The sequence below is a fragment of the Lepidochelys olivacea genome, assembly GCF_965140295.1.
Source record: "Lepidochelys olivacea isolate rLepOli2 genome assembly, chromosome: 13".
Lineage (NCBI taxonomy): Eukaryota > Metazoa > Chordata > Testudines > Cheloniidae > Lepidochelys > Lepidochelys olivacea.
The window spans coordinates 17,577,598-18,154,313 of record NC_140423.1 but is presented as its reverse complement, the minus strand read 5'-3'; the positions used below and the strand labels follow the sequence as shown (position 1 = coordinate 18,154,313).

General features: G+C 42.7%; 5 protein-coding genes and 1 long non-coding RNA gene across 16 annotated transcripts; 4 read left to right on the top strand and 2 right to left on the bottom strand.

Moving 5' to 3' along the window:
• Nucleotides 1–40,043: 40,043 nt before the first annotated feature.
• Nucleotides 40,044–49,792, bottom strand: LOC311529975. The gene is made up of 3 exons (XR_014713889.1): nucleotides 49,735–49,792; nucleotides 47,462–47,548; nucleotides 40,044–40,091 (listed from the first exon to the last, which is right to left on the bottom strand). It is a non-coding gene; the product is annotated as an uncharacterized lncRNA (long non-coding RNA).
• A 74,069-nt stretch (nucleotides 49,793–123,861) lies between these two features.
• On the bottom strand, nucleotides 123,862–350,223 carry PREX1 (phosphatidylinositol-3,4,5-trisphosphate dependent Rac exchange factor 1). 3 transcript variants are annotated; one of them, XM_084645550.1, is made up of 40 exons: nucleotides 349,812–350,223; nucleotides 253,093–253,164; nucleotides 247,408–247,530; nucleotides 240,863–240,967; nucleotides 237,188–237,289; nucleotides 220,825–220,986; nucleotides 215,681–215,814; nucleotides 211,970–212,085; nucleotides 210,345–210,494; nucleotides 205,904–206,051; nucleotides 198,124–198,224; nucleotides 193,163–193,266; nucleotides 191,936–191,985; nucleotides 188,056–188,131; nucleotides 183,756–183,828; nucleotides 180,815–180,957; nucleotides 172,254–172,346; nucleotides 164,343–164,491; nucleotides 161,516–161,601; nucleotides 157,488–157,624; nucleotides 156,645–156,816; nucleotides 153,683–153,849; nucleotides 152,665–152,826; nucleotides 151,841–152,051; nucleotides 150,256–150,532; nucleotides 148,316–148,516; nucleotides 143,064–143,152; nucleotides 142,470–142,552; nucleotides 141,654–141,744; nucleotides 139,535–139,663; nucleotides 138,115–138,156; nucleotides 135,349–135,566; nucleotides 133,987–134,086; nucleotides 132,643–132,786; nucleotides 131,762–131,876; nucleotides 131,159–131,225; nucleotides 130,311–130,495; nucleotides 129,478–129,580; nucleotides 128,750–128,817; nucleotides 123,862–126,134 (listed from the first exon to the last, which is right to left on the bottom strand). In XM_084645550.1, the coding sequence occupies exons 1-40, from the start codon at nucleotides 349,962–349,964 to the stop codon at nucleotides 126,092–126,094; spliced, it is 4,944 nt and encodes a 1,647-aa protein (XP_084501676.1). In that variant the 5' UTR covers nucleotides 349,965–350,223; the 3' UTR covers nucleotides 123,862–126,091. The 3 variants fall into 3 exon arrangements, with proteins under 3 accessions (XP_084501676.1, XP_084501677.1, XP_084501675.1); XM_084645551.1 differs by having other exon boundaries at nucleotides 150,256–150,535; nucleotides 210,345–210,491; XM_084645549.1 differs by having other exon boundaries at nucleotides 150,256–150,535; nucleotides 349,812–350,222.
• A 52,262-nt stretch (nucleotides 350,224–402,485) lies between these two features.
• On the top strand, nucleotides 402,486–469,502 carry ARFGEF2 (ARF guanine nucleotide exchange factor 2). Its single transcript, XM_084645174.1, has 39 exons — nucleotides 402,486–402,869; nucleotides 422,414–422,444; nucleotides 428,335–428,458; nucleotides 429,701–429,847; nucleotides 430,747–430,926; nucleotides 431,899–432,118; nucleotides 433,051–433,122; nucleotides 433,492–433,643; nucleotides 435,494–435,624; nucleotides 436,228–436,462; nucleotides 436,749–436,848; nucleotides 437,165–437,304; nucleotides 439,760–439,868; nucleotides 440,955–441,156; nucleotides 442,493–442,604; nucleotides 443,281–443,486; nucleotides 444,534–444,618; nucleotides 444,718–444,889; nucleotides 446,555–446,706; nucleotides 447,124–447,252; nucleotides 447,762–447,920; nucleotides 449,888–450,035; nucleotides 451,276–451,375; nucleotides 452,236–452,276; nucleotides 452,364–452,533; nucleotides 453,943–454,094; nucleotides 454,241–454,413; nucleotides 456,977–457,137; nucleotides 457,966–458,096; nucleotides 458,200–458,329; nucleotides 458,748–458,883; nucleotides 460,077–460,215; nucleotides 460,294–460,348; nucleotides 460,600–460,714; nucleotides 461,126–461,256; nucleotides 462,656–462,824; nucleotides 464,197–464,335; nucleotides 465,436–465,553; nucleotides 465,889–469,502. Exons 1-39 carry the CDS (start codon nucleotides 402,731–402,733, stop codon nucleotides 466,063–466,065), a joined length of 5,382 nt encoding a protein of 1,793 aa, XP_084501300.1. The 5' UTR covers nucleotides 402,486–402,730; the 3' UTR covers nucleotides 466,066–469,502.
• A 2,789-nt stretch (nucleotides 469,503–472,291) lies between these two features.
• On the top strand, nucleotides 472,292–507,450 carry CSE1L (chromosome segregation 1 like). 3 transcript variants are annotated; one of them, XM_084646057.1, is made up of 25 exons: nucleotides 472,292–472,395; nucleotides 478,921–479,016; nucleotides 479,803–479,945; nucleotides 485,892–485,993; nucleotides 487,083–487,228; nucleotides 487,552–487,642; nucleotides 487,906–488,013; nucleotides 489,436–489,528; nucleotides 490,736–490,903; nucleotides 490,983–491,112; nucleotides 491,881–491,946; nucleotides 493,237–493,439; nucleotides 494,621–494,705; nucleotides 495,448–495,509; nucleotides 496,672–496,808; nucleotides 496,957–497,060; nucleotides 497,737–497,834; nucleotides 498,857–499,007; nucleotides 501,066–501,274; nucleotides 502,093–502,190; nucleotides 502,369–502,454; nucleotides 503,626–503,707; nucleotides 504,503–504,649; nucleotides 505,785–506,016; nucleotides 506,936–507,449. In XM_084646057.1, the coding sequence occupies exons 2-25, from the start codon at nucleotides 478,932–478,934 to the stop codon at nucleotides 507,023–507,025; spliced, it is 2,916 nt and encodes a 971-aa protein (XP_084502183.1). In that variant the 5' UTR covers nucleotides 472,292–472,395; nucleotides 478,921–478,931; the 3' UTR covers nucleotides 507,026–507,449. The 3 variants fall into 3 exon arrangements, with proteins under 3 accessions (XP_084502183.1, XP_084502182.1, XP_084502184.1); XM_084646056.1 differs by lacking the exon at nucleotides 472,292–472,395 and adding an exon at nucleotides 472,727–473,029 and having other exon boundaries at nucleotides 506,936–507,450; XM_084646058.1 differs by lacking the exon at nucleotides 472,292–472,395 and adding an exon at nucleotides 477,038–477,057 and having other exon boundaries at nucleotides 506,936–507,450.
• A 1,419-nt stretch (nucleotides 507,451–508,869) lies between these two features.
• Nucleotides 508,870–510,736, top strand: LOC311529352 (uncharacterized protein). Its single transcript, XM_084645302.1, has 2 exons — nucleotides 508,870–509,652; nucleotides 510,240–510,736. Exons 1-2 carry the CDS (start codon nucleotides 509,073–509,075, stop codon nucleotides 510,323–510,325), a joined length of 666 nt encoding a protein of 221 aa, XP_084501428.1. The 5' UTR covers nucleotides 508,870–509,072; the 3' UTR covers nucleotides 510,326–510,736.
• Nucleotides 510,737–523,368: 12,632 nt separating this feature from the next.
• STAU1 (staufen double-stranded RNA binding protein 1) lies at nucleotides 523,369–576,118 on the top strand (the record flags this gene model as incomplete). 7 transcript variants are annotated; one of them, XM_084645617.1, is made up of 16 exons in its annotated part: nucleotides 523,371–523,528; nucleotides 531,043–531,111; nucleotides 541,243–541,519; nucleotides 543,343–543,467; nucleotides 547,751–547,907; nucleotides 555,471–555,609; nucleotides 556,366–556,531; nucleotides 563,638–563,736; nucleotides 565,207–565,419; nucleotides 566,157–566,300; nucleotides 567,263–567,409; nucleotides 570,138–570,210; nucleotides 571,503–571,822; nucleotides 572,590–572,712; nucleotides 574,283–574,368; nucleotides 575,063–576,118. In XM_084645617.1, the coding sequence occupies exons 3-16, from the start codon at nucleotides 541,327–541,329 to the stop codon at nucleotides 575,148–575,150; spliced, it is 2,073 nt and encodes a 690-aa protein (XP_084501743.1). In that variant the 5' UTR covers nucleotides 523,371–523,528; nucleotides 531,043–531,111; nucleotides 541,243–541,326. The 7 variants fall into 7 exon arrangements, with proteins under 7 accessions (XP_084501746.1, XP_084501745.1, XP_084501744.1 ...); XM_084645616.1 differs by having other exon boundaries at nucleotides 565,189–565,419; XM_084645615.1 differs by having other exon boundaries at nucleotides 547,751–547,964.
• Nucleotides 576,119–576,716: the final 598 nt, after the last annotated feature.

The window sequence follows — 576,716 nt, the reverse complement described above, 5'->3', positions numbered from 1 at the left end:
ACACTAAAAACTCTCTGGCAGATGAAGAATTGTATAAAGTTATATGATAGATTTATTATTTCTAAGAAATTTGAAATAAAAAATACAATATAAATGTTTTCTTTTCTGAACACCATCTTCAGTCACATTATTAGCCCGCTGGGCGGATTTGAGGACTGGCACTGTCCCTAAGGTAAATTGAGTTTGAGACCCCTGGTTTAGAATCTTGGTGATGGCAGGGGGTAGGCGGGAATGAAAAAACATATCGTGATGGGGAGTTTGTACCACAATAAGTGTCTGTGCTGTTTTTCCCTTTCTCTCCCCCAAATTTGCTAGCCAAGTTATTCTACAGATAGCCTCTCCAGACTGAGCACAGAATATCAAGTCTGGTCCCCTGAATTATTCCAGGCATTAGTTCCCTGAGGCTGGCTTATGTTATATTGATGTTTTTACCATTTCAGTGTCACAGCTGTGTTCATGTGCAAGAAAAAAGGAACTTAAGAAGATGGATTTTGACTTGTCAAAAAAAAAATTGTTCCAAGTTATTCACTTTAATAACTGCCTAACCCCGGTTGTTTAATTCCACTCAATCGTTACATTGTAAATGTGATTTACTGTCTTTAATGCAAACCTAACAGTGTACAAGGCAATTTTGTCAGACAAGGTTTACCCCTCTGGATAGAAAATAATAGACTCTTCTGGCAAAATTCTCCTCTTGATCCACATGCCAGATCTTGACTCCTATATTCTTATCTCCTTACGTGTGCCTCGCCCTCATTGGGAGAATATCAGAGGCAAGATTCACCATGCAGATCTGAGAGGAGAACTGCACCCTTAATCATTGTTATATCTTCTTTATTATGAGTTGCTGAGTACGAATGATGTCTTTGGCCCTGCATATGCATAGAAGGAGATGCTGATCTGAATCTGACAATTGCACAACTTATTTTCAGTCTCTCTCTCTCTCTCTCTGACATACAGAGAGAGAGACAGAGAGAGAGAGAGAGGAGGACACAGGAAAGATAAGTTGAAAGGGGGGGAATCCCATCCAACTGGTGATAATGTAAGGATACTAGAAATCATCTCTGAGCTTTGATAAGCTATCAGGGTCTCAACTCTGTACCTGGGAATCTGTGAATAAACTCTTGATGCAACCGGTCCAGGGGGCTCTGCATTTTAATTTAATTTTAAATGAAGCTTCTTAAACATTTTTAAAACCTTATTTACTTTACATACAACAATAGTTTAGTTATATATTATAGACTTATAGAAAGAGACTTCTAAAAACGTTAAACTGTATTACTGGTGCGCGAAACCTTAAATTACAGTGAATAAATGAAGACTCAGCACACCACTTCTGAAAGGTTGCCGACCCCTGATACATACATTTGGGTACATGGGACTCTTTTGTGTAGATGGGATCTGATGTGCCCAGAATGATTACAACTCTGCTTTCGTAGAGAAGAAAAATGTTCACTGTGTGAGTGTGAAGGGAATGGAGCACGGGCTCTGGGGCCGTCGTTAGGCATACACAACATACATGGCTGTGTAGGGCACTCAGAAATTTGGGACACCATTCTCCTTGCTGGCCGCGGCTGGAATCCTCTCTTTTCTAGCCCTCCCCCGTGTGGGGCTGGCCAGCTTTTCCCCGCCTCCTTCCTCCCTTGCTCCTCAGCTGGCTGGCTGAGGGCTTCATCCTCTGGCTCTGCTATGCCAGCCCCGGGGAGCCCAGAGCTGCACAGCCAGTCACTGGTGGCGCGGTAGCCCGGCCCACCACCGCCCAGAGCGGAGTCCCTCCCTGGACCCTGCCTACCTGCACCACTCTGTCTCTGGCAGGGGCTGGGCTGGGGCCAGGACAGGAGGAGCAAAACTTCCATGTGAATCAGCTGTGGGAAGCCGGGCCAAGTGGGGGAGGGAGGGAAGTGGGGGGGACTTAAAGTTACAGTGTGCTCACTGTCTCTCACACTTCCCTAACACACACACACACACTGTCTCTTTCACCCACAGACTGGCTCTCACACCCACATACACTCTGCCTCTCATGAGTCATAGTCCCCCAATACAGTTTGTCACATAAACACACACACACAGTCTTACAATCCCCAACACACATTCTGTCACACAGTCCCCCAACACACAGTCACACACACACACACACACTCAGAGGCTCTCTCTGTGTCTCTTTCACATGCCCTGGCTATCTCTCACACACCATACACACATACACTCTGTCACACACACACACACACGTATTATTGTTGTTATTACTGCTTGGTACTTCCTATCAAAATGCTCGTGGTGAGGGGCTGCAGGAGGGCCATGGGCTCAGGTAAGATGCCACCCCCATATAACAGCGCGAAGCCTGGCTTGAGCCACTGCCGCAGCATCTGCTGTATAGGAAGCTCAGTGTGGGTCAGAAATTAGGGGGCTTCTGGAGGTGGTGGCTGTGCCCCCTCGACACACTGGGGTCAGCGGCGCGGCTGGGGACTGCCTTCAGTGGAGCATAGGGGCACCAATTTAATAATACTGCATAAGGCCACATAAATCCTGAGGATGGCCCTGATAGGCTTCTTGAGGTACAGTCTCACTTGAGCAGGTTTGGTGGGAACCCCTGTAGATTTATGGTCCTATTTATGGGTGGTGAAATGTCCAGTGGACTGGTATGTCTAAGTGGCCTTCCACCTGCAGTCTGTACAAGTACCTGTGGACCTTCAGTACTTAAATGATACTCAGCTCACTCCACATATTTCCAATAACAACTGCACATTTTCACCGTGCTTGGGTTTAAATGTTTCTAAGTGAATATATCCCCACTTCCCTCCATGCCGTGTGACTGGCGTTGCTGCTTTCCAGAGCCCTGTTTCATTTCTCCCTCCCCTGCAGGGCTAGCATTGCCACCTGCTCCCCCAAGTTTCCTCTGCGCCCAACTAATCATCAGTTGGCAAGAGCAAATGGGACAAATGCCCACTTTTGCCAAAAAAGACGACCAGTACAGGGCTTAAAAAAGGGACTATCCCAGCCAAAACTGGATGTATGGTCACCCTAATCCTAGCACTCTGCTGATATAAAGAGATAGAATCAATAGGAAAATAAATGTTCTATTTAAGCTCCAAAGAAGGTTTCATCCAGCAGAGAGAATAAAATAATTTTAAAATCTATATAAAATACTTGAAAATATCTTTCAAAGGACCATCTGGACACACATTTTTAAATACTCATAATTGTTCAACAAATCTTATGAATTAAATAATAAATATTTTCAGAATGGATGTGAGAGCATTTGTATCATTACTCTAGTATTCACATAACTTTTGCTTTTCATGAATATTCTTGCAGGTAAAATCTCTCAGCCTAATATTTAAAAATAAAAGAAGTTGTGAATAGTAGCAAAGTTCTATTCTCAAGAATGTTCACAGATATATTTTTTGTTGTATTCTCCCAGCTCTTCCATTTATTTGCATGGAATGATTGAATAATTAAAAATTTGTAAAAATCAAGCTTGTATACCAACTATTTGTGGAGGGGAAAAATGGATGAATTTCACTAGTTAACTGTTCCCTTCACTGTGAAAAGTTCACCCAGCTGTTACTAGGAGGATCAAAATGAATGGACACCATGAAGTTTAACTTAGCTTTTTCCTAAACCTGTCACTGTCCTGTAGTAAAAAAAAATCCAATGTGCAGCTGATGATCTTGATTACCAAGCCTCTTAGCAGCCACATAGGGTCCATGGGAAAAAGAACTGTAAGGTGATGTAAAGAAGTGTACATGAAAAGACACTTAAATCTTTTTGATTTTATTAAACCTAAATATTTTATTTCTGAAAAGAAAATAGTAGGTTCTTAATCTTTAGGACACTCCTTTATTAATCCTTTTATGATCCATTTAGTTTCATCCAGGGCTGGTTTCTGGTAATGTCAAATTAATGTGCCATTCCTGAGAAAATCCCAATACACTGCCGGCTGCTGCTTACCTTGAAACGATGCACAGCATTAACTCCCCCTTCAATATTCAAATCCTTCTGGCATAACTTCGCTCCTGACCTTTCATGCTTTCTACACCATTTAAACTGTAAGTAGAATCATGAAAAAGAATATTTCACTCATATTTCACTTTGCATAGCTGCAGTCTGCGTGGGTAACCTGCCAGGATCTCAAGGGCAGTGAATCACTAGTTTAAAGTAGATATGGGAGGCAGTGTTTCTAAGTGGATAGAGCACTGATTGGGACTTAGGAGACATATGTTCTATTTCTGGCTCAGACACTGGCTTGCTGGGTGACTTTGTACAAGTCATTTAACCTTCCTGTCTTTCAGTTTACCCTTCTATAAAATGGGGATAATAATGCTTACCTCCTTGGTAAAGTGCTTTGAGATCTACTGATTAAAAGCACTATATCAGAGTTAGGTATTATTATTGCTTCATTAGTATGAAGGTTATGATCTGATGGACACATTTAATCACAGCATAAAATGCTCCATACATTTCAGACTGACTTCCAAAACTACAGAGTAGGTAGATATGAAAGAAAAAACAGATATTAACAGCAACATATAACACTTGGGAACTAGTAAATGGCTAGAACTGCATGACAGAAAGTGCGATATAAAGTTTGAGAGGGGAAAAGTTCACCTATTGGTCCAAATTTTTCTTTGGTTTAACTCCACTGACCTTATTACATTCAATTTATATCTCTTGGTCTACCAGAGACAACTCTCTCCTTGGTGTTTAAACCCTCCAAATTCTTGTAGACTATGTTGATATACAAGTAATTCCAGCTCCCTTTTCCAAATGTGCCTATTTCTGTCATTTGTAAGTCTTTCCTAAATGTTGCATGGCGGAGAAAATATTCTGTGGCACAGAAAATTTTCCCTTGAAGATCACAATGCATTTACATTTCACTGAGATGACATTTTGAAGTCAGTGCAGTATATCTAATGAATTGCTCAAAACTGACTGTAAATAAGAGGCTACAGTAGACATCCCAAAGTTGATTTAGAACAAGAAGCACCCCCATTTCTTTCACCTTTTGTGTTTCTTTGTCAAAGCAAATGCATATTAAATAGGATTTCAGACCCATAAAACAAATAAACAAAAGCTGTGAAGATGGGATGGAATATATATGTGATATTTGCATTAATTAGCTTATCAAAGGTAAACGGACCAATATTCATAACATTTCCCCTGGATTCTCTAAAGCAAATGGGCTGAATGATAATTTTTTTGGACAATGGTATTTTCTTTCTTTCTTTCTTTCTTTCTTTCTTTCTTTCTTTCTTTCTTTCTTTCTTTCTTTCTTTCTTTCTTTCTTTCAATGCCAGAGTGATTAAAGTGGTTTATTTTGCTTTGGGAGAACTGGACCCATTTCTGTTTTGCAGAGGAACATTTGTTAGTGATTCCAGTCCACTGGGCACCCCCTGAACAGAAATGTTCCATTTCATTTGGGTCATTAATGAGGCAGAATCAATGTTGTTTACTCAAAAGAGAGGCTTATTATGGAATAAGCTTGCACAGAGATAAAAATAAATACAAATACTGTATAATAGTACAAAATGCAAACTGCATTGTGTATTTTGTCAATGAAATTATTTCCTGTTGAGGGCAAAACTCAACATTGGGGAAAGTGAGCACAATTTCCTTTAGCTACATTAGCTCAATCCATACCTGAATTTGCTAGTAAGTCATTAAATATTCCTCAGAACTTGACTGCCAATGAGAGATCTTAGGTTCCCTGCCTATTCTGCTTCCTCAAGGATGGCCTTGTGTTTAAGTCAAGTGATAGGGAAACAGGAGACCTGGATTCTGTTTGCAGCTTTTCACAGACTTCCTATGTGACATATGACAGTTCTGGTAATCTCTCTGTGCCTCACTTCTCTAACTCTATAATGAGGATAATCATATTTCCCTACCTCTCAGAGGTTTTGGTTGAGTAAATTCATTAACATTTGTGAGTCTCTTAGATACTAGGTCAATGATGAGTGCCGTAAAAAGCAACTTACCTAAATAAATTCATTCATTACAAGATTTACATTTAGACAAAAGGCCTCCCAACAGGACATAATTAAGGGAAAGATTTTTAAAACTTTTGTGAATGCAAGTTAGGATTTGTAACACACATGCAGATGTGCACATGCAAATTTCAGTTCACTTGTGCAGTTTATGGTTTGTGTGCACGTCAGCAGGGTGGGCAGTTTTATAAATCCCATTTGGTCTATCTACACAAATGACCCACCACTGTCACCTTCTTCAATATATCTCCTTATGCCTCTGCTGATATTGTCTGTGCCAGAATCCCCCAGGTATCCATTGTCTTTGCCATTCATAGCATAAATTTAGGTGCCAGGCACATGGTGGCACAGAGTCCGCCAGAGAGGAAACAGTTAGACTTGCACAAAGGACACATTTGGCTCACTATCTGCCACTGTTTCATTTCAAGAATCTAAATAGCTGACACTTTTGAAATAAGATCTGTGAAATAGTGATGCGCCAACCCTGAGTCATCTCAGTAATCAGGGACCTTTACAATGAATTAAAAATGAAAGGGAATTTTTAGTATGAAAACACTGTCTCTAAGGCACTCTCATTTTGTTCTTTTGCAGATACACACTAAGCGTGCTTTACACACTGACTGAGCTGATAGAGAAGGAGGTAGAACTGTGAACACCAATTACAGCACAAACCAGTACTTAAAAATCCATGGCAATGCTTAGCTACATAAAGTACACTATCGACTTTTCCCAAACTTCAACATTCCACCTGGGGCTCAGTCCTGCAGTCTTTATTCAGAACAGCCACAAGGAAAACACCCATTGATGTCAATGGGAGCTTTGCTTGAATGAAGTCTTGGCCCCTGAATTGTAACTGTCTCTACAGCAGCCAGCCTGTCTGGCTGTTGAGACACACTTTATACACTTTTTTTATGGTTGATTTTAATTTTTCAGGTTGCAGTGGAGCAATGAAAACCCACTAACCTTACTTATGAACTGTACGGAGCCTTAGAAGTATTTGGGAGAGTTAGGTGGGAGTGCACTCACAGTCCCAGGGAATATTACATTATTTCTTTAATATAACTCAAGTGGGAAGAAGACTCCTGTCTCTTCATTTTTATAATTATTGGAGGGACATAAATTCAGCAACATATGCTTGGTCAGCTGTCCTACTTTTCTACTAACTAGTGAATTTACAGCGCACTCATGGGCCGAAGTGATTATTCTCAGATAGTTTATGGTATCTTAGCTCTTTTTCATGATAAATCTAATTTATATGGATTGGCAATTCTAACAATGTATTTTCTGGTCTCAGGAGGCGCCGTATGGTGCACTTTTGGTTTAGTAACTTGCAGAGATTAGCTTTTTGCATAATGTAAATCTGAGGTGCAAGATATTTTGTCTATAATGCTATGAATGCAATTAGTGAGATAAATACAGAGCAAAATTCATTTTCTCTCAAAAGAAACAGTCTGATTGGTATGCAAAAAGCACCTTTATTTGCAATACTGGAGCTTCATAATGTGGTCAACAATGTACTCTGCTCGAATTCTGGGATGAATAAAACATGGAATTAATTGCCAAAGAAGAACCTTTGCCAGACTGCATGAGATCTACTGTGCTGGATAAAAGCTGTAACTTATGACAGGCTCCATTCCAGTCCCAAAGGAAATGATGTTAATTCTGGAAAAGGTTAACCAGCACTTCACATAATTTGTGGTAGTCAATATTTCTCCCTTTTCAGATTCAGGCTGAGGGTGGGGTTTGGATGCATCCTACCATGCTGCCTGGAGTTTTATGTAGAGCTGTGGAACATAACCATCATCATGCCTTATAATAATAACTTGGTTCAATTTGCAGTGGGTTATAAACTAAGAACACATTAGGAAAGAAAAGATACTAGGGCCAACATTTTCAAACTTGGATGCTTAAAAGTTAATTTCCTAAATCCATATAGAGGCTCCTATTTAAAAGTGGCATGACTTTTAAAGGTGTTGAGTGCCCACAAAATCCCTCTGAGGTAGTGGGGCTCAACACGTCTAAAAAAACCATGCCACTTTTATTTTAGAAACTAATATGCATTTAGGAGCCTGACTTTAGGCACATGTTTTTGAAAATTTTGTCCTAGTTTGGAAAACTTTGGATGAGAATTTTACTAAATAACTATGGCTGCATTCTCTTTGTTTGTATTGATGCAGTGATTGTGTGCCATAATCAGAGCCCAAAAGGACAAACAGAAATTACAAATTGAAAAAAATATTTTCTGGAAACATATAACAGAGAAACGTATCTGTTTTAGGTTTTTGATACGAATGCTAAACTCAGCTCAGGTTTGTCAAAAAGTTCCCTTAGGTTCATGAAACTGAGCCATTTGATGGCTTTGCACTGAATTCGTGCAAAACTGGTGGTTTCATGTGGTCTTGATGTGAAACAAGGGAAAGTGTGATGGTTTTGAATGAATTTTACTTTGAGAGTTTGGGTCCAATTGAACACCACATTAAAAGAAAGATCCAGGGATGGAAACTTGTAAACAGAAGAAAATATTCATATGAACATCTGCAAAGTGGAACCAACAAGTTACGGAGAGCTGGAAACACAGAGTCAAAAAGATTTAGGAAGAGAACCTCTCCTACCTTTTTTGGCTCCTTTACACTGCGTAAAAGGCATCCGATGAAGTGGGTATTCACCCACGAAAGCTTATGCTCCAATACATCTGTGAGTCAATAAGGTGCCACATGACTCTTTGCTGCTTTTACAGATCCAGACTAACATGGCTACCTCTCTGATGAAGAGCTGTAAAGGGGTTCTCAAAGCCCTATAACTATTTGGGAGAAGATTCCCCCAGTGCAGGGCTACAGACAACAGCAGTAAGGATGCCTCCTGAGGACCACCTCACATGTCCTGGCATGGAAGGCATATTAGGCATGGGGCTGTTCTGGAAGGGGTGTGTCAGGATTCAGGCCACAGCACACAGTGCTTGTGGAGATTTTCAGCAGCCTGGGGATGCTGCCATAACTGAGACACTGGGTATCTCAATTCTGCTGCAGGCCTCTCCAGCCTCTAGAATATCCCTGGATCAGGTGGATTCAAAAGTGTCAGGACCCCAGGCCTACTAAGTTCTTAGGTGGCATCCTGTGCCACTGTGCCACAGCAATGACTGAGCTGCTGGCCCTGACCAGTGGACACACCTCAGGACCCAATTGGATGGACAGGCAGGACTCTCAGTGTGTACCTGGATTGTATAAAGGCCCCAATGGGAAGAGGAAGTTGTCTGAGCAACAGGCCATTGCCTGCTGGTTGCTGCCTAGACTGCCTTGTGCTGCTGCTCTGCCTTACCCTGCCTTGTTGTCCTGCTGCTCCGCTCAACCTCATCTCCCCAACCCACTGACCCGGCCATTTCCATTGGATCTTCCAGCTACTGACCCCAGTGAAAACTCAGACCATTGCTCTGGACTGCCTCTGATACAGATTGACCTGCCAGCTCCCTGATCACTGGTATACCCTTGACTACGGCTCTGGACTGCCTTTCTTTGGCCACCAAGCATTACAAAAGATGGCTTAAAGCTCCCTGTCCTGGGCTATGGATTTTGCACTGTGCCTCTTAGAAGCAAAGCAGAGAATCTCACCTTTCCACATTTCTGTCTTCATGGTCAATTCAACCACTAATCCCAGCAGGTAGAGGAGGAGCTATTACGATAAACAACCTACCAAGATTTCTGTTTTATTTTCATTACTTTTCTCCCAACAAGCTTCTTACTGGCACTGGACACATCTGTTTTCAGGTTCATTTTGGGAGGGAAAGAGCAGAATCATCATCCAAGCTTCTTCAGGAGTGCAAATAAACCAGTGGATTTGTTCTCCCAAACTTCACTGATTATTATTAGGCAACCCATGTAAAATACCTAAGAGGCAGGATATCAGATACTTTTTAAGGGGCTATAAAAGCATTGAAGTATTGGCTTAGTTTGTCTCCCTTGTGTAGACTGACAGTTGGATCAGAGCAGGTGGCAGAGGCATAATGTTTTTGTGGAACTTTCAGATCGTGGGGGGAGGGAGTAAAGAGTCAGAGGAAGAGGAATAGCAGCTTTATTGTTTTCTAGATTTGTACAAGAAATATATGGAGAAATAAGAGTATTTGAAGCTGCGTGCTCTGGTGAAAGGTTCCAGAGTTACCCCCTTGAAAAAATCAACCCTTCTGGAGACTGACTGAAATGAATGTGCAATGTAGTTCATTGATAGGGTAGATGAGAATACAAACTTAGTTACGGCTTAGGTCTTTTGTATGTAACCAGAACTATGATGGAGATGGGAGAAGAGATGTGAGGACTCTTTAGGAAGTCGGTGCATGGCCAAACGTTTTATGCAAAATATATGCAGATTTCTTGAGGTTCTATTCATTTCTATGTAAATTATGACTAAATAGGCTTCTTTATTAATAGTTCCATAAGTTTATGGGAAATCAAGTGAGCATCTGGCAGAGTGAGAGATATGCAGAATATTTGTCTAAATAGTATTGGAATGAACAAGGCCCTTCACACCAGAGCAATTTTGATGTTAATATTTGTCCTACTTTTATCTATTTATTTAAGCAAGATGTTTTTCTGCCGCTCCTTACACACCACTGATGTGAAGAGTCTTAAAAAAAGAAAAAAAAGAAAAAAGCCAAAGCTTTCTAATGAGAAATGAATATCCATACCTTGGGTTTGTGTCTCCAGTATAATTAATTTGAATTTGTGCCTTTTCACATGCAAATAAAGTAACTGAGAACACTGCCAGCTGTAATCCTTCTACTCTTTGGGGCTTTGCAAGTTTGCAAGCTACATTTTCAGTTGAAGACACTTAAAACTGAACATTTTCTTGTGGTTTGTGCCATGTTGGGGTGTCACTCCTGTCTCATTATGTTATACGATATACGAAGCAGCGTGATCAATTTAATTTGATGCTAACTAATATTCCTTTTTAAACTGTTCCAAGAAGAGCAATTAACAGAAGGGCATTTAGAAGAATCATCTGGTTTTAGAATTACTTGCCACTGTAAAAGGATTGATTACCCACAGCTGCCCTGTTTCAGTTGTTACAAATATCTTTTATTTATTTGCTATTGAAAAGTTTCAGCCATGTCTGCCAGAGCAGAGAACTGCTAGTTCACAAAATTTAAAGACTCAGTTAAAGACATTGAAACATGGCACCTGTTTAATGCTACAGCAGAACATTCTGCAACATTTTAGTTCAAAATGTTGTGGGACAATTTTTCAGCTGTGTCTTCTACACATCTGCATGCAAATTGGTCTAATTAGGTACCCAAGCATAAATAGATTTGTTAGTGTAAATGTTTGGTTTATATTTGCAAACTTGGAAGCTGGATTGTGGCGAGCTGAAAATTTGTCCCTCCATATGTAACTCCCTGGACAGCATGAGGGAATGATACTCTTTCCATTTATCCCATTAATTACTGTGTAGCTAGGATGCCAGAAGGTCACTAAACGAAGAATGAAATCCTATGGCTAAAAGATGTAGTTGTGAAGTAGAGTCATCCATGTATCTGGCCAGTGTAAGACAGGATGGCTTAGGAAGTGCTATGTGGAGGAATGTTAACATATTGCTTGACACATGTGGTTCTGGATATCACATGTTGCCAACTGGCACCATAAATGGACCAACCCATATGCCTGACGATGTGCCCCGTTTGGACTCTCTTGTGCCAAAACTATGGCTTGTCTACCTGGAAAAGTTGTACCACTTAGACCAGTGGCTCTCAACCTTTCTAGACGACTGTATCCCTTTCAGGAGTCTGATTTGTCGTGCGTAACCCCAAATTTCACCTTGCTTAAAAACTATTTGTTTACAAAATCAGTCATAAAAATACAAAACTGTCACAGCAGACTATTACTGAAAAATTGCTTTCTTTCTCCTTTTTACTATATAATTATTAAATAAATCAATTGGAATATAAATGTTGTATTTACATTTCAGTGTATAGGAGCTAGAGCAGTATAAATAAGTCATTGTATGAAATTTTAGTTTGTATTGACTTTGCTAGTGCTTTTTATGTAGCCTGTTGTAAAACAAGGCAAATATCTAGATGAGTTGATGTACGCCCTGAAAGACCTCTGCGCACCCCCAGGGGTACACGTACCCCTGGTTGAGAACCACTGACTTAGACTATATTGGTATAGTTAAAGCAGTACAACCCCTTTGAGCAGATGCAGTTCTTTCAGTATAAAGATGTTTTATACAAGTATTTCTGTCCCTGGAGGAATGGGAATAAGCTATTGTGGAAAAGGCACCTTTACACCATGATAAATGCATCCATATTAGGGGTTGTACTGATATAATTATTTTGGTAAAAAAAATCACACATCTTACCAAAATAGTTATATTGGTATAAAAACTCTATGTATCCCAGGCTAAGATAGCTGCAGTGTCCCTAATGATAAAACAAGAGGTAAGACTCAGTTGTACAGAATGTCATGAGGATTCTTGAGGCTACTAGACATAGGTGGACCCTGAAGTCCTCTCTGGCTCTCTAACTTCCAGTTTGACTCTCATAGCCTGTGCTGTGTGTGTCAACACATAGGGCCTCTGTAAGTTCTGGTACGCACAAAGCAGTTATGGATGGGATTGCTGACTGCTAACAATACACTATTAACGCTTTTTCTAGAAACAGATTTTAAAATGTTATTAAAGCTAATGTTAAAAATATATAATACATAGGTTGAGAAAAGAGTGTCTGTACATCTGGGTATAGTGCTTAGATTATCCACAAATATAAAGTTAGTTTTTAAAAGTCATATGATACATAGAATACATGATTAGCAATAACCCAAATTTAGGTGAATAGATTTAACAATACAGTTTAGATATTAGAATCTGAATACTTGGGTACATCACTCATGAAAAATTGTACAGAGATTTGGTTGTGGAAAGCAAAATATATCAATGAGTGAAGATTGTCCCTCAGTAATTGAGAATTAGGTTGGTTGTCCATTTAGAAAATACAATCCATGAGGAAAGTATTTGTTACTATCCTGACTGTGCTTCTCATCGGCACTCCAGCTCCTCCTGATATCCCTCCTGATATTGCCGATGTCCAGGGATGTGTTCTATGTAGATGTCCCTCGACCACTTGATGGCGTCCAACACCATGAGTTGTCACATCAGCCAAGCATAGTGTTGATTGAATCCTCATTATCTCAGCACTCGCTCGTTACTGGGGTCCCATGCACCTAGGGCTCTGATGATCAGTGTGTGTGTCTGGACCTGGTAACCCTTAGCTCTCAAGGTTTTGGCCAGAGGGGCATATTTTTCTACCTTTCAAGCTTGGGCATCGTGGAAGGCCGGGATCCTGTTCTCGAACAGCACTGTGACATCCACCAAGATCTTCTTCCAGTCCTTCTTGGTGATGATGATGTTCTGTCGCAGTTCTCTGTTGGTTCCGGGGATGGTGGAGTTAATGACAACCTTCCCCATGGGTGGCGGAATGGCTCTGGCCAGGTGAACTTGGATGGTGTTGTGTCGCAGTTGCCAAGCTCTTGAATGGGGCTTGCAGCCACAGGTGCTGACTCCGTGGGTGCTCCGGGGCTGAAGCACCACAGGGAAAAGTGCTCTGCACCCACCGGCAGCCAAGCTCCCTGCCCCGCCCCAGCTCACCTCCACCTCTGCCTCCTCTCCTGAGCGCACCACATCCCAGCTTCTCCTCCCAGCACTTGCCACTGCGAAACAGCTGTTTCGTGGTTTAACAAGCTATGGGAGGGAGCGGGGAGGAGCGGGAACATGGCACGCTCGGGGATGAGGTTAGGAAGAGGCGGGGCCAGGGCAGGGATTTGGGGAAGGAGTCCAATAGGGCCAGGGAGGGGGCGGGGTTGGGGTGGGGACTTTGGGGAAGGGGTTGGAATGGGGTCAGGGCAGGGGTGGAGTTGGGGTGGGGATAGGGGGGTCGAGCACCCACCGGTGCCAGGAGAAGTTGGCGCTTATGCTTGCAGCTACATAGGACATGGACTAGTTTCTTGTTGGCGTAGCCACACTTCCTGTATCACTTGTCCTGATTCCTGTAAATTGGGTGAAGCTCCCGCGGGGAGGAAGTGATTGCTGGCGTCCCACTTGCACGTCACCTCGAACGCCTTGCCCTGGTCTGGTTTCGGTTTCAGGTTTTTCACGTTTTGGCAGCAGATGGCATTCTTCAGGGTCCTCTCTAGCATGGTTCTAGCTCTCAGAGTGATCATAGTGTAATCTGTATTCTTCACCTGTGACACCAGGACTCCCAGCTCCTGGCACCATGTCCATTGGCAGCCGGTACACTTGTCCAGTCATCGCGTAGCATTGCGGGCACGAGTCAAGAGCTAAACGGTGATGCAAGTATCAACATCCCTGTCCCATCTGATGGGACTCCCACCTTTAGGGAAATATGAAACAAATGTACTCAGAGAGAACTATGACATGCCTATATGTGGCACAAAGCCATCTTAGAATTGATAACAATTTGGGGTTTGCTACAGACTTGCTCCCGGCCTAGGTGTGGACTGGATCTGGCCCCATAATACTGTGGAGTGCTGTTGTTAGTATTCCAAGCTTCCTCACCAGCAGCTAGGCACCAGGGTTAGAGAACTAACGGGGTTTTTTTTATTGTCTCTAACTGAGGTGTTTTAGTCTAAAACCCTAAACAGTGAAAATTACTTAGTCTTCAGAATTCGCAGGGCCCTCTTAAGATGCACATTTTAATGTAATCATCTGAAGAATGCCACAGTGTGTAAGAAAAAAATTGCCAGTTCGATAAGCTGAGAATGTGACATTGCTAGCACTATATATATTAAACTGCCAGGGGGGATTTTTCTTTAGTTCTGAGAAGCCAATAGAAGTATTAAGAACAAGTCAAAAGCTATTTCTTTTTCAGCCTGTCAAATCTGCCAGGTTTAGACACATCCCTTGTTTGCTTTGTGCCTGTTTGAAACCACTTTGTTCTACATCTCTACGGTCATCTCCATTAAATTTTAAAGTGAAAGCCTGCTGCACGTGGCCTGGTGAACGACATTCAGGGATAAGGTCACCATCTGCTCAGATGCTCAAAGCTTTGTGCTGAAAATTGTATTTTGCTTCGACAGTGACAGGCCCTGGATGGTTCATATGAAAGGTCAAGTGAAAACAGGAAAGGCAACAGAAGGCAACTTTCATTTACTAGAAAACCTATGACACAGCTCCTTAGCTTTCAGTTTAGGAAACCCAATTTTCCTTCTAATATATTTGTGTTGGGGCCTTTGCAACCATCTGTATGCACTGACTGAGTGCCAAATTAATGTGCAATGAATGTCACCAGGGGTGGATTTTTTTCAAGTATGTTATCAGCCCACTCACTCACATCTCACTGATCTTCTTTGGTGTCCTTTTCTTCAGTAGTACTCTTTTAGCCAGCACAGAAGAAGATGGAGGTAACTGACTTTTGTGGTACTTGGATACTACATGATTTGTGATCTCACCCTGTGCAGTGTTAGAGGTTTTGCACATGAATTTGTTACTTGATCTCCCTTCAGTGAAACTTAGACCTGGTCCCAGATTTCTCATTTGGTTTGTTATTGTTTTGTTTCATGAAACAAGAATTATTTAGACTACCAAAATAAGGGCCCAATCCTACAAGTGCTCTGTGTGCAGAAGACTCATTTTTGGTGAGTCAAAAAGTAAAATAATATTAATAATAATATATTTTGGGTGAAAATAAATATTTTGTTTGACCCCCAAATTAAAAGTTTTCTTTCAGTTTCAAGCATTTTTCATCTTTTTAAAAAATTATATTGAAGGACATTTTAAATGAAAGGTTTCAGAGTAGCAGCCGTGTTAGTCTGTATTTGCAAAAAGAAAAGGAGTACTAGTGGCACCTTAGAGACTAACCAATTTATTTGAGCATAAGCTTTCGTGAGCTACAGCTCACTTCATCGGATGCATCCAGTGGAAAATACAGTGGGGAGATTTATATACACAGAGAACATGAAAAAATGAGTGTTATCATACACACTGTAAGGAGAGGTTTCAGAGTAACAACCGTGTTAGTCTGTATTCGCAAAAAGAAAAGGAGTACTTGTGGCACCTTAGAGACTAACCAATTTATCTGAGCATGAGCTTTCGTGAGCTACAGCTCACTTCATCAGATGCATACCGTGGAAACTGCAGCAGACTTTATATACACACAGAGAATATGAAACAATACCTCCTCCCACCCCACTGTCCTGGATTTGTGCTGGAAATGGCCCACCTTGATTATCATGCACATTGTAGGGAGAGTGGTCACTTTGGATGAGCTATTACCAGCAGGATAGTGAGTTTGTGTGTGTGGTTTTTGGGAGGGGGTGAGGGGGTGAGAGAACCTGGATTTGTGCAGGAAATGGCCCAACTTGATTATCATGCACATTGTGTAGAGAGTTGTCACTTTGGATGGGCTATCACCAGCAGGAGAGTGAATTTGTGTGGGGGGGTGGAGGGTGAGAAAACCTGGATTTGTGCTGGAAATGGCCCAAATGACTTGATGATCACTTTAGATAAGCTATTACCAGCAGGACAGCGGGGTGGGAGGAGGTATTGTTTCATATTCTCTGTGTGTATATAAAGTCTGCTGCAGTTTCTACGGTATGCATCCAATGAAGTGAGCTGTAGCTCACGAAAGCTCATGCTCAAATAAATTGGTTAGTCTCTAAGGTGCCACAAGTACTCCTTTTCTTTTTACTGTAAGGAGAGTGATCACTTAAGATGAGCTATTACCAGCAGGAGAGTGGGCGAGAAACCCTTTTGTAGTGATAATCAAGGTGGGCCATTTCCAGCAGTTAACAGGAATGTCTGAGGAGCAGTGGGGGGTTGGGGAAATAAACATGGGGAAATAGTTTTACTTTGTGTAATGACCCATCCACTCCCAGTCTCTATTCAAGCCTAAGTTAATTGTATCCAGTTTGCAAATTAATTCCAATTCAGCAGTCTCTCGTTGGAGTCTGTTTTTGACGTCTTTTTGTTCTAATATTGTGACCTTTAGGTTTGTAATCGAGTGACCAGAAAGATTGAAGTGTTCTCCAACTGGTTTATGAATGTTATAATTCTTGACATCTGATTTGTGTCCATTTATTCTTTTACGTAGAGACTGTCCAGTTTGACCAATGCACATGGCAGAGGGGCATTGCTGGCACATGATGGCATATATCACATTGGTGGATGTGCAGGTGAACAAGCCTCTGATAGTGTGGCTGATGTGATTAGGCCCTATGATGGTGTCCCTTGAATAGATATGTGGACACAGTTGGCAACGGGCTTTGTTGCAAGGATAGGTTCCTGGGTTAGTGGTTCTGTTGTGTGGTGTGTGGTTGCTGGTGAGTATTTGCTTCAGGTTGGAGGGCTGTCTGTAGGCAAGGACTGGCCTGTCTCCCAAGATCTGTGAGAGTGATGGGTCATCCTTCAGGATAGGTTTATTTTAAATTAAGTTATTTCAAACTGAGAAATGGAAATATTTTGTTTTGAAAACACTGAAAATGTTTAGACTTTTTTGGATTTTTTTTTACATAACCAATATGGCAAAACCAACATGAATTCATTAAACATTTTGGTGGTGTTAAGTCTACATTTCCCTCCAAAAAGATTCAGCTGAAAAATGTCATACAGCTCTACTTAGTAGTTTTACACCAGTGTAACTTCAGTAATCATTTGAGTTAATTCTGGTTCATATCAGTGGAAGTAACAGCAGAATCAGGCCCCATGTACATATATATACACACTGAAAATCTACTCCTGTGTCTATTATGAAAAAGACTGTGTTGCAAAATTGTCAGTCAGGACTTGAAGCTTTAAATCTCTTTTCTGTTGATCTCATATTCTCTGTTGCTTTGACAAATGACAGATGTATTGACCTGGAAGCTATTTTTCTAACTGAGGCTTTACATTTCTCATTCTTCAGCATTTCGTTTTGGGATCCCTTTTATTTTACAGAGCTCATTGTATAGGAAGTAGCACAGCTGTGAAAATGATGTGAAACCAGGAAAAACATCTGCAGGGAAATCTCACTGGCAAGGTCTGTACAGGGTAACCTTAAAAGTATGTACTGCATTCATATATGAGAAAGCAATGGAATGTTAATTAGGAAGCCCCTAGCAACCCAGCACATACTGATTAAAACGTAATAGAAACTAAATGGAAAATTTCATGCTTGGCATCCATCCAACCTTTTCATTTCTTTTCATTTTCAAAATAAGTCTGAAAGTGTGGTGTTCACAATTAGAAAGTAATGTAATTAGTCACCAAAACTTTGATTTGCAAATTAATATTGAAATGCATTCTGCCTATTGGCTTCTGGTTTCTTCTCATTGTAATTTTTTCTGAAAGGGTGTCAGTTACAGTCTGATGTAATTACTAGACCAAATATCAGACTTCAGAGGAGCACGGGAGTGACTGCATAACAGGCTTCCTGCAGGATCTGGGAAACAAGAAAAGGAAAAAAATTAAATCTCACATCAGAATAAATGTAGTCAGGTCAAGGAATATAGTGGAGATAATGGCATAATCCAGGCTCTGCTCATGCAAATGCCGTTGCAGTGTAGGAAGAAACTCACAGGAGGAAACTTAATTACTTTGTGAAACTTGTAATGCCATTTTCTCTCTTCAGGTAGCCATTGCTGTGTATAGCAAAATGTTCCCTTCTCTTTCTGTAATTAGGAGTGATAAAATGTATTTTTATGAATTGAATTATTACCAGAAGCACAACCATTCACACACTATACAAGTTTCCCTTACTGTACACTGAAGACAATTTAGTGCATCATAGCTGTTTTTAAAACATGAGTTCTCTAAGTGTGTTAATCTCATCCAGCACAAGAGAGGTTAACATTATTGGACAGGGTCTAGCAATTGTGAGAAGTAAAACTGATTGTGGGATTAAATGCACATGTATGATCCTGTCCCCGCTTGATTGGGTTTGTGTATGCATTTTTCACATGTACGGCAGAGAAAAATCTCTCTTACTGTCCTCCTGAAAATGGAAGACCAGAGTCTGTGCCAGTGTGAATCAGCATAGCTCAGTCAAAGTAAATTGAATTGTGCTGATTTACACCAGCTGATAATATGGCCTTTTAAATGTCCTCAGAATATAGCTATCCCCATGGAAGACCCCATGCTCCTTCACTTAGGAACTTCTGTTTCTTGAGCCTTTCAGTCTCGCTGATGAACTGCATCATTTGCTTTAGGAAATAATAAACAAACACACACTCCTCTTCCCCCAAAAGGATGTGTTTGGGGCTTTTTTAAGGTGGATTTGTGGCTTTCTCAGTCACTAAAGTTAAAGCTGAGCAGATGGATAGTGCCGTGAAGACAAAAACAAAAAAATCAGCTTTGACAAATAAAAGCTGCAATAAACATGCTGAAGAGGAAAGAGAGTTAGAAAGAGCAGTGGAAATAAACAAAGGGTAGAGCACATTCCGTGAGCAAAGAGCAAAGATGAACTGTGAATCTGCAGGCTCAGTTTTGGGAAGTGCTGAGTGCCCTCAATTCTCACAGACCTACAGTCCTGACCTACATTACAATGCTCATTGAATGTTAAGGACCCTCAGGATTTCCAAGTACGTGCTCAGCACCTTGCAGGTTTCTGCTGTATTCCCTCTTTTTCTTTTCCTTCCTAAGCTAAATAGTCCCAATCTTTTAAGTTTTGCTCATACATAAATCTCTCTAGGCTTCTAAACCAGGGGTGGGCAAACTTTTTGGCCCGGGGGCCACATCTGGGCATGGAAATTATATGGCGGGCCATGAATGCTTATGTAATTGGGGGTTAGAGGGCGGGTGGGCTCTGACTGGGTGTGTGGGCTCTGGAGTGGGCCTGGGGATGAGGGGTTGAGAGTGCTCTGGGCTGGGACTGAGGGGTTTGGAATGTGGGAGGGGGATCAGGGCTGGGGCATGGGAGGGGTTCAGGGGGGCAGGCTCTGGGTGGCACTTACCTCAAGCAGCTCCCAGAAAAAGCGGCATGTCCCTCCTCCGGCTCCTATGCAGAGGTGTGGCCAGGCGGCTCTGTGCACTGCCCTGTCCGCAGGCGCCGCCCCTGCAGCTCCCATTGTCTGCAGTTCCCAGCCAATGGGAGCTGCAGGGGCAGCGTGTGGAGCCCTCTGGCTGCCCCTACGCCTAGAGGCCAGAGTGGAGACATGCCCCTGCTTCCGGGAGCTGTGTGGAGTACGGCAAGACCCCAACCTCACTCTCCGGCTGGAGCACCAGAGCAGAGCAAGCCCCGGATCCTACTTCCCGGCGGGAGCTTGAGGGCCGGATTAAAACATCTGGAGGGCCGGATGTGGCCCCAGGCCATAGTTTGCCCACCACTGTTCTAAACACTGTCATTCCCCCATCTCTGAACTTTTCTTTTCTGCTGTATCTTTTTTTAAGATAGTGCAACCAGATCTGAACACAATATTTCAGATAAGGGTTACCTCTGATACAATGGTCTTAAAATATTTTCAAGATTATTATTTAGCCTATTCCTAATGTGACACATTCAAATATTTTGTTTTGTTTGTTTTTTGTTTGTTTGTTTTTACTCTGTATGCCCGTTGAACAGAGGTTTTCATGGAGCTGTCCACAGTGACACCCAGGTATTTTTCCTTGGTGGTTACAGTAAATTTAATACTCTGCAGAGTGAATGCATGGTTTTAAATTAAATCACTTGGGTTGTGGGAAGAGGGAAATGGTTTTGAATTGCAGGCTTGTGAATTCCACCTACTTGTGTGAGCCTCCCCCAAAGAAGCCATTTGAGAGATGTGATCCCATCATTGCTATAGATGACCAACCCGTAAATGTACAGGAGACCTTTCCAGTGATTTTGCAAGACTTGAAAGATCAGCAGTAAAGCCCTCCATAGCAGAGTGCCCCAGTCAGAACACCAATTTCATCAAGAACTTTGCAAAGGGAGATTTGATGTTCCATGTTCTTGTGATAGTCTCATAGACCTGGAAGGAAAGGGAAATCCTGTCTGAGGTATGTTTTCTCTGCCTGTCATTTTATGTAAAACAGGAGACTAAGCTAAAGCAGAAGTCCCAATTACTGAAACATAGACTTGTGTGTGTGAGAGCTGGCCAGTGCGCTCCACAGCAGCAGTCACTCACAGATCTGCCAGTGAGAAAAGGCCACATCAGAAAACATATCGTTAGCAGAGCTATCGATATTACCACTCTGGCTATCTTCTACTCTCCCTTGCATTGCAATTTTTAAAATACATCCCTTTTTTACTCTTGTTTTTCATTGAATACATTTTCTGCCTTTCAACTTCAGGTCTCAGAGACAAAAATGATGTTTCAATCCTTGGCTAAGTAGCTACCAGGCATAACTGATGGCCAAATACTCAAGTTCATTTGTCCCATCACATATCTTAATTTTCTGTGTGTCTGTGTATGCCCGACACATTTTTGCAGTTGATATAAACATCAAGACTCTTGTGGTCCATAGGCACTGATGGTCAAACTCTCTTCTGTTAGATGAGTGAGCTAGAAAATCCTGAGATGCTAGGAGTTTAGCTGAGATTGTCTAGGCTGGGAAGCAGGTCTCTAATGACATTTTTTTAATTAAATGCAAGGAGTATGTTTGTATCCCATGGTATCAATCCTAGTTAAAAACTTTCCTGTCAAAATGTATCAGCAGTGACTGACAGGTTGAGCTTTTTCCCCCTGTGGGAATTGTTAGTGCCATTGCAGTAAGACATCTTAGTTTCTGCAGCACTTGTTTCATCTTCTCTCACATTACCTTTTAAATAAATGAGAACTCAAAAATAATGAGATAGAGTGGAAAAACCAAATTCCTTTTCTTTAATTAAAAACACTTGCAAATGAGAGAAGCTCTCTGATTCCTTCTGGATAATTCAAAGACATATGTACTGCAAGAGAGTGGATAGTGCAAAACATTCAACCTCAGTGCAAATAACGTGTTTGTTAGTCATATTATCCCACCACAACAACTCTCCACCCATTACCGAAGGTGAAGATCAATGCGGTTACATAACAAAGCTAACCAGATCAAAGGCAGCAGTATTAAAAAAAAATAATAATAATTTCACCCTCTGCCTACAGACACTGAACCTCTCTGAAAAAGTATCAGCCGAAATAATTGCTTATCAGCATATTGTCTCAAGGAGGATGGAACTTCAAATGCCCAGCACAAAAAATCCCCAGAAGCAATAATAATGCTACTACTATGGATATTTAGTAGCTCTACCTGTATGCGGGAGCAACAACAGATAAAAAAGGAGATTTAATATGCACTTGGCAATTAATTAAACACCATGTGGGTTTAGCCCTTAGTATTCTGGCTTGTTGCAAACTGCTAGCTTTCTGAGGGTGTGTATATACTTATATTCGCAACTTCCAAATAGTTAATGGTTTTCTATGGCTATATAGACAGACTACATGGTTCAGAAAAATGGACCCCAAGCATAGCAGGCATAATGCAACTTTCATCCTGGAATTTTCATGCTGGAGTTGAGCTGTATTTATATCTGATTCTCTTACAGATATAGTATGAAACTCAGCTGAATAGTTCCACATGCGTGCAGAAAGAGCTGCAGGCCTTAGGACACACTCATTTTAGTCAAACACTGTACTAAGTAATCACGCAGTGGCCACTAGAATCTCTTCTAACTGCTTAGTGCTCCAGTAAAGTACATTTGGCCAATGATAAAATGGTATAAAGGCAGAATTAGAAGCCTTCTGTGCTCCTTTTACAGCTGATCATATTGATTTTATTTGCACTTTAACCTGGATAGTTAGTGAGTATCTACCTCCTTCACGAAGCACAATGCCAAGGTGCACCAAGCATTGGTTCAGTAGGCATTTTACAGTACAATCCCAAATATTCGAGTAGGCAGGTGCCCAAAGCTTTTCAGAACTGTGTAGATCCTTCTCTGATGGTCCCATATGCCTTAAGGTGCAGAGCCCTTTGTGCTGTTTTCATATGAGAATAGCACTCATATCTGATTGGGACTCAGTTACAGAAAGGAAAATATAGGTTTATTAAGTTACAGCTCCTAACTGTGCTCTTCTAATCCCATCCAGATCTAATAAAGGAGAAAAGAAAATGTACAGTTTCTGCTTAGCGGAGGAGGTCCAGAACTGAGTGTGTATGTGGGAGTGGGGGTAAGGGTAGAGATAGTGCAGCTCAGCAATCAGGTATATTGGCCCCACCTGCCACATGGGCCAGATTTACAGATTTCAGGCATGGAGTCACAGTGATTTGTCTATAGGATTGGAATTATGTATGCAAATTAGACACATTTGCATGCATGGACCTTATGAAAATTGGTTAACATAGGCCTGGTGCATAGCCTGGCATAGCTAATGCCATTAATCCTTCATTTTCCTAATCTTTGAGTTCACCAAATTATATACCAGTGTCATCTGGCCTTGAGCCCCGATTAATTTTGTTTTGGTAATTCTTTAGTACAAAATTAAAGGAATGCAATAGGACTAAAAGCCATTCAACATGAATTTATGGCAAATAGATCTTGTCAAATTAACACAATATCTTTTTTTGATTATTACAAGTTTGGTTGATAAGGGTAATATAGTGTTGTTATACACTTAGACTTCTGTAAGGTGGTTTTGACTGGGTGCTGCACAACATTTTGATTAAGAAACTAGAACAATACAAAATCAACATGGCATACATTAAATGGATTAAAACCTGGCTATCTGATAGGTCTCAAAATGTAATAGTAAGTGGGTATCATAATTGAGTGGGTGTGTCTCTAGTGGGGTCCCACAGGATCTTGTGCGGTCATTTAACATTTTTATCAATGACCTGTAAAAAACATTACTGGTAAAATTTGTATATGATATAAAGATTGGGGATATTGTCAAAATAGCGATAAGGAGAGGTTACTGATACAGAACAATCTGAGTTGCCTGGTAACCTGGGTGCAAGCAAACACTATGTATTTTAATATAGTCAAATGTAAAATTCTGTATGTAAGAACAAAGAATGTAGGCCATACTTACAGGATGGGGGAGTCTGTGCTGGGAAGTAGTGACTCTGCAAAGGACTTGTGATTCATGAGAAATAAACTGTTGAACATGAGCTCCCAGTGTGACACTGTGGTCAAAAGAGCTAATGTAATTCTTGGGTGTGTAATTAGGGAAGTATCAAGTAGGAGTAGAGCATTATATTACCTCTGTATTTGGCACTGATGTGACCACTGCTGGACTACTGTGTCCCATTCTGGTGTCCAAAATTTAGAAGGACATTGACACATTGGAGACGGTTCAGAGAAGAACCATAAGAATAATTAAAGGATTGGAAAACATGTCTTATCGTGAAAGACTCAAGTTGCTCAATCTGTTTAATTTAACAAAGAGAAGATTAAGGGGTGACTTGATTATAGTCTATATGTATGTATCTGCTTAGAGAACAAAAATTTGATAATAGAGGGCTCTTCATCTAGCAAACAAACGTATAACAAGATCCAGTGGCTAGAAGTAGAAGCTAGATAATTCATATGAGAAATCAGGTGAAAATTTTTAACAGTGAAAGTTATTACCTTTTGGAACAACTTATGGTGGATTCTCAATTACTGGAAATTTTAAATCAAGATAGAATGTTCTTCTAACAGAAAAACAGAAATTAATTCAGGGAAGGCTGTGGCTTATGTTATATAAACTAGATTATCACAATTGTCCCTTTTGGTCCTATAATTTATGATTCTATGAATCTATTATTTTATTACAATACATAGGGGTTTTCTTTGGTAAAAATAGTATCTAAATTGTATGTTGTGGAAAACCTTATCCAAGGATTTTTCAGTAAATAGAGCTGAAAATGCATCTCCTGGATTTTATGCTAGTGACCTAAAATACATGTAAAATACAGATTGTGTGGTGAAACAATGTCATTTGTCTTTGACAAACCAAAACATCACTTGGCTCAACCATCAAAAGTGTCCTGGTTCATTTACTATTCTACCTCAAAAAGCTTCTGAGCTACTGCCGTACACCTAAGCTACCCATATGGTAACCATCTGAAAGTAATGTAATATGATATGACAAGTCATAACTATAATGAACTCCCAAGGGCAGCAGATACTTAGATACATTACCTGGCTATCGACACTTAGACTTCCTTGGTTAAGTGGGTAAATGACACTGAAGGGACTACCTGTGAAAGCACCATGAAAGACAGAAACAATTTGCTTTACATTTAGGGTGTGAAAGCTCTGAATAATTCATATTGTATTGAAGCTACTTTGGATCTTTATTTATCAGAATATTTTCACAATCTCCATTAGGGTGTTTAAATACAATCAATAGAGTATTGCTACAAGCCAAGATTAAAATTGTGCCACTGTGTCTAATTGATGCTAACACGTGTTTTAAAGATCCCTGTTCTAGGAAATGTTTAGCATTACCAGTAAGATTCAGTGCTAGACAGCATTATTGATCTGAATGTCAATCCTTGGATCCTTGAGTTACTACTTTATGCCTGCAAGACACTTCTGTACTTTCAGCCCAAATGAAACAAGTTTCAAGAAGCAGAGTAATAATCTCAAATACTATATCACATGTGAAACTGCTCGATTCATATGCCTCACAGGGTTGTGTCCTGAAAAATCACATTGCTAAGTTTTCTGCACACTTGTTCTCTCACCCCCATACACACTCCTTAGAAATTTAAGGCTCAGATTTTCATGTGCAATTACTGTAAGTGTGTAAGCAAATCAGATAAGTATATTTCCAAATAGTTAACTAGATGCATTTATTGCTGTGTTTTCTGGGACTACATGTGCAATTGCAGTAACTGAGTATGCAAATTAGACAAACAAATATGAGCAAATTTCTGAAAATGTGGGCACAATAGATCAGTTAGACTATTTATGTATTGTTATAGGGGGAGCAGATAGCTATATTTAGATTGCTTCATTATAAACGATTCTTTGAGAAGGCCCCTAACCTTCTTTCCTTCTTTGAGGAAATAACTGATATTTTTAGCTAAGGGAAGCATAGTAGACCTAATATCCTTGGACTTCAGTAAAGCATATGACATGGTACCACATGGGAAATTATTAGTTAAATTAGGGAAGATCAGTACAAAACCAGTGAGGTGGATAAAGAACTGGCTAAAGGGGAGAAGACAACAAGTCGTTCTGAAATGTGAATTATCAGACAAGAGGGATATTACTAGTGGAGTTCCTCAAGGATTAATCTTGGGACCTTGAAGACTGAAGTGATATAGGTGGGATAAAATTCAATGGTAAAAGTTCTTAGGGTCTTATTGATAAGAATTTCTGCTACAAGCTGGGAGCTCATCAATTGAAAGCGACAGAGGAGGAACGGGACCTGGGTGTGGGGGTCGATCACAGGATGACTATGAGCCACCTATGTGATGTTGCTGTGAAAAAGCCAAATGCAATCCTAGGATGTATCAGGCGAGGCATTTCCAATACAGATAGAGAAGTATTAATGCCATTGTACAGGCACTGATAAGACTCATTTGGAATATTATGTACAATTCTGGTCATCCATGTTCAAGATAGAGGAATTTAAAGTGGAACTGGTGCAGAGAAGAGCTACTAGGACGGTCAGGGAATGGATGGCCTGTCTTATGAGAGTAGACTGGAAAAAGCTGACTAGCAAAAAGAAGGGTGAGAGGTGATATAGTTGCTCTCTATAAATACATATGGCCTATTCTCTGCCTGTGGCACACAGTAGTCTAGTCTCCTGGGGTTGTAAAACTTTGGCTTAATTTTGGTTGTTGGGTTTAGTGTGCAGGTGCTGGATAGCATTGGTAGCCTGTGATATATGAGAGGTCAGACTGAATGATCTGGTGGTCCTTTTCGGCAATAAACTCTATGACTAACCACTCCCTGGCCCATGGCATGTCACCAGCCACCAATCCCCCTTCTGGGGTAACACATAGGGCAGGAGCTTCCCCCAACTCAAGGGGAAAGAGAGAAAGAGAGTCAGGCCAGGCTGGGTTTCACCCCAACTTCCCCTGGAACCAACACCTGAACCCAGCAACCTACCTGTTCCTTTGGGTGAAAATATCATGCCCCTGCTGCCAACTAACATTAATTCTGTAGCTCAAACGGTCCTAAGCCATGTCTATACTTTGAGCTGGGTGCGATTCCCAGCTTGAGGAGACGTACCTGCACTAGCTCTGACTTAGCGAGCATGCTAAAATTAGAGTGTAGCCACACTGGCAGGAGCATAGGGAGGGGCTATCTGCTGTGAGTACACATCTGCCTGAGATGCTACCCATGTACCTGGGGCTGCTAGCCCTTGCCACTGCAAGTACACTCTGTTTTTAACATGCTAGCTCGTTTCCTCAAACCAGGAATTACACCCCCCAGCTCAAAGTGTTGACATACCAATAGTTTATACTGCAGTGCTGGGGGTTCAGGGTTCAAGGCTTGCTGATAGAATGGTCTAGAATTTATTTTTACCTTTTTCTTTAAGCACAAAACAAAAAAAACCTAGAAAAACACACACATAAAGTATGTTAAAGCTAGTATATTAGCTAGACTGCAAAATCCAGCACTTGAAAATTAGGAAATGCCAGTTTTATGATTGCCCATTTAACCATAATTCTGCTCCAGTGTGCCCCATTGTGATACAATCTGTCATTACATTATAACATTTTTTCCCCAAAGACCCCTGCCTTCTTCAGTGCATAGGGTGGTCACAGAAGAGGGATGAATCAAGGCTGGATGGGCAATAAATAAACATTTGCTAACTACTGAATGCTTGATTTTGCAACTAAATAATGTTCTTTTAACATTGTGTATGTGTGTGTGTGTGTAATTCTTAAATAATGCATTTGTAAATAACCAACAACATGGCAGCAGATACTGAATAAAGGCAAATGCTGTTCTGAAGAGTTCATAATATTAGCAGAAGAAAAGGATAGAACAAGACACACTGAGAAGCCCAGAAGACAGATTATCTGTACATTATAATTTTTTTCCTGTTCATTACTTGTGGACATCATGGAAGATATTTGCCCTTAGGAGGGATTTAAGTCTTTGAGTTCAACACTCTTCTTACTAAAGCCAATGATAAAACTCCTTCTGATTTCAGTGGGAGTGGGAGCAGGAGCAGGCCTTTTTTTCCCTATTCCCACAAAATAAGAACTTGGTGACTTTGACCAAGCTTCTGCAAGCCCTCCAAGTTTCTGTGTTTTGGGCAGTGCTGGAATCAGATTCCAATTCAAAAGAAAAAAAAATCTCTCTTTCTCCGGGACAAAAACACATGGTCAGAAAAAAGAAAGACATTTCCTGATCTTCCCTCGTGCCTCTCCCCAAAGACCTAAAGAATGTTGTTGCCCCTTTTTGACCTGAATGGTTAGTCAAATTTTGGGGATGTTCCACTTGGAAATCAATGGAGTCTAGTAAACTCTTTGATACCATTTTGTTTATTCGCAAGCAATAGTCAAAGTCCTGTTTCTCTAAACTCTGGAAGAACCAAGTACAAAAGGAGCAGTTTTGTAGCTTAGAGCCCCAAGCCTCTTTAGCCAACAGACCTAAAAGCTCTCTTTTAGCTAGCTAACTAGCTTTTCCCAGGGTCAGATCACACTGTGTTCATAGACTACTACTTGGCTTTCTTGCTTTTCTCCTCTCTCTGTGTGTGTTCTTGTCTGCTCTCAGATTCTGTATGTTCTCTCTCACACATACCTGCTCACAATAGCCAGTGGAACCCTGCACCTATGTGGTGCTTGTTTCTGGGCAGACTTTATTAGGCCTCGTTTTAGGTGTGGTCCCTTAACTGTCTCTTATGCTCTCTTAAATGGAGGGCACATTCACACATCAGTTTGAATGAAGTTTTAATTCAACCTAAAGCCAGGCAGTCAGTGAATAAAAATGGCTCTGAGCCTACAGCTGCAAAAGGCAATTATACCTGCTGCAACCTGAATTAAATACCAGTCTTTACAAAAATAGTAATAAGTTGACTTCTGGGATCCCTGTTTTCTAGAAAGCCTTTCTTTCCCCGGCTCTGCAGCTCTTTCTGAACATTGAATATGCTTGATTTATATGAAGGTGTTTTCTCCATCCATTGAACATGGTTTGCATGAACTCCATATTGTCAGCAGTGATTGACAAAGAGTCACAGTGACTTGCTGTTTTATAAAACAAAGCATTTTTGAACAATGGGCTGGGCCTAAGAACCTTGGACATATTGGGCTAAGTTGTTTAATGGGCTCCAACTCAGTCTCACCTTTTCACAGGTGCACTTTTCTGCCTTCCATTAATTATGCCTGCAAATGGCAGGCTCTGTCAATCTGTTTGACTATCCCTGTGTTCAATAATGTGTAGTATCTAGGCACCATATTGCCAGTACAGTCAAGTAGTTAGATGACTAAATTCTATAATTTCCACCTGCAATTTGTTGCGAGTGCCAAGAAACAGGTGCTATTTTCTGTGGGCATAAAATTACACTGATACAATTAGAGGCCATCTTTGGAAATCAATCCAAATGCCAAAAAATGTGTTTGTGAAACACTGGTGCCATTGTTCAGTTAAAATCCAGAAGAAGCCAGAAAATATGAAAGTTAAGGTTAAGATGGAAATGTTAACTCAGCTCTGTTGCACAGCCTTTACATTTTATGTCAGGCAGTTTGATACTTAACGAGCGATATGGTAAATGGTCCTTGTCTCGGGGGTTGAGATGACCTTTCAGGAGGCTTGCCTTTTCCATTTTTTTAATAGATACTTTTGATTATTTTGATTTTAATTGTGTCCAGCACCTACAGAGCTCTATCTGAGAGGCACAACTGGAAATACATTTGAAGAAATAAATTATTATTCCCTCCCTTTCACAGGCTGATAAACTGAAGCTCTGAATGATGAGGATCAAAATTTTCGAAACTGAGTGCCTAACATTATGGGTAGGGCCCTACAAATTCATGGCCATGAAAAATGTGTCACAGACTATGAAATCTGGTCTTTTGTGTGCTTTTACTCTATACTATACAGATTTTACGGGGGAGACTGGCGTTCCTCAAATTGGGGATCCTGACCCAAAAGGGAGTAGTGGCGGGGGGGAGGTCACAAGGTATTTTAGGGGGATCACGGTATTGCCACCCTTACTTCTATGCTGCCTTCAAAGCTGCTACCAGAGAGCGGCAGATGTTGGCTGGGCACCCAGGTCTGAAGGCAGTGCCCTGCCAGCAGCAACACAGAAGTAAGGGTGGTGATACCATACCATGCCACGCTTATTTCTGCTATTTTGCCTTCAGAGCTGGGCAGTTGGAGAGTGGTGGCTGCTGACTGAGGGTCCAGCTCTGCAGGCAGCAGTGCAGAAGTAAGAGTGGCAATACCACACCATGCCATCCTTACTTCTGCGCTGCTGCTGGCGGCAGCTCTGCCTTCAGAGCTGGGCTCCCGACCAGCAGCTACCCCTCTCCAGCTGCCCAGCTCTGAAGGCAGCACTGCTGCAAGCAGCAGTGCAGATGTAAGGTTAGCAGTGCAGCAACCCCCCTACAATTGTAGGGATCAGGACCCCTACAATTACACCACCATGAAATTTCAGATTTAAATAGCTGAAATCATGAAATTTGTGATTTTTAAAATCCTATGACCATGAAATTGACCAAAATGGACCGTGAATTGGGTAGGCCCCTAATTATGGGCCTATGTCCATATTTAGGTGGCTCAATAATTGGACGGATTTTCAAAAGAGCTGTGCCCCCAGCAGCTCTCACTGATTTTAGTGGAACTGTTGATTGCTCGCCTCATGGAAAATAAGTCCACATGTTTAGGTGCATCACTTTAGGCTTCCATGTTTGACAGTCTTTGCTTTAATGACTTGCACAAGTATTCACAGATTCAGGAGCAGAGACTGAACTCCATGAATTCTGACTCCCAGACCCATTGTCTAATCATGTGATACAAGGCCTCATCATAGACCTACGTCTACTACTGTGGACCTGCAGATTATTTGTAAATGTAATTTTAATTTTTCAGAGACAAGTTTCAAAAGTGTGCGTGCATGAACATGCATTTGCATGCACGCTTTTGGAAATCTGGCTCATATTCCTTTTGGCTTCTTCTCATCTGGTTTTTTGTTTGTTTCTGCTTATTGTTTTATCAAAACTCTGCTGACAGTGAGTCACCATGGAATTAGGATTAATGTCTTGGCAGAGACACATTAGTTACTGAAACACTAATGGGTCATTGTGTTCACTGTACTTTTGTGAGATTTTTATCATCACCAAGAAATATGCACACCACATTGAACTTAGAGTGTTTTTCATTTAAGCACCCTTTAAGAGCGCCACATATTCCATTACAGCAGTGTTGAAGCTGGCCCTGAATGTAGAGCCATTTAATGCAAATAAAATGCAATTGTTGTTTCAAAACCATTAAGAAAACGATTTAAAATTGTGAAAACATTTAGCTTAATGGAAATTATACAACCACTAGACACAGTTGCACAGACATATTACAGTATTAATTTCAATTTAGATTTATAATCATGTCTCTAGTACCATAAATAAAGTTATAATAAGCTGTTTATTCTGCAACCTTTTTTGCTTTTAGAACCTTTCCCATCTTTCTCAGCAAAAAGATGTTAGGATTTTTTCCCCCTCTTCGTCAGGATTGCTGTTTGCAAGAGCCTCGCATTAAATTCTGATACTTCTCAATCATGTCATGATTTTTTTTTTTTTTAATGAGCATGACTTCATCTTTCCATTTACAGGAAATGAGATGAAATTGCCACAGGTAAGCAAGAGTTTCCTTGATCCTGTTATACATCTCTCCTTTCATCATCAATTGAATATCAAAGCAATTTGTTATGCAGAAGTTACCTTTGTGGCAACTTCAGTATAAAGCACTGTTTTGAATTATTTATTGAAAAATTAAATGGCAGCATGCCAGATAGCTAAAGTGAAATTCCTTCTATTGATAAGTAATTTATTTTTCAAGTGACAGAAACATATAAGCCCTGAGTCAGTTTTTCCAGTAACTCTTTCATTCCTGAACCATTATTTATATGTTCCTTCAATTCAGCATTAATTTAAAAGAGTTGACTTGCTGGTGAGCCTTATCATGCCATTATATCAGGAAGTGTATTGTATAATGGCAACAATAAAGTCATAGCAGGCTTGAACTCCTGAGAGGTCTTAATGCTTCAGCAGGGTTAGAGGGGAAAGAACAATGCAGACTCTTTCTTCCAAAAGGAAGGAATGTTCATGTTTCCCTGTATCCAGGAAAAAGACAATTTGCCAGATTTTCTCTGCTGCACAATAATTAGAGGCAGCTTTACTTTTCTAGCATAACTTGACTCATGAAATATAGTGTTGAGATTGTGGCTGTTGGGTTTGTGAAGTATTACATTGAGCATTCCATGCTTTCCTTCTCCTTGTCTTTCTACTTCTTTGACACTTCTAATGGGGAAAAAATGCATCAAAACCAGATAGTGTTTTCAGGATGTTGGTTCTTAGTGTAGATTCCTTCCTCCCTCTTCTCAATGTGCATCTGCCTTTGAGAAATGAGGGGAGTAAGCTATGCAGATTTTCAGATTTTGTTGTTGAGTTTATATGCTTGTGATCACATTACAATCAGATACTTTTCTGGATGACTCCTATCTTTCAAGAATCCAGAGTTGATGGTTCATTGTAAAAATGTTATGCAAGTGCAAAGCTGTCCAGGTCATAGAATTTAAGAGCTTAACAAAGGCCCTGATTCAGCAAAGCATTTCAGCACATGCTTGAGTCTCATTAAAGTCTTTATATTAACTTCAGTGAGCTTTGAATCAGGCCCTAAACGGGGCAAAGGGGCTTACACAACAGGACCTCTGCATTGGAATGAATTTCACCCTATGTATATAAAGACATCTTATAGGTATTTGACAAAATGCCCTCTTTCTGTGGTAAAAGAATTGCATGTTAATGAAGCCACTTTAAACATATACTCATGGTGAGCGTTCATGAACGTGGCCAATTAGAAGCCTAACCACAGAACTAAAACTTCCAATCAAGGTTGTAATGTGGAGGATTAATGACTAAGGGGTCCTGAACTGAAGTTAAATCCATTACAGGTGTATGCATTGCTGATAGAGACTTAATTGGGTAGCAGGTGAACATAAATGGAGAACACAGAGGGTGCTTAAAGTGGGGGGAAAAGCCCACTAATAGTGGGAATACTGAGAGCTTAGGTGCTAGAACAAAAACAAGTTGAACTTCCCTGATCTGTATTGCGGTCTTGTTACTTTTCTTTACAAAGGGTGTTAGAATCCTAAACCCATGGATTAGCTGGTACATTAGTATGTTTTCAGTAGGTATATAGAAATGATATAGAGAATGATTAACTACTAAATCCATTTTAGAATAGGCAGTCAAGCATATTGGGAAAAGGGATACCGCTGGCTCTTTTAGCTAAAGACCTTTGCTGCTATGTAGAAACAAAAGTTGTATCAGAGCAAGACCATTCTGAGTTGTACTGAAGGATTGGATGGAGGAAATTACCCAATAACTCTACCTCTCCACCTAATGGTTTTCTGTATCTAAATCTGAGAAGCATTTTACTCCAATGCAAATATATTTACAGCATAGTGTAAAGTATAGCATGGAAAGGACATCTCCAACTTAAAGAGCTAGCAGGATGCTTCTCATACTCTATTGCAACAGCAATTTGATGTGGGTTGGGGGAAAAAACTTAATGTGGAAACATGTGCCCAGTTCAACTTCCAGCAAAGAAGCATGGTAATTAGTTGCACAGACTGATCCCTGACCAGCCCAAATCAGTTCAACAGTTTATTTTAAAAAAACCCTCTGGTTTGTAGTAGTATTTATGTTGATATGAATCTGGTTTGTTTATATATTTATATATAAAGTCTATGTGTATATAATATCACTCTGCATATGTAAATAATTTATGGAAAATATCTGAGTTTTGGCTACTTCTCCCACTTTTATAATAAATCCCTTCAAGTCCTCTTTATCTGTTATAAAGAAGCAAAATAGGCTACTCTTAAACTATCCTTTGCAGCTAGGGCAATCAGATAGAAAATATGAAAAATCAGGACAGGAGGTGGGGGTTAATAGGCACCTATATAAGAAAAAGCCCCGAATATCAGGACTGTCCCTATAAAATCAGGACATCTGGTCACCCTATTTGCAGGTCACATTCAATAGTGATAGCTGGCTACTATGGCTAAGAGTAAAGAACTTTTGATTTTTCTCCTTGGTGGCTAGTTACCACCAAAAACTCCCAATAGCATATGCTGATGCAAATTCTAGACTTAGCATACGCTGCTAATACAGCTGATTTTCACTTATTTGTGGTTTGGCAGAAATGCCATGTTATGCTGGTAAAAAAACCCACCACATAATATATTCAGAAAACTACTGGGTTGTGTATGTGTGTTGTGTTGTATTGGTAACAGGTAAATTTTAGGAGTTGAGCTTTGGTCCCTTGCTCCTAGGCCAGCAGGAATTGGGAAAGCTTCAGAGAATAAAACCCTCAATCTCTATGGTGGTGGGGGAGGAGTGAATGAGTAATCTCTCTAGCCAGCTTGTATGTGCTAGTGATGAGCTCTGGATGAACCATTTACATGGCTCCTGATCCAGTGGTTTGCTCAGCCCTGTGTAGAAGCATGAACATGGAAGGATTACAAACATGGCCACATCAAAATTCTCTTACATTAATTGATTTGTGAAGTCTTTTTACATTGTTTGATCAGATCCAATGTACACCCCTGATGAGTTTCCCTGAACAGTGTGGATAACAGGTGCTCTAGTACTACAGATGATAAGCACAGTATAATAGAAAATAAAATACCTGAATAGAAAATAAAATAAAGGGATCCACATGAGATCTTATAACACGGCACAGTTGAATTTTCAATTGATTGTCTAGCAACAAAATTTAGGAGGGAAAGCAAAACTCAAATTTCAGAGGAAAAAACCTGAGAGATTAAACCAGTTCTGAGATCAAGACTGCTCCAAAAACATGATCCAAAATTGGCAAGGGGACAAATTTAGGATGGTTTTAATTCTATATTCTTCCTTATGGGCCTAATAGCAGTGAAGCAATGGATCGACTTCTCTGTTTTATTAACATGGCTGTTTATTAATCATGGAAGTCTTTGGCTTCCAAACATTACAAGAAGAAAATCAATATCTGCTGCACATTTTTGAACTTTAGATGAGGATTTGTTGGGAAGTATTTCTGCCTATAACAGGTCCACATTTTTCTTCTCTGCAGTTTAAATTAACAGCTTCCAATCTATTGTAAACTGTTTCTCTTTTGTAAAGTTTTCTTGCCAGTCAATAGTTGAGTTGATAAAGCAAGATGTGATCCCTATTTGTATGCTGTTCTGTCCCCTGGGATTTCTGTCATGCACCCTTTGTATTGCCTAAAGTCACATGCTCATATCCTTCCTGAAAAAATATGTTTCTTAATGCATCACGAAAAGAAAGTGCATACACTAAGACTTTTCCATAGTGGGGGCAAAAGATCTATCTGGCTTTAAGATTAAACTCGATAAGTTTATGGAGGAGATGGTATGATGGGATAACATGGTTTTGGTAATTAAATATTCATGGTAAATAGGCCCAATGGCCTGTGATGGGATATTACATGGGGTGGGATCTGAGTTACCCAGGAAAGAATTTTCTGTAGTATCTGGCTGGTGAATCTTGCCCATATGCTCAGGGTTTAGCTGATCGCCATATTTGGGGTCGGGAAGGAATTTTCCTCCAGGGCAGATTGGAAGAGGCCCTAAAGGTTTTTCGCCTTCCTCTGTATCATGGGGCACGGGTCACTTGCTGGAGGATTCTCTGCTCCTTGAAGTCTTTAAACTACAATTTGAGGACTTCAATAGCACAGATATAGGTGTGAGGTTTTTTGTAGGAGTGGTGGGTGAAATTCTGTGGCCTGCGTTGTGCAGGAGGTCAGACTAGATGATCATAATGGTCCCTTCTGACCTAAATATCTATGAATCTATGAAACTCTTTCTGTCCCATATACCACACATCCCATGCCTCCTCCAGTAGGAAAATCCTATATAGAAAAGTAGGCTTCCAGTGTCTGTTTCACCATAGTGTTTGGAGATTACTTACATAGAGCAACATTTTCCTCTCAGATCTCTGCATGTGGCTCTTAGCTCTCATATCTGTCCATACTCTGAAATCCTTTACTCATTTATTAGACTGTTTCCTCTATCATTTTCATGACAGTTTGTTCTCCGATGGACTTAAAGTGTTTGATTTTTAGGCCTCACAAGCCTCAGCTCCTTGTGCGTGGAGTTTTGCACCTGAAATAACATATACCCCATAGTTTTGCAGGCACAAATGGTAACACTAAATGCTAACTGCCTGTTTGCTCCTGCATATCAAGTATCTGAAAGTTGTCCAAGTGCTACCAACCGTGGGAACAAAATTGCCAAGCACCATTCTATGCAACTACAAAAATGCACCTGCATTATTGGAGGCCATAGTTAAAAAACGGATCCAGCATATTTTGTCCTTATACCCAAATGGTTACATCTGATCTGTCATAATTGTTAGGGTAGGAGGGGATATTTTCTTTCAATGTCTGATCCTGATCCCATTGAAGTTCATGGCAAATCTCCCACTAACTTCACTGGGAGCAGGAGGAGCGGGCTCTTGACTGCACAGCAGGTCTGCCACTTTCATCTTTACTCCCGCTATTCATGGCACCAGTTGGGGGATAATTTATTTCTGTATGTTTTCCTTTTTTAATTCTACTTGCTGATTATTGTGATCTTATACTGGCATCCAACATAAAAACACGTAAAATGTTTGTTTTGGGGGGGTCCATTTATTTCATGTGCTCCATTACCACTCATGTCATAACCATTTTTTCTTTAAACCAAGCAGAAAGGTCCATTTGTAATAATATGCATTCAAAGCTCTGTAATGAAATGTATTCAAGATGTGATTGCTTCTCTGCATAGCTGTGCTTGACTGGCTAGCTCAGTATCAGCATTTGCAGCCATCATGTGGCGCAGTGGAAGATGTGGAGCAGTGGTTCAGATGAAAGCCTCATCCTGTAAAACTCTGGGCAGCTCCTGTGTAGTGCTGCATGTGCCCACATCCCATTTGCATCAACATCTTGCAGGATTAGGCCCCAGGCAAGGAGACAGTTTGCCAGCGTAATCCCTTGAAAACACCATACTATTGTTAAGAAAATACGCTTCTTGTCTGTGTTTAAAGTGATCTGAAAAAAGTATGTGTGGATTGTATCCTAACCTGGGAGCGGCAGCTTTGGTAAAACAGTGCACCTCTCAGCAACCTGGCTCAAATGGAAATATTTTTGGCCTGGTGTGAAAACCCTTGTGACCCTCCACCCCCCACTTTAAGCACTGCTCCTTATGGAGCAATAATGTTGATTCAACTTCTTGTGCTTGACTGAATATCCCAAATGATATATATTTTTTCAACGGAGAGGTGTGTGAGAGCAGCACAAGGGAAAAGCCCAGCAGCAAGACACTAAATTGTGGCCCCTCTAAAGTTTCCTTCAGGTGACTGACAGCATCCTTTACCACAATAAAATATCTGTGGTGCAGCTGGCCCAGGTCAGCTGACTCAGGCTGGCAGAATTAGGGTTAAAACTTGCAGTGTGGATGTTCAGACTCAGGCTGGAGGCTAGGCTCTGAGTCCCCACAATGGGGAGGGTCTCTGAGTCTCGGCTCCAGCCTGAGCTCCTGTTTTTAGCTCCACAGCCTGAGCCCTGTGAGCCTGAGTCAGCTGACCTGGGCTTGGCGACTTGGTGCTATGGGTTTTTGATTGCAGTGTAGGCATACCCTTAGTGTCAGAACTGAGTCCCAGGTGCATGGTATATATCACTCTGAATCAAGCAGCATTGCCCATTTCAAAGTAGCTCCTGCTCACCGTGGGGGACAGAGTTAAAGGTGGAACAAGGAGTGGAGATAAGTACAAGGTGGAACCAGTCTGGTTCCTAGGTCTCACACATTGGGGAAAGAACATGAGAGGCTCACGGCTGAGTTGTAAAGTTCAGTTCCATTATAGTCCCACTCTGAACTTCCCACCCGTCAAAGCGGGCATCTTTGAATCCAGGATTTTGGTCTGGTCTCACCTCTGGAAAATATTTAACCTGAAAACTTTCCTTTCTCTTTTCCCCATAGGTATTAAATGGCTTTATTTAAAGGCACACTTCAAGCCCTGAACTAGAGCTGCGTGAAATTTTTCAACCAAACCCTTTTTTTGGTGAGCGATACAGATTTGGGCCAACTGAAAGATTTTGTAAATTCATGTGGATTTTGGGAGATTGGTTCAGTTGCAAATAATCTAAAGAAATTCCAGAAAAGTCAAAAACATTTCATTTGATCATTTTCTGAACAAAATGTTGTGACTTTTCTATTTGAAACAACTTTTTGTTTAGAAATTACCTTTAATTTAAAAAATAAAAATCAAAAGGAAAACTCAAAATTAAAAGGCAACGGTTCCCCCCCACTTTTCGATTCACTGAAAATGTTAAAAAAAAAAATCATTTTCAGGTTGACCTCTCCCCATTTTTTGTTTGTTTGTTTGAATTGCTGGAGAACTGAAAAATCAGGTACCCACACAGCCCCACTCTGAATTGATCCTGTAAACTTTGCAAGATCTACTTTTGAATGTGTGTCCCTGCAGTCTAGCACTTTTTATGGCTCCCTCTGCTGCACTGTTGACAGGCCTGTCCTTTAGCTTCTAGCACTGCTGAAGCCTGATGCAGCCACCCTTAGTCTACAACATCCAAGAACATTTATTATAGTTGAAATGGTATGAATCCTAAAGTAGACAGATTCTTTAAAAATAATTCAGCAGATAAGTAAAACCCTTCTTCTGAAGGATTTCTACTCTATTGGTTTGGTTTAAGCTGACTTGCTCATTGCGTAAGATTTACAGTGGCTTTCCCAAGGGTATAGTAATAATTTAGTAAGATTTTCTTTCATTATTTTAAATGCTTATATTTTCAGAACCTCTGGATTGGTGACCTTTACTAAAGGTGTCTATGCTTCCCATGCATACCCTGACATTTTATTTAGCTTTCCAAAATAGATTTTATTTGTTTATTATTTTATGGTATTCAGTTTTCCTCCATTTTGTTAGCAATGTTGACCGTTCTTTGGGGTCTTCATTCAAGGATTAAAGTTATAACTGACTTGAATGTGAACATAAACTGGAGCCATAATGATTTGCATCTTCAAAACACTTTATGAACATGACCAAATACTTGCAACAACCCTGTGAGATGAATAAGTATACATTATCCTCATTTTACAGCTGGGGAAATTGAGGCAGGGAAATTAAGTGATCCGACTAAGGTTGCAGATGGAGCAATTATCATAGTAAAGATTAGAACTCAGGAGAGCCTGGCTCCTAGTCCTGTGACCAGACCATAAAATTGCACCTCTCAGTAATTTTGTTATCCATTTTAACTTGAGAAATGGCAACAAAAAATACTTAATATTCTGGTGTAAATAAAATTAATCCTGAAGCGTTTTGCACAGAGCCCTCCAAAAAGGAAAATAATTTGTATCAATATGTAGAAACAAACATATGTTAAATGGCTTTGCAACAATGCTGTTTAGAAACCCAGCAAAGTTACCACATGTTAATATTTTCAAACATAAAACACAAGTGATCGTTTGGGTAAGATCTGTATTGGATTATCCAGTCCATCCCCTGCCATCATAGCAGGACTGATTTCAGTACTCTTCACCTATCCCTAGTAGCCTGCTTCAAGTTATGAATAAACACAAATGCAACAAGCAAAACTTACCAGTAGGATAAAAATAAAATAGAACTCAAAATCTGTTTGATTTTCTTGTTAAAATTGTAATGAAATTTGACAACTGCTGAACACCTTGTCCTGTTTGAAGATTATGTTTATTTTACATGAAGCCAGCTTGGTCATGTTTCAAAAAAATGTTACTGTGTAGTAATCACAGTTCTGTTGTTTGATGCATAAATTTTATCCGCAGGATCTCTGGATAGAGAAATTGGTTTGATAAACTATAAAATGCTGGAATCTTATAACCACTAAAGAAGTTTAACTTCATTTTTATGATCTCAGAGGAGACAGACCCATGTTGCTTTCTCACCTGGCACAAGACGGATGGACATCTGAATGGCAACTGACTTCCATAACCATCCCATAATGCAGAAGATTCAGCCTCTCTCTTGGCAGCTCTGAAGCATACAAATCTTTTTTCATCAGTTCATCCAGACTTTAGCAAACCAAATATGAGGATCGTACCAAAGTACAGAGTGCATATATTTTTAAACTATTTAAACATTATTTTAGGTAATAATTTTGAAATACATGGCTAGTGAAAAGCAGTGACATGCCAAACATAGTTATAAAGATACAGACATGAATTTGACTGGTTATGACTAAAGACTATAATGGGACACCTTGCTTGTAAAGCACTTTGAGGTCTACTCATGAAAAGCACTGCTTAAAGACGTGTAGGTGGTATTATCATTTTATTACATTTTTATAAGATTGCCAGGGGGCATTAGGGTGTTGGAGTAGTAAAAATACAAATAAATAAACAAAGCACAATTTATGGGCTTAATTACACCCTTGAACAATATGGTTTCTAGTGGTAATGTGGACAGCCCTCTATTTTATGGCCATTGGTTACTCCATAAAAGATTTTTGGTTTTATTTTTTTAGATTAGATTTCTAAAATGTGTCAATAATTCATTGGAGGGTACATGTGCATTATTTAATAAAGTGAATGTTATTTGAGGGAGCACGGCCCAGTGACTAGGGCAATGGACTGATGATTCAGGAGATGGAGATTTTATTTCCAGCTCTGCCTTTATTTTTCTGTGTGACGTTGGACAAGTGTCTTCATCTGTAAAATGGGGATAATGATACTTATTTTCCTTTATACAGTTGTAACAGGGCAACCTGCTTTAAGGTCCAAAGGCCAGGGGCACTGTTCACTAATCAGACCTACCAGAGAAGAAGATAGCTATTCCCTATAAAAGAGCTGCATGAAGCTTCAGGAGAGGGTCAGTTGGTCGATATTCTGCATTAGTTCCTGAGGAAGAGAGATGCTGTATGGGAAGCTCTGGGCATTGTGACTGAGTAGAGAGCTGCAGCTGGAAGTTTTGTTTTCCTGTTGATGCTTTGGATAATAAATGGAACCTAGAGGGAAAGGGTAAAGACTGATTTGGATGTTGCTGATAATTCCCCAGGCTGGTGAGTAAGGTTGCTAGTTACAAAAGTGTTGTGAGATTCATGGATGAAAAATGCTATATAAATGTCAGGTATTACATCGCTGTCGTCATCACCATCACAGAGTACAAATGAAAAAAGACATTTGCCTAACGACGCAGGCATCATCCTGCTTAAACTCCCTAAACCCTATGGGAAACAGGCTGATTCTTGCACCATTCCCTCTAGATTAGCATACTTGTCACACCAGTAGGAGAAGTGATAGAAGTGAAGGCTCTCCACTGATTATATGCTGCCAGCTGCACCAACATGCCCTGGAGCATCCTGCTAACCTTGCTTGCCATGGGGGCCCAAAGGAAGAGGGGTGCTTTAGCTCACTGAGTCAGAAGATGATTATGGGTGATATCCTGCACCACTGAAGACAAGGAGAGTTTTGCCACGGATTTCAGTGGGGCCAGTTCATTTAGTATTTCATCCTGCTCTTTGTTTTGTATAAATTAAATGTCCGTAATTAGGCTGAGTAACCGTGGCCAGTAACTTTATATAGCCCAGAGGTTAAAACAATATTTCTCAATAGCAGAATAATAATAATAATAATTAATTAATTAAAAAAGCAGTTCTTGGGTTGCAGCTCAGGTGGCCAATGTATCATCGACCTTGTCATTCTTTGGAACCCCCATAGGCAGCTGAGTACTTTTCAGAGAGCTTTCACATGCTACTTCCATGCCAGAGGCATGCCAAAGTTGCAGGCATATGTAAGCAGGGGAATAGTGCTGCTCTTGTGGGGAACTTTCCTGGCATCTGCACTACCCCGGTGAAGTGGGCTAGCGAAAGGATCTGAGTCCTCGCTCCCACTTCCTTTACCCAGTGGCCTCCCTGTCCTTGAGGACTCCCCTTCCACTCTCCTGCCTGGCAGAGTCCTCGTAACTCCAGCAAGGCTGGGCCCAGGATTCCTGGGGGGCTTGACCCCCAACCCTGCTATGGTCACCTAGGACAGGGGCTAGGGTGTCCCCACTCCCGCGGTACTCTCTCTGCAATCGGCACTTCTCTGACCCACTGACCATTACGTACAAGTTAAAGCAAATGCAAGTTATTTAATCAACAATTAATTTTAAAAAGAATAAGGAAAAATGGGAAAGGTTAAAGGAAACACTTCAACCCGCTCTGTGGCAGGGAACATCACAAACAGTGTCTCTGGAATGTCCGGGCAGTTCACAGTCTGTTCCTTGTAAGTCCCAGGCCTTCCTCTCAGGCCCTGGCTGTGCTGCAGGGATGCTGTGGGTTGGACACTTTCTCTGGTGCTGGCCACACGCTCTCAGGCTCTAAGTGGTAGGACCCTTCTTCCCAGTGTCGCCCCCGCCCTGTCGGGGTTACGATCCAAGCCTGGCCTGCAGAGCCTCTTGGCTGAGGCGTCTCCCTGTGCTGGGCCTGCTGCCCAGGGTCCCCCTCGGTCTCCCCAGCTGCTCACCGCACCCAGCTCCGGACTGCTCCAGCCCCAGCTCCACCACTCGGTCTCTGCACTGCTGCTGCTGCTCTGCCTCCAGCTCCCTGGGCTGCTTCTCTGGCCCCTCTGGCTCTGGTTGCTGCAGCTCTGCTCCCAGGACAGGTCTGCTGTGCAGGCTGCTTCTGTGACTTTGCTCCCAGCACTGACCTGCTTCCTGGGCTGCTTCTCTGGCTCTGGTTGCTCAGCTCTGCTCCCAGGGCAAGTCTGCTCTCTCTGGGCTGTGCCTCTGGCTTTGGAGCTGCAGCTCTGCTCCCAGGACAGGGTCTGCTCTCTCTGGGCTGCTTTTCTTGTCCCTCTGGATCTGGCCCACCTCTGCTCCCCAGCTTAGCTCAGGCCCCTGCTTTCTCCTAGCTCATAGAATCATAGAATATCAGGGTTGGAAGGGACCTCAGGAGGTCATCTAGTCCAACCCCCTGCTCAAAGCAGGACCAATCCCCAATTAAATCATCCCAGCCAAGGCTTTATCAAGCCTGACCTTAAAAACTTCTAAGGAAGGAGATTCCACCACCTCCCTAGGTAACGCATTCCAGTGTTTCACCACCCTCCTAGTGAAAAAGTTTTTCCTTATATCCAACCTAAACCTCCCCCACTGCAACTTGAAACCATTACTCCTTGTCCTGTCCTCTTCTACCACTGAGAATAGTCTAGAACCATCCTCTCTGGAACCACCTCTCAGGTAGTTGAAAGCAGCTATCAAATCCCCCCTCATTCTTCTCTTCTGCAGACTAAACAATCCCAGTTCCCTCAGCCTCTCCTCATAAGTCATGTGTTCCAGTCCCCTAATCATTTTTGTTGCCCTTCGCTGGACTCTCTCCAATTTATCCACATCCTTCTTGTAGTGTGGGGCCCAAAACTGGACACAGTACTCCAGATGAGGCCTCACCAATGTCGAATAGAGGGGGACGATCACGTCCCTCGATCTGCTCGCTATGCCCCTACTTATACATCCCAAAATGCCATTGGCCTTCTTGGCAACAAGGGCACACTGCTGACTCATATCCAGCTTCTCGTCCACTGTCATCCCTAGGTCCTTTTCCGCAGAACTGCTGCCTAGCCATTCGGTCCCTAGTCTGTAGCTGTGCATTGGGTTCTTCCGTCCTAAGTGCAGGATCCTGCACTTATCCTTATTGAACCTCATCAGATTTCTTTTGGCCCAATCCTCCAATTTGCCTAGGTCCCTCTGTATCCTATCCCTGCCCTCCAGCGTATCTACCACTCCTCCCAGTTTAGTATCATCCGCAAATTTGCTGAGAGTGCAATCCACACCATCCTCCAGATCATTTATGAAGATATTGAACAAAACCGGCCCCAGGACCGACCCCTGGGGCACTCCACTTGACACCGGCTGCCAACTAGACATGGAGCCATTGATCACTGGAGTTCCTGGTGATGTCAAAGAATTATGACGTGATTGGAATAACAGAGACTTGGTGGGATAACTCACATGACTGGAGTACTGTCATGGATGGTTATAAACTGTTCAGGAAGGACAGGCAGGGCAGAAAAGGTGGGGGAGTAGCACTGTATGTAAGGGAGCAGTATGACTGCTCAGAGCTCCGGTACGAAACTGCAGAAAAACCTGAGTGTCTCTGGATTAATTTTAGAAGTGTGAGCAACAAGAATGATGTAGTGGTGGCAGTCTGCTATAGACCAGCGGACCAGGGGGATGAGGTGGATGAGGCTTTCTTCCAGCAGCTCGCAGAAGCTACTAGATCGCACGCCCTGGTTCTCATGGGTGACTTTAATTTTCCTGGTATCTGCTGGGAGAGCAATACAGCGGTGCATAGACAATCCAGGAAGTTTTTGGAAAGCATAGGGGACAATTTCCTGGTGCAAGTGCTAGAGGAGCCAACTAGGGGGGGAGCTTTTCTTGACCTGCTGCTCACAAACCAGGTAGAATTAGTGGGGGAAGCAAAAGTGGATGGGAATCTGGGAGGCAGTGACCATGAGTTGGTTGAGTTCAGGATCCTGACACAGGGAAGAAAGGTAAGCAGCAGGATACGGACCCTGGACTTCAGGAAAGCAGACTTCGACTCCCTCAGGGAACAGATGGGTAGGATCCCCTGGGGGACTAACATGAAGGGGAAAGGAGTCCAGGAGAGCTGGCTGTATTTCAAGGAATCCCTGTTGAGGTTACAGGGACAAACCATCCCGATGTGTCGAAAGAATAGTAAATATGGCAGGCGACCAGCTTGGCTTAACGGTGAAATCCTAGCGGATCTTAAACATAAAAAAGAAACTTACAAGAAGTGGAAGGTTGGACATACGACCAGGGAAGAGTTTAAAAATATTGCTCAGGCATGTAGCAATGAAATCAGGAGGGCCAAATCGCACCTGGAGCTGCAGCTAGCGAGAGATGTCAAGAGTAACAAGAAGGGTTTCTTCAGGTATGTTGGTAACAAGAAGAAAGCCAAGGAAAGTGTGGGCCCCTTAATGAATGAGGGAGGCAACCTAGTGACAGAGGATGTGGAAAAAGCTAATGTACTCAATGCTTTTTTTGCCTCTGTCTTCACGAACAAGGTCAGCTCCCAGACTGCTGCGCTGGGCATCACAACATGGGGAATAGATGGCCAGCCCTCTGTGGAGAAAGAGGTGGTTAGGGACTATTTAGAAAAGCTGGACGTGCACAAGTCCATGGGGCCGGACGAGTTGCATCCGAGAGTGCTAAAGGAATTGGCAGCTGTGATTGCAGAGCCATTGGTCATTATCTTTGAAAACTCGTGGCGAACGGGGGAAGTCCCGGATGACTGGAAAAAGGCTAATGTAGTGCCAATCTTTTAAAAAAGGGAAGAAGGAGGATCCTGGGAACTACAGGCCAGTCAGCCTCACCTCAGTCCCCGGAAAAATCATGGAGCAGGTCCTCAAAGAATCAATCCTGAAGCACTTACATGAGAGGAAAGTGATCAGGAACAGTCAGCATGGATTCACCAAGGGAAGGTCATGCCTGACTAATCTAATCGCCTTCTATGATGAGATTACTGGTTCTGTGGATGAAGGGAAAGCAGTGGATGTATTGATTCTTGACTTTAGCAAAGCTTTTGACACGGTCTCCCACAGTATTCTTGTCAGCAAGTTAAAGAAGTATGGGCTGGATGAATGCACTATAAGGTGGGTAGAAAGTTGGCTAGATCACTCAGCCCCACTCTGTCTGACCCAGGCGGCAATTCCAGCTCACACGGAGGACGGGACCTCCCTGGTCTCCTGACTCCCTGATTAGCCTGCTCGCCCTGTCATTCAGGCTGAGCTGGAGCATTGGCCTCTCCCCATTGTTCCTGGGGGCTGTCAGTCTCAGGGTCCTGATTCCCATCGACCCTTCCCCCTTTTTAGTACTGGGAGCTAGCCAACCAAAACACCCCCCTGAATGTTAGTAAGGGGGCAACAGTCCCCTTACACATAGTCACCACAACTGCATGCACGAGGCAGAGTAAACAGAGTGCTACTTCCACGATTTTTGTGGGGTTGGGGTTACTTTGGAGAGGACATAAGCTAAATGGAAAGAAAAGGAAGATGAGGTGGACATGGCAGGGCAGAAAGGGTAAGATTGGTAGCTGAGGAGAAGAGTGCCCTGATTTAGGGTCTATCACCAACAGACCCCAGTCGTCGTCAGGTAGGATCAAACCTGGGACCTCTGGAGCCTCTACTGCATGAGCTAAAAGCCACATGGCTCTTAGCTAAGGTTGTAGTAGACTCATTAATCTCTAAGTGGTCTCAGTTCCACTAGAGGGGACAGAACACCACACCCAAGAGATATGTGGGATACAAGGGAATCTGTACAATTTATTAATTCTGGTTCCCGGCCAATGGGAGCTGTGGAGCCCCCTGGCTGCCCCTACACCTAGGGCCACTGACCAGATTTTTAATGGCCGGAGCCACCAGGGTCCGTTTTCGACTGAGCGTTCCGGTCAAAAACCAGATGCCTGGCAACCTATCAGGAGATCACCTGACAGAGGGGCCGGAAGAGTATAGAAGACCAGGAGAAGATCTATTCAGGGTCTTCCCTCTGCTTGAGGTGGTGACAATCGCTGAAGTTGTGTCAGGAGCCTGATGAGGCAGGGGCAATCCTGCATTCCTGAACACAGACAAAGGGTAAGCTAGAGTGCGGGGCATTTAATTCAGGGTGTTTGTTGTTTTGTATATGAGCTGTACTCTCTTGTGCTCTAGTTCATCTGTAAGGAGAAATAGAGTTTTGGAATCCTGTGCAAAGTCTGTGTGTGTGTCATGCTGCAACTGTTGTGTGCCCTTGAAGATTTACCTGTGGGCCCAGAAGACCCTCACTGCTGGAGTTCTGGAAAAGGGTGTTTTTAAGCGATGGAGGAGACTGGGGTTGTCAGTACTGGTCCCAGGGGCTAGGCAGTTGGACTGTGGAGGTCTCAGCTCTCAAGAGGAGGGCCTAGACAGAGGATGTGCACCCCAAAGGTGTGCCTAGACACCCTAAGCTATGGGTAGTGTTTGGATTCTGAACAGACTCCGGAAGCTTAAAGCCTACAGGGATTCAACGTTTGAATCCCATCACAGTCTGTGAGCATCCAGGAAAGGGAGCTTGGCTAAATTTGTAACAGTGACTGTGAGGGAAGAGGAGGGTGGTGGAAACAACCTAACAGCACAGGACAGAAAATCCAGTCAAACAGTAGAAAGTTCTCTGAATGTCCAAAGGGCCCTGTTCTGGCTGCTTCTGGTCCTACTGGCTGGAGTCTCTGGCTGGCTCCTCCCATACATTATTATGCTGTTTATAACATTTATATATTCTGACTGGCATTGATTTCAGTATGCAGAGTTGTTTCCCAGACCTGAAGAAGAGCTCTGTGTAGCTCCAAAACTTGTCTCTCTCACCAGCAGAAGTTGGTCCAATAAAAGGTGTTACCTTACCGATGTTGATTTCCGTGGTTGTTTAGACGTCCAGTTAGGTGACTTCACACCAGGGCTGAATTTGTCCCTAAAAGTCACATTTGGACCCTGACAAACAGGATAAAGTGACAACAAATCAGCAGCAGCTGTGGGTGGCTAGATATTTAAGTTCAAGGCTAGAATGGTTTAACAGGAGAAGTTACATCAACTGGCCAGAGTCAAATCAAGGCTATGAGGGGTTCTGCTGTTTGGAAAGGAGTCTGTGCTATGGATGCCAGGGCTTAGGCTGTGTAATGCCATCCTCTTTGTTAATCCCAAGGATACCTATGCCTGTCTGTTGCCTGAGTAGTGGTACCTCCTTATCTTCTACATCTGAGTGGAGAAGGAAATTGCAATGTTAAAAGCTATTCTGATCTAATTGTCCTTTGCCGGTAGAACAGAATTCAGTGTGCTCAGTAACAGTGATGATATTAGTTTAATGTTGTTGTAATCTTTTATTCAGGGCGTGTTTAGGTTCCCTGGAGTGGGAAAACATTTCCATGAGCATCAAAGATTGAGTACATTAAAACCCCTAACACCACTGCTACCAGGCAGCACATTAATTCCTACTCTGCCTGCATATCACGGTTAGATTACTTCTGTGCATAGTACAGTCTGTGTCTTCTTTCAGAGAGAGAGAGGAGCGTAGTCAGCCTACATGGTGATTTGGGCACCTGAATACCCTCTGTGGTCTGGTGTGCAGTATTCTGGCTTTGCTCCAAAATTCTTCCCACACAGCCAAATTCTCTTACACAAAGTAAATTGGCTTTGAGCAGAAGACCTCTTATGGCATTACAGAGACATAAGGCCAGTAGAAAGGGGGGAGCTGAAAATCAGCACTGGGGTGCATTGGCAGAGCTATGTGGGGAAGCTTGGTCGCTGCCTGGGTACGTTCTTTGCTTGTTTCAAATCTCACTTTCTAGTACAATAACTTCAATCACCAGTTGTTAAAAAATATATAGCAAAACCTCCATGTTTATGAATTTTAATATGTTAAGAAAATAACATTGGATTCAAGAGTTTAGAACCAGGCATGCACAAAGGCATGTAAAAATGCACATGTTTGTGTGTAATTTGTACATGCCATTTTCATCATTATTATACGTGCAACTGAATATGTGACTGCAAATGTAACTAATTAGCTGACTGCCTGTGAATTTACCAGGTTGAAATGCACAACTTCAGTAAGTGCGCAAAATGGGAATGTAAATATGAGTGCAATAGTAACACCAAACATTTTAAAAGCAAAAAAATATCCTTCCCTCCATCCCTGGCCCCATCAGCTAGCAGGTTAGAAATAAAAGGGAAAATACTTAGAACTGTTGCCATCTAGACTCTAAACTGCCCTTCTTAAATGTGTAATAATTTGTCAGCTAGAAGGATCTTCAGTCAAATGGTTGTTTTGGCTGCAGAGGTAATGATCTTGTATATTCAGAAAGGATACAAATAAATTCTTTGGCAGTTGTTGTGGAAATAGCTCCATAGTAAGCTGACAGGAGGGACAGTGCAGACTGGAATGGTGTAAAGTTATAATAGATTCTTTCTAGTAGCCATCTATCTTCATGACAACAAATGCAAACTCTGCAATATCTCAGCTGGCAGATAATGAATAGGATATAGTGCTACACTAACAAACTTCCTCTATGATTTCAGCATATTCCAAAACACTATTCAACGCATGACAGCTGGTTTGTCTCCTTTGGTTATCAATCTGGGGACCACTAAAGATCTGGAAAACAGTAAGATCCCATCCGATAATATATGACATTTATTCAGCTTGGACTTGCACAAAAACAAATTGCTTTTATGAAAGCTTCTTTTCACTTATAAATAAGCTACAATTAATTGTGCAGAGGTGACTGAAATTGTTACCTAATTAGATTGTTATTTTTACATGCATGGCACAATATTACATTTCAAAACTAAAGAGGTAAATTTATTATGTAGCACCAACTTCCCTTTACAGGTATTCCAAGAATATCTTTTTTTTTTTAAATGTATTGGGGCTTGTAACTCCAGTGAAGTTTCAGGAATGAATTTGACTTCGTTGCTTTCTTTTTTTAAACGAAGTCTCATCTTGCACTCCCGCTTCCAGAGATGGCTATATGGCTTTAGAGTGTTATAAAACTTCCCCACACCCTAGTACTGCCAATGTAAAATCCCATTCCAGAGGTTTATGACTACCATCTCAATAAGTATATGGTCGATTTTTAAAATCCCACTGGATTTCCCCAACGTGCATAAAAAGGAGTTACCTCATTGCCTGGCATCCTAAGATTTCATAAACCCACGGCTACTCTTTCAGCTTCAGTGTTCAAACGGAGTGGGAGAGCAAGTAATGAAAGTTCAGTCTCCAGAGTGCAGTATAGGCTGTATATGTCAAGTCTTAAAAAAATATTCTAACATTCAATTGAGTCTAATAAATTAGTTTTATTATGGTACAAAGCAAAACATAGACAAAAGGAGACTTTTTCATTACACTCCATTGATTTATTACAGGCTTTTCCTGGACCCTAATCTCCTGGTTTAAAATACTGCATCCCAAGGAAAATCCATATATGGTACCTTTAGTATATACTGTATATCGATATAAACTGAGCCATTTGCAAATATATAGCTCTACAGTGTATTCATTATCTAACACTAGACTATGACTCAGATGCTTAAGACAAGTTTTAAAAGCTATAAAAAGAACCAAAACCAAATTAGGTTTCAATGCAATCTATGTTTTTTTTAGCTTCAGGCCAGAGCCAACATCACTGATTTTATGCACCCATTAAATTTGTTTTCCATGGAATTTACCTTCCAGAAGTGCAGATGTCATCAAGGGCAATGAAATTCTGTGGCCTTGATACTTTAATAAATCAGGGAATGTGGCTTGATATATGTACGTGTGAGTACTGTGCACTGTGGGTGCAACTACAATACAAATAAACAATAACTATATCTCTCTCCATAACAAGTTCAAGTGACACCTGTGGACTGCCCTCATAATATGGAGAACCCAAGGAAAGGAGAGAGATAGTAGGGGGAAAAGCAGCCCTGGGTGGTACTTAAGGAAAAATCTTCAAATCCCCATCGGAGCTGGGGCTGTCTCAGTTGTTCCCTCTCATGGCTTTAGGAAGGGCTCAGGTCTAACCTGTTTATATCAGTCCCAGCAATATTTCATTAATTTGTTTCCTTACAGAGTGCTTTCTTGCTTTAGTCAGCAATGATGTCCCTCACCTGAAATTCAGTAACAACCATACAAGTCTATTGTGCACAATTCTTACTAAAATAGCTAAACATTTTGTATGAGGCTCAAGAAAGTTCTGTCCTTTACTTCAGTCGGAACAAGGCCTGCACCTAAGTGAGCAAGCACAAAGCAAATTTCAGGTTTAAGTACAGGACCCTTACTTAGACTTGTATTAGTATCTTTCATTTGGGAATTTCACAAGGTTTCAAAAATATTGATTAGTTACACTTTACTAGTCCTACTGTGGCAGATGGGGAAACCGAGGCACAGAGCGGCGAAGTGACTTCCTCAAGTTCACACAGCATCTAAGTTTCCTCTAAACTGTGTGGCCATGCAGCTGCCTATTAAGCCGTGCGCAGGAGCTCAGGGCTGTGATGGGGAGAGATGTCTCTCCCCCAGCATGGACCTGCTGTGTTGGGAAGAGGCGCCCCTCCCCACTGGCCCCAGCACAGACCTGCCCCGGACTTGCCGTGGCTGAGGGAGAGGAACCCCTCCTCCCTTTGCCCAGCCAGGCTCAGGCCTGCTGGAGCTGCCGGGGAGAGGAGCCCCTCCCTCGGCCCAGCCCAGCCCTGCTGGAGCAGCCGTGGCCGGAGAGAGGTGCCTCTCCCCTGACCCCGAGCTGCTATGGCGAGAGAGGGCTGGGGGGAGTCCTCTCTCTCCACTGCAGCCGCAGGGCAGCCTGCACCCCAAAGCCTTCATCCCTGACCCCACCCCAGAGCCCCTGCACCCCAACCCTCTGCCCCAGTCCTGAGCCCCCTCCTGCACCCCAAACCCCTCATCCCTGGCCCCCAGCCAGAGCCCACACCCCCTCCCGTACCCCAACCCTCTGCCCCAGCCCTGAGCCCTCTCCCATACTCCGAACCCCTCGGCCTCACATGAACTTTGTTATGTGCACCAATATGATGGTGATGTGTCACCTCCATATTGGTGCACATAACAAAATTCATTCCGCACATGGACGTAAAAAATTAGAGGGAACACTGCTGCCAGCATGCCAGTGACGGAAGTAAAGCTAGAACTTAGTAATACTGACTCCAGCCTCATACCCATTATATGCACTGTGAACGAGTATGTTGGTGACAGTCCCAGGAGAAAGTCTTTGTAGTTCAGTACCATTATACGTGCTTCAAACTACAGAGGAGAAGACTGTGTGAGAATGAATCTCAGTGACCACGCTCCTGTTGATTACAAGTTCTGAAAAAGTCTTGCTGGTGTTGCTGCTTCCCCTGCCTTCCCCCAAAGTTCTAGGAGACGGGTAATTCCCTGACAGTGATGGCTGAGTTTTACGGTCTGCGCTTTCTCTCCGGCATGGAAAAACTACTCTGAAGAAAGCCTTAGGGCCCCAAAAGCTGGCAGATCCTGCCCCAAGGAATGGAAATAAAAGTGAGAAATGACTTTGACCAAGTTGTTAGTTTTCCTTTTTTTCTGCAGTGCCAGAGTCCCATTTGAGCTGTTAAAAATGGCATTTTTGACATCAGAATACATATGTGATTATTAGAATTTGAGAAACAAGAATAATAAACAACATATTTGACATAAACACCAAGGAAATTTCTTACTGCCAGAAATGATGCTTTATGAGCTGCAGAGGCCTAGGAGCCTTGACCTGGTGGAGGGTCTCCTTGACTCAAGGCTCCAGAGATCAGTTTCACAACTGACTTAACTTGATCAGACCAGTGGAGATATTTAAAACAAGGACAGGCATTCCTATTTCTCTCTTGTGTATAAGTGGCTGCCATGGGAGGTAATATTTTACTTGAGAGGAAGGCTTTAAAGCACAGATTTTTCAATCAAATTAAGTGTCGCTGCATGAAGTGTTGCAAACCTTAACTAATTTAGCCCTGGTCTACACGAGGAGTTGAGGTCGAATTTTGCAGCGTTAAATCTATTTAACCCTGCACCCGTCCACACGATGAAGCCCCTTTTTTTTTTTGACTTAAAGGGCTCTTAAAATCGATTTCCTTCCTCCACCCCCGACAAGGGGATTAGTGCTGAAATCGACCTTGCCGGGTCGAATTTGGGGTACTGTGGACGCAATTAGACGGTATTGGCCTCCGGGAGCTATCCCAGAGTGTTCCATTGTGACCACTCTGGACAGCACTCTCAACTCAGATACACTGGCCAGGTAGACAGGAAAAGGCCCGCGAACTTTTGAATTTCATTTCCTTTTTTGCCAGCGTGGCAAGCTGCAGGTGAGTGCAGATCTCATCAGCAGAGGTGACCATGCAGAGATCATCAGCAGAGGTGACCATGATGGAGTCCCAGAATCGCAAAAGAGCTCCAGCATGGGCCGAACAGGAGGTATGGGATCTGATCGCTGTATGGGGAGAGGAATACGTGCTATCAGAACTCCGTTCCTGTTTTCGAAATGCCAAAATATTTGTCAAAATCTCCCAGGGCATGAAGAACAGGGGCCATAACAGGGACCCGAAGCAGTGCTGCGTGAAACTTAAGGAGATGAGGCAAGCCTACCAGAAAACCAGAGAGGCGAACGGCCGCTCCGGGTCAGAGCCCCAAACATGCCGCTTGTATGATGAGCTGCATGCCATTTTAGGGGGTTCAGCCACCACTACCCCAACCGTGTTGTTTGACTCCTTCAGCGGAGATGGAGGCAACATGGAAGCAGGTTTTGGGGATGAGGAAGATGATAGCTCACAGCAAGCAAGTGGGGAAACTGGTTTTCCCGACAGCCAGGATCTGTTTCTTACCCTCGACCTGGAGCCAGTACTTCCCTGCACCCACCGAAGGCTGCCTCCCAGACCCGCCAGGCGGAGAAGGGACCTCTGGTGAGTGTACCTTTTTAAATAGTATACATGGTTTAAAAGCAAGCATGTTTAATGATTAATTTGCCCTGGCATTCGCAACTCTCCTGGATGTACTCCCAAAGCCTTTGCAAAAGGTTTCGGTGGAGGGCAGCCTTATTCCGTCCACCATGGTAGGACACTTTTACACTGCTCAAGGCCAGTAGCACATAGTCGGGAATCATTGTAGAACAAAGCATTGCAGTGTATGTTTGCTGGCGTTCAAATAACATCTGTTCTTTATCTCTCTGTATTATCCTCAGGAGAGTGATATCATTCATGGTCACCTGGTTGAAATAGGATGCTTTTCTTAAGGGGACACTCAGAGGTGCCCGTTCCTGCTGGGCTGTTTGCCTGTGGCTGAACAGAAATGTTCCCCGCTGTTAGCCATGGGGAGGGGGAAAGAGGGAGGGGCTAGTCACGTGGTGGGGGGAGGCAAAATGTGACTTTGTAATGAAAGCACATGTGCTATATATGTAATCTTAACAGCAAGGTTTACCGTGAAAGAGTGTACCCATTGTTCTATAAAATGTGTCTTTTTAAATACCACTGTCCCTTTTTTTCTCCACCAGCTGCATGTGTTTCAAGGATCACAGGGTCTTCTCCTTCCCAGAGGCTAGTGAAGATTAGAAGGCGAAAAAAACGCACTCACAATGAAATGTTCTCTGAGTTCATGCTGTCCTCCCACACTTACAGAGTACAGACGAATGTGTGGAGGCAGACAATGTCAGAGTGCAGGAAAGCACAAAATGACTGGGAGGAGAGGTGGCGGGCTGAAGAGAGTAAGTGGCGGGCTGAAGAGAGGGCTGAAGCTGAAAGGTGGCGGCAGCGTGATGAGAGGAGGCAGGATTCAATGCTGAGGCTGCTGGAGGATCAAACTAATATGCTCCACCATATGGTTGAGCTGCAGGAAAGGCAGCAGGAGCACAGACCGCTGCTACAGCCCCTGTGTAACCAACCGCCCCCATCCCCAAGTTCCATAGCCTCCTCACCCAGATACCCAAGAACACAGTGTGGGGGCCTCCGGATCCAGCCATTCCACCCCAGAGGGTTGCCCAAGCAACAGAAGGCTGGCATTCAATAAGTTTTAAAGTTTTAAACTTTTAAAGTGCTGTGTGGCCTTGTCCTTCCCTCCTCCACCACCCCTCCCGGGCTACCTTGGCAGTTATCCCCCTGTTTGTGTGTTGAATTAATAAATAATGCATGAATGTGAAGCAACAATGACTTTATTGCCTTTGCAAATAGTGATCGAAGGGAGGAGGAGAGGGTGGTTAGCTTACAGGGAAGTAGAGTGAACCAAGGGCGGGGGGGTTTCATCAAGGAGAAACAAACAGAACTTTCACACCGTAGCCTGGCCAGTCGTGAAACTGGTTTTCAAAGCTTCTCTGATGCGCACTGCATCCTCCTGTGCTCTTCTAACTGCCCTGGTGTCTGGCTGCACGTAACCAGCAGCCAGGCGATTTGCCTCAACCTCCCACCTCACCATAAACATCTCCCCCTTTCTCTCACAGATATTGTGGAGTGCACAGCAAGCAGTAATAACAATGGGAATATTGGTTTCGCTGAGGTCTAACCAAGTCAGTAAACTGCGCCAGCATGCTTTTAAACATCCAAATGCACATTCTACCACCATTCGACACTTGCTCAGCCTGTAGTTGAACAGCTCCTGACTACTGTCCAGGCTGCCTGTGTATGGCTTCATGAGCCATGGCATTAAGGGGTAGGCTGGGTCCCAAGGATAACTACAGGCATTTCAACATCCCCAACGGTTATTTTCTGGTCTGGGAATAAAGTCCCTTCCTGCAGCTTTTGAAACAGACTAGAGTTCCTGAAGATGCATGCGTCATGTACCTTTCCCGGCCATCCCATGTTGATGTTGGTGAAACGTCCCTTGTGATCCACCAGAGCTTGCAGCACTCTTGAAAAGTACCCCTTGCGGTTTATGTACTCACTACCTTGATGCTCCGGTGCCAAGATAGGGATATGGGTTCTGTCAATGGCCCCACCACAGTTAGGGAATCCCACTGCAGCAAAACCATCCACTATGACCTGTACATTTCCCAGGGTCACTACCCTTGATATCAGCAGATCTTTGATTGCGTGGGCTACTTGGATCACAGCAGCCCCCACAGTAGATTTGCCCACTTCAAATTGATTCCTGACTGACCAGTAGCTGTCTGGCAAGCTTCCACAGGGCTATTGCCACTCGCTTCTCAACTGTGAGGGCTGCTCTCATCTTGGTATTCTTGCACCTCAGGGCAGGGGAAAGCAAGTCACAACGTTCCATGAAAGTGCCCTTACGCATGCGAAAGTTTCGCAGCCACTGGGAATTATCCCAGATCTGCAACACTATGCAGTCCCACCAGTCTGTGCTTGTTTCCTGGGCCCAGAATCTGCGTTCCACCGCATGAACCTTCCCCATTAGCACCATGATTGCCAGGGCCCGTGCTTTGAGAGAAGTCTGTGTCCATGTCCTCATCACTCTCATCACCGCGCTGACATTGCCTACTCGCCCAGTTTCGCTTTGCCAGGTTCTGGTGCTGCATATACTGCTGGATAATGTGTGTGGTGTTTAATGTGCTCCTAATTTCCAAAGTGATCTGAGCGGGTTCCATACTTGCCGTGGTATGGCATCTGCATGGAAAAAAGGCGCGGAACGATTGTCTGCCGTTGCTCTGAAGGAGGGAGGGGCAACTGAAGAAATGGCTTACAGGGTTGGCTTACAGTGAATTAAAATCAACAAAGGTGGTGGCTTTACATCAAGGAGAAAGAAAAACAACTGTCACACAGAATGGCCCCCTCAAGGATTGAACTCAAAACCCTGGGTTTAGCCGGCCAATGCTCAACCCACTGAGCTATCCCTCCCCCCCTGGTATTTCAGGCAGGACTGAATCTCCATTAAACTTTTCAAGATGCCCCTGACAGACCTCACCAAAACGATTGTCGGCCGTTGATTTCACGGTGGGAGGGCAGGGGGAGCAAATGAATACAAAACAAATGTGGTTTATTTCTTGTTTTGATCCACTCCATCTATCTTTTACATCTTTGGCTGGCAGCAGATGGTGCAGTAAGACTGCTAGCCATCCACATCTCCTGGCTGCTCGGCAGAAGATGGTACAATAGGACTGCCGGCAGGACTAAAGAGAATGACCTGGTCGAGTCACTCCTAATTTAGTTCCTGCGCCCATGTCTGCCCAGGTGCTCCTGACCGACCTTACCGAGGCGGCCAGGAGTACCTTGGACATGATGATGATGGTTATCAGGCCTATTGCACCATCTGCTGCCACAAGGCAATGGGTTGCTGCTGCTGTGTAGCAATGCAGTACCACGTCTGCCAGCACCCAGGAGACATAGGGTGACAGTGAACTGAGAGGGCTCCATGCTTGCCGTGGTATGGCGTCTGCACAGGTAACTCAGGAAAAAAGGCGCGAAACGATTGTCTGCCATTGATTTCACGGAGGGAGGGAAGGAGGGAGAGCCAGACGACAGGTACCCAGCACTACCTGCAACAATGTTTTTTGCCCCATCAGGCACTGGGATCTCAACGCAGAATTCCAATGGGTGGCAGAGACTGCAGAAACTGTGGGACAGCTATCCACAGTGCAACACTCCGGAAGTCGATGCTATCCTCGGTACTGTGGAAGCACTTCACTGAGTTAATGCACTTAATGCACTTAGAGCATTTTGTGTGGGGACACACACAATCGACTATATAAAAACGATTTCTAAAAAACTGACTTCTATAAATTCGACCTAATTTCGTAGTGTAGACGTACTCTTAGAGGCCTAAAACTCAGTTTCAAAAGGGATTGAAGCACATTGACAGTTGATGGGATTAAGGGTATGTCTACACTTACATTTTATAGTGCTCTAACTTGCTGGCTCAGGGGTATGAAAAATCACCACCCTGAGCTCAGCAAGTCTGAGTGCTTTGAAGCGCTAGTGTAGACAGGCTCCTTGTGGAGGTGGATTACCTGGAGTGCTGGGAGAGCTGTCTCCCAGCAGTCGCGTGTGACCACACTCGCACTTCAAAGTGCTGCCGCGGGAGCGCTTTGAAGTTTCCAGTGTAGACATACTCTTAGGCTCCTAAACGAAAATGAGATTTAGGCTCCTAAATCAGTAAGGTGTTGCAATGTTGATGCAGCAATGCCTAAATACTTTTTAAAATGTGGGCCTTAATCTGTTTTAGAAATAATAGTCCAGATCCCCAGCCTGTGTAAATTGGTATAGCCCTATTTAAATCAATGGAGCTATTCAGTGTATGCCAGTTAAAGATCTGACCCAACAGTAATAAAGCTTACAAGGTGGCAAAGAAATGTAGGACCAATAGCACTTTAAATGTAACTAGCTGTGTATCTGTTAATGAGAGACACAGCAGGAATGAATGCACATCCATTTGCTCTGCACTCTGCCAAATGTTTTGGACTGTGTTTTCATTGCATATTATTTTTCTCCCTAATTCTTCAGTATGGGCCTGATCTAGGGTTGCCAACTTTGGTTGGAGGAATTCCTGGAGATTTCATCACGGCATAATCTTTAATTAAAGGTTAATCTTTAATTCCTGGTGACTCCAGGACAATCCTGGAGCGTTGACAACCCTATCCAAAGCCCATTGAAGTCAATGGAAGTCTTTCTACTGACTTCATTAGGCTTCAGATCAGGCCCTATTTCTCATGCTGTTGGGAAATTGACTTAAATTGCCTAACACCCAAATGCCAGCTGAAGAAGCAGCAGCCTCAGACAGAAATAAAGCTGCAATGTGCATCATAGGTTTCTATGTGGGAAAGACTCCAATAAGAAGGCAGGCTTAGACCTGCTTCAGAAATGCAGGATTTCTACCCAAGATCAATCCCAAATTCCCCTAGAATTTGAGGGTATCAGACAGAATGTTATTTACTTGAGGTCTTGATGACAGTTGTAATAAAGAACAATAACCTTTTGTGACCTGCAGCCAATTACTCGAAAAGTAAGGGTAAAATTAGAAGTCTGACATTTCCCTGACCAGTCTACAATAGAAGCCTGTTCTATAGCTGAACATTAGCTCCTCATAAAGACAGCACTCTAATTTCAGACTGGTGAATGGGGAAGTCTATTGTTTGCGGTGTTATGTGGTAAAATCCTAGTGCAAAAGGCACAAGAACTGTGGAGAAGCTGGGATTTTTCAGTTCTATGGGCAGTGCTCAAACAAGCACAGGAGGATAGTGGAAGCACTGTGACCAGTCTCTTTTATTCAAGAGAAACCTGAATACATCTGTAGGGAGAGTCCTTTCTAGAAACTGCAACCCCAAGGCATCCTTTGAGCTGTACAGTAGAGGTTGCGTTTTATGTTTCAAATGAAGACTCTTTCCTTTGCAGGGTCCAATCCTGAAGTTCTTACTCAAGAAAACTCCCATTGAAAGTGCTGCTAAATCAGATTCTGGGATATGCACATGCATCAGTGCATTTTCCATTGCCTGAGGAACTGTGGGTTACAGGGAAAAGCTGTGCAACCAAATGTCTGCTTGCCTGGGAATGCAAACAAAATTAAACATGAAAAATGCTATTTTAAATTCACAAGGAGAGTGTTGTTGTATTAAAATGAAGTCTCTCAGACTTAAAAATTCTTAAAACTTCAGTATGCCACATGGTGATCAGACTCCTGAGTGGCTTTTAACCTATTACAGAGTCTCATGGCGAGGCTCTGAGGCCTGATTCTCCATTCTGCTATGGCAGTGTAAATCAGGAGTTATTCCACCGAAGGGAGTTGATTTATTATGGTCCTGGCATACAAATGGTGTGGGAAGAGTATCTGGTCCACTTTGTTTTTCCTACACATTGCCACAGCTGAGATTCAAACTGGGACCCCTGAGGTCTGTAGGTAGCTAGCCCTGCCTGGAGAACCAAAAAGGAACATCCTGTGGTTGAGGGGAGCAGGAACTTTGCTAAACTTGTCTTGGGTGCAAATTTCCCTTTGGACATCATCTTGTTAAATCTATAATGCAAATGAGAGATTATGGACCATATTTGAACCCTCATTGGAACAAGTAGTACTTGTGGCACCTTAGAGACTAACCAATTTATTTGAGCATAAGCTTTCGTGAGCTACAGCTCACTAACTGTTTGATAATCCATCTCCTGCCAAAGTTGCCGTGTATCATCTACATTTATACCCAGAGCATTGCAGTCGGCACTAAATAATTGACACTGCTCAACCCTTTTCAATTTTTGCTCATAACCCAAGAGCATGTCAGATTTACAGACTGCCTCAGGTCTTCATTTCTGTACGGTAGGAAGACATACTGCACCCTACCTAGCCTGAAACTATTATCACAGATCATCCCAGCCTTACAGCTTGGGCGTCCCTCAGTAGAAAAGGAGGATATCGATATACCAGAATGGATGCAATTATTATGTTTTTATGGGTGAGTTATTTATGCTAGGTAAATGGACAGAAATGTAAATCAGGTGCAGAAACTATACCTGAATTGGTCAATTATTTTTCCCTACTGCATAGCCCTGACAGCTTTAACATGTACACTCTAAGCTATTTACATAGGAAAAACTAGAGATCTAACACCACTTATGTTTTTAAAAATGTATAATTCCCTATGGTGGATCTGTTGTTTCATAAGACCCAGGTACTGCAATACTAACAATAACTAGTACTCTGACTAGATAGTACTTTAGTTTTTCAAAGTGCCTTAGAAACATGAATTGATCCTCTAAACCAGAGGTGGGCAACCTGCAGCCCACGGGACGCACGCGGCCCATCAGGGTAATCTGCTAGCGGGCCGTGAGACAATTTGTTTACATTGACCTTCCTCAGGCACCGCTGCCCGCAGCTCCCAGTGGCTGCAATCCGCTGTTCTTGGTCAATGGGAGCTGCGGGAAGTGGCACAGACCACAGGGACGTGCTGGCTGCCACTTCCTGCAGCTCCCATTGACTGGGAATGACGGACTGCAGCCACTGGGAGCTGCGGGGGGCCGTTCCTGCGGACAGTCAATGTACAAACTGTCTCACAGTCCGCCAGCAGATTACCATGATGGGCCATTTTTGGCCCGTGGGCTGCAGGTTGCCCACCACTGCTCTAAACACCCTGTGAGGTAGGTAAATACTATTATGTATAGGGATAACTAAAGTCCCTAAGGCACAGGAGGAAATAAAAATGTCACTGAGCATTAAAAACCTGCCTACTCTATTTTGCAATTACCAAAGATTCAAATTCTGTTGTTTCTCTCCTGTAGGCGCAGGGCACCAGAGTGTTCATCTGACTAGGCTCCCAACTAAATAGGAAGATATATTAATACAAAGACAACCTGTGCAACTTCTCACTTTAATTGTGATCTCTTCAAACAACCACCACCCTCTGTCCCTACTACAGCAATAAGATCAGCACTGGATGTATGAGGGAGAAAGTTTCTTCTTTATTGCTGTGCTGCATTTGAGACACTTTTCTTGCCAAAGTGGATGTTTTTCCCCTTTTTCCTTTCAATACACTTCTTCATTGCTGGATTATTCACCCTCCTCTTGTGTTATCTAACAAGGCCAAGATGTTCCCCACTTTCCAGGCATCATATGTAGATTTTCTGGTAGAGGGGAAGAAGGAAGCTTTAAAAATCAGCAGTCAACAGGGGGGTAGAAAGCAGCAGGAAATGGTGGGGCTTATTAGCATCCTGCAAAATAAACAATGAAGAGAGCAAGTCCTTAAGCAACTGTGACTGTCACAGTAACAGTGATCTGTTTTGTACCCTAAGAACTCAAAGTGGCAGGGACTGTTTCTGTTGGGGGCAGAGGGAACAGTCAGCTAAATATAAAAGCCTAGCATTCTGATTCGTGATAGAATGCTTTACCTGCGCCCTCTTCAAATATTATTAAAATATATATCCAATTACTCTTTGAAATACCTATTGCGGTATAATTTTACTTGTTTCTTCTTTTGTAATTTTTATCTTCTTATGGTGATATTTTGAATTATTAATACATTTTATTATTAATATAAACATCTGAATAGAATCATTTATTTTAAATGCCTATTTTTAAATGTTATTTGCTTCATTTATTTATGTTAATTATATTCATGGTATTTTCTTCATGAAAACATTTTGAATCTCCTGCCTCCTTCCCCAATCCCCTTCCCCCCCTTTTCTGGCATAATATTTTTGGAGTCCTTAGGAGCTGGAGGCCCCATTGCAGCAGTCCATCCCTATTCAGCAAAGCACTTAAGTCAGTGGTGGGCAACCTGTGGCCAGCAGGCTGCACGTGGCCCATAAGGGTAATCCACTGGCAGGCTGCGAGAAAGTTTGTTTATGTTGACCATCTGCAGGCATGGCCGCCCGCAGCTCCCAGTGGCCGTGGTTCGCCGTTCCCGGCCAATGGGAGCTGCAGGAAGCAGCGTGGGCCACAGGGATGTGCTGGCCACTGCTTCCCACACCTCCCTTTGGCCGGGAACGACGAACTGCGGCCACTGGGAGCTGCGGGTGGCCGTGCCTGCAGACGGTCAATGGAAACAAACTGTCTCGCTGTCTGCCAGCGGATTACCCTGACGGGCTGCATTCGGACCGCAGGTTGCGCACCACTGCCATAGAGGGAATGAAAATTACACAAAATTCTGTCAAATAAGCATACAATAAAAACATTCTGTGATCATAATTTGATAAATTATTTTTTGCAAATTATTTACTTGTATCTGTAACTTTTATACACTCACAACAGTGAGGAAGTGTTTACTCCATTGATAACATTGGAAATTCATGTTATCACAGTTTAGTCTCCTTCCAGATGTGTTTGAAATTAACTTGTTAACACCAGAGCTACACTCAGACTTCACCATACTATTTGGTACATTTTCTTTTCCCAAAGAGGAAGATGTAGATTCTTAAAGGTTCTTGTTGCTTTTTGGTGGCTTCCTCTTGATCATGGAATTTTGACTCTTAATGGGCCAGATTTTGGGATCCAATGAGCCTGCATTGCACTGCTTCAATTGGCCTAAGTGTCTGGCTAGCTGAAGATTCCCCTGGCATAGGGGAATCCTGGATGAGGTAAAGATGGTATATCTGACTCTATTCCACTCCATCCTATTCTTAATGGAATAGTAGGTGGGAAGGGATGTGGCTAGGACCTAATGTACTCTGATACCGAGTTCTCTCAATGTCCCCTTGAGATCTGCTGCAGTCTGCCTTAAGTTACAGCAGCCCTGAGATAGCTCTAATTTACACTGGAGGCCAAATCAGCTCCCAGCAGCTGGGGACTTTGGAGGAGGGCAAACATGGTTATAACTACCTTTGCCTCCTGCATAAGATCCTGTGCTGTCTGCAGTGCAACCAGAGCTGAGGATTGAGGTCCATATGTTTTGGTTTTATAGATGACCTCCTTCAGAGTTTTGTTTTATTCCAATGGGTGATATGTCTGTCTGATAGTTCTCTACAAATCCTCCTTTGTGAACACAGACCCAAATAATTAAGTAATTATATTTTAACAGTATTATCTTGTGCTGTTGATAAATTACGCTAGATGTCTCAAGGGTTTTATTCCCCTTTTCATTGACATCTCATTCTTCATGTGCTTGACAAATGTCCTACTATTTATCTTAAATGTATGTGCAATCTTCCTTTCTTTCTCCACCTTAGCCTTTCTTATCATATTTATACTCTGGGCTCCATTCTGTCACCTCTCCAGTTCTTGCTGTCTTATGTTTTATACCTCCCCACAGCCTCTTTCATAATCTTGATTACTCTTTGCACATTGTTGTTCATAAATATTTATCTTTTTTAAATCCTAGTATATTTATTATTGGTTGTGGGATACATGAGGCTAGCGCAGTCCTTAATTTATCTTCACACACTTTCTTTTCACTTTGACTGCTTTGTTCATTTCATTTCACCATTTCCCACATCTTACCAAAATTTGCTCTGTGGAAAAATTTGCTCTTTGGGATTTGTGTTGGTTTCTCTCTCTAGGTCTAATTTCTACCCAGTTAATTCTTTAGCTGCTTAGTCAGATTCTCTTATATTCAGAATGAACTCTTAAACTCCTGTATTTGGGTACATCCTAAGTAATGAATCCTATGATACAGCCACATACTTATTTTGCAGCATGAGGTTCTTACTACTTAAAGGACATGATTTTCAGTTACACTAAGTCCCCTTATGGCAGTGTACAGAAGCCTTATATTTCCAGTCACTGTGTAGTCCCTTTGTACTGCCAGAGCGTTGTAAAGGGGACTTACACTGCCACGTTCTCTACGCTGGAGTGCAGACATGCACTAGCTGTGCCCAAGCTAGTGTGCTAAAAATAGCAGTGCAGCATGAGTAGCTCAGAGGGCAGCTCAGGCACCATCCGAGTAAGTACCCAGGGTCCAGGTGGGTTTGTACACAGGCAGCGAGCCAAGCTTCTGCCTGTGCTACCCCTGCTACACAGCTGTTTTCAATGTGCTAACTCAAGCAAAGCTAATGTGAGGCCAGTCCTTGCCTACAGACAGCCCCGCAACCTGAAGCAAATACTCACCAACAACCACATACCACACAACAGAACCACTAACCCAGGAACTTATCCTTGCAACAAAGCCCATTGCCAATTGTGCCCACATATCTATTCAGGGGACACCATCACAGGGCCTAATAACATCAGCCACACTATCAGAGGCTCGTTCACCTGCACATCCACCAATGTGATATATGCCATCATGTGCCAGCAATGCCCCTCTGCCATGTACATTGGTCAAACTGGACAGTCTCTACGTAAAAGAATAAATGGACACAAATCAGATGTCAAGAATTATAACATTCATAAACCAGTCGGAGAACACTTCAATCTCTCTGGTCACACAATCACAGACATGAAGGTCGCTATCTTAAAACAAAAAAACTTCAAATCCAGACTCCAGCGAGAAACTGCTGAATTGGAATTCATTTGCAAATTGGATACTATTAATTTAGGCTTAAATAGAGACTGGGAGTGGCTAAGTCATTATGCAAGGTAGCCTATTTCCTCTTGTTTTTTCCTACCCCCCCCCCCCCCAGATGTTCTGGTTTAACTTGGATTTAAACTTGGAGAGTGGTCAGTTTGGATGAGCTATTACCAGCAGGAGAGTGAGTTTGTGTGTGTATGGGGGTGGGGGGGATGTGAGAAAACCTGGATTTGTGCTGGAAATGGCCCACCTTGATTATCATGCACATTGTAGGGAGAATGGTCACTTTGGATGAGCTATTACCAGCAGGATAGTGAGTTTGTGTGTGTGGGTTTTGGGAGGGGGGTGAGGGGGTGAGAGAACCTGGATTTGCCCAACTTGATTATCATGCACATTGTGTAAAGAGTTGTCACTTTGGATGGGCTATCACCAGCAGGAGAGTGAATTTGTGTGGGGGGGTGGAGGGTGAGAAAACCTGGATTTGTGCTGGAAATGGCCCAACCTGATGATCACTTTAGATAAGCTATTACCAGCAGGACAGTGGAGTGGGAGGAGGTATTGTTTCATATTCTCTGTGTATATATAAAGTCTGCTGCAGTTTCCACGGTATGCATCCGATGAAGTGAGCTGTAGCTCACGAAAGCTCATGCTCAAATAAATTGGTTAGTCTCTAAGGTGCCAAAAGTACTCCTTTTCTTAATGTGAGTCTGTTTACCCAAGCTAAGCAGCACATTCCTAGCTGCAATGTAAATGTATCCATAGATGAGAATCTGGCCCAGCCAATCTCAGGTTGTGTCTAGCTAGCTGAAATCTTCCTATTTGCACTGATAAGTTTTTAACCTTTTGGGATTTAATTTACCATCTCAGTGTTAAAATCCTTCTGCTCAGATGGTATGTACGAAATTCTGCTATCTATTTGCTCTCTTCATATCCCTGTAGGTTTGAGCTATAATTATATCTATTGCTTAGGTCTTCCAGGATCTCTAATCTCAGCTATTTCTGAATTCTCTTTAATGTTTACTTTTTTGCTAGTTGTTCATTAATTATGTCCTCCCTGTCTAGCCATTTCTTCTTGTTCTGTATGTTTCTTCCTGGATTTTTTTCTGGTTTCTTTACAGTCTCCTTGACTGCTTCCCCATTTCCACTAGTTTAACTGATGTAATTGAGAGAAAGGATGGCCTTGTGGTTTGAGACTGGGGTGGGATTTAGGAGACCTGGGTTCTATCCTTGGCTCTGCCTCAGGCTTCTTGGGTGACCTTGGGCAATCACTGAAATTCTCAGTTCCCTATCTGTAAAACAGGGATGATGGTACTTCCCACAACACTACAATGAGGTTAAATTCATTAATGTTTGGGAGGTGCTCAGATACTACTGTTATGGGGACCATTTACTGTAAGTATCTAGATACCAATTAGAACCAGGGTAAATGAATACATATATTTTTAGTCATGATCCAGAAGATGTCAATGATAGTCATAATATCACTAGCCAATGAAAACTCAGAACCTCTTTTCCATTCTTCCAGCATTACTATATCTTTCTTCGTCTTCTTTCCTAGGTCAGTTGTAACTTAGTTTCCAAGTTCCAAGTCATACACTGCAGACCCTCCTGCTCTTAGTAATACAATCACTTCTCGAACTCATAGATTCATAGATTCATAGATATTTAGGTCAGAAGGGACCATTATGATCATCTAGTCTGACCTCCTGCACAATGCAGGCCACAGAATTTCACCCACCACTCCTAAAAAAGACCTCACACCTATATCTGTGCTATTGAAGTCCTCAAATTGTAGTTTGAAGACCTCAAGGAGCAGAGAATCCTCCAGCAAGTGACCCGTGCCCCATGCTACAGAGGAAGGCGAAAAACCTCCAGGGCCTTCCAATCTGCCCTGGAGGAAAATTCCTTCCCGACCCCAAATATGGCGATCAGCTAAACCCTGAGCATATGGGCAAGATTCATCAGCCAGATACTACAGAAAATTCTTTCCCGGGTAACTTGGATCTTACCCCATCTAAAAACCCATCACAGGCCATTGGGCCTATTTACCATGAATATTTAATTACCAAAACCATGTTATCCCATCATACCATCTCCTCCATAAACTTATCGAGTTTAATCTTAAAGCAAGATAGATCTTTTGCCCCCACTACTTCCCTCGGAAGGCTATTCCAAAACTTCACTCCTCTGATGGTTAGAAACCTTCGTCTAATTTCTAATCTAAATTTCCTAGTGGCCAGTTTATATCCATTTGTTCTTGTGTCCACATTGGTATTGAGTTTAAATAATTCCTCTCCCTCTCTGGTATTTATCCCTCTGATATATTTATAGAGAGCAATCATATCTCCCCTCAACCTTCTTTTAGTTAGGCTAAACAAGCCAAGCTCCCTGAGTCTCCTTTCATAAGACAAGTTTTCCATTCCTCGGATCATCCTAGTAGCCCTTCTCTGTACCTGTTCCAGTTTGAATTCATCCTTCTTAAACATGGGAGACCAGAACTGCACACAGTATTCCAGGTGAGGTCTCACCAGTGCCTTATATAACGGTACTAAAACCTCCTTATCCCTACTGGAAATACCTCTCCTGATGCATCCCAAGACGACATTAGCTTTTTTCACAGCCACGGAACTGTATGAGCTCCGAAACTTCCATTGACCTGGATGTTAAGTGCTGTAGGCATCTGAGTCTCTCAAACTGCTAAAGAAGCTGAGATTTCATACATAGGCACCCTTTCTGATGCCTCTTCCTAAGAACCATCCCATCTGACAAATCAGTATCCTCATCTAATTTATATACTCATCCTGTCCAAAGCCAATGACTTCATAACACCTGACACACACACACATGTGTATTGTGCTCATGAAACCAACATCAGTTATAGTCCAGTTGAACTCTAGTCCCAGTTTTGGTATTACCATGAAAGCAGATTTCTCTTGACTCTCCAAACCCTTGTGTATCTTAAATGCCTGAGTCTGCTCTAGTTAAGGCAATGGCCAAACTCCCACTGACTTCAGTATTTGCAGGTTCAAGCTTCAAATGTTCTACACTAGTAATACAAATGTGTTAAAGTGCAGAAAATGGCAAAATTAGCATCAGCTGGAACTCAGTTGTTCACAGAAAAACACGTCCTCATGATTTACCAAAATACACGCCATCCATTTGCTTTAAAATTGTCAAAATTTAAGGGCACAGAATTTGCCAACTTCCAAAATTGTGCTTTCAAGTGTTAAGTGTTAAGTAGTTGTGCATGCAAAGACTGCATTTGTGTATTCAGCTCAGTTGTGTTAGCTGGCAAAATGCTTAGGGTGAGATTCTCTAAGAGGTGAAACACAGAATTAGCAGTCCAGGTGGAGAGGAGGAGGCTAAAGTGGCTTTAAGCCACCTTTGCCCCTTTATGATTCTGTATTGTTTTGTGGCCCCTAATGTAATTTAGACTGCCATGGGTGGAAGGTGGCTGTGATAATTACACAGCCTGTCCTTGGCTGCCTATGGACTGAACTAATGCCTGGAATCTCTTGAGTGGTATGCACTGTGAATCTGCTCCCAATACTCCCCACCTGCTTCCTATGCCAGGGCTTATGAGGGGATCCTCAAAAGACAGCCTTATGGCTCTCTTCCTCAGCTCTAGCATTGGGCAAATCTTTCTCCAGCTGGATCCAGAGAGTTTAGATCCTGTGTTCACCCCCTGCTCCTTTTCACCTGGCATAAAGAGGGGGGAGTAAGGATCTCATCCAGAACTGAAATACATTCATTAAACATGCATTCATAAAATGTTGGGTGCCACTTTTGAAGTTGACTTTGGACATATGGCCTCGTCAATCTTTTGTATGTGTTTGAAACTCTGCTTTTAAATGTCCTTGGTGTTCTCCCTTTTGTTTGGTGCTGACTCATTTTATTAAACTGTACTAGTAGTTTGGGCTCTGTCTGCGGACACTCTTCCTGTGTCTATGGTGTCTGGGTATCTAGCTTATAACTTATTAATGCTGGCAATATCTTTTAGAAAAACAATGACAGTGTCACTTACAAAAATGCTGGACTTGTCAGAACGCATAAGATTTTACGCCATGGCATGCCCACCACCTCCCCCCATCTCCACAATGAGCAGCCTGCTCCTCTGACTCTGTATTTGTACTAGCATAATTGTGCCCCAAGTTTAAGTGATCTGAAATCAAGCTGAAACGTTTCCTTTATATACTTCCTCACGTTTTTTGTTATTGTGTGCATCTTAATGACTACTACATTTCAAAAATTATGAGTAGTAATAACAACAGAGGGTCATTTTTTCTTTTATGTATATATTTTTAAAGTTGTAAATATGTTATCCTGAATTTTGTCCCCAGTAATTTTTAAACAAACAAAAAAACCCACCTCCTTTGCATTTAGAATGCATGCAGAAAACCAATCAATAAAACTAACAGTCCAACTGTGCAGTAACCTCAATTATTTCCTCAGTGGAACTAGTGCTTTATGGTGTCAGTGACATGTAGCTATATTTTGTGGTGCCCTGAGATTTCAATTTGTACTTTTTTTCCTCAGGCCACAATGAAAATCCTGAGTTTTGCCTGAAAAGCTCCTCTCAAACTCAGAAGATTGTCTACATCACTGGTATGCCTGCTACTGTGCAAGATCCAACAACTCCAATCCAAACTATGTCACATAGCATTGCACTTAAAAGCAATAATTTACTAACCTGCTGTGCTTTAGGATGGAGCTGTGGAAAAGTCTCTCACCTCACTTTTATTAGGAATCCATCAGGGTACCAAGAACAGACGCCTCTGTCTAGAATGACAGGATTTAATAATGCAATTTCTATGATGCCCGTGAGTTGCTAGTTTTTAGGGGAAGTTGTTAATGCATTTTTATTCTTTCTCTGCTAGAACCACATGAGTTAGAAAACCAGTCCGAGGATGCACAGTAGATACAATATTTATCTATTCAGTTTAAAAGAAAATTTGTGATTGTATATTGCTAGATGCTCCACTGTATCATAATCTATCATCTTCTCAGCAATTCCAAGAAATTTAGCTTGTCCTAAGGTTCCTTACATTTGTCTGATAAAATATGCTGAGACTAGATTTTATAGTGAGCTGTGAAGACCTGCAAAATTGATCCTGAATTCATGGTCATGCTGCACGTTGCAAGGTATATGTGATCTGTAAGTCCCACTGATTTGTTGGGTAAGAGTTCAACAGTTAATTGCATGGTACATAATGAAGGGCAAAACTCAGAAGGTGTGGGTCAGGTTATTTTATATGCTAAAGTCCTCTCACCAAATTGCAAGTCCCAAATCGGCTTGCAGATGTGTGGTGGTTCTTTTCTTTTCTTTTCTTTTACTCCCCCCCCCCCCTTTTTTTTTTTTTTGAAAGAGCAAAAATCTTATTGGACTGAATTCAGACCTGGTTGTGAGTGGGTGAAATTCCATTGACATCAGAGAGCTATATCCCTTTTACCCCGGGTTGAAATTTGGCCCTTTATTTTAAACTGAAATGATTTCCATAACTCTTCTGTGTAGTTTTGTAACTCACTGTTTGGTCAGAAGAAGTAATAAAATTGGAGTACTGTCTCATTTGCAGATCAAGTGCTAAAATCTCTCAGTTCCTCTTTTCAGTGACACTCTCATCTGAAAGCCACAAACATTCCTTTCCACCAGGGTTAGCAAGCTAGTTAATTATATTACTCTTGACTATGGTAGGAGTGTCACTGATGCAGCCATACATAATGCATGTCTGCTTACAAAAATGTTTGTCAGCTTGTCCATGTACAAAGGTGGCATTTGAAGGACCACAAAACAGGAGAGAATTTTCAAGAAGTCTGTTTCTTTTGTGATTTTTTGATACTAGAAAGTCTAGGTGGCCTTGACTAGGAGAGTGGGATGGGAAGAGAGAAAACCTTTTGCAGTGGTAAACACCCATTTTTTCATGCTTTGTATGTATAAAAAGATCTTCTATACTTTCCACAGTATGCATCCGATGAAGTGAGCTGTAGCTAGTACTCCTTTTCTTTTTGCGAATACAGACTAACTCGGCTGTTACTCTGAAACTTCACATTTATGAAGTTTATCCCTCCCATTCCTTTCAAATTTCAGCATATTCTATTTGCAGCAAGACAAATTACAGATTTGGTATTTCCTGATACAACCACCTAACATTGAGTTAATTGTAGCCTGCAGTACTAGTATTGTCCCAGATTCAGAAGCACTCAGCACCGACCTAACTCTCATCCCATGGAAGTCAATGGGATTTTTACCATTGATTTTGATGGAAGCAGTTAAACCAGTGCTGAATATTATTGAATATCTCACCCTGGTGGCTTTGCTTAATAGGGAGGGATTTAGGCATGTGCTTAAATGCTTTGCTGAATTGGGCCCATTTATTATTGTTGTTTATTTTTATTAGATTAGTGCCAAGAGGACCTAGCTGAGATCAGGGCCCCACTGCAAATTGTTCAGCCTGCTTAACTAGTTACTAACAAACATGTTGGAAAGCTATGAAGCCTTTACTCTTTCAGAGGCATTTTACTAAAACTTCATAAATGTAAGTGACAGCCATAAAGAAAATAAACCAAGATTTGGTGCCAATAGCAATAAATACCAAAGTGTTTGGAGGGCTGAAGGAAAAATTTGCTAATGCTATTTTTAACCATGCATGTTACAACATCTCCTAAAGAAAAATAAACCCTCTTCTTACTGGTTCTAGCAGCTTATTTAAAATCACTTTTCTTCGTAAAGTGTTTGATGTCAAAATTAGTGGAATACTGGAGAACACAACTCTGAATTTATTCCATTTCTTTACCTGCATATTAAGTATAACATGGTAAATAGACTGATACAGCCAGTGGTATGAGAAATAATGGGCTTGAAACACACCAGGGATAAATTAAGTTTAAACAGTATAGAAAATGTTATAACTAAATTGTGGCAATGGAATAAGATGGAAGGGACAGTTGTGATACCACCATCACTGGGGATATTTTTACAGATTAGATATGGAGAGGGATAATAAAATTAATCCTGCCGTCACATGCGGTAGAAGGGATTACTATTGCCTTCCTGGCTACTATGGGTCACCCTGGATCTCTCTGATCTGCTCCCCCGTCTCAGAGAGATTTGGCTTACTGTAGGTCACATGCTTGCTCCTAGTCATGTGCCCTGTGACTAAAGCTCTCCATTTTAAGGGTACACGGTGATGCTTATCGTACATGCATGCGCCCCTAAGGCACAAGGCCTTGCTACTGCACCTTAAGTGTGTGTGCACATTTACAGATTATGAATTTAGACATGCAAATTGGGCTACTGTGCACATGTAAATTGGGCTTATACCATGGCATGCAATACAAGTACATGCGCATGCAGCCCTGGGCTTACACATGTGTATCAGGGATATCATGCTCTAAAGTACTGTGCACTCGGGTGCATACATCTGAAAAATCTGTGCCTAAATGTTTTGCTATCATTCATGTTTCTCAAGTAATCTATACCTCTTAGTTGTCCCTCCCGTTAAGACAGTGCTCATTTTAGTGCCAAAGATATTTATCGTCCACACAAACTTGATGTCCCCTCACTTTATTTCTACAATTATTTACTTTAGAAATTAGAGCTGTGTGTTCCATTTAACTGGAAATTCCATTATTTCAGAATGTGTTTTGTCCTGAAACAGAAGGAAAAGGAAGAATTTCAAAATATCCTACCAAATGAAATATCTGAAAAAAAATACCCCATGTTTTGAGTCAATTGAAATGTGTTGTTTCAATAACACTTAAATATCATGTTTCAGTTTTGGTATTTTAAATCTTTTTAATAATATAAAAGAAAATTCTAAACAATAAGTTATTTCAAAACAAAAAAATCAAAATATTCCATTCCAAAAATATAAAAACAGAACATTTCAACATTAGTGAAATGTTTTTATCAATTTTAGTTTAAAAATATTTATTTTGCACAAAATCAATACTTCCCACATGAAATTTCAATAAATCAGGGAATCATAGGGCTGAAAAGAACCTTGAGAGGTCATCGAGTGTAGTCCCCTGCACTCATGTGGTGCCCAGAACTGGACACAATACTCCAGTTGAGGCATAATCAGCGTAGAATAAAATGGAAGTATTATTTCTCGTGTCCCACTTACAGCACTCCTGTTAATACAACCGAGAATGATGTTCGCGTTTTTTGCAATAGTGTTACACTGTTGACTCATATTTAGCTTGTGATCCACTATGACCCCCCAGATCCCTTTCCAGAGTACTCCTTCCTTGGCAGTCATTTACCATTTTGTATGTGTGCAATCGATTGGTCCTGAATTTCATCCTATTTACTTCAGACCATTTCTCCAGTTTGTCCAGATCATTTTGAATTTTAATCCAATCCTCCAAAGCACTTGCAACCCCACCCTGAAAGAAAAACTTTCAGTTGGAAAATTTTTAACCAGCTGTATAAGGATGCTAACCTTTGTAAAGTGCTTTGAGATCTACTGTTGTAAAGTGCTATAAAAGAACAAGGTATTATTAATAATAAAGAATCATAAGACTGAGATTATAGAAAGTGTTTATTTACAAGAAAGGGAGGATTCCCACAGCTTTTTAAGTTTCCTGCATAAATAATTATTTTGTGTCCCTCATTCTGAATATTGTCATAATCCTATGTTTTGGCCCTGGCTGATTAAGAAGTGGGAAGCAGTAACAATTTGATGGCTAATAGGAAGTAGAGAACCTTAGAGAAAAATACCTCACTGAGTTTGTAGAAGTGGAACATGGACTATATGCATGGTGCTGTGTCTGGCCTAGCCTGACAAGCCTAGAGGCTAAAGTGTTCTATATATCTACACAGTAGTACAGTGCTGGCAACTGTAATGTAAGCGTCCCATGCATTACCTGCATATCTGCTTCATATCCTCACATGGATGCAATACCTCTAGGGATATTAGAGACAGAAAAATACGAGGACTTTACTATCACTCACTATTTTGTATCCATCTGTTGCCTCTTGTCTTATATTTAGAGTATGAACACTTTGGGACAGGGACTGTCTTTTTGCTCTGTTTTGGTACAGCACCTAGCTCAAGGGCCCTGGTCCATGCCTGCGGTTTCTAGATGTTACTGCAGTACAAATAAATAATAATAATCGTTTGTAGTGGATTTTAATTTTTACAGGTGGGCATGGGGGCCAGATCATCAGCTGGTATAAATCAGCCTAGCTCCATTGACTTCAGCATTTTCCAGCTGATGATTCTGATTCTGTACCAGTTTTATTGCAGCATAAATCCACTAACTTCAGTGGAGTTGCTCCCGATCCTCACCTGTGTAAGGGAGCATAGAATCAGACCCCTGCCCACTAGGAGCTGGATTGAGTCTCACCAGTTTCATTTCACAGAGGTTGTCATAAATATAAAGGGAAGAGTAAACCCCTTTGAAATCCCTCCTGGCCAGGGGAAAGCTCCTCTCACCTGTAAAGGGTTAAGAAGCTAAAGGTAACCTCGCTGGCACCTGACCAAAATGACCAATGAGGAGACAAGATACTTTCAAAAGCTGGGAGGAGGGAGAGAAACAAAGGGTCTGTGTCTATCTGTAGTCGTCTTGGCCAGGGACAGAACAGGAATGGAGTCTTAGAACTTTTAGTAAGTAATCTAGCTAGGTATGTGTTAGATTATGATTTCTTTAAATGGCTGAGAAAAGAATTGTGCTGAATAGAATAACTATTTCTGTCTGTGTATCTTTTTTGTAACTTAAGGTTTTGCCTAGAGGGGTTCTCTATGTTTTTGAATCTAATTACCCTGTAAGATATCTACCATCCTGATTTTACAGGGGGGATTTCTTTATTTCTATTTACTTCTATTTTTTATTAAAAGTCTTCTTGTAAAACACTGAATGCTTTTTCATTGTTCTCAGATCCAAGGGTTTGGGTCTGTGGTCACCTATGCAAATTGGTGAGGCTTTTTATCCAACATTTCCCAGGAAAGGGGGGGTGCAAGTGTTGGGAGGATTGTTCATTATTCTTAAGATCCAAGGGTCTGGGTCTGTAGTCACCTAGGCAAATTGGTGAGGCTTTTTACCAAACCTTGTCCAGGAAGTGGGGTGCAAGGTTTTGGGAAGTATTTTGGGGGGAAGGACGCGTCCAAACAGCTCTTCCCCAGTAACCAGTATTAGTTTGGTGGTGGTAGCGGCCAGTCCAAGGTGTAATATTTTGTATCTTGGGGAAGTTTTGACCTAAGCTGGTAAAGATAAGCTTAGGAGGTTTTTCATGCAGGTCCCCACATCTGTACCCTAGAGTTCAGAGTGGGGGAGGAACCGTGACAGAGGTCCTCAAGCAAGTATCGCGAGGAAATAATGTTCCGTCACTGCTGTCTTGGCCTGGGTTCAACCAGCCAGCTAGCACCGAATGAGCACCATTCAGCAGAGCCACTCACTCAGTTTTCATCCTGCCCATTCTTTATTCCAAATGACAGCACCTAGGGGACCTGCACATTTCTTATATTATTTTCTGGGCTAAAGAAATATTGCTGGTTTCTTCAAATCAATTTATATTAATTGTTTTGGGCAATTACAATGATAGAAAAATCATGCTTTCCTTTCTAAACATAATCACCTTTTTATCCCAGCAGTGGGAATATGGTTGGTGTGAATAAATTCTATCTGCCATATATCAATTCTCAAAATGATCAGCTCCAATCTTACAGCTGGATCTGCCCCCGCGCCGCCCGGTCAAATCCCCCTTCCCCTCTAAAGCCCCAGACCTACCTGTCTCAGGGGTGCCCAAACATCTTTTCTCCATTAGCACAGACCCAAGAGTAGTAACTCGTATTCTGCTAGGGAAATGCCTGTTTGCTATATATATCCGTGCACTCTCTGAGCCAAATTATTGCTGGACTTGAATGAGTGTCCTCAAATGGGGAGAGGACAAGGCACCCTTCCTCCCAATACATCTGTGGAGGGGGCTTGGGAAAGCAGCAGGAATACTTTGGCTGGCTGCACTGAGGGTCTATAAGGGAGGTTAACATAGCTGGCAGCATTAGAAAGGGGGTGTCTCTGCAGTGTGTATGGCCATGGCCTTGCCGCCCTACCTCCCACACGCTGCCAAGCACCAGGGGTGAGGACAGTCTACACTTGTCCAAACATTTCAGCTCAACTCTACCACACTCCTGATCTGCAGGAGCCCCACCTCTTCCAGTGTGGCAATCCTGCATAGCTCCATCACTGTATTCAAACCCAAGCTAGAGCACACAATGCTGTTCTACTCTTGGGGGTTGAACCCTGCACCAATGTTAATGTACCTCACACTTAGCCAGCAGCATCCCCTGCTAATCCAGTCCCAAGAGCCCTCACAATGTAAGTCTAGTGGAATTTGAGCTGGTGATGAATACAAGCTCTCTTCACACTCACTCTGGTTTTGCACCCGTGCAACTCCATTGACTGTGGTGGAGTTACTCCTGATTTGCACTGATGTAAGTGAAAGGAGACTCAGTCCTGAGAGAAATAGAAGTGCCACTGAACACTGTGCTCCCCCTGGGATCCTTAGAGGCATTTACCATTTAAGGTGTGACCTCCCTATTCAGTGCCACTCCCCATGCTGCTGGGGACCATCGGGTGTTCACCCATCCCCAGCATGACTCAGTGCACAAAAGCAAAATTCAGGCCTATAACATTTTTGTGTTTCATGTAAATGTTTCCAAGAGCAAAGAACTACTTAAAATGTATGCTACTGATACAATATTGGTTCTAAATAGAAGTCTAGATTTACCGAACTATATGTCACCGTACATGGCAGCTGCACTTGTATTCCCCTTTTGTGGGCACTTCTCTGTAATTATTCTACACTACCTGACAGTCCAATTTAGGCTCGACTGATACCGTAATTCATCAGTGCTGGGGACACTGGAAGCTCTTGAAGAGTTGCTGGGAATTTGTATACTTTCATGGCATATAGCCTGGGAGACCTCCACTGTTTTCCTGTTGAATAAGAAAACTCCTGGTAAGCAGAGCAAGCTGACACAGGAAATAATGTGTGTGCTGGCTTTCTTGCTATGTGCCATGCATTAAATTACAAATCTCCTTCTTAAAGAAATTGAAAAGTTATCTTACCCAGTAGGTTCACCCCTGCCTAAACTTACAATGGCCCATATGAAAGGAAATGAAAGCCCAAGCAAATATTTCAGAAGGAGGTTGACAGAGATTGATGATGGTCACGAGGTGATAATAGGTAGATTTATAGTGATGTGATATTGGAGGTCAAAGAAGGGTGGAGCTGGATCTTCCAATTCCTGACAGAGGAATTGGACATGGAGGAAATTTGGATTGAGGAGCAGCGGTATTGGGGTGACTATATAGCCAAAGTTCAACAGTACTAGAAGCTCAGAAGAAGAAGAAACTAGAGAGTCCTCCTATTGTTGCAAGGGACGGAGATCCGGAGGATCAAATAGTTGGCCTGACTCATCAAAGGCAGGAGGACTCAGCAAGCCGTGAATGTGTACACTGCTACATACATTTATATACTTAATTTATTACAGGTACTTGCTTTTCATTAAGGGGTTTTTAAACTTTGTCTTTTTACATGGCATATAGTCTTTGCATCAAGTTCATCCCTGGGGTTATTCTGCTGGTGTGTTGTTTTTTGAGTCCGTAAAGATGTTGGGAACATGAGTAAAAAGGTGACCAAATTATTGGCAACACTGCTGTCCTCTGGGAACTAGGCTGAGACCACCATCTCATTTCAAATATGTCTCCAAAGAACCATCAGATGGTTCTGACTTTGGTCGCTATTGACCTGAGACTAAGTTCAATCAGTGGTCTACAGTAGAAGTAAAAGTCTCTGTGTCCCATTGCCAACCCCAGAGTCCTCCACTCCCATATAAATTCTTGTGGAGTCACAAAAAGCTGAAAAACAACAGCTGTCATATTTCTGATTATGGTGACAAAAATTCTGTAGTTTATTTTTCTTTTTTTTTAAAGTCCAATGCCCCTAAAGTAATCAGATGAATGAGAGTCTTTAATGGCTGATGATTGGAGGAAAGCTTCACTGATTAAAGACCAAACCTGACAGAGTATCAATCACTGCTCTTTTTGATTAAGTACTAGACTAATCTCTGTCACTGTATAATGACTACCCTGGCAAACAGTCTGATTGCTGCAGGTAAATCATTTACATTAATCAAATAAAGTCAGACAGATAGTGATGAACTTCACTGTACAAGACAAGATGCTGGATATCTCATTGCTAAAGAAGCAGGCTGGATAAGCATGCCCTTTATGTATTGTAGAACTCTTTAGATGAACAAAAACCTCCAGCTGAAAGATATTGTAATGCTCCTTTGTTCCAAAAGCAGAATATAGGAGTCCTGACTTTTGCTTTCACCCACCCAGAGTGATTCTATAAACAATTCATCAGCAAAGCAAATTTTAATAGGGAAGGAATTCCAAATATAAATAGCAATTAGCAGGAAATTAATATTAAAAAGAAATCATGTTTTTTTCACAGTGCTAGATTTAATATAAGGACAACCCATTAGAAGACCAGTCCAAAGGAACAGCATTATCCAGTAGATTTCTGTGCACTGTCATGATTTTTGAGAGTCACTTACTTAAGATAGTAATTGTAGTAGGGGAGTATAATAGGAAATTAATAGCTTTTGTACTTGGTTAAACACCAAAATAAAACTATAGCTCCACTCCACAAACATTATTCCTATCACACTGTGCTATTGTCCCCATTTTAAAGATGGGATGAGGCACAGTGAGACTAACAGTACATCTACACCACAAATTAAGGGGTAATTGTAGAGCAGGTAGGCATATCCAAGCTAACTTTAATCTAGCTACAGGGGTAACAATCATAGTGAAGGCTTGGAGAAACAAGTTTCAGTGAAGGCTCACTGTCCTAGTAGAAGCTCACGAGGGACCATGAATATGAACTTGGGTTGCTAGCCTGCAACAGAGTCTGTGCAGTAGAGACTTATCCTAAGTAACTTGCCTAAGCTCATGTAGGAAGTCTGTGCCAGATCACAGAATTGAACCAAGGTCTTCCAATTACCAGGCTAGCATTTAGGCTTGAAATTAGATGAAGGTTTCTAACCATCAGAGAAGAGAAGTTCTGGAACAGCTTCCAAGGAAAGCAGAAGGACTAAAACCTAACTGGCTTCAAGACTGAGCTTAATAAGTTAATGGCATGTAGCCAATCTGCAACTGCTAGTAGCAAATATCCCCAGTGACTGGACACTAGATGGTGGGGAGGGAAGGCTCTGAGTTACTAGTGAGAATTCTTTCCCAGTGTCTGGTTGTTGGGTCTTGCCAAAATGCTCAGGGTCTAACTGACTGCCATGTTTTGGGTTGGGAAGGAATTTTCTCTTGGGTCAGATTGGCAGAGACCCTGGGGTTGGGTTTTTTTGCCTTCCTCTGCAGCATGGAGCACGGGTCACTTGCAGGTTTAAACTAGTGTAAATGGTGGATTCTGTGTAACTTGAAGTCTTTAAATCATGAGTTGAGGATTTCGGTAACTCAGCCAGAGGTCACGGGTCTATTACAAGAGGGGATGGGTGAGGTTCTGTGGCCTGCAATGTGCAGGAGGTCAGACTAGCAGATGATCATGATGGTTCCTTCTGGCCTTGAAGTCTCTGAGTCTATCCTAAGTGCTGTACCATCCTTCTTCTCATGGCATTGGCCATGAAGTTGTGATGGCTAATTGTGAAAGGGCAGAAATAAACAGTGAATAATTCTTTGAGAAAGTGGTCTGTGTGAAAAAGGAATGGTGGTATTTGGGCACATAATTCATCCCTGTTGTAAAGCCATTGAAATCAATGTAGTTGTGATGCTGGTAGACCAGGTGCCAACCCATGCCAAGGCTGCAAGCCTTTCTGATCTCTAACAAATGTACAGCTGAAATTAGTCTTGCTTGCCTGTGTGTTAACATTTAATATCTATCTATTTGATAATGCTAAGTTAATAAGAATGTGTTTAGTGTTTAGACTGAACAAAATGCTTGTAGGATGCTATATGTATTGATTTCACTTATAATCTCTATAACCCAAGATATAAAGTCATATTGAGTGTTTGCATTGTAAACCTCTGTAATTGTGTAACTCACCAAATAGAAAAAGAAACATTAGTTAAGGTAACGTGGTCAAGCTGGTCCATTGAAGGCAAATGAGGTATTGTGTAGCATCAAAGGAGAGAGGCCCTGTTGATTGCATTCCTAACTCTCTACAGGAAGGAGAGACCTATGGATGAATTCATCCCATCAGTTTGGACTCTGGAGTGGAGGGGATAAAAATCCCTGTTTGGACTCTGACCATGGCTGGAGCTAAGAAACAAGAAGTAGAGATTCCCCAGGGTCAACCTAGGTTAGCCCTGAAAAGACATTCAGTGCTGACAGATTACTACATCTCTGTCACCTTTTGGAACCATGGACTGAGCTCATTTTTGTATATATGTTGCCTGCTTTAACCTGTAAATACTTCTTTCATTTATATTACCTAGTTATTAAATTCTTAATTAGTTTACTGTAGGATTGGCTACCAGTGTTGTCTTTGGTGCGAGATCTAAGGTACAAATTGATCTGGGATAAGCAACTAGTCTCTTGGGACTGGAAGCAATCTGAATATTTTGTGACCGTTTATAACTAAGTCCAGCTTGCCTGGGTAGCAAGATAGACGGGAATGTCTAAGAGGACAGTCTGTGATGCCATTATAAGACTATTGTAGTACTTTGGAAGTTCACATTTGTTACTGGGTTGGTGAAATCTAATGATAGAACATATGACCGGTTTGGTGCGTCTGCCCTGCTTTTTGACAGTCTGGCTTGAGGTTGGCACTCACAGTCATGAACCACTCCAGATAGTGTGACTGTAGTTATGCCAGGAACGAATTCAGCCCAATGCTAATAAATATATCCACTTTTGTTGGAGCAATGGCATTTTTGTTCTGGGCTGTGATTGACTGAAATCTTTCTCCTGTCATATAATTGGTGATTGTAAGTTGTTATGTACATTGATGGCTCTATAGAAATAATAAATTACTGCTGAACAAATGATATATGGGTAGAGACTATGAGAAACCAGTGGCTTATTTGAAAGAGCAATACCTTATTAGTTTTTAAATTAACAACACAAGAAAAATGGGTTCCATGTATTATGTGACAGACCTACTACAAATATAATACATAACATGCTTTCGTGGCCAAAGATGCTTTGTCAGAGGGAATAAACCACAGCAAGGAGCTCAGATAGAAACTTGAATTTAAAATCAAAGGCCTTGATTTTCATCACATCTCATGCCAATGGCTGCATGTAATTGTGTGCTTAATTTGCAAACAAGTTACTGCACCTGTATGAGCAAACTGGGCAGTTACACATGCAACTGGATATTCAATTGGCCACTTAGTGTGCACAAATCAACACCCAATTTGGGTATGCCATTGCCATAATTGTGTGCAGCCCTGTGTTTGTAACATTTTCAAAATCAGATCCCTGTAAGTGGAGAGGGGAATTGGAAGAATGAAAAGTGCAGAAAAGAAGAGGTCCAATAAACATCCTCATTTTTAAGGGGCATAGTCAAACATTTGAGGTTTGCCCACTAGTAGCTATTATGGATTTTGCCCAGGGCTTCCAGGCAAATGTAAGGAAGCCAAGCAAGCCACTAAAACAAAGTATAAAATGTATTGCGAGATAAACATTGATAGTGGTAACAAAATTACAGCTCATTACCAAAATTACATATTGGTAAATTTCAGGTGTGGAATTAAGATGAATATATAGGAGACCTAAGTCATAATCAAATAATAAAATCATAATTTGAAGGAGTCTGGGTGGGATTTTCAAAGCATCTGAATGATTTAGGAACATTTTGGACATTCCATCCTGTGTCAACTTGGCCCAATTGATACATACTGCACCCCACCACGAAAAAGAAATGAAAGAAAGAACAGGAGGTGAATAAATGGAGAGCCTCTGAAAGACTGAACAGCACCACCAAGAGCAAATTTATTTTCCACTTTTAAAAAAGCATTTGTCCAACCAGCTGTGAAAGTTGGAACTTATGGCAAAGGATAAAAGGCTCCACCATCTCTAGAGGGTTGTGACAGCCAACTTTTAAAACAGTCTGTGTTCAGTTTGTTTCTGTATAGTTTTCAGTATGCCCGTGAAATAGAATATTATAGGTGCTGCTGTTGTCATAATAATATACTTTGGGAACAAGACGATACCTGTGATTACGCACTCATGAAATAATGCATTTTTATAACACTGATTATAACAAGAACAAAAAACTCTACCGAGAAATCCATTGTTTTGACAGTTTCTCCATTTTGATGGCAAAGATTTAACAAGCATAGGAAAGGGTATAAAAAGAATATTGATGTTGTGAGATTCAAGATTTAATGTCATTGCTCTCAATAGAGGCTGCAGAAAGGACTGGGGGAAAGCAATTGATGAACTTACACTACAAAGAAAACCATAGAGACAACAGCACAGTTCTTCAAAGCTAAACTGGGCCAGTATCCATCATCTTAAACTGTGCCTTCCTCATATTTATGCAATTAAAACAGGAGGTGATTTTTGACTAACTAGTAACATAGAGTTAAAATAATGAAATAAACAAAAGTCACAACCCAATCTCCAAAAAAATACCTGTTTCTTTAATATCACCTGAATCCCAGTTTTCCTTGTTTTTTTTTATGTTCTATGTTAGTATGTCTTGCAGTTAATGTTTCAAGTCCTCATTACCATCTTATTACAACTTCAAACATAGGAACATGAAACCATAGCAATTACCAGACTGGATCAGACCCGTAGTCCAACTGTCTCCAACAGTTGCCAGCTACGGGGGACAGTTCAAGAAACTGTGAAACAGTCAGATGTGGGATAATCTGCCACAATAGGATCCCTAATAATTAGAGATTAGCATAAACTTGGAAGTATGAGGTTTTATATCCCTTCTAAAAATTTTAGCATTAACTATTTATAACGCTGCATAGTCTAGTTTTCCAAATTTATATGGAATCTTTAATCTTGCTAAATTCTTAGCCTCAACAATATCCTGTGACAATGAGTTCACTGTCTAATTACATATAATGTAAAAAGGTAATTGCTTTCATCAGTATTGAATGTCATTTCTCATTTTCATTGAATAACCCCTTTTTCTGTCCATCAAAGTGCCAGATTAATTTCTTCAACCTTGCCTAAAATAAATAAACATTAAAAAAGTTCTCACATAATTTTCCCTCTAGAGAAGGTAGAAAGAGAGAACCAGATGTGAGAGATGCTAGTCACATTGCTTAATGCATTTTTGGAAAATGCTTAGATACCATGGAGATGGCCATGGCTTAAGAAGGAGAATAGAATAGAGTTATACTCATTTGTTCTGTTTTTATAGTGAATTCTATACTTCTGGATTACATTTGTTGTTTGTCTTCTCAACAAATATCTGGGCAAGATGGCCTTCTTACTATAAAGAAATACATTTCCAAAGGGTCTCCAAAGAGGCACCTGGGTCATTTTCAAGCATTCCTGTCAGCATACATGCTATCACACATTTGAGTATTTGTATATATAAATGTCACCTTTTCAAAATTACAAAGTCTGCGTCTCATAAAACTAATTTGTCATAAGGGGACCAGATATATTTACAAACGTCACACTGAAAAAGTTCATTCAGTTTTGAAAGATTCTACACATTTGAGTGACATGTCCTAAACTTAACACAGGGAATCTTGTTGAAACCAGAAACATCTCTAACAACAGAACCAACCTTTAAGTGTGACCCAGATGAGTACCTGAGGATTGCTGACCCAAACTCACAGTAAGCAATAAATTTGGTGTGCAAGGCTGGCCCTGTTCATTCCACACTGATTAATTATGATCCCAGCTATAAGATTTATACTCTGATACAGGTGGACCCATTAGATAAGTGGGTATACTTGACTACCCAGTTTTTTCTCAGAGTAGCAGCCGTGTTAGTCTGTATTCGCAAAAAGAAAAGGAGTACTAGTGGCACCTTAGAGACTAACCAATTTATTTGAGCATAAGCTTTCGTGAGCTACAGAAAGCTTATGCTCAAATAAATTGGTTAGTCTCTAAGGTGCCACTAGTACTCCTTTTCTTTTTCCAGATTGTTCTGTCATTGAGCTGAGAGGCTGAAACTGAGACTGTATGGCAAATCTTAAGGAAATCACCTTTTTAGCATATATAACATTCAGCTTCTAATAGTTTGGGAATATTGCAGGGTGACCTTCAGAATGGTCAAGTGAGTATGATACTGGGTGCATAAATGCAAAAACTGAAATGCTGTTGACAATTAAGTGGGAGAAACTCATCTAATGCCGTATAACATAGCTTTCAAGACCCAGTGATCTAGGAAGAGTTTTAGCTTGTGTATGGTACACATTCCAAATCCCCCAAATTATATTTTAAGAAGCTTCTATAAGCTGATCTGACTATAGCAGACCCTGTTGTTAGTGCTTCATAGTTGTTAATGTTGCTAGTGCAGCTTTTCTTGACCCTCCAGCGTTAGCTACACTAGCGGAGAGTGCAGCATGTTGATTCAGCAGCCCTCAATGTTAATCATAAAGAAAGATTCCAGGCTCAATTCAGTGGTGAAGGCACTCAGCCAGGTTTATTACAGGTTTAATCACTAGGACCCTGTTCCCAGACTAGTACAAAGATGCCCCTCCTATGATTTCTCCTTTTATTCATTGATACAAACAAGTTATGTATTACACTCCAGATGTTGTTAGTTACCACCCTTATCCTTGTGCCTGGTAGTTTGAACAAAACATCCTCATCCATTAGCCTGCCATTCCTCTCTTTATCATCATGAGGGGTCGGTATGTTCTTGTCTCATCTTTTGAGAATGTGTTTACGTAATTATCTGAGAACTCTGTGTGTCTCTGCACCATCCTCTCAGGTCAGGAATGTGCTTACTTGCTTAGCTGACATCCAGCATTACTATTCTAACAAGGCCTACCCTAATGTAAGGGGACTGTTGCCCCCTTACTAATATTCAGTGGAGGTGTTTTGGTTGGCTAGCTCCCAGTACTAAAAGGGGGAAGGGTCGATGGGGAATCAGGACCCTGAGACTGACCGCCCCCAGGTACAATGGGGAGAGGCCAATGCTCCAGGTCAGCCTGAATGACAGGGCGAGCAGGCAAATCAGAGAGTCAGGAGGCCAGGGAGGCCCTGTCCTCTGTGTGAGCTGGATTTGCCTGGGTCAGACAGAGGGGGGCCCAAGCTAAGCTGGGGAGCAGAGCTGGGCCAGATCCAGAGGGACCAGAAAAGCAGCTCAGAGAGAGCAGACCCTGTCCTGGGAGCAGAGCTGCAGCCCCAAAGCCAGAGGCACAGCCCAGAGAGAACAGACTTCCCCTGGGAGCAGAGCTGCAGCAACCAGAGCCAGAGGGACCAGAAAAGCAGCCCAGGAAGCAGGTCAGTGCTGGCAGCAGAGTCACAGAAGCAGCCTGCAGAGCAGACCTGTCCTGGGAGCAGAGCTGCAGCAACCAGAGCCAGAGGGGCCAAAGAAGCAGCCCAGGGAGCTGGAGGCAGAGCAGCAGCAGCAGTGCAGAGACCGAGTGGTGCAGCTGGGGCTGGAGCAGTCCGGAGCTGGGTGCGGTGAGCAGCTGGGGAGACCGAGGGGGACCCTGGGCAGCAGGCCCAGCACAGGGAGACGCCTCAGCCAAGAGGCTCTGCAGGCCAGGCTTGGATCGTAACCCCGACAGGGCGAGGGCGACAATGGGAAGAAGGGTCCTACCACTTAGAGCCTGAGAGCGTGTGGCCACCACCAGAGCAAGTGTCCAACCCACAGCATCCCTGCAGCACAGCCAGGGCCTGAGAAGAAGGCCTGGGACTTACAAGAACAGACTGTGAACTGCCCGGACATTCCAGAGACACTGTTTGTGATGTTCCCTGCCACAGAGCGGGGTGATGTGTTTCCTTTAACCTTTCCCATTTTCCTTATTCTTTTTAAAATTAATGGTTGATTAAATAACTTGCATTTGCTTTAACTTGTACATAATGGTCAGTGGGTCAGAGAAGTGCCCAGTGCAGAGAGAGTACCGCGGGAGTGGGGACACCCTAGCCCCTGTCCTAGGTGACCACAGCAGGGTTGGGGGTGGAACTCCCCAGGAATCCTGGGCCCAGCCTTGTTGGGATTACGAGGACTCTGCCAGACAGGAGAGTGGAAGGGGAGTCCTCAAGGGCAGGGAGGCCACTGGGTAAAGGAAGTGGGAGCGAGGACTCAGATCCTTTCGCTAGCCCACTTCACCAGGGTAGTGCAGAAGCCAGGAAAGTTCCCCACAAGAGCAGGACTATTCCCCCGCTTACACTAATACACAGCCATGCCTAGAGCTCCAGCAAAGCCTACGACCCTATTACGTCCACCCTGTAAATTTTCAATATTGCAGTAGTTTTTCTTTCTTTCATATCATACCTGACTTTGTGGCAGTCTCCAACTAGTCTAGAAAATGAAGTGCCAGAGCAGAAGTCTGAAAGTCTTAATTCTGCAGATAATGCATTTTCCCCCACCGATAGTGAGACATCCTGCTCAGACACACAGAACTGGGAGCACTGTGTTACCCCTCTACCTTAACAAGAGTGAGAGCATTGCTGCTGGGAAGGTTCTCTGACACACCAGCCTGTCTGCCGTGCTCACAAACTCTTCAAGACTCTGCGAGTCTAAACTTTGCCTTGCAGACAACCAGTGAACCCCAGTTCCTGAGTTCCCCAGAAACATCCCCTTGCAGTGTCCAGTCCCTCTTACTGGACACACACAGAGAAACTGTTAAGTTTGCTGCCTCCAAGCTCACAAAGGGCACATCAGCCTGTTTGGTTAGCTGAAAACTCACACTTTAAGACACAGCACTGAGATGGTTTTGTAATGGAAGAATAAGTTTATTAACAAAGAACAGAGAGTTAAGTGATACTAAGCAAGAGAAAAGGAGAGAGTTATGGTTACAAACAAAATAAAACATGCTTTCTAAAACTTAATCTTAGCAAGTTACAGGCTTTGCCCAAGCAGTTTTTGTACATTGTTATCCGCATCTCCAGCCCAGGAGACCCAATGTTTTTGGAATCAAAGGGTGCTGGCCCCTTTGTTCGCTAAGTGAGGGATAAAAATAATGTCTCTCTGCTCCCCTTATATTACTCAAAGTCCATTGTGTCTGCCTCAAGACCCTGGAGGGATTCCTGGCTTCCAGACTCTGACCCCTCCCCCCCCCCCAGTGTTCTTGCTAAACTGCTGCTTCTTAACTTGATAGCTTTATTTACCATATGTGTAAATGTACTTTCCTTGTCCTCTGCCAGTAATCAAGCTAGTCAGACAGCTAAATACACATTCCTTTGCCTAGGGCAGGCTGGGTTTATGTGCTGCCTCCGAAGCACATTTTAAGAACATATTTCCAGCCCACATATATAACTCTTTGTACTCAACCTATACATACATCATGCAATGATTTTTCGGGACCAGTGTATCACCAGTTGACATATGATACCTTACAAGACACCTTTAAGATACGTATTATTAGGGTGACCAGATGTTCCAATTTTATAGGGCTTTGCCTTATATAGGTGTCAATTCCCCCCCACTCCCTGTCCCGATTTTGCACACTTGCTATCTGGTCACCCTACGTATTATGACAACAGTGTGTTGAGACTAATGAGTGTGTCAAGCCTCATATGAGCTACAATATGTTGGGCCCTCTGTCAGGTAGCACCAAGTGGCTCTTAAGGACACAGCTACGTCCCCAAGGTTCATTACTCCCAAGTTCACCTTGAAATGATCCTGCACCATTTGCTTCAGTGTATTGGCCACATTTCCCCACATCTCTGGCACATGTATGTCACACAGCACTGATGAAAAGCAATCTAGTCATGAGGTCTCGGGTTGTCTTAATTAGGTGCAATGCAATATACCCCAATGTATGATTCATGTCAGGAATAGCCTTCATCTGCTTTCAGAGTAAAGCATAGGCAGGCTGTGGCTTGTGACCAACAACTGTTGGTGCCAGTGTTAGGTGCCAAAGGGTGTAGTTCATTGCAGGCCAACTGTTTCAGGCACCTAACGGGTCTGCACACTCTGCAGTTTAGAAATATAATCAAGTTATTTATTAAGCTAAGCAAAGTCAAAATTAGGCTCCAGTGATTGTATGTTTGGGGTCTCCTTGTCTTGAATCGTTTTGCATGCTGAGATGGCTGTGGTGTGTTATGCTTCTCATCAGTCATGGGCTCTGTTGTTGCTTTCAGTCTCTGGGAGTATTTTACAAAAAATGTCTATTGGCAGCAGATAGTATTATATGATCAGCTGCACTTTCCTCATTGGTACTGGCATATGTTTTCCATAGGTTTCTTACAGGCAAAGACGCTGATTTATTAGATAGCTTATTAATAATAAGAAAGCCCCAAAGCACATGAAAAAGAGCCCTTTCCTGCACTTCTTCAATTTGTGTGATGTGTTTACAATATCAGTTTTTTGCAGGGGAAACCACAGTCCCTTAGCTCAGTTCTTTAACGGTAACAGCTAACTGTCGAAGGAAATGGTTTTCAAATGTCCTGTTCAGAAAAGGCAGGGGTCTGACTCAAAACTGTGGATCCAGACATCCATGGACTTTGAGAAAGTTTCTATATTAAATGTTGGAAGATCTCTATCTCTAAACTAGGTCAAACCAGAATCCCAGATCCAGATGCCCCCAAAGTAGAGAAAAGTTCACATCTTGTTGGGACCATCTCTAATTTTGTGCAATTAATTAAATGTGTGTGTCTAATGAAAATACAATTATTACTATTTTAATTCTAAACCATGACTTTAAGGAATTCACACACAAAACTCCATTCATTTGCACATATAAGTTGTATATGCAATAATCATAATTGTGTTTGCAATGTAAAAATCTGGGCCTTACAGTCAGGACATCCCCTGACTCTTCTCCCCAAAATATCAGCTTTACTCTGCTGCAATTTCATTGATTTTAGTAAAGTTAATTCTAATTTACTCTGCTGTAAGTGAGAGTAAAATCAGGTCCATGGTCTGTTCAGGCTCAAATGTGCCTTGAAGCACAACTGTGAGCAAGAGGTGGTGGCTGAGCTGCTGAGAAACTGAGTCACAGTTCCCTCCCCGTTTCCCTTTTGCTCTGGTGGCCGTAAGCTGTAGCTGGCCTATATCATATGTGACACCACCCATGCTGATTCAGCTGTGCTGGCTTGCAAGTTGCAGAAGAAAAAGCTCTGCCCACTCCCTGCTCCTCCCTGACCACTCCCACCTGTTCTGGGCAAGGCGCAGAGCAGTGGGCCTGGATTGCTGACTTACTACTGAACGGCTGGACCCATGGTCAGGGTAGCTCACACAGAGGTGTAAGGGTGTTCTGATTTTTCCTTGCACCCCTTTGCAGTTGGATAGTCTTAGTCAGAGTCTAGCCCTTATATTATGCTAAAATTAAATTTATTTTATTCAAAAAATTTTAAATTAATGCTATTCCAGTCATGTTTAACATGCCTGGGATTACAGATTGAACATAGCAGTGGCATTATGTTAATGTTTGAATCTGCCAAACAGAATCTGGAAGAAAATACCACTCAGGGTCTGAACAGCAGCAGTATGATGGTAATAGAGACTTTCCAGTTCTCTGTGCAATCAAGATCTATTCCAGCTTTCTGCTTTCATGCAAAGATCAAAGGCTGCACAGCAGAGTGTCTCACATGTATGTCCCTTTTCATGCTTTCTCCCCAGAAATGCTCTCTCACTAGAGACACAGTGATCAGATAATCAAAAACAAACAAACTCCAAACCCAATGAAGCAACCTGTTATTGTCTCCTTCTGTTCCTTAGCCATACCTGTACATGGCTTGATTAATTAAAAACAGTTTGCAGGAGATGCACAGTGCTACCAATGACTATTCACACATGCGTAGAATTTGTATTGTACGTTACTGAATTATAAAAAGGAAAGGACTTATGTGGATACCTTCTGAACTCTCCAGGCATGAACTAGGTTTCAGGAATCTGCATTGATGAGAGAAATACCCGTGTGAGCCAGGGAAATAAATTATTTCTGGACATAATAAATAATTGGCCATTTCTAGCTAACATCAAAAGATTCCCAAAGCAATCGTCTGCAGAGGAGCTGACATGCAGGATACTGCAATTGTGTATGTGCTTGGAGTAGAAGAACATAATAGATACGTTTTTCCTCTCAATGAGTGACATGCCTGCTAAACCAAAAAGATGCTGCCTGTCAATCTCTCCTTCCCAAGATGGTTTTGGATCTCCCAGCGGTCTCTACAGATGTGACTGCTGCATTTCAAAGAGAAAACAGACAGATTGTTGCATATGTACATGGACTGTAAAGGGAAGCAGCAGACTATAATTAGCAGAAGGGGGAGGGCAGGGGAGCAAGAAACCATTTGGCAAACAAAGTAGTAATAGAAACCACTTTAATCAATTAATAATTCCACAATGGTATGGGCCGCAGCCCCTGGTTAACTGAAGAAAAAGAGTCTTAGAAACAAAGAATATTAGGATGGGCATACCAGGGATCCATAATGTGTATCTTCCTACTTTGCCCAGATTATGGGATGCTAAACACACTTTACTTTGAACACATTTATTCTACCTGTTTTCACTTCTTCCAAATTCCAAGGATCCTTCCAGAGAGGAACATCCTTCCTAATTTCTATAGCCTTTTCTTATTATCTAAGTAGGAAGAGAATGGGGGGAAATCTTGCCAAGAGCCAGGAGTTGATAGAAGGATATAATAATTTTCAAATACCATTTTCCCCTGAGATAAAAAACACAATCCACTCTAAAGTTAAGAGATCCCAGTTCTCCCTAAGTAACTTAATTCCTTTATGGTGTCTGGCTTGGCATTGAGGTCCATCAAGACTATAGGTCACATCATGCAGTTTGACCTGGCTACTGGAACAAGATGGAGAACTGCATGCTGGTCACTGAAGTCTTCAGGGGACACAAATTGATTTGAAGGATGAAAGGAGCTGCAGGCTGCACTGTATAGCTCCCTAAAAAAAATAGTTTCTGGGCCAAACTGTGACCATCCCTGCAATAAAATCTCTTCTGATTTTTGCACACAGGTTAATGCTGGTACCAGGGACAGCTGCAAATGATTTCTCTCCTCTCAGCTAAGGTTTCCAGCTGCTTTTAATAAACATGAGTACTTACTGCAAGTCATGCTATATCTCTGTCTGACGCACTTCCTAGTTTCATACTGAACACCTGTCTGGTGTGGAACAGATAAGTAGTTATGGGAACAATAACAATTAAGGCAAGGGCCTTCCTTTCGGATTAATGACCAGCTGGGAGAGTCTTTAAATACTGCCATTTCCAGCAGAAATATATGGTACCTTTTTTTTTTTTACATAAAGGAAAATATTCAAAGTCTCTTACCTTTTTGTGAAAAGTGCTGCAGGGAGACAGAGTTTGAAAGCCACTATAAGGATGTTGCCCTACAGGAATCATGTCTCCTACAATAGCACCTAGACATAAAAGGTGTAGGAATTCCTTAAGCTTCTGAAGGGCTATACTAGCTGACACAGAGGGTTTTGGTTATCGCAGTCTGCTGCATTGTAAAGCTATGTAATATGGGGTGCTGGATTCATTCAAGAGCTTTGGGCAAACCTAAACAGAGACTGTAGGGTGATCACTTTCACACCTGAATAGCTAGAGTTAGGGACCTAAAACATATGTTGGCACCTATATTTAAGTGGAATTTTTTTTAGGGATGCTGAATGTTAGCAGTTTCCACTGACTTCAGGGCTTGAAAATGGAAGTCACCCAAAAATGAATTCATTAGGAACTGTGGGTTTTCAGTGCCTCTGAAAATGAGGCTGCTTTTATTTAGGTGCCTAACTATGCATGTAAGTGTTTAACTAAGATGGCAAAAATGTGGATCTGGATTTAAAATCCCCATAGTTCAGGAACGGTTGGTTTGAAACACTTTAATGGCAGGATCATAGAATATCATAGAATATCAGGGTTGGAAGGGACCCCTGAAGGTCATCTAGTCCAACCCCCTCATCTAGTCCAACCCCCAGGATGTGGTTGTAAATTTCATATGTGGCATTCACATTGGGGTAGATCAGATCTGAGGTTCTAGCTTGGGTCCATTTCTCACTTCCTAGACCTGGCTCCATAAAAGTCAATGCAATGTCTGTACATTTCTATGCTAAGTCTCTTGAGGATTGCTCTTGAATCTGGTTCAGCAATACAGCTCTTCATTTATTTGCATGGGAAAAGCTACAGTGCACCTTAAGTGCCTGCAGAGATCGTCTGACTTTTAATATTTTTGTAAATTTCAAAAACATAAACTTCAGTGAGTCATTTAAATATCCACTAATTAACTGACGTTCAGTTAACGTATGTATTCCTCTAGCAATTAACAGATGTACATCAGTGCCAGTGTCAAAAACTGGAAAGGAGCCAGTCTGGGGCTCATTATCCCACCAGAAATCCTTGGTCGCTAATCAGTACTTGATAAAGATTAGACAGTTCCCCGCTGACGCTTGGCTATTAAATTCCATTTATACTGTTGCCCCATAAATACTATAAATTCTCTTGCATTAGTACACTGCTCGCAAAACCCTTTGAAAATGGAAGTTTCATTTGAGGATGACTGAACAAAATGGAATTTAATTAGGCCAGAAGACCCCCAAACCACCATCGTTTCTTAGTGTGTAGTAACTCCTCAGTAATTCTTTTAAAGCTGTTCTGCTACAGTATTTCAAAATAAACGTGTGGCATTAAATCAGTAGGGCTTAGCAAGCTGGGACACACAAAGGTTTTGGTCTAAAGGACATGGATTTACAGATACCCATGAAGAGAGTTGGGATTTTCTAAGTTGAATTGCGCCCATTCCACACTGCTATTGTGGGAAACAACCAGTTTTGCTTCACAGAATCCTGATGAAAGTCAATTTTCCAGCTGTAGAAACTATGTCTGTGTTTTTGCACAAAAATAACTTGAGGGGCATTAGAAATTTAGAACTGAAGGACATAATGCATTGATCTAGAATCTGAAGGGTTGTGTTGTTCTGAGTTCTGGATGCTCCTCCTTTCCTATTGGGTAGATGGGCTCCTATTGGGAGCAATATCTTGTATATTATGTTATTTTATAATTTGGTTGGAGAATAAGAACATAAGAACGGCCATACTGGGTCAGACCAAAGGTCCATCCAGCCCACTATCCTGTCTACTGACAGTGGCCAATGCCAGGTGCCCCAGAGGGAGTGAACCTAACAGGTAATGATCAAGTGATCTCTCTCCTGCCATCCGTCTCCACCCTCTGACAAACAGAGGCTAGGGACACCATTTCTTACTCCATCCTGGCTAATAGCCCTTAATGGACTTAACCTCCATGAATTTATCCAGTTCTCTCTTAAACCCTGTTATAGTCCTAGCTTTCACAACCTCCTCAGGCAAGGAGTTCCACAGGTTGACTGTGCGCTGAGTGAAGAAGAACTTTCTTTTATTTGTTTTAAACCTGCTACCCATTAATTTCATTTGGTGGCCCCTATTTTTTTTGTGAGAAAAAGTAAATAATTTTTCCTTATTCACTTTCTCCACACCACTCATGATTTTATATACCTCTATCATATCCCCCCTTAATCTCCTCTTTTCCAAGCTGAAAAGTCCTAGCCTCTTTAATCTCTCCTCATATGGGACCTGTTCCAAACCCCTAATCATTTTAGTTGTCCTTCTCTGAACCTTTTCTAATGCCAGTATATCTTTTTAGAGATGAAGGGACCACATCTGTATGCAGTATTCAAGATGTGGGCATACCGTGGATTTATATAAGGGCAATAAGATATTCTCCGTCTTATTCTCTATCCCTTTTTTAATTATTCCTAACATCCCGTTTGCTTTTTTGACTGCTGCTGCACACTGCGTGGATGTCTGCAGAGAACTATCCACGATGACGCCAAGATCTTTCTCCTGATGAGTTGTAGCTAAATTATCCCCCATCATATTGCATGTATAATTGGCGTTATTTTTCCAATATGCATTACTTTACATTTATCCACATTAAATTTATTTGCCATTTTGTTGCCCAATCACTTAGAATGAGCTTGCAAAGACCAACTTGAAAGCCCACTAAAAATAATGTTGTTGCTCCTAAGCTTGTTAGACAGCTGTATTAAAGTCCAAACTCGGTGCCACCAAGCCAGCCTGTCCTTTGTGAGCCATTTACACATCAGCAATGGAAACCTGCGTGGTTGGTGAGAAATAATATTTCAGGATCTTGCATGCCAAGACAGACTGACTCTCCTTAGGGTTACTCTACAGCTGATGTTATGAATGATCATTGTGGTCAGGGATACGCACTATCGATGCCCTAAGGTTTTTTGTAGAACACATGGGGCCTTAATAATGCTGGTAATCTTTAAGTATTTTTTCTGCCTTTCCATCCCTTACCGTGTACCCATCTTACTCGGCCACCAAGCTACCTATAAGTTCTTCAGGTCCCCTTCCCCATTTTGACCTATTGGTGAGCCTTTAATTGATTTTAAAATGTCTTACATTTGGTTTCAATCCAAACTGACTTGGTGAAAATATGGCAGCTATGCCAATGACATAAATTTTAATTTCTCTGAGGGCAGCATTTGTTTGTTCTTCATCAGGTCTTTTATCAACTTGCTGCTAAATCTCTCTGATAACTGCATCCACTGTGCTAGTGTGTATGATGGCAGGTCTATCTTGGGAAATTATAGGTATATATTGCAGGCTGTGGAAAATGCATGGGCCAATAAACCTAAATATTATTAACTGTACCATGCATCTAGGTACTACCAGTCACTAGGTTCATCTACTACACTGATATTACTGATTAATAGCAGCCTTGAAACAGACAACTCTCCTGCTTATTTCAGTCTGCGTGAAGGCTACTCATTACTGGTAAAAGAACTTAATGCCTATATGTTTGTGATTTAAGAAATTTCAAGTAATGGGGCAATAGAATCAGAGAGACAAGGGACACCTACACAGTCTGGTCTCCCACCCAGGAGCATTTAAATTTTTGTAGTACCTTGATATTTGGAAGTACTTAGAAGACATATTTAAAAAACAAAAGGGTGAGGTGGGAAGTTGCACCACACAAGTGTGTTAATTATGTGTGCAGATGTGCCCACTTAAGTAGATGATCCAATAAGTCTTTTCTATCTCTGACCTCCATAGAGAGTCAGGTAGAAAGGGATTCAGCCAATCAGAATGACTATCTTTAGCACAAGAAAGGTGAGCTTGATGGGGATGCATTTATGCTGTGTAACTAACTTTAAAAAAGGACAGCAGCTTCCTGTTTGGGGTTGCAATGTCAGAAGATGGAGAACTTTATGAAATGATCTGAAAAAAACCCGATACTAATCTTTTCCTACCTTGCCCCATTGCATTATTGCATTAGCAAGAACCCTTTCTGAATCAAACTTGACATCATTAGTCACCTGCTGCCATCTTCTGTGGTTGTAAACAGTGTAGCAAATAGAAAATGAAATTTCATTGTGCCTTTTCCTCTCGGCAGATGATGGTCCCCTCCACCCTTCTTGAAATGAGCTCTGGGCAAGTGGTTCGGCTGGAGGAACTATTTTGTTGACAACATCTGGAGTGTGTTTCACCCCCAAACGACTAGACCTTGTCAGAGCCATTAAACTCTAGATTACCAGAAAATAACCTCTTGCAGGTTCTTTCCTCTCCATTTCTTCAGCAGCAGCAGATTCCTAGCAGTGCAGCTTTATCACTCAGTGTTACATGTACACTGAAACCTGCCATTGCCATAGAGTTTATCACATGCCTTAGAGACAGAACAGTTCTGATAGCAGATAACCCCTACAGATGTTAGAAATATAAAAAGACCTATTGTATTACCCAGTCTCTTACCTACAGTGTGTTTTCTAGTGTTTGGTGCAGTCTAATGCTGGTATGAGATGGAAACCAGATTGAAATATCTTATCAAACATGTTGTAATAAATCTGTAGTCACCAGGGACTGCTGCACACTATGGTAGACTGACCTTCACATTGGCAGAAGTGACCAAATTCTTATTCTTCTGCACCAAGAGCACAAGCCCCTATCACTTGAACTAGGGGAGAACTTCCATTAGCCCTTCATCTGGTCCTGATTTGGCTTCCAATTAAGTCAATAGGAGTTTTGACAGCAAACAGACTCAGGCCCTCTATTGCTCTCTATCTATCTATGGGTACAGTATGTTATAATACATACTGTACATAGAAAAGCTTGTTTTTATATGACGGGAATTGGTCATTTTAACTTTCATTGATTTCAGATTCTTAAATGACTTTTTATTTTGTTGCCTTGCTCCCACCTGGGGTTGGTATTTTTATACCAAAACACCATTTGCTTTTATTTTACCAGCCTGTAGACTATCACAAAAGTAATAAATAATTCTGTTCTATTAAAAACCCATATTTCTTAATGATAGTGTCAGGAATAAGAGCGCTGCTTTGAGAACTATAGATTACACTAACAGGATCTCAATATCCATTGCACTTACAGTGAAATATATGGCAGATAGTGACAATGGAACATCACATTCCAGTGCCTCATAATGATAATGGCACAAGTGGGCAATCCCAGCAGGGCCTGGAAGTAAGCTGGTATCTTTCACAAAAGCAGACTAAGCCTGAAATTGTACTTTTCAGATCTGTTTTTTTCCCTTTTCTTGTTCTGTAGGGAGACGGGGGAAAAGGGTCATGGAAAGTTGCATCCTCCCTTCTCCATGCAGCTCTTTAAAATCCAAGATGGCTTGTGTTGTTAGAAACGCCAGAATATTGTTGAATAATAGGTAGCCTTTCCCAGCCATTCAGAGGTATTGTGAGTTTTGGCTGAGTAATTACCTCCTGTTTCGTGTGTCTGCTACATACGTGTCCAACTGACTAATGGAGGAGGAGAAGGGATTCTGACTTTCCTGGCCTGTTTTATATGGATCATATGTCGAGCTGCCCCAATATTTGGGATGTTTTTTGTGATTTTTTAAAAAAAAACAGTTTTTGTTTAGCTCAAAATGTTTCACTTTTAATTCATCTTTCAACAACAACAAAAAATCAAAATGGAAATTTTCAAAATGTAACTTTTTTTTATTTTTTAGAAAATTTCATTTAATTTAGAAATATTTCTTTTTAAAATGTCAGGGATTTTTCTCCTTTCTCTCACTTCTTATTTTTTCTGCTGGAAAAGTGTGAATAAATTTGAAAAAAGGGAGCCAAAGAGTTACTTTCTCTTACTATTACAAAAAACTGCTTTCACATTTTTCCAGTAGAATAAAGGGGACAAGAGAAAAATAAAAGTGAGAGAAAATGGGTTTTTTCCAATTCATTTCCAATGTTTACATTTTCCATCATTCCTAGTGGGAAAAAGTCAACAAGGAAAAGAAAAAGTAGAATTTTTTCCTTCACTTTCTCTAACATTTTTACCGCCCACCCCCAGTGGGAAAAAAGTGTGTGTTTAAAAACAGATCGGTGGGTAGTGATTGATCTGTCGGGGATCGATTTATCGCGTCTCGTCTAGACGTGATCAGTTGATCCCCGAATCGATGCCTGTACTCCACCTTGGCAGGAGGAGTAAGCGGAGTCGATGGGGGAGCCACCACAGTCGATTTGCCGCCATGAGGACAGCCAGGTAACTTGAACTAAGATACTTCTACTTCAGCTCCGTGAATAGCATAGCGGAAGTTGAGTATCTTAGTTCGAAACCCCCCGCCCCCGGCAGTGTAGCCCAGGCCTAAGAGTGGGAATTTCCCCACTCATTTGAAATGGAAAATTCATAAAAATTCAAAACCATTTTGAAATTTGTCACTTTTTTGTGAAATTTTTTGAAAGCCGAACTATCGTAACATTTTTTATTTTTTGTGAAAAAAATTATTTTCAGTAAAACTCCATTTTTTGTCAAAAACACTTTTCATCAGAATAATTTTGACCAGCCCTAATCTTACCATTAGCCAGCAAAGACAAATCTTTGTTTGAATTTTTTTAAAAAAGACGTTTACTGATTTCACAGTCTGATGTGAAGAAACTATGTTCACTTGCATGATACTGTTACTCTAGAACCCATTCATCCAGGCAGATAGGCGTGACTCCATAGAGGGCTAAATCCTGGTCCAACTGAAGTCAGTGTGAGTTTTGCCATTGACATCAATGGAACTATGTGTTGTGTGTTCTTCAAGTCACTCTTATTCCAGCTGTGTGTCTGATCTGTCTCAATGAGATACCCATGCAGATACACTGATACGAGTACAATTGTTAGGAGCACACTGATGTCTGTGTGGAACTTGCAGTGACATCAGTGAGATATACCACAGAGAGCCATCCAGATACACTCAGAAAAATAACTACAGAAATATGGAAGAAAACGAAAGCTTTCCCATAACAGGGAAGAGTTCCATGCCAACGATTGCTGTGTGTGAATGAACTGGATGTGGGTGCTGGCTGTGTGGGTCAAGGGTATAGGTATCAAATACATGGCAATTGGTGCAAGAGCTCAGGTACATGGAGGTATTGGGTCCATGGGTCATGACTGAGTAGCCTGGGTGTGGGTAAAGTCAGCAGGATTTAACCTTTTGGGTTGGGAAATTAAAGCCTCTAGGTCCTTCACCAGGATAGGGCTTAGATCTTGCTCACTGTACCCATCAATTCAAGATGACCGTGGGGGTAGTTCTTAAAAACTTGCTGTAGAGAAAGCACCACCACATTCTTACTAGAACATTTAGGAACTTTAAAAGAGCAGACTGGGAGAAACACTCAAGCTGACTAATGTGTATATAGTGTGCATGCCACATAATACCGCTATAGAAAATGCTTACATTTGCTTCTCCAAAGCAATCTTCAAAGCAGCCACTAAATCCATCCCACATGGCTAACAAAAGGCTTACATACCCTGCTTAGAAGAGGAATATGCAGAACTTTTGAAGCAGTGTGATGAATTTGGTGACTCAGAGATAGCAAAGCACCTCACTGATGGACTCAGTGCCTATTGCAGGGAATGTTGGGAAGAAGTTACATCAAATATGGACATGACAAGATCTAGAAAGAAAGCATGGTCACTTATAAGGAAGATGGGAGCAGCACAGAAGTCACCACCTATATATCAGTTTAAAGTGTCACCAAAAAGCATCGCCACACAGCTAACATGGCAAAAGTCAACAAGGACAAGTTTTTTGAGGCATCAGTATACAGAGAATGGTGCAGATATAGATTGGGCCCACCTTGGAGTGAAGAAGACATCTTCTAGCCTTTCTCCAGTGAGGACGTGGAGAGAGTACTGAGTCACATGAAAGCAGGAAAAGCAGGCAACTTTATCAAGATTTTGCCAGAAATGCTACTACACCTTGGTAAGGAGATCATAAAATGGCTGTCAATTTTTATATCCCAGGTCATCCAAGAGAACAAGATGCCTAAGATATGGCAGAAAGCCAGAGTGGTAGCTATAACAAAACTATGAAAAAATTACACCCTTCCAGCTAGCTACTTTCCAATATCGCTTCTGAGCTGTGTTTACAAACTTCTGGAGTGACTAATTCCACAATGAATCATGCCCACAGTAGAGCATTCTCTGAGTGTTGCCCAGAGAGGCTTCAGACCTAATAGGAACACTTGTGACCAAGTTCTTGCTCTTACCCCCTTTACAGAAAATTGTTTTCAACAGAAGAAGATGGGGGCTGTGTTTCTTGACTTGACAGCAGCATATGATACTGTATGACACACTGGTCTGCTGGTCAAGATGTCAAAGATGTTACCTTGATGGGTTATTATGGCTATGGAAATGATACTTTGAAACAGACAATCCCAAGTGATGCTAGGCAGTAAACTGAGCACGTGGACGATCCAGAAGAACAAACGCCCTCAGGGAGCTGTTTGTGCTCCAACTTCTTTCAATGTATTTATGAATGATCTGTCTCCAACATTTCAAGACCAATCAAGTATACAGGAGATATTGGCTGAGCTTCAAGAGTCAGACTTCAAAAAAAATGGAGAAAAACCCGAACCAAGACATGGCAGCTATCAGTGGCTATTTCAAGAAGTGGAGACTTAAGCCCAGTGACATGTTTCCATCTCAATCTCAATCATGCCAGTACTTCATGAGAACTCAATATCTTCTTGAATGAAGAATGACTGGCAGAAAACCCAAAGCCAGTGTATCCAGGGGTAATTCTAGCTCACACGTTACCTGCAAAAACCACCTCACCAATGTAGCTCAGGCGCTTAAAAGCAGAAATGGCCTTTTAAATAAGGATGCAGGCCCAACTTGGGGAGTTAGTGCACAAACACTGCACAGCTTGGCACCCTATCTTTACTACTCTGGTGAAGAATACTGCGCTCCTGTGTGGTTAAATGCTTCCCACATAAAAGCTAATTCCTATAAAATGGAATCAAATGAAGAGAATAATAACAGGGACTATGAGACTGACAAACATCAAGTGGCTACCAGTCCTCTCTAATATCCCATCTCCTAACATCAGATGCTATATTGCAGCAAAGAGCCCCCTTGAGAAATTCTGGGAGATGCCACAACTGTCACTTTTCAAAGATATATATAGGAAACACTTCGCCACTGACTCATCAGTAGAAAGCCAGTTTGTATTATGTTACTGTCCACCTCTATGGCGGATGATACCATATTGTGGCGAGCAGTATGGGAACGAGCTGCTCCCTCTGTAAGGAACTCCTTCCTCATCACTCTGATGAGAGACCACCTGGCTTCGACCTGAGGTGTGCTGCAAATGACCACACCTGGGGACTCAGGAACAGCTCTCTGTGTAGCTACAATGTGACTGAAGATGCTACGCATCAACTGAATGGCTGCTCTTCTCATGCTGGTCTATCAGGAGGACTTTCCAGACTCCACACTGTTGACTCCCCTTTGACACTTTTGAGTTTTTCACTCCTGTTTTATTTCGCTACTTTATATTTTGTGTTTTGAACTTTTTTCCATCTTTATTGCACTACTTGTGCATTCTCCCATAATAATAATAATTAATAATAATGAGTTATATCAGGGTCACAGCTGATACAGGTGTTCCACTGCATGCCTAATAGCTGATTTCATAAGGAGGATAAGATTAAGCCTCCAACAGCTCCCTCCCTTCTGTTTTTCTACATGCCTGACTCCTTCTGCTCCCAATCCTGTGTAAAGCTGTACTTACATGCTTAACTTTACTTCCATTGAAATCAGTGGCAGTACTCACATGTACATGTATAAGTCTTTGCAGGATCGGAGCCAATGTGAGCACAGGGTGACGTGAGCACTCAGTGCATTATTTTCAATATGTTAATTTCACTTGTTCTTTGTGAAAAGCTTAAAGGCTCTGACTTCCTCTGTTTGCACTTTCAGGTTTCCAAGTAATTAAAATAGTGGCAGACATCATTTTACTACATGAGCAATGAGACCAATCAGATCATATGTCATTTGTGATATATGTGGTTAGTCATGTGTGAACTACTGTCTCACTACTTTATGAAGTGGTTCAGTCCAGGAGCATTTCTGAGTCTTATAGAGAAACCCAGGCATCTTTCTCATATGCCTGCAGAATCAGGCTGGTGCATAGTTTGAAATCAGTGCACCAGTTAAAAATACTGGTGACCATATGTTTCCTTAACTGGTGCATTGATCTAAGCCTGTAGTCATAACCAGAAAGAAGAATAACTTTTTCATATTGGGTGGTTAAATTTTCAGCTATTTGGGGCAATCCAGGAATAATCAGTATATTTTCTGACATCTTCAGTACTGAAATTCTGAAGCTAACCCCAAAGGATTTGAGATGTTGTATGTAATGAATGGTCCATTTTCTTTCTTTCTTTCTTTCTTTCTCTCTCTCTCTCTCTCTCTCTCTCTCTCTAAAAGTTCCCACCCCCAGATATCACTGGAGAAAACAACTGGTTATTTTTTCTCAGAAAAAATTCCTTGCCCTTGACTTGAATAACAGCCCAGCATCTTGCGCTGCTAGTGCCTTTCCCGTCTCACAGAGATGTGGATCACTTTTGCATTTCACCATTATGATGTCATCTAAAGAGACAGCAAATATTGCAGATGAATCCTGCCAAAACTGAAGTAATTATTCTGTGAAAAGTGACAGGCGTGTTATTAAGGCCATATGGCATTACACGTAGTTGGTATAATCACTAACTGGAAAGAGCAGTATTTCTAGGACATAAATGTTTGGCAACATAAACTTGACTAATAATCTTAGTATTAAACATATGTGCACTTCTTGCCAGGAAACCAAGGAACCATCTATTCTTAGGGGAGTAAGCGCATCTTCTGGGTAGCAACACAAATTATTTCTGGGACTCAAGATAAAAATGATACTTGCCATCTATTTTCTGGTCAATTAAGATTGAAGATGGCCATCATAACCCTTAGGGCAGGCTGGCTAATCCTTTCTATTAGCATTTTTTGTTGTGGTTGTTGATAGTGAATGCACTTTGTGTATAGGTGATTCAAAATGTTCCTTTATCATGTCTGACCTCCTGGGCAGCTGGTGGTCATCGTCAGTCTCCTTCCCACCCCCCACCCCACCCCAACTGGAGTGGTGAAATCAGCTAGAAGGACAGTACCAGTTTCTGCTGGAAATAGTTTGTTTTCCTGGTCTGGCTCTAGGATTTACAGAATAAATATAAAATGACACTGGAGAGTCTCATTTGGCTCAGGTGGGCCTTGCATAGTTCTTAATAGCCTGCTGGTTCTGGGAGTGTTTTGTTGCCACAGTAATGATGGGAGAGGAGTACAGCAGTAATAGTTCCTCTGTTACTGCTGGAAATGTAACCGTGCAGATCAACATTAGGCAGGTTTTGCTAGAGCTAAGGAAAGCATGTCTGAGTGCTCGGTTTTGCCAGGAAACTCTTTACATAAAGTCTGATCCAGGCACCCTCCAGTTGATAGGAATATTGCTCTGAACATCAATAGACATGGGTCAGGCCCTGGTGAAGAAAGCTGGGTCAACTGAAAACTGACGAAAGCCCTAGGTTGAAGCTAGCTGGCACGGGGGTGGCACTCACGTTCATGAAGAGATATTCCGTAATGCTCTATGGTGAGGTGAGGATCATATTACAGAGGCCTAGAGGCCCCAAAACCTCAGGGGCCCATTGTGCTAGACACTGTGTGTACACAGTTCTGATATGGCACTGGGAACAGCCAAAGGGAATGGTAGGGCATTGGTATACTGTTCTCCAGAATTATACTGCTCACCTTTGCCTGCTCCATTAATGATGGTAGTTGGACAGTGCAATAATAGTAAACTACAGACTTGCATGGCCTCCACTTTTTGAATTTGACTCCCCTATGCTCAGGAGATACCTGCTGATTGATCAACAAGAATGTATAATATTTTTGCTGTTGCATTATGGGTTTCATAATACACTTTGCAGATGCTGAGACCAATTCATCCCCAATGTAATTCCACTGATCTCAGTGGCATCACACCAGGGATGAATTGGGTATATTGTATTACAAAAAATAGCTTGGTAATGGTTCTGATAATGATAGTTGAAATCCATGGAATGGCTCATTATTCTGAATATATTGAAACTCCTCCCCCACTGATGGTAGTTGTGAATTCTCAGTGCCTCTGGCCCTATGTGTGTCAAGGTGGGTACTCTAAATTGACGAACATCTTTGAAAATATTGGCCTTAATTTCTCTGGCCCAGATCCTCAAAGGTTCACATCTATGGGACTTAGGCATCTAAACACCTTTGAGGATCTGGGCCTCTTGGCCTCTATTTCACCATCTGTAAAATGGGGCTAGTAATACTTCCCAGGATTGTTGTGAGGATCAGGTAGGTACTCTTAGTACAGCAAAGAAGAGCCAAGTATTATAATGAATGAGGCATATATTTGTTCATTGGACCCATAAACTTCTCTCCAAGCCCATAAATGGATGAGACTTTTCTGGAGCAGATAGCACTTAGCCTTTAAAAAAAATTATTTTTAGTAAAATATTTGTCGTAATAAATCTTCTTTAATGTTTTTATTTTGAATGCCAGTTTCTAAGTGGTTACATTTAAGCTCTCCGAGAGCTCCAAAATATTTTCTTGTTCCCACAGAAATGCCACAGTGAAAAGCCTCTGGTGTTACTTTGATATTTATCTCACGGTTCTGTTGCTTTATGGTGTTCAGTTGCAGAGTGTTTTTTGTATTTTCTCATGTTTATAACATATATGGCTCTCAGTATCCCATTAACTGGTACATAGGCATTTTAAATACAGACTGTCCTTAATTTTGTAAGTTCAGAAAAAGGGAACAAACATGGATTCACCATTGTTAAGAAGATACAGAAGGCTAAATTAATCTCTGGTGACGCTTTATGATTTCAGTGAAGTAACATCAGGGATGTAGTTAACCCATAGTAATTGACATGGTGAACTTCAAACATGCACAGAGAATATGCTTTTTCTTTCATTGACCTTTGTGTGCACTTGAGTGTGATTTTACTTCTTTTAACATGTCCCGAGGATCAAAATGGTGCTTTATCTGAGGAGGAAGGAAATACATACTCTGGCTGGGAAAGTCTGTGAGCGGGATACTGTCTCTTTTAGTTTAGAGTCTAAGACTGCAGTATATTACTCAGGATTGAGGCAGAGTAAACAGAGAGGAAGGCAGGGAGAAAAGCAAATCCTCCTGTCCTTGATAGGGGTAGAACTAGGCAATGAAAGTCTCCACTCTGAGGAAGGAACTTTTAATCCTCTGTGTAATGAGTGCCACTGGTGTTCTGCTTGAATAGGCTGTCGGGTTGAATATGCTTCTGGAATGAAGCTCCTGGCACAGCCTGTTTAATGCATAAGTAATGTATGTATTCAGTGGAAATAAAATGAAATTAAATGTGCATTAAAAACACTTATGCCATTTTTATTGCTAAGGTTGATGAGCTTATGCATAAAGCAGCATCCCCTAGAGCTGGGCGAGAAGCCCTGGGGCACCTAGGGTTGCAGTGCACAAGGACCTTATGTTTGTTGTTCTGGAAGATGCAAAACAGAAAATGTGAGATGAATTGTACGATTCCTCCTTCGTGGGTAAAGGGCTAAGTGGCAAATAGGCTATAGCTGTCACAGGGCCAGCACGCAGTGGTCTTCATGCAGTTGCAAACATGCCCATTCAAAGCAAAGGCAGCCCTACATGGACAGGCATGTCATTATGGGTCTGATCCAGGCAGGGCCAGCTCTACAGTTTTTGACGCCCCAAGCAGTGAAAAAACTTGCCGCCGTGGTCAGCAAAAGGGAGAAGCTGCCCCCGATTTGCTGCCACAGCCAGCGAAACAAAGAAGCTGCAGCCGAATTGCCACCACAGCCGGCAGGACAGAGGAATTGCTGCCGCAGCGGAAACACTGCTGCCCCTTTCTAACTGCCACCCCAAGCGCCTGCTTGGAACGCTGGGGCCTGGAGCCGGCCCTGGATCCAGAGCCCACTGAAGTCCTTGGGAATCTTTCCATTGACTTCAATGGGTTTTGGATTGTGCCCTATATAAGTACTCTGAGGCACTGTCTGTGCTGGGGTTTAGCCCCTTTTTCAGTTCGTGGTGGCCAGTCACCAGTGTAGTTACCCTGGTGGAATTCCATAGTGTAGTTAAGAAAACTTGCAATTTGCACTAGTGGAGTTTACCTTGATCTCAAGCAGGGGGAAACTTCTGGTATGGAAACTCTCTGAATAAGGCAGACTAACTGCTGTCACTTCCCAGAAGGTGAAAAATTTGAGTGCTGGCTGCGCATGACAGGACAGGGAAGACGAAAAAACCCCCAGCAAACAAGATTGCAAAAGTGAGGGCACCTGCCGTTTAAGGACAAATCTGGTGTAATTGGAGTAGTTGAAATGTGGCTGAATCAGGAAATAGGCTGTAATATTACATTACTAAGACTCACAGTGCACAGACAGGCTAAGTTCAATGAGAGGGGCAGGAGGAGATATGATAATATAAACAAGGAAGGACATTATGTTTGAAGAAAGAAATAACATTCACACTGGATGGTAAATTGAAGACACCTTGAGCTCAAGGCTAAACACTGACATGGGAAAACAATGATAATAGAAAACAATTACTGATCTCCCAGGGCAAGGTGAGAAGACAGATCAGGAAATATTTATGCAGATAGAGGACTGTACCAGGGTTAGACCATTGATCATAGGAGAGTGCAATTACTCTGACTGGAATGAGAATTATGGAGGGATTTAGGAAGCAGAGGGTATATTTATTGACAGATTTCCTTATCCTGCGTTCTCAGCAGCCAACAAAATCAGAGGCCCTTTGGAAAAAATTGCAATAGATAGGCGAAGGGAAGCATCTGCTGACTGAAATAATCAGATTCGAAGTGAGTCAGTCAGCGGTTAGGACAAAAGGAAATTGGTATTGAATTAGAGTCTGCCTCTGATTTACAAATGCACGAGGACATTGGAGGACCTTGTTATTTCATTTTACTTTTATTGTAGCCTTTGGATGAGCTGAGCATCATTCAAAGGACAATACATCCTCTTTCAGGGCTCTCTGTCCTGCCCTTGACTGGAAAAGGACTCCGTGACCCAGGTGGGTCTTTTTGCATCTTCAATTATCCTAAACAAGTGCTGGCACGAACACTGGTGATAAACTCATCTTCAGGAGAGAAGTCAGAGAGGGAAGTGTGTAGTTAAGAGCCTCATCTGCAAAACCAGTAGCACACTGAGGCCTCTACGTCTTCACTCTTCAGAAACGCCCATTCTCTGCCCATGCTCCATCCCTTTTATACCTTGCATTGCTGAGAGGAAGGGAGCAGGTGCATATGGGTCTTGGGACTTATCTCTCCTCACCCTCGTAAAGCACAATTTTTAACCTTGCCTGCTCCCACTTGCAGTATCCATTCAGCCTTACGCTCGAGCACAGCAGCCTTACATTCCCTGCTGGGCATCCATACAAGGATGTGCAGGATCTCCTATAACTGTGAACAAAGTGAGTCCCAGCAGCACTATCTCACAGCTGGGCCCCAATCCTGGGCCTGGAATTCCAGATCACCCTTTGACTTCAGTGCAGTGTGGGTGCTTTGCAGGGCATAAACTTGTCTATTGGACAATGCAACCACTTGAGTCCTGGTGTGATGGCTAATATCTTGGCTGAAATTTTAGGGTCCTCCAGAACTAAAATCTTGAACTAATTTTTCTAGATGGGGCTGTAAGAGACTGACATAGAATGGGTTGGGTATAGAAGAAGAGCTGTAACACACACTCACCAGTTAGTTACAATAGCCTTTCCTTTTGTGAGATCTTAGAAGCACCTGCTGTCAACATTCTTTTTACTATAAAGCCATGATGAAAATAGCATCCATGGTTCACTAATGTAAAATAAATTTTCACCAGTTTACCAGCTCCTTTGTTTTCCCATCCCACATTCTTTGCTGCGAGGACGGAGCCAGCTTTAAAAGAAAAACTAAGGAGAAGAAAAACCTGTGTTCATTCAAACAAAATTAAACTGTCAAAAATGACAACAAAAGCCCAGTGGGAGGAAGAAAATAAGCAAGGAGCAGTATTAAATATATACAAAAAGATTGTAAAAGCTATTGAAAAAAATTCCCTGAAAACAGGCAGAATAGGTAAATACAGGCTAATGGCAGAAAAAATATGAGCACTAGATATTCACCAAATAATGTACAATAACACTTTTTAAAGTGCATAGAATACACTATACACCAGATAAATATTAATGCAAACTCTGGCATTTCTCTCACTGAATTCTAATGAGACAGGAGGCTATAAATCCAGCAGAGAGCTAATGTGGACTCCATTCATGCTGTTTTATTAAGGTCATGGCAGCATACGTTTGAAGTCAGGTGACACATGCAAAAGTGCCCAACCCAGGGGTTCATTTTCAAATTGCCAGGGGACTAGGGGCTGGCACCAAATTTGTATAGCAAGCTGTAGCTGCCCTCATACTTAGTACCAAATTGTTCAACACTTACATAGACTCATAGAAGTCATTGGGATTACTCACATGCTCACTACTACAGGGGTCACACAATTTGGTCCTTAAACCCTAATCTAATCCTCCCCCCTTCCTCAGACATTCTTGTCAACTGCTGGAAATGGCCCACCTTGATTATCACTACAAAAGCCTCCCCCCCTCCCCCCCCCCCCCCCCCCGGTAATAGCTCACCTTACCTGATCACTCTCTTTACAGTGTGTATGGTAACACCAATTGCTTCATGTTCTCTGTGAATATAAATCTCCCCACTGTATTTTCCACTGAATGCATCCGATGAAGTGAGCTATAGCTCACGAAAGCTCATGCTCAAATAAATTTGTTAGTCTCTAAGGTGCCACAAGTACTCCTTTTCTTTTTGCAAATACAGACTAACACGGCTGCTACTCTGAAACTTTTCTTTTTGCTAATTCCCCTTGGAGTCAATGGGAGTCCGTTCCCCCCACCCCCCATTTACTTCAATGGGAGCTGGATTGTGGCCTTAAAACTGAGCTGCTCAGCCTGCTGAAAGGAAGGGGGCGCATTGGTTGCTGAGACCTGTTGTCTCTGTAGGTTGCACCTTCATGGCTCAGGTGTGGCCAGCCATTGTACAACTCCAAGGGCCACAGCTAGACAAGCAACTCCTGATGTTCACTCCCTGGCGATTTCCACTCGCTGGATCAGATTCTCAGCCAGTGTAAACTGGCATAACTCTACTGGCCTGAGGTCCATGGAACAATGACAATTTACACCAGCTTAGGATCTGTCCCTGTGACTGAACGTTTCTGACACAAATACGAATTTGAAATATGCTTTCTGTGAACACGCTCTAATAGTCACAGAGTGTTCGCTGTTTCTGTGAACAGCCCTGCCTGGTTTCTCCTTCACTAGAGTATTGTGGACATGGAACAAAAAAGGGGAAGATGGGTAAACACAGAAATTCAAAAGAATGTTTATGTGTCTGTGCACATGTGTGTGTGTGTGCATACATACACACACACAAATATATATACAGTAGTTGCAGCATGTGCTCAGGGCATAAGGGCTATGGATTGGGCCCAATATTCCTACTGGTTGTTTTAGAAGATAAGTAGTGCAGGAGGGATCCAAGAAGGATGGGTAACGCTGTAGTAGAGATAAGACAGCATATCACAGGCTCACATATGAGGATCACGCAATAATTGACCCTGTCTATTCCAGGTAAATGAGAAAAGGCAACCACTGAAAAATGTCCAGCTAGGAAAAATAAATTCATGTTTGTTTAAAAAGCTCAGCTACTCATATGAAGTCAAATCACTTTGAGACAAGGTGGGTGAGGTAATATCTTTTATTGGACCCACCTTGCCTCTCTGATATCCTGGGACTGACATGGCTATAACTGCACTGCATATAACAGTATTAAATAAGTTTCAGTTCCTGAGGTAAATCTGCTTATGGGGAGGGGTTGTGATGTCTGAACACCCCAATGGATTCAAGCAACTAGATCCAGGGCTCTCACTGTGCTGTATAGCATGTATCCCTACATGCTGTATTACCATGAAAGCACTACAGCTAGCCATAGCCACAACACAAAAACCATTGTTCTTTCCGTACTGTGAAAGTGTGATTAGTGCTTATGAGAAATCCTGACTTGACAGCCCTGGTGAATCTTGTATCTATCCACCAATTTGTCTCTTTCTTAGACACAAAGAGAAAGTAAAAGAACACCAAGAAAAAGAGTATAGCTATGTCTCTTTAATTGCATGGAATTTAATTCTCTTAATGTGGCTATAATATGCTGTATTTCCTGCACACCGCACAACTAAAATGGCTCGATACCATACTGGTGGCCATTATTTCAAGAAACTTTCACATGCAAAGAGACTTAGCACCATCTACTGGCCATATGAAAAATACATCCATTCGTTCGGTACAGCAAACCTTCCCTCCAATGGAAGGAAGCACACTTCAGCATTGTTCCTCCTTTTCACACTGCAGGCTGTTCAAGCATGTGAGTAGCTGTAGTACAGGCTATTCACTTTGACACTTGGATAACAAGGTGATATTCACTTTATAGAGGGGAGGCAGCATGGTCCAGCAGATAGGGCCCCAGACTAGAAATGTGAGTGCTGTATCTGGCTCTGTGATCGGCTCAGTGTGTGACTGTGGGCAAGGCATTCGCCCTCGCTTTGCCTCCGCTTCTCCTTCTATAAAATAGAGATGACAATACCTATGCTCCTTTTTACTGTATATTGAGATCTCTGGATGGAAAGTACTGTGTAGGAGCTAATCATTATTACATGTCTAAAATAGATAGATTAAAATAGACAGAAATGGTCCTTACAGACCAAGTGCAACTGCATCACCCCCTTACAAAATCTGTCTTTTCATGTCCAGCTCATCCCACCAATCACAACCTCAGCACACGACATCCTGGAGTTCAGAGACCAAATGGGGTTAACAGCTGGAGGAACAGCTGAGGGTCGTCAGCCCTTTTCAGCTAATCATTTATTGCCCGTAAATGCCTTGTGCTGTCATTACTGCTTAAGTAACATCCCTGCCACTGCATATGAAAGGGGATAAAGAGATGGCCTTTGATTTATAGGATATGATCATTTCTATAAGGTATTTATGTGTCCCTCAAGAGTATGATCTCTGGTAGCATTAGTTCTGTGATTGTTCTTTATCAGAATGATTTGCCATGGCCAGCTGAAATAATTTGTTTCAAAATATGTTTGAATATTTTCACAAAAATTTATTTTCAAAAAAATGAAGTATCATATATTTTAACCCTTCAACATCTTTCATTCACTGTGATCTCAAAGCTCTTATACAGCAATTATTTCAGCTACTGCTTAAATGCAGCCACCTCTGGGGTGGAATGTGTCAGCTTTTCAATAGCACACAGCATTGCTGCAAAAATATTTAGGCCAATGCACAGTGAAGAATTCAGTATCTAGTTGAAATTGCAGGGGGAATTTAGGGAATGTGGATGTCTTTACCCCAAGTGGAATTTAACCAAAGCCCTGGGGCTAGTACTTTCAGTCCACTGAAAAATGTTGCAGTAATAATTAAAATAAATAATGGTTGATTGTCTACAGTGCAGGTGTGGAATGTTGCATATCTAAGTACATGGAACAGAGTAATGGACAGGAAGGAGAATGCAGGGGACACCAATTCTGTGTTATGAGAGTGTGACTTGTATCTCATTACAGGAGTGAGTCCAGAGAGGGAAATATATAGCTAGCACCTTGTTAGCCTAATGAGGATCATGCTTAAATCCATGTCCTCTATAGATGCATCAGTTCGGTGCCCAGATCTCACCTCTTTCTTGACCCACCCCACATGCAAGTAGCAGTGGTCATTCAGGGTTTTGAGAGTTCTGCTCAGCACACAGGATTAAGCCTAGTGCTTAATTTTACTCATGCTTACATGTAGCCTCTATGTACATTTGCACTGAAGTGCAACAGTCCTTTGCACCATGCTGTGCACTGAGCTAGGACTTGCAGGGTACAGGGGTTTGCCTTTAATATTTTTTTCATATTCCTACCACTTTACAAGCAGTGAGTAATTAATGGGAGTTCTTTCTACTTTGTATTAGATGGGACTTCATGCCATTTTACTTCTTGACCTTCAATAGAAAAGATAAACCCAGTTTAGAGTTTTGATTCTTTTTAGGAACAAAGCCTGCTGAAGGTAAACAGGAAAGCAAAAAAGGCAGTGGAGTTAAACATGGGTTTATGTACTGAACATCTGTGCTCCACAGGCCGGGGTAGGCACTCAGCTCAGAAATAAGCTTTCTTCTTACGTGATTATTTACCCCCCTCTGTGAAATCCACTTGCTACTTCCTGGTTCCCTGAAAACATCTAAAGAATGCATTATGTGACACCACAATTGAAACTCAGGGTATCAGAGAGGTGCTTAAGGTTTCATTTTAGCTTTGTAGTTCACCTTCCACCTCTCTTCACATGAGTTGTTGACCTCTGTCAGGTGGGAAGCAGTGAAGGATTACTCTAGTCGTTTGGCTTACTTCATTCAAAAGTACCCTGCTTCTGTTTGACAACAGCTCTGAAAGGTGAGAGAATCACGCTGTTATCATTGGCTTCATCCATTGGCTATGTTATATTTATCTGAATCTCTAAACATGCTGGGAGTCATCACGTCTACAACAGGACTCAAAGAAGGTGCTTTTTGGCTGAAAAATAGCATTGTTGTTATCACCCTTACAAGAAGTCCTTCTCAGGGGTTTTAGCCAAAAGAACTGAGATGGGCAAAATCTAAGACTAGCATCCATGAGCTGATAACAGGTAGGCTCTCAATTTTAGTGTAATTCCAGGTTATATAGGACCAGATTTACAAAGGTAGCCTAGGGGATTTTCAAAAGCACCTAAGTGAGTTAGGCACCTAACTCACATTTGACTTTCAATTAGCAAAACGTTTCAGTTGACCTGAATGCATATTTTGACGAAAAGAAGTTAAGCCAAAAAATGTAGCCAAGCTCTATGTTTGTGTCAACTGGTGATTCCTTCTGGGAGAACACTTGGTTAGAGAGGCAAAGAGGACATCCAGAGAGAAACCAATAAAGCAATCGCCTCTTGTTGTGGTTTCAAACAGGAAATGAAAGAGCTGCTCAAGCTTCACTCTAACTTTTCCAAACTCTCCACTATGTGCAACCACAGTAAAGAAAAAAAAATCAAGGTGATTAAAACATAGCGTGGCTTTTAGACTCTGTTCTTGCTGAGGCTTTTAACATTCTCATTTTTTATTACAAGCAGTGACGACCTGTTAGTGATTGGTAAGAGGGAGGATGGATTGTGCACTTAGCTTTACCATCTGACTTGGTTAATCTTCCAAGATGCAATTTATTCTCAGTGAATGTAATGGAACACAGAATTAAAATTAGAAACCTGAAAAGCAAATATGGTCTATTGAGAAGCCAATCAATAACTGAACAATCTGACTCTCCAAGACCTGAGCCATCTTAATTTAATTGGAATGTATGGAAAAGTCATTACATTCCAGGGCCTACTAGCATCAACTTCCATTACTGGTGACACTGCTCTAAATATACACACGCCTTTCACATGCAATAATGTGAAAGGAGTGGGATTGGGGGGTTGTGCTATGTATTTTAAATCTATTTTGAGTGATTTTTGTGGTTTTGTAAAGAATGCACTTTCCTGCACATGTGGAACTTCTCAGCATGTCTGAAAATTTTTATGGACTACAGTCTACCTAAAACTAACAAGGCTAAACATCTTTGAAACTAGTTACACTGAGTCACAAGAGTAATCCATCAGCTGTGGTTCCCCCAGATGAGCAAGAGTGGAACAAAAGTAATATTACCATAATGGTATTGTACAACAAATCACATGAATGACATCACATACAGAAAGTTATATACAGTGAAATTTGTTTTAATAATCACCTTTAATACTGATCATTCAGCTGTTTTGATCAAAAATTGCTTTCCAAAAGCCAGTCCCTGGAAGTGCTGATATTTTGCTTCCTGCTCATACTAAAACTGGGGTACTCAGAAGGAGCAGAGTGGAAGTGATCCCTTTAATTTTCTTTGACTTTCAAAGATAAACACTTTCAGACCAGTTTGAGGGTCATACAGGTAAAGAATGTAACAGTTTGTGGGAGAACCAGTTTAAGGTAGCTGCAACTAACTCACCTTGCTTTGGTATTAAAATGCCTGCCAGGTCTCATTCTACCTTTACTGGGAAGAGGTTTTGGTGCTGTATGTGTTCAGTTGAGAAAGTTCACCCTTTTATAACTCTGGCTGTGTATGTATAGGGATGATTCCACGTATATAATGGACCAGATCCAGAGCAGGTGTAAATTGAAATCAAGAGCTGATTTATACCCACTGAAGAGTTGGCCCAATATTTACATTATTGCTGTGGCCCATTAAAATCAATAAGAATTGGGGATTCATATTCATAGCCAAATCTAAGGCAGAATTGCTAATGCACCCATCATTGTGTTATGCACGGGCACCATTATTGTAAAGCTATTTCCATGCATATTTTTCAGGAGATAACTGAAAAGTCTTTGCTGAACAATTATTTAGGTTCAGGGTCTCCCCTCTCTTCCCCTCCCCCCCCCCATTTGGAAGAGCAGAGAATGTGTGGTTTGGGGTCAACGTACACACCCTGTTATCACTTTAAATCAACCCTTCCTTGGAGATGAGTCCAGCAGTATAAACTTAACAGTAAGGAATAAGTAGAAAAATATGAATATCAGATAATATTCAAGTGCACAGCACTATGGAGGCAAAGCACCCGCCACATGAACTGTGTGATGGAAGATATGGGCTTTAATGGGATCTATAAGGAGGGAGCAAGGGGACAGTGCACCATGCTAGGAGGAAATATGGGGTATGTTCCAGCCTCTGCCATTGACATACACAAATTACTTACCTTCTCTGCACTGTTTAGCTGCCTGCAGATGCAAAGCACTATTTGGTTGCTAAGGATTATTAATAGAGAGTTCTCATGAAATTACAGCTGTGCAGCGGTTACTGACTGGGAAGTGTAGCCAGTATGTTTCCAGAATCTTTATTGAGAAGGGTCATAAAAAAATGGGATTGCTTTTGTGCAAGTGGCATCAATTTATTATGAATTCTTTGCACTTATTTACTTTAGTGTCTGAAAAAAAGCTTATTATTTCACTTGAAACCAACAGGTTTTTTACCTAGCAACAGGTAGTTCCATAGATTTCTTTAATGTATTTTACAGTTTTACTAGTGCCCACAACTAAAACTCTCTGGTTATGAGGAGTAAAATGAAAAAAGTATTAGTCAGCTATGAAGGCTTTATGTGGCTCTGAAACTACTGATAATAAAAGCTATTTCTGAACAATATTTCTGAGGATTCTTAATGGGTGAAGACAAAGAAAACATACTAGACGGGAGGAGGTGCTCAGAGCTGACCATGAGAAGCACGTGTTTGAGGAAGGGCAGCAGCATCTGGTTCATTAGATTTGAGAGAGTGGTTAGTACCAGCCTAGGGCTTAGAATAGCTGGGTTCAAGTCTCCACTCCACCACAAACTTACTGTGAAACCTTGGGCAAGTCACTTAGGCTATGTCTACACTGTGAGCTAGTGATGTTATTCCCCGGCTTGTATACACATACTCACACTGGCTCTTATCAAGCTCCCATGAGTATAAGTTGCAGTGTAGCCACAGTAGCTCTGGTAGCAACAGTGGAGGCATGGCAGAGCCATGCCTGCCTTGTACAAACCCACCTGAAACCAGTGATCTGAGATCAGGAGATGATATGGGGACTTGAGTCTGCCCTGTTTTGATTGGCCAGTGGCAAAAGATTTAGATGAGAAGTTCACTGACTGTTAAAACCAGAGGGTGGACTGGTGTTGGATAAGAAGCAGATTGTAAAGTGAAACGGGCTTGAAACAACCCCTACACCTAGACAACATTGACTTTGTGGAGGTTCAGATCTCTTACTTTCTGTCTGTGTAACGGGCCTAACCAAACCTATGAATACGAATCACACCTCAAAATCCAGATCTGAGTTTTATAGACTGAGTCAATCTTTAATCCAAAATTTAGATAATTGTGTCCAAGGAGTACATTCTGTTGATCTGTGAAGAGTTGGCTGGTCATATGGTGCTGGCTCCTCGTCCTTATTTTCAGCTGTTGCATTAAATTGCATTAAAAGGCAGATGAAGTTACATTAAATACTTTCCTAATCTTACCATTCTGTGTAAGCAATTGATCTGGGATGATGTTATCCTGTTACAAAGGGGAAGGAAGGGGATTAGTGTAATTGCAAATAGAAGGGCAAGTGCTCCATTGGACTACTAAAGTGCAATCCACACTGTTTAAAATTTTGAGAACCACTGCTTCATTCTTGCTGGGCCTGAGCTAGACACTGTTCATACTGTTGTGACCCCCATTGAATTAATTGGAGGAACACCTGATTTATTCTAAGGTAATCTCTGTATTTGGCACTGGGGCGATTACTGCTGGAATATTGTGTCCAGTTCTGTGTTCACAATTTCATGATATATTGGAGAGAATTCAGAGAGAGCCATGAGAATGATTACAGCATTAGAAACCCTGCCTTATAGTGATAGAATCAAGGAGCTCAATTTGCTTCTCTTAATAAAGAGAACCTTAAGGGGTTACTTGATTACAGTCTATAACAGGGGTGGGCAAACTTTTTGGCCCGAGGCCACAGCTGGGTATGGAAATTGTATGGCAAGCCATGAATGCTCACGAAATTGGGGTTGGGGTTTAGGAGGGTGTGAGGGCTCCAGCTGAAGGTGAAGGTGAAGGCTCTGGGGTGGGGCCAGAAATTAGGAGTTCAGGGTGTGACCTGGGGCTCCAGGCTGGGGCAGGGGGTTGGGGTAAAGGGGGGGGGGGAGGGCTCCCAGCTGAGGGTGCAGGCTCTGGGGTGGGGCTGGGACTGAGGGGTTCGGAAAGCAGGAGGGGGATCAGGGCTGGGGCACAGGAAGGGACGGGATGGGATGGGACTCATGGGTGCAGATTCCGAGTGGCGTTTACCTCAAGCATCTCCCAAAAGCAGTGGCATGTCCCCCATTTGACTCCTATGCAGAGGCACAGCCAGGTGGCTGCGTGCTGCCCTGTCCATAGGCGCGGCCCCCCGCAGCTCACGGAAGCAGCGGCATGCCCCTTCTCCAGCTCCTACATGGGGCCGCAGCCAGGCAACTCTGCAGGCACCACCCCACAGCTCCCATTGGCCACTGTTCCCTGCCAGTGGGAGCTGCGGGGGTGGTGCTTGGGGAAGGGGCAGCATGTGGAGCCCCCTGGCTGCCCCTATGTGTAGGAGCTGGAGGAGGGACATGCCGCTGCTTCTGGGAGCCACGCAGAGCCACAGCACGTGTGGAGTAGGGCAATCCCCCGACCCCGCTCCACGGCTGGAGCGACGGAGCAGGGCAAGCCCCAGACCCTGCTCCCCAGTGGGAGCTCAAGGGCTGGATTAAAATGTCTGACTAGCCAGATGCGGCCCATGGGCTGTACTTTGCCCACCCCGGTCTATAAGAGGGGAACAAATATGTAATAACTGGTTATTCAATCTAGCAGAGAAAAGTATAACGTGATCCAATGGCTGGAAGTTGAAGCTACACTAATTCAGATGGGAAATGAGGCATCAATTTTTAACAGTGAGAATAATTAACTATTAGAACAATTTACCAAGGGTTGTGGTGGATTCTTCATCACTGACAATTTAAAAATCAACATTGGATGTTTTTCTAAAAGATCTGCTATAGGAATTATTTTGGGGAAGTTCTCTGGCCTGTGTTGTACAAGATATCAGACTAGATGATCACAATGGTCCCTTCTGGCTATGGAATCTATTCTATGAATCTATAAGCGAAAGGAAATAGGGCCCAATTTGCATATTATCCCATGCAGCAAGATACATTAGAGCTTGTAGGGCTATAATGTTGCTTATTATTTCACAAAACTATAATAAAAACAAATTAAAAAAATAAAAGAGGGCCGAATTCATGTGCGATCAGAGATATACGATGCATCTTTTGCAAATCCTTCATTTCCAAGCACTGTGTTCATGTGGTGGCTTCATTAACTCTCATGCAATAATTTGAAAAGGAATTCTCAACCCAAAAAAAGCAAGTTTTCAAGCTCTGCTAATAATATGAATTTGATTTTACGCGAATTTGATAAAACTGAGATAAAACCGTGCTAATTGTTTTTAATTATCTGAAGACAAAAATGCCTCACTCGTGTAACTAATTGTGTACGTAATTTAAAGCTGATTAAATAATAATGATTCTCTGCTCATTGCCCTCAAAGTGCTTTTAACCAAATTTAATTTTAAGAAGGATCAAGAAAATAATGACTTGATTCAAACATTAATTACTCATTTTAATCCTAATTCATTAAAAAACAGACCTATTTTCTCCCTGCAGAGTTTACGGGGCATTAATCAGCATTTCTTAAAGTGAGTCATTTCTTTTTATTCTGGAGTAAACAGCCCTGTCCTAGAGAAATAGAGAGTATGCGGGTGGGAGTCAGGAGTCTTTCTACTTCCATCTTTCCCATCACCTGAAATGGGAATTAAAACTTAGTAAGGATTTCAGGATTTGGATATACGCTATCTAGCCTTACAAGTGAAGGATTGGTCCTTGTGATATATTTTATGGGTTTGATCTAGTCTAATTAATTATCGACTTTCTCACCACCAGCCTGTCTGTCTGTCAGGCCCACGACCTGGGCATCAGCTTCGATTCAGACTTCTCTCTCAATCCTCACATCTGGGCTCTATCTAAATCTTGTCCATTCTTTCTGCATAACATTTCCAGAATACCGCCATTTCTATCCATCCATACAGCTCGAACTCTCATCCAGGCTCTTTTCATTCTGTGTCTCGATTATTGCTACAGCCTTCTCTCTGGCCTTGGCAAATGGAATCTTGCTGTGCTCATGTCCAGTCAGAATGCTGCTGCAAAGAGCATTTTCCTAGCCCATCACTTTGACCTGTTACTCCTCTGTTTGCATCATTCCACTGGTTTCCCCTTCTCTAGCGCATCAAATATAAGCTGCTTGTCATCACTTTTCAAGGCCCACATTACCTATTGTTCACTATCTCTCACCTCCAGTCAGCCCGTGATGCCAGCTTCCATGGACCACTTATTAACTTTTCAATCAAACGCCTTTGTGCTTTTCTCCCATGCTGCTGCGGCCGCTTGGGATGAGCTCCTGTGAACATCCTCAAAGCTCTCTTATTATCCTCCTTCAATCAAATCCCTCCTCAAAACTCTCCTTTGCCGTGATACCGACAAAAAAACTTGTCAATGTTTAGGCTGCCGATGTGCTGAGACCAATGCCAATCATGCTGACCAAGACTGTCTCACTGTTTCCTTGCATTCCCTGTCTGTCTGCCTGTCTCCATCTGTGGGCTCTTGTCTTATACTTAGATTGTGAGATCTTTTTGTTCTGTGATAGTACAGCACCTAGCACAGTGAGATTCTGCTCCATGACTGTGGCTCCTAGGCACTCTGGTAATTAATAGTAATAGGCTCTTAGATTTTAAGGCAAGAAGGGACCATGATGGTTAGGCTTGAGAGGATTCAGTTTCTATTGCTAAATGTAAGTAAACATCAATTTCACCGTACACACCTAAACTGACAAAAATATTTCCATTGATAATAAGAGGAATTTATAGATAGGCAAAGTAAGAAAAATGCTGCTTGAGACTTTATCAGAGTCCCATCTGAATGTGTATAAAATGTGTTGTAATGCCAGGGATAAATAATTATTGTCTGATCCCCCTCTTCACACAACTGTACAAATTTAAATAAATAAAAAAATCTAAAAAAAATGTTTAAATGACAGTTGAAATTATAAAAAAAATAAAAATCGAATTATAACAATCTAGCCTGACCTCCTGCATTACACAAACCATAAACTTCTCCCAGTGATTCTTGCGTCTAACTCAACTAACATGTGGTTAAAGTAGATCACCTCTAACTGTATTTGTACACTCTATCTAGTGCTATAAGTACCAAGTGATATGGGCTTCCACCACTTCCCTTGGGAGACTAAAAGACCAAAGTTAATGGATTTCACCATTAGCCAGTTTTTCTTAACATTGAATTTAAATTTTTCCACGTGTGAATTTCACCGCCTTTCCTCTCCCTTCCTTTCCCCATAGAACTCATGATAAGCAGAGATAGAACTGGGTCAAACTTCTTATGGTGGATACTAGAGAAACTGCACCTTCCAAAAGGAATTATTTGAATGATAGAAAACCAGCCAAAAAGCTGCATTTTCCCATTTTGCTTTACATATAAAACCTGTTTTGTATTGACCCAAAGTGCTCTCTGTACTTCACCAAACCCTGGCACAAGGAACATGTACAAAAGTAGAAACTGTTAATTCAAGTGTATCAATCTCACTGGCCACACATAGCCATTCTGGGCATAAACGTAACAAGAGATGGCACCACATGACATGGTTTTATTGACTCTGTGTAAACATCAGTGCAACCCGGCCAGGTCTCTATAGTAATTAGAAGGTGATAGTTCAGAAAGAAAAAACACAATGTGTTAACTGAATGGCCAGTGTAAAACAGAGCGACCTGCACAAAACAGACAGCCATTTAATTTAATCATAAGAAAAGCGAATTAACTGACTCAAGGGGATTGCCAGTATTTGAGGGAGCACAGGGGCAACTCAGAAAGGGAAAGGAAATGAAACCGAAAGTTAAGACCCTTTTCTTGGGTATAGCAAAAGAGAGCATTGCACTGCTGAGGGGTAGAGTGGGGGAGAAGATGGCCTTTAGACTAGGGTGACCAGATAGCAAATGTGAAAAATCGGGATGGGGTTGTGGGTAATAGGAGCCATATAAGAAAAAGACCCCAAAATCAGGACTGTCCCTATAAAATCGGGACATCTGGTCACCCTACTTTGGATGCTTCTGAAGCTGGGCTGGCCACGTGCCAAGTTGGCCCCTGCTGTAGTCAAAGTGAGACTGAGGAGTGTGCAGGAAGCACAACATCCAAAACCTGATGGACCCAAGATCTGTGAGCCACTCAGTCATGCTCTCCTAAAGGTCCCCACTAGCTGTAGCAGCATGGCTCCTGTCTGGCTCACTGCTCCCTGTGAGGAGGGATCTATGTTGCACTGAACTGGATTTGGTTTTTCCTTCTACGTTTTGGAGCAGGGAATAATCATCCTAGCATGGCTGCCCCCTGCTTCTTCCTGGCACACCTCAATCACCCATTTATTGTGTAGTTTCTCATGTGCGAATTCAGCACACAGGGCCTCAAAGCAAGATGCTATGATGTCATTGACTTTCTCTGCATGCTGGCCAATTTCAATGGGTCTGGTCCTCCTCACACTGTACAGAACAGATGAACATCTGGGCCTAAATAATTAGAAATCACTGATAACATTATAAACATAATAAACAGAAGCGAGAGCTAATGGAAAGGGCTAATGAGAAATGCACTGATGGTGCATTGGGCCTCACAGCTGATGCACAAGACAAAGGGCTTGGTCTGGAATGCAACAAGAGAGCGCAAGAGAGCTGCCAAAAGGCACATTTAGTCAGGCTGACGTAAGCACCATTGATATTTCAGACACAGACATCAAATATGATACAACAGAATATAATCAAACAAGGGGAAGACTCCTGGAATAAATAGTCTAATAACTAACATGCTGGAAGAACTGTCCCTCAGAAGGGGATTGGCAGTCACACAAGGAACCCTGAAAGAAATGTGAAGAATCATCAGGAAGGAATATATTTCTCTCTAGGGACTGAGATGAAGCCATTATACATGGTTTGTACCGCACACAGAGAGACAGAGACTCTGCAGGTGTGTGTATCTATACACTAATACACCTGCTACACAGAACTCTTTTTTCTGCCTTGTTGCAACTAGGGCAAGCTGAAACAAACATGCAGAGGAACTTAAGTTATTTTGCTAATTTTCTAACTAAGGGGGGGAAAAATAACATTGTTAGGTGTTGCTGTTTTCTAATTTCTTGTAATGGTGGCAGACTTGTGAGAATTCCAGCATTTTGTAAGAGTCTGACTATTACCAACATAAAATGGAAACAGTTGCTAATTTCCTGTTGCTGCTTTGAGAAGACAGGATATTAATCTACATCACATTCATTTATTCTAGTCTGAAATTGTGTGCACTATTGGTAGACTATTGGTAAAACTCCTCATCCCAGAGCTTCATTGGTTTTAAGTACCTAACTTCCTGTTGAAATCAATGGGAGTTAGGCTCCTAAATACCTTTGAGAATCTCAGGCTTGCCTTCTGATACCACTCTCTATTTAGAAGTACCATTGTCATATTGGCCCTTTGCTTTAGAAGGCCTAAGGTATAGAACTGGCTCAGTAAAATCTGTCTTTTAGAGAACATTGTGAAAAGCTGCAGAGACCTTACCTGATTTCCAACAAGCAAGGAGTTAACTCTCTGCTCAATTACTAGTTCTCTACTTAGGTGATCAGGAGTAATGAAGCAGGGCTGGGGCAAAAGGGCCCAATCAGGAAAGGCAGGGAACTCTATAAAAACAACCGCTGAGGCAGAAGATGGGAAATGCTTCTATTAAGGCAGGGTTCCCCACCTAAGTGCTACAGGGCTAAGCTGTACCTCAAGAGGGAGGAAGGTTGTTTGTGGTTCTGAATTATATTAGCCTATTTTTGTGTCCTCCTTGCTACCTACCTATTATAAATCCTTGAAAACAAAGCCCTGAGAGGGGAAACTTGCTGACTGAATTTCCTATTGCTGAACCCAAATGCCTAACTCCTGTTATCCCTTGTTTTTCATTTTCCCTCCCTTTTTCCTTCTTTCTAAAGCGGCTTGCCTTATTGTTTGAGGCTAATTTTTAATGTAGTGTAGTTTGTAATTTAGGATGAAACAATTACACAGCTTCACCTAGTATGTTGGCGGGGAAGAGGAGGTGTGTGTTATCTTCATCAACCTCTGTTAGGTTAATTCTATCCATATACCACAGCAAACAATAAATACTGTCTGGAGATTAATCCATTATTTATTAATGCTACCTATGGAATTTTAGTGGCAAATACATCCAGGCAGATGCAGCCTTGTTGTACTCACTTGTGTGATACATGTTTACTGGAACAACCCCTTAGAACACTTTTTAGCAGACTAAAGAAGGTCCTTTGTTCAGGTGCAGACATTCTGTAGCTTCAGCAGAAGGAGCCCAAGCATTGTTATTTACGGAGCCCATGGCTTAGCAGCATAATGATAGGCTTTTTATGTGCACATTTAAGTTCATTGCAAATGGAGTGGGGAATGGTAAAAACATACCAACATTAAAAATCTCACAATTTGCAGGCAATTACAATTTTAGACCTAAACCACTTGACAGGCTAGATTTGAGTAAAGCTAGACTCCTACCCTACTCTGTTGTGCAGTAATGGAACAGAACTGTGTTTTATTGCCCATCATCACAAAGGATCCCTCCTGAGACCTGCACTTCTCTTTAGGCAACATTTCTTTCTGCTCCTATGAATATCAGGGAACCAAACAGTTAGCTCCTGGCCAGAGGCATACAGGAGATGATTTTTACAAGAGCTGACTCCATCTCAGTCTGCTTCCCCTTACTGGGAGCCTGCAGAAGTTTCTTCAGATGTGCAGGTGTATGCTGCTAATAATAAACACTGCAATAGGGATGATCTCAAAGTGCCATGCAAACATTATGTACTGTAAGTAAGCTTCCCAAGCCCCCTGGGAGATAGGGAAATGTTACATTTCCCATTTTACAGATGTCTAAAATGAGGCACAGAGAGGCTAAGTGATGCATAAAATCAGTGACATCTGGGAGTAAACTATAGGGACCCAGTCAGTCTGTATTTCCACTGCTCTAACTACTAGGCTGCAGTATCCTGCAGTATATCAGGTGATGCCTTGGGATGTGATGAGTGCTGTCATTTCTTTGGGGATTTGGGATGAACTGAAGGATAAATAGTTACATTAAAGCATGTAGGTTAGTTTGAGGGTATGTCTAGCACCTACCAGGGTTCCAGGGGAAAGGAACCAAAGGAAATTGTAGATGTCAATTCAGGCTTGAAAGGCACTAGTCCTCTAATTTTGTGGTTGCAACTCTGTCCATAAATACTTGCACTACCCATTTTGTACATGCAATGCTATCAGCTAATTGGACATTGAATGGCTTGTTTACAGGCACAGAGAAAGCAGATGTTCAAGTGTTACCTATTGTGCCTGTAGTTTGCTGTGAATGCTAAATTGCAAATGTGGCATTTTGCCTACAGAATGAACGGCTAGGTTGAGAACTACCTTAAAATTGGGCCCATGAAGTATTTAAACTGGATCTCACAGTCTTTTCAGATGTGGAACTGCCGCTGACTTCAGTGGGAGTTATACCTGTAGAAAGGCTGCAAGATGGATCCCACCAACTCTAAAATCCAGATCCCATGCCTGCTTATTCAGAAGAGCTAGGATCACATGAGCAGTAATAGTTTGTTTCTTTAGTTCCAAACAGAGAAGAGCCCATTTAGGGGGACCCTGCTCCGCCCCTCCACACACGCACTGATACTGTAAAGTGACTCTCTATGATGCATCATGGAGAGGGAGGCTGCTTGGCCAGTGCTTGCACACACAGTGCAAAACCTCATGGACAAAGCAGGAGACGACTTCAACTATTTGCTCATCCTAGCCAGCCAGAACAGATGTGGCCCAGTTGCAGGGATATCCTGGGGTTGGACTCTGACTTTGGTTTTAGTCCTGAAGATTCTATAGCCTGAGCCTGCTCTGCTGACTTCAGTTGTAGTTTAGCATGAGCATCACCTTCTGACTCTAACTCTGCTCACTTTTTCAGGCCTGGCCTCAAACTTTGCAATTATTCAGCCTCAGAACTGCTCTGTTCTATTTTTAATAAGAATTCTGAAGTGAAACCGCATCTGTAGGTGGTACTGCACAAACAGGAAGAGCTCAGCACTGCCGAGTCAGTTTGATCAGATATCAAAACACCTTCAACTTTTGACCTTTCATAGCTCTGCAAAGTCCTAAATTCTGTCCAACAAAGAACTAAAGGGATAACTTATATAAATAAAATCATATCCTCTTTCATTGTAATATAAACCAACTTTTAATAATAAAATGTTCTAGCATGTATTTAATGAGAATAACACATACATTTTAATGTAAAACAGTGCACAGTGTAAATGCCCTTAGATCATCTTCTATGCGCCTTTGTCTGTACAAACTGCATACATGTAGGTCAGGATCCTCATCTGGCAGTTTAAATCAGATCCACTGAAGTCAACAAAACTATGCTGATTTACCCCAGGAGAGGATACTGGCCCCTATGTTTTTACTTCTTGGGTGTTTCAATAGTTTTTCTTTACATATCATTACAGTTAATTTTAAGTTAGGGGATTTTTCAAGAAATATCATTCTTTTCAACAGCAAATGGCAAGATTAAGTCTTCCAAGATTATGAAGAAGCACAAACTGCTTTGAAACAATGTTCTGCTGATCTGACTGCAGTGCAATGGATTCTACAGTAACTGATGCCTGTGTCTGAGATGTAACAGGAGACTGACTCACATAAGCCTCAGCTGTGGACTGAGGTGGGTCAGAAGGAATACTGAAAGTAAATAAAACAAACAAAAGTGTGTTCTCTCCTACTCCCCCCCCAAAAAAAAATCAGTCTGAGAATGAAAGAAACAAAAATGTTAAAAACATTTAATAATTCAGGAAGCCAACACAACCCCTCAAAACTTGTAGTAAGTTATTTTGTGCTAGTTGAAGAAATCAAATTAAAAAAACCTTCACAGTCAGGTGGGAAGAGATGATTTTTAACTTTATATTTGGGATGGATTGGATTGTTAACCAAATAAAACTGGAGTTCATTAATGCCCTGTTCAGCACAAAAAACAAAACGAAACAAAAGAAAACCTTCATTCTCTAGAATGTCCCTCACGCCAAACAATTCCTGGAGTCTCCCAACAATGAATGGTTTTAAAAGAGACTATGGCTTTTCTATAGCGAGAGACAATAATGTTAGGTTCCCCCACTGCTGTGGAATTTTGTTAGATATAGGTGAATCATTATTAAGGCACTCACTCCAAAAGAACATTATTTCTGGCCTGAGACTGCTGACATTCTCAATGAGTATCAGCCAGTAATTTGGAGAAAATTACTGCACTAATGCTAATACTGATAGAATGGAGAACAATTTTGAAATAGGAAAAAAATAAAGCACATTATATACATGATTCCTTTTTCTTTTAACTTAAAAGCCTTCCTAATACATTTTAATAACTGTATTAAAGACTACTTAAATATTGAAAGATTTTAAATAATGTAGAATTGTTTCCAGTAAACTGGGATTAGCTGTGTAATTGCCAGCATATTGGTCCCATTTTAAACAATATAATTTTTATTTAAATCTTGTATATATAATAACATGATCCAAAACAGATACTCTACTCCACATAAATAATTATAGTTCTTCTGACCTGGTTTTAAAAACTACATCTGTTCAAATAATCAGAGTATAAGACTGCAATTTATTTTCTTTGTAATTTCTCCTAAAAAATCCTTCATTGCCAAACTCTCCTGTAAAATATTATTGTATTTCCAGAATACATAATAGACCATTAGTAAAAAATGTTAATCCCAAACGTGAACGCTACAGTAAGTAAGAGGAAGTAATGGTAAGAAGTATTATGGAATGTATACTCTGCAGCATACAGAGATTGGTTCTCACTGGGCTGAAGAGGAAAACGACTCTAGAAGAAATACTTTATATTCATATGGAAATAAACCAGAAACTTGAGCTACTCATGGTTCAAAAGTGCAGGTCAGTATGTTAAATCAGTGGTATTTCTGATGCTGTTACTCAAGACCACTGACCAAAATTATGCTGGCAATTAAATGGATGCCAGATACATTATTGGGATAGTAGATGTGCTTCGTCTTGCTTTTGCTTTACGGATCCATAACTTGAAGGCCACAACTTTCAGCCAGTAGCGCAGCTGAGTCATTAGTAAAGCTGCAGTTTCTTGACATGGAATTGCTATTCCTTCTGGGCATTCTGGCAGAAGGCAGTTAGTTTGTCTCAGCTCAAGAGTGTTTATGGTTAGAGAACTTCTCCAATAAGCCAAGGAACCGTAAGAATCTTTGCCCATATACTGTAGGAGTTCTCAGCAGGTGGGCGTCGCAGATTCATCTCTCACCGAACACGAGACACCCAGCACCATATCCTCCCATCTCCATTTAACACCACCGGTGTCAGTTGACATGGTCCTCGGGCAGGGTTGCTTTCAGCTGAACATTTTATTGACTCCATAACATGGGTGTCTCTTTCATTTTTATAAGTCCCCATCTAAAGGTGGCTGACACAGCCTGTAGAGTCTATAAGGGAGGATTAAAAGTTGGTGTTACATGGAATAATGATAATAAAAAGTTGTTAGAATTAGCATGTGACATTCAGCTTCTTTATCACTCTAAAAAGCACTCATTGACCGGATTGACAGGAAAGATTCAGCTTGTTGTAATTATTAATCATTTCACAAACTAAATGTGCCACTAGAGAATTGCTAATTAAACCACAGAGGTGTTATCTTAAAAAATGTCTTTTATTTTTGAGACCTTACTCCACCCCTGTGCAACCCAAGTCAGATTTTGGCCCTTAGCAGTTGGCAATCCATAAATTATGATTTTCACTAAGTTTTTTATTATTTTTCCTGGACCTTTTTAACCGAGACATGTCTCATTCCACTGTGATGCCTTTCAATGTACTTGTCAATAGGGTTTGATTTCCTCTTGTTTACAGAGACATTTAAAAATACTAGAAATTGGAGATGAAAAAATCCCCACTTTCAGCATCTTGTCTAGCTCCCAAATACATGACGGTTCCCTGTAGCGTATTTTCCAGGGCTTTGGCCAGTTTAAGTTTAAATAAGTCAAATGATGGGGCCTTCCATAACTTCCCTTCCAAGATTATTCCACAATCTAACAGGCCTCACTGCTAGGAAATGTTTCCTGATACTTAGCCCAAATTCAGTTTACCTGAAATTAATGTACTTTTGCTCATTTTCGTTCCATTTAGTCTTATGCACTTCACACTGATAAAACCAAATAAGAACCTGTGTCTCTAGACTTTTCAAATGCAAGTTTTCTAAAATGAACGGCTCTTTAAAACCCTAAAATCAAATATGAGGCTTTTCTCTCCTTCACTCTACTTTGTAAATCACAAGTACAGTTCCAGTGTTATTTATCCTGAATTACTTCGAACACATTCCACCTTTAGGATCATAAAAATGGATAATAGGTAATGAATATTCATTAAAAGGGGGAAATGTCACGGCTGCTTGAATTGTGATGCTTGACATTTGGGATATGGCACAAAGTCACATGTAGACAGTGCATATTCATTCCTTAGGGAGCTGGTACTCAGAATCCGAGAGGGGGCGAATGTAGTAGAACCAAAATATTGTTCCCTGTGAAAGGTCTCTGAGAAAGCAAAACGAGGCCAAACTGTGTTACAGATAACTTCACCTCAACCACAGTTTTGATGCCACATGCTTGAAATAACTTTCTACAAGCACCTAAAGCAGTGGTTCCCAAACTAGGGGCACCGCTTGTTCAGGAAAAGCCCTTGGCGGGCCGGGCCGGTTTGTTTACCTGCTGCGTCGGTTCGGCCAATCGCAGCTCCAACTGGCTGCGGTTCGCCATTCCAGGCCAATGGGGGCTGCGGGAAGCGGCAGCCAGCACGTCCCTCAGCCGGCGCCGCTTCCTGCAGCTCCCATTGGCCGAGAGCGGCAAACTACAGCCACTGGGAGTGCGATCGGCCGAACTGCAGATGCAGCAGGCAAACAAACCGGCCCGGCCTGTCAGTGGCTTTCCCTGATCAAGCGGCGCCCCTAGTTTGGGAACCACTGACCTAAAGGGTGCAGTTGCCACCAAAGGTGTGGAATTATTTAGGGTGGTCCAATGGGGTATAGGTCAGAGAAACTGGATGAAAAGGAAAAACTGACACTGAAATATACTATGATCTAAGCCCCATCTCATAGGGTTTTCAAAAGTGGATCAGATAAAACACTATAATAGAATAAACCTGCACTATCGAGGAGGAATGCTGTATACCTAAATGATCTTTTCCACTGCTCATTTCAAGGGCCAGAGCTGACTTGCTTTCCTCAAATGAATCCCATTAACTTCCATAGGAGCAGATGACTTCCATTGGCTACTTGCCTAGCCGAGCAGGATTCGGCCCTAGCATTCTATGAATGTTCAATGAAGCTATAATGGAACCCTCCTCTCTCTCCTGGGTCTGTTTGGGAGGAGGTGTGGGGGACAGAGAGAGGGGAAATGGGTTAAAAAATCTCTCTCAGAAATAAAGATAGTAAAAACCACCTGAAATTATGTCCTTCAGGGAGACACAATGAGTATCTTCAGCTCCTATTGGAGTCAGTGGGATTTGCAGGTGTATAGCACCTCTAAAGATTTGACCCTCAGATAACAGAATGGCTATAACTTTGGGCAATTGATTCTTCTAGAAATTGCATCACCATAAATTCACTCTGATCTGAACTGCTTGCTCTTAAATCCACTCTGCAGTAAATCATGAGACACTCAGGCTACTCCAGACAGTTCATGGGCGCTCTGGCCAAAGTATTAGCTCATGAATTATCTTTACATAGTTGCAGTCGGATCTGCCGTTCAAGAATTTCTGCTCCTCAGCATTCCACAGATAACTGACAGCCACTGAGCTTTAGCAACGCATTCCCATTGTCAAAAAAAATCAGCAGTGATGTTTTATTTAGACAACACAAGTTAATGGTGAGTGACAGGGGATTTGAAACAAAGCTTTTTTAAATACTGGTGCACTTGGTTTAGTATAGTGATGGCTGGGATAGTTCTGTGTATTGCTGCTGAAGAACTTGTCAATTTGAGAAGGAAATGTCACAGCTGGGTGCAAAGATGCATCGCAAATACTCAGATAACATATACTGTATATAACCTACCGGGGTGCAGACTGCGGCATCTGATCCATCACTTTGAGATTTTTAGCAGAGATTTCAACCCTGGGTCCCTAAGGAAACACAGAACTTATGGCATTGATAATATCAGTAAAACATCTGACCCTTAAGGGAAAATATTGTAACAGGAGTCTGATTTCTATCTGACAATCCATTAACTACTTTTAGTAGCTCTGGAATCCACTTGGTAGGTACATCAGCCATCTGCGTTTACTTAAGATGACAGAAGTCCCAAAGCACTTTACAAGCACTGCTGTCTAACACTAGGAGATTGCCACCATATAGCTTTGTATGCATGAGAACACATTATGGAATATACAGGATGTATATAAGTACACTATATGGCCTACATTTCAAACACCGGCCTCCTTTTCTTTTGTACGTGTTTATACACATACTTTACAAGGGCATATACCTGCACATTCTGTACATTTTTCAAACATCTGTGCACACAATTTAAATAATGTAACCCTAGGTATGAACTTTAAATAGCCTAATGTCCACACATGCAAATGTTAGAATTTGCTCCTGCAAAGTATGCATGCAGTTGTACATATTTTACAATGTCTGGATGTGGGTGTGTATATGCACAACACACATCTCCACAGAGAAATTAACTGGTAACTCCACAAAAAGAGATCCCAGGGATTAAGATAGTGGCATGCAGGTGATCCAACTAAGGAAGTAGTCATAGGAAGAACCTAAATACTCACTTGCTTTCTCATGATGTCTGTAGCCTGCATGATACATTTGGGTAAAAGTCCATGACTTCGAGCCAGTATGGCTGCTTGTTCCAGGGACACACTCAATGTACTTCTGGACATGGGTACATAAGGGAATGATAATCCACAAACCATTTTTTAAAATTACTTATGAGTTTTAACAAAGTCTCGAGTTACGACTTTTAACAAAGCTATTTGGCTAGTAACTGCAAATTAACTTGGCCACTACACCATTTTTATGTTTACTTTCTGGCTTCCCATATAAAAATATATAACCAGTTCTGCAGCCCAGCTCATGACACCTCTCCCACACCAGGTAAGCTCAAGAAGCTACACTGTTGTGATTTCAGATGGCGCTATCACATGGCTGTGTCTCATTGCTGGTGGTTCACATCAGTGCCTTCCATGAGCTAAAAATCTTCTGAAAATGAGTTATTTTTAACACACAAATTTTGGGCCATTTAATAAAATGGTTTTATTAGCATGTACAAAAAAAGATTTTAAAACGGTTTATTAGAGGAGGTCACCTCTGTGATCGAAAACTGTGTTGACTGAAAGACATTTGCTCTATGCCCACCCAGTAAAGGTTCTTAGTAGTTGCATTGGGACATTGAGTCTCAACCACTGTACGGCAGTGCTAGAAGTCACAACCCCCGGAAAATAAACCTTGCCAACAGAAGGGCTTCTTTCATTCTCAGTTGTAGGGGCCCATCACTCGCTAGCAGTATGTAACTGGCTCAGATGCGTTGCTTAGATGCTTAGATTCTTATACAGAAAAAAAGTTAGTATCACAACAGTACCATGGAGGGTTTCTTAAATCTCACCTCTGCATCCCAGTGCCACACACGGCAATCTGACAGGCTCCGAGGCGGTAACAGAGCTCTGAGGATATAGGCAGCAGCCCAGCTCCTGGGGTGTTACTACTAGAGTATCCTGACTGGGTGGGTTTTGTAATAAAGGACTTCATCAGTCTGCACAGCTCATCCATTGCATTAATGGGGCGAATAAGCTACACAGGAACAGTGAACACATGCATCAGTGGCATATTTACTCCTTCATTTATATAGACTCTTATAAGAACTTTTTTCCTATGTCTAATACTCTATGGTAACAGCTCCTTGGTAGATCTAAAGTAACAACTATTCACAGTTGATACGATTTTCTGCACAAAAAAGTGAGGACTTGGCAAGGGTTTGAAACAGTCTGTTGCAAGTGAACACAAATCATATCAATCTACTTTCCAGTATATGTTAATAACTGCACTGACAGGGGAGTCCCTGAATTGTCTCCACTATAATAAAAACAGCCAAATCTCGGTTTGCTTCTACAGCATGCTCAAACATTTACATGAAGCATCTGCCCCAAATACAGACTGTATTTACTATGGAATTGAGCTTTAGGTGAGGGCCTGGGAGATGTTGCTTTTATTGTACTGTATGTTGTGAACAAAATTCTCAAAAAAAATAGACTTAAGTGATCATTTCTAAAGTGATTGCAGGCATCAGATTTCTGGGTGACAGAACTCTAACGGATCCTCAGATGGTCTGATTCAAGATCTTTGGGCAGGGACTGTCTATTTGTTCTGTGTTTGTATCACACCTAGTGCTAGAGAGCTCTAGTCCATGACTGGGGCTGTAAGGTACTGCCACAATATAAATAATAATAATAATACCTGGTCAATCTTCACTGCTGTTGTATTGGAATCAGTAGGCAAGTTGGATCTCTCAAGGTAAAATGTCCTGCAATTAGCCATTAAGAATTAGATTAGTTGGTGAGCATCTCACTTCACTAAGTACTGCATAACATCTCAGATGGATATGAAAGGGAAGTCCTGTCGTCCAAGATGGTGTATTTTCTTACTGAAGCACTTGGATTGTTTCTTTCTATAGTGACTGAAGACTAACAAAAAGTCTTTTTAGTTTAACTTTAGCTCCAGTCAAAAATCTGAAGTCCCAATTGGATGGAAATTGTTTCTGACACATTCCTATATTCCAGGAGGAGTTTACAATTAAGGCTATTTTTTGCTAAATAATTGAAGAAGTTTTCTATACACCAAAGATTAAAAAAAACACCTTCTGATTAAAAAACAACATGTGAAACTTAAATGGAATATCTTCTTTCCTAGAACTCTCCTTTCCATATCACTGGCTTCTCCAAATAATCACTGTGTAGAAGACATGAGGCCACCAGGAAAGAAAAATCTGTCTGTGAAAGGTCATGAACAAACAGCACCTTTTTTTTTTTTTATTAGGGGATGGGCGGAGAGGCACATTACCTGAGTTTACGGTAATATTGCTGCACTTTTTCAAGTGAGACGCCATTAATCTGTTGCAGGAGTTCTTCTAGAGATGAGTCACCTGGCTGTGGCTGGCTATCTGGGCTTTCAAGAGCTGGAAGGAGACAAGATTTTTAATAAATATATTACTCTGATTGTCTCTCTAGTTCATCCCCCTACTAGGTAGCTTGCATGCACTAGGTAGCTGCCAAAACACGTCAAAGACCAACCATGTGAAAAATAAGATGAATTTATTTCCCTCAGTAGGGATGTCTTCTGTGAACCACAGTTTTCATTATGACTCCTCAAAGGGCAAGGGGTACTATGGTACCAGATCACTGGAATATGGTCATAGTGTTGTGGCATTGAAGGAAGTATCCTATGCTGGACGCCGCAATGCAGGACAGTGAATTAGCTGGTCCACAAGAGGTCCCTTGATTTTCAGCCCAGATGATTCTATGAATACACACATATGTGTGCACAGAAAATGTGTCCCTTAGAAATCCCAGTCTGTAGCATAGGAACATGGACACTTCCAGACTAGATCAGACCCAGGGTATGTCTAGTCCAATATCCTGTCTCTGATTAGATGCTTCAGAGAAAGGTGCAAGACACCCCACAGCAGCATCTGTGGGGATAATCTCCTCCCCACGAACATCTCAACCTAACCTTCTTACAGCATATTAACCGCCCACCCCAGAATATCAGATTATTATTCTGGGGAGAAGTTAATTTTTGCCTCTTAAAATATTTTCAATGGAGTTGTCAGTTTTGTTTCAATAACAAATTTATGGTCATTCCTTAATAATGAACCTTAAAATGTTTAGCACCTAATTAGATTCACATCACTTGTTTTTCTTGGTCAAGAATTTCGTGGGCACCTTTTGTAAAGAGCACCGTGTGCAGCTTCAAGCTTCCCCCATTCTGAAAGCGAGACGGCAGTTTGGAGAAGTAGTAGCTGTCAAGGTAAAAGATAATCTTCAAGGCCTGCCGACTTCCTTCAATGTGGTAGAAGACGTGAGTATCTGGGGAAACAAAGATAAAGACGTTTGTGTTTTTCCAAAACAGCTGTGAGAGACTAGCAGTGTCTGCGCATGTCGATCCATTTAATAACATCTCGTTACTGAAATGTTAGAAGTGGTAGTAAGCGAAGGAGATGCTGTGCTCAGAAGAAGCATGTTGTTTACAAGACATGCCATCAATTAACATGATGTTTGATACCATCATGCTGATTGTTTTGCTTGTACGTCAGATCCCTTTTCCCCACTGTGTGTCTCTTCTCCTCGATCAGATTTCTAAACACTGTGGAGCAGGGACTGTCTACTACTCTGTATCTGTACATCACCTAGCACAATGGGGCCCTGTTCTTAGCTTGTCCCTAGGCACTACTGCAGTAAACATGGTTAATCCTGTCATGTGAGCTTGTACTGGATAAACACGGAAAGAGTGTGTGTGTCCGTTCTCTTGCCGAAAGGCTGGTGAATTATAAACATCTGTCTGGAGCTGCTTGCCCCAGCTGTCGTCTTTCCACATGCTGGGCAAGAAACACAGGCAGGGCCCAGCGGTTCCCAACTGTAGAGAATTTACAAGTGGCATCATTAGATGAATGTAGGCAGTGAGGCTGACACTACTAGCCCTACTATCGTGCAGTCAATTAACAGGTCTGGAGGCAAGGTCCTCAGCAGTTACCCGCAGTTATGATTATAATTTCTGTTACATTTTAGCCACTACAGTTGACAGAGACACAAATACTTACTATTCCAAATGTCAGACTTAGAAGGATAAGGGGCTAAGGAGATGGGATTTGAACCTGCAGTTTAAATCTAGATATTCCAAAATGGATAGTCAGTCTGATAAAAGATAGCAAGGGATACTCATCTCACTAAGTCTCTCCTCCTTGCTCATATGAGGCAAGTCCTAGCAGTAGTCCTGGTTATGAAGAAAGCTGATTGGCTATACTGCTTTCCTACCTGGTCCAGAGAACAGGGAGAGCGGATGTGAGTGACCATTTTAGGGCCCAATCACGCAATGTACCCTTGGGTGTGGTGCTGCATGGCTTTAACTCCCATTACATTCCGTGGAAGTTGTGGGAGTGCGTCACTTCACAAGAGATGCTCAGCACCTTTCAGGATTGAGCACTTCTGAAGGATTTAATATCATGGAGTAAATTAACCAGGAATACAAGCAAGATAGAAGAGTTCATAGAAAAACCTAAAAAATCTCACTTGCTACAAGGCTTTCGTCCAGCTGCTTGAAATAAAAGGCAACCTTATCCAGCTCAGACAGGGTGACTGGGATGTCTTCTAGCATGATGCGCTCTTCTTTCTGAGGTAGAGAGAAACAAACATGAATGGGTAATCTATCCAAGGGGAGAGTTGAGGCAGAAAAGCAGAGACATTAGAGGTGTGGAAAACTGGACGGTTCAAGAGACTGAGAATAGGGAGGGGAGAGCAAATCTTTCACCAAATCCAGCCCAGGTCAGTAATGAATGAAGATTGTTTCCATTTGACAACTGTGTGAAATGAGCGTCGGTTGCCTCAGCCCAGTTCTTAGTGGACAGGGGTTCACCACTATTGGTAATATTGGCCCCCTTCTTGGTAGACTCTGAAGGAAGTCAAAGCAATGAACGGATCTTGGAGAGTAAACTCCCTTCTCCAAAATGTACCCCCTCCTCGCATACTACCCTGAGGACGAAGCCAATTAGTTAGTTAGGGTGAAAAATATCTGTGTTCTCACATCTCCTGCAATTTCAAGGAATAATACAGATGTGCACTGGATTGTATTTAATTTAACACATTGTCCATCATGTTTCTATTTAACAATGGGCATAAAATGTGTCTCCCTCATAGCTCTTGCTTTTGTCAGACCTGATTTCCCTTCATAGCTTCACACTCATTTTCCTTCTAAAATTATTATTTTAGCTTAGATCCTGCAGAAGTTGGTGGCATTTGCCTGAGAGCTTCCTACTCAACACAGGCCAGTGGATTTTACGAGTCCTGCCCTTCTCAGACCTAGATGTGGTGCCTCCAGGTCAGGCTTGGTGCACATAGTTAGGGCAGCATGACAGGAAGCTTTTAATACCACTGCCTGGGTTGCCCCTTCACTCAGCACATGGAGAAAGGACCAGATTTGCAGTTTGCTCTTAGCTCTGGGAACACCAAGAACCACTTTTGTCTGCTTGTTGAAATTCATTTTCTCACCAGCAGAGGTCAGGTCACACACGCTTTCCCAGCAACTGTGAAATTAGTCCACAGTAAAGAAGGCAGCATTACTCCAGACAAGGAAACCTCTCTGGCAAAATACCAACCTGCCCCTTCTCTATGGGGCAGGCTGTCTATTATCTTTCAGTGGTGAAATGTGTTCACCTGGCCCAGGCCAGTAGTTTAGCATTTGTGGGGATCAGTGTGTGATGGGTAGGACATTAGGATGAGGATAACAGCAGATTCCTTGAGGGGGTAGGAGTTTCCATATAGATAAACCTGGCCAGGAGGTGAGTAGGAGGAAAGTGTCTAGGTGACCTTGAAGAGGCCAAGAGAGCCAGCATTCACTGTGGAACTGTGAAACCCATTCTTTAGAATCTCTCTTACCACACTGGGGGACAGCAGGGATTGGTAGTGGAGTAAAACCCCAGTGGCCGCTATCTGCTCCAGCCATTTCCTGCTGGCATCCCTGCTGCTCTCTTCATACTCCCCATTGTTATTGTATCTGTAGTTGAGAGCAGCCAGCAACTGCTCGGAGAAAGTGCAAATAGCAGCCACGAGGGACTGGCAGAAAATGACATCTCGTCTCAACTGCAGCTCAGTATCTGCCAGAGAGAAGGGAAGAGAGTCACAAAGGAGTCAGAGGGAGTTTGTCTGAGATGGAATAGAAGGCAAGCTCTGTATGACCTTTGATTTGAGCGGTCACCTTGCACGGGCTCCTGTTATCTGTCTCCTATTGGGAGTGGGTAGAGGGGGTGTGTGTGTGTGAGAGAGAGAGAGGATTTTCCAGCCCAGTCTTCCTTTTGTTTCTCCCAGACAGATGCCCTGTGGCTATTTATACATTTGTCTGGATTACAAGGGCTAGATGAGGCTCCCCTGTGTCATCAATGCCAGACCTGGCCTGATCCCCTTCATTGACAACTGCATTCATGAAGCAGGGTCTCCACTATTAGCGATGCCACTTCCCTTACCTCCCACGTTAGGAAGGTTTTCCAGACATGACCGTCCATGAATGGTACCATTTGGTTCATGTTTGCCTGGGGGAATCTCCACAGTGTTAACTGTGCTTCCACTGAGCTTGCCAGTCAGTCTTATGCTGGCCAAATAAACTGTGTCACACTTCAGGGGACTGCAGATTGTACAAAGAACATGCAAAGGGCAGGAAAGGGAAGCACATGAATAAATGAAGAGAGGCTTCCTAGGCACCTTGGGTTTCTCCTGATATGCAGTAGGTAGGTTATAGCAGCCTCTCTTGTTTCCAAGAAAGTGTCTTCTGCAGAACGAAGCTGAATACATCACACCGAGGCTTTGACGATACAGACTATTTTTATAAAGCACAGAATGCAACAATGAAAGAACTAAGACAATCAAGACCAAGGGCCAGATCCTCAGCACAGGGCAAGTCTCCTTTGCATCGCTAGAGGTGAAGCAAAGAGGGCTCAGGGCTGCACTACAGACAACGGAATCCGTAGAGGACGTAAAGGTGGCACAGCCAGCTCTACACCACTTGCTCCTCCACCCTCTATGAAGGGTGTTCCATAAAGGGCTGAGGAGGAGGGATAGGATGGGGCGGAGCCAAAGCCATTATAGCTGTACTTTATACCAGGGGTCGGTTTGGACCCCAGCCGGCCTCAGGATTGGGGGAAGCACAAAGGTGGCTTAGAGCTACCTTTGCCTCCCACCCTCACTTGGAGCAGCTTAGAATCAAGCCTCAGATTTTCAGCCATCTTTTAAAATGATCCAGCAAATGATGAGGGTATATTGTTTGTTATTATGGATTGCCTTTTTTACAGATACAAAATATGGCTATTTAAATGTGCCAGTGAAGTAACTGCATAAATAGGGAGAGAGAGTTATCTGATTTGCCAGTGTGTGTTTTTTCCCCTTGTAACAATGATGCCTGCAATGTATACTGGTACAAACTTAGGGTACGTCTACACTGCAATGTAAGTCCAGGGTTCAGATTCAGACTCAATGGCTAATCCCACCCCCACCTTCCATCTACTCACGAATTGCACTAATCAAGGGTTCAGGCCAGGGTCCCAGGACAATATAGGGGGGAGGAGGGTCCACGCCTGAGTCAAGTCAGGTCCCAGAGTCCAAGCCCAAATTATTTGCAGTGTATACACAGCCCCACTGGACTCATGTTCTAGGAATCTGCCAAAAGTGTCCCCCAATCCCAAGGGCTGACTATTTTGTCCTCTGGACAGTCAAGTTTGGTGGACAATCAAGTTTTCCCACACTACACCATGAACAAAAAACTAGAGTGGTCCCATTTTGGGAGGGCACAAGAAAGTCTGGGATATGGGTGGTTGGACTCAGGGCCGTATAATGCAGCGTAGATGCTGGGGCCCCATGTTTCAACAGGTCCTAACCTAGGTTACAAATGACTGTAGACTCTCAAGCATGAGGTTAACAAACCCAGGGTTTACTACCTCAGTGTCTTCTAACTCTGGGCTTAGATTGCTGTGCAACATAGCCTTAGGGTCTTAGGCTGCTCCTATTAAAATCAATAACAAAACTCCCATTGTCTTCAGTAAGGCAGAATCAAGCCCTTAGGACTTTGATATGTAAGTTTGGCTCTTGTTAACACTAAAAGAGCTTATATAGGTGCACTGAGGAAACAATGAGCTGGTTAAAGAGGAAATGCACATCCTGAAATTATACACAGGGCAAAACCCAAACGCCTTATCTCGGTAGTCTGCTTGAAAAGAATGACAGGCCCACAACCTCATCATGAATTGTGCAACAGTGTCTCATTTTTTGCTGCATGTCAACTGAGAATGAGAATGGCCAACTGAGAATGAGGCTTACACAAGGGAAAGAAGATGAAGAAAGGGCAAAGGGATATGGTGTCTGATGACATTTACAACATGCTTGGTGATACAGGAGCATAAGCAAGACTGAGCAAAAAGGAAGTAGGAAAAAGCTGCCCAGCATGAGGAGCACAAGAGATGGCATAATGTCATCAATAGTGCGGTTGAACCAGATTTCCAAGCACACCACTAGTTGGATAATGTATTGTGATCTCTAACAGGAGAGAGCGATTCAAACATAGGCATGCATGTACACGTGCCAGCCAAACTACACACTTTAGGACATCTGTCAGCATGGCAAAGTTTTCCACCAATACCCCAAACCAGAAGCCCTTACCTGTGCATTTTAGCAAGGCCAAAAGCAGTTGATTCTTCCCATCTAAAAGAGTAAAGAGAAGGAAGGACCTGATAAACATGATGCAAAGGTGGATTTGATTGTACCCTGCTGACACCTCTCTCCATTTCTATTTTGTCTAGAGTTAATCCTCACTAAAAACATTTGATAAAACAGGGAGCGAGGAATAAATCAGGATCCTTGATAGATTAAATGCTCCATCGACTACCATGAATTATGGGGAACAAATTGCACATGTGGAGGAATCCCTACAGAGGTGACTACAGTGCTGCGACTTGCACTTGAGTAGACACCACCAGACTCAGTCATTCTACCTGAATCCTACTGGTGCTTTTTAAGCAAGACGTTTTTTAAATGTAATGGTTCAGGGAGTTACAGGGACTGATTACATCCATCTTCTTCACTCATCTCCTTCCAGAATCTGCCTTTTTTCTATTTCATTTTCTTCCAATGTTTTTTAAAATTACACCAGCAAGTAAGTCACTCTGACACAATTCAGTCCCTAAAGACTTCGGAAGTAGACTAAGACAATTAGAAAAAATTCCTCATGATCATTCAGTCACAGTTGTGGTGCTGCAATACATCATCACTGGGAAGAATAATAACCCACTCTCCCCACTTCCCTCTAAAATCCAGGTCTATTTATAACCTATATTTCAATTACCATATTAAACTTAGGGGACAAAATTAACCGCCAGACTGGATGACCAGAAGTCTACCTAGCACAGCATCTTGTCTCTGACGTGGCCCCTATCAGCAGCTTCCAAGGGAGGTGCAACAAAAACAGTGCTTAATTTGTGCCAGGGCTTGCCTGGGCTGAGCACCTCTAGGCTTGACAGTTAATAGCCCCAGCACCTCTGGGCTTGCCGCGTCAGTTATCAAAGTGAAAAAATTCTTGAGCCCTAGCACCTTATTGCTTGAGCCTTGGCACCTCTTTCATACAAATTAAACACTGAACAAAACTGTGCACTAGACAGTTACAGAATAACCTGCCCCTTAGGAATGTTTCCTCCTGACCCTGATAGCTAAGATGTTCGCTTATGCTCTTTAGCATGAGGGCAAAAATAAAGCAAGAATTGGATATTTCAAACCCATGCCATTTTAATATTTTGCAAAGTTGCTGGGCACTTAGGGAAGGAAGATTTTTCCATAGATACAATTTGTACCTTAACAATCAGGTATGGGCCAAAACCAAATGTCAGAGCAACCCCAACCAGTGGAAATGTTTGGCTCCAAACTCTGCAACTGGTTTTTAGCTCCCTAATGAACTCAACAAAAACGTCAGATCAGGCCCCTCCCCCTTTTTATTCACTTCCATGAGTTTTACAGTTTTGCTCATCTCTAGAAACAAAACAATCCTTTAACACTGAAACTGATAAATGACCACCCCGCATTCACAGACCTTCCACATGTTTTTGAATGGTTTCAACAAGGTTCTTGATACGCAGTGGAAGGTTCCAGGGATCTTCTTGGACACTGAATTGAATATTATTCCGGCACCTTATTGTGGTTTCTTCCTTCTGTTTAAATTCTGCCGCAAAAGAGAGAAATTAGTCCAGCCAGTGGAGAGATGCCTCAGAGAAGCTCATTAGCTGTATAATTTTCATATAGGCCTAACCAATGAATACACCAGCTACAGCAACCATCACCAGTGAGGGAATTTCTTAAATGGGTCTGATACAGATGGAAAAAAAGATTGCTATTTCCTATAGTCTTGTCAAAAACAGAGTCCTAGCTTGTTATATTTTCAGCATCATACACAAAAATTAGGCATGCGACTCACATGCACAATACACTGGAACTGTGTGATTAACTTCTTTTGCAATATATTACAAATATATCCCTGAGCACCACAGCTGCAGAACTAAGCTCAGCATTCCCCTCTGGTTCTCTCTGTCTCTTCTAATGTATAGCCAAGTGTGTCTGTGTCACCTCCTGGGGGAAATCAGACCAACCCTGAGATTGACTGTCACACCTACTTAAGGCTGGTTTCAGAGTAGCAGCCGTGTTAGTCTGTATTCGCAAAAAGAAAAGGAGTACTTGTGGAACCTTAGAGACTAACCAATTTATTTGAGCATAAGCTTTCGTGAGCTACAGCTCACTTCATCGGATGCATACCGTAGTGAGCTGTAGCTCATGAAAGCTTATGCTCAAACAAATTGGTTAGTCTCTAAGGTGCCACAAGTACTCCTTTTCTTTCTACTTAAGGCTGCAGCTGCTGGGAAAGTATACGCTAGTTAATATTCTGCTTTGCTTCACCAGGTAGAAATCTATGTATTTTGAACTGAAGAGGGTAAATTCTATTCCTTATGATGCAGTTATGCACTTTAGCTAAACACTCTGGTGTCAGTGATATTGTGTGCCAAATTACTGTCTCCAAAAAGAGACAGCATGATTTGCAAATTCTCACCCATCACTGAGATGTGACCATGGTAAGCTCTCCTTTTCATGCTTATTTCCAACTCGGGACTGCATTAAGAAGGTAATTTGGGAAAAGATTCCAGCTGACTATAATCAGGGCTTGTCTATTCCTGTAGTGTGATTCCCGGTGATTAATATGGGACCATCCTGAAGCTGCAGTGAACTGAAAGGCTCTTTCAATGCAATTGATCCAGTTTGAATAGACAAGTCTGTGTTTAAGTGAAACAAACAAAATAAAGCTTGAAGGAAATATATGCAGGGTGGCTGCTATTTCCTTACTGCATTCAAAGAACGTGAGGGCAGTGATAGGTACTCTACAGCTGTTTAAATGTCACAGGAACATGGCTTTTCAAAACATTTCCACAGCGTTCACAGGAGCCTCTCCTAACTCTGAAGAAGAGTGACCATGCAAGTTGCCAATGTAGCTAAAAATAGGAGATAAAAGAAAGAGAGAGAGCCCTTGACCAGAGCACCTGAAGATCAGCCAAGATAACAGAAGAGTTTAGGTTCCAAGAGGAAAAGGAAATGTAGCAAATATTTAGGAAATAAACTCCTCTCTTTTTCAGAGAGAAAAAAACTCATTCTGGTCACCAAACTCACGAGGCCTAATTCCCATCAGCCTCCTTGAGGAAAAGAAACACAGCATCATTTGTGCTCTCTTTAGGAATGGGTTGCTTTCCAGAATGTGTATTGGTGTTATGTGTGTGGTGTTATTCTGGCAATTATCCATCCCCAAAAAGATGTGGAGTAGTTCCTTAAGCAAACGTATGCAGAACTTTTGGGTGCCACAGAGCTGCAGTACTTGACCCTCCATCAGCTTGTTAGGGTTGTGCTACAGAGGTGAGTCCTCCAGGATAATGTGTAGAGATCCCACTGAACAGTACAGAATACCAATGGTCAACACGTCACTGGTCATTTATATGTCCAGTTATTGTGACTGCATACATAACTATTGTAACTGTGTGTGCAAATTATCTGTGCACAATTTTGTACATGAACTCGGGTGTACTGACTTCTGAACCTCTAGTTCTTAATGTTAAGGGCTTGTTGTATTCTGGGAAATTACATTATTTAATACAACCAAACTGTTTTTCTTTTACCTTGCAAACTGTGGTCCATTGGAAAGTGCTTGGTTTCTTCAAAGGCCTTGGTTATGACTGATCCTTTGAGGAGCGCATTGATAGCATCCACCTGGAGCAGGAATTATATTAGGTCACTCTTAGTAAAACTCCAGGAGAATTTTTGAAGAGGCCACTTATTGCGAAAAAGTGCAAAAAGAGTTGCATTTGCTGCATGTTGGCATTAACATATTCACTTAAGCTAAGCTGGATGCCAGCACACCAGTCTAGAGCTATTAATTTTGATGGAAGTCTCATCCTTAGCAAACATAATTAAACCATTCCAGCCCTCATCTCTCCCCAGGAGCCTAGTATGAATTATGTGTATGCAGTATCGGCATGAGAGTCATGAGCTGGGCTCTGGTGAACAAGGGAGACAGGAGAAGAACAATTTAGCTGAGGTTATAAATGTGTAAAGACATCTTTTGGTTACATTCTTTTCCGCTAATAGGAGGCTGTTTTTCCAAAAATTATGTCGATGAGATCTTTTCTGACCACTCATAACAGGAAGATTTCACTCATTGTTGGTTTTCACTCATCTGTTTTCAAATCTCTTTGTCATGAATCCAAAGCTGCAGGTCACCCTTGTCCTAATCACACAGAGCGACTTGAATGTTGGTGGAGACAAAACTGTTTCCTCAAACTATCTTACATCCACTTCCTCGCATCTTATTCCAAAACCTTGTTAGCTGGATCTCTACTGAGATATGATTTAATAACGCAGACTCTAATATTTCTGACATCTTGTTCTGTGATGTAGCGTACGCTGCTTCATGTAACTGTGCTAGTGTCCTGTACCTGGTTAAAAAGATGCTCAAGACAGCCATGGAGTTTGTCTTGTTTGTCCGAAGGAATCCTCATGTCATTGGGAAGTTCATCACCTAATAAAGGAAAGATGAATTTTTTTTTTTATAAACCATCTAATCAATTTGGGTCTCTCACATCTTGTGATGTGGTTACGGCACAACCAAAAAAGCACTGTGACCGGGATTTTCACAATGAAGAATATTATTGCAATATAATCACCTTGAAGAGATCAATGAAGACAAATTGAGTGGCTTGCGAACTCTCCTTCCCCAGTCCACAGATCAAAATATTTTTCAGACTACGCAAATACCCTCTGTAAGCAAATCAGCAACAAAGGACTCTAATCTGGCCTAATTTCTCCTCCACACACCAAGAGTACAATGGTCCACTGAGGAAAGAGCCGACCTCTAACTCTTTAATTATCATGTGACTAGTTTGGTCTGTGTTCCTTTGAATGAACCGCCTTTGCAGCTAAACACCCTGGTAATAACAACCAGCAAAGCTGTAGATGTTTAGCCTGCTGTGCCATCTGATGTTGGAAAGCCTCTTTTATTACGCCTGGTTGATAGCCAGGCACTCACTCACCTGATCCCATCTCATCGCTGCCCAGGTAAGAGCTGTTACTCCGTACACTGGTGTAGGAGAGCACGGAGTCCCGGTTACTGTTACACTCACTGGAAGGAGAAGAAAGGAAGATGTTGAATATTTTTCCTTATCCAGGGCCTTGACTCAGTTATTACTCGGTTTATATTCAACCCTACAGTCCCTCAGGGAAATGTCCTTATTCATTAATGTGAGCTGACTTGAGTAGGGACTGAATAATACTAAGTGAGGCCTCCTGATTTGGCTAGTAAATGTATGTCTACACTGCAATTAAAAACCCATGGCTGGCCTGTGCCAGCTGACTCGGGCTAGGGGGCTGTTTAATTGCAGGGTAGATGTTCCGGCAGGAGCTGGGGCTCTAGGATGCTGCGAGGTGAGAGGGTCCCAGAGCTTGGTCTACACCACAATTAAACAGCCCCTTAGCCCAAGCCCTGCAAGCTCAAGTCAGCTGGCTCTGGCCAGCCGTGGGTTTTAATTGCAGTGTAGACGTACCCTAAGAGGACATCCTTCAGTTCTCGGGACTATTGAAGCATGATTGTGAGCAAGTCTCTTATAAAGGATGAACGCTGATTTCCCAGTGAGTGTCTCATCACTATCAGGGCACAGAGAGTTCATTAAAGATGCTCCTGGAACACCCAGAGGGTTACCAATACAAAATTAAACTCTGTGGGCTTGATTCTCCACTGAGCCCAAGCACAGGGGCCTGGTCATGTATTCTCAGCCATCTAACTCCAGCATACGTTACAAAGTTGCAGGGGCAGAGCTGAAAGGGAAGGGAACCTTAAGGACCTTATGCCAGTGGAGAATTGAGCATAGTGGAGCCTTGCACTGTCATGCCCACTCCCTTCTCTTCCCTTACCACACTCCCTCCCCTCCTGCCCCTGCCATGCCTCTCTTCAGAGCTGGCAAAGGAAGCAGGAGAGTCACTTCAACCAGCTTTACCCCAGAGAAGATTCCTGTACACAGGGGGAATTCTCCAGCACAAGTCTCCTCCTGCTTCAAGTTCACTGCCCCATACTCATGGTGCAAAGAGAACTGGATGGACTGGAGAATCCAGTTCACTGTTTTTATCTAGCCTTGGCTTAGAATTTTTCAAACCTTAGCTTTGGAAACTTACCAGCACTGATTTTAAAAAATGTAAACCTAAACCAGAAGGGCTCTGAACTTTGCTATTGTAAGAATGAAAGTAATTTCCCTCATTAATAAAAAGGACCTACAGAGTCCTATTTCCCTGAACTGGGTTTTGTTTGCCCTTGATAATAGCTCTTACAGTCAGGTCTGTTTTCTCCTCTTTCTGAAAAAGTTTAAAGGGAGATAACCAGTACTGTTGAACTGAAGTACAAACCCTTTGGGAGAAACACCACTTCTGAATTAGTTCTCCCAACAGTCAATGAAAAAGGAGTGTGGTTAATGCAAACAAGGCATATTCTTATCTGTAATTTGCTCATTTTTGTAGCTCGTCAGTATCCATTTTCTGGATCAAAAACTATCAAAATACATTTGATTCCCCCTTGAGTAACTATCATATCTGTTACATGTACCTAATTGTTTGCCTCTATTTCATAAAGATAAGACAGAATAATCTTTCCTATTTTACATTTATGTGTAAAATTCTAAAGCAAGTCACAGCCCCACGGAGACTCTATCTTTGATCTCACTGTGTTACCCATAATAGATTAGGCTCAATTGTTGAATCTGTGTAAGTAAAACAGGATTCAAAAATGGGCTTCCTATTAAAAGAGACAATTCTTTGTATTTCATTAAAAGACCTTCAAAGCACATAAGCAGGTTTTCATATTGGGGTGGGCAAATGTCTACTAGGAACAAGTTTGAACCCACCAAAGTCACCCTACTTGGTACCTAGACCAGGGTTTAAAATAAGAAAATGCATTTTTCTACTTGTAAAAAAGCTCCAGTGTTAGAGGAAATAAATATTAATTCCTGTGAATGAGACTCTACAGCTCATGCTATCACTGTTTTAAAACAAGAAAGTAAAAGAAATAGCACTTCTAATCAACTAATCAACTGTTGTGGCCTATTTTTTTCCTTACTTTGTAGATTCTAAAATACGTTGAGGCTTTCACATAAATTAGCATGAACACTACCCAGTTCAGGGCTGTTTCTTAGTACCGTTTAGTGTTCAGTAGTCATTGCTGCTATCAGACTCATGCAAAGCTCTATCAAGCCACATTTCCATGGCCAATAATGCAGTGGACACGCTGAGCCTATCTAAAAGCCATCTACGTGCCTTACCACACAGAGCAAGAAGAGATCATATGGACTGTTGTGAAGAATTCCAGATGCCAGCATCATCTAATGTAAAAAAGCTACAATTGCAAATACAGTTTTTGTAGGCTGGATGCTCTGTTCAGATACACTGGTTTAAATCTGGAATAACTATTGTCTTCACTGACAGCTGGTGTAACAGAGATCAGAATCTGGACCTTTTCATCCTTCAGGCCCAGGAACAACCAAACGTGCTAACTCTCATTTGGGGTCACCCATGGTCAAATCACGACCTCCGAGAGTTTATCCCAACCTAGCACATAAGCAGATGCCAAAAGGTTAAACAGTTAAAGCAAGGCTTCTGATTTTTCACCGCTCTGCATCTTGTGTAGCCACTTACATCAGTGCACAATGAAGATAACATGCTACCATTCTGATAGAGTAGCATTTTATACCTCATTTGCATCAATGTAAATAGCAACAAGGAGAAAAGGTCCATACTGCACAAGCTTCAGTGATGCGTGATTAGACTGAATTATTCTGATTTTTATAACTCTCTTTGACAAGACTGCTCTGTACTAGAGCAGGCCTATAACATGCACATTCTTCTCCATTAGAAGATGAAAAAGGCAACTTGTTTACTCTCTTCTGAAGTCCTGCCTTAAAAAACGTACTCTTCCAAGAAAGACGGCTCTTGTGGAGTGTGTGAGATTTCCTTCAGCAGCAAATATTCCAGGAGAAGCAGCAAGTCAATCTTGTCTCAAAAACAAGATTTTGAGACACCTGAGCAAATATTTGGGTTTGTGGTTTCAAAGACCCATTTTTTTAAAAAAAGGCGGGATGTCCATTTCTACTTCTCAGTGTTTTAGGCTTCTGGGAAAATTGTTCACAGACTTGAATGGAAAAATCCTCTTACAATAGCATCGATTATAAGATCAAGCAGCCTACAAACTCTGTCGAGCTTCTGTGGCTCACAGTTATATGGTATAGGAGGGGAAAAGTCACATTAAACTTTTTGATGTTCCAAGATAAGTAAATTTTCTAAAAGCCTTGGATTGGAGGGGTTGTGAGTGGGGGATGGGGGAAGGAGTGTTTGCTATGCTTATCTGTGTGATAATAAGAGCAGTGAGATAACTTGAGCTTAATAATGTATAACTGACTACAAAATAAAGCACTGACTTGAAAATAATGCTGTTTATTTCCTAAGAGAAATATGCCCCAGAGAACCTAGTTCTAACCTTGAGCTGCACAGCTGGGTTCTAATCCCAAAACACATAGACTGGAATTTTCAAAGGACCTAAGGGAGTTGGGTGCCTAATTTCTTTAGGCACCTTTAAAAATCCTAGCAGTAGTGGGCATTGCTGTCTCTCTCTAGGGGCACTCACTGTGGCACTGGTAATTATGCTGGGCTGTGCACCTCAGACCAGAAGCTGGTTCAGAGTGCTAACACCTGAGAAAAACCCTGTCTCTCTTCATTCTACTCTGAAAACCTGAAAGGGGACTCCCAAGAGCTGGCCAGAGGCTTCACAGGACTTCCTGCAAGAAGTCATATGGGAGCCCTTGCACCTGCTGAAAGTCCATAAGAAACACACTACTTTAATATTTGCTTGAAGTGAGGACCCCTGCAAGATCTTCTGGTGCCCATAGTAGGTCTTATTGCTTTGTCCTAATAGATGATAAATGTAGAGTGAACCCCAGGGTATTTGGGAACCTGAGGCAGGTAAAAATTAACATTATTGGAGGATCCTAAATGGAGTAATTTGATGGGGAATATTCCAATACCATTCCACTTTAAATGCTATACTGGTCTTATAACTTTCCCAAGAATAGAAACACTCTTGGGACCAGAACCATCCCTGGTGTAATTCTACAAACATGACTGGAGATACACCAGGGATAAATCTGGATGTCTGTGTTTACCAGGGGAAATCCCATGGTGGTTAATCAGCCCACAGCGCGTAACTATACTAAGAGTGGTTATCCTTGTAGCAAATCACCACACCCATATTAATATCAGGAATTACAGTCCGGTACATGCTTTTCCTTTGCTTCCTTATCATTCAATGTATTGTCTAGAAACTGTTCTGCTTAAGACCTAAAATCACAAAGAACAATACAGCATCATTACAATCCTGCTGGTGAGCTCTCCTGACAACTGGTGCTACATTAACATTGTTTAGCCTAGAAACCTCAGACTGGAACCAAGATACAACCATCGGCATAATCACTCCCAAACCCTAATTAGTCTGCATTTTCTGTGGACAATGTGTTTGTACACATGAGGCACTAAACCATCAGGATCAGATACAGAAGCTGCTGAGTAGGTCTTAAAGCAATGGGCTACACCTCCTGAAACCCTGGAGAATTCCCTCCTGCAGCTGCCGCACTTCATTGGAGAACAGCCTTCTCTCTGACCTTAGATGACTATCTGATCTTTTGACCCTGCAGTAAATGGATCCTGTGGTAGCCTGTGTGACATGTGAGCCATGTCAAATGGATGAGACGTTGGGAATCCTGTACTGGATACACTTAAATGCATACCATATGAGCAGGAACTGGGGCCCATTCTTACATTCCCTGATGCTGATGGGAGTCTTGCCACAGGCTTCTGTGGGAATGGAATCAAGTCCTAAGTGTCCAGACCTATAGGCCCATTAATTAGGTAATGGGGGGAACACTGAAGCATGTACTCAATAATAAAAATTGAAGTTACTTCAAGGACGGTTTTGCTAAGTAAGCAGTAAGGATTTCAGGATATATGCTACAGTTTTTATGGCACTTTTAAAGTGTAAGCATAATGTATAACTACCACATATTAGTACTAATGTGGTACTAGGTACTAATTCATTAGTATTATGAATTTCAACAGCATTATCCTATGTATCAGTTACTTGACTTTCTGATTATTAATCTCTCTAATTACCATCCAGCACTGTAATATTAAGATTAAATAGCCTCAAAGTACACTGCCGACCAGAATGGAGAGCCATGTATATCTTTGAACACACCTGTAGGAGTCTCTGAAACTCATTGTGTCATGTCCTGAGTCTTCCTGGTCCTCCTCAGAAACTTTGAAACAAACCTTCTTACTCCCACCATGCTCAGCTTTGTCAGTGTCACTCTCTTCAGCCCCCAAGGAAGGTGGGGATGTCTCCTCACTGGACAGATGTTCACATGTGCCAGTGGGTTCTGTTATGGTGGACAAAAGCCTAGAAAGGTAAAACACATTGCTCTCAGTGACTGGTGAGTAATCTTGTGAGTTATGCATTCACTACTGTGATCTGAACTCAAGTGCACTTGAAAACAAAAGCAACATTTCTATTACTTCAGCTATATGTAGATGGGAGCTACCTGAAACTCACTCAGTTTGATTCGCATGCAAATTTTTTTTGGTTTTAGTTCATGTGAACTCACAGTAGGTGAATTTTGCATTCATTCAGAACCTAAAGTGCAACATGAAACTTGGCTAAAACTGCCAAGTTCTGACTAGTTTAAGGTTAAAAGCACTGACTTTCAGATAGCTTGTATAAAAGTATCAACCCAGGTTCAAAAACCTAATCAAACATGCCCTGCAAGAACTCTCAAAACCAGGTGAGTTTTGGTTATGAGAGTTTTGAGCAGGTCTAGATGATCCCCTCCCCATTAATACAGTGTTTGTAATAAAAAAAGACAGCAACACAGAACTGTGGCAGTATGGTAGGAATAGTCATCCACCCGATTTTCTGCAAAATACTGTGAGACTCTTAGGCACATTTTAAAGTGTAATTATTTGCTAAAATAAATTATTCTGCACAAATAGTCTCACTTCCATCAAGAGTGAAGAAATGTCCCCACGTTTGCATCCTTTTTCCTGCTGGATTTTTCCTCTAGACACTAACTGGCACTCCAAAAACCACAGAGTATACATCATAAATTTGCCTTTTATTGGCCAGTGGAGGAAGAATTCTAGTCAGTATGTGCTAACTCTTTCAGGAGATCTCATCCTGCTGAGACTGGCCCAAAGCCTTGCAGATTTTCCTGCGTGCTGAGTCTGCCAAACTGCAATCACATTTATAAAGAGTCCTTTTTACTTGACCTATTAAGCTGACACCCATGGTTAAAGCCAGAAAAAGAAGGACAGAAGGGGAAGACTGAGCCCCTTCTGCTGTTCATCTTAGAATAAGAAAACATTATCCCCCACAACCCAAGTAGGGCATGTATCATAACAGTCTATGGCCTGACCCACACACACAACCACCATGGTCACGAGTTAAATGCACACACATGGGGCATAAGCAGTGGCCTTTGTAATTGATCCAACTCCTGCCATATCCCACCTTCCCTCTTCATTCCACTAACAATGTCAGCCTCATTGTTCCTTTCTTCTCCTGTTACAATTTCTGTACCTTCTCCCTTGCTTCCCCTCTCCATGGAATGAACTCTCAGTCCTAGTCTGCCAGGCCCTCCTTATTCAAATCCCTTTTGACTACTGACTTCCGATCTAAAATAGCTCCCTCATCTGGGCCTCCCAGTGTATTTTTATGTCAGTCTTATAGATAAACTCTTCGGGGCAGGGATTTTCCCAGTGTCTGTGTCTTGTACAGCACTTAGCCCACTCTTGGACTTTAACAAATAATAGGAATCAGAACCAGAATGGACAACCTTTAGTTCTAACATAGACTTCAAGCCAGAGAGTGCAAAGAGCAGCTACACTAGCTCATTATGTAAGTGGAAATGACATATAGGTAGATGGATCTCCATTTGAGCAAGTCCGGCCGCCTCCATCCAGCAAAAGGCCGTGGTGCAGTGCGGGGGCGGGGGTATGCACACACATACTAACATATTATAATTTGTGCTAATGGACACAGAATATATTTCTGTGGTTGCATATTTCCATTTTCTCAGATAGCGTGTCCCTTTATTTAGGACGTGCCCTCAGCAGCGCACACACAGGGGTCTCTTTACTCACTTATTTATCTGAAAGACGTATTGCTTCATTTCCTTCACTGCAATATCTAGTTTATTAAAAAGTTGAAGGTACGAGTCCTGTATCTCCCGGTCTTCTTCTTTCAGCAGAAAGCTGAGTCCCCTTTCCTCCTGGTTTGTTCCCCCATTCTGCTGGCCAAAGCTACCCTCATATTGTTCATGTGGGTTGAGTTCTTCATCTTCTGGGGTTAGGCACTTCCATGATGGTGCAGCCATGGTGGTGATGCAATGTTGAGTGTATGAGACTGGATTCAGAGTACCTACTAAACATTGAAGGAAGTAGTTAGTATGGCTCTAGTGACTGTATGTATTACCTCTCAATACTTAGAGCAGGTTTCTATGGAATTTAACAGGAATTAAACCAACAGGCTCATACAGAAATTTAAATAGGTTAGTCTACAGAAATTGCTCTAAAATCCTACAGTGTTTAATAGAGAATGTGCACTTCCCTATAGGAATCTTGAACCTTCTTTAAAACATTGTGGCAAAAATATAACTTTCTATTTATTCTATAGGACTTCTCCATGGCATGCAAACTAAATTTTTTGCCATTACTGTAGTTCATGATCATGGTAACTCATATAACTAATAATAATACATTGCCCATTCATAGCACTGACCATCTGAGGAGCTCGATGCAACCAATTTAAGATTGAAACAAACCTGTTAAGTCAGTATTATCCCAGCTTTACAGATGGGAAAACTGACCCCTGGGAAAATAACTATCATTGTCAGGAAAAGTAAAGAATAATTATTTTCATTTACAAATGGTGGCAAGGAGAATATCCGCAGCAGAGCTGGAACATGACTGTGATACTGTGATTATCCCCTCCTACTCTCATGAAAAGTGCCGTGGGATCTTTAAAAAGTACAAGTGGGCAGGGCTTCTCTCATTGGCCTAATTTGAAAAGGGTCTCCAACCATTCTTCAATATTTGGGATAGTCCATATTTCCATGGGGCTGTCCCAAGTCCTCTTGCACACTCATCTTGTTGGACACTGAATGACTCAGAAGTATATTGTGAGAGGTACAACAGTGAAACATTGCAGCACAAGGATTTACCTGGCAAGGAAATCTTAAGTAGTAGCCATATATCTGAAAGATAGCACCTCCAACATTACAGAGCTGCCTAGTGCCAATGTGGGGGATTAGTTTAGTAATGGCTCAGAGGGAAGAGCACTACTATCTGATTGGCTACTTGAGGTTTCTCACCCTTGCGATTATGATACAACTTCACATTATGGAACCACTTAGCCCCATCACTTTTTTCTTCCACTCAATAAGACAACTCTTCTAAGTGGAAAAAACACCCCAGGGCATTTTAGGTGTGATGAGAAAGCCACATTACTTCGCTGTTAAAGATGTTTGACTTCAGGCCATACTCTGTGCCCAAGGCATTGAGTTATTTTACAGTAACTGCATACTGCCTGCCACTTTACTATGAGCATTTTAAGAAGAAGAAAAAAAGTATATTGTCAAGGCAACATTTCTTTGGATTTGTCTTGAACTCACTGAAAATACAACTCCTCTTTTTACTAAAATAATGCCACTGAAGCACTCATGAGCACCTTGTTCTGGATCAAGACCAATTATAGATGGCTTCCGTCCAATGCGAATGCTGAATGACCTTCCTGTTGAGGTAGTGTTTTTGGGGTAGGATACCTCCATGAGGTTAATGTGGCAGTTGGTGGGGCAGAAATCCATGCTGTTGAGGGGGTGAGGCTCCGATGTGGCTTGTTTGAAGGCTGGGCTCACCTTCATTTTGAGCTCATCTGCAAACTGGGGCATAAAGCAAGTTTGTGAGATTTCATTTGCAAAAAAAGATGATGCAACACAGAAGATCCTTATTTTTCCCTGCCAGTCTACCATTTCCACAGCCATCTCATCTCTGCTATACTGGAAGGTACTGTTCCAAAAATATCACTGGAAAAAATGACATTTTAATTTCTTTGAGAATTGTTTAAAAAGTTCTTCTGAGGGTCAGATTCCAAACATGTCAGATAACTGTACCGAAAGCATACTTAGTTTGTGCATACAGGTATACAGTGTGCTCATGCAATCATAGTAACTTGTGTGCACAACACAGACATGTGACAGCTCTTGTCATTGATGGGGAACGGGGTTGGGCTCCTCATTTGGATGAGCAGGATGGATCTGTCAGCAGAGGCATGCATTCCAGCCCATAGAGACAACAGTGTGTAGATGCTCTAGAGACAAGTCCTTATCCCACAGAGTTTGCAATCTACATAACTTCTAGTTCTGTGCTCAGATCAGTAGAACACTTCTCTCTAAAGCAATTAATGGAGAAAACACAGCAAAGAATACTCAGACCCCACTATTTTGACAGTATAGGACTGTCTAGATACGCCACTGAGATCTAATAACGCTGCACCTTGTGGTAGTTGGTGAGCCTTTTGCAGATGCTCTCCAGCTTAGTGTCACAGGTTTGCCGGAAATCATACTCTGGCATGGTCTCCACAGCTCTGCTTTGGGAGATGAGCTTCTTGCAGTTCTTCACAAAGTGACTGTCATCTGCAGCAAAGGCTTCTAAAATCTGAAAAACGAAACAAAATTCCAATGGTAAAGGGCTGAGAGCCAGGAATACTGCAATATCCTTCCACTGCAGTATACACCCCACATTTTGGCATGTTTCAGGAAAGTGGCATTCAGCACACATCCAGCCCTCTTTCTTCCCTAATTAGCCCTTCTGAATCATTGTCATGCCTAATCTCAACACTTCAAAACTTCAGCCAGAAGTTTTTAAAATATATTGGATGTGCTCAAAACAGTCATTTTGCCACAGGGAATGTTCAGTCTCTGGCACATTTGCTCTGTCTTGTTATTTCTGCTTTGTCCCAGCATGGACACGCCAATAATGTTATTGTTAGTTGATGCAGACATTTATTATTTGTCCATTGTAGTGCACACCAAAACATAATACCAATCATTCCTGCCCACACTAGGCAGCAATCAAACCCATGCTTCATATCAACCAACCCAACGCATCTGATGGGGAAAACCTCCATAGTCTTACCCCAAGGGGCAGCAAATGTTTCCCTGAAAGGATGAACTTCACATTTGCCCTGAGAAGCAGCAAACTCCTGCTCTAGTGGACAGACAAAAATGGGAGAGTTTCACTGGGAGAGTTTCCCAGCTGAGGACCCTCCTTCAAGAGTGTCTTGACTCAAGTCCTCAAGAGTTGAAATGAAGGGAGAGTCAGTGCAACTTGCCTGTACCAAACAGGAGTTAGTTACTCTATACTGGTGCATTCTAATGAACTAGCCTAAGCTCCAGGCAGGGCCAATAGCATAACATGCCGTGTCACCAAACAGACAAAGCGGGTAAGCCTGGCTCATTGGTTTCCCTTATTGTGCTTGGAAAGGAAGCTGGCAATGTATGGTGGCGGGTACCTTTGCAGTCAGATTGAAACAACCCTTTGGCTCTACGGTTTTCTCCAAGACATAACACTTGATCCCAGCAGTGCTGACGTATTCATACACCACCGCGTGTTCCAGATGGACATTGTCCACAGTCAAGCTAATGAGATGCATGTCTTCGCTCATGATCAACGGAGAGACTAGAACCAAAGGCAAGCCGTTAGGGAACCAACACTCAGAAACACACACACTCACAAACGCAGGTGTGCATGTGCACACACGCTCAGGAGACACGTATGCCCAGCATACATTTATGGCACAGATCATGGTACCTGGCAGGGACTCTCAAATGGGAGGTAAATTACATTAGCTCTCAATGTCCTCGATGAAACACGAAACAGTTTACTGTTCCTAACTGACTTCCCTTGAAGCCCTGTCACCACTGTACTCCAAATTGCAGTTAGTGCTGCAGGTTCACCCTGGTGAGTGCACTTCACATGCAGCTGTGCCAGAGGGAGAGTCGTCCCAGGGAAGGGCAGTCCGTGCTCTCACCACCTCCTCTGCAAGGCAGCTGTCAATGCCACTCAGCACGAACTTCACCAGCAGAGGCAGTCCAGAGGTGCTGCAGTGCGTCTTGCAGTGGCCTATCCTTGGTTTTTTCTCGACCAGCCCCTACCTTTTAGGAGCAGGGGCATGCACAGGAATTTAAATTTGACCCCTTCTGTGGGGGGGCACAGAAGATCTCTCTCCCCGCTCCCCACTGGCCCCGGGAGGAGCTTGCTACCCTCCCTCCCCTCCCAGTCCTGGGAGGAGCTTGCTGCCCCCCCTCCCCACCTAGCCCCAGGAGGAGGTCACTTCCTCCCTTCCTCCCAGGCCGGAGCTTGCTGCCCCCTTTCACCCCCAAAAGGAGCTCGCTGCCTCCCCTCCACCCAGCCAGAGCTCGCTGCCTCCCCTCTCTCCCTGGCCCCAGGAGGAACTCACAGCCCCCCCTCCCTGGGAGGAGCTTGCTCCCCCATACAGCCGGAGCTCACTGCCCTCCCACCCCCAGGGAGGAGCTTGCTGCCCCCCTACCAACCCAGTTCCAGGAGGAACTCGCTGTCCCCCCTCCCCACCCAGCCCCAGCAGCAGCTCAATCTCCCTGCTTCTGCAGCCCTGGAGCTGGAGAAGTTCTGTGCCTGCAACAATTATTGGGGCGGGGGGGCATGCCCCTGCTTGCTCCCCCTTGCACACACCCCTGTTTAGGAGATACAGTGTTTGGCTTCAGATCCCCTGGTGCATTAGGGTCTGCATGCAACTTGCATTGCTGTACACGTGATCCCAGATCTATTGTTAATAGGGGTCCAGTGAGTCTGAATTCAACTTGCATACCCCTTGGAGTGTTCTTTGGGAATGTCCTCCCACATCAATTAATTTTCTCTATCAATATCTTAATATGAAGTAAGTCAGTCTTTTTACTTATACTTAGACTAAGGGGAGGGTTGCCTGTAGAAAGTGATGTGCCCAGAAATGTTGCTGACACAATTTGCACACCCTCTGAAAATTTGGTCCAGAATATCAAAGTCACTTGAATTACAAAAAAATGACATTATTCTAGCTCGAGTTATTTGCAGACCTTTAGTTTGCAGCCATGTCATCCACACAGCTCCAGGGAACACTTCTCCCTCCCCCTGCTGCTGCCGCCATCACCCAGCCCTTCCTTTGTGGGAGATGATACCACACAGCTACCAGAAGTGCTCACTCCAGAAACTTTAATAATGAGCAATTGTCCTGGAGGGGTAAGACGGGGGATATTGCAATCTGGTTTCATTTGGCATAGCAGGCTAAGAAACACAGACAATATGTGGAAGAGATAAACATGGTGGGCCTGAGTCTTGCTTGAGCCCTAGTCTTTCAAATGCTTTGTGTACATCCTTCACTGTATGCATGTCAGGAGTACCTCTGAAGCCAATATGGCGTAGATGGCTGCTCAATGTGAATGGGGCTATCAGAATCTGCCCCTAAAGGTTAGATTGTACCATGCCAAAGAATCATGCCCAGGGCTCTGTTACATTTGGATTAAATTTTCTGTTAAGTATAAATACCATATTTGTTTTAGTCATAATCTAATGCCCACAATGGGAGCCACATGGCCAAAATGCCAAATGGGGGCCAGATGTCTCAGAGGAAGAACTTCCTTTCTCCTGTCATTTTAGCCTTTCATTTTCATCTCTCAGCTTTAGCTCACCCTAGGGAGGCCAGTAAACCATATCCCACGGTCCCTTACTATAGTTGAGACCCGACCCCTTACAGGGCTTGTTGAGTATCCCATATTCCAAGAGTGAATCAGTCCCTGCTTTCTACTGAGCAAGAGCTAGGAGAACTATCCAAAGAAGTTGAGCTACACATGGCACAGGGGTGGGGCTCACTTCATGAAAAGTGTTTTCCAATGTGATGCATCTTGACCCAAAATTCAGACACCGTGTAATTATGCTGGGTTGTGGCTTGACGTCACAGCTACCAACTATACAACTCCTATTAGTACATACTTTCCCAGCATGTGGGGCCCCAGTCATTGACTGTAGGGCATGGCATGCAAGAGAGAATACTAAGCAGATGTACTGCAAAGCGGAGGGTTTTCTGCCTACCTAGCTTTGTGACTTTCGTACTTATAGAGATTCCCAAAGGCGCCAGCAAGAAACAGGCTCTAAAACTCCACAATTAATTAATGCTGTCTCTTCTGTTCAGAGCAGGGGACATTCCTCTCTGTTGAGAGCCACAACAGCAAGATTTCCATGTTACATCCCAATTTCATGTTCCTCCCAAATAAACTGGAGCATGATAATATTTCACCGGGGAAGCTGCAGCTTGTTGCACATTTTGCTAGAATGAGAGATTTTCTACAGCAATAATTACATTTCACAGTTCCATCACCCCTTTTCTCCCGAGTAATCAGAAAGTGTCTGGCTTGCCTGCCTACATTTCCTTCCTTCATGAAATTGGGTGGGCTTTCCCTTACCTGCTTCCTGTTGGCTTTTATAAAGGGGATCCAGTTCTGCACTTCCTTCCACTGAGAGCTGTCCTTCGCTTGACTCAAGATGGCTGCCGTTCAGGTACGAGTTAAATGTTGGCTGCTGAGCTCTATCCTCTTCAGCGTCTTCGTGTGTTCGGTACACCCACTGGTACAATCCCTTTCAAAAGAACAGGAACACTATGAAGAGCTGCCTCAACTTCATCAGGGATACACCTGGATTTCACACACTCTTCTCGCATGGATTTTAAGCCTTTTGATGATGGCTGTGAAAAGTTTTTGTCCTCTAGTCAGGGGTTCTGTGTCATGTATGTGAGAGCTGAGTTTAGTCTACTGGCAACTGGAACCTTGTTGCAACCATAACCTAAGAATTAATAACTTAGATACAAACACCTGAACACTCTGAAGAAGGGGTGTAGTTTGGAGTATAAACCTGGATGTATATGTGAATTTTGCAGCTCATCCCTATCTCCAAAGTGGACTGGAGTAGAATCCAGGTCCGATCCCCCCTGAAATTTAGGTGTATGAAATATGAATCTGGGTTTAAATTTTGGTAGCACAAACCTACCTCTGCTATTAGCTGGGAAGCAATCTTTAGAAGTCTATGGACTGGAATACTTGTGATTCATACACATTTTACAACTAAGGGGTAAATTCTATTCAGGGTTTCACCTCAAGCATCTCCATTAATGACAGTAGGGTCCCATGGCAGCAGGCAGATAAGTTAAAACACACTTTTTAAGGAGCAGGTGTGTATAAGACTATTATATTATTTTTCCCTCTCAAAACGTTATGTTAAGTTCCATCCAGGCCTCACATCTGTGTACTTACCAGCAATTCCTGCTGCCTGTTCCTGTATGCTGTGAAGTGCTCCAGAACTTCTGTGTAATTTTCATTCATCATATTATTCCCATTAACTTTCAAAATGCACTGCCCTGAGTGGAGTCCCACAGCCGCAGCCTTGGAGCCTGAAACAAAGACAGACCAGAGGGGAGTTCAAACAGCTCAGCAGCCCAGCTATGGAGAAGATTAAGAGAACAGAGGGAGTGAAAAGCATTTCTGGCTAAGATGTGTGGGGAGTCAGGATGTTTGGGAGCTATCTTGTGGTTTTGCTGGGTTTGGTGAAAGAGCTCTGGAAGAGCTTTGTCATGTGAGGCAAATGTATATAACCTTCAAACAGAGCCTTTCCTTTGGGCCCTCAGTGCACACATTATTACATCGTAGGTGATGTGCAAGATGAGGTTGTAAATTACACTCTGGTAAGTTGCTGTGTGTCTGTCTGATTCTCTAGTACTTTGCACTTTGCCTAGTCAGTTATTCCAGTGCACATGCACATGTGAATACTAAGAATTTAGGACTGGAAGGGACCTACTGAGTCATTGAGTCCAGTCCCCTGCTATCACAGGCACCTACATCATCTAATACTATTCATAAACTTATCAAGCACTGGCTGGCCCAGGATCAAGAGAACAGAAAAATAGGTCCCCTGCCCTCATTTACACATTGAGTCCAGAGTGTCTAGCTTCATTCTAGAGGGCACAGAGTATACATCAAAGGGCTAGACTGGAGTGTTATACCCTGGAAAAGTCCTACAGATTTCACTGGAGTGATTTCTGATATACACTGTTGAAAGAAGAGATTCAGGCCCTTTGTGTCTGCCTAAAACACAGTGATTCACAGAATATATGTTAAGACTTGTAGGGTATGTCTATGCAGCAATTAAATACCTGCAAGGGGTGAGGGTCCCAGAGGCCAGGCTCCAGCCCAAGCCTGAATGTCCACACCACAATTAAACAGTCCGAGTCAGCTGATCCGGGTCAGTCGCGGGTGTTTAATTGCAGTGTAGACCTACCCATAGAGTCCCTGTTTTGACAAGCCTGTTTCCCAATTTTCAATGTTCTACAGTGAAAACAGAATCCATAATAAAGCAATGAATTAGTACAAAGAAAATATTGATGTTACAATGCATGAACGGTTGGTTACTTTATGCAGATTTTCTGTCAAACACAATATTTTATCAACTGTACTGAAACTGGGACTTTCAATCTTATTTTGCAAATTATAAGAATTCCACAAGTCATTTTAAACGTTTATTTTAACCCGCTCCCTCACTTATCACTGCAAGTTAGTGGTTTTAGCTATCAAACCAGGTTTTCATAATGAAAATTATAGCAGGCAGCAAGTATGTAACAATTGTTTCATGTTATTGATGCACTTTGGATCATTGTCTAAAGTAATTCATTACAAAATTACAGAAAATTCAGATCAGCTACAGGTAGCTCCCTCTAACTCACACATGTGGACATATAAGGTATGATTTGCCTCTGGCCTCAGTGGAGTTAATCCTGATTTACTGATTCAAAATTCTTAGAAACCAATGGAAAATCTGCTATTCACTTCAGTGACCTTTGGAAAATGTCCTAGTTAAGTGAGGGAGGGGAATCCGGCCCATTTAACAATGTAGAGTCCTTGTCTTTTTGACTGAAAGACAAATGTCTTTTTATTTAAGGACCACTTTTAAATCAATATGAATTTAGGGTTTACCCCTTCATATAACACAAAAACTAGAGGTTACCCAATGAAATTAATAGCCAGCACATTTAAAACAAACAAAAGGAAGTACCTCTTTACACAATGCACAGTCAACCTGTGAAACTCATTGTCAGGGGATGTTGAGAAGGCCAAAACTATAACTGGGTTCAAAAAAGAATTAGACAAGTTCATGGTCCATCAATGGCTATTAGCTAAGATGGTCAGGGTGTCCCGAACCTCCAGCTGCCAGAAGCCAGGTCTGGACGAGAGGGGATGGATCGCTTGATAATTGCCCAGATCTGTTCATTCCCTCTGAAGCATCTGGCATTGGCCACTGTCAGAAGAGAGGATACTGGGCTAGATGGACAATTTGTTTGACTCAGTATGGCCGTTCTTATATAAACCTGGATACAGTCACAGCAGAAACCTAATGAAATTCTTACGGGGGGAAACTTATCTTTTGGGACTCTTTGACGATCTTTTCTTTCTAGTCTTAATTGGCTAAGATGTTGTTTAAATTTGCATAACTATACAGTTTGCAGACTGTCACGTGTTAATTGAAAGAAGCTGAATATTTCCCCATTAGGCAATTTGCCAGAGTCTAGGAACAGCATTCTAATGTCAGTTACACCAGAGTAAATCCAGAGTAATTCAACCAATTTGAGTAGATTTACATGAATGAAATTCAGATCAGAATTTAGCCCCTATGAGCCTACATTAAAGTCATAATTACTTTTTAAGCTCAATTATCTAAGATACAAACAATTTTAGTCAGTGTAATTAGTCCCTTTTCTAGTAAAGGCTTCAGAAATGCTAGCTAGCACATTAAGGAAATGCATTTGTACTTTGTCTTAAAAATTATATTTTGTGCTTGTTTGAAGGTATGTAATGAAAAAGTGCTTTGAAGTAGGGTATTGTTGCCTGTATATGGGATGATAAGTCTTTGCATTGTTTCTAAATACTGACATTATATATTTGTACATACACACAATCCTACTGAAGGAAGGAAGCCATATACAGTTGAAAGGTCTTACCCTTTGTAACTGCCAAAGATAAAGGTAGGAGCAATGCTTCATTTGTGGCTCATTTGACATTTACTCCTGAAGGCATTCTGTGCCAAAAAATTAAAATTCTGCAAAATTCTGCAAATTTTATTGGTCAGATAAATGTGGAGGCACAGGCCACTGGCTGCTGTGTACCTCGATGGAGGAGCAGCTCCCTGTACAGGGATCCCTCCTCCTGCAGCTGAGGAGCGATGGGTGCAGGAAGCTGGGGGGCAGTGGGAAGGGGGAGTTTGCAGAGCTTCCCTCAGCCAAGGGAGAAATCTGGGGGTGGGTCTGACCCAGCCCTGGATGCCGTGCAAGGGAAGAGGAAGTCCCATCCTCCCCAGCCCAGCCGGGACTAGCAGTTGAGCCTGGAGCTGGTTAGCAGCCACCAGCCAGATCTTCTCCAGTCCTGCCTCCTGCCCCACAGTGATTTACCTCTCTGCTGGCTGCTCTGGGCCTCCAAAATATACTGCTGGGGAGGGTCGCATGACCACTCCTGTGGCTTCCCTTTGCTTCCCTGTCAGAAAGTCATTTTTCTGTGTGGAGGCAAAGAAATCTGTGAGGGACATAAATTCTGCGCATACGCAGTGGCACAGAATTCTCCCAGGAGTATGTCACATTGCAGTCACAGCACTAATGAATATCTCTGTGTCACGCCTTATGCTTTCTCCTTTTAAAAGAACCGAAGGACCCAATTCTCCTCTAACTCATTCTAGTGTAAATTAGGCATAACTCCATTAAAGCCAATGGAGTTACAGCAGTACAAACTGGTGTGAAGGAAAAGCAGTCCCCAAATCTGATATAATGCATTGCAAAGTTCATGAACATTGAAAAGATGATCCATCCACCTGAAAGCATCAGAGTGATTCCTATTGGACATTCTCAAGTGCTTTATCCAGCCTGCAATGGCTCAAGTGATGATGCTTCCTCAACATCCCTTCCCAGTCTAACAACACATTTCTCCTGGCATTGAGCCAAGTCACTTTTTGCTTCCTGTAGGTGGGAACAGTCACCCAACACCCAGCTTTAATAGTGAAGCAATACTTATACTGAATTCAGATTGCAAACTCTTTGGGAAGGGCACTCTCTTTTTGCTCTGTATTTGTATAGCACCTAGCACAAGGGGTCCTGCTCTGTGATTGTGGAACTTAGAGACTTCCACAGAGTTTTTTTAGGACCTTGGGACAATATAATGTGGCTCTTGTTCTGTCAGAGGGATGTACCTGGCTGTCTATATTTCAATGTTTCACGCCTTAGCTACATCACACACCCCTTGCTTACCTCTGCCCACAGCACGGACATAGGGTGGCGCTGTTCCCCGTATCTGGAAGCAAAGAGCTTCGTGACAATCTGGTATTTTTATAATTCTGCAGAAAACATGAAAGAAAGAAAGCAGCATGTCAGATTAGACTGCTAGACCCATGTGTACTGCTATCAGTTCTTGTGTAAGATCATACCTCTGTGTGTTTGGGGCTCAGTAAAATTCCTAGACTGTTTACAAACAGCTTTAAATATACCCTAAAAGTTTAATAAGAGATGAGTTAACACCATGCAGTAGCTCTTGTCACATAGCAGTAACTTATTTTACCACCTCAGCTGTCCTTCTGTCAGATGATAATTTGACCTTTATTTTATTTTAATGTGGGTTATGGCCGGACTGACAACCCTGGAGAATGAAGATGTCTTCCCAGTACCCATAGAACTTGTGCAGTCTAGGCAGCACCAGTGCAAGCTTCCTCCATGCTGCCCGACTTAGAAGGAACCTTCTCTAGAGCTGAGGGAATAGATTAGCTGGCAAGCCCAGTCACTTGACAACAGAGGTCGCAGTTAGTGCCAACGGAAGGGATAGATTTTATGCTGTGGACATCTGCGCTCTTGGAACTGGATTGAGACCCACCACACTCACATAGGAGGCCACCAAACAGTCTCTGATGGTAACAACTTTTGACCCTGAACTGGATTTGAATCAATGGCCTTGTGGTAATATGTACCGTATGCAATAATGAGGCCTGTGATGAACCATCTAATCCTCATATGCAGGACAACGTTGTTTTGCAACTGATTAGGCTAATTCTAGGAGCGTGTGCTTCATAGGACCTGAATGGAATACAATATAACCCACTCTAGTCTGTGTTTCTTGTTGGGCTGGTCCATACGGAGAGCCAGTGCATGGCAAGCTGGAATGTAAACCTACAGCATCCTCGCATGCTCATCGCTAACTGTTTCAAACAGCAGTAGGTCAAAGTGCACTATGGAACTTTTAGTGTGCAGTAGTAGGGCCCACATGGTCAATTAATGCATGGTGTGCTACAGCACTGTAGATTTACTTCCCAGCTTGCTGTTCATTAACTCTCCGTATGGACATGCCATTTATTAAAGCGACAGTAAAAGTGAAGAAGAAACAAACACTAAACCACATAGTAGTTAAGCTCTCGTGAGCACAGAAGTGACTGTCACTAAGTAGTTTTGCAGATTGTGTTTCTTTCTGGAACATCATCACAGTCTATGCAAATTAAAAACTAAAGACAGCTGCTGCACATGTCTGAATGCAAAGCGCAGGAAAGCTGAACATATGGTGGGTCAGCCCCCTGCATGGAGACAGACTCAAAACCCAGGTCTAACGAAGGCTACAGCTAAGTATAGTGTGCAGGGGGAGCACACAGGACATAACCCCTATTATTCTCAATTCAAAGAAATGAATTCTGCTGAGGTTTTCCTAGGAGCCAGATACTAACAGGTTTTGTTGGCTCATGTCCCTGTTGCTCAAAATGAAGTTGCAGGTTGTATACCCCAGAAACAAAGACAGATGGCGTTATCAATATGTACCCCACAACTAATTGGGCTGGACCAACATCCAGCCTGGGTTCTGTAGCAATTTGGTCTGGGAGATAAAAATTATGTCTTGCTAATTAAAAATTGGTGTGTTTAATGTATTTAGCTTGAAAATGAATGATACAATCAGTACAGAAACCTCCATGTTGTTTATTTTTATATTAAATTCCATTTCCAGGATGACTTCAATGCAGCTGTTCTGATTTACATCAGCTGAGGTTCTGGCCAATTGTTTTAAATAAAAGCTTAGACTCTGGTCCATAATTCCACCTCAAGGGGTAGATTACATGGCAAAGTCTGTGGCTATGTAATCCAATAATACATGGGACCCTGATTTACTATGGGCCCTCTTTCACAGGGTATCTGACGCTTTAAGGGGAGTTGGGGCCCAGCAGTGACTTATTAGCTATCTCTCAGCTGAGATTGATTAGCTAGGAGTCAGCTAAATATACAACCAGCAAGTACCTCAGCTGAGCTGCAAACCTGCAGGGAGTAGGAAGGTTCCTGCAGGGAACCCTAGGGGCAGAGCTGCAGGAATTGGATTTGCTCCTGTGGCAGGCCCTTGACTCCTAGGCAAATCGCTTGCAGGAGGATTGAAAAAGAGCTGCCAAGAGCAGAGGGGGCTTTGGCAGGAAGCCCTTGGGTCACGAGGGGAAAGGGCACATGTTGTGGATGATTCTCAGACAGCTGGATATAGAGGGGAATCTGCAGAGAAGAGAGAGCTCCTGCAGAAGACCCTGGATTGCGCGGGAAGAAATTATAGTTACTAGTCTTTTGTGTAGAAGAAATAAAGTTGAGGCCCTGATAAGAAGGGCCTGACCCAAGAGTCTGGGTGTGGTGTCAATCCTTTCTGGACTAGGGAGAAAGACCAGCAGCCGACGCTCTCATTATGGAGCACAAAATTGTATGAACTCAGATGGAAAGACCAGTCCAACAACAAGCAGAGTGATACCGTAGACTGAGGTGCTTTCTCTTAAGCAAAGACCTACTGCTGAGCAGCTTTCTGCTGCTGACAAAGTTATACTCCTTGTAACTCAATTTCATTTGTGCACATGAGGGCCAAAAGTTAACTCTGATGCACAAAGGATAATTCACAGCTGCTTTAAGAGATGTAAGGATCACTAACAAGCATGATTCATAAATTCTACCTCTTTTAACAGCGTATTGAACTGCAACTTCTGATGGGTAACATGTTTATGTAGTTACCTTACCACAGGTAGTAAAAAAAGTTAATGTCTCTGGATAACCCTCTATGTCTGTTCCTCTGGGCACTTACTCTTTAGACTTGGTGGCCACCAGAAGTCTAAGTGGCCTCCGAGAGCAGAAAGATTGGCTTAAAATGGCCTCCACTTCTTGAAATGGACGCAGGAATACCAGGTCTTCATTAATGGAGTAGATCTTTCTTCCAACCTGGAGGCTGGCCATCTGCAAATGAAACATAAATACCACACAAAGCTTTAGGTCATTTTAAAGGTCTTTAACAGTTCAGGATGCAGGGAGGGTTGGCTCTTGTAATACTCACTGATAATCACAGAGATTTATGGGGACACTGCAAGTATCAACACCAATACACACAGACAGAACTGAATGTCCTGCCAACACCACAGGTGAGATCAACAACATACAAGACAACAACTTAACAGTAAGATACAGATATAGTGCCACCTCTTGCTGGTGGTGCTGTCTACACTAAACATTGCAGTTCACAGGTGTGGATTGATAACTTCGACTACTCCTTGGTTTGCAAGCTACTAGAATTATTAATGTTCAGAAGATATACACAAAGTTTTTTTTTTCTTTCCCCAGGTCACCAAATCATTTGTCAGTTACATTTAGAGACCCTACGACTGTCCACAACTAATAAAAGAATCTCTATCCAACAACAGTAACATGAAGTGATAGGGGATACCAAGAAAACACTTACTTCCGAAGACTTTGCATTTCTACTGCACTTTTTGTTGGAGGATTGCAGATTGAGCCTCACTAACCCCTGTGAGATAGGGAAATATTGCTATCCATAGTTGACAGGTGGGGAAACTGAGGCACAGAGACCAACATTTTCAAACTTGAATGACTGAATTTAAGCATATAATCTATAGTTACCTACCTAAATAAATGTGGCCTGATTTTAAGTCGTGCAGAGAGCCTGCCATGGACTTCAAAAGGAGATCTGATTGCTCAACATCTCTGAAAATCAGGCCATTTTTATTCAGTGCCAAACTTTAGTCCCCCAAGTTTGAAACTTTTGTCCTTAGTGACTTGGCCAAGGTCACATAGTAAGTCAGAGGCAGAACAAGGAAAAGAATGCAGAACCTCATTCTCTAACTATTAGATAATAACCCTTAACAATTCACTTACTAATCCATCCACATATCAGCTCGTTTTAAATAAGTGAGATACCAGGGGTTGGCAACCTTTCAGAAGTGGGGTGCTGAGTCTTCATTTATTCACTCTAATTTAAGGTTTTGTGTGCCAGAAATACATTTTAACGTTTTTAGAAGGTCTCTTTCTAGAAGTCTATAATATATAACTAAACTATTGTTGTATGTGAAGTAAATAAGGTTTTTAAAATGTTTAAGAAACTTCATTTAAAATTAAATTAAAATGCAGAGACCTCCCCGGACCGGTGGCCAGGACCCAGGCAGTGTGAGTGCCACTGAAAATCAACTCGCATGCCGCCTTCAGCATGCGTGCCATAGGTTGCCTACCCCAGACCTAGACTGAGAATCACAAAAACCAGAATCCCCCTAATGAAGTTAAAGAAAACAACATGCTACGGGTACAATTTACCACTCAGCCCCCAGGTTATGAGTAACTCCCACTGATTTTAACATCTGTCTTGTTCTATATCTTCTCTGACTGAAAATGTAATTGAAGCTGATGCGGTTCAATGCTTTTGAACTCAGCCAGTTAAAAATTTCCCAACACCTGAAGATGGTTTTACTCTCTTAGGCAAAATCTCTTAGGGATTGTACTGGGTTGCTGTTCTCAGCTTAAGTGTATTGCTCTTTATATTACTTGCACTTTCTGTTCATAACATCCCTTTAGAAACCTGTAAATGGCATTTCATTCCCCTCTCCTCTTGTATCTTTCCATCTGGCAAATTTTAATTCCAGAATTGGGCTCTATAAGACCTTGGCTATGCTGCCCTGACCGCGAGCGCTTCGATGTTCCATTTGAAATCTACAGATAGTTTCACTGACTTACAATAAAGGAGGTATACACATTACTTACTTCACAAATCCACTTCCAGGTGTGAAAATTAACCTCTGGCATGAGAGAAGTTGGAAGCCCTGATTTGCCTTAGCCTATGAATGGTTTGGCTCATCTTAAATTAGCACTGCGATTTTGGAAATTAGAGCTCAGTTTATAGTCTAGGGTTCATTGATTTTTTTCATTAGAATTTAGGAAGTATAAGTGCTTGGTTTTGTTCATTTTATCACAGAGACAACAGGAGCTGGTGCAGCCTATTGCCTACTAAACTATATATTTTTTTCAACCAAATTATTAAAGGGAGAAACCATCAAATGCTCTCTATATTACTTGCACTTTCTGTTCATAACATCTCTTTAGAAACCTGTAAATGGCATTTCATTCCCCTCTCCTCTTTTATCTTTCCATGTGGCAAATTTTAATTCAGCCTAATCCTCCACCTGCCCCCAGTTTCTAACACAGCTGAAATGAACATGACTCTTTTGACCTCCTTTGCGACTGGTGTATCATCATTATCAACTATGAGAGTTCTGTGACTAAAGTGAGGAGGACAGATTTTGTTAATATTTTGATTTATAGTTAAATGGAAAAGTTTGTGTCATTAGTAGCTATTTATACTGACAAGTTTGCAACAGGGGATGGAGGAGTTAGAAAAATAAATTCAGATTTTCAGAATTGTGCCTTTGCATTTAATGTTTGCACAGTTACTTCAAATTCATGCATAACCGCACTAATTCCATGTGCAAATGACTACTTTAAATTTCTAATTGTCTGTTTATACACACAACAGACCAATTTAGACAATCATGGTAAATCCATGTACAAATTAGGTGCAAAGTTTCATGCCAAATTGAACAAACTAGGAAAAGATATTTTCTTCCATGGATTATAACAATTTAAGCAAATTAAAATTTGGAGTCGTGTTTCTTTAAGAGTAAAATTCTACATTGTAATGGCTCTTGCATTTCCTGAATCATGGATGTTCCTTATGTTCCTCCATACGGTTGTCTGGATATGGGCCTCTGGTTTTTCTGAAGAGCGAGCAGCTCACTGGTTGCTATCCATCAGATGGTTGTACGTTGGACATGGTTTGTTCAAATATCATACATCTGCTTGTCAGTTGGCTGTTTGAAGTCGGACAGCAAGCACAACTCTCAATGGGGTAATTTTTTCCCTGTTGTTTCCTTCCTATGTGTCTGAATGTACGGTTTACAAACAAACTCCAGGATCAAAACACGTGGAAACAAGTGTTGCTGGAAATATACTAAACATGGAATGGGTTTAATGAGGCACACAGGAGATACATACAGAAGACAAACTGCCACATGCTGGAATCAGTTTCACAGGTTTTAATCACAGAATGATGGAACTGTAGGGCTGGAAGGGACTTAAGAGGACATTTAGTCCAGCCCCTAGTGCTGAGGCAGGACCAAGTATACCTAGACTATCCCTGACAGATGTTAGTCTCACCTGTTCTTAGAAAATTCCAGTGATGGAGATTCCACAACCTCTCGTGGAAGCCTATTCCAGGTTAACTATTCTTATAGTTAGAAAGGTTTTCCTAATATCTAACAAATTTCCCTTCCCGTAAATTAAGCCCATTACTTCTTGTCCTACCTTCAGTGGACATGGAAAACAATTGATCGCTGTCCTTTGGATAACAGCCCGTAACATATTTGAAGACTGTTTATCAGGTTTCCCCTCAACCTTCTTTCCTCAAGATGAAACATGCCCAGTTTTTTTAACCTTTTATCATTTTTGTTGCTCTCCTCTGGAGTCTCTCCAATTTGTCCACATCTTTCCTACAGTGTGGCACCTAGAACTGGACACAGTACTCTGGTGGAGGCCTCACCAGAGCCAAGTAGAGCAGGACAATTACCTCCCATGTCTTACATATGACACTCCTGTTAATACAACCCAGAATGATATTAGCCTTTTGACAATTGCATCACATTATTGACTCATATTCAATTTGTGATCCATTATACTCCCAAGTTCCTTTTAATCAGTACTACCATCTAGCTAGTATTCCCGATTTTGCAGCTGTGCATTTAATATTTTCTTCCTAAGTTTAGTATTTTGCACTCATCTTTTATTGAATTTCATCTTGTTTATTTTAGATAGATTCTCCAATTTGTCATTTTGACGTCTAATCCTCTCCTCCAAGTGCTTGCAACCCCTCCCAGCTCAGTGTCATCCACACATTCTATAAGCGTACTCTCCACTCCATTATCCAAGTCATCAATGAAAACATTGACCCAGAGCAGATTCTTGTGGGACCCCAGTTAGATCCGTCCTCCCAGTATGACAGAACCATTGACAGCAACTCTTTAAGTATGGTCTTTCTAGCAGTTTTGCACCCACTGTATAGTAATTCAGTCTAGACCCCATTTCTCTAGTTTGCTCATGACAATGTCAGATGGGATCGTGCATTACTAAAATCAAGATATATCACATCTTCAGCTTCCCCACGTCCACTAGGCCAGTAACTCTGTCAAAGAAGGAAATGAGGTTGGTTTGGCATGATTTGTTCTTGACAAATCCAGGTTGGCTATTACCCTATTATCCTTTAGGTGCTTACAAACTGATTGTTTAATAATCTCTTCCAGTATCTTTCCATCTATGGAAGTTCGGCTGACCGGTTTATAATTCCCCAGGTCCTCTTTATTCCCCCTTTTAAAGATAAATACTGTGTTTGCCCTTCCCCAGTCCTCTGGGATCTCACCCCCTCTCCATGAGTTCTCAAATATAATCTCTAATGGTTCCAAGATTGCTTCAGCTAGTTCCTTAAGCATCCTAGGGTGAATCTGATCAGGCCCTGATGACTTGAATACATCAGACTTATCTAAATGTTCTTTAACCTGTTCTTTCCCTATTTTAGCTTGTGTTCCTTCCTCCATGTTGTTAATATTAATTGTTTTAAGTATCTGGTCACAATTAACCTTTTTAGTGAACACTGAAGCAAAATAGGCATTAAATAAGTCAGCCTTCTTGATGTCATCAGTAGCTCTCCCTCCCCGCTAAGTGGAGGACCTACACTTTCCTTCATCTTTCTCTTGATACTAATATATTTATTGAACCTCTTCTGATTGCCTTTTATATCACTAGCTTAGATGTAACTCATTTTGTGCCTTAGCCTTTCTGATTTTGTCCCTCCATGATTGTACTATTCTTGAGTATTCATTATTAGTAATTTGTCCATGTTTTTACCTTTTGTAGGATTCCTTTTTGATTTTCAAATCACCAGAGAGCTCCTGATGGATCCATATTGGCCTCTTACTATTCTTCCTATCTTTCCTTACATTGGGAGAGTTATGCCTTTAATAGGTTTTAGAGTAGCAGCTGGGTTAGTATGTATTCGCAAAAAGAAAAGGAGTACCTGTGGCACCTTAGACTTACAAATTTATTTGAGCATAAGCTTTTGTGAGCTACATGCATCCAATGAAGTGAGCTGTAGCTCACGAAAGCTTATGCTCAAATAAATTTGTTAGTCTCTAAGAAGCCACAAGTACTCCTTTTCTTTATGCCTTTAATATTGTCTCTTTGAGAAACTTCCAGCTCTCCTGAACTCCCAGCTCTCCTGAACTCCTTTTTCCCTTAGATTTTCTTTAGGTGGGATCTTACCTACCAGTTGTGTGAGTTTGTGAAAGTCTGCTTTTTTTACATCCATCTGGCCTTATTCTGCTGCTCTCATGCCTTCCTTTTCTTGAGAATCATGAAATCTATCATTTCATGATCACTTTCACCCAAATTGCCTTCAACCTTCAGATTCACAACCAGTTCCTCCCTGTTAGTTAGAATCAAGTTACTTTCCCAGTTACTTGCTCCACCTTCTGAAACAAGGAATGTCCCAAGTACATTTCAAGAACTCACTGGACATTTTGTGTTTTGCTGTATCATTTTTCCAGCACATGACTGGGTAGTTGAAGTCCCAGTTACCAGGTCTTGTGTTTTGGATATTTCTGTTGTTTGTTCTAGAAATGCCTCATCCAACTCCTCCTTCTGATTTGGTGAGCTACAGTAGCCCCCTACCGTGACATCACCCCTGTTCATTTTCCCTTTTTATCTTCACCAACTGACTGTCAACTGGTCTGCCTCTCACCTCCTTCTGGAACTCAGAACAAGTGTATATATTCTTGATGCACAATGCAACACCACCTCCCTTTTTTCCCTGCCTGCCTTCCTGAACAAGTTATACCCCTCTATAGCAATATTCCAGTCATGAATTTATCCCACCGCATTTCTGAGATGCCAATTAAGTAATAGTTTAGTTTATGTACTAATACTTCCAGTTCTTCATGTTTATTCCCCATATGCCTTGCATTTGTAAACAGACATCTTAGATGCTGAGTAGATCCACCCATTATTATCCATCTTATTGCTCCTATGACCCTACTGTAATTTTCCATTCCCTCCCCCTCCCCAATATCTAGCCCTATGTTAAGGTCACCTTTTTTTACACTTAGCTGTGGGCTTTTGTCACCTGTCCCCTTTAATCTGGAGTAATTCCCCACTGAAGTTGATGGAGTTATTCCAGATTCACACTAGTATATCTGAAATCCTAACCTGGCCTAAAGATCGGTAATAACATCCAATGAAGTGTGGTTGGGCACAATGAAGTGAAACTCGTTGCCCTGGTTTTGTCCCTGGAGTGTTAAAACAGGCAGAGGATTTCCAAATGGCCTAAAGCTGCTGAGCTGGCACAGGACCATATGCTATATCACTATGTATTTTCTAAAAGCAATTAAATGAAATGCATTACTGCTAGGCTTCAAATCTTGGTAAATGGAGTTGACAGCTTTCCAGTTCAGTGAGATCTTGATTTGGTTCCTTCAAGATTTTAAAGCCAAGTTGAAAAGATGGGCAGATGGTCACCGCTTGTTTGTCTTGGACAGTGAAGAAAAAGATTCCTTAGAAAACTGTGTGCTCCTGTTGTCTCAAAACACAAACAGATTTTCAATGCAGAATGTTCTACAAGCAGCTGGCCAAAGAAATGGCCGAGGGATTATCTGTCAGGCAATGGTTTACCCTAGAGGTTTGCATTAATAAAATATTTGGCCAATTTATGTTAATTTGCGTTTGATTTTAGGCGTGGGCCCAGCTTTGCTGGGGGCTACAAAACCAGGAAGAATAAGATCATTTAATTCGAATATTAAACTGCCTCTTAAAGTTCCTATTTGGGATTCTCTCAACATGTCGAAATCAATCTGGTTGCTTCCTCTCCTTAGATCATTAAGGAAGCACAGGTAGCCCAGAACAGTACACATCCAAGCAATCTGCAGGATCGCCAGGAAAGATAGCCCACGGATAGAGGTTAGGCTTGGATTTGGGAGATTCCTGTGTGACGCTGGGCAAGTCTCTCCATGCCTTCGTTCTGCAGAATGGGGACAACAGCACTTCCCTACCAGGGGGTGGGGGGAGGGAGGGGAGGAGAGGGAGAGCGAGGGGGAGGGGGAGGTTTGTAAGGATAAATACATCAAAAGGTTGTGAGGTCCTCCGATACTGTGGTAATATAACTACTTCATATAGATTCATTTAATATATGTGAGAATCCAATAAAGCTGATTAGTGCTTTTAGAAAACACCAGGGATCAAGGAAGAAATCAGTTTATATATGTTTGAAAAAAAACAGAATTCAAATATGCCCACTCTGTAAATCCAACTACTGTCTCCCTGCTCTCAGCTTTGCATCTCCTGACACTGTCCAAGCTTTGCGATCATCACAAAAAAGAGCTGTCTGTTGTCTTCTCACTTAATAAAAATGTTCAGCAAGAATGTTTTATGCAAAGCAGCCAAAAACGTATCAATGTACAGAGGCAGTTTATGACCAGAGGAACTGCAGACAATCCCCAATTTCCTATTAGCTGCCACTAACATGAAACAGGCTTATAAAGGATATTGCTGTGCCTTTTCAAAGAAGAAGCTTCTTCCCACTGCCAAAAGGGAAATGTTTATAATTGTTAGAAGGTCTCACCTCTGCATGAGATCCTCGCTCAACAGACTTGACCACGATTGCTTTGTTCTTTTCTTCAATGTCAAACCCGTAGTCGTCCTCTCCAGGTAAGATCTTAAAAATAAAAAGAGCACAGGGTAACGTTTTACAGATATGGAAGCGTGTTTTGGAGGAACTGGTGAGCTGAAAGGAGACAGAGCTGGGCTTTTCACTTCTTAAGTCATTGTTGTCATAGATTCATGGATCTGAAAGTCAGTAGGGACCATTAGATCATCTAATGTAATCTCCTGCATAACACAGATTCTAAAATTGTATCCAGTTACCCCTGTAGTGTATTGAACTTAATAACTTGTGATTTCAGTCTCTAATTGTACTGAGTTCCATCAGAGAAGCCTCATTTCGTGAGCTTAACACATTTAATACACATCTAATGAGAGAAATAAATCTAATAAATCAGATGAAAAGAAAAGCTGCCTATAATCTAACACGTGCCACTATGACAAGAAAATTATAGAAGATTACTCCCTTGATCATTCCGACTTCTACACTGCTGAAAAGCACTAGTCTTTCCATTACAGTCAATGCCATTAATGTATCAATTTCCTCCTGTTAGTGGTTCATCACTGCAGAAGATTATGAAAATAGAACCTTCCTTCCCTGAAGGAGCCAAAATCTTCAGGTGCAAAATAACTCACTACTCTAGGAAACCTACAAGAGAAAAAAAACCCAACAACCACCTGTTCAGGAGATGTTCAGATAAAAAGGGAAACACCAAGGGGGGGAAGATTCAGTGGAAAATGTGCAGTGGTTCTGTCTAACAAAATGCTTTGAGAACAATGCTACTCAAGCATACTCTGTACAAAGAGTTCATTAGAAAATGAGCACAATGCTAGTTAGGTTTTGGCCTTGCACTGTTACAAGTGGCATGAGTTTCAGCCCAACACAATGCGTACTTTATCGCCTCAAGTTTGGGATTCAATTGAAAACTACTTGGGCAGCTCTCCCATTCAACTTGTCATTTTCCATGCAAGGAGGCTGTGCAGTTCCTCTCCTGCTGGAGAAACATGCTCAGGGCTACATTTTCAAAGCACCAACTGGGGAGTTAGCCTTAAAATTCCCATTTATTTTAATGGGAGTCACGCGGCTAAAGGCAAATGCAGTGTTAACCTTTTGGGGAAAAAAATCAACCAACAGCGCTGAGACAGGTTGTTGGGGAATAGTGGTATTTCAGATAGCTCTACTGGAAACAACACTAACTCACCATCCTTGTATTCCCGGATAACACGGTAAAGTTGCCACTCTCTATGACCCATGACCACTACTCTGAACAAAACCTTGGGTGCTTCTGAACATTCACATGTGGCATGACAAGACCATATTCAGCTTTCAGACAGCTGTGGATGGCGAAACAAAATGATACAGTATCTTAAACGTTCAGGGCACATCTACACAGTGAGCAGCAGCCTGTGGCCGCAAGTGTCAAGCCCAGATCATCAGACTCGGGCTCATGGAGCTTGCACCACGGTGCTAAAAATAATTGTGTAGACATTGCAGCCTAGGCTGAAGTTTGGGCTCTGAAGCCTAGGGAGAAGTGTAGGTTTCACAGCCCAAGCTATAATGTCTACACTGCTATTTTTTTGCGCTGTAGCCCAAGCCCATCCGCCTAGGCTCTGAGACTCACTGCTGTGGGCTGCTGCTCGCTGTGTAGATGTACACAGAGGTCTGGATTTGTAAAACCTGAGACGCCAAGGGCTACACACCATTGAATGTCTAGTTTGTGTGCAAATACCATGACTGCACATGGAAATCTCTTTCATGCCCAGTCATTTCCTAATGACCTTCCCGCCCTTCTCAGTTCTAAAACTGAGGGCGAACGGAATTGTTTGTAAAGTTTTTAATGTGGGTTGTTTTCAATGAAAGTGATGGTGATGAAACTAACAGTCCTACATTTCTGTGCCACTTTTCAAGCCAAAGAATCCCAAAGCCCTTTTATAAACGTTTATGCAAACTATAGTCAGTGTTCATTTCATCTGCTGCTGTGCAACACTTTGAGAAAGCGGTGATGTGTTTTCCACATAATAAAGCAGTAATACCTTGCATTTCAGTACAGTACAGCCTTTCATCCCAAAGGATCCCAAAGCAATTAAGAGACTTTCCATACACAGCAATCATTTCTGTCACCCCTGAAATGCAGCCACTTTGGGAGTATAAAACGGCAGCTGCTTAATATTGAACAGCAGCATCACACAATTATACAGTCCAGGATGTAAAGAAGAATATTCAATTGAAATTGCAGGGGAAGTTTAGACAGGCAGAACATCCTCAAATAGAATTTGGCCAGGACACAGGGAGAAGAAATACCCTAAAAATAGCCCATTATATTTGTTTCTATCACATCTGCTTTGTTTGCAACAAGTGAGATATGAGTTCCAGCACATGTATCGCCATTTATTAGTGACTGAACTCTCTCCCAATAACAGCTCGTTACCGCCACAACGTCCATCGTAACGGTTATATAGTTCTTTGTTTTGCTAGTCACTCTAGCACACAGGTTTCCAACTATGGTCTGCAGAGTAGTCCATGCTGAGCAGGCTGGTCACATGATGCTGGCTCCTCTTTCATTCCTAGCTGCTAAAACCTATTAAAAGGCAGCTAAAAATACTGAATTAAATATTTCTTGTGTGACACTTTCCCACATATGCAATTGCTGTAGTGCCACAGGGAAGTCATATGACTGTGAATGGTGGAGCGATGTCCATGATACAATGTCTATTAAAAGATGGTCCAGGCTCTGAAAAAATTGTAGACCCTCTACTTAATGTAATCAGTATAATAGATATGTATAAGGGACTGTGCCTTTAAGGGCTGATCTTTCCAGACAAAGCCACGCTATTTAATGGATGGCTCTTGGCAGAAGGGAAGATGGCTATTTGGGTTATGACAGAGAGGCAGAAAGTATAAGCTTTAAGCTAAGGAGAATTTAAGTCATTAATGATCAGTTTCTGCCCTCAGATTTCCATGGACAGCTCCCCACTGAAATCAAAGGGGTCTGTGTGCCACGATGGACCAGCAGAACTTGGCCACAAGCCAACATTAAAAAATGGTGACAACAACGAGTGAGATGATTCAGTGAACACGGAACTATATCCCTACTGCCCTATGAAACTGCCCAATCATCTGGTAAGGGACTTTCCTCCAACATGGAAAAACACATGTTAAACCATTGACAGTTGCCAGCACATTAGAGTGCAGTATGGTCTGTCTGAATAAACAGTAACACCAAATGGATAGCTTGTGGCTTCCTTTATCCCAGGTTAACCTCTATTTCAGCCATCTTCAGTACACAAATGCACATGGGCCAAACCAGTGTTGGGAGGGAAGCAATGTTATATCTGCTACTCCCCTCACATGCTTTCCAGTCGCTGGCTGATGGTGGCTATGCATTCAGAAGGCTTGGAAGCACGCAGAAGGCTGAAGATTTCTCCCCTCACATCTGCTGTGTTTTCGCTTCAGCTCAGTTTTCTTCGGGCAAATCACTTTCACTGAGACTTTGTTCCAGTTTTCAGAATTTGGCCCAAAAACTGTATTTTTAGGTGTGCCTTAGATGTATTCATTGTGCTCCTTGCATGCAGGACAGGTCTAACAAAGAAAATAACAGAACGCTACTAGCCGTCACCTTCAGCCCCCAACTAAAACCCCTCCAACGCATTATCAAGGATCTACAACCTATCCTGAAGGACGACCCATCACTCTCACAAATCTTGGGAGACAGGCCAGTCCTTGCCTACAGACAGCCCCCCAACCTGAAGCGAATAATCACCAGCAACCACATACCACACAACAGAACCACTAACCCAGGAACCTATCCTTGCAACAAAGCCCGTTGCCAACTGTGCCCACTTATCTATTCAGGGGACACCATCACAGGGCCTAATCACATCAGCCACACTATCAGAGGCTCGTTCACCTGCACATCTACCAATGTGATATATGCCATCATGTGCCAGCAATGCCCCTCTGCCATGTACACTGGGCAAACTGGACAGTCTCTATGTCAAAGAATAAATGGAGACAAATCAGATGTCAAGAATTATAACATTCATAAACCAGTCGGAGAACACTTCAACCTCTCTGGTCACTCGATTTCTGATCTCAAAGTGACTATCCTTCAACAAAAAAACTTCAAAAACAGACTCCAATGAGAGACTGCTGAATTGGAATTAATTTGCAAATTGGATACAATTAACTTAGGCTTGAATAGAGACTGGGAATGGTTGATTCATTATAAAAAGTAACCTATTTTCCCTTGTTTATTCCTTCCTCCCTCCCCCCCCCACTGGTCCTCAGACGTTCTTGTTAAACCCTGGATTTGTGCTAGAAATGGCCCACCTTGATTATCATACACATTGTAAGGAGAGTGATCACTTTAAATAAGCTATTACCAGCAGGAGAGTGGGGTGGGCGGAGAGAAAACCTTTTGTAGTGATAAACACCCATTTTTTCATGGTCTGTGTGTATAAAAACGTCTTCTGTATTTTCTACAGTATGCATCCGATGAAGTGAAATGTAGCTCACGAAAGCTTATGCTCAAATAAATTGGTTAGTCTCTAAGGTGCCACAAGTACTCCTTTTCTTTTTGCGAATATAGACTAACACGGCTGTTACTCTGAAACCTGACTTAAGTGTGTGATCTTAAATTCAATCCCCCTAAGGATACACATCAGTAAAACTTGATTGCATGATTGGAAATCCAACTCAACAGAGAGTGTGAACATGGTTGAAGTGAATAAATTGAAAATGTCAAACATACACTAGTGGGGAAAACGTTTGCAGCATAAACCCAGCTCTGCTGTAAGCCTTGACAAGGAAGCCTTTGAGCCGCTAAAGTCTTTGGTGTTACATTTCGCCAATCACTAAACACAAAAAATAAAACACAACAAAAATCAAGATCCTTTTGATCCATGACCTCCACAGTGAACTGAACATTCTGAATAACTTAACAATGAAAGATTTACAGTATAAGAGAGACTTATTTTCACTTCAGTGTTTGCTGGGGTTTTTAGTGGCCAAATCCACTCAAAAATACCCTTATCATGGCGTCTGGCTACACCTGGATGACAGATGCCTCTTGTTATTGACTTGCCAGCCCAAATCCTTGGGAGTTCAGAGATCCCTCTGGGACAGACTCTCATTCGTGACTCTGTTCCTGAGGGTATTTTTAATCAATGATTTTGAATTCTCAAGCCTGAATAGGAATAGGAAGTGAGCTGTAGCTCACAAAAGCTTATGCTCAAAATAAATTGGTTAGTCTCTAAGGTGCCACAAGTACTCCTTTTCTTTTTGCGAATACAGACTAACACGGCTGTTACCTTGAAACCTGAATAGACTTTGGGAGGCTAGATTAATGAAAGGCAATGAGGCAGCCTCTCTTTTGCAGAAGCTGTGAAGAATGAGATCATTTTATATTAGCACAAGACACAAGAATAATTCTCCTGAAACGAGTAAATAGTGAAGAGATTTTATTAGGGAGTGAGCAGGACTTTATTTTAACAATGCAAGTCGCTATTTAAGCTCTGAATAAGATAAATGTGTTTTGCAATGCCATAGTTTTATCAGCACATTTAAGGGGGTTGCCTTGTTCATTGAAATGGCTCTTTTAAAACTGTAGTGAGAAACATGAATGAGTTATAATGCTACCTAATATCTACACACTTGAGACCCTGGGATGGGAGGGTGCTACACTATACAGAGTAAGTTCAAAGTGCTATTATTATTAATTATTATTTGATTTAGTGCCTTTCATCTTCAAAGCCCCTTCTAAATATGACAGAGGTAGCAGGTAAATATTATCCTCATTTTGCGGATGGGAAAACTGAGGCACAGAGTGGTTAAGTGACTTGCTTAAAGCTATACAGTGAGCTCATTTCAGAAACTGGATTAGGACCCAGGTATATTCCTCATTCTTGTGCTCAGACCACTAGATGCCACCTTTCTCCAAAACACCTACAATGCCAGAAGGCAGCCATGTTGGTATTGACTTTCAATGGTGGCTAGGCTCCTGAGCTCCTACAAGAGCCTAAGGTGCTTTAGAAGCTGTTCCCCAAGATGTTTGCAGGCAGTATCTCTATAGTGACGGGAAAAGCTCTGACACCTTCCATTTAAGATCAGACAAATGATCCTGACTCGGTTGGTGTCCCCCACTGATAGACAGAACTGAGAGTGTGGGAAACTTCTGGTGGATCCTTCATGGATGCCCATCTCCACAAGCACATTTGTCTGTCTGAGATTTGATTCTTTAAGTGCTGGGTCTGATGAGCTGAAGTGTAGAACAAAAGTTAACAGGGGAATGCTGCAACACGGATACAATCCCTGTAGCTGGAGGCAGTCAGAAGCCCTAATTCTTTCTGAACTATGCAAAGAATTTTGTGTATGTTTTCAGCACATCAAGATTTATGTCCATAAATCAAAAACAACTGCTCTTGTTGTTTCCCTCCTTACAGTGCAAGGTTGTCCAAGATAGGGAAAGGGGGAAAAACCTAGCACCAGTTGGTGAGTGGGTTGAGTTTTTTCCCCTTAGGCAACGCAGGTTACACTGTAGTGATACAATACAAAATCCAGCAGAGTGGAAGTTATGTTACCCTAACTACAATGTGGCTTATAGGGAGCCCTAAGGAATGGAGTGATGTACAAAGGCCCAGTTAAAGAGGAGCAAGGTGGGGTTGTTCTGCAGACAGGGAAGCACAAGGATTCCAGCAGCTCCTTATTGCTAACCAAAAAAGGGAGGCATGAATGTTGTCATGAATAAATGTGATGCATTTCCAGTGCTTGTATTTGTGGGATTGTCTATTTCACAAGTATTTAGGCAGCTCTTGGTTTGTTTGTGGAAATAGCAGTGAAGCCCAGAATTTTAGCACAAATAATTAATTATTCATTTGAAAATCTGTACCAAGAAGCGTGCTGTTTGTTATTTGCTATGCATCGTTTGTTATTCATTTTGACTGTTTGCTCTTTGGAAGGGGATTGTGTTTGTTTAGGAACTACAATAACAGTAATATAATAAATATTTCTCCTGTTTTAAATCTTTCAGTTACCCAGAGTCAGAGAGTAGATGTGACTCAGGTGCTCTGTCATAAACTACTCGTAATCAATAGCAAAAAGACAAAGTGAACAACCCAAGAGGTTGAAATTTATTCACATAAACTCTTTGGTGAATGCTAATAAACATCCAACGCATTAGCAGAAGGTAGGATCAACCAGGTCTACTGCTGACCTTTAAAAGGCTACCTTATTTCAGGGGTAGAAATAATGCTGTTGTTAGACACTTGAAATTTTAAATAAGGGGGAAGAAAAGTGGACGATGTATGCTGGTTAATTTGTTTCCCCCAAAAAGGGACCTCTGTCCACAGGGAAGAAAATCCAAAGTAGCTTGAGTGATGACAGTGCCCTATGAGTGAATATGAAGATGATCTCTGAGTGCTTTGCAAAATGCAGGAATCAAGCCCAGAGTTTCAGAGTAACAGCCATGTTAGTCTGTATTCGCAAAAAGAAAAGGAGTACTTGTGGCACCTTAGAGACTAACCAATTTATTTGAGCATGAGCTTTCGTGAGCTACAGCTCACGAGTGTAAGTTCTTGGCAGTTAAGTAAATTATTCCTTTAGCAGCTTCTTTGTATCAAATGACTTTATAGGAGGATGAATATAGACACACAGCTCACTAGCACTGGATGCGCAGGTGAACGATTTTTATGGAGAAGGAGGGAGGGACATCATTGTATGGTGCTTTAAATATCACAATTAGCCAGTAAGACAAACATTGATCTCCCTGGAGGTAGAATAGCAGCAGGAGGGTGCAATTTTGGCCATCCACCAGGAAAACTCTTTCCTCCTTTAATGGGCCTCAGGATCCTTTCCAGCAAAGCTATTTTTTGTTGTTAATGATGTGGGCTTTCTTCCTGCTCCTGCATTCTGCCAGTGCTCAACAGGAGAGGAGTATGGGCTCTGGGCCACTGGTACTAATGAGGTTTCCTGGACAAATGGCATGCAAGTCCAAACAAGGGTAAAGCAGTCCACATGTAATCAAGAGTGTGATGGTATTTAACAGACTGGGGATCATGGGAAATAACTATTTGAATCAACATGGAGAACAATACTATTGCCTGGAAAATGGTTTTCTTGGATCCCAGCCATGATATTGGAACTGAGACTTGAACTGGGTATGTTCTGTATAGGAATCCAGCCTATCTACTGTATTTGGAATCACTCTCACAGTGACTCCCAAAAACATATGAAACTTGGGGAGTTACCTGACTTTTACCTAAGTACATCTACCATGCTATTGATGTCACTCAGTGTTTAACTTCAGTCCGTTTGATGCAAGGCCTCCTTTTGAATCTACCTCCCCCATCTTGTCTCTCAAGAAAAAGAAGTCTTGCAATGAATCAGTCAGCTGCAATATCTGGCTACTGTCTGTAATTTCCCACCCTGTTTTTTTTCTACTACACTGTAGTATAAATTTAGTCTCTTAGAAAGCGAAAGATCACAATGCCTTATGTGAAACGAACACCAGACCAGCTCTGTCTTACCAGCAGGCGCTTTGCTAGGATGTTTTCAACAAGCTTGAAGTCATTACGCAGCTGCTTGCTCTTGAAACTTGTACCCTCCATCTCCTCATCAGCATAAAAACGGAAATATTGGGATTCATCCTTGAATTCGCTCTTCTCCAGGACTGAAACCAAAGGTGGAAGACACACACACGTGGACAGAGAGAGAGCGTGAGTTAGAAGTAAATCTAAAAATATCTGTCCAACCTTTAGAAAACCAGAGACCAATCAAAATCCTGACCACCAATTCCAGCCAATCATTTATTTAGCACACTTTGGGCACACCTCTCCAAGCTGCATGGTGGATCGTGGTCTGATCTTCAGTACTTCTGATCATAGGCATAGTTTGACTTCTATATTTGGGGGTCAGCTCCAGTCAGGCCAACAGGGCTGTGTGTGTGGGGGGGGGGGGCGCGGAGGCAAGCATTAGACAACTATGTATTAAGAGGTCTCATCTCTGGAAACACCACTTGGAACCTGGAAAGTAAATATTACTTCCCCACTGAATCAGCATTTCTTCATTGGTCAAATGCTGATTTATCTTTGGCAGTTTGTCTAATGGAGCTGAAACACATATGGATGTGATTTGTTTACTTCCCTGTCTTGGCACCAGCATCATGGAGGAAGACAATGGGCAGATTCACAGCTCTGGGAACAATATTGCTCTTGAACTGCTTGTTAGAGGGATAGCAAGGGAGTCCACACGTAATGGTTCAGCGTGTATGTGGAATGAAGGTATTAAGAATGGATAGGAGAGCTGAAAATGGAAGTGGAGTTCCACCACATGGCTCTGAGAGAGGAAGGCTGTTGTATGTGTGTGACAATAGCTTTATAAACCAGAGTAAATTTGGGTACTAGTGCCCAAAGAGTTCCATCCTGGGCCCCATGATCCCTACCCTTACAGTTTTAAAACCATGCCCAATCCCCATGCTCCTGCTTACTCATTTTCAGTGTGCCTCTCCCTGCAGTCAGATATGGGACACCTTTTCATGCTATTGGTGCAGAATCTGAAATACTCAAGGGAGGATGCAGTGCTGCTTTTTCAGCCACTAGCTGGAGAAATTTCCATCTGTAAACACAGGCCCATTGTGAGGCTTCCAAAGGCCAGTCAGCTCCACACAACAAAAAATGGCCTCAGAAGAAAATTTAAAAAGCTGCTGAAGGAAAGAGACTCTCTTGAGAAGTTAATCACTTGTCTGGCAGGGACTTGCAGAACCAGTTTGGCCGTGGTGTCTGTTTCCCAATGTCTCTTTCATCTTCTGGGGCCAGGTCAAGGGTGGTTCTGATTAAAGCCTATGGGTAAACACTGCAGAGAAATCTACAGATAGCCTCTGATCTGGCCCAGAGCAGCAATACTGGGTGCTCGCCACACTCTTCCTCTCCAGTCCCTGACTCACCTTTTCCAGGAACATTTCATTAAAATTTTTGCAGCCATTTCATTTATATATGTATAAAATATATCTATATAGTCAAAAGCCTGCAGTTGTCACAAGGCAATGTATCCCAAAATCTAGGCAATGGCTGGGGCACTACTTGAGGGTCTGCCAGAGATGGGGGCTCTACAAGGCACATTTTCCAGCTCTGAGCTCAGGTCTCCATCACCCAATCACCAGGCTGGAGGGAAGGGATGAAAGTTTGGACCCTCTGCTTCCCTGGGGATTGCTCATCACTTGTCTCCTTTTCATGATGGGCCATATTCTGAGACACTTGCTCATGTTGAGTAGGACCTTGCTCTGAAAGGATCATTGGGGCTCTTTGAGAAGTAAGGGACTACACAATGTGAATAAAGGGATCACAATCTCACCCTCCCATCCCTCTTCCTCCAGGTTTCCTGACTGGGGCCATAGCTGCCAGCTGAATTGAAAGAGAACGAACATGCTAGTGATTTCCATATGGTGAGTTCCCCCAGTTCAATAAACTGAGATTAACAGTTAGACTCTGGGAACAGGCTGTGCTTGCTACAATGTCTGTTCAGGGATGGGCAATGGGGGCAGAGAATTTAATTCAAACTCTAAAGCCCCAAATGGCCACAAATTCTCAGAATCCATGCTTTTACCGCCGATGTGATTTTTCCATTGGCTTTGCCCATCTAAAATGCCCATTGGAGAAATGGTACCTTTTCATTTTGGGGCACAAATTATAATGATACTCCTTCACATCCCCTCACTAATTGCTACTCCTATATTGCACTGGGTTTTTGGATATTTCCACTGGGTTTCCCACATGCCGCATCTTGATTACTATGAGGACATGGGAGATGGCAGAATATGGGGTCATTAAACAGCCAGCGCTTTTATTTTAGAGCAAATCTTCACTGTCGGAGGGGTGCAAAAACAATCTAAAATAGCCATGAGAAATTAAAGAGCAGGGCAGACCTCAAAACACAGGGCTGAGCTTGAGAATCTGGCAGCTCCAGCCGCTCAGCTCTGAGGGCTGCCAAGGCAGATCCAAGAGGCAGAAACTGGACTGAGCAATTTGGCAATTCCTTTAGAATAGTTCAGCCTAGTGTTTGGAGATTCAGCACAGGTTAGACCAGTGCAATCCATGTTATTCCTGAGACCCACTGAGGTACATTTCAGGACAGTACTTAGCATGTGCAGCATTTCCGATGGCCCAGTCATGGCACTGAAACACATGGCGAGAAAAACATCTCCCCTCTAAACTGGCTAGGTGCTGCAGTGCTTACCAAGAACATCATCAACATGGGGACCCTATTGGGGAGCTATTACCCCAGTATAGGCTCAGTGCCTGCAGTATTCCCCATGGCTGCATTTCAGCTGGATCCTGCTGGGACCTCTGCAGCTGTTTGTATATCAGCATGTGCGGCACAGCCTATAGGAGAGGGATTTGCAGATCTCCCCAGTTAATGAGACTGAAGTAGAGCTCTGTTAACTGGCTATGAGATGGGTTATTGATACATTACCATGATGCATGAAGCCATTATTGCAGAGTCCAACACCCAGTGCGACTGCTTCCTCCCGAGTCTGACAGTCTCCCTAGAAACAGGAGGATAAATGTTACACCTCAGACTACTTCCTAATCTAAACAATTTCCCCTCCCTGTGCTTGCAGCTCTGAAATTAGCAGACTGGCAGAGAACAATAGCAAGCAATTAAAATAGGCCTCCCTTTGCCCAAATCCCATTCATTCCTATATATAGTACCCCTTCCCTCCCACAGGAATTGGGAGGACAAAAGACCAGGCCTCTGGAAAGCAGCTATTTTACCAGCACAGACGCATAATATTACCTCAGTGTGGAGACATTTTTCTTTATTACTGGCAATCGTGATAAAGATTGAGTTCAGTACCCATTAGCCACAGACAATACCACTCATTCTTAGAAGGAGAGAGAGATTTTTATCTATATCTAAACCAAGAAAGGGAAAACGCTCTCTGCATAATCAGTTCAAGTGAACTCCCAAAGGTTGCATTTAACTAAACTTCTATGGTACTCTGTGTTCTCATACAGCCAAATCTGCAAAAAAACGATTCGCTCAGTTAAATATCATTTGAAGCCCTCAAGCCAACATTTCAAAGTAGGGTGCAAGAGGTGAGTCTGCAAATGTGCCTGTTACAAATCATTAAAAAGTAATTTGCATGCAGAAAATTGGTTATTTGCAATAAATGCCCAAATTCTGCATTGCAATAGCTTATTTGGCATGCAGAAAGGAAGATTTTTGCAGATGTGCCTGCTGCACCCTCTCTTGCTCACTGCCAGACCTTGCAAGGTGCTGAGTATGGTTCACAGCTCTGAGTGACATCCCACTGAATTCTGGGTGCTCAGCATCTCTCAGGATCAGACCCTATTGAGGTGCCTTTATTTCTAAAATAAAGGCCACAATTGCAGCCATTTGAGGTTGTTCTCAAGAAAAAATACAAGGAAACAAAAAATGAAAAATGTATGAAGAATGATGAGGCTCCACCCTGCAGACTTTACCCATGCAGCCTGGGATTTAGCACTCAGATTAAGCTCACCGTTTGAGCACAGGTCCCAACCTCCCCAAGCCCACACCCTGCAGTTGGCTAAGAATGACTGACATGCTTAGAGGTAGATTCTTATTACCCTGCCTGACTCATTTTCATTTAGGCTCCCTCCCTTTTACTTCCTGAACTTCTGCATATGCTGCTCACTGTGAGATGGTATGACTGCCACTATCTGACAGCAAGACAAAACCCATGGTGTCTGCAAAACAAAAAGCAATGGCTGTATCCCTGCCAGGATACAGTGCGACTGCTCCAGGGGCTGCCTGAGTCTATTTCATAATCCCCCAAGGATAGACAAGCAGTAGGTATTAATAAACATTAAACTCATTTTTTAACTGTAAACTAATTTCAAGGCTTTACAATGCTCTTCTCAGTTTCAACATCCTGCCATGTGACAACTCCCAGCTACCACTATGACTTATTTTTTAGGCTAAATGGATAGTTCATTCTGCATAGGGGCTTGGATTTAAAGTCTAATTTAATTCTGTAATTGTGAATAAATTGAAGGGGAAATGCCTTCTGACACCGTTCTTAAATTAGCCTTTGGGATCTGGTTCTCTTCCAGCAACTGCACATTAAAATCTCCAAGTGCGGGGATTCTAAAGCAAACTTGGCTACTCCTGTTGACATTAGCGTGGCCTCAGATCACATCCCTTGAAAACCAGCACTTTTTAAATTTAGGAGGTAATTCAAAATAGAGCATTGCAGATCCTCTGTGCATATTTCCAAATAGTAATCCCTCCAACTGCAAGAAGAGCAGTAATAAAAAAAAAAACCTTAAAGAGAGACATCATTTAACATTCTACATATAATTTTAGATGTGTCTCTTGCAGAAACTGCACATGAAACTCAACACCCCACCATGTTACTCTGGTTTTATGCCAGTGTAATCAATGGATTGCCCTCAATGGAGCTACACCCCGGGGAAACAATGAGCTAACATAGCGGTGAATAAGGCCCAATATCCCTTTATTATTATTTGTATTGCAGTAGCACCTAGGAGCCCCAGTCATGGACCAGAACCGCACTATGCTAGGCACTGTACAAACACAGAGCAAAAAGACATTCCAAAGAGCTTGCAATCTAAGACTAAATCAAGAGACAACAGATGCAGACAGACAAGAGTACAAGGAGACAATGAGACACTATTGGCCAGCATGTTAGGCAGTGTTCTCAATACACTAGTGGCCAAACCATGGCTAAGTCTTTTTTTGTAGACATCACTCTAAAGGAGAGTTTTCAGGAGGGTTTTGAAGGAGGAGGAGGAGTTAGTTCTGGGGATGTTCACAGGGAGCTCCTCCCAAGCAGGAGGGGCATCATGGGAGAGAGCACAAAGGCCCCTGTTTGGAAATTTAACAAGGGGGTGATGGATGGTGGCATCATGAGCCAATCGGAGGTGGGGTGCTGGAACAATTTTTATAGTGGGGGCGCTGAGAGCAATTGAACCAAACTGTAAACCCTGGATATAATTGAAACCACTTCAAGTTAGGGGGTGCTGCAGCACCCCCTCCCCGCATCCCTAGTTCCAGCACCTATGATCAGAGGTGAGAGTCTACATCTCAGTAGTGAGTAAGAGATGAAAGGTAGAGTGGGGATAGGCCATGGAGGGCTTTGAAAGTGAAGACAACACTATAGGTTTCCATAGCATGGAAGCAATTTTCTGTTAAATTTTATGGGAAAGTTAAAAAAAAAAAAAAGAAAAAACAAACTATAGAAAAGTGATAATTTACTATTAAGTTCCACAGGACCGATTCATAAAGCAAGGAATGACATAAGTAGCAGGAAGAATCCTGATGGATTTTGATATCCATGGAAGAATTTGTAGTGCCACCAGTTAGAAAAAAAATCATATTTTTAATTTAGCAAATTTGGGACTCAATCCAACTCCCACTAGAGTCAAAGGAATATCTCCCAATGACATGAATGGAAATTGGGCCCAAGCCAAGATGCAGAAGTTAAATGTTGACAATGTTCCTATTAACTAACTGAATACATCAGACATTTTTTCTTATATAACACACACACACACCAATTTAGTCTCTATACACAGATGATTCAAGCCTAATGCATGAAGCATAAAGGAAAATTCAGTGAACAGCAAACCTGCAGGCTGGATTAACCAAACAGAATGAGGAAAAGGAGGAAAAAAATGAGTTCACTTTCACCAGACCTAAGACTGATCTTTTATTTTGACCTCTGAGTCAACCTCTTGCCTGCAGGACTGTGATGAACTACAATCATGGCTGCATTAGATTGATTAAATTGCTCCCTTTTGGCCACAGCAGCTTCTTTCCCCCCCGTTCTCCATGGACCCTGTTAAGCCACATGGAACAGATTCAACAACCTGAGCTCTAAACTGCCTGTTTTCCTTCTGCCTTTGCTAGGCGGGAATAGGTAGCCCCTCTTTCAGCTGTTTCATTTGATAAATGGGGTCCCACAGTGTCTCTTCAATCACATTTGTTTCCTTAACATAAAAAGATGTCAAATGCAACTGAAGAGAACCTTTCCGAAGAAGAACATTCCAGGCCTAATGCTCATTTACACAAAGGCCCTTTTACGTCACTTTGGCAATATCATGATACCTAGCTCTTATATAGTGCTTTTCATCAATGAGAACTTAAAATAAAGGGGTCTTTATGTAAGGGAGAGTCAGGTTCTAGGGCTGTCCATTAATTGCAGTTAACTCAGGCGATTAACTGAAAAAAATTAATTGTGATTAATTGCAGTTTTAATCACACTGTTAAACAACAGAATACCAATTGAAATTTATTAAATATTTTGGATGTTTTTCTACATGTTCATATATATTGTATTCTGTGTTGTAATTGAAAGCAAAGTGTATATTATTTTTGATTATAAATATTTGTACTGTAAAAACGAGAAACAAAAGATATAGTATATTTCAATTCACCTCATACAAGTACTGTAGTGCAATCTTTGTTGTGAAAGTGCAATTTACAAATGCAGATTTTTTTTTACATAACTGCACTCAAAAACAATACAATGTAAAACTTCAGCGCTTACAAGTCCACTAAGTCCTACTTCTTGGTCAGCCAATCACTAAGACAAACAAGTTTGTTTACACTTACAGGAGATAATGCTGCCCTGTTCTTATTTACAATGTCATCAGAAAGTGAGGACAGGCATTTGCATGGCACTTTTGTAGTGCCATTACTCAGAAGCTGTCAATGATATCATGACAGCAATATACATAAGTACTATTTATCTACATTTTCCTACCTGTGCAATCAGCCAATCCACTAGTTTACTGGCAGGGATGACTGATTTGTAGGTCTTCAAGTGGTAGTCTCGGTCTCTTAGGTCAAAGAAAATAAGAAACATCAGTATAAAAACGTACACATTTCAATTAGGCTGGATAAATAAGTAAATTATTGCAATCTGTATTTTATGCAGGAAGAGGAATTATAGATGGGAAAGACCTATGAGGTCAACTAGACCATCCCTGTTTTGTGTAGCATTGTAACTAAATAAAAGAAGAAAAAAAAAAGTAGAAGGTACTCTGCTCTTCTAGAAGAAAGGACCGAGATTTAAACTAGGGAAGATCTCACAGCCTGGATGAGAAACATATTCCAGATCAACAAAATGTCCAGATTCAGATCCACATTTTTCTAAAAACTTGGCATTTAGATTTTGTTTCCCACCATACCCAGGGAGAAGAGGTCAAATACAGTGTGTTCTTTTTAGTTGCTAGTACTTAAGTCTTCTAATATGGACCAGCACCATTCTTGAGACAAAGAAAAGATACATTTATAACTCAATGGTCCTTAGAGGCTTTGTCCATTCCAGTTCAAGATCATGGAAATAATTATGTTTTGGGTCTTTATGAAAATAAATTTGTCTCGAGTCTCTAAAGCAAAGGGGATTAGGTGGCTCAGGTCATTGGAATATAAAGCCTTTTACCTTTAGGTCACTGGATCGAATACATCCCAGGGCAGTAGTGAATGAAAGCTGTTTCCATTTTATGGCTATTTACTGGCCTGGGTGAAATGAGTTTGGTGAACTTGATCCAATTCCTAATCCCACATTGCAAAAGCCATTACTGCAATTAATTTGCATTAATTGGCTCGCTCTCGTTGGCAGGCTCAGCAGAGAGGCCAATTGCTGAATGGACCATGTAGGATGAATTCCCCTCTCAACCCAGAGGTGGTCCTTCCAATTCAGGTTTGAGGTCCACTGGCACAGCTTTGTGGGAGAAACTTTCACAACCACTGCCAGGATGTACCTATTCTGTAGCTCAAGAGAAGATTTTACTCTCTGGTGCTATCAACTCAGCCCTTTTCATTAGCACCAAACTATACAAAAGTTTTTTTTAAAGACAAAGAAGAAAAATCTAAAATTAAAATTCACCCTACCCACATTTTTCCTTTACTGGTCACTTACAGATGCGATTGTGCTGTGTCTCGCTGTTTTAAATAACTTCAACCTGCATGTTTGCATAACCCAGAGAGTAAGAAATTAGAAGGGGAAGTAGCATTTCCAGAACTTGAAAACACAACATAACATTTCCAGAAATGTGTGTCCTCAGAGCAAAAGCTTTCCCCATAGTGCTTACACACATTTTTTGGCCTGGCTTCCAGTAATGCACTAAGTCCAGCACAAAGCTGTGTGAGTTCTGAGGGCACCTTCCCCCTCTCACACACTTATCATGAGCAAATGTGCTTTGGAAATGTCAGAATAATAAAGCAGAGCATGAAAATATTGAGCTCTAATGAATAGGGTTTTCCAGATTGTCAGAGGGGGCTCCTCGCATTTTAATGTTCGCCGGCAGTGTACAGGGACAGCTTTGACACTGGGATGAAAGGGCTGACATTTCACTGGCTTTGGGCTCTTGGTCCAAGGCCCAGTTGCTCACTGCTGCCAGTTAAATACTTCTCAGGAAGGAGATCTGGACCTAAACTCACTGACCCATCAGCTGCAGGTGATGCCACGACATGGAAACATATCTGTGTGATGTCTGAATCGCAGCCAGTCGCCCTGCCTCCGACAAATTAAAGTAGCATGATGCCTGCCGCCCCCATAACACAGGGAAGTGTTTTCTACCACTCACACGTTCGTGCCAGGGGAATAAACAAATGCTCCTGCTATGCCCCTTACCATCATTAGCCAGTCAATCACCTATTCCCCGTCTTCCACAAATCTAACAATTTTCTGTTTAGACGCCCTCCTCACATACTTTGCTGTTAAAGCAATGCCCTCCAAAATAAGACATGCTCTGCTGCCAGTGGGCCACCATCATATTTTGCCCCAGGGCTTCGTAAAACCCTTGGTGGATGGGAACAAACTGCAAAGGCAGATGCTGTGTTGAGGCCACTGTGTTTTCAGTAAAGGGAATGGATTAGGATTGTGATGGAGGGAATATCTACCGAGTCATAAAATCAGGGACTTCCTGTTTTCCCCCCCAATACTTCTTGGCATTTACACCCAAATATTCCAATTTCAGCAGGTTTCCCAGCTTATTAGAATGCTAAGCATGCTCTGAAAAGTGGGCTTCCTCAACCAGGAGCTTATGACAGCAGGAACGGTAGGCTCAGATGTTGCCAGACAGAACAGTGATTGAAAGGCAGAACAGTTGGGTATTGGGGCAACGAACAGCTGAATAGTGCCAGGCTGCTGCCTGCTGGGACAGGCTGAGACTTGTCATTGAGCAGGAAGATCAGAGATTCAGGAGTGGAAGACATCAGTCCACCCTGGGCAGATGGTAGGAAGAGTTTGTTTGAAGGACAGTGGGCTTCAAAGAAGAATCTGAGAGTGTTGACGGTCCAAGTCTATTCATGGAGAGCCCAAAGTTTTCAGTGGCTCTAATTTTTCACAGTACCAGGTTATACTCCTTTTAAATCCATCCCTATCATAAACTTAGATTAATTTTGAAATAAAAGAATGGCTAGAGAATCTCCTGGTAGCAAAAATAGTGCATTGTTAAAATGCCATAAAATAGACCCACAGTGGTTATTTCGTCCTTGCTGATCCTTATCTCATGAGACTGCTGCATCCAGCACAGTCTGTCTGATGTTGTAGGGACCCTGAGGTAAGGGACATTTTTTTCTCAGCTCAAGTTACTATTAGCTTTTTCTGCTTTACATATGAATTACTTTCTTAATGGATTAGGCACACACACATTGCCACTTTGCCTACTCAAAGCTGGATCACCCTCCAGGGTAATTGTCTTTTCAGTTAGGCAGAATTATGATTGATTAAGTGTGTCCATACTGCAGATAGACCATTGTCATGCCAAAAGTATCTTTTGCCTTGGAGCATCTTCTGAGCAACTCAGGGACAGGAGGTCAACTCTGATCAAATTGGGACTCCAACCGGGCCCCATATTTGTTTTTTCCAGGGGTTAGTCTTTGTCATCAAAATTGTATGAACCTTAAAACAGAAAGTTCCTGTGAGTGAAAATGTCACATTCTCAACCATGGGCAGCTGAACAGGACATCCAAACACTTCATTCCAAACCTCAAATAGGCTCATGACACAGGCTTCAGTAATTGCGAATCTGGACGTTAAGGCATTAAGGTTTAAAAATCCCGTGTCTTGGAATCAGGTTAACTAGTGCACCTCGATTAGTTCTGTGCCTTGAGCTGATATTTATTTACACAGGGTCAAATTCCAAAGCCCCTAGCCAAGCTATCCTCCTGCCAAAGTCAGTAAGAGTTTTTTGCCAAAGTCAGGATTTATCCCTTCGTGGTTTTTTATGAGCCCTTTAACTTAACAAAACAAACAATACTGCCTGTAACAAGCAACAGCAACAGATGCACCTCCGTGATCTCTCCTGGTTCAGGCATCACTTATTAATATGACCACTCTAACCCCAAACTCAGGAATATACCTGGGGTAAATAAATGCTCTGAAGCTAAGGGTTGTGATGAATGGGTAGAGAGAGCAGACTCCAGAATGGCCCTGAAACCAGCCCTCCAGAATTCAGTTCCACAGTCCTTCAGCAGAAGCACCTCTGCTATTCCCAGCTGTGGAGATAGGATGGTAGCAAAGGAGCCCGGATAAACTGAGCCAACTGTTTCATTACAGGTTATAGGGAGAAAGAGAGAAGGTTTCAAATGGCAGCATGTTATCCCCTTAAGACAGACAGACAAGCGGAACTTACTTTATCACTGGAGTGTAAAGACTATGCAGTCGGCAATAGAGCCTCACACCCTAAGGAACAAAACAAATGTGGCTTTATAATTATGCACCAGATCCAGTGTTTTTTTAAAAAACCATACTCTATAGCAGCTCTGGAACTACAGTAGCATGGCCTTGGACATCTTCTCATCAGGAATCAGACTGATCAAATATTTCTAGAAACTCTTTACCTTCTCTTCTCTTTCCCCTTCCACTTCCAACCATCTCTCTCCCATCCCTGGCACTGAGGTTTCACTTCTGCTCTCTACCTCTAATATCCTCCTTTCCAGCATCCACCCCCATTCCAGCCCATGCAAACTGCAGCTGCTAAGATCACTCTGACTGAATCAAACCCCTGTTTGAGTCCCCCTTCACTGGACCCCCAGTATCATTTTACCAAGTGTGAGCTTCTTGCCTTCACCTTCAAGTACTTCCTCACCTCTCTCCCAGCTTTTCCACTCTTGTCTCTTACTGTGTCACCCCACCTCCTTTGCTCTGCCAACAACAGCAGCCTTGTACATCAGCTTGTCAGCTTCTCACACAAACACCTCAGCTTCTTCTATGCTGCTTCTTACCCATGGAATTACCCCTCTTCTCCTCCTCCTGATCTTTCCTCAAGAACCACCTCTGAAGTGATAGCCATGAGAAATCAGCCAATTAATAATGGATTGAGGAGCACATGGGGATCACTGGAACTCACCTTAGATATATGTAAGTATCTGGAAAAAAACCTAAACAACTACACACCATTGCTATATCACCTCTCTTCTTAAACTGGAAGGAGGCCTCGGCTAGTACAAATTAGTCTATTGTGATTTTACAGAATTCAACACCCTTATCCTGACTGGGGGCTTTGGGTGCAACCATAATGTACATAAATAATAATAATAATTTATCACGAGGCCTCCCTTTCTCTCCTAATCAATAGAATAATAAATAACAATAATAAATAAGTAATAAATAATGTAATTAAATAATTTATTTATAATAAATAAATAAATACACAATAAACAAGTTGGCAAGATGGGGAATGAGAGGGAGAATGTCTCCTACGCTACCATGGTGGCAGACTGATATCAATCAGTGGTTCTGCTAGCTTTGGAGAGTATGCTATAGTGCTGGTCACAGCCAAACACATGTAAAAAAGACACTTTTATAACTATTATTCAGAGTTATTACCAGACTCCAACCTGGAAGGGAGATTGAGTACCTTGGACATGATATCTTCCAGTTCGCTCCTTGGTTTATACGTTCCATCATCATACCGAAATCTGTACATCACCTGCTCATTCTTAAAGTGGTGCTTATCTGAAACTGAAACCACCAGCACAGCAATTCATAATCAGTCAATGGCTCCTCCCATGCCAGGCATTATGACAGCACAGTATTTCTGCACGCAAAGAATCTACCATTTTCTACAGTCCCTCTGATGACAAACGCTCACATTCTCAGGTTTGCCCACACACAATTACCAGTCCTGCTGTTGTGCATACCTTGCACAGATACATTTCTGAATGTCTGGCCGCAAAGGGATGGTTCTTCAAAATGTTGCAATTTCAGTCAAGTGAAATACCCTGCAAAATGCTGTTCTCTTCCATCAAACCTGTTTCAGTTGTTTACAGCTTTGGAACCAGCTCCACTGAAGTCAATGGGAGTCTTTCCAATCAGCTTTGAATCACGCCCTTGCAGATTCTGTAACCCTACAACAGTCATGCTAACATGAATGAAATGATTTTTGCAGCTGCCCAAGGCTCTGACATAGGGATCTGCTGCAATTCCTAAAGGAGAGAGCATGCTGGTGAGATGAACTACAGATGTTGGATGGATTCTTCCACCAGAGCACTTGTTTTTAATAAGGTGTTAATGGGCTCACTGATATAATTAAATGGTGCTCTCCAGACACCACTTACTTTGCTACAATGGCCATTCTGCAATGGTGCAGCTGAGATCTGATTGGTCCTGGCTGTATTATCATGGTGACTCGAGGCGAGCATAGGAAGCGGAATATGATTCATTGGGGATAGGGACACACCCCAAATGGAAAGATGAGTCCAAAACTGAAAGCAAATACAGAGGAAGGAGAAGGGCAAGGGAACAGAGCAACCAAAGCATCAGGTAGAGATGAAGGAGGGGAGTGAGCAGTTCCAATCATCCTTGTCATCTCTAATGAGTCATATGACCAGGGCTGAAAGTAAGCTGGTACAGGCCGGGACAGCATACCGGTAAAAAGTAGCCACCGGTACTGGCCCGTAGTCAGCTGACATTAAAGCGCTACTGCGGCAGCGCTTTAACATCGCCACCCCTTTTGTGCCCCCACCCCCCCGGGCCGCCGATGTGGGAGGCAAAAGGAGCAGCTGCCCCAGGGCCATGATTTAAAAGGGCCCGGGGCTCCGGCTGCTGCAACCAGAGCCCCGGGCCCTTTAAATTGCTGCTGGAGCCCTGGGTGGCACGGGCCAGGCAGTGTGGATGGGCTGGCTGGGGGACGCTGACCTCCCAGTCCCACCCCTTCTGCCAGAGGCCCCGCCCCTTCCAGGGGCCGGAACTGGCCCCCGTACGGGTAAGTGTGGAATGTTACTTTCACCCCTGCATATATCTGACCAAAACTAGCTGGTAGCCCCATGCCTTTTTCTGAAGCCCTATATTCTGGGCTGGGAACCGTGCTTGATGAATTGACTTAAAATGTGGTTTAAAACTGTTTGAGACTAGCTCAATTTAGATGCAATTTGGCCAACCTACAAGAATGGGGATTCATTGGCTGGCCAAAGCTGTTTAAACTGAGTTAGCCTGAGCCAATTTAGTCCCGGGTTTTTGTCTGAGCTGCATAGTGGACGGGCCCCACCCTTAAAAGGCAAAGATTGTTCTTTTGTGGATATTTGGGGATGGGGCAGAACTACCTATAATCTACCTCCTGTCCTGTGGGTGTCTAATGCTGCTTCCTCTCTTTGGCAGGGAGGAAAGATTGTATAAAATTTCAAAGGGTGAAGCTGGTTCCATGTTGCAGAATCTAATCACCATTTTAACATAGGACAGGACATAGGACTGGAAGAGACCTGTAGGCTCATCAAGTCCAGCTGCCTGGTACTGAAGGCAAACTCATCATATAATCCTGTTCAGAAGTTTCTCAAGTCCTTTCATACATGGGGAATTTTTGATGCCCTCTGTAATGGCTGCTGACTCTTCCTTCATTGAGAGTTTGAATGCTCTGGGTCTGATACTTCTGAATCTGACTGAGAACTGGTCCTGCGGGGAGATCCCTTTGATCCTTTGTGCCTGGCACAGGTTAGGACAAAGTTCTGATGAAACTCCTTGAGCTCGCTGCTATGCGTACCGTGCTGTCACTTACACATCAGCAGCCTCAGATAAAGGAGCCAGGATTAAAGGAGATGAGGAAGCAAAGTGATAAAATGCACAAAGCTCAGCACTCCTGCAAGTCTGATCTGCCAGGGTCTGTTCTGCCTTGCACAGAGCCCTGTTCCCAGAGAAGGTCAGGCAGGCTGGGAGAATCAGCAGTTTTCTCCCAACAGTCACATTATACCAAGTGAAAAACAAAAGATAAGACACATTGCCTAATGTGGGGCTACATTGTGGTGTTTTGGTTTTAACTCAATTCAAGATAAGGAAATGGATATTGTGACTCTCTTCATGTCAGTAAAACTCATAGCCTAATTACAGGGGATGTTTCCTCAGCTAAAAATAGGGTTGAAGGTGCCTTCTAAAGTATACCAATTGTCACCAGGAGACAGTGACAATAGGAGCTCTAGATACGGGCAATATTTTAAACTCTAGGGATCTGCTCTTTGTCAGGGGCCTCTGGTGGAATGTAATATTTAACTATTTTTGTTTCTCTGTGCTGGGAGATTTTGTTGGGATAGTTGCTAAATCACATCTAAGAACATCCAGACCAATGCCAGGGTGGTCAGCTATAGCAGCTTGGATAGCTGTAATAAAATATCAATACTGGATCATGCAGTCTCAGAAGAGCTTCTTGTGCTGTGCAAGTGATTGAGTGTGTGTGTGTAGAGTATGCGATATCTGTATGCATATGCACATGGGGCCATAGTTTCAAGGTCTCAGAACCCACAATTAGGGCTCCATTTCTATTTAGGCAAGTAAATAAGACATCGGTGTCACAACGGGAGCTCCTGGGTACTGAGCACTTTTGAAAATTTGGCCCCTTATTTTGTTGCCTAAATGGGAGTTGAGCATTTTTGAAAGCCTGGCCCATCGTGTGAGTGCAAACGAATGACTGTGTCTGCACGTTGGTGGTGGAAATGCATGTGCATGGGGAAACCTGGTGCTGCTGGTATTAGCACACAGCAAGGAAAGGCTTCCCTGTGTTGTGATTAAGAGAAGACAACAGACATCATTTCTTAACACTGTTATAATCACCTGGAAAAAGCCCTTGTGGAGCTGTAATGCCAACAGATTAGTCCTAAAGCAATACAAGTCTAATTAAATAGCTCCCCTCTTTAAACGGGATTAGAGATTGCACAGACTTGTGGACAGCTGGTGACTTAAGACCTTAAGGAAAAAAATTCTTATTCCCTTCATGAGCATTTTCCAGCCACATACACCTAATGGCTAGAAACGGGGCACCTGCTGTTTAAATTGTACATGACTGAGTTATTCTGCTTTCTGAAACGGAAAAAGAATGGGAAAGAACAGGAGAAATCTGGGTTTTGAAGGGTACAAAAAGCAGAAGAAAAATCATGCTTGACTAGAAATACGGGGAGTGGGTCAGATTTTCAAACAAGTCAGGTGTGCAAACGCTCACGCAACCACTCATACAAAGAGGGCTCAGAGCCTTAAAAATCTGCCCTAGGATTTCATGTAGAAGGGACATTTCCTGGGCTTCATCAGCAAAGTCACATGACACTTTTAAAAAGATATGCTCTTGGAAAGTGAGCTGGAGGGGACAGATAGTCTCCCGCCCCCATTACTACCTCACTGTATGGCTAGGAATCTCACGGCGTAAGGAGAATACTGTGTGTCTACCAGAAAACACTCCTATCTTCTGCAGCTCCTAAGGCTGACCCTCATTTTTGAAGGGAAATTGTCAAATGTCTCTACACTCAGTCAGCCACAGCCCTCCCTGTTACTCAAGTCTCTGGCCCTTTCCTGACTTGCACAACTCGGCTCTCCTCTCTCGCGTTCCATAGCAGCCATCAAGACTGAAATTGTTGCTCAAGGCTGGATTTTTAAAAATACTAAGTGCAAATGAACACACCATTTTTAGGCCTGTGTGTACGCGCGCGCAACTACTGAGATGGTACACGCAAGTCAAGTAATTACAGGCATAAATGGCCGACTAGGTGTGTTTGTGCATCTAAAGTCTGAAAATCTGGCCCTCAGAGAAGACATGTGCCTGGACTGTCATAGATGAGGGCACTGCGCCTGGAATACTGTCCTTCTATTCCCTTGCTCAGTAAAACAGCTAAGAGGCATGGAGAAAGGACCCACTTACTCTGTAATGCATTTGTCTCAAACTCAAGAGTCACTTTTCCTCCATATGCCACTATGTTACCCAGTCCTAGATTCAGAAACGGCCTTGATTTTCACAAGACCGTCACATAGCCTGTCATTGGAGAGATGCGGGCTTTTCCTCCATATGCCACTATGTTACCCAGTCCTAGATTCAGAAACGGCCTTGATTTTCACAAGACCGTCACATAGCCTGTCATTGGAGAGATGCGGGCTTTTCCTCCATATGCCACTAGGTTACCCAGTGCTAGATTCAGAAACAGCCTTGATTTTCACAAGACCGTCACATAGCCTGCCATTGGAGAGATGCGGGCTTTTCCTCCATATGCCACTAGGTTACCCAGTCCTAGATTCAGGAACGGCCTTGATTTTCACAAGACCGTCACATAGCCTGTCATTGGAGAGATGCGGGCTTGCCTTAGGATGGATGCTGAGTCATTGTTATGACACAACTACCACAAAGGTGGCCCCCTCATGGGAATAACTCCCATTAATGCTAGTTGGAGTTAAATGCCCTCTCACAGTGGGACGATGAGGATTTGAAGCAAACGTTGAAGGAAGCTGTTTGAATGTCATGTGGTTACAGTTAATGTGTGCAGGTAACAATGTGAACAACTGCAAGTGCCCTTAAACCAATGTCTCCAGTATCTTACTAAGATCTGGCACCTTGCTATGACACAGAGCACTCACCATGATGAATGATGCCATTTTCCAACAGAGCTTGTCCCAAGTTGACCCCTTCCTCCGGCTTGCTTATCTCCCCAATCTCCATGAGCCAGGATACAAACTCACTGCAAGGGGAAGTAGAATAGCAAAAGCAATTAGCTCTCTCTCCCTAAGGGCAAGCAAACATGTCTCTGCCAGACATTAACCAACCACTGGTGACTCTTCTTGAAGCACCGCATTAACATCTACATGACATTTCGGCTACAGTACACAGAAGGGAATGACGGCGCCTCTTCTAGACAGCTGGATTTCCTACATTTCTGTGGGAAATGGTCTGCAGATGAAGCATGTTTCCTGTGGGAAACATTTCCCTTAATTCTCCAAAACTAGCAGACTTGGAGGGAAAGAAGATCCAATTGGTTCAAAAAGGGCTACAACAGAGACTTCTTTTAATGAGCGCTCCAGACTCCCAAATGAGAGCAGGAAAGGAAGGTGTACTAATGCCCTTAAAAAACAATAAATCACTGATAGGGAAATGATATTTTTACCCTGGTATCCATCAAAGCAACGTACATGGCTTGAATTGAAAGATATATTCATCTTACTTCACTGGGTCTGATTCACCTCCCTCACTGGTTTTGCACTGGGGTAACTCCATCATCTTTAATAGAGTTACATCATTGTAAATTAGAGTAGACTCAGATTGAGTTCAAGTCCTGTTGATAGGCTAATTTAAGGTCATTGCATTAAAGCTGGTGCCTGTCTTATAATTAAATGATTATCAATCCCTCCTACCCTACTAAAAGTTGGTGGTATGTGGCATACTAATTCTGAATGAGCAGGTGAATCACAGTGCTTTGACACATAGCTTGTTTCTATGATGAAGGCAGAGCTGCAAACAGGGCAGAGGAAAACGTCTGAATACAGTTAGCTATGTTGTGTGTGATTCAAGAGTGACAGTATGTATAGAAAATATAAACATTGCCAGCCTGATGAATGGGACACAGGCAGTGCCGTTGGGGGACCTAGCAAGTTTGTCGGTTTAATCAGGGACTACACCAGAATATGTAAAATTCATTGAAAAGAACAAAAGGAATATTTGAAAGCAGAGCAACATATGGGAACTCTGAGTTCAATAAACCAGTTGAGTGCCTGCCAATTTGTGTAAGGCTGTTGCTTATCAAAACCAGCATCCATGCCTCCAATTATGGGCTTTTAATGCAGCATTTTTAGTCTTTCTGTGTTTATCACAGGCTGAGTCATCCCCGCCCAGGTAGCGTAACTGTTTTGCTTTTAGAACAACAACAATAAGAAACAGCTTCAGCTTGTTGAGGGACTACCATGGAATGGTAATGGCAAAAAGAAAGCGGCAGAACTGCTTCGTTACACCAGCGTCATCTCATAGAAACCAACAGTTTGTAAAAAGACCAGATAAAACAGTGATGTACCAAGCCCAACATCTTAGAAGGGTCTCCCAGTGATTCTGAATAAGGAAATAAACTATCAGAGAGATGGGTGGGAATCAAATGCTCCACTCCCATTACTGGGAATAGGAGTTGTGCTACCTAATTATGTGCCTGCAGAATCACATGCATGTTCCATTGTACCTCTCTGGCATAGCTCCCAATAAGCTTTGCAGGTGCAAACGATACACTTGTGTGCTAACAGGTGTTAGATTATTTAAAGGGCATGTACAAACATTAGAATGTGCAGAGGTGTTTGCAGCTGCAAACTTGCCAATGCATGATTTTGTGTGTGCACAAGTAAAAGCTGAGGGTTGGAAGACTGGCACCTAATACTTTAGGGAAAGAGTAGAATCATAGAATCATAGAATATCAGGGTTGGAAGGGACCCCAGAAGGTCATCTAGTCCAACCCCTTGCTCGAAGCAGGACCAATTCCCAGTTAAATCATCCCAGCCAGGGCTTTGTCAAGCCTGACCTTAAAAACCTCTAAGGAAGGAGATTCTACCACCTCCCTAGGTAACGCATTCCAGTGTTTCACCACCCTCTTAGTGAAAAAGTTTTTCCTAATATCCAATCTAAACCTCCCCCACTGCAACTTGAGACCACTACTCCTCGTTCTGTCATCTGCTACCATTGAGAACAGTCTAGAACCATCCTCTTTGGAACCCCCTTTCAGGTAGTTGAAAGCAGCTATCAAATCCCCCCTCATTCTTCTCTTCTGCAGGCTAAACAATCCCAGCTCCCTCAGCCTCTCCTCATAACTCATGTGTTCCAGACCCCTAATCATTTTTGTTGCCCTTCGCTGGACTCTCTCCAATTTATCCACATCCTTCTTGAAGTGTGGGGCCCAAAATTGGACACAGTACTCCAGATGAGGCCTCACCAATGTCGAATAGAGGGGAACGATCACGTCCCTCGATCTGCTCGCTATGCCCCTACTTATACATCCCAAAATGCCATTGGCCTTCTTGGCAACAAGGGCACACTGCTGACTCATATCCAGCTTCTCGTCCACTGTCACCCCTAGGTCCTTTTCCGCAGAACTGCTGCCTAGCCATTCGGTCCCTAGTCTGTAGCTGTGTAGTATGTGAAATAAATCCTGTATGGAGACACATAGAATCATAGGGTTGAAAGGAACCCCAGGAGGTCATCTAGTCCAACCTGCTGCTCAAAGCAGGACTAATCCCCAATTTTTGCCCCCAATCCCTAAATGACCCCCTCAAGGATTGAGCTCACAACCCTGGGTTTAGCAGGCTAATGCTCAAACCTCTTCCCCATTATGACAAACACTATGAACTCCTCTTGTCGCCCCGGCGATCCTTTGCTTTCCCCCATGGATTAATGGTGAAGAAGGTAGGATATGTCTTTTCTTTGAGCCAGTCAATGTTACTCCTTGTCTGCCAGAAGGGGTCATTAGCAAATGAAATGAGGAACTAAGCCCCAGGGACTCATGGAAGACCGAATTAGACACTCAGGGTCTGATGTTAAAACACATTTAGTTCAAAAATTAACATGCAATTAAATTGTAGGCGAAGTTACCTGCAATATTATTACCTTTGTGCCTGGAAGTCATGAAAATCAAGTAACTGTGTGTGCAAATGATCACTCAGCTGTCTACCTGGCAATTTGCACGCCCACCCCCTCCTGCTTAACAAATGTATGAGGTTAAAATTCCATCATCCTGTAAATTCCCAATTGTCCTTCTTTGGCTTCAAACAGATGTTTTTTTGGCAACAGTCCAGCAGCTGCCAATATTTCTGGGTCACATACTTCTCAGAGTTTATTAAGTCTGCAGAGCAAACACTTATTTTGCTTGAGAACCAAATGCCATAGAAATCTTAAAGTAGTACTTAAGAAAACCATCTCACTTTGCTAAAGGCTTCAGGGTCTTTGGAGCAGCATTCAGTTATTTTTCTCCATCAGTTCTTAGTTTTATACTTAAAGAGAACTGTTTTATATTGGGGAGTCCCAGCAAACTCCAGGGATCTAGTTCTACACAAAAAAAGCAGGAGCTGGAAGGGCTGTAGCCTCCCTCTCAGATCTGGGGGCAGATCCGCAGAGGGTATAAATTTTCATAGCGCAAATCAATGAACAATTTGTACCAACTGAGGGTCTGCCCCCTGGTGTCTAAACACGGTTTCACTCCCTGGTCTGTATGTCTGGAATGGAGTACACCACTCTAGAGCTTAGCCAGAAGCCCAGCACACAGCAAAATTTCCCCTAAAGGTAGGGTTGCCAGGCATCCAGTTTTCGACCAGAACGCCTGGTCAAAAAGGGACCCTGGTGGCTCTGGTCAGCACTGCTGACTGGGCCATTAAAAGTCTGGTTGGCAGTGCAGAGGGGCTAAGGCAGGCTCCCTGCCTGCTATGGCTCTGTGCAGTTCCCAGAAGTGGTTGGCATGTCCCTGCAGCTCCTAGGCCCAGGGGCAGCCAGAGAGGCTATGCATGCTGCCCCTACCCTGAGCGCCAGCTCCGCATCTCCCATTGTCCAGGAACCGCATCCAATGGGAGCTGTGGGGGTGGTGCATGCGGGTACGGGCAGCGTGCAGAGCCCCCTGGCCACCCATGTGCCTAGGAACCACAGGGACATACCATCCGCTTCTGGGAGCCACCTGAGGTAAGCGCTGCCCAGAGCTTGCATCCCGAACCCCCTCCTGCACTACAACCCCTGCTCCAGCCCTGAGCCCCCTCCCGGAGCATGCACTCTGCACCCCTTCCCACACTCCAACCCTTGCCCCCTCCCGAAGCCCTCACCCTGCACCGTCTCCTGCACCCCAAACCCAGCCCTGAGCCCCTTCTCTCACTCAAACTCTCTCCCAGAGCCCATACCCTGCACCCCCTCCTGCACCCAAACTCCCTCCCAGCATTCAGCCCCAGCCTGGAGTCCCCGTCTGCATCCCAAAACACTCGTTCCTTGCCCTACCCCAGAGCCTGCACCCCAGCCAGAGCCCTCACCCCTCCCACACCCCAACCTCTTGCTCCAGCTTGGTGAAAATGAGCAAGTGAGCGAGGATGGGGGAGAGCAAGCAATGGAGGGAGGGGGATGGAATGAGCAGGGGCGGGGCCTCAAAAAGCAGGCAGAATACGGGCAGGGCCTCAGGGAAGGGGCAGGGCAGGGTTGTTTGGTTTTCTGCAATTAGAAAGTTGGTAACCAGTGCCTACCACAAATGTGTTAGTTAATTTGGTGCTATTTGGGAATGTCGTTGAGTCACATTCTACTACATACATGATTTCAGTGTTAGCTGTATGCACCTGTGTGAGGGCAGAATTTAGCCCTTGGTATTTAAACATAATCTCTCTGAGGAATTGTCTATAATCCTGCCTTTCTATTTCAATAAAATGCACTTTAAAGCCCTAAATATATGGTCATCCATTTCACTTGTCACTTCAATCGGTAGAAAGTGGTATAGATGGCCAATTTAGGTCCTGGGGGCAAGAAAGTGCTTGGACACTTTTGCCTCAGCTTAAATAGGGACCACGGGCAAATACTCAGCTCTGCTCGGCTCAGGTGGGGTTGGGAGATGGGGTAAAGCTTGTTATAAGCCCCCTTGGCACTTGTCGGATCCCTGGTTTGTACCCAGCATAATTTAGATTAGTCTTAATTCTAAATTCTGACAGCCACATCACTTCTCCCAACTCCTGAAGTTACTGGGTTTCTGCTCCTCAAGAAATACACAGAAAAATCTTTCCAACCCATTTAGGTTGCTCCAATCTGCCCAGACACATTTGAAACTTTCTAGGGTTGCTAACCCCTCTACATTGCAAAACTCAGGGAAAAAAGTACAAAAAGCAACCCTTGTGGCAAATGCATTCTTGGCACTAAAGCATCCCTTTCACAGAGTATGATTATTTGCATACCTGGATGGTCTGCCAGTGCACCTGAAGAGAACTTAGCAAGGTGGATTTACTCTCTAATAAATCATTCCTTGGAATCCAATTCCAGGGAGAGTCCAAAAAATAAATACACTTGATATTTCTATAACTCATAACATCAGAGTGTGGGAGGCAGTTATGGCTAGTTCACAGCACATCAGTGTTAGCTTTTTCCTCCACAGCCACACTTTCTCCCTTGACTCATTTAGAGCTATTGCTCTAGTGCAGTAGGATCCTGCGAGATAGTCTAAGGGCAAGAGTGAAATGAGTTTAGCAGCCTCAATCTTATTCTCAGCTGACACATGCTTGTACCTCAAAACCACCAAGCACCCACTGGGAAAAATTAGTGGGTGATCTGCACCCACTGGCAGCCAAGACCCCCTCCTCCCCACCCCATCTCCTCCTCCGCCACCTTCTCTTCCCCCCCCGAGCATGCCGCGTCTCTGCTCCTCCGCCTACCTCCCAGCACTTCCCCCCGGCCGCTGCCAAACAGCTGTTTGGTGGCGTGCTGGGAGGGAGGGAGGGAGGAAGGGGGAGGAGCGGGAACGTGGCATGCTCAGGGGAGGAGGCGGGCCGGGGATTTGGGGAAAGGGTTGGAATAGGGGCAGGGAGGGGGCGGAGTTGGAGTGGGGACTTTGGGGAAGGGGTTGGAATGGACTTAGGGCAGGGCCACATGGAAGGGGTGGAATGGGGGCAGGGCCGGGGCAGAGAGGGGGTCGAGCACCCAGGGGAAAGCAGGGAAGTTGGCGCCTATGCACACAATTCAACACGACAGTAACTTCTTCTTTGAGATCCTGGGCTGGAATGGCCCACAAATGTGCAGGTCACCACTGAAATGAATTGTTCAGGGCAAGCCCAGGAATGGAATGGCAAGTCTGCAAAAAGGCTAAGATTGAAATGCATTGGCTGAGCTGTACTGGGGAACCAGGACTAGAATAGCAAAGTTGCTTTAGGTAAAGGCTGAAGTGTACTGGCAAAGCTACTTTTTATGGAGAAGAGTAGCATTCTGGATGAAATAGCAGTGACACAATAGTTCAGGATTAAGGTGCTTTGGTAGGTCATGGGTCCTAGGACGGATCAGGATTGTGGGACATTGGCAGAGCTGCATCAGGTTTCCAAGACTGGAATATCAGGCTTGTTGCCAGGCAGGACTGAGGGCAATGAGCAGAAGAAAGTGTGAAACATTTACAATACCAAAAAGAGTATGTTTAAAAAGAAAGAGCTTGACCAGGAAATTCCATGACTCTTGAAACTAGATAAAATACAGGGACTCAGCAAAGGAGGGAGGGATAGCTCAGTGGTTTGAGCATTAGCCTGCTAAACCTAAGGTTGTGAGTTCAATCCTTGAGGGGGCCATTTAGGGGGATCTGGGGCACAAATTGGGGATTGGTCCTGCTTTGAGCAGGGGGTTGGACTAGATGATCTCCTGAGGTCCCTTCCAACCCTGATATTCTATTGTGAGAACACAACCCTTTGGTCTGGCACTTCTGGTTGCCCATAAACTGGGAAATACTAGAACTTGCCTCACGTCCAGAGCCAAGCTTTCCATGTGAATGTAGCAAAATAAAAAGGAGTCAAGCACTTTCACTCTACCAGGAATACCAATCTGTCCATCAAAACTGCTGTCTGTCAGGCATAAAGACAGTGCATCACTTCCACTTCACATACACCCAAGGGCTGCTGCATGCAAACCACCTCGCTACAGTGATTGGGAACAGGAGGGAGGGGAAGTATCTGGATAAGCTGTCTCTCAAAATTATTTTTTCCCAGCTGATAATTTCAACTATAGGCAGTCGAGTCGGAAAAGTCTTCTCAGGTCACCAACTCTGACTCCCTGTGAGCTGTGCAGGACATTTCCCTACAATAGTCCCACTAGTGCCTTATCTAATCTCTCCTTGACCGCCTCTTGTAATGGTGCTCTGGCAGCTCCACAGTGTCTCTTCCAAGACATAATCTCTGTGACGGTTAAGAATTATTTCCTAATGTCTAGCCTGACTGAGAGAGTTTTCTCCCATAAGAAGGTCCTTTTTATCCCTTACTTCTACAAGACATGAGGTCTCCTGTTCAATTTATGTTGTCTCTGGTGAGCAATAACTAAATGAGCACACTCTAGATTTGATACTGAGGCTGGTGTAGCTCTACTGGGTTCAAACGTTGCTCATAAAGCATCCCCTACAGGTGGGCTATCAGGAGGTTAGGCTCTTTTCCTTACTCCTGCTGCCGATCTGAAATAATTGTTGTGAAATATTCCACAGTGGAATGTGCTGCTATTGTACAGCCTGCACAGAGCACTGAATAGAAATTAATGATTAATTTTAATGAACTGCAGCTGTAATGGGGGTTATGGCCTTTCCGATTAAGCCCTGGCAAAGCACAGCTGATCTACCCTCACAATACCATCCACAGAAAACCCAGTCCCTTTGGTTAATTGGCATGAAAGGGCCTTTTCAAACCAAACACCACTTACTTGCCAAGAAAGCACTTGGGAACAGTGCTTAATTTTCTCCTCCTGTCTTTGATAAGGTTCACTTTCTTGGTCATCATCATGTGATACAGCTTCTCTCCTTTCTCCGCAATCATGACGTACGCATCCCGCTCCATCCCCAGTTTCAGACCTGGAATACAAAGCAGGGGTTCCCTCAGATCCTGGCCATCAAAGCATTCGCTCAAAGCCAAAAGTTGAGGCCAGACGCATACACAGAGCACCAGCAGCCACACGGGACAATAAGAGTTTATGGCAGTGTCTTATTTTACAAGCATTGGAAAAGTGGGCCCCTTCACAATCTGGATGCAAAACTGACGGGTGGTTCAGTGCGCAGGTGAAGCTTGCAGCCTTTCTTCTGAGTTTCCCATGGAGATCATCAGCTCAGAAACAAAGGACCCCAAACACGAGGCTTCCATCACATCCCACATAGTGGAATGTTCTCAGAAACATGCACTGAGAACATGCGCGAGTTGGAACGAACAAACAAACAAACAAACAAATCATTCCCCATTCACTCCTGGTGCTGCTGTAACCCTCACAAGAATTAGTTCAAGATGACAGAAATTTTGTCAGAACAGATGATTTTAAGAGACTTCCATCATTGGGGCCAAAATTCTGTTGACAGTAAATCCAGACCCTGACTTAAACCCAATCTAGATATGAATGCTGATTCCTCGGCTTACCGCCAGTAAATAAGCTGTTTATAAATGCCCCTGTGCTAGACGATACACTGTGGCTACCATATCAAGCAGCCAGCTGGAGAGATACTGGATGACTTAGGCAAGTGGTGATGGGATATAGGAAGGGTGTCACCTTCCAGCTCTCAGTTTGCATGTGGCCCAATTTAATCATGACTGAAAGTTGCAACAACCAGACGGCTAGTCTGAAATCAGCCTATTGGTCTGACTCCATCTCCTAGTGAACATGCATCCATGTCACAGCTGGCCTTTCTTATCTTATGAAAGACCATGGAAACTATCTTTTTGCCCTTGCCATCGAGGGTTAAGGCACTTGGGTGGGACAGAGCATGGAGGTAGCACACACTGCTGTTGTCTGTGCTGTACCTGTCTGGCAAATGAACAGAGGACTTCATTTTCCAGTTATTTTATTCTGGCACCTTTCACCAGCAGTACATTCACTTTATAGACTAAAGCAACAGCCTGAAAGGCTAGTTAGATAGAGAGATACATAATTATCTCTAAAGGATGCCGAGTTTACCCCTTCTAGCCTTATTTTATGCTTGAAGAAATAAAGTTGAACATAAATTAACACCTCTGATAGCCACCAATTATTCACCACAGTGCCTTTGAGTTTTTTCAAACGGTTATTGCATTTGTTTCATAGGTTTGGTACCTGTGCTTAAGAAGTGAGAGTCTTATGCAATATTTCATTCTGCAAAGGTAGCATGTTTCATGTATCCAATATCTGCCTAAAGGTTTTGGTTCTGCAGACCTCCTGACTTAGTATTACTTCCCCTATCCTATGATCTGATTCAAATATGTATGCTGTTATGTGTAGCCAAAGCTAATTTACAATGTGAACTTGTGATAGAAAACAGCCAGTGTAATAGTACACATGTTTCATTCTGGTCTGACATGACCGAATTCCCCACACTCCGATGTAAACAGCAGACTAGAATGAACATTCTACACAGCTCATTCCAGGATCACACAGAATTGGGAAGCTCACCAAGGTTTCTAATCCAAACACTGATAGCTCTGTGACCTTGCAAGTACTGAGTCAAATGAAGCTTTCCAATAAGGTCTGGAATGTCTGACATGATAGTCGTGTTTATCCAGAGTTCCTGTCATCGACTGCCACGTCATTAACCAGGATGATGAAAAGCAGCCGGAAAAAAAAAGACTGAGTGGCTGATGCTGCACATAAAATTTTGAGAAATTTTCCATTTAAATATAATTTCGCTTCCTTCACCAAGATTTTCTGTATTTTTTTCCTAAGGATTTTGTTGTGTATTTTTATTGTTGTTGTTGTTAAGAGTTCAGCTACCCCAACAGATGGTTCCTCACCTGAGTCAGAATTCTCTGTTTGAAAGGCACAATAATAATAATTGATATTTCTCTGTAACTTTCCACCTGAAGATCTAAAAGCATTCTACAAATATTACATTTCATACTATGGCCCCAAAGTAGGAAAGTATTGTTTCCCCTGCTTTACAGAGGCACACACCGTGGCACACAGTGGATGAGGTCATAATTATCAAAAAGTAACCAACAATTTTGAATCAAGGCTGTAGAATTGGAGTCCGTGTCTAAGCTGAATGGACCCTGGGCGCCGGACAGCAGCAGAGCATGGGGTGGCAGCCAGGACCCGGGGTGTGGGGCGGCAACAAAGACCTTGGGCGTGGGGTGGTAGCCGGGAGCCCGGGGGTGCTGCAGCACCCCCCGCACCCGTAGTTCCTGTGCCTATGTATACCAGCAAAGAGCCTGTATCATTACAATACTCTAATTTTTAAGTGTTCTTGTGGTTCTGCTTTGTCCCCAACCATCCCGATGGTTGTCTCTTCTCTCCCCTGCCCAACCATTTATTTAACCATGGTTCTGTTTGTCTCACCCTTTCTCTTTTGTTTCTTATTAAACCTTTCTCTCTTTTTTATTTTTAACCTGATTGCACAAAACATCAAGCTGCCATAAAACAAGAATTTCATCTGCAATGAAGATTTGGAGTGACTTGGGCTAGTGTTCTGAGCATAGGCCTGGGAGCAGGAACTTCATTTGAATGAAAAATGCTAAAGTAGCACAGCAGGATCCCTCTGTTAGAATGTGATGCAGAATTGATTAGTGAGCAGAGACCTCCCAGCCTCCAATGGTTTGAAACATTCTTTAAAAAGGTAAAACTCTCTCACTGGCCTTCAGAGATATTCCTTCTCGTATTGATTTTGGCCTGAGGTTAGGAGTTCACTTTCATTTATGCTATGGCTGGACAGTATTCTGAAGCTGGTTTCCCTATTATTGGCAGGTACCTTGGCATTCAGCTATGACAAAGCATGCTATCAATGATTCTTGTATTCCAAGATAACAGCCCACATTGGAATTTGTATTGTATTACACTACTCTGTACTGCATTTTATCATGCCGTAAAGTATTGTATTATAATAATTAGAGCTGGGATTTCCAAAGCAGCCTGAGGGATTTAGGCACCTAACTCCAATTAAATTTCAGTGGGATTTTGGTGTCCATCTTCCTTAAAATCCTTTGAAATTCCTAGTGAAAACCAGGATCACTTAACATTTATAGGGCTTAGGTAAAAAAGGGGTCTCAAACTGACCTAAGTTTGTGCTGGCAGAAGTAGGTAGTTACAGCTGCAAATGAGGCCAACTGCACCCACAAAACAGTGCCTGCAAAATGGGAGGACACTTCTATAGGTCAGGCTCCTAATCTCCAAAGTGCTTTGGAAACGTTAACTGGCCACACCTCTGCCAATGAGTTATTGTTCCCATTTTGAAGATAGGGAAACAGGCTGAGTAGTCAAATAACTTGTCTGAGGCTACAGAGGGAGTTGGTGTCAGAACCTTTTCACTCAAGGATTCCTGGCTCCCCATCCTGTGTTTAGGCTCCATCGACATTACCTCTCTCTTACAGAACAGTTCGATCAGACAATCATGTGTTTCATTCAGTTCCAGAAAGATAAAAGCGATACAAACATTTGCACAGATTTGTCAGCATTCCTAGTCTGCGAAGTCCAAACAGTCCCAAAGATGTTCTCCCTGAATTGTTTTATTTCAATGCACAGCCCAGAAACATTTAGGTTGATTCCTTGTGAGGATGAGATTGTAGCACCGCCTGGCAAAAGGCTGGTTTTTTCCATCTTGCAGACTCTATTTACAAATAAAAGACTTAAAAATCGATTAAGTGTAGACGTTTCAAAGTGCTTCAATGCACAAAAGAAACTGACAATTTGATTCCTGTAAATATAATGATGCATGGGGATTAAAATGCCATGGAGTAAATTAAGAAGTAGATGCTTCCAGTCACTTGATTCTCTTGTCATTAAAGTTGGCCATTAAAAAGCCACTGTCATATGGAGGAAAACTTTAAGAAACTAAAAAGAAAAGGAGTACTTGTGGCACCTTAGAGAGTAACCAATTTATTTGAGCATAAGCTTTCGTGAGCTACAGCTCACTTCATCGGATGTAAGCTGTAGCTCACGAAAGCTTAAGCTCAAATAAACTGGTTAGTATCTAAGGTGCCACAAGCACTCCTTTTCTTTTTGCGAATACAGACTAACACGGCTGTTACTCTGAAATCTTTAAGAAACTAGAACAGCTTCTCTCTCCCTCTGACACATTCATAGTCACCCAAACATGTACGCACACATCCATGTATGCCTACACACGTGTTCACATACACAGTGTCTCTCCTGTGTGAGTCACTCAGTGCTGTTAGAATATATGCCATTCACTTACTCTCTCTCTGTTCCCTTTCCTTGATTATAGCATCCAGCCATTTCTGTTTGTCCTCTGGAGTCTTGGCCATACAGACAAACCATTTGTTTTTGGCAGTGTTGTGTATCTTCCAGCCATTAGTCACCGTGTAGCCATTGCTGTGGTAATCTGCTGCAAAAACACAAAGCACAGCCCAGACAGTGAATGGAAGGCCTGGCCCTTTAATGAAAACAAATTAACCTTGGACAACTTTGGACACAATTTCCATATTTAAATGCCCTGAATTTCACAGGTGCTGGGCACTTGCAGCTCTCTTATGGAAGTCAATGGAAACTGAAGGTGCTTAGCTCCTCTGAAAATCTAATACTCATGTAGGTACCTATCTTTAGTGTGCTAAGTTTGAAACTTGGGTTCTTGTACATTATGGGCCTGAAACTGTGACTGCTCAACAATCAGAAATCCCACTGATGGCAGTGGGAGTTCCATGCCTGAGGAGCAGTCCCTCAGTCAGCAAGAGTCTGAACAAGTCTCATTCCAAGAGCCATGTTAACAGTGGAAGTCCGCAGTGGACTCACCGATGGCTTGAGTTCCAGTGAAAATACACTGATGTATTTATGTTTTGTATTAGACAAATCCCTTAGTGCAAGGTCCTGCCAAGGAAAGTGAAAAGTGTCAAAGTACAGCCTTAGAGGCTGAAATTCTCTCATCACCCCATCATAAATGACATATGGCAGGGAGTGGCAGTGCACACCTGGAAGTGACACACACTCCCTCACACATGGACACATATACACACCGTGTTTTCCCAAGAGATCTCCTCTAGTTCAAACAGTGATTCATTCAGGGCACTCCTTATGGCCTGTGTTATATAGGAGGTCTGACTGCCTGATCACAGTGGTCCCTTCTGGCATTGGAAGCAATGAATCCATGAACCATCCCCTGGTTTCTCTGCTACAACCCAGACCTACAGCAACCTATAGTGTGAATCCTTTTCAGTCTCCATGCTCCATGTCCATGGCCTCAGCCCCAAAAGGGGCCTAATTAGTGATGCTTTATAGCTTGGCCTCATCGTACTAGAAGCTTTCAAATGAAAATCCTTTAAAGAAAATATCTGGATCTAAAATGCTGAGTGAAAAAGAATCTGCTCTTTGTCAATATTCTCCATTCTGAGCCTCCTGGGAATCCACTAGCTCCTCCCCACAACTTACATTGGGAGAATTTTTGCATTAAGAACATAGGACTCTTGCATTGTCCCCTTAGCCTGCCCCTGGCCTCAAGGACAAAATACCAACCCCATGACCCAGTGCAATAGCAAGAGGTGGGCCACTGAGGATTTGAACTGAAACCCACTAGTTCTTTTCTATCAACGCCAAATTCCAGTGCCAGCCCACAAGGACAGTAATATCTGATCATATTTCATTCATGGCAGCAAATCCTTTATAAATGGCTTGATTCTCAGGGTAACAATTGACAATATTTCAGATGACAAGAGTATATAATACTTTTTGCTGCTCACATGGGGCCTGAGTCAAAGGCCCAGGGAAGGACCCAAACTGCAACCAGATGCAGTACTTTTGTACTTTGCAGTTTACCAAGAGAGGCTATGGACCTGCTCTGTCCTTAGAGGGAGAAATCTGATCTCTTACCTGTCCCATCTTCCACATTCTCCACTTCCATGACCTCTGTGTTTATTCGGCCCCTGAAGATATAGAGGGATCCATTGATTGACTTGGTACGTTTAGACGCCTTTTTCCCAGCAACTCTGCAATTAGGAATCAGAAATGCAGTTAATAGCTCTCCTTTATCTTTGCCCAGAGGAAGAGATTGGAGTTTGTAAATGTGTTGGCTTTCTTTTAAAGATCTTTAAAATAATTTGCAGTAATCCTGTTTCAATTTACTTTATTAGGAGCTGGGAAAGTAACTATTAATAAGGCAGTAAAAATAATATACTAAATGCAATGAAAACCTGGGGCTGATGGATTTATATTGTTACCAATTCTACATGTGAATAAACAAGTGTAGCTGATAACAAATATCTTGCTTTAAATCTAGTGAACACTAGAAACAATAGTTCCACTCCGTTTGAGATATATTAAGACTAAAAAAAACCACCATGCCAACTGCATCCACATTATTCCAATTTCACTTTTCATGGGGATCTGACCATTTAATATAGTAATTCAATTATTCTATTGCACAACATGTCAATGATAACTATGCCATGTTGTCAGCATAGCAAAAAGATCTAACAGCTGCATTTTGCAAGATTTAATGAGCATTTTGACCTCTCTGAGTTTTGCTTTGTTGTGGGTTTGAACCAACCAGAAATGTCAGCACAGATTTCAGTGGACACAGCTGAATTCCACATGTTATTTGATGAAACCTCCAGTTTCGCATGATTTTGAGGTAAAAAGTTAAATTTGGCCTCTGTTTGGTTGACAGTTTTTGGAAACTTTCAGAACCTCCATTCTGAGTTCCTAGCTGGCAGTGAAACACACAGAGGCTAGTGTTACATGGTTTGCTATATGCATTTTGAAAGTCTTTGCATGTTGCATTCATACTATCATTGTTTGGTATAACAGCCCCATTGATGCAACCTTTGCATCAGAGTTTGTACCCTGATCATTCAATTTACAGAAGAATCTCTGTTAAAGTGTCTTGTTAAAAAACCTAGGAAAGGCCTTTTCACTGTTATGTCCTGGGCCTTTATGCATAGAAGATGTTTAAAACTATCCAGCTGGCACCTGCTGTGCTTTAATTGGCTCTCATATTTAAAAATAACCCCACTATATGAACCAGCACAAAACTGGCCAAATGAGCATTGTTTAAGATGGCAGGTGTTCAAATTCTGTGACATTAAGGGGCAGCCGTCGTGACATGCCAGGAGTCCAAGAGACATAAATAATGTTGCGATAAAAAGAGCTAGTCATAGAATTTCTGTTGAAATGAAAAACAGGTGTCAGAGGTCGGGGCAGTAGAGAATCAAAAAACTTTTGTGAACATTATCTTTCATTTTCCAGCTAGCACTGGTGATAAATACAAGTTGGTGATGATCAGATATTTACATGCAATCAGATTGACAAGGGTTGAAATCTTAGAGTCATTAGATCATTTCCTCAAGGGGACTGAGTTGATTCAAAAGAGAAGCTCTCCAGACAGCCCTGATGAAGACCTTCGGATAGACAGCCAATTTCCCCAAATGAGGCATATTATTCCTGACATCAGGACGCAATTTGAACAGCAATCAAAGCAGCTTCTAGCGTAACAAAACAATACTCAGCCCTGAAAATCTGTGTCATCAGTTTGTCAGACTTTGCTAGGCCTCTGTAAAAGATCAAACAGCAAACCTGCGTTTAAAAATCTGGGTCCGGACTCTGATCCCAAACCCATTTTATGGTGGTGTAACTCCACTGAGCTTAACAGATCAACTTCTGATTTACACCAGAGTGAGAGTCCATATTTTCCAAAACAGAGCAGCAGCATTTTGTCTTATTGTTGACATTTTACTGAAAGTTGTGGGCCTGATTCTGATCTCAGTTACACTGGAGTAAATCAGGAGTAATGCCAATGGAGTTAGACCAGTTAAAATCAGCGTAAGTGAGATCAGAATCAGGTGATTAGGCTTTAAGCCAGGCACCACTGTAGAAAGTGTTAACTTTCACAAAATCTGCATCCCATTAATGTGTCAGTTGTTTTCATGCAGCTGGCTGACAGACAATGCTATCACTTTTGCATAGACTTTCATTTCCACTCAGGACCAAATTATAAATAGCAGCTAGACAAGGGAAATATCCAAAATTAAAGTAGCCTTTTAGTCCCTAAATATATCTTTCATATTATGCAATGCCCAAAGGCTTCTTTGAATACTCTGCTTTTTAATGGAAATCATATTCTGGAGATTTGGACAGTCCATATTACGTTATTGAAGAAAGAGAAACAACACTGATCCCTTGGGGGAACTCAAAGCGTTGGAGCAGCCTGGTCCGATCCCACGCCAGAGTACAGAGTAGCTCAGTAATGTCTGCTGTGCAAAAACACAGACACTTGCTTAAAAGGCAGTGGAACATTTTGTTTCCTAAAACTTAGTGTTCCAGGAAGAGTGCAAAAGGGGACGGGTTGTACCAACCTAAACTACAAAGAGAACCAGAGAGCGAGAAAGCTCTTAGGCAGGCCAAAACTGAGCAGTAAAAGGTCAGATCCAACATTCTGAGTGTGAGGCTTCCTTCAGGAATGATTTGTAAAGGGGGAAAAGGAGCACTTTTAGCAGAGAGAGGAGAGGAGAGGAAATTGGTGAGGGTTATGAGAGGGGATATAATAGGAAGCAAGAAACGAAGAATGAAGGGAAAAGTAGGGAAAGGGGAAGGTGTGGGGATGAGATATGAGCCATGAAGGAAGAAATAAAAGTTGAAAGGAGAGTTAAATCAATATAACGTGGACTAATTGCTGTAGTAGCTATATCTGTGAAGAGCCTTGCACACTGTCAATGCTACATTAGTAATAATAGTTTATGCTAATAGGGCTATAAGGTGGCAAGATGGGAGAGTTAGTGTTACCAGGAAAAGAAGGGAAAATAATGAATACAGTTCTGTGGCTGGGAGCCTGGAAACCCTGGGATCCCAGACCCTGGGGCAATCCTCATAGGGATGTTGCCCCACAGCCATAGACCACGGAAACCCTGGGGTCCCTAAATCTGAGGCCCATGCTCCCCAGCAACCCACCAGGGTTCCATGGACACCAAGCCTATGTTTCAGCGGAAATTCGTCAAAACTGACACATTTCTAGAGAATATTCCAGTTTCAATGAATCTGCATTTTCCGTCAAAAAAAACCTGTTCCATCAGAAATTTCCTAACCAGCTCTACTCCTGTGGCCTGTCTTCTCCTTCCATTCTCTCTGGACTCCTCCTCTTGTCTCCTCTGCCCTCTCCTGATTTCACATCTTTCAGTTGGCCCCTCTTCTGCTTGGAACAACCTGCCAATGAATAGTGGCGAATTGCCCTTCTTCACAGCATTCCTGAAGACTCACCTGCTCTATGAAGCTTTTCAGCTGTAAGGGCCACACCTTACTCTGTTTCTTCTGTGCTGTATCAATTCATGCCTTTAGATTATACATTTTTCAGAGCAGGGACTCTGTTACTGGTCTGCACACTTATCCTGGTGTATAGCACTTTGTATGTCCACCCGACTGAATGAACAACAGTAGTAAAAGCAGATGAAAGGAACAGATAATAAACCTCTGACTCAGTCCTAGAGGCTGATGGGAGATAGCATAGATGATCGGCTGTTGCTGTTTTTCCCCTGGTGGAAGAGGTACATTTAAGAATTATTCCATAAGCCTGTTAATGCCTCTGGGGCTCACCTGGATTTCCGCTTGCAGTAGACCAGAAGGTTATCGAACAGAAAAAATGTTCTCTCCTGGATGTTTCCTGCTGAGATTTTCAACAAAGTCCCTTGGAGCAGGAGTTGTGTGCAGATATCAGTCAGATTGGACCCCTAGAGCAGAGAGAGACCATTTTATTTATTTTACCTTTTCTATTCTGAGGGTTCAAACATCGTTACTAATAATCTATGCATTTGTTTATCACATCTGTCACAACTAGAGCTGGGCAACATTTTTCAGACAGTTTATTGCCCCAAAAATGCAGTTTCGGGTTGACTGAAACTATTTGTGAATCAGAGTCAGATTTGGCTAATAGTTTTGGCAAAGAAAGAAAGAAGGGAGAGTAACGCATACAGCTCTGTGATATTTGGTTTTGCCACTGACCTGAAAAACCAATTATTTACTCAGCTCTAATCACAACTACTGAATGGTGAACTTATCATAAGTGAGATGGTAAATCTCCTCTTTCTTAATTTGGAATGTGACTATTTGTACTGTCCTCTCCCTGGAGTTTAAAACATGTCCTTATTGAAAACCTTATATACCATGATAAGAGTTCCCTGTTCAAATCAATGATCCTTTCTTCATAAGAAATCCCTTTGAGTCCCAAGACTGTTGTATTGCCACCTGTGTACTCTCTCCAGAACATCCGTTAGACTCTGTGCCCAGCATTGCAAATACTACAAGTTGTAGCCTTAAGAATGGGCAACGGAGCCTCCCTGATATTGCAGCTTTGTCATGTTCTCTGTTAACCATCTTTCTAGAAGATGAACTTACTAGAGATCCATCTCCTCAGTCCTGCTGTCAGTAGCATAGATAGCTGCTCTCCTTCCTCAAGTTCTCAACAAACATGTCCAAGTTAGAAACAAACCCGTGAAAATCATATGGTTGTGTCTTATATGGGCCAGGTTGTGCTCTGCGACAGTCCATGTGTACAAAAAACAATCACAAAGCTGGCTGAGGTAGCTGCTCAAGGATTCCCCAGCACAGTGGAGTTCCTAGGAGACACAGGGCCGCTGTAGCTGGTTCCTGGCCATCCTCTCCTTGTACCATTGTACAGAGTATGGATGGAGTGTCATTGTACTTGGTTGATTCCCAGCTAGTGAAACAGACCGTTGAGGACTTCTACATTTGGCACAAATTAAGTGGTAGGAATGTTCTAAGTTGCACTGGGGGCTGAACCAGTTCCAGCCAGCTCCATGATCAGAGGGTATAACCCTCTCTTCTTCCCCCTAAGCCTACACCAAGTACAGTTTGGCCACTCCCTAGGGTCTAGCCCTATGGTCCTATGTTTAGCATTATTTCACAGGCACCGATAGGCTTGGAAGTATTCTATTTTTATCAGTAAGATGTGGGTAAACATCAATTTCACCATACACACACAAACTGATGAAAAATATTACTATAGATAATTGAAATTTGCAAATAATCAAAGTAAGAAAAATGCTGCTTGAGAATTTATTAGTTTGATTTACAGTTATTTACTTTGTATATTCTGACATGATGTTTGCAATTTGTGTTTTAACACTTGTAAACCTTTAACTTTTTGAATCTCAATGCCTACTGTCATGAAATAATTATTGTCTGAACCTCCCATTGTCTAACCCCGCCCCTCATAATTTCCTGCAACTGTGAAAATGTAAAATGATAAAAATAGAAGAAAATGCTTAAAAATAAACATTGATATTATCTGTCAAAAATATGAAAAAACCCACTGAATTCAAATTACAGCCAATTATAAAATGATTGATCTGCCTCAGCATTAACACATCTCTTTACGATTCCTGCTGTTCTTTTAAGATGGGAATTTTGCTTCTCTGCACATATCAGATTTGGGGGGAACCTAGGGTATCAGCATGTAGTGATTGCACAGGGAAAACAGTCTATATGGGGTGTCCCTAACTGATTACTGTAGAATATCTTCATTGTTCTTTGCAGTGTTGTTGCAGCCATGTTGGTGCCAGGATATTAGAGAGACAAGGTGGGTCCAATAAAAGATAAAAACCTCACCCACCTCATCTCTCCCCTACAGAATTGTCAGTATGTACTAAATTGAAACAGTGTATGAACTGGTTCTGTGCTAAACAAAAGCCCCATGTAAATTATAAATTATACTGCCCATGATTTAGCACAGTTCCCACTGAGAAATGAATGTGAGCGGGGTTCATCCTGGCAAACAGACCCTGCCCTCAAAGTGCAGCTGTTTCCCTGTCCCTGACATAGTATAGTGCATCCCATCATTACATTATGTCTCGGAAATGGATTGAAACAACATTAGGCCAGGACTCTGTCCTGTGCATGGAACTGAGCAGGGCTGTGGAGGAAACATAGAATACTTGGTGAATATGTTGCAAATAGAGGCATAAGTGAGAAAAGGCTTTTAAAAAATGAAAACAGTACCCAATGATAAGCTGGATTGAAGTTACACGAGGGTTACAGTATAACTACAGCAAAGAAGGCATTTCATAGCGTGGGTACCCATACCCTTAGAAGGAAAAGGAAGAGAGAGTACAGGAGCAGCAAGATGTCACCCTGTTTCACATGCTGGAAATAATAATGGCAGTGCAGACTGCAAGTGGGATGAAGACTGGAGACCCCACTTGGACATCCAGCAGGACAGGCAGAGTCAGGGATGCCAGTAAAACTGCCCTGGTTTATTTAATTAGACACAATCGAAAACGTAGAGCTCCTCCCAAATTAGGTGTGCAGATTTAAACTGAAATGAACAAATTTAAACTGAGCTGCTCTCAGATTCTCCAGAGAGCCATGCAGCTTTCTTGGTAATCATAAAAAGCCTATCTAGTATATCAAGGTGATATTTGCTGGCTTTTTGACAATGTACGTGCTGTGGATTAAGCCTGCTAGAAGCAAAGGCCATTGTTGATCTAGAACAGGGGTGGGCAAACCTTTTGGTCCGAGGGCCACATTGGGGTTGCAAAACGGAATGGAGGGCCGGGTAGGGAAGGCTGTGCCTCCTCAAATAGCCTGGCCCCCACACCCTATCTGCCCCCTGACTGCTCCCCTCAAAACCTCCGACCCATCCAACCCCCCCTCCTCTTTGTCCCCTGACCACCCCCTCCCGGGACCCCCCACCCCTAACGGCCCCCCTGGAACCCCACACCCTATCCAACCCCCCCTGCTCCCTGTCCCCTGACTGCCCCGACCCCTATTCACACCCCTGCCCCCTGACAGGCCCCCTAGGACACCCGACCCATCCATTCCTCCCCCACTCCTTGTCCCCTGACCATCCCCTTCCAGGCTTATTTGAAAGCCTGGGAGGTGGGCAGGTGCAAGCCCCGCGGGGGCAAGACTCCCTGGCTAGGAACTCAGGGGCCGAGCAGGACAGTCCCGCAGGCCACAGTTTGCCCACCCCTGATCTAGAATGAGTGATGCAGGGAGCTTATATACATGATGCTAACATTTCAGGGGCCACATCAACACCATTGGAAAGGGAAGAATTCGTATTTTAAAGATGAGACTGTGATTAAAAGGTTAACTGAAAATGAAGGGGAAAACCTGTCCATGTTTTTTCTCTTTCCACACCCAACCCTGGAGCTGATATCACTGCACTGTTAAAGGAAAACATTTTGCTTAGTCCAGAAGTTGAAAGTTGCCATAGGTTGAGAGCCCTTCTCACTGGGAATAAACTGTGAAATGTAACTGAAGACATGGTTCTGAACTGCAAATGGTATCTGAGTCCCTATCACTTCTAGGGATGGCTACGTTGCTCAAATGTGACATCATTCTGTGAGACCCTGGCAGTGTTGAAGCCCAGGGTAAGGGACTACAAATCAGTTTCCAACTTGCTTAAATGTACATCAGAAGAAATGACACGGTCAATATTGATTTCTTTCTACAATATGTGAAGGTACTGCAACCTTCAAACCACCAGTAGGAGCCTCAGAAATGTATTTCATAGCTTATTGCTAGTGAAAAACACTTCTGAACTTTCAAACTGATGGGCTGAGTGACCTAGGTAGCATTCTTGTACAACAGTGCAGATAAACAGATCTCAAACTGTTCTCCTCCCTACAATGTTGCTGTGGGTTATTTAAACCCTAAAAAAATATGTGCGGTTTAGATATTGTTTTATATATGACATCATGGACACTTGCAGAGTCACCAGTGAGGCTTCAAAGTTCAAGACATGCCTCTGGACTAACTGACCCCCAAATCACATCAACGCTGTAAAGGTTTTAACTGCTTCTGAGAGTCTTGCTGTACTGAACTTTATCTGGCTTTGTTTGCTGAGCTTGCTATCCAAAAACCACACAGCTGGATATCTGTGTTGCTCTCAGGTCTTCAGCTGGATGCCAAGAACATCCTTCGGGGGGAAAATGAGCAAGGTTTAAAACAAACAAACAGTCCTGGAGCACACCCAAAAGTCCGAACATGAGGAAGTTTACATGACCTCTGGATAGATGTCATCAGCGAAGGAATCCTTAGCTGGCAGCACTCAGCCTGGATATTTTAAATGTCTGGCACACGAAACTCCTGACTCCTATCTCCCCATGAAGCCATTTCACACCACTAACTCCCTATGGTGGAGTTAAAATAAACTGTACATCTCCCTTGGGTTTGCAGCACTGCTAATCCCATGGCCTCGGCTAAAGACATCAAATTACAAAACTGACAAACTTTTTTGGATTAAATCTACTGCCAGAATCTACCACTGGATGGCTCCTTTCCAGACTGCCTTTCCCCCCAAATTTCTCATTCTCTCTCTCTCAGTCTCTCTCTTGCCGTTCTCTTCCCAGCATCCACTAATAAATACTTCACTAGAATCCCTTCCCTGAATTACCTAATCACAGCAAATATAGACATAGCAGCCCTAGCTCGTCGTTGTTTTGGGGGGAGAGGGCAGGGGAGACAGAAAATTTTTATTAAGGCAGGTGGGTCAACTTCGAAAGCTCCCAGGAAAAGTCAAGACTTGTAGGAAGAGGAATTTAGAACACCTTCAGTTTCATCCTCTAGACTTCCAAGTTCCTCATTTATATATACCACATAAGACATGCAGAGGTACCTGTATACAATGTGAGTCATTGCGCTCCAGTCCTTTGTGCTATGCAGCATAATTAACTGCCTACAGGGGATTTAGCAGCCCCACTGAGCTGCCACCATACCTCCCATCCTTCAATGTGGGACTGCAGCTGCTCAAGGGCTTCCAGCTTCTCCATCTGCCTCTTGGTTTCATTGATATTGGTGCAGACGGTCTTCATCGCCTGCAATGCATTCTGGACCGCTTGGTGATCGGGATGCTTAGAAGGTGTCCTCTTAGCTAGTTCCTAAAAAAGGTACATTGTAAACATGTGTGAGGCCCTGTCACTAGCATGGGATTCGAGTGCAGTTGCATAAGAAAAGCACTCAGGAGCTTGTTCAATTGAAGAAAATCATACGTCTGCTGCTGTAAATGCTGGTCTCTGAAAGGCTGTTAGCTAGTGGAGGGGTATTGTTATATTGCTATGTTGCTAAATGAGTGCAGCCATTGCATGCTGATAAATATGTTGTCAAGGCTGATTCCCCACTCTGGCCCTTCGAGTGCAGAAGGTGGGGGCCCACAAGGATTCTAAAAATTAATACTGGCCATTCCAGGCTTGTATTAAACTCCCAAGGTTACAGTTTTTCTCTGATGGGTGAGTAGATGCTACCACCACCCAAGTGCAAAACTCCTTTGAGAACCCAGTAAGGGGCACTTGGGAATTCCTGTGGGGTACCCTCAAGACCTTTCACCCCACTTCCCAGGAAGAGCTGAGAAAGAAAACAAAGGAAATCAGCTGTTGCCACCAGCTAATTAAACAACATGTGCACAAATCTCTTAGGACACAAAATCTACTCCTGTTCTTAAAAAAGGTAAATTTTATTAAAAACAAAAAAAAAGAAAATACATTTGAAAACTCAGGCTACTGCTAGATTTAAAAAAAACCCACTTACAAGAATTAAGCATCAAGAATAACCTTCTTGAGATCCAGCTTAAAGGTTACAAGCAAAACAAAAGCATTTGGGGTTAGCACAGAGGAGTCCACAAGCCATAAAGCAATAAAAAGAAATAAACCTAATGGCATCTTCCTCAACATTTCCTGATCTATTTACATATCTGGGGGTTTCAAGTGAACAGTTTCTAGGTATGATTCAGATGATTTTTCATACTTGGCCCCAAGTTTCTTACAGCATAGTTTCAGCCCTGTCTCTCCTTCTTCCCGAGAACAACAACAGACAGACAAAAGGGGAGTCTTGTTTCAATTTTTAAAAGTTATAGCCTTCCCATTGGCTCTTTTGGCCAGGTGCCCACACACTTCCTTTTACCTATGCATCGCAGTGACTTTTAACCCTTTACAAGTAAAGCAAGTAGAGAGCAGCTACTAAGAGGGATTTTATAGCTAACTGGCTGGCTCGTTAAAAGGGAGCTACTCCCCCCCAGCTTCATTTATCACATATGTCAAAAGAGGAAAGACATACAAAGCGTGTTGTGCTGTGTCACATGTTTGGTGCTAACAAGAACCACGCTAAATTGCATTAAATAATTACATAAAAAATAAATTATTTTCTGCTGCACATATGCAAACAGACATGTTCTCACGATAGCCCTATCTATGGGCTTGATCCTGTTCCCACTGAAGTCAGTGGTGCACCTCCCGTGATGTAAGACCTATAGTCCAGATTTTCAAAACAGCTCTGCCCTCAGCAGCCAACAGAAGCTGCATTCTTTTGAAAAATCTAGCCCTGTACGTGCAGGTAATAGGTTGGGTATCCCCATGTGCAATACTATAAATAACAGTGATAGTAACACTTTGGAAATCCTGGGTTGCAAGGCATTGTACAAGAACACAGCATTAATTCATCCTTCCAACATTTCTGGGTGGCAGGTGCTCATTATACCATAGGGGAATTCAAGGCACAGAAGATTAAATGACTTGACCAATGGTCACAGAGCCAGCCAGTGGCTCAACCAAAAAGTCCTGACTCTCACAACGTTGCTGTAACCCCTAGACAATCCCTGATGAGCCAAAGGCCTTAGTGGCCCCCGGACAAGCACACAGTGATCACAGAGAGGTCCCAGAAAGGAAAACCCTACCAAAGAACCTAGGGTGGCAATGAGAGAGGTCCAGATAACAGCAAGAGCTCAGCAGTTCTTCTCTGGATGAAGTGTAGTCAATGGGCGTGTGTTGTCTGGACTGATTAACATAAATATGAACAAACTGTCACCTGTAAAGAATTCCTGAGAGACTCCAACTCACATGGTTCAGATCAGAGCAGCCCAGCTAGCCACTGCCTGCTGGGGCACAGCCATGGGGATACTTTGGAACCTGATGATAATCACCAGTGATTAGGGTTTGGCAAATAGTGTAACCACTGTCAAATCATAATTCATCATTTTGCAGACCAATATTATTTTATTGCCAGCCTCAATTGGATAAAAGACTAAAAATTAAAAAAACCTTAGTGAGATTCACTGTTTCCTCTTGATACATAATATGGTGTTTAAGAGACACATTTTGAGCCCAGCTGGAATATTTCACGTTCTCTCAATATTCTTTTTCTTTTTCACATGACGTTGGTTGTTTTTAAGTTCTGTGACTGCATGGTAAACTGCTGCTGAGCTGCCTCATTCCACATTTCCAGAAAGGAAGCTGGAGTGAGCTTAAGTGCAGCAGGGCGGGCTGCAAACAGAGCTAAGAACTGTCACTTCAGGGCTACAACACCCAGACTGATGGTCTTCCATTTAGGGTAGAAGATTGGCTAGGAGACCTGGGTTCAATTCCTTGCTCCTCCAGATTTCTTGTATGACCTAGGGACAAGTCATATAAGGTATATCTACACTGCAAAAAAAACAGAAGTGAGTCTCAGAGCCCACTGACTCAGGCTCACAGAGCTCATGCTGCTGGGCTAAAAACAGCAGTGTAGATGTTCCCTTTCAGGCTCTGGAACCTGGTGAGGAAGCTGCGTCTCAGAGCCCTGGCACCAGCCCAAGTAGGAGCATCTACATTGCTTTTTTTAGCCCTGTAGCACAAGCACCGTGAGGGCTGGTTGGTTTGTTGGTTGGTTTTTTGACATACCCTTAGTCTTTTCTGTGCCTAAGTTCCCCATCTGTAAAATGGGGATAACAGCACTCTCTACTCCACAGGGCTGTTGTGAGGAAAAATACATTAAAGAGTATGAGGTATACAGATATAAAATTCGTTGATTTCTGCAAAATTGTTTAAGAGCCGATGCTACAGAAGTGCAAAGTACTGTCATTACTTATTTACTAACTAATCAGTTTTGTGTAACCTTTTAAAATGAAATCCACATCTTGAGGCTAAACTACTGTTCTCATGAGAATCATGGTGCATTGGTATTGCATTTTCTGGGCTCTCTCACTCTCATATGTTGGGTGCTGTATAATGAGACTATTCATCTTTGTACAGTAGAAGGTAAATTTACAGGGCTATACAGATTTGCAATAATAATTGACCATCAAATTCAAAACTGATAGTTTTAAAGAACAAAGTCAGATATTTCACTCCCTTGGATTATTTTTTTCAGTTTATCAAACCCCGTATTGCCCTTTTGCCAGGGCCCCTTTTTGCATCATGTATGGAACAAGCTATTCTAGGAACTTACACTCAGCTACAAATTTTCCTTCCTGAAAATTATAAGTGGTGACTAGTAATGGCTGTTGACAGGTGGATGATGGAGCGGAAGCATATTGTGCTGACAACCAGGAGTCCCATTAGGGGAGTAGAGTTAATTATCCTAGGCTCCAGGGTGATTTCCAGACTGGGTAACATATGCAACAGGGAAACGAGCTGGATCCCCAGTTTTCACCCTGCCTATAACTGTCAATCAAAACTCACAGAAGGAGATCCCATGAGAGGGCTGTTCTTACTCCCTGTAGGCTCCAGGTAAGGCAGGAGATGAGTGTTCAAAAAGAAAGGAAAGGATAATATGGTCATACATTACAGTCATCTGTCTCAGCCTCACATATTCAAAGGGGTGCACGACATTTTTGTTGCATGACTCTCATTAAAGTTAATAAAAGGTGTTCTGCAGCTCAAAGTCCCAAGTGCTGCTTTGGAAATGTATATGTATACATTAGTGCTCTCTATATACTTTCCGAAATATCATTGAGAGGTGGAGAAAATGGCCCTCCACTCCCCTCACACTAAACAGAAACAGGAATTCATCTTCTTCCAACAGAACGCCTGCCTGTGTGCTAGATCAATCTCCACAGCCGGCATATGCGTAAAAAGGAATGGCTTGCCACAGACTGACAGAAAAGCAACTCCCGCTCAAGCTTGGCACAGAGCTGAGAGAGCCTCCTGAGCCTGTGCTCTGAGATACCCCTCCCCTGGAAAAAGAAAAGGAGTACTTGTGGCACCTTAGAGACTAACCAATTTATTTGAGCATGAGCTTTCGTGAGCTACAGCTCACTTCATCGGATGCATACCGTGGAAACTGCAGCAGACTTTATATACACACAGAGAATATGAAACAATACCTCCTCCCACCCCACTGTCCTGCTGGTAATAGCTTATCTAAAGTGATCATCAGGTTGGGCCATTTCCAGCACAAATTGCCACAAGTACTCCTTTTCTTTTTGCGAATACAGACTAACACGGCTGTTACTCTGAACCCTCCCCTGGAAAGGCAGTGCCCAGGACTTCTGAAAGGCAGCTAGGTGCTTTTTTATTTTAGCAACAGATTTATGAATGCGCAGAGTAAGCGTTTGCCAGCATGCTGAAAAGCACTCTATAGACAGTGACCAGATGTTCGACCATGGATAGACTGTCCTACCCTCCATAAATCCCATATATGTTTTGCCTGGCCTGAGTCAGGACTGCCAAATGCCCTGCGTATTATCATTTATGCACTACTGGCCTTGCATGGGGAAAGTAAGGCTGCTGCTTGCAGTAAGCATGCAGCCACACAGGAGTCCTTAAACAAAGTAAAAAATACACCAACTTTCTCCCAAACCTGCCTTCACTGGGGAACTGAAAAGCCCGAGCTTTTCTCACAGCCATTGCTGTCTGAGTCACAGACCTTGGGTTTCTGTCTTCCATTTGAAAAGTAACTATCATTTCAAATGCATTATTTTAATTTAAATTAAGATTAACTTCCCTCTTTAAGAGAATTGAGATGACAGAGGGGACTGTTTCCCTTGGGTCTGACAGGACAGGCCCTCTCTGGCACTCCTCCACTGTACTCCAACATCACTTTCACAGTTGCACGGCCCTACAGACATGCCACCCATAGCAGCCCACCATGTTCTGACTACACAGCAGTGGAGACAGAAGACTGCTTTAAAACTCAGTGAGGAAACAATGATTAGCCACTCCATGTATTTACTGAACTATAAGTGTAAGCTAGTACATGCAACAAATGTTAGATATCTAAATAAACAAAGCAATGAATTTTGCTTGTGATGCATGGGTATAATCTCATTCCTCCATGCACCATGCTTGAAAACCACCTTCCCAAAAAAGTTAGGGTCTGACCAGATGCTCATTGAAATCTATTTAACAACTTCCATGAATTCAATGCAAGCAGGACTGGATCCCAATGTAACTGAAATCAAACCTATTTTGCTACACATATGCACCACTTCATTTGGAAATGGCAATTTGTGTGCTTATTTTTGGAAGAAACAACATAAAAGCGCCATATTAACAGATGCATCTGCAGCTTCTGTACTGTATTCTAAAAGCTTATTTTTGCTTGTGATTAACCTGCAAACATATCAGAGCCTAAGTAGGATTGCCAGGAGTCTGGTTTTCAACCGGAATGTCCAGTCGAAAAGGGACCCTGGCGGCTCCGGATAGCATTTCCGTTAAAAGTCCAGTTGGAGACACAACAGGGCTAAGGCAGGCTCCCTGTGGCTCCTAGAAGCAGCGGCATGTCCCCACTCTGGCTCCTATGCATAGGAGCAGCCAGGGGACTCCGCACGCTGCACGCTGCCCCCTTCCCAGGAGCCGGCTCTGCAGCTCCCATTGGCTGGGAACCACGGCCAATGGGCACAGGCATCAACTTTCGTTGGCGCCAGTGGGTGCTCGTCCCCCCCATCGCCCGGCCCTGCCCCAACTCCACCCCTTCCCTGCCCCTATTGGGCCCTTCCCCAAATCCGCGCCCCAGCCCCGCCTCTTCCCCCAGCGCACCGCGTTCCTCCTCCTTCCCCCCTCCCTCCCAGTGCTTGCCGCACAAAACAGCAGTTTCGTGGCACAAGTGCTGGGAGGGAGGGAGGGAGAAGCAGGACGCGGCGGCCACTCAGGGGAGGAGGCGGAGGCGGAGATGAGCTAAGGCGGGGCGGGGCAGGGAGCTTCCGGTAGGTGCAGAGCACCCACCAGTTTTTCCCCAGGGGTGCTCCAGCCTTGGAGCACCCATGGAGTTGGCGCCTATGCCAATGGGATCTGTGGGGGCACTGCCTGCGGATGGGGCAGCACACAGAGCTGCCTGGCCCACCTCCGCATAGGAGCAGGAGGTGGGACGTGCTGCTGCTTCTGGGAGCTGCTTGAGGTAAGCGCCACCCAGAGCCTGCACCCCGACCACCTCCTGCACCCCAACCCTCTGCCCAAACCCTGATCCCCCTCCTGCCCTCCGAACCCCTTGAACCGAGCCCGGATCATCCTCCTGCACTCCAAACCCCTCATCTCCAACCCCACCCCAGAGCTTGCACCCCCAGTAAGAGTCCTCACCCCCACGTACCACAGCCCCCTGCCCCAGCCCTGATCTCCTTCATGCCCTCTGAACCCCTCAGTCCCAGCCAGAGCACCCTCCTACACTCCAAACCCCTCATCCCCAGAGTCTGTAACCCCAGCCAGAGCCCTCACGCCCCCCCCACACCCTAGCCCCCCTGCCCCAGCTCAGAGCCCCCTCCCACACCCCAAATCACTCATCCCCAGCCCCACACCAGAGCCCACACCCCCAGCCAGAGTCCTCACCCCCCCACACACACACACTGCAATCCCCTGCCCCAGCCCGGTGAAAATGAGAGAGTGAGTGAGGGTGGGGAGAGCGAGCGACAGAGGGAGGTGGGAATGGAGTGAGATGGGGCGGGGCCTTGGAGGAGGGGTGGGGCCTCAGAGGAGGGGTGGGGCAGGGGGCGGGGGCAAGGGCGCTCGGGTTTTGTGCAAGTAGAAAGTTAGCAACCCGAAGAAAGCCTAAGAAATGTGCACACAGGGAAAGCCTGTGCTGCCCAACACGCATTTTCTTTTGAACTGTACCATTCTTTTGGTGAGATTGTACTCTGAATATTCTTCACATGCTCAGTGCAGCGGTTTGCCCCAGAAAAGAGAGAGCTCTATGCCCGACAAGCAGAGATGCCAATCATGGACCATGCAACACTGCAAAAGGATTTCCGACTTAAGTCAAGCATTTCAGTCATAAATGCCGGTCACATAGCTCAAAGCTAAAAGATTTGCAAACATCCGATAGAATCCAAGGGTAAAAACTGAATCACGCAGGATGAAAACCATAACATCGGGCAGCAGAAAAAGCAAGTGCTACTAATTGTGCGTGCCCCCATAACCTTAAAACGAAAATAGGGTGGCGAGGACTCAGTGTAAAGTGCGTTTTAAAGGAAGGTACAAACCCTGAGGGGAAGAACAATGCAGATTATTTAGACAGAGGAAGTATGGGGGTTTTCAAATATAAGCCCAGCTGTAACACTTCCTAGCAGAAAGGATGTTATTCGGCTAAACTGTTCTCTCTTGTTTTTTTTTTTAACGATTAAGTCTCTGCCAGCCTTTTCTCCACCACCCTCAAAATGATTATCTCTAGTTGTATACTGTAAACTGAAAGCTGAGCACATATTTTGCAACTGAAAATTACAAGTATCCACATAAAAATATTCCCATGCTTCCTCCTCCATATGTTCGAGAACACACACATTTATGGCCATACACTACATTTTCCACACTGGAATGTCTACTCTGCACATTCATTGCAGATGCAAATCGTTGCCTAGATTTGCACAACCCACTAGTGCACATGTAAAATATAGCTTTAGGTGGGAATTCTGTGGGCTACATATTGAAAAGCTTAGGGCAACAGATAAAGATAACAAAGACAGCAGATTTCCTGATCTAATCTACTTGGAAAGGCGCATTAATAAACAGTTCAGCTCCAAACTGTATGTTTGCAACAGAACCTAATATGAATAGAAACGATTCCATGATTTTAATGTTTGTGTGATTCTGTATTCTTTTCCTTAAAGTAACTCAAATAATAATAATAATAATATTGCACTCAGTCAACTTGAAATTTAGTCTCTCTTTTTTTTAAGTTAAAAGTCACTTCAGGTTGCATTTCTGTCCCTGAGTCTGCCTGCCAATGGATGTGATTTTATAATCCTATTTTTTAAATGTATTTTCCCCCCTTCTGCTCTGTGAAAGACTCTCACAAACAGTGGGAGAAACAATATCACTGATTATACACAAAGTGCTGTAACATCCACAAAGTGAACAATCATTAACCATGAGAAGTAATTTTTCTCTTTTTCATTGATAGGAATCTTAGCTATCACTTGTGAAAATAGCAGATAAAAATTACTTCGTGCATAGGTGGGATTCTTAAATTGAACAGCATCCCTGAACAACAGTATATCATTCATTTATGAACACATGTTTTTAAAATTTCAATTCATTCTGGACAGGGGAATTAATTTAAATGTTTGATGCAATGTTATGAATCCAAATACAACCCCATTGTCTCTCCAAAGTGGGAAAGTTAGATGGTAACACATTAAATGCTGGCTAATTAGAGGTGTCCTGTCTTTTAAACAACTCTGAGGGGAATAGAGGGGAAGTTAGCTCCATCCCACTCTGTATCTGCATCATTGGCCTCATTATTCCCCATTTCAAAATTCAGGCACCATATTCATTAGGGTTTACATATGCCTCATTGTTCTGCTTTATCTTTCAAATGGATTATGAATCTGGCAGCTCAGCTTTTGCCTCCAGGTCCTTCTTTCCCTCTCAGGACCTAGAACTCTTCCATCACATGAGGCAACAGATAATTACTGCCCTGGTTTTTCTGTATAGCTATGCATATTATGGGGCGTGTCAGAAACAAATAGACAGGGACTTGAGTGTAAATGTCTGGCTGGGTACTTAGTAACTCCTAAGCAGAATATGCATAAAACAGGAAACATTCATAACCTCTGTGACATGCCTTCAGAGATCAGATGATTCCAGGGTGTGGTTATCATGTGCTATACATTCCTGATATAGTATGAAGTAGGGGAGAAGGGGGTTAATGCCTCTAATCCCACCCCCTAAGGGTGTGATTAACTCATGGTCACCACTTCCCCAGGTTCTCTTCTCACTGATATAAATGCACTTTCTTAGAGGGAAATGGCTATTTTTGCGCTGGGATTAGCTAGCACAAGAGCTGCTTCTACTCCTAAGAAGTGTAGCAGTTCCCACTAATTAATGTAGAGTTATAGGATTGTTATCAGCCAGATAGAGTGCTGCTTTAATACAGATCTTCTACTAATATTTACTCAGTGAGATTTCCAGCTGACACATCCATGCTGGACTCCACCTCATTGGCAGAGTGTGCGCTACCAAGGTCTGTGGTGTGGGTCTTTGTTTCTTCTCCTCTTAAAGGATCAGAACACTTGCCATAGACAGCACATTTCTCCCTGTTTAATTTAAGCCTTCACTGAGCCCAATCCCATGCTTAAAAGACGATCCCTGTTATTTCATGTACATGATGAAACTCATTGTCAACAGACAGATGAATAGTGGGATAGTCTGAATGCCAACCTCCCAAATAGAGACTCTAAATCCTTTGCCAAAATGCAGCACCAACAAGAAAGAGAAGAATAGAAAGTAAGATTAGAAAGACTTTATATTGAGGATCATTAATGTGCAAGCCAACAAATTCTGTGCTTAGTCCCTTATACGTTAGGCAAAAGCAGTATCGGGAGGAAGGGGGCCATTAATAGTAGTATCAGAATTTTTCTACCTATACACAGAAGCTGGAAACCTGTGTTGAGGTTTGAGTACCTTTCCACACCTGGGATAGGAAAACTGGGGAGAGTTCAAAAGAAAAGCAACGCAAACATTAAAAAACTGCTCACACTCATCTCTAGAGCTGCTGCATTTGATGGACAAACTAGGAAATTTTAAATTATCATTAAAATAGCAACGATCATCAACATTTGAATTCACTTTTCCATCTCTATTTCTATTATGCATTGGTTCAGACACCAAGTGGCCTCATCAGATGAGAAACTATAGGAGGATCCACCACTAGAATCCTACTACACACAGGGAATCATAGAAAATATTGGTGATACCTGCTTACTTACTATTTCCATAGCATCTTATCAACACTAACTACTTATCTATAGCCAAGTACCTCAGGAGAGGCTCAGCATCTTCAGTGGTTTTATTTTCCTTTTCTTACAAAAACATCTATAGCACCGTACACCTAAGGAGCTTAAAGCAATTTGCAAATAATTTATTAACTTCACAGCACCCTCCTGTGATGAAGATGATTCTCCTGGTGGTAGAACTGAAAAGAGAACCCAGAAGTCCTGATTCCCAGTTTGTAATCTAATCAGAAGGCAAAAATGCTTCTCAGACTAATGAGAGGACAGAATATTGGGTAAAACCTGACTATACCAAGATCATGTCTAGGTTATCTGAAAATCCTGAAATTCACAAGCTCTTGTTAAAGACAAAATAAAAGAGAAAGGAGGAATAACTCTTGGCCTATGATTTTGCTAATCATCAGGAATACATTTGTGTCAGAATGGCCTCGGAGTAAGAGAAAACAGAGCCCGATCTCCAATCACTGCAGTTCAGCAGCTTTCATTTTATTTGGAAGTTGCATTAACACCAACTTTATTTTTGGGTTTGGAGAGTTGGTTTTACTCAGTCAGCTTTTTTATAATCACTCAAAGTTCTTTCTCAGTTATTTCCAAGACTGAAACACTCATGACTACTTCTGAGGAACTAGGAGTACTTGTTAGAGACTAACCAATTTATTTGAGCATAAACTTTCGTGAGCTCCAGCTCACTTCATTGGATGCATACTGTGGAAAATACAGAAGATGTTCTTATACATACAAACCATGAAAAAATGGGTGTTTACCACTACAAAAGGTTTTCTCTCCCCCCACCCAACTCTCCTGCTGGTAATAGCTTATCTAAAGTGATCACTCTCCTTACAATGTGTATGATAATCAAGTTGGGCCATTTCCAGCACAAATCCAGCTTTTCTCCCCACCCCACCCCCCCATAAACCCACTCTCCTGTTGGTAATAGCTTATCTATTACCAACAGGAGAGTGGGGTTGTGTGTGTTGAGGGGGGGAGAAAACCTGGATTTGTGCTGGAAATGGCCCACCTTGATTATCATACACATTGTAAGGAGAGTGATTACTTCAGATAAGCTATTACCAACAGGAGCTCAGTGGTTTGAGCATTGGCCTGCTAAACCCAGGGTTGTGAGTTCAATCCTTGAGGGGTCCATTTAAGGATCTGGGGCAAAAATTGGGGATTGGTCCTGCTTTGAGCAGGGGGTTGGACTAGATGATCTCCTGAGGTCCCTTCCAACCCTGATATTCTATGATTCTATGAGGAGAGTGGGGTGGGGGGAGAGAAAACCTTTTGTAATGGTAAACACCCATTTTTTCATGGTTTGTACGTATAAGAACATCTTCTGTATTTTCCACAGTATGCATCCGATGAAGTGAGCTGTAGCTCATGAAAGCTTATGCTCAAATAAATTGGTTAGTCTCTAAGGTGCCACAAGTACTCCTTTTCTTTTTGCGAATACAGACTAACACGGCTGTTACTCTGAATTCTGAGGAACTGGTATTAAAACTTTCCATTTTTATTTTATTTTTTCTCAGTAGCATTAACTGAGATTTGGAAGGCACACAATGTATCCATCATAAACTCATCCCCCTAAGAAACTATCAACACGTGTAACTTCTGAAGATTAAGGACATTTTCGGAGCTGAAAGACATTTCCACTAATGACATAGACTCTCTTGATGAGGCTGACATGTTGCTGGATGGACACTGAATTGCCTTCAGCATTTTCCAGTAGATCTATTTCATGTCCATGAAACTTTAAGAAATGAACAGTGATTTAACTGGGATGTGAAAGGAACCCCATAAAGTAATGACATGCAACAAATAAGAATTTCCACCCAGAACATCTTTCCCGATAATGCGTGACAGTTCACTCTACTACTGTTTCATAAGTAGATTTAATACTGGTGAAGAGTTCTACATTGGCAACACTGGTGTCCTCTATCCAGAAGTCAGGCATAACAGGGACATCAACAGTGCATGCTTGACCCCATTCTTCCAGTGTGTCTTCCTATTGACCTGGAGGGACCATTTCTAGGTAGGAGAGGCTATTTCAGTCTCCAGGCCTAGTCAGTATTTAGTCTGCCTTCAGAGAATGGAGATTAGTGCCAACTAGGATTTTTATCACATACACACCTGAGTATAAGGGAAGGAATTGAAACCACCAGACCATTTCAAAAAAGGCCAATAAATGATCAACACCTAGTGGAATGACTTAGGTTGCAGCTGAGCTGGGTTAGATTTGAACTTGTGGCTTAGAGGCATTTATTCAAACGTCTTTTCGCTTTTCTCCATTTATAAAGCAACACATTCTTTATTAAAGCAAAGCAGGAGAAACTGGCCCTATGGAAATTCCATTCATAGGCACTGCCATCTCTTGGCATAGAACCCATCACTAGCACTCAATGCCATGCACCAAAAGCTATGTAAGAGAAGAAAAACAGAAGTGAGAGGGTGCTAAAATTCCATCGTATCACTAGAACTGCTATCTGACAATCAAAAATGTCTGTCTCTGTCTGAGATGTTGCCATAGCAACTATGGTATTTAAATAGTGGCACATATCCCATCTGTCTTTGAATGAAGGCACTGAGGTTTCAGGATTCGCTTTAATATTTGCAGAATATGCTGTTCTAATATATTGATGGGCTTTTAAAATAGAACACAGACTTCTATTCGCATGTCGTTAACTTGCAGCCAATGGATAAGTATCTCCATAGATCAACACAGACTAGTAGAAATCCACGTTAAAGTATCATATTTTCCAAAGACTTAGGAATTCACCAACCCCCAGTCAGCACAGGCTGACTCAGCAGGCGAGACTTACCAGACATGGATGGAAAAGCAGAAGGCACGAAACCAGGGGTGGGCAAACTTTTTGGCCTGAGGGCCACATCAGGGTTCCAAAACTGTATGGAAAGTCGGGTAGGGAAGGCTTTGCCTCCCCAAACAGCCTGGCCCCCGCCCCCTATCCGCCCCCCTCCCACTTTCTGCCCCCTGACTGCCCCCTCAAAACCCCCCTCACCCATCCAACCCCCCCTCCTCCCCGTCCCCTGGCTGCCCCGACCCCTATCCACACCCCCGCCCCCGACAGGCCCCCCAGGACTCCCACGCCTATCCAACCCCCCCCACGTTCCCCGTCTCCTGACCACCACCCCTGCAGAACCTCCGCCCCCTGCTCCCTGTCTCCTGACTGCCCCCGGGAACCCCTTGCACCTTATCCAACCCTGCGACTCCCTGCCCCCTTACCATGCCGCTCAGAGCAGCAGGCCTGGCAGTCATGTCACCCGGCTGGAGCCAGCCACGCCGCCAGGCTGCCCTGCAGGAGCTCGCAGCCCCGCTGCCCAGAGCACTGGTGGCACGGCGAGCTGAGGCTGTGGGGAAGGAGGGACAGCAGGGGAGGGGCTGGGGGCTAGCCTCCCTGCCTGGAGCTCAAGGGCCGGGCAGGACAGTCCTGCAGGCCGGATGTAGCCCGCGGGCCGTAGTTTGCTCACCTCTGCTCTAAACTGTCTGAGAGAAACTTCAAGCATGTGGTCTGAGTGAAAGAAAAGGTCAACGGGGGGAGGAGGAAGGCAGCAGGACAAATCTAGGCATAGAAAACCAATGGCCTTCCAGAAGAAATATCTTTCATTCTCTTTTAAGGCTAGATTCTCTGCCATGTCCAGCTTCCACTAGGTGCAGTAGAGGAGATCACTGATTCTCTGTCATAGGTGAAAACAGCCCAGAGACCATTCTCCAATTGGGGATAGTTAGACGATATCATACACTAGCCACTCTGGCCATCCGCATCCAGCATGTCCCCAACATGCCCACCATGCTATGCGAAGGCAGGTGTAGGAGCCAGCTCCACAAGCTCTGCACCTGCTGGGCACTCCCCCATATAGGCAACCTGCAGGAACTTTCCTGAGCAGTGCAAAGAGAGTGGAGCAGGAGCAAGAATCCGGTCACTACTCTCCTGTGTGTGGCCAGTGTTTTGAATCCTTTGGAAACTCCAGTGAATCCAAGGAACCTCAGATTTTCAGTCTCTACCACTCTGCATTTTAACTGTCTGATAAACACAGCTGGGAACCAATAAAGCAACCAGCCACAATGTGGAAACAAGGAAGCATAAATATTACTAAGGTCCTTGATCAGGAATGCAAAGCAACCACATTTTTAGATCCCCACTTCCTCTGCTCTGTTTACCCTATCAGATACCACAGCAATCATCCTTCTATGCACAGTAATGTTGCTCACAGTCCCAGTGTAAATTCAAAGACTGAACAGACATCCAGTCCTCCCCAAACTATCCCACATAAACAAATATATATATATATATTGCAGGAGCTGAGACACCATTCAAACCAGGCTTCACAAGGTCTAGATGTGACCAGTATTATGTCCAAAGATACACCAGAGCTGGTGGCACTGTAGGACAAAAGCTATTGTCTTCTCCCAACTATTGCTAGCAGTAAGGAAGAAAGTATCAGAGGGGTAGCCATGTTGATCTGTATCCACAAAAACAACGAGGCGTCCGGACTCCCCGTTGTTTTAGTAAGGAAGAAATGTTCGTAGCAGTCTTCATTGGCTTCCATTTCTGCATTTATGCTCACACTCTCTTGTGTATGCAAACCTGATGTGAACTCAGCCCACACTTGGTTTGCACACAAAACTGGTTCAGTGTGTGTAAATCCTAACAGTTGTGTCCACAAATGATAGTGTGTGAAAACCAGCATGCACATGTGATTGGGCGTGTGCAAAGTTGCACAAGCACAAATGGAAAGCATGTTTGAAACACTTGACACTGAAAACTCCAATCAAGTATCTGGAGGGGAGGTGAATTAGAGAAAATACAATAGGATTAAATAAACAAACAGAGGTTTAATAAAAGGAGAAAAAAGGCAAGGAGTCCACACCTAGGTAGTGATAGTTTTCACGCATTTGGGATTAATGGACACAGTAGTACAGTAGCATTCTGTGGCATACAGTGGCGGTACAACATTATGCCTGGCAAAGGCAGCTTCCCCAGCCCTGATTGGGACATATGTTTTCTTACTTCACTCCCCACAAAGGGACCTTTCTTTAGAGATGGAAGGCGGTTGTGTCTTTTATTTTTTGTATTAATAAATGAATGTGATTCTAGTAGAAGGCATGAGACTGGCAGCCCAGGAGACTCACGACTTCTGTTTTAACCACAAAACAGGTACATCGCGGGCAGTGCAAGTTCTCCCACACCGGCCTGCTTTGCCTATGTGCCTCAGTCCTGACCTAGAGGGGCCACTGCTAGGGATGAGAAGTAAGTGCAGTTCTCATTGCCCATTTGTTCCTTGGCTCATCTGCTAAGATTGCCAACAAGGAGGCCAATTAGTGCTAACAGCAGGGGTGGTATTTGCAGTGTTACCTGTCCATTGGGAACTGAGCTGAGACAACTGAACACATCTCAGACAAGCTGCCAAACAACAAGAGGCTGTAATCCCTATAGACATACGTAGATTCAAACCAGTGACCTAGAGATGAAAGCCTGTGTAGCCCATTACTTGTCCCCTGAGACCATCCAACACCCTCAGAATAATGGTGTGGCTGTGGCTGTGGCTGTGTCTACACTGGCATTTTCAGCACTAAAACTTTTGTTGTGCAGAGGTGTGAAAAAACATCCCCCTGAGCAACAAAAGTTTGAGCGCTGAAAAGCACCAGTATAGACAGAGCTTTATCTCTGGGAGCCACACTCCCAGCGATAAAGCTACTACTGCTCATTAGAGGTGGGGGTTTTTTATCGCCAAGAGAGTTGTCCCCCAGTGATAGAGCGTGTCTATACTGCCCACGTCACCGTGCTGCCGCAGCCGTGCTGTAACATGGGTAGTGTAGACACACCCTGTGTTTGATCACAGCTTTTCAGGAAGTGGCTAAAATAGCACTGACTCTTCTGAGTAAGCATAAGAGACTCTCAAGCAGAACGGCATTACATAGTCCGTACATCTCCTTTTCCCACCTACCCAAACCACTGCAGTAATCACTCGTCTGTTAAGACTCGAGCCAGCCTTTGACTACACCTACAAAAGTCATTCAAGCACATAGGGTGGAAGTTAACTTTTAGATATGCAAACTGGGAGGGCAGAAGTGAGTGCACACAAGCCAAGGCTGAAAATCTGCAGAAGCAACCCAGGAACAAAGCAGCCAGCTGGGGAAATTCTATGCTAAATGGTACCTTTAGGAGAAGTGGATATTTGCAAATTCTCTGAATTGGTGTCAGCAGATAACCCTCCAGTGGAATGTCTGTCGTCTTTCTGCCTCCCAAAAGCATGCAGCTCTGTAAACAGAAAGGAAAAGAAACATCATCATTGATACAAAGCTCCTATACATTCTTGGATAATGACTTTATAGTTCCATAGCACAGTTCACACATTAGGATCCCTCACCATATTGTACGGGAAATAGAAGCACTTCATCACCATTGAATAGCAGCCACCCCATGAAAGGCAGCAACTGGTTTTCTGCTGCTGTAACACTCAATAGCATTTCAGAACAAGAAGTGCAGGGGAATGCTGCACCCTGTGAACACTGCATGCACAAATCCAGGGAGACAGAATGTCATTCCCAAACAGCGGTCAAGAGCTGCCGGAGGAATTCTGATAAATTTTCAGGACAAGTCAGAGCTGGGGGCCAGTCGATTGTAAATTGTATTGTGGTAGTGCCTAAGAGCCCCAGTCATGGACTAGGACCCCATCGTGCTAAGTGCTCTACAAACAAAGAATGAAAAATTGTTCCTGACCCAAAAGAAACAATGATACTAATAGCAACTGAGTGGGAGTGAATCCTGCATAACAGGTCCCATCAGCCCTCTGCAATTATGGGGGTGAGGGGGTTCTGCCATATTTTATATCCTTTATCCAGTGTTTTCCTTTTTGGTGCTGGAGCCCAGCTCCTTCTGGAAACCAAGAATTGGTCTTCACCTCCTAAAATTACCTGCACAGTTGGAGCACTGACAACACCAGGAAAAACCCCCAACATGCAAGTCTTGCTTGAAACTCAGTGGATGGAATGTGAAAGGATGGGAAATGCTCCATGAAGATGCTACTATCCGTGGTAGGAGATTTATATGTGCAAGTGCTGATGACACAAAGGAGGGAGTTCGATGCCCAAAGCTCTCCAGGCATCAATAGGAGATGAGCCATTATGGGTAAAGATGGTAGTGTGGAGGGTTCTGAATCCAAAGCTAAACATTATACTGCCTGAAGTTCAGAAAATGTCAAACAATGTGAAGGGAAAAATGTGCAATCAACAAAAGGAACCCAAATAGCTCATTACTGTCATTACTCAATAGTCCTGTTGAACTTAATGTGACCTCTCATGTGAGTTAGTGCTCACCTATATAAGGCTTCCACCACTGGGCCCCAAAAATATTGAACCCAAAGGGCTAAAATAAGATGCGCTCATTAGGAACAGTATAATAAAGTTATGGCCAAAGTTTGAGTGCAGGAAATCAAAGTCCACTGCATTCCAAAGACAGTCTCACAGCCTAAGCATCATGTGTGAACCCATCGTTTGGTTCCAGGGTATGTTTCGTCTACCCTGTGTGAGATCCTGCAGTTTCCAAACAGAAAAGCGTGCATGAGCATGTCTGTACCGACGATAGGGCAAACCCACCCAGTTTTGGTTAGACATAGTTAAATGAAAGGGACAATATAAACACTACACAAACTCTAGAGTCAGCATAGTTATTGCTGATACAAGAAGTAAGAGAAGTAAATCCAAACCCAACCAAGTCCAGGTAAAAGGGTCAGAGTTGTTCCATAACTCATTCGAAGTGTATTTGAAAGACTCACAAAACCCTCCAGTCAACCAAAGCTAAGTTTTATTTATTTATTTATTTATTAAATATTAGGGTTGGAAGCGTCCTCAAGAGGTCATCTAGTCCAACCCCCTGCTCAAAGCAGGACTAATCCCCAATTTTTGCCCCAGATCCCTAAATGGCCCCCTCAAGGATGGAACTCACAACCCTGGGTTTAGCACGCCAATGCTCAAATCACTGAGTTTGTAACGAAGCCCCAAACAAGCCAAGCTTCACCTGCTTTGTCCATTGAGAACATTTTCCCAGTGCATCATTCATTCTAGTGGCCCAGAAGCACTCTGAGCACTGGTGCTTTTTTGGCTGTAGGTTTAATCATCTCTCTATTTTCAAACAGCCCTCACAGACACCATTCATCAACAGCCCTGAATGATATTTTTATGTACAGTCTCCTGCACAACAACCACTCTCCAGGCTATTCTTTATCTGTGGTGCTTACTACCAGCTCACAAAGCTCTCAGTTCAATTTTCCAAGAGTCTCGTCTGATTCAGTCCTTCCCATGCCTCTTCTCCGCCCATCGCTCCAACACTGGATCAAAATTGCCATTTAACTCTTACTGAGTTTTCAGATATATTCCCAGACCTTCTGAGGCTGGGCTCTATATTTCACCAGCTGTGAGGGGGCACCCAGGCCAAATCCATTCACACAAACAATGCTTTGTATTCTAATGTAGCTCTCGTTGCAGAGTGACATTATAACGTGGGCTTTCATGGGAGATTGAGGGTGGAAGAAATTACAGCAGCTACAGCAAAGCGCAGGCTTTAGTGCTTTCCCCATACTTACAGCTATTTTAAGAATCTTTTGAAATCAGGTGCTACAGAAAACGACAGTTGGCAGCACATTATCTCTTACTCTGGGCCTCCTGCCCAGTTTGCCAGCTGAGGCCAACAACCTGGCTAATGCTTTTTCTCTGTTGGCACAATTAGTAGGTGCAGAGAACACTCTAAAACATTGGCTGGGAACAGCGAACTGCGGCCACTGGGAGCTGCGGGGGGCCTTGCCTGCGGACAGTCAACGTAAACAAAATGTCTCGCGGCCCACCAGCAGATTACCCTGATGAGCCACGTGCCGAAGGTTGCTGACCCCTGGTCTAGACCTTCTCCCAAATAATTTTTCCTTTGCAGTGACACACAGAGGAGCCAACAGGCTAGAAGACGACACTTCAGCGCTTCAAAAACACAGTGACATTATGGGACTAACTCAAACTCACAAGAGTGAATAGGGCCTGAATATTTAAGGGAATTAACTCTTGTTCTCCATGCTTCCTGTTAGGTCTAGGAATTGTGGCTGAAAAGTGCCCAGAGGATAAGGGCCTACCTGGAAGGGATATTCATTCATAAGGGGCTTCTGCTTCTCTATGTAATCAGGAAGAACTAGGCCTTTGGCAGGCGGGAGACAAGTCAGGAGTGGAAGGGAATGAAGCCCCCATATGAAGGGCCACATTTTCAAAATGGCAGCCTCCTTTCTACCTCAAGGCATGCAGTAAGAACTTGGCCTAACATCCTGAATCACTTTATCAGCTGGTGGCAACTCCCACTCCCAATGTCTGTGCCCATGGTTGGGAACAAAGGAGAGATGACCTAGAACCAAGGAAGAAGGGAGGAGGATGTTGGAGGGAAGAAATGCCACCAAAGAAACAGAAAATAATCAAAAAGTGTAGTTCACTTTTTTGGGGGGGAGCTCTGTCTGTTGGCTAGAGCATGGAGTGGGAAATCAGATCCACTGGGGTTCTACTCCTAACTCTTCCACTGACTTGCTGGGCAACTCATTTAATCATCTGTGGGTCAACCCATCTTTGGCCTAAATGGGAACAACCTCCTATTGAAATTGCTCATTCCAGGGCTGAATTTAGTTCTGTGACTCAGTTTGCCAATCAAAACAATGGGCATATTAATATCTACCTTACCAGCAGCTGAAAGGCTTGAATGGTTCATGTCTGTAAAGTGCTTTGAGCCCCTGGGACATGAAAGGTTCCTTGTAAGTACAGTACAAAGTTGGATTGTTCAGTGCAAGATGCTAGAGAAGATGCTCACCAGGAGGAATGCTCTCACTGCTGGAATCTTGTTCAGTTCCATTAGGAGCCTGAGTGCTTTCTCATGGTTGCTGCAGTATTCCTCATATACAAAGAACTTGTCTTTCTGCAAGAAAAAAGTAACACATGTTGACTCAGAATGTGATTGCATGGACAGAACTGGTTTGCATATTTTCTCTCAGAATAATACAAATTAAATACTTTACAAAGGAGTCTGAGTTTAGGCACAACATTAACAATAAATGGCGGTGCTCCTTTAATTTCTCATCTACTGTGCTGTAAATATACACAATCCCTCTGGCCATACACCTGATGTCACGCCCACAAACTGAAATGAAATCTCCTTGTTAAAGTACAAGAAGCAGCTGGTAGTACCATGTTCTACTTTATTTAAACCACAGGGTGAGAGTGACGGTAGAATTTTTTCCAGTGTAATAGATTAGAGATGCTGAGTACACCGCAAACATCTCTTATTTGGAGAACAACATGGAATATTTGACAGAAAAGCAATAAAAACCATTTCCAGCACCTTGCAGTTTAAAGGCCCTTGTGCCCTAGGGGGACGAAAGCTCCATGCACCCTCCCATATCCAGGGACCAGACAAAATCTGCCCCAAACTATGAGAAGGGCACTTTTAGAAGCAGTATCTTGCAGGTATTAGTCCATATAGATCTTCCTGTGCAAGCTGCAGATTAGATACTTGCAGACTTTAACAGCTTTATTTATGTAGATATGCACAGATCCATGTAAAAACTGTGGCTGATTGAAACAGTTAAGTAACATGGATCCGGAGAAATATAGCTGCATTTCCTATGACTTCATGGAAGAGAAACTGTGTTTACACACTGATACAGGAGGCTAACTCAGCATTCAGGTCAACAGCTTCAGGGCTGGACACGTGCTCATGAACTGAGTAAAGTGCTGCTTGTTTTTATTCCAAAGGATCACTGATCTGATGGGGCATTTGTTTCTCCTTTTATTGATGGGTGTAGAGCTAAGACTAAATTGATTTCTCCCCAAACACAGTAATACCAATGGCATAAGGCAAACAAAGCAGCAGCCACAAAGAAATTGCAGTGAGAAGCTGGCAAGTAGATGCTCTGGACCTTTATCTCTCAGCTGCATGGCTCACATCAGTATATGGCTTTAATCCTGGGGAGTTCAATAGAAAGGGAGGCTCCAGACCACCAGACACAGGAAAAGGCAGGCTGAGTGCATGACACACATGGATGGAGGGAACTGGGAATCATGCTGATTGTGTCTTTAAAAGAGCAAGTTAAAGAAGGAGAAGCTGCGCATGTGAGTTCCTCAAATATTTGCTCTTCTTGACTCCCTCATGCAGCTCCAGATGCACAGGAGCAGCATGCTTGAAAACTAGCTTCCTAGAAATAGCGTCCATTAACATGACAGCATCTGTTTCAGATCAGGAGAAGAGCTTGTATCAATGCAACACGAGCAAATGTCATTGCTCAGGTTACTGACTGCAGCGTCATGCGTTCAACATTCTGAGAGGTTATATTTGTATCATGACAAAATCACCCTGCTAAACTTGACTCAATATAATAATTATACACACAGCAGAGTGCTTTCATCCAGTCCTTTCCAGCTGCCTTTCATGCATAAGACCCACAAGTATGAGAGCTATGCTTTAAATTACTCAGTATCTGAAGTGTTTAATTTCCTCTCTGGGTGACGCTGAGGTTTCCCTCCTCCCCATCAATGAAGAAATGATCAGTTCCATAATTAGAGATGTTATCTCCTGGAATGCGGAGCCTACAGTTACCACTACCTTAAAGTGCAATTATGGTCAGAAAAGGGACCATGTAAAAATGGCACCTTCTTACTCAGCAGATCTGCTCCCCATGTGCTTCCAGAACCAGAGATGCTGTAGTGACAAAAATAAATTTTTACTGCTCTAAATTGGAATATTCCTAAAAGCCTTGTTCCCCCATATTCTCTCTGAGCCTTGCATGGAATCCTTGGAGTGGGAAGAGAAAGAAATTCCCCTCAAAGGAGCCCCTCAGTTTTTGGCCCCAAATCATCAAAGCATTTAAGCACACATTTAATTTTAACCATGCAATCCTTTCCATCCTTATTCAGGAACTTAAGCACATTCTTAAATGCTTTGAGATTGCTTGATTCCAGTGTACTGGGGAGATCCTGCATTAACTTGCCTCATCCTTGAGACAGCATTGTCTGATCATATTCACACAGCACCAAGCAATCAGCAGATGTATCTAATTCAAATTAATAAGAGCTCAGAAAGCTGATGGAACCAAATAAACCAGCACTGCTGAACTGGAGGTTGGAGCTACACGTGGTGCATCTCTTGTTGATACTCTTCCTTTCCGTCAGCCAGTAAGACTCCTACCTAGACCTAGTGGCTGGCTTAGTCAGCAACCTGTCTTGTCCTCATCACTCCTGATCCAAGGTGGAATGAAGGCTAAGGCTGGCCTACAGTGCAGGTCAGTTCCATAGATATACAGCAATAGATGTTGCTTGGCTGACTTGTGCCTAACTGTTGTGACATTGATGGGAAGCCCCATTGTTCCAGCAGGGAGGAGTCAAGTAAAAATAACAGAGAACTCAAAGTCCTATGAAAGTACCTGGGTGTTGTGGGGGGCTTTTGGGGTGGGGAAGGGGAGTTCTGTGTTTTGTTCAGATCATAAGTTACGTGGAGGCAGATGCTGTTTGGCCTCTGAGGTTATATCACTGTCAGCAGGTAGTTCACTGTGATCCAGGAATCTGCACACAGACTTCCTGTACTGCTTCCACCCGACATGAATCAGCTCTGGCAATAACAGAGAGACCAAGCTCTGGCCAGCTCTGTGCATTTCTGGTCCGCAGACAGCCTGATGTTTCCATGGCCTGCACAAAAGAGCCTTTTATGACAAGGAAACTCAGGGAAAACGTTTAGAGCTTAGAAATTCAAGGCAAATGTCAGAAAGAGGGCCCTTGAGTCCTGGGATTCTCACTCTATTTGCTGAATTTAGGAGCATTTTTTTTAAATAGGTATCTGCTGCAGGGGGACATCTGTGCTAACATCTGGCAGGTGACACGGAAGTGGCACTTGTAATCAGGAACAATGATGATCTTGCTAGTAAGTCAGGTGATCATGAAGATACACGGGCACATTCAGGTCACAGGCTTTATCTAATTTCCTCACCACTAACCCCTTTTGGGTAATGCTGTGACTTGACCATAATGAAAAACAATGTGGTGAGAGTGATGTTTGGAGTCACAAAACCTTTAGTGATTTTCATATGCAATCCAGGGTGGGAAATCCATCTATCCATTCTACTCTATTTGCTAGGGGGACCCAGAGACTTGCAAGATTTATTTTTAGAATATTTGTTAGCTCAAAGTTTCCTCCCTCCCTGCATCTAGGTTGTTTGCTCACTTGTCAAACTGTCTAACAACATGTGCTATGGCAAAAGTATCAGCTCCACAGCTATGCCCCAGAACTACATCTCTTGGAGATCACCATTGGCTTTTTCCCTTCAAAACCCAGAGTGTTCCATCCTTTATTCTCCTTGTGAAAAAATACTGCCCACCATTTTGCTGAAACTATGCAACGACTCCATGGAAAACTGCTGAGAACAACAGTAGCTCCATAGTACAGCTTGCTCGCATGTGCTACCACTTCACTAGAACAGTACCAATTACAGACATGGGACACTGGTACCCTAAGCAAAGAGGGGAACTGGAGATCTGCTTTAAACCCAGGCCACTGCATTAGAAATCTCACTGCCAGTTGCCAGGGGCTCATTATTTAAATCTGCATTGTGGCAAGACACAGACCCCTGAGAATTAGCCCTTTCTGTCTTCCACATCGCTGCACTTCAGGCTGTATATTATCTTCTGAGCTCCAGCAGGACTCCACATACTAAGAGATTGCTTTCTCCTCCTTTGCTAACCTTCTCGTGGTCCTTGCTTGCCTGGAACTAAGTGGCTAGAGTGCCTCCCAGCATTATTCCTGCATCTCCTTAGATCTGGAGCCCTGGGTGGACACATATAGCAATTATGGTTATGACCAGTCTTGACTGTATATTCTGAAATGGAAGGAGTTTGCCTCACTGCAGTGTATGGACTGCAGGCCTTTGTCTCTTGCGGGACTGTGGGACAGAATCATGTAGACATTATGAGCAATGCATTGTACAGGCTTCAGTGCAAACTGATGCAGAAGGTGCCAGTCCATTAGACTCCAATAGAAGAGAAATTTGCAGTAGCACGCATCCATCTGGCATTACTGTCTAATCAGTGGCTCTCAACCAGGGGTCCGGGGCCTCTTGGGAGGCCACGAGCAGGTTTCAGGGGATCCGCCAAGCATAGCCAGTGTTAGACTCGCTAGGGCCCAGAACAGAAAGCCAAAGTCCTGCCGCACGGGACTGCAACCTGGGGCACCAAGCTCCACCACCTGGGGAAGAAGCCAAAGCCTGAAGAACTTAGCTTTGTGGTGCCCCGTGCTGTGGGGCCCCGGGCAATTGCTCTGCTTGCTACCCTCTAACGCCGGCCCTGGCTTTTATATGCAGAGAAACAGTTGTTGTGGCACAGCTGGGCCGTGAAGTTTTTATAGCCGGGGGGGAAGCTCGGAAAGAAAATGGTTGAGAAGCCCTAGTCTAATAATTTCTCTATTGCACATTTATGTATATTTTAAGGGGTATTCGATTAAGAATTAATTACTAAACATTTCAATAACAAATTATACATCAGTGGTTTTCAACCCTTTTACATTTGCGGACCCCTAAAAAATTTTGAATGGAGGTTCAGACCCCTTTGGAAATCTTAGACATAGTCTGCAGACCCCCAGGGGCCTGCAGACAGCAGGTTGAAAACGACTGTTATATTATATTACTTGAAGTGTAGTTGTGGCCATGTCAGTCCCAGGATATTAGAGAGAGACAAAGTGGGTAAGGTCTGGAAGAAGAGCTCTGTGTGGCTCAAAAGCTTGTCTCTCTTACCAACAGAAGTTGGCCCAATAAAAGATATTACCTCACCCACCTTGTCTCTCTATACCAGGGATCGGCAACCTTTGGCACATGGCCCATCAGGGAAATCCGCTGGTGGGCCGGGACGGTTTGTTTACCTGCAGCGTCCGCACGTTCGGCCGATCGCAGCTCCCACTGGCCACGGTTCACTGCTCCAGGCCAATGGGGGCAGCAGGAAGCAGCGTGGGCCGAGGGATGTGCTAGCCGCTTTATCTTAATCCTGCCTCAACACAGCGAGGTGGACTAGATGACCCCGTGAAGTCCAGTCCAGCCCTACATTTCTATGATTTGTTGTTCTCCTCTGTGTTTGCACAGCCTTAACATGGTGCGGCCCCACTCCTCACTATTGCCTCTGGGCACTACTACAATATAAATAATATATTATACTACTAGTAATAATATTTACATGATTGTCACATCATAAATAAAGGTTTCAGAGTAGCAGCCGTGTTAGTCTGTATTTGCAAAAAGAAAAGGAGTACTTGTGGCACCTTAGAGACTAACCAATTTATTTGAGCATAAGCTTTCGTGAGCTACAGCTCACTTCATCAGATACATACTGTATGCATCCGATGAAGTGAGCTGTAGCTCACGAAAGCTTATGCTCAAATAAATTGGTTAGTCTCTAAGGTGCCACAAGTACTCCTTTTCTTTTATCATAAATAAACAAACATATGCAAAGGGAGAAGGTGCTGTGGTTCTATGAATGTAATGAATGGCTGTATAAATTATGTGCACTCAGACAGACCCAGGTACGCTATAAAGTCTGGATCACCACAGATTATTGAAGCTTGATGGAATAGATTTGAATGGAGAGTTGCTGCTGTTGAATATAGTTATTAGAGTTCTCAGCAAAGATGTTATGTGGGAGGTTTCTGATTTTCAAATGCCTTGGGAGTGCAGTTGCACACACAAAATGTCCATGCAATTATGTGTTATTGTACGCAAATCATGTGACTTTGCATGCAAATGGCACATGAGTGAGATGCTAATCAAGTTGTACACATTCATAATTACTTGTCTTGCATGCACAATTAGTGTATTTTATGCACAAATTAGTCATGGGATTGCACACCTAAATGTTTGAAAATCGGGCCTTCATTGTGTAACCAAGTTATTAAGGAGAACTGCTACAGTAGGTGCCTTGGTTTTGAATTTCCTGTCTTTTGTGGGTTTAAAATCTCTATCTTATTTTGCATTAAAACATAGAGATTTTTGCATTGATTCTATTTAGAATGGAGATGCTCTTTTGAAATTTTTAGAACCAAAGAAATAAACTCTTAGCAGTCAAATGTGATCAGCTGGATGAAAAGAAAAGAAAAAAGAAATTCTATGCAAGAGGAAAAGGAAGAATTTCTAAAAATACCTCCTTGTTTTGCTGGGTTTGATCTGGTTTCCATTGTTCCAGTCTCATTCACAAAGGTTTTTCCCACCCCACATAGTACGTTCATAAAAGATACACATTGTTATGGTACCATTACCAAAGCTAAGAGATTAGGACGTGGGAGCATGTGACAGGAAGCTGCATTTACAGATAGCATTAAGTCATTGTACTCACAAATTTTAAGAAAACATTTCCCAGTTCATGCTGAGATTGAGGTTCTGGTTGTAAACAAAATTCCAGGGCAGCCAAGAACTCCTTGTGAACGTCAAGAATGTCTTCGATGTTGGAAAACAAGATCTGAAATACCAAGAAAAATCCAGCGTTAAACCTTGATGAAGGCTGGGGTGTCTTATTAAAATAGAAGTGCCTAAATACGGTGCCTATCTACTGCTGCCAGGAAGCAATCATTTTAAAATGTCTCTGGGGTATGAATGATTATGTGTCTTTCACACTCTCGGCATTCCCCCAGGGAGGATCTTAGTTTTGCTTGTGCCATTGACCTATGTAAATAAAGATGAACTTTCCAAGTATCTAGGCCTGATAATCATCATCGGCCTTTGTCAGTTCTATAGAAGGTTTCTCACAAACTCTCAAGAAGGTAAATGGAAATACCATGTGGGCTCACAAAGGCCAAACTCACATTAAAGGAGACGGGACAAAAAAAGTCTTCTGCTTTCCCCTCCCACTCATGACAAATCAATTTTTGGAGGAAACAGCTGTAAGAGGTCATTTGAACACGTCAGCACTTGTGGTCATTAAGGATCCTGTGGTACTTTTTGCACAACATGAGGGGCTAGCAATAATTTTCTCGGCAAACTGGAAGGAGTTATTATTCTTATCCTTTAAATAATTATGATACTATTCACTTAGGTATACCATTTTGTCTGACCCTGCAATGCAATGTTGCTGTGTGCTGTGAAATAGCAGCCATGTTGCACACCTTTAGTGTATTTTACTAGTGGACAAAGCATTTTCTTAAAACACAGGACCTAATTTTTCAGACCAAAATTTGGCATGTATTTAAATATGCACAATTGCACATTAAGGGCCTGATTCCCAACTTGCACATACAGATACACACACAGAAGTGCATGTGTAGATAAAGGGGCTCAGTTCTCTACTACCTTGCTCCTTGTGTTGCCATTTACTCTAGAGCAAAATCAATAGAACAATGCTGCCGAATCAGAATAGTAGCATTGTACTCCCACTTTGCACAGATGTAAATGGCCACACAAGCTGCAGAGTAATGGAGAATTAGCCCCCTAATTTGCATATGCACTACTGTGTGTCGGTGCAAGTTGGGCATTTGTGCACCCTTTTACTTGATAAGTATCTTGCTAGCCATGTGCGAACACAACTTCTGACTTTGTGTGAGCATCTATGGGAGTGAGCATGCACAACTGCTGATGTGCAAACACACATTCAGTTCAGGTCTGAAAAGAATCCCCTGGGGTGTAGTGTGCTGGCACAGTTCTCTGGGTGAAAGGTGCTACAAACATGCAAGCTGTATAGTATTTAGTAATCACCATATGAAAAAGGAAGAGAAACCGTGAGTGGAAGTGCAGGGGCTGGAATTCTGCCATAAAGAGAAAGGAATCCCGACAAACAAGTGACCCAGCTAGACTATGAGCATTGGCAGTCACTAATGGACAGGCTTAACAGGCAGGCTGTATACAAGAGCCTCAGCTGGGATATATGTGTTACACTATATTTTCCAATCCTTTCTTCTAACCAGGCCAGTGTCAAAAGGAAAGTATGCGGTGAAGTCAAGCCATTTCTCACGCTGCAAACAGCCTCCTAGCTCTGGCTTCATCAATAAGTGACACTCTTGTGATGTAAACAATACCAAGGAGAAATGGCTTCCAGTTTCCAAACATTCACTGGGTGAAGTGCAGGATACTCAGAAGGTTCCAGCACTTCCCACCCCACATTTTAGCTATCAGGCATGCTCTCGGGTTGCAATATTGTGCATTGGATTTTACCCATTGGCTATGAAATCACATGCTTCAGCCTGAGTTAATGCGATATTAGCCACTCACGGGAGGAACCACCTTGAGTTCAAGTCCTAACTCTCCCCAGGACAGGTATGAAGTCCATTTCCTCCTATAGCCAGTTTGTGTCTGGCCCCTGCCAGCATGTGCAAGATTGAGGATTCAAAGAGCCTTCCACTCTACATTAAGGATAGACACAACTGTGTCCCTCTAAGGCACTGGTGGACAACCTGCGGCCCACACGCGGCCCGTCAGGGTAATGCGCTGATGGGCCACAAGACAGTTTGTTTACATTGAGCATCCACAGGCTCAGCTGCCTGCAACTCCCAGTGGCCGTGGTTCGCCGTTCCCGGCCAATGGGAGCTGCAAGAAGTGGCGCAGGCCTCAGGGATGTGTTGGCTGCCACTTCCCACAGCTCCCATTGGCTGGGAACATCAAACCACGGCCACTGGGAGCTGTGGGCAGCCGTGCCTGTGGATGCTCAATGTAAATAAACTGTCTCACGGCCCGCCAGTGGTTACCCTGATGGGCCGCATGTTGCCCACCAGTGCTGTAAGGTTCTCAAGGGGGCAGTGCCATAATCCTCTCCCGCTCCACACTTGCTGGCTGGATGTGCAGAGAAAAAGCACGCTACATCCTCCTCTCGGAACAGCATTGTACATGCTTTCCCCTTTCACTGCAGGAGGCTCAGTGCTTGCCTTAGAACAGGGGTTCTCAACCCTTTTCTTTCTGAGGCCCCCTCAACATGCTATAAAAACTCCATGGCCCACCTGTGCCACAACAACTGGGTTTCTGCATATAAAAGCCAGGGCCAGTGTTAGGGGGCAGCAAGCAGGACAATTGCCTGGGAAAGCTACATTTCTCAGGCTTCATCTTCAGCCCCGGGTGGTGGGGCTCAAGGCCCCAAGCTTCAGCCCCATGCGGAAGGGCTTCGGCTTTCTGCCCTCGGCCCCAGGGAGTCTAACCCTGACCTTGCTTGACGGACCCTCTGAAACCTGCTCACGGCCCCCAAGGGGCCCCGGACCGCAGTTGAGAGCCATTGACTTAGAACACTGTAGCCCTGCACCATCCCCAATGCAGGCCTGTGGCTTAAAGCCACCATTTGGCTCAAAAAGAATCAAGCATTCCAACATGGCGAATTTGCACTGTTGGCCTTTGAACAGTTCTCTGTGCTCAACCAAAGAAAGCAGAGGAAGAAGGAGAGGAACACAAGCTTCTCGCTCCACAGAGGGACTGTTTGTTTGCTTGCAGAAAATTCCCAGTGCAAATCCTAGCAGAACATACCACAGCTCTCCAGCTCAGCTGTGACTGATGTTATGATATATTAGCCTCTGTTGCATGGCCAGGAGGAAAGTTATGCCAGAAGGAGATTAGCAAGGAAGAGAAAAACATCTGTTAGGCATGACTTTACCCTACAAGGAGCAGTCTTCAAGGGGGTATTTTATGATCCAAGGAATATCTGCTGTGTAATATACTGTGTTCTGTGATGGTCAATGGGATCCAGGCGCCTTAGGTAACAAAGGTCATCTGAGGCTAAAGGGGGCAGAGGGACCTTCCCTAACTTTGCTAAAAAGTCTGTTTGTTTGATATGAAGTTTCTCTTTCCCAGCACTATGTCAGGGATCTGCAGCTGGGGACCTGTCTACACACAACGGTTGTATCACTTTAGTTAGACAGGTACAGTAAAAGTGGGACAACCATCATAGTGTGGCTGCAGTTATAGCCATATACCCAGTGCTTTATACTGGGATAGCTATTCCCATATGGAAAGGTGAATAAGCTGTATGTATTTGAGGCACCTTTATGGTACTATAACTGCATCCAGACTAGGGGTTGTATCAATCTAATTATTTCAGTAAAACATCACCCCTCGAACCAAAATACTTATATTAGTACAAAAACTGTGTGTAAACCAGGCCTGGGACTGGTAATTTTAGAGGTGACACAACTAGTGCCCAAGGTTCCCTGAACTCTCCAACCACCTAAAATGCCAGCTGTAGGAGAAATCTACAGGCCCAGTACTGACAGTGTTATCCTAGCTGGTCCTAAAAGACATTTTCTTCCTTTGCTTTGCAGTGAATAACAGTCAAAATACTCTAAGCTTCCCTCCAGACATTCCCACTGCAGGAAGAGGGAGAGGAGGAGAGAGATTCATCTTTAAACAAGCTTCCAAACCATTTATACACTCTCCACAGTTCGTGCCACCAGCCAGCCAGGATGCTAGCTAGCTCACAGCTCCCTAGTAACCAGAGATACAGAGCACAAATGGGCACGTGCCTGTACAGGGCACCAGCGAGGAACACCATGGGGAGGCTACGAAGGAAAAGATCTTGGCTGCAGGAAAGACACTGAAACTGCTTCTGGTGGGAACAGAAAGGAGGAAATGATGTTCATACTGTGCTGCCATGAACCGGCCTCCACTGTAACGTAAACAGGCCCTTCATTTCCAAAGGGAAGCTCTTTTACTGCAAGCTGGTTAAGATAATAATAACTATTAATAAGGAAGAGCCTTTAAAAACTGCATCATGAAAGCCCTCTGGGCACCTAGCGAAAGAATAAACCAAAAATATAATGGTGCATCCCCAGAGAGGTGCAATGGAACTTCAAGCACAAATCCATTTAATCAGCAGAGAAAATGAGTTTTCTGGATGGGCCAGTGGTTGTTGCATTTGATTACGGAACAGTCATAATTAGCACATGTTTTAGTACTAAATGAATAATAGCAGCAAGAATAACATTCAGCAGCATCTTTGTTCATTCGTCAGATCTGCAAATTGGTGTGTGGGTTTATTAGTTTTTTACATATTTTGCAGCACACAGGATCTGTAGTCACTAGTCACTGCATGTGTTATTCCCCTGAACACACGCTCTCCGCTGATGGGTGACACTTCTGCCTTGCTAACAGGCCACGCTAGACTGCACAGGGAATGCTTAGGGACTCCAGAGAACTCTTGCCTTCACTCTGCCAACAGTGGCAGCCTCAGTTGCCCACGTGTCCGCTTCTCTCGCAAGCCTCTCCATGCTTTCTCCCCCTGACCCCCCGATGCACAGGAAAAACTCCCTGGTAAAATCTGTGCCCTTATTCTTTAAAATCCCTCCTTCAAACCCACCCTGATGTCTCTCAATCATTCCCATGTGGCATAAGTGGACTAAGTGATGAGCTGTGACTTCTACTTTTGGGGTAAATTCTGTTCATTTTATTGTTATCTCATCTTGCCAACCCACCCCCACATTGTCTGGCTTGGTTTGTGCCATCCGTCTGTCCTGTCTGACATGTAGATAGTGAGTTGTCTGCAGCAAGGCCTACAGTTACTGACTGCACACCGCATAGCTCAACAGAGGTCTAAATCATTGATTAGGGTCTCTAGACATTACAGTAATACTAACATATGAAAGGGAAGAACCAACTCTGGGGAAAACAGGGGGTGTTAACCTCCTTGTTCATGTCATGATGAGGATGCTGCTGCTGTTCCCTTGTTCTATTACTGTCAGATCCTCTGCCCATTAAACCTCATGGCAAAGCTTCCATTGATTTCAGTGCTACAGGAGCAAGCCCCAATTCAGTTTATAAACCTTAGATTAATGGCTGAAGCTCAAGTACTTCCATTTCTGCCTGCCACAAATTTCACTTGCCTACAGGTCCCAAAAATTGTTTTTAACTAAAATTCCTACAAGACAAATGTCACTCACAAAATGTTCATGAAGAACAAATGAAAAACAAATGTGACTATGACCTATGCATGTTTGGTTTCTCATTCATTGAAATGTTCATGAATAATTTTCCCCAGGACTCTCTAATGCCACTAATTATGAGTTCTTCACATAAACGAATAAAACTGCCAATAAAAGGAGAAAGCTGGAAGAAGTACCTTGATATTCTCCTCTGTTATGTATTTCTCGGCTTTGTCCACAGCATTCTGTCTGATTCTGTGCAAAAATGCCTGAAGGAAGAGAAAAAGAGATTATTTTCAAATGGCTTAATACTGGTTGAGTTCACTGCTTGTGCCTTCTGGCTTTTCCCGAGCATCCAGCCACACAAGTACGATGTTCTAAGACAACGAACCCATCACTTCTGAGACTTGAATCTAAACCTACATCATGTCATTACTAGGACTCTTAGACTGAGCTTAGCATTTCAGGTACATAAAAGGCATTTCCTTAAAGATGTTTGGTTTTTGCCCTGTGGCAAATGTCTTTCCTCAGAAGTTCCACTTACTCTTTTGGACTTAAATATCTGTTAGCACCGGCAGACCAACGTGAGGAACTGTTTGTTTATTCTCTTGAAGGCTTCCTCTCTCTCCTCTGACTTGACTTTGGGAGGCAAAATGCCTGTCTCCCATCAAGATACATGTAAGGAAAAGGACTGCAAGGAACAACAAAGGATGTTCATGTTGCAGAAGCTGAGCGCATGTCAGAGCTAGGAACTTGGGCTATGGACAATCTCGGTATACCCACAACTTGGGGAAGGGAAATGGAAACCTGCAAAAAGTGCCTGGATTGCATTTTCATTTCCATTTCATTTTACTTTGACTAGTTTAAAGGTGCAGTCAAAACAACGTCAGAACTTTTCACCCTTGCCTAGGCCCCCCGACTCAGTACATCTTTGGCTATAAAAGTCCCAATCCAATAAAAAGCTCAGGTCCAGATACAAAAGGACAATGATTCCAATACCTGTCTTTAGAGTTCTGTTCAGGCTACTGCTAGTGAGGGACCATCTGTATTTACACTGAATATATATGACCACAGCATGTTTGATCCAGTTGTAAGGATTTAGCAGAGGACATTGGCGACGCAGTGATGGGGTTAAAAGCCTCCCTTAAGGTGAGGAGAAGAGAATTTTACTCTTCCCCTCCAAGGCATCCTGGCAGACACAGACAAGCACCTGCAGGGGAGGCAGACTGAGGGAGAACCCAGAGGAGGGAATCTGCTGGGATCAATTAAAGCAATCCAGACATAAAAGGAGAAAGGGTTTTTCCTGTCTGTCCTTGTTAGTGGTTTCTATACTCACCTCCTATGCAAAGGGCTGAGTCCTGGGGAGTGTTGCAAGCAGGGGAAGAAGAGGCTTTTCTTACCCACCTGAGACGGAGGTGGATTTGTGTCATTCCTTTGTATGTATGGTACAAAGCTGTCCTGTTACTGAACGATAAAAAGCCTTTAAAAGCTGGACTCTTTCTGAGCAGCGTCTATGTCAGCTGACGCAGACCCAGCTAATTATTGATTCGGCTTCATGTGGAGCTGGCAACTGCCCACAACACCACAGGGAGCTGTGTTGCTGAATTAAACCTGTGGCCTGTGACTGTCTCTGCCTCTAGTTTCTTGGCTTGAAGAGTATGAGCGTGAGCCATTTATTTGCCCTTCAGTACTGCATGGACACTACTATATTCCTGCTCAGCCCTGGCCCTCTCTCATTTGTTACTGCTGGACCACAAGGGAGAAGAGAATCAGAAGGTGTTCAGACACTACAGGGATGGATGCCAGTACACAACTGACAGTTAGATGGATGGAGAGACAGATTAGGCTCATCGTATATATATATAATTCCCAGAGTATGGATTCTCAACCTGGGGTTCACAAAGAAATGTCAGAGGTAACAACCACCTTGCTTTTCCCATATGGCTACATGAGAAGAGGATCCTGGCTAGATCCCAGCTAGCTGTGGGGAGTTGGGAGCAGAGTCCCAGGATGGGAAAATTTTTGAGAACCATTATTTTTAGGGGACAGAACATTTTTTTCCACATGACCCAGAAGCCAGTTTATAAGAACCCAGCCAATAACCTTAACCAGTAAGTTTGCTGAAGTCACCCAAAATGTTCATGTGCTTCCAAATGTCCTGGCAGCAACTGGGGAAGCCACTGGGACTGTTTGAGATGAACTGTTCAACATGATGAGCAACGGCACCAGGATCGACAGGAAGTATGGGGGGAAAGGAGGAGTATGATGCCCCCCCTCCCCATCTCCAGCACTGGGTGTGATATCTGAGCACTAATTAATAGGCTTCAGATTTATATGAGACAGAAAAGCTGTTCCCCTAATTCTAAAACGATAAGCCAAGCAGGGACTCTTGGCTTGCTTTAATACAGGCTCCTCTCGCTGTTTGGAAATAACAAATCCAATTGGAATAATTAATTAATCTACACAATTAGCGAGCTCCACTGGTGACTAATATTTACCAGCATCTAAGTCCCAGCAATGTATATTTCTAATAATAGAAAGCTGGTAAGAAGAAGGTGCAAATCACATTAGCTGTTACAGTCTAGTCAATAAAAAGCAGAGCCTGTGTTAATTTAAAAAACAGCTTTTCTGTGACGCCTGTCTGAAAAGATCATTTAATATGAGTGTGAGACTGAGAGAGCGAGGGGCACACACAGAGAAAGTGAGATGAAAAAATAGAGAGACACAGAAGGAGAGAGAGAGAAAAGAAAGAGGGAAAGGCATGGTAGGGGGAAGAGAGAGAATCAGCTTTGTAGACAGGCTGTCTACTGTTCCAACCTTCTGATCATCTTGATGCGTATAAACAACAATCTCTCTAGTGTCTCTGAAACAAGACAGTTGTTAAATGAGATTGTTGTTGTTTTTTGTCCTAGAAACCTAATAGCCAACTTTTCAAAATGTAACCATAAAAATCTGGACTTACTGGATGCAAAACTATCTGTTCCCTGGTTTTAAATCCCTTTTCTTCTGAAATCAAAGTCTTTTGCAACAGTCACTCAGACTAAAGAAAACAATCCAAGTGGTTAAAGAACAGCCCAACAGCTAATGTTCCGTGCTGTGTTCATATGACAATGCTGCCTTCCTTCCAACCTGCTCCCAAATATGCTTGGGAAAATAAGTCCTTCTCTAGAGACATTTTGTTAAATGCTTTGAGTCAACGTTTCCCATCCTTTGCAGGTAACTCTTACCAGTTTTTACCTGGCTTAGACCACACCTGTACCAGCATCGTCTCCCATTCAGCAGTTGGCATAGGCTCAAGTGCCCGCAATACACTGATGGCAGCCAGCTCTACATATCTTCTTTAGCATCCAACATCATCAACAGTACCATCACCCTAGTACCTGGAGATGAAGAATAACTGGCTGAAGTTGAGCCCTGGCATGACAAAGGTGATGCTGGTGGGAAGAAGGGAGCACTTTGAACAACCTGCCATGTCCATAACCTCACCCTCCATTAAGGGCATCCGCTCTCTCAGCATCCAAATAGGCTTCTGCTGTGGCGTCCTTCTAGATTCCTAAAGATCTGGGAATGCAGAAAATGGCCTCTTCCATCTCTGACTGGCCGGAACTCTGTATCCCATCCAACTCTGATTTGGCCACAAAGAGCCAAACATTAGGGACCCCTTCACTTAATTAAAAAAGATTCAGTTGGTTCTGAAGTCAGCCACTGGCTACTCAGAATCTAAGGCTGCAAAGAGCCCCGGCTCCATACTCTGCACTGGCTATACCGTGAATTCAAGGGTTTGGTCCTGATGCCTTAGACAGATTGTCAGAGGAACTGTCTCCCTCAGCACAGTCATGTTCACCTATAATAGCTGTGCTTCTCTGGGATAGCAGAACCATCAATCACAAGGGCGAGACTCATAAACATAGGGAACTGAGCTTTCGATGGTGATGAAATTCATTCACACTAGGATGGCCAGGAAACTCACCCTTTCAGAATCAAAGGCAAAACTCACTTATTTGACTTGTTTTAGCCTTCCCCAAATTATAAAGAAAACGATGGGATGGTGGGGGAAGGGAGAGCAGCTTAAGACATACAGTATAAGAAGGTTATAAGTAGGGCTGGTTTCAGAGTAACAGCCGTGTTAGTCTGTATTCGCAAAAAGAAAAGGAGTATTTGTGGCACCTTAGAGACTAACCAATTTATTAGAGCATAAGCTTTCGTGAGCTACAGCTCACTTCCTCAGATGCATATCGTGGAAACTGCAGCAGCCTTTATATATACACAGAGAATATGAAACAATACCTATTCCCACCCCACTGTCCTGCTGGTAATAGCTTATCTAAAGTGATCATCAGGTGGGCCATTTCCAGCACAAATCCAGGTTTTCTCACCCTCCACCCCCCCACACAAATTCACTCTCCTGCTGGTGATAGCCCATCCAAAGTGACAACTCTTTACACAATGTGCATGACAATCAAGTTGGGCTATTTCCTGCACAAATCCAGGTTTTCTCACATCCCCCCCACCCCCATACACACACAAACTCACTCTCCTGCTGGTAATAGCTCATCCAAACTGACCACTCTTCAAGTTAAAATCCAAGTTAAACCAGAACATCTGGGGGTTACCAGCAGGACAGTGGGGTGGGAATAGGTATTGTTTCATATTCTCTGTGTATATATAAAGCCTGCTGCAGTTTCCACGATATGCATCTGAGGAAGTGAGCTGTAGCTCACGAAAGCTTATGCTCTAATAAATTGGTTAGTCTCTAAGGTGCCACAAGTACTCCTTTTCTTTTTATAAGTAGGGCTGCAGATTTGTCATGGTGGAAAACATGTCACAGATACTGTGATTTTCCCATTTATCCATGACTCATCTTTGTGTCTATGATTTTAATAAACTCACCCTGCAGCAACAGCTCCTGAGGTTTTTGTTCCATTGCTTTGGCTCCCTGCTCTGTGCCTTGCCACTGGTGCGTGAAGTCACAGTGCTGCTCAGGTTTGGCCTGGCTGCCTCTCCACTGTCATGATGGAGGGCTGGCCAGGCCAAATCTGAGCAGCGCTGTGACCCCATGTGCCAGGTTGAAACACCTGGAGTGGGGATCTGGGCCCAACCTTGCAGGACAGGAGCTGCAGGAACAATCGCTGCGGGGTGCATGCAAGGTGGGATCATTATCCAGCCCTCCCCAGACCCAGAACCCTCCTCCTCATTTGTTATTGCACTTTTTTAAATCAAAAATCACTTCTACTAAATTTCCCATGACTGCTCTGTGATTTTTTATTTAAAAATTCTGTGATAAATCTGCAGCTCTAGGTATAACCAAAAGTTAAACCATAAAGATGCTCAGGTCCCATGGCAGTGAGCCTGGGATGGATGGATAGACAGTAGATAGATACTGTTCCTATTCTATCTGCCCATATACCTTGGTCTTGTGCAATCATTAGGCTGGGTTTTAGAACAGCTCAAGCTCAGTGGTGGATTGCTGCATGCACAACAGAAAAGAGGGAGGAAATGGTAGCACACCAGCACGGAGAGGTAGAGCCTAGCTCAGAATACTAGGACTACACAACGTCTAGAAGCAAATGGAGAATCACTCAAGTCAATAGCACAAGCCAGATCAGTAGGGCAGATTTTCCTTCCCCTCCTACTTTTCTTGAAACTCAAGGTTCCTTCTTCCCTGTGTGCGTGCTAATTGCTCGGAAAACAGCCCATTGCAGAAAAACAGCCCATGGAGGATTTGTTTTTGTTTAAAACTCTGCTGCTGCATCAACGTAATATTTATTTGTGCACTATGAGTCTGTGACTCGTTGCCTTAAAGGTATGCTCGCTCCCCAAACACAGTAGGCCATGTCTGATTCACCACACATCACGCATGTTTACTCAAGGTGCAAATGCCTCGCAGGATTCGTGAAAAGCTATATTAAGCAGAAGAGACTATGAAGTTAAATGTTTCCTTTCTGTACCACATCACAGGGCAAGCTCATCATGCATCTTTATAAGGACAGGAAAAATAAGGTCCTCTCCATCCTTACACAGACTCACAGGGAAATGCACACACACTCTTGGAATATGTAAACAATAGTTACATGGATATTTTCTTTTCACCAGGCCAGATTTTTTTAATGCCTCCCTTTGCATTCAAGTCTTACGCCATTCAGTCTACTACACTGACAGTCTACTGTCACAACTGCAAGTCATTTACTTTGAATTGTGCAACTCAGAACTTCCACTGCATGTGGCATTCAGTTTAAGGCATGAATTTGGCAGACAGGAGTCTTTCACAGATGGATAATCACATTGGATTCCCTCTGAAATGGGTTCTGAGGGGTTCTTGTTCGGGCTTAAATACTTAGTCTTTGTCTCCACTAGGAAACAAGGTGTGTTTTTACCACTTGTTAGTGAATGTGTTAACTAACACATGGTAAAATTCTAGTGTGGACAAGGCTGTTGTAGTTTTAACATGTATTAGTACGTCAAGTTAAACATACCTTAGTGTTTAGTTAAAAGATGTTAGGTAACATGGTAAAAGGACACTTATTTTCCTAGTGTGTACATGCCCTTATACTCAGCTATCTTCCCATCTCCCCGTTTTCCACCACAAACCACTAAGAAGGCTTGTTAAAACCACACTCCAAGAACTTTTCACTCCCAGCCCTCAACAATACTAACTTCCAGACAAAGTATCACTGCAACCACATTCAAAACTGAGTAACACTTAAGGAACTAGCCCTATCCCTAAAAAGAACAGCACAGTGTTTGGGGTTAGCAGAGTACCTGGATTAGCAGATGCTGCATCCCCTGCGTTAGCAGCTCAAGTGTCAGCTGCACTCGAATGTCAACCCCTCCGCACCTGATGGGCCAGCTAGGTCCAGTTTGAAGCACCACTTCCTTCGAGCTAGGACTGAGCTACACTACAAAGTTCTGCCAGCACAGCTGTGTTGGCTAGGGAGGTAAAAACTTCACACCCCCAAAGGACACATAATTATGCTGGCAGAACCCCCATGGTAGACGCAACCACACAGCTAGGCCGACATAGGCTCTGTAGTGTAGACATAACACTACAGATTTTTGTGTGTGGATGGGAGTCAGGTTAGAGGTCAAACTTGAGTTATAGCTCTGGCTAATAATGCAGTGACAACAAGTGTTACATGACTACATGAAATATACAAAGCAAGGACAGGCTCTCACCAACTCTAAACTCAGTGATCGCAAACTAGAAATAAAAACAAGTAAAACAATCGAAAACAAGTGGGAATGACTCTGTAATCAAAACAACAGAGCAGAGATTGCAACGAGACACATGCTCAACTTCCCTACCCAAAACTCAAAACATACTTCCTCAAATGTTCAGGAATAGAAAGAGATTTCCAAGTAAATACAAGGAAGAGAAGCTGTGCATAACTCAGGGAGAAATGAAAAAGGGAACAGAAACAGCCAAACGGCATGGGACAGCCACAACCAAATCAGCAATAAACAGTATCTGAAAGTGCAGTATTATGAAGCCTGTTCCCTAGACAGGTAGCTGATGCCATATATTGGCTTGGATTGATATTTGACAGACTATTTTTTAACTTTGGTAATACTCAGGTTTGAATTAAGGCAACCCAGCATCCTAGCCAAGTCCTTATGCCTCCTCATGGCCCCACTCCAGCTGTGGGGGTGGGGGGAGATGAGCAAATTTCAGAGTTAAGATAAAGGGGCTAATTCACACTTCCTGGAGCTATTGTTTCAGGCTTCTGCAAACTCAGACATGCATCAGTTACACTCAGGCAGGGGTGACCCATGCCCTGCCAATAGTGAGGGGGCGGAGTGAGGGCAGCCGGCTTCAGCAGTGTTACTGAGCATGCTCAGTCCATGTGAGCATGCTCAGTACAAACCAAGCAGCAAATCGGGAGGGGAAGAGGGGGCTGGCGGGGGTGCGACCCTGCCTGCCCCTCCCCCCACATATCCCCTCTGGTGCAGGTCACATTTCAAGCTTTTCTTGGCATCTATGAGGAAACAGAAACACATTTTTCAAATGAAAGTTGAGATTCTGATCTCATCATGTGCTTTCAGAAAGTGGAGCCCTCATCACAGGCCTGCAGTTTCTATACCTTAATCTGGCCCTGGCAATGCTGGGAATAACTTCTCATTTCCATAAAAACCCTGTATTTGAATGTACAACACCTCCTTTCTCTTCTTATTGCTTCGGTGAGCACTGCCACTGCCCTTCGGTCTGTGCTTCGGATCAATTGGGACACCAAATTGACACTGTTATAACTCAATTGTCTTCAATGCAGTTGCTCACAACCTCTTTGGGAACATGGATATATTAAAATATTTGGATGGTTTCAAATGAACATTTGATGAAATCTGGGCTTTGAATTCAGGTGCATCCTAGTTCAAGCTGCTTAACTGCTAGCCCTCAGCCTCAGCAGAGTGCTCACATTCTTCTAGTGTGGATTAGATGCACAAATCATAACCAATTACCCTGCAGAAATTACAGGAAACATGAACATCCTTCATCCTCCATGTGACAAACACGCTGTGATATATGGATCTGCACTTAAGTCTCAACCACAACATAGTAAATAATCTCAGGATAATTTAAACAATGACTGCACTGGGGCTATTTCCAAATATTTCAATCTGTTATGAGACATATTTTCATATTAGCACATTCAAACTAAATATATAGGTCTAAGGAAAACCAGGTCTTTGGGTACTTCTTTCTAAGCATATTGAAAACCACCTAAAGAAATAACTTTTATGAAAGAAACTCTGCTACAGTTCTCAGTCATATTCAATCAGGGATCAAGTAATTTCAATTGGAGATGGAATTGTTCTCCTCTTGGTCACTTCTAAACTTTTCCATAGTGTTATGTGCTGTTAAAAAGCTACTGAGTTCCACCCAAGAGGAAGCTGTATTTTAGTAATGAATAAAGTGATTCCTGTCTATATATAGACAGTATGGTCTGTAAAACTATTTGGGCTACTTCAGGATGAAAGCCAGAATATCAATGTAAGATATTGGGCTTGATTCAATTTTCACATATACAGGTTTTACATGGGTGCAACTCCATTTACACCAGTGTAAATCAGGAGCAACTCCACTGATGTCAATGAAATTACACCAATGTAAAACTGGTGTGAGATCAAAACTATTTATTATTATAATTTACTATCATGCCTCTTATATTGCAGATAATACTGCAGCGATTTATTGTGTTAATTGTAGAATTACTGACTGCTGATATTTAGGCTTTCATCATGAGAAATTTAAAATCAGCAATTTCTGGTAAAGGAAGAAAAGAACATAAGTACCATCATACAAGCATATTGTCAATAAATACTTATGTGCGGTATTTGCCATATGAAGAGCATTTTCCATCTCTTTTTGAAACAATGAAGAGTCACAGCTGAGAGGAAGAATGAAGCTTTAAGAAAGGGTTCAGATCTAATTAATTCATTTGCAAACAGCTAAATGAGGCAGAGGTGTTTAGTGACAGGAAATAACTTCACAATGTTCTCTATTGCCCTAATTGTGTGCTTCCTGTGTATTACGTTGGCTTCAAACTCTCAAACCTCACTGGCACATATTTATATTTTGACCTAATCTCTGAAGAGGAACTGAAATGCTAATGACCTGGAAATGATAAAGAAGGAGAAGTTGAATAAAAGCTATGTATTATGTAAAAAAAAACCCTGCAATAGCCCAGTCAGTGCCTGGATCTCTGAACTGAGGACTGGCATTACTGCTTTTTTCTCAGTAGAATATCAAATCAGCTTTTTTATACAGTGTTTTCAAAAGGGCACTTTTTCTTCAAATGTAAAAGCACCTGCATAAGACTGGGCTTTGTTAGACATGTGATGAGGCGGATTAATAGTAATAATCACTTGTGCTTTGTGCTGTACATTTCACCATCGTTTGCAGGCATGTAAGAAGATCTCTGTGTTATGTGCATAATTCTACCCAGAAGGACATTGTCTCTTTCTTGCTAACGTACACTCTTTGTCTCCTCTATTATGAACCTCTTGCACATTTTAAGAACATGGACGTTAGCGCAAATAGGGTTACCAGGTTTCTGGTTTTCGACCGGAATGCCAGGTCAAAAAGAGACCCTGGCAGCTCCAGTCAGCACTGCTGACCAGGCTGTTAAAACTCTGGTCGGCAGTGCAGTGGGTCTAAGGCAGGCTCTGTGCCTGCCATGGCTCTGCGCAGCTCCCGGAAGCAGCAGCATGTCTCCCCTCCAACTTCTATGCATAGAGGCAGGCAGGGGGCTCTGGCATGCTGCCCCCGCTGCAAGCACCAGCTTTGCAGCTCCCATTAGCTGAGAAGGGGTGAGGAGGGAGCAGGGCAATGGTGTTCACTTTTGTGTTGAGTAGAAAGTTGGCAACCCTAAGAGCAACCTAAGGAACAAATCATCTGCTCCTATGAAAGGCGGTGTGAACATTTTTAAAAAAAGCCCTCCTGTGGAACTGGATAGACCACTAGAAAACAAACGCCAGAGGCAACAGCTGCCTCTCCGAACAAACACAGGGAGAAGTACAGTGAATACTGCTAGGGTTCCCCGGAGACCTGTCAAGTCAGGCTTACCTCCTCAGATCGGTAAAAACTAACTGTGTCTATATGTATTACAAAACACACACTGGTACCTACAATCTGATAAATATGAATTAAGCCTAGACACTGGCTACAAAAAACCTTGTGCTTCCACTTTTTAATGCAATATATGGGGAATCCCAATGAGGGCTGTGTGCACTGTGGAAAAGAACAGCTGTTTAAAATCCAGAAGTGTATGAATAAACTGAAGGGTTATTTCTTTATATTTTGGAAGTGAGAAGTGGCTGCTGCTTACACAAGCCAAATCCTTGATAGCATGGCATTTATCCTTTCGCTTAACTAATCCTGCATCAAAAGGACCACCCGAATATTAAAATGGACGACTGACTTGTCTAACATGTCTAACTGTAAGTGGGTATCATGCTGTATAACAAAGAAGGTAATCGCAAAAAGAAAAGGAGTACTTGTGGCACCTTAGAGACTAACAAATTTATTTGAACACAAGCTTTCGTGAGCTACAGCTCACTTCATCGGATGCATTCAGTCACGAATGAGTCACGTGAGTCAGTAGCTCATGAAAGCTTATGCTCAAATAAATTGGTTAGTCTCTAAGGTGCCACAAGTACTCCTTTTCTTTTTGCGAATACAGACTAACACGGCTGCTACTCTGAAACAGAAGATAATAAAAAGGATTGCAAAATATAAGTATTGCATAGCGCTGGGATTTTCAGTGGAGCTCAAGGGAGTTAGGCACTCAAATCCCATTTTACTCCCTTAGGCTCAATTGTAAATCTCAGCTGACATGTCTGGATTGTGTCAGCAAGTCATTACGTACCCAATGCTGGCTTGCCCGGATGGTACCAATCTCATAGTTTGTGCATGTACAAAATTCCAGGGCAACTAGTGAAATGTAAGAGAATCAGCTCAACCCATGAGCCACTGTCTCTCAGCATGTATCGGTGACAGCACTGTGGCTCTGCAAGCAGCAACTGGGAGTGTGATGCCTGCAACATGAATATGCATACACATGGACATTCTCTGTAGAGCCCTGCTCTGGATCTAGGACATGTGAATTTTGTGATCTCACCTAGCATAGCTTCCTGGGGAAAATCATTTACAGAGCAGGTTTGAAAAGGACCCAGCGTGTGTCTACATTTCCATTATACTAATGACACTGCCTGTCTGACGCTGCAGAGAGAGGGAGAGATTCCTTTCTTATGGAGAGTTTGTTTTCATTTAAATGATAAAGACTATTTCTTGAAGTGACAGACGGTTGTTGCTGCAAACCGGCTTATTGCCACTTCTGTACCTTTGCCGTGACCTCTACTGAAATCCTCTTGCCTTTGCACTGCAGCTTCCACCTGGCTTCTCCAAGTCCCAGCTCCACAGGCTGCCGTGTTTGTAGACTGCTGCTGCTGTCCATGTTCTTCAATGTACAAAGAAATTGGTACAATCCAGCAATCCCATCCTCAGGCAGCACTAAGGGCTTTCCATTCATTTTGAAAATTGCCACCTTCATTTTTAAAACCCTTCATGGGCATGCACCAGCATACCTCATGTCCCTCCCCTCCCCACCAATCTAACATCACTCACTCAAACCCCTACATGTAATCTCACCACTTTGGTGAAAGAGTCTTCTCCTTCTCCTGTCATCTGGGTTAGCCTTCCTATATATCTCCATCTCATTGCTACTCCAGCTCATTTCTGATCTCACGTGAAAACATACCAGCTAGTATTTTCAAAGGAGGCTATGTGCCTAACTTCCCTAGGCTCCTTTGAAAATTCCATACAACTGCTGTCGCTTTCCAAGGCCTCTTAATTTCTCTCTCCCTATTCTTCTATCGTTGGTTTATTTTGATGTTTTTGTTGCATCACTTAACTTGGCAAAGTGCTTTAGGGTGCCGTTTACATGGAAGGTGCATTGTATTCTGTCCCTCTTTTAGATGGTTTATGACACCATAGGGCCAAATCCTGAGGGCCTTACTCGGGGTTTATTCAGCCTTTACTCTGACTTCAGTGGAAGTTTGCCAAATCCTGAGGGCCTTACTCGGTGTTTATTCAGCCTTTACTCTGACTTCAGTGGGAGTAAGGGCTGAGTAAATACTGCGTAAAGATCTCAGGAGGCAACCCATATTACCTAAACTCTCACTGAACCCATACCTGAAAGGGGGCTGCAGACTAAAGCCAATTCTAGCCCACTGAAGTTTGTTCAGTTAAACAGAGCCCATCGGTACCAAGAAATTCTGAACCATTTTCCAGTATATGTTACATTACTCCATTCTCCAGGGGAAGGTTCAAGCATCAGAGTGTCCACAAACATCAAAAGGTGCTAAAGTCAGGTTTGGAGGAGGACCCACACACACACCAGTGTCCAGATGTTAAACTGATGCATACCAAACTGTTGGACCCTCTTGAGTTTATGTTCTGATTGTAAAGCTGTTGCTGACTTCTGACCTAACTAAAGAACTGAGATGATGGGGAGATGACTGTCTCCAACCTCTCTCTCTCTCTCTCTCTCCCCCTCTGCTCTTTCTCTTCCTAGTGATTCTTTCTTAGTCAGAATATCAAATACTTCACAGGGAAGTCTGAAATTTTTTTAGGGTAAAATCCTATCTCATTGAAGTCAATGGGGTTTTCACATTGATTTCAGTGGGGGCAGGATTTCACCCTCCTGGGTCTTCCCACAATGTGGAAGGGTCATTTCTGCTGAACAGAAATAAACCAGTGGGCCAGATGAAAACCTGCAGAAATCCGTGAAAGAGCCCAGCCTATCCTTGCAGATATTGTGCTCTGGCTCCAAGAAGCACTCCCTGATCATTTCAAAGCTGAAGAGAAGTTGTTCAGGGGTTCATGCAAACATAAGGGCCAGATGCTCAGCTGAGGTAATTAACTGTAGCCCCACTTCAGCAAAACCAAATTACACAGCTGAGACTCTGGCCATCGGTCTTCAGATTCCCGAGTTTCACTTTGATTTTCAAATGCAGAGGAAAGCTAGAATTAGCTGAAACAGGTGAGATTCTGTATGTTTCCACCAGTTTTACCACCAAGTTTACACAGTTTCCATGCACAGTCATCGTTCAACGCAGGCTTGCTCCAGAGTCTCATGAACCTGGGTGACCCACAAACCAGCTCTATGTTTTAAGCATGTAACAAAATCCTAAACGGAGCACATTCACCTGGTTTTGTATTTCATTAGGAACATGTTGCTCAGATCTAATTATCATATGGTTAGAGGGTCACTGAAGTAGCTTAGGTTCCAAACTGGATCTTAATATTGAGATCCTGCTGTGGGGCATACTCTCTATGAGCTATTTTTTCAAGGAGGCCTCACCCTGGTCTCTATTTGTGTGTATGCAAATATGTAATGAGCTGCATTCACAGTTTTGTGTGCTCTATCATTTGCAAGCCCAAATGGTAACATTTATGAGTCAGGCACCCAATTGCCCACACAAAATGCATCTGCATTTGTGCATCTACTTTGCATGTGCAACTACTGTACTGTTCTAAGGTCACCTTTATGGTACACAAAAAAACCAGGCCACAAGTTCTGTACTTTGATCTTTGTACTAGATTTTAAAAGGACCCAGAAAGATAAAATGATGGAACACAGAGCACGGTTTCTGTTGTATTTTTTGAGCTGCTGTATTACAAAGCTAAAAAGGAACTAAGTAAAATTTTAAACTGGAGCAGACATTTCCATCTGGAGGGATTTCCCCCGGGACACAATTACCTGTGCAAGGGGTTCTTGTTGTCATACTTTAGTGTTGATATAGAGAGGATAGCCTCAGTGTCTGTACATGCCCTCTACAGCCAGAGAGCTGGTCTTAGAATTTGGCAACAGTTGCCACGAATCCACTTCAAACAATCTGCTGAATTCCAATGAAGGTATATGGGGCACCAGAGTTTAAATAGCAAATCTTAATGACTGAAGTTAACAACCCTCTGCTCCCCATATACATTTTGAATAGTGGTGCAGGAATGTATCTATGGGACTTACATTGGTCGAGTTAATGTTTCTGAACTAGCCCATCCTAAAATAAATCTCTTCAGTAACAGCAGCCCCTCTAGTTAGTTCTCAGAATCATGTCAGGATGGCACAGCATCTGTCAGTTCACTACCAAGGGTTATAAAGACTTCTGGGATATTTGAAAAGTCCCTTCAAAGCTGGCGACCGGAGTTCCAGTGCTGAACACAAATGTTATAACTTCTGGTCTTCGGCGCTTCAAATATCCTGCCAGGAGAACTTTGCTAAGCGGCCGTGATGCGACAGCAGGGAGCTCAGCTTTCTTTGGAAGCAGCACAAACCCCACAAAGGGCTATGACAAGCTGGGATTCTCACCATCAGAGCCTAACACGAGAAGCTGTTTCTCTGCGGCCTGTGAGCAATTTCCAAGAAGTGCAGACATATGGAAAAATCTGTGAACTGGTGAAAAGGGCAAAAGCAGGAGTGATGCCACAGAGTCCCAGGAGGCGTGATGGGATTAGAACAGTCCCAAACTATCTATATGGAAGGCAGGATAGGCTGCCTCCCCTGGCATCTGGGAGGATAAACTCTCTCCCCTCCCCTTCTATGCCCCGGAGAGTGTGCAGTTAATACACTTTGGGCTGCTTTCAAAAAGCAAAATGCATGTTGAGCTTTCCCTGCTGTGGATTCCTCCACCTCATAAAACAAGCAATACTTGTGGCACCTTAGAGACTAACCAAGGTGCCACAAGTACTCCTTTTCTTTTTGCGAATACAGACTAACACGGCTGTTACTCTGAAATAAAACAAGCAGTCAGTGCATGTGTGTCTGTCAGCTGCAGGATTAACCTGCTCAGGATAAATGGAAAAGAAACTGAATCCAGAGGAAGACACGTATCAAAATCCCCCTAAGAGCTAAGAATATAGGGGCTGATCCTGCTCCCACTGAACTCAGGAAACCCAACATCAGATCCTTAGTTAGGGTTTTCAGGGAGGGAGGAGTGTCTGAGTTTAAATTAATACTCCCTTCTACAGCTTGCTTACAAATGCAACAAATTTGTCTGAAAGTTCCCACTTCCCCCTCCCTTTATTTGGCTGGAAATGAGGACAGAAAGAGTTAACTATGTTGTTGTTTTTTCTTAAGGTGCAACTTTGGCCAAGTCAAACAGCTAGTCTGAAAGATTTCAATGTACAGTGAAATATTTCTGTTTTATTTGCTTTTTCATATTTATTTTGCAAACCACTGGTCCCTGTGGCAGGGTTCTCGGCTCTCAATCCCAACACAGATTTGCTCACTTCCATGGCAATTACTGCGGCAAACTTCAGCTGAAGTTCCCCACCATTCCTCCTAGGCCTGGCACTAAGGACAGCACTCATTTGTTGTTCTTGTCTCAACATCTAGCCAGCAGGAGGTGCTCACAAGCAGCACAACTACTGCTACAGGGTCTCACCCATCCATTGCTGTGATCAGATGTCACCAGACAACATAGAATTAATTTCTAAGCTACTTCTAGAAATAGGATATAGTATATCCTGTCATAGAAATGTCCAGCCTTGCTTGTGCCTTGTACGGTAAGTGTGTTCACCTGAAATTATCAATATATTTATGTGGGATTGTTTCTTTTCCTCTAGGGAAGATCAACCCTGAATTACAAGCTGTGATAGGCAGGTCACTGACAAATAATCAAAGCCTGTAGGAGCCAAGGGCAGATATACATAATGGAGTGCTTTACAAATATTGACTTCAGTAAGCTCTACAACACCCCTGTGAGGCAAGTAGTAGTAATCTCCATTTTGCAGACGAGGAAAGCTTAGTGGACTTGCTCAAGGCCACACATGGAGTCAGTACCAAAGATAGGAAGTTTCTGATTCCCAGGCTTGTGATAAGACCATCAAATCACAACTTTGTCTCTAAATAAGGTAAAAACTTAGGTAGAGTTAAACAAGCCCTTTCCCTTCTTCAAACACTGATGCCTCCTCACTCCACTCACTATTCTAACACACCCACGGTGAGCTTGGCTCCTCTGAAGTCCATTGGGAGTTTTGTCATTGATTGCAACGGAAGTAGCGTTCAGGACTGGTACTTCCATTTCTAGAGAATGAAGACAGGAAGTCTTCTGTGTTTAACTAAAACTCAATTGTCAATAAAGCTGTTAATGTAAATCATCTTTAAAAGAAACATAATCTCTTTATAGTTTCAGAGTTAGAAAATAAAAGGCCAGATTTTGAAGGGCTCAGTTTTGCATACTCATAATTTCTGAAGCTCACACCCAAGTTGTGGGTTGTGCGTACAGATCCTGGGACTTGCATGCATGTGACTCAGGCCACACACAAAATTGCACCTCTCAAAATCTGGCCTGGAGGTGGTTTAGTTTTCCAGCAAATAAGTTTCTTTATATGCAGGTTTTTAAAAAGGAATTAAAAGAACAAGCCTCGCAAGCCACAAAGCCACATTTGATGTCATTAGCAGGAACAAACAGTTCACTAATGAAAAACTGCCTGATGCTAGTGCAGTCACTGAACTGAGCTGCATTCTTTACTGAGCCCAACACAGCAGTGTCTCAGATCTCGCCTTCCGGGGAACAGTTAGCCATTTGAGTGCAGTGGGGCACAATGATGTGGAAATCACTATCACAAAAGTCAGCCCTTTATTTACCTCTTGGCACAAGGTCCCTGCACCACAGACTGGAAGATGCCTGTGCATGTCAGCAGCCTGCACTTCCACAAGAATAATGTGGTCAATGAAAATAATGCAGAGTTGGACAAACAGGCAGCATAAAATCCTCACAACACTGTGAAATGTGGCCCCAAATTCTGAACCAATCCAAAAATCTTCCTGGGGGTGAATTGCGCAGATTGTTTTTTTCCTCTTTTCACAGCTGTCTTTGCATCCCTAAATTCCATATAAGAAAGCAAGCATCAAAATGCTGTGAGAGACAAGCTCATCTACAGGGATCTCCAGATCACAGAACACACCAGCATATCTCACAAGAAAGCTTGTTCCTGAGAGATTTCCTGCCCAGTTTTACAGATTTAAGAAGTCTGGATTGTTCAGAGAATCATGTACAATTTGGGGTGCTTACAGAGACCCAAATTCAGAAAGCTGTCTCGTGCCTCCCAAAACAAAAAGGAAACAATGTGTCATTTTGCCTGATCAGAGAGCTAGACAAGAGCACAATCTAAATATCTGCTGCCCCACTCCCCCAAACCCACAAAAAGCTAGGTTTCATAGTTCCCCTTACCATACATTTGTTTTGTCTTGCTGATTCCTTCTCATTGCAGCATTTCTTCCCTGCACACATGTTCTTGCAGAACACAATCATATCACACACAGCCTCCAATGCCCACTTCCTCTGAATCAGGGCAAAGAATCATACCATTATGTTTTAAACATAATGGGGAAGTTAGGAAGCTTGCTAGCGTAACCTGACCTGAAAGCAGTGGCGGGCCGGGACACTTGTAATAAGGCATGCAATTCTACATGTGCATTTGGGGACCGGACACAATCGTCCTGAAGGCACAGCCAGTTGGAAATCATATTCAGGGCTTCCCTGGGCATCCAATGCACACCACTACCTGAAACGCACCAGCAAGTCGGCTGCCCTCCCCAGCATTCCCGTCGCCTGAGACTACATTCAAACATTTAGCAGGGCATATTAGTTCCACCCTTGGTATCCCACAGGATGTTTGGGGTTCCATCTGCCATTACACAGACTGTATGAAGAGGTCACCCTCACCACAGGCAGTCTAGAACCCACAGCTTAAAAGCCTTGTGCTGTGTATGCATAGGCATGTGTTAAAAATGTGCAAGCATTTGTGTGCCTAATTTATGAGAACATGCTACACATGTGGCTTGCTATTGCAGTAAATGCACCCTCAAATGCAGCTCTAACCATGTCCCCAAGGTATTTGTGTGTACTTTCTGTACTGCGGATAGAAAGAGGTCAATAAATGTATTAAAAGAGCTGGTCAAATTTTATTGACAAAAAATGGCTTTTTGACCAAAATGGAAATTTTCCCAGAACATTTTTATTTGGGTCAAAATCTTCTGAACAGAAGAAACCAAAATCATTTTGAAAAGTTAAATATTTTCAGTTTTCAGTTTTGGTCTTTCATGGGCAAACTAACAAATTTGCACTGGATATTTTGGGAAACAAAATGTTTTTACAGTATGTCCTGTGCAATATAATTGGCAGTTTTCAGTTTTCAAACAGCTCTATGGAAAACACTTAGCTGGCTCTGATGGTGGTTATTTATTGTTCAGTCAGGGTGATTAAGGGCCTTTTGTGTTTAGTGCCCCATCATGGGCATTTTCCTCCACTGCCCTTGGCATGAGGGCTATGCTATGATGTGAATCTGAATATGATCAGGTTCCAGGAGGGATGGGGGAAGAGGGGTTTTCCTAATATTTCCAGGCCTTCCTACATTCCAGAGTGACCTCTTTCCCCCCCTTCCCTATAACCTCATTTTCCATATTTATATTACATTGCATGCTACTCATAAAATACTTCAGTAAAGCCCCAATGGCAGATTCTGATCTCACACACTCCAAGTTTTCTTTCCTTCATGTGATGGCAACTGAGTTTCACCAGTGTAAGATGAGAATCAGGGCCTGAGATTCCTCCCTGGGCTAGCGTTTCTGCAGCCAGTGCTCTTCCCAGCAGTGGTGCTGGCTGAATCCGCCTCTGTACTATCCACGTTGCTGGTAGGAATAGCTCAGCAGCGGTTCAAGGCACCTATTGCCAGGACAGGCCTCTGAAATTGGGACAGCCACTATGACAACAGACTATTTGACAACCCTAGATTTGAAGGTAGGATTATCCAGGGCTTTGGGACCCCAAAATATGAAGCCTTAAGAATGCCCCTGCTAAGAAAGGCACATTGACCATTCAGCCTATGTGCCAATGCACTGACTGGCTGTACTAAGCAGCCCATTCATTCAGGCTGCCATTTTCCCGCCTGAGCTGCCCTTTCATTAGCTGCTGCATAGTAGCACCTAATTTCTGGCCAAGAAATGCACACAAGGAGTTCCCTTTGGAGCTGACACCCCTGCCATTCATCCAATCTGTCACTGTGGGAGCTCTCCATCCAGGACTATCAAGCATCCTCAGCCACCCCAAAGGCTGCCTGCACTACATTCCCCACATGCTCCTTCCTTACCAGCCCAGAGAACAAACTCAGGAATGTGCTGCCAAAGCCCAGGTCTCCCACCATAGTGTCCTGGGCCAAGGCAAATAGCTCATTTAACACTTCATCCACCAAGTTTACACACTGGATTGAATTTAGTCTTTGCAGGAGTCCTAACCGCATCTGTAAATTCAGCTGAGTGCCAGTCACTGAGGGCTCACACACAGCAGAGCAGAGACTTTATTTGCAATAAGATACTGAGAGTGGAAAAAAGACCCCAGAATTTAATAAAAGCAACACTCAGAGATTGCCAGTGACTTGTGGTGCATCTGCTGAGATGCTCAGAATTCCCTATATAAAAATGGTCTTTCAAGGCCTGCCAGTTTAATTAATTCTCCTTCTTTTCATCAGCATTTTGAATTGAAACAGTAACCAATTTTACTTGAAAAAATATAATATAATAAAATAAATAAGACTGGCTGTTAAGTGTGAGATCCTGATTTGTAGGGTGACCGGATAGCAACTGTAAAAAAACGGGACAGGGGGTGGGAGATAATAGGCACCTATATAAGAAAAAGTTCCAAAAAACGGGACTGTCCCTATAAAAATGGGACTTCTGGTCACCCTAATGATTTGTAAGAAATAGATTCTGCGATTGGGTGCATTTGCACAGGGTTACGGGGCACACAACACACCCAATTTGCCTCTCCAACCACAATTATCATGCAGGTCAATTTAAGGGCCTCCTCCACTCCCTTGCCTGGAGAAGCAGTGCTTCTACATAATTCCTCCCCACACTTGTCTGAAACCTACTTCTGTTTCAACCTGCTCTTACCACTGCTGCAGCTAAACACAGTTCTAAAGCCTTGTCTAGATTAGGATTAAAAGAGTGACAGTAGATTGAATTAGTTCTTCTAACACCTTCTAAAACACAAGTCAATACAAAGCAATTCTACTTCAGAACATGTTAAACTATTCAAGTTTAAAGGGGTAGGGGGGAGTTTAGAAAGGTTTGTCTTGACTAGAGCTTAGAAGGTGGTAATTAGATAACATCACACCTTTAAATCCTAGTCTGGATAAAGTAAAATGATTTGGCCAGTCCATATAGATAAGGCCTCATGGTTTGTCTGCATTTGTTTACTGTAGTGTAGACCAGCCTTTGGACTGTAATGTAAATGCAGAGGCATAATGGTTTTACTATAACGTCCTGCATCCAACCACTGCTGGTGTGTGCAGGGAAAAAGGGTTAACTGAGTGGTAAGTGCACATAAGGGTTTGTCTATACTAGCAATTTACAGTACTGCAACCTTCTTGCTCAGGTGTGTGAAAAAACACCCCCCCCGAGCGCAGCAAGTTTCAGCACAGTAAAGAGCCAGTGTAAACCGTGCACCAGCGCTGGGAGCTACGCCTCTCGTTGAAGTGGGTTTTTTAGAGCGCTGGAAGAACTCTCTCCCAGCATTGCGCCGCGACCACACAAGCCATGTTACAGGCAGCCCTTTAGCGTTGCCAGTGAAGACTGGGCCTAAGTAAGGGACTTGTCCAAGGGCAACCTAAGGGCTGGGGGCTAAGCCTACACTTAGAAAATATGTTGCAAGCATGGAAACTTGCCTGAAAACAGCCTTCTGGTCCCAGGTTTCCCTATTCACTCAAGAATTCCCTATTCACTTCAGGCCAACTCTGTATGACTTCCTGTCACAATGGCAGCCTGTTTGTTTTTAAACTGAATTTTTTAAAGGGCAGTTAAGTGGCTTTACAGATAAGAAGATAGAATTCTAGAATTCCTGACAAACTGTTGTTTGCCTCTAATTACTGGGGCTTCCCTACTATTTATGCCCTGTTTTATTCCCTATTCTCCCCCACACCCTGTTCATAGTGTACACGGGACTACTGGAATGTAGAAAGAGTCCCACTTTAGAACTGCATGAGCAAGAACAGAGGACAGCATGCAAAGGGTCAATAATGCCCAATTCATTCTTCCTGCTTCCCCCACAGTAAAATTCTGGAGACATAATTAAGGCCTGGCCTACACAGTGATTGGCTTTGACTACAGCCTTCAGTGGCTAGGCACAAGTAATCAGTGTGGCTGTACCAGTGTAAATTTCTCATGTACACAGGGAAAACTGTTATAAGCCTCAAATGGCACCAATGTGCTTGCGCTTTTGTAAGCTGTACTGATGCAACTAGTGGCTTTGACTAGGAGTTTGCACAGCTGCAGCTTCACCAATGGCTCTTCAGGAAAGGCTGTAACTAAGACAAAGCCCCAGCATAAGCAAGGCCATAGGCTTCTGTAGAAAGTCAGAGGGCAGGGACTCAGTCAGGTGCATTTAGTAAAGAAGTTCTTAGGCCATCTGACAGAGGGGGGGAGCATCTGGAAAGCTGAGTGAAGAGCCCTGAAGACACTGAACAAAAAACCTAGATTAGACAATATACGGTCCTGTGGAAAGAGACCTGGTTGGGCCTCTGCCTCCCAGCTCCAACTGTAGTGACATGCAGGAAACATAGGCAAGCTCTTATCTGTAACATTATCAGTGGTAGGGCTGCCAGGTGTCTGGTTTTTACTGGAACACCCAGTCAAAAAGGGATCCTGGCAGCGGTGCTGACGGGTCCATTAAAAGTGTGGTCGGCGGCACTGCGGGGATAAGGCAGGCTTACTACCTGCTGTGGTTCCATGCAGCTCCTCAAAGCAGTGGCATGTCCCCCCTCCAGCTCCTATACGTATGGGCAGCCGGGGGCTCTGCATGCTGCCCCACCCCAAGCACCAGCTCCCATTGGCTGGAAATCACTGCCAATGGGAGCTGCGGGGGTGGCGCCTGTGGACAGGACAGTGTGCAGAGCCACCTGGCTGAACCTCCGCATAGGAGCTGGAGTGGGGACAAGGCACTGCTTCTGGGAGCTGCTTAAGTTAAGTGCCACCCAGAGCTTGCACCCCTCACCCCCTCCCGTGCCCCAACCCCCTGCCCCAGCCCTGATTCCCCTCCCATACTCTGAACCCCTCAATCCCAGCCCAGAGCACCCTCCTGCACCTCAAACCTCTCATCCCCAGTCCCACCCCAGAGCCCGCACCCTCAGCCAGAATCCTCACATACACCCTGAGCCCCAATCCCCTGCTCCAGCCCTGATCCCCTTCCTGCCCTCCGAACCCCTCAGTCCCATCCCAGAGCCACCTTCTGCACTCCAAATCCCTCATCCCTGGCCCCACACAAGAGCCCGCACTCTCAGCCAGAGCCCTCCCTCCTCCCCCGCCCCGCACCCCAACCCCCTGAGCGAGTTAGGGTGAGGAGAGCGAGCAACAGAGGGGGGTGGATGGAGTGAGCAGGGGCGGGGTCTTGGAGAAGGGCAGGGCCTCAGAGGAGGGGTGGGGTTGCAGGCGGGGGCGGGGCAAGGGTGTTCGGTTTGATGTGAGTGGAAAGCTGGCAACCCTAATCAGTGACTACAGAAAATAGGAGACCCAAAGCACAGAGGAAACCAGGAAGAAGAACCAGGGAAGAACAACAGTGTGATGCCACAAGTGAGTCAATAATTATTATTTAACCCTCCCTCTATTGGGGCACCTGGTGGCAACTACAGGGAATGTCAGGCTCAATTAAAGATAAGCCCCAAGTGGGGAGGAGCTGGGTGGCTAATCTAAAGAAAGGGCTTCCAGAGAGAAGGAAAAAGGGGATTGAGGGGTTGGGAGTCCTGATTCTGTCTCTTATGGAAGGACATGTCAGGGGAAAATAGGCCTTGGGGATCCTCTCCTGGGAAGGAGGTCTGGCAGGAGCAGGAAAAACTTAGAAGGGTTACAGGAGAAGTGTGAATCCCCGTGATGGGCCTGGGTAAAGGGGCAAGACTCCAGGGAGACAGGCCTGACAATTGGTATGCCAGCACTAACCTGCTAAAAAGCCTTCCACAGACTCCCTAAGGACTGCTCTACTGGCTTATCTTGGGTCTTTTCCACCAGGGAATCCAAAAGGCTTGCTGGTCAGCTTAGCCATGTTTAAAAGCAAGATGTAGGAAAAAAGCAATAGCGCATAGGAGATGTCCCTGTGAAACTTCTCACTGTATGAATTTTAGCAACTGGAGCAGAAAGAACACTTGAAAAGCTAAAGCATTTTGCTATTGTATGCCAGATGCACGTACACTCTAGTACCTCTTTATTTATTAAAAAAACCTTGGGTCTCCTAAGTTATGAAATGCTTTAAAGGTCAGTGCGGGTGGACCAGCTCCCATTAGGGATCTGCAGTGGATGTCCTGAAGGGGAGAGCTTAGTCTATCCTACCAACATCTGGAAGTAATAAATAAGGAGATCAGGGGAGAAAAATAGGGACACAGAGCAGGAGAACTCTTTGGAGGAACGTGAGGACACCTGATCAATATTTTCTGAGTTGTAGAATCCGCAAACTCCCAGTTTCTAATCTCCCTAAGGTTTCTTAGTCCTTCAGCATTTAGAGATAGATAAATGGGAGTTCTGCACAGCTTACTGCTTGGGCGTGTCTTTCAGATAATGTAAAAAACAAGGTTCTGACTGTGATGTATGGATGACAGAGATCCCTTTGCACCTTTCATCAGAGCAGGCTCTTCTCCCAGATTCCCCAGCCAGAGTTTCCCTTCTCTACAGGATGTGAGATGTGCGGGGTGCTCACTGTCGACCACATTGATGTTCTCCTTCCTCAGGTGTTTCTGCATGTCAGTGGTGCACACACATTTTTATGGGGCCCCTTTAGAGAGAAGGGGTGTCACAGAAATCTAAAATATTATTTATCTGTAAAAGCCAGGTGGTTTGGGCTGAGTTAGCATATCAGGGACAGTAACAAACCAGCAGCACAATCCCAGCTAATCACCCTAATTACACTAGACCTGCTATTTGTTGTTTTTCCCCTCCTTGGCTCCATGCCTTGTACAACAGATGATCGATCTTTATTTGAAATGTGCATGTTGATTGAACTCAGATAATTTTAAAGATATAAAAAATGCAGATCTCCATTCCTAAGGTGACAGCTCCGTTGCCTTTGACAGTGTCAGAGGCTCATTATCATAGTGTTAATTTACACAGCTTTAATCATGCTGTTTCTGATGCCTTGTCAATTATTGAACGTTCAGACAGACTGTTACCTCTCCTTCATTGTATCCCTTATGCTGGAGCTGTCAGCAATGCTTCTAATTACAGAGGGATTGTCACGAACCAAACTTCTTCTTTAGGGCAGAATTCTTAAAAGGCATACACCAAGAAGCGAGGAATGTCAGAAATCTGATGAGACAGAATTCATGGTCCTGATCATTTGTAGTTGTTACTTACAGATCCCCTGGCACATTCTGCAAGCTCAGTGTGCTAATCCTGCTGTCTAGCCAAATTTCAGCCTGGGTAATGAATTACACTGTGTGTACCTAGAACCTCTTCCCATTATCACTGTATTCACTTGTTTTAAAAAGGGGCTAAGTTTTTTTGTTTTGTTTTTTTAATTAAAAGAAAATAGATCACAATTTTTCTTACCGTATGGCATTAATTAATCAGCTCCTTCAAATATAGATCCTTCTTCCTCCATGGGAAATGATTAAATATTCCATTGTTGTACTTTATATAATAATCATTTTCATTTTGCTTGGCTAATTCATTTTTGAGATCTGAACACTGAAGCCACAGAAATAACCTGGATTTGGGGAAAACCAGTCTCCAGTGCTCCTTGGGTTTGTTATTTTTCCTGCAAATCCTTAATAATTGTGCAACATGGGGGGGGGGGGAATGTCTGAAATCCTGCTAGATGTGAAGGGATTTGATGGGCTCGAGCAACCTATCTAAACAGTGCTAGAATATTTCCAAGCACCATTGTAAACCAAATGTTTACAGTTATGGTTCATATTAAAAAGGTCTGCAGTTAGTTCACTTTTGAAGTGGAATTTTGAGAGGAACCTGCTAACCTTGAGATTGTTAGCAAACTAAGTTACAGATCACTGTACAGATAGTTGGCAGAACAAAGGGAGAGGACTGTAAGGGAGGCTGTAGCATGTTACCGCCACCCACCACCACCAAAAACTGGTCTGATCATATCCTACCTAAATGTTCCCACTTAAATGGCTTTCTCTGGGGACAATGCCAACTCGTCAAGATGGTCTGTCAACAGCCAAGCAAGATGATATATAAGGTCTATCATGACATTCAAGCCTTCTTTTGTCCTCTGCCTCCTCCAGGAATAGCAGAAGGGTTAGAGGGACAAGGTGGGGGAAGAAGGAGGAATGGCTTCACATATTATATAGGCCAAGGATCAGGAAGACACTAAAGCACATGCATAACTTTAAGCATAAATCTCATTAGCTTCGATAGTAGTTAAGCACTAGCTTAAAGTTAAATATATGTTTAAGTACTGTCCTGTAGAGGGACGTTTTCCTAAATCCGGGCTAAGTGAAATCTTGGCCATGGTCTGAAAGGTACTACAGCAATACGGATCTGTACTGTGTGGAATACACAATCACACATCTTTGCCAAGATTTCTGTATTTCATTGTCGTCTTCTCTCTCTTTGATTGTCCCAGTTCTGAAAGGTCTCACTTGTGTATTCCCACTGTGTGGTATGATCTTATCCCCCTGCCGTATGGTGGGGAGAAGCAGGCCTATACGGCTCCTGGATCTGGTAGTGTTAACAAGGCACTGGGAAGTCAGGAGCAAATTCCTTTCTTGCTGGGAGAGTCTCTCCACAGGCCTCACACAGAGAGCACCCCAGACCGCTTCCACACAGTCAGTTCAGGGAGGTCTCTGCAGGCAGCTGAAGCATTTGACTGCTGTACTCCTTTGCTTTGCATTGCTCCCAGGTGCACCCTATTCAACACAAGGCTGCCTCAGAAGTCCTTCAGATTAGGAATTTGAATGTCTGCATTATTGAGATGCCTGTGTTTCTAGTATTTGACACTTCCGGTGCCTTTTCTCCCTACTAGTCTACTATAATAATACTAGATTCTCTGGAGCCACAGGTTCAAATTTTGCAAGGATCCCCTTGCACTTTCCCTTCTCCCCAACAACCCATAGGTTCTTTGATACCCATACAGAGCTTGGAGGAGCCCCCCAACTTTCCCCTTGATACTTGCTTCTCCAAAGGCCCACATTACACGGGCTCCCCATTAGCAAGGGAGGCTGGATGTAGCTCATTCTAGAGGCCATCAGTGAAGCTCCTGGAATGATCCGGCATTGACCCATGTGATCAGTGGCCACATGGCTTCCTAAGAAACTGTCACAGCCAAATTTGTCTTGGATCAGCTGGGGGTGTTTTTTTAGTTAACTACAAGTTGAAGCCAATGTATTTGGAAACAGCACAGGTAGGTCAGATATGTCAATCAACAGCAACCCAAAAGGCTGGCAGGGAATATTGTTCAGCTAAGTAAAGATGTCCTATGGCTGATAAAGAAGGGTCTTCTGCATTGTTACTTGTTATGTACCTTAATGACCCACATCTGCATGTGTGTGTGTGCACATGCACACACATGTACGCTATACACAATAATCCTCCCAGTCTTCCCCTCTCTTCAGTTGTCCAACCCAATACAATAGTTTTGCTTTGGGAAAAGAATTGCACAGGAAATGTCAGGAGACTTTTCTCTCCCTTACCTCTCTCTAGAGAATCCTGCTTATTTTTACACTCTGTCTCTTTTGTACATTGTTTCCAGAGACCGTCTCCTACAGCTACATAAAACAACACACCCAGCCCACCATGGCAATTACTCACTCTGGGCCAGGGTACAAAGAATTGTTTAGGGAGAAGTATTTTTGGTTTGATTAGAAATCATTTTCTTTTGATGTCAAGGATTAGCTTTCATTGTTCTCAAGTCAAAATCTATTTTATTTTTGTTTGCCTTAAACCGAGGATGAAGAGCCAGAAACTCCTGAGATCTAATTCTATCCTTATAAAGACATTATCAGTAACCTGAAGCAAGTCACATAACTTCTCAGCCTTTACTTCTCCATCTGTAAAATGGGAACAATATAATTTGCCTGTGTCTTCACTGTGAGGATGCATTAGTTGATTTTGAGAGCAAAGTTCTGGGTGAAATCCTGGCTCCATTGAAGTCAGTGGGGCCATTGACTTAGATGGGGCCAAGATTTCACCACATATGTGTTATTGAGCATTAAACAGGCAGCCCAAACTCTGAGAAAGCTTCTAGTATTCTGACCATGCCCCCTTTGTGCAATCAACTATAACACACTGATGGATTTTTTTTCCACTTTGTTTCAATGCCTTTTTCTTTCTAGTGAACATATCAAATTTTTAGTAGTTTTTCCCACTTACTACCAAGCACCTTGAGTATCCACATTAGATGCATTTTATGAATTTTAAAATGATATATAAATATTTGGCTATAAGTTGAGAAATGTTTATATTTCAGACAGCTTTGAGGGTGGAGTCGTCAAACGGACTAATATAATTAGTGTAACAGTATGTTAGCCATCTGAGGCCTTCAAGGCTAGAGAGAGCGTGGTAGGCCAAAAATGAATCCTAAGCAGAAAATATCTTCAAACCATGTTGCTTTTACATTCTGTCTGACAGAGTATGCTGAGCGGACCAAGGGTGGGCCCAATCCTGCAGTCCTTACTTGGGCGAAATTCAGATTGACTTGAACTGAAATTATGAACACTCATCATCTCTGAAAATCAAGCCTTGTTTAGCTAACACTGGATAATTGAAAATGAAGGCACCCAAATGTAAAGGCCACTTTTGTAAATTTGGGCAGAGCTGGGTTAAGAACCTTCGAGTTCTTATTAGAAGCCTGCTCCAATCACTAGGTCGCACTCCCTGCTTGAATGGCTTGTATTCTTGCGTGACTGGATGGTGAAGGGTTTTGGTTTGGGAATAAGCTAAAACTACACATCCTTTACATTCAGTAACTCATTACTGCTGGCATGAAAGGGAACTCTGTATGGGGAAAATAAAGGAAGTATCTGGGAAGAGAGAAAATGAGTCTGTCATAGGAAAACAGAAGCTATCATACCTTCTGTTACCTGCTAACGATGAGAGAAATGTGTTGCAAATTTTATCAAATAGGCACTAAATCAAGGCAAGTGCTGTGTGGGGGGAGCACAAGTCCTTTTAACTCACAGATCCCTAGAAATGGACAGATACATCCTTCAATTGCCAGCTGGTGGAGATATAAAAGCTTAGGCATGAGGATCCTTCCATTCCTGGGATTTACTACATACTTTTAACTGAGAAACACAACTAGCCCTTCTGCAGGCAGATGCCGTTGGAGAAAGCTGCTTACTCATGACATGAGGAGCAGGTTTTGTGCTGGACTGAACTTGGAAACAGCTCTTTGCTCCTTTCCTTCTTTTTCACCCGTGAATGTGGTTCTCATTAAAGTGAGAGGACCAAGAATTCATAATAAATAATCATTTGAATTTCCTTTATGCCTTAAAACCTGAAGGGAACCAACCTCACACACTGTATACATACAGGGCTGTTTATGCAGCTAGCTACCTTTAGGGCAAAGAGGCAGCAGCCAACCAATGGAAGGCAGATGATCCACCACTGACATATGTGGATATTTTGTCCAAGGACACTAAAGGCAAACTCCTTCGCTGAGGGAACGTTTTGCCACAATCCTATTGCACCCCCATGGAGTAAACAGCATGGAAATCTGCCTTGATGGGAGGAAGGACTTATGTTTATTCTGTAGTTCTAGAGTGTAATCCCAACCAAGATAATAAGAGAGGTACCCTGTGTCCCGAACCTAGCTGACCGCTAACCATGAACATGTTTATGCCGGGCAATGCCAACCAGTCATGCCTGTGGCTTGCTAAGCGTTCAGACTCTCACTGCATGGATCTTCAGCCATCTCAAAATGTTCTGTCCTGATTAAAAGAGGTTCTAAAAAAGAGGCTGTGGATGTCTCACTGCAGGTATGTGATGCCTGATACTTTACCTGGACTGCATTCTCTAACAGCTGATCTTTCTCATCATTTTGATAGGAATTGCTCAGCAGTTGGCCTGCATGAACTACCCCCCAATAGTGAGAGCTGTTGCCATGCTTCTGAGATGGCTCTGCTGTCAAGGACTTGGCAAGTCACATTCCAGGAACAGAAAAAAATAATGAGACAATGTCATCAAAGATGGTAGAGATTTATGGCTCCTCTCACCATGTCAAGCAAAGGCTATTACAATCACCGGTTCCATATTCATCCTCTGGCGCATTGTTCATACTATGACCTTCAGATCATTGACTACTGAAAGGATGAGCCAACTGTGTCTTCTCCTGCTAAAGGTTTGTCAGTGGGAGGGGAATGTCCTATTGAACTTAGTTCACATCCTGTTCACTGTAATGAAGATGGAAATATCCTGACTGCAGACTAAGTGGATGTGGAGGGAACAAGATAGAATGATGACTCAGAGGTGATACCAGCTACTGGGACTTTGTATCCTGTGTTGACACTTCTAGAGGAGATTTCAAATTTGATGGCAGTACCAAAAAAAAGTTGCATTTATATTATATCTTTCATCAAAGCATCTCACAAGCATTTAATTAAATCTCACAACAATTTTGTGATGTAGATCCAACTCTGTTTGTACAGAACCTAGCACAGTGAGAATCTGGGCCAGGATTGGTGCTACTGGAATATAAATAGTAATAATAGGTAAGTGATACTATTGAAATGAGGTACAGAAAAGTTAAGCAACTTGCGCAAAGCAACATACCAAGTCAGTGACACAGCTAAACACTGAACCCAGGAGTCTCATCTCTCTGTCCCCTGATATAACCATTAGGAAAGACTCCAGTTAACCTGCTCTTTCAGTATTCTACAGGTATATCAAAAGATCCCAGTGCAGAAAAATGCTGATAATATTAATGATTATAAAAATCTTAGAAATCTTGGACTCAAACCTTTCAGCCTGCACAGTTGCAAGCACATCTGTTCAGCACCTTAGTGCTGTCGAAAGCAGTTCTCAACCTTTTTCCTTCTGAGCACCCCCCGCCCCCAACATGCTATAAAAACTCCACTACCCACCTGTGCCACAACAAATGTTTTTCTGCATATATAAGCCAGGGCCAGTGTTAGGGGGAGCATGCAAGGCAATTGCCTGGGCCCCTGCCACACAGAGCCCCACAAAGCTAAGTTGCTCAGGCTTCAGCCTCAGCCTCAGGTGGTGGGATTCGGGGACATGGGTTTCAGTCCTGTGTGGTGGGGCTTTGGCTTTCTGGCCTGGGACCCAGCAAATCTAATGCCGGCCCTGCTTGGTGGCCCCTCTGAAATCTGCTCGCGGCCCCACAGGGGATCCTGGACCCCTGGTTGAGAACCACTGATCTAAAGAACAGTTATCGACTCTTCTGCAGCTTGATTCTGAGTTATTCCACCGGCCTTTCTTTCTGCAAGAGGGCTCTGTGGCTGCAAGTTATTGTGAGCTAAATCAGTTCTGTAACTGATACATTTGTATGCTTTTCTCCAGTGGGAGAATTTCCTCTGCAAAATAACATCTTGGGAGAGAATGGGTTAAAGGGCAGCATACTCCTCTGGAGCTACGTCTACACTTGAAGTTAGGGTTGTGATTCCCAGCTTGCTTAGACATACTTTCACTAGTTCTTATCAAGCTAGACGGGTAAAAATAGGAGGGGAGCCACAGCAGCACAGGAAGCATTGAGTAGCGGCATGGGCTAGCTGCCCCGAGTACATACCCTCAGGGTCCAGGTGGGTTTGGTCTCAGAGCAGCTAGCCTGTGCTGCCACTCATCACTGCCCATGCTACCCTGGCTACACGACTATTTTTAGCACATTAGCTCGACAAGAGCTAACATAAGTACATCTATGCGAGTTGGGATTTACCCCCCTAACTCCTCGGGAAGACACAGCCTGACAGTGAAGGGTTTTTTCTAAAAGAGACAGGCCTCTTCTGTCTCAATAAACTGGGAGACTGCTGATTTGATAATTATTCTGAAGTTGGTCTGAGATTTATGTTTACATTCTAGTTTCCCATCCCTTTGCCTCACTTAGGGCTCTCTAAAAGGAGTACTTGGGGCACCTTAGCGACTAACCAATTTATTTGAGCATAAGCTTTCGTGAGCTACAGCTCAGCAGCTCCCTCTTCCTGGGATCCACTGAGACTCTCAGCCAGCCAGTAAAACAGAAGGTTTATTGGACAACAGGAACACAGTCCACAACAGAGCTTGTGGGTACAACCAGGACCACTCAATCACGTCCTTCTGGGGGAGCAGGGAGCTTAGACCCCAGCCCTGGGGTTCCCTGTGTTCCTCTCCCCAGCCCCAAACTGAGCTGTAGCTCACGAAAGCTTATGCTCAAATAAATTGGTTAGTCGCTAAGGTGCCCCAAGTACTCCTTTTCTTTTTGCGAACACAGACTAACACGGCTGTTACTCTGAAACCTGTCATTAGGGTTCTCTGGCTCTCCCTTTTAAACCAAAACCAAAATCCGTGCTTAGATATTTTTAAAAGTGGAAAAACAATGGAAAGATGGAGAGAGTCAAATTCTAAATCATTTCTCTTCACTATTTAGTGTAACGGGTGAGTGTGAGTGTTTGTGTGTGTGTGTGCAAATCTCAATATTTTTCTTGGTTTCATTTGTGGAGTGAACACACACACACACACACAATGCAATCAACTGCCATCTTCCAAAACCAACAGCTGCACAGCCAATTAGTCCCCCTATAATACTCAAGCAGATGCTTAGACTGCCAAGGACAAGTTTTATAGGAGAAGTGAAAGTTACTGAAAGCTGTTGGTTGTTCCTTTGCAAAGATAAATGCAGAGAGTAATTTACCTGCTGGGTAGATTTCAAGTCCAACACTTTTACAGGGTGGTCTGATGGACAAATCGGTCCCAGAGTATTAAACTTTCCAAAAAGATGCTGCTTTAAAAAAAAAAAAATTACAGCCTTTACAAAGGGCTTCAATGCCTTGTTGGAACAGCTTTGTGAGAAGCATTTAAAGGCTTACAATCCCTTTGATAATCTCAGAAGAGTCTGATTTAACTTTAATAATGCCAAGAAGAGACCAGCATGTCAGGAAAGGAAACTTTGCTTATAACTGCTTCTTTGCCAAGTATTAGCCACAGCTACAGTGCAGATTTCTCAGTAAGCAACACAGAGAAACACTGAAACCAGGGCTTGGTAAAAATAAAACCACACCACCAACAACCTGATCCTTTGGCCAAAACCTGAGCTGAAACTTTCTTCTGTACTGCATTTAGTTAATTTTTTTCTCATTATTTTTCATGTTCACACATCTCTGCTCTTTGGGGTTCCAAATAGAAGTGAAAGGACATGACAATACCACAAGAAATAACAGATTTCATACAATTTCCAGCCAGAAAAGCATTACAGGAGTAACTGGGTAGGGTTTAGTGGCCTGTGACGTACAGAAGGTCAGCCTAGATGATCTGGTGGTCCCTTCTGGCCTTGAACCCTGACTGCAGGAGATTATCCTGCTTTAACTGTATTATTATGTACAGCTTTAATTATAGTACAGTTAAAGTGGTACAACTAATTCAGAGTGTCCATGCAGACCCTTACACCACTTTAACTAAATTGGTTTAAAATCACACCCTAAATTAAACCAGTGTATCTCTGCATTTAGACAAGCCTTTAGAAACCCATTAAACATAAAAATGAAGATTTGCCAGCTAATCTATTTGGACTGACCCCATAGCTCAGTAGATTTCACAACTACAGGAAACACAGAGTTGTGGTTAATCTTTGACATCTCACAGCGCAGGGAAGGGGGCACCCCCTTCAAAGCTCTGGAGTAGCTATGGTTGAAAAGTAGATTTATACTGGAGATTGTCAGTCCTGCTGTCCAGCAAGAGTGTCAGGTGTGGCTAGTGTGGTGATGGCTGGTGAAGAAGGATATCACTGAAGAAAATACGACAGCCTCAATGGCTGGGATTTGGCTGGCAGTGGAGAAGCTCCTTGTACTGTACATTTGGGGTGATAGAAGGTTTCCATCCCAGTTGTACTCCCTGACTGTGAGCTAAAGCCACTATTTTGATAATTTGGAGAAGGGACAGAAGAAAGGTCCGAGGCTGGCATTGGGAGAGTGGCGAGATGAGGAGAGACACAATAGGAGGTGAGATGGGAAGTGGTCATACAGTCATACATGAGAACAAGACATTTAAACTTAATCCAGTAGGCAGAGGAAGGGAGTGGAGTGGAGTGATTAAAAGTGCATGTGAGTAGACAAAGGGAGTGGGTGACGAGGTCTGTATGATGAGCAAGGGGGATAATTTTGGACAACTGGTGCATAGTGATGAGAAGATCAAAGAGGCCAGAGATGAGGCAGTTACAGTAATCAAGGTAAGGACATGTGTTTTGACCTTTAGGATGAAGAGGAAGGGTCAGATTTTTCAAATGTGGAGAAAGAAAGGGACAAGATTTAGGGTCTGTCTACACTTGAAATGCTACAGGGGCATGGCTGTGCAACCGTAGCATTTCAGTGTAGACAGTAGCTATGCTGACAGGAGGGGTCTCCTGTCAGTGTAGGTAATCCACCTTCACCTCTTGGGGTTAGGCCTGCTTAACTATGTCACACAGGGGCATGGATTTTTTAACTTTTTAGTTAGGCCTGGTCTACCCAGGAAAGTCACACCAGTTTAACCTAAGGGATGAAGTTAAACTGATTTAATTAAATAGGTGCAAACCTCTGAGTGGATGCTCATAGACTTGTCCCTGGTAGACTTCAGCTAAACCGAAATTAGAACAAACTAAGGGCAGGTCTACACTGCAGCTTATGTGTACACTACCAGGGTAAGTCGACCTAAGTTACACAACTCCAGCTACATGAATAACGTCTTCACTAGACTCACTAAATCGATCCCTGGTGCGTCAATCACCAGAATATCGATCTGGCAGTAGTGTAGACTAGCCTCAGAGGTGTGAAAAAGACACCCTCTGAGCAATGCCAGTTACAGCGACCTAAGCGCTATCCACACCAGCCCTATGTTGGCGGGAGACATTCTCCTGCCGACATAGCTTCCGCCTCCCGCAGAGGTGGAATAATTATGTTGGCGGGAGACGCTCTCTTGTCGGCGTAGAGTGTCTTCACCAGCTGTGCCGCTGTAGCACTTCTAGGGTAGACCTGCCCTCAGCATGTCCACAAAAGGGATTGCACCAATTTAACTGATTCTGGTTAAATTCACACCTAAGGTTAGACCAGTGCAACTCTGTGAATGTGTGAGGAGGTGGAGAGGGAGTCAGCAGTGACCCAGAGGCTGTGAAACAGGGAGGAGGGAAACAATTCAGGAGAGAAACGTATACCATTTTCTTTCAGGGTCATAGGAATGAGCAAAAAAACAGCCTAGGTCCACCCCCAGCTCATCCTGTCAATCTGTGCTGCAAGTCTCAGTCAGAGTGCCAGCTCCTTTGAACCTTTGTTAGACTCTCTGACATTTGCATAACATTACCTACAGCTCTTTTGATTCAGGATTCTGCTTTAGGCCCCCTTTCAGTGATTGCATTAACCTATTCTCCTGTACTGATTGCATTGACACTGACTCCTAAAGGGCACTGACTCAGACACTGGCTTGCTCTGTGCATGGGGTGAAATCTGGGAAGGTATTTTAAACCACCAGGGTACATGATTTTAATGCTTCAGTGTCAAAAACGTCAATGTAGGCAGAGCAACACAAGTCCTTGCTCTTGAACAGCAGTCACCCTAATTGACGCAACCCACAAACTCTCTCAATAAAAATACAGTTCTGTTTCCTCCTTTCTTCCCAGTGCTGTTTTGTTATTCATTTAGGGCCAGCTGTTGCTCCACTTACACCAGCTGACGATCCATCCTCTTGTAAGCGATGAAGTGCAAGTTTGCCTCAGTCCTGGAATCTGTAGGGCACCCAAAGCTTTGTTCTCATTCATTTCACTTGCAGAATAATATTGTCAGAGATACAGGGTTGGACTTTGGGCTTGTATCTGGAATCAAACTCCCCAAAACTGTTTTAAGAGGGGGCCTTGCCAGTTGTTTGAATGCTCTTAAAGACACTGTATCTCTCTCTCTTCCTGCTGACGGAGAAATAATGACAAGATCAGACTGGTACTCTGGGATTTCTGATTGCTTCTAAAGAAGCTGCCACATTAAACAATGCTATCAGAGCTTACTTCTCCAATCCCCTCCTGAGAAGTATTCACCAGCTAAAGGGAACACCAGCAGTTTTAAGTCTCTTTCACAAAGAAAGAAAAGCTCCATTACCAAAGTGTCACCCAGCAGCATTAGCTTTCACTGACCCAGAAGCATCAATTTTACATTACAGTAACTATAGAACGACTAGGCAGGTCTCCTAGTGCAGGCGTTATTCTTAGCAGCGTGTCTGCACATAGGAAACTTCTTTTGATGGCTCACATGCTTCTCTTTATTTTTAAAGGCATATCAACCAAAAAGTACTTACAGATCAGCCCTGACATAAAAGCCCCAGGATGCCTGACAATTAAACACAAGCAAAATTTGCAGCAGATCAGAGCAGTTAAAAGCAGAAGCAGATGTATTATGTATATTTAAATTTCATTTTAAATGGGACACAAAATTGGACAGCACAGATGTCAATGGGAAATGAATTTCTGCTCTCAAGAGGCATGGTTACAAAATGTCCCAAGGTTATAACCTACTACAGAACAACCTGGTGATTCTAATCACAATGCACAAGAAGGTACATCAGCTAAAAAAATGCTTGTCAGATGCATATGAGGCTCTTAAGTCATTGCAGCCTGGTGTAATTAAAAGAACCTTGAAATCAATCTGAAATGTTACAGGCAGCCGATGCAAAGATTTCAGAATTGCAATGATCAAGGTCTTTGTTCCTAAGGAAACCACCCCTTCATCCCCTTCCTTTCATTAACATCTCCCTGAGAGATGTCAGCTCTGAATCCTTCCCAAAGCATTCAGGGACTCTCAAGCACTGGAAGCTTGCCTAGAAGGCTTGTAACCAGTCCTGAGAGGGAGGGGGGAGACTCCATCTCCAGGGAACTGAGATTTGCTTGGCTATCGAAAATTCAATCACCATGCTAGGAATATAAATCCATGGGAAGACTTGAGGGATGTGGGTGGAAGAAACCATGCCACCACTAGCCACAATGGGCAAGAAGCTAAGTCCCTTAGGCCCAGACTGATGGTGTAATAACCACATACTTCATATATTTGCCTTAGCACAATAATTCACAGTCCAGGAGTTAGGCCAACTGTCTATATTGCACTGCTTGTTTCTGAAACTCAGCTGTTGTAGTCACACCGTCTGCCCCAAAACTTATTTATATTAGTTATCTATGGCAATAGATCTGGCTTTGTGAAAAATAAAAACAGAACTGTGCCCTAAAAACCAACATAGAATTATGATGCAAAGGCCATTGTGTCCAATGCCTGCCCCCGCAGAGCCTTCAGGTCAGGGCTGCTATCCCCACACTGAGCAAAAAGGGGTTCTGACTCACCATTATCGTTAGAATGCAAATCTCCCCAGGCTCATAAGCAGAGCTGGTTGGAAATTTTCCGACAAAAAGGTTTTTCATCAGAAAATGGTGATTCAACTAAACGAAAACATTTCACAGGAACATATTGATTTTTGTCACCATTTTTGATGAAACTTTTATTGAATTGTTTCAATAAGTCAAAGTATTGCATTTTGACCTTATTCTGATATAATATAATATAGAAACAAAGTACGTCAACTTTACTGGAAAGACGTGTTTCGATATGGTCATTTTGACATTTCTGAGAAACTTTAAAAAATTGATTTTTTTCATTCTGGTTTGGGACAAAAGGAAATTTTGAACTGTCGGAATGTCCCGCAGAAAGGGGAAGCCCCTCAGTCTGCACAATCACAATACCCTATTGCATGTTTTTGAACTAGAAAGAGATGCGGCTCTCTCAGATTTGTTCATTCATTCAGGGAAACCTGCAAGGCTGTTGGATACAGGGTTTGTCAAACATGAAATACTGCCCATTCTTCAACCTGCCACCTAATGGTGGAGACCAATTGAGTTTAGTGTCCAAGAATCTGTTGGTAAAAAAATCTCTGTTAAAAATGTGTGCATTGACTGAAACTTGCAGCAGTCCTTTAGGTGAATGATCACTGGCAATATATATTGTAACTGCACTTGAAAAGAGATTTAGATTGATTTATAATTGTAATCTGGGGTTTTGATGAGAGCTTTGTATTGATGTTACTAATGACTGAGGTTCTTGTAATAAGCAAATGCAGCTGCCCTTGACAATGGCCGACAGGTCTCTGTGGGAGAGGAGAGGCTTGTATAGTGAGGTTAATGAGGTTAGTCTGGAATGAAACTTGAATTCTGTAAAACAAGCAGAGGAAGACACGCTGCCTTGTAGTGCTCTGCATGAATGCACGCTCAGCATATCTGCTAGAGAAGACTTCCATGTCTAAAGAAACATTGTCAGGCCTCAAAATAGGTAGGTTTTTTAAAGAGAAAAACCAGGTTTTCACTAAATCTAAGACCAGTAGAAACTTTTCCATATTTTTTTTATTTAGTTGAAAATAGTTTAAGTCTATACCAGACTGGAAAGCAATACAATCCCAATGTTCAATTTATTATTGTTATTATTTATTAATTATTTTCCAGGTGCATGAATGCCAGACAGTAAAACTGACTAGGTTATTTTCAATATGCTAACCTCATTGCAAAGATCAAGGAAATGCTAAAAATAAACAATAAGTATAAACAGTGACAGGTACATTATATTTTAATAGTCTTTAAGTTTTAATAATCTACAATTAATTAACAGCTAAGCAAATAATAATTACATAGGATAGAAAGTGATGTGAAGACTTTCAAAAACAGAAGCCTAACTTAAAGTTGCCAAGACCATATTTAAACACCTACCTGATTTTCAAATGTACTGAGCAACCAGCAACTTAGCATGGGAGCTGACGGGTGTTGGGCACTTCTGAAGATCAGGCAGGTACCCAAATATGGATTTAAATCGTGGCTGGGGTTTGTTTTTGTTTTTGTTTTTTAAAACATGGGACCTGATTCTGGTCTCTCTTCCAAGCTCCGTTCTTGTGACTTGCCATAAAAGGCTGCTGGACACACAATACGAATGTTATATATATATATATATATATATCCTCCAAATCGGTTAGTAATTAAGATTGCGAGTTATCCTTTGAAGAAGCCAGATGTGCTCACGTCACTTTATCATTTTGCTTTGTTCATGTTGCACCCATAAAAACGGTCTCATTCAAATCACTGTCCATTGTGAACATTGCCACTGGTTTAGCAAAATCAGACTCAACTCCTGGGACCTTGTTTCCAGAGGAAATCGGAGAGCATCAGAGACCCACCGAGGAGAAGATGCAGTCCTCAGAAAGTATCTACCCTCATGCGATATCACACATAATCGCATTCTTGACAGGGATCTGTACACAAAAGTGCCCAGCTTTGCTTCATGCTCCTGTTGCTTTAAGAACACATGGGAGAGCCCCATTACATGGAGAAATGGGAATGAGACAATGTCAGGTGCCTCATTTTGGATTAGAATTTCACCAGCAGCAAGACCAAAATGAGCGGGAGGTAGAGTGAAGAGCAGCTCTCTCTGATAGGACAGAGACACAGATAACAGTCAGATCTCCAAAGAGGGCTCATCCTGCAGGCGAAGACAAGGAGTATCGTATCAGAATGACCAGCTGATCAGTTTGGAACTGCGCCGATTGGCTGAACATTCAGTGTTGCTTTATAGCGTCTCACCCTCACATATTGTACTTTGAGGCATTCATTGTTCTGAAACAAGGGTTGGTTGATTTTCTGTCAGGTTTCATTCTTATCTGCAGGGCAGTTATAATACTCACCTGAGGCTACACATGATGCAAGTAACAAATATGGGCGGATACATCCTGCTATTTACCATTCATACAAAGTATGTTGCTACATCTGTGAATCAATTAGAGTACACAAAAGAGGGGCCTGGATGGTTCAGGGGACTGGTGATGGTAGACAACTCTACAACTGGTCACCAGTTTGAATCCAGCTCAGATTGGTAGTGCCCGAAACTTATTATCTGACAGCTAATTGGTGTCCTGTGTGAAAAGAGAGGAGTGGGTCTCAACCCAGTTCCTCCAAAGCCACCACCGCAGTTGGCACTAATTAGCAATTGTGTTGGTAATCTCAGCAGAGAGACCAAGGATTGGACGAGCCATTGGAAGTGCCAGGTTTCAGAGTGGTAGCCGTGTTAGTCTGTATCAGCAAAAACAACCTTAGAGACTAACAAATTTATTTGGGCATAAGCTTTCGTGGGCTTTCATTGGATGCATGGAGTGGCCACTCTCTTACCACTTCAAAAGTTACTTTTCCTCCCTTGGTATCCTGCTGTTAATTGATTTAACACATTAGACTGACCTCACACTTGGTAAAGCAGCCCCCCATCCTTTCATGTATTTATACCTGCTCCTGTGTTTTCACTCCATGCATCGGATGAAGTGGGTTCTAGACCACGAAAGCTTATGCCCAAATAAATCTGTTAGTCTCTAAGGTGCCACAAGGACTACTCGCTGTTTTTTTATGGAAAGTGAGTCATCCTTAGAGATCATCCCTGGAGGTCAGAGTTCAGGTATATTGGTCTGGTAGGGTGAGGGGAAGCTTGTTCTGCTAAACTGTGCTGTGCTGTGCTTGGTGTGGGGATAGCAAGGCTGTCAATCTATCACCTCCACCCACACTGAATACAGGGATATGAAATGGTGAAGGCAGCAACAACCCGTAACTGTCTGTTTAGGGAGATGTTTTCTGAGCTGGGCCTGACACACTCCCGTAGAGTTATTAAAGAACTGCCTAACTCCTGCAGTTAATACTACATCTCTTAATGCCGCTGCAATTTCAGCAATGTGTTTGCTTTCAAGCCATATACAAACAGAGAGAAGGAAGCTCACGCTGATCCTTAATGGTGCTGTAGAGGTAAGTTTCCAGGCCCAGCTAGAATTACAATATTTTGTGGAATTTAACACTTCTGGAAAAGCTGTCACTCTAGTGACACCTGTAAAAACCAAGCCAGGCATTCAGCCCACCAGGCATCACAGCCCTAAGCGTACAAGCAGACAGCATGGAGTGGAGAAGCATCGCCGGAGTGAATAGCAACCATGCACACATTGCAACACAACTGCCCTGGTCTCACCTCTGCTTTCAGCATTCTTTACAGACAAGCAAGTCAAAAATCACCTCCACTGTCATGTACTACTCAAAAATCTAATTGGCTTGATTCCTCACCAGGTCGCTCCAGGTTACACGAGTGAAACTCTGTTGACCCCAGGGGAGTCACACTGGAGTAATGCAGTGGTCAGTCATGCCTTGCATATTCTGTTCCCCATGCAGACCATGATCACTGACAGACTAATAGTAAACATAAAGCAGCCAAGTCAGCTCTTGCTCCATTAGAAATACAGGGAGGGACAATAATACATATTCTCCCACCACAAAAGGACAAACGCTGGTTGGGCTAAATGTTTTGAGCCAGATTCTACTCTCACCTATGCTGGAGTAAATCTGAGTAATTCCAATTACAACTGAGAACTAAATCTGACTCTTTAAAATTTAGCCTCTACAACCGAAGGATAAAGAGTAGTTTAGGCCCTGAACACCTTTCAAAGGCTCCCATCTTATAGAGAGAGGCGGTTGTATGGCCTGCTGATTTCTCCCTCTGCACTCCCTCAGGATTGTCCCTGATCCTCTCTCTCAAAGGTTTTATGTAGATGAGAGTTTGATATCTAGGGCCTATAGCCCACTCATCAATGTCTTTTTAACCCCCCTCAAAAGTAAATCTGACAAAAATCCCTTGTATTCTGTGCCTAATTTACTCGAACAAAACAAACTTCACCAGCATTTCCAGGGTTAATCAGATGTCCCCCCCTTCCCTCCTGCACTCTACACCCTTGGGAACTGCTTTACAGCCCTTAGGAACCACACCTCTAATTTAGGGTTAGCTGCTTAGGATGCTCTGGCACCAGAACTCCTTCTATTTCTATCACGGCTTGTGATGTGGCATTAAATATGCATATGTGAGTCTAAAGCATTGGCACTTTGAGGACAGCACCACCCACTACATCTGCTTCAGCAATCAGGCCACTCTGGCCTGCTTGATAAGGTGCTGAACCATCTGATGGTGGCCTTGTGTGTATCTTACCCCACCCCCTTGTGAACTCTGATCTAGGAGGCTCAGTGGGAAATCTATAATGCCAATGAGGAGCAGCATATCTTTGGCAGCTCCTTTCCAGGGACACTAGGTTCATCAGCAGAGGTGAGATGGGGAGCGAAAAATCCAGTGTGGAGAAAGAGCGTGCCAGAAAAGCTTTAGACCACTCAATGCTCTAAGCCCCATTTACAGCCTTCTTAGGGAGCTATATCCAGTCCTCCTCAGCAGGATGGACAGGCTGCTCCAAGAAGGAGGCAAAAGAGGAGAAAATAAACATTTAACCAAAAAGGGTTAAACACCGAGGGCTGTAAAATTATCCTTTGCACGTCTAGCTTGCTTTTCCTCATAGAGAGCTCAAATCACTTTCCTCTAGACACAATGATTGATGAACTCTCAAATGCCCCTTCTGGGGACGGAGGGGGCATTATTATCCTCCCTACACAGAGGGGGAAACTGAGGCATGGTGAGGGGCCATAACTGGCCTCAAGATGCCTAGTGACTCCCTGGCAGAGTTGAGAACAGAACCTGGGAGTTTTTGGCTGCCAGTCTCACTAAATTAGCCACAACACCCCACGCCTTTCTCACTACCTCGTAGCTTTATCATAGAGATTATAGACAGGAAAGGTCTAATAGGTTACCTTCTTCCTCCCCCAGTGTCATGGCCAGTACAGTTCCACGATACCAAGGAATATTAATTATTCATTCCTACCATCAACAAACACCAGCCAGAGAAGTGCTGAATGTCAGCACGCTTGGAATTGAGGCTATCTACAAAATCATCCTGCAGGCTGCGAGGCTATTGGGAATCCAAAACACCTTCTTTGCACTGGTCAGCTGCTGAAACTGCTCATGAAAACCTGGGATCCATCATCCATGTACATGAGCAATGGGACGAGAAAAGGGAGAAGAGGGCTCTTTAGGATGTACGGGCAACCTCCCATTTATCAGGGATTTCATTTAACCCTAGGAAAACAGTGAAATGATAGTCGGTGAACTGACGGGTTAATGACGGGGGAAATGTGATTGTCCCATTTTTCTCCCACTAAAAGCAATTTCTAAGTGTAAAAATCAAAGAAGTTTTGTAAGAAAATGACAATGACATGTTAGGTTAGTGCTGTGTGTCCATCTGCCAGTTACGTCATCATCATTCTTTGTTTGTTTAGCACCTACGATGTGCCTGACGCTGTACAGCATGCAGTATGAAGGCATTCCCTGCCCTTAATTACAGTCTAAAGAGAAGCTGGGACACATTTAAGGTCTTGTCCAGCACACTGTAATAGAAAGATTCCCACTGATTTCAGTGGGTGTTGGATTAGGTCACTCACTGCACTCAGCTGTAATCTTCCTTTTTCTATTAAGGACCAAAGCCTACTTGGATAGTGACCAAAGCTCTTTCATAGAGGCGAAGTACTGAATAAGCCATGGACCTGAGACACATTGACAGGGTGTGTGTGTGTGTGTAACATAAAGAGAAACAGAAATCTATAAGTACAGAAATAAATAACAACAGAAGGATTTCACTGTATGTATCACCTTCAAACTTGTTACTGCTCCCACTGAAGTCAACAGCAAAAATCCTAGTGACTTCAGCGTGGGATCAGGGGTAAGCCCTTTGTCCTTTCTGTCTATATTTCGCATAGATTGTTAACTGCGCTGGGCAGGAATTGAGCCCTAAGCTGTGGGGGCTCAGTAAACAATAATATCTTTGCCGACACAGCTTCCAGCTTTGTGTGTGTTGCCCAAGCCCGCTACAGAGCAAGTTCCTAAAAAAATCCCCCCCCTTGTGTTCCTGAATGCACTGTGATATGGTGTCCATGACAAAAGAAACCTGAGGAGAGTCCAAGCCTTTTAGCAGCTCTGCACTGCACCTGATCCATGTAGAGAGAACTGACTATCTGCCAGAACTCTCTCCTGGAGATTTGCTCCCATTTTATTCCTGTGAATTTCTATGAAAGCATCTCCCTGCGCTGCCGCTGAATAACATTAGATAACAGATGAGCGACAGTGGGTGCCAGGGGAGCTCCATCTGACAGTGGCTAAATGAACCCTCTGCCTGGCTTCAGTTTTCAGAAGTGGATTTGAGATATTAGAACTACACAGATTTAGACATGAAAGGCTCAGATCATTTTAAAAAAAACCCGCATGTGTCATAAAAGCCAAGAATGTCATATGACTCCGAAAGGACTGGAACAGAGCTAATTCTCCAAGCCAAATTCTGCTCCCACTACCCCAGCAAAAGTCCAGAGTAACTTCCCTGATTTCAGGACTGCTTTCATGGTCCACTCTCTGCTCTGTTGTTTTGTACCCGGTCAAGTCAGCTGCTGCACAGACAGTTTTCACCAATTATTTTTTCTTGAGTGAATTCTAGTGCCAATGAAAGGAGCTGGATTCACAACTCTGGAGACTACGTCTTCTAATTGCCCATATAACAGGGGCCATATAGCCAGGGCAGCATTGTTGTAAGCATCCCCATGGCATGCACCCTGCAGATTGCCCAGCCAATCTGCAGCAACCCTGATCAGAACTTCAGGATGAAGGGAGGCTACTCGTTTCCATGCCCACAACATGCCTGGCCTCTCTGGTGCAACTGCCAACAAGGGAGACAATCAGGGCCATTTATGATGGAGGTCTGATAAGATGGCCATCTCTTCCCAGAGAACTGGACTAAGACAACTAAGCTCAATGTACACATGGGCCACTTGAGCAGGCATCAGATGGTAACAGCTATCGACCACTAATGAGCTGGGCGGATAGTTTTCATCGATGTACCCTATTTGGGTGCGCCTTCATCTCACTTATCAACCCAAAGGGATGCAAAACCCCTGGATGCCAGGAAGAAGTATGGAGAACTTGCTGGATATGAAACATGAGTAACACACAAAATGTATAACACACATACAGACTCGTGGTTCCATTCACCCCCAACAAATCCACACCTGAGCTAAGTGCAAAGCCCAATACACAGCTTATACAGGCTCTGAGATACCCAACCCAAGAGGCAAGCATGCCCCTTATACTATGTTCAGTGAGCAGACAGCATCTTCCCTCCAACATCATTGCTTCTGGCTACACTGGATACCTGATCCTGTAGTGCCATGTATCTCCACTCACATACCACATGCTGTTTATGGCTTCCACCAGACAACTATGCTTTGTTCTCACAGTGAAGAACTTGCTCCCTCCTGAAATCCTTGGGCCAGATACTCAGTTGGCTCCACTGAAGCCAATAGAGAGAGCGATGACAGTTTACACCAGCTAATGATCTGGCCCCATGTCATTTTATCCCTTCCAACTTTAATGCTTCCCCCTAACTTTCTCCATGGTGTTGGGCCATATTAATCAGTCTGTCTTTCCACCCTTGGTCTTTCTTTTATAAATTGCCCCTCCTTTGTTTTAGTGTGTTGGTATTTTCGGTGGTGAGGGTGGCATGGGGGGAAGGTATTAGGTTTTTGTGATGGTGTAGTTGTTTGCATTTGTGTGAGCCACAGTGGCCTGTTCGCAAGGAGCGGTTAATATACAGCAAGTTGTTATTGTGTAATTATTTATTCCCATTGAGTCCCTACCACCTTCATGTTCTACAAGAAACTAAGAATCTACCCAAGCCAGGAGGGGTCACCCCCACTGTTTATTTCAAATCTGAATAAAATGTGAAAAAGAGGGGAAAGGAGCATTTAGTTGGACGAGGGGGAAGAGAATGAGAGCCCAGCTGGAGTGTGTCTGACATATCACTCCTCTTTGGTACCACCATATGGCTGCTGGCGTGGGAAAGCCATAAAGGTGGGCTTTGATGCATGTAAATTCCAGCTGTTAACATGCAATCAATCTGTTTTTCCCCACCCCTGTTGGATTCCCACGTGACTCTAAAGCCTCATCCCCATGTCAATAAACTGCACCCGTCCCCATCGGTCTCAGTTTGTGCCCAAGCAGAGCACTACAGGGCACCGCTGGGCACCGGCAATACCCAGAGGTAAGTCACTGAACAGTCATCTCATTTATTTCATTTTCTAATCTGCAAAGAAATAGATTTTTGATTAAATCCCTCATTCTCCACCCGCCACCCCCCCAAGAGGATTTGTCTTATAAACAACAATTGTTCCAGTGGCTTCTAAAAGCTGAACAAGATAATTAGCACTTTGAGAGCAGCCTTTGACATCTCTGCCTTCTGTGACAGCAACTTAACCTCGCATAGGACAGCTCGCAACAACCTGGGACCATTGAATAGGGATGGTGATTGCATCCAGGAGACTCTGCTAATTGCCCCAACCCTACCAATACGCACAAACCACTAATCCATTCAACACAGGAGTGATGTGATGTCTGATTAGCAGTTTCTGAACTGAAAACCACCACCGAAGGTAAAATGATAGTGTCTTTGTTCCTGAGGTTTCACAGCCACCTGTCACTGTCCGGATGCAATGTGCCAAATCTATCCCTGGTGTAACTCTGTCAGATTCAGAGGAGCAGCACCAGGGCTGAATTTAGCTTAGGTTTATGGAAGTCTTTTCCAAAGCTGGACATAAGGATTACAGGTAAAAATTCTGCAGAAGGACATTCTGCTCTTGCAGGACGAGAGGATGGCTTCTCTGTGTGGCCTGAATTAAGCACCAGAGGCCCAATTCAGAGCCTGGCAAAAGCAGCTAAGGGGCATTTTGATAGTTGGAGGCCGAGAGGGAGGCAATGAGCTGTGAGAAATTCAATTTTACTTTAAACATTAGCACAATGTAAAGTAAACTGTTAAATAGCTCAGTGGTTTGAGCATTAGCCTGCAAAACCCAGGATTGTGAGTTCAATCCTTGAGGGGGCTATTTAGGGATCTGTGCCAAAAATTGGGGATTGATCCTGCTTTGAGCAGGGGTTTGGACTAGATGACCTCCTGAGGTCTCTTCCAACCCTAATATTCTATGGTTAAATAAATAGGGACCAACCTACCACTCATCATCATCCTCACTCACTGAGTTTGATGGGAGTTTTGCCTGAAGATATGGCCCCAGAGTAAGATAAAACCAAGTCATGGAACAGTCACAAAAAGCAGGAAAGCAGTATAAAGTGACAAGGGGCTGCCCAGTGGGAAATGGATGCTTGGAAACACCAGTTCACAGCTCCGAATAGGCTACACGCTACTTACACAAGCTTGGGGTGCCATATCTCCCGTGTACAGTCACTTATGTGGATTTCACTGATACTAATCCCTGCTAACAGTCCCAGTTGCGGGCTCAGTTGCAATTGGGTGTAGCAACCTACCTGGAACTTGGATGAAGGAGGACAGGTTGCAAGAGGGAAGAGTTTGGGGAAGGCATCATAAAGTCAATCTGTGGGCACATGGTTAGAATACTAACAGCAGCTGCGGGCTGCACCACTGTAAATAGTTCTCTTAATAAAGGTCCAGTTTAGTATTACAAGCATGGAGTGCCCTTGTGTTGTTACCCAGCCTGCAGTACATGAAACACTGGGGAAGGAGGGTGCAGAACCGAGCCACCCCATCCCAGCAGGAACTTTGCGAGACACAGGACCTCGAAGATGCAAAACGCTCACTGGAGCTCAGAGGGGAATGGGCCCACTGCCACACTTCTTAAAGGAGTGCAATGGGTGCTCCTTTCCATAGCCATTCAGCCTCTACCTAGCCTTGCCTCCTCCTCGCTCCTGTTAGGGTGCTAGCCTTGTGCTTGCACTTAGGGGAGCATGGAAACTGCAAGTCAACAGGGACTGCAAAGAGCGGGTCTCTTTGTGCCTTCCCACCCGTCCCTAATGCCGCCACATGGGGGCCAGCCCCAGTCTGGCTGTAATCATGGCTATGCTGTGTATTGGGGACAAAGCACACAAGCATGAGGTCGTTTAGTAAAGAGAAACCAGACTTGTCCCACACTTACAAAAGCCATAGAATGACAGTGCTGGAGCCCTGAGCTCATGTGACACTTTTAACACAGCCATTAGGATTGGCTACTTTAAAAAAAGCTAACTCTCAAATGGCTGGATGCCACAGGGTAATAATCTGTTCCAGAGGTTTGTTTTAGGCTGCAAAGACAATTCCTGCAGCCGCCTGAAAGGCCTTGCAAGATAAAAGGCTCAGCCAGGCAAAGGACAACACAGCCCTAGTTATTTTGTGATTAAGGTACGGAGATGGCTGTACAAAGCAAACCTCTTCCACACTGTTTTCCTGCAGATGGAAAAACACGTCCCCATAAACAAGGAGGAAAGGAACAAAAATTATAAACAGAGAAAACCTCCCTTTGAGCAGCAAGCTTTGCCTGAGGCCAAAACACCAGCCGGAGCAGCCAGACGAATGGTCTGAGCAGCAATGGGATGAGCCGCTTTAGGTAAAATGCCCAACAACTCTTTGCTCAAACACAAATGGAAACTTTTTGGAGACTCACAAGCAGTTCAGGATTGCTTGTTTGTTTTTTTAACTTTTGAGTCCCTCTGAGCAGCCTGGTGCTGGCAACAAGCAGCAAAATACATCAAGAAGAGCTTTGGGTGGGGTATTTCTGACCCATCCTCTTCTCAACAGATTTCCAGGGCAGGTTTTTTTGCAGACTGAAGCATTTCAGGGGGTTCAGAGAAGAATTTATGCTTCTCTAAACCAAATGAAACTTCACAACCTTCTGACATTAACCCAGCACTAAATCTTAGCCATTCATGGTTGAATTCTGCCCTGACCTGATGCTTGGAAGGCACTGGAGCTATCCTACCTGTGCAAGGTGACTCAAGGATGTGAATGAGACTTGCATGATAGGATGCACAGAGCTGCTGTTAAAAAAACATCCTGCATTCCCAGCTATGTGTGCTGCACAATCCAGTTGCCTGGGTGTCTTCATGCACCTCTAACCAGCAGAGCATAGTCACTGATGAGGTGCTGTGCCACTATGCACGACTGGCCCCCAGTAGTGTTCTCCTGAGTGCAGGTAGGTAACCTACCCTTCTGCTGCATAGAGTCGCTGGGGTGAGAGAAGCAGCATTCTGGCCACCTTCCTTTTCACATGCCCAGGCAAAGTAGAACAGGATGTGGCTCTTATTCATGAAAAAGTGACGGGATATACTGCCAAGACCTAATATTCCAAAGAGGTGTATAGCTCAACCAAGTAGCCCAAGACTTTTAAAACTAAACCTTAAGCAGTGTCTCGTCACCAGGGCTCCACTTTGAACTGGGCCCTCTAGCCCTTCACATACCTGGCATCTATCAGACTATAGGCCGAATACATCCCTGGTGTAACTTCAATGAGCCCCTTCCAAAGTGGGACACCGACACAGAGCTGCAATTTACAAAGGCCAGAGCACTGATTCCCACCTAGACCCACTGATGCATACAGAGCCATGCTTCTGAGAAACTCTATTGCCAACCCAAGTGTTCAAAAATCATGATTCAGGTCTCAAAATATCATGAGATTGTCTTAAAAGTAACACATTCTGACTTCCTTCAGTTTGACTAATTTTTTGGGGAGGTTTTTCTCATTGTATGGTTTTGATGCCCGCCCCCCGCCTCCCCACCAATACATCTTTTGTTAAATTTGCTATTTGTCGAAAACATGTTACACAGCTTGACTCATGATAAAATCATGAGAGATGGCAATTCTGGCAAATCACAGAGGCAGGGAAAGCTCGCAGACTGTAGTGAGCTTTCATCAGAAAACACTCAGTGCATCATAGAATCCTCTCATTAAAGACCCTTTTGGCCTCTGTGTGATCCCCAGACTTACAGCCACTCCAAGGCCAGTGATCAAAGCAGAGCCTTATGTTGACATAGCAGGTCAAATTTCCACCAGGCCTCCCAAAATGCACCTGCAAAATTTATGGGTGCACCTCAGCACCTGTTATTGTGGATAAATGCATGCACAGCTTCCCAGCGTGTCCACATACACGGTGTGCACGAGCCTGATGTTTGTGGATATTAGTCAGAGACCCATTTAAAAGCCTGCCCCTGTATATTTTTTTAATCATTAGGAATGTTTGGTTGGAGCAAAGTCACAAATGCATGTCAGAGAGTTATTTAACATCTACATTTACATTGTGGAGATAATTTGCAGACAATTGCTATCAGGCAGCCAAATGTCTCCTTTAAATGATGACTAATTCACACAGGGTTGTAATAACAAAAAACCATTGGCTTCGCAGCAGCTTTCTGGGTCTCCTCCCTGCTCAATGATAGCAGGATGGTGTGTTCGTTACCCCTGCCACCAGCTCAGATCATCCCCTGAGACACAGCTGCAAACACATACAGAAGAACTAATGTAACTTGTGTAAGGGGACTCTTGCCCCCTTACTAACATTCAGTGGGGGTGTTTTAGTTGCTAGCTCCCAGAACTAAAAAGGGTGAAGGGTCGATGGGGAATCAGGACCCTGAGACTGACAGCCCCCAGGAACAACGGGGAGAGGCCAATGCTCCAGCTCAGCCTGAATGACAGGGCGAGCAGGCTAATCAGGGAGTCAGGAGGCCAGGGAGGTCCTGTCCGTGTGAGCTGGATTTGCCTGGGTCAGACAGAGGGGGGCCCAAGCTAAGCTGGGGAGCAGAGCTGTGGCAGATCCAGAGGGACCAGAAAAGCAGCCCAGAGAGAGCAGACTTGCCCTGGGAGCAGAGCTGCAGCAACCAGAGCCAGGGGGCCAGAAAAGCAGCCCAGGAAGCAGGTCAGTGCTGGGAGCAGAGTCACAGAAGCAGCCTGCAGAGCAGACCTGTCCTGGGAGCAGAGCTGCAGCAACCAGAGGCAGAGGGGCCAAAGAAGCAGCCCAGGGAGCTGGAGGCAGAGCAGCAGCAGCAGTGCAGAGACCGAGTGGTGGAGCTGGGGCTGGAGCAGTCCGGAGCTGGGTGCGGTGAGCAGCTGGGGAGACCGAGGGGGACCCTGGGCAGCGAGCCCAGCACAAGGAGACGCCTCAGCCAAGAGGCTCTGCAGGCCAGGCTTGGATCATAACCCCGACAGGGTGGGGGCAACACTGGGAAGAAGATCCTACCACTTAGAGCCTGAGAGCGTGTGGCCAGCACCAGAGAAAGTGTCCAACCCACAGCATCCCTGCAGCACAGCCAGGGCCTGAGAAGAAGGCCTGGGACTTACAAGGAACAGACTGTGAACTGCCCTGACGTTCCAGAGACACTGTTTGTGATGTTCCCTGCCACAGAGCGGGTTGAAGTGTTTCCTTTAACCTTTCCCATTTTTCCTTATTCTTTTTAAAATTAATGGTTGATTAAATGACTTGCATTTGCTTTAACTTGTACGTAATGGTCAGTGGGTCAGAGAAGTGCCCAGTGCAGAGAGAGTACCGCGGAGTGGGGACACCCTAGCCCCTGTCCTAGGTGACCACAGCAGGGTTGGGGGTCGAGCCCCCCAGGAATCCTGGGCTCAGCCTTGTTGGGGTTACGAGGACTCTGCCAGACAGGAGAGTGGAAGGGGAGTACTCAAGGGCAGGGAGGCCACTGGGTAAAGGAAGTGGGAGCGAGGACTCAGATCCTTTCGCTAGCCCACTTCACCGGGGTAGTGCAGAAGTCAGGAAAGTTCCCCACAATACCGGGACTATTCCTCCGCTTACACTTGCTACGGTGCTTCATTTAAGAAGAAACTAGGAAAGGAAACAGAATCATAAAGTTGGTTAAGAAGATTGGGAGCATCAAATCAGTGTATCAGCCTAAGAGGCTAATGGAATAGCCCTTCTGTAGCTTCCCTCCAATGTTCATATGTGGAGACAGCCTGGTGCTGAATTGTAACAGCACAGGGGAGCCTGGATGCAGAAGCAGGGGCACATCCTAGTCCCATTATTAATGGAATCACTTCAGTTTAACTAGATGTGCCCTACTCTGAACCCAGCCCCAGCTCTAATCAGAGTAATAAAAAACAGCTCGTTTACCGAGCAAGTTTAACGCACATGCATTTCAGAAAGCTTTTCACGGATCAATGACAGAGAGCCAGGTCCTGAAGACCTTACTCAGTTTCCACTGAATTTTTATGCCAGCAAAATTTCCACTAATTTCAGTGAGTTTTTCCAGAGTAAGGATTGATGGTCTGGGGGAGAAATCCTGCTTTCAGCCTGCCAAAGGGTCCTGAATTTCTGAATATTCTGCTGTCCTGGGCTTTTACTCTTATAGTCAGCAAAGCGTCCCTGGTGATCCACAAAGGCCTGCAGAACCATCAAGAAATGCCCCTTTCAGTTCAACTACTCTGAGTCTCTCTAGGGGAGGAGGACATAAAATTGGTATATTCATGCTATCTATAGCTCCATCACAGCTAACTGCTTAGACCCATCTGTTATTTCCTGCACATTGCCCAGCCTGACCACTCTGTGCAGCAGCACACACTTTATTGCTTTGCAGGCCTCCATGACAACTGCCCGTCAGTTTTCCCATGCTGAAGTGGTTCCTCACTGACTGGCAGCAATCTGTGCATGCAACCTTCTATATTGAATCATCACTCGCTTCTCCACATTAAAGGCAGCTTGCTCATCCCGGTGGTTTCTGCACTGGCAGAGCAGAGGCTAGCTCAGCACACAGCTCCAGGATCATGGCCTTCTGCATCTTGAAGGTCTGGAGTCAATGCTTGTCCTCCTGGGTTTGTATAACAATCAGGTCCCACTATTCAGTGCTTGTTGGACACAACCCTAAACATCACTGCATTGAGTGCAGTTGCTCCGCAACCAGATCAAACAGGAGTCCATTAACCGCCTTCATGTGCGAGTTATCTTGTCAAGTCCATCTGCTCACAGGGTCCTTTCCAGTACACTAGGATCATACGCCCTGTCCCAATGATGGACAAGAGCGCTACATTCTTCTATGCCTCATCCGTGTTGGTGGTAAGCAGTTCGGAATGCCATGTGGGTGAGTGATGGATTTTGGGACAGATCAAAGAGAAATCTGGGCATTTGACCCCCAGCTCCCACAACGCCAGCAGGTACCCCATAACACACTGCAAACATTTCCAACAAGACAGTGAGCCTGCAGCAGTGCAAAGGATACTGGAATACCCAGCCTAAGTTGCACTATACCAATAAATGCTATACCAGTGCAACGTTTGTGTGTAGAGAGCCCTTGGTAGAGACATCAGAATTAGGCTTACAGTGGTAAAATTATAGCATTACAGATGGACAAACTGAAGGACAGAGAAGAAGAGTGACTTATAGGTTGTACTGAAAATAAACAGTGAAGTTGGGAATAGGAGTCTGAAGTCTTGTCTCCTAGACCCCACTCTAACCACTAGTGAACACCTCCTCTCTAGACCCAGATTTTCCTAAAAATTGGGTGCACAATTGCCTGGGCAAAATTCATGCATAATTGTGCATGTAATTTGTGAGTGCAATTACCACAACTTCACATGCAAATCTGGTAACTGTGCTTGCAAATGGTCATAATTATGAAAGGCACATGTAAAACATGCTGGAGCTCTCCGAGGCGCAAGGCTGTATATAATCAGTCCAGGTTTTCAGGAAAGATGGGACTCTGCCGAGAATGATCTGAGACACATACAGGATCTTTCACTCCAAAGAATTCTAGTATGTGTTGCAAACTTTAGCTGATGTCCAAACTATGAGAGAGTCCAGTCTGGCTAGCGACTGAGAGGTGGGCAGACGGCTTAGAGCACTGGGCGGGGGTGTTCTCTCTTACCAGCCAGCAAAGGTTACTATGGACACACACAATTATGAGCAGACTATCATTAGGAGAGAAGCTGAGCTTTCACCCTCTGACCTGAACAAAAACAAGGGCATTCCAGGAGCCCTGAGGCAAACCCACAAAGTAAAAATCCTGATTCTTTCTGGTGTCTCCGTTCTGTAAAATAATCCAGAAAAAAAACCCTCACTGGGTACGTGTCATTTCCCATAGCAAAATAGGAACTAGTTGAGGTTATCTGGGCAAAAGATCAAGAAAAATTCAAGCTGCAAACAATGCATTTCCAAGGCAAACATCAATTGAGAGGCTCACAGAGTTTCTCTGCAAAGCTCTCTGAGAGCTTGGCCTGGGGAAGAAACCCTTCTGCTAGAAAGGGGCCTGGCGGCTCAGCGCTGTGAAACTGAATAAAACCTCCCTTTGTGGCAGCATCCAGCAGAGAAGGACAAAGGGCCTCTGCCACTGCAGCGTTTCTGAATGACAGGGGCCTCCAGCACCCCTCCCACCCACAGCAGATCCCAGGAAACTGAGTGTTTATTCATGACTTGGGCTCTGTTGGGCTTTCCGAGTTTCTCCCTGCATCCTTCGCGGCTGAGCATTTAACAATATCTTCTTTTAGCTCGTCTCTTGTCTGCCACTTCCGCCTTTAATTGCAAGTTCATGGGTATTAAGTGGCCTGTACAGCTGAACGAAGTCATCTTGATTTGAAGGCTCCCTTTCCTCAAAAAAAAAGAAACAGCTCTTTCTCTGTTCTCCTTCCCTCCCTCTCTTCTTTCCCTCCTTTTCCTTTCTCTGCTTACTTTTCCCCTTCTCTGTCCCTCCCCTCCAATTCTTTCTCTCTCCCCCAATCCTTTCCCTGTTCTCCCTTTCTTCCTCTGACTCTCCCTATACGTCTAATTCACACTGCTCAAGAGGAAGCTGAATTTGAAGGTGGGGGGAGGATGGCACTCTCAGAACACCAACTACCTGTCTCCTGAATTGCCTGTTCCCAGATTTCTGCTGGAATTTCCCGTCTGCATCAATGTTCGTAACAAAACAAAACAAAACATTGGTCTAACACATGCTAAATCACTACTTTGGTTTAACAGATGTGAATGGCTAGATGGCAAGCAACTGAGATCAGCAAGATGCATAATGTCCATCTGCAGAGGTGGGGTTACACCCTGAGTATAGACCAAATCCTGAAAGGAAGATGTATGGGCCTGGGTGTGACTTCTGTGAAGGTTACCTCATCTTATAGTCTGCTCTTTAGAGAAGTAGCAGTAAGGAAGGTTTCACTCACATACAAATACGCACTCACACACATACATACATATGGCAAGTTACATACCAACTCTCAGAGATTTAAAGTGTAAAACTCCACCAGCACTGAGTGTTCCCAGTCACACGCATGGTACCGACCATGGTGAGGCTCTGACTTACCATCCCTCGCCCACTGGGATGAACTGACTTTGTGGAGTCTCCGCTGTAAACCAAAGGAATGAACAGGGCAACAGGTGCCTGACTGGAAGGAGCTGAAGTGTGTGCTGGACTCAACACACTTCAGCTACTGTCTCAGACAGGGAAAAAGCAAAGAGCTGGTGCCAAAACCAAAAGCCACAGCTAAACAGCAGCCTGAGCCCAGGGAAGGGGGGCTGACACCTGGGACATAGAATCCAAGAGCTAATTGTGACATATGTTAACCAAAAACCTCACATCAATCTTCCTCTTCCCCCATCTGCAGTCATCCATAGAGTCATGATTCCACCGGCTGGGTTCATGCAGCCAAACTTACTGTGCAAGCAAAATTCATACTTCAAAACCTAAAAGCCTGACTCCAAGTATCGTTACTGCCCTATTCTGCAGGCACTCTGTAAATGATGATCTCTGCTCACTGAGTTCCTGGCTCACAACTCATGCTATAATACTAAGATAAATACTTACTGTCCTCCAGCACCTTCCAATGGCATCAAAGCGTTCTACAGACATTAATGAATTAAGCTTCAAATTCCTTGTGTTCGCTAGCTATAATTATCTCCTTTTTATAGAAACAGGCACAGAGAGGTAAGCTGACTTGTCCAGGTCATGCACCATGTCACTGAGAGGGCTGGGAACAGAATCCCACTGTGAAATATTGGCCCTATTCAAGACAATGGCAAAACTCCCATTACCTTCAATGGGACCAGGATTTCTCCTTCAGTCTTTGCAATCCCAATACCCTGCACTAGCCAATGTCTGCTCCGTGACAGAATTAGGGAGGAAAAGGACCTACTCACTCCTCCCCCTGCCAGGGTCACAGGTGGTCACCTGACAGAGGACATATCACACAGAGATGGTTGAAAGTTTCCTATTGGAAAGCTGAAATTTTCCACAGGAAAATGTCGATATTGATGAAAATGTTTTGATTTTCCAGCTGGGAAGTCTGAAACAAAAGATTTTGCTTGGAATCAACATTTTGAAACAGAACACAGTTTGTTTCAAAAATTCCCCAAATTTTTTGGTTGAAAAGTTTCGAAAGGGGGATTTTTCTTGCAAAATATTCAGCCCTTCCTCCCAGAAGGCTCAACAAAGTGGTGACTTCCAGGAAGACAGAAGAAAAAATGTGCTAGGGGCAATGAGCATTAACTGCCTGGATAATCATATGAATTCGGGAAACGGGGTGGGGGGGTGGGGGGAGAGTTTTCTTAATTTATTCAATAATTGGCTGCATTATGATTATGCAAAATAAAAGCAACGGGAGAAAATTCCTCTTTTCAAATGTGTCCAATAGTCAACATGGCAGAGAATGACCCATTGTGTGAAAACAGAGCTTGCCGTATTTTGTAATGGTGGATCTCTCTGTTTACAAGCCACGACTACCATGGAGTGAGTTCACTCTCCCGCTTATGGAAATTCATAGCCCAAAGCCGTTGTACAAATACATGCATTTTTAAAAATAGTGAAAAAATTTGTGTGCTCATCAATTGGTTGTTTTACATTGACGCACACTCAGAAAAGGAAGCCCAAGTCCACATTCTGAGCTACCCGCCTCAGTGTTCCACTCTGAGCTGTGAAAAAGCCCCCAGATCATAGACAGAACTGCAGACAGAAAGAGGAGGCACAGGAAAAGATCCAGTCTATCCCGCTGCTATTTCCACAACCCTTTCATATCTCTAGACCGGGAATACTCATGAGGTGCATGTGATCCTTCATAGCTCAGCATGTGGCTCATTCTCCAGGTTGAGTCAGTCCACACAATGGCTAGTTAGAACAAAAACACTGAGACTAGCAGACAGAGATGCACACCCACAGACACATATAGGGGGTCATAACAATGAGAAAGCCAAACTCCTCTGATGACAGGCTGTGAATGCTAAATCTCTCCCTGAGCCCTAAATAACTCTGTGACCTTTATTTTGCTGTTTTGGTGGGTGAACTCTCACCAGCTTGTTACGTGCATTGTTGCAGACGGAGTAGGGACTGTGACTCACTGTGGGACTCGTTGACACACAGGTAGCTTTTGCCCCTGTTGAAGGTTGCATGTCATTGCCCTGCACTAACTCCAGTAATTGATCCTCAAGATGTGATTCAAATCTTTCAAATAATTTTGATTCCACCATCTCTTTCAGAAGCTGCTCTTATTCCCTTGTTGCCTGAAAAGAACTATGCAAATCTCCAGCTTGGAGCAAATGGCTAAGGGCAAGTTAAACACGTCAAAAACTGTCAAAAGTCTGTGGCACCAGCAGAAGACAGTAGAATCTCTCCTGCTCTTTACCTATGTTAGTCAGCTCACACACCCCTCTGCCCACTCTCTTTCTTCTCACACCTGTTAAATGCAGTACAAAGGTTTTGTAGGTACTGGAGCAGGGAAGCCAGATCACCTCAATAGTTCATCCCATCAAAGCATGTTTTTGTTCTGCAGATGTAAATAGCAACCACTGCGAGTTCCCTGAAAAAGCAGGATTTTTAGGGAGACTGTTGTCCAACATGGACTTTGAGGTCAGACTCTGATCAGTTTGATACCAATGGTCAAAACCAGCTTTTGCCAAGTTTCCCACCCTGAATGTGGGGGACCAAGAAGCGTAAAGGGAAATTGCAGTTCTGCAGCCCTTTGTGGCGCTTTGGAAATGTAGCCAGTACCAGATGAACACTAGGCTTGAAGGCATCTCATAGATTTCTCCTAATGATCACAAGTTATCTGCTGTCCAGTCACAGCCACCTATGTCTGGGTCCCTTGACCTTTGGGAAGGCCTCAGTTCAGGTTTACAGCTGTAGAGGCAATGCCTCCCAGGCTACCGTTAATGGCACTGGGACATCTCAAGCGCTTGCTGCACAGCAGCCAGCATGACTTCTGGCCACACGGAGAGACAGCTCAATAGCATGACGGGCCATGTGGTGTAGTGAACTGAGCAAGGGACTCAGGTGTATGCCAAAGAACCCTCTCCCTAAGCCACCTCCAAATTCTCAGGCTGGCACTGTGCCTAGCAGTGCAATCACGGTAGACAAGAAACTTTACAAAATGGAGGGAAGGGGGGAAGGGCTTTGGGGGAGCGGAGGAGTGTTTTTCAGACCCACTCCAAAATGCTAGGGATTGTCCTATTGTAGAGCTTTCATACCAATGGCTGAAACAAATAATCCCCCTGACTTTGACCATTAGAGACTGACCAATGCGCTGCAAGACGAATGATATGGGCTACACTACTGCCAGCCCCTTTGAGTTCCCGTTACTTGCCTTACAGTTTCTGAGCTGTTAGGGTGCCCTGACTTCACATTTTCAAGCTTTTCCTAGAAATGAAAGCTGAGATTTTCCTGTAATCACGTGAGCTCGGGCTTTAAGGAAACACCAAATATGGCGAGATGCACCATAAAATCGCAAGAGTTGGCAACACTGATACTTAAACCTTCATCCCCACTAGCCTGTCTGAATCATATTATGAAGCCTGGGCTGTGATAGACTTACCCACACCCCTGTGCTGCTACACTGCACATTTTCCGGACTGTGCCTTCCGGAGATTATAACTTTCGGAAACTTAAACTGTTCAAGAATCCTTGAGCTCCTCTGGGATGGTTGCAGGCCTGGCAAAAAACTGCTAAGGCTAATCATGATGATGGTCCTCATCTAGCTTGGTGACTGAAGGAAGGAGCAAGGAGAGAGAGATGGCTGCGGGGAGAGGGGGAAGAGGTGCAGAGAGAAAGAGGTGGATGTTGAGAGCAGGAATTTCTATCCATAAAGCTTCTGTAGTACTGTTTGATTCACTGAAGATTTTTACTATAGAGTCAAATATAGTAAAAATCTTACATGAATCAAACTGTACCACAGAATCTCTGAGGACAGAATTTCCATACTTGAAGAGTATAGCAGTAGGAATATACTACACACCCCCTGACCAGGACAGTGACAATGACTGTGAAATGCTCAGGGATATTAGAGAGGCTACAAAAACAGAAAACCCAATAATAATGGGGGGTTTCAACTATCCCCATATTGACTGGGAACATGTCACCACAGGACGGGATGCAGAGACAGAAGTTCTAGATACCATTAATAACTGCTTCTTGGAGTAGCTAGTCCTGGGACCCACAAGGGAGAAAGCAATTCTTGATTTACTCCTAAGTGGCGCATAAGATCTGGTCCAAGAGGTGAATATGGATGAACTGGTCAATAATAGTGACCCTAAAGTAATTAAACTTAACATTCTTGGGGGGGGATACCAAAGAACGCCACCATAGTAGCATTTAACTTCAAAAAGGGGAACTACACAAAAGTGAGGTGGCCAGTTAAATGGAAATTAAAAGGCACAGTTACAATTGTGAAATGCCTGCGAGCTGCACGGAAACTTTTTAAAACACCACAAAAAGGCTCAAACTACCTGTATTCTTCATATTCAAAAAATAGTAAGAGGACCAAAAAATGCCACCATGGCTACACAACAGAATAAAAGAGACAGTTAGAGGCAAAAAAGGCGTCTTTTAAAACAGGGAAGTCAAATCCTACTGAGGAAAATAGAAAGAAGCATAAACTCTAGTAAGTCAAGCGCAAAAGTATAACTTGGCAGACCAAAAAAGAATTTGAAAAGCAACTAGCAAAAGACACAGAAACTAACAGCAAAATATTTTCAAGTACATTAGAAGCAGGAAGCCTCCCAAATGATCAGTGGGGCCACTGGATGATGGAAGCGCTACAGGGGCACTTGAGGAAGGCAAGGCTAGTGCAGAGAGGCTAAATGAATTCTTTGCATTCGTCTTCATTGCAGAGGATGTGAGGGTAATTCCCACACCTGAGCCAGTCTTTTAGGTGACAAATCTGAGGAACTGTCCCAGATTGAGGTGTCTGTGGAGGAGGTTTTGGAACAAATTGATAAATTAAACAGTAATAAGTCAGCAGGACCAGATGGTATTCACCCAAGAGTTCTGAAGGAACTTAAATATGAAATTGCAGAACTACTAACTGTGGTATGTAACCTATCACTTAAATCAGCCTCTGTACCAGATGACTAGCGGATAGTTAATGTGACACCAATTTTTTAAAGGGGCTCCAGAGGTGATCCAGTCAATTCCAGACTGGTAAGCGTAACTTCAGTACCAGGCAAACTACTTCAAACTAAGTAAAGAATTGAATTATCAGTCACACAGATGAACACAATATGTTGGGGAAGAGTCAACGCTACATTTGTAAAGGAAAATTATGCTTCACAAATCTACAAACGTGGTCAAGGGAGATTCAGTGGATATAACATACTTGAACTTTCAGCAAGCCTTTGATAAGAACTCTCACCAAAGGCTCTTAAGCAAGTCAGCAGTAATGGAATAAGAGGGAAGGTCCTCTCATGGATCAGTTACTGGTTAAAAGATAGGAAACAAAGGGAAGGAATAAACTGTCAGCTTTCACAGTGGGGAGAGGTAAATAGCAGGGTCCCCCATGGATCGGTACTGGGACCAATGCTATTCAACATATTCATAAATGATCTTGAAAAGGGGATAAACTGTGAGGTTTATCAAGATAGTTCCATCCAAAGCTGACTGCGAAGAATTACAAAAGGATCTCACAAAACTGTGTGACTGGGCAAGATGAAATTCAATGCTGATAAACACAAAGTAATGCACATTGGAAAACATAATTCCAACTAGACATACAAAATGATATGGTCTAAATTAGCTGTTATCGCTCAAGAAAGAGATCTTGGAGTCATCATGGATAGTTCTCTGAAAACATCTCAATACGTGCAGCAGCAGTCAAAAAAGCCAGCAGAATGTTAGGAAGCATTAGAAAAGGGATAGATAATAGGATTGAAAATATCATAATGTCACAATATAAATCCATTGCATGCCCTCACTTTGAATACTGTGTGCAGTTCTGGTTGCCCCATGTCAAAACAGATATTGGGAAAAGTAAAGAGAAGGGCAACAAAAATGATTAAGGGTAAGGAACAGCTTCCATATGAGGAGAGATTAAAAAGACTGGCTGGGACTGTTCAATTTGGAAAAGAGATGACTGAGGGCAGACATGATAGATTCTATAAAATCATGAATATTGTGGAAAAAGTGAATAAGGAAGTGTTATTTACTCTTTTATATAACTGGAACCAGGGGTCACGCAATGAAATTAATAAGCAGCAGGTTTTAAACAATCATAAGGAAGAACGTCTTTACCACAATGCACAGTTAAAGTGTGGAACTCATTGTCCAGGGATGCTGTGAAGGGCAAAAGTATAACTGGGTTCAAAAAAGAATTAGATAAGTTCATGGAGGATAGGTCCATTAATGGCTATTAGCCAAGAAGGTCAGGGATGCAATTCCATGCTCTGGGTGTCCCTAAACCTCTGACTGCTAGGAGCTGCGACTGGACGACAAGTGGATCACTCAATAAATTGCCCTGTTCTGTTCACTCCCTCTGAAGCATCTGGCACTGGCCACTGTCAGAAGACAGGACACTGGGCTAGGTGGACCATTGGTCTGACACAGTATGGCAGTTCTAATGAAAGAGGGAGAAGAGAGAGGGAGATGAATATGAAGAGAGATCGGCCTGGGAAACTGAAATGGATATGATGTGAGCTGATAGCAGGGACTGAGTCCAGAACAAGAAATTTGTGAGTAGTTTGAACACAAGCTCTCCAGAACATGCACTGTTAAATAAATGTGACTGTCTCTTTGTGGCTGGCATTTTGAGAAACCACATCCCCTATGTGTCTCTAGCGTGCACGAGAGTCATATGCTTCTTGGTGCAAAGCTAATCATTATTATTAATTGTGTCATTAATTGCTGTTTTAGCATTAAAAACATTTTATTCTTACCAAGATAAAAGGCCCAAGAATTTCCTGGAAATGGTTATGTCTGGTACGTCATCACCAGAGCTCTTTTTAAAATAACAATTGAGTCTAAGCAACTTTTAGACACTGAGCTGCTGTGGCAACCAAAAAGGATCCAATCCCACCTACTCTGGGCATTTATGGAAGGGTGATTTTGATACTGCACTATTAACCATGAAACCTGAAATGAGATCTCCTGAAAGCAGCCGATGGGGCATATGCTCATGCAGATCATATCTTGCAAACAGATTTCAGAAGCAGACTTTGGAAAACAGCACCATCTGGATTGAATTTGCAACTCTGTCCATAAACAAGGAGGGTTGGCTTATAGCACTTCTGCAAGTGTATTTATAAAGTGTGGCAATACCAGGCTGACGAGGAAGAGCACTAAGGGGGGAGGGGGGTGCGGGACTGTCTATGGGAGTGAAAAATACAGCTATACCATTGTGTGTGGAAATCACTTCCAAAGAGTAGTGATACTGATCAGGATAAAGAATACTGGAAATGCTGCAGAGAGATGCCAAGAACACTGAGCAAAGACAAAACTCAAGTTCTGGATCCAGAGTTATTTACAAACTATGGGCAAAATTCTCTGGGATCTGCCCATCAAAGCTTCACTCTGATCTGCTTCTCCTCCTACTTGTGCAGATCTCAGAGAGCCAGGCATATAAGGAGAGCACAGTAGAAGAGTCCAGCTCTGCCATGAGGAGTTGGGCCTTTAATGCATTTCTAAATTAGATCCCAGCCTTAGCAAAAATGACTGCAGGCTGAGTGTCAAAGAGGATTCCAGTGTAACTTCGGTTTGTTTCCAGCCTCATCAGTTTAGCAGATGTAGAGAGCTGCGTTGCATAGTTTTGCCTGATGTAATAAATCTCTGAGCCGTTCACTGATTTGTTTACTGAGCACAGGCTGTCACTTTGCCACCTGTCCCAACTTTTGTAAGATTGTCCCAGTTCCGATGGGACATTTCCACAGCCTTTAAACCAGGTCAGCTACACGCCAAAGTGTGCTTGGAACTTCAGACCCAGCACAATGACATCACCCCCAGCCTTGCACCACAATGTGCAACAGCATGAATCATTCTTTCATCCCCGAGGAGAAATCATTCGTGGTGGCACCCCTACCCAAATAGACTTTTAACAAAGGCTGGGCCACTGACTGGAGACTGAGGAACCGTTACACTAATTCCAAAGACACTGTGAAGAGTGCAGTACAAGGGCACAACGTTGTAAACCAGAGCCCAACTTTTCAGAAGGTCAAGCCTAATTTGTGCACAGAATTACCATCCCTGCACATGCCAATGACCAATTTATATGAATGTGCAACTTTGAAAATCCAGGTCAAAAACCATGTTGAATTTGGGAGGTTGAAATGTTCCAAGTATAGTAAAGGTTCACAGAATTCCAGGAAGGAAGGAAACCTTCATAAACCAACCTGAAGATTACCCTGAATGATTTGTAATTATTAATGTATTTAGTATCATGGCTGTACGAGGTGCTGTACAAAAACACTCCAAGTGGCAAATCCCTATTACAAGGCGTTTATAATCTATAGCACGTTCATTGGAAATTCTTTAAAATCATAAAAAGAAAAGAAGTACTTGTGGCACCTTAAATTTATTTCTAAGGTGCCACAAGTACTCCTTTTCTTTTTGAGGATACAGACTAACATGGCTGCTACTCTGAAACCTGCCTTTAAAATCATAGACAGTCAAACCAGGACACCTCTCAGATCTCACCTCATCTGATCCTGAGTGAATGATATCAGACTTTGACCTCCAATAGTCCCCATAGTGTTTTAGCTAATCTTGTCTTGACTCTCTCCTGTACCAGCTACCTCTCTGGAGTATGGATTCCAAATGTGGATTCACCTTTCAGCAGCAAGTTGAATTTTTCCTTAACATCTGACAACCTAGGGAAACGGTTCTGAACACTTTTCTCTCGAGTTGTCTCTCTGCTATGATCTTTCCCAGGCATAGAAGTGAAAGGGAACTGAATGACAAGTGTTCAGGAAGCTGGATGGGTGTGAGGATGAATGGGTCGGAGACAGACATGGGCGTTTAACCATCCCAGGGAACGAGAGTCACAAGTTCGCGTGCATGGATGGTCAGATCATTCTTTTAAATAACTTCTATTCTCTAAGGGGCTGATTCTGGCATCCTTACTCACACTTAGGGGAGCTGGGACAATTTTTACAGTGGTGGGTACTAAAAGCCGTTGAACCAAACTGTAAACCCTGTAGATGATGGTAGCCATGCAGTCAGTTGCTATTATTACTTCAAGCCAGCATACCAGCACCCATCGTGCCAGAACCCCTGCACTGAGCAGCACTTTACTGTTTAATGAGACGACTTGGAGGGGGAATTACTTGGCATAAGAGTGGCAGAGTCTGGCCCAAAGTGAACTTAGTTCTCATTAAAAAGAAAAGGAGTACTTGTGGCACCTTAGAGACTAACCAATTTATTAGAGCATAAGCTTTCGTGAGCTACAGCTCACTTCCTCAGCTCATTGAAGGTGCTGGAGGTAGGGCAACTCCTCTGTTTGTGCACAGAATAGCTAAAGCATCCGCAGTAGCAACACAGGAAACCTCTCATATGCCATGGGGCAGGAGTGCTAACTGTGATATAGGCACTTGCTATCTAGTAACTAGACTACACAATAACATCACATACTTCGTTACCACCGGCAAATTCACTCACGGTCTCTGCTGAGGAGAAGTTCAAGCCTGGAGATTGGGGTTGAAATGCACTGGCAGAGCTAGGAGGAAGGCTAGAATAGCTGGGGCAGCTGTAGCATAGCACACAGCTGAAGTGAACTGGCAGAGCTACGTGGGGGATCCCAGACACAGAACAGCAGGGTCTAGATTAAACTGCACTAGGAAAGCTGGGTGGGGCAAGCTTTCCCTGTGCCTCACCCAAGAAACAGCAACAAATTCATTGATAAAAAGCAAAGACACATGGCGATGCTGTAAACGAAGCATCTGTCAGTAAGACCAAGATAGAAAGGGAGAGAATTGTCTGGGACATTCACATTTTTAAAAAGTAAGTGTCATAATAATAACCAATGCCAACCAAATGTATCTAAGAGGCAAGGGTTCCCCGAACCCAACAGACTCACATAGGGGTTGCTAATGAATTATTAAGACATAGTATTTGCAGGAAATACCTGCAATTTATCTAGGTGGGTATCACTTCTGGAAAAAAAGAATTTCCCTAGCAGAAAACACTCACTCTCCAGAAAAACTTGGGCAAAATATTTACCTAGTTAACCACCTCAAGATGTGGAAATATCCGTCCAGTGTCACAGCATGTGACACACAAGATTGTTTCTGCACCTGTGGCTAGCGGTGGTATTTTTAAAACTGCAGTCCAACATCTGACACAAACTTAAGGGAAACTTCCAGTTAAAAACTTTCCTTCATTCCACTTGCTTTACCCTGAGATTTCCCAACATCAAAAGGCCAAGCCTTTCTACATTTGGGTATTTTTTAAAAATATGCGTTTTTGATTTAGAAAAGACAGGGTAAAATTTTCAAAAGCACCTAAGTCCCATTGACTTTCAGTGAGACTACAGGGATAGGATAAGATCAGATCAGGTAACCAGAAAGGGAAGCTGCCTAGAAGGAATGTCCATGCTGAGTGAAATGTATAAACAAAGAGCTTCAATGACAAAATGCAAATCAGACTTTAAAACTCTTTCCGTTTTAATAGCATATTAGCTGCACACAGATGAGTGAAGGACGCTTCAGGAAATTGAGGCTCAGGTGATCTTTAGTGGGATTCTGCCTGTTCCTAGAGAAGGGCAACAAAGGTGTGACAAGATTATGACTATCAATAGATGGCTTAGGCAGTGGTGCTATAAGGAGGGCTTTGGGATGTATGGCCATTGGGAGGCATTCATGGATAGAGGACAGTTCTCTCGGGATGGACTTCATCTGAGTAGGGAAGGAAATAGACTTCTAGGATGGAGGCTGGCACAACTGATTAAGAGAGCTTTAAACTAGGAATTTGGGGGAGATGGTTGGGAGATGTCCAGGTAATCTCCACGCCAGAATTTAGCATAGAGTGGAAAGAAAATGAAGTAAGAGTGGATACAGCTGTAGGTAGGAGGAAGGGCAGTGTAGATACAAGTCTAATAGGTTATACTGGTAGTAAAATAACCGTGCCTAATAGGGTACAGAATGTGAGTGAGGCCAAACAGCAAAAATTAAGATGTTTGTACACTAATGCAAGGAGCCTAGGTAACAAAATGGAGGAACTAGAGTTACTGGTGCAGGAAGTGAAACCAGATATTATAGGTATAACAGAGACCTGGTGGAATAGTAGTCATGACTGGGCTACAGGTATTGAAGGGTATGTGCTGTTTAGGAAAGACCGAAAAAAAGGTAAAGGTGGTGGAGTAGCACTGTATATCAATGATGAGATAGAATGTAAAGAAATAAGAAGCGATGAAATGGATATGACTGAGTCTGTCTGGGCAATAATTAAATTGGGGAAGAAAACTATTAGAGCCTCCCCTGGGATAGTGCTTGGGGTGTGCTATAGACCGCCGGGATCTAATTTGGATATGGATAGAGCCCTTTTTAATGTTTTTAATAAAGTAAATACTAATGGAAACTGTGTGATCATGGGAGACTTTAACTTCCCAGATATAGACTGGAGGATGAGTGCTAGTAATAATAATAGGGCTCAGATTTTCCTAGATGCGATAGCTGATGGATTCCTTCAACAAGTAGTTGCTGAACCGACTAGAGGGGATGCCATTTTAGATTTGGTCTTGGCGAGTAATGAGGATCTCATAGAGGAAATGGTTGTAGGGGATAATCTTGGCTCAAGTGATCATGAGCTAATTCAGTTCAAACTGAATGGAAGGATTAACAAAAATAAATCTGCAACTAGGGTTTTTGATTTCAAAAGGGCTGACTTTCAAAAATTAAGGAAATTAGTTAGGGAAGTGGATTGGACTGAAGAATTTATGGGTTTAAAGGTAGAGGAGGCCTGGGATTATTTTAAATTAAAGCTGCAGAAGCTATCGGAAGCCTGCATCCCAAGAAAGGGGAAAAAATTCATAGGCAGGAGTTGTAGACCAAGCTGGATGAGCAAGCATCTTAGAGAGGTAATTAAGAAAAAGCAGAAAGCATATAGGGAGTGGAAGAAGGGAGGGATCAGTAAGGAAAGCTACCTTATTGAGGTCAGAATATGTAGGGATAAAGTGAGACAGGCTAAAAGTCAAGTAGAGTTGGACCTTGCAAAGGGAATTAAAACCAATAGTAAAAGGTTCTATAGTCATATAAATAGGAAGAAAACAAAGAAAGAAGAAGTGGGACCGCTAAAAACTGAGGATGGAGTGGAGGTCAAGGATAATCTAGGCATGGCCCAATATCTAAACAAATACTTTGCCTCAGTCTTTAATAAGACTAAAGAGGATCTTAGGGATAATGGTAGCATGATAAATGGGAATGAGGATATGGAGGTAGACATCACCATATCTGAGGTAGAAGCGAAACTCAAACAGCTTAATGGGGCTAAATCGGGGGGCCCAGATAATCTTCATCCAAGAATATTAAAAGAATTGGCACAAGAAATTGCAAGCCCATTAGCAAGAATTTTTAATGAATCTGTAAATTCAGGGGTTGTACCATATGATTGGAGAATTGCTAACATAGTTCCTATTTTTAAGAAAGGGAAAAAAAGTGATCCAAGTAATTATAGGCCTGTTAGTTTGACATCTGTAGTATGCAAGGTCTTGGAAAAAATTTTGAAGGAGAAGGTAGTTAAGGACATTGAAGTCAATGGTAAATGGGACAAAATACAACATGGTTTTACAAAAGGTAGATCGTGCCAAACCAACCTGATTTCCTTCTTTGAGAGAGTAACAGATTTTTTAGATAAAGGAAACGCAGTGGATCTAATTTATTTAGATTTTAGTAAGGCGTTTGATACTGTGCCACATGGGGAATTATTAGTTAAATTGGATAAGATGGGCATCAATAGGAAAATTGAAAGGTGGATAGGGAATTGGTTAAAGGGGAGACTACAACGGGTTCTACTGAAAGGTGAACTGTCAAGTTGGAGGGAGGTTACCAGTGGAGTTCCTCAAGGATCAGTTTTGGGACCAATCTTATTTAATCTTTTTATTACTGACCTGGGCACAAAAAGTGGGAGTGTGCTAATAAAGTTTGCAGATGATACAAAGCTGGGAGGTATTGCTAATTTAGAGAAGGACAGGGATACCCTACAGGAGGATCTGGATGACCTTGTAAACTGGAGTAATAGGAATAGGATGAAATTTAATAGTGAGAAGTGTAAGGTCATGCATTTAGGGATTAATAACAAGAATTTTAGTTATAAGCTAGGGACGCATCAACTAGAAGTAACGGAGGAGGAAAAGGACCTTGGAGTATTGGTTGATCATAGGTTGACTATGAGCTGCCAATGTGATATGGCTGTGAAAAAAGCTAATGTCGTCTTGGGATGCATCAGGAGAGGTATTTCCAGTAGGGATAAGGAGGTTTTAGTACCGTTATATAAGGCACTGGTGAGACCTCACCTGGAATACTGTGTGCAGTTCTGGTCTCCCATGTTTAAGAAGGATGAATTCAAACTGGAACAGGTACAGAGAAGGGCTACTAGGATGATCCGAGGAATGGAAAATTTGTCTTATGAAAGGAGACTCAGGGAGCTTGGCTTGTTTAGCCTAACTAAAAGAAGGTTGAGGGGAGATATGATTGCTCTCTATAAATATATCAGAGGGATAAATACCAGAGAGGGAGAGGAATTATTTAAACTCAATACCAATGTGGACACAAGAACAAATGGATATAAACTGGCCACTAGGAAATTTAGATTAGAAATTAGACGAAGGTTTCTAACCATCAGAGGAGTGAAGTTTTGGAATAGCCTTCCGAGGGAAGTAGTGGGGGCAGAAGATCTATCTTGCTTTAAGATTAAACTCGATAAGTTTATGGAGGAGATGGTATGATGGGATAACATGGTTTTGGTAATTAAATATTCATGGTAAATAGGCCCAATGGCCTGTGATGGGTTTTTAGATGGGGTAAGATCCAAGTTACCCGGGAAAGAATTTTCTGTAGTATCTGGCTGATGAATCTTGCCCATATGCTCAGGGTTTAGCTGATCGCCATATTTGGGGTCGGGAAGGAATTTTCCTCCAGGGCAGATTGGAAGGCCCTGGAGGTTTTTCGCCTTCCTCTGTAGCATGGGGCACGGGTCACTTGCTGGAGGATTCTCTGCTCCTTGAGGTCTTCAAACTACAATTTGGGGACTTCAATAGCACAGATATAGGTGTGAGGTCTTTTTTAGGTGTGGTGGGTGAAATTCTGTGGCCTGCGTTGTGCAGGAGGTCGGACTAGATGATCATAATGGTCCCTTCTGACCTAAATATCTATGAATCTATGAATCTATGAATTTGTTTTATTAACGGTGTGTGATTTTTAAGCAGGCACTGCCTGTCCCATTCTTTCATAAGAGGCCTTATATATTAGCTTTGCTTTATGACCCATAGGGCTTTTCTCCACTCGTTTGTGCTGTCTGTCTCCCAGCAACGTGCTCTGTCTGTGTTGTCCTCTTAGGATATGTCTACACTGCAATTAAAAACCCATGTCTGGTCTGTGCCAGCTGACTCAGGCTAAAGGGCTGTTTAGTTGTGGTATCGACGTTCGGGCTCAGATGGAGCCCAGGCTTTAGGACCCAATGAGGAAGAGAGGGTCCCAGAGTTGGGGCTGCAACTCTATGCTGCAATAAAACAGCCCATAGCCCAAGCCCAAGTCAGTGGGCACAGGCCAGCCACAGGTGTCTAATCGCAGCGTATCCATACCCTTAAAGAGTGACTGATTACTTCTGTCCTCAATCCAGCCAAACAAAAACCAGACAGAGCCATTCACCTGTTCACTCAAGGAATCACTGGGCACAGTTGGGGTCATCTCCTTTCGTGCTTCTCCCAGAAAAAAAGAGGGCAGCTTTCACCTTCAGGCACAGCCCCGAATTAGTGCGTTCCAAATCAGGTGCCCAGATGGGGAGCCTTGAGTTTGCTTCATGCTGAAGTGAGTGTTCAGGACAGAGGCAGCAGTGGGATAGGGGCAGCAGGAAATGTGTTGGCCAACTGGCATTTCTTCTTCAGCCCGTTGATTACTTGCCTTAAAAAACCAAACAACCCTCAACTCTCCATTCCTGGGATTGGAATATTTAGTCTTTGTTCCCTCTTTCTTGAATCCTTTCTTCCCATTTTATTTCAGGGGAGAGGCAGTCCAGTGACATTTCCGTGCTTGACTCTCCCTGCTGTAGGCTGTGCTTCAGGCCAAGCTGCTCTCCAGCCAAGGCACATGTGTGCTGGTCACTCAGACATGAGAGGAGGGGCTTCCTCGTCCTACCCCCAGGCCTGAGCATGCTGCTTTGTTGTAATTACTCCTGCCCTCTGCAAGATTGTTGCCTCAGTTTCCACCATTGCATTTGTATCTTTCATTTTTCCTTAATAAAATCCAAACCAGGCTCCACCATCACTGCTTCATTGTTCGTTTTAAAGGGACCGTCAGAAAACTCCCCCCCCTCCCAAATTAATTCTTAATCCAAGCTCCTAGAGGGTAGAGAAGGGAAACAGCAGTAATTTATCTCCCTCTGACTTCTTAGTCAATGAAACACAATTCTATTATGAATCAAAATGCATTTGGTGATGTTATTGTTGTTGTTTAAAAACCAGCCATTGCGCAAGCAAACAGCTGGAGACCTGGCAAGCCCATGTGCTTCATGTGAACCACTGGGCAGGAGCAGCATCACATAATAATAACTTCACACACTCCATGCATGAATGTTCTTCATAACTCACTCCAGACTCTGCTTAGATTTGCAGCTGGTGCATGCTTTAACAGTTGGCGCCACACATCAAGAGATTATGCATTTGGAGTTATGACTGCTACGTAAACTCATCAGAGCTCTACATTAATCTTCAGTAACATCCGAGCATTCACTGTCCAGCACGATGATGAATACCATAATTCTGTCATTGTCAAGGAGGTAAGGATAGATAGATGGAAAGAATATTCAGAGTTACTGATGTATTAGAATGCATTTAGAAATACCAAATAAACATAACAAACTATGAAATATACGATGGCGTGGTGTGGTACATAAGCTTTTGTGGCATGCATATGAGATGTCTAAGTTACACCCGATTTTTTCTCTGCTCCCCTCTTACTTCAGGAAGGTGGTCATTGTTGTTGCCCTATACCAGGAGCAAATTACACCTCCTATCGTCTCTGGCTCAGCTCTGCCCATTCCTCACCCTTCCCCATCCACCTGTCTCTGGGACGGAGGAGTAAGCAGACATGCAGCACCCCTTACGCCTATGTGCCTGGACCTAAAGTCCAGGTAGTCCAGCAGCAGGTGTCTATGGGACAGTCTTCCTTCCCTGTGTTGGTGCACAGACGGAGTCAGATTGTATCCCTTATCCTTTTATACCTCTTGTGTAATCTGCATATGCTATATATTGCATAGAAAATCCACGTTTTAGAAATGTATCGCTCCTGCTTTTGTATCCCTTGGTTAATATGAACACAAATGTATCCTCCAACTGGAGCTGAAGCCACATAGAAACATCGGAAACCTATTCGTTTTAGAATCCACTCTATCCCCAGGTCCTTTACTTTCTAGAGTATTTACTGTAATTACTTTATTTTGTATCACTGGGGACGTATACAGAGGGGGTGGGGGGAATATTCTATTTCCTAGCAGTTCATCTGCTTCTCCTGTCTACCTCCCCTGAGATTGAAACCCTGCATGGCACCACAGTCATTGCCAGAGCACCTGCTCCCCTATCCACCACTCCGGAACACGTGTCAACACACACCGGATTCTGGCTGCTGCTCGGGAATAAGCAGAAGAAGCAAATGAAGTCAGGAATAAGGAACCTGCTTTCATGTTGATATCTCCAGCAATAACAAAAAACAGTAACACAGAGGCAGAAAAATTCCCATTTTATGTAACAGCAGAATTTGTCTCCAAATGGGCTGTTTTTTTGAGTTCCCCATGAAACATCAGTGGATCTTTAAACAGTTATTTGCCTTCATTTTTGACCCTATGTCTGCTCTACAAAAGGGTCAGTTTATAAGCTGAAATAGTTGCATGTTTTAATGTCTTAGACTAAAACCCCCACACTCTTACAGAACAAGAAATGAAAACATGTGGCGAAACTGGCATTTTCTGGCTTCACAGTCTCTCAACTGAAATATGTTCTTCCAGAAACCAATGAAAGCCTCTTCAGTGGTATGCAGAATGATGCACACCTAATGTAGATCTCATTTCAGTGCTGATTAAAGAAAGATGTGGAGAGAGACCTTGCTATAGGATTTCGCTCCTTGTCACAGCTTGGAGTCCATATTTAAAACTAACCTGAAACTGATATGTAGCTTCTCCTTCTCCCCTGCTCTAAGAGAAAGAAAGAAAGAAAAAAAACTCCATCAGCAAGGACAAAGAGAGTGAAGAACCAGCACAGATTCATCATGCCCGAACAAACAGAGCCCTCATCTTCAGAGGGAGCCCTCCATATCAGGAGGTCTCAATCCTTTTTCTTCCTGCCATACTAAAGTCAGCCATTCTTGCATAGATGCACCCGAGATTCTTTGCAGCTCTCATAGAACTTCAAATGAGATGTGATTTGATAACAATATCAGGGCTCCATGGGTTCTAGGCCTAGGGATGGTCTTGATGGATGTCATTATGCAAACTACCCAACAGTCTCAAAGGGCATCCTCAGATGTATCCAGGGAGGGGCAGGAAAGGTTGAGAGGAGGATAACATCAAGGGAGATAACAGGATTAGGAGAACTGTAAAAGGCTCAAGACAATTGATTGATGTGTAAAACGCTGGGGGAAAGAGGCCTCTTTCAATGCACAAGAGACCTTTCCCCTTTGAAAAAATATAAAAGGAAAAGACAGCTTTGTCCAAGGAGGAGGGAGGTTGGAAATGATTCACTTTGTGCAATTTAAGATTAACGCATATGAAAATGGCTGGGTTATCAATCCCTAAAGAAGAAGATTTGCAATGGAAAAACCAAGAGACCCCTGTCTCACCGCTGCTAGGGCTGGTATACATTTGAGTCTTATTATGGTCAGAGAGAGAATATGCCCACCCCCAAATCCTGCTTCACATTTACAACCCTGGGGCATTTGTTCCTGTTTCTTGTTAAAGCCTCAACCATTTGACCATATTTCATCAGTTCAGCTGGAACTGCTGTTTACACAACAAACATAACCAATGTCATCATGAGTTCATAAAACAGAAGTAAAAGGCAGCAAGATTTCTCTCTCCGCCCCCATATTTGTTTCTTTTGAAGCCATCTCTCAAGTATCTTCTGCACTCACCTTTGAAAAAAGAAAAAGCTAAGGGCTTGGGTCCCAGAAAGCAAGCACTGTACTAGGGTACGTCTGCACTGCAGAGTTAGCCCAGGTGACCAGCACCCAAGTCTGAGCATGAGCGTCCAGGTTAATTTAGTCCAGGTGTGAGCATCCACACCACAAAGCCCGACCCAAGTTACCGTGTTCTCACTGGTGTTGGAGTCTACCATGTGTGTGACTAAGGCTTTTGGGGGCATAGCCAATGTGCTGCAGTAAGCTGAGCCACTCTGATTCTTTCGCAGTGAATTCTGGGAGAACTTGTCTGTCCTGGGCACATGAGGGGAATTGTGGGACGGCACTGGAGGACTATCGACACTTGAGTGCACCCTCACTCAAAAGTGAGTTACCAGCCTCAAGTGAAAGTGGACCTGAGTCCAGCCAGGTCAGAGAGGTTGAAAACGCCACCAAACACGGTTAAGAGGGATGTGTGTGTGTGGACAGGAGGTGGGTTAGGGGTAACACCTGAGTCAAAGCTTGAATGAACTCTGAAGTGAAGACATACCCTTAGAACAATGCAAAAGAGAACAGGAACAGGATGCACCCTTGAGAGGAACAGAGAAGTTGAGAGAGATTCATAAACACACCGGAGATGAGAGACTCACAGCAGAGTCCAGCGTTTGTTTCTGAAAAGCTCAACTACTTCTCCACTCCTCATCCAAACTTCCCGAGCCTGTACCTCTAGGCTGGAAATCTCCTCAGAAGAGGCTTCTGTTTTGAGGCATCTCAGCATTTACATCACTAGCCAAAACCAGGAAGTGCAGAGGAAGCCACACAAATGAAGCATTCTCTATTTTTAAATTTAAATCTCCCCAGATTTTTTCACAGAAGGTTCAGTTCAGGTCCAAGTCAGCTCGTATTTTACTAGAACAGCTCTGCCCATCCCCAAGGGACACAGAGGGCATCCTGGTCAGATCTCCTAACAAGGCAAGCCACTGACATGTGCAGTTTGCAACTGGCATTGTGCAAGTAAGACTTGGTTAGAGACTTCAGGAGTGTTCTCACCTCTTAGTAAGAATAAGCAATTCCCTCTAGCACTGAGATCAGATTGTTTCCGCAACACGTGTGAGTACACAAACAGGTAAAGATCCAGATGTCCAACTGCTTGGTTGTGTGAGCATTTGCTGGGATTGCACTTTAATCACAACAATTGCTCACATAACTGTGATCAAGCAATTCTGCTAATTTGAGACATAACTTTATTTTATTATTCACTTAAGAGCAAGAAGGCGGCAGCAACTGACAGCCCTGAAGAATGAAGTCCTCCTTTAACCACCCAAAGAGCACTCCACAGGGTTGCAGCAAGGTAAACTTTCCACTTCACCCTAATAACAGTGCCTTAATTCTACCAGGGCAGACAATTCCTGAAGTGAGAAAGGAGTTAATCTCTCTGGCCCCATCAATTCTTGGTGTCTCCACTGAGAATGTCAATAAACTGGCCAATTAAGGTCAATGTGATGCAGACACTTCCTCTGGGAACTCCAGCTCATTTTGCATGGGCTGCCAAAGAGCTGTCAGATGGTTGTCAGAATAGTGAGTTAAAGTTCCTTCTTCACCCTTTTTCAATCAATGGGGCAAAAGTTTGTGTTCTGCTGTTTGTTCTGCTTAGTTTCCTGTAAAGGGTCCAGGAACAAGGGGCCAGGAGACTTGGGTTCTATTCCCAACTCTGCCACTGCCTGCCTGTGTGGCTCTTGGGCAAATCCCTTCACCTGTCTGGGCCTCAGTCTCTCTATCTGTTCCTCAATGCTTTTGCACCATGGAGGGGGTACAGATGAAAAAGTGCTGCATAAATGCAAAGTAGCAATATTCTCTCTTTAATGTACTTCAAAGCCAAATGTTCTTCTCTAAGTGACTTTTCCGGGATTTTTTTTTTTTCCCACTGGGCTAAACTGTTTCCTGGTATCACTCTTCCTGACAGCACACCCAGAACCACATTAAAGGAAAACCAACGTCATAAAGCACTGTCTCCAAACACACACCACCTGGACCCAGCAACTGCTGCCACTGCAATTTAATTCTTGCTGTTGGGTTGCAAATTTCAGTTCCTCTGGCTGTACTGAAGTAAAATTTTGATTCATACTTTACTTTCCAAATAGTGTGGCTTTTTTCTTGTGCAATCACTTACGAAAGATGTAGCGTTCCTTTGTTGTGCAAAAGAAACCCTCCATGACACACACACAACAGGCACAGTCAGACAAACAGTTGTTGTTTCTGGCCGTATTTTATGTCAAAATACTTATTAAGCTGTTTTTAAATGGCGGAAGGAAACACAGTTCAAAGCAAAAGTGTCTGATATGCCTTGCAGATTACAGAGCTTGCCATCTACACACATGATTCTGAAGGGTGCTAGGCACCTCTTGACAGGGGCTGAGCTCCCTCAACTCCCACTGGCTTTCACACTGCTCAGGATTGAGCCTATAGGGAGACCAGAATATTGGGGATAAGTTCTACCATGCTGGTCTCAGAGATGGATTTTATACAAAACATTGTTCGGGGGTTGGTTTGTTTGTTTGTTTTGCTGCTTCTAATGTAGCCTCAGTAGATTTCTGAGACCCTTCATTCCAACACAGACCCTCCCACAAGGCAAAACTTTGTCAACCTGAGCTGCTCACCAGTTCAGAATCAACCTGCAGCTGATCATGTTAACATTGTCTTCCTTTAAATATTTGACAGCTGAAAAAAAATTGTCTTTCTTCAGGGAATGTTTTGTTCACTGTGTAAAACTATACAGAGCTTTATCCGGCTTGGCAAATGTACAAAAAATAAAGTAATAAAATAGAAAAACCATATGCAACTTCTAAGATTGTAATACCTGGACTTGCTCACAGCTGAGTTTTTATAGGGCACCATAATAATTAGTGAATAGCAAAAGGCTTTATTAAATGCTTCCATTGCCATCCATCTACTTACTCCAGTAATCTCACAGATCTCCTCTCTCTCTTCCTATTTCTTCCATTCATCCAGAATCAACCTCCTTTCTGATTACTCTTAGTACCAGAGCTTTCTCCTCTGTTGCAGCTTCATCGGTTCATTTTTCTTTCAAAATCTCTCTTCCCCCTGTCCTCTATCTCTGAACGATGGTTACTTTGGAATGTCCTGCGTATAGTGTTGGTACTGATGGCAAGCATAGAAAAGGAGAAATGTCAGAAGATGTAAAAAATGGGACTTTCTTCCTTCAGAGCTTGTGCAGTCTTTGCAGGCCACTGGAGAGGCAATGGTAAGCCTGGAGTTTGGATGCACTGGAAAGCTCAGACTCTCAACCTAGAGGCAAAGCTGTAGGTCTGGCCCAGTTACAAGTCCAGATGCATTTTAAACCAGAGCCTGTGACATGAAATTCTGCATTTGGTTTTGTATCCTGCAGTGCAGTATCAGCACAGTTCACCTCACCCTCCAGGCTGCAGTGACTGATGACACCTGCTGCGATTTTCCCCGGACACAGCTTGTGAAGATTCTAAATATAAAGATGAGCTGTGCTTAATCTGTACCCCACGGCAGAAATTCAGCCCTGTGTACAGGGCCTGCACAAGTCTCAATCAACACTGAAGATCCACATTAAGGGCTTAATAGGACTTAAATGGTCCAAAAGGGCTTTGTACAAACCCTGTGCCCTGCAGTGACTTCCACCACACAGGCAAAGTGTCTAGAGAAGAGAGCACCTTCCTGCCCAAATGGCCTGCAACACTGATTTGCTCTGTTCAATGTAGTTCAACTGTTCGGGCCACTTGGCCTCTCAGCTTTATTTGGCCAATAGCCAGGCACAGGCGCAGATAGGGTGCACTATAGGAATGTTTGCACATGCAGTGCTTGTTTATATCTGAAGGCAGCATAGGGGCCAAGTCCTGGGATTTCTGATCCACCCCTTTTCTGTTTCTCTTGAAGGATCACGCCTCCATCCGTAGCAAGTTCACATCAGACGCAACTCTGAAGCTTTCTTGGGAAATGTTCCCTTGTTGTTCTTTCCTTTTTCTGTAAGCATCTTGACATAACCCCTTCCTCACCCCAAGCCACTCCCAGCCTCACCCTACATCTGAGCACAGACAGCTGGTGAGATGACACACAGAGCCCCCATTCGGGCATCCAGCTCAAGTGACAACATGTGGATGCCCAGCAATGATCATTCAAAGCCTCTGATTTCCCTTGATAAAATAAAAGGGATGGGGAATTGACAGATGTTCCCAGGCAGAGTTTGATGTGAAGGACCCACATCCCAACTCACAGACACTGGTAATGACTTTCAGAACGAGCCAACCACAGTCAATCTGATCTCTCTGAAAGAAGAATCTGGTCCCTCTCACTCTGTCCTGATCTAGCCCTGGCCCAGATCATCTGCATTCTCTTCCCGTCTCCTCTCACCCAGGCATATCAATAAGAGACCTGGCCCCTGGGAGGAGGAAGGTGGTACTGTTAGTAATGCCAGAAATTAGCTCTGGAAGCCGGGAAAACCCCTAACCCTCCGGCTGGGGACCAGAACTCAAACCCAGAATTCCCACATGGCAACACAGCCATGGAAATAATACCAGCCGCAGAACAAGCGGAGATCAGGACTAGTTATGGAAGATAGGCCTCTGAGAAATAATCCCAATCCTGCGGGTCCTATGTTCACAAAACACCCCAAGGCTGGGAAAGGAACTTATGCCTCTTACTCAGCAATACAGAGCATTAACCACTGCTACAAAAGGTCACGTCTACCCCACAAACTTTGGTTGACACAAGTTACATTGGCATAAAGCCGCCACAGTCAGTCTATCACTTGTGTGTGTGCACACTTGACTCCTTCTGCCAGCACTGTACTCACCAGGGGTGCTTGTGTCAATGCCAGTGTGCTGCACCATGGGTAAGTATCACCCTCACCCAGTACACAGTCTGTTGGGAAATTTGGGCAATGCATGGTGAGGCAGAAACAAGTTGTGCAGGAGTGACTGGGACAGAGGGGTTAAGTTTCCGACATGCAACTTTCCATATCCCATAATTTTTGCACCTTTTTTAAAAATCCCACAAACCCACATGGCCCTTCTCGCTGTCAGCCATCCCTGACAGGAGAGTGGAGTCTGCACAGCTCTGCACTATTGTCATGAGCATTGCAAACACAGGGCGCATGATCTGCCAGTACTTGCAGAGACACAAGAAGAACCACCACAGCAGGGAACATGATGCTTTCGTGGAGGGCAGACTGGACACAATGGATGAGCCCAATGTAGTTTATCAAAGGACCTTGACTATTTCACTTCTAGGTCACACAGGGGAAGAATTATGAACCATGAAGGCAAAGGAGACCTGTCTGTTTATCCCAATCTTGTTTCAGGCCTGGTTTACACTACAAAATTAGGTCAATGTAAGCTGTGTTGCATAAAGCTAGCTGTGCATATTCTCATACATTTCAATATGTCTCCTGCTGATGTAAGCACCCCATTATGGCAACTCAGTAACACCACCTCCTCGAATGGCATCGAGCCAGGGTTGATATACTTAGGTCGACACAGTGCGAGTGTAGACAGGGTGTGACTTATGTCAACCCTAACAGTCCTCCAGCAGCTGTCCTACAATGCCCGACACTGACCGCTCTGGTCACAGTTGTGAACTACACTGCCCAGGGGTTATGGAGACCGGAAGCCACACACCCCCTTAAAAAAAAACCTATGAATTTTTGAAATGCTTTTTCCTGATTGCCCACCTAGGAGCTCTCCCTTGTTTTGTGCAACTTTCCAGTGGACTATGCCAGCTACATGCTCCAGATGTGGTCCTTCCTGTGTATTGGCTCTCCTGGGCCTGTGGGGAGAAGAGGCTGGGCAGGCATAGCTACAAAGCAGTCATATCTATGAGCAGATGGCATAAGAGTATGACAGGGATCAGCAGCAGTTCCTCATGAAAGTGAAGGAACTGCAGCAGGCATAGCAGAAAACCAGGGAGGCCATCAGTCAATCCGGTGCTGAGCTGCAGACCTGCCACTTTTACAACAAGCTTCCTGCCGTACTTGGCGGAGACCCCATCACCACCCCCATGGATACCTCCCAGGCCTCTGCCATGAACAGCGAGGGGGGGGGCATGCAACTGGGGGAGTCCAGCTATGATGTGAGTCAGGACCTGTCTGAGACCCCACTGCCGTCCAGTCAGTCAAGCACAGGTGAGCCTGATGCAGGGGAAGGGATCTCGGGTAAATGTGTGAAGGCATTTCTCACTACAATGTTAAATGTACTGATGGCACCCGACGCCAGCTCAGTAGGACACAGCTATCGACTTTCCAGTAATGTACTCATACTAGAAGAGGCAGTGGGTACAACAAAGAGGGGTGGAGCTGTTATCTGCTTTCCATTCCCTTGCAGAGTTAGACGGGGGAGGGGGCCATGCTGTGTAGCTTGTTTATGTACACAGGGATGTCCCATGAGTCCTCCTGAGAGATCTCGATGAAACGTTCATGGAGGTACTCTGCAATCCGGCGCCAAAGGTTTCTGGGGAGGGCTGTCTTATTTCTTCCGCCGCAGTACGACACTTTCCCATGCCACTCTGGGATCACTTCGGCAGGCACCATTGCAGTAAACAGGCTAGCAACATATGGGCCCAGGTGGCTTTGGGATGCCAGCAGCAGCTGTGATCTCTGTGGCTTTGTTACCCTCAAGAGGGAGATTTCAGCCAAAACCACCACAACCTGTGGAAAGCAGTGCCAGCATTCAGTGCCATTGCCCAATGCTTGTTTCATGCAACTAAACAAGCATCACACAATTCCTAGCAGACTCCATAACTTCAGGTCTGGGTAGAGCACAGCCCACTACACCACATTACTGTGGCTGCTGGCTGCAGAGCTCCGTATTGAGCTCTTCTAATAGCTCTTGTGCCTGGCTGTTAAAATGCATCAGACAGCTGCTCCACCTCAGTCCTGCCTGGCAGGAGATGATTAATGGCCCTGCACACCTGCGTTACAACAGCCCGATCCACTGTGGATTTTTCAACTCCAAATTGATGTCCAACTGACTGGCAGCAGTCCAGCATTGCAACGTTCCACGTGCAATTGCCACTCGCTGCTCTACTGTCAGTACGACTCTCATTCTGGGGTCCCTGCTCTGGAGGGCTTGGCTGAGGTTGGCGCACAGATCCAGGAATGTGGCATTTTGCATCTGAAAGTACTGCAGCCGCTACTCGTCATGTCAAACCTGCTTATGATACGATCCCACCATGCAGTGCTTGTTTCTTGGTCTGAGAGGCAGCGCTCCACTGTCTGCAGCTGCTCCATGAATGCCACCAACAACTTTGACGAGATTTTTGCTAGCTACGTCCCACAGAGAGCGCAGCATTTTTGCAAGATCAAAAGTTTTACAACCTTCTGTATCTGCCCCTCCAAAGGAAAGGAGGGGGGCTACCCTCACCACCCAGTAACAACACTCGGAGCAAATGGCTCCAGTGAGGTGATGAATTCAAAGTAGTCAGATTAGGCAGCGAATCCCATAGGGCCAGAGGCTCTTTGCTGCATCACTGAATCTAACCCACCTAGCTGAGATAAGAACGCAGTAAAGTGCAGACCCCTTATTAGCACTCCATTCCTAAACCTTGGCCCCTACCAATTAGAGTCCTCTCAAGAACAGGGAACTGCCCTCATTATCCACTCCCCTCACCCTCACAACCCATTCTGGAGACCCTTCTGTTTCCTTATCCAGGCTGCTAGAAAAGCCATAGCACAACTCTTCATGCCACTCTCTGTCTTTCCAGACAAGCATTTCCCTCCTCTATCCTATCAGGGGTCACCAAGAGCTACCACAAGCATTTCCCAAAGCCATGCTAGAGGGCCTTTAACAGCAGCCACGCAACACTGTCAGGGTGACAGCACCAGCCTCAGAATGATTTATTGTGGACAACTTGATGTCTCAGGGGATTTAGAGTTTATCTATAGGACCCTGGTTCAAACCCAGTTCCGTAGTTAACATCTGCTGGCCATTCAGTGGCCCCTATGTAAAATGGGTTTGGTTTCAGTCTGTTTCATGTCCACATCATGTTGGCAGTCTCAGCAGTGAGGATCAATAGGCATAAAGACTGAGCTATCCCCTTCTATGTAGTAGTCCCTCTTGGGCGGGCCTGAGGCACACTGGCAGAACACTCTCAGAAGTAGCACTTATGTGCAGGATATAGCAACTGGAAGGAGGTGGGCCTGTGCCACTCAACCCATGCGGTCCTGCAATATCAAGTGCTTCTGTAATGCCAACAGACCCCGGTTGTCAGCGGGTGAGATTGAACCTGGGGCCTCTGGAGCTTAGTGCATGAGACGATACCGCACAAGCTAAAAGCCAACTGCTTGTTAGCTAAGGTTGCAGAGCAGACTCATTTTATCTCTCTAAGTGGTCTCGGTGCCACTAGACGGGACAGAACACCACACCCAGGAGGTGTGTGGGTTACACTTCCTCCAGCACTCTGATTAGTGCAAGCAAAACATTTACTCATGCATCTAATTGCATGCCCAAATCAGATAGCTGTGCACCTAATGTGGCCTATATGGAGCCTTGGAAAATGTGTCCCTAAACACTGGCAACTGAACAACTGGTGACTCACAGGGGAAAAAAAAAGTTCAATTCTCCGGATGTAAAGCATAGCCCCTCTCTTTGCTGAATGCTGCTTTTGGGGCCAGCTGAACAGCAATTAGCCTCTGTCTTTGCAGGGATAAATGACAGTGCCTGAAAAAGTGGATGTGCATCCATTTTACACAGGCAAACTAGGCATTTTGGGAAGCACAACACAACCTGTCTGCACAGATCAGGGATCTGCCCATGCAAAACTGGGAGTGCAAAAATGGAGGCCAGCTTGAGACTGGCTGAAATTTTACCCTCTGGGCCACTGAAGTCAGTGGAGTTACAGCAAGGATGAATCATTCTCCTCTGTGTAATTGATATGGTCCCTCAGTAATGACCTGCTGCAGGAAGTTGATAAGCTCCAGTCCACTAAGCAACCAAAGGCTTAAATGAACATAAATGGTTCCACAGCTCAACACTCCACGCCCTCTCCAACATCGCCTTGGGAAACCTGGTCTAATCCAAAAATGCCTGAGGTGCAGAAATCGACTGCCTCTTCCACAATCAAAGCAATAAAGGAAGTGGAGGGCTGCAGCTGTGCTCTGCATTGCACAGTCAGGCTGCCAACCAGTTCATAAGTCCCTGTGCTGCACAGTGGTGCTGGGGAAGAGGGGTCAGACCCTGTCTTTCTGTCATCAGGCTTCCAGTGGCCTATCAGAGCTGCCAGTCAGCCGCTGGCAATCACTATCTTATGGCCTGACATCTGGCTATCAGCTGTGTAAGCAGGGGGTTATTCTCCTAATGAGGAGGGCTCTGCATTTCCCAGCGGAAGAGGGAAGAAGCCCAGCCACAGAGCTGTTTTCTCTCACTCTGGTGTTGGCATCTGCAGTTCAAAGGGTTCCTGAGGCCTCACCAAGAAAGTGGCTTCTACAGCAGGAGAAGGAGGGAATGATCATCAGCAAGGCATTTTGAACAATGACACCTCCTGGGAGTTCTTTCGCCATCCAGTTCTGCCACCAGTCTGGCTCTCCCTAGCAGCGTGACTCACTCACGTCCACAGGAGGCAAGGCTGAGGTCCCAGTCAGGCCTTTGATCTGCAGCTAGATGCAAGTTCACGATTCTGCTCAGGTTGCAACTACAATGCTGTATGCACTCCAGAGACCAGGCCTCAACTTATGGTCCAGCAGGGAATGGGAGCGCTGCAGAGACACCAAACTGAGCCCCTACATAAGAGAGACCACGTGGCACTGCTCTTGGCTTTGTGGCTGATTAAGAACTGACATTGTTGGGCATTTCAATCCCCTGCCCCAGCCTCTGACTCGTAGGGGCTGGGAATGTTACACTCATCCCCAGGAACACTTCAAATACTAAAAGGCAACCCTTGCAAATAAATAAGGATTGACACGAAGGGAGCTCCAGAAGGGGATCATAGTCCCAGCCGATGCTCTGTGGACAGAAGGATGGTTGCTTTAGTGTGAGCTGGAGCACAGAATGTAAATTACAGGGGGAAACTGGAAATGGATGGACAGGAACCACCCCAGCCCCAGAGGATGAAAACAACAGTGAAAATCCAAGATGATGACTGTGCCCTGCCCCTGCTTTTTAGCTCTTTAATCCAACTGGCCTTCATGTGCCCTAAACCAGCACCACCTAACTGATTATATTAATGAAGGCATTTAACAATTCTGTCAATTCAGGGCATTTAACAGAAATACTGCTGTGTAAACATGGATTAAGTGTCCCACCACAATACAAAGAGGTTGTGAGTAAGCGGGCAGCACTAATGAACTGCACATTCTTTCCTGTCATCCAAAGCACAAAACAAAAGGCTCTGGCTTTTTCACAGCTGAAAGTCAGCTGCAGAGGAACCATCATGCCATGTAGCCAGAGAGGGACGAAGAGAGAGAACAGCCTGTGACGATTACAGAGATTTCCCTGACAAGACAGATTTTTTTGCCATCATGAAAACTGTTACTTGCAAATCAAAAGTCTCTCCAAAATAGCAGAGTCTGTGGAAGCCACCAGCAGCCATGCTCCTCCCCTTCCCTCCAGCACCTCCCACTCACCGGGGTTGGGGGGGCCCACTGATCAACTCCTCCCCTTCCCTCCTAGTACCTCCCGCCCGCGCTGTTCGGGGAGGGAGGAGTGGGGATGGGGCACACTCAGGGGAGGGGGTGGAACTGGACGGGAAGAGGCGTGGCAGGGGTGAGGGTTTGGGGGAAAGGTGGGGTGGGGGCAGGGCCTGGGACTGAGTGGGGGTTGAGCATCCTCAGAGAAAGTTGGAAGCCGACGCCTATGGTTTTATCTGCTAAGGCTCTTACACAAGGATCTGGAAGAATATGAGGAGCAAATGAGCCAGGTCACTGCCATCGGCAGGGCCTGCGTCAGGCAAGAACTCAGAGGTCAAATGAGGTCTCTGCAAAACTTCTACTCTTCTCCGTTACTGGATTTAATTTTTGCGGTGGTGAAGGTGGTGATGGTCCTTGGTGGAGGTCAAAGCTATGGGGAGTAGCAGAACATATCTGGGCCATCAATGAATTTCAGCTGATTTCTCAACTGGCAACCCACATAGACCTTCTGACACTGGACAACAAATTCCAAGAGCCACAGCAGTTACATCTCACACTTGAAAAATGGTTGTGACGGCTGCTGTAAGGCATCTGCCAAGAAAAAACTGAGCTCAGATAAAGAACCCAGCTCCCAGGATGAAGAGAAAAACCCAAGATGTCAGGAGGAGCAGGGAATTTCAGAAACTATCCTTGTTTTCAGTTCTCTTGTATTTGCTTCCAACTGCCTGAAGGGAAACAACAGCCAGGCACCAGAAATTGTTTATTTTTTAGCTGCTACTTTGACAGACTTCACCTGTCACCCAGACTCATTTGGATGAGTACAGACTCACTTCACTGGGGAGCACTCTACTCCTTAAAACAGGGGTGGCCAACCTGTGGCTTCAGAGTCACATGCGGCTCTTCAGAAGTTAATATGCGGCTCCATGTATAGGCACCAACTCCGGGGCTGGAGCTACAGGCCCCAACTTTCCAATGTGCCGGGGGGTGCTCACTGCTCAACCCCTGGCTCTGCCCCCACTCCACTCCTTCCCCTGAGCCTGCTATGCCCTTTCTCCTCTCCTCTTACTCCGAGCCTCCTGCACACCATGAAACAGCTGATCGGGAGGTGCGGGGAGGGATGGGGAGGCGCTGATCGGCTGCCGGTGGTTGGGAGGCACTGGGAGCAGGGTGGAGCTGATGGGGGGCTGCTGATGTATTACTGAGGCTCTTCGGCAACGTACATTGGTAAATTCTGGCTCCTTCTCAGGCTCAGGTTGGCCACCCCTGCCTTAAAACGTCAAATGCTAGGTTTTGCAGATAGTACTGAGGGCAGGTGATGATGACCTTGAAAAGGGAATCCAACTTTTGCAGATGTGCTTTTCTGACCATATTTCACCGTGGCTGCAAATTCTCCCAGTTCAGGATGAAATCTTCCTCCCCACTCTGGCCCCTTCATGCCAGATGGTAGGGCTGGAGCAGCATAAAAAGGTCTTAAAAGTCAGGGGACGATTCCTCCATTACAGCCTACAGTGCTGCACACATTCTGCACTCGGCGACAGCCCATAGGGCAAGCCCCAGGAGGCTGCTGTAATATGGACAACCCCCAGACTAAGTTACACCAGGACTCCTCCAACCTCTGGATCAGGAGAGAACAAAAGTGGCTTAAAGTTGCCTTAGCCCCTTCCCCCGGAGCTGTGAGATCTATGTTGTACCTAGCAGCACAAGACAGACTCTCACCCTGTATGTCTAAGTACTGGAACGCTGCGGCAAACCAGACCCTCACACATCTACAAAGCTAGTACTGGCACAAGCAATAAACTGTCTTAAAATTGTAGGTGCAAAATCTGTGCCCACAAAAACAGAGTGGGCCTGTTAAAAACATGAGTGATTTGCTATGATATCTATAAAAATTACAGAAAGAAAAGGAGTACTTGTGGCACCTTAGAGACTAACAAATTTATTTGAGCATAAGCTTTCGTGAGCTACAGCTCACTTCATCGGATGCATCCAGTGGAAAATACAGTGGGGAGATTTATATACATAGAGAACATGAAACAATGGGTGTTACCGTACACACTGTAACCAGAGTGATCACTTAAGGTGAGCTATTACCAGCAGGAGAGCGGGGTAGTGATAATCACGGTGGCCCATTTCCAGCAGTTGACAAGAACGTCTGAGGAACGGTGGGGGGGGGGATAAACATGGGGAAATAGTTTTATTTTGTGTAATGACCCATCCACTCCCAGTCTCTATTCAAGCCTAAATTAATTGTATCCAGTTTGCAAATTAATTCCAATTCAGCAGTCTCTCGTTGGAGTCTGTTTTTGAAGTTTTTTTGTTGAAGAATTGCCACTTGTAGGTCTGTAATCGAGTGACCAGAGAGATTGAAATTACAGGATCACACAGCTCACCCAATATGCATCACCTCTGCTCATAGCACACAGCAACCGTGACCAGTTTAGGGCAGGAGATGAACAATAATAAGCACATTTGAAAGCGTAGGAAAAATGTAATCCCTCTCGTTATCTATAGAAAGCAAAATATTCTTAATGGATAACAACCAGTTTCCCATCATGCAAAGCCAGGGATTGGATGTTCCCTGCCTTCAGCCATATAGGCAGAGGGTTCACTCAAATCATGTGCCAGGGAAGGGAGCCAGAAACATCTTCACTATTAGTGGTTTGTTTTATTTTTCTATCCACAGGTCCTTTCCCAGGGTCTCTGCCCCTCACTTGTGCTCACCCAGCTGCTGTGCTGCTTCTGAAAAGGAGATTCATTGCAGAGGCACCAGAGTGGCTGGGAAACCATAGAACAATTCTCTGCTCCCTGCCCCCTTATAATGACACATGGGCAAACCACTGACATCCTTGTAGCGAGGGGAAGGATTGAATGGCAAAAGGGCAGATTCCTGGTTACTGCAATTCAGGGGAGAGATAAATAATGGTCTTCGGGCACACAGCAGAACTATATTCAGCTGAGACACCTTGATCTGTTGAGGTGACTAGCACAAGGACAGTGGGGTTGAGATAAACCACAACAACAACATTCCTGCATTGGGCTGGAATGAACCAAGAACAAGAGAAATGACGGGTTAATCCCCACCAAACTAGCATGTCTGGTAGCGAATGTCTGGTAGCGAACTGGTGACAAATGAGCTGTACACAACAATTAGTTCAGGGGTGTTTTTAGCATGCAATGGTCCCATGGGCTGTATGCGGCTCAGTAGAATTAGGGGTTCCATTTCTCTTCCCTTGAGTCCTGTTCATGCAGGAAGGTGTGGTAGGGCAGGGTGAGCTGGGCACACCCCCTTGCATCACACTTGAGATGGCATCTCAAGTGCAGGGCCTGCTCCGTTTGGTCACTCAGATTAACAGATGATGGCCTGGTCTTCAGAGGTGCTGAGCACCTATAGTTCACCTTGCCTTCAACTGGAGTTCTGGGTGCTTAGTGCTTCTACCAATTAGACCCTGAGTGAGCTCTTAGGGCTCCATCCACGTGCCATCTACTGTTTATAACAGCAAATAAAAAAAACAAGAGAGTTTTCCAAGCTGCATTCTGTGAAATAACCCCCATCCCAGTTTAAATGTCCCTTTGGCTGACTTTTTGGTTCCTTTTGGACCAATCCGCAGTCCCCAATGCCATGAGCTGAGCAGTCTGAGATCAGTTCTGGGCAGTTTACAGTGAACAGGATAGGATGAAGCTGGTCAAATCTATGCTCCGCGGTAGGCAGGGCTCTGCTATTCTATCCAACATGTCTATGGAGTAAAGGAGACTTTATTAGAAAGCAGTAATAATACATGGTAATTACATGGCTCCCTTCATCCAAGATATCTGCAGCACCTTTACTCCTCTTAATTAACAAAGTCTCACAACACCCCACGAGGTCGGTATTATTCACCCCATTTTGCAGATGGAGACACCCTTACCAAGACCTCAGAACAAGTCATTAGCAGAATCAAAAAGAGAACCCTGGATTCCTGGTTCACAATCTCCTGTTCTAACCCTTTAGACCAGGGGCAGTCAGTAGGCAGACTGCGGGCCAAATCCGGACCCTGATGCTTTTGAATGGACTGCAAAATCTTTTTACTTATTTACTCATTATTATTATTATTATTGCTATTGCTGTATGAAAAATGTTTCTCCGGAGTCTGCACTTTGTCTATACCTTGACCAAGAAATTTGGATCTAGACAAAAAATAATTGACTACCTCTCCTTTAGACTATACGCTGTTGCCTTCCAAACTATGCTGTAGAAGGAGGGTGAGAGGAAGCTGCTTACTGGCACATCGAAACAAGTAAAAACTGTAGGGATCTCTCAGCTCCACGACACATAGAGAGCTCAGTGTCATTAACATCCACACAATTCAGCCTCTGGAGTACCATGCTCTGAACTACAAAAGATGAGTTCCACAGGAGGCACTGGAAACATCTGAAAGGCATGAAGATACCATGGGAAAAAGCTAATCCCTTCCATTCTCTTTCTCCTCCCTTTCAGACATGCTAGTGCACACTTCGGAAGTACACCTCTTTTATCTTTGGTACCCCAGTTCAGCAGGGGGGAGGGGAAGGGTTTACCCTATCCTTTTGCCTAATAACCCTTTCATCGCTGCTAGGACATTATGAGCCAGATCCTCAGCAGGAGAAAACTGCAGGAGTTCCACTGACTTCAACTGAGCTACACTGATTTACATCAGCAAAGATACTGACTGAAGAAGAAACGGGTTTGCACTGGGGTTGGTTTGTCTGGTTTTAATTGCTTTTGTTTCATTCCCTACATTCAGGTTGCTTTCTGCAGTGGAAAATGCAAACTGCCTCCCATGGCTCGGCTGCTGCCTACAGATATTCTCGCTGCATACCCAGAGTGATCTGAAGGGATGTCTACTTCTAAAACACTACAGCTGCAGTGCTTCAGTGTAGACACTCCCTACAGCAACAGGAGGGATTCTCCCCTCGCTGTAGTTAATCCACCTCCCCAGCAGGTGGTAACTAGCATTGTCTACACCGGGGGTTAGGTCTGCACAGCTATGCCTGTCAGAGGTGTGGATTTCTCACACCCCAGGTTTTCAGTGTAGACCAGCCCTGAATCTCTCCCTGATTCTCTATCTGTTGGTTTAGCTACGTCAGTCAGGGGTGTGAAAAATCCACACCCCGAGCAGCATAACTGAGCTGACCTAAGTTCTCGTGAACACAATGCAAAATCGATGGAAGAATTCTTCCATCAACCTAGCTACCATCTCTCAGGAAAGTGGATTATACTGTCTACAGTGTCTATAGTGAACCACTACAGTGGCCACCACTGTAGCATTTTAAGCCCTAGTCCTTAACAGTCAGTTTTGCTGGGAACTTACCCAGACTGGAAGGGAGGACTCTTCTGAGAAGGGAAATCTCTTTAACTAACAGAATGAAGTGTTGCCAACCCCAAATGTTCAAGCACCATGAGTCAGGCCCCTAAAAAAATCATGGGATTTAAAAAAGAATAATACACTTGGGAGTTTTTTCTTTTGCCTTCTGGAAGGGGGCTATCGCTTCAAATTTTCAAGCTTTTCTCTGCAACCTGGAGGGCTAGAAACTTTTTTTTTTTAATGAAAGTGGAGATTCCCATGTATTTATACAGCTCCAGGAGCTGGAGCTTTAAAAACAATGCTGAATATGACTCACAAAAAAAACATAAGAGTTAGCAATATTGAGAAAGGTAATGATTTTCGAAAGGAAAATAAATAAACCTGAGTGCCTCTCACACACAGTGTAGCAATACATTAAGCACATGGCGCTGATCCCCAGTAGAGGCCAGCAATGCTAATTTAGATCTTTTCCCAGGGAGTTCCTTTCCTCACTCCCTTCCGCTCCCCAGTTACTCCTTTAGCTGCCTCAGAGCAAAGAAACAACAGTTACCTAAACCACAGAGTACACTTTTCTGCAAGCAGAGCTTATCTGCATCTACTGAACCTGAAACAGGCGTAGAACAGGGCAGGACAGGAAACCATACCACACCTCCGAGACAAATGTCCTGTTTTCTTGACTCTGAACCCCAAAGCACTGATCCTGAATGCAAACAAGCTGGTGAAAATATGAAAAACACCTCTGCCTGTTACATCTCGAGATGGGTGGAGTGCAGAATTCAGAGATACCAGATTAATTACAATGCAAAGCAAACAGAAAATTCTGCAGGGTACGGAACAAAAATATTTTGAGTCTATAGGATGTGGGCTAATTTATGCGCTGGCACATGTCGTAACATATCACGTTTACACAAATGATAAGATATGATAAGATGGAGAAAGATGTCTTGATTCTATCAAAAAAGATTATGTAATACTTTGATCTAAAAATAGGCCAGGTGCAAATACTTACCCTACATGAAACCTGCCTTAGATAGGGACAGTCTAACTTAAAAATTATTCTCATGCCACTGCAATACACACAACAGTTGCTCATAATGACCAGAAATGTCAAATGTTACAAGTTAGTGATTTGACTTTACAAAGATGAAACATGGAGCCAGATTTTCATACAAGTTGGGCACAACTTAGCCCTATATCCTTGCAATTTCCTGATTTCAGGCACAATTGTGGTAGTTAAAAGCATAAGTGAGGGCTCAATGTTCAGCAAAGTTCAAGGTGTGTACAGAAATGTGCATACAATAGGGTACCTACATTTGCAGTGGGAGATGGGGTTCATGTAGCTACCACAGTTCCACCTGGAGATCAGATGTTTACACTGGCAAACTGGCCAAATGAACATGTAAATAACGATGTCTAGCTAACTATTTGTGGGCAATATTTGGTTTGCTTTTGGAGTCATAGTAAATGAGCATGCATGGAATTGCAAATGCATTTCTAAGCCAGCTTTCAGGTCTCCCTTACCAAATATCTGGCCCTTCATAATTGCAATGCTGCAGCTTTGATTACGGATTTTTGGAAATGAATATACAGAACTCTAACAAACACAGCTTTCTCATTTTCTTTTAATTTTGTATTGAATTTTAGTGCTGCTTTAAGATGGACAATGCTGACATATGAAGCATTATCTTTATCCACAGACTAGGTACAGCATGAACAATCAGTTGCACACATACAAAATGGGAAATGACTGCCTATGAAGGACTACTGCAGAAAGGGATCTGGGGGTCATAGTGGATCACAAGCTACATATGAATCAACAATGTAACACTGTTGCAAAAAAGCAAACATCATTCTGGGATGTATTAGCAGGAGTGTTGTAAGCAAGACATGAGACACTCTACTCTGTGCTGATTAGGTCTCCACTGGAGTATTGTGTCCAGTTCTGGGTACCACATTTCAGGAAAGATGTGGACAAATTGGAGAATGTCCAGAGAAGAGCAATAAAAATGATTAAAGGTCTAGAAAATATGACCTATGAAGGAAGATTGAAAAAAATGGGTTTGTTTCATCTGGAAAAGAGAAGACTGAGAGGGGACATGATAACAATTTTCAAGTAAATAAAACGTTGTTGTTACAAGGAGGGAGAAAAATTGTTCTTCTTAACCTCTGAGGATAGGACAAGAAGCAAGGGACTTAAATTGCAGCAAGGGACGTTTAGGTTGGACATTAGGAAAAGCTTTCTAACCATCTGGATGGTTAAGCACTGGAACGAATTGTCTAGGGAGGTTGTGGAATCACCATCATTGGAGATTTTTACGAGCAGGCTAGACAAACACCTGTCAGGGATGGTCTAGATAATACTTAGTCCTGCCACGAGTGCAGGGGATTGGACTAGATGACCTCTCGAGGTCCCTTCCAGTCCTATGATTCTATGAGCAATAGCAGTGCCCAGCCAACATGCTTCAGCCTCAAAGACAATAGCCCATTCTAAATTATCTGTTTCATTCTTGGCCTCTCTGGTGGGAATGCCAGCAAGGCTGCCATAGTGTCAACTGAGATGGTGAGTTTGGAATGTACCCAGCTGGGCAATGGATTGAGATTATCATTGGATTTTCACACAAACCCTTGATCACAGCTTCTTATTTTGTCACACAGAGCAAAGGACCTCGAGAAGCCTTTCCAAATCACACTGAAGAACGTTAAAACGGACAGCAGTGATAGAACAAGTTAATTAAATCTTTAGGTTCTGGAGACTCTGAAAATTCTTAGGGTTTACAATCTCAGCAGACACCCAGGATAAAATTCTCTCTCTGAAGCCCATCTTCTGCCATCGGTAACTTTCAGTAAAGTTCCATTAGCCTTTGACATGTTTTCCATTTTATCTCCTAGTTGGTCAATATTCCTTTAACTACATTGGCATCCTCAGATTTTCACCTTCTCCCTCACTGATCGTTTAAAGAGCTGTTGATGGAAACTTTTGATCCCATCTACACCACAAATGGCTTCAATGAACTTATACTTGTGTAAGTAAAGTTAAGTTACTCATGCATGTAGGTATTTGCAGGGTAGGGTCCTGATCGTCTAATGCTTTACCCTGATGGCTACATCTACACTATGAACTAATGTGATTCCCAGCTTGTGTAGACATAATCATGCTAGCTCTTCTCCGAGCTAGCGCACTAAAATAGCACTGTAGCCGGGATGGCATGGGTAGAAGCAGCATGGGACTAGCCCCACTGAGTACAAACCTGCCTGAACTCCATGGGTATCTATGCAGCGTGGCTAGCCTTTGCTGCTGCTAGCCCTGGTGAGCGCTAGCATAAATATGTCTAGGCAAACTGGGAATCACACCTCTAGCTTGTAGTGCCGATGTAGCCTTACATAGCAGGATTCTTGTACATTGCAGTACCGTGCCTGCTTAGGAGTATGGAGCAGATAGGCAGATAAGAAAGGTGGTACAATGATACATATCCACATTCATGATAAAATCCGCTGCCATAGTTCATTAGTGATAGATTGCCCAGAAAAAAACTTTGACTTTTTATTCAGGGTGGTAGCCCTTAGTTTAAGGAAATTATAGGCTTTGCAGACTCAGAAGGATAGTTAAAAGGACATTAAAGGGGTGCTATTGATTTAGGATAGGTTGAAAATCTAGATATTGTTTTAAAAAATTGCTGGAATTAAAGTGAATAGGAGCATTTTTGTGAGAACTTGAAAAAAATGTGATAAGTCACTGGTTTTATATAAATCTCCCCCTCCAGGATTCTGAAACATAATATAATGCTACCTTCTACAGGAGTTCCAGAAACAAGACAAGACAGGGACAAAACTGGCTAGAGACTCTTTTCATTGTCCAAAGCTCAATGAAATGCAAAAAGTTAACCAATAGCTAACTGGTGAAAAATTCATTCAATATTTTATATCTTGCCAGATTTATTAATCTTAGATTCTAAAGTATTATCAATAACACAGGACGTTGGCATTTCATGTATATGATTATTTTGGGTCAGTTACTTTAAATATTAAATATATTTTATTTAGATACATAAATAGCTGAAGCTTGACAACTTAAATCAAATGCCCCTTTCAACGTACATATTCTTATTCCCCAGGAGAAAAAAATCCAACAGTTTTCCGTGGTGACTGTCACAGTTTTTGTTGGGAACCTAAAAGACGCTCCATTCTATAACTTCCTTGATGTCCACTTGACTGAGCCATGGAAGCAAAATAAAGGCCATAGAATCTTTCATACAAAACAAATAAAGGCTGGGCCTCTGTGTGTATAGGGACCCCCACTTAGCTTAGGGGGAAAAGGTCTCGAAGCACCAAAAAAACAAAAATCCTTTCCCTTTACTGCTACATGACCATATACAAGTCTTTCTAAAAGAGATAAAAATGCTCTTAGTTACTTTGATTTATTGGCAAATCCATAACATCAAATACCCATGAGATTCCTTTACATTACCAGGGAAGACAAGGAGGTTGCTGGTAGATGGCTGTGTCAACACTGTGAATAAACCCATAGAATTGTGTTGTTTGCTTTTTAAAACATTGTTTATTGAGAATACTAAATGAGAACTAGGGCTTGAATGGCGAATGTTTAAAAGGGGGCACCAACTCCCTCTGCCTAACCTCCTTCTAGGCCCATCTGTGTTGTCCTTATTTAGGAAAAACTCCCACTGATAATTTTGCCTGAATAAAGATGGCAGGATTTAGCCCTCTTGTATTTATCAAACTAATATTTAATGTCATTAACCAAGAGAACTGTGCTCCCCCTGCCCTTGTGTCTCTCCTCTTAAGCACTGATGGGAACAAGTTGGCCTCAGACAAGGGAAATGAGTTTCTGTGGGTTTGCACAGTGAGAATACTGCACAGACTTTTGTTCCAATTGAGCCAATAACTTCTAATGCATATAGAAATCCACCTGATGGCAATAAAATTTGCAGCATCCAGTGAAGCCTAACATTTTCCTCAACAGTACTTGAATGTTTACTGGGTACGTCCCTCAGAATGGGAGCAGTTTATGCTCACTTTACACAGGGGTAAATGACTGGTCACACAAAGTGCCAGGCAGTGGAAGATCAGATCCACAGATGGGAAGTAGCAGTTCTTAAGCAATACTATCAAAGGGCCAAGAAAAAAAAGGAAAAAGGAATAAAAAGTGGACCAAGGCATTTGTACTTGGGAGCACAGGGTCATCTCTTGTTTTTATTAGAGCCACAGAGCAAAATCCTCGCCCGACAACCCTATGCAATCCCACTGACTCCACAGATCATATTATCCTAGATGTTAAAGATGGAAAAGACCGAATGGGTCACTCGTCCATCCTCTGGGAACCAGTGCAGATTGTTCCCTGCACTAGAGTCACAGTCACAGAGTTTAAGGCCAGAAGGGAACATCAGATCATCTAGTCTGACCTCTTGCATATCACAGGCCACTAAACACCTCCCACTCACCTCCACTCCAAGCCCCACAACCAGAATTAGAGTATTACAGCTCTTGTATTTTTAGAGCTTGTGCAGTCAAGTTTTGAAAGTACCAAGTCATGGAACTTCCACAACTTCTCTGGAGAGGATATTCCACAGCCTAATAGGATATTCATTCCTAATCATCCTTCTAATGTTTCACCCCATTACTCCTAGTTACCCTCATGCTCCACACTACATAATTCTTCTCCCTTATAGGTGCTCATACCATTCAAATATTTGTAGGGGGCTGCATAGGGGGTAGCCAGGGCAGAATCTGACCCATAAAAACTAGGCCCATGATTCAGGAAATCATCCTTACTCGGGACAGAACTTAAGCACTTAAACACATGCTTAAAGTTAAGCACATGCTTAAGTGCTTTCCTGAATCAGGGCCTACAGGTGGAAAAGACCTGTTAGGTCATCCAATCCATCCTCCAGGCCTGGATTCAAATATCATTACTGCAACTCAAACTTTTCAGTAGGGTAAGATTATATTGTAACAACCAAACCTCCCAAGATAATACCCAAGCCAATCAACACCCAGCAGCCTGTACGGCACAGAACGATGGTGAAAGACAGAGACTGCCTGCTGCTCTGTTCTGAAATGTGGAAATGAAATAAAGTGCCTTTGTCAGTGTTTTCCCCCTTCCATTACATAAGTCATAGTAATCACTACTGCTGTCCTGAAAACTAATGACAATAAATAAATTTGCTATTTTTAAAAAATAAATGAAAATCCCACTAATGAGACTGAATAGGCATTGGACTGTACATGTTGAAGCTAAAATACACTCAGCTGGATCGTGCCAGTGACTGACATTCCAGCCTGCAGATGACAAAATCGCAAATTCAGTACTTAGGACAGAGGAGTTTTTCTCTAAATGTTTTGTTTTGTTATGTCTGGGGCTGGGGGCAGTTTTGCTACTTGTAGCACTTTAGAGATGCTCATCAAACTGAAATCGAATTGTGTTTTTAAATGAAGCAAACTGACACTGTAATTGGGAGCTTTCAAAATGTACAGACTCTTCCTGTGTTCAACCACTTGTGAGAGAAAAGTAGGATTTAAGTAGGTACTAGCTCATAAAGCAACCACAGTCTTTTCATTTATCTTTTATGTTAGGCAATTTGCTACTTAGGAGATGCGGAAAAACCCTGCAGCCAAACTGATTAAAAAAAAAAACAACGCCAACTGACAAGCTTGCCAGAAAGGACAACTGAAAAAGGGTTCAGGGTATAAGTCAGATGAGTCCAGGATTTAGGACCTGGCTAGCAATCCACCAGACAGAAAATTTCTGCCCTCTCCAATCCGTTAGAGGTCTCTGCAGGGATTCTTCCTCCAGCTTTGCATCTAGATCTACTGCAATCAGTGTATTTAGTCTCTCTCTCTCTTTGGTTATTTACATGAACCGATTAAACCCTTTAACTAAGTTACACAGGTGTGTGGTGGCATGCTGATGAATTCCAAGTCCAGATTTAAAAAATTTATTAAGATGATGTTAAAATAAAAAGAAAACGGTACAGCGTAGAAGTTTCTGGTTATCAGGGAATAAGTACACAGAAGGAAATGGAGCTTTTACTTCTGAACTTATCGGTGGATAATTTCAGAGGAAGGGTGTAATTGCCCCTGCATGGACAGACACACCCTGCCCCACTCCTCTAGTTATGTTTAGCGTTACAGTAAAAACCAGGCAACAGGGGGAGAATTTCCATCTGGGTGTAATAGACAGTCACTTCTCAACAACAGCGAAAGGGACACGACTCATTTTTCTACAGGTCCCCGTCATTATCCTACAAGACACCAGACGTGAATCCCCCTCCCGCTCCACCCCAGGCTGGAGAGCAGCGCTCACAGATCCTGTGACTGTGGGCTACAGAAGGAGGCATTTAGATCACTTTGCGTTAAAGGGTTTTCTTAGTTTAAAAGAAAATTCTGCTGCTAATAGCAATGCTTTTCCCAAGCGCTCGCATGCCTCCCCCCTTCCCCCGCACCACACACACACACACCTCGCCGCCCCCCACACGCCCCCTCACACACACACCTCGCCGCCCCCCCAAACGCCCCCTCACACGCACACACACACACCTCGCCGCCCCCCACACGCCCCCTCACACACACACACACACACACACCTCGCCGCCCCCCACACGCCCCCTCACACACACACACACACACCTCGCCGCCCCCCACACGCCCCCTCACACGCACACACACACACCTCGCCGCCCCCCACCACACACATACACCACACACACACACCCGGCCCCACCACACACACACCTCGCCGCCCCCCACCACACACCCACACACACCCCCTTAACTGCGCAACCCGCTCAAGTATTGTGAACGCGCCTCTGCGTAAACATCACGACCGGCATCCTGTAAAAAACACACCGGCAAAGCTGCAGCGTCCACTGGGCCAAGTGCCCCCCTATCCCGGGGACCCACTCGGCGCCTCGCTGCCCCCCGGAGGCGAGTGCATACATCGTGGACGCCGCACAGCAGGGCTGCATAGGGGGCGCCCACCCACGTGCCCCATGGCAGACCCCGGCTTGGAACTACTGTGTCCTCCCGGCTGCCCCGCGCCGGTGCCCCTTGGAGACCGCGCCCCCCGCCCTGCACCCCAGCACTCACCGACTGCAGGAAGCGCAGCGTGCCCACATAGTCCCGCTCGGTGCCCAGGATCTCGCTGAGGACGCAGAGGCGGAGCCGCAGCTGGCGGTCGGAGTCCTTAGGGAAGCCGGAGGGGTCCGGGGCCGTGGGGCCCCCCGGTGGCTGCGCTTCCATGGTGCTGTCGCCTCCCTAGCCGGCTGCGAGTGCTGGTGCCGCCTGCTCTTCCTGCTCCGTGGCCGGCTCAGGCTCCCTCCATCCCCGTGCGGTGCCTGGCGCTGCTGGGCACAGAGCCCCCAGTGCAGCCGCCCCGGGAAGGGGGCGCTCTGTCCGGCTACAAGGTCCGGCTGCCCGGGGGAGCTCGGCTCCGGGACATGGCGGGGACAGCGGCAGCAGCGCGCGGCGCGGGCAGCACTGAATGGAGCGGGGAACGGGAAGCCCCAGCGCCGAGGGAGGGAGGCGGGCGGAGGAGGGGAGAGGGAGGGGGCCTGAGCCCAGCTCCCGAGGCGAGGGCTGCACGCAGGAGGGGGGAGAGAGGGGGCAAGGCGCAGCCGGTGGTGCGAGTGCAGGGGAGAGGGAGACAGACACACAGAGACCGCAATTCGCACAACCAGAGCCACAGGCAAGTCAGTATCCGCCTAGATACACATGGAGCGAGACACACTCACACTCAGACTAACCAGTACATCCCCAGAGACGTACAGCGAGACAAACACAGAAATACACACAAATACACACAAATACACGGGGACACACCGACGTACGCAGCTACAGAGAGAAATACTCCTAGGTAAAGGAATGTGTTCGTGCTCAGAGAAATATACATGCACACACCCAAAGAAATCTGTACCGACAAACACACGCCGAGATAAACACCCACACAAAGAAATATACACCCCGAGAGGACACAAATATGAAGAGAGGGATAAATATATGCACACACACAGATTAGAACAAAAATACACGCAGACAAGCAAATACAAACAAAGAAACACAAAAGGCAGCACTTAGAGTACACGTACACATACACATGCTTGAAGAGAGAGCAAATGCTGAGCTGACACGCTGATAGACATAACTACCCCCTCCCCATATATATATATATGCAAACAGATAGACACATATACAAACATACACGCATGGAGAGCTCATCCATTTAAAATTGTGACTTTTGGCGTGTTTGTGGTGTGGACACACGCTTTTACCATCGCAGAGCACAGTGCACAGGGGAAATACTTTCTTAATGTGAACCAAACAAAATTTGACTCTTTAAAAAAAAAACAGTTGGTCTGGTGATTGTATGTGCAGAGTGGAACTGGGCAGTTGAGCCAGGTCATACACAGCACACACAATTGGGACACACCCTGAGCGGGTGCAAATTGGCATAATTCCCATTGACTTTAACGGAGTTATGTTGATTCAATGTCTCAAATGGCTATTGAACCATAACAAAACAGAGTAACAGCCAGGCATTCTCTGGGCTGCCCCTGTTAATACATATTTATTCCCCATTTAAGAATATTTTAACATCTCAAGGGAAAAATTATGAAAGAATGAAGAAATGTTCATTTGAGCTCTTATTAATTGTTATTAGTAGTCATATTATTTATATTTATATTACCACCAGAAGAATGGAGGAAAACTTACTAGATACATATTTAGGATCCCTCTAGCTTATCTACAGGTGAACCAAAATGGACATTACCGTCTTAATTTTAACAATAAGCTTTGTTCTTTCTAGAGCTCCTTTATTCTAATCTTTAGGAACATTTTCTGTTTAGCTGCAAAAAATGATGCCAATGAAAGATACACATTGTCATCCTGAGGTTGATTTGGGGTCCATATCATATTTCATGAAATAAAAAAACATCTATTCAATAAAGATACAGTTGAAGTTGGCAGCAGATTTCTGGTATAACGGAGAGATCTCTGTTGTTTTCATTCCTGTCATAGCTGGATGACAATGTCCATTGTAAGGAGGTGGGGATTGTTCAGGGAGAATAGGGGGGATATGTTGGTCTGAGAAGTTGCCTGCACAGTATGAAAACATTTGTTTTAGTTTAATATCAAACACACACATGCACAGATGCACACAACAGAAGGCCAAATCCTTAAATGCTGTAAGTCCCCTTGTGCCATCATGGTGCCACAAACGTATTTAAGGCTGTGCTAACAGCAAAGTAAATCCCCAAGCAAAGTAAAGTGAGCCCTAAGGACTACACCACCTGCTCATAGTCCACCACCATAGGGGCTGTCCCAGGAGGTTTGTCTAGAGTGCTTCTGTACTTGCTAATCCTGGACAGGTGTAATGGCTCCTACAGGGGCCTTTATGCCCAGTGTAAGTTAGAGCAGCCCTGCAACTTCTCTAACTTGTTCCAGCAGCCAATCTGACACATGGCTGTCCCCGGAACTGGAGAAGGCAGAAACGTGGCAAAAAGTCCGCATGCTCTTCCTCAGGTGTACGAACTCTGGTGCAATTGAAAATGGAGCCCAGAGTGTGCATTAGGGTTAGCCAGGAAACTGAATTTTAATTCTGTTAAAATTTTCACGTATTCAGACATATTTTTCATTCTGAATCATAACAAAAGGCCCAAAACTCAAAAATGTTTGCAACACTGAAACCCTACAATATTTCATTTTGGACATGTAGTTTCTGAACAGCAACAGGGTAGGGGCACAGCTTTGGGGATTTTGAGCTCACTTGGACCCCTCAGCTGCCCTCCTGGTGGCCTGCAGTGGAGCCAGGGACCCTGGAAGCTGTGGCAGCTACTGGTTGAGAATGACATGATCCTTGATGTTTTCACCACAGCCCACCACTGAATAGCAGCCATGAAACTGTGGAGACTCTCATTGTCAAGTTAATAACAATCTGGTTAGTTTCATGACTGCTATTTAGTGTTTGGCAGTGGGGAAAGCCTTGTAAGTGCCAGCTCCCAAATGGAAGGTTCCTGGCTCAGAGGGCTGCCAAGGAACCAGGTGGGCAAGCTGGAAGGAAACCAGTCAGGTTCTATGGAACTCTGACTGGCGTCCACCAGAAGACCATTGAAAAAGAACTGTTTCCACAAATCATTTTGATTTTCACCAATTGGCAAATTCCTACCAAAAATGTTTTGTCAGGATTTTGCCAACCTGCTTTAGACTGTCTATAGGGAGACAGACAGACACACACGTTTTATGTCTTGATACACTGCGACACCACAATCTGCCTCCATAATAGTAATATTAAGAGACCAGGCTTTTCTGAAGTGCATCGCCCCCAAGTGTCAATGCTCAAAGTGGAAAGAAAGATGGAGAGCTCCTGTAACTCTATAGGCAGGCGATCTGAGAGAGGAGCAGCAGGGGAGATGGGAAAGCAAGGGAAGTACTGTAACACTGCAATGCAGGTCTAAGCCATTGTGAAGAAGAGCACAGTAGGAGATGGGAGAACAGCTGCAGTGCAGGCCTGAATGTGGAGGTGTAGAGCAAGCACTGTAGAACGGATCTGATAAGACCCTCAAGTTAATTGCTCTTTTCTTCAAGTCTGATTTAATTTAATCTTATGTTTCTGTCTCAAAGTCACTGCGGCATTTATTTATTTATTTTCCTGTGGCCATAAGTTAAATACTTTCAGATAGTTTTTCTGTTCCAGGTAAATGACAGGACCCAGTCACTGATTCCTGACATAATTACAATTACATTGCTTCCCTCTGCTTCTTCTGCCTGGGAGCTCAAAATCCCCAAAGCTGCGCCCCCACCCTGTGGCTGAACCAGAAAGTTGGTAGCTTGAAAGTTGGTAGTTTGCCAATTTTGTCTCCTGTGTTCACCTCAAAAGTGAATTTCATTTCCCTTTAGCAAATGCTGATGCAGGAGAAAGTCATGCAATTGATGCAATGCTGTCTGAGTAATATTTAAACTACTATTTAATGTGGCTACCTTTTTTGTTGATGCTGCTGATGAACTACCCAGCTTCAAAGGCTTTCCTGATTTAGATGCTAACATGGGGAGCCGTGCTGTGACTGTGTCCTTACAAAGGTATTACAGTTGCTAAAGGGATGTTACCCGTGTCTGGAAAACTCAAAGTGCTAATAAAATGCTTTCCTTCTGGAATTTTTAGTCACTTCTAGAGGATTTCTTATGAGATGTTCATGTTAAAGTTTTGGGAGAGAGTTACATTTCATATGGTCAGCTGCACTGTAGGGACTGAATGGTTAACAGGGAAGGAATATGATCTACTCCTTAGAGCCAGTAATTGGGATTCAGGAGACCCGAATTGCGTTCCAGGTTCTGCCACTGACTCACTGGCCCTGTCTATGCTAGCAAATGTGGTGCCCATTTTTCACCACTGGTGCAACTGACAGGAATGGTGAAAGTACTAGTGTAGCCATGATGGCCCAGGTGTTTTTACTGCTACGTCATGAAGGGATCTACACTGCTGGTACCACTGGTATCAATCAGATGACGACTGTCGGAGTTCAGTGAACAGATTATGCCAGCATGTTCTGTCTATTGAGCCTCCATCAATTATCTCTACAAGTTATCGGGTACTTCAACTCCATCATGGCTTCCCTATTAGTCAAGGGACATACTTTTGCAAGGTGCATCTTAATCAACCGAGGAACATAATCAACTGATGTATTTAAAGGAGAGAAGGCCTGAGTTAGTCCTTCCATGCAAGTAGCATAGCTAGGCTGGTGATTTTTGAGCTGAAGATCCAGGGCTTTTTACTGACTGGTAATCTTAGTGTCTGTTTGTTTATGGCTGTGGGCTCTTTACACAAGACTGGCTTATTGGGTGTTTTCTTCATCCTAACTGCTCATCTGAGTTGCAGCACCCCAAGAAGCCATATAGGCCCAGAAGAGAACAGATAAAAGGAGTTTTAGTAAATCCAGAGGTGAAAGTAAGCCGGTACACCCCAGGACGGTGTACTGGCAAGGGCTTTCCCAGGCAGCAATTTAAAGCCCTGGGGTAGCGATGGAGGGGCTCAAGTGGGGATTTAAAGGGCCCCGGAGCTCCAGCCGCCGCTACCGCCCTGGCCCTTTAAGTCCCTGCCGGCGCCCTGCTGCTGAAGCCCAAGGGTAGCAGCAGCGGGGCTCCGGAGAGGATTTAAAGGGCCCTGGGGCTCCAGCCCCCACTACCGCCCCGGGGCCCTTTAAATTGCCGCCGGAGCCCCGCCACCGCTACTGCAGGGCTCGGGCAGCAGGGCTCAGGCGGGGATTTAAAGGGCTCAGGGCTCTGGCAGCCACTACCACAGCAAAGCCCCAGGCCCTTTAAAGCTCTGCCAGAGCCCAGAGCCCCGGGATCGCGGTAGCAGCCGGGAGCCCACAGGGCTCCTCAATGATTTAAAGGGGCTAGGGCTCCACTGTGGTAGTGGCAGCTGGAGTCCTGGGCTCTTTAAATCGCCCCCGAATCTGGGCCTCTGCAGCTGGTAGCTCAGGGGTGATTTAAAGGGCCTGGGGCTCCTAGCCACCACTACCGCAGCTGGAGCCCCAGGCCCTTTAAATCAAGATTTAAAGGGCCCGGGGATTTAAGGCCCTGTCTCTTCTGGTTGAGGCCACGCCCCCTGCTCAGGACTCCGGGGTACTGGTAAGTCCTTTAACTTACTTTCACCCCTGAGTAAATCACCCCAAATATGGAAGAGATAATGACTGAGGCCCAGTAATCCCATTACCGCACTTAAGCATACGCTTAACTTCAAATAGTGAGTAGTCCTATTGTCTTCACAGGTACTTAAAACTAAATCATACACTTAAGTGCTTTGCTGAATTGAGACCTGAGAAGAAAAAGTAAGATGTCTTTTTGATAACTTTTTTTTCCAAATAAAAAGTTTTAACATCTTCAAAACATTGGGGGATCATTTTTCTTTTTTTTATACTTTCTAAAAAGATTTTCATTAGTCTTTATACAGAACTTTAATTTTGCTTGGGTGAAGGTTTTTTTAATTCCTATTTTCTCCTAGCAAATCAATATTCCTTTATAAAACGTGTCTTCCTTTGCTCTTAAAACAGTGCATTTACTTTAGAATACCCATGATCCTTGCTTTAGACTGGAAATTTTATAGCTTGCCAGCATGGAATTTCATTTTAAAAGGGAAAACTTGTAGTTTGTCAGTAGGAATTTTCATCTTTAAAAGGACACTGTGTGTTACCAGGATGGTGTCTCAACTAAAAATTCAGTTGTTTTTGGACTGTTTTCTGTTTCTTTATTTAAAAAATGAAAATTTTGTTGCTTGACACAATTGCTGTTTAATTTTAAAAGACAATTTCGTTGCCAACATGTTTTTCCAACCAAAGATTGACAAGACAACCTGAAAGAAAATGCAACTGGCCACTTTGCAAAACATCCACCATGTCAAGGATTATCACTGGATCAAAGTATTAGATGCCATGAAATTCCCTGCTTTTCATAAAGATTGAATTAATTTGCAGTAGATTGTAAGATGTTTGGAGCTGTCTTTTTGTTATAGGTTTGTACAGTGTGTACCACAATGGCACAATGGAATTAAGGGCCCTAGGTGCTACCACAGTATGAATGACAAATAATAGTAATAATCCATTGTATGTCTATGTCCTTATTGGCCCTAGTCCACAACCAGGGTAAAGTTCTACTGTTGTAGAATGTTATGCAGTAAGGGCCTCATCCAGGACATATTGAAGTCAATGGAAAGGCTCCCACAGACTTCAATGAGGTTTGGATTGGAGTCCAGATGCTGAGGAATAAGTATTAGGTGATATTCGGGGAACTTGTTGTTGTACAAGGTTTCTTCCTAGTGAGACTTGAAACAGATGAGATGTTAAAACCAGGGTTGGTAACGGAAGCCCTTGTGCAACTTTAATAATGGCATTACTGATCTAATGGAAGAGGCATAATTATACCATCTTCCATGCACTTTGGTATAACATGCATCCCTATACAGTGCACACCACTTAAAAGAAATGGGAAATGAAAACAGATTTCTCACATATACGGCCAAATTCAGTAAACAAATGTGGTCTAAATCCAGAATATCTCCTTCAAAGTTAGTGGATTTACACCCGTATCAGTGAGAAGAGAATTCTGCCTAATATACTTTTTCTTTACTTACCTAAAAATAACACTTTGCCCCCAACAGTTCATTACATTTTAGGATTTTCAGGGCATAAGAAGTCTGATAAAAGGCTAACTGGTAGGTAGAGTGGGCAAATTCACTGAGTCAAAGATGCCCAGTTTCTGCTCTTCGTTACATTGGTGTAAATTCAGAGTAATTCCACTGAAGATAATGGAGTTACTCCAGATTTTCACAAGTATAACAGAGATCAGAATCTGGCCCACATATAGTTGACATGAATCTTCTTAAATTTACCTCTGTGTAATTCACAGCCAATTCATTGACTTCAGTGGAGTCATTCCTGATTTATTCCCCGGTAAGCAGCTCATAATCAGGCCATTCTCAGGCCTTTGTGTCCTACAAATTAATTCTCTACAACCAAGATAAAGTGTGTTAGTTTTCAATGAGCTTTGCAGAAATCATTTCTCGAGTTCTCACTCTCCAGGAACCATAGCTGACAACAGAGCATTTGCATTTCCTTTTTCAGCATCAGCATAAAAGATTCCTTGCAAAGAAAATGTTTTCCAGTTCCTAGACTGCAAAATGAATTTGAACAAATATAGAGAGCAAAAAACCAGACATGCTGGTTAGGACTGGATAAAAAAAATCTTTCAGTCTAGAATAAAAATAGCTTGCACCTTTAACATGAGGATCATCAAACACTTAATTAATTTAGACTCACAACATTCTGCAAGGGAGATAAGTGTTATCATGCCCATTTTAAAGATGGGGGAACTGAGGCACAAAGAGATGACGTGACTTGTTCAAGGCCACACAATAAGTCAGGAGTAGAATTCTTGAGTACTGACCCTCAGTCCCCTCCTTTAACCAACATATCCCACTCAAAGAGGATCTGTTGCCAAAGAGCTTCCCATTGTGGCCACCCCCTGTGTCATAAATATAAAGGGAAGGGTAAACCCCTTTGAAATCCCTCCTGGCCAGGGGAAAGCTCCTCTCACCTGTAAAGGGTTAAGAAGCTAAAGGTAACCTCGCTGGCACCTGACCAAAATGACCAATGAGGAGACAAGATACTTTCAAAAGCTGGGAGGAGGGAGAGAAACAAAGGGTCTGTGTCTGTCTGTAGTCGTCTTGGCCAGGGACAGAACAGGAATGGAGTCTTAGAACTTTTAGTAAGTAATCTAGCTAGGTATGTGTTAGATTATGATTTCTTTAAATGGCTGAGAAAAGAATTGTGCTGAATAGAATAACTATTTCTGTCTGTGTATCTTTTTTGTAACTTAAGGTTTTGCCTAGAGGGGTTCTCTATGTTTTTGAATCTAATTACCCTGTAAGATATCTACCATCCTGATTTTACAGGGGGGATTTCTTTATTTCTATTTACTTCTATTTTTTATTAAAAGTCTTCTTGTAAAACACTGAATGCTTTTTCATTGTTTTCAGATCCAAGGGTTTGGGTCTGTGGTCACCTATGCAAATTGGTGAGGCTTTTTATCCAACATTTCCCAGGAAAGGGGGAGTGCAAGTGTTGGGAGGATTGTTCATTGTTCTTAAGATCCAAGGGTCTGGGTCTGTAGCCACGTAGGCAAATTGGTGAGGCTTTTTACCAACCCTTGTCCAGGAAGTGGGGTGCAAGGTTTTGGGAAGTATTTTGGGGGGAAGGACGCGTCCAAACAGCTCTTCCCCAGTAACCAGTATTAGTTTGGTGGTGGTAGCGGCCAGTCCAAGGATAACGGATGTAATATTTTGTACCTTGGGGAAGTTTTGACCTAAGCTGGTAAAGATAAGCTTAGGAGGTTTTTCATGCAGGTCCCCACATCTGTACCCTAGAGTTCAGAGTGGGGGAGGAACCGTGACACCCTGTTCAACTCAATTGGTGGCAGCACTTATGTAGACAGGATCCCAAGCTGCTACTGGTATTTTAACCACCCTGATGTCCAGACTTTTTCTGAGCATGATAATGGCACGGTAGTTAAAACACTGACTGCTGCTGGGCGCACAAGCTCGTGCTACCACCAGTGCATTAGGGGACAAGTTCTAGTGTCAACACAACCTTATGTCAGAGGGGCTTCAGCACTTCCGGATTTGAGATAAGTAGCATTTCAATGTGTCTCTTAGCTGTACAGAACAGTATGTAAAATGCTACATTACAAGTTGGTTTAGCAAAGGACTGATGCACCCAGACTGTGCATCTGCATGTGGGTGTAGCTGACCGGGCTGTAAGTTGTCAAGCCTACTGGTTGAAACAAGAGTTTGTCCTACTGGTAAGAGCTGGTCCAAGATGGGCAGAGTCCAGGAGGGTCAGAAGCCAAAGCCAGAGGGTCAACCACCATCGTAAGCCTGAGACAGACAGGGATCGAAGCCGGAACTCAGAAGCTGGAGGGTAACAGGGCCCTAGGCAGAGCAGGAGCATGGCTGGAATAGAACAAGAGCAGGGACTGGAACAATGGCAAGCACAGCCGTGGGTATGGTATACAGTGAGCAGCCACTAATCTGCTGTGGGGACCGGGCGTATAAGCAGGACTGCTAACCAGCAGTCAATCAGGAGCTGTGGCTACTCCATCAGTTGCAAGGCAGCGTAGAGGGGTCATTTGTTGCCTAGCAAGAAAGTCAGTCATGGAGCAGGCCAGCAGGTGGTCCTAGCTGGTATGACCCTGACTGCCCCTGCTCCCTTTGGGGTCACATTCTAGGAATCTTTGGGCCTGGTTTCTCAGGGTAGGCCTGGTAGAAGGCATGGAGGAGGTCCGGGGCATGGACATGTTTCACAAGTTCTCGAGACTGCTCCTCTGGACCACATTGCTTCCCAATCAATCAGATACTGGAGTCTTCCCTGGACTCGGCCAGAATCCAGAGTCTGCTGGACCACATATTCCTCTTGGCACAGGGGGAGGAGTAGTGCAGCATGGGAAGGGATTCTCAGCTAAAGGTTTCAGGAGGGAAATGTGGAACACGTGGTGTATCTTAGGGATTGTGGCAGCTCCAGTTGAAAGGTTATTGGGTTAAGTTGTTCCATGATCACAAATGGCCCTAAGTACTTCTGGTCCAGCTTTGCAGACAGATGGGAGCATCCATCTGAGCGGACAACCAAATTTTATCCCCTGCGGCAGGATTTGAGGCCCTGCCATGAAGTTGGAGGTTGGCTAATGTTGTCGATCGGTGTGGTGCTTGTACGCTGTCTTAGCCTCTTTTAACTGGTGCCTGAGTTCTTGATGTATTTGGTGGATGTGGATGGCGAGGTCAGCAATGGTGGGTACTGGAGAGTTGAAGGGGATTTTGGGTGATACCAAGGGTGGAACCCATAATTCACAAAGAAAAGGGTCTGGTGGGTCAGGATGTGTATGGAGTAGTAATAGACAAATGAGCGTCAGCCAGTTCTCCTGGTGGCAATTTAGAAAGCAGTGCAAGTACGGCTCCAGGACCCGAATGACCCTCTCTGCTTGATCATTGGTACTAGAATGGTAAGCAGTTGAGGTCTGAACTCCAATACCTAATCAGTGCAAATATTCCCACCAGAAGCAGGAGATGATCTGGGATTCCCAGTTGGATATTATGCTTCTGGGCAACCCACGAAGACAAAAGGTGTTGTCTTCAAAGAGATGCACTGCCTTGGCACTTAGAACTCACTCTCTGGCCATCATACACTCAGGGCAAAACTCTCTTCTGAGCTACCATTGCTCCAACTGGACTGTGGGGAATGATTAGGGGCACAGCAAAAAGAGGAGCCAGCACTGGTTTAGGAAACCTCAGAACGGACCACTCTGACCTCTAAACTTGTCTGGGAGTGGTACCTTCAACTCCCTTCAGAGACTGGGATGCCAGTGAAGCCACCTAGGCTTGCAGAGCCACATTCTGTGCCTGCAGGGTGGATGCCTGCGCCTGCAAGTCCTGTTACAGCCCCCGTCAGTTCCACAAGGAACAGATTGGCCTGAGTGGGGTCATGCCAGTGAGGTGGGCCCCTAGCCTTTGTATTGGGCTGCTCAAACTCGAGCCGACCAGACTGTGGGCAGCCAGGCCTAGTGGTTGAAATGAGAGTCTGGCCTGCTGGTTAGAGTGGGGTCCAGGATGGGCAGAGTCCAGGAACAAGTCGAGAGTCAGTACTGGAGGAACAGAAGCTGAATGTCAGACCCAGAGGGTCAATCCATGTTGTAATCCAGAGGCAGAGCTGGGGATTGAAGTCAGAGGTCAAAAGCCAGAGGGGAACAACCCTGGAGCAGAGTAGGAGTGGTGACTAGAAGCAGACTGGGGCAGGGAGTGGAACAGAAAAGGAGCAAGGACTGGAAGCAGAGACTGGAACAAGGGCAAGTACAGCTGCGGGCGTGATTAAAAGTTTCTAGTTTCTAGAATCTAGTTCCTAAAAATATGTTTCTTGTCTTTGTAATCTCTCATTATATACTTCTCTGCCATGTCTTGTCCTTCTTGTACCAGATTCAGCCCATTTGTTGTATGTTCCCTTCCTTTTGCTCTTCCCTAATTAACAGCTTCTTATGTAAAACTCATCATATTCCAAAAAGGGCATGATTGGATTTTTATGATGCTCTTTCCTGGCATAATAGTTTTGATGATGTGATGAAGAGCTCTCCTTGCGCTCTTGAACTCAGAGATTTTGGGTTTAATCCGAAGGCCTTGCTCAGTTCAATGTGTTGTGTTTTTTAAACCAGTTTAGTGCAAAAAGCACTTTCACATAAAAGAAACCACAGATTTTATCCCTGCCTTAATTTATGTAGCATTATATGATACCACGTGTTGGACTTAGGGTGACCAGACAGCAAGTGTGAAAAATTGGGACTGGTGGTGGAGGTTAATAGGTGCCTATATAAGACAAAGCCCCAAATATTGGGACTGTCCCTATAAAATTGGGACATCTGGTCACCCTAGTTGGACTTGACCCTTCTCCTGTTAAAGTCAATGGTCAAAACCCGCTTTGGTTTGAATGACATCAGGGTCAGGTCATTACTATCTGAAGCATAATAATGAGAGCTGAGGAAACAACATTCAAGATGCCTGAAACAGGAGGATTTTTGTATCTCATCGCTAGGGTGACCAGATAGCAACTGTGAAAAAACGGGACGGGGGTGAGGGGTAATAGGTGTCTATATAAGAAAAAGTCCCCAAAAATGGGACTGTCCCTATAAAAATAGGATATCTGGTCACCCTACTCATTGCAGATTTGAAATTGGTCCCATTCTCATGAAATGATCCCATTAAAAGGGGTCCTTTTCCAAGTACAACTGTTTTTTTCCTTCGGAATAATTTTATAAACTCACCATTTCATAAGTTTTGCTGCCAAATTAACATTTCTTGTGAAATTTCATGAAGTTTTTGGAGGAACAAAGAGAAGTATAACAAAAATTGCAAGAAATTTTGCAAAAACTATTGTGAAATATTTTTGTCCAGACCTGTAAATCAACTAAGCAAAAAGGCCACTCTTGCACGTTTTCACTTTTAAGTAAATGAAGCAATAATGAGCAGTAGCGATTGTGGTTATTTTTGTTTGTAAATAGCTCCCTTGTAGCTTTTTTTCCGCTGCTCGATTCATTTTTACTAGAAACCCCTTTTCCTTGGTGTCAGCATGACCAAGAAGATGTTGCATATATAATTATGCAGCTACCTCTAAACTCTGCAGTTTCTTTAAATAGAACCAGAAAAACCAATTCTCACTGATACAATAGAGAATTAGAGATCAGACAAATATTGTTTTAGTAGATAAATAAAACACACTCTCCATCTTTCTCTTGTAGGGTTATGCAACATGTATTTGATATCAGGAACTGCCTCTTTGTCTAAAAGTTCAGAAGTAGACTGGGCCCACAAAATACTAAATCAGCAGACGTTGCACTACCTTGCCACTTACAATTCACTCTCTGACAATCGTACATTCAGGGCAAAACTCTCTTCTGAGTTATCACAGTGCAAATCCTTTGGCATCAGTTACACTGATGTACCTGAGAGATTAATTTAACCCCAAAGACGTAACTTACACCACGGAGTTCAGCCCAGAGAGTCCCACTGGAGTTAAAGCTACTTATATCAGGACAGAATCGGAGCTAAGATCTCAAAGGGTGGGAGTAGAGAGATATCCTGGGAAAATGTCATGCAGCTTTAACAAAATACTAATCAACTAAAGAAGTCACACTAGGTAAAGTCAGAGACAGGGAATGATACATTTTCTGCCTGATTGATATCACTATGGCATGATTTATCTTTTCTCTTGCAAATTTCCCGCAAAAAGGTTAAAAGTTGATGAAGTACAAACCACCGATAAACTGACAGTATCACTCATGTACTTTCAACTGAATCTCACTGCAAATGCCAGACAAGTCATAATACGAAACCCCTGGCAGTAAATTAAACACGTAAGGCGAGGCCTGCATGCTCTGCTGAGGAAGATGTTACTGTATGTAAATGCATAATGACTTAGGCCCAGATCCTCAATGGGAGTTAGGCACCTAATACCTTTGAGGATCTGGGTCTTAGTGCAGAGCATAAAGGAGATGTAGGTATTTGCCGGAAGATGTAAGGAAACAGACCAGATATGTTCTTCTTACAGCTTTTTGTGACAAATCAGAGTTACAGTGAAGGCTGCAAATGTTGCAGCTATAACCCCTTGATTTCTGAAGCTCATAACTGTAAGGAGAATTTCCTTTCTAGGCCAAAACTTTCCATGCCTGATCTCAGCCCAAAAGCAGAAAATTTGAAGACATTTTGTTGAGACATTTTGAATTTGGCAAGGATGAAAACAATGCTCTTTCCATTCCTGATTTTAAAAAAAAAATCATCATGTAGACTTAACATTGCATTAACATCCCTTTTGAATGTGTCTACACTGCGAAGCTGTTGACAAAACTTTTGTCTTTCACGGGTACTTAAAAAAGCTCCCCCACGAAAGACAAAAGTTTTGCCGATGCAAGTGGCAGTGTGAACGTGGATTTGTTGGCAGGAGCTCTCTCCTGCCAACAAAGCTAATGCCGCTTGTGGGGCTGGAAGTATTTTGTTGGCAAAAGTGCCGACACAGTACCGACAAAGAGCATTTACACACGCTGACTTTTAGTGACAAGGCTGTGTCAACACAGCCTTGTCACTAAAAGCTGCGTGGTGTAGACAAGCCCTAAGTATCAAGTGGATGTTGCAAAGGCAAAGCTTTGGGTAAACAAAAAGGACCTGCCAGAGTTCCAGACACTTCTTGTTAACATGTGGTTTGATTCTTGTAGCCCTCAGACACTCCCCACTGTTAGGATAAGTGTAAGGTGAATAAAAACATGTGACAGGCTAAGAACTGTTTTGTTTCCTTTTTTTAGGATGTTGACTAAAGCCTGGCTTACACCTAACACTTTGATTGATTAGCTACATCGCTCAGGGGTATAAAAAATACACACCACTGAGAGGCATAGTTAAGCCAACCCAGCCCCAGTGTAGACACTGCTAGGTTGACAAAAGAATTCTTTTCTCTTGAGAAGATGGATTTACTACAGTGACAGAAAAAACCATAAGTGTTTACAGACTTACAGCATCTACAATTGTGCTGAGGTAGTGCTTGTAATGTAGATATACTGTAGTGGGGTGGTCACCCACTCCCGGCCCAAAGGGGTTAAAAGCCAGCCCTTGGAGAGGGCTGGGGCTGGGAGCCTTAGGCTGGGCTGATTGGGAGGCAGCCTCAGCTGTGGCCATGCCCCAAACAGACTCAGCTGACCCTATAAAGGGGCTGCTGGGCTGAAGCTTAAAAGACTCTCTCTAGCTTCTGAGAGGGAGGGACCTGGCTGCAGGGACCTAAGCAGAGTACCTAGATGAGAGCAGGGTTGGGGAAGGGCCTGGGGGGCTCCAGCCAGGAAAGCCCCAGGCTGCGGCCTAGTATTAGGCCCAACAGGTACTGCAGTTGCAGGGGACAGCCCAAGGTTAGACAGAGGCAGCAGGTTCAAACCCAACCTTGCCTGTGATGAGTGGCTTATACTGCAGTCTACCCCAGGGCACGGGGACTAGCTGGTGACTGGTAGTAGCCTATGACTGAAGTGAGGTAGGGATAGGGGGTGGGGGTTCCCCAGGGAGGGGAGACCCTGCAAGTGAGGGGTTACTGCCGGGGGCAGCACCCCAGTGTACAAGGGGCACCGTGTCCAGGAGGGACATGGGGGCCCGGCGTAAGTGGGACACTGGCCTGCAGAGGGTGCTCCAAGACTGGAAGTAGAGCTAATTCCCAGGACACCAGCAGGAGATGCTGCAGCGGTGAGTCCCATATGCTTGCATATACCCTTAGGCTTGACTGTGCAGCCACAAAATGATTCATCCCTCTCTGAAAGTCCACACCAAACTGAAATAGCAGCATTAGGGCTGGACTGAATCTTGCAAGCACTACCCCATATGGAGCCACACCACCTCACCTTCTTGGCTCACCTTCTAGAGCCCTCCGGGGTGCAGGGGGAAAGCAGCCGCTGCACCATCCCTGAGCAAGTGCGATGAGAACTCTCTCTTTGGACTGGCCAGCATTGGAGTGAGAGGAGCCTATTTCTTTCCTACCTTCTGGGGATAGTTAGCACCAATGCCCTGATGCAGTGCTTTGCATAGCCTTGCACAGCCCCACCTGCCCTGGGCACCTATACTGAGGTAGGGCCCAATTTAGCCTTTAGTGCAGGGAATTTAGAAAGTTGCCTTAGGCCTTATTTTTGTCCTTCATGCATCAGGCCACAGTTGCAAATAAGCTCAGGGTCAAATCCTGCTCAGTTTACTCTTCCAGATAGAGATACAGAAATCAGGGGGTTCCTGCTCCTACTGCAGATGACAGTTAGATGCAGTTAGCAGATGACACATGAATAATGTGGGCAGTGCTTGGTCCTGAGTGTATTTGGATGGTTACTATTGATTTATATAACATCTGGAGAGAAAATAACACCCAACCCTGTTCTTTTAGGTGAACACTCTGCAGAACAATTTCAGTTTCAAGTTCCTAATAACACCAAACTATGACATTTGTGGTTTCATTTCTCTTTTAGTCGACACTGTACGCTGCAACATCACTTTGTATAGGATCTTGCATACAGATAGTATCCTGGAGTTAAATAATACAACCACAGAGTCAAATATCAAGGGGAGAGAGAAACTAAAGCAGAAGGCTTAAAACGAAATCTAAGAAGGGCCAGACTAGGAAGGAGGCAGAGAAGTAAAAGAGGAGGATATGGCTCTTGCTGCAGCACTGTGGAGACTGTGTGAAGTGACTAAGATGGGCAAGGAGCAGAATAGAGAGTAGGATACAGGAGGGCTGTTCCAAATGGCAGGAACCTCAGGAGAATCACTTTTTAGATCCTGGGTGGAGTTTGCTGCATTGCCAGTTAGAAAAATCACCTTTTGGTTTGTAAACTGAGCCAATTAGACCTCAAATGATTGAGCAAGAATCAGTGTGGTGCTCCACAGGGATAACTGTACAATTTTTGCCTATATCCCTTAATCTCTCTCTACCAGGAAAGACGCACGACAAAATGAAGTTTAATTGTATTGAGGATCCCCAGGGACATGGACAGAGCTCCCACTGGGTTGCACTTGTTAATCCTTGCACCGCATGAGAAGAAAGAGGCAAAACCGGAAGAGAAAAGGTGCGGGTGAACGCTCCCAGGAGCTTTTGGCTGAGTATTGTGTTGGGTGGGGGGTGGGAAGAGATCACTCACCAGCTGAGTACAGGCAAGAACAGAGAGGGAGGGGGAATCGAGAGCCACACGGAAACCCGTTAGGGCAGGGGTTCTCAACCTATTTCTTTCTGAGGCCCTCCAACATGCTATAAAAACGCCAGGGCCCACCTGTGCCGCGATACCTGGTGTTCTGCATATAAAATCCAGGGCCGGCGTTAGGGGGTAGCAAGCCGGGCAATTGCCTGTGGCCCCATGCCACAAGGGCCCTCACAAAGCAACATTGCTCAGGCTTGATGTCACTTCCTATTTCTTCCAAGAAAAAGACTTGGACATGATCTTGATGTGGAAAGTAGCTGAAAGGTTAAAGAGACGGGCATTTTATTTGTTTACTTCCTGTGTTTTTTAACCACTACACTTGCCACTGAGATTATCCCACTAATATGTGGGAGTACACATTTGACAAGTGAAAACCAATTGCTAAGGAAAACGCCACAGTTCTTTGGATCTGGGATCTACCACCTGCATTGTCACATGGCATTTTATGTTCCACGCTGTTTAGCACCTTTCTGTGTTTTAAAAAAAATGTTAACATGATTTCCTTAGTCAGTGTCGACAGGACCTTTATTAGTTTTGGGAGTGAATTATTCTGTCTTTCATTTGTCCCTGGAGTTCAGGGCTGTATCAGTATTCCTGTCACTTCTTTCCTAACTGAAAAACAAAATTTAATACGCAGCAGACTCCTCTGAGTGCACAAGATAAAACATGTAACTGGTCACTCCTGTGGCCTTCAGATACATGGAAGTCTAACAGCATCTGCTACATCAGCCTTCTGTAGCAGGGGAGTCTCATTATCACCTTTCGTGGAGGTAGGAAAGATCCCAAGTGAGTGATTATCCATCCTTTGGTCTTCCACCTCTCAGGCACTTGATTGTGTGAGCTACTCGTTCATTCTTGTCTTTCCACTTGATTAGGTCTCCCACTCCTCAAGCAAAGGCAATGATTGGTGCGAATATTAATCCCCACCTGTTCTTTCTGCTCCATAAATATACACTATTTTTGTAGAAAGACAGTTTGTTTCTTATCTATGTATTCAGATACTTGGAGGCTTTTGAAATCCTTCTTTGACCTGGACACTTAGAGAATGTTTCTCTGTGAAAGGATGACTGGCCCAGATTTTCAAACCCGAGCATCTGAAGTGGCCTAAATTAAAAAGGCCTGATTTTCAGAGCAGCTGAGCACCCGCAGCTCCTGCTGACTTCAGTGGGAACTCTGGGTGCTCAGTGCTTATGAAAATCAGACCACTTTGATTTAGATACCTATATATGGATTTAGAATCCTAACTTTAGGCACCTACATTGGACAACCTGGGCCTGGGATTCTAAAATGTCAGTGGCTTGCCTAAAAGTTTACCCCTTTTAAATGCCTTTAAATGCCAATGGGTTTAAGTTCAACATGAAAGCATGAATTGTTATCTATTATTATTATGGAAAGGGCTAGAGGCCCCAATACAGGATCAAGATTTGTCACAGATGAATCCCATTGTGCTGGGCACTGTAAAACACACACATGAAGATACAGCCTCTGCCCCAAAGAGCTTACCCTAAATCGCCTGCTCTTTGACTGTATGCCTGCACCGTAATTGGAAGGTGTAAATTCCAGCACAAGGACAAACAGTTGTACTCGCTCCATGAGAGCTAGCATGCTAAAAATAGATTAGCACGAGGGGCTAGCTGCTCTGTGTACCCATCTGAGACCCCAAGCATATACTCGGGGCAGCTAACCCTTCCCGCTGCTGGTGCTGCAAAATGGGATTATTGACACTTAATTTTTTTTTAAGTGTCTGCTTCTCATGGAAAATTTTAAATTTTCAGCAATAACCCCAAAACTGAAAAGTTTTTGGGTTTGGGGCAAAGTTTTTTAGGTGTTGGTTTTTCAACAAAAGTTGAAGTTTTCTGCTGGAAAATAAAAATCTGGCCAGCTCTAATCTTTGCACATTTAAGGCTGAATTTGACCTTATCTATCTGAGAATTTCACAGAATTTCACTATTTTATTAATCCCAACATTCCTATTATCCTCTGTGAGGGCCATCAATATCCTGGCCTCGGTCCACTGCAGAGCTTCCACTCATGACAATGGGGGTTGAATGTGAGGACTATTGAAAGTAAGTTGGCCATAAAGGTGCAAAAGGCCAGAGATCCAGTGCTTGATTTAAAGGGGAACTGAGGGAGCAAGAAAGAGACCATCACCGGTAAATTCAATGCGGGAATGTTTTGCCTCTGCTGCTTGCGTGCTGACACAGTTCTTTGATCCTCCAGTTACTACTTATTGTCCTATAAAGAAAGGAAGAACTCTGTACAAAACCCCACAAGGCAGAGGTTTGAGGCTTTGGAACTTGCAGTGCTGAGCAACTGAGATAAGAGCTGTGTGGCTGAGCAGATGGAAAGGCAGCATGGAGAAGCTCCTGGTCATGAACTAGAGGCTAGCACTCCCCTCAGCAGCCGTCACGGTCGGAGCCAAGCAGAGGGAGGAGAATAAAATCCTATGAAATGATGAAAGCTGAGCAGAAGTTCCGTTAAGAAATTGCTCAGTGAAGTTTCTGTTTGCGATAGTAACACTGGATTAGGAACTGGGCTTCTCTGCAGAGCACAGATGTCCTCCCAGGCGCGTGCCGCCTCCTCTCCCCCCCCCCCCCATTGTGGAACACCTTTAGGGAGAGGTTTCCTTCCTACTGCGAAAAGTGTAACGCTAACATTGGTGGGGGAAGTGTAACGAGGTTTAGCCCTGTCACTCAGTGGGGAGCACCTGGTCTTTGGGCAGAAATCCAGAGATGAAACTACTTGCCAAGGAAGCAGCTTATACAAACTGAACTGTGTCTGCCTGTTAGGCCTTGTACACATTTGATTTATGTCTTGTGCTATGTATATATCTGTCACAACTAGCTTTATACATCAATTCAAAAGTGACTTTTATAACTGGCACTGCTATTCATGTACACCCGTATAAGCTCTCACTCAGTTTAAGTTTAAAATACTTTCTTTTTGTAGAGCTATCCCTCCAGGAATATACGCCATACAGTGAAATTCTGCAGATAGCATTGTGATGGATTCTTAACAGTGGGAATTTTGAAATAGCCTAATTGCTCTTAAATGCCTCTGATGAATTAGCCCTGGGAACCCATCTCATCCACTCAGCTAATTTCATCATAATTATTCTGAGAAGAACCCAGAAGGCTAACAAATAGTGTCCATAGAGACATATAAGGCCTCTTCCTGCTCCCACTGAAGTTAATGGAAAAAATTCTCATTGAATTCAATGGGATCAGATCCTAGTTTGCTGAATGTGCTTAACCTGACATTTAAACGGTCTATCCTGTAATGATAGGGGCTTAAATTTTTCCATTGCCCTGAAGACCACAAGATTATGAGCTGAGAAACTCTTGGAGTTTTAAGCTGATTATACCTGGGACAGAGGAACCCTTAACGTGGCACATTTCAGAAATTAAATAGCTTAACACAGACCAAGTTATATCCATAAACTAATCACTCTTTATTATTATATGTTGGGGGTCAAAGTTTCCCCCAAGCCAATGGCTCAGCGGGCTGATGCAGTTAAGGCATGCCAGTTTCATAGCCGGCATCACGTCCGACCACCTTTGACTGCCCTAACATGATGGATAAGGCACCTATTTTGAAGCTGGGAGAACTGGAGATGGCCTTTCAGTGTGAGATTCAACCTCTCCCTCCTCCCCCCCCATCCCTTTCCTATCTTCAGGACTGTAGATGAGCGCCTTAACAAACAATCCTACATCCATGAACAGAGAAGAGCTTTGCACTCTTCCCAACTCTTTGGAAAGCTCTGCGGTGTTGATGTTACTTCCTTTAACAGGCTAACAGCATGGCCCCTTTGTGATGCTTTTGCTTTTACTTTGGAAAAACATACAATAGAAAGACTATACGCACGCACGTACGCAGCTGGGCGTGTTGGTTTGAGTCCCCATCTGGCAGTCTCACAGGGCAAAGGCCATGTACCATTTCCCTCCCTTTTGTAGGCTCTTTAGGTCTTTGCTCACCTGGCTGATTGCCACGGCTAGGTACTGCTCTCTCTCTGGAAGCTCCAAGAGGGGGTGTCCTCATGCAGTCACAACAATACCCTTACTTGCTGCTCATTTACAAAATAAATGTGTTTCCTGTTGTCCTCTTAAAGTACAAAGATGTTAAATGAGTTGTGGAAAATCAGCTTTCAAGCACCTTTTCTACATGCACCTGTGGGTGAAATCACAGATTCAGGCCCATTATTCAGAGCGTTTTCAAAAGAGCTCCTGCTCAGAAGCAGATAATTGTTGAGCCGGCTTACCCATTTTCTAGTGTAGGGGTCACGTTTGCTTCAGCACTGTAGCTACTCCATATTACCCAGGATTTTATTGTTAGTCTCACAATATTTAGTGTTTTTTTTCTTATAGCCCCAGTTTCTGGAGTCATGTGATTCATTAGACTTTTAGCTTTAGCTTTCTACTTCTCCTCCTCTCTTTAAAAAAAACAAACAAATGTATAGGATGTTTGTACAGCTTTCCTTGATCTGGAGTAAAACACCTGCAGACTGAATCAGCATGTTGTTGCTTTTTATGTATGGAAAACACACACACACCATTAAGGGCAGAATTAGACAATCCTATATATTTACAACTTCAAGAGAGTCAGTATAGAGATGAACTCCAATCAAAGCTATTTAACGCTCTTCCTCCATTGCTCAACTTTGAGGGTTTGGATAGAATGGAACCTAGGTCCAAATGACCCCTGGCCAAGAAGTTCTTTTGCAAAAATTAACTCCAGTTCTGCCCTATCTCCAATCTCCACTATCTCTCTGAGTTGCAGTAGCATGATGCTATGTTGCTAGACAAATAACCCTATGTCAGCTGGGAGTCCTGCACGTGTGGCACGCTCAGGCTTAGAGAGCAGCACATCACATTGCAGTGACTCTTCTCAGTGCCTCAAGAGTAGCAATGATGCTGGCTGCAGCTCACCTTGGCTAGATGAAGGGCCAGCAAAAGCTGGGACTTGTGGTTTGTCAGCGTTCCCTCCCCACTCTGGACTCTAGGGTACAAATGTGGGGACCCCCATGAAAGACCCCCTAAGCTTATTTCTACCAGCTTAGGTTAAAAATTTTCCCAAGGCACAAATTCTTCCTTGTCCTTGGACAGGACTGCTGCCACCACCAAGTGAGTTAGACAAAGATTCAGGAAAAGGACCACCTGGAGTTCCTGTTTCCCCAAAATATCCCCTCAAGCCCCTTCACTCCCTTTGCTGGGGAGGCTTAAGAATAATATGCCAACCAAATACGTAAACAAGACCAAACCTTGGGTTTTTAGGACACTAAAAACCAGTCATGTTTTTAAAAACAGAACTTTATTATAAAGAAAAAGTAAAAGAAACACCTCTGTAAAATCAGGATGGAAGATAATTTTACAGGGTAATAAGATTTAAAACAGAGAGGATTCCCCTCTAGGCAAAACTTTAGTTACAAAAAACAGGAATAAACCTCCCTCTTAGCATAGGGAAAATTCACAAGCTAAAACAAAAGATAAGCTAGCACATTTCCTTGCTATTACTTACAATTTTTGTACTCTTGGATGCTTATTTCAGGTAGGGTTTTAGGAGATTATTTTTCCTACCCTGGTCCCTCTCTGTCCAAGAGAGAACAACAAAAGACCACACAAACAAAACCTCCCGCCACAGAGTTGAAAGGATCTTCTTCCCTTATTGGTCCTTTTGGTCAGGTGCCAACCAGGTTATTTGAGCTTCTTAACCCCTTACAGGTAAAGGAGGGATTTTTATGTTTATGACATGGTTGGTGGCAGAAGATAAGAAGCTTTTATGGGAGTGCTAAAACGATCTCTCAGGAGAGAAGTCTTCACAGCATCTGAACAGGGTTATAAGAAACAGCCAGCATTGATCTGTCAAGAACAAATCATGCCAAACCAACCCAGTTTCCTTCTTTGACAGAGTTACAGGCCTAGTGGACAGAGGAGAAGCTGTAGATGTGATATATCTTGATTTTAGTAAGACTTTTGACATGGTCCAACCTGAAATTCTCAAAAGCAAACTAGGAAAATGGGGTCTAGATGAAATTACTATACAGTGGATACACAATGGTTTGCTGGCAGATTGGAGGGCGTATCTTGTGGCATCCCGAAGGGTCCAGTACTATTCAGTATTTTCATGAATGACTTTGATAATGGAGTGGAGAGTATGCTTATAAAATTTGCAGATGACACCAAGCTGGGAGGGATTGCAAGCACTTTGGAAGACAGGATTAGAATTCAAAACAACCTTGACAAATTGAAGAATTGGTCTGAATTCAAGAAGATGAAATTCAATAGAGACAAGTGCAAAATACTTCATTTTGGAAGGAAAAATCAAATGCACATTTACAAAATAGTGAATAACTATCTAGGCGATAGTACAGCTGTAAAGAGTCTGGGGGTTTAGTGGATCACAAATTGAATATGAGTCAACAATGTGATGCTGTTGGAAAAAAAACTAATATAATTCTGGTGTGTATTATCAGGAGTGTAGTATGTAAGACACAGGAGGTAATTGTTCTGCTACAGTAACTCCTCACTTAAAGTCGTCCCGGTTAACGTTGTTACGTTGCTGATCAATTAGGGAACATGCTCGTTTAAAGTTGTGCAATGCTCCCTTATAACGTTGTTTGGCAGCCACCTGCTTTGTCCACTGCTTGGAGAAAGAGCAGCCCCTTGGAGCTAGCTGGTGGGGTCTTGGAACCAGGGTGGGCCAGCAGCCCCCGTTTCAGCTCCCCGCTCCCCTAAGTTCCCTGTGCAGCAGCCGCCCAGCAGGCTACCAATTGCCGGCAGTTCAGCTGTCCCTCCTCCCACGGCCATGTGCTGCTCCTGCCCTCTGCCTTGGAATTCTCCACAGAGCCTCCTGCTTGCTGTGGGGGGGGGAGAGAAGAAGAGGGGGGCTAATGTCAGGGTGTCCTCCCCCACTCCTTTACCCCATCTCCACAGAGTGGAGGGGAGGGCAGGATGGGGGACACGACAGGGTTCAGGACAGAGGGAGCTTGCTGGCAGCAGCTGCTGTCTCAACTTGCTGATCTACTTAAAAAGGCAGTGTACTTAGAGTGGGGTCCGTCTGCTTAAAGGGGCAATGTGCATCTCTCTCTCTCTCACAAGGTGTGTGTCTCTGTGTCTCTCTGCCTCTCTGCCATGCTGTGTCCCCTCCTTCCATTCATGCTGCCTTGCAGAGTGTGAGGCTACATTAACAACAATGTGTTAACCCTTGAGGACTCAGCCGAGTGCTAGTTCATCATTTAGCAGCCAGGCATTCCCTGGGAAATATCCCACCCTCTTCCACCCTCTGACTCCACCACATCAACCAAGCTTCACAATCATCATTGCTGTGTACAGTATTAAATTGTTTGTTTAAAACTTTTACTGTATATATATAGTCTTTTGTCTGGTGAAAATTTTTTTCCCTGGAACCTAACCCTCTCTTTTTACATTAATTCTTATGGGGAAATTGGATTCGCTTAACATCGTTTCGCTTAAAGTAGCATTTTTCAGGAACATAACTACAATGTTAAGCAAAGAGTTACTGTACTTGAAAGTGGTGAGGTCTCAGTTGGAGTACTGTGTCCAATTCCGGGCACTACCCTTTAGGAAAGAGGTGGATAAATTGGAGAGAGCCCAGAAGAGAGCAACAAAAATGATAAAAGGCTTAGAAAACTTGAGCTATGAGGAAAGGATAAAAAACTGGGCATGTTTAGTCTTGAGAAAAGAAGATGGGGGGACCTGTTAACAATCTTCAAATATATTAAGGGCTGATATAAAGAGGATGGTGATCAATTGTTCTCCGTGTCCACTGACGGTAGGACAAGAAATAATGGGCAGAATCGGCAGCAACAGTGATTTAGGTTAGATATTAGGGAAAACTTTCTAACTATGAGGGTAGTTAAACTCTGGAACGGGCTCCCCAGGGAGGTTGTGGAATCCTCATCTTTGGTCGTTTTTAAGAACAGATGGGACAAACACCTGTCAGGGATGGCCTAGGTTTACTTGATCTTGCCTCAGCACAAGGGTCTGGATTAGATGACTTCTCGAGATGTCTTCCAGCCCTGCATTTCTATGATTATGTGAAACTGCAGGGGAGTTCACTTCTTGTGAAACTGCTAAGCACATTGTTTTCTTGCAATAGCGGGATTTTTTTGCATTGCCCTCACATTCTCCTAAATCAGTAGCACCATGAACTGACATGCATCCTCTACAGAGCAGAAGCGAGGCACCAAAGCTCAGCTTGCCAGAGTGTGGGGAGGCAAGAGACTCCAGGTCTTTGCCATCGAGACTCCAGGGTGGCTGTAGCTTAGTGAAATACAGTTGTATGCCTGCAAATGTGTTTGTGATATTTTAGGTCTGAGTTAATTGATGCAACAAGGAAGTAGCACTTCCATTTTCTGTCTCCAATTTCTTCTTTGTATTATTTTTAGAAAATGCTTCTCAATTAGCTGCCAGTACTAACATGCTTGCAACTTCCCAGCACTACATTTCAACATGACCAATATTCTGAACCACTGCTAGAAGCACTATACCTGCTGTGGAAGAAATGCCAAATTCCCCTCATGTGCTTTAGCCTGAGAGAGGCATGGATTCCTCCAGGGACCCTAGCAAAGGTTCAAACACCGCTTATTATTAGGAGGACAAGTGTTATCTTACTTTAGATTAGGAAAAGCTTGGAGGGAAAAGGACAAATTCTGTAGCATGCTAAGTACAGGACAGTGTTTTTTACTGTGGGACTCTACCCAAATGTTTTAAACTATAGGATAATAGCCATATTATATTGCAGAGTGATAATACTTTTCATTATGTTTATTCATAGTTCTTTCAGGCAGGGACCATCTTTTTGTTCATTTTGTACGATGCCTAGCTCAGTGGGTCATAGTCCATGACTGGGGCTCCTACGGGCTACAGCAATATATATAATAATAACACTCGCCCTCTTCTTTTCACCTGACCCAAGACATCTGATGAGAGATTTCTTACCTGTGCCAAAGGTGACAGCCCACCTGCTTAGGGAGGGTGTCACTAATGTCCAGTTGTAGTCGGTGCTGACAGTTTACATTGCAATCACTGTAGTTGTACATACAGATCAGATGTATACAATTCTGAAAATCTTGTCCTCTCTCGTGAGTGCTGATGTGACTCCTTCCAAGTTTGCTAGTTGGCTCATAGTCCCTTTTGTCGCTATGTGGGTATGACAGGATTAAGATTCTCTGGTCAGCAGTGGAATCAAGGGGACTCTTGAGATGAATGGTGGTGATGTAGCTCTGTACTAATTACAAGATAGATCAGTAGGAGAGGAGTAGGAGATTGTGTGTGTCTTGATGTTCTCTCTCCAGAGTGTTCGGGGCCATCATCTGCTTCAGCTGGCTCCCTTTGTTCTGGCTTCCCCTTGCTTTTCCTTTTCCTTCCCTTTTCTCTCTGTCTTCAGTGACCACAGACACACTGTAGTTACCTTGCTTAATTGGGAATGCAGATAAGCACTCACCTGTCAAAGGGCATCCAAGCACATTTGGAAGGGGTCTTTCATGCTTCTCAATTTCAACAGTTTTTGTACTCCTAATCCCCTGTGTGCCTTCAATCTCCAGCTCAGTGAGGGACCCTGAAATTCAGGAGACCACACAGAAAATTAATGTATCATGACTAGTTGGTGGGAAACTACTTCCTCTAGGCTCCATTGCAGTTTAACATCCAGACAGCAGTGTGAATGATTTAGTGTAATCCCAGTGAGTGTAGATGAAACCCATTCCCTCCCAGCATGCTGGCAGCTAGGAGTCTGTTATTTGTACTTGGCTAATATAGTTCCCTTGAAAAACTGTGTGTGTGTTTTTGGGACCTAACTCATGATTTTTGGGTGCTCGGGGTTGACAGTACTGCATGCCACACTGACAAGTGGAGGAGGGGCCATTAGTAACACATGCCTATGCTCCAGGATAGGAAGTGGGGAATAGGAAGTGGGGAACATAGTCCAAGTAACAAATAGTATGGATTAGATTAACACAGTGAAAATAATGTCTTGAGGGATGTATTTTACAAGGGTCCTCAAGACAGCCTCTGATTTTGCATGCATAATGATTTGTACATGAATATCTCACTACTCTATGAGTGTAAATAATTTTGGATGCAAAATCAGAGGCTACATTCTGAAAAGTTTACAGAGGAAAGAGAGGAATAAAATATGTGAACCAGTTATGTCAGCATGTTAAACAAATGGTGCAGTAGCTCAAGTGCATTGTAAATGCATCAAATGAACTGCTAGATTCATCCAAATAAATACTTTATAAATAGTCACAGGCTGTTATTTAAAACATACTCAGCATGACCAAGACATTAGTCACATATGATTTATCTGTAGAAATATTACTTTGCATATGACATTAATTTAACATTGATTTCATTACCTATGGGGCCTGTAAATTGGGTTTAGCAAGTGCTATGTGGCTTGCATGAAAATGCAATTGTGAGGAAAGCAAAGGTTCTGCTTATCGATCATTTTTATCTGAACAAAGGCTGCCATATAGATAACTGGGGAAATCGAGGGGAAAAAATGGCAACTTGAAAAGAAGAGAGTGGGGAGATAGAGAGGGAGGGGCTGAATGAAATGAACCCTTGAAATGTGCTATTGGAATCAGAGTCTGCCAAAGATGAACTTATTGAAGGGTAGCTTCACAAGTAATTTAGACCTATAAAGACTGTGAGCAAACTGTGGACACGTGTGATAAAGGAAAATGAAGAGTCAAATCTTCAGGTCCCTATTCAGTTTTCACTGAGGCCCCTTACTCAGTCAAAACTCTGACAGAGACCAGTGACTGTTTTGTCTCAGGAAGGACTCCAAGAAAGCTGAGAAGGGACTTTAAGATGTGGCCCAAATGTGCTAAGTTTTGCACATGCAGATGCCTTGATTCATACGTGTGAACGAGTGTTGTTCATGCAAAGTGAGCGCCAAAGATATTACCTTAATTGTCTTGGGGGCACTTAATTCTGCTTTTAGTTCCACCAGCATGGTTGAGAGCAAAGTATGCCCTGGGCTCTGAACTATTGGAAATGGCCTCTCACCCACACAGCCACTAGGGTGACCAGATGTCCTGATTTTATAGGGGCAGTCCCGATATTTGGGGCTTTTTCTTAAATAGGTGCCTATTATCTCCCACCACCATCCTGATTTTTCATACTTGCTATCTGATCACCCTAACACCCACACATGAGATTTCATCATTAGTGTGGGTGGTTGAAGATAATTTATTTGTAAATTTGTAAATAAGGCACCTATTTTGCAGCTGGGAGAACTGGAGATGGCCTTTCACCGTGAGATTCAATCTCCCTCACTCCTTCCCTAGCTTCCCTACGCCTGAGGTATGATTTTTTTCATGCTACATGAAGTCCTTCAGAGAGAGACAGAAAAAACGAGGAGTACTTGTGGCGCCTAAGAGACTAAGAAATTTATTTGGACCCATTCACTTTCTGGAGTTAGGTTAGATCTTTGATGCCCTCAAGTGGAGGAAACTGGTTTAAACCAAAGCAAGGACAGATTGGAAAAATCTACCTAACTAGGAAATAGTTACTATTGTTTTCAGAAGAGGAAGGAAACAAGTTTCTGAGCATAGACATCCAGCTCTCCAGGCGTTAGCAACACTGGGAACTCTGATGCAGTTGGGCTGCCAGCTGCTGCTGATTTTCAAGTGCTATGTCATTTAACCATGCTTGGAATAGGACTAGGGTGACCAGATAGCAAGTGTGAAAAATAGGGACGGGGTGGGGAGTGGTAGGTGCCTATATAAGAAAAAGCCTCAAAAATCAGGACTGTCCCTATAAAATCGGGACATCTGGTCACCCTAAACAGGACCAAGCTTAAAGAAGGGATCCTATAGTCACATCTAGGCACCTACATAAGTGGTTTGATTTTTAAAAGTGCTGGGCCCCTGGCACCTCCCACTGAAGTCAGTGGGAGCTGTGAGCAGAGCTGGGCAAATAATTCACAGAAAATAATTTGGTCAAAGGAAATTTTTTCTGTTCATGGAATTTTCCCAAACAGACCCATTATTCCCATACAGACCATAATTTTCAGGCTTATTCATTATGCCCATTTATTTATCCAGATTTTGCAAATTTTTTGTTTGAACATTCGCAGCTCACAGCAAGCATCTGACAATCAGTGGCTGGAATTCAAGCTGTGCTTTGTAGCTGTTGTAAACTGCATAGAAATATTTTGGTTCCCTGGTTGGACCAGTGAGACGCCAATCAGCCAAAAGATGGCTTGACAATGACACCAGGGTAGCTTAGGCACAGGTAGCAGATAAACAGGATTAAAGCATTTTAGAAAATTTGAAAGCTTTTCCCTTTCTGGGCAACGCAGAGCTTATGCAGGGCATTGTTCCTAGAAAAGTCACGTTACCCTGTATGTTACTGGCTGGGTACAGAGTTTGAATGGAATTTACTCTGATCACATACACACAAATTAACTGTATGTGTGTGATGCTACCTGCAAAAGGTGCAGCTAGATCCCTCTCTGGCTTGTTTAATGATCTCTGTGCAAAGGCTCTCGTGAGGGGGCTTTACAGAACGTCCCTGCTGGCTGAGTCAAGCAGTGTCCTCTTCAATAAAAACCCCTTCACTTCCAGTGCGAATACTCGAGTGTGCAAGATGAGTATTTGCTTTCTGCAAGCATTTGTGTGAACAAAACTCAGTGGCTCCCACGTTCATGGGGCACCCCGAGCAAAGGGATTTTAAAATTCAAGCACATACTTGTTCCATTAGCAATGAAAGATGTGCCAGCCAGGCAGAGTTGTAGGAAAGAATTTTTTACTGGGCATGCGGAGAGGCCAGCACACAGGCTGAGAGCCCTGCATTTGTCTGGTTGCAGGCACCTTGGTCACTAGCTTATGTTCCTGAGCCCCTGCTATCACACCAAACAAGGTCCCTCCTAAAACCTGACCCGCTTTCTGTAGTTCCACTTGTCATACTACAGTCCTGGTGGGAAAGGTTTTGTGGCAGTTGTGAGCACTCAGAATGTAAGCTCTTCAGGGTAGGAACCATCTCAACTTACTGTGTATTGCACCCAGCTGTAGGAGCCCAGTCCTACTGGAACTGCCATAATACAAGTAAACAATTATAATCATCTGGCCCTAAAGTTCAGTCTGTACTTTTTTTTCATTACAAGTTTAAAAATATCTGTTTTCTCCCTCTGCAACTACCTCTCCTCCGTATCTCCATGCAGCCTTCAAAACCACAGTGTGGGTAAAACACTTGATTATTTGGTATAAACAGATCAAGCATCCTTTGTTTTAGCCTATTTCCAGCTGCATCCTGCCATCTCTGTGGCAGGCTGACAGACTCATACATTTTCTATTTTAAAAATGATGATAAATGAAAAAGAAGAAGATTCTATTTCAAGAAAACAGAAATGAGAGTACCTCAAGGCTGTGGTCGCATTGCTGTGTTTGGAGATCCCAGGTCCTCCTCCCCCTGACCACATGTGGGCACAGCTGGTGTGTCTATAATAACATTACCTACTTGGGAGGCAAGTTTCTGGCACAGTAAAGTAGGTGACACACTCACAAAAAACAGTTATAAATAACAGCATTAGTATTCTCCCCCATGGAACCCATGCTTTACCCAGTTTGGGTAGTTTAGGGGAGGTTATGTGGGAACCTGCTTTGGAAGTGCAGTTCCCTTATGATACAATGAAAAACATCAGAGTCATTTTTATTATAGCTGAGGGATGTCCTCTGTTACATTGTCCCTGGTACTTGGAAATATAAGAGGGGTATGATATTACTGGGCCAGTATAATCTATCTTCCAGTGATGGTCCAGGTTGCATTTTCCAGTTCCTCAGGATTATTAATGTTATTGAGCCTGTAAAAATGACCCTATGCATTTTACCAAACCAGTTGATTTAATGAGTCCAAAAAGCATCAAGTCTTGTTTTAAGGCATTGGAAATAACTCAGAGGGGACCTGTTTAGAGAATGGAAAGGGTTAATGATAACTCAGCCAGACAGAATGGATCCCACGGACTGCATAGGTTCCTTTCTACCTTACTCATGTGAGGTCAATTTAAAGTGTGGTGAATGAGTTTGCTAAGGACTAGGGTCCTTAAAGCCTTCTGGAGACTTATATGGCCATTTTCAGATGGTGTCAGCCTGTCCTTGGGAATGTCACCCAGCTGCCAAAGGATGCACAATTTGCTGCAGAATATTTTCTTTCCAAATAAGTTATTCTTGTGCCTTACATAGACTGAGCTCCTGAGAGGGCATGAAGGCAGGGACAGACATGCTCCCTGGGAATTCAGATACGAATATATCAGTTGAAAAGGAAAACATTCATTTGGTTTACAAGTCAAAAAACATTGCTGTAAAACTGCCAGCCCAAGCCAATATCAGAAAACCCAGTGGCATCCTTTCTGTTTTTTACATCCGCGCTAACCCTCCCCTACAATACAGATCCTAAAATCGGAACAAAACTGGTAATTTGGTTGACAATGCATGAAGCGGATTTGAATCTAGCTCTGTCTTCTTCAGCTTTATTTGCTTTGCTATGCTGCTGACAGGACTAAAAACCTTGTTTTTGTCAATAAACTAAGCAAAAGTCACTCAAAAGACACGTGGAGCCGTATTCTCCTCTCACTTATGTCAGTTGTACACCACTGTAATTCCACTGACCTCTGTGTCAGTGTTAGGGGTTTTGGCCAGCACAGCTATGTCAGTCACAAGTCACACCTCATCACGCCCCTGACCAACGTAATTGGCAAAAATGTGTGGTGTCGACCTGGCCTAACTCTTAACAATAACACACAGCCTGATTCTTCACTCACCTAATGACTGTAAATTCCATTAACTGCAACGGACTCACTTCTGATTTATAGTGGTGTAAGGCACAGGAAAATCAGGCTCCAGCAGTTCATTTATTCCCGTAGTTAGACACATCTTCTAAAAGCTGCATGTAGCTGAGTCCAGTCTCAGTTCTTATTTAATTATGTTTTCAAGCATTTATGACTCTTTCTTTGCAAAAGAGATGGAGTTGGTGGGCCAGATCATTAGTTGGTGTAAATAGGCATTGAGCTACTGATTTTTATGGTGTTATGCTGATTTAAACCAGCTGAGGATCTGGCCTGATGTCTGCTGTATATATATAATTTTTTTTCTTCAAAATCTGCAGCAAAGAGCAAGCATGTTCCCCTGGAACGTATTTACTGACTGTAAGAAAGACAGAGAAGTTAAGGAGTTTAAGTCCCCTGAACATTCCACAGGATCTGCTCAATGCTCTGTAGAGATAGTACTACTCACTTTAATGTCTTGATATTTTCTATGTACCTATTGAGGATAAGGTTTTCAAATAGGTACGTTTCAAATAACTCACGAGTTCATGATCAGAAATGTCACTCTGCAAAAGTGATCACACTGGGACTGTCCACATTTGCTCCTGCTGTCTGTGTGTCTGATTCTTCTCTCATTTACATTAGTGTAAATTAGGAATAACTCTGCAAACTGGCAAAACTGTGCTTTTGCTAGTACAGTTTATCTCACTTGGGGTCTGGACTGGAATAAATTATGCTGGCAAAAAGCATTGTTTTGCTGGTATAAACTAGGAGCACTTTGATAGCATAGCATATTGGTATAGCTATATCAGCAAGCCTGGCCCTATTTTCAGTCGAGTTCATCTTGAGTTCCAACAACTCTGGACAAGTTCATTGAGTTAAGTTACTTCCAAAAAAAAAAAAAAAAAATCAAGCAGCAGTGTTTGGGGAATTGTTTACTAATTATTCTTCATATTTGATATTTGAGTTAAAGAACTTCAACACAGGTTAAAGGTCTGCGGGCAAGGCCAACATAATATTTTACAAAATGATAACAAATATTGTTACTTGTGTTACTTATAACGTCTCAGATGTTTAAAGCTGAAAGAATTTTTAAAGTGAAATGTACTTTTTCTCACCACTGAAGTTTGTTTACTGTGTGCACCTCATTCAGCTCCGGCAGTGAAACTAGTATAGTCAGTTTCCAATTTTCCTTCTCATGCAATGCTGTGAGTTTTGGATTCCTACCACTGGAAGGGAAGGCTTAAGCTACTCTCCACTCCTCCTTCACTGAACTAATTTATGTTTTAAATGTCATGGAACCATTTCTATTCCTTTTAGAGCTGGTAAAATCAATGAATACCCCTCTCCCCAAAACCTGGATTTCAGGCTGAAACCACTTAGTGGCATGGACCCATGTTTCCAATATGAAACCTTAAATAGGACATGACCTATCTAAATTCAGATTAATGCTGAGGGGCACATTATTCCCCTCTATGGTACGCACAGAAGGCCTCCCAGCAGAAGGACTAGTGCAATTTTGCAGTGCAAGGAGAAGGCTGGATTTGGTTGGGAATCTAAGAAGGGAAGATCCTTGAGTATGGCCTATCTCTCAGTGGAGGAAGAGTGCTAGGCTGGAGTAGCCTCCAGGTAGTGTCTTTGCTTCTGCTCCACGGCTTTATAAAAAGGTTTCTCCTTAGATACTCAGGCTGGTTGCTTGGGAGTGGATTTGCACTTTAGTGAATAAAACAAGTACTTATGTGCCGCTCTGAGGGTGCAAATGCAGAGGACATGGTTGTCCTGGTAATGCACTCATCTTTGAAAATTGTCCTTTAAATAATCTTTTCTCCACTGTGATGGAGAAAACTGATGAGTGGGATAAGCAGGACACTTTCGAAGCTCGGGCAGCAGAGACTCATGATCACCAGCGCCTCTTCCACAATCATCATCCTCTGGGGTTCTGAGTGCTTCACACAGATGAATCAGTCTCCAGCAGACAGAATTCTGCACTCATTAATGGTGAAGATCTGAAAGATGGTTACATTGGAGCTAGAGTGAAGGGCAGAAAGGAAGAAGAAACGTAAGGGTCAGTAAGGATAAATCACCAAAGTTTGGAGGGTAAGAGAAGAAGGGAAAAGTGCAGGTGCTTATTCAAAATGACTTGATCTGGAAATCTCATAAGAACAGGTTTTCTTGCGAGGTTACCAGGGAGTTCTGGTTTCAGCCAGGTCACAAATACCTCAACAGCATATCGAGCTATCCCAGCAAACCTGGCCACATTTTCAATCGAACAGCAGCCTTGTTTATGGTATTTCTGCATCCAGACAAAGCCAGGAAATTCAATAGTGTGTGAACATTTAAAATAAACCACTTAAAACGTTATTTGTTTCTAAAAGATTACATATCTATTCAGTTTGGGCCAGTACTTGTTTAATCTGAAATGGTTCATCCATCCCTTGTGAGCATATGGGGCCTTCCAGAAGACAAAGCACAAACAGTAAGCTATAGATTGTTTATGTAATGGCTGGTCTCTGGTTAGACATGGACATGACCAACAATAGGATAGAATTGCACGGATGCTCAAAAGCAAGGATCCATCATGCTGACTCCCACGGAATTGTAGGAAGAGCTGGAACTGAGACCAAACAAGTCACAAGAAAGGAGTGGGTTATTTGCTCTTGTACTTTCTCAGGAAGGTCCCTAATTCTTTTCTTAGCATGTATAACAACCGATCCATCGTCATCAAGGGATTCACCTCACCCTGCACCACGGTTTTGCCACACAAAGCACAAGGAGCCATTGCTGACACATCCACAATAGGGGATTATAGACAAATGGCTGAGAACGCCTGGAAGCGATTTTGATATAGCTTTGTAAGGCTGGAACTCACCTTTTCGTTTTCAGTAATTCCTGCTGATCAGATACTCCTCCTGCCAAGAAAAACAGTGCAATGTGATACGGTGAGCCCCGTTCCAGAGATTTGAGACCCAAGGATATCAATTTAATGCTGCCAGCCTGGAAATAAACTGTCCTGACATTCACTGCTTCTCATATTAACCTCTCCTGGCTTGCATGAAGACATGCCTGTCAGTGCCGTTTATTGCCCAGTTGCAGTCATGAATTGATACCTTTGAATTGGGAACTCTCTGTGAACTGGACATGCTGGAACATCTCAAGTTATTGGGATTCAAGCAGCTTTTGAATTTATGGTGAGAGGAAGCAACTCTGCTGATGACAGGCATTCAACACAGACGCCTCAGCACTGGTGGTGCCTCGAGCCTCTGGGGAGAGTGAAACCAGTCTGGAAAACTGAAAGCTAAGTTAGTACAAGCCTTTTTTTTTAAAAAATTTTGTGTGCTACCAGGGGCATCTTCTCTTAATTCAGCCCCAGGGCCCACCCGCACCCTAGACTGATGTACTAGAAATGGCTCATTTACATATTATTTCAGGGTTTTGTGCTCTGGAAAAAAATCTGGCTTTTTTTCCCTTGGATATTCCTTTCCACCCCGAAAGATTGCCTGGGCCTTTGGACACTTTAAAGGTTTGTATTCAGACACAAGCAAGTGCCTTTAGCTGACTGCTGCTGATCAAGCTGTGCCCAAGAGCCAGAGGACAATTAGTGAGCTTTTTTCTCCCACCATTAACTTGCATTCCAAAATCCCACCCCCTGTGGCATGGGTGATACATGTTGGCAAGGAGTCCTCATCCCCTTTCCCTTCCCAGTTTTGTATCTGGACTGCAATCACTGCTGCCTTCTGACTCGTATGGGGGAGACTGAATTTTCTCCCACTTCACCAGGCTGTTTCCTGATCCAATGGTGCATCCATTTAAAACAAAGAATCCTCAAGGAAACCTCCCCTATTATATACTTTAAAATCAGACATCTTTATGGTGTAGTAGTAGTTAGAGAAGAAAAAGAGATTCGCTCTTCTCTCTGCATTTCAGACCTCCTGACAAGGGCTCCATGTCAGTTTAAAGGTCCACCATATGGATTATACAGAATCAGATTGAACTCAATGGAAAACATTAAACCTACCCAAGACTGCCAGTACATTTCTGCAAAAGTGTTCGGAATCAATCAGGACAGTGACCTAACTTACCTTCTGCAACTGCGCTTCAGAGAGAGCTTAATATTGACTAGTGGTGAAGGAGTGGGTGGAATTCCTTCTCCATGGCCAGCATCTTCAGATGGTTGATTTAGAGGAAGCAAGAGTAGTCGACAGAGCCCCATGGTGTCCTGCTGCTCTCTACAGGCTGGAAGTGAGACTTCATGCCTGCCACATTCCTCCTCTGAAGCCCTTCACAGGGTTCCTTTCTTTTTCTACATTGAGTTCAAGCTTTGGTGATCACACTTTTAAGGCTGTGCACAACTTCACCCAGCCTTCATCTCAATACCAGTGCTTAGGTTCTGTTGCGATGTATACATTCGAAATATCATGGATGGACGGATGGAGAGAGATCTCCTACACACTACATGCTCCAGCTCTCATTCCCTACATTCCTCTGAATTCTCTTTTCTCACTTCTTCCCTTAGCTCCTTCTCCCATTCTTGACTTCATTACTTTTTTTTCTTGCCTCTTTCTATGATTGGCACTGCTTTTGAGTCATGCACCCCATTACCTTCTTCATATATCTATAAGAACTTTTATCATGAAGCCTCCTACAGCCTTCTACACACCAATACTACCTCTCAACCTCTTGCATTTGAACTGCTATCCAGTGTATTGTAGTTACTTGAAGTATATTGCAAGCTTTCTGGGGAAAGGACCTTGTCTTCAATGTGACTCTTAACCACTATGAACAGAGCTCTATAAGTTATAATGCATTTTAAAAATCAACTTCCCTGGCTAGGTGATGTTCTGAGAAACTGACAATTCAGGTGTGGAGATCAGATCTGTGCAAATCCCAGACTATAAAATCAAACTGTAACAGGCACAGTGTTTTGTCGCATGCCTTAATGGCTCTTAGGAGTCACAAAGACTTATTGACTTTGACGACCTCATAAATGCAGTCCCTTAGAAGTGGTCTGCCTGGATTGTCACAATAAACAAGAATAGATAGTCTGTGCAATTATTTCGCATTACTCACATGAGTGTAACCATTGGCAGCCAGTCAGAAAAGCTCATGTGTCCACAGTAATATCAGAGCAATGTTTAATATCATAACAACAGTATAAGCAGGAGTGTACAGTTATAATGGATTCATGCACACACAGCTGCATTGTGAGGCAGGGACACATGGAATCAGGGTTTCTAGCATACATACATTTCTCATTCTATGGCTTGGATAAACGGATTTTTGCTACTGTTTGAAATTCTGGCGTCTTTTACGGTGATCCAGGACACCTACCTAGTCAAATCATGTAACAGGCAATCTAACTCCCTCTGCCTTAAGCCCAACATTAACTACTAGTTGAGCACAGGCCATTCCGCAATACTACCCTGTTAGGTGCTAACAGACATGCAGCAGCTTACTGTACCCCACTCCTGATGGAAAAGAAAGGGAATTACCTTCAACCAGCCATTTTCCACACCTCTTTGGTTCCCAATGCACAGCTAACAATTTTGAATTAATGTGCAAGAGCTGCTTGAGTCTCGTCTGAGTAACAATATGTGCAAGGCCTCAAACTCCAGAGAAAGTTTTCTGTAAAAGCATCCCTAGAAACTAAGGCACAGGATACCATCGTGTGTTTGCTGAAAAAAGTTTTTGTTGTGACCAGCAGTGAGACACAGTTATGAACAGGAGTATAATTAGCTTCAGAAGCGCAAGAATTATTCTCAGGAGCTACAGACTCGATAGCAGAAACTGTTTGCAATCTGACAGACTGTAACAGAGCATGCTGGTCCTTTAAGGGAAGGCATGGCCCACCACACCTATTATGAAGCTTTGGTCATGCTCCCAAGCTGGTTGTAGTCCCTTGCTAGAGTAACTGACTGAGAAGGAGCATATGACTTGGAGCAAGAAAGGTTTATTGGAGGAAGCAGGATATAAGATCTCTATGAGCTCAGCATGAGGAAGACTCTGGTGAAAGCAGCAGCTCTCCCAGGGCTGGGCTGAGAAACAGCATGTAAGATGCCAGAGAAGGCCTTAAGAAAGGAAAGGCCCAGAGAGATGAGCTTGTGTCAAGGGAGGAAAGACCGTCTGAATTCCATGAATAGAGGGCAGAAGGAAAGGCCTCCCGGATCCCTGAGGAGAGGGCTGCGTTGGTGAGCCCTAGGTTCCCCACTAGGATCAATCTCCATTAACTAAATCCAGGTACAAGATGTTAATTTCTCTCCACATTAGGGGAAAGATCAGGGTTAAATTGGGGTTAACACATGTTAGCTAACCCCACCTAACCTCAGCCTCTTTTCCTAATCTAGACAAACCCAGAGTTGAAAGGTTTCCCCTCTTCGGGATAGCCTGGGTGAAATTCCCAAACCACACTCTAAAACCACATGGGTTGCAGTAATACAAGATTTATTAAAAACAGAGTGAGCAAGAGAATCAGATTAAAGCAAGAGAAACAGTGCGTATAAAATAGCTAGTCTTGTGGTCTGCAATAGCTAATCTAGAGCAGTCCCCTTCATGCTGTCACAGAAAAATAAGTAACATCTGACATTTCTAGGGAATGTGCCCTCTCCAGTCCAGCTTGTCCCTTTCCTCCCAGTCCTCATGACAGGACTGCGTGTGAGACCCAGTGTAAAGGCAGCGCTCATCTCTTCCTACCTGACTTACCGCTGATATATTTTTTATGTTTCTTTGACATGTTCTTCATTAATTCCAGACAGGCTCCCCACCAACCTCTCCACACACACAGAGGTGTGCCCCGTTTTCTCCAGAAGGGGATATTCCAGTGTCTGTTGACATGTCCATTGCATGGGTTCCCCATCACTGCTTTGGATAAACAGTGCAGGTTCCGGTAAACCTGCCAATCTTGGGCCTGATTCGTATGTACACTAAGGCCCCTTCTACACCACTTTGGGAGCATAAAGGGGCATTAAAATGAGGGTAATTGTGTAAAAGGGCCTTAGTGTAAATAAGAATCGGGCCTCTTAGTGCCTAATATGCCTCCCCCATTCTATAGGCAGTTGGCTTCTTTTTCTAACCCAGCGGCCATACTTTCTATCCTGTTAGTTTGCCCTGGCTGGACTGTTTGCCCTGAAAGATACAGGATTCACTTGTCATGTAGCTCCCTCTTGATCTTATTTCTGCTCTCTATCAAAGATGAATTATTGACAGACCAAAGGTTATCTGTCACAATCCCAACCAGAGGTTTTTCATCAGATGCTGCCTACTTAACTTACACTAAAAGGCCAAATACTGCCTTTGGCCAGGAGTACAGGCAGGTCTGTCATTTACCCCATGGCATATGCTTACCTACTTCTAGGATACAGACTTCAGCACCTGTCAAGGTTCCTCCCCCACTCTGAACTCTAGGGTACAGATGTGGGGACCTGTATGAAAAACCTCCTAAACTTATCTTTACCAGTTTAGGTCAAAACTTCCCCAAAATACAAAATATTCCACCCTTTGTCCTTGGATTGGCTGCTACCACCACCAAACTAATACTGGTTACTGGGGAAGAGTGGTTTGGACACGTCTTTCCCCCCAAAATACTTCCCAAAACCTTGCACTCCACTTCCTGGACAAGGTTTGGTAAAAAGCCTCACCAATTTGCCTAGGTGACTACAGACCCAGATCCTTGGATCTTAAGAACAATGAACAATCCTCCCAACACTTGCACCCCCCCTTTCCTGGGAAATGTTGGATAAAAAGCCTCACCAATTTGCATAGGTGACCACAGACCCAAACCCTTGGATCTGAGAACAATGAAAAAGCATTCAGTTTTCTTACAAGAAGACTTTTAATAAAAATAGAAGTAAATAGAAATAAAGAAATCCCCCCTGTAAAATCAGGATGGTAGATACCTTACAGGGTAATAAGATTCAAAAACATAGAGAACCCCTCTAGGCAAAACCTTAAGTTACAAAAAAGATACACAGACAGAAATAGTTATTCTATTCAGCACAGTTCTTTTCTCAGCCATTTAAAGGGATCATAATCTAACACATACCTAGCTAGATTACTTACTAAAAGTTCTAAGACTCCATTCCTGGTCTATCCCCGGCAAAGACAGAATATAGACAGACACACAGACCCTTTGTCTCTCTCCCTCCTCCCAGCTTTTGAAAGTATCTTGTCTCCTCATTGGTCATTTTGGTCAGGTGCCAGCGAGGTTACTTTTAGCTTCTTAACTCTTTACAGGTGAGAGGAGCTTTCCCCTGGCTAGGAGGGATTTCAAAGGGGTTTACCCTTCCCTTTATATTTATGACAGCACCGATGTGTCTTGTGAAACTAATCAATTCACAGACACAGATTTCCCTTTGACTGCAGAACTCACTACCACAGCTGACCTAGCTCTCTCTTCTTTATTCTCCTCTTCCATCTCTCCCTTACTCTGCATTTTAGCCCATCTCAATTCCTTTCCTTCTCCCTTCCCCAGTGAGGGATGACTTAACTGGAGGTGACACAGCTTGAATTCCAACCATTGGGGAGACATATTAATCCCTTTCTTTTCTAAATTAAACCAGTCAGAAAAAAAATGGAAATTGTCACTTAGTTTTTATTCTATCAGGGATGAGGCTTTTAGGTTTGTGCTGAATTTCTTGCCCCACAGATCAGAACAAATTAAATTAGATGGGGCTCAGTCACTGAGACAGCCTGTGGAAAGGATTTGAAAGTGGAGCTGTGAGGAAGAATTCAAGGAAGCGGCCGAGTCATACAAAGCACGGTAACTTTCCTAACTAATTCACTGTGAGGAACACATTGAATCAACACTAACCTGAAAAGCTGATTCCCAGCCTTTGCCTTTCTGACCCAGATTTCTGGTTTGAAAACTGTAATCAGCCCCCACATAATACTATCAGTATTTTAGCCTTTAATGCAAATCCAGTCTACCAATGGGGCATATGACACCAAAACTATTCTTCAGTGCTGTGGGACCCCACAGAAAGCTGTCCACTCTGCAGCGTGTGGGGACACTTCAGTGCATCAAGACATAGACCAGGGCTGCAACCCTGCACAATATTGTTACAAATCTGGAGGGGTATTTTGAAAATAGCTCATGCAATTTAATAGTCCAGCATGAAAAATACTAAGCCTTATAGTGCATTTTCAAAACAATCCTTTAGACCTGTAAAAATACTCTCCAAAGTTGCAGTCCTCTACTCCAGTCTTTTTGTGGTTACCACACAGGACTGGGAGTCAGTTCTGTTTCCCTTCTGGGCTCTATTTCCCTCTCTGCCATTGTCTGGCTGGTGACATTGGGCATTTAATCTCTCGGAGCCTCACTTTCCTCATTTGCAAAATAGATATTATGGACCAGATTGATCCCTATTGTAACTCCACTAATTTCAACAAATTTATAGCAGGCATGAATTTTGCCCTTTAATACTGACCTACCACACATAGGGGTTGTGAAACTTAACTTGCATTGTAAAGTGCTTTGAGATCCTTGGTTGAAAGTTGCTAGACACTGTTGTTTTAACATCACAGCAGAGCAGAGTGCATTCTGGGATTGTGTTTCTGTTGAAAGAAACTTTGTCAGGTCAAAATTGGCTCAAAATTTAGTTTTTTAGTTTTAAAATCATTGCAAAACCTAAGACAAACAGAAATGTTTCCATGAATTTAAATTCCAAATATATATATTAGGGCTGTCAAGTGATTAAAAAAATTAATCGTGATTAATTGCACTGTTAAACAATAATACAATACCATTTATTTAAATATTTTTGGGTGTTTTCTACTTTTTCAAATATATTGATTTCAATTAAAACACAGAATACAAAGTGTACTGTGCTCACTTTATATTTATTTTTAATTACAAGTATTTGCACTGTAAAAAAACAAAACAAATTGTATTTTTCAGTTCACCTGATACAAGTACTGTAGTGCAATCTCTTTATCATGAAGGTTGAACTTACAAATGTAAAATTATGTACAAAAAAAAACTGCATTCAAAAATAAAACAATGTAAAACTTTAGAGCCTGCAAATACACTCAGTCCTAATTGTTGTTCAGCCAATCGCTCAGACAAACAAGTTTGTTTACATTTGCAGGAGTTAATGTTGCCTGCTTCTTGTTTACAATGTCACCTGTATGTGAGAACAGGCATTTGCATGGCATTGTTGTAGCCAGCGTCACAAGATATTTACGTGCCAGATGCGCTAAAGATTCATATGTTCCTTCATGCTTCAACCACCATTTCAGGGTCTATGCATCCATGCTGATGACGGGTTCTGCTCGATAGCAGTCCAAAGCAGTGTGGACCGATGCATGTTCATTTTTATTATCTGAGTCAGATGACACCAGCAGAATGTTGATTTTTTGGGGGTGGTTTGGGTTCTGTAGTTTCCGTATCAGAGTGTTGCTCTTTTAAGACTTCTGAAAGCATGCTCCACACCTCATCCCTCTCAGATTTTGGAAGGCACTTAAGATTCTTAAACCTTGGGTTGAATGCTGTAGCTATCTTTAGAAATCTCATATTGGTATCTTGTAGTGGGGTGGCTGCCCCACACAGGCAGGAGCAGGATTAAGGCAGCGTTAGAAAGACTGTGCAGCACTCAGCCAATCAAGAAAGGGTTTATTGGGATAGCCAATCAGGAAAAGGCTTGCTGGAGACGCCCATATATAAAGGGCTGCTCAGCAGGCTAAGAGGCAGTCTCTTCCTGGAGGGCAAGGGGGAAGGACTATTGGCTGAGGAGTGCAGGAGATGCTGCAGTGCTGGTCAGGGTAGCGGAGCAATAGGGGAGCTCATGGCCAGACTAAGGCCCTGAAGCAGGGGCAGGGAAGGCGCTAAGGCTACGGGGGAAGTGGTCCAGAAAAAGTCGGCAGTGGGAATAGGAGGAGAGGCAGTAAGTGGCTGGCAGCTATAGGGTTCCTGGGCTAGGACCCAGAGTAGCAGGCGGGCCTGGGTCCCCGCCCCCTACCCCCCTCCTGCCTTTTACCCCTACTTGCCGATGAGGAGAGTGGCCTAAATCCAGACTGCAGTTTGCCCCTGAAGCCAGGGGCTAGACTAGAGGCTGCAGTTGGCTGCTGAGGCAAGTGGAGGGACTGAGGACCGCCTGTCCCCCAAAAAGGGGGAGACAGTGGGCTGGGGCACAGCAGGAGGGCGGTGTCCTGTGGAGGATGCTGCGGTCTGGGAGCAATGCGGGTCCAGATGGTGGAGACGGTGGAGGAAGTGGAAGTAACAGTGAGTGAGAGCCTACTAGTAAAAGGCACTCCGGTGGACCAAGAGAGCTAATTCCCAACAGGAGGCGCAACAGTGGTGGGTCTGCATCATTACATACTTTCTTTGCATTTTGTGAAATCTGCAGTGAAAGTGTTCTTAAAATGCTGGGTCATCGTCTGAGACTGTTATAACATGAAATATATGGCAGAATGCGGGTAAAACAGCAGGGGACATACAACTCTCCTCCAAGGAGTTCAGTCACAAATTTAATTAACACATTGTATTTTTAATAAGCGTCATCAGCATGGAAGCATGTCCTCTGGAATGGTGGCCGAAGCATGAATGTTTAGCATATCTGGCATGTAAATATCTTGCAATGCTGGCTACAAAAGTGCCATGCAAATGCCTGTTCTCACTTTCTGGTGACATTGTAAATAAGAAGAGGGCAGGAGTATCTCCCGTAAATGTAAATAAACTTGTTTGTCTTAGCGATTGGCTGAACAAGAAGTAGGACTGAGTGGACTTGTAAACTCTAAAGTTTTTCATTGTTTTGTTTTTGAGTGCAGGTATGTAACAAAAAAAAATCTACATTTGTAAATTTCACTTTCACGGCAAAGAGATTGCACTACAGTACTTGTATGAGATGAACTGAAAAATACTATTTCTTTTGTTTATCATTTTTACAGTGCAAATATTTGTAATAAAAAATAATATACACTTTGTATTCTATGTTGTAATTGAAATCAACGTATTTGAAAATGTAGAAAAATATCCAAAATATTTAATACATTTCCATTGGTATTCTATTGTTTAGCAGTGCGATTAAAACTGGATTAATCGCAATTAATTATTTTGAGTTAATCGCATGAGTTAACTGTGATTAATCCACAGCCCTAATATATTAAACAGACATTTTTCTGCAGTGTTCATAATCCAAATTCTGCAGGATTGTTAATGCATAAGAATCTCAAAGTTTGACTAAACAAAATTGAAATGCACTAATCTGTTTCAGTGTCCACACTGAAATGCTAAATGTGAACAGCATAAACAGTGAAAAATAGAGGAGACCAGATTTTCAAATAATTTAGACATGTAATTGTGAATAAAACTGCATGTGTAGTTTCTGTGATTGTTTGAAAACTAGGTAATTGTACATGCAAATGAAACTGCTATGCTATTTGAGCACATAGGTGTAATAATTACATACATAAAGTTGGCATAAAATTCCATATGCATTTTCTGCACCCTCTTACTATTGTAGCAGTCTCCAGGTGTGCGGCTTCTGTGTGTATCATGAGGTATTTGTAGCAGTTTCTCCTTAATATTTTACAGGGCTGTATTTGGTGCTGCTAGTACAACATGTCATATTGCCTCTTTTGAGTCAGGAAAAAAATAAGCTCCTATTCTCTATGCTGCTGCTGCAGTTGCCTGGAATAGTGCTTTGAATTCTAACCCTTGACATCCGCATGCACACATCTTTGATTCTATGGAGAGTAAGAGAGCCGGATGCATGGAAACATAATTCCCTTCTCAAGTATGAAGAGACGTTTTCTCATTTTCCCTGCAGAGGTTGAGAAGAGAAGAATCATAGAAATGTAACACTGACAGAGCAGTGATCTGGCCATATCTATCTGAGACACAACTGGGGAGAATCACTTCTAAAGGGGGAGAGGAAATTGAAACTGAATTTAGAGCCATAGCAAGATCCTGAAGTCAGCAGTCAGTCGTGCAGTTGTTTACAGTTCTACAAACTGTGCTGATTTCCTGCTATTCCAACAAATGTGACACATTATGGTTTTGCATAATTTTTTCCTAAAATGTTTAGTAGACAGTTATGCAAAGAGGCTGCAGAGCTATACATCTGTGAGCTGTGTCTCACAGCCTTCAGTGACCCCAGGAGACTTTGCAGTTCTGCAAGGCAGTCAGGCTTCTATTAAAACTTTATGCAGAAGGAAGTATCACTGTGAAACTGCACATGTCCAAAGAGTGACATGAAAATCAGTGGTTTGGATCTGGGAGAATCCACACATGTGGATTCTGGACAGCAATCCTTATCTTTCTACAATGTCACAATTTAAAAACAACATATAACCCTGATTTTTCAGAAATGCTTAGGCACAATTGCATCACTAAGATATCTAAGTGGTTACTTGTACATGCAATGTTGGTAATTAAACACTCAAACAAAGTGCGCAAATGATCATGCAGGATAGAAAACAATGACCTATGCTTTATTAAACAAGGGAAATACAAAATTGTTAAGGAATCTAGCTTCATGATTTATTCTGGAGTGTACTGGATATAGAGAAACAGTAGAAAACTGGGACTTCACAGGAAAATATCAGAAGAATCTGGAATATTTAGCATTCTGTAATTTGAAGCAATTCTCTACATCAGGGGTGGGCAAACTTTTTGGCCTGAGGGCCATATCAGGGTTCCAAAACTGTATGGAGGGCCGGGTAGGGAAGGCTGTGCCTCGCTAAACAGCCTGACCCCTGCCCTCTATCTGCCCCTTCCCACTTTCCGCCCCCTGCCTGCCCCCTCAGAATCCCTGACCCATCCAACCCCCCCCACTTTGTCCCCGACCGCCCCCTCCCGGGACCCCCTGCCCCTAACCGCTCCCCCGGGACTCCACCCCCTATCCAACCTCCCCTGCTCCCTGTCCCCTGACCGCCCTCTCCCGGGACCCCCTGCCCCTTATCCAACCCCCCGGCCCCGCCCCGGCCCACTTACCATGCCACTCAGAGCAGCATGTCTGGCAGCCACGCCGCCCAGCCGGAACTAGATACGTTGCTGCACTGCCTGGCATGAGTGCAGCCCCGCCACCCGGAGCGCTGCCCGCGCGGCGGTGAAGCTGCAGGGGAGGGGGGACAGCAGGAGCGGGGTTGGGGACGGGGGCGAGCCTCCTGGGTCAGGAGCTCAGGGGCTGGGCATCCGGCCTGTGGGCTGTAGTTTGCCCACCTCTGCTCTCGGTGTTTAATAAAGTCAGTTGCTACTCCAGAAGTTCACGTTTTCTTTATATAGTGGTCCAACGTTGTAGGGAGTCTGAATTTTCAGAGAAAGTATCAGTTACTCATATGGTTACTATAAAGAGTGTGAGCCAAATCTATCCCTGCCGTAAACACACTGAAGTCAATGGAGTTATGCTGGGGATTAATAGGTGCCTATGTTTCAAATTCAAATGCTAACAAGAATGAAGGTGCTCTGTACAGAAAACCTGAACTAAGCACACAAAATACCAGGCTGCAGGAGGACGTTCAGCAGAAAATGAAACCTAAATTAAAGCCTCAATCCTGCAATGAGCCCCATCTTTTAAACATTTTTATAGTTCCTACAATTTAATTTAATCTTGCTTGATCTTATTTATCTATGTCTTTCTAATTTTCCCATCACCATGATATATAACTTCCAAAGTCCTCCTGCTCAAATAAGTCTTCCTGTCTGCTACAGCATTTACACCCTAAAACAGTGGTTCTCAACCAGAGGTCTGGGGCCTCCTGGGGGGCTGTGAGCAGGTTCCAGGGGGTCCAGCAAGCATGGCCAGCCTGGGACTTGCTAGGGCCCAGGGCAGAAAGCTGAAGCCCATCATGTGGGACTGCAGCCCTAGGCCCTGAGCCTCAACACCTGGGGCTGAAGCTGAAGCCTGAGCAACTTAGCTTCACGGTTCCCCCTGTGGCATGGGTCCCCGGGCAATTGCCCTGCTTGCTACACCCTAATGCCGGCCCTGGTTTTATATGGAGAAATACAGTTGTGGCACAGGTGAGCTTTGGAGTTTTTATAGCATGTTGAGGGGGCCTCAGAAAGAAAAAGGTTGAGACCCCCTGCCCTAGAACGCATCGTTCTGGGATGTCACAAATACCAGAAAATGCCACGTTTACAGTGAGCTGACCTATGGAACCCTAGGTAAATCACATTTTTTCCACAGTTTAATGTTTCTTTCTTTATTATTATTTTTCTATATTAAATATCATTTGCATTTGTTTTTTCTATCTATTGTGTTATTTTATCAATACCCCGCACAACCTAATTAGTAAATGACTTTAGCACCTACTTCTGTGTTTGGCTCTGGATTCAGGTTTCCACTAGAAGGCAAGGCACCTTTAACATACCAAAATAATTATCTGACAGTGTACTGCGCTGGGTTGGAGCCAAAGATGATGCAGTGAAGGCTGCTTCTCTATCTCAGCACGCTTAGTCTGTGTCACTCTGATAGCCATCAGTTTGGAATTTTTCCTGAAAAATTGATGCTGATCTAATGTTCCAGAGCAGGTGAGTTTTCCTGTTGTATATGATCTACAACTTGGTTGCTTTAAAACTGCATGTCAGCCCCTTGCTAATAAAAAACAGTTTTCTTTAAGTCATTCCCTTTCTCCTGCTCTCAGTGAGGGGAGTAAGGCCTTTTAAAATGAGAATTTAATTTTCTTCATGTGTGAAATCACGTCTCTTCTTTCATTACCTTTACCTGTGCCAGGACATCTGTTTGTTATCCATGGCTCCAGCTGACCTTCTCTGTGGAATTGTACAGCATCTCTCAACAGAGGGGAGTCACACCTGTTGTCTATGTACAGACCTTTGGTTAAAATAGTAACAAAACTTCACATTACTGTAATATCTTTCCTCCAAAGGTCTCGGAGCATTCTGAGCATTATTAATGAATGAAGCTTCACAACCCTCCTCCCTTTAATATAGCTAAATATTATTATTCCCGAAAAGATAAGCAACAGCTGAGCAGCCAAGATAGTGTAATTCAGGAATGTTTTGGGGGAGGATCTGATAAGGGGCAGGGAATGGAGGGACTGGGATAATGCTTTTGGGGAATGTGGGATGGGGACTTGATTCTTGACTGTGAGAGTAATCCAATACATGTGCAACTTTTATTTTACTTCACTTTTCCTCCAGAAACTCATTGTAAATTCACCTTTTTGATTTCAAGCAAAGGGAAGTATCCATCAGCTGCCATACAACAACTTCAGCAGATGGTCCCTGCAGGAGGATATTAACCTTTCCACATAATCTCCCGTTTTGTTACACTATGTATTTCCTATCTAGGGTGACCATATTTCCCTATGCTGAATATGGGACACCTGGCAAAATTACTTTCATTCAAGCAAGTTCAGCGGCAATCAATCAGAACTATGCCGTGCAAACGTTCAAATTAACATCAAGTTGACTGAGCCCCTGTTAAAAAGAAATACAGCATAGTTGGATTCTTTTTATTTACCTTCTTATCTTTAAGGGTTTAGGATTCACACGAGGAGAGGTTACCTACACACACACACACACACACGCTTCCGTACTCTTCTCTCACATGGGGTGGGGGGTGATCTACTGACCCAACCCTCCCTGCCTGGTGCTCTTCGCCCTCCATGCCTGTCTAGGCCTAAAGGATGGACCCGCCTCTCTTGGTACCTGGTGTCACATCTTCCCGAGGCAACACATGGTGGGGGCATGCAGGGTCAGATGCCCCCCTTCCCCAGATTTCTGCCAGGGTTCACATCAGAATGTGGCCAGCAGCAGCCTTTTGGCACTGTGCAGGAGGGAAGGGATGGGAGCTGCTTCCAGCCTCAGGTGGGGGTGGGAAAGGATGACCTGGCCTGTGTCTTTGCAGAACTCATCTCTTCTCTCCCCCCACCCGCCACTCCCCTGTGGCTGGAAGCAGCTTGTCCCTTCCTGCCCTCACAGTGTCAAAAGGCAGCTAACACCTCCAGGCTGCTGCTGGCCACCGACATAACCCAGCCATCTCCTGTCCCTCAGCTACAGCACAGGCAGGGAGTTTTTAAGCCCTAAGGATTCTCTGTGTACCAGGACCCAGGGAACCTGACTGCAGGGGCTTCAGTGACTTGGCCAGAGAGGTGACTCAGCAGGGGAGGGTGTCTAGGGGACGGAGCAGCCCCACATTCCCTGGGGCAGGACCCAGGAGGAGGGTTGAAGAGGGTGCTTAATCCTTTCCTGGGGGGCTTCCTTGAAACCTGCAGGGTCTGGGTGCGAACAGGCTAGCAATCACTCCCCCCCCTAACAACCTCCAGAGCATAGCTGAGGGGTGGAGAGGCTTTCCCACGCCAGCACTGTGTGGGGGTTTGGCACAAGCAGGGCTTGTCTCTTCCTGGCTAGCGCCCCAGACCAGAGGGTTGTGGGCTTTCCCGGGGCGCCAGCCCAGTCAAAGACAGAGGGGGAAGGAAGGAGCCTGCTGGCCAGGCTGTTGGTGAGCTGAGCGTGCCAACCAGGTGCTTGTTCTTTGCACAGCTCTGGGAGCAGGACACACTCCGCCGGGGGGGATATGGAGGAGCAGCAGGGGTGGGCAGGTGAAGGGGCAAGCAGGGAGAGGACAGCGAGAGGGAACGCAAGTAAAAGCCCGATGGGTGGGCAGCAGAGGCGACACGTAACAAGCCACTACTTGGTGCCTGCCGCAGTCACCAGCCACCGCAGGTCACAGTGCATAGCCAGTGCCGGCCGGAAACGGGATGGAGATGGGGGCCCTGATGGCCGAGAGCCAGCGTGCAGCGGGGACTGTGCTGACGGACCAGCAGGGGGAGCGGCCAGTCCTATGCACTGTAGCTTTGCCCCGCCACCAGCCTTGCACACCCACCCCATCACTGGCCACTGGACCCCCACACTCACTGCTGGTGGGCAGGCAACTGGTGAGCAGGGATCCGGCCAGCAATAAGACTACCAGTACCGATGGGGGGAGACAGAAAATATGGGACAATTTGCCAGTTTTTAAGAAAAAGTCGGGACTCCTGTAGGAGAGATTAAATATGGGACCATCCCTTTGAAAATGGGACGTCTGGTCACCCTATTCCTATGAGCAAAAGGCCAAACCTACTATTAGCAGCTAGACTACTTCGATAACTAATAGGTTTTGCCTGCACTCACACCTACAGTAGACTGTGATCTCAAGGCTAATCACTCTTATACCATGTCTGTTCTTGGATTGGAGATCTCCAAAGAAAACCTAAGGACTTCTTATGGGAACAGGCCTTAAAATGATCTCCACTGAATACTGCATCTGCCACTTCTGATTCTCCATTATTACTGGTGACTGAGTCTACTCCCTCTGAGTTCTTTGTTTTAGTGCTGGTTGAGTCTGCAGTCCTCATTGGCCTGTGGACAGTGGGGTTAGTCACAAAGCACCTGTCACTCTCTCCCAGGTCAGTACTGAACAGGTGCCTCAGAAAGATGTTAACCTTGGACGCCTGATGGTGTCTTTTGGTTGAGACAAAATCAAAGTCCTGACTGCCTGAGGACACTTTGGTGCCATTTGAAAGGGTCGAGTGTAAGCCCTGTTGACCTGGAAACATTCCCACTCATACAACAATCTAGACAACCTTATTTGCCCCCGTAGTTTCAACTGGATAGTATACATTCTTCACTTTTTTGTCTAAAATGTCATGTAATATGTCTGATACAATTGAAGTCATTGCATTTCCATGATGACAAGTGTTTCATGTAGCAGCTCAAGCACCCAGTAGGGGTGGCCATAGGAATACATTAAAAAGAGATCATTTTGGGTGTTAAAAGTGTGACATTCCCCCAGGTACAACCTGGACTGTTGAACTGCTGTGTCCCCTATCTCTCTAGCTTGGGGTGCCTTTTACACTGCTTTACTGTCAGAACAGCCACTTCTGGCCTGCTCCTGCACTGCCACTAGCATGTAAAATCACTCCCAGATGTTTATATGAATCCTCTCCCAGCCATTCATGATAGCAGGTGACACCTACATATCCCCCAGTCCCAGCCTTGTACCCCAGAAATGTGCGTCTTGTACTGTTCAGTAGCTCACAAGCTCAGAAATTAGTGTGTCTTTCCAACAAAGGATAATCCATATGCACCAGCCCCACTGACCTAAGTAGAGATTTCCCAAACACTTCAAACAAACACAGTGGTTTAGATAAAACAATAAACAAGTTTATTGAGAAAGATAGATTTTAAATGATACAAGTGATAAAGCGTAAAAGTAAGAATTGGTTACAAAGGAAATAAAAAGATAAAACCAATCTAATTCCTAAACTTTACCAAGGCTAATCGTTCTAAAAGCAAAATAGGTTGTCTCACCCTTAGCTACAATACATTTCACAAGCTACTTCTTTTTCCAGCCTGAGACCACTCCTCTTAAGTCTGTGTTCTTTAAGTATTTGTTGATGTCATGGGAGAGGAGAGGAGATGGTAGAGGTGGCCAGAGGCCTTTTCCCCCCCTTCTTATATTCTGACCCCTTGTACTGGAAAAGTCTTTGCTGGGTCCTGGGGTCAGCAGTTCCACTGTGTACGTGCTCTACAAGCTGTCCATCAGGTGAATTGTAAATACTTTGTTTATAACTCCCCTGGTGGTGAATCTCCGATTAAGCAGGTAATGGCCTTTTAGCGCCCAGCCAGTGTGCCTTTGTCATTGAGAAAATGGTCTTAGGGCATTACCCAGAACTACAGCATATTTCAGTAACAATCATATAGCAGGAGCTTACAATTTTACATGCAGTGATATTAAACACACATTTCAGCAGGATAATAATATTCAGCAGTTTGTGAGTTTTCAAATGATACCTCACCAGCCATACTTTGTACATAATATATCATAACCATATTACATGCAAGAACATGGGATAAGGGTATCACATGGGGTACAGTGTGTCACAATGGGTTTCTATTGTTGAGGCCAAAGGGTAAAGAGATTAGAGAGGAAGGGGCCTAGTGGTTACAAAAGGAGACTGCGTGTCTGGGATCCTGGATTCTGATCTCAGCTCTGGCCCTACCTCACTGTAAGATCTTTCCCAAGTCTCTTAACCTTACAGTTTCTCAGTTTCCCCATCTATAAAATAGGGATAATGCTGTGAAAGTTAATACTGCTAAAGCATGTTCAGATCATGAGCTGAAAGGCATTATACAAGTGAACAGTATTGTGTTAAACTGCCTCTCTTTCAGTATTCATAATTTTGGTCATACAAATAATAAGCAACATTAAATTGTTCCTGCATCTGTTTCTGGGTGCAACTGAAGTTATGTGGACATCTAAGATCCGATGGTTCCCACAGATCAGTTACACATTTTAAATGAGAAATGAGGCCAAGTTTTCAAAAGTCCAACAGGTGCCAGCATCAGTACCATTAGGGTTTTGGAGCTCCCTTTTCCCCCATAAGATCAGTTGTACAGGGCTGGTCCCAAATACAAACCTTCTACTATCTACTGAGTCATTTATATAAATGAGTAGCTAAGTAGCTCCAACACAATGATGCATTTTAATTTTATTAATTTACTCTCAATATTTTCATTTTTCAACAAAATGAATGGAAATGAAACATTTAAATAATCTTGATTAGAAAGCTTTCAGATCATAGAATAGAATATCAGGGTTGGAAGGGACCTCAGGAGGTCATCTGCTCAAAGCAGGACCAATCCCCAATTTTTGCCCCAGATCCCTAAATGGCCCCCTCAAGTTTCATTTCAAATGCAAAAATTCATTTTTTTTCAATTTGAATACAAAAATAATATTTTGTTTTTTCCCATTTCTTTCCCTTTCCCCACTGACTGTGGGTATGTCTATGCTGCCATCGTAGCACAGGCTAGGCATACCCATACTAGCTAGCATAGGTAACTATTACGGTTGCCAATTTTGGTTGGACATATTACTGGAGATTTAATCACGTGACATAATCTTTAATTAAAGATTAATCTTTAATTCCTGGAGACGGCAACCCTAGTAACCATAGTAGTGTAGACAACAATTACACAGCAGCCTAGGTACAAGCCCACTGAGGACCCAGCGTGTGCACTTGCATTGCTAGCCCATGCGGAAGTCCGGATGCCATACCCTGCTGGCACCCTGGCTAACTAGAGTCAAGCGATTGCGGCCTGGCCAAGAGCAGCCTTGTCGGTCGCCAGTAATGGCTGAAGCAGTGTGAGATGGGGGGGGGGAGCGACTTTCCTCCTTGGCAGGCCCCCCCCAGTTGTGACCTCATCAGCAGCCCAGCCCGCCCTCTTTCCAGACACGATGGCCACGCCCCTCCGTCAGCCACACCCACTCTAGCCCACCCCCTCCGTCACCATTGGCACTTTGGGGGGGTCAGAGGTCAAGCCGGAAGACGGGGGAAGGTAGAGTCGGAGGAGTCACGTGACGGAGCCAATATGGCGGCGCCGTGTCCCTGGCGCTGTTGCCGCTGCTGAGGGAATCGCGCCTCTTGCAGATCATGGGGCCCCAACGCGGCCGGAGCCTCTGAGCCCCGTTTTCCAACCCCCGCGGGGGCCTTCGGCCATGCAGCCCCCGGCCCGGGAACAGGACACCCGCACCAAGAGCATGTTCGTCTCCCGGGCCCTGGAGAAGATCCTAGCAGAGAAAGAGGCGAAGCGGACCCCGCACGGCCAGCTGCGGAGAGCCTGCCAGGTGGCGCTGGGTGAGTCCGCGCCTGGGCCCCGTTCCCCGGGAAGCCCCTTCCCCCGCGCCGCGGGGCTTAGCTGTGGGGAGCCTGACGGGTGGCGGAGGGTGAGTCCGGATCGCACCAGGTCCCCTGTGTTCCCTGGGGGGGGGACCCATTCTCCCTCCTCGGCAGCTGCGGGGACTCTGACAGGTGGTGGGGGGGTGAGTCTGGATGAGGATCACACTTCGCCTTCCTTTGGGGGATGGCCATCCCCTTTGCGTGCCCCCGCCCCGGCAGGGGAGAGCCAGCCAGGTGTGGCTGGGCGAGCCCTGCCGGGGCCGGGAGTTCCCCACTTCCCCCAGCTGCGTACAGCCAGCGTGCAGCCTGTCTCTGCCAATGGGCAGTGGCTTTGTCGGTGACTGCGACTGTCATTAGTTACCATTCTGCAGGTTAATCTGCCACGTTGGATACTCTTCGGTTTGTGAGCAAGCAGCCTGACTCTGGATCTTCCTGACTCACAGCAACTCTGTTATTCTCTGGACAAATTTGCTTGGGGGAAGGGAAAAAAGAGGCCCTATTTTTAAACTCGGGAGAAAAGAACAAGGTCCAACTGATTTACTTCTGATGTTAATGTAAAATGTAAATGCTGTCTGTGGAGTCTTCTTAAACTAGTTCAGGGGCCATACAGCTGGAAACCAGGAGGGACTGTCAAAAAACTATCAACTTTAAGAACAGTTCTATCAATCAAGCTGATAATTCTTTGACATCTTTTTTTCTTTTTCAAATCATATGTTGGCCGAAAACTATTAACTTTTCAGGCATGTAGGTTGTGTCTGCAATATTTTATTGAATTCCAAAAGTTTTTGAATTGACAGTGTTAGTGCAGAAGTGTCTTGCAATTATCATTGATTCTTTTATATCTGCCAATTTAATGGATTTTGGAAAAGTTACAGTGTATAAAATAATGGAAATTAGGTTTTGGGCAGGAGAGAGAATGGCATTAGGTTAACCAGTCCAGTTTTTATATTCAAAGTGACTTTTTTGTTTTGTGTCCTTTAAAGGGATAACATCAACTTTATTTTTTTTAATCAGTTGATTTTCAGGTTCAGTGTTTACACTGGAGTACTTGTACAGTGGGGTGGGAGGAGGTATTGTTTCATATTCTCTGTGTATATATAAAGTCTGCTGCAGTTTCCACGATATGCATCTGATGAAGTGAGCTGTAGCTCACGAAAGCTTATGCTCTAATAAATTGGTTAGTCTCTAAGGTGCCACAAGTACTCCTTTTCTTTTTGCGAATACAGGCTGTCAAGGTTCCTCCCCCACTCTGAACTCTTGGGTACAGATGTGGGGACCTGCATGAAAAACCTCCTAAGCTTATCTTTACCAGCTTAGGTCAAAACTTCCCCAAGGTAACAAATATTACCCCCGTTATCCTTGGAATGGCCGCTACCACCACCAAACTAATACTGGTTACTGGGGAAGAGCTGTTTGGACGCGTCCTTCCCCCCAAAATACTTCCCAAAACCTTGCACCCCACTTCCTGGACAAGGTTTGGTAAAAAGCCTCACCAATTTGCCTAGGTGACTACAGACCCAGACCCTTGGATCTTAAGAACAATGAACAATCCTCCCAACACTTGCACCCCCCCCTTTCCTGGGAAATGTTGGATAAAAAGCCTCACCAATTTGCATAGGTGACCACAAACCCAAACCCTTGGATCTGAGAACAATGAAAAAGCATTCAGTGTTTTACAAAGACTTTTAATAAAAAATAGAAGTAAATAGAAATAAAGAAATCCCCCCTGTAAAATCAAGATGGTATATATATCTTACAGGGTAATTAGATTCAAAAACATAGAGAACCCCTCTAGGCAAAACCTTAAGTTACAAAAAAGATACACAGACAGAAATAGTTATTCTATTCAGCACAATTCTTTTCTCAGCCATTTAAAGAAATCATAATCTAACACATACCTAGCTAGATTACTTACTAAAAGTTCTAAGACTCCATTCCTGTTCTGTCCCCGGCCAAGACGACTACAGACAGACACAGACCCTTTGTTTCTCTCCCTCCTCCCAGCTTTTGAAAGTATCTTGTCTCCTCATTGGTCATTTTGGTCAGGTGCCAGCGAGGTTACCTTTAGCTTCTTAACCCTTTACAGGTGAGAGGAGCTTTCCCCTGGCCAGGAGGGATTTCAAAGGGGTTTACCCTTCCCTTTATATTTATGACACGCCCCCCAAATCTCAGCTAGGGTGAAACACTGGCTGGGATTTCTTCCTGGAGCTCTAGGAAAACAGAGTTAATAAGACACATGCATCTCTAAATATACTACCAAGTACATAAAGACTAACAATATTTTCCACATCTCAAGGACGATTTTAACCAGTTGATTCTGGGAAACTTTCACGGGAGAGTGCATCAGCCACTTTGTTAGAAGCTCCTGAGATGTGTTGGATGTCGAAATCAAAATCTTGGAGAGCTAAACTCCACCGAAGAAGTTTTTTGTTAGTTTCTTTGACGGTGTGAAGCCACTTTAGTGCAGCATGGTCGGTTTGCAAGTGGAAACGCCGTCCCCAAACATATGGGCGTAGCTTTTCCAGAGCGTAGACAATGGCATAACATTCTTTTTCAGTGACTGACCAGTTGCTTTCCCTCTCAGACAGTTTTTTGCTGAGAAACACTACAGGGTGGAATTCTTGATCAGGTCCTTTCTGCATTAAAACTGCTCCCACACCACGCTCGGATGCATCTGTGGTTACTAGGAACGGTTTGTCAAAGTCTGGGGCCCTTAGTACAGGGTCAGACATGAGTGTCGCTTTAAGCTTGTTAAAGGCCTTCTGACACTTTCCGGTCCACTGAACAGCATTTGGCTGTTTCTTTTTGGTTAGGTCTGTCAGTGGGGCAGCGATTTGGCTGTAGTGCGGTACAAATCGTCTGTAATAACCGGCCAAGCCTAAGAAGGATTGACCTGTTTCTTTGACTTTGGGACAGGCCACTTTTGGATAGCATCCACTTTGGCCTGTAGGGGGCTGATAGTTCCTTGACCCACCTGGTGTCCAAGGTAAGTCACTCTGTTTAGGCCTATTTGACACTTCTTAGCCTTAACAGTTAGTCCTGCCTCCCTTATGCGCTCAAGGACTTTTTGTAGATGTTCCAGGTGGTCTGCCCAGGAATCCGAAAATATGGCCACATCGTCAAGGTAGGCGACTGCATATTCTCCTAATCCCGCTAGGAGACCATCTACAAGTCTTTGGAAAGTGGCGGGTGCATTTCGCAGCCCGAAAGGGAGTACATTAAATTCATACAGCCCGAGATGTGTGATGAAGGCTGACCTTTCCTTGGCAGATTCATCTAGCGGTACCTGCCAGTACCCCTTGGTTAAGTCCAAGGTAGAGATGAACTGGGCCCTTCCCAGTTTCTCTAATAGTTCATCAGTGCGTGGCATTGGATAGTTGTCTGGGCGAGTTACAGCATTTAGCTTACGGTAGTCCACGCAAAAACGTATTTCCCCATCTGGTTTGGGAACTAGAACCACTGGAGATGCCCATGCACTTTCAGAGGGGCGGATTACACCCATCTGTAACATATCCTGGATCTCCCGTTCTATAGCAGTTTTAGCTTGAGGAGACACCCGGTAAGGTTGGACCCTAATTGGGTGAGCATTACCTGTGTCAATGGAGTGGTATGCCCGTTCAGTCAGTCCTGGGGTGGCTGAGAACGTTGGCGCGTAGCTAGTGCACAGCTCCTGGATCTGCTGTCGCTGCATACGCCCAAGGGTCATGGAGAGGTTCACCTCTTCCACACCACCAGTACATTTCCCTTCGTAGTAGACACCTTCAGGCCACTCAGCGTCGTCTCCTCCCTGGGCTGTAAACTGACAAACCTTTAATTCTCTGGAATAAAAGGGCTTTAGAGAATTAATATGATACACCTTAGGCTTTTGGTTGTAGGTGGGGAATGCTATGAGATAATTAACAGCTCCCAGGCGCTCCTGGACCACGAATGGCCCTTCCCACGATGCTTCCATTTTATGGGCCTGGAGTGCCTTTAAGACCATGACCTGGTCTCCTACTTTGAAGGAACGCTCTCTGGCATGTTTATCATACCAGGCTTTTTGCTCTTTTTGAGCATCCTGTAAGTTTTCTCTAGCAAGGGCTAAAGAGGTTCGGAGGGTGTTTTGTAGGTTGGTTACAAAGTCCAGAATGTTAGTTCCTGGAGAAGGTGTAAATCCCTCCCATTGCTGCTTCACCAACTGCAATGGCCCCTTAACCTCACGGCCATATACAAGTTCAAATGGGGAAAACCCTAAACTGGGACGTGGTACAGCTCTGTAGGCAAAGAGCAACTGCTGCAATACTAGGTCCCAATCATTGGAGTGCTCATTTACGAATTTACGTATCATGGCCCCCAAAGTTCCATTAAACTTCTCCACCATGCCATTTGTTTGATGATGGTAAGAAGTGGCAACCAAGTGATTTACCCCATGAGCTTCCCAAAGGTTTTTCATAGTTCCTGCCAGGAAATTAGTCCCTGCATCTGTGAGGATGTCGGAGGGCCAACCTACCCTGGCAAAAATGTCTGCTAGTGCCTGGCACACACTTTTAGCCCTGGTGTTGCTTAGAGCTACTGCTTCCGGCCATCGGGTGGCAAAATCCATGAAAGTCAGTATGTACTGCTTTCCTCTGGGTGTCTTTTTCGGAAAAGGACCCAGAATATCCACAGCTACTCGCTGAAATGGAACTTCAATGATGGGGAGTGGCTGGAGAGGAGCTTTGACCTGGTCTTGGGGTTTTCCCACTCTTTGGCACACCTCACAAGACTGGACATAGGTAGAAACATCCTTGCCCATTCCCTCCCAGTGGAATGACCCCCCCAAACGGTCTTTGGTCCTGTTCACCCCAGCATGGCCACTAGGGTGATCATGGGCTAAGCTCAAGAGCTTGGCCCGGTATTTAGTTGGAACTACCAACTGTCTCTGAGGATGCCAGTCTTCCTGGTGTCCCCCAGAAAGAGTTTCCTTGTATAAAAGTCCTCTTTCTACAACAAACCTGGATCGATTAGAAGAGCTGAGAGGCGGTGGGTTGCTCCGTGCCGCCGTCCAAGCTCTCTGGAGGCTTTCATCTGCTTCCTGTTCGGTCTGGAACTGTTCCCTTGATGCTGGAGACATCAGTTCCTCATGGGATTGTGGACCTAGGCTTGGTCCCTCTGGAAGCGATATAGGGGATGGAGCTGTTTCTGTTGACTGTGAACCGCTCTCCGCTGGTGTACTATGTTGGGATTCAGGCTCCGGCTGAGCCTCTTGTGTAGGGTTATCGGCTGCTGCCAGTTCAGGTTCGGTGGGGCCCTCTGGTGTTGAGGTTGCAAGTACTGGATTCAGTGCTGACACGGGGTCTGGTGTTGGTTGTTCGGCTGGTTCCGGTTCTGGGACTGGTTCCGTCTGGGTCTCTGGGACTGGATCCACTACTGCTGTTGCAGACATTGGCCTGGGGTCCAGGTCCATCACCTCTGACTGGGTCCTGATAGAAGTTTCCGGAACAGAGCTAGGCCTCACGGCTTGTTTAGCCTGGTTGCGGGTGACCATTCCCACCCTCTTGGCCTGCTTCACATGATTGGCCAAGTCTTCCCCCAACAGCATGGGGATGGGATAATCATCATAGACTGCAAAAGTCCACATTCCTGACCAGCCCTTGTACTGGACAGGCAACTTGGCTGTAGGCAAATTGAAAGAGTTGGACTTGAAGGGTTGAATCGTCACTTGGATCTCTGGGTTGATTAAATTGGGGTCCACTAAGGAAGCATGGATAGCTGACACTTGTGCTCCGGTGTCCCTCCACGCGGTGACCTTCTTCCCACCCACACTCACAGTTTCCCTCCGCTCCAAGGGTATCTGGGAGGTATCTGGGCCTGTGGACCTCTGGTGTGATTCCGGTGCAATGAACTGTAACCTGTTGGGGTTCTTGGGGCAGTTGGCCTTTACATGCCCCAGCTCGTTACATTTAAAACATCGTCCAGCTGACGGGTCACCGGGGCGAGGTGGGTTGCTGGAGAACGGGGTGGTGGGACGATAAGGGGTCTGGAGGGTTCTTTGGGAGGTAGGTGGGGCTTTGGGCGGCCCCCGGTAATAGGGTGTGGTCTGGGGTGGTCCCTTCTGGTCTCCGCTCCAACTGCGACCAGTTTTCTTCTTCTCTGCCACCTCCACCCATCTGGCTCCAATCTCTCCTGCCTCAATTACAGTTTTGGGTTTCCCATCTAGGATGTATCTTTCTATTTCCTCAGGAACACCCTCTAAGAATTGTTCCATTTGCATTAGGAAGGGCAAGTTTACTGGAGATTCAACACTTGCTCCTGATATCCAGGCATCCCAATGTTTTACAATGTGGTAGGCATGTCGGGTAAATGACATGTCTGGTTTCCACCTTAGGGCTCTGAACCTCCGACGAGACTGCTCGGGTGTTATCCCCATTCTGACTCTCGCCTTGGATTTAAACAGTTCATACTTGTTCATGTGTTCTTTAGGCATTTCAGCTGCCACCTCAGCTAAGGGTCCACTGAGCTGCGGCCTCAGCTCTACCATGTATTGGTCAGTAGAGATGTTGTACCCAAGGCAGGCCCTTTCGAAGTTTTCTAAGAAGGCCTCAGTATCATCACCTGCCTTGTAGGTGGGGAACTTTCTGGGATGGGAAGTGGTACCTGGAGAAGGATTGCTAGGGTTTGTTGGTATATTCTGCTGGGCCTTTATCCTCTCCATCTCCTCCACATGCTTCCTCTCTTTTTCCTTCTCCTCCTCCTTCAGCCGCATGAGTTCTATCTGTCTTTCATGTTCCCTTTGTTTTTCCTCAGCCTGAAATTTGGCTAATTCCAGCTGTAGTCGAGCTGAGGATTTGGCCATTCTAACCTCTCTGTTTTTAACTAACTTTACACCCGAGGTTTAGAAATAAACAAACAAAACTTGGCTGTAAACTTTTGCTGTGCTGGAATAGAGTACCTATTCTCTGATAGTGATTGTCAGCCTACAGAAAAAGACAATTCCCTTGTCTCTGCTCTGGGCCCAAATTAAAGCAAAAAACCTCCAACTACTTGGAAAACTGCTTACCCAGCCCAAAGAAAAAAAAATTTCTTTTCAAACCTGTGCTCCTTGTAAAACAAAAAAAAAAATCAAAATCCTAAAAAAAAACCCTGCCACTTTTGTCTCCAGGCAAATGGGTAGAGCACACACCCCCTATTTACTTTTAGGAAGAAAAGAAAAAAAAAAAAACCTCTGGGTTGGAAGACTGTGAATTTCCCTGCAGGAGTTAAGTACCCTGCCTCCAGGCAAGAAAACCTGCAATTCACAAGATAATCCCCTTTTGTCTCTGCTTGGCCACAAAGCAGAGAGAAACCAAGCTGCTTTCAGTTTCAAAGCTGCCTTCTGGACTTCCTAAAAATTCCTTTTTAAAATCTGTATTTCTAGTTCAAAAAATCTCAACTGGATCTCAAAATGATTTCAGGTTAATCCCACCACTGTGCCACCATGTCAAGGTTCCTCCCCCACTCTGAACTCTAGGGTACAGATGTGGGGACCTGCATGAAAAACCTCCTAAGCTTATCTTTACCAGCTTAGGTCAAAACTTCCCCAAGGTAACAAATATTACCCCCGTTATCCTTGGAATGGCCGCTACCACCACCAAACTAATACTGGTTACTGGGGAAGAGCTGTTTGGACGCGTCCTTCCCCCCAAAATACTTCCCAAAACCTTGCACCCCACTTCCTGGACAAGGTTTGGTAAAAAGCCTCACCAATTTGCCTAGGTGACTACAGACCCAGACCCTTGGATCTTAAGAACAATGAACAATCCTCCCAACACTTGCACCCCCCCCTTTCCTGGGAAATGTTGGATAAAAAGCCTCACCAATTTGCATAGGTGACCACAAACCCAAACCCTTGGATCTGAGAACAATGAAAAAAGCATTCAGTGTTTTACAAAGACTTTTAATAAAAAATAGAAGTAAATAGAAATAAAGAAATCCCCCCTGTAAAATCAAGATGGTATATATATCTTACAGGGTAATTAGATTCAAAAACATAGAGAACCCCTCTAGGCAAAACCTTAAGTTACAAAAAAGATACACAGACAGAAATAGTTATTCTATTCAGCACAATTCTTTTCTCAGCCATTTAAAGAAATCATAATCTAACACATACCTAGCTAGATTACTTACTAAAAGTTCTAAGACTCCATTCCTGTTCTGTCCCCGGCCAAGACGACTACAGACAGACACAGACCCTTTGTTTCTCTCCCTCCTCCCAGCTTTTGAAAGTATCTTGTCTCCTCATTGGTCATTTTGGTCAGGTGCCAGCGAGGTTACCTTTAGCTTCTTAACCCTTTACAGGTGAGAGGAGCTTTCCCCTGGCCAGGAGGGATTTCAAAGGGGTTTACCCTTCCCTTTATATTTATGACACAGGCTAACATGGCTGCTACTCTGAAACTGATTTTTGTTTTAAGTGTATTTCCTCGAGAGCTGTGTGAAATACATAATAAGTGGAAAGAATCATTGAGTATGCAGGGAAAACAATGAAACTGACTAGACATGAAGTGCTGCCAGGTGCACTCTGTAAATAACACTCCCCCCCCCCCCCCAACAAAAACAAAAACAAAACACACTCCACCTGAGCTCTGCCTTATAGAAATATTCTGGAGTTAATTGTAGTAACAGTAGATTGGGAGGTGGGATCAGGAATCAGAAATAAGTGTGATTTGATTTTTTTTAAGTTGGCTATTTCTGTTATGTGTTGGTAGTATTATACTTATTGCCTTAGCAATCCCAGACTCAGAAACCCTGATGGGGATTTGGGGCTCCATTGTGCTGGGTGCTATACAAATGCACATGAAAAAATAATCTATGCTCCAAAGAGTTCACAATCTAAAACTCCAATTTCAGAATTGGATTTGTATATAGGTGCAGGAGTCTACACTGATCCAGCTGTAGGCCTGTTGTCTAAAATAGTAAGATGCAACAGCTGTGATCAATAGCATGTTTCTAGTTCTTAAAAATGTGTTTAATAAACAAGAGATATTAATAATATGGGTAATACAATACTAGCTACCAGTAGATGTATTGATCTTGGTTTGACTATTTATGACACTTGAAGTAAAACAAAAAAACTGAAATCCTGTGATGCTAATTATGGGGGGGAACCCAATTTCATTGTACTTGTCTTGCATGGGATTATTTCTACTAGTGAATAATTGATAAAATGATTGTCTAGTTTCCTTTTGTTAAACTGCAGAATATCAAAAAGCACTTAGAGGAGTGGTCAAAGACAATAAGGCTATTAATAAAATTCCCTGTGACTCAGGCTATGATAAGAGTGATATAAATGAATTTGGAACTAATTTCTTGTGTCATTGCACATAGACTGTCTTTGGGGGACACTGGTGCTGATGGTTGGCATGAAGCTGATTTTACACATTTTTGGATTTATGTTTCCAAACCTGTGTCAGGGAGAAAGTTGGGCCTGGGCAGATGAGAATCTATTGCCCAACTATCTCTGCTCATGTAGAGCCTTGATTGCTACATTGAAGGAATCTCTAAAAGTTCTGTTTGGTGAGTGTTGCCAAATAACTTTTTCAGCAGCAACATGATTACATTCTCTTCTATTTATGTATCCAGGTATTAATACTTCACTTACTAAATCTTACTTCATATCAGATGAACTCTTTTCTATTCTGAGTGAAGAAAAATAAGTTACATTGGAGTTCAGTGGTGTAATTCACAATTAATGAATCTTCAACTCTTTAAATAACAAAATTATCAAGTATGTGTAGTATGAAATACACTGGGGAGTCTGGAGGTAACGCAACCCTTTCAGTTTGGGGAATTGAGGGGAGACTGCCTAATCCAAGAGGACTACTATGGGAGAATAAGGCTGCAGAATTGTTAAGAGACTTCTGTTAATTAGACCTGTTTTCTTTTGCCACTCAATTCTTAAACGTTCGTATAATTGTGTTGCAGAACATCAAAGAAACAATCTAGCACTTTTTAAAAATTATTTGCCAGCAGAGCTACTCTAGTGAAAGAAGAGCACAGTGAAATAAGATGAATTTTGTTTTGTGTGTAACTAACATCATGCAGTTGTCAGCTGTCTCTTTTGAAATTTCTTATTTGAAATTCCTCTTGTTAAAATACTAATTTATTAACAGATCTTTATTGTTTAATAAGACTTGAATTAATAGCATGCCAGAGCATAAAATAGCGAGTGAGACTACAACACACACCTATATCAGTGAACCACACTACCTGCACCAGTGGAGAACATGGTGCACTTATGATGGGTTCTCATTCTAAATAACTGGAGGGGGTGAGGTTGGCTACTCCATTGTTCTAAATGATTATTTAGTTCTATTGATTACTAACTATCTTGATATTTAACACATCAATAAAACTTTCAATCTCGTATGTAATAAACCTGAACCTTATAGCACTAAATTTGGGAGCTTAATTTTTCTCTCTAACTTTAAAATCCCACTCCTATAACTCTTGCCTTATTTGAGGGGCACATCCAAATCTTTTAAATTGTACAGCTGTTCTTTAAATTTATGTGTGGCATTTTGAGCCTTGACAAGATAATGCAAGTGTCTTTAAATTGATTTAGAAAATAAATTTGTTGATATTCTGCAGGTCCATTAAAAGCATTATCAGAATAATTCAATCTTCCCAAATTGAATGTATACAGGTAACTGAGAAGTTCCACAGGTATACTATAAAAATATGAAAGGATCTGTGAAAAGCTGGACTTACTTCTATTAAGCTTGAGGACATCTTTTGACAGAGGGGAATAATGTTCATCTATGAAATTTGAAATCTACCAAATGTGTATGTAGCTTTAGTCAATTGATGAGAAAATGTCCCTTGACATGTGAATTGCCCCTGAATGTTGTGGTATTTCTTGTCCAAAAGAGGTGGAGGTACTCTTGCTCTGTAATTGCAAGTCTTTGGTAACTGATGATTTTGTGGCAAGATTCCCACTCTACCTGATTACAGATAGATCAGCAACCTGCAGTTTTCTCAGAACTTCTCAATATCTAGCATAAAGCTCATCATAGAAATGAGAAACATACAACTTAAATGTCTTCACAGTATGTTAAACAGGAGTCAAGACAGGAATGAAAGGAAAGGACTTCCAATCATGCTCCTAACTATGTCAGAATCATCTGTGTGGTGAGAACTGTCCTGCTGGTTATCTGTAGCAACTTGTTCCTGTAGACTTTTCTTAGTTGAGTTGTATGGTATTGGGTGTAGAATAAATGGAGTCTGAATGATTCCGTCATTCGGAGTCTTGCTTCACCAGTGCATGTAATAGGAGCTTGTACCCTTAATGCTTGTAAACCCAGAAGAAATTGAATGGGAGAAATGGAGTCTTTAAACAGAGGTTCTGTTCTCTGGAGGATAGTGAACTCAAGAAAATTGGTGAAAAATAGACAAGTATACAGAATCTCTGGATAAATAGCTGAATAATAAGCATTTATAGAGTACTATAGGCATATGTAAAAAAAAAAGGAGTACTTGTGGCACCTTAGAGACTAACAAATTTATTTGAGCATAAGCTTTCGTGAGCTATAGCTCACTTCATCGGATGCATTCAGTGGAAAATACAGTGGGGAGATTTATATACATAGAGAACATGAAACAATGGGTGTTACCATACAGACTGTAATGAGAGTGATCACTTAAGATGAGCTGTTACTAGTAGGAGAGCGGGGGAGGGGTGCGGAAGAAACCTTTTGTAGTGATAATCAAGGTGGGCCGTTTCCAGAAGTTGACAAGAACGTCTGAGGAATAGTGGGGGGGGGGAATAAACATGGGGAAATAGTTTTACTTTGTGTAATGACCCATCCACTCCCAATCTCTATTCAAGCCTAAGTTAATTGTATCCAGTTTGCAAATTAATTCCAATTCAGCAGTCTCTCGTTGGAGTCTGTTTTTGAAGGTTTTTTTTGTTGAAGAATTGCAACTTTTAGGTCTGTAATCGAGTGACCAAAGAGATTGAAGTGTTCTCCGACTGGTTTTTGAATGTTATAATTCTTGACGTCTGATTTGTGTCCATTTATTCTTTTATGTAGAGACTGTTCAGTTTGACCAATGCACATGGCAGAGGGGCATTACTGGCACATGATGGCATATATCACATTGGTAGATGTGCAGGTGAACGAGCCTCTGATAGTGTGGCTGATGTGATTAGGCCCTACGATGGTGTCCCCTGAATAGATATGTGGACACAGTTGGCAACGGGCTTTGTTGCAAGGATAGGTTCTTGGGTTAGTGGTTTTGTTGTGTGGTGTGTGGTTGCTGGTGAGTATTTGCTTCAGGTTGGGGGACTGTCTGTAAGCAAGGACTGGCCTGTCTCCTGTCGTCCTTCAGGATAGGTTGTAGATCCCTGATGATGCGTTGGAGAGGTTTTAGTTGGGGGCTGAAGGTGATGGCTAGTGGTGTTCTGTTGTTTTCTTTGTTGGGCCTGTCCTGTAGTAGGTGACTTCTGGGTACTCTTCTGGCTCTGTCAATCTGTTTCTTCACTTCAGCAGATGGGTGTTGTAGTTGTAAGAATGCTTGATAGAGATCTTGTAGGTGTTTGTCTCTGTCTGAGGGGTTGGAGCAAATGCAGTTGTATCGTAGAGCTTGGCTGTAGACAATGGATTGTGTGGTGTGGTCTGGATGAAAGCTGGAGGTATGTAGGTAGGCATAGCAGTCAGTAGGTTTCTGGTATAGGGTGATGTTTATGTGACCATTGCTTATTAGCACAATAGTGTCCAGGAAGAGGATCTCTTATGTGGACTGGTCCAGGCTGAGGTTGATGGTGGGATGGAAATTGTTGAAATCATGGTGGAATTCCTCACTTTACAAATGTATTAGAAAACAGTCCCCGCTTAGAAGAGCTTACAATGGGATATAGACAAGCTGAAACATAGGACAGTAATTAAAAGAGAGGCACAAAACTAGCCATGCATATGGTTGCATTAAAGTGACATGTGACAATATTTTTAAATGACAAAATATGCAGCCAGCCTCGTAGCGGGTGAATGCATAGGAAATCTCACATGTATCTACGCTTCCTTTTTAGTTGTGTGTGAACACGGTAACTAAATTGACTCTAAAATCAAAGTTAGATAGGGCATGCACATTTGTTGCTTGTCCTGTTTAACCTTAAGCTGCAGTGGCCTTGAACAAACATCTCTGGTGTATGATAGTAAATTCGATATGGCTAGTTAACGTAATAATTAACGTGATAAAACAAAACTCCTCAGTTTTACACTGTCTTCACTAGACTTCCCATATGAATGGATGGATGGGGGTGTGTGTTTGTGTATAACAGCTGTTATTAACCCCAACATAGTCAATATGGGTCAATTAAAAACCAAAAAACAAGACTTTCCTCCCATCTCACCCTTTTTCTAGTTAAGACAAATTCTAAGTCTTCTTCACCAGTACCAGCTGAGAACAGACAGGGTGTGCCTCCAAGCGGAGGGTCTTGCATCACCACCAGCAACTTTGTCTAGAAAGGCTGTGGAAAACATTTCCAATAACTAACATATTCCAATAACTATTAAACATAGTTTTGAATTTCATTGCCACAGAACTATCCAAGACACAATCTTAATTACATGTTAGCAACATTCTCTGTATTTAGATTAATAAAACAAAAATCATCAGGCAGGGGTCAGATTTAGCCGGCATATGGCATCAGTATCTCTCTAGTACGGCTTGATTAAACTATGCAGAATTGAAGCTTTAATAGTTTTGAAATAAAGTTTGTAGTCCTAATAGTTGTGAAGAAAATCCCTTGAGGCAGACTGCCTGAGTCTGCAAATAAAAACAGCTCAGAGAAATGTGAAAATACACTATTCATTTAAAATGGAGTAAACTCTGAAGCCTAACATAACTGAAATGTTGTCTTTAAGTGTCACTGCTGATTACATCATAGAAAGATTCAGTTGTTTTGGGATTGTGGGCAGAGCTTAAATTCCACATTACCTGCCTAGTCTGACTTTTGGACCTCAGTGTTTTTGAACAATCAAATATGTCTAGCAAAATGCCAATATGTTAAGCAAATTATTCCCATCCTCAAAGTGCGGTGTATGTGAGCAACATTCCACTGTAGTGGTATAGGTTCAGTCCACCATGCAGAAAGGGCAAACAGATGGTTTATAAACATGTTACCTGTATTAACTATGCAGTAACAACTCTATTAAAAAATATTTCCCATTTATTTCAGCTTCCAGCACAACGTGTAGAGTCCTCTTAAGGTAGCTTTGCCTTTTTAGTCACTATACTCAGCATTCCCATCGTTGTGGCATCTAGACAGCAAAAGCAACAATCTTGTCTTTTATGGATAAATTTGACTACTCCCTGTTGCTTCTTCAGTTAGCCTTTGTTACTTGACATTATTTGCCAAAATACAAAGGAAGCCACCTGGTTCAGCTTTTCTCTTCTGAATTTTAATGCATGAAGGTGGATTACAGATAATTTTTTTCTGACATTTCAAGATTTTTAAAGCATGGGGATGGGATTTTGTTAAAAAATAGCCGCCTCTTCAATGGATTTGCACCCTCTGTGTGTTTGGATTCATATAGTCTTGCTGTTGTGACCAAAAATAATTTTATTTTTGTTAACAGTGCAGAATCAGCAGAGCTTAGGGAGAGTGGGGAGGATTCTATTTTAGCTTGTTTGTCTGTAGCAGAAATTCTGGACTTAAATTTAGCTAATTGCTAGTGATAACACATGTCCCATAAAGCAAACAGTTTGGGTCTTGCGTTCCAGCCTGAATTTGCAGGGCTAGTAGTTAAAAATCCGTTTTCTTTGTAAACTGCTCAGTTATGTCAAAAGAGCTGCTCCCTGCATTCTTTTATCCCTGATTAAGTAATTCTCAGGAAGTTTGGTTGTAATCTTACTGTTTCAACTGATTTAAAGGGCTGAAATAATAGAAGCATTCTGGACTGCCTCTCTTCTGCTCCACTCCCCCAAGAGTATACTGTGGCATAGTCCATCTTTTGAGAGAAGTAGGTTTGTCTTGGGCTGTTGCCAGTAGCACCTTGTGAGTTTGCCAGCAAAAGAAATTAATGCTATACACTGTGTTCTCACCTTGACATTAGGCAAATCTCCTGATGTGCAGCGTGTTCCAGAATGGTTTTTAAACTCATAAGCTTGTCTTACAAATCTACTATAGCCTGTATTCCATGGAATTCTACAGAAGGGGATGCTGTCATGCCACAGAGGGTCCAACATTTAACTCTTCTTGCCCAATAGTGCTTTACAGATAACTAATGAAGCCACCCGGCATGCTTGTGGTGTGCCAGTCCTATCACTATTTTACAGATGGTGTACTATGGTAGAGCTATTAAATGTATGGCCCAAGTTTCCACAGTGAGTCAGTCTCCGAGCCGGAACTGGCATATAGCTAATCTTTCTCTTGATCTTAGAATGTCTCTGGATACTTCCTGAATGGGTCCTGCCATGCTTTAAATCTTCAGCTGCGTAATATTGTAGACCGTCTCTTCAGCTCAGTTTACTTTCTTGTGTTTAAAGCTTTTGCTTACTCTGCTGCATTATCCTTGAAACAGAATGCCTTATGCAATGACTGGTGATAATCTCAAATCATCAGCTCAGAAGTTCTGGAAAAATATATAGACTTGTATATTCAATATTATATTATATTCAATATTAGTGATCTGTAAAGCAATATTAGTATTGGTGTACAGGATTTTAATACAAAACTATGTGGATATTAATACCTTTCATCAGAATTGTGATGGGGAAACAGGCTAGTGTATATTCATAACAAGGAGTGTATTTTGAGCCTTGAAGACTGAGAAGCACGGTAGCTTCCCTTGCTATCTGATGAAATACAGGAAGTAGCTAAGGCCAGTACTATTCAGTTGGAAACATAATTTTTCATCGGTCTGCAAACTTCAGTGTGGTATCTGCCTTAGCATTAGAAGGGAAAACGGATAGCTCTGATCTATTTAAACAAAATTGATTACATGCAAGATAAACCAGTTTAGTGGGGGACTGAAACTCAGAAACAAATCATTTGTTTCTATGTGGGAGATTGAGGGCTTATTTACATGGGGAAGTTATTTCCAGAATAAGGTAGGGTGTGATTTTAAACTACTATAGCTAAGGCTATGTTTTAGTCACGGGTATTTTAAGTGAGTCATGGACAGGTCACAGGTAGTAAACAAAAATTCATGGGCCGTTAATTTATCCATGACTTTTATTATGTACCCCTAACTAAAACTTGGGCTGGAGGTGGTTGGGACACTGCAGGTACTGCAGGGGGTGGCCCAGGACCCCCGCCGGTGCTGGGGTGGGGCTCTGCCTAGGAGCTGCAGGGTGGGGCTCTGCCTAGGAGCCTCTCCCCTCCCAGGTAAGCGTCCCGCTGCTCTCAACCCCGTGCCCCAGCCCTGAGCCCCCTCCCACATCCAAGGTGCTGCTGCTGAAGAAGTCACGGAAAGTCACGGAATCAGTGACCTCTGTGACAGACCCGCAGCCTTAACTATAACTATTGTAAAGTAACTCCCCATTCCTCACTTATTTCACAATAAGAATGCCTTTGTAGATTTACACTAAACTGGAAAGAGGAAGTCTTCTTCCGGGAATAAGAGTTACATGGGGAATTACTCTGGAATGGCTGTGCTGGCTAAATTCCCCGCATAACCAAGGCCTTGCATTACCTGCTGTTTGAGCCAAGAAATGGCTAGCCTAAGCGGTAGGAGATAAGCCTCGTTGTGTAACAGTGATAGTGAGCAGTTTACATACAACCATGACTGTTTCAGAGAATGATTAACTCTGTGTAATTCTAACAAAATAAAAAAATTAGTTTTTAAACAACTGAAACGAAGACTTAGGTACAGAGTTCTTTTATGACAAAATGGGCTTTAATAACCTCTACCAAACTCACTAACCACATAGATCTCTCTCTCCCTGCCCCACCACTTTGGGCCACTGCCATAGTTCCATCTGGAGGACTATATAATCCAGCCCAATCTCGATCCCATCTCTCTCATACATGCTTAATTTTACTAATATGAGTGATCTTGTTGAAGGCAATAGGACTATTCATGTGAGTAAAGTTAGTTTAATCAACACAGAGTATTGTTTAAATTTATCTAGCTTTTGATAGCACTATAAGGAGAAGCTACCACCTGTGTATAAACCATTTGTTTTTCTTTCTGAAATTTAAGAACTGATCAGCAAGCAATCATTTCTTATAGTTGAAAACTTTGCAAAAATACTGCTTACAACTATGCCAGGTCTACACTGAAATCTGTCTGACAGAACCACTCAGCAGTCATCTCATAATAAAACTCTGAATTTCTATAGTTCCTGCCATCCAGGGAGCTCAGCATATTTTATACATTAAGATACACTGCCCACCTGTATCTCCACAAACCACATGGAAACTGGATAGTTAGCCATGACGTGCTATGGGTCTCATTATATGCTTTTCAAGATCTTGAACTTCATTAACTCAAAGGATGTTACTCAAGCTTGCTGCTACCTCTGATGGTATTCTGTGCAGAATAGGTAGGATACTATCTGAAGAGTTCAGTCTGTTCTTGTGCCATTGCTCATTGCCGGAGTCTGTTTTCCCTTCTTTTAACCACTGAACACATTGACCTGTGGTAGTGTGATATGGAAGGATAAGTGTGGTATTAGGAGTCGAGGGTCCCAAGTTCCAGTCCTGGCTCTGTCACTAACTGATCTTATGCAGGTCACTTCCTATCTCTTCCATCTCCCCATGTGTAAAATGGGGATAATAGCACTAACTCACCTACTTTACAGGCACACTGTGAGGATTCATTCTTGTAACGTCCTGTGTATAAATGCTAAATATATGTGAGGGATATATAGTTGTCTGAAACACTGAAAGATACTGTACCAGTCAAAAGCATCTCTTGTTTAGCTGTGGCGTGTTTTACAATGAGCTTCTGCAGCAAGTTCCCCATCTTGGTCTAGTACAAATGTTAGCAAAAACCAGGTAGAAGCTTCTTCCTACCCACCCACCCTGGTCTCAGTGACTGCTTTTTGTTTACCCGAGCACTTCTGGGAAGTGTGAGAAATGTCTAAAGTTTCGGTGGACAAGGCCCAGTTGTGGGTCAAATACTAGGGAGGCTAAGGAGGCATGAGGGGTTGATTTGAAGGGAGTTGGAATGAGAATGAGCTGTTGAATATGTAATATTGTTCAGTACTGAGACACAGACACAAGCTACAGAAACACAGTGGGAGGAGGAAAGATCCAAGATTTAGAAAATGTCAATGTCTTTTTCTATAAAATGTGTCTAATACCACCTGGAGAGTTGGGAGGCCTAACTAGGTTGTTAAAGCATTTTGAGATCTTTGGATGGAGAGCACTGTAGAAGTTCAAAATGTACTTCTGGAATAGTAATGATGTATCAATTGTAACCCACCATTGGTGCCACAGTGTCACCAATACACGGTGATATGGTAACAAGTCTTCATAAGTACACGGATCCATGGAAATATGTATTCTGGGCTACTTGACAAAGGTTGGGGCGATAGCACCCAAGGTTCATAATATTAACATGACACTGGAGGGATTCTGTTGGAGAAATATCTCTGACACCACAGAGGTGTATCCGTATTTAAGCATGGTGTTTTACAGACAACTACAGGCTCCAAGTGGAGGAGGTATGACCTAGCGTTTGAGTCCTGGAATGCTCATAGGAGCTCTTTGCTTTCCTCCATTCACTTACTATTTCTTGCATAATAGCACTCCTGAGAATGAGAAAAGTTATTAGGCTACTCAGGTGACACCAAAGTCATCTGAATTTATGTACATCTAGTCCAAGGCTAATGACACTCCTCCAAAGGTGGTTTTGAAGAGCAAGTACAGAGTGAATTGCCCATTGTCCAGGATTATCGCTTGAAACAAGTTTAGATACCGACAGTATCCTGTCTGGAAGTTATAAGAGTATAAGGCTGCCATCCACAGCTAGTGAAAATTAGGTTTCAGAGTAACAGCCGTGTTAGTCTGTACTTGCAAAAAGAAAAGGAGGACTTGTGGCACCTTAGAGACTAACCAATTTATTTGGGCATAAGCTTTTGTGAGCTACAGTTGCATCCGATGAAGTGAGCTGTAGCTCACGAAAGCTCATGCTCAAATAAATTGGTTAGTCTCTAAGGTGCCACAAGTCCTCCTGTTCTTTTTGTGAAAATTAGGTCACTGTTAAAGTACTGGGATCTTAGATTATTAGGTGCTCTGATTTCACTGCGAGTGTGGCATAAACACTAAGGTAACATTTGCAACATGTACTTCTGATTGGCGATGAGGCTTGCTGTATTTACACTCCTGAAAATTTACTGTATTTAGAAAGTTCTGCTGTTAATGTACACCCAAGCAGATTTATTTATGTTTGGAAGCTTTGTTTAATGTACAGCAGAAAGAATAGCAGACACTAATGATGTATAACTTCTAGTTTGAGACTAGTTTACTTCATGACAATTGCATGTAAATTCAGAAGGTGTCATTTCTGTTGAGTGTTGTGGTATCTTCATTGTTCTGCCTTTTCTTTTTTTCCTAGATGAAATAAAAACAGATCTAGAAAAGCAAAGGTAAGTTCTTAATACAATTAATAGCAACCTCTCTTGCTGCTATTTGTCAAAGATTGCACAGTAGTGAGTGTGCAAGTATCTGAGCAGCAATTTTTGCAAAGTACAAACAAGCTAGCTTATTGGAGAGAGTTTGAATAGCTTTGGTACTGTCTGTGTAAGGAAACGTGTTTGTGGAGAGTACTAATTATGTAATGCATGTGGTTGTGGGTAATCAAGCTGTAACTGCCAGCACATTTCATTACAAATAATTGCCACATTTCTGAAGGATGCCAATTTTTCACTTCCTTTCGTTAACTAGGTTTGTCTCTTAATAGTCATGACTTAACCATATTTGTTAATAGAAAATCCTAGTCTCTTCTTTTTGTGGTTCTTTTGTGTTCAATAATTCATGGTTTTTAGTTGTTTTGATCACAAATGCTGGTCTGCGATAACATTTCATTAGCTACAGGTCAGCCAAGTCACTGGATTTCTTTCCGACATTAGCAACTCTGTGAATCAGTGTTATTACATCACCCCTCTCTCTCTCTCTCACACTCACACACACACATACATATATGGTATAGCCGGATTAATAGTATCTTAATGGGAAAATCTTTACATTCTATGCATCCCCCAGTATGCTAGGATGGTGTTTTGGGAGTTGGATGGGGATAAGCTGACAAATGGTGATGTTCTAAAACTTGATAAAGCGGAATCTAATAAAATATTTCACCAATACCTAAATTGATAGTAAAAGCTAGAGATGGCTTTCGTGGAAGAAAGTGTGTGTGTGTGTGCGCGCTTAAGTTCTAAGTGCAAAATTAAAAGTACTTCCCAAAAGAGTCTTACATTTCTTGGGGTATAGGGAAGGGGAATTCAGGATCAACAGAAGATGTTTGAGTCTCTGAGACTGATCTTTCCCTAGTCGTATCACATTTAATTGTATTTCCTTTAGAAATGAAGTTTCAGTATGAACATCAAAATATAATCTGAGGGCTGTAATTTTTCTCTTTGAATTAAGAGCAGATTTATGGCCATATAAAACTTCAGTAGTCATTTGAATCTGAGACTCACAAACTAAGTGGAAAATTGGAGAGATTAATTGTCAAGGCCTATTTATCTGTTAATGCTAAGAGAAGCTACACTTAATGAAACACTCTGACAGGAGTAAAGAGCAAGATGAAAAGCACTACTAATTCCTAAATGGATAAATGGCAGTTAAAATTTATTTTCGCATTTGAGTCCTAGTCTCCAGCTAGTATATGTCATAGTTTCACAGATTTACATCCTTGGTGTCTGTAAATCAGTTTCCAAAATCGTCACTGGCTTCTCCTCTCGCTCTGCTACCTACCAAGAATAAAAATGTCCATCTCAATCTCAATATTTGTTTTCAGATTGCAAATTTGGAAATACAAGGAATTCATAAAGGTCTCTTAAAAAAAAAAATTTGCAAACACGTGGCCTCCTGGCCAGGGACTGAACACTTCTCCGTTTATTAGCGTTTTCACTTCTCATAATGTTGCTTGTTACTTAAAATATTTTAAGTAAAGTCACCACTTCCCCAGAAATCTTCACATGGTCTCTGTAGAACTTTCTCCATTATCACCAAGATTGTAGAATCATACGACTGGAAGGGACCTCGAAAGGTCTTCTAGTCCAGTCCCCTGCACTCAAGGCAGGACTAAGTATTATCTCTAGACCATCCCTGACAGGTGTTTGTCTAACCTGCTCTTAAAAATCTCCAATGATGGACATTCTACAACTCCCCAGGCAATTTATTCCAGTGCTTAATCACCCTGATAGTTAGGAAGTTTTTCCTAATATCCAAAATAAACTGCCATTGTTGCAATTTAAATCCATTGCTTCTTGTCCTATCCTCAGAGGTTAAGGAGAACAATTTCTCTCCCTCCTCCTTGTAATAACCTTTTATGTACTTGAAAACTGTCATGTCCCGTTCTCTCCCCCCTCCCCCCCACCCGGTCTTCTCTTCTCCACACTAAACAAACCCAATTATTTCACTCTTCCCTCATAAGTCACATTTACTAGACCTTTAGTCATTTTTGTTGCTCTTCTCTGGACTTTCTCCAATTTGTCCACATCTTTCCTGAAATGTGGTGCCCAGAACTGGACACAATACTCCAGCTGAGGCCTAATCAACGTGGAGTAGAGCGGAAGAATTACTTCTTATGTCTTGCTTACAACATTCCTGCTAATAGAGGCCGGAATGATGTTTGGTTTTTTTGCAATATGGTTACACTGTTGACTCATATGTAGCTTGTGCTCCACTATGACCCCCAGATCCCTTTCCACAGTACTCTTCCCTAGGCAGTCATTTCCCATTTTGTATGTGTGCAACTGATTTGTTCCTAAGTGCATTAGTCCTTGTTGAAGTTCATCCTATTTACTTCAGACCATTTCTCCAATTTGTCCAGATAACTTTGAATTTTATTCCTATCCTCCGAAGCACTTGCAACCCTCTCCCAGGTATTGGTATTGTCCGCAAACTTTATAAATATACTCTCTCGATGCCATTATCTAAATAATTGATGAAGATATTGAACAGAATCGGACCCAGGAGTGATTCCTGCAGCACCCCACTCAATATGCCCTTCCGGCTTGACACTGAACCACTGAAAGCTACTCTCTGGGAACGGTTTTGGAACCAGTTGTGCACCCACCTTATATAGTAACGCCTTGCTTAACATTGTAGTTATGTTCCTGAAAAATGCTACTTTAAGCAAAACTATGTTAACTAAATCCAGTTTCCTCATAAGAATTAATGTAAATTGGGGGGCTTAGGTTCCAGGGAAATTTTTGCTCCAAACAAAAGACTGTGTGTGTGTGTGTTTGTGTGATATATACGTGCGCACACATACAGTATAAGTTTTAAATTAATTAATTTAATACTGTACACAGCAATGATGATTGTGAAGCTTGGTTGACGTGGTGGAGGAAGAGGGTGGGATATTCCCCAGGGAATGCCTTACTGCTAAATGTTGAACTAGCACTTGGCTGAGTCCTCAAGTGTTAACACGTTGTTAATGTAGCCTCACACTCTACAAGGCAGCACAAATGGAGGGACAGACACACCGTGTGTGTGTTTGAGAGAGAGAGACGAGCATTGCCCCTTTAAGTATGCTGATCCCACTCTAAGTACACTGCCTTTTTAAGTAAATCAGCAAGTTGAGACAGCAGCTGCTGCCAGCAAGCTCCCTCCGTCCTGAGCCCTGTCCTGTCCCACACTGCTCTGTGGAGATGGGCATCAGGACCGGGGCGAGGGGAACACCCTGACATCAGCACCCCTCTTCTCTTTCCTTCCCTTCTCTCCCCCCTCGCCCTGCCCCGCACAGCAAGCAGGAGGCTCTGTGGAGCAGTTCCAAGGCAGAGGGCAAGAGCAGCACATGGCAGTGGGGGGAGAGACAGCTGAACTGCCTGGCAGTTGATAGCCTGCTGGGCGGCGGCCGCACAGGGAACTTAGGGGAGCTGATGGGCGGGGTCTGCCGGTCCACCCTGGTTCCAAGCCCCCACCAGGTCGCTCCAACAGGCTGCTCTTTCTGCAAGCAGTGGACAAACCAGGCAGCTGCCAAACAACGTTATAAGGGAGCACTGCACAACTTTTTAAACGAGCATGTTCCCTGATTGATCTGCAATGTGACAACATTAAGTGAGGAGTTACTGTAGTAGCTCCATCTAGGTCAGGGGTCTCAAACTCAAATGAACGCTAGGGCCACATGAGGACTAGTATATTGGCCGGAGGGCTGCACCACTGACTTACCCCTGGCCCCACTCCACCCCTTCTGTGAGATCCTGCCCCCAGGCAGTGCAGGAGGGGTGCAGCAGGCAGCTCAGGGCAGGGGATTGGGGTGCAGGAGGGGTGTGGGGTGCGGCAGAGGGCTTAGGGTGCAGCAGGGGGCTCAGGGCAGGGGGTTTGGCTGCAGGAGCGGTTCGGGGGGGCGGATCCGGCCCACCGGGGACAGGGCAGGCTCACTGGCCCGCCCCTCCTCTATGCCGCTCCGGGAAATGGCTGGGCCTGTTGGGGCGGGGGGGGCGGGGGCATAGGGGTCTGTGTGTTACCTTGGCCACTCCTCCAGGTACCGCCTCCGAAGCTCCCATTGGCCACGGTTCGGCTAGGGCAACATACAGACCCGTGTGCCGCCCCTCCCCCAGATTTCCGGCCGCTTCCCGGAGTGGCTCTGGGGCAGGGCAGGCAGGGAGGGAGCTTGCCCTGCCCCCGGTGTGCGCTGGGCCGGAGCTGCTCTAGGTAAATGCTGGGGGGGGGCCACGGGGAGCTGGCGGGCCACAGAAAATAACCCCGCGGGCCACATGCAGCCTGTGGGCCGTGTGTTTGAGACCCTGATCTAGGTTGTATTTCCCTAGTTTTGTTAATGAGAAGGTCACGTGAGAGAGGATCAGAAGCCTTACCAAAGTCAAGATATACCACATCTACCGCTTCTTCTCTCTCCCCTCCTTCACCCCCCCCCCCACCCCCGCCAGCTTGTTACTCTGTCAAAGAAGGCTATTAGGTTGGTTTGACATAATTTGTTCTTGACAAATCCAAGCTGACGGTTACTTATCACCTTAATATCTTCTAGGTGTCTGCAAGTTGATTGCTTAATTATTTGCTCCACTATCTTTCTGGGTACTGAAGTTAAGCTGACTGGTCTGTAATTGTCCTTATTCCCCTCTTTATAGACTGGCACTATATTTGCCCTGTGGAATCTCACGGGTCTTCCATGACTTTTCACAGATAATTGCTAATGGCTCAGATAGCTCCTCAGTCAGCTCCTTTATTTTAGGATGTATTTTATCAGGCCCCAGTGATTTGAAAACAGTAATTTTTAACTTTCCTATTTTAGACTCTGAGCCTACCTCCTTTTCACTGGCATTCATTAAGTTAGATTTCCATTTGCTACAAAACTTTTTGGTGAAAACTGAAACTAAAAAGTCATTTAGCACTTCTGCCATTTCCACATTTTCTTTTATTGTTTTCCCCACTCAATGAGATCAATTGTTGAGTTACACCTCTACCCCGATATAACGCAGTCTCACCCATAATACAGTAAGATTTTTTTGGTTCCCGGGGACCGCGTTATATCGGGGTAGGGAGAGGAACTGTTCCCTGCCCCAGCTCGCCTCAGCCTCCTCCCCTGGCACTGGAAGCCTGGAAGGAAGTGTGTGGGGTGGGGGGGAGAAGCAGAGCAGCGGTGGTGTGCTCAGGGGAGGAGGCAGAGCGGAGGTGAGCTGGGGCCGGGAGCGGTTCCTCTGCGCCCCTGCCCGGCCCCAGCTCACCTCTGCTCCATCTCCTCCCACGAGCACGCCGCAGCTCCGCTTCTCCCCCCTCCCAGGCTTGCCAAGAAGCGGAGCTGCGGCACGCTCATGGGAGGAGACGGAGCGGAAGTGAGCTGGGGTGGGGGGGGCCCGCAGAAGTAAGTGGGGGGTGCTGAGGAACCGCTTGTGGAAACACGAATTCGGATATAACGAGGTAAAGCAGCCCCGCTCCCCAGAACACTGCTTTACCGTGTTCTATCCGAATTCGCGTTCTATCTGACCACGTTCTATGGGGGTAGAGGTGGAGTGGGCCTGGTTTTTCTCTTGTACTAGTGTAAATGGAGAGTAATTCAACTGAAACCACAATGGCTTTAAACAATATCAGTGAAAGGAGAATCTGACTGTGTGCTGTTTGTGAGGAGGGAAGTATCAAAATGAATAGCTGTAATATAAGAAAATCTGAAGTTGGATTTTAAAGTAGATTGAGTCTTCAGGGTTTAAAAATGTATTCAGTTTTGTGGGGAGAAAATGGCATCCCTTTTACATGCTGCTGTGCGCCACTTATACTTTAATTTTGAAGCCGGTGAAAATGTAGTCGTAATTTTCAGAGCACAAGCAATGCATTTTTTTCCTCTTAAACTAGGCAAGGCACTGTCTCTCCACCAAAAGCAAACTTCATCGAAGCCGATAAGTATTTCCTTCCATTTGAGCTGGCCTGCCAATCCAAGTCCCCACGCATCGTCAGTACCTCACTAGACTGCTTGCAGGTAAGTATCCTGTTTAAACTGGAATAGGGTGAGGTATTATGCGCAAGATTACCGGTCTAAAATCTTGTCCTTTTATCAGTAATCGTGACAGTGAAGGAGTGAATTTAGCCAGAATACGTACAATTGCTCTGACCAAAACCATTCTGTATTTACTCCTACTGGAATTCTGTGCCTCTGGCGCAATGGAGAATTTTGTGCAGAATTGATGTTTCCTGCAAAATTTGGTTTCACCAGGCTCCCCCCTCACCCTCCGCTCCAGCACTCCCGCTAACTGTCCGCCCTGGGCAGCTAAGGTGCCAGGAGTGTGATTATACTGTGGTTTGTCAAAACGACACATCATTTTGCAGAATTTTAAAATACTGTGTGCAGAATTTTTAATGTTTTTGGCACAGAATTTCCCCAGGAGTAATTTACTTATGTAAATCACACAATAGGGCTTTACAAAACTTGGCTGAAAAATCTTGCTGTGATCTGAAAGCTTGTCCTCAGAAGATCCTTTTCAGCTGCCTTTCTTGAAGCAGTTTTTGAACTGAATAAGAATACATCAGCGTTAGCTTTTCAGGCACTTCAACATTTTGCATAACGTGGCAAAGCATTCTCTATACAGATTTGTAGGTGGAAACTAACATTCCTAATGGGGCCATTATAGTAAACCCTTAAACTGGCTTGTAGCACCAACCTGAAATCAGTCGGAGTTTTGGGTGCAGGATCACGGCCTCTGATTATTGTCCTTTTTTTTTTTTTTTTTTAATCGGCTGTTTCTAATAATTTAAAATGGGCTTTTTCAGGAATTTCACTGTTTAAGCAGACTTGGTCTTTCTGGGGTGTTAAAAATACCTCCAAAAACCAAAACTTGTTTGTTATAGCAGAAAATTTTGCTAATGCACATTTGTATTCTATTGACTATAATATGGACTGGCATGGAGTCCTTTTATGATGGCATTTTGTATCTACCTGCTCATTGCTGGTATAAAGCTTGCAAAGGAGACATTAGGCTGTTTAACTTGGAAAAATGTTTGGTTTCTTTAAAGCTTTAGTTGTCTGACATATGGACAATCCAAGCATACATATGACTCAGTCTGGTCTGGCTCATTTTTGTACTGTCAGCAAAGGTGAGCACTGTCTTGTAGGAGGCTGTAATCGGTTAGGAGAACCGTATACAAAAATCTTTCCCTGCGCTGTATTGCCCGTGTCTTGTAACTGACAGTGTGTAACGCTCTAATCTCTATTCTCTCCACTTAGAAACTCATTGCATATGGACATATCACTGGCAACGCTCCGGATAGCGGAGCTCCTGGAAAGCGCCTGATTGACCGGATAGTTGAGACCGTTTGCAATTGCTTTCAGGGTCCTCAAACAGATGAGGGAGTGCAGTTACAAATAATTAAGGTATTTCAGTTCGCTATTTTTTTAAGGTTCATTTTAGGGATTTTGTTTGCTTAATGGAAAACTTTTTCCATCTTGCATGTTGCACTGCAGCAATAGCATTCCTAAATCTGAAAGCCAGGGCCAAATGCTTCACCTGCTTACACTTCATGCAGTCTCATTGATTTCAATGGGGTTTTCAAAGGGTGTAAACTGGTGAGGAATGGGGACTATAAATCTATTTCTTTCGATAAAAATGAAAACAAATTGATCAGCAATTGCTTGAAACTATAAAATTAGAGGCATATATCAGTGGCTCAGTAGATATTAGTCCACCATACACTGTGCTCAGAAGATCTGACATGCTATAGTAGCATCACTAGTCTGGTTTTGGTCCAGGAATATTAGGGTATTGCAGGTGAGAGCAGAAGTTTGGTTGGTGGAGATCTAATAATTTGATGCCCAACTTCAAAGCTTCCCTTGGTCAGAGAAAGGAACCGGTGACTGATTGTGAAGGTGGAGAGAGTCCTTACTTTCATCACAATAGGTAGTCTTCGAGGCAAACATTGATGTACTTTTAAAATAACTGCATGGAATAGATCGTTCGATATCTCCAATCTCTTTACAAATTTCAGCTATAAAATTATAGGGTTAGAAGAGACTGTAAGGGTCATCTAGTCTAACCCCCTGCCAAAATGCAGGATTTGTTGTGTAAACTTCCTCCAATCTAATTTTGATTTCAAAGAAATAGTCTTATAAAGGTAGGTTGGAGTAGACGTGTGTATTCCATAACAAAGCCACAGCCTACTTATTTACCTGTGTAAATCTTCTAAAATATGGTTGTTCCTACTTATTTAGATTTCAATCTTCCTGTGTGTGTGTAATATATATTTATATATATATATATATATATTTTTTTTTAGGCTCTTCTTACTGCTGTGACATCTCCATATATAGAAATTCATGAAGGAACCATCCTTCAGACTGTTAGAACCTGTTACAACATCTATCTAGCCAGTAAAAATCTCATTAATCAGACTACTGCCAAGGCTACCCTCACTCAGATGCTGAATGTTATTTTCACCCGGATGGAGAATCAAGCTGTATGTCATTATTGCTTTTACCAATCTATCGTCTTTAATATTTAGCCTTGAAAAATGAACTTACTACTCTACTTTTTTGTGTGCTGTTGTGATACAATATCTCTTGTTCTATAGTAAAGAAAATCAGGGACAAATTCTGATTTGAAATGTGTTACTGGTAAAAGAATTTGACTCTGTAACTTATGCTTAACAGAGCTGCGTAAAGAAATGGACACACAGTCTAGAATAAAGCTCCCTCCCCCTGACAACTACAAAAGGACTTTTTATTCTGGGTTTGCCCTTAGAGAAATTGTATGTTTTTAAATGTCAAGGAAACGCAGCTCTATTAATCTTTGCTAATCAAATACTGTACATGTAGGCATACTGTACAAATATTTGATTTGATCTTCAAAATAAAGCAATTAATTACACAAGCAAAGCATAGAAGAAACTGTAGACAAAGCAGATATAACTTTTATTAAACATGATTAGTGAATCAACTCAGTAACGTCAAGATTTGAAAGTAAGGGAAAAACAGGGATCAAATTTGAAGGGGGGTTATGTTTATGCAAAGCTAATCTGTCAAGTGTAATAAAGCAACTTGAATAAAATTTAAGATGAAAAATCCACAAAGCTTGTACCTAGAGCAGAAAGATTGGTTTCTAATTAAATCTAATAGCCATTAAAGCAGGGGTAGTGAATAGGCAGACCGAGGGCCAAATACCACCAGACGCTTTTGAACAGATCCTGAAATCTTTTAATTTTCTTACCATTATTGGGTGGGTTTTTTTATTATTTTTCTTCTCTGGAGTCTGTACCTTGACCAAGAAATTTGGACCTGGACAAAAAATAATTGACTACCTCTGCCTTAAAGTGTGACCTTGTATACATTCTTGGTGTATTTCACTGTCTGATGCTTAAGTTATGTGTTCAGCTTCTCTTTGCTTTATTATAGGGTGTTTTTGGAGAAATAGTGTTTATCTTGTTTTTTAGATACAAGAGGCCAGAGAATTAGAAAAACCAAATCAACAAAAACCCCAGTCTCCCATGATTCAAGATGTGGTAGGATCTCCAAAGATTAATCTACTGCGACACAGCTCACAGGAAGGGAAACCCTCAACCCCTGAAAAAACAGACTTAACAAATGGCGAGCCTGAGAGAACTGAAAATGCAGATCAGAAACCAGAAAGAGATCTGACTCCTTCAGTCTCCGGTAAATAAGATAATGTTGCTTGTGCTGACTTACAGTAAAATGAGTTGCCCACAGAGGTAATTCTGAGTATGTCCCTATACATTCTTTAAACACCCATCTTTTTTTAATGGCTCGTTAAATCATGAAAATAACACTGCCTTTCTTTTGGCAATCTGGTCTGCCTCCCCTCTCCTCCCTCCTATTCTCTACTTTGGAGCACTACCCAACATGGCTCTAATTTCTTGGTGTGAAAAAGCATGATCATGTTAGGGACATTGTTGAAATGGGTGTGTAGTTCCCAAAAGTGCAAGTCTTACCTAGCTCTGTAACTGCCAAGACAAATATTCTAGGCATTTACAGCATTTGTCTTGCAAACCTGTCAGTGAAAGTGGATAGATATCCTTGGGACTCAAACATTTTCTTTACCGAAGTGTAACCACTTTAAAATGAGTGAAATGTTAGTCTTAGACTACTTGGTAATATAAAATCTGTGTGTGCTGGGTTTTGACCTTGTTGTTTTCAGTTGTGGGGCAAATGGGGTGGGGGGGGAATGGAGAAGGTGGGGTAAGGTGTCTAGAAACAACAGAGCTGAAGCTAGTTGAAAGTCCTATGGGGGAACAAATAGTATGTGAACATCTACTTCAAAGATTTTCCTAATTCTACACACAATGGAGGTTGCAGAGGTAGCCTTAATTCTGGCATTTCTTAATCTTTGCTTGACTTTCATACTTAATGTTCTTTACTGTAGGGTTTTTTGTTATATTTGGTAAAATAGTACTACTAACAAATTTTTGCTTAACTCAATAACATTTGACTGTAGAAAACAAAATGTAGTGTTACCTACATAGCGTGTGCGTTTGTGTGTATAAAATACCTTTACAAGAAAACACTAAATTGCAGTATTCTTCTTACCTCCCCTGCAAAAAATCCTATTTCTTGGCATATTTAACCAGAGGAAACCACTGATGGAGGCAAGGAAATGGTTACAGCCATCCTGGAGGATGTGGTCATATCGGCTGTTAAAGGTAAAACTTCCATATGGGAAGAACCTTTCCCAAGTAAATGTATGTGTGTGTATGTATGTATGTATCTCCAACTTTTGCTTTGTGCTTTTAAAAGTATGGAATGCCTTTTTCCTTAAGAATTTATTTTGAGATCCACTGATGTTGTCAAGCACCTACTGAGGTCTGCAATAGGAACACTGTCAATATCCTCCCATGCATCACAGTAACCCTTCCTCTGGGTAAAGCTCCCTCTAGCCAATTAGTGCCGCTCTTGTCCATCAACCACAAGAGTGTCACCTGTGCACCCTAAGAATTTGTATAATGACATTGATATGTTAGTGAATTTATTATTGCAAGTATTTTATTTGGACTTTTTTTTTTTAATTTAAGTGGCTGAAGAAAAGCATGTTTTAGCTGAAATAGCTAGGCCTGCATCTGAATTAGAAGCAGTGGATCTTGCCCCTGATGGTGGTATTAATGAAAATGTACAAACGAATGGAATTCCAGATGACAGACAGTCTATCTCCTCCACGGATAATCTGGTAAAAACAAAAACCCCAGACTCTTGAAGATTGCAAATGTCTTTTTGGGGAAAAGATAAATCAGAATGTGTGCAAAAGGACAGCATTTGGTATTTAAAATTAGGTGTGGAACAGTATGTTCTTAAGTTTTGCTTTGCTAACTGAAAGTTTGCATTATAAGAGCATGAAAATAAGATCAGGTTGCATTGTTTTCATATGAGTGCTGTGGTCTGAATAGTGATAAAATAGCCGCCTTCCTGAATGCCTGTAGATATTAGTGTATCTACATAGTTAGTCTGTCTCAATACCTGGATCTAGTGGCTTTCAGTTTTTCATTTGAAAGTTTGGAATTACTTCTTTTTGATGGGTAACTTGGAAAAACAACCCTTTAAGATTTATGATGAGTTAAAAGGGGCTGTAAAAATAAAAACTATTAAGTGCCCTAGTTATATTACTAGCATCTTAGGTTTGTCTAAATGAACACGTAGTTCGTGTCATCCTGGACTGTAAATATACCACTCACTAGTTTGCCATGCAGTGTCCATGTAGACCCTAGTGGCCCACACTAAAAGTTCCCTAGTGTGCTCTGATCTACTTAGGGAACATTCAGTGCACAGCAGGAGAGTCCACACAGACACTTAGGCCTGGTCTACACTCCGAGGTTAGATCAGTTTTAGCCGCATTAGGTCGATTTTTATAATGAATGTGTCTACACAACCAACCCCGTTCCACCAACCTGAAGGGCTCTTAAAAATGACTGCTGTACTCCTCCCCGACGAGGGGAGTAGCGCTAAAATCGACCTTCCTGGGTTGAATTTGGGGTACTGTAGACACAGCGCTGTGCAATTAGATGGTATTGGCCTCTGGGAGCTATCCCAGAGTGCTCCAGTGTGGCCGCTCTGGACAGCACTTTCAATTCCGATGCACTAGCTAGGTACACAGGAAAAGCACCGGGAACTTCTGAATTTCATTTCCTGTTTGGTCAGTGTGGCGAGCTCAGCAGAACAGGTGACCATGCAGTCCCAGAATCATAAACGAGCTCCAGCATGGAGCGAATAGGAGACACTCAATCTGATTGCTCTATGGGGAGAAGAATCTGTCCAGGCAGAACTCCGTGCTATGGTGTCTGCACGGATTACGGCGTGAAATGATTGTTTGCCATTGCTTTCAAGGAGGGAGGGAGGGGAGACTGACGACATACCCAAAACCACCTGCGATAATTTTTTTGCCCCATTAGGCACTGGGAGCTTAACCCAGAATTCCAATGGGCAGTGGGGACTGTGGGATAGCTACCCACAGTTCACCACTCTGTGAGTCGATTATAGCCACGGTACTGAGGACGCACTCTGCTGACCTGATGCACTTAGTGGGGACATGCGCGATTGACTGTATAAAATCGGTTACTAAAGATCGACTTCTATAAAAGCAACCTAATTTCATAGTGTAGACATGCCCTTAGTGCACAGCCAGCTAGTCAGAGTAGTTTTAGGCCCCAGTTTGCCACAAACTAAGTATTTATATAGCCAAACCCTTAGATTATTGAAACAGAGTTGAAAAAAATCTAATTTACTCTGTTTGCGTGGTATTTTACATTTTTCACACTAGACAGTGTAAACAAATTAGTTTCACTTTTGGGTTTTCTTCCACCATGATGCTGCTTTGATTATGAACACTGCATACAGATGACTTTGTTCTTTAACCACAGATTCCACTAGAACTTAAAAATAAATCATTGCATTCCTGCTAGCTTGGGTAAAGATGACTTTTGCTGAACTTAAATTTGTGGCTAAACTTGGCTTTATGGTGACTCATTTTTTCGCCTTATCAGTTTTTGTAATGAAGATTTGATGTGGTGGTTCTTTGTTCATTAGGAAATGGATGTACCTGGATCCCAGTCAGCTGCCAAATTCTCCCATATCCTGCAGAAGGATGCTTTCCTTGTGTTCCGGTCACTGTGCAAGCTTTCAATGAAACCGCTTGGTGATGGACCACCGGATCCCAAGTAATGAGATTATATTTACTGAGTTGTATGCTCTCCAGATAACTATTTTTAGGAACAAAGGGAAACAGATTGTCTAGGTACTTCATAGTACAGTCTTGGTCATCCAGATCTCCGAGTTACTCCCCTGTTTTGAATACGTTCAGAGATCTTTTTGCATTGAAAATTCCCTGTATGCATACCTTCTTACTTGGATAAACCAAATAGCAGAGGGATACAGTACTGCAGGAAACCATTAGGCTGTAGTTCATGTGGTCTCAACAAAAGTTGCCTTAGCTGTAATATCTCTGCAGTTCTGTAGAAAGAACATTTTACTCCTTCTGCAGTTTGAATCCTATGCTTTTATGCAACCAGTAGGACTATCTGACCCCATCCCATGGGTTGCAGGCATCTAATATTCTCTTGAAGGAGAAGAATCTCCAAGGTAAGAAGGTTGCTCTTCCCTAGCATTTTCGGCGGAGAAGTCAAGCAAGCTGTTACTCTGAAATCAACTGAGCTAGTGCTCATTTCGCTTGGCCTCAAGAGTCACTGTGACTATGTGCGCACGCATGTGTGAGATGAAAGTAACCTATTTTTTTAACGATAGTCTTCCGCTTTCTTCCCCAGATCCCATGAGTTGCGTTCTAAGATCGTGTCCCTCCAGCTGCTTCTCTCAGTATTGCAGAATGCTGGTGGAGTATTCAGGACACATGAAATGTTCATCAATGCAATCAAGCAATATCTCTGTGTAGCGTTATCTAAAAACGGGGTCTCTTCTGTTCCTGATGTCTTTGAGCTGTCTCTTGCCATCTTTCTCACACTGCTTTCAAACTTTAAGACCCATCTAAAAATGCAGATTGAGGTAAGCATGCTTTATCTTCATTTTACGTACAAAGTGTTCTGTTAACTCAGTACATTTTACTACTAATGCAAAGCAAAGCACAATACTTTAAAAATTACTGCTTCAAAATATTGCTTTTTTTTCACCTTGAAGTACTATCTCCTTTACAGATTGGACATGCATGAGATGAAGACTCTCTCCCAAGTGAAATTACTGCATACAAATGAATATGCTCATTTAGCATGTTTTTTAAAATTCTTCTGTAGAAAACTACAGACATGTCTTTTGTCTCATTTGCTGTGCACAGGTGTTTTTCAAAGAGATCTTCCTGAATATTTTGGAGACCTCCTCAAGTTCTTTTGAGCACAAATGGATGGTGATTCAGACCTTGACTAGAATTTGTGCAGGTATTTAGTTATAAAAGTTACCTTTTCTTCACAATGTAGAAATAACTTTCCTTGTGGTTTGACAATGATCTGGAAATACTGAAGGCAGCTAATGTCAGAGTAGTGGTAGCTTTAAGTGTGTGTCCTTGGAGAAGTATCTGTCTTTTAATTCAAGATTTTTTTTTAATCAAGAAATGATGCATAAAATAACTGTGCTCTGATATCATGGTGATGAGCATGTTTTAAAAAACATACTTAGGTTCTTTCCAGCTATTTTTTTTTATTTAAAAGTTCTAGATCTTTGAATTCTAATATTCTGATTTTTCTCATTTTTAAGATGCTCAGTGTGTGGTGGATATTTATGTTAACTACGACTGTGATTTAAACGCTGCTAATATTTTTGAACGCCTTGTAAATGACTTGTCTAAAATCGCTCAGGGACGGAGTGGACATGAGTTGGGAATGACACCTCTGCAGGTAAGAGCAACAACATTGGAAATTACACTATAGATCTGTTTTTCCCTTCAGTGCCGCCTCCTTTAAATAATGAGTACCACTTAGTTCAGGGGTGGGCAGAATACGGCCCACGGGCTGGATCTGGTCTGCCAACTGTTTTAATCTAGCCCTCGAGCTTCTGCTGGGGAGCAAGGTGGGGGGCGCTCCATGTGGCTCCCGGAAGCAGCAGCATGGCCCCTCTCCAGCTCCTGTGCATAGGGGCAACCAGGAGGCTCTGCTCTGCACTCTGCCCCCACCCCAAGCGCCCCCCTGTAGCTCCCATTGGCCAGGAGTCACACCCAATGGGAGCTGCGGAGGCGATGCCTGCAGACAGGGCAGCATGCAGAGCTGCCTGGCTGCGCCTCCACGTAGGAGCCAGTGGTGGGACATGCCGCTGCTTCCGGGAGTTGCTTGAGGTAAGTGCCGCTTGGAGCCTGCACTTCTGATCCCCCTCCTGCCCTCCGAACCCTCGATCCCAGCCCGGAGCACCCTCCTGCACCTCCAGCCGGAGGCAGCACCCGTTCTCGCACCCCAATCCCCTGCCCCAGCCCTGATTCCCCCTCCCGCCCTCCGAACCCTTTGGTTCCAGTCTGGAGCACCCTCCTACACCCCAAACTCCGCACCCTCAGCCGGAGCCCCCTTCTGCACCCTGAACTCCTCATTTCTGGCCCCACCCTGGAGCCCACATCCCCAACCAGAGCTCTCACCCCCTCCCACACCCCATCCCCAATTTTGTGAGCATTCGTGGCTCGCTATACAACTTCTGTTCCCAGATGTGGCCCTTGGACCAAAAAGTTTGCCCACCCCGACTTAGTATACGCTTGTATAGTGTGCAACGCAGCTACAGTTGGTTTTATTGAGAGTCACCGATGACTGTCACCGGGGAGGTAGTCCTATTGTTTCATCTCCTAGTGAATTTAGTTGGTTGAGTGCCCAATGATGATACTATATTATACATGTTCAGGCCACTCTTTTTGTTGGGGGTGCTAAGGGAGAGTTAACGCTTCCATGATGTGAGGCTTCTCCCTACTTCATCACTCATGTGATTTGAGTCATCTGATTTCCTTCTGCGGCTTACCCCGAGAGCAGTAACATTCTGCGTTACAGTACTTGCATTGTGTGGAGTCCATGGCTTTGACATCACCTCTTCATCACAAGCTGTGTTTTTTCCTCTTTAAAATGGCACTCTCCCAGCCATAGATAATGATGGGGCATAACAATCATTCTTCAGCAAGTGCAAAACTATCCTTCCAATATTGACCCTGAGCTATGGTAACCTATTTCTTGCTAACAGTAGTGCTGAAAGCAAATTATAGGGACCGGTCATTGGCATTCTTCACCTTGGAGCTGAACACACCTCTCCCCCACAGTCACGTGTTCATTAACACTATCCCCCTGCAAACCCCTTGTTGGCCAGGGAATGAAACTGACTGAGGATTTATAGCTTGATTACCTGCCTGTCAAGGTAATGCAGTGCAGCTTACTGGGAGGCACCTATTTGCTTTTATTTGGAGAAGGTCTGAATTGTAAATCCTTTCGCAGCTATTAGTAGAGGCGTTTAGAAAATATGAATGTTGCTTACAACAATATTTCTTGCAATTACAAGGATTAAAAATTGGTGATCCATGATCCAGGACTTACTATAAACAGACCTGGGCCAATATCAATAAAACATTGCTAGATCAAAGAACTGAAGTAACTCTGTGTTCCTGCCCTAATGACATTCTTGCCTTAGGCCTGCTCTACATTACGGGGGGATCGAGCTAAGTTACACAACTTCAACTGCATGAATAACGTAGCTGAAGTTGACGTACCTTAGATCTACTTACTGTGGTAAGTTGATGGCCGACGCTCTCCCGTCAGCTCTGCCTGTGCCTGTCACCCTAGTGGAGTACCGGAGTTGACAGGAGAACCCTCAGCGGTCAGTTTATCGTGTCTAGACTAGACGCGATAAATCGACACCCCCCCCCCCCCCCCGGATTGATTGCTGCCTGTTGATCCAGCGGGTAATGTAGACAAGCCCTGAGTCTCTTCTCCCATTCTTTGGAAGTCCTGGTAACAGCAGGTAAACTGTCCACTTTACCCCTGGAAACACTGCTTTATCAATAGTTGCATATAATATGGCTCTCCAACTGAAAATACTAAAACTGTTTCAAACTGGAAAAAAACCCCACAAGCTGTCATTACTGGTGTCTAAAGCCAACAGTAGTGCTGTACATCAGAACAGCTCTTCTCTACTATTAAGTCTCTCTGAGGTGAGTTCGTTTCTTAAGATTTTACAGGTGTGATTTAATGAGAGAGAGAATTTGTTGGCTTGTTCTCTTCCTGCTTTAGATGTACTTTGTCTCAGCACAGGACTTCTAAATTTTAGTATCTAGGACTTGACCTGTCCAGTACAATGTGATTGATTTTTTTTTTCCTTATTTCTTTTCTGCAGGAACTCAGCCTGCGGAAAAAAGGTCTTGAATGTTTGGTTTCTATTTTAAAGTGCATGGTCGAATGGAGCAAAGACCTGTATGTGAACCCTAACCATCAGGCCAGTCTTGGTGAGATTTCCCCTCCACCCCCCAACAGTAGAACAATGCATTAAAATGTGGATGTGTCTCCAGCAAATAAATATATCTAACTTTTTATGTACACCTTGTTGCTGCTGTTATAACACTAGCTAGCGTGTGTGTGGTTTTTTTCCCATGGGAAACAAATAGAGGTGCCTGCCCTGAAGAGCATACAATCTAGATAATGGACTGACCAAAGACTCTGAATGAGGAGGATGTGGAAACAGAGAGCATTGGTTACAGAAATAGGATTTTGTGGCTATTTGCTTAAGCATAAAGTTCTATTTCAGTAACCCATGTCCTCCTTCCTCTGCTTTCCATTCCTGGTGTGTGATCCTCACTTCTGTGGCAGATCCACTGACAGGGTTATAAGCTCCTTGAGACATAGGTGTGGTTTAAAAAAAAAGCTAGTGAAACTTGTGGAAGCTTTAAGATTAAAAATACAATGTACCTGGTAGACTGAGGAATATCAAAGCTTTATGAAAAGTAAAGTGTCTTGTCTACAAACTGATAATTCACAGTGAACATGGGGAAAGATGCCTGTTTACAGATATTGCTTTTTCTGTTTAAAAGCTGAGGTTCTAGGAGTTGATCAGGAGACTGAACAGGATAATTCTTATGTGCACTAGTAGTGTGTGTAGGCCCCAGGAATTCAATAGATTTTTTTTTTTTTAAAACCACACACGAGGTGGGGCCCTCATATTGAGGAGTGTGCTGGCCAGCTCTCCCCCGATCACTTAGGTGGTGAAACTGGTGCTATTCTAAGTAGCAATAGCTGTTCTGCACCCTGTACACCATTCTTCACTAGGCGGAGGAGCCGAGATCTTTCCTCCACTCTTCTCCCTCACTGCTTTGGGAAAGTAGCGTGAGGCATAAGATATCCCTAATGATTAAATGTTTGGTGGCTGTTTGCTGGAGAGAGCGGGGTCTGGCAAGGAGGAGGATTGGATGGCTTAAGAGGATTGTGGGTGAAGCGTGTGTGTGTGTGTGCATGCGTGTTCAAATGCTCCTTGGGGGCACGTTGGCTTTTCTCACTAATCCATTTTTATGCTTCTTGTACTCTTCACCTGCATACAGGTCCAGATAGGCCTTCAGATCAGGAAATGGGTGAAGGTAAATGTTTGGAAACTGGAAGAAGACGGAGTAGTGTGAGTTCCTTGGATTCGACTGTGTCCTCAGGGATTGGAAGCATTGGCATCCAGACTGCTGTCCCTGATGATCCTGAGCAATTTGAGGTCATCAAGCAACAAAAAGAGATAATTGAACATGGCATAGAATTGTAAGTGGATTGGCAAGGAAATAAAGGCTAATTAGTGTGAGTGTTGGCTGCATTTTCATTGTTTCTGATGTAGTCACTATGTATTCTAGGAACCGTGTTTGTTCAGTTTAAAGGGGCAGTTGTCATATTAAAGTAGCACTGACAACTAAAAATTACACTTCCTTCTGAAAACCTTAGCTTGTGTCAGGAGTAAACAAACTCCTGAGGGTATGCCTGCCGCTGACCTGGGTCAGCTGACTTGGCCTTCCAGGATAAAAATTGTGGTGTAGATGTTTTGGGCTCAGGCTGGAGCCCGAGCTTTGAGATCAACCCCCCTCGCAGGTGTCGGAGCCAAAGCTCTAGCCTGAGCCCGAATGTCTACACTGCAGTTTTTAGCCTTGCAGCCCAAGCCCCGTGTGCCTGAGTCAATTGATCTGGGTTCTGAGACTTTGCACGAAGACTTTGTTTTTTATTGCAGTCCCCGAAGTCTACTGTAAATAAAAGGAATTGGGGGTGGGGGATGATCATGTTCACTCTGTGCTCTTGACACAACTTTGTGGTGGTCTCCTTTTAGACTGACTCAGCCACAAAGGAGGGGAGACCTTTTTTAAAGAAAATGTGATTGTAAATTACTAATTGGTTTGGAGCAGGTATAATATCAGACTGCTCTTTAATTCAAAAAATGGTTAGACTTCAAGTTGGCAATAACACTTTCAAATTCCTATATTTAAAAATCCTTCTTGGTTGTATTACTAATAATAAATGAAAACTGAATTCTGCAAGTGCTTTTGCCTTTCGTGTGGGTCTGTCTTTTACTCACACACACACACACCTGGGAGAATAAAATGATTGGTCCAATTACATTTGTTTTCTAATCACTTAAAGTTAAATTATACTGGGTATTTGCTATGCTTCAAATGCTGTAGAAGAGTGTTCCTTTTAAAAACATCCAAACACGCACACAAACCTCCTTAGAACTGTTTTGTTTTTATGAAAAAGCTTCTATTAATAGCATTTGGAAAAATCAGGTTTTTATTAAACCTAAATTATCTTGACATCCTTAATTCTAAAAGGGTGGTCTTTGAATATACCACATAATACACAGGATGGGATGTCTAGTGTTACCTAGCTAATGCATTAACTCTCTCCTCCCCCCCCCTCAAATTTCTGAATGTCTTTTCTTAACTATGCACCTTTAAGGTAGAAGTAACATGATTTTTAAATACCTTCCTTTTATAAGGGCTCTGCATATGCAAGTAAACTTTATGCACCATAGTGTATTGGGAAATGATATTCCAGGTGTAAGCTATAGCTTTTCTGCCTTTTTTTTTTTTTAATATTCTGTCTATATGAATAGATTTAACAAAAAGTCAAAAAGAGGAATACAGTATCTTCAAGAACAGGGCATGCTTGGCACCACAACAGAAGACGTTGCACAGTTTCTGCACCAAGAAGAACGTCTGTGTTTTGTAAGACTGAATGCTACTTAAGCGATTAATTTGTATTACAAAGATATTCCTTCCCCAGCAATTCAGCTGTTGCTTCTTTCATATTCCATGCCACCTTACTTTAACTACCTTTTATGGTAGAGAATCTAATGAAGGTTCTCCACTCCCTCCCCCTAGGTTAATCTCAAACCACTACCACACAGTGGTGCTGGAACATTTTTAATAGTGGGGGCGCTGAAAGCCAGTCGTCCGTCCTCCCCGCCCCGCTGAGGCTGGGAGCAAAGCCCCGGGCGTCCATGCCTGTGCGCCACTACTCCCAATTTACATACTACTTTTAGGCCCTTTGCAGAACCTTTCTTTTGGCAATGGAGGGGACTGGGTGGGATTCCCTTCATGCCTATTAATGCTGCTTTTTAGATTGACCAGAAGCGTGAGCTGGCCTCTTACTGGAGCCGGTTATTTGACAGCATTGATGTCCAAGGGTGGTGCTAATGACACTTAATGGAACGTTGGGACAGTTGAGCAGACTCCGCCTTCCATTTCCAGTAGTGGCTCTGCTTGTCATGAGCAGCATACCAGCCTTCTGAGGAAATTGACTGCAGTGCAACTGTTATACTGTAAATTCACTGAAATATAAAAGGGAGAAGATACAGTTAATTTGATACGTAATATTCATAACTGTCTCTCTTGTGTTTAGACCCAAGTTGGGGAATTTCTAGGGGAGAGCAGCAGGTTTAACAAGGAGGTGATGTATGCCTACGTAGACCAGCTTGATTTCTGTGGGAAAGACTTTGTCTCTGCTCTACGGATATTTCTGGAAGGCTTCCGGTTGCCAGGCGAAGCCCAGAAGATTGATAGATTAATGGAGAAGTTTGCCGCTAGATACATTGAATGCAACCAAGGGTAACTTGAAACATAATATTGGATAAACTGTCTTAGGAATGGTCACCTTGTTGGCAGCCGTAGGAAATAAAGTAAGGCTTGACTCATGTTTGCCCCACAACGGCAAGGCACGTTGCAGGGATGTGTGGGGGCAGATTTTGTTGCTGCTGTCTATGCTATACCCTGTTCCGTAGCTAAATGGAAGACCCATGGGATGTTCCTGTAAGTAGCTGCTAAATCATCATGAAGTCTTGCAGGGTAGGTGTGGCAGTACTGGCTCTTCAGAGAACACTTTCTGACAGGTGCATGGGATCTAATTGAGCAAGAATTGCTGAGTGCTTCAGATACTGCATATTCTGTTTATCCATGTTGTACGTAATCAGTTCAACGAAATCAAAGTTTTTTGTGAGCCTTAATTGTTAGTGGAAGCTTAAAAATCTGGTTTGGTTTGTGTCTCTGTGTAATGAGGCGTTTTCCCACTTGCCTTCAACCAGTCAGAAAATGTGCATGGATGGGCCAATTTGTGATGATACAGACCATTTTACTCTAAACCAAATTTGAAAATGCAATTCTTGCTTGAAAACTTTGACACTGTCTGCTTAAGAATCTATCCTTAACGAATTTCCACTCCCCAGATCAATCTCACATCACTGTTTTAATAAAAATGAGTATATTTAGAAAGGAAACCTTGATGTGAGTGAATGATACAGTAGTGGATAAATCTTATTCTAATTGCTTGTTGAAAACAGTGGAAGAACATGCAAGAATAGTAAGGAATAGCATTTTTTTTTAAATGTCTTTTTCTGTAATCTTGTAAATGTGTGGCTTCTTCACAAATTCTTCCCTTTCCCCTTCGTTGGCCTTGCTGTAGCTTTCAGTACATATTAAGCAGTAGCTGGGCTAATTTTAAACGTCTTTTAATATAAAAGGCTAAAGTATGAGATTCCTTGTCAGGTTTTACTTTGTCAGGAGTGTGTAATGCTTCTGAACTGCACCTCTTCCCTGGATGTGCAGAGAGAGCTAATGGATTGAGGATCTAGATCTCTAAAATGTGTTTCTCTGTTTCAGGCAAACCCTATTTGCTAGTGCTGACACTGCATATGTTTTAGCGTACTCTATTATAATGCTGACTACAGACTTGCACAGTCCCCAGGTAGGAAAAAATCACTATAGAACTGTTACAAGTGCTCTTCTCTAGAACTTGTTCTCAAAATTTGACACCTGAGTTTTTATCCTTCTCACCTGCTTAAAGGTAAAGAATAAAATGACAAAAGAGCAATATATTAAAATGAATCGAGGTATCAATGACAGTAAAGACCTGCCGGAAGAGTATCTGTCCACTATCTATGAAGAAATAGAAGGGAAAAAAATTGCAATGAAAGAGACAAAAGAATATGCAATTACAACTAAATCTACTAAGCCAAGTAAGATTTAATTAGAAACTCAATATAATGTGCCGAGTTTTTTTTTTAATAGTATCTCGTATTCAAGGATTAACATTATAAAATGCTTTAATTCAGCTTTGCCAACACTTGTGTGAATTACACAAAGGCTATCTGGGGCCCACTTCATCCAATGTTGAAACATGGCCACTGGTATGTGGCCACTTCCATCTAAGAGCATGTGGCATGACTAGACACAGTTGAGGAGGAGAAGTGAAAAATACTGTAGCTATTTGAAAAAGAAGAGGGACTTAAGGGGAGCAGAATGTAATAATCTTTGGCACTTGGAGAAAAGAGCTGACAGTCGTCCTCTTCAGAGTTTTATGCAACTATCTCATGTTGTGCCATGTTTAACAATGGTACCTCATAGTTCAGAGAGACTGATTGCTGTTCCTAAGGAGTTTGCAGTCTGAAGTGATAACACAGGGAGGGCTTAGCAGTTGGAAACATGAAGTTAGGTGACCTTTTCATACCTAGAATAGATGAGGACTTCAGTGGTATGTCACATCCAAAAGACAGCACCTCCAGCTGCACTGTACTCTTAATAGCATATTGGGGAATTAATGTAGTGCCAATAGAAGGAAGAGAACCAAGTACCAAATAATCGGCACTGCCTCCTTCAGTGCTTACATGCTCCTTCGAGATCTTGCATTCAGATATTGGCTCTCTTTATCTTGAGAGTTGGCTCGGTCACAGCCTGAGCAGTTACGGCTACAGGAATAAAGAAACAGCACTGATTATTTTAATAGGCTATGTCTATGTCTACACGACACAGCTTTTAGCGACATGGCTGTGTCACCACAGGCATGCCGCTAAAAGTCGCCCAGTGTAGCCACTGCTTGTCGGCTCTCCTGCCGACAAAAAATGTCCACCCCCCAATGAACAGTGTTTGCATTGTTTACACTGGTGCTTGTCACCTGCAAAACTTTTGTCTTTCAGGTTTTTTTAAATAAGCACCTCCTGAAAGACACAAGTTTTGTCATTCAATTGCCACTGTAGACATAGCCTACACTACCGCTAGTGAAAAAAACACCCCCCTGAGCAACATAAGTTACACCAACATAAGTACTGGTGTGGACAGCTTCTCCCACTGACGTAAATGCCGCTGCTCTTTGTGGGTGGATTAATTATGTTGACGGGAGAGCTCTCTCCCATCAGCATAGAGTGGCTACACTACAGATCTTACTGTGTCACAGCTGCATCAATACAGTGGCGTTACTGTAAGCTTTCTAGTATATACCTAGCCATAGAGTCTGTTTTGCAAACTTGAGACTTTGAAGCATTCTTAAACAATTCACATGAACTAAATGACTTAATGAAATACGCCTCTGGATTTTAGTTTTTCTATGAAGCATGTCATAAAGTGTGTGAGACTGTTAAGGGAAGAGCTGTATAGCTGCGATAGTGTACCTTACGATCTATGTGGATTATTGTAGTAGACATGGGTTTTTTTTCAGCCCGAGGCTTACACCTTATATGAAAGGCAAAGTCCCATGACAGCATCTTGAGTAAATTCAAAAGCTTCTGAACAAGTCTCTAGATAAAAATTAAAAAATCTACCTTCAGCATCTGATACCCAGAACTAAGGAATGGAGCTTGATAGCAAAAATACATATAATGATGCAGGTTTTGTGGTGGTCTTCGTAGGTGTAGCCAATGAGAAGCAGCGGCGGTTATTGTACAACCTGGAGATGGAGCAAATGGCTAAAACAGCTAAAGCCCTCATGGAGGCAGTAAGCCATGCAAAGGCTCCCTTTACTAGTGCCACTCACCTGGATCACGTCAGACCCATGTTCAAAGTGAGTGTATGGATTTCTCCGTCACGTATGTTTGGGCAGTAATCCTCTTCAATTCATAACATGCCTCACTGAGAGCTGTGATAACTGAGCCATAGAGAGCAGCAGTGCATCTCTTATGAAGGTGTCGATATTGTGATGGGGCTAGAAGTGTTGCATTCTTCCATGAGAGTTTCTGGCTCAGGAGTGTGAAGAGAAGAGCCGAGAGTATCGGAGGCAGGAAAAGGGCCTTATTTTTTTATAGGGGATATTAATATACTCAATGCTACAGAAAGTCTGCAAATGACATTCTGGCACTTCATTATGTGAATGGGAGGATACAGTGTTGGCATGGGCAATGTTTGCCCTAGCCAGTGGATTAGGGAGAATCATGATTTGGTGGTAATGAAGCTAAACTTACAAAGATTTTCTTTTTGCTAGCTTGTATGGACTCCGTTATTGGCAGCTTACAGCGTTGGCCTTCAGAACTGCGATGACACTGATGTTGCATCTCTATGTTTGGAAGGAATTCGATGTGCAATCCGAATAGCCTGCATTTTTGGAATGCAGGTTTGTATATGTCAGACATGCTATGTCTAGGTCACTGGAGGCCATCATGGACTCTGACATGTGGAATAATAAAATTTATAAAAATGTTAGCTTACACCAAAGTCAAAGTAGGGGCTGAAGTAACTGAGCTACCGGTCATCTCAAGCAAATAACTTGCTTGAAAATAACTTGCTCTGCTAATCAACATGTATAACGTTTTTGTTTGCAGAACAGTTTTAGTTTTAAACTGTCCAGAGCTCTGGATCATAAATAAAGATAATGGAGTTTTATTCTTAATCCTCAAATGCCTCCCACTTCTGATGCTCCCATTAAGATAATTTTCTAGTATGTCTCCAGCTCTTCTGTACTATATTGACTGGGAAATACTTTGCCATAATTGCAATCACAGAGGCATACTTGGAAGAGAAGTTACTCAAAGCTGAGGAGGTTGTGTGCTTTTTCTTTAGTATTTGCAGACATCTCAATTTCTCTGGCTTATTTCTGTTCTCATATTTGTATCTGCATTCTAGCTTGAACGAGATGCCTATGTGCAGGCCCTTGCTCGCTTCTCACTGTTGACTGCCAGCTCTAGCATCACAGAAATGAAACAGAAAAACATAGACACCATTAAGACACTTATTACTGTGGCCCATACAGATGGCAACTATCTTGGGAATTCCTGGCATGAGGTAAAAACTTGAATAGTAAATGTGAGGCTTCAGTGTGTGCTCACAGCTTACCAAGCTCTTGTTCACCGAGCTATGCCTGCTGTTTGCACAGCCCACAGGTTTTGAAACTCCATCACCAGAGAACTCTGCTGCGATGAAGGGATTTATTCCACAAACTGTGCACTGGTATCTCATTTTCACTGTTTAATAAAATTCTTTCTATCCTTTGTAGTTGTGAAGGTACCTCAGACATGAACAGTGAAACCAGTACTGTGCTTTTTGTAGACAGCATGAAACACTGAAACCTAAGGACATTTCAAAAGTCAATATGTAAACTATTGTGCTCTTCACTTTAGCAGAAAAATATATGGTTAGTCCATCCCTCAAACCTTTCCTCACAGAAATCTCTGCAGTGCAGTTATTGTCAGTGCATACACCTTTTGTACATTGAAAATGGAAAAACGGGAGAAGGGTAAAACTGAATCGAATCTGAAAACACATACAAAGACTACTGTGACTAAGAGAATATGAAAATAGTCAAAAATTGGGATTTATATTGTTTTGTTTACTGATCTGGAGATTTCTGCACAATCCAAAAGGACCTTGCTGCAGAATTTAGGTTCAGTTCATAATAAAGCACACAGGATCCTGACTAGTTGTACATTTACTCTGTCCAGAGTGCCTCTTCAGTTTTCCTTAAAGACTTGTCTAAAACTTACTTTTAAGCACCATAATGGATGCCAGAAACTGAAGGCAAGAGGCGTTTCCATTTCCTCATAGTCCAACTAATTTTTCTTCTTGTATTTCTCTCAACATTCTTTCAAAGGGATCCACTGAAAGCATAAAATTCACCTAATGTTGGTGTGTGTCTCGCCATTGTAATGAATTGGTATCCCCTCATACCCCACTGCCCACATGGATAGCCGTATCGTTAGGACAGCTTGCAGTAGAGAAAAAGCAGGAAGGAAGCAAACTTGTGTGAGTGGCAGTAAATGCTATCTGAGATAGACACTGTGTGAGAGATTCAGTTCTTCACAAACACCTCGCTTCTCCTGTAACCCACAATAAATGTAATCAAGCTGTCACCTACAATCTAGGAAGGAAAGAGTAATTTCTGTCTTTAATAGTTGGAAGGTATTTGGAAGCTACATCAATAGAGACCATATAAGTACCTAGGTAAATGGATGAGTGCAGCACTGTCCTCTAGTGGAAAGGATATCAGACTAGTTGAAGATATTAAAGTACTCTTTTATTGGCTGAGAAACTGCCCTGCTAGCTCTAGCTCCTCAGAATAAGGTCTGTCTTAGAGTAGAAGGCCATGAATTCTGCCTTGATGGCATATGCGAGTATCTGGTATCTATGTCTATGTTGCCAGTGATCTTTACAACTGCTTCAACTTTGAGAAACAATTTTGCATTTAGATATTGAATCAAGTCTCTTTTTTGTGTTCATGAGATTAATCTAATACATTTTTGTATTATCATGGAGAGAGTAGATAGGCTCCTCCGTGCATGGGTAGCTTTGAGAGACTGGGCTAGAATTGAAGTAGAAGACAAGACTTGTCAAACCAAATTGGAATCATGATCATGTTGTAAACTTGTGGTTGTCTTCACTTGATGCATTGTGGGAATTTCAGTGCAGCTGCCATTTGTAGTAATGGGAGCTCACTTATTTATCTGTGGGGGGGGAAGAGAAACTATTGGATAATAAGCCCCATAATGTATAAATTCTTAAACTACGCCCTAAGGAGGAAACTTGGTCTAGTGACCAGAGAACTAAGAGTTGGACTTCTGGGTTCTGTGTTTCACAGCTGCTACTGACTCACTATGATCTTGGGCAAGTTGCTTAATTCCATTGTAAGTTAGCAGTTATATTTGCCTATATCACAGAAGTGTTGAGGTATAAAATGGTTTGTGAACCTGTGAAGTCTCATGAGGTAAAACGTGGTAGCGGTCACTTACATTATTGAAATGTGCCTTTGTTATTAGATCTTGAAATGCATCAGCCAGCTGGAACTAGCACAGCTTATAGGGACTGGGGTTAAAACTCGATACTTATCTGGCTCTGGGCGTGAAAGGGAAGGCAGCATTAAAAGCTATACATCTGGAGGAGAAGAATTCATGGGCCTGGGACTAGGTAAGATTAATAGTTCTGTCACTGAACAAGCCTGCATTTACAAGTTAATTAAACCTAAACATTTGTCACTATGAGAACGAATGATCAGTTCTTCACATGATGTTGGGTCGTATATTTACCTGCTTTCATTTTAACTGTGTGGAGACTAGTGTCACTACATAATTAATGAAGGTACCCGTTACTTCAACTAGCTTGGTAATGATTAAACATCTGAACGCGTTCCAGTTTCTATAAATCAGCTATGAGAAATTACTTCATAGACTACCCAGATTAACTGCCTTGTGGGAACTTGAGTGTGGTCATAACTTTGTTACATCAGATCTAGTATGGCCATAGTCTTGTTACAGACATTAAAAGCTCTACTTTTTTCATTCCATTTTGAAATAAAAATGTTGAAATTACTGAAATCTGTCTGAATACCCATACATTTTGCTGATACTAACAATTTTCTGCCTTGAGATGTGGCGATAGATGGTTTTCAAGTTAGATATTTCACCCTAATGTATGTTGCGTAGTCTAAAATCTGATTTGTAAGTGGGGATTAGGGGGACGATGGTAGTCTGCCTTTACCTGAGAAAAGAAATAAACTCTCTCCATGAAAAAACACATAATGTAGAACTACTCTAGAGTTCCACTGAGACAGTATCACATTCTGTATATGAATGTAATTAAACAACGTGTCCAGTACTAATTGCTCATACTCAGTAATAAATGTTTATGTAGTACCAGTGTTACACTGTAGGTTAATTACAAATATTACATTCAAATGTTTTTATTGTAGGCTTTAGGCATAATTGTCATGACAAAGATTATTTAACTACTAATGCATTTCTCAAATGTTAAAGATGATTTGCACCACTATTGTAATCTTGATGGCCTGCTTTCCTATAATGGATACTAGCCACCAAAATTAAGGATGCAAAACTGTATCCGTTAAAAACATCTCTTCCCTCCCCCACAAAATCTTCACATGTTCATAACTTTTGTTATGAACTTGTTGAAATAATGTTCAGGCAATTAATGTTTTTAAGAGGTACACTACTTTGAGACTGGACTTTCAAATGCAGAATAATCAGGTGCGTCATTTCTGACCTATAGCACCTGTCCTGTATAAATTCTAAGCTGCTTGGGAGCAGGACCCATCTGAATTCCTGTTTTGTATAAAATTGAGCATATTGTTGGTATTTAACTGTGAATATTTCATCAGATTAAACGTTTGGATCTGAATGTTTTATTACAGGTAACCTAGTTGGGGGTGGAGTTGATAAAAGGCATATGGCCAGCATTCAGGAGTCTGTGGGTGAGACCAGCTCGCAAAGTGTGGTGGTGGCAGTGGACAGGTACTGTAGTGCTTTCTGTCTTTCTGTTTGTAGTAACTTGCAAATCAAGAGTTACCCAAACTGTCCTGATTTCCCCCTGCAGAGCAACAGAGTGGTTGGCTGTCAAAGCCTAACTTAAAACCAGTTTAAGAACAGGTTGGCATTCACCTTGAATGATGCCAAATCTCCTGGACCTGACGATGGTAAAATATTCTGGTGGTTTGTTGTTGTTGTGGGTTTTTTTAAACTTCAGTCCTGCAACACTAAAGAGAGGGAAAGACTCTTCCAGTAAACTAGTCTGGTGTTACCATTGATAGCTGGATAATTGGAAAAAAGAACTTATGCACGTTAATTTAAGTGGGCTTTGAGGGTGGGAAGTAGAGAGAGAGAGAGAGAGAGAGAGAGAAAGAGAACGTTTGTGTATTCTTAACTCTTTCCATTTGGAGAAATGGAGACCCGAATTCATTAAATTGGTGCCTTTGTACTGCACACTTGGTGATTTTTATAAAGGCTGTCTGCTACACTGGGTTTGTCCTTTTTATATTTGGCCATGAGCCACTACTTTACAGTTAGACTTTTTACTGGGTAATTAACCCAAGTCAAAGTGTCTGAAATGCATCAATGCCCTCAGTCTATTAGACCATGCTGCCTTCTGTATTTCAGCTTTCCTGTTTTACTTCCTCCCTGTACATAATTCACTCTTTCCACCCGTAAGTCACTGGTGGAAATCCAAAGCATTATCTTGCTAGTATATTTTGCAGCATCAAGGTTTCTTTATAAACTTGAACCTTTTAACCTGGAAATACTTTAGTGTGTTATGTCCTTCTCCTATTTTTTAAATATAACTTATACTTTATCACACATCTTGATTTGTTCTACAGAATATTTACAGGATCAACACGGTTGGACGGAAATGCAATAGGTATGTATGCTGAACATATGAGGAAATTAACTGTGTTGCAGTAGAACACCCCAAACTCATGGCTTGTATTGTCTGTTTAATATTCAGTTGATTTTGTCCGATGGCTGTGTGCTGTTTCCATGGATGAGCTGGCTTCCCCCCACCATCCTCGCATGTTCAGCCTGCAGAAGATAGTAGAGATCTCGTATTACAATATGAATCGAATTAGACTGCAATGGTCAAGGATATGGCATGTGATTGGAGATCATTTCAATAAGGTACTTCAGAACTTAAAGGTTACGCAACATGCTTTTGTAGTATTATTTTTGAGTCTAGTTGGAATCATGCTCATCAGCTTTCCCTTATTAAGATGCCTAAGAGAATGTCTTGGAGGGCTTTCCTGATTCAGAACATCATAGGTTTTGACCTGTATTGATCAATATGGATTTAGTTGAGGCTATGCCATTCTTTACATTTGAGTTGGAGAAGTCCTAAGTGTTCCCTATGCTATAATATTGGTATTATCTTAAGGAGGAGGGGAAAGATGTCTATCATCGTCCCCCCTGCCACTCCCAGTCTCTCCCCATGGTGCACCCGCCCTCCTTCTCCCCCCCCCCCCCTTTTTTTTTTTTTTTGGAAATCCTACCACAGCTCTCTTCATCCTTTGTTTTCTCCCTTATTGAGCATGTCAGGACATGATTTCTGTTGTCCCCTTCTTTCTAAACTATGTGTAGGGAGTTTCCTTTTGGAATCAGTAATGCCTGGTTAGGTTTCATCTTATAAAATGTGTGTAGATTGAGGGACAGCAACCATGTGTGTTCCTTTTGACATGCTTGGATAATTAATTTATTTGTCTCTCCTGGTAGTCTCCACTGCTAATCCTTTTCCACACAATCAATCAAAGCAAGAAAAATACCCATCTGATTCTCTTTTAAAAAAAAATCTGAATTCTCAATTTGTTTTACCAGCTCAGGAGTCTGTTTCTTTAGTTTGAACATGAGCAAAAGCACACATGTCAAGTTCAGAAAAACATGGTCTAATCACAACATCTAGCCTAGGAACATCGATGTGCAGCATAAATATCTGGATTGTTCTAAATGAATCTTTTAATTTAATATTTCCGCATTCACTTAATCCTTGCCAAAACATTCAGATGTAGGTGCCTAAAGTTAACTGTGATTTAGTTGCCTATCTGACTTCCTTCCACTCCTGACAAGATATACTGACCACCTGTAGCTCCTATTGAAGTCAGTGACTGAGCGGTCAGAATCTCCGAAAAAATCAGCTCATTATGATCTCTGTTCCTATCTTTAGGCATTTAAGCAAAATGCTCAAGCTTATGAGGTTTGTTCTTGCTATGAAATGTTATCTTACTGAAACTAGAAAAATAGTGAGTATACAGGGAAACTGAGTGTTTGCAAACTCAAATATGCGAACTCGCTAACATAAAATAATTCTGCATGTCCTATCCTGATAGTTTGGTGGTGTACTCCTTCCCTCATGCCCCTTAGTAAACTAATCCCTGGGGTTCTTTAGACGGCCATTATACGTTTGTAAAAACCATTTAGGTATATAAAGGTTGGGTCATGGAAATGAAATGCTTATGGTGGCTTTGTGTAGTATAGTTCACACTAACTTTTAAATGTTCGTTAAGACACACACACGCCTTTTCCTTCTCTGTTACTAGGTTGGATGTAACCCTAATGAAGATGTGGCCATCTTTGCAGTTGATTCATTAAGGCAGCTATCAATGAAGTTTCTCGAGAAGGGCGAATTAGCCAACTTCCGTTTCCAGAAAGACTTTTTGAGGCCATTTGAGCACATAATGAAGAAAAACAGGTGTGTGTGCACTGAAACTTCTGTCTTGGCTTGGGGGGTTTTTTAAGCAGCAACTTAAAATGTGACCAGGTTTCCTGTGGTAATGTGGGTGGGGTGCTCTCCAGTGTGTAGGCAACAGCAAATAACATGGTTAATTTGTCTTTAAGATCTCCTACCATACGTGACATGGTAATACGCTGTATTGCTCAGATGGTGAACTCACAGGCTGGTAACATTCGCTCAGGCTGGAAGAATATCTTTGCAGTATTTCACCAAGCTGCTTCAGACCATGATGGGAATATTGTAGAGTTGGCTTTCCAAACAACAGGACATATAGTTAGTAAGTAGTGGTTGGCAGATGGAACACCTTAACTAACATACTCTTGTGCTAAAAGGGCCTGTCTACACAATGAACTCTATTGTGGTAGAGGGGGGTTTGTTTTTAAATGTCCAAATTGCTTAAAGTATGTGGTTAAGCTTTGCCTGCTCCCCTGGCTCTAACAATTCTGTATCAAGGAAGACCAAACTGTATTGTACAATGCCTGATAGTTTATGGCATGATCTGTAAGTATCATTGAATATAATCTGAACCCAATTGGGTATATGAAATACTTTTAATAGTAATATGAAAGTGTTCTCTCAACCCTATATAATACATCTGGGCACCTAGATTAGCCTTCCAGATTTAGTTAAGTACTGTGTCTCTGATATATAGCCTCCAGCAAAGGCAGTGATGGGTGCCTTAGAAATGTCATGGATGGCTAGAGGAAAACTCTTCCCAGTCCAAGCATAATCTATTCACAGCCCTTTATCATAATTAACTGTGATTTAAGACACTCCACCCTCACACTTCTCCTTAGACAGGGAAAAAAAACTACAAATGACTTGATTTCAAGGCTGGATCAGATGTTGCAGTAGTACTTTCTCTCCCCCCACCCTCTTTGTCATGTCAGATTGTTAGTACAATGCAACCCACCCATACCCCCTCGAATACCCAGTGCTTTATCCACTCTGTCTTTTAAACAGTACATGCTGGAGCTTTAGCGCACCAGGCATGTAAATACCTTGCAGTGCCAGCTACAAAAGTGCTATGCAAAAAACTGTTTTCACTTTTGGGTGACATTGTAAACAAGAAGCAGGCAGCATTATCTCCCATTAATGTAAACAAACTTGATTGTCTTAGCAATTGGCTGAACAAGAAATAGGACTGAGTGGACTTATAGACTCTAAAGTTTTACATTGTTTTGTTTTTGAGTGCAGTTATGCAACAACAACAAAATCTACATTTGTAAGTTGCACTTTCACAGTAAAAGAAATCACACTACAGTACATGTATGAGGTGAATTGGGAAAAATACCACTTTTGTTTACAAATACTTGCTCTGTAAAAATGATCAAAAATAATCTAAAGTGAGCACTGTACACTTTGTATTCTGTGCTGTAATTGAAATCAACATATTTGAAAATGTAGAAAAACATCCAAAAATATTTATAATAAATGTCAGTTGATATTCTATTGTTTAACAGTGCGATTAAAACTGCAATTAATCACAAATAATTTTTTTTAATCGTGTGAATTAACTGCGATTACTCAACAGCCTTAGATATTTTACTTGCTGAGTTAGCCCTACAGAGCCATCTACTTTTCTATTAAAAAGATATTTGGGCAAATTGGTGCTCTAATTAAAAAGGAGGGACACTGTGTACTCAAAATTTTTGAAATGAAGTAATTCTAGTTTCTAATGGCATATTACTTGTAATATATGCCCTGAAACTTATTTTTAAACATTCTCTGTGTACTTTTGTAAAGTTGTTGTTCTGCTCTGTTGCTGTTTAAGTGCTTTTTACAGCAAGGAAGAAATTGACTATACGAGTTAAAAAGTGAAACTAAGGGCATGTCTACACTACTGTCTTAAACCGACCTAGGTTAGTAATTTATTGTGGTGGCTGATGTCTACACTACCCTCCTTCTGTCAGTGGTGTGTGTCCTCACGAGGAGTGCTTCCACCGACTGAAGAGTGGCAGTGTAAGGGGGCCAGGGCGCTCAGCTTTGTGAAGTTTCCACTGCCAGGAGCCCAGCTGTCCCCAGGGGCTTCTCGCCTTCCTGCTCCCAGTAGGAAGCCGGGGGGGGGAAGCCACTCAGGTTTCTCGCCTCTGGTGGGAAGCAGGGAGCCTGCTGGGGGGCAGCCAGACTCCCAGCTGGGAGCCTCTGTGCTGCTGGGCTCCCAGCTGGGAGTGGGGATCCGAAGCAGCACCACCAGGAGCCCAGGTGACAGCCCGGCCTGGAGCAGAGACCTGGCAGCATCCTCACTGGGGAGCTGGGCTTTTTTTATCAATTTCAGAGCTCCAGCAGAGCTGTGAAATTGACAAGACCGCCAGTAGCTGATGTAAGTTACACAGTGTCTACACTGACACTGCATGGCCCTAACTACACTGATATAAGCCCTACACCCCTCGTGGAGGTGGAGGAGTTATGTCAGTGTAGTAGGGCACTTACATCGGCGGGAGCAAGGCTGTAGTTTGTACGCTGATATAGTTAGATCTGCCTTATGTATAGAGTAGGGCCTAACTGCTCTTTGCATTTAATAGCATTATACTTCTAAACTAACAGAATAACTTTTTTCTCTCCTCTTTCCTCTCTTCCATCTCCCCCCATGGATTTTTTTTATATTAATACTGTTTACATGTTGTATACACTAAGAAATTGTGCTGTGTTTCTGTAATACTGTTCAGTGTTTAATATTGATGCAATCAAATGGCTAGATCCTCAGCTGATACAAATTGGTATAGCTTCATTGACTTCAGTGAAAGTATGCCAGTTTACATCAGTGGAGGCTCTGGCTCAAAAAGTCTGATACAATATTAGTATATTTAAGACATTTCTCTTTCCTTTGTTTTCCCCAGCCAATATTTTTCAGCAGCATTTTCCAGCAGCAATAGATTCATTCCAGGATGCTGTAAAATGTTTATCTGAATTTGCCTGTAATGCAGCATTTCCTGACACCAGTATGGAAGCAATCCGACTTATCCGTTATTGTGCTAAATATGTTTCCGAAAGACCACAGGTATTTTCTGTTCTTGTAATAATTTTTAGTTTTAAACTGTGATTATTCCTATAGCTAAGACTCTGCTCTTAAACGTGGACTTTATGGTCTTAGTGAATATGTTTACCCCAAATGAGACACTTGTTTAGCACTAGCAGAACATACTTAACACTAGTCAACCATCCTCCTTAGAAAATGGGGAATACCTTGTTTCAATCAGGTGTGGAAATAGCTGGATAAAATTGGCTGTTGCAGCTTTGTTAAACAAAAATTGTAAACTTTTAACTCTAAATTAGGACTCTCGCAATTTTACGGTCATATTGCATGTCACTTTCTATCCTGTTAGAGCTTAATGCCAAATCCCTATTGTATAAATATGTAATATTACAGTAATTCTGTTTAAAAGAATCTAGGCTGAAGTTACCTAATTAACATGGTTCATTAATCTTGCAAGATTTGCAGGTTCATCAGTTCTTGCATGCACAAGCACGGCATTGACTTCTGCAGAACTGCGCACACACATCGGTTTGGATGAGCAATTGTGTGTAAATGTGGGTGCAGTTAAGAGGTTGATCTGAAATCTTGTCTCCAATGTACCAAAAGAGCCTAAACCTAGAATAGGAAAAGAACTAGATGAATATTTTTATTATTTAGAAGTGTTCATGGAGGTACTTGGAGAAACAAATTAGGAAAGGGTTAATCACATACCTGCTTTGACTTCTCACTACTTACTTAAATTTTGAATAGCCAAATTCTGTTTAGAAGATGCAATTTAGTTTAGTTTAATTCTGAAGTCTTTTAGATGTGACTTAATAGAAAGGTAATAATCTTTCTCTAAATGGCTTTCAGGTATTGCGAGAATATACAAGTGATGACATGAATGTTGCTACTGGAGACAGGGTCTGGGTCAGAGGATGGTTCCCTATTTTATTTGAACTTTCCTGCATCATTAATCGATGCAAATTAGATGTTCGGACAAGGTAAAGAGGATCTTTGCTTTTTAGCTGCATTCAGTTATTAAAACTCTGATCAGAGGCAACCATTTTAGCATCTTATTTTTGTATTCCTGTTTCCTTATTGTAGAGGCCTAACAGTGATGTTTGAAATAATGAAGAGCTATGGCCATACCTTTGAAAAACACTGGTGGCAAGATCTGTTTAGGATTGTGTTTCGGATATTTGACAATATGAAGCTTCCTGAACAACAAACTGAGGTAATGAAAGCCCTCTGAAGGATCTTGTTATGACAAAAGTAAGAGGTTCCATACAATTGTGAAATAAACCCCCTAAACTTCCACTTAGTGAAATCCTACCGTTCCTGGAAGGAGCCAGATTCTTAGGCCTGGTAGACTGATGTCTGGTACTTTTTAAAAAACAAAACTGGTTCAGCCTGGACAGTGGTATTGTGTGTGTTCCTACACCCAAATGGTAACTAGTTTCTAATCACCCCTGACTCAAGGTACTTACAAGATGGTTCAATTTTATCCAAACTATATTCCTCTGTATGCAGAGAGACATGAATAGTAAAGCCAATCCTATGCCATGTACCACCATAATATGGGAACCCGTTCTTTCCATTCAGCATAACAAAAATTACCATAACAAAAATAAAGGCCTGTCGTTGTCTTGCAGAAATCTGAATGGATGACAACTACATGTAACCATGCACTTTATGCAATCTGTGATGTATTCACGCAGTTTTATGAAGCTTTAAATGAGATCCTTCTTCCTGACATATTTGCACAGTTACACTGGTGTGTAAAACAAGGTAGCTTATTTACATACATATACACATTGTTTTGCTTTAACTTTTCTTTTCTCGAGGTAATCAAAGCAAGGAAAATAAACCACTATTTATATATTTAAAACTGTTGCAAGAATGTTTTTTATGCTGTTTAATCTATTAGTGACTTTTCTCTGTCTGGTTTCAGAGTAACAGCCGTGTTAGTCTGTATTTGCAAAAAGAAAAGGAGTACTTGTGGCACCTTAGAGACTAACCAACTTATTTGAGCATGAGCTTTCGTGAGCTACAGCTCACTTCATATTCTCTGTGTGTATATATAAAGTCTGCTGCAGTTTCCACGGTATGCATCCGATGAAGTGAGCTGTAGCTCACGAAAGCTCATGCTCAAATAAATTGGTTAGTCTCTAAGGTGCCACAAGTACTCCTTTTCTTTTCTCTGTCTGTGCAATTTTTGCCAAATGTGTGTTGCTACTTAAGAAAGATCTTTAACTTCTTCTGCTTCAACATGAGTTATGTTTACACTTTTGCCATTATCCTTTCTTCTTTTGGCAAATTCAGCATTTTTTGTTTCCTGCATGAATAACATTTAATCTCGCATTACTTTCACGCTTTTGAAAATTGTCCCTCTATCTATATAGACGGCATTCTAAAAAGTTAAAATACTTACTTGAACAAGAGACATAAGGGGTCAGCTACCATAACCTTTTTATGCAGACAGCACAGAATATGTGGGGAAGACTGGGAGGGAAAGGGTGGCTTGTGAATTAAACTCAAACTGTCCTTAAATCCTCCATTGTGCCTTGTTTATTATTTCATGGGAAAATGACTTGGAGCCTCTCGGGCACTGGACTAGGAGTCAGGAGATCTAGTCTCTATTCCCAGCTCTGTCACTGGTCTGCTCTGTGACCTTGGCAAGACACTTCCTTTCTCTGTGCTTCTTTCCTCTCTCTCCATTTGTCTTGTCTGTTTAGCTTGCAGGTTCCTCACAGTAGGGATTCTTACTGTCTTTGTACACTAGGGTCCTGATCTTGGTGCTTACTGTCACACAAATAACGATTACACTCTAAGCTTTGAGCTATTGGAAATTTGGTACAAATACCAAATTGCATCATAATAACAAACATGCATAATGACTGGCAAGCACAGTAGATGTTTAATTCACATTGTTTGAATAGAAGAGCTGAGAGATTAATAAATAGGGATAATTTATTTTACAGATAATGAACAGCTGGCTCGATCAGGTACAAACTGTCTAGAAAACCTGGTGATACTAAATGGACAGAAATTCAGTCCTGAAGTCTGGGACCAAACATGCAATTGTATGCTAGAAATCTTCAAAACCACCATTCCTCATGTGTAAGTTAGTCCAACATAAATTTGTTTTGAGACCAGCTGTCATGCTAAGGTTATTTATGATTTCTTTTCTCTGTGAAGCTTGCTGACATGGAAGCCAGCAGGAATGGAGGATGATTCATCTGAAAAGCATTTGGTAAGACTTAAACTGTTCTGTTTAGAAATACTTAATGTGGTAAATCTGTTTGTAAAGACACATACTGGAATTAAATACAGACTAATGCTCTATGCCAGGGCCAAAAGATCATAAAGTCAAATGCAAGACTATCTCAATACTTTGATAGTAGAAAACTTAAGCCACATTAGTTATGTCATGTGAAAACTGAGTTGTGACAAATTTTAAGTACATTGGATAAACAGAATTCTATCTTCAATTGTCACTTCTAGGATGTGGACCTGGATCGCCAGTCTCTAAGCAGTATTGATAAAAATGCTTCGGAAAGGGGACAGAGTCAGTTTTCAAATCCCACAGATGACAGCTGGAAAGGCGGTCCTTATGCAAGTAAGGATGTATTTCACTGTAAAGTTTTTTAGCTTCAACACAACCTCTAGTCACTGACACAAGTCATTTAATTAAAAACAAAACAAATTGCTCTGCTAACTTTTTTTTTAAAAAAAAACACCTAACTTTCTGAGGTTCCTAAATCGGTGCTTCATGTGCCCTAATGTTTTAATGAAAACTTACCAGCCAAAGCACATAATCTACTCTCCCATTTCTACCATGATTATAATTATAATGGAGAAAATATTTGACTATGCAATATGGTACTGTACTTCAAAGATAACACACAAAATAAGTGGGTATGGAGATGCTGGTGGAAATATGAGGTTTTAGTCTTTTAGTTTAACACATACTTTATCATAAGTCACTTCTAAAACTAGACTGAAAACCAGAGTTCCTCTATTCTATTAGACCAGAAACTGTTTGCTGGCCTCCTTATTAAATGTGTGGTGCAGCTGGAATTGATACAGACCATTGACAACATAGTATTCTACCCAGCAACTAGCAAGAAGGAGGATGCTGAGCACATGGCTGCAGCCCAGGTAATTTATCTTAGATTCTGAACATAATAATCTTTTGTCTTTGCATCTTACTATCCTAGTAATAATTAGCACTTTTTGTAGTGCTTTACAGTTTGAGGAAGGCCTTCCAACCATTAAGACTATAATCATCATAATTTTAAAATGGGTTCAATAGAGTGTAACTTCCTGTATGAACTTCCCATTTCTGAACAGACTTTCTACACCAGGGGTCCCCAATGCAGTGCCCATGGGTGCTGTGGTGCCTGAGGGCGCCATGGCGCCCGCCGGAGCATTTTTGTGCACCCGCAGGACACCCTGCCACCTAAAAGCCGCCTAGAAGCGTTGTCATATTTTGGCGGCGACGCTTCTTGCTGCTGCTGCTTTCCAGCAGTGGAATTTTGACAGCGGGGTATCTAGCGCCCGCCACAGCCAAATAGCATATTGCTATTCCCACAAGAAAGGTTGGGGACCACTGTTCTGCACTGTACTTTCTGAAAGGAGCATCTCTCTCTTAGAATGCACACTGTGTGTGGGGAGAAGTTATTCTTTGTTTAGCAAGGCTTCACCTCTGAGGCTGATAGCAGGCTGTCTTCAGTGACAAATCCTTAACTCTGAAACTCCATGTTTCAGGTCCAAATACCCTGATCTTGAGAGCACTGTGCAAGGCCCACCTGCTTGTTCCAGTAGAGGGCTGGGTTAGGGGTTTGGATCAGGGTTTGTCTTAACCACCCTCACCAAACCTGTTAACTCCTATATTCTATTGCTTGGGAGTAGAGGTGAAGCTGATATTTTGGGATTGTCTGCTTCCTGACAGTTGGCAGGTCTGTTATTAATGTGTTATGTCAGAGGCTTGTGTAATGGGTGCATGTCTTACAAATATAGAGAATAAGATTCTATACGTGCAACCTCTAATTAAGGCAAAGAAGCTGAACTCTTACATTGTACAGCATCTGCTTAAGCCTGTGGAACTATATATCTGACTAGTTAACTTGTCTGACAGTCTTCAGAGCTCTGCAGAGGCAGTGAATCAACCCTTGTGGGCAGGCAAGTGCTTTGTATCACTCAACAGGACCTCTCTGTGCCTTGAAATAGAGGTCTTCTTTTTTGATCTAATCTTATGCTAATTGCTAAAATAAATTATATCAAGTATTTTTGGAAATACACTAGTAGGAAGGAAAGCACTAAATCACAGCACAACACTGAAACGCACAGCCCTAACATTCTCCAAACCCACTGGTCTCATAAAAACAGATGTGTAGTTATTGTGGGCAGAACTTTGCTCTGTAACTCTTGAGTAAATTTCATTTACATCTCTGACAATGGAATTATTCTGGATTTAGGTACTTCACTGTATAACACACTGAGTTCTTTTGGACCCCTTCTCCATTAATCACCACTAATAACTTGATTTTCTATGCAGAGGGACACACTGGATGCAGATATCCACATTGACACAGAAGAGCAAGGAATGTATAAGTACATAACTTCACAACATCTTTTTAAGTTATTGGATTGTTTGCAAGAATCTCATTCATTTTCAAAAGCCTTTAACTCAAATTATGAGCAGCGAACTGTCCTATGGAGAGCCGGTGAGCACACGTTACTTAGTAATGGTTTTGAGCTTTCTTGCTTGTGGGTTTATTAAATATTTACCCTAAGGTAGGAATATGTAGTATAGCAAAGTGACTTTTTCCAAATATAGTATATATTTAATGTTTTTAATCACATAGTGCTACTTAGCTGCTCTATATTAGACTTGTCACTTTTCTGATTACTTTAATTACAAAATTGAAATATTGATCAAAAGACCTACTTCATTTACAATGAAATAGAAACACGATGGGAAACATTGGATTTTATTTATGTAATTCAGTTTCATCAATATAACTTTGTCGGGGGGGTGTTATTGATGGTAGGGGAGTTGGCCCAGGCATCAGTGGAATCCAATCTTCTTGCATGGAAGTGCTCATCACCAGAGATGCCAGTTTTCCATGATTTAAAAAAAAAACAATAAAAATATTGTCTGATACAAAGGTATAAAAACCTAATTTTTTCCATGATTAAAATGAAACTCTGAACTTTAATTTCTCTAACCACAATACATATAGGTTCAGTGGAATCCCAGTTATCTGATCTAATTGGGACTGAGGTCAGATCGGATGATCAAATATTTGGATAATCCGTAGAGCTTCAGCCCTGGGTGGCAGCCAGGCTCGGGCTGTCCACTTCAGTTTGGTTAATATGGAGAGCCGGATAATGGAGGCTCAGATAAACGGAGTTCTACTGTATATATGTGTTTGTTTTTTCACGAAATGTAGAAACGGAAGATCATCTGTAAAAATGCAAATTCTACCTTTTTCCATGGCAAATGGATTTATAGGATCCCTGCTCATCACTAATCACTGGGCTACCTTGTGGCAGTATCTTTGACCAATACTGGTACTTGGTGGTAATTCTGTACCAACTTGGGGAGCTATTTAAAAAAAAAAAAAAGTTATATCAAGCAGTTTTGCAAGGCTCTTGCTTCTGACTTTGGGGGTGTGTATGTGTCTGGTCTGGTTTTTTGAATAAAACACCATATAAAATATGTAAGGAGAGTTGTGTGTGCTGAGCTGAGTTTTGTGGGACCATATCTGGATCGAATAGTAAAATACACAGGTATTTTAGAGGCAAATCCAAACCTATGTAGTTTATAAATCTAAACCTCACAAGTGACTTGCATACCACCTAAGGCTCCATGGCAAACCCTGACCATGCTCCCATCAGATGTCATGTCAACAGCCTGCAGGATTAGTTGTTTTAAACATTTCTGTGTAATTAAGTTATCCCTTAAAATGATTTAGGCAGCACTACAGTAAGTTGGTCTGCCTAGCTGGTATCTAGAAGTTTAATTATGCTTTTTACTGTTTCTAAACTATATCCAAAGATGTATGAATGTATCCAATTTTAATTCATTTCTAGGGTTCAAGGGTAAGTCAAAACCCAATCTTTTAAAACAAGAGACCAGCAGCTTGGCCTGTTGCTTGAGAATCCTCTTCCGAATGTACGTTGATGAAAGCCGCAGAGATTCTTGGGATGCTATACAACGACGACTCCTAAAGTAAGAATGGTATTTTACCTAATGAATCTTGGGCTTCAAGAAGTCTCTTTAGTGGGACTGTCTTGTACTGTTTTTCGAGCACCTACCACAGTGGGTCGCTGATCCTGATTGGGACTTCTGGGTGCCAGTGCAGTACTAATCATATTGCTATTCAAAGTAGCTGAGCAGATGGATCATAAATTGATTAGGGATAGAAAAGTGGGCACTCTAATAAAAGGGTTTTGGCAACCAGAAGTAAGTCGATTCAGAATGGATACTATGTGGCCTTTCTGCTGTGGGGGGTGGGTAGGGTGTGAGCACCAATCACCATATAGCCCAGTTCCTGGTGAACTTTTTCAGGTATCTGTTGCATCACAGTTTGGAACTTTGGGCAACAAGAGGTAATAAAGATACCTTCATCCTTACCCTAAAGATGATTTGCTGCTGACTGGAGGCTCAGAGGATTGATATTGAGTCTGTGTAGGGAGAACTTATAGGTTGTTAGTTTAAATCCAGCTGAGGCTGGCAGTAGTCTGGTTACCATTACCTATTGGCTTATAGTTGATTTCTTAAATCAGTGTGTGTAACAGGACACGTCTATCCATTTCTAGTCACTATAGCAGAAATCAGCACAATAAATGGCACTGATTGTGCCTCTTGTTGGCAGTCCTTTCCAGAGGGACCAAAAACCCCGCTTCTGTCCCTAAAAGGTCTCGACAGATCTTTGTTAAAGGAGTGCTGGTTTGGAGAGGGAATCTTGCACTGCTATACCTAGTCTGAGGATCAGGAAAGGATTTCTCTTCATTGGGCTATCAAACTGGTATCTCTTTAATGATTACTATAGTGATGTAATTAAAAATTTTCAGTATGGAGGGAGGGAGGTTGAGGAAAAAAATCTTTTCCCATTCTGCTAGTAGAGCACCATCAGGTTTTTAAAGCAAATCTCAATAACAAACTTGATTAAAAACGTAGATAGACAAGTAGGGGAAAAAAAGGAGCTCAGTGCAGCTCGCATTTAAACACAAAATACTGTTGTTACAGATGGGGACATGTATATCAACTTGATTTGTTTTGTTTGCTTGTACCCTTATCTGTGCTAATGTGTGTAATTTTTTCCCTAGTGTGTGCAGTGAAGCACTGGCCTATTTTATAACAGTAAATTCAGAAAGCCATAGAGAGGCCTGGACCAATCTCCTATTGTTGCTTTTAACAAAAACACTTAAAATCAGTGATGAAAAGGTAAGATAAAGCTAGAAATTTATACTTGCATCCAAATATACTTTAAATATTTAAATGTAAAATATTTTACTTAACTATGTATAGCTATCAAAATAGGAAATTCCCAGCACTGAACTAGCGCACTGTCACATTGTCTGAAATATCATATTGCTGCTTTACAGAGTTAAGAAATTGGCTTTAGTGGTGGCCTGAGCATTTGATGACAGTTCCTTCTCTTCACTGGGAAAAACAATGCCAACTCCTGAGTTTTACTGTTGTAACATTCTAGGTAATGGGAGTAACTTTCTTTTTATTTTTGTCTTGCATTAAGTCATTTTATTCTTTTTCCACAAAAGTTTAAAGCACATGCTTCAACTTATTACCCGTACCTCTGTGAAATCATGCAGTTTGACCTGATTCCTGAGCTCCGAGCTGTGCTACGGAAGTTCTTCCTGCGTATAGGTGTAGTGTTCAAAATCTGGATACCACAGGAGCAGTTACGGACAACTGGGACCCATTCACCTTCATGGTAGCCCCAAGTAAGACTGGCCATTGCTGCTTATTCACAAAGCTTTAGTCATGCTACATTCAAGGAATGGATTCAAGAGGAGGAACAAAAGTCATTGATATCTGTCTCTAAGCCAAGAGAGCAGCAGATCATCTGGATCAAGATGCCATTTTTGGAAAAACAAATTTTTGTTCTGCCCACCCTACAAAAATAGAGCTATATCAGCAGTTCAGTGATTTTTATTTAAGTTGTTGCCTACAGAATTAACATAATAGATGTAAAGTCTGTTTCAGTGCTAGTCATTCTTATGATTAATTCTGTTTCTGCAAATCAGTTACTTCAGTTGTTTGGTCTGGTACCTTCTAGCTTATTCCCATAAATCTTCTGGAAATTATTCCTCAATGGAAATTATTCCTCTTGGAAATACTGAATATGGTTGTATAGGCTTGTGATGTTAGCACATATGTTAATAATAAAATATACTGCAATGGCTAGTGGCCACCAAAAGATCATGCTGGATTTTTTTCTTTGTGTACACATGACTAGAACAGTTAGTGTGTTTTTTTTAGTTTATTGTGGAGTGGCTGTAGATACACCAGTTGGGGGGAAAGGCTTTCCTCCTGCAGGTTATGTAGTGAGCCATTTTAAAACACTTTAGTAACAGTGTTTAACCTTCCAAGGTCAGCTTTCATGGAAGGTTTAGATGTGTCAGGAGTACATACTCTGAAATGAACTCAGAAAAATCTCAAGTTATTAGGAGTTGGAAAGCTTTTTAAATTCTTCGTTGCCTTTTATATTTTGCCTGGTTATCTAGATGAGATGGTAAAATTAAAGAATAGGGTTATTTATTTGATTTTTCTTTAACATGTGCACTGAAGAGATGAAGTAAAAATAACATTGGTTTGTCAACCTCTTTCCTTTTGAATATATATATTGTAGCAAAGATGTCTGTTTAGCCAGAAGTAATCTCTTTAATACATATCAGGACATGTGTTTTTACTGCCAATTTGACAGTGTTGGTTATTTTATTGCCTCAACTTCCAAGTTATGTCAGTATGGCGTGGGGAGATAGTCTAGTTCCCACCAGGACCGCTCTAGTTAATTTTTTTACTTAAGCACACACTATAACACACCTTCTAATGCATTCCTGTTTGTTGGAGGCAACCAAGAAGCAAACTTGTGATTTAACATTGCAATTTTATTAGCCCTAGTGACTTCCTTTTTTTTTTTTTTTTTGGAAAGACCAGACTCTAGTGTTCTTGTTACAATGATTCCTCTGATGCACTTTCAGTTTTAACTGAAGTTCAACAGAATTGAACCTGTCCATAGGATTATCTGTATTTGCAAGTGACTTAAAACCATAGCTCTAAGGACAGTATAGGATCCACGTGGAGGGGTAGGAGGAAAGTCGCCACCTTTTTGAATGTATTAAGGATGGAAAAAGTGTTACCAAGCACCGTTTGTTCTACCCATATTTGCATACAAGAACTAAATAAGTGTTAATTGAATGAAATAAAACATTTGTGGCTTTAGTACTTATCTTTTTGCTTTGTAAATAGAGATTTTTTTTTTTCCTGCTAATGCAATCAAAGTTGAATATAGCATTGGAAAATCCAAGCTTTGGATTTGATGGGGATTCATTTTTTGTGGGTTTCTTCAGAGTCAGAATGGTGCTCTTACTTTATATGAATGTAGTTTGTTTTGGCCAGTAGTGCTCTAAGGTTTTCACTTACCTTATTTTGTCTTTTTAATTTTAATACCAAAGAAAAGTAACTGGGATTTTACTTTAAGTATAAATTAGAAATATATAAATTCTTTCAGTAGAAAAGAATATATGGCTATATTTTACCATGAATAAAAACTGAAAAATAAGTGCACATAACTAACTTGCTACATTTGAAGTCAGTGTATGTCCTTTATGTGGCATTGTAAAGTGTAGCAGTCACTTATTCCCTTCTACTGTATTGTTTCATCAACTACAGTAAGAAAATAAATAGGACTATTTATTTAGATTTTATTTCTCATGTTTGAATGTCACTCTCACTGTTAATGTACAGTATATGATTTTAGTCCTGTCTCCTGTTAAAACATTACCTTTCAGATTGCATGCTTTCTATCCCTATTAGGCAGCATGAAAGCAATACAACTAATGTCTTAAAATCTGAGATGAGAATTGGGTTTTTTATTTTTTTCTCCAAATTCTTTCACAAAAATGGCATTATGGGTTTTCTTTCAACATAAAATAGTTTTGAAGTGGTTTTAATAAACATGTCTTTGTACATATATGGATACTCAAGATAATAAAATTAAGAGCCTTTATCAATGTTGGAGCGCCTTTAATACAGCCTTAGGATTGAGTGACTATTTCCTTAGATTGATTCCTTATGAAAGGATTTTATTGGTCTATATACCATTTATAAACTGCTAAAAATTGATATTTGATCATACATGACATCTGAAACATTCTAGCTTTACCATGTAGTGTATGCGGTGAGGAAAGACAGACTTATTCCTGTCTCAGAGGTTTCTAAAACCATTCTGATTGTATAGGGAATGGTGCATTAGTAAATGTAATGTCTGAAGCCCTTAATTTTACACCAGCTGTTTGCTTCTCTGTACCTTTTGGAAAGGCCATAACCCATGGACATCATAATAACAAAGCTAAGAGTGCTCAGTCAAAACTCCGAGTAATCACCTTCTGGCTCTGATCCTGAACCAGGGTCTGCTGGCACAAACTCCCACTGCCTGTGTGGAGTCTCACTGGCTCCAGTGGGACTATGCATGAGAACAGGGGTCCATGTTAGCATATTCTGATAAGGATCTAGGCCTCCGTGTGCAGTACACAGATACTGTATTTTAAATGTTATGCCCCAAATGACAGGTAGACTTATAATTTAATGGTATTAATGTGGAGTATCTGCATGTTTATGATTTTACTATTTTTTTTACTGGAACCCTTTGAAGGTGGTGGACAGTGGGAGAGTTGTTTGCTGATTAGGATAAACCTTCAAATTACCCTCATCTTGGTGCTTCTATTGCTTGTTATGGTGCAAGTAAAATGTTATATTGAACCTTGTTTTTTTTCTCCCTATGTGATTTCACTTATTTCTGTAGCTTCTAAAATGCAGACACAACAAGATTCTAGTACAACTCTTCTAGCTTAAAAAATCTAACATTGTAGTGATGTATTGATGAATGTTTTAAAAGAATATTCCATCCTTGGCCTGCAGTCAATTTACTAGCTTTCTAAGGTACAACTCACTTAAAATGTCTTTAAATTTTTTCAATCACTTCTGCCACTTCAAACAAAATGTACTTTCTGTGCACAATGTATGTTTTATGTATGTAAAATGCCTGTTAGTTACTAGTTTTTCTTAAAGATTTCCATATTAAGTGCATTTAATAGCAGTAATTTAATGAAAAGCGTTCCTTGCCCAATGGATGTATACATTTTTGAGAGAATAGCAGAAATTATATAATAAAAACTATGTAAAGTTTTCTACATACAAATATTGTGTATAATACTATTATAATCCATGCTTTAATCAGGTGGTAAATCAATAAAGTTTTAAAAAGTGAAGTGGTTTTTAATGTAGTAATTAAATCTTATGTGAAACTATTTTGTGGTATATCCAGTTTGTGAGATGTAATCACTCATGTTTTCAGACATCTGAACATCAAAGCTTTTGGTGTATGGTGAGTAACAAATAGAAATGGTGGTAATGTGCTTTTTTAAAACAAAACAAAACACTTGACAAATTTTCAAAGAAGGCAGATAGTCAAGATGTATCTGCATAAAGTTGCCTATGCAATATTGTTAACCAAAGTGATTTGCTTAAACACTAATGTAATGGTATATGTAGGAAAAATTGTGCTAACTTTAAATTGGGGTAGTTCCTTATCAGTGGCAACTTACAAATACAGAATTGTCCACTATTCATATCTCGTTTTGTTAAGTGTGTGTGGTCACTGGCAAGAGAATTCCATTCTATTATTGTGAATTTCCTATAATTCTTCTATGAGCAATGAAGTATAAGTTCTTATGTATGTTTCCATGATTAGAGGAGTCTTTTTCCAGGTTACTATTCCATAGAGTACCTGTTAGTGTTTTTATTTCTTTTTGGTGGGAGGGGGAGAAGAGGAAGGGTTGAGAACAGGTGATTCAGGAATCGGAATATTACCACTTTGACTTCCACAACAATCATTTCTAACTGCCACTACTACTCACCTGAATAGTAGCTTTTCAGAAGCTAGGAGGAGTGCCTGGGTAGGCAGAATAATATATTATGAAAGCTACTTCTAACTAGCAGGCTCCTGCCATGAGCACTGTATGCTCAGCTAAATTTAACTCAAATTGACTTAATCCTCATTGACACTCATCTGATGTTCATGGATTTAAAATATTTTTGGGCACAACTATAAAATAGAACAATCTCTTCTACTGTAGGAAGAGAAAATAGAAGGCATAGGTTATCTGATGATAGATGTGTGGGTTTTTTAATTAAGGTGCAGTACAGACCTTTCTGTGCTTTTTTAGTACCACTGCAATTATAGCAAAACCTCTACAATAGTCTTAAACTTTTCCTACTACATTGATTTGCAACATTTTCAGGCCATAACACCTTATCTGTCCAAATTGGACAAATGGTGCCTAGCTTGCACAGTGTCAGCTGAGGTGGAACCCTGAGGCTTAGTTTGATGTCATTTGCCTAAGTGTGAATTTCTTTATTAGCTTTAGATTATGGCCAGTCTAGTTTTCTGTTGACTTCTTATTTTGCCACTAGCTGACAGATTTTTTTGTGTGCCACAATTGGAGAGTCAAGAAAAACACCTCTCTCAGGGAAAATGAGACCTAAAGGTGTAACAGCAACCACAGGGTGGTAATAATTATTGCATACAAATGGGAGTTGAGAAATAGAATATCCACAATGGGTGTAACACAAACTACCATGTTGCCATGGGTCTGCATCTCATCTTAAACATTTTGCCCGGGATCAGAGTTTTTAATGCAAGTGGGAGAACATTAATATGCACACTTAATCTGAGCACACAAAATATTACATTAACGTGTTTGGTCTAGTAGTCTGTGGAATCCAGTAACATTACGTGGGAAGTACATTAAATGACCATCTTACTTTGACATAATTCTCCAAAAATGTTATGGGTTGAGATAGTGCTTACTGTCCGCTATTAGTTTCCTCTAGCATTCCTTAATATTGCTGTAAAGTTACTAGAGTGGTCTATATCCAAACCCTTTGTGTAGTCTGATTTCTATAGCATCCAGTTTTATGATTACGTTTAAAACTGATTCCATTTTAGCAAACGTCCCCATACTAGCCCTGCTTTTGCTAGGTTGTTCCAAGAGAGGGGTTGGGACAGGGACAGGGAAAGGGAAAGGGAAAGGCAAGAGGATGAGGAAAGGTTGTCAGGAGTCTAAGCTCCCCCAGAGTGAGACTGAAGTATCCTCTGTGCTGCTTTGGATGCATGGGTACTTCCTCCAGTGCACTAAATGCCCTCATAGAAGCTATGTGTGAAACTAGACAATCACTACACTCTCAAACTCACACTGGAAAATAAGAAAAATATCACATCATCTGTGGGTGAACATATTTTACAGTGCAATTACTCCATCTGTCCTATCAGTTCTCTGTAAAGGAAACCTGCACACACCTTCAAAAGATGAGCATGAGAGCTAAAATTTCTAACTGTGCTAGACATTAAGAATCAGTGACTCAGTAGAGACATGGGCTATATGGTTTATTATAAAAATCTATAACCCACTTCCCCCCCCCCTTTCCTGCCTTTGAGTGGAGAGGTTTTAACAAGCCCCTTCACCTTGAATGGTCCCTTGAAATGTATTAATAAGTTTAAGCTAAATAATATGGTGGTGGTGGTGGTATTTAGGTGTGACACGGAGTAAGCTTCTTCCCCTCCCCTGATAAGAGCTCTGTGTGAACACAAACGCTTGTCTCTGCCACCACCAGAAGCTGGTCCAATAAAGGATATTACCTCACCCACCATACTACTTACAGTGGCAGCTTGAACTAAATGGTCTTGTTGAGCACAAGGGGGAAGCTGATGCCGCCAGGCCGGAGGGGGGCAGAGCTGACCCGGCCCCGCTGGCTGGATTGTGGGAGGAGGCTGGCGATTGGCCGGCCAGCCTCAGGAGCGAAGATGTCGCCGATTGGCCCAAGCCCGAGGCGCTAAGCCTTTGCTGATTGGCTGAGCTCCGCACGCGTAGCGTGATGCGGTCAGTGCGTCCCCGCCGCCGCCGCCGCCGCGCCCTCTCACCGTGGTTTGAATGTGTAGCGGAGCCGGAGCTCTCAGAGCTGCCGCCGCTGGGGAGACCCTCCAGGTGAGGATCAGCCGCGCGCGCAGCGCGAGGGCCCCTGCGGGCGAGGCTCGGAGGGCGGCTCCCTTTCGCTGCTTTCACGGCGGTTCCGTGTTTATTCCGGACTGGGGATGGGCTCTGGGCCCGCGGCCCAGCGGGAGGCGCAGCTGAACATGCTGGGCCCACCGGGGCCCGCCTTCTTCGCTTGCGCCCGCGAGCGTTGGTTCTTGGGCCGAAGGAGCAGGGAAAGGTCCTCCCTGATTGGTCTGCGCTGCTGTCAGTCTCTGGCGGGTAGCGAGTTAGTTGGAGGGAGGGTGCTGCTTCAGTCTCTCTTCCCCGAGGCCCCGAGCGCGCCCCCTTGGCGGGAGGGCCTGGGGTGCCAGCCTGCCCCGGCCCCCCGACTCCTCAGTAGCGACTGAGGGTGACGGTGTCGCCTCCTACCCCCTCTTCGGCACGCGCTCGGGGACAGGCTGGGTGCCAGGGGGCAGCCGCCGTCCTCCGATCGTTGCAGGGAGGGGATAAGGGGGCAGCCTCTGCCTTCCCTTACGGGCATCTCTCTCTCTCCTGTCCCTCGGGCACGTGGCCTGGCTTTACTGCAGTGTGATGGGGAGAGGAGCACAGGAGGGGATTTGCACAGCAGCGTTTCGGAGGTGGCTGGGTGAGAACTGGAGAAAGCCTCACCACATGGGTGGGATCTTTTCAGTCTTTGCTGCAGAAGTCTGTGGCACTGAGTTTCTCCCTCTCACTGTTGTGTTGCCTGCTTTTCCCCTCTCTCCCCCGCTTCTTTCTGCATACTAAACACTCGCTTGTTAGTACAACCAAAGGGAGGAAACTCAGGCACTCCTCTCTGGATGTAAGCTGGGTTCACTTCCTAGCACTGTAGGCGTGGGAAGGCACCAGCTTTTGCTGCAAAATACTTGTGTGCACTTAGTCCTTGTTCTAATTTAACTCTGTGTCTGGTTACTGGCTGCAGTTGAAAGGAAAGAGAGGAGCTAGGATGCATTAAAAAAGAAGTGAAAATGAGCTAAGGTTTGAGGGGGAAGGAGGAGCAATCTTTAAATCTGTGTAATACTCCGGGCACTGTAATATAAGTGGGGATTTAGAAACCTGGAATGGATGATGGAGTAGTGGTGATTGGGAAAACATATTAGGCCTAATTACTCTAAAACATGCATGGACTTCTATGTGTTTAACAATTTTCTTTCCTCCATCTCTTTCTTGCTCACTACAACATAAAGTGGGTACAAGAGCTCTACTGCTTAAGTAAATGTGGTTACTTACAACCTTAAGAAAAGATGGGGTTAAGAGAATGGGAAAAAGCTGCTGGGGAAGAGAAAAGTACCAGAACACGAGACAGCCATTACCTCAACGTGTATTGGCATCGTGCTCTTCTATGCATCTGAGGTCTGGGCTACACCTAAAATTTAGGTCAGCCTAGCTACTTTGCTCAGGAGTGTGAGAAATGTCATGCTCCCAAGGGACATAGTTAACCCAACTTAAACCCTGGTGTACATACGGCTAGGTTAATGGAAGAATTCTTCTGTCAACCTAGTTACCCCCTTTCAAGGGGGTGGATTTACTACATGGATAGAAAAACCCCTTCCGTTTCCCTCACAGTGGGTTTTGTGGTATTTTGGTTTGCAGAGAAGATGGGTTTTATGAACAGTAAATCATAGCACATGGCATTTCTTTCTACCTCTTGACTTTGCCCTCACTTTGTCTTGCTTCAGGTAAAATCCCAGCTAATACTTGTTTCCAAAGTATTGTGGCTTAGTCAATTGCTATTCCGTGTACTGTCTTTTCACTAAATTAAGGAAATAAGTATTCCTGGGAATGAAATTTATGCCTGATAAGTGATCTAACAATTTAGAGCAGAAATGCAGTATTCTCAGAAGTTCTTTATCAGAGGCGGGCAGACTACAGCTTGCGGGACTCTCCTGCCCAGCCCCTGATCTCCTGGCCCAGGAGGCTAGCTCCCAGCTCCTCCCCCGCAGCCTCAGCTCACTGCGCCATCAGTGCAAGGCTCTGGGTGACAAAGCTGCAAGCTCCTGTGGCAGTGCAGCTGCAGAGCCCAGTCTGACCGGCGCTCTGTGTTGCGCGGTGGCATGGCTGGCTCCAGTGGGCACCACCAGCCACCAGTGTTCCAGGCAGCACGGTAAGGGGGCAGGGAGTGGGGGGGAAGGGGGAAGGGTTGGGTAGAGGGCAGGGCAGTTTTGGGGGTGTGGTCAGGGGTCCAAGCAGTCAGAAGGTGGAGAATGGGGCATTGAATGGGGGCAGGGGTCCCGGGGGGGGCAGTCAGGAAAAGGGGGGGTTGGATGGGGCGGCAGGGGGGCAGTCAGGAAGGAGGGGGGGGTTGGATGGGGCAGTCAGGAAGGAGGGGGGGGTTGGATGGGGCAGTTGGGGGCAGGGGTTCCGGGGCAGTCAGGGAGAAGGGGTGGTTGGATGAGGCAGGGGTCCCGGGGGAGGGGGGCAGCCATGAATGAGAGGAGGGGTTGGATGGGGCGGCAGGGAGCACTCAGGGGTTGGGGGTTCCGGGGGTGATCAGGGGACAGGGAACAGGGGGGTGGGTGAGGCAGGGGGCCGGGCCACGCCTGGCTGTTTGGGGAGGCACAGCCTCCCCAACCGGCCCGCCATACAATTTCAGAAACCTGATGTGGCTCGCAGGCTAAAAAGTTTGCCTGCCCCTGTTCTTTATAGTGTTCCATGAAAGTGGAGTGGGGAGAAATGTTTGGGTTTTTTTTCCTTTTTTCTGACACGGTAATCCTTGCCCTCAGTTAATTTGTTTCCCTCCTTAATATGTGAATTATTTTAGCATCTGTCAGCATAGACACTAGCCTGGGTCAAAACTCAAAATCATTTTTACTCTCTCTAGCTTAAGTTGTGGTCTGTTAAGGAAGATACGTTATTACGGCTTCCTGGTGTGTATTAATGTAAAGGGGAAAAAAGTTGCTGGCTATATAGCACCACAGCTACCAACTGAGCATCTGTTCACAATACTTATGTGAATGAGTTCATTGTCCTTCGGCTGGAGCAGATATTGGCCCATTAATTTCAGTGGGATTATTTATGTAAGGTGGTTGACACAATATTTGTCAGACGTATAGATGAACATAATTTGTTGAGGAAGAGTCAGCATGGTTTTAATACAGGGAAATCATGCCTCACCAATCAATTAGAATTCTTTGAGGGGCTCAACAAGCATGTAGACCAAGGGGATCCAGTGGAGATAGTGTACTTAGATTTTCAGAAAGCCTTTGACAAGGTCCCTCACCAAAGGCTCTTAGGCAAAGTAAGCTGCCACAGGATAAGAGTGAAGATTGGTAACTGGTTAAAACATAGGAAACAAAGGGTAGGTATAAATGGTCATGGATTGGTAACTGGTTAAAAGATAGGAAACAAAGGGTAGGTATAAATGGTCAGTTTTCAGAATGGAGAGAGGTAAATAGTGATGTCCCCTGGGGGTCTGTTCTGGGACCAGTCCTGTTCAACATATTCATAAATGATCTGGAAAAAGGGGTAAACAGTGAAGTAGCAAAATTTGCAGATGATACAAAATTACTAAAGATAGTTAAGACCAGGCAGACTGTGAAGAGCTACAAAAGGATCTCTCAAAACGGAGTGACTGGACAATAAAATGGCAGATGAAATTTAATGTTGATAAATGCAAAGTAATGCACATTGGAAAACATAATCCCAATTATACATATAAAATGATGGGGCCTAAATTAGCTGTTACTACTCAAGAAAGAGATCTTGGAGTCATTGTTGATAGTTCTTTGAAAACATCCATTCAGTGTGCAGCGGCAGTCTAAAAAGCAAACAGAATGCTGGGAATAATTAAGAAAGGGATAGATAATAGAACAGAATATCATGTTCCCTCTATGTAAATCCATGGTACGGCCACATCTTGAATACTGTGTGCAGATGTGGTTGCCCCATCTCAAAAAAGATACATTGGAATTGGAAAAGGTTCAGAAAAGAGCAACAAAAATGATTAGGGGTATGGAACGGCTTCTGTATGAGGAGAGTTTAATAAGACTGGGACTTGTCAGCTTGGAAAAGAGACGGCTAAGGGGAGATAATGATTGAGGTCTATAAAATCATGACTGGTGTAGAGAAAGTAGATAAGGAAGTGTTGTTTACTACTTCTCATAACACAAGGACTAGGGGTCACCAAATTAAATGAAAAGGCAGCAGGTTTAAAACAAAGGAAGTATTTCTTCACACAGCGCACAGTCAACCTGTGGAACTCCTTGCCAGAGGATGTTGTGAAGGCCAAGACCATAACTGGGTTAAAAAAAAACTAGATGAATTAATGGAGGATCAATGGCTATTAGCCAGAATGGGCAAGAATGGTGTCCCTAGCCTCTGTTTGCCAGAAGCTGGGAATGAGCGACAGGGGATAGATCACTTGATGATTATCTGTTCTGTTCATTCCCTCTGGGGCACCTGACACTGGCCACTGTCGGAAGACAGGATACTGAGCTAGATGGACCTTTAGTCTGACCCCAGTATGGCCATTCCTATGTTCTTATGTCTGAAATGGGACTGTGAAAACAGACTTCTTTCTGTTTGAGGTTTTTCTGTTACTTTTATAGTAAGCTCTCCAGGGAGAAAAGCCCATTCTATCTTTGTGGAAATAAGAGAGACTGAGAGATGGGATTTCCTGTGGCCCTACAGGACCAGGTACTGACTGACATGCCAGATGCAACTGAAAGGGCTTTGAAATTCTAAACTCCTGCTCTGAGCTCAGAGGAGGAAAGCATAGTCATCTGAGTTCAAAGTTGTTTCAACCTACAGTTTCCCAGAGAAGAAAATCTCTGATTAGAAAGCAAATAGGTTGAGAGTGAAGGGAATGGAATCTTAAGTCAGGAGCGAACACATTTTTTGGCTAAAGTGTCTTTTATTTCCTGATTGTAACAGAAAAAGGACAAAAGTAGTAGATGAGTAGTGGAGCGAGAAATAGAGGAAACAAGTTGTAAAGATGAAAAATCAGCAACAATTCTTGTAGTTACTATAAATTCCATCCGCCATGGGATTGTGGGAAAGGGGCTGTGTGTGTTTTATGGGTTCAGTTTTTACCACTGCAGCCATGTATTCAAGTCTATATAATTCATAAGTGACATGAGTTTAATTAGGGTGGAGTATATCTACATATCTATATTATACAGCTGCTTGGCCAGGCTCTCCCTAGCTAGTATTTCCAGTCCATTTATTTCATGAGCACTGAACTTCATTCAGGCTTGGAAGATAAACTGAATGACTTATGTATTGGTTGATTCCCTGGCCTTGCAAAATTATACTTGCTGGAGTAAGTAATTTTTAATTATGGATGCATCAAATATTTGTTTTACCATGGTAATGGTGGATGAGGGCATTTTGTCATGGAGCTGGTAAAGTCTCATATTAAATATTACCTTTTAGTAGGATTTTTTTTAGCTGATATGAGCTAGTGAATGTGATTATAGTCAGGTCAGCTGAAAACTGCAGGGAAAAGCGATGCCTCTGACCTTTCTGTTTTGGGACAGGATTCTATGCTTTTACAACATGCAGTGGTCACACTCATACTTGCCCACAGTAAGGTAAATGAAACTCCTGTGGCGTTACTGTCCCTTTAAAATGGCATATAAGTACATACTATACCATCAGGCAAAAATTAGCTCAACAAGATGGAGGCTGAATGCATTTGTAGATACGTTAGAAGTTGCTGTGGCTTGGTGATCAATACTAAAATGGGACACCAGGCTTTGGTTTGGATTGTAGTAGTATCTGCTGATACTCCAGTGGAAAAGTGCCTGTGTGTGTTCTCATAGCAGATTATACATTCTTCAGTTGGCAGCAACAATTAAAACCATCTCCTTTTTGAGAAGGAAGACGTCTAAGGATGGCTCACTGAAGAGAAGTCCAATCTTATTTTTGCCTAAACAATAGGATAAGAAAGTGCTGCTTGGAACAGCAAAGAAAAATAAATCTGGGAAAAGGAGAGGGAGAAAAAGAGCTTGAACAAAATTGAAATGTGTCTTGACTCTGGTTGAGTGATATTGTCACTTGAATGATCTCAACTAAGCTGTGAAGGTAACAGCTCACTGAGGTGAACCTGAAAATATGTGTAGGACAATGAGGGGAGAGGAAGAGTAACATAGGTTGGTTTCAGCTTGGAACAGCTTTCTGTTTAGAGGGTATTAATTTTATATTGAATGTTTTTTACCAGCATTTTCTTTTGTAATGTGCCTTTAAACAAGAGTCAACTCTCCAAAGAACTTAAAACTGTTCTGTTTTCAATTCTCTAGGTGCTCGGCTAACTAATAAAATAGTTGTTAGCAGTCATACATAATTGAGAAAAATGTCATGCTTTCTGCTTTAGGGATATATTTAATTTCACATCAGCTTTGCTTGGATATAATACAGGTGATGAATGCACTTTCTGAAATTTCAAATGAAAATGTAAATCCTAAATAATTTTGTGCACAGCCTATTGGGCTGGTAAATAGATTGCATAGAAATCATTTTTTACTCTGAATTCTTAACCAAATATTTTATGCATTTTAGATTCTGCAGTTATGGAGCTCAGTGATGCCAATTTACAGACTTTAACAGAATATCTAAAGAAGACACTAGACCCAGATCCTTCTATACGGCGTCCAGGTAAAATAGTTAAAAATGCGTAGCACTTGGCTGAAAAGCATAGTTAGAGCAGGCTCTAGGTTTTTTGCCGCCCCAAGCTCCAAGACCACAACTGGCCAAGCCAAAAAAAAAAAAAAGTGGCCGGAATTCCGCCCCTGGAATTGTGCTGCCCCAAGAACGTGCTTGCTTTGCTGGTGCCTAGAGCCAGTCCTGTGCATAGTATCTGCTTAGCTCTTCTGTCTGCCTGAACTGCCACTGCAGTTTATTAGATGTGATCTTTTTCCTGCCTTAAACTGTTTTGGGTTAGTTTCTAAAGGAGTTGAGTCTTTTAAGGAACCTGTGACAAAGTGTGTAAATAAAAGCTATCCATAACTCTTCTCCCTGTTTTCCTTCTGTTCCATTTCCCTTCTTTTCCTAATTTCAAATTATCTTATATATCTTCATATGGTTGTTAATGAAAAGAAGCAAATGCTATTTCCAAACATGGATAATGCTAATTAAAAATCTGGGATTTGCTGCTGGGAGTTCATGGCTTTTTAGAAATGGTGAGGATGCAATATTTCCACAGCTCGCTCTGCATTCAAAACTTTTGGGAAACGCTCTAGCACCACTATTACTTAATATTTGTCAATTTGTGTTGAAATAAAAATGCATTCTATTTACATACTTCTCTTCTTGAGACACACACTCATGAATTTAGTCTAATTACTAAATGGTGCTTTGTTTTCTATTTCAATGTTGAAGAATGATAGGGCTCTGTGTAAAAGCTAATGCATTTTTTGTTAAATTTAGCATATTATCTTACAGCGGAGAAGTTTCTCGAATCAGTTGAAGGAAACCAGAATTACCCATTGTTACTCTTAACGCTGCTGGAAAAGTCGCAAGATAATGTCATCAAAGTCTGTGCCTCTGTAACTTTCAAGAATTATATTAAAAGAAACTGGAGAATTGTAGGTATTTTGGTGAATAGTTGTAATAAAATTTAATATAAGGTCTCGCAGTAAACTATTCTTATGTGAACAGTAATCATGGAGAATGTTGCATACTCGTGCTTTGAGAGATAATAGATGGATTGTTCAGAAAACAAGTAAGGATCTTGACTTATTGATAGGATAGGAATTGACAACATTTGGGTTCTTGAAGCCTGAGAGAAGACGGTAGGATTCTTGTTAATTTCACTCCCCTGCTGAATCATGAGAATAGAGCAGGATAATGAAATGGTGAAGGAAGAATATAGCATTTGACATTTACATTTCTGCAAAAAATACAGAAGACAGTAGTGCAAGCCTGGTCTAAACACAAAGTTGCTTCATTTCAACTAAAGGTGTGATTATTTTTTTTGTAAACCAATTGATATAAACCAAAAGAATTTTGTATGCAGACGCTCTTTAAATCAGTTTAGCTTAGGTCAGGTTGTAACTGACTTAAGCTAACCAGTTTAAAGAGTGTCCACACATGGGCATTATATCGTTTTAGTCTCTCACTTACAGGGATGTTGGAACTTAAAATTGTTCTTATTTTGGAGATCCTGGAGCGTTCTTTGTTCAAAATATTCAGCTGTAGTGAAATTTAATTTGTGAATAAAACTACATTTGGGACCTATCAACCCTGGCAATGTGGGGAGATTTTTGTAGGTATACCTGGCAGCTAAATGCTGAATTCCCACTGAAAGTTAATGGGAGTTAGATGCCTAACTGTCATTTGTGTGTCTGAAAATCTTCAAAGTATAAATTTTATAATGCTGGAAAAAATGCTTTAGGATTAACACAAACTAGCTGTCAAATCAGAATGTGAATTTTCCGTTACAAATGGGATGACTATATTAGTGATGTAAAATTGAAGGCCTTTGGTGTCTGTCTTACAACAATTTAAATGGACGCTGTCATATCACACTTCTTTATATGAAACCTTGCATTTGTTGTTGTCATAATTAGTACCCAGCATACAGTTATACCAAAAGGTGCCAATGGTTTCCTAATTATTACAAGCACTCAGGATAAAGATGCCATGTAGTAGGTGCATCCAAAGAGTCATTAAGGATGCCATGTGGGTTCAAGTACTCCCTTTGTCTGGCAATTGAAATGCTGGGATTCACTTGTGTTGCAGAGCAGCTGTACAGAGTATGTGCCCAGGTTCACCTTTCTAGGCCATGTGGTCTTAGTGAGCAGCCTTGGGCTAGGTATCTCTGAGGTATAAAGCTCAAGGGCTGGGGGAGGAAAAAGAGTTTATCAAGCACATAAGTCACGTCTGCACTACAAACTTTTATTGACACAAGTTATGCTTGCATAAAGGTGCCACAGTTAGTCTATCACTTGTGCAAATGCACACTTGGCTCCTTATGTCAGCGCTTCACGTATGCGCCAGGAATGCTTGTTTCGATGAACGATGCGGTGCGCCATGGGTAGGTAACCCAGTGTGCAGCTCCCCATCGTTAAGTGCCCTATGTTTTGGAAAGTTTTGGCATTTCATGGTGGGGTGTGAGTCACGCAGGGGTGACTGGGACTGTGGGGTTCAAGTTCTCATCATATGACTTTCTCTACCCCATAATGCCATCTCTTATCCCATAATTTTCATGCCTGTTTTGAAAATCCCATGACCCCACGTGGAACTTGTTGCTGTCCACCATCTCTGACAGGAGCATGCACAGCTCTGAACTATTGTCGTGAGTATTGCAGGCATAGGACACATAATCCTCTGGTATTTGAAGAGCGGTGGAGAACTTGATGATTTTGTGAAGAGCAGATTGCTGTGGGACATAGTGAGAACTAGTTCAAGATTATTTTTGGTGTATGTGGAGCAGGTGCCAGTGGTGGAGCACTGCTTCTGGTCCTGACTAATGGGATCGCATTGTAATGCAGGCTTGGGATGATGAGCACTGGCTGCAGAATGTTTGGATGTGCAAGGCCACATTCCTGGATCTGTGTGCTGAGCTTGCCCCAGCCCTCCAGAGCCGTGACACAAGAATGAGAGCTGCACTGACAGTGGAGAAGTGAGTGGTGATCACACTGTGGAAACTTGCAATGCCAGATTGCGTCATTGCAAAGTCATTTTGGAGTTGAAAAATCCACTTTGGGGATTGTTGTCATGCAAGTGTGCAGGGCCATTAATCGTCTCCCGCTACACAGGACTGTAACTCTCGGCAGCGTGCGGGACATAATGCGTGGATTTGCAGCTGGAGGTTTCCTGAACTGCAGTGGAGCAACAGACGGCATGCATGTGTCTATTTTGGCACCAGACCACTTAGCCACAGAGTACATCATGAGAAAGGGCTATTTTTCAATGGTTATGCAAGCGTTGGTGGATCACTAGGGACGCTTCACTGACATCAGTGTTGGCTGGTCAGGGACGGTGCATGACACTTGCATCTTTAACAGCACAGGACTGTTCAGAAAGCTACAAGCAGGGGCTCTTTCCCGATCGGCAGATTACCATTAGGGATGTTGAAATGCCAATACTGATCCTGAGGGACCCAGCCTATTCTTTACTCCCCTGTTCATGAAGCCATATACTTGCCATCTCAACAGCACCAAGAAAAGATTCAACTACTGGCTCAGCAGTTGGAGAATGACAGTTGAATGAATGTGCTTTTGGTAGACTGAAAGGGAACTGGTGTTCACGAAAGTTAATCTCGGGAAGAAAAATATCCCAATAGTCATAGCTGCCTGTTGTGTCCTATATAATATCTGTGAAGCAAAGGGGGAATAGTAGTTGCTGGGGTAGAGGGCAGAGGTGCAGTAGCTGTCCGCTGAGTTTGAGCAGCCAGACGTAAGGGCTGTCAGAAGACCTCAGCTTGGAGCTATATAGCTCAGGGAGGCTTTGAAAGAGCACATTAACAGCAAGCCACAGTAATGCTTTGTGGTGTATAGTGCTCTACCTGGCCCTATAGTTTGGGGGCTTGTTACAAATTGTGTCGTGCTTGGTACATGTCTGATGATTACACTTTGTTCACTGATCCTGTGAATTCTGTTACAATGTATAATAACAACTAAAGTGTGTGCTTTCAGTACAGTCCGGCATTCTGCAGCATATGTTGGAAACTAACAAAGATGAATTATTTTCCAAACAATACTGTTTTCTTGAGTAAATGAAAACACTTAAAAAAAAAAAATTCTGTGCCAATGAAAACTAAGTGCATTAAAACCTTAATAGACTTGTGGAACAGAGCTTAAAGAAGGGGAAGGAACATTCATGTCCATTTTAGCTTCACATACAGCAGTCGTGGCTCTTAACAGGTCAGTGTATGTGAAGTTGTGGTTGTCTTTAATGTCCCCCAGTGTGAAGCAGTAGGGGTAGGAATGTGGCCCCTGATGCCACGTGGAATGTGGGGTATACTGGAGTTCTCCATGGACTTCAGCGGGAGGTGAGCCTGGATTGTAGAACCATTAGGTCCAGAAGAGTCTGCAGCATCTGTGTTTGTTGCCAGAGAAGCCCCTTTATGACCTGGTGCATCTCCCTCACCAACTCCTGGGCCCTTCTCCTGTCTGATCTTTCCATCTCCCTACAGTTTTGCAATATTCATCCTCCAGGTCCTCAGTTCACAGTCTGATGGTTGCAAGATCTTGCTGAAAATGTTGTCCCAAGTCCTCCACTTTCTCTTCCTTCTCTGGCTCAGACGCTCCCCTGGTGTGGAAGGGAAACCCCTGATTGCTGCAACTGCAGCAGCTACAGATAAAACACACAGAGGTACCTTTTTCAGTATAGTCACAATGGAAAACTAAAGTTAAGATTCAGAACTCCCTTCCCTTGCTCCCCTAAAATGTTAAACAAGAGGTTGACATTCGTGCTTCAGCGTGTTTGTGCGCAACGCCACTCACAGCTTCAGCTATGATATGCCCTGCCAGGGATGAGGGAAATGAAGGGGGGAATTGCTCGGTTGCATAAAATTATGAGTATAGGGCAATGGCACTGAATACTGGCACCATTTTTACGCAGGCATGGGCTTGTCTTTGCTCAACTGCCTGGACTGCAGTGAAGTCTCAATTAGGTCCTGGCTTGTGGCATAGCTGGACACACCCTCTCCCCGCCCCTCCAGTTGCATGTCCCCCGTCATCATCCTCATCCTTGCTGTTCATATCAGGGGCCTGTGATTTGGGCTTCTCAGTGGTATCCATGGGGAAGTGTGGGATGGTGGTGGAGTATCCACCAAGTATGGCATGCAGCTCTTTATAAAAGTGGCAGGTCTTCAGCTTGGCACTGAATCGACTGTTGGCTTCCTTGGCCTTCTGGTATGTCTTCCGCCATTTCTTTGCTTTGAAACTGCTTCCTGTCATACCCCTTCTGCCTCCCCTATGCAATCTGCTTATAGACGTCCATGTTTCTATGGATGGTCTGTAGCTGTGACTGCACAGTGTGCTCACAGGCCCAGGAAATCCAATCCTGTCTGCTCCTGGCTGGGGCATGTCTGGAGCATGTAGCTGATGTGGTGAGCTGGGCAGTTGTCCAGAACAATGGAAAACTGGTAGTTGTCCTCACCAAGATGGACAATCAGGAAAAGACATTTCAAAAATTTGAAGGGCTTTAACGGCGGGTGGGTGCTTCCGGTCTCTCTGATGCCTGGGCAGGGGAATTCACAATTGTAACCAGAATGGTCAGTTTCAGGTATTATGAGACAGCTTCTGGAGGACTGTTAGGGTCAACATAGGTAATGCAGTGTCTGCGTTCACTCTGTGTCAACCTCAGTACGTTGACCATGGCTCAGTGCTGCTCAGGGAGGTGGTGTTACTATGTTGGCATAATGGAGAGTTTACGTCAGTGGGAGACAAAATTGGACACCTTCAACTAGGCTGATGCAAAATGGCTGATGATGACATAACTTTGTAGTGTAGACCAGGCTTTAGACTTGATAGGCCTTGGAGAAGAGAGTCAGAGGCACAAGATGCTTCTGGTGGCAGGGCGGAGCTACCTTTCCCGAGGCTGCTGTAAGAGGGGGATGCCTATGTGCTGCTCATTATAAGTCCTATTCAAGGAAACAGGATTTATGCGTCTTGTAAATAAACAAACTACATTAAGAGGTTCACTCTCACTTATTTCTGCTCCAAATAGGAAGCTGATCTTGCAAGGCCCTGAGTTCTGCTACTGCTCAGCAAGGGGTCAATAACTATAAGTCTCAGATTAGGAAAAAAAAAATCTTTCTCTAGTAGTTTTCAGTTTTATTTTGTGTATGTGGCAGTGCTTTGAAATTACTTATTCATTGTTTGAAGTTCACTGGATTCTAGGTTAACTTCACCCACCCAACAGAGAAATACCTTAATTCTTAAATACCTTTGGATGGGCTATCACCAGCAGGAGAGTGAATCTGTGTGGGGGGGTGGAGGGTGAGAAAACCTGGATTTGTGCTGGAAATGGCCCACCTGATGATCACTTTAGATAAGCTATTACCAGCAGGACAGTGGGGTGGGAGGAGGTATTGTTTCATATTCTCTGTGTATATATAAAGTCTGCTGCAGTTTCCACGGTATGCATCCGATGAAGTGAGCTGTAGCTCACGAAAGCTCATGCTCAAATAAATTGGTTAGTCTCTAAGGTGCCACAAGTACTCCTTTTCTTTTTGCTTAATTTAATTCAAATTCACCTATAAGTGTCCATTTTGAGGTGGCTGGCCAGCCTCTTCAAACCAGTAATTCTGAAGGAGAAAGTTTAGTCCCTAATTTTATAGAAGCATTTAATTTTCTTGGTTTATCTGTGGAGATTGCTATTATAGTTCCATCACAGGCAGAGTTATATCATTAAAAATAAACATGTTGGCAGACACTCAGTTTTCTACACTGGATTTCCTTATTGTAGTGCAACATGCTCAATTTATGTAAAGAAAACTAAAAATATTTGTAGTATTTTTTCCTTTCATTGCACAGAGGAGTAATAGATGTCTCATAATTAACTAATGTTTTACTTTTTAGATTGAAGATGAACCAAACAAAATATGTGAAACAGACAGGATAGCTATTAAAGGCAACATAGTACACTTGATGCTTAGCAGTCCAGAACAAATTCAAAAACAGGTAAGATTGCTTCACTGAGACCTTCGGGAGGATGTTGTGCCTAGAAGCCCTAATGGGAGATCAGTCGTGTTCTGGGGTCTCCCAAAGAGTTTACTGTGTGTGTATGTATAAAAAAAATAAATTCTGTGCACAGTATTTCAAAATTCTGCATATTTCATTTGTCAATAAGTAAATGTGGAGACTCCAGCAGTGTGGAGCATAGGCCACTGGCTGCATGGAGATGGGAGATCACCCTGCAGCTGCCCTGCATCTCGGGACACGGACTCAGTGGTGAGGCTGCACCAGACCCTAACACAGTGCAAGGGCCGGACTTGCCCCAGAAACACCCCAGGGCCCTGCCCCTTCATGCCATATGTACCAAGATAGCAAGTGAGAGGGGGGCAGAGTCTTGCATGCCTAGCCCTGGCCCTGATCCAGGTGTGAGGCAAGCAGGTTAAGCCCAGTAGAATCCAAGTGTGGGGGAATCCAGGTGTGGGGTGAGAGGGTTCTGTGTGGGGCAATCTGGGTTTGGGTGGTTGGAGGGAGAGATACGGATGCAGAGGCTCTTTGGGGGGGGTTCCTGGTGCTGGGGGAATGGGACTCTACAGGGGGATCCAGGTGAAGGTGGTTGGGGCTCAGCAGGTTGGTCTGGATGCAGGGTGGGGGTCCAGATGCAGGGGGGAGGGGCTTGGCAGGGGTCCGGTTGCAGGGAGGGTGAGGATCACTGTGGTGGGGGTTCTGGTGCAGGAGACTGAGGCATTTTGGGGGGAGTGGGGCGCTCTGGATATGGGGGGGTCCGAATGCATGGGGGTTGGGTGTACCAGGGAGCACCTGTGACCCCTCCCACCATGGCTGAGGTGCGATGGGGGCAGGAAGCGCAGGGTGGAGTGCAGAGCTTCCTGCAGCGTGGGGAGGTTTCTGGGGGTGGGTCTGACCCAACCCTTGCTGCTCTCTGCAGGGGAAGAGGAAGTCCTATACTCCCCTACCCAGCTGGTGGTAGGAGCCACCAGCAGTGATGCAAAATTCCCCCAAGAGTAACTGTCGTATTTAAGTACTGATCACTATGCTATTCACAAATGGTATGATATAATGGTTATGTTTCCTTTCCAGTTAAGTGATGCCATTAGCATTATTGGCAGGGAAGACTTCCCTCAAAAATGGCCAGACCTGCTGACTGAAATGGTGAATCGTTTTCAGAGTGGAGATTTCCATGTCATTAATGGAGTCCTTCGCACTGCACACTCGTTATTTAAAAGGTATTAACGGATAAGTGTGTGGATTCCAGAATTTCTACTAAAATGCACGTACCTCTGCTTATTAAATTGAATTTTGTGGTTGTGTTAATCATTTGTGGCTTCTAATTGAAGTTACTGACTTTATAATGATTAGTAGCTTTATTTAAGTGGTTATTGAATTTCATACCTTACATGGACATTTTTAACTGTAGCATTTAGTTCTTGTATTTGCTGACTTGACTTGTCTCAAGATTCAGAGTTCCTTATAAATAATTAGATGCAAGTTAAATTGGAATGAAGTGCTATTACCATTTTTTTTCCCTGCCTCTCCCTTTGTTTGCCAGATACCGCCATGAGTTTAAATCAAATGAACTGTGGACAGAAATCAAACTTGTCCTTGATGCCTTTGCACAGCCCTTGACAAATCTCTTTAAGGTACAGCATTATTTCTGAGAGTTGTTTGATCTTCTTTTAGGGATGATTTAACACTTTAAATTGACTTACTTGTGAATTCTTATGGAATACAAGTTATTTAGAAATAGAAACATACTAAATTTTAAACTGAAACCAGGATGACAGAACTAAAATCATCAGTTCTCTGAATGTGCTGTCAATAAAATTGTAACATTACATGGCATTTGCAATACACCCAATACATTTCTGTTCATGTTTCCTATTAATCCTTTCTTCTTTTCTAGGCCACCATTGAACTTTGCAGCACCCATGCAAATGATGCCAGTGCTTTGAAGGTTCTCTTCTCTTCTCTAATTCAGATTGCAAAATTGTTCTACAGTTTAAATTTTCAGGTGAATCTTAATTTATTGTTCCTAATTATTGGGTCTGCTCTGAAAGAGCCAGAGTTGTTATGCTTCAAGCTGTTATGCTTTTTGCTGTACAATCAATTTAAGGTCCCCTCTGGCGCATGTTATCTGGTCAAGGTAAAAAGCAGTAACCTGTGCCTACACTAGGGAATAGGCAGAGCTTGAGACTGACTAACATGTTTGCCAACCTATAGTTAATTTTAGTCTCTCTTCCTGATCTAGTAAACTCTAAGTAGCAGATCAGAGGGACAAAAATACAAGGGTAGCTAGTTACAGGTGAATTGCAAAAGACTCTTAAAAACAAAAACCCTGAATTTGTGGCCACTCTGCTTCTTCATGATGCATAAAGGAGCCTGAAAAGCTTTTGTTGCTTATTGTAAGGTGAACAATAATGACAATGATTGAGAATGTCAATTTTGTCCTTTTCTGGTTTTGTCGGAGTCTTCAACCTTAATTATAAGAGTAGTGGTAAAGGTTCAATGGACATTGTTTCCCAAGTGTCAAACTATTTTGCATGTATAATAAGGGTTGACAGAAAACAGTTATAAACAGTCTCAAGCAAATCAAATGAGAAGGGATTTTATTAACTTTCAGAGTAACAGCCGTGTTAGTCTGTATTCGCAAAAAGAAAAGGAGTACTTTTGGCACCTTAGAGACTAACCAGTTTATTTGAGCATAAGCTTTCATGAGCTACAGCTCACGAAAGCTTATGCTCAAATAAACTGGCTGTGAGCTGTAGTTCATGAAAGCTTATGCTCAAATAAATTGGTTAGTGTCTAAGGTGCCACAAGTACTCCTTTTCTTTTTATTAACTTTAAGTTTGATAGCAGCATAATTTCACTATTTTTTTTATTGCCACAGAATCACTAAGATATAAAACAAGCATATCTGTGTTTAAAAACACGCTAAAAGCAAACTTTTAGACTCTCTATACTATGCAAAGCACCCATGTGAGTCCAGGCCCTTGAAATGTGATAAATGTACCCCTTAGACTGTTGGAGTCTACTCCTGTTTCCTTCATTTGGACTGAAGAATAGGATTGAGCAAAAGGGGTGGCCTGTGCTTTTGTGTTTTGAGGCTAAGGGGGCGAGGAGTGAGGGTGTCTTTAGTTAGGACAAAAAGGACCATGAATCACCTCTCCCCCACCATCTTTCAGAGAGGAAAATCCCTCACGACTCCCAACATCCCCTGAAGTGGATTCTGCAAACAAATAATAGAGATAGAAGCTATAGTGTGAAGTCTCTATGCCAGGGTCTTGCATTATTTCCTATGTCCTTGTCCATCTTCCTTTTTGATAAAATAAATTGTTAATGAACAGTGGACAGTAACTGTATAAAGCTACCAAACTAATATAACCAGGAATGAACTTAAAATGTGCATTTCTTTCATACTTTTTTCCCCTCACAGGATCTTCCTGAGTTTTTTGAAGATCACATGGAAACCTGGATGACAAATTTTCATAGTCTTTTAACTTTAGATAACAAACTTTTACAGACTGATGTAAGTATTCCATAAAATTTGCCTCTGTTCAAATGTTTGCAGAGGGAGGGAGTGAGTAAGGGCTTGTCTACACTGGCAATGTTAAAGCGCTGCTGTGGTTTAATGTGGCTTCTGTAGTTGCTTCACAGTGTTGGGAGAGAGCTATTGATAGACCTATCCTCTGTGAACTTACCTAATTCTTTTTTGAACTCTGTTATAGTTTTGGCCTTTGCAAGATCCCCTGGCAATAAGTTCCACAGGTTGACTGTGTGTTGTGTGAAGAAGTACTTCCTTTTTTGTTTTAAACCTGCTGCCTATCAGTTTCATTGGGTGACCCTCTAGTTTGTGTTATGTGAAGGGAATAAATAACACTTCCGTGTTCACTTTCTCCACACCAGTCATGATTTTATAGACCTCGATCATATCCCCCTTTAGTCGCCTCTTTTTCCAAGCTAAACAGTCAGTCTTTTTAATCTCTCCTCAGATGGAAACTGCTCCATACCCCAATCATTTTTTGTTGCCCTTCTCTGTATTTTTTCCAATTCTAATATATCTTTTTTGAGATGGGGCAACCAGAACTGCACACAGTATTCAAGATGTTGGGCATACCATGGATTTATATAGTAACGTAATGCTTTTATGTCTGATCTGTCTCTTTCCTAATGGTTCTTAACATTCTATTAGCTTGTTTGTCTGCTGCTGCACATTGTTGATAGTTCTCTGAAAACATCTGCTCAATGATGCCAAGATCTTTCTTAAGTGGTAACAGCTAAATTAGACCCCATCATCTTGTCTGTATAATTGGGATTATATTTTCCAATATAAATTACTTCGCATTTTTCAGAACTGAATTTTGTCTGCCATTTTGTTGCCCAGTTTTCTGAAATTTCTCTAACTCTTCATAGACAGCTTTAGGCTTAACTATGTTGGGTAATTTTGTATTGTCTGCAGACTTTGCAACCTCACTGTTCACCCTCTTTTCCAGATCATTTACAAATATGTTAAACAGCACTGGTCCCTGTCCAGATCCTTGAGGGACCTTGTTATTTACTTCTCTCTATTGTGAGAACTGACCATTTATTCCTATATTTCCTTATATTTAGAATTGTGAAACACCAGTACAACAGCATTATAAAATAATTCCCTCTTTTTTTTGTTTTGTTTTGGAAGCTGACTGTTCACTAGTGTTGAAATTTGCGTGTTTGAGTTTTTAGTTATGTTTTATGAGGATGAAGAGGAAGCTGGATTATTGGAGCTACTGAAATCCCAAATTTGTGATAATGCTGCTTTGTATGCTCAAAAATATGATGAAGAATTCCAGCCTTACCTGCCTCGTTTTGTCACAGCGATCTGGAATTTGTTGGTCACAACAGGCCAGGAAGTTAAATATGACTTGGTAAGTTGTTATATATTTCCATCCAGTTTTAGAATAAACAGTTCAGTTGTGCTAAAAATGGGTCTGTTTTATCTTCTAGTTGGTAAGCAATGCAATCCAGTTTCTGGCCTCAGTTTGTGAGAGACCACATTATAAACATCTGTTTGAAGATCAGAATACCCTGACAAGCATCTGTGAAAAAGTTATTGTTCCCAACATGGAATTTAGAGGTAATTAATTTTTTTTTAAGGTATGTTAGTAGTGACTATGACCAGTAAAGGATAACTTTGGGTATAGTGGTGGTTTTGTTAATAATGTAAAGGCTGCACGATTGGGCCCTATGCACCCTTGCACAAGAGTCAAACCAAGTCTCTCTAATAGTATGCTAATCTGTTGAGTTGCTGTGGAAATGATCAAGTAGGAAAATTCAATTTGGGAAGGAATGATGGCAGTTCTTTCTCTTGTAATTTCAAATTGAGCTATTACTTTGAATTTTTAAAGTTATTAGAGCGAACACCAGAATAATTCAGGCAGTGTAACGAGGTGGAGCATGGAGAATTTACCCCATCAAGCTTGAGTGGTCCATCTGTCTGGCTCATCTGAATCATTTTGATCCTGGTGCCAGCAAGACTTAACTTGCAACGAAAATTTATTGCAGCAATTGGAAGCTTCCTTTTTTTCTAGTGCATGAGTTTGAAAGCCTCTTGATTCAAATACACTTAAAATATATTGAATGTGCCCCATCTTTTCTACATCCAATGTACAACAGCTCATGAACGTGAAAGAAAAGGAGTTACATTTGTCAGTTAAAGCTCATTGTTAGGTATCAAGGCCAGTATGCTGCGTAGTAGCTCACGAGATTTCTTAATCCCATTAATTTCACAAAACACTGTTAAACCATAGATGTTGACCCAAATTATCTCCATTCTTTGCCAAGAACCAAACAAACAAGTGAGTTCTCATTAGTGTATCTCATAAATGATCTATTTTCTCTGCAGCTGCTGATGAAGAAGCTTTTGAAGATAATTCTGAAGAATATATAAGAAGGGATTTGGAAGGATCTGGTAATGCACATGTATACTGGAAATATTTTACGTTTTTAAACATAATGCCAAAGAACTGAAGTAGTTTACTGAAGTTTATATATCTTTATTTTTACACTTGGAGAAGGTCCTTTCCAAAATCAATTCTAAAGAGTCTTTATCCAAATCTTGAGAAAGTTGACCATCATGCAAAATAACATTGATCAGTTTTTTTTAAATTAATAGGAAAGAGAGTGGTTAAAAATCTGTGTTGCAACTGAAAGACTTAGCAGAGTTTAAATACTACCACTCTTATCTGGAATTAGCCACACTTCAGATGTACAACAATAATAATACCTAGTTCTTATGGAGTGCTTTTCAGCCTTTGATCTCAAAATGCCTCACTTTACAGTTGGGGAACTGGCGTAGAGGTGAAGTGTCTTGCCCAAGGTCATCTTAAAGGTCCGTGGCAGAGCCAGACATAGAGCCCATCTGAGCTCTTATCTACTGGGCAACACTGCCTCCGCTATTGGCATTTATTCATGATGATCCTGAAGTTCAATGACATAATAGGCGGTGGTGGTGTAGCCGTGGTGGTCCCAGGACTGTAGAGAGACTTCTTATGACCTAGTATATCACTCTTATTGAATTTAGGCAATTGGTTACATTTTATATGAACTTTGAGGCTACTTGGGGTACTAGGAAGATAGCCTGTTGCATCTGAATCTGGTTCTGATTTCCCTTACCTTAGTTTATATTATGTTGGAAATTAGTTGGGCAAAAAGACTGCAAACAGTTATGGAAAGTAGGGTGTTACTTGGTACTTGTGCTAGCCTGTTGGAAACCTTACATTTTTAATCCATTTTTTAAAAGGTCATTCCATATCTTGAGTTTTGTCTAGAATAAGCTCTAGTGCATACATTTTCTCTTTGGAAACAAAAAGAACATTTTACAAAATTGTTATGCAAATTTACTAGCCAAGGCACTTTATTGTAAGGGTAAAGAGAAAATTACGATAAAAAAGAAAACTCCTTGCATGCCTGTCAAAAAATTTTCATTAGGCAGTAAATGTGGAGTGCATGCTATCAGCAGTGTTACATATCTTTGCCTATATCCTAGAATATTGTTTAACACTGTTAATCTACTGCTTAAATTTTATGCATGAATTTAAACTTATCCATTCTATGTTCATAACAGTAAATAAAATATTTAACTTAATACTGTACATGGCAATAGTTGTTGGTAGTCCGTATAAACTATATTAGGTAGGAATGTGACCTAGATCCATTCATTCTTTCATATACAAATCTTTTTATTTATTTTTTTATACAGATATTGATACCAGACGCAGAGCAGCCTGTGATCTAGTACGAGGCTTATGCAAGTTTTTTGAAGGACCTGTAACAGGTATCTTCTCTGGCTATGTTAATTCCATGCTGCAAGAATATGCAAAGAATCCATCTGTCAACTGGAAGCATAAAGATGCAGCCATTTACCTTGTAACATCTTTGGCATCCAAAGCTCAGACACAGAAGGTACTTTTACATGCCTTTCGTTTTAAACCATAAGGTATCTATACAGACATCAGAGTTTAAGACACTAGGGGACCACTGGATTATCTGACCCCCTACATATCACAGACTGCTACCGTCACCCAGCACTTGCACATTAAACTCAAGGACGAAAATGAGACCAAAGTATTATAGTCTGCAGGAGACTAAACTATTATGTACCAAAGGTTGATTGAGTTTGTTACATGGTATATACTGGCAATAAATTCATTGAAGGGAATGACATTACACCAGTTTAAAATTGGTGATCAGAATTTAGCCCACAGTATATGAATTAGAATGGCCTTAAGAGAGACTAATAAAATTGTCTGTCTGGAATCAAGCATAATAAAAAATGTTATGCGAGCTTTCCTCTTGCTGTTCTGCCTGAGAACCCCAATTCTGCCCAAAACTCTCTTGCTTTCCAGTTGTGAGCATCTGAAGAGCAGTGCTCAGTTATGATACATTAGGTGGTTGTGATATTGAGAAGTCTTACAAGGATTATGAAACTGCCGTGAAACACTTCTCCACTTGATTTCACCTCTATATTGGGGCAATTAAGACATTAATCTACAGTAGCATCCATTTTACCTCTCCTACCTCATTTAGTGGTTAACACTGTCATTTATGTTTTTTGGCACACTCGGTTGGCAAACATTAACTAATCCACAAACCCCTTTTGTTCAGTAGATATAATTCCCTATTTACAGATTGAAAAACTGACACAGTGAGCTTAATTGACTTGCCCAAACCTAGAGAAGGAGCCATTGTCAAAGCCAGACTTAGAAATCAGGAGTTCTTACCTCCATTTCTGTGCAATAGACCGCATCTCAATATTCAAATTAACGGTTTTCTAATATTTTATATTTAGTATTTTGACATAGGATTAGCAAGTGTAATAAGAACTTTCTCAATTCAGGGCCTATTTTATGTTGAGCTTTTAGCATTGCAGCTAGAAACTGGATGCTAAAACAAATGTGTGCAGAATAATTGGAGAGGATGTTCTGAATGAGTACCTGTGTAGCACCTAGACTGTGGTGATTTAGCACTTTATAAATAACTAGATAAATTTGGGTGCCTTCTGTAAAACCACTTGGAAATAAGTTAAAAAAAAAAATAGATAAATGTTGATGTCTAAAGATTTTTCTGATTTTTCTTTTTTCTAGCATGGAATAACACAAGCCAATGAACTTGTAAATCTGACAGAATTCTTTGTGAATCATATTCAACCCGACTTAAAATCTGCTAATGGTAAGCTCAGGGTTACGTATGGCATAATGCTCCTTTTGTAGCATACCTAAAACCTCTTTGGTGGCCATTAACTTTTAGTGATGGTTTTTAAGAGTAACAATGCTGATGCTTCCCTGCAGTGTATACCCACCCATTTTTGAGTAAGGCAGCAAAGTCAAAAGTTTGGTTATAGGAGACTGAATGTTTTGTATTCTGCTCCAGCCGTTCATTCTATGGAAGTATTTGATGGGGATGAGGATGGGAGGTTTTTTATATTCCCTTGCCATTTGATCCATGATAGAATGCTGTCTTCATCCTAGAAATACAGTTAACTATTCATGTACCAACTACCTTAAATTTTTTTTGGAGGTACTTCTTTAAACTGTGTCACGAGGTTACCTTGATCAGTTCCATGGCCTACCATCAGTGTGGTGGCTACTGCCATGTCATGTTGTTGTAGGTCAGGACTATGAATAACTCGCCATACTAACTCAAAATCCAGAGTTTAACATATCTGATTGTAAAGTTATAAAAAGCAAAATCGAAGCTAATGTGGAGAGAGCCACTACATTCTTACAGCTGCTACATGCTGTGCAAGTTCTTCTGCAGCAATGTCCACGCTGTACAATTTTGAAAATGTATTGTACAGATACGTGAAGAATTCTTTGAACTGCTGTCAACTCTGTAGGTAATTTTATGTTAAATAATAAACTCCATATACAATAATGCCCAAAAGCTCACTAAACATCCTTTTCATTTGTAGTGAATGAATTTCCTGTGCTTAAAGCTGATGGCATCAAGTATATCATGATTTTCAGGAACCAAGTAAGTTGCTTTCTTAATCTTCCATTACTAATGTCGTTTAGCTTGCAGTCATTTTATACTTATCAAGCCTAATGAACTAATTTCTACACAACATATAATAAATTACTTCAACAGATATTCAATAACGACATGTTCCATGATAAATTAAATCTGAAGGTGGTATAAAAAGCTTGTTAATGTTCAGTTACTGATGGATTAGTGAACATTTAGGATTTCTATTCCACTCATAAGCTTCCATGGTGCACAGAGAAGTGAAGTGACTTTTAGCTGGGGCTTGCCCAGTGGCCTTTGTCATGACATCTGTTGTTACAGGAAGTACAATAATTTCCCCCCCCTCCTTTGACTTTTGAGATGTAGCAAGAGAAGACATTAGGTATTTCAGTTTTATACTCTATTTTTACTAAGCTTTTCAAATCACAGCTATGTATTATTTCAGAAGGCAAAAGGGCCTGATTCCACACCATTGGAATCAGTATGACTTTTTTTTTTTAATTGACTGTAGTGGGAGCAGGATTGGGCCCCAAAATCAAATCAGAGGGCCTGATTCTGCTACCTTAATCATGTTGAGTAGTACCTTATTCCCCAAGCATTCCTGATCAAATTGATATCATAGGGGATATCAGAGCTATTTTTCACTCTAATAATGGGGGAGAAAAGTATTTTAGGTATATCAAATGCTGCTAGAGAAGTCTATAAGAATGATCATCATAAAGATAGTTAAGAGGAGAAAAAATATTGAGATCTTAATTTAGAGATTCTTTGCATAATAGGTGAGAGGTTTATCGCAGGAGTGCATGGGTGAGATTCTGTGGCCTGCATTGTGCAGGAGGTCAGACTAGATGATCCTAATGGTCCCTTCTGACCTTAATATTTATGAATCATACTAAAACACAAAAGAAAGAGATTATTTTAAAAAATCATACTGATAGGGAGCAATACATAGGTGATGACAGAAACAAGGTAGTAGCCCTCTGGCTATCCGGTGGTCAGGGTGTGTGTGATGTTAGCTACTGGAGAAGCCTGCCTGAGATTCCTTCTGATTTCCTGCAGAACTTGCAATGTTCCAATGAAATAAATTCTAGGGTGAATGTGTTCTCAAAATACAGGTATCTGATTCTAAAATGTCAATTTTAATATTATATAAATGTCACTGTTTTTGTAGGTACCCAAAGAACAACTTTTGGTGTCTATCCCTCTCTTAATCAATCATCTTCAAGCAGAAAGTATTGTGGTTCATACTTATGCAGCCCATGCTCTTGAGAGATTGTTTACCATGAGGGGGACTAACAACGCTACACTGTAAGTTTTCAGTTAGAAGTAATTTTACTCTGGGTTTTTATCATTTATGGGGATTTTTTTCTCTTCCTATCAGAATATCCTAAGTTGTTCAGAAATTGTGTTTTGAATAAAACACTGAAGCGTTGCAAAACTATGTTTTCATCTACAGCATTACAGCTGCAGAAATGGTACCATTTGTAGAAGTGCTACTAACAAACCTTTTTAAAGCCCTGACATTTCCCGGCTCATCTGAAAATGAGTATATTATGAAAGGTAAGAAACTCCAGACTTTGCACTGAGAAACTGACTTAATTTGAGGTAAGAAGCTGCTGTAGCTATGGGCCTCAGAAAGCCTGATTTGACACGCCTGATTTATGCAGTTTTTTTAAAAAAGTGGATACACATACTAAATGCAGGTGCTTATTTGTCAGGTTAACATAGCTAATTTTGCCATGGCCCAAATGTGGAACCCCCCAAAATAGTATTTACAGCAGGCTTGTATGTGATAAAAATGTAGCAAGGCCTCAGATGAGGGATGTCCCTCATTCTGAAGGCTAGATGGAAAATATATTAACAGCAGACTTTAAATATACTACTGTCTTGTGGCTAATGCACTGGACTGGGACTCAGAAGATCTGGGTTTAATTCTTGTCTCTGCCACAGATTGTGATTTGCCCAATATAAATCTCTGTACCCATCTGTAAAATGGGGATAATGATCATTTGCCCAAATCTTTGTCTTGACTATAGATTGTAAACTCTTCAAGACAAGGCCCCGCTCTCTCTCTCTCTCTCTCTCTCTCTCTCTCTCTCTCTCTCTCTCTCATCAACCGTAGCTGGGGCCTTTAGGCTCTACTATAATACAAATATAAGATCAAAGGATGTATACGTATAACTGGCAAGCTGGTGCATCTTCATGGATGTAAAATTCTTTCTCAATTTATTTACAGCTATCATGAGAAGTTTTTCTCTGCTACAGGAAGCTATAATCCCATATATCCCTTCTCTCATCGCTCAGCTTACACAGAAACTGCTGGCTGTCAGTAAGGTAAACAGAAAGCTATCTGAGCAGAACGTTCACTTCACTATTAGCTGCTTCTGCTACTTTTTAAGGCAGAAATCTGTTTTGTTTTTCTTAAAAATCATTGATTTTTGTTTTTGTTAAAATACTGGTTGTTGCACAATAAATTGCCAATTAAAGTAATAAAAGCAGCTTTTTTACATTTGGTAGGAACTCATTCTTCATACCTAACAGTGAAATATCTCTCTTGTAGACACAGGTTCCTGCAAAGTTTCCCCTCTTTCATTTGAAATACAAGCTTCATAAATAAGCTTGTAAGTGTATTTATAATATAACAATTATTTTAGTACATGGTTTTGTTTATACACAAACAGCTAGCATATAAATCTAGATTTGTCATGGGTAGTCACATCTTAAAACTGTCTATTTTCCTTTATATTGGGGACTTCTCAGGCAGTTGTTTAAATCAATGAAATATGGAGGCTGTACATGTTATGCATAAAAGAAGAAATTAACTCTTGAAATGTTTAAATCTCTTGATCATTAACAGATTTTTTCAGTTCAAGTTGGACTGCTATACTTTATATAGACAATCCTGTGAAGACTGCAGACTACCTTCAACTGCTAACCAAATAAACTTTTTTTAGCCTATATTTTGCTGTAGAGAATAAAGAGCATTCCATATAGAGAAAGAACTGAATGAACACTGTTACATAACTGAAAAATATTTTATTTTTTTCAGTAGATATTTTCCCCATGCTGTTTCTACTTTTAGATTTGTTTGGTTTGACTAGTTATGAAAACTGTATTTGTATATTTCCAAAACTGATAAAAACTTAGAAAATGAATATTAGTGGATCTTGCTGTTTTATCCCACAGCATCAATGGAATTACTGTTTGTCAGAAAAATATAGCATAATGCCCTTATTCTTTGACTAAAATTAGATTAATGCTGCTTTAGATTTCTATGTAAGTATAAGTTACATTATGTTAAATAAGTGACTTGGCTCAAAGTCTGAGTTGATTGTTTATTCATAACTTGTTTTTAGAACCCAAGCAAACCTCACTTTAACCATTACATGTTTGAATCAATATGCTTATCGATAAGGATAACTTGCAAAGCAAACCCTGCTGCTGTTGGAAGCTTCGAAGAGGCTTTGTTTATGGTGTTTACTGAGATATTACAGAATGACGTGCAAGGTAACTAAAAGCAATAAGTAGCTGTCTGTGTTCTCATCCTGTGTTGTAATATATAAGATTTACTGTGCAATGACTTACTATATATATTTGTTAATGCAGTAATTCTGAATTATGTATTATATCTACAGTCCCAAAACATTTTATTTATAAAATACAGTATCCCAACATCTCCTTGTTCATAAAGGACATGCCAACTGAAAATTTAACCCATTTTTAAAAAATCAATTAACTTACAACTAGGGCTGTGGATTAATTGCAGTTAACTCACGCGATTAACTAAAAAAAAAAAATCACAGTTTTAATCGTTAAAAAAAAATTGAAATAAGATATTTTAGGTGTTTTTCTACATATTCATATATACTGTATTCTGTGTTGTAATTGAAATCAAAGGGTATATTTTTATTACAAATATTTGCACTGTAAAAATGATAGAAGAAATAGTATTTTTCAGTTCACCTCATACAAGTACTATAGTGCAATCTCTTTGTCATGAAAGAGAAATTACAAATGTAAATTTTTTTTGTAACATAAATGGACTCAAAAACAAAACAATGTAAAATTTCAGCACCTACAAGTCCACTCAGTCCTACTTCTTGTTCAGCCAATCGCTACAGGAGATAATGCTGTCCTCTTCTTATTTACAGTGTCACCAGAAAGTGAGAACCAAGCATTTGCATGGCACTTTTGTAGCTGGCATTGCAAGGTATTCACGTGCCAGATATGCTAAACATTTGTATGACCCTTCATGCTTCGGCCACCATTCCAGAGGACATGCTTCCATGCTGATGACACTCATTAAAAAGAAATGTGTTAATTAAATTTGTGACTGATCTCCTTGGGGGAGAATTGTACGTCTCCTGCTCTGTTTTACTCTCATTCTGCCATCTATTTCATGTTATAGTAGTCTTGGATGATAACCCAGCACATGTTGTTTATTTTAAGAACACTTTCATTGCAGATTTGACAAAATGCAATGAAGGTACCAGTGTGAGATTTCTAAAGATAGCTACAGCACTCGACCCAAGGTTTAAGAACGTGAAGTACCTTCCAAAGTCTGAGAGTGACGAGGTGTGGAGCATGCTTTCAGAGGTTTTGAAAGAGCAACACTCTGATGCGGAAACTCCAGAACCCAAACCACCAAAAAAGAAAGTCAACCTTCTGCTGGTGGCGTCTGACTCAGATAATGAAAATGAACATGCGTTGGTCTGTACTGCTTTGGATCGTTACCAAGCAGAATGTGTCATCAGCATTGACGCATGTCCCTTGAAATGGTGGTTGAAGCATGAAAGGACATATGAATTTTTAGTATATCTGGCGCATTAATATGTTGCGACACCGGCTACAACTGTGCTACAAGAATGCTTGTTCTCATTTTCAGGTGACATTGTATACAAGAAGCGGGCAGCATTATCTCCTGCAAATGTAAACTAACTTGTTTGTCTGAGTGATTGGCTGAACAACAAGTAGGACTGAGTGGACTTGCAGGCTCTAAAATTTTACATTGTTTTATTTTTGAATGCAGGTTTTTTGTACATAATTCTACATTTGAAAGTTCAACTTCAATGATAGAGATTGCACTACAGTACTTGTATTAGGTGAATTGAAAAATACTATTTAGTTTTTTTACAGTGCAAATACTTGTAATCAAAATAAAATATAAAGTGAGTACTGTACACTTGGTATTCTGTGTTGTAATTGAAATCAATATATTTGAAAATGTAGAAAACATTCAAAAATATTTAAATAAATGGTATTCTATTATTGTTTAAGAGTGCGATTAATTTTTTTAATTGCTTGATAGCCCTGTTTACTACCCTTACTCCTGAATTGTCCTGTCAGTTTTTCCAGCTTTCTAACATCTACATAGTGCTTGCAAATGTATACAATAAGTAAATGCGGGGGCAGAGAAGCCTTTTTTCCTAGATTTCATTACAGGGATCTTAGGTGTTAATTGTAACAATAGTAGGTTTAAAAATAATTCAGAGAGAAATGTTTGTATGAATTTATAGTGACCCTTTTAACTGTGTGTAAATGTCATTTTCTACTCCCTCATAACAGAGTTTATTCCATACGTGTTTCAAGTGATGTCTCTACTATTGGAAATGCATAAAAATGACATCCCGTCATCCTACATGGCATTGTTTCCTCATCTCCTCCAGCCAGTACTGTGGGAAAGGACAGGAAACATTCCTCCTTTGGTTAGACTCCTCCAGGCCTACTTAGAGAAGGGTGCCAATACAATAGCAAGTGCTGCAGCTGACAAAATTGTAAGTTGGGTTAATTTGACTGCAACATACCTATCTAAACTCACTGCATTTTTTAATTCAGACAAATGAGATACTAACGCACTTTCCAAAGCTTAACAAATTTAGTAGATACCAAGATTAATGCAGAGACTTTACTCCCTTTGTAAACTCAAACTTCTCATATAGTAAATTGAAGAATAATGTACACAACACAATGTACACTGCACATCCTCTTCATTCCGTTTTTCTTTATTGGTGGCAACCACTGCGTCACACAGTAACCATTGTAGATGTAGAATTCTTGTGCCCAGTCCCTGCTGTTTTTGGCATGCAAATAGGTTTCCCCAGTTCTGCTAGTGAGATGGGAGAAGCTGGTGCCTCTCATTAGAGCTCTGGAACAGGAAAGGACAAAGATTTCTTCCAGAAAGAGCATTGGAATGGTGAGGAACAAATATGTCCTCCGTGCTTCTCCCTGCAACTTCCAGCAGCAGCAGCGCTGTTCTGCATGTCTTGACCCTCCATCACCAACCAGCCTCACAGAGTCAGGCTTGAACAGATAATGCCATTGAACAGGCAGGCAGCCATGTTCTGAATTAGCTTTGGCTTTCAAATAGCTTTCAAAGTTAGCCCTAACTCTTGTACACTTGGTTCCATCAATGTCCTTTTACTAAATCTTTTTGTCCCTAACTGCAAAAATTAAATTGTCTGTTAGATTGATTTATTTGATTCTCCTCGATATACTTTTCAGGAAAACAGGTGCATGACTTTTGCTAGTTCTTCTTATTATATCTGCTAAGTCACACCAGAGAAAAATGCTCTTTTATTTGTTTCACTTACAGCCTGGATTATTAGGTGTGTTCCAGAAGCTCATTGCCTCTAAAGCTAATGACCATCAAGGATTCTATCTTCTCAACAGTATTATTGAGCATATGCCTCCGTGAGTACAACTGTATGAAACTAGGTTCAAGCCTAATTACTGAAGACCAGACATGTTTATGTACTTTGAAAGATACTAGTGCTGAATTCAATTTTAAATTAAACTCTTATATACACCTTCTATAAAACTACATTAGCAAGATACAATTGTAACTTGAATAATTGTTTTAAATTTCTAGAGAATCAGTTGACCAGTACAGGAAGCAAATCTTCATTCTACTATTCCAAAGACTTCAAAATTCCAAAACAACAAAGTTTATCAAAAGTAAGTTCTGTGCCGTATATGAATTCTGATATACGGAAAGCCCTATAACTTGGAACACAAAAAGTGACTGGGTGAACTTACCATAGGGAAGAATCCTGCAGTGGCCAAGGGGGATGACTACATGACCTAACAGGTCTTTTGCATCTTGAAATTCTGTGATTTATACCAATTTATTTCCATTAGCGAACAAAAGCTACATCTTGAGGCAATTGAGGTTGCAACAGGACACACTCCATTGATCCCAAACCTTAAAATAATGGAAATAAGAAGTTATGGGGAAGGACTTGTGTGTTCCTTTCCACCTTCATATTGCTGACACCACTATCAATAAAATACTTCATAAGACTCATTTTCATCTCAAATTGATACTCAGAAGCAACATCTATTCCACTTCATCAGTGACCTTAACAGTGACCTGATGTGCTTATATGTCAATTATATCAACAGATCAGCACATAGGACTCTCACATTTCATGTATTTGGCAAGTTATTCTGCTTTAACACAGCTGTGGTCATTGTTATGGTTTTGCATTACACAAGCAAAATGTGTGGCAAATAACCGAAATGTGAAATGTTCTGGTGATTTACACCATAATTTAGAGATTATCATAGTTACTCAGTATAAAATCTTGTCTTTCACTATGTAAATCATACAGTATGCCACAAAATCTTTAGTTTTGTAGTTAAATGTGTGTCTTTGGCAGGAATGAGAATGATATGATTGTTATTACAACCTACATGAAACTAAAATTAAGTGATTTTCCTAACAGCCACATAGGAAAGAGGATTGACAATTGTAGGGTTCCAATTGCTATAATTCTTAATTTATCTAATTACGGCAGAAGCTTTAATACATTGCATGAGAAAATTAATCTTTGTTCATTTCTTTTTTGATATCTAAAATTGTACCCTGTACATAACTTTTTGAACAAATCTCAATAACTGGAATGAATCTAGTTCCTATAAGTAAAATTTTCCATTCCTTGGATCACTATTTCTAATCCTTTAAAAAAATTCCACTTTTTGAAAACAGATGTTTTATGTCAGGTTGAGTAGTAATGGTGCAATCTGTTGCTCATTCTAAAGCTAGTTCAGAGAAGTCTCTTGTTGTACATACTATTGTATAAATATTCTTTAGATAGTTTTTAACATGATCCTTTTCTTTCAATAGGTTTCTTAGTCTTCATTAATTTGTACTGTGTAAAATATGGGGCGTTAGCACTTCAAGAAATATTTGACAGCATACAGCCAAAGTTAGTATCATTCTTACTTAAGACTTCTGTATATTTATTACTTTTAAGTTGGAAATAGTTGGTCTGCTACTTAAAAATCAGAAAACAAGTACTTGTCCCTTCAACTAAATAGTCGTTTTATTCTCCCACTATCCTGGAGGAGAGGTTATCCTCTGAGATTTCTGTCACCAAATCAAAGGCTCCATGTAGCAGTAATAGTTTCTTCTGCTGAGACTGGCTGATTGTGGTTTTTCCCTGAGTCATTCTGATTGTCTGAGTATCTGCCAAAGAGTATCTCCTGAAAGGGGCAAGAGGTATTCCCTGTTTCACTTCGATCCATGGGAAGAGTGTGCTGCCTACACAGAATTTGCAGCTTGGGTCCTCTGGGACTGCTCTGTCATGCTAGATTCTCCATTTTTGTATGGTTTTCTGATGCCCCTTGTTGCTGTCCTTATTTGTTCTCTAAGGTTGGGTTGTTCTCATATCCTCTAGTCTTTCTTTTCTTCTTAGCATATCAAATCTACTTTTCCATGTAATTTCTGTTGAATGAACTCATTAGATCACTTCACCGATGATCGTGGGGAACTGTGAAGTTTGATTCTGTTTCTGTTAGGAAATTAAACTTGACTTGGTTTGGATTCTTGAATGAACCCATTTCAGGTCACCTCTGTGATGGTATAGCATTGCTTTTCTTTAGATCACTCCCTGAAGATTACATACACAGTTTTAGTATATGTTTATTTTAAATGGTGGATTTTTTTTCCCTCTTCACCATTTTTATTTATACTTATTTTTCTGTTTACAACATCACAATAGGATGTTTGGAATGGTTTTGGAGAAAATTATAATTCCTGAAATTCAGAAAGTATCTGGACAAGTAGAGAAGAAAATCTGTGCTGTTGGTATTACTAAAATACTAACGGAGTGCCCTCCCATGATGGATACAGAATACACAAAACTGTGGTAAGTGCAGAACAACTCCTGAAGGTTTGTTGGTGAAGATACTGATTGTTGCTAAAAAATTTTTAAAAAAATATGCTTTTGTGGTCCTTTCATATGCTTGCGGCAATATGGAGTGAGTGTTCAAGCCTCTTTGCTGTTACTAAGAGAAATAATACACTGCTCCTTCCAGAGCAGGTGTCAGTATTGTTTTGAAACCTATCTGACAGGAATGCAGCATTGGACAGGTCAGCTAGGACCCTGCTTGAGAAAATAGTACTTTCCTTTTACCTTTACATTACGTATGAAAAATCAAGCCAGGTTTTGACTCACTGGTCTTCAGAATGGCAATGTAATTGAGCCCATATTTAACTTTAGTTCTGACATTGCCATTGTTCCATGAATAAAATTCCGGTTTGCCATCAAGCCTCTTATAAATTCCATTGTCCAAATGGCAAGTAACATAAGTAATATTTAAAATGATTTGATCTTAGTGTTAGAATATTAGGAAAAAGAAAAGGAGTACTTATGGCACCTTAGAGACTAACCAGTTTATTTGAGCATGAGCTTTCGTGAGCTACAGCTCACTTCTGTAGTTTCCACAGTATGCATCCGATGAAGACATTATATACACACAGAGACCATTGTTTCATGGTCTCTGTGTATATAATGTCTTCTGCAGTTTCCACAGTATGCATCCGATGAAGTGAGCTGTAGCTCACGAAAGCTCATGCTCAAATAAACTGGTTAGTCTCTAAGGTGCCACAAGTACTCCTTTTCTTTTTGCGAATACAGACTAACACGGCTGTTACTCTGAAACCTAATATTAGGAAAAAATGAAATAAACGCATGAATGGAATAGGTTAAAAGAGTTGCTTTCCTTAGACACTTTAAGAGAACATGAGACAGTCCAAGATTAATACATTCTCCCTCTTTTTAATAAGAGCACCCAAGTTGTGCCTGTAAATTTTTGTGTAAATACATTGCACCTACAAAGCCCATATTTGCCCAAATCAGGACACAATCTATGAACATCTGGCCCTTTGTTAGTACTCACTGAGGTTCAGATAAATTTGAGTTTTCAGTATTCTTTTAAAGTCTACCCATGCAGACATAATGTGTGTGTATTTTGGTTTTATCCTCCTTCCTCCTGTGGTAGGATTCCTTTACTGCAGGCTCTAATTGGTCTCTTTGAACTGCCTGAAGATGATACCATTCCTGATGAAGAACACTTCATTGATATAGAAGATACCCCCGGATACCAGACTGCATTCTCTCAGCTTGCCTTTGCTGGAAAAAAAGAACATGATCCTGTGGGTCAAATGGTGAACAATCCTAAAATCCACCTGGCACAGTCTCTTCACAAACTATCTACTGCGTGTCCAGGCAGGGTAGGTGATAGTTAATGTATGGCAGATTAATCTCCATTTCTACAGAGAAAAGATACCCTTTTGACAACCGATTTGTTTTGTGCAAGTTGTCTTGCTAGCCAGAAAAATTGAGTGGATGTTTCACTCATTTAGTTTGCAACTGAAGTATTTTTCTGTAAGGTATGCTTTGCTAGGCTAATAAGGGCCCAGGTACTTCTGCTGGATTCTGAGAAGAGTTAAAAACGTTGCCACTTCTTAGGGTAAACTATCTCCTCTAGGGAAAAGGGTGAGTTGGAAAAAAACCCTCTTCTGAATAAGATTCTAATGCATTTATTGGTCTGCTGGAGAAGATGGTGCCTGGACCTGAAGCAGAATCCAGAGAAAACATCCAGTGCCACTAATGAGTTAAACAGAATGGTAAAGCTCCAAATCAGTATCTTCATCTATGTTGTTGGTGCATGGAAAACACCTTTTCGGGATGAATAGTTATGTGCCTGCACATACTAGTAGGTTGCAGTTAAAAATACCTTAACTTAAAAATATTAATGTTTTTTCATAACTCTTAGAAGCCTTCAAGATTCTGAGGAGCGAAGAGATCAGAGTACAGCCTACTGTGTAAGGCACCTGAATTTTGTACTTGGTTTGTTTTCATTTTTCACATTCTACCCAAACTGGTAATATAGCAATATCAGTGAAGCTGTTCATGTTAATTTCAATTTCAAGGTGCAGTATTGAAAAATGCTGGAAATTAAGATCTTTGATACTAATCTCTGGTACTGGCAGATCTGTTGCAGGAAGTGCTTTCACGTTGCAAAACCCCTTGTGTCAGGACTTCAGTTAGCTCCTTACCGTATTCCCTCAGACTGTCGCAATCCTGAAATACAGTGGTATTTGGTTAACGCATACACATATTAATGCCTCTGTCTTGTTTATGTTTAAGGTTCCATCAATGCTGAGTACTAGTCTGAACGCAGAAGCCCTGCAGTATCTCCAAGGATACCTCCAAGCCGCAAGTGTAACGCTGCTCTGAATTGCATGTTTGACAAGCAAGATTGAAAGCTGTTCATTTAAAAAGAAAATTGACACTGACTTTCTTTTAAGCAGAGCTCAGACAAAATGAAGTTGCTACTTCAAAATGTATCGCAGAACCCATCTTGTAAAAGATATTAAATGTTGCTTTAAGCAGAAATGGAAAATTAGGTGGTTCATATGATCATAAATAAAGAGGCAGCTAACTTCCATTTCCATTTTAATTTCAAAGAGAATAGTAACAGCAGTTTATCGTGTGGCATTGACTTGAGTTCTGCATTTGCAGTGTTTGGATAATATTTTGAAATGTAAGGAGAGCACTGGCTATAGAAACTCACTTTCTGTCACTAAAATTCCTTTTCATTTTGATGTTGTCATTTGTATTTCTTTTGTGTCTTTCTTTAAACTGTCTAAATTGTGAATAAATAAGAAACACTTGTTTAAAATGTCTAGAAATGTGCATTTACTGTTGTAAGGTAATCTAATCATCAGAAAATAACTCTAAAATTTAGTACAGATAACAGTGGGACATCAAGGTTTTGTGAGTTTCTTGGGTTTTTTTTGGTGCTTCTAACTCTAAGCACCCTTCAAAACAAAACAAAAAATATATTGAGGAAAATTGAAATCAAAGTATTGTTCTTTTAGTAATAAAAATAGAAGTAGGAAGCAGTAATTGTGCTTATAAAGCACCCCTTCTTTTTGAGCAATGAATAGTAGCATAATGTAGTAGAAACATAACAAAAACCTCCCTCTTAAAATTTTACATAAAACTAGTAGATTCTTTTCTTTAAATGGGTTTTTACTGATGCATTGTACTAAAATTGCAATCATATAAAATAGTTCTTGTGCACTTGATTAAAGTGTTTTCCCCTTCAAATTTATATTGATGAAATTGAAATTTTTTTTTCATTTTAGGTGCATCTTGGTCTATGCCTAACTTTGACATGCACTTATGATCATGCAGGCGAATGTACAATTAAATGATCTGCTCATTTGTATTCTTGAATGCCCGATTTGCACACCCATAACTTCTGAAAATCAGGCCCTTAGAGCACTAATACTGTAGTGAGACAAAACTGGCTTTTTCCAGAGTAGCAGCCATGTTAGTCTGTATCCGCAAAAAGAAAAGGAGTACTTGTGGCACCTTAGAGACTAACACATTTATTTGAGCATAAGATTTTGTGAAGTGAGCTGTAGCTCACGAAAGCTTATGCTCAAATAAATTTGTTAGTCTCTAAGGTGCCACAAGTACTCCTTTTCTTAAAACTGGCTTTGAACTCCTGAGACTGGGATCAGGGAACTCTGCAAAAAGGAACCAGAGAGAACACCTCGGAGCTGTAACAATGTCTTGGGGAACAGGGTGGGAAGAAATGTTCTTTTAAGGAATAGAATAAAATAAAATCCAGGGGCCTTTATGCTTGGTGGCAAATTACTGGAAGCAAAATTTCTCCTGAATTAGCCACAGTGGCTAGGTAAATCACTAAAGGCACATGTAAATATTTGTTTTAGTTTTTTTAATATCTTCATGTTTTGGGGGCACAAGGCAACATCGGATATGGGGTTACTTCTCTTATGGACAGGAATAAACCTACCTACTTCATAGCTTGCTTCTACTTCTTGAATCAGCTGGTAGTGGGTATTGTCACAGACAAGATACAGTTCTATCCAAGTTCTTGTATTACATCCATCTAAGCCCTGGTCTACACTAGGACTTTAGGTCGAATTTAGCAGCGTTAAATCGATGTAAACCTGCACCCGTCCACATGATGAAGCCCTTTTTTTCGACTTAAAGGGCTCTTAAAATCGATTTCTTTACTCCACCCCTGACAAGTGGATTAGCGCTTAAATCGGCCTTGCCGGGTCGAATTTGGGATACCGTGGACACAATTCGACGGTATTGGCCTCCGGGAGCTATCCCACAGTGCTCCATTGTGACCGCTCTGGGCAGCACTCTCAACTCAGATGCACTGGCCAGGTAGACAGGAAAAGAACTACGAACTTTTGAATCTCATTTCCTGTTTGGCCAGCGTGGCAAGCTGCAGGTGACCATGCAGAGCTCATCAGCAGAGGTGACCATAATGGAGTCCAGGAATCGCAAAAGAGCTCCAGCATGGACGGAACGGGAGGTACGGGATCTGATCGCTGTATGGGGAGAGGAATCCGTGCTATCAGAACTCCGTTCCAGTTTTCGAAATGCCAAAACCTTTGTCAAAATCTCCCAGGGCATGAAGGACAGAGGCCAAAACAGGGACCTGAAGCAGTACCGCGTGAAACTTAAGGAGCTGATGCAAGCCTACCAGAAAACCAGAGAGGCGAACGGCCGCTCCGGGTCAGAGCCCCAAACATGCCGCTTCTATGATGAGCTGCATGCCATTTTAGGGTGTTCAGCCACCACTACCCCAGCCGTGTTGTTTGACTCCTTCAATGGAGATGGAGGCAACACGGAAGCAGGTTTTGGGGATGAAGAAGATGATGATGATGAGGTTGTAGATAGCTCACAGCAAGCAAGTGGAGAAACCGGTTTTCCCAACAGCCAGGAACTGTTTCTCACCCTGGACCTGGAGCCAGTACCCCCCGAACCCACCCAAGGCTGCCTCCTGGACCCGGCAGGCGGAGAAGGGACCTCCGGTGAGTGTACCTTTTAAAATACTATACATGGTTTAAAAGCAAGCATGTGAAAGGATTAATTTGCCCTGGCATTCGCGGCTCTCCTGGATGTACTCACAAAGCCTTTGCAAAAGGTTTCTGGGGAGGGCAGCCTTATTGCGTCCTCCATGGTAGGACACTTTACCACTCCAGGCCAGTAAAACGTACTCGGGAATCATTGTACAACAAAGCATTGCAGTGTATGTTTGCTGGCGTTCAAACAACATCCGTTCTTTATCTCTCTGTGTTATCCTCAGGAGAGTGAGATATCATTCATGGTCACCTGGTTGAAATAGGGTGCTTTTCTTCAGGGACACTCAGAGGTGCCCGTTCCTGCTGGGCTGTTTGCCTGTGGCTGAACAGAAATGTTCCCCGCTGTTAGCCACGGGGAGGGGGGAGGGTTGAGGGGGTAGCCACGCGGTGGGGGGAGGCAAAATGCGACCTTGTAATGAAAGCACATGTGCTATGTATGTAATGTTAACAGCAAGGTTTACCCTGAAAGAGTGTAGCCACTGTTTTATAAAATGTCTTTTTAAATACCGCTGTCTCTTTTTTTTTTTCTCCACCAGCTGCATGTGTTTCAATGATCACAGGATCTTCTCCTTCCCAGAGGCTAGTGAAGATTAGAAAGAAAAAAAAACGCACTCGTGATTAAATGTTCTCTGAGCACATGCTGTTCTCCCACACTGACAGAGCACAGACGAATGCGTGGAGGCAAATAATGTCAGTCAGGAAAGCACAAAATGACCGGGAGGAGAGGTGGCGGGCTGAAGAGAGTAAGTGGCGGGCTGAAGATGGGGCTGAAGATCAAATGTGGCGGCAGCGTGATGAGAGGAGGCAGGATTCAATGCTGGGGCTGCTGGAGGATCAAACCAGTATGCTCCAGTGTATGGTTGAGCTGCAGCAAAGGCAGCTGGAGCACAGACTGCCACTACAGCCCCTGTGTAACCAACCGCCCTCCTCCCCAAGTTCCATACCCTTCACACCCAGACGCCCAAGAACGCAGTGGGGGGGGCCTCCGGCCAACCAGCCACTCCACCACAGAGGATTGCCCAAAAAACAGAAGGCTGGCATTCAATAAATTTTAAAGTTGTAAACTTTTAAAGTGCTGTGCTTAAAGTGCTGTGTGGCATTTTCCTTCCCTCCTCCACTACCCCTCCTGGGCTACCTTGGTAGTCATCCCCCTATTTGTGTGATGAATGAATAAAGAATGCATGAATGTGAAGCAACAATGACTTTATTGCCTCTGCAAGCGGTGATCGAAGGGAGGAGGGGAGGGTGGTTAGCTTACAGGGAAGTAGAGTGAACCAAGGGGCGGGGGGTTTCATCAAGGAGAAACAAACAGAACTTTCACACCGTAGCCTGCCAGTCATGAAACTGGTTTTCAAAGCTTCTCTGATGCTTACCGCGCCCTCCTGTGCTCTTCTAACTGCCCTGGTGTCTGGCTGCGCATAACCAGCAGCCAGGAGATTTGTCTCAACCTCCCACCCCGCCATAAACGTCTCCCCCTTACTCTCACAGATATTGTGGAGCACACAGCAAGCAGTAATAACAGTGGGAATATTGGTTTCGCTGAGGTCTAAGCGAGTCAGTAAACTGCGCCAGCGCGCCTTTAAACGTCCAAATGCACATTCTAACACCATTCTGCACTTGCTCAGCCTGTAGTTGAACAGCTCCTGACTACTGTCCAGGCTGCCTGTGTACGGCTTCATGAGCCATGGCATTAAGGGGTAGGCTGGGTCCCCAAGGATAACTATAGGCATTTCAACATCCCCAACAGTTATTTTCTGGTCTGGGAATAAAGTCCCTTCCTGCAGCTTTTGAAACAGACCAGAGTTCCTGAAGATGCGAGCGTCATGTACCTTTCCCGGCCATCCCACGTTGATGTTGGTGAAACATCCCTTGTGATCCACCAGAGCTTGCAGCACTATTGAAAAGTACCCCTTGCGGTTTATGTACTCGGTGGCTTGGCTCTCCGGTGCCAAGATAGGGATAGGGGTTCCGTCTATCACCCCACCACAGTTAGGGAATCCCATTGCAGCAAAGCCATCCACTATGACCCGCACATTTCCCAGGGTCACTACCCTTGATATCAGCAGATCTTTGATTGCGTGGGCTACTTGCATCACAGCAGCCCCCACGGTAGATTTGCCCACTCCAAATTGATTCCCAACTGACTGGTAGCTGTCTGGCATTGCAAGCTTCCACAGGGCTATTGCCACTCACCTCTCAACTGTGAGGGCTGCTCTCATCTTGGTATTCATGCGCTTCAGGGCAGGGGAAAGCAAGTCACAAAGTTCTATGAAAGTGCCCTTACGCATGCGAAAGTTTCGCAGCCACTGGGAATCGTCCCAGACCTGCAACACTATGCGGTCCCACCAGTCTGTGCTTGTTTCCCGAGCCCAGAATTGGCGTTCCACAGCATGAACCTGCCCCATTAGCACCATGATGCATGCATTGGCAGGGCCCATGCTTTCAGAGAAATCTGTGTCCATGTCCTGATCACTCACGTGACCGTGCTGACGTCGCCTACTTGCCCAGTTTTGCTTTGCCAGGTTGTGGTGCTGCATATACTGCTGGATAATGCGTGTGGTGTTTAATGTGCTCCTAATTGCCAAAGTGAGCTGAGCGGCCTCCATGCTTGCCTTGGTATGGCGTCGCACAGAAAAAAGGCGCGGAACGATTGTCTGTCTTTGCTCTGACGGAGGGAGGGGCGACTGACGACATGGCTTACAGGGAATTAAGGTCAACAAAGGGGGTGGCTTTATATCAATGAGTATTTCAGGCAGGACTTCTCGGAGGGTTCCAATAAGAAATAGTGCACCTAAGTAATTGTTCTTATTGGAACAAGCAGGTTGGTCTGACCTCTGATTAATACGTGGCTAGATTTACCTCGCTGCACCTTCTCTGTGAGTGACTGCAGTGTGACCTAGAGGAATGAGTCCCCTAGATGGGGGACGGGGGGAAGCAAATGAGTACAAAACAAATCTGGTCTATTTCTTGTTTTGATCTACTCCATCTATCTTTTACATCTTTGGCTGGCAGCAGACGGTGCAGAAGGATTGCAAGCCATCCACATCTCATGGCTGCTCGGTAGAAGATGGTGCAGTAGGACTGCTAGCCATCCTCATCTCTTGCCTGCCCGGCAGAAGATGGTACAATAGGACTGCTAGCAATCCGTATCGCCTGCCTGCTCACCATAAGATGGTTCAATAGGACTGACTGCAGGACTAAAGAGAATGACCTGGTCAAGTCACTTCTAATGTAGTCCCTGCACCCATGTCTGCCTGGGCACTCCTGGCCAACATGACCAGGAGCACCTCGGACATGACGATGATGCCTACCAGTCCTACTGCACCCTCTGCTGCCACAAGGCAAGGGGTTGCTGCTGCTGTGTAGCAATGCAGTACGACGTCTGCCAGCACCCAGGAGACATACGGTGACGGTTACCTGAGCGGGCTCCATGCTTGCCATGGTATGGCGTCTGCACAGGTAACTCAGGAAAAAAAGCTTGAAACTATTTGCTGCTGCTGCTTTCACGGAGGAAGGGAGGGAACGGGGGCCTGACAATATGTATCCAGAACCACCCGCAACAATGTTTTAGCCCCATCAGGCATTGGGATCTCAACTCAGAATTCCAATGGGCAGCGGAAACTGCGGGAACTGTGGGATAGCTACCCACAGTGCAACACTCCGGAAGTCGACGCTTGCCTCGGTATTGTGGAAGCACTCCACCGAGTTAATGCACTTAGAGCATTTTCTGTGGGGATACACACACTCGAATATATAAAAACAATTTCTAAAAAACCGACTTCTATAAATTCGACCTAATTTCGTAGTGTAGACACACCCTAAGTGCTAATGATGCATAAACAATGTGACTACCAGGTGTTATGTGAGCTGCCTCCATTCACCTTCCCAGAAGGAGTATTGCATGTGGGGATGGCTTTTTTTTTTTTTAGGAGCTGTGTGCTTTAATTTTGAGAAGTCCAATTTGAAGAAGTGTGCACTTAGTAAAGAAAATGGTAAATATATTGGAATAGATGGAACACTGATTCGATCTGGTAATCCCTATGCTTCAACAAATCTGAGTTATGTCTACTTCTAGAAGTTTCTAGATTGTCTGGTTATTTGTTTTGTAACTTTTTTTTTTTTTTTTGAGACCAAAGCCCAAAGGGCGGATGCAATCCTTAGAGGCATAAATGGGAATCACAAATTGGAGCAGAGATTATTTTACTTCTGTATTTGGCACTGGTGTGACCACTGCTGGAATACTGTGTCCAGTTCTGGTGTCAACAATTCAAGAAGGATGTTGATAGACTGGAGAGGGCTCAGAAAAGAGCCACGAGAATTATTACAGGATAGGAAAATGTGCTTTATAGTGATAGACTCAAGCAGCTCAATCTATTTATGTTAACAAAGAGGAATGTTTAAGGGGTGACAATTATAGTCTATAAATACCTACATTAGCAACAAATATTTAATAATGGACTCTTCAATCTAGCAGAGGAAGATATATGATCCAATGGCTGGAAGCTGAAGCTAGACAAATTCAGATGGGAAATAAGGTGTAAATTTTTAAACATGAGAGTAATTAACCAATGGAACAACTTACCAAGGATTGTGGTGGATTCTCCATCACTGACCGTTTTTAAATGTGGGATCTTTCAAGATGGGATATTTTTCTAAAATATATGCCTAAGGAATTATTTTGGGGAAGTTCCATGGCCTATTATGCAGAAGGTCAGACAAGATGGTAACAATGGTCCCTTCTGGCCTTGGAATCTATAAAAGTTATGTTGTATTAAAACCACAACGTGTTGCTGACTCTTTGATTGTTTATGGTTTTAAATATTAATGCTTTTATTTCTGTAACACCTTTCATCCAAAAGGCTCAAATCACTTTACATAACTGATTCTCCATGGCCCTTTTTTTTCTCCTCCCTCTCCCCAAAGTTTCCTGCAGAAACTAAGGCACAAAGAGATTAAGTGACTTGCCCAAGACTAACAGAGAGTCTGTAACACAGCTGGGATTAGAACCCAGGTCTCTTCATTTCCCCTTCTGGGCTTTAATCACAACACTGTTTCCTTTTTATCGCCTGGCAATTAAACAATAGCCTGACAAAAGCCAGGGACCATGCATCATATTCACTTCCAAGCAGTCTATTTTGAAGAATAATCTTATATCAGAAATTGTGCTAGGCAGGCCTTTGATAGATAGTGTAATCATATATATACACACACACATATGCAACAGTGCTAATGTAAGGTGTGTGAAGCATAATTTGCAAGATTTTTGGAACTTGCCTGGCTTATCAAACTAACAGTGTACTTGAGAGGTTGTCATTCTTCGATTAAAAATTAAAACGTGTACAGAAATTGTTGTTCATTCTCCCCATGTCTGTCCAAAGCTGCATGGTTCAAGCTGTCAGCCTACGCCATTGAAGTGGCCAGGAATCGTGATTTTTCAACCTTTTTTTAATTTGCAGACCCCTAAAAAGTTTAAAATGGAGGTGTGGAACCCTTTGCAAATCTTAGACACCCCAGGAGTCCGCAGCACACAGGTTGAAAACTGCTGCTCTATGGTAGTGACAACCATTTGTGGACTCCTTAAACATAGTCTGTGGACCCCCAGGAGTCCACGGACCACAGGTGGAAAACCACTGTTATGAGAAAATAACCTTTAAAATAACTAACTTGCATGATGCTTTACAAAATAGCTAGACAGGTTCTTTGCTTGAAAGATTTTACTATCTTGGGTAAGAGGAGAACCTTATATGGCAAGATGATTTAAAGTAATAATTAAGTTAACTTTAATTATGCAGGAAGGATTATCTATATAAAAAAGCTTGACTTTCTCCCTCCAAACATTTGTTCTACTTGTTTTTACCTGCAAAATGGCAGGAATACAGGGTTTGTCTCCTCTGCTTTTGCTGCCACATTCATTGCACGAGGACAACCAGGAAACAGGTATATGTGCTTTCTCAGACCTCAGATGAAGGCATGCTGAATCTTTTGATTTTTTTTCTCTCGAGTATGTCAAAAATTAAATAGGTGTTAACAAAAACAAAACTGTTAGTCTGTCAACTGCTCAGATTTCCATCTTGCGATATAATCCTGCGAGTCCTCCCTCATAAAAGATGTCCCAGACCTAATATTTGTAATGGGGGAGAGGGGAAATCTTTTTGAACAATTTCTTAGCCCAATTATGCAGCAAAAAAGGGAAAAATACCTGTTTTGTTTTCTTTTGGTGCTTACATTTAATTAAAATCCCTTATGATCAATAAGGTGAAGTCAGTATTACTGCTTACTATAATGCAGGGGAGAGTGGAGATGTTCCTGATGCATACTAGCTAAAATAGAAACTAAAATAGAAAGATTGTTCACATGTTTAACTGCCTGGTGAAAATTTTTATTATTCAAATACCGTAAAATGAATTGTGCAATCTGATTTTGTGACGTCATTATTTAGACTACTTTGAAGCAAGTATCTAAAGAAATGACTGCATGATAAAATTACAACAATACTTTATATGGTAAATTCCAAATGATTGCTTCATGATCTGCCCAAAAATATTGTATTTACTAATGTGATTACAGTACTATTTCCTCAGTACCTTCTTGCAAGGATATCAAAGTGCTTTATATAAGCAATTAACTACTACGGTGACCTGCAAATGAAAGAAATGGATCTGTGCCCTATTTTTTCTGCTTAATGATGCATAAAGAAGTTGTGATTGGTATCTTATAAATAAGTTTTTCTGCTTGCTTTACCTTTCTAGGAATATACTCTCCTATTTACTTGAGGAGTTGGAGCTACTTTAGCCCTCTGTTGAAGAGTCGGGCTTGTTAGATATGACGCCCTCTCCCAACAGTTGCCTCAGACTTTCAGATTACACAGCTATTTGTTTAAAACTCGATTCAGTTTTTGTAATCGGCTTCCACATCCTTTCCCCCCTCAGTTTCCACATTTTTACTTCAGATGTCCATAGTCTTTTGGGAAAAACAATGTAGATGAGATCTGAATTTCTAATATAAAAATTTAATCAGAAAAAATTTACATCCCTCCTATATCATAAACCAGCCTCCTCTATCCCCCAAAAAGTGCACACAATTGCTTTTTCTTTTGTAGGTCACCTTTAAGTCTCACAATAACTAATAAGTAGGTAACTCTTATAATTTCACACATTGCTGAACTGCAACCATCTCTGGGATGGAATACCAAAGGTATCTTTACAGCACACAGCAATTACTATACAACAGATCAGGATAGGATAGGAACTGGTATTTAAGTACACCATGGGATGGATGTCTAATATTTTAATTTTGGCAAATGATCTTTTAAAGGCCATCTTGTCACTGTACTTGAAGCTGTACAATATATTTTCCTTATGGTTTATTTGAAAAGCATCCTCAGAATAATATAGAATTGGGTAATGTATGGAAAATGCCACATCTATTTGTTTTGATGAAGGGCTTGTAGCTGAATTATTTATTCCTATACGGAATCCTTTACACTTTATAACTAAGCTATTTACACACGGTTGAATGATGCAGACTGCCTGCAAGGGTTTTTTCAATTTACCAGCAAAACAGAGGCAAAAATAACTAATTTTAGTTTAGTGAAGGATTTAAATAATACAGGGCCTTAAATGTTACATTGTAACTTTTGAATGCGGGTATTTTGTTATCTGATGTATTAAGAAAATAAATATTTCTGAATAGAAAATTCCTCCCAACACCTTTCTCTGGCAAAACAGATTGACCTGATCTAGCTGGCATTTTCCCTTCCAGAAAAAGACTATAAAGATTAGTTTTGGCATCAAACCATAATTTTGCAATCATTTTATGTTTGTTTTTATTATAAAAATCTGCAGTTGGCTGCTTCTTAACCACTCCCAAAAGACTTACAGATTGAGGAAAGCTTAGTCTTCTAGAGGTATTAGTGATTATGCATAACATTTGGTAGTGATGGTTAAATCTCATGCAGCATTCTGATTGTAAGTTTGATTTTACAGTGGCTTAAGAAAAAAAGCTTCCAGTACAACCTTGCACAACTGGTCCGCTGCGTAATGCTGCTGGTTTTTTGCCTTCCTTTTGGAACACCTGAAGGCTATTTTGGGAAGGATGACGTTGGATTTAATGGCTCAACGTATTATGGCAAATCTAAGGTTATGAAAGGTTGTAGACTCTTGCCATGTTTTACAGAAAAGTAAATTTTCAAATAGTGGTGTTCTGCTTGGAATCTGTAAAATCAAAAGACTCGTACCTTGTTTTTGTCTGCCAGAGTACCAGTATTTAATAAGAACATTTACTCCAGGTGTTAATTTCAGAGTCAAGTGGGTACAATTTGTGTCACAAGTATGCAAAACAAAACTAAGTTTGTTAGTGATGGTTATAGGCAGATGGGATTTGGGGGCTGGGGGAGGGAAATGGGCTACTATTTGTGCAAAATGAAACCATATATGCAAATTAAACAAATAGGAAATAGCTGTCTAGGCCACAACCATGCTTCATATTTTTGAATTCCTTCTATATGTGGTGTTTAGGTTCAAAGGATATAGTATGCTTATCTCATTGGGCTCTTGGGCCATTAGTATCGCTTGTGCCATTAAGTGGCAGCAGCCATCTGTTCCCCAAAAGCTGTCAGTAGCACTATGAGATTTGTGTCCACTGCACATACTATTCTGTTAATGACCCCCCACACACACACACCCTGAATTTCAAGTGCAGTACAGATACTTATTAGGTGCTGCACTTGGGTTGCTTCTAGACTCTCTGGACTTGCAAGTTGGAGCTCATTTAAACTTCATTTAGAAAAAAAATTCTGAGTTAGGGGTTCTAACCATTTTGACATGGCTTGGAGATTGGAGGCGGATACAGTCGTGGTGGTGGTGATAGTGCTTGGTCCCCCCGGTCTCTTACTCTGGTGGTCGCAGTTTGTTTCATGGCTGTGACAGGGTTTTTAAGTCCTGTCCTTTTAGAATTGTTCCAAATATTTCCGTCCCATACTTCATCAGGACCCCATGGTTTATCCCAGGTAGAGGTGCCATCTTGCGGGCTGTCAACCCATTTTCCTGCCATTACCGCTGCTAGTTGGCGGGTTGCAAATTCCAATTTTTGCTTAAGGTGTTTAATGGGTTCAGAGCGATTATGATTGACAGAGGCTCTGCCTTGTTTTAAGGTTAATTTTGTAACCATTTCTTGTAATACTTAATTATTTTTTTTTCTTATTCTTTTTCCCGACCTGGTCTGCTAACTTTTCCCTTTGTTTCCCTTCTCTAAATGTGTCCCGATGGGAATCTGACTCTGTATTCCTGTTCATTTCTTGATCTTTTTTTCTGCTTGGGAAAACTTCTTCTACAGGGATGCATTCTCCTCTCAGCAAGCAGCCAGACAGAGATGTGACTCATTGCTTGCCTCCCATTATAGCCAAATTGCTGCCAAATCTCTCTTTGCTGGGGTCGAAGGTTTATATACCTGTATATATTTGGCAAATTTATCTTCTAGATCCGAAATAGTGTGGACATTTGCCAGTACCTGTTCGGTCCATGGCCTATGCCTGTATTTTTGCAAGATTTGTTTAAAAGGCGTAATCTCATGAACAAAACACAGTGATCCCAGTCCTTCCTTGGAGGCATCATCTTTAGATTGTTTTCTTTTAAACATTTATATGAAGGTGCCAATTTACATGCTATGGCCTTGTGTACCACTATTTGCCCACGCTCCTATATTCTTCAGAGCTCGGTCTTGCACAAGGAATGCAGGAAATACCGCCTGACGCTCCTATACCCTTCAGGGTTTACTCCAGTGCTTGGGTTAGAGCGAGAAACTTTAAATTCTTCTGAGCCTATTTACTCAGCTCGCTACGACTGAGGGTGTGCACACCAACTTCTACAATGATTGATGAATTTTATTTTACTGTAGGCAAAACTTTAAAACAAGCATGGTGTATCACCATGTTCCCCCTCCACTATTCTCCACCAAAAATCTTATGCTCATAAACACACAGAAATTTTTTAGGGGATAAGGCAATACGCCACATTTATTGAAAGTACAATTTAAACATTAAAATTAGCATACACACACACACACACATCAGCCAAATGTTCTGCAGCTGGATCTTATAGTTACAAGTTCTTAGCATTGCTTGGTCAATTCCAGTGGCCAGCTGAAACTACACACAAGGGAGAGGGCAGAGCCGGGTCTCTGTCTGACACGTCCGAAGCTGATGTCAATGCAGAACGAACTGAAAGTCCCATGGTAATCCACCCTTTTTTTTATAGTAATAAGTTGCCATGCAAGTTTGAGCCTTGCTGTGTTATGCTGAGGTTGTTAAAAGGCAACAGTTAAGGTTGCTTTCAATCAGCATTATTATGGGTCGTTACTGGGAGTTGCTGGGTTTTTTTATTCCCTTTTTTGGTTTTACTATTTATTTTTATTATTGGGAGCATATGCCTTTGCTTTAGGGTTGTTAATTTGCTGCTGCTTCAGCCATCAGAGCAATTCTGATAATTAGGTTGGCACCTTTTGGTTTCTTCACTTCCCTTTTGACCATTCGACCCATTTGGTACAGGCGTTTTTTATTTGTCAGTGTGCCATACATTCCTTACTTATACAGCAGAACAGTAAAATCGTTTTAAAGCAAGACTTCTTACAGAACAGCAGTCCACAATCTTAACCATGCTAAAAGCTAATGATGATGATGGCCCTCAACTTCAAATACTGAATAAGCAGAGAAAAAGAAGTTTCCATAAACTGATAGGCCTTATTTTTTAATATTCTACCCTTTGTGTGTGTGTGTGTGTGTGTGTGTGTATATAAGACTGTATGCTCTTTGAGGCAGAAGCTCTGTAGTCAGAGTGTATAACACACTGGCTGCTATTTCAAAGTCAATACTTAAAACTCTCCAATCCCTAAAACTCCTCAGCAGGGACCTGTTAAATTCTGTATTTTTCTTTATTGCAGTTTTTCATTCTCTTGAAGTATACAATAGCAGCTTTCTAAGTATGAACTGTTTTATTTGGGAAAAAAAAGGTATAAAGTTCAGCAGGACAGGAACTGGAACACAATGTTGGGTTGTTTGGCCTTAAACCTGTGCCCTAACACCCACGTAATTGCAATATTTCCTTCTATCTAAGGATGTTAAACAGTTTTAAACTAATTAATTATTTGTATTACAAATAGTATAAAGGGTTGCTACTGGTAGACCAGGATGCTGTTGTGGGCTATGTACAATAACAATTAAAACAAACCCAAAATGCTACTTCCTTCTGTGCAGAGTTTACAATCTCATCTCCCTTCTCAGGGCCCTTGTTGATGCTAAATGGTACAGTGAGTAATTCAAACTAAACAGATTAAAAATCACTCTGGAGTATGTGAAACTTGGTCTAGGACATAAACTCTCTTCCTAGCTATGGACTATGGCAGAGATTCCTAACCAAGGCTACATGTAGCCTTGAGGGTACATCAACTCATCCAGATACTTGCCTAGTTTAACAGGCTACAGAAAAAACACTAGCAAAGTCCATACAAACTGAAATTTCATACAAAGACTTGTTTATACTTTTCTATACACAGAAATGTAACACAATATTTATATTCCAATTAATTTATTTTGTAATTATATGGTAAAAATAAGAAATTTAAGTAATTTGTCAGTAATAGTGTAGTCGCAAAAAGAAAAGGAGTACTTGTAGCACCTTAGAGACTAACTAATTTATTTGAGCATGAGCTTTCGTGAGCTACAGCTCACAAGTCCTCCTTTTCTTTTTGCGAATACAGACTAACACGGCTGTTACTCTGAAACCTAATAGTGTACTGTAACACTTCTGTATTTTTATGTCTGACTTTGTAAGCAAGTAGTTTTAAAGTCAGGTAAAATTTGGGGGGTACATAAGACAAGACAAGTTAGACTCCTGAAAGAGGTATAGTAGTCTGGAAAGGTTGAGAGCCACTGGACTACAGCTGCCAAGTATCAAGGAGTAGCCATGGTAGTTTATATCCACAAAAACAAGGAGGCAGGTGCCACTTCAAAGATTAACAGATTTATTTGGGCATAAGCTTTCATGGGTAAAAACCCCACTTCTTCAGATGCATGGTGTGAAAATTACAGATGCAGCGTGTGTGTGTGTGTGTAATTTTCACACCATGTATCTGAAGAAGTGGGGTTTTACCCACGAAAGCTTATGCCCAAATAAATGTTAGGTTGAAAGATGCCCCTGGACTCCTTGTTGTTTTTTACAGCTCTACTCTGGGGAAAGTGAGCACCTACTATGTCTGGGAACTGGTAGGGGGCCTATACCTCACTTGGGTTAAATAGAGTAGCTGACGCCCATGCTGCCTTTATAAGCCAGAGATTGGGGTGGACTAACTACACCTCCTACTATGCAATGTTCCATTTAGATCAAAGAAAGAGACTACAGCTCCCACTACACTGCCACCTTGGAACTACCGCTCCCTTATGCACTAGTCAACATTCGCTCCACTGCTGTAGTTGACAGGAGGCCTATGACCTTGTCTTCACACTCAACGTAGTTGTACCGTTCCTGGCCCAGGCAGGAATAGGCAGCAGGTTTTAAACAGCCACAATGAAGTATTTTTTCTCACAATGCATAGTCAACCTGTGGAAATCCTTGCCTGAGGATGACGTGAAAGCCAAGACTATAAGAGGGTTCAAAAAAGAACTAGATAAATTCAGGGAGGATAGGTCCATCAGTAGCTATTAGACAGCATGGGCAGCCATAGTATCCCTAGCTTCTGTTCACCAGATGCTAGGAATAGGCGACAGGGGATGGATCAGTTGATGATTGCCTGTTCTCTCTGGGTCACCGGACATTGGCCACTGTTGGAAGACAGGATACGGGGCTAGATGGACCTTCGGTCTGATGGAGTATGGCTGTTCTTGTGTTCTCAAACAAACAAACTACACCCTGGGAGCCCCCTCACACCCCTGTGATGCTTTGCCTCACCTAGCCAAGAGGGGCTGGCCCTCTGGTTTGCCCACAACTGGAACTCAAGTGGCCCTGCTGTTGCTCCACCCTACACACAAACCTCATCTTCTTGCCTTCTCACCTAGTGCCGGCGGGGGGGGGGGGGGGCGTTCCTCGCCACCTGAAAGAAGGGCCCAAATGTGGGGGAAGGGCCGGAACGACTCCACGTACACCACAAACATTGCAGCAGCGTCTCTTCTCCCTCCTCCTCCCCCATCATGGGCCAGTAGGATAAGCCTCCCCCACCCCCAACAGCAACCAGGGGCTGTCTCAACCTAGAGCGAGGCTTCAGGCCCCGTATGCTGAATGGTCTCCGGCCTAAAGTCAGCCCAGGGCCCGTCTTGGGCTGGTTGCGTGGGAAAGTTTCACCAAGTTCAAGTCTCCCTCAACTGCGAGTGCCCAAGCGAAGCCAAGCATGCCGGGAGCTGTAGGCCCCTTGGCGATCCGGCGGTCGGGGTGAGCGATGCATGCCGGGAGCTGTAGTCCCCTTGGAGGTGAGGCTGTCTCAGTGAGCAGTGCATGCCGGGAGCTGCGGTCCGGGATAAGGGCCGGGCTTCGAGCCGGTGCGCGGGCGGATTGGCTGCGAGTGCTACGATGGGCGGGTGCTATAAGGTGTTGTGGCCACTCCGATTGGCTCGCTCTCTCCTCAGGCGCGGTACCGTCACTTCCTCCCCGGCCGGACCTGCCCCCGGCGTTCATTCTCTTTAGTGTTTGCCCTGTGTCCGCCGCCTCCCTCCGCCACTGCGATTCGCCCCCCCTTCCCAGACCCCCTCCCCGCCTCGGGACCCGGCCAATGGACTGAGACGCCCGCCTGCCCGCCCGCCCGCAGTACCAGCCGGCCCGGGAGCCGCAGCCCAGGCAGCCAGGTGAGAGGGGGACGGCTCCGGATTCCCCACGGGGGGGGGGGCGGCGGCGGGGCCTAGTGGGGCAGCGGCCGCTCTGCTGTCTCTATCTGTGGGGTGTGCGAGGCCGGCAGCGGGGGGCCCTGATTGGCGGGGATGGGAGTCGGTGCTCGGTAGGTCGTAGTGCCGCCAACTCGGGCAGGGGCCGGGTTCCCCTTCGCCTCCCGCTTCCTAAGGATGAATCGGTGCCCCGTCCTCACGGGCAGCGGCAGGCGGGCCCTGGGGGGAGTCGGCCCGGCCTGGTGTAGGGGGAGGTGGGGGACTGGCTCAGGTTACAGAGCGGGCTCTGGCTGAGGCTGCTGGGGGGGAGCAGGCCGCGCGGGCTGGGACTCGCCGCCCTGTCGGAGACACCGACCCCCAGGTGTATAGGCAGGTGGTAGCTGAAGCGCCAGGTTCCCTCCTTCCCACTCACCCCCCGTAGCACCAGGGCGGCTGACAGCTACAGCATCAGCCACCCCCATTTTCCCGTCGTGACATCTTTTGGCAATCTTTTGGTAGATGGAACAGCAACAGGTTCCTTTGCAAGATGTTTCCCCGCTGCCCGTTTTAGAGCCTGTGGGACAGGTGCATTTGGCTAGTTCACACCTGCTGCCCCATTGTGTTAGAGCCCCAATAGGCAATATCTTAACTTGATACATAGATGACAGTCTTATATTTGTTTTGGCCGGTTAAAGAGGAGGAAGAACGTGGTATATGTCAGTGAGTAGGTTAGGATCAGTGACACACACAAATAAAAATGCCACACCAACAATATAATCCTTCATCCACTGCTTGGGTAATAAGTTTATAAAATAAATATACGAAGGTCTTCTGAGTTTTATTTAAAATTCTTATAATTCTTACTTTAACATGCAACTACAGTACCTTGTAGCAATGTTCATACTAAGGGGGGAAAGCTATATTTTTAACATGTTAATGATGATGATAACATCATAGCATAGATTAGACAAGTTGTAGTTTTAACATGTGTTAGCTGGTCAAGGAATTGGCTAAGAAAAAACACAAGCATTTGGGTAGTGTTCAGACTAGCCTTTACAAAAGTGTTAACTATTTCAAGTTAATTGGCAATCCATTAACAAGGTTAAAAAACTTTAGTGTAGACATATCCTGTATAGTTGATTTCTCCCACCCCTTCTACATACATACTTTCACACTTTCCTGTCCAAAATCCATATTGGGTTGTAGAATTTCATTTTAACAAAATAAAACTCTGTACTGTGTATAAGTGTAAATAAATGAAATAAACCACACTAAAATAAATAGCAACAGCCAGACTTCTTGAAAGTCTTTCATATCTTTAAACATTTTGTTGTGTGGACATCTGTAAGTCAATCTGTGTAGAAGTTAGTCTGTCCATAGACTTACCTACATCTGTGCAATTGTGCTAATGTAATTACTGGATCAGAGGTAAATTGAAAAAATGGGCTGCCTATACCTTTGGTGTCACTAAATAATATAAATGCTACTCTGCAGGTGTCTGGGTTTTTAAAGCCCCATCTAATAATCTGTCTTGGTAAATCTAGATATCGTGAAAGTGGTTTGACTGTTTTTACACATTTATAATTCCAAAAAGGGGAGTTCATTTTGCCTGTTATAACAATACTTTCAACAGTTGCATTGACAACTTCTCTTAAACATGAAGATGTTGATATTTACACGGCATGTATGTGTTTTGGTTATTTTAGTGGACTGGACCAATAAAGAAGACCTGTGTGGTATTTTTGATAACTTTACAATTGGCCTTGAGTGTGTATTTTCTACAATCATTAGCCTTGAGTGTGTATTTTCAAACCATGTAATGTTTTCGAAAAATAAAGTTTCATTTAAAATATTTTTGTGATAGTGGAAACTGTTAGCATTTAAAGGCTTACATGTTATCTCAGTTCTTTGCCTTAATTACATCTTTTTCTGCTCTTGGTTTTGTGTTTTTAAACCACGGTGTTGCTCCTGCTTCTCCTTCAGATCACTGTTTAAAATCCCCCTCTTCAGGCTTTTCATCACGTGCTTCCTTTTTTTATCATTAATCCATATACTCTCTCCTGGAGTGTCTTATCTGTATTTGTGAAGCACCATGTAAATTATCAGCCCTGTGAATTATTTTGCGCCTCATCTTATAGTGCCACAAATATTAGAGAGATTCCTTGGCTAATCAAGATCTTATAAGAGGAACATGTTTGTGGTTTATAGAAAGTTTGTCCAGGAACATGATCTGGCTCAGCTAGTGTGTTTTTGCATTCTGATAACTCATTTTTTCCTGTAATTGATAGAAAATAAGGGGCAAGTGCCTTTTTTGTGGCAGCTATTTAAACCTTTCAATAACAAATATTCGGCTATTCTATTTTAACACTAATTATAAAAGTTAAATAGTCAGCCACATCAGAGCTGCTTCATACTGTAGGTTATCAAGTCACTGTCACTGAGGCCTGGTTTACACCTAAAACTTGGGTCCATGTACCTACATTGCTCAGGGCTGTGAGAAAATTTGACCCAGTTAGGCCAACCCCCTCACTGTAGATGCAATTAGGCCAACAAAAGAATTCTTCCGTTGACTTAGCTACCCCCTCTACAGCGAGAGGAAAAAACCCTTTTGTTCCTGTAGTAAGTGTCTCTGCTACAGCAACATAGCTGCAGCTGTGCTACTTAAATGAAAACATACCTTGATATGGGTTATCATGGAGTATTTTGTAAAATGACCCAACTCTACAGAGCTATTATAGTTTGTGGAAATTTGGACTTGAAGTTCCAATAATGATGTGGTATAGGGGAAGACTGGAAAGGAGCAGAGGCAGCTAAGCCATCAGTTCCTGCAGTATTTAACCTTCCATGTTTAAGAAAGTGTGTAGCTTTTATAATAGTAAGGAAAATTCACACTTTGTAGTGTGGTTCTGTCTTCCTAGGTCTGCAGACAGAAGACTTAATTGGTTTCACTGTTGTCATGGGATTCTAACTAGTATTAGTGAAACTGACAATGATGATGTCTTTGCCTTCATCACTGCTACTTAAAAAAGTTATGAACAGGCAGGATGCTGGAACTATTCACAGAGAAGAAGAAAACAGAAGTGGAAGCTGAGTGAAGGATAGAATGACAATGCCCCTGGTCACTGCAGTACGGAGTCTGGAGGAGATCTAAAGTATGGATCCTTCCATACAGTCAGGAAACTTGAGATGGTGGCGGGGAAGGGGTTTGATATGTATTACGCTTACTAGCCAGAGGCTGATATTGGAGACAATAATAGCATCTTTCTTGGTAGCCACCAGCCATCAAGTTAAAAATGGGCAATAACAACAAGTGGACGTTGAATAAATTCCCAAACATCCCACTTCTGCATCTTGAGCACGTCAAATATATTGTACAGGTCTCTGACAGACCCAAGAGTAGTTTCATACACATTGACAAAACTTTTGTAATTTTTCATGGCATTAAATATTCATTTAATAAGAGATGGAAGCTTTGAGCAGGGTTCAGGAACAGCACTTTGTATGAATTCCCACACCCTTCCTCTTCTCAGTGGTTTTGTAGGAAGTTGTTCTCCCTGATTGGGGTAGGCTGGTAGATGTAGTATTGTAGTTATGTGGATGTCATGTAAATTTTTCAAGACCTGAGTTTTTGGGCTTCCGTTAATCACCACCACTATTTCTACTGAGGTTTCAGAGGTGTCTGATTGCAAGTTTCAGTTTTTTATATGGTGAGTGTAGAGTAATAATTCATAAAGAATGTGATATGAAAACCATTTCTTCAAAATTGCAGATGTCACCAAAACCCTGCTGCACTGCAGACTTTCTCTGAGACCTTGGGCAAGTCACTTAGCCACTCTGTTTCTCATCTATAAAATGAGATAATAGCACTCTGTATTTCACAGGGACATTGTGAAAGATTGTGAGGCAGGTAGGTACTGTTATAATGGGGGCCATGTAAGTGCCTAAGATGCATATGAGATTTATTTAAACCTAAGTTCAATTTGTCTTTTGTATTAATGGGCAAAAACACCACTATTCCTGATCTTGAACTGAAGTTCTGCATATTTCATTTTATAAAAGCTTCCATCTTCCCTTTTATACCCCTGAACAGGAATATGTTGATGATTAGAAGAAATTATTCTGTCTACAGCATAACTCATATTTTTAGACTTTTCTTTAGTTTTAGCTGAGTACAGTAGCACATAATAGTCGCTTTGCTGTGCCTTATTAATCAGTTACTATTTTTACTCCCCCACTTAGTTTCTGAAAACCAATGCCATATTTAAAATTAGAAGAAAAGTAACTACCCCTTTCAAAGAAAGGACACACAGATTCAGAAATGGGTTTCTAGGAACATGCCAGTTTCAGCTAACTTCTAGTAGATTTATGTTCTTTATAATTACAAGCTTTTGATTTACAATCTATTAGACAAGTATGATAATGGAGAGGATATTAAACACAAATTGGAGGACACTTAATAATATCAACATGATGCCATGTTGGTTTTGTGTTAGTCGTTTGAAATTAAGAACTAAAAAATAGACAAATACATTTCTACAACCTCTTATTTGTTTAAAAATCATTCTGAAAATACTTATCCATCAATTAGATGTTAAACTTCATAAACTTGCCCTAGTAATTATTCTACTACCTTGTGATAGGTCACTCTGAAGATTGTCACTGCACAGGTGGCAGATGTTAATAATATACTGGCTTTTGTTATATTTATGGTGATTGAAGAATTCCTTTAGTTTTTAAATATCTCTGGGGAATAGGACTATAACAACTCAATTTAGTGTGATGGGGTCTGTAAGATATTGTATTATTTATCTAACATTTTTCTGATTAGTTTTTTACAAAATATCCAAAGTGTAGAATAAACTGGATTTGTTCATCTAAAAAAGGTGGCTAGAAATGTTAGTATGTTTTGTACAGTTTTCATTTGTGTAGATTGAGAATTCCTTGTCAGCTGCTATTTATTGCACAGCCCTTTTGTCATCTTTTCTTTTTTCAGTCTTCTATTGTATACTGCTTTGTGTCATAAGTACAGAAGAAATTGTCCCTGTCCCACTTGGTTTACAACTCGACACAGTACATTATACTAAAAACTACATATGATGTGTGGACTGAAGGTCAAACCTTCATGTGGTCAGTTACTTTTTAAATAAAATTTTAAATTTAATACTTGATGCGTGTCCTTGAACTGCTTCACACAGTATTCTGGGATGGTAGCATTTGGATTTTATGAGGAACATCACTTATAGAACAGTGAGAAGGGCATTAAAAGGACAACAAGTCCAAGCATTTAAGAAATATCCAGCTATTGAAAATGGTTACAATCATTTTGGAAAATACATTCTCGGAGGCTATACTGCTGCAACAGAGGAGTACTTTTCTCTTTTTTTTGTACTATTCAGGTGAAAATCCTATGGAGAGAGAGGAACTTAAACCTATCTTTAAAGTTTTGGCTCTAGCAAGATAGTTATAAGACTTTTATGCTAGGGACTGAAATGCTACTTTGGGACTTATTTTTTGACATAAGCCAAAACTAAAAATCATTGCAGTGCCGAGAGACCATCCACCTTCTCTGATAAAATAGTAGGAAATAACTGAGTAGGAAACAAATTTTCATTTTCAAGACCCCAGAGGTAAAACTGTGGGCATGCTGTGTAATGTCTGTCCAAAAAAAACCCCCATAAATGTGTTGAGTAGGATTAGTCTAAATGGGAGTTGCAAGTGACTGACTTGATCTTAGTACTGAAAGCATTTTTCTTTATTTAAAAAAAAAAAACCACCTGGCATTTAACTACATAATTTTTAATACATGAGATATGACCAAGTTTGAACATTGAAATTATTGCTTTAATGTTACATAAGTTTAAAACCTTTAACAAAATATGTAGGCATTATCTCTTTAGGGAACTTCTACTCATCAGTTTATCTATTACCTCTGCTTTCTACTTTTCCTATTTCTACCGTATAATATCAATATATAGCACAAGAAGTCAATCAGAAATATTAAGGGGCCTGACCTGGGCCCTGATAGTCAATAGACAGATAAAACTCACCTTGTAGTAAGTAAGGGCTGCAGAGTTTGATTCATAGTTGTTAAACTTTTTCTACTGAACCAGACTTTATAAAAATTCTGCAACACAATGCTAGTGTCAGTGTGTTAACTGATAATACTATGTGCACAGCTGTTACTGTAACTTTTAAAGATGGTTGCAAAAATCAATTTTTGAATTAGGCTGTCTGATATCTGTTTCTCTGCTTAGTGCAATGCAATGCATTGTTTCTGTGGAGGAGACGTAAATTCTGTTCCCTTATCTGATCTTAGTCCTCCAGTGTTCAGTCACATGGCAGTGAGATCAGGCCTCGCTGTGGAGCGGGTACATCATATTCTTAAGTAACCCTTATAGCAGTGGTCCCCAACCTTTCTGTGGGAATAGCATATTCCTGTTCCCAGAAGATTGTGGCGGGCGCCAGACACCCCGTCGCTGAAATGCCGCCGAGAAGTGGCAGTGGCAAGAAGCATCACCGCCGAGAAACGGCAACACTTCTCGGCGGCATTTCGGTGGGTGGTTCTTCGGCAGCGACATTTTGGAGGTGCAGTGTCCTGCAGGCGCATACAACTGCCCTGGCGGGTGCCATTGCACCCACAAGCACCACATTGGGGACCCCTGCCTTACAGCCAGGCGAAGAGCAGGATTGATGGACTCCATGATTCCAGCCATTCCTCCAAGTGTAAGGCTTGGTCTACACTTAAAAGTAGTTTGACATAGCTATATCAGTCAGGGATGGGGAGGGAACACACCCCTGACCAATATAGGTATTCTGACCTAAACCCCATCCTAGACGCAGATAAATTGATGAAAGAATGCTTCCATCAGCGTAGCTGCTGTAGCTCATGGAGGTGGTGTTCCTCGAATACTGACGGAAAAACCTCTTCCATTAGTGTAGGCTGCATTTACACTACAGGGCTGTGCCAGTATACTATGACAATATAGTCTCTGTACAGTAGGCATCCCTAAGGGAGGTCACTTGGGATTAGGGAAGGGGAGCAGGAAGGGGAGGGTTGGCAAATAAAGCTGTAGTTCTGCATGGTAAAAAATGAAGCTCATTTGCAAACAGTCTGTCAGTGAGAATATAATGTTTATGTATGTTCTTGTCTAAGGCTGAGATTTTCAATGGCCATGGGGAGTTAGGCACCCAACTCCCTTAGGCCCGTCTGAAATTCACAGCCTAAATACTTACAAGGCATATATTGAAGGCATCTTATAAAACAAGCCTCAGAAACTTAAAATATATGTGGAGTTAGCATTTTTCTGCAAACCAGTTCCTAAATTTCCAAGCAGTCTTCACTCTCAGCTACACTTTGGACATTTTTGCCCTCATATTCAGAAGTTTCTTCATTTCTCCTGATGATTTTTAGCAATGATCAGTTAATTATAGAATACCTTAAAATATTTCAGTAGCTTCACAAAGCAAATTACTAACACTGCATATTTTTTTCTTCCTAGGCTTTCTCCAACATAAATACCCTCCCTGGAACTAAAACCAAAACTTCACTGTCCCTGGATCACCTAAAGGTACAGGAAACATTAAACCTATGATTCAATAACTTTTATCACTTATAGTATCTACCTTTTTTAACCTAATATTCAAGAAGGTTATTAACTGGCAATATTATGTTACACGGAGGAAAAGAGCTCTTTTTCCCCCTGCACACTTTAACTTATCTGAAACACCTCTAATAATTTTGGCATTAAAGAAATCCAGAAAGATCAGTTGCCTGAAAAAATTACTTTCTTGCATAACTTTTTCTTACAGAAATCTGTCAATTTTTGGCTGAGTGAAATGGGGCCGTAAACTCAACCTGATAGTATTTCTCTGGATGTAATATAACTTTAGACTACCATTCCTCACATTTCCAAAATTTTAGGGAATATTGTAGGCATCAATAGACAGAATCCTATTGATTTTGATAAAAATTGGAAAACCAGGAGGAGGAAAGTGTGTGTGTGTGAGGGGAGATACAGTCCCTGGCATCTGGTTAGCACACCCATCAACTTTAATGAGCTTTGTAACTATTTATAGAACAAAACTGGTTGATGGAAACTACCAACACCTTCCAGTATAACAACATTCCCCATCTAAACTCTGCCCATCATTCCAATAGAGTTTTAAATGTTCTTTTCTGCCTTATCTCCCAAGCAGAAAGAAGAAAATTAATTTAAACTACAGTAACTTCTACAATAACTACTAATAAACTTCTTGGCTATTTGCATATGTCCCTGAACTGGAGGGGAGGTGGGATGTAAGGGTGTCAAATTGGAACTGTGGGGATGGGAGAATGTAGGATACAAGAAGCCCCTGGTATGTGCAATGAGCTTGCCATACAGAAGCTACAAAGTATGAGACTCTGATCTAAAAGCGTCTTAATGAGAAAAGGACTGGGAGCAAAAGCACCTGTGTTCACTTCCATACTCTGCGTCTGTTCATTGTGACTTTAGGCTTCAGTTTTGCTACCTGTATCTCACAAGGGTCATCTAAAGTTTGTAAGGAATTTGCCATCAAACAGAAGGTCCTATAGGAGTTCAAAATGGTTTTTTAAAATTCATTTTTGAATGCAGTTAGCAAGCAATTATCTATTTTTGTCCCACCTAATACATGAGTATTTTCTTAGTTTTCTACTTCACTTGTAAAATGTCAATCTCAACCACCGTCTCAAGTTTTCTGTTGTATGTGGCAACCTAAAACATTCTAAATTTCTGTTACAGGATACTTGCTGCCTTAATTTGTAAAGGTTATTGCCTGTATTTTTATAGATGCTAAAACATGGCCTATAATTAAGCTTTTGCTTTGAGGGCAGTGTCAGGCGCAATAGCTTAATGAGTACCTTGTACAAATAGGTTACAATAGTTTGGCTACCTGAGTAGCTTAAATTTCAACAATAAAAGGACACCTTGCTTTGTACTGTTATTTGGAGTTCTGTCAAAATATTTCTCAAATTTGATTTTACAAAGTATATATATTTTTACATAGAAATCCTCTGTGGGCCATTCCTATATTTCTTATTGTTTGCAGTACCAGAAATGAAATAAATGGAGACTTCTTAAAACCTATAGAATTAGTTAAATATCTGCTTCACAAGAAGGGCTAATACTTGAATACAAGATTCCTAGGCTTTCTCTGCTCTGAGAATAAGTGTTGATGCTGAAATATTTCCAGATTAGTAATGTCTGTGCATCTGGCAAGTTATCATGCAATTGGAGTATAAATATAAATGGGCTTTGCTTGAAGGAGCAAACTAAATAACAATGATTGCATCAAACAACAAGTTATATCAATGTACACAATGCTTGTTTGTACATAGATATGAGATGCAGATAAAAAGGATAGATTAATTAGAAAAATTGCACCTGCAACACGATTTTCTCTTGTTTTTTTAAAAAAAGTAGGAAATTCATCTTGAGGTATGGAAATAAACTGTGGGTTCGTGTATTCAAGCAGTTGGCTGGCATAGGGTAAATGTTAAGAGATGACTACTGCCACAAGCTGGCAATTATACTTCAAGTGAAGTTTTAAAAGCTCATTATGGATTTTTTTTCAAATCTCCAATTTGGGCAGACATTACTGCCACCTATGAACAGTGATGGGAGGGAGCACTCATGATTTTGTTTGGTGCATTTTTCTTGCCTGCTAAATTGCCAACATTGTGTGCTGGGGTCTCCATAATAACGTTCAATAACTACACAGCATTTTTCATCTGTAGATTGAAAGCACTTTTCAAAGGAAGGGTGGATAGATTGTCCACATTTTACAGGTGTGGAAATTGAGGCACAGAAAAATGCAGTGTGGTTCCATTTAATTTAAATGCTGTTACTTGGTTTCTTCTGAGGTTGGAAATGTCATCTCAGATTCCCAGAGGATAGACAAAGGCTGAGCTCTTTCAAGTTATTTGAAAGTTGGGGGAGTGGATGTTGGGGTATATGGAGGGGAGGTAAACTGCATAAGATTGTCCCAAGCAAAGAGGTAAACTTTCAGCAGCTGTTTCCTAAACCCTGCCAGGCCTTTGTCTAAAACTTGAGTGGTTGATTTGTAGGCTGAAAAGAAGCAGCAGGTTATGACCCTATGAACATGTCTACAGAGATTTTGTTGTCTGGTTCTGGAATGTGAACAGATGAAATCTGTTCACATTTGGATTAGTTTCTAAAATCTTATTGCTTCAAGCCCTAGCTCATGTGCTGGAGTTTCCATAGAATTATAGAATAATGGCTGAATTGTCTGTCTTAAGCATTGTTCTATCTAGAGGTGTTTCAAGGGAAGCTTTTTCAGGCTTAATATTGTTTTCTGACTCTTGATGGAGACTGATCCACATAGAACTTAGTTTGAGCTATGATTGTATGTGAAACTCCATCCCTTTGTCCTCCACAGTAAATATAGAAAGTAACTAGTATCCTACTCAGAGACTTGCTTCCCTGCAAAAAATACTAGAGCAGTTTTGGAAGATCAAGGTAGTAAACACCTTGTGGATGAAAGGAGCAGAAGAAAACCGTAATAAATGTATGGAGACTTAGAACCGTAAACATTCTAAGCTAAACCACGAAACATGGAGAGAACTCAAACATAAGTCCATTGAAAACTTTGGCTAATCCTGTTAAGTACATGCTGACATATTTGAGGCAGCGGGGCCGCTAATGGATGTCCCTGACTATCAAAAGTGTATTGATTAGGGATGTACTGATCCCAATAGATAATGATGTGCACACGGAATTAAATTAGCATTCTGCTGTGTTTTTTAACTTGGTTGCACCCAGATGGATCAGCACTTTTAGCATGGCAGTGATTAACAATATTCTGAACTAAGCAGTATTTAGGAAGTAGCAGGCTTGTGTTGCTATTATCCCCAGAGGCTTATACCAAGTAACATATGAAATGGTTCAAGAATGACCACCTAGAAAAAGAAATCTGGGTGGTGTTGAATGGCTCTGTGAATGCATGGCAGGAAGTTGGTACAAATTTCAGCAGCTTCTGCCTAAACAGCTCCTATTTCTGAAAAAATTTAACTCTGAGGCATTGGGTTGCTTTGATAGTGAATGTGTGATCAATATACGTATTCACATGTGACTTAATTTCATTTTTTCTAGTCTTAAGTTTGTATAACTAAAAATAAAGTGTCACCAAATTTTAGATTTGGCATCCACAAACCTATAACAAGCCACATTTGTTACAGAGAGAAATGTGTTAGTGACCTATATTTTAACATTTGTGTTTAAAAAAAAAAAAAAAGGTCAAACTTTCTCTTTGCTAGAAGGACTGAGAGTGTGTCCAGAAAAGTTGCAATCAGTATTTTTGTGCTGGTATGTACATTCTTTAGGCTGAAAGATGCTGTCATTTCTATAAAATATTGCTTCATAATCTGCTTAAAAATTCCATTTTAGTAGCTGCTATAATCTTGGGGATACAGCATGTAGTGCATTCTTGCGGTAGTTAATCGTATGGTGTTTTTTAAACCAGCAATTTTGGAGACATAACATCTGAATAGGTTAGTTTTTATACTTGTGGAATTTAGCTAGCCAATCTCTTTGAAATCTTAATTATGCTCATTGGTGGACCTTAGCGCTGACTTGAAAACCTATGAAATATTTAATGAGCAGCGTGAAACGTTAGAAAGAGGTTTATAAAATCAAACTCTAGTCATCAGCCAGTAAGCAAAATAGACTAAATAGCAAGCAATGAGGGGAATTACGGAAGGCAGTCTGCCCTTGATAAAAGCACAGAGAGTGCTTTGGTAACTTCCTAGTTAGATTAAATGTGTACCTCATTAGTATTTATGTGCTAACAGTGTTTGTTACTGTGACAATGCAAGCTGAAAGGTCTTTGGAACACCAGCATTTCAGTTTGCTTTTTTGAGCATGTAGTGTATTTGCAATACAATAATGAAGCAGAAAAATCATTAAAGGGGGAAAAAAATCAGAGCTTAGTTACGTTTTAGATAGTGAAGTACCTGCTACAGGACTCTACTTTACCCTTGAAGACCTTTTTGGGAGCTGGAACTAGAGATGAATTTGGTGACTCACTTATGCTGTGTCTACACTAGCACTTTTGTTGGCATAATTTATGTCACTCATGGTAGTGAAAACATGTCTCGAGTGTAGACATAGCCTTAGTTAGCAGTTTCCCACAGGAATTAATTTTTTTTCTATTTTCTGCACTGCTGATAGCTTGATTCAAAGTACAATTTAATGTTTGTTTTGTAGCCTGAGATTCCCTCTTCCTATTTGGTACCACAGTAGTGGACTTCAGCTGAAAAATAGTGCACTGGTTTATACATATGGGAGCTGTGGGCAGAGTTTTCAGTGCACTTCAGAGCTTGGTTTCTACTTTAGGCTTTTCAGAAAAGCGGTGTAAATTATGTTGTTTTAAGAGGCATATTACTTCAGACAGACCAAAGGAAGAGAAGATTCAATAATTTCTTCTATTTGTAAGATGTTACTCTTCAGTTGAGTTGAGCATGGGACCTCATTTCACTTGGCCTATTTTTTTCATTTAAAGTCAAGACTTTTTCAGTGCTTTCAGACACACTCTTTGTGAGTAGATGTAAGGGTTATAATGCCATTACTGTGGAGCCACCTTCTGAATTTACTGCATCTTACCTTCTCTCAACTTCCAGGTCCTTCTTTATAAACATGGACAAGTTATTCACTACAATTATGGTGTATCAATTGTGAAAATTTTATAAGTTTGATAGGCAAATACAGAACTTGCTCTCATATTTAAGACCATTTGCTGCATTTATGAAAAACTAGTTTGTCTGAACTAATTTTCTCTTCTGTGAGCTAAAGCATTTAGAATGAATCACTCATGGCATTTTAGAGTTTATACTGGCAACTTTTAAAGTGAGGTTGAATTAGCAGGAAAATCTTTCTTTAAACCTCAGAACATAATGGGGGAGAAGTGCACTTCAGAGATTCAGAACTCAAACTGCTTTGAATATTTGTAAAGTGCCATAAGGTCCCTGTTGTGCTTGCTAGTATTTTTATCTTTAAAATAATGGAAATGGGAACCTTTTAATCCTTCACTATCTATATATCTGCAAATATTAAAAAAAAGTAACTGTGTACTACTACAAAACAAGGTGAAAATATGCAAGCAAGTAATTTGTATCAGACACAATCAATCTTGTACAAAATCCTCAGACACACATGGAGTATATAAAACATAACAAGGAAAGATAATTATTAGTCCCAGAAAGAAACTCCACACAAGCTTTAAACAACAGTATGATAAAGTCTTCAAAGTTCCATTCTTGACAAATATGAAAAATATATTCACTCATTCAGGTGAGACTGTATGTTCCCACTTCAGTAAAAAATTAAGTGTGAAGAAACAAAAATCTTGATACTCATATCTGAAAAGAGGAAATTTCTTTCTTGCCAGAGTAACTTTTGCTAACATAAGGAAAGATGCTTACTTATATAAGATGTTACCCCTAGTTGTCTAAATCTAATTCATTCATAATCAATTGTAGATAAAGAAACAATGACTACCTTTGTTGAGGCATGGAATCAGAATCAAGAGTATTTAAAGGGGACTTAATAGAGATGAAACAAAAAAGTTTAGGAATATGAAGAGGAGCATCAAAATCAGTGAGTTTAGTAGACCAAAAACCTTTAGTTGAGATCCATTTATCAGAAATGCTACCAAATACAAGTACTGAAACATTACATGACTTTCAGTCTACTGGATTCGCGATGGAAGTTTAAGTTTTCAAAATTATCACTTTGCCTTCTAGAAATTTCTTTCCTCAATCTTTTTTAAATTCAAACAAATCAGTGTTTGTATATTCATGAATATAAGTTCTCACTACAGGCTTATTTTTTGTCAGTGTTATCTAAAAAGGTCACTTTGGGTACGTCTACACTGCACGCTTCTTATTGCAGCATGTAGAATACATACAGTGCAAGCCCCCTCTAGTATGGGTATACATAGCAATGTAGGCAAGCACAGATACGCCTGAGCCCTGGGATATGTACCCTACACCAGGGGTTCTCAACCCATGGGCTGGGACCCAAAACTGGGTCGGCAGAATGTTTCAAATGGTTGCCTGGCAGTTGCTGTGACTCCAGTCCCATGAGGCTGGCTGGGCTCGCCTCCCTGCTCTAGACACTGCCACCTCTGGGGTCCCAACGATACTCCAGTTGAGCCCAGCTGTTATGATGAAGGGAGTCTGGGTAGGCCAAATTTGAGGGAGTAGCACTGCAATCCCGTGAGACAGGTCACAACTCCACTGTCACAAATTTGGTCCAGTCAGGGGGGCAGGACCAAACCGGAGCAGCGCTGCAACTCCAGAGGTTGCAATGCCAAGAGCGGAGAGCCAAGCCCAGCCAGCCCAACAGCACAGAAGCTACCACTGTGAAGTGAGTGCCATGTAGGACCCAACCCCTTTGGGGGGCAGGATCCAACAGAAACCACCCCAGGGCCTCCACCCACAGACTATTTACTGGGTCACAACTGCCGTAAACATTTACAAATGGGTTCTGAGCCCAAAAAGGTTGAAAACCACTGCCTTACACAGCTCTCTACATGCATGAGAAGCACCTAGGATTACCAGATAGCAAGTGTAAAAAATCGAGGTGGGGTAGGGTTGCCAGGTGTCTGGTTTTTGACCAGAACACCTAGTAGAAAAGAGACCCTGGCAGCTCCAGTCAGCACCGCTGAACAGGCTGTTAAAAGTCCGGTCGGCCGCACAGCAGGGCTAAGGCATGCTCCCTGCCTGGGCTCCATGTGGCTCCCGGAAGCAGTGGCATGTCCTCCTTCTCGCTCCTACATGTTGGGGCAGCCAGGGGGGCTCCACACACTGCCCCCGCCCCAAGCGCTGGTTCTGAAGCGCCCATTGGCCGGGAACCGTGGCAAATGGTAGGTGCTGGGGCAGTGCCTGCGGATGGTGTAGTGTGCAGAGCTGCCTGGCCGCTCCTCTGCATAGGAGCCAGAGGGAGGACATACTGCTGCTTCTGGGAGCTACCTGAGATAAGCCTAGCCTGCACCCCGACCCACTCCCGCTTGGAGCCCTCACCCTCCCGCACCTGAACCCCCTGCCCCAGCCCTGATCCCTCACCCACCTTCTGAACCCCTCAGTCCCAGCCCAGAGCACCTGCCTGCACCCCAAGTGCCTCATCCCCAGCCCCGCCCCAGAGCCTGCACTCCCAGCCGGAGATCTCATGAACCCCAATCCCATGCCCTAGCCCAGAGCCTCCTCCTGCACTCCAAACACCTCAGCCCAGACCCCCATTCTGCACCCTGAATCCCTCATTCCTGGCCCCAGCCAGAGCCCTCATGCCTCCTATGGCCCTTCCCCAGCCCGGTGCTCCCTCCTGCACCATGAACCCCTCATTTCTGGCCTACCCCGGAACCTGTGCCCTCAGCCCAGAGTCTTCTCCCATACTCTGAATCCCTCAGCTCCACCTCCCCAGCCTAGAACCCCCTCTTACACCCCAAATCCTTCATCCCTGGCCCCACGCCAGAGCCCTCACCCACTCCTGCATCCCAACCCATTACCTCCGCCCGGAGCCCCCTCTCACACCCTGAACTCCTCATTTCTGGCCACACCCCATCTGGAGCCTTCACCCGCTCCTGCATCCCTGCCCCTGCCCAGTGAAAATGAGTGAGTGAGTAAGGGTGGGGTGAGCAAATGACAGAGGGAGGAGTGATGGGGTAAGTGGGACCTAGAAGAAGGGGCGGGGCTTCGGAGGAAGGCTGGAATGGGGGCAGGGCAAGGGTGTTCGGTTTTGTGTGAGTAGAAAGTTGGGGTGTAATAGGCACCTATATAAGACAAAGCTCTGAATATCAGGACATCTGGTCACCGTAGTAGCACCTCTCCTGTCTCCACTGCTCTTTTTAGCCATGTAGTGTCTGTCCCTCTTCCCCCTCAATGCAGGGAAAGGCTCTGGCAACTCCCTGCTGCCAAAACCTTTCCCTGCTGCCTCCCCACTACCAGAGTCTTTCTCTGGCACGTTTAGCTACATGCATGCTGTGGCATGTAGCTTCTCAGACCCTACATGCCACCTCCAGTAGGTTGCAGTGTAGACATACCCTTTGAGTCATCCCCCTTTCTTTCCTACATTTGGAAGTCTCTTCACAGGCTCTGGATTTGAAGCCTGCAGAATATGTGGATAGTTGTATTGCTAGTAATAGGACCTGGGTGGATTCTGGATGAGCAATTTCATTTGTATTCTTCATCTTAAAGTAATACAGGCATAAACCTTTGCCAGCTAGCTAGATTTTTATAGAAATCTGCAGCTGGGAAGTGTGTGTGTAAAATACATTAGTAGTAAACTTGGCAGTAGAAATTTACTTTGAAAAAGTAAATTGCTGGATGGCTGGTAAATGGATATTGGCATCTGGCTCTGGCAGATATAATAATCTTCAAACTGGCAGTTTTAGTGTATATTTAAGCTGAACTGTTTGGGCATGAATGTAATGTTGCACCCATGTAAAGCAGAATGCTACTACTAGTTTAGTGGAGAAAAGTATATCATATATAGTACTTCACAATTACTCGTATAAGTTTGTCACTTGGCGGTTACTTCTAATGAAAATAGTCAGTTGCTTAAGAGCACTTCTGACATTTGGCTAGAGGGCCACAAAACTGTGAACAGTGCTATCCTAATGTATGAACTGTGAATGAGGCATCTTCTAATTCAATTATATATGCATTTGGAATTTTATATCTGACATGTGTTAAACTCTCACCTTCTACTTTCCTGGTAAAGTTACTTAGATTTCTGTTAGCTACCATTCATTTTATGGTTCTTCCATAAACATTTGTGCGTAATCTGTATTGCTTTTAGACATTTTTGCTTTTGGAGACAAACCAAATATACTCTGAAGAAGGCCTGTGGAGCAGGAGTTCTCAAACTTCACTGCACCACAACCCCCTTCTGACAGAAAAGTTACAACATAACAGGAGATGGAGAAGCGCAGCCCGAGCCCTGCCGCCCCAGGTGGGGCTTGGGCTTCAGCCCTGGGTCCCAGCAAGTCTGATGCTGGCCCTGGCGACCCCATTAAAATGGGGTCCCGACCCACAGTTTGAGAACCACTGCTGTAGAGTAATGGCATGTTAACACTGAATACTGTTTCCTACACAGAAAAGGTGAACAATACTGTGAAAGCCACAGTATATCTTCTGTCCAAATCAAATATATGGTTGTGATGGCATGTACTTGCTTTGAACAACTGCTCTTCTTAAAAGACCACATTATTGCTTATCTTTTAGAGCTATAAACTAATTCCAAAGCTGAAATGTAATATAATTTTGAAAGTTGTTCTGTTTTGTATACTAACAACAACTCGGGTAACTGGATTTACTTTGAAAGTGGATTCAACAATGATGTAGAAAAGAGATGGGCAGTTAGGTAGTAATAAATGAGCAAGAATAAATTAAACCTAGTGTACTTTTCTGTTTTGTAAATTGAACCAGTGTGAAGCTTATGCACTTTGAAATATTTTGTTAAAATCGTTGGGATGCAGGAGAGGTTTTTGTGCACAAAATGGAAATAATGGGGTGCTTGAAGAACATTTGGACTCTTTTTTAATAATAGAGAAATCTAATGCTTTCCAGTTACTGTTATACATACTGATGTTCCAATCATGTTTGTGAATTATTGGAACTTTAATATTTGGTATAATCTTTTTTTCTTCTTCCTTACAACTTTTAGGTAGACCATTAGGCTCCATCGCACTGAATTAACCTGCATTCAAAGCTGTCTACCTGCAGTAATTCGCTTTGGTTGCAAGTGAACATGTCTCAAGTTCAAATTCAGAATCCATCTGCTGCTCTCTCAGGGAGCCAAATCTTGAATAAGAACCAGTCTCTTTCTCAGCCTTTGAGTATTCCTTCTACCACTAGTTCTCTGCCCTCTGAAAATGCAGGTAGACCTCTTCAAAACTCTGCTTTACCTTCTGCATCTGTTACATCCACCAGTGCAGCTGCAGGTAAGCTATATGTTAATGAATGTCTGTATTTCTCAGCCTTGTACTGTGGTCTGATACAGCAGGTTGCAGACATATAGGAACCGTTTTACAAACGTTACTCTAAAAACTGTGTTCACCACCTGAGTTGGCTTCCATGTTTTATCCCTGTTTTAAGATCATAGTTTTAAGTGAAATTGTTTTAAACAGATCTAAAAATAGCTTTCAAAAGTTTTGAGAGAATGAATTAAAAATATCTATTTAAAATTATAACTGGATGATTTTGTTGAAGGAATTGACAGCAACATTTTAATCAGTGTTCTTTACAATTTTTTTTTAAATACAATATTTTAAACTGACTGCATGTCTTCCATTCACATATAACAGCAGGAGGATTGGTGTGTGAGCAAAGCCCTGGACCTTAGACCATCCCTGACAGGTGTTTGTTTAACCTGTTCTTAAAGACCTCCAGTAATGAGAATTCTACATCTCCCTCCCGCCCCCCCGAAAGGCTATTCCAGTGTTTAACTATCCTTATTTAGAAAGGTTCTCCCCCACCCCCATATCTAACTTAAATCTCCCTTGCTGCAGATTAAGCCCATTACTTCTTGTCTACTTTCAGTAGACATAGAAAACTATTGATGACCATCCTCTTTATACATGCCCTTAACATGTTTAAAGACTGTTCTCAGGTCCCCACCTTAGTCTTCCTTTCTCAAGACTAAGCATACCCAGTTTTTTAACCTTTCCTCATAGTTCGGGTTTTCCAAGCCTTTGTCCACAGTCTTCCTAAAATGTGGCACCCAGAATTGGATACAAACTTCTGGCTGAGGCCCCACCAGTGCTGAGTAGAGTGGGACAATTACTTCCTGTGTCTTGCAAACACTTCTGTTATTACACCCCAAAATATTTGCCTTTTTTGCGACTGCATTGTATTTTAAATCATTTAATTTGTGATCCCCTATAACTCCCTGATCCTTTTCAGCAGTGTTACTGCCTACCCAGTTATTCCCCATTTTGTAATTGTGCATTTGATTTTTTTTTTCCTTCCTAAATGGAGTACTTTGTATTTGGATAATGAATAGCATAATCAAACTTTTTCAAAAAGGGGAGATACTTAACAAGGGTTTTCCTGGGAAAGTAGGAACAGACCTGAAGTGGAAAGGATGATATGGCTAGGAAACTAAATTAAATGCTAGAGAACTTGTCCTAATTTGGTTTAAATACATAGCATATGTAGGTTAAAATTAATGTAGAGTTTGAGTGGAGGAAAAATGAATGAATACAAACCAGAATAACATAGTAAAATAGATTCCCAAGGAAAGAAACCGAAAAGCCCAGAAATAAGAACTGACCCTTCTGGAATTGTCAAAACAAATGAACATTATGATGCACAGTTAGAGAACATCTAATGTATATTGCGTAGGTCAGACTTGAGGCCTCAGCCTCCTAAGCGTTAAACCAGATCAACATGTACCTGGATAGATGTCTGAAAGCAAATTGCCATTTGATCCTTCCTCTTAGTTTCTGTCACAATTATGGCATTTGCTCTTGAATCTTGAATGCATTCCATTTAAATGCTTTCCATTCAACACACTATGGTTAGAGATCTCCACATCCACAGGTCCACTGGTTTGAGACATGGTTAGAGGTCTCTATCCCAGCAAATAACTCTGACAGTAAAGTAGCATGTTCCCCCTGAACCAGCATGGATTGCAAGCGTCTATCAGTACTTCCATAAAGATACAGAAAATTAATTGTTGCATCTTTTGTAACTTTTTAAATTCTGGACTTTCTGTAGTCTTAATTATGATCTAATAATTTGTGATTTTTGCCTCATCATTCAGCTCCTTCTAACATGGCAAACCCCAAAGAGAAAACCCCAATGTGTCTTGTGAATGAGTTAGCCCGTTTCAACAAGATTCAGCCTGAGTATAAGCTTTTGAGCGAGCAAGGTCCAGCTCACTCTAAGGTAAATATTGCTCATATCAGTTATGCATTTATATTGACAAGTAACTTTGTGAGTGGAAAGGCAAAATGTCTAGCTCTTGTGCAAAATAATCTACTGTAGTAGAGTAATGGGTGGTTTAATGGAACACTGAAAACAATTTAAAGCCTTAAGTGGTTTCCAATTGCAGTCCAGCTTTTTCAGTACAGCCGCATTGGGTATGCTGAAGCATATTACGGTTGAGCTGGGGATGTTATCCCATGGGTTAAAACTTCTCCTCCAATGCTCATTAATTGTTTTTAAAGCTGCTTATTGTAGTTGTTGCAGGAGATGCATAACATATTGTTTGAGACTTGCCCTTAACTGTACACTACTTACTTTTTTCCATTGTCTGCATTGTGGTCATGGCCTTAACATACAGTGTTCAATGGAGTATGTTTTAGCAATCAGTTTCTATTATAATAACCAACTTTGAATTGTTACAAATGTGTTTTATGCTGAAATTTCCCATGCTCTCCCTGCTTGACAGTGATTTTATTTTAAAGTTTGACCTAAATTCCATTCCCCAAAAAACTGTACCTTCAGATGCAGTAAAGATGGCTGAGATTTGTTGTGTCCTCCCCCCTGCCCCCTTAATGAGAACTCGAGCACATTTGTTTGTGGTATGGGAATAGTAAGTTAATAGAAAAATCACTTCTGGGAATTCTCAGTTGGCTACTTAAAATTTAAGAAGTAAAGACAGTCCCTTTCCCCTTGTACATAACTGCACACTTTCATTGACCAGATTGTGCTACTCCTGCTGGAACGGTTTCGTCTGGGAGAATCTTTTCAAAACTCCCCAGAAAATTAGAATTGGAGAGAATCATGGGGTCCCTAGAATTTTTGCTGCATTCTGCAAAGTGTCCATATTCATTTAAAGTAGTGCATTTCCAGTGCTTGCTTTCACAGATCACTTCACCTTTATCACAGGCAATGCAGTGCATTAGAAGTGCTGTAAGAGCTTTTAATAGTCTATTCTCAAGCATTAAACAGTCTGAAATAATGCCTAAAGCAGAGGTGGGCAAACTACGGCCCACGGGCCACATCCGGCCCATGGGACCGTCCTGCCCAGTCCCTGAGCTCCTAGCCCCGGAAGCTAGCCCCCGACCCCTTCCCCGCAGCCTTACCTTGCCGCACCACCGGCGCAATGCTCTGGGCGGCATGGCTGCAGAGCCCAGCCTGACCCAGTGGTCTTTGTGCGCTGCTGCCTGTCCTGGAGTCAGAGGGTGGAAGAGGGTGGGATATTTCCCAGGGAATGCCTGGCTGCTAAATGATGAACTAGCACTCAGCTGAACCCTCAAGGGTTAACACGTTGTTGTTAATGTATCCTCACACTCTGCAAGGCAGCATGAAAGGAGGGAGAGGAGACAGCATGGCAGAGAGAGACACCCTGTGTGTGTGAGATGTGCATTGCCCCTTTAAGTAGGATGACGCCACTCTTAAGTACACTGCCTTTTTAAGTAGATCAGCAAGTTGAGACAGCAGCTGCTGCCAGCAAGCTCCCTCCATCCTGATCCCTGTTGTGTCCCACACACACTTTGCTCTGTGGAGGTGGGGTACAGTAGCGGGGGGAAGGGGGACACCCTGACATTAGCACCCATCTTCTCTCCTCCTCCCTTCCCACCCCCACCCCGCACAGCAAGCAGGAGGCTCCTGGGAGCAACTCCAAAGCAGAGGGCAGGAGCAGCACATGGCAGTGGGGGGAGGGACAGCTGAACTGCTGGCAATTGATAGCCTGCTGGGTGGCTGCCACATAGGGAATTTAAGGGAGTGGGGAGCTGATGGGGGTGCTGCCGGTACACCCAGGTTACAAGCCCCCACCAGCTAGCTTCAGTGGGCTTTTCTTTCTGCAAGCAGTGGACAAAGCAGGGAGCTGCCAAACAACATTTTAAGGTAGCATTGCAGAACTTTAAACTAGCGTGTTCTCTAATTGATCAGCAACGTTTTTAACTGGGAGGATGTTAAGAGAGGAATTACTGTACCCTATTGTAGCTGACAGTGAAGTGCAATTTACTAGAATCCTGCTTTCTAGATAGTTGAGAGCAAGATTTTAGTAAATTTCACTTAACTGCAAACACACAATACAGTGGAATCTCATAGGGCATTAATCCACTTTGAAATAAATTACTTTACTATTCTAGTCTTCAGTGCCTTATGGAATTAGTGGTGCTCATGGTTTAAAAATATTACATTGCATGGACCCATTTGTGTACTTTCTGTGCCATAATATTCCACTGAAATTTTGGCAGGTTGTAGTAAATACTTCGTTTCTTGAGTGTCTGCTGTTAGCATTCAAATGCCTACCTTAAAAGGCTGTAGCAAATATACAGGAGGCTTCTGATGATGGAAAAGGAGTTGGAATATTAAACTTTTTTCTTTAGTAAAGCTCTGCATTTTGTGGATCCTGAGGCTAAGACCTACAGGGAAAATCTGGTGAAATGTTTTTATCTGTTTAAGTTGCTTTAGGCAAGAGGTCTGTGCTGTAGTAGTAATTATGAATGTCCCATGCACACGAGAACAGTCGTTTTCAACTTGTGGTCCACAGACCCCTAGGTGGTCTGCAAACTGCCTTAAGATTTCCAAAGGGGTCTGCATCTCTATTTGAAATTTTTTAAGAATCTGCAAAAGAAAATAGGTTGGAAACCACTGCCCTAGGAGAATATGCTTAGGTGTGATTGTTTTTAAAACATATTAAATTGATTTTGCTCCAAGATCAACACAATTCCATTAATTTTTATCTAGTGTCTTAAGCCAAAGATTCCATGTGCAAAGCAGGAAAGGGTTACATTTTTAAAAAATAAGTATTTGGGAAGAATAATCAAGGCATATACTCATTTACATTGTTACTCCGATCAAAATTAAACTTAACCTGCTTTGGATTTGATTCACTTGTGGAAAATTAGGCTAATAGATCTGTCCTTACCCCACTTTACTTATAGTGATGTATTACAAAGTTTCTGTAGTTGTTACACTTGTGTAAAATAACTGTTTATCACCATATGGGGCTGAAAAACTATGCATCTATGACAGTGATTCCCCAAACCTTTTCTGTTCCCTTTCCCTTCCCCCCACATTACCCATAATGGAACTTGTCCACCTGGGGCTGTAGCCGGGAGCTGAGGCCGGAGCTGAGACTGGGTGGTGCACTTCCCCCTTCCTCCCATGTGACACCCCCCAAACGTTCCTCCATGTCCCCCTTTGGGGGGCATGCCCCACACTTTGGGAACCACTGACCTATGACAACGTAAGAACTGTTATTCCTTAGTGCCTTACATATTTTTGTTCTGACCTCTGAAAAATATAACCCAAATTGAAAGCCTAAAGTAACAAGTGAATGACTTATGTCAGAGGTTCCCAAATTTTTGTTACTGCATACCCCCTTCCAAATCCCCCAGCTGCCCGTGTACCCCTACCCATCTCATCACTGATACTTTGTTCTTCCTAACACTATCTGTCTTTAGCCATCTGTCCATATTTCAGTTATGTACAGATATAGTTAGTGTGACACATACAACTGAAAAAAAAACCAACCCTGACTAAGTTCAGAGCTCAGTTAGACTAGGCAGTTGCTGGGCAACTGAGCCCACACTGTACAGTGATTGGAGGTGAGGGTTCTGTATGTCAGTATCTCTGTGTTCTTATTGGTACATTTTGAAGTCAATTAACTACCATGTTTTATATAACAAATTCCCACACAGAGTTTTAAAGTTTCGTTTGAGTAGCCTATTATGAACATGCAATAAATAAAATCCACCATTACACAATTTTTCCTGCGTTCCCCCAGAGATGTTTCGCGTACCCCCAGGGTACAGGTAGCGCACTTTGGGAACCCCTGACTTATGCAATATAAAATGTAATTCTACATAAGCAGTCTGCATTTTGAGAAGATTTAGGAGAATCATATTGGCATTATAAACATTAAAATCATACAATAAATTTCTCACAGTAACAGCCCTTTGTGTAGCCATTACCGGTCTACCTACATCTGTGCACATCCTTCAATTCAGACTCCCCAAATGTCTTGCAGTGGGGAGCTGTGTGGTTAGTACTGTTATAACAGTTTTTGTTAATCCCTGCATTCAGTAGCCCAGGAAACCAAAAGTGTAACTTCAGCTACCGTGTTGAAAAGGCTTTATTTAAGTTGTGCTTAGTAGTAAATAACCTTTCTGATTGTAGCAGAAGGCATATTAAACACATAAGAGGTCCTAACAAAAAATGCGAAATGGTGGTGTCACTTATAATAAAGAACTTGGACTTCTTGTTTGTAGGTGTTTACAGTGCAGCTGACTCTTGGGGACCAGCACTGGGAAGCTGAAGGAACTAGTATTAAAAAAGCTCAACATGCGGCAGCTGCCAAAGCTTTGGAAGGGACAAAATTTCCTAAACCTACAGCTCGCCCGTCTCGTAGTGAAGGAAAGAATCCAGGTATTTTCCAGGACAGGCTCTTTAAAAATGTGTATAGGATACCCACATCTGAACTTGGTATGTATAAGTTGCTTAAGATTGTGCTTACTTGGTGATCTTGAAGTGACATTCTGTACAGTCAGTGGCAACTGTCAAAATACGTGAGATCTTCATCTTAATCTAAAGGTCACCTGTCTGCAATGTGGAATTGTTCAAATGCCTCTGACCACCAGAGAATATTTTGAAGTGTCATTTTTTCCCTACACCTAGATATGCATTGTAGTAAGTTTTTAAAGAAACTTCAGTTTCAATTTTACTGTTTGTATTTTGCCATCTAACACTTCAGTTAGAGTATCCTTGTAAAGATTGACTTGCCCATGGATAGAATTTTTTTTTTACTGTAATTGAATTATGGTGAGGGTAGATAATAAGACTTTTTGCTTGGGCAATTCTGAAAACCTGAAGCTGCAAAAATCAAAGTGTTTTACTTTGGTTTCTACTGACATTTTCTATTGGGTACATTTTGAAGGATTTTATGAGAACTTCCAAATATAATCAAAATACATGCATAAAATTTGTAGTACTGAATGTAAAATTATTGTAGTTGGCATTTCAGTTAAAAGGTTTCTAATTGCTAAGTCAGCATTTAAGTGGGACCTGTGTATTGAAAATAAAAATGTTCTGATTTCACTCAGCTTCTGTAGTAAGAACTTTTTGTAATTGGTAAAGTGAAATCTGAATAATCTTATCTTTCTTTTACTGCATGCTCTTGACTTAACTTTATTTTCTGTATATTTTGTATCCAAGACTTTCCAGTCAGATCATAGAATCATAGAATATCAGGGTTGGAAGGGACCTCAGAAATCATCTAGTCCAACCCCCTGCTCAAAGCAGGACCAATCCCCAATTTTTGCCCCATCCCTAAATGGCCCCCTCAAGGATTGAACTCTCAACCCTGGGTTTAGCAGGCCAATGCTCAAACCACTGAGCTATCCCTCCCCCCACAGTACATTAGTATAACATCTTGGTAATTAACCAACAACATCAACAAAATTAGTACAGATTTTAAAACCACAATACGAAAGATAAAAAACATTCAACCCTTCTCCTAAATCACACTTTTAAGATACACTATAAAACAATTAGAGCCCTGCGTGGATACAAAATTTATATCTGTGGATATAAAGCAGATATCAGCGGAGCTGCAGTGCTGTATCAGGAACCGCAGCGGCCTCAGCATGTTGGACCGTCGCTCGCAGGAGCCAGCCCCCAGCCCGGGCAGCTCCTCTGGCATGGCTCTTCTGCCCCCAGCCCTGCCCGCTGGGGCAGGCACCAGGCTCACCAGCAGCTGTCCCTGGTCATGCTGGAGACGCACACTGCTGCACGGAAGGGACTCCTGCCTGGGAGCATGCGAGGCACTTGCGCACACCAGCATGACCAGGGACAGCTGCCAATGAGCCTGCTGGCTGCCCCGGTGGGCAGAGCTTGAGGCGGTACAGCCATTCTGGACGAGCTGCCCAGGCGGGGTGCTGGCTCCTGCGAGTGATGGCCCAACATGCAGCTGTTGTTGCCGCTGCCATTCCTGGTACACCACTGGAGCTCTGCAGATATCCACATCTGTGGATATAAATTTTATATCTGCGCAGGGCTCTACAAACTATAATGAAATGATAAAAAATCATGAATAAGTTGAGCCATTTAGCCCATAAAGAAGATGAATTTCACTCAGCTCTTTCCTTGTATTTGCCACTGCCTAAGCAAATAGGGCAACTGCTCATATAACCAACACATTATTGCTACATAATAAATATTCTTCTTAGAGTGTTTGTCCCTCTGTGTATTTCACTGTGGCTACACATGTGCCCGGGACCAGAGAATTTTGAAAACAATGTCAAGTAATCCACATGTGCTTCCTTGCCTATCCCATGCCTTTGACTGAAGAGATAAAGGGTGCAGTGGACTCTCTGCCTCTGTAGTTCCTTCTAACCTTGTATGGTCCAGGTCAGTGTCCAAAGCTTTGGTTTATCCTTAATCTGTGAATATGTATCTGTAAATCATTTAAAAAGTTTATAGAGTTTTATCTGATAATTTTAATGTTAGCCTCCCTGACATGGGGAGCCCTCCCATACCCTGTTTTGGGTACTGGACTATGTACAGGACTCCAGCTTCAAAATTTGTGCTTCCTGCCCACGCTGCTTCTTGGTCAGCGATGACCACCAACGCTGCTTGTATTGCCTTGTGGGAACCCTCATTGCAGCAAGGTGTAGTATCTGCCATTCATTTCCCAGTTGTATCCGGGAAGAGCGTCAATTTTGCCTTAAGAAGCACCTCATGGAGAGGGCCCAAAGACCGCAATTGGACCCAGGCCAGCAAACCCACCAGACATATTCCCGGTTGAGCAAAGAATGTGCCTCCTGCCACAAGGTCTAGCTCAGGAGTGAGGGAGTTTACCCCTACAGATCCGTCATCAGGGTCTGATTGGGAGAGCAGGGAGCGTTCTCAAAAGCATGAAACTAAATCCTTCTGAGTGGATTTGGAGGCAAAGTAGGATTCTGCCTAAACCGAGGAAGTGTCTAAGATCAGCCCAAGAGAAGTTAGTACATCCTAAGTCTCAGGGGCAGTCCAAGGCTCCATTGGCACCAGATTGCGGTTCGGCAGCAATGGTGCCTCCAGTATTGCCCAGCACAAACCTGGGGTCTGCTGGCACTGATGAAGAGCAATCACTGAGACCCTTGGCTAGCCGTGGTACTGAGTTTGTCTTCCATGGCCGTAGCACAAACTATCCCTTTTACAGCTCTGTTGGTTTGAGTGGACAGGACCCCTCACTCCACGAAAAGCCAAGTCCTGTGCTCCTCCTGAGGACTTTGCTCTCCCAGATCTGATGTCTCATACTCTGTCAAGTTCCTCTTTCTCAAGAAAGATCCTAATTCCATTCAAGAGCCAATTTTTGGGAGGAGTCTGTCTCCCATTCCATCTTTGGGTTGTGACTTCCCTCCAGCAGCACTATAGATACCGCCAGTGGATCTAGAATTGGCTTTCTCTTCTTCGGGAGATTCTGAACTGCATGATGAAGTGCTATTTCATCCTCCAAAGCTTCTTCCCAGACCCAAGGCCTAGACCAGCTTGGGATCAGCCTGCACCTCATCACCTGCCTTTGAGCCATTGTTAGTCTATGCCATGGGGACCTCCGCAACCCCCATTCAATCTACCTGTTGGCCGTAGTGGCGGGTTTGGACTTGTACCATCCTGCAGAGTTGGTTCCTTCTGCTAAGGAGTGGTCTCATCCCTCCCCTCTGAGGGGGCAACTGGAGTTGCCTCCTGATCCAATTGAAGAGGAATAGTACATGCCTGATCCAGCAGTTCTGCCGGAATCAATAAGGTTGTATCTTTGTCCCCAGATGAGGCTGTGGCTCTGTCTCCATCCTGCTCTTCAATCAGTGATAGATGCAGCTGATAAATCTTCAAGGGCAATGGCTACTGCCATTGAAATGAACAAGGAATCATAGCTTCATGCGTCGGGGTTTCCCCAGGGAGGTTTAGAACACCATTGAGGAACTGCCCTATGGTGAAACTCATGAACTTAACCAGAAGATGGATGAGAAGGATTCCAGGGCCACCCTCTGCTCCCTGGGAATATATACTCCTGTCCCAAAATGAAAATTTCATAGGCAGTTATACAAATCTAGACTGATGGCTCAACAGTTCTGCCACCAGTGACCTTATGAGCCATTCCATAAGAGGCAGTGGGTTCGAAAGCCCTACTTCCCCACGCTTTCCTCAGCAGGTTCTTCCTCCCAATTCTAGCCCTTTGAGTGTTTTTGATGGCCGCTCAAGAGCTGCAAACCATTAAATCCAACACCTGCTAATCTCCATGTATTCTTTGGGAGTTCTCTTTTTCCACACCTGGAGTGCAATAACAAACTGAGTGCTGAATGTCATCCATTCTGGCTGTATGATAGTTTGTGTCTACCTTGTGCACCCCATTTCCCTATCTCTTTTCAGAAGCCTTGTCATGAGAAGATTCTCAAACAAGCAGTAGAATCCATCTTAGAGTGAAGAGTGATAGAGCAGGTTCCTCTTCAGTACCACATTTTTACTGGATGTATTTCCTAGTACCCAAAAAGAAGAGTGATTGGAGACCCATTCTGGATCTTTGCCATCTCAACAGTTTTATTTGCAGATTCAAGAATCCATGGTCACGTTGTCATCTATAATCCCATCCCTGGAACAGAGAATATGGCTTTCAGCTCTTGATATGAAGGATGCCTACTTTCACATAGACATCTACCCTGCTCAAATGTTTTCTCAGATTTACGGTGGGCTTTGACCACTTTCATTATGAAGTACTCCCTTTTGGCATTGCTTCCGCCCCCAGGGCCTTCATCAGGGTATTCTCTGTAGTGGCAACCTATATAGAGACACAGCCTATATACCAAAAAGCCTGTGCATCGACTTTGGAAATGCTGCAACTCCTCTCCTCATTGGGGCTCAGTGTAAACTTTAGCCTTTATTGGTGCATCCTTAAATTGGATCATGGCAAGGACTTACCTGCAGATGGACAGGTTTCAGGCTTGGCTTCAAACAATGTACTCATCAAACCACCAATCTCAGTGCTATAGTGAGTGTTCCTACCAAAATAATATCATCCCTGCAATGGTGGAAGAATCCCCTTCAGGTATGTTTGGGTATTTCCTTTCTTGCCTCCCCTCCAAACAAGGGCGATCATTACAAATGTCTCCCTGTTGGGTTGAGGAGTTCACGTGGACAACTGTACAGTGCAGAGCACCTGGACATCTCAAGTGTCCAGGATGCACATCAAAGTTCTGGAATTGTGAGCAGTTTGAAAGACTTGTGAAGCCTTTCTCCCATTCATTCAAGGTCACCATGTCCTCAGTGTAGGACAACATCATGACTGTCTTGCATCAACAAATGTGGGGAGGAAAATCTGTCCACCTGCATGCAGAACTGGTTAGTTTGTACAACTGGTGCATCAGCAGTCAGATCACCCTGTGGGCAGTCTACCCTCTGGGAAATCAGAACATGCTAGAGGACTCTTTCAGCAGACATTTTGCTGTTAGCCACAAGTTGGTGCTACACAACTGTGTGGTGAACCATATCTTTGCTCTCTATGGGACCCCCCACTAGGGACCTGTCTGCCTACCAAATTAACAGGAAGTACGAAATATACTGCTCCAGAAGCCTAGGTTGCCACTCATAGGGTGACACTTTACTTCTTCCATGGTCAGACCACCTGAACTATGCCTTCCCTCCACTACCACTTCTACTTCCGGTCTTACAGGAGATTTGGCAGGACAGGGCATGAGTCATCCTCATTGCCCACAACTGGCCGAGATGGTTTTGGTTTACGAACCTCTGTGCATGTCATCTTGGGCACTGATCATTATTACGATATTTTCCAATCTCCTGACCAAGCATCCCAACCCCTGTCCACTTCACCTCAGGGTGTGGTTTTTGGATGGGCATCATCCATAGAATGATCATGTTCTGGAGAAGTACAGAGCTTCTTTTCTAATAGTAGAAAGGAGTTCATTAGAAAATGTCATCTAGCCAAGTGGAGGTGTTTTTCTGTCTTATGTGTACCTCAGAAGCAGTGGCTGTTCCTCTTATCTTTGACTATATTCTTTCCTTAAAGACACCAGATTTGTCTATTAGCTCCTTCTGGGTCCAGTTGGCAGCAGTCAGTGCATACCATCCACCTTCACAGTGTTACTCGATCATCATGCATCCACTGACTAGCAAACTCTGGAAAGGTATAGTTAGAATCAGTCTGTCTCTGTGTCTCTGTCTTCCTGAGAACCCTTGTAACATTTTGTGAACAAGTTTGGGAACCACTGAGGTAGCAGATTTGAAGGCACGGGAGAGCGAGAGAGAGAAAATAGCTTGCTTAATCAGATTTAAATCTTGTTCTTTTGTTACTCAAACCATTAGTTTCTTGTTTCCAGGTCTCTCCTATCCATGAAGGTTGCATTCCTGGTAGCCATCACTTCACCCAAGAGGGTTGGTGAATTTGGAGCCCTGATGGCGGAGCCCCTTATGCTATGTTTCATAGGGACAAGTTTCATTACCTTTATGTCCTAAATTTAATCCCCAGAGTAGCTTGAGTTTCCCCTGAGCCAGTCAATTCATTTACTTGTATTCTTTCCAAAACTTCAAAGGAGGCTCCATTCCCTTTGCATTTGGTGTGCCTTGGCCTGCAAAGGATAAAAACAATCAGTCTCCCAGACTATTTGTCACCATAGTGGAAAGAGTTCAGGGTCAGGCTAAAGCCTGTTAAAGAATCTCTCAATGGATCTTGGGTTGTATTTTGCTCTGTCAGCTATCCTAATTTTTCTCCCTCCCTCCATGTGGTAAGGGCTCATTGCACAAGAATGCAAGTGACATCTGTGGCATCACTTCAGGAAGTACCTCTGCTTGATACCTGCAAAGCATCTACATGGAGTTCTAGCAAGACATTTGTGAGACTTTGTGCTTTGGTCCAGGACTCCTCTGATGCATCCTTGGGAATAGTACTCCTTTGTTTGGCTCTGCCATCTGCATCTTTAACCGTCTTCCTCTTGAGTACTGCATGTGAATCACCCACAGTGGAATACATGTAGGGACCAGCACTTGAAGAGAAAGTTACCTTGTAGTAATTGGAGGTTCTTTGATGTGTGGTCCCTGTCTGTATTTTATTACCGTCCTCCCTCCTCTGCTTTGGATCATCTTTTCGTTCGCAATGGAGAGGGGATAACTGTCTTTACCTTTTATCTCCTTGGTTGGAGACATAAGGTGAACCAGGGCGCATGTGCGGATGAAGGGATTCTGCTTTCAAAATTCTCTGGCTCCAGACGCATGGAGTGCACACTTTCACACAGTGAAATAGAGACCACACATCTGGAAGAACATCCCGTTAGTATAAGGTAACTATCTTTGTCTTCTAGTTTTGGCCCAGATGCTTTGTTTCATTGGGTCCAAAATTAGAGAGCCATTAATTTCTTAAATGGCAATAAAATTACAAGCTAGTGTAGCAAATCTTCAACCTGGCCAGACCCACCTGGAGGCAAACAGCTGTGCCTCTTAATGCCATTGTATGTCCCTTCCAAATAAACCAACTGCATTGTTTGGAAATGGAGAACTGTAAAGGCCCTCTTTAGCTTATTGTTCATAATTTCCGAATATTTCTTTCCAGTTAAATGCCAAAGGTAAAATTATACAGCTGTTTGTTAATATAAAAGAAGGTACCTCTTGGGAAAGAAACCTTCATTTTTGTGTGGTTTCCCATAACATTTGGTAGTATTGTATAAAGGAAGTATCCTAAAAATGTATCAGAACCTAGAAAGCTCAATTGATTGCAACAAGACTTGCCAGTCCAATAGCAGTACTAGATTGCTCTGGGATCCATTTTATGTATGTGGTAAACTTTTTGTACATACTTTCACTCATACTCATTCACAAATTCACTACAGATTATTGTGATGTGTGCACCAAGAATCTAGTCCCAATCTGTCCTGGTTTGAGATTTTTACCTGATTTTACTCTGCCTTGACACTTAGACAGCTATATTCTATATTTCTATTTATCTAGATAGTGTAACCCCCACAGTGGAGCTAAATGCTCTTTGCATGAAGCTGGGAAAGAAACCTATGTACAAACCTATTGACCCTTACACAGGGATGAGATCTACCTACAACTATAATATGAGAGGTGGTGCTTATCCTCCACGGTATGTACTACAGTTTTTCAGTTTTGTAATCAGTCCCGTACTCTTTGAGTTCCTTTCTTCAATATGCATGCATTGCTGCTGCTACTTTTAAAATAATCTCTAAAAATAAAACATGCCTTAAAGGGACACTCAGCTTTAGCCAGTATATTCTTCAGGAACCACTCCTGCCCCAAGTACCTCTGCAAGTTTGTTTTTTACAATCATATTTTCTTTAAATTTTTCTCTTTATTGTGTGGAAAAAATCCAAAGCAGGGAAAGGAGCTAAACAGTGAAATTGTGCAGTTCAGAACATATTCATTGTTGTTTCACTAAATAAACTGACAAAATTTCCTCTAAGTTATAATCTTAGGTGTGAGGGAAAATAGGAAAAACATTTTTAGACATGTTTTATTCTGAAGTTGGCTGTATGCCTTTAAGTATTGACTTTGGTCTGAAATACTTGAGTATAAAAATCCATTGTTCCTTGCTTAGTCATTTGTCAAGTGTATAAAAACTTAATTTACTATGCTATCATTCTCTGTGCTTCAAAAGTATTAAAAATGTGTTTAACTTAGTGTAGATATTGTAAGTATTTAAAAAGTCCTACATTAGTCATTCAAATTGGTCAATGTATTCAAATTGGCTCTCTACTATAGGAGTTTATTGTTGAGCTTCAGTTGCTGAGAGACTCATTAATAGATGATGTTTAACCCTAAATGTTGACTTTGTAGCTTACCAGCAATTTTCAATCAGGCAAACTTGCCTTTCTAATTTTAGGTACTTTTACCCATTTCCTGTTGGACCCTTACTTTATCAAGTTGAGCTCTCTATTGGAGGACAGCAGTTTCATGGGAAAGGAAGAACAAGACAGGCTGCTAAGCATGATGCAGCTGCTAAAGCACTGAAAATTCTGCAAAATGAGCCCCTGCCTGAGAAACCAGAGGTAGGAATTAACCTGAAAATGTCTGAAATGAATTGAGGTACCTTAAAAGTGGAAATGCAGTTTTAAATATTCTTTGCTCGTTTAAAAAGAAACTGCACTTCTTGGAAGACTTAATTTTAACAGCTTAACACTTGTAGTATCTAATGGAGCCACTTATAGGACAAATAGAACTACATCTACACAATCAGGGTTTCCCTGTGTGAGGTCATATTCATTGCTTTGTGCTATCATAATTCCTGTAGCATTGTCACCAGTAGACTGATCCCTGATGGGTGATAGGCAGCAGGAACAGATAAACTGTTAATATTTAACTTACGATGGTGTGGTTGGTGCTGTACAAACCTATGGCGAGAGATCTCTCACAAGCAACTTGCAGCTTAGTTCAGACACCTCTAGTACATAGTGTCAGTATGAGTTTGACATGATGTAGGAATTTTGCCAGGAGTGTGGATAAACACTGTAGAAGTTTGAAAAGGTTTAGAAGAATGAGAGGCTATTGGAAGATAAGGAATTGTATGGAAGATGCATGAAGAGGTGCGGGTGTGTTCCTGGGGGGGTGCATTTCTAGGTATGCCTTGGGGAAAATTTGTGCGTCTGTCTTAAATGTTTATGCTTAAACTTGTATATTAAGTACCCAGAGCAACAGTGCATGCTTAACATATATTGTAAAAAAGAACAGATATGTGCAGGGCTTCAAAGGTGAGGAAGAAATGCCTTAAGCCAATTTGGATGGTGGAGAATTCAGAGTGGTTTGAACTGAGTGACATGACTAGAGATAGAGATTTTTTAGCTGTGTTTTCTGTATGGACTGGAAGCAAGAAGCTAGGGGCCGGAATGAATTAGCTTGCAGTATGCAAGGCCAGAGATGACCACACATTGGTATTTCTCTAAGTCTAGTACTAAAAATCAAACCAATTTACCTGCAAATTTCTGCCTTAATAGATCGCAAACGCTAAGGTGGAACTGTTTCTGTACGTTTTTCATTAATTTTGTTTTTCACTATATTCATGAAGTGTCAACTGTTCTTTACATTCTTCATATGTATTTAATCATTTGAACACATCTAGACTACAAACTATAACATAGCTACTAATGAAATAAGTTATGGGGTATTTCTTGGATTGCCCTCCCTTGGCAGTTTAAAAAAGGAGAAAAGATAGTCCAATAAAGAAAAATCTGGTCATCTTAACAAGGAAAAGTTTGTAAAGTTTCAAAATTATGAGCAGGGAATGCTTCAATGCATCTGGAACTAGAGGTTAAAACTATTATGCTAATTAATATTTTGAAACTAAAAGGGGAAGTCACTGAAATAGCATCAGTAGAGGTGGCACTGATGAACTAATTACATTTAGGGAGTTTGAAGTTGACCGCATTCACTATTGTAGGGGTATGGGTTAAGACCTGAAATGGTCATTCTATGTCCTTTCCTTTCGGTTCTGTCACACCATGGTAGACTCAAAATGAGTGAATCTGAAATCAGAAAAGTGTTAGACCTTGATGTAAAAACCTTTTGATTACTGCTTTTTGATCTGGAAGGCCAAATGTCTTAACTACATCTTCTCCTGGGGTGCACTCCAAGAGATGAACATTCTAGCTCTAGCACTGATTCTGATGCTGCCTGAACAGCTGTCATATGCTTCAGCATGTTCCTCAATTCTATACCAGTTGTGCTATTGTGTGGACCAGAGTTTGCGAACATAAAGAGTACATACCCACATGCCTGTATGTAGTTTGGACTTTGACGGCTGGAAGCAGGCATGATGTACATAGTACTGAGAGAACCAGAAATATTGGATGTTTTTATTATGAGAAGCATGTTGAGATTTACTTACTCCCACACTAAGTATTAGTGAATGAGAGAGAGAAAGTAAAACTGTCTGAGAACAAGTGAAAATGGTAAGTATTTTGTTTACGCATATTTCACTTGGGTTGGGATGTAGGACCATAAATGGTGAGTAGTAAACTAGATTTCTAAATGCTTAATGTCTCAATCTAAGGGCATGGCTACACTGGAAACTTCAAAGCACTGTCACGGGAGCACTCCCACAGCAGCGCTTTGAAGTGCGAGTGTGGTCGCGCACAAGCACTGGGAGAGAGGTCTCCCAGCGCTCCTGGTAATCCACCTCCACAAGGAGATTAGCTCCAAGCGCTCTGAGCCTGTTTACACTAGCGCTTCAAAGTGCTCTGACTTGCTGTGCTCGGAGGGGTGATTTTTCACACCCCTGAGCCAGCAAGTTAGAGAACTATAAAATGTAAGTGTAGCCAAGCCCTAAGATGGTAGTAACTCAAGGAAACTGTTTTTTAATTAGAGCTATTTTTAACCTGACAAGGCCTCTTCAGGGTATATTTATTTTCCAAGTTAAAAAAGCTAACCCATTTTCCATATGGTGTTATGGAATGAAGTGATTAGTAAATTGACACTATTCCTCTCCACTGTGGTACCTTCCCCACCAGTGCCTGACAGCTCAAGTCCTAGAGTTCCTTAGTCATTGTTGTTCTGCCTATCAAATTCACCTTTGTACCTTGTGCGGAACATGAGTGCAGTAAGGCCATAACAAACTTATGAAACAGTAATTTGTGATGTGCTCAAGATAGCATTGCTCTACTAGTGGAAGGTGCATGATCTTAGGCCTGGTCTACAGTATGCGGTTATTTTGGAATTAGCCGAGTTACCTCGAAATAAAACTGGTTCTGTCCACACGACCAAATCAGTTTTTTCGATTTTAAAGGGCTCTTTACTCTGATTTCTGTACTGCACCTCAGCAAGTGGAGTAGCGCTAAAATCGAGATCACAGTTCCGGGTTACAGGTACTGTGGACACAATTCAACTATATTGGCCTTCGGGAGCTATCCCAGAATGCTCCCTTGTGATTGCTCTGGACAACACTCTGAACTCCGATGCACTAGCCAGGTAGGCAGTAAAAGCCCTGGGGACTTTTGAATTTCCTGTTTGGTCACCACCATCACAGGGGACTATGCAGTCCCAGATTCACAGACAAGCTCCAGCATGGTCCGACTGGGAGGTACTGGATCTCATTGCATGTTGGGGAGACTAATCTTTTATGGCAGAACTACATTCCAAAAAAAGGAACGCAGATACGTATGCTAAAGTCTCCAGGGCCATGATGGAAAGTGGCTACTCCAGGAACACAGAACAGTGTCGTACAAAAATCAAGGCGCTCAGGCAAGTGTACCAAAAATTCAGGGAGGCGAACAGGTGCTCTGGGTCACAGCCCCATACATGCTGCTTCTACCGTGAGCTGCATGCAGTTATGGGGGGTGACGACACCACTACCCCACCACTGTCCGTGGACACCTGCAAGGGGGGAGTAGCATGGAGCGAGGAGGATGAGTTTTTGGAGGACAAAGAGGAGGAGGAGGACAGTGCACAAGCGGCAAGTGGGAATCTGTTTTCTCCCCTAGCCAGGAACAATTCTTAATGCTGGAGCCAATAGCCTCCCCCTACTCCCAAAGCATGCTTCCGGACCATGACCCTGGAGAAGGCACTTCTGGTGAGTGACAGCTTGATTGGAGCCACGCAGTAGGGGGTGGAGGGAAACCCAGCCGTGCAGGGTTGTTCGCGTTTAGTTTAAAGGGCTCATCCCTGCTCAGAGCTTCATCAGAGCCCTGCAGTGGGTGTGGGGGGCAGGAGGGAGGGTGTTGTGTGAAGCAATCATCCCAGAGAGCCCGCAGGCTGCCTGCAAGCTGAATTCTGTTGCCTGGCCACATGTGATGGCTTACTCACACCAAAGTGGCAGGCACTTCAGCATAAGAGGCAAAATGAGACCTTGTACAGAAAGAACATGTTCTGTGTACTATGAATTGCCTGTTTCACTGAGAAACAGTGTCACATTTTAGAGAACAAACACTACCCTCCCTTTTTCTCCGCCTGCAGCAGGCGCAAATGTTTCAACGCGGCCCCTATCTACTCCGTCCCAGAGGCTGGTCCAGATTAGAAGGCGGAAAAAATGAACTTGGGACGACATGTTTGCCGAGCTCATGCAGTCCTCCTGCACTGATAGGGCTCAGTTGAATGTGTGGAGGCAAACAATTGCGGAGTCACGTAAAGCATTACATGAATATGAAGATAGGAGGGACGTGCGCAATGAGAGCAGGCAGGATGCGATGGTCAAGCTCATGGGAGAGCAAACGGACATGCTCCTCTGTATGGTGGATCTAATGCAGGAAAGGCAGTAAGACCACAAACTGCCGCTGCAGCCCCTGAATAACCACCCTCCCTCCTCCCCAAGTTCAATAGCCTCCTCACCCAGACACCCAAGAACATGGTGGGTGGGGAGGCTATGGGGACCCACACAGTCAACCCCAGAGGATTGCACAAGCAGCAGAAAGCTGGCATATCCTAAATTTTGATTTGGTTTCTGGACTTGTCCGTCCCTCCTCCTTCACCCCCCCAACCCAATACCTCCTCTCCCCCATCTAGCTTCTGATTTCTCTCAATGTTTTGTGCAACAAATAATAAAGAACGCTTTTTAAACAATTGTGACTTTATTTCCTTTCATTCATATAGATAGATCTCTCTATCTTTACAGGGGTGAGGTAACTTTAAGAGGAACAAACACAACTCTTACACTGTACCCTGGCCAGTCATGAAACTGGCTTTCAAAGCTTCTCTGATGTGCAGCATGCCCTGCTGCGCTCTAATTGCCCTGTTGTCTGGCTGTGCGAAACTGGCTGCCAGACGAGTTGCCTCAGCCTCCCACCCCGCCATAAATGTCTCCCCCTTACTCTCACAGATATTGTGGAGCACACAACAAGCAGCAATTACAATTGGAATATTGGTTGTGATGAGATCTGAGTCAGTAAACTGCGCCAGCGTGCTTTCAAACGTCCAAGCGCACGTTCTACCACCATTCTGCACTTGCTCAGCCTATAGCTGAACTGCTTCTTATTACTGTCCAGGGTGCCTGTGTACGGCTTCATGAACCATGGCATTAAGGGGTAGGCTGGGTCCCCAAGGATAACTATAGGCTGTGCAACATCTCCAACAGTAATTTTCTGGTCTGGGAAGTAAGTTCCTTCCGGCAGCTGTTCAAACAGACCAGAGTTCCTGAAGATGCGAGCGTCATGCACCTTTCCCGGCCATCCCACGTTGATGTCGATGAAACATTCCTTGTGATCCACCAGTGCTTGCAGCACCATGGAAAAGTACCCCTTGCAGTTTATGTATTGACCGCCCCAGTGTTTCGAGGCCAAGATAGGGATATGCATTCCGTCTATCCCCCTGCCGCAGTTAGGGAACCCCAGCGCATTAAAGCCATCCACAATGGTCTGCACATTTCCCAAAGTCACTACCCTTGATAGCAGCTGGTCAATGATTGCATTGGCTGCTTGCTGCACAGCAGCCCCCACAGTAGATTTCCCTACTCCAAACTGATTCCCGACTGATGGGTAGCTGTTGGGCATTGCAAGCTTCCACAGGTCTAGGGCTACTTGCTTCTCAACTGTGAGGGCTGCTCTCATTTTGGTGTCTTTGCACTTCAGGGCAGGGGACAGCAAGTCACAAAGTTCCATGAAAGTGGCTCTACGCATATGAAAGTTTCTCAGCCACTGGGAATCATCCCATACCCACAACACTATGCGGTCCCACCACTCTGTGCTCATTTCCCGGGCCCAGAATCGTGTTCCACAGCATGAACCTGGCCCAACAGCACCATGGTCTCCCAATCGCCACATACCGTGCTGTCTGTGTCCATGTCCGCATCAGTATAGTAATCACGCTGTCGTTTCCTCGCCCAGTTTTGCAGGTACTGCACACGCTGCTGGATAATGCGCATTACAATGGTCAAAATTGCAGTGGAGCTCTGAGCGGGCTCCATGGCTATGGCGCCTGCAGGGGTAATCCTGGAAAAAGGGCGTGAAACGTAGGAGAGCAAAGTGGCAGCAGAAACTGTGCTGTTTGGTTCACGGTAGCCGAACAAAGGCTGAAAATGGTTGTCTACCGTGGCTTTCACGGAGGTGGGAGCCCAGGACAGACAACATGGAGAAGATCGGAAGCGTGGCAATAGCGGGAGAGCAGAGTTGGCGGCGGAAGCTGTGCTGCTCGGTTCACAATAGCCAATCAGAGTTGGCAGCGGAAGCATTCGATGAGAGAGAGTAGATAGTAGAGATTACATAGGAAGATAAGAGGAAATGAAAGGTGGATTCATAGTAGCAGGAGAGCAGCGGTGCACCGTCTGCTGAAAGCAGTATGGTGTCTGTACACCAAAAAGGCGCGAAACAATTGTCTGCCGTAGCTTTCTGACAACACGCACCCAGAAACACCCACGAGAATGTTTTTGCCCCATCATGCACTGGAGCTTAACCCAGAATTCCAATGGGTGTTGGGAACTGTGGGATAGCTACCCACAGTGCACCGCTCCGACATTCGATGCTAGCCTTGGTACTGTGAATGCAATCCGCCAAATTCACGCGCTTTAGTGGGGACATAGAAGACTGAATGTATAAAATAGCTTCCGAAAATTCGAATAGAATAATTTCGAAATGTCGTACTGTAGAGGTACCCTTAGACTCAGTCATTTAATTTTTAGGCATTTTGCGAGTGATGCATTGTAATTGCTTATGTTTCTGCAGTTAGAAATATGTGCAGAGCAAATGATTAAACAGAAGCATGTGGAGAACACGTGACTATCCCAGAAACTAATTAACCATCACTCATGAGAGTCCCACACTTGGAATTCAAATTTCTCCTGCCTTTTTTTCATCTGATACAGTCTTACAAATGTTAAATCAGCTTATGACACTACAGTGTTTCACAAGTGTATTTCAATTTGGAAACCGGTTAATTTAACACTTGAGTTTGTCTCAACACTTACAAAAATAGTTTTGAAGCTTATTGGCCTTTGTGGTGTATTTTTTTCCTTCCTTCAGTGGGCACTTGTGAATCTTATCAGGCTTTTACATAAAACCTGTTTTTCACTAAACAAGGTTCTTAAACTTACGTGTCTATACTATGTCTGGTGTATTGCACATTCTCATGAAAAGTGACAGTAAAGGTTAGACAACTTAAAGATTTATGGGTTCCATAAACTGGTTTGCTAACAAGTCAATTAGTGGGATCTTTATTTAAATAATTATGCTTCTTTTAGGTTAATGGAAAAGAACCAGATGATGAAAATCTCAATAAATCTGAAATAAGCCAAGTGTTTGAGATTGCACTTAAAAGGAACTTGCCTGTGAATTTTGAGGTATGTTTATTTTACAAGCTCTAGAGTTATTCTTTGTTAGAATATTAATTTAGTATACTAAGCTAAAATTATGTAAAGTGGCTCTGTTTTAGACAAATACAACAGACCTTTAAAGCTTCGTGTTAGTTCTGAATATGCTTTTATCTTAATGAATTTCAAGCTGATCATTCCAGGTCTATATAATTTAAAAAACAAATTCTACCACCCCAGAATTGGCACCCAATGCTAATTACTTCACATGTGAGTAGTTCTGTTGCAGGATAGGCCCTGTATGGTGCTTTTTGAAAATGAATCCTGAAAGGATCTTGCACGAAACTTTTTTTAATCACATCTATAGTTAGAACAATAAAAGCAGAGTTAAGAAGGGAAAGAGTTTAAAGTGTCCCTGTAAAGGCAAGTTACAGAAGCCTTTGCTTATTTGTGCACAGATGTGAGGGATAAACAAGGTGGGGAATCCCACAATCAGGTTCCCATTCCATATTACCCTAATCCTCAATCATCATGGGGTTACTGTTACTTTAAAATTGCTCTCCTGGCTTCAAGAACTGCCGAATCTTTGGCCTCATATGCATAAATTGTCCTGCCACTTCTCACTCTTGGTTCCCTCCTTGTCCATCTCTCCTTCAACTATTTGTTATATTAAATGAATACCTGCCAGAGGAATATCTTGTTGCACTAACACTTTAATTTATCGTATTGCTGTGATGTGCAGAAGACACAGTGAGTCTTCACATAAACACCTGAGTTCTTATGAGAGAAAATACAATTGCATATCACTGAATTGCTTTTAATCTGTTTTGTGAAACACTAGATTAATGACAGATCTGTTACATTTTCAATCCTCTGCTTGTCATACACTTGAGTTTAAATTTTTATTTATATTTGAGCTCTTTACTGTCAATTAATATGGGCCTTTGGTGTCTTTAAAGTGTGAGTAGAAATAGAGAATGTCTGTTCAAAGACCTAGTAAGTTGTAAGCAACAGTACCTCACATTTCTGCGATATGCTCTGTTTCTTTGAACTAAAATCACAGTAGACTCTAGACCTTAAATAATTACTCTTTACTGATCAAATTATTGTAATATGAACCATTTAAAGAGGTGATGTTAGTTGTGTGGAAATATACACCAAAAAAAGAGGAACACTCGTGTTTCCTGTTGAAAGGTAAAAACAGTAAATTAAATATGTGAATGATGTTTGTAGCATGTAAAGTCTACTTACAGCTTGCTGTACATAAACCTTTCCAGATATAAATATCTTAGCAAATTATGGATGGGTGGGTGATATATCCATTATACTTAGTGATGATGCATTTAAACAGCCACTACCTGGATTGTTTCAGGAATGCTGTTCCATGTGAGTGTTCCGCATTTGACAGTTTTTGTGAGTGAAGTTTGTTATAACCAGTGTGCCCTACCATTTTTAATAAGTGTTTATCACGCTTTCACTCAGTTTTTCCCTCTGAAACAGGTGACAAAGGAAAGTGGTCCTCCGCATATGAAGAGCTTTGTAACCAAGGTGTTCGTTGGAGAATTTATGGGTGAAGGTGAAGGAAAGAGCAAGAAGATCTCAAAGAAAAATGCTGCAATAGCGGTCCTAGAGGAACTGAAAAAACTGCCACCCCTCCCTATGGTTGAGAAAATGAAGCCACGAATCAAAAAGAAAACAAAATCAATAGTGAAGGTAAAAAAATACTTTATGGTGGACTCAAATTTAACTGCTGTAAAATGTCATAGGGTGAGGGACATTCCAAGCTGATTATAAATCACCTTTTCAAATGCTGCACCTAAACCAGCAGTCCCAAGCAGCAACTGAGATGTTAGTTAACCTGCATCCACTGTTAATGGAGCTCTGGCCTCGGTGCACTAAAGAGGAATTATGTTAGCTTTGCGAACAATGAGAAAACACATGGAAGTTGCATCCGATGAAGTGAGCTGTAGCTCACAAAAGCTTATGCTCAAATAAATTTGTTAGTCTCTAAGGTGCTACAAGTACTCCTGTTCTTTTTGCGGATACAGACTAACATGGCTGCTACTCTGAAACCTGACATAGAAGAATGTTTACCCTATAAACTACTAGTTTTATCTTATTTTCAAGCTTCTAAGGGCATTGCAGTTTGTCGATTAGTTTTAGTGGTGCCACTTCCCTCCGAGACTGTACTTTCAACACTAGTCTCCTAACATTCAAAATAAGCTGAACTTGTGACGCTTGCTGGTGGCAGGTTATCGAAGAACTAAGTTGGCTACTTCGTTTGGCTATTGGTATTGCTTTTTGTAGTGTTTCATAAAGCAGGTTTTGGTGTTTTTTAGAGAATCTAAAGCCCAGAGTTGAATGAATGAATTGGCACACTACATTTAGGATTACTGTACTCAAATATTCACAAGTGTCAGCTTATTTCTTCAACGTTATTTCCACCTTAGCTGCAAACAAGCCCAGAATATGGCCAAGGAATGAATCCCATTAGCAGACTTGCTCAGATACAGCAGGCCAAAAAAGAGAAGGAGCCAGAGTACATGCTCATCACAGAACGTGGTCTTCCAAGGCGCAGGGAGTTTGTTATGCAGGTTTGTATATTGATTTCAGATCTCTGGTTGCCTGGCTTTGATTTTTTATTTTTATTTTTTAGCTTAGGGTTACCAGACTTTACAACAATGATAAATGTAGCTAGCAGGATTGCACCCTTCATTCCGCTGACCTCATTAGGAAATATTTTCTCTGACTCCATTGGAGCAGGATAAGGACTCAAGACAGCAAATCTCTCCTATCTTGAGTCCTGTCAAAAAGCTGGATAGGTTGCTGGAACACTATCTCATACCTACATCATGCTCTAATTTTCTTTTTTTTTAGCAAAAATAAAACTAACATGAATTGCAAAGTGCTGCCGAATATGATAGTAGGTGCTTCATACATCTAAAATGTGGGCTTCATTGAAATGTAGCTCTGAGAATCCCTTGGCTTTTTTCACTAGTTTCCTTCTCCCATTAGAAGTGCTGTGGTCCAAAATCTCACTCTGCATTGCAAATTCCAGTAATTTGGTAGCATTTGTGACTGTAGGTATTCTGCTGATTTGTGGCTGATTAACTACCATCCCTCGGTAGTTAAAGTGCTTAAATGCTTTCCAGCCCTCTGTCTTTTATGCTGAGCAAGGCAGAAAACTATCACTATGTAAAAGGATGTGAATTCTTACTGCACTTCCATTGCACCAAGAAAGCTGCAGAATTCTGAGCCAATTACTTTAACTTGGTAACTTTTTGAATATAAATTTCTTGGCTTGACAGAGCATTTAAGCCAATGCCAAAGTGAGATCATGAAATACAGCTGATTATTGTACTTGTATGTGGCTTTGTGCTGGGGAGAAGAACGATCAATTATATCAAAAGACAAACTTGGTTAGGCCAATAAATCAATTCAGCTGATTCTCTGATCACTCAGACCATATTTGAGACAAATGGGCCACTAATGAGCATACACTGGTTTTACTTTTATAAGGATTTATTTGCTTTTTCTTTGTCCCTGTTTCTTCCAGGTGAAAGTTGGCATGCACACAGCTGAAGGAATGGGTACGAACAAGAAAGTGGCTAAACGCAATGCAGCTGAAAACATGCTGGAGCTTTTAGGTTTCAAAGTCCCCCAGCCTCAACCCCCAAAGCCAGCACTAAAGACAGAAGAGAAGGTAACACATTTTTAAATTACTACCACTTGGCATTTCAGCAAATGTTGAGTGAAATGATGACTGGCAGAGGTGCAGGGGGCAAGAGTATATCAAGTTCATACTTCCCACCGCAGCACATTTGACAAGAGGCAGCAGTAATCCAGCTACAATGCATTGAGTGAAAGGGAGTGCCAGTTAGTACTACCTGTTGGTATCAAGGCCCCAGTGAGTTTCTGAACAAGAGTATAATCATGGCCCTGTGCACTAGCCACTGAGTGCGGAGTAGTGTTGGGGCACATATAATACAGATCCTCCTGGGTCTTGACAGTACTATATCTGCTCTTGACATAATGTTGCTGGAGGACCATCTCTTCACGGAATGGGTCAGAGCTTCAATCATAGAATATCAGGGTTGGAAGGGACCTCAGGAGGTCATCTAGTCCAACCCCCTGCTCAAAGCAGGGCCAATCACCAACTAAATCATCCCAGCCAGGGCTTTGTCAAGCCTGACCTTAAAAACCTCTAAGGAAGGAGACTCCACCACCTCCCGAAGTAACCCATTCCAGTGCTTCACCACCCTCCTAGTGAAAAGGTTTTTATTTCCTAATATCCAACCTAAACCTCCCCCCTGCAACTTGAGACCATTACTCCTTGTTCTGTCATGTGGTACCACTGAGAACAGTCTAGAACAGGGGTAGGCAAACTTGTTTTGGCCTGAGGGCCACATCAGGATGCAAAATTGTATGGAGGGCCAGGTAGGGAAGGCTGTGCCTCCCCAAACAGCTTGGCCCCTTCCCACTTCCCGCCCCCGACTGCCTCCCTCAGAACCTCCGACCCATCCAACCCCCCTTGCTCCTTGTCCCCTCACCGTCCTGGGACCCCACACCTCAAACCGCCCCCCACCCCCGGAACCCTACCCCCATCCAACCCCCCTGTCCCCTGACTGCCCTAGCCACACCCGCGCCCCCTGACAGGTCACCTGGGACTCACATGGCTATCCAAATGCCCCCTGACCTCCACCCCATCCAACCAGCCCCCGGGACCTCCTGCCCCTTATCCAACTGCCACCTTCTTACTATGCAGCTCAGAGCAGCAGGAGCTCGCAGCCCAGCCGGAGCCAGCCATGCTGCCTGTGTGGCAGCTTGCCTGCAGGGGACGGGGGACAGCATGGGAGGAGCCGGGGTCTAGCCTCCCCAGCCGGGAGCTCAAGGGATGGACAGGACAGTCCTGTGGGCTGGATGTGGCCCGTGGGCCATAGTGCAGTGGTGGGCAAACTAAGTCCTTTTCTGCAGAACTGCTGCCTAGCCACTTGGTCCCTAGTCTGTGGCAGTGCATGGGATTCTTCTGTCCTAAGTGCAAGACTCTGCACTTGTCCTTGTTGAACCTCATCAGATTTCTTTTGGCCCAATCCTGTAATTTGTTTAGGTCCCTCTGTATCCGATCCCTACCCTCCAGCATATCTACCACTCCTCCCAGTTTAGTATCATCAGCAAACTTGCTGAGGGTGCAATCCACGCCATCCTCCAGATCATTAATGAAGATATTGAACAAAACTGGCCCCAGGACCGACCTTTGGGGCACTCCACTTGATACCGGCTGCCAACTAGACATGGAGCCATTGATCACTACCCATTGAGCCCGACGATCTAGCCAGCTTTCTATCCACCTTATAGCTTGTGATATTTAAAATCCTTGGTCTGAGGACCTAAGCTTCAGCAGGCTTATATCAGACCTCATGATAACATTATTTTTATGTAGCTTAATATTGGATTCTGTTGGGTACTTAAAACAATTGAAAAGTTTTTTCCCTTGGTTTATACATTTAGAAATTTGACTTCTACTGACTAATGATGCTTGAAATTAATAAGATATTTTTCTCCCTTTGTACACCAATGTTATCTATGTCATTACTGCTCTAGGAATAGTGATAACTACAGCTAAGATTTTGTCACGGTTATTTTTAGTAAAAGTCACTGACAGGTCACAGGCAATAAACAAAAATTCACGGAAGCTGTGACCCGTCTGTGACTTTTGCTGCTGCGACTCCATGGTGGCTGGGAGCTGCAGGGTTCTCCTCTTTCTCCCGTCCCCCGTCTCTCCTTCCCACCCACCCCCACCAAGGCTGTCCCTGGTCACTGGAACCCCAAAGAGGGCACCCTGAGGAGGCTGTCGCCTGTTGCTGGAACCCTGCCGGGGCCCTGCTGGCTGCCAGTTCCAGTCCCACAACCCCGGGGGCTGAAGCAGAAAATGTCATGGAGGTCTCTGGAAGTCAAGATTTGTAGAATGGACAGGGTCAAAACTTGGCTTAATTTGAAACCATGAATTAATGGATAGTTTTTTAAATAAATCCTTTCAGTTTACATTTACGATACAGTACCATACTTCCTTTTGAGAAGGCATAGTAATCTCAGGCAACTCATATGGCTGTGCAGTCAGCTTTAAAGATTCAGACTAAGCTTTATTATCTTCAGCCTAGGTTCACTTGAGCCCACTCAGTTTAACAGTACCAACCAAGAGTATCCAGTTCTGAGCTACAATGCTTTTCAGTAGCACTTACTCATAGACTAAATGTAGTCTTGCCTACCTAGTGTGTGTATGATTCACTTAATTTGTTTTGTTCTTGCATGGCTATGTAAAGATTAAGTTCTGGGTATGCAACTGGAATCCTTTTCTAAAGTTTTGTGACAATTGAACCACTTAGATCGTGAAATCTTTAAGGAAAAGTTATTGGTTTATGGGTTTTTTTTAGACACCAGTAAAGAAACCAGGCGATGGAAGAAAAGTAACCTTCTTTGAACCAGGCACTGAAGAAACTTCAGCTAGTAAGTGAAATGACTGAAATTAATTTGGCCCTTTATTTTATTATGGGTGTATGTTCGCAAGATATGTTTCTTTCTTGACTTGATTGCTGCACTTAGCCTGCTGTGTATATGGAGTACCAGATGAGCTTTCTTTAAGGAGCTGCCTTATTGCAAATAGTTCTGGTTCTGCTCGTCAGGTCTCAGATGAATGAGCATGGATTTGTGTGAATTAGTCCTTAAAAGTTTATTAATAGAGGGGCTTGATTGTGCCCCAAGTTACACCCATCTTCTGGCTATGAAACTTTATTTGCTTCCAAGATCATTTTCCTCGCTTGTGCTCTGACTTTGTCATCCCTTCCCTCATCCATTTCTAGTGTTCATCCTGTAGTCATGCCCTACCTAATTTATCTAATCTACCATGATGCTGACCCCTGCCTTTGATCTGCCACTGTACCCACCCCTCAGATACACCACCTCATATTCTCCCATGGTACTCCGTATGAGCCTCTGTCAGGGGATAAAGGGACAGAACTTCTGCAAAAGGTCACTACCTTATCCTCTTCGAAATCTCTTCTTAAATCTAACTTCTGCCATGGTGCCTACAAATAACTATTGGTTGACAACAGTTAGGCAGGCGGTGAGCTGTGACTTCTGCTTATTGTATGACATGCTTGCTTACTAACCTCATGTTCCTCCTCATGTGTTCTCCTCAACCTGCTGTGTCTTGTCATAACCTAGATTGTAAGCTGTCTTGGTCCGGGATTCTTTTTACCACCTGTACAGTGCTTAGCACAGTGAAGTCTGGTCATTGTGTGGTTCCCTATGCTGCTATTGTGATTCAGATAACATAGTAAAATAATGACAGGTGCATCCGATGAAGTGAGCTGTAGCTCACGAAAGCTTATGCTCAAATAAATTGGTTAGTCTCTAAGGTGCCACAAGTCCTCCTTTTCTTTTTATAGTAAAATAAGAGACCCTGATGTCAAAGGCCACCTGGAGTGTAGCTGCAGCAACGCAAGATAGCTCCACTGGAGAGGCTGTAGTCAGGGCACTTGGGGATAAAGGGGCACCTTTGGCAGAGACAGCCGTTGCATTGAATAATTCATTCAACGCAGCATTGCAAATACTACCCAGGGTGCAGTTGCACCCTTCCGAAACAGTGGAGATGAATCAAGCCCAGTAAGTGTGACTACTTTTGAAACACAACAAAAACTTGTAGATGTTTAGAGATTTATAAATTCTTAGGTGTATGCTGACCAGGCTCCCTTGATAAATGGCTAGAATCTATTTAATGTGTACCTCTCTCTCTTCAGGTAATAAAGATGATGAGTTTAGGATGCCTTATCTCAGCCATCAGCAGCTTCCTGCTGGAATTCTTCCCATGGTCCCAGAGGTTGCACAAGCTGTAGGAGCCAATCAAGGACATCACACCAAAGACTTCAACAGGGCAGCCCCTAATCCTGCCAAGGCTACAGTAACAGCCATGATTGCTAGAGAGCTGTTATATGGTGGTACATCTCCTACTGCTGAGACCATATTGAAGAATAACAACTCATCAGGCCACGTACCCCATGGACCACTCACTAGGCCCTCTGAACAGTTGGACTACCTTTCCGGTGTTCAGGGAATCCAGGTAAATGTTCAATCTGAGGTATAGCTGGAAAAATATTATATAGGGTTTACCATACTAGATTAGATGGCTATTTAATAAAATTCTCTCTGCCAATTGCTTCTGATTCTGAGAGTACTTAAGTTGCCCTCGGCTTCCTATTAATATTTTTCTCCAGCTGGAAAACCTTTTGAATTTTAGAGTTTTAGTATTTGAAATATGCATTTCTTTGATTCATGTCCTACCTTAATTCAGTGCTATTTCAAAGTCTATTTTTAAGAAATGGAATTAAGTTCCATTTTGTAAAGTGTTTCCTTAACGTGAGAATATATAGCCGACCAATACTGGCTGATCCAAATTTAAGTTTTTGAAAAATCCCTGGGTACTTTGACACTTGCTGTAGGCTACAAATTAGTCATCTTCCATATTTTCTTTAATCGGAATTTACATTTCAACTACTGCATTGCATTAATACAAACAAGAATTTCATGGATAAATTATACTATGAAGAATTTAAAATGGCAAGTACCCATGGTCGGAATAATGACAGCAACAGTAACTTTTATACAGCACCTTTCATCTAGGAGCTCTTATATGTGTTCAAGAATTATTACAGGTTCAAAGTTAGGCTTCAGAATAAATGGTTTTACTAGTTTTTATAAGAATCATTGTTCAATTAGATTGAACATGGTTTTGTGGTGAGGGCAGATACTACATAGTGGCTGGAATACATTTACTCTTATCACAGTTCATTGAGAATAACTGAAGCATTTTTCTTTTTTTTTCCTCAGGTGGAATACAAAGACTTTCCAAAAAATAACAAGAACGAGTTTGTATCTCTTATAAACTGTTCCTCTCAGCCACCACTGATCAGCCATGGAATTGGAAAGGATGTAGAATCTTGCCATGATATGGTATGACAACTATCACTGATTTACTATCTTCTTTGGTCTGCATTGAGCAAGGGGTGCAATTGATCATCCAAGACGTCATTTCACAGCCAAATATCTTTGCTGTGTAATTGGTTAATTTTTCTCCGACATGTTGCAAACCTCAGAAGCACTTAAATTGATTTACTCTATACTGATGTACTTCAGATGTAGAATTGATATTTAAAATGCTAAATACATGCTCACCGTTTTGGCCTATAAAATGTACTTGCTTTCTTATCTTGCTGTGATTAGTTAGCTTACGTGATCATTTAGTAAAGAAAATGTATAAAGTGAACTTTCAGAACATAAATACCTATTGATATTTTCTCATTGGGAACTGAAATACGCTTTTATCTGATTCTATTATAATTCTTCAGGCTAGACTTCCTGCTAAAAGTAAACCAAGATGAAAACAATGTCATTCCCATTAGATAGTACAAGACACTCTCAGATCTAGTAGGTTTTAAAAGGAGATTATCTCCTAGACTGTAAACTTTGAGGGAGAGACCTGGTTGTACCAGTCTGAAAGGTGTTTATATTGTTGGTAACATGCATCTAGTCTATTACAACTTTGAAAAAGTTTGTCATTCCTGGGCTGTTCAGTGGTGAATGGTGTTCTGACAGCCTCACATGGCAGCTTAACTCTTAAATATAATTTAAATCACACAAATATATTTTATCTTTATACTTGGATTATTTATAGGATATTTTATTATATTTTATAATCTTTTAAATTTTTCTAGAGATTTCTTTTTAACCTGACTTATGTCCTCACTTTGAAGTACTCATAGATATCTGCCCATCCTGTTCAAAGAAAGTATATAAGATTAGGCATACAAACAGATGTAACAGGAAAAGCTGTAAATTTGGAGAAGAAACTTTAAGACCAGCCTTATGAAATTATTTTACTGTCTCTTGCACGTGTTCATATATTTATCTTTAATTTATGCATATGACATAACTAACCTTTAAGGTTAATATTAAACCAAAAATAATTTAAAAAAAAAAGAGAGAGAGAATAGTCCAAAGCCTGATCCTAATCAAATTACTGAAAAATCTTTTTCAGTTCAGCCCAGAAGATGACATGTTTGTCACATAGTGACAAAACACCTATAGCCTGTTAAAGAGTAATCACACTGTACCTATATTTTCATCCAAATGTAACTTAGTAGCTCACTTTTCCGGCAAAGCATTTTCTGATTCTGTTCATTTTAACCATCTGTGCCTGGTATCAATATGGTTAGAAATAAATAATTGGTAATGACCTCTTTAATGACACAAGTAGCAGGCCAGTGGTGGTGGTCATGTTTGGCACTGTTGGATCCATTGTCCCCTCCCCTAAGAACAAATGCAGTAGGAAATCCAAAGCCACAGCATTCCACTGCTGTCTAGTGCTACAAAATGCTCTTACATGTTGAAACCTTCATCCTTCCTCAATACTAACTACACAGGAGGAAAATTAGACTTGGCTTTACTTTGATGCCTGGTTTCAAGTTGGCCTTTAGTCCTGTTTTCCCCCAAATGAACTAAAAGAAATGACTCTTCTCTTTAGGCTGCACTGAACATTTTAAAGTTGCTGTCTGAGTTGGACCAACAAAGTACAGAGATGCCACGACAAGGAAATGGACCAATGTCTGTGTGAGTGAAAGAAATTAATTCTGGCCAATATTTTTCCCTTGCAGTAAAGTAAAAGTGGCTGTGCCCTTTTAAGGACAGCCTTACCTCAGGCAAATAAAATGTTGTAAGGTTGGTTTGTTTTTGTCTTTGGCTTTTTTTGGCCAGGAGAGTTAAAATATCAAGCTATTATCTTGTTAAGGGTGAGAGAACAAGTTTTATGACTAAGCTTGGACATTTTTATGACAGGCCAAAGAAAAGTTATTGGGCTCAATATAGGGGTAATTGGGTGAAATGTAATGGCTCATGATATATACAGGTAGTCTAACTAGATCATCTGATTCTCTCTTCTGGTCTTATGCTCCATGAATCTATTACTCTTACCCACTTGCTTTAACAAATGTTTAGTAGTTCCTTTTTTCAGAGAGTCTTCTGAATATGTAACTATAAACAGAATATCCAGGTTAGCCAGCTTACTGTTGTCTAAATTGCCAATGGAATTGTAAACAAATTCCTTTGCTGCTCAAGAAGTTTGAGCTAATTAAATTATGGAACTGGCAGCACACTTTCTATCAACTCGGAAAAAACTTTATGGGAGCCTGTTGGTTCATGTGAACTCTTTTTTTCGTGGCAATATAAAATCCTCTGTGTCAAGACAGTTAGTGAAAATAGCGTTACAGGAGGATCCTCTGAGTAACGTGGTGTTTCTCATTTCTAGATGTGTGAAACAAGAAATGGAAAGTGACCCTCTCCTCAAACCGGCTAACTCAAACACTTTGGGACAAACACTGGACAGCACTGCCTGAAAAGGCTTTTGACTGGACCCAAACCTGAAAGCACCAGAGAAAATCAAATGCTTCCTATTAATGTAACCTAACCGTTTTAGAGTGCTACAGTCTTTCCAACCTACTGTAGTATCTAAATCATAACCGTTGCTTTTTCTTCAAAGTGATAAATTTTTAGTTTCATTATACTGTTTTGATTGAAATGACACTATAAATTTTTCCTTTAAAAGTTTCTTAATTGTATCTAGAACAATAGCACAGTTTAGAAACTTTGTCTTCGGAGACTGATGTTATCTGTGAACTAACTTGGGAAGATCATATCCATGTATGTGGTTATTTTGTTTTTACTGAAATAGCAAAGTTTCACTGGAAACAAATTGTGTGCCCTCCATTTAAAAAAAAAAAAAAGTCAAGGACTTCGGCAAACTTAACTTAATTCTTCAACGGTTGTATGAATTAAACATTTTAGGAATTTTAAACTTTGTTTGATTTTGGTTAATTTCTAGTTTTCTTGTGGGGGATGGGGGGACTTGAATGCAACAGGAGTTTAAATAATCTCTGATCTATGTTTTAAAGATTGTGTGTGTGTGTGTGTGTATATAGATATATATCTATGTATATCTATATATATATATAGAGAGAGAGATATATAGTGGCACACAACTCACTACATTACAGGATATGATCTCAGTGTAGTGCATATAAAACTGCAGATTGATTTTCCTTGAGTGCTTTATACTGTTTAATTACATCTCCATGTAGGGCTGAAAAAAATTACCTATGTTTATATATAAACTGTGTTGCTTTTGATGTTGTGTTATTGCACACAAATCTGTGTGCAATAAGTTTTTTGCATATGGTCCAGGTAAAGCACGATAGCCTTGCAAGTTAAGTACTGCTTCAGTTCATTGTTTACGCTGGAATTTTTTCTCCCCATGGAATGTAAGTAAAACGTAGTGTTTGTCACCAATAAATGGTAATACTAAAAATTTTTTGGTTAATTTATTCTTGTATGCCATTACTGGGGCTCCTTTTTGATAGGATTTGTAATGCTTGTGATATAGTACGGGCTGTAATGTAAAACTATGAAGTAACTGTACAATGGTTAATCAATAACCTATAAATAACTACTTTTTAGTAATGTGGAGGTTGTGACAAACTGGCTAGGTCAAGGAAATTCAAAAGTAATATGGGTACGCTCTCTGTCTTTGGTGCCACAATGTCTAGCTTAAATACATTAATGGGAGCCTTACAAAATTATAACATGATTTTGAAAAGCAACATGGCACAGCAGGTTGAAATGATATCAATACTTAGATCTCTACTTTTAAGTTTTCTTGCTTGCTTGTAATTTGTGTCATAATCTTAGCTTTGCACAGAGTAATTTTTGGGGGGTACTACTTAAACACCCAAAACCTTCCCTCTAGCAGCAAGAATTGGCACCATAGACTGACACATAACAGTGTAACATTTGGATGTGAACTACCTTAAATGTATATTTAACTGGTAACCTGTAGCAGCTCTTCCTAAATATCCACATGCAGTATGTGAAGTAAATGTTCTTCTGAAAAGCAGTTACTGCACATG

What these genes read in the sequence shown, in the direction of transcription:
- PREX1 (XM_084645549.1), bottom strand. Translation starts at nt 349,964, where the DNA reads ATGGAAGCGCAGCCACCGGGGGGCCCCACGGCCCCGGACCCCTCCGGC. An exon ending in AGCGAGGATCTCATGCAGAG is followed by an intron (nt 164,492 to 172,253) that starts GTGAGACCTTCT and finishes TTTCATTTGCAG; the next exon opens with ATGGCCAGCCTCCAGGTTGG. An exon ending in TGTGGCACTGGGATGCAGAG is followed by an intron (nt 129,581 to 130,310) that starts GTGAGATTTAAG and finishes ACCCATGTCCAG; the next exon opens with AAGTACATTGAGTGTGTCCC.
- ARFGEF2 (XM_084645174.1), top strand. Translation starts at nt 402,731, where the DNA reads ATGCAGCCCCCGGCCCGGGAACAGGACACCCGCACCAAGAGCATGTTC. An exon ending in ATTCATGGGCCTGGGACTAG is followed by an intron (nt 450,036 to 451,275) that starts GTAAGATTAATA and finishes GTTTTATTACAG; the next exon opens with GTAACCTAGTTGGGGGTGGA. An exon ending in ACACTGGTGTGTAAAACAAG is followed by an intron (nt 458,884 to 460,076) that starts GTAGCTTATTTA and finishes TTTATTTTACAG; the next exon opens with ATAATGAACAGCTGGCTCGA.
- CSE1L (XM_084646056.1), top strand. Translation starts at nt 472,975, where the DNA reads ATGGGGAGAGGAGCACAGGAGGGGATTTGCACAGCAGCGTTTCGGAGG. An exon ending in ACAAACTTTTACAGACTGAT is followed by an intron (nt 489,529 to 490,735) that starts GTAAGTATTCCA and finishes ATGTTTTATGAG; the next exon opens with GATGAAGAGGAAGCTGGATT. An exon ending in ATTACAGAATGACGTGCAAG is followed by an intron (nt 499,008 to 501,065) that starts GTAACTAAAAGC and finishes CCCTCATAACAG; the next exon opens with AGTTTATTCCATACGTGTTT.
- LOC311529352 (XM_084645302.1), top strand. Translation starts at nt 509,073, where the DNA reads ATGCAGAGCTCATCAGCAGAGGTGACCATAATGGAGTCCAGGAATCGC. An exon ending in AGGCGGAGAAGGGACCTCCG is followed by an intron (nt 509,653 to 510,239) that starts GTGAGTGTACCT and finishes TTTCTCCACCAG; the next exon opens with CTGCATGTGTTTCAATGATC.